Source organism: Diabrotica virgifera, chromosome 6 (genome assembly GCF_917563875.1).
Source record: "Diabrotica virgifera virgifera chromosome 6, PGI_DIABVI_V3a".
NCBI classification, from domain to species: domain Eukaryota; kingdom Metazoa; phylum Arthropoda; class Insecta; order Coleoptera; family Chrysomelidae; genus Diabrotica; species Diabrotica virgifera.
The window spans coordinates 23433486-23902844 of NC_065448.1; the positions used below are offsets into that span (position 1 = coordinate 23433486).

At 32.9% G+C, this 469359-nt stretch overlaps 1 protein-coding gene and 1 long non-coding RNA gene across 5 annotated transcripts; one reads left to right on the forward strand and one right to left on the reverse strand.

The window, feature by feature from the left end:
• Positions 1-26346: 26346 nt before the first annotated feature.
• LOC114331272 (rhophilin-2) lies at positions 26347-421107 on the forward strand. Of its 4 annotated transcripts, none has more exons than XM_028280797.2 (10): positions 227228-227487; positions 238338-238479; positions 334871-335115; positions 381998-382316; positions 385027-385245; positions 387641-388013; positions 391699-391893; positions 397837-398066; positions 410871-411023; positions 418315-421107. In XM_028280797.2, the coding sequence occupies exons 2-10, from the start codon at positions 238405-238407 to the stop codon at positions 418516-418518; spliced, it is 2013 nt and encodes a 670-aa protein (XP_028136598.2). In that variant the 5' UTR covers positions 227228-227487; positions 238338-238404; the 3' UTR covers positions 418519-421107. The 4 variants fall into 4 exon arrangements, with proteins under 4 accessions (XP_028136590.2, XP_028136598.2, XP_050510794.1 ...); XM_050654837.1 differs by lacking the exon at positions 227228-227487 and adding an exon at positions 227620-227637; XM_028280789.2 differs by lacking the exons at positions 227228-227487; positions 238338-238479 and adding an exon at positions 26347-26704.
• LOC126887378 (uncharacterized) lies at positions 340789-341273 on the reverse strand. Its single transcript, XR_007699037.1, has 2 exons — positions 341074-341273; positions 340789-340974 (listed from the first exon to the last, which is right to left on the reverse strand). It is a non-coding gene; the product is annotated as an uncharacterized LOC126887378 (long non-coding RNA).
• Positions 421108-469359: the final 48252 nt, after the last annotated feature.

A 469359-nucleotide genomic window follows, 5' to 3' on the forward strand; every position in this document is an offset into this window, starting at 1 on the left:
CAGACATATTTTAAGTACAACTTCTTATTGCTATCTATTAATTTTGTAAAAATGAATTTTTCTATACTCTATATATTAGAAACAAGTTACATTTAACAGGTATATTTATCCCATAGTATAGAATCGTAATGGCAGAAATATATTTCTTATATAGAATGATTCTAATTGTTAATCAGATTTTAAAGTTTACTTATTTTTGTGTGACGTTTTGTTCTATAAAAAATGTAGTTTAATACGATTTAAGAATATGTATTTTGATTAGAAAATGTTTACAAATTTTATAATAACATGAGTTGTAAATTAATATTTAACAAAAGGGTGGATTACATATATACAAGCTATAATTTTTCAAACCAGAGATGGACTTTTGTGTAATTTTTTTATCAATTTTTGTATTGTTAAATACCTTCCGTTCAGATGTTATAAAACTACGTTATATGTGAACGATAAATATGATAAGACAAGTAGTATCCTGATTATTACCTCAACTTTATTATATAACTCCTAGAGACTTCTAGAAGACTCCTAGAGAGGCGGAAGTAACAGATCTGTTATTATCGCCAAAAACCGATACAAAATTTATTTGACCCTGGTATCGTCAGGGTTCTTGTATCAAGGTAGTTACAAAAAGTGTAAATATAAAGTTTCGAAACAGCTACATTATTGTGCTAAGCGCACCCCATGTTGTACCCTGATTTTGGTTATTGAGACTTACCACTGAGACTCACTTATATGATTCATTTACTGGGCAATTCCTTTTTTATCTCGTGTTTATTTTATTCCCACAAGTTGGGACGATTATCTCACTGAACTGTATGAGATAGAAAAAAACGGAGGAATCGTAGACTCCCCATCGAATGGAAAACTAGCACCACGATACTCAGGTTTGGCCATCACTACTCTATACTCTATAGTTTCAGTAAAGAAAAGCTTGTGTATATTTTATTCCCTCTTTGAATATAATTAGAATAAATTATATTAAATTATTCGTCCATATTGGTTAGTCTATAAAAGATTTTATTAATATTTAAATATAAATAATTTTTTACATAACGTTTACTTAAAATAAAAATTCCAATTAACAGAAGTTATACAAATTAGACGTATTTGTACAAGTACTAGAATTTGGGAAACACAGCGAATGCATAAAATAGGACAAATAAATTCATATTTGAAACAGAAATTAAAAAAATATATGATAAGATACACATTTTCTTAATTAAAAAGTCGTCCAGTCAAATGCTTTTATATAATCAATAAACTGCATCGTTATATTAACACATTTAATACACAATAGTTATTTATGAAACAGTTCGTGAAGTATGTGTTTTGCGAACGCAGGAGTTTTGCGAGTGCTATACATCGCGTAAGTTCGCAAAAAGTACTTCACGCACAGTTTTATACAATATTTTATCTACGATAAAAAAATAAAAAAACTGTAACTCTTCGTCACTGTCACGTCAAAACATTTGTCGTAATTTATTGCTGACAACGTCATCACCATGACAACGCGAAAGTTAAGGATATTTGATTATATGAAATTGTGCCAAAAACAGTGCGAAAAAGTAAATCCCATTTAAAATACATTGTTACTTCACGCACACTTTAAATCCTTCACGCACTGCTATCTATAATGACAGTTTTCACAAACTAAAAACTTATACAGAATATGAGATAAAGTAGATAAAGTATTTTTTGTCTAGATATTCAAGCTTCTCATGTTCCCAATCCGTTTTGAAATCCGAATCGAGTGTCACTCATCTGAAACTCACACTTATAAATTCGCATATGGATGATTCTGAGAAAAGAGTTTAAGACATCAAGCTATTCGATAGTCAATGAATTGTGAATAATTCGCTTGGATATAGTTCTATATATTTTGCTATCCAAAAATTTGACAATATTCCTTCATAGTTTGCTGTAAGTTTCGTTTGTAATAATTAGTTCTTTAATGTTCATTTGACGTTGGGTTTTATCCATGATTTTCAGTACCATATTAATTAAGTAAAATTAAATTTATTCTTTAATTCTTTATTAATTATATGAAAAGTTACACAAATGTACAATTTGCATCTTTTTGTAAAAGTTCTTGGTATACACGCGCAGTTCCAAGTGCGCAAGCTTGCATGATTCAAATGCTGTTCATGATTATGCGATTCATGCCAAATTAAAATTTTGCCAACGCGAAATTATTCTTTCTACAGCGAAAATTATTGCTAATACACAGTTGCTAAAATAGGTAAGTGTCAAGAAAGCAAGCAAACTATAAAAATGAACCCAGCTTCTGAGACTTACAACACACCCCTAAAATGACATTCGGGTATGGTATACAATCTATTGGGGAGAATTGATCCTTGTAAGTCAGGGGCATCTTTACCCCGTCCCAAAGCTCCAGACCCCGCCATAGTCTTTGGCTATGAAGGCTTCAATAATCAAAATGCTTACCATGTGGGAATCCTGAGTAGTCCCTGCTCCGGACTAAGGCCCCGTTCTCATGACAGGCGCTTAACACGCCTTTTGATAACGGGCGATTACAACTACATACATTTTACTTGAAGAGCGTGATACACACGCAAACTTTAAGTACGCGGGTTTAAAGATCGCGGACTTACTCGGCTCGCCGTCGGTGATACACGGCAGACTTAAAGTACGTGGTTTTAAAGATCGCGGTCGCCGTCGGTGGTTTGCGCTATTTAGGAATTTTATCGTGTTATATACTTCGTATCGTATCCTATCGTGTTATATATTTTTAAACTAATAAAAATAGACGAAATCGAAAAGTGTGGCTAACAAACCAAATATCATAGATAAGGGGGTAATATTTTCATCAAGAAGATAAAACAGCCTATAAATAATTAGGTTTACTCAAAAACAAATAATCAAACATAATTTAGTACAGCTTAAAATAATAGTATCAGAGCTGTGAGACATTTTTGAGTAGGTATTTTAGGCAACCTGAAAATTTTTCAGGTGACTCTTCTATGACAGCCTAATACAAAAATGCCGGTCTGGCTGGAGGGTAGCGGTTATTTTCCCCAAAAATCCCCCCAAATTAAAAAAAGGGTAAAAATTGTTATTACAAAAAATATTATTGATATGACTTGAAAGTAAATTTAAGTATTCAAATATAAAGAAAATAAACAGACCAGGCGATTTGAGTGCGATTTTAACTCTGCAAGATACTTGCATGGGCGCCCCAGGATTACTTTCAGGGGGGTGCATCTGAACTTCAGAAGATTTCATTGGAATATGTACATACTATTAACGAGTATAAAATATACAACTATACATGCATAGCTATGTACATTCCTTCCGGACAGGGAGGTGCAATTGTTATTTTGACAGGGTATTTTTTAATTTTAAAAATAAATATTCTAAAAAAGACAGGTTTTTTGGTGAAATTATCCAATTGCCATGTAATCAAACAAATTACGTGTGCATATAAATGAAACCGCTATAGGTAAGCAGCAGTGTGAGAAAGGGCGTATACCCATAGCTGTGTGCGTCCTCTGTTGTAGCTGAGCGAGTCCGTTCACTCGAGAAAATCACGTGACCTGGCGATATCCATGTTGTTGTGCCTCGAAACGTTAGAATAATTATTATATATATTATAGTTTTTTAAGTAATTTTTCTTAATAAAAGGAAAATAATACGTACTATACAATAGATTTTGCAAATATGATAGAAAAAGACAAATTTATTATTATAAATATATAGGTAAAAAAGTATAAAACTTTTAAACTAAATTAATTCTGTGTCCGAATCTTGTACTTCTTCTTCAAACTCATCATCTGAGCTTAAATGTTCATTCTCTTCTTCTTCGTCAGACTCCCCTCGAGACTCAGATTCCTCTTCTACATGATCTGTAAATAGTTGTAATATGTATTTAGAATTAATTAAAAATTAATCAGTGATTAATTAATTGAGTTGCTACGTATTCTCTGCCCTTTTATACGGAGTCGAAGCCTGGAAAATCACGGGCGCATCTGAAGAAAGACTTGCCATTGTTGAGATGTGGTGTTATCGAATAATGTAAAAAATATCATGGACACAACACTTAAAAAACAAGGAAACATTAAGAAAGATGAAAAAGGCAAAAGAAATACTCAACACTATGAAGGAAAGAAAAATGAGCTAAAATAAATATTCATTCTCTTCTCCTTCGTCAGACTCCCCTCGAGACTCAGATTCTTCTACCTGGTCTGTAAATAGTTGTACATAATATGTATTTAGAATCAATGAAAAATTACCAATGCTTAATACTTTTGCTTATATAACCAATCACATCAGGTTTTTTATTTCTTAGTATATGACCAAAGTAGGTCATGTTTCTTTCCTTTATAGTGTTGAGTATTTCTTTTGCCTTTTTCATCTTTCTTAACGTTTCCGTGTTTGTTACGTGTGTCCATGATATATTTAACATTATTCGATGATTCCACATCTCAACAATGGCAAGTCTTTCTTCAGATGCACCCGTGATTGTCCAGGCTTCGACTCCGTATAAATGGACGGAGAATACGTAGCAACTCAACTAATTAATGACTAATTAATTTTTAAATAATTCTACATACATATTACAACTATTTACAGATCATGTAGAAGAGGAATCTTAGTCTCGAGGGGAGTCTGACGAAGAAGAAGAGAATGAATATTTAAGCTCAGATGTGGATTTTGAAGAAGAAGTACAAGATTCGGACACAGAACTAATTTAGTTTATAGTTTTATACTTTTCTACCTATATATTTATAATAATAAATTTGGCTTTTTTCTATCATATTTGCAAAATCTATTGTATAGTACGTATTCTTTTCTTCTTTAATTAAGAAAAATTAGAAAACTATAATATATAATAATTACTCTAACGTTTCGAGAAACAACAACATGCATATCTAAAGGTCACGTGATTTTTCTAGCTACAACAGAGGACGCAAACAGCTATCGATATACGATCTTTCTCACACTGCTGCTTACCTATAGCGCTTTTCATTTATATGCACGCGTAATTTGTTTAATCACCTGGCAGTCGGAAAATTCCAACAAAAAAACCTGTCATTTTTAGAATATTTATTTTTAATATTTAAAAATACCCTGTCAAAATAACAATTGCACCTCCCTGTCCGGAAGGAATGTACATAGCTATGCATGTATAGTTGTATATTTTATACTCGTTAATAGTATGTACAGATTCAGATGAAATCTTATGAAGTTCAGATGCATCCCCTGAAAATAATCCTGGGGCGCCCATGCAAGTATCTTGCGGAGTTAAAATCGCCCTTAAATCGCCTGGCCTGTTTATTTTCTTTATATTTGAATATTTAGTTTAGTTTTAAATTAGAATAGTTTTAGTTTAGAATAGTTTCTGTAATAACAATTTTTACCCTTTTGTTTAACTTTGGGGGGGATTTTTGGGGAAAATAACCGCTACTCTCCAGCCAGACCGGCATTTTTGTATTAGGTTATCATGGAAGAGTCACCTGAAAAATTTTCAGGTTGCCTAAAATACCTACTCAAAAATGTCTCACAGCTCTTGGACCATAATGTTTTACGGTTTTTTCAAAACTTATAAAATGTAACTTGTTTCCTTTCAACAATAAACGATTGAATTATTTCTAGGCAATTTGCTTAATCAGTGAAAATATAAGTGTAACTTTAAACGCAACAACATGATGGCTCGAGGCTCGCGGCTCGTGGCAGTGATACACGTACGGGTTACGAGTAAGATTTCAAACTTGTTGGATCGACGGCGTACTTACTCGGCGGACTTAAAGTACGCGTACTTGCTGTGATACACGCGCGAAGAAGGTTGTCGAGCCATAAGTTCGCGTACTTACTCGCGTGTGTATCACCCCTTTGAGACAGTTTGACGACTCGGCGCTTGAGTATGGGGATGTGGAATCCTCACATTGTGGATCCCTCTTTCTGGTATTATAGGTTTTGTAGTATTTTTTTTAACTGTCGTGTTTACGTTTGGTCTGAATGTTAAACCTCGGTTCATTATGACTCAAGTATTTAGCTAAGAAATTCGTTAGTTTCATTTTGTTATTCGATGGATATGTTTTGCACTGTTAGCTAATAATTCTACTGGGCTATCTCTTTTCTTTTTGAAAAATCTGCGTCTTCCTTGGATTTATGGCGATTTTTCATTGGATACTTCATTCTTTTACAGTGTCCAGTGCCGTCTGTAGATTTCTTACAGCAATATCGAGGTTTCTATGTTTTCCGCGATTGCAATATCGTCTGCAGAAAGTCTGAGTAGTGTTTCTATTGTTCTTTGAACGGCTGCTATAGGTGTGATAAGACCGCCCCCTGTCGGACTCCTCCAGCTTCTGGGGCTCCGTGTTCAGATAGGACCTGAATCTCTTGTTGATTAGGTACGAGGAGGTGAGTTTTGCGGTTTATGTGTAGCGAACTACCTTTCTTCTTTTTTTTTCTTAAAGTGCCCTCTCCTCAATGGAGGCTGGCTACTACAATTGCAAACTCTTCTCTGTCTTCAGCTGTTCTTATTAGCTGTTCAAAATTTAGCCCTGAAAGTTTAGCTGTCGAATGTTTCTTAGCCACGATGGTTTTTTCTTTCTAGTCCTCTCTTTCCCTCGATCTTTACTTTCACTATTAGTTTAGTATAGTGGTACTTATTATTTCTCAGTATGTGGTCTAGACATGATGCTGTTCTAACTTTCGTTCTATTGAAAAGTTCTCGTTCCTTTCAGTATTACCAGAGAACGGCAGTTCTCGCCAGTGGCGCACATCCACACTCCCCTACACGCGACACTATATATATACACGAAATTTTCGATTTTATAAATCTGACTGAATTGAAAATTGGGTCAACACCCATCTTAATGTTCAGGAAAAGACTCACCCATTCATATGTCAACCATCCATTTTGGTCCACGGGTGTGGATTTTACGGCCCTTCCTATTTAGGGTCTGTTTTTCGTTCTCGTCCCCAAAACTCACAAAAACTTCGAAAATTTAACTCCGACCTTTGCGGCTTCTGATAGTACTGCTCATTACCTTTCTAACGCATGTTTAATTTTGAAAATCGGTTATACTATTCAAAAGTTACCGAGCTCAGAAATATGACTCAATTTTTATTTAATTTTTTATTTAAAAAGGGAAAATGTTTGTCCATATATGTATGTATGTATGTATGTATGTGGAAAAGTTAAACCGATCTGAATTTTTTTTCTGTTTGAAGAGGGGGTTAGGGTCGATTCAGAACCGATGTAGTTTGTGACTTTTGACCACCCATAAGCCAGCTATTATAGGACGTGGTAGGCACAAAACGGCATATTTTTTGGGGGTATATATCTTCGGTTCAAGAAGAGAGAGGAGAACTGCAAATACACCAAATCAATAGTATTGAGTTAAGCTTTCAAATAGTGTTTAAGCCGCCAGGATCAGACATACACACGGCCCATTATAGCCGAAAAACTGAAAAACTAAACTTTGAAAATTCTGGTTTTTCGACAATTACTCAAAACTTCAACCTACGAATTGCGCCAATAACTGAACGTTTATAGAACAACTCTAGGCGAATCTAACGATGTATACCTCATATCCGGTAAAATTCGAATTTTTAAGTTACAGGCTTCATAAGTATGATCAAATTTATCTCTTATGGGAAAAACGGTTTTTCAAGCTCAATAGTTCCTGTAATAGCTTCAGTTATCATACTTGACCTTAGATTCATCAGATACTACTTGTCAATACGTTTCAAACTCATGGGTAGTGATCAAAATCGGTTAAGCCGTTTAGAAGTTATTAAGCTACAAAAGTATAATTCAATTAACGATTATTCCCTAAATGGTTTATGTAGTTGTAGTGGTTACGACGCTAAATTTGATCTGGCAACGGGCAATTCGAGTTCATTAACCGGCTATTTCAATATTTTTTTTTTCAATCTATTTCGAATAGAAAAAAATCTAGTGTACATTCGATGAACACTAGATCATTTGGGAGATAATGCGACAAAGGCGACTATTTATAAAGCTTAACGGGTAATCGAGAAACATTGCATTTAAATTCATACATTTAATTTATAAATAACTTTAAAAAACTCCTGATAACAGAATAAAAAACCGCTAAACGCCGTAAAAATGAGTGGCGCAAACAATATTCCAGCTACAAAAGATCTGATATGAATATTCCGTGGCGCGAAAATGAATTTTCATTTTGATGCAAAACAAAATTCTAGTTTTCTTTTAAAAGATTTTTCCATATTTGCTAAATTTGAAGTAAAACGCGCCACAAAAGAGTAACTTTGATACAGTTTGAATTTTGAAACTCTTTTGTGGCGCGTTTACTTCAAATTTAGCAAATATTATGAAAAAATCTTTTAAAATAAAACTAGAATTTTGTTTTGCATCAAAATGAAAATACATTTTCGCGCCACGTAATATTCATATCAGATCTTTTGTAGCTGGCATATTGTATGCGCCACTCATTTTTACGGCGTTTAGCGGTTTTTTATTCTTGTATCTCCATACAGCACTTCTTCGTTTGAGGTATGCGATGTCCATTAAATTTCTCCGGTAGATCCACATTTCAAAGGCCTCCAATTTATTTACGATTGATGTTTTAAGGGTCAATGTCTCAACTGCATAGAGAAGAGTCGACCAGACTACCTTTACAACTATTAAATGGTGCATGTTTTCTTATCGATACGTCTAATTTGTGTAATTTTTGGTAATTAACAAAACAATATATAAAACATTATTGTAGTTTTAAGCTAATAACTTTCCGTCTACTATACAAAAATATCGTTAGCTTATAAGATTAGAAATATTGACTTTAAACGTTTCAATATGTATTTATATAGTTTTTTATAATATACTTTTAATCTGTAGGTCGTTATTGTAGCATTACGGTGTTAATCTTATTAGGGGAGTGCATTTAGATTTTCACTTCGGAAAAAATCAAACAAGATAAAACTTTTTGTAATTTCATTAAGAAATGTTTAATAAACAACATATCAAAAAGTTCTACTCGAGAAGTGGGTGCTTCATTTTTTATTAAACAAATGAACAGCGAAGTCAGATGTTTTTTTAAATAACTCCGAAAATATAATTTTTAGAAAAAAACTGACTTGACCATTGAAAAATTCAGAAAATTTTACAAAAAAAACCTTATATAAAGATTTTTCTTAAATTAAATCTCTAGCTTCTGTAATTTTTTATTTATAACGCTAAAGTCACCCTTCTCACACACATTGGCGCACTGTAAACTAGCGTTGGAAGAATTGCACGGTTGAGTTTTTTTAATGTAATTCTTTAACTAATGGATCAAAAGAAATTTTACAAATTGGACATGAAAGAAGATAAAATAAGCTATCTTACGGTTGTAATAAAAAGAAATAAAATGTATGGATATAAGTACGGTGTGGGCGGAAAATGAGCCTTACATGATTTTTGTTTAAAAATGATTTAAAAATGTGTAACTAATACAATTTTACTTATAAAACTCTCAAATTTGCACAACTTACTTCTCAATCATCTTACTAAACGATGTTTCATTCAAAAAAAAATCTCAAAAATTTAATTCAAATAATACGATGTCTCAAAAAATGTAATTTTTGAAAACTTCGTAGTTTTACAGAATTTCCACCAATTTAAGACGGTATTACTCAAGTTTGAATAAATCTAATACAACTTTTTTGCTATTTTTTTAAAGCTTTGGATGTAATCTTTAAAAATCACTGAATTGTTTTATTTTAAAAATGAAATAAACAGTTTCTTTTTGAGAAAACTAAGACAGATAACACAAATGGAATACAAAAACCGAAAATTACCAGCTGAAAAAATGTATATACAGAGTGATCAAAACATTTTTCTGTAAAACTTATCTAAAATACATTTAATAATAAGCTTCAACAATAATAAATGTTCAACAAAAAAATTTTTTGAAGTTATACTTCTTTACGGGCGTAATGACGGTGAAATTTTATATGGGAAAACCTAGCGACCGGGCGCATGCGCATTATAACTTTGTTCTGATTGGATGTTCAAATGACATGACAAAAATTATCCAATATGGCAGCTGTGGCACAGCTGTGGGACTGTGCATGGTTTGGTTATAATGTATGCTTGTTGCGTTTTAAAATTTGTAGGAAGAGAAACAACAAACAAAAAGTTAGTTAATGGTTATACTGCCTTCTTAAATAGTTTTCATATTATATTTTTGGACTTATTTACATAGAAGAGATGATTGTTGCATGCCAATGTGAAAGCTCATCAAACTGTGCCTAGTATGAGTGCCGCAGATCTCGCTTATTCAAAGCTAAAGAATCTTTCACTGGTAAGTGTTTTATAAATAGTTGATCAAATTTTGTTATGATATTTGAACATAGCCACTTTGCACGACGCAAGTGATTGCGAAATTTATTAGTCGTTATACGGGCTCCCATACCTACCTTGAACCTACCAAAATACATAAGTAGTATGTAATACTTTTATTTAATAATTTGATTACCATCAAAATTTCTATCAATATTCACCTAATATATTGTCTTCTTACTCTATGTTTTGTTGTATTTCTTCAATTCTAAATCATTTCAATTCAAAATCAAAATAATTTGATTTACATAAGTTAAAAATGTCAAAAGGTTAATCTGTTTAGTTAGACGATCTTCGCACATAATGACAAGCTGTCTCTGTGGCGAAGTTTTAATGCGGGTGAATCCCAATACAACGCAAATACCAGCCGCGTGGTAAGTTGGTTCGAATCCCAATAGAAACTTTTATTTTTTTATTTTTTTTATACATTTTATGATTGTAAGTATATTTATTATATAATTTTATTTTCAGAAAATACGTATTTAGTTAAAAATTTTTCCGACAATCAATGTTCAGAAATCATTTGTGGCATTTTTAATGTGTTTTTTGGCACTGTTTTAATAAAAATGTTTGAGAAGTAGTAAGTATAAATTAATTTAATATTTAAATAAAGTATAAATAAAAAGTATATTAATTTCGTTTATAATCATATAATCATATACATATAATAGAAGTATAACTTCTTACGTGCGTACAAAGTACACACACATTCTTTTTTTTAGCTCTAATACAGTATGTCTGCGTAACTTGGAACCTATTGATAACTTTTTTAATATCAATTTTACGAAAAAAAGTTATTCTTTATAAAATACTCTGCATCGTATATAACATAAGATGCAATCATCAAATATCTAATTTTGTTAATTTTGTACGAGGTATGTAGAAAAATATGAATTTCACTTAATAGTCAAGTACCTTTATATTTCACTATATCGAAAATGTTTATAAAGAAAAGTTGTTTGGAATTAAAAACTATGTTCCAATATGTAATTATGTCCTTCTAATCGAAAATTTGTTTTTTTAATATTCTTTCTAATACATTTTAATTTTTAATATTATTGTGAAAATTATTTGTTTATCTTTTTTTTAAGAATGAAATTCCATATTTGTTTGATTGAATTCTACTTGTTTTTCGTTTAAATATCCGCCATTTTGGATCCGCCATTTTGAAATTTAAATTTTTAATCTTTAATTCAGATTCAACAACCTGTTAAAAATAAAGACAATAAATATTTTAGAAAAATGTTCTTTTATGTTCTTTTTAAAAAAATCTGCATTTTGGATCCGCCATTTTAGGTATAGTTTATAATGTTAACATTTAAGTTAGGTTTATCAAAGCTCTCAAAAATAAATATATTATGTAGAAATAAATACATTTTGTAAAGAAATTATGATTTTACAACTATTTTTTAAGTTATCCGCCATTTTGGATCTGCCATTTTATAATTTAAATTATCAAAATTTGATTCAGGTTCAGCAATCTCTCAAAAATATCCACATATATAAACAAACACGTTTTATAAAAAAAAATCGGATTTTACAACTACTTTTTAAGGATTTTTAGGAAAAAATCCGCCATTTTGAATCCGCATTTTGAATTTGCAAATTGTAATGTCAGATTCGGGTTCAGCATAATCAAAACTAAAATAAAAACATTTTTTATCAAAATAAAATGTTGAACTCACCCATATTCTTAACATTATTTATACAAAACAATTGTTATTGTTTAAACAATTAATAAACGATTAGCGGCGAAATTTGTGAGTAGAACTTTTTACTTTAACATATTTATAAACTAACAAAAAAAGTTTTAGAAAAATATAACCTTGTTTGATTTTTTCCGAAACATTGTATCTTTTCGTTCTAATTGCACTCCCCTATATAATTAATTGATGATATTTATCTTAACGCACAATAGAACTATTATCATATCTTTTTAGAATGTTGATCTCAACAAATAAACCTGTTTTCAATTTATAGATACTGTATTTATTAGGTGTCATGATAAAAGTGAGTCAATAAATACGTTTTACTGATAACTGCCTTTTATTTATGACAGATATATGTATTACATTTCATTGGCGATTTAAATTATTATTAACATTAATTGTCCTGACCAAACCAAGCAATAATTGCATGTAGTAGATGCCGAAGAATAGACAATGTGATTCATAAATGAATAAATGTGCAACATTTTATTATAAGATTCTATTAACCCAATCTAGAAATGAAACATGATCGATTTCACCCTAGGGCTATAATTTTAAAGTGTTACATGTTTTTTTACTGCTGGAGTGAAGGCATGGACGCTAAAGAAACAAATTAGCAATAGATTGGAGGCTTTCGAAATGTGAGCTTACAGAAGAATGAATAAGCTGGGTGGACAGTTACAAACGATTCGGATAAATGACAAAAAAAAGTCGTCAATATTTATCAACATTAGAAAGTTGCAATATTTGGGCAATATTAGGAGAGGTGGTTATACAGGAATCATCCCTGATAAATGGCTAGAATCAGGATTCATAGCGATACCTAAAAAACAGGCGACAAAAAAGTGCGGAGAATATCGAACAATTAGCCATAATAGTTGAAACTGTTTCGTAGAGTCATCCATGGAAGAATTTATAAGAAGTGCGAGGAACAAATAACGGACAGACAGTTCGTGTTCATTAATGCAGTGGGTACCAGAGAGGCACTCTTCGGAGTACAGGTCCTGATTCAAAGATGCAGTTGCCGACAGACAGTTGCCAACCTTGTGAGAGAAGATGGCACATAAAAAGAAGAATTGATTAACAATAGGAGAATTAACAAAAAGAAGAAGATAAATTTTACTATGGAAATAACAGAGATATAGGAAAATATAAATATATGAAAAGAAGATACACAGCTTCACATCGATGTTCGAATAGTGCAATATGTTAAAACTATAATTATTACCTATAACAATTATTTTTAGTATTTTTTCTGTCCTTTTCTATCGATTAGGGAAATTAGGGTAAATTGACAAAATGAACATGAAGACAATAATTGTCACTAAACTTATAGTAAGGGAGGAAAGTATGCTAAATGTGCAGTCACTCGAGCGTTATGGGGACCTATTGGGTTGTGAAGAGTAGGGCCCAAAACCAAAAAAAGTTAAGTAAAGTTTTCGATTTTAGCGGGGAATTTCCATTTTTTAAATTAATTTTCCATTTCCAACAATGGTTTTTTCCGATTATAACGCCATCTATCCATAATTCGAAAAAATGTCTTGAATACAACTTCCTTATTTTTACGTAAGGAATCCAAATCTGCAATAAAAAGTGGGTGCTCCCATTAAAGATTTTAAAGTAAACCCCTACCTCACCTCTGTGGGGGGGTCGTGTTTGGTGCCATTTGATAGATTTTTTAAAAATATTGAATAAGTGTACTTTTCAGTTTTTCGATCTGATATTCATTTCGCGAAATATCGCGGGATTCGTATTTAAAATTTAAAATTTACCCCCCACCCCTCTCCATAGGAAGTCGTGTTTAATATCATTCGATAGCTTTTAGAAAAATATTGAGCACGTATTTTTTAGTTTTTCGATCTATCGTTCATTTCGCGAAATATTCGCTTTTTTCTTGTGAAACTTTGAGACACCCATTTCCTTACTTCTTCTTAGGGTACCTGTCCGTTCCAAACGTTGGCGATCATTCTGGCTATGATGACTTTGTTAGTTGCTATATGGAATAGTTGTGTTGAGGTCTTTCTATACCATGCTCTCAGGTTAGCAAGCCAGAATATTCTTCTTCGTCCTGGGGCCCTTTTTCCTTCAATTTTACCTTGTAAAATGCACTGGAGTAGCTCGGATCTGCCTTGATTCCTCATTATATGTCCCAAGTACTGCAGCTTACGGCCCTTCACGATGTTGACTAAGTCTGCTGTTGTCAAGACCTTTCCTTACACCCCGCTCAAATCGTCAGATTTTTGAAATATACACTGTTTTGCATATACTTAACTTACCTTATCTTAATCTGACGATTTTGAGTTTTTCTAAGGATAGATTTTATTTTTCGGGCCCCCTTAACGAACTCCTCTGTATTAAGATAAAATATATTTAGGGGTATATTTACAGGGTACATGGTTTCTCCCCATGTAGTAATCTGACGCGCTCGAGTAACTGCAAAAATCCCCGTTTGGGCTCCCCTACCATTATCAGATCACATTGACAGGTTATCACAGTAATGGTGATTTATTTTAAAATAGTTTAAATATTTTAACACTATATTAAGTGATTATTGCAAATAGACTATTTCAATTTATGTATTGTTTAATTAAATTTAATTTAAATCACTATTTAATAGGTCAAATTATAATAAAGTCACACCTGTACAATTTCGATTATTAAAAGGATTTCCCACAATAAAATTTGGAAAGTAGAAAGTTATAGAGTTCCTATGAAACGTTTATTTCTAAGCAAAACGGAACGCTGTTTTTGAGAATTTTGAAAACATAATATAATTAACAATATAGGAAAACCAGAAAAATATATGATACTGTCTCGAAAAAGCTTTTTAATATCAATATGAAATTCCATTTTATTTCATGGTCACTAATAGGGAACTTGCACTAAAAAATTTTTTTGCATAAAATTGTTAATTTATGTTTTAAAATGTTATATTCAAAATATTACGTCTTAACAATGATTAATGTACGCACAACATCTAATCAAAGTTTCGCGCCTAAAATTTCCGTTTTAAACAACTTCAAAAGCGAGACCTGGGGTCTGACGTCACAGGCCACTCGTATCGTTTGCCCGTTCGGGGTGGGCTATTGCATTTAATGCAGTTTGCCCATAGATAAATAATATAGTTGAAATATCTTGTTTTACTCTGTGGCAAAAATAATTTTTTCTGTGACAGGCAAAATATTAACATTTTATCTCTGTTGACATGTATCTAAAAGTTCTTTTTTATGAAATTACTTTTGTCGTTTCTTGTGTTGAAGAACAAAGAAGAAACAAGTAACTTAAAAATAAACAAAACTTTTAGTAATAAAAGTAAGAGTAACTAAAAAGTATTGGTACTACTATAGTATGCGGTCTAGAGTCGGGTTTCTACTCTAGCTTGCGGTCTACCGAGGGATGCGGTGTAAGTATAAGCTGAGATGATAAAGATATTAACTTGTAAAATTACAATAATGATTCTTCTTATTTATGCGTATTATTAACTTTGTAAAGAAGGATTTTGTTGGCGATGTACACGTTCTATCGGTACGTCTGCTAATCACCATAATCTTTCTCAGAAGGCTTTGAACACAATAATGAAAGGCTCCAGTAGGTACTAATAAACATTACAATAAAATATAATCTTTATTATAATGCAAATTACACCGTAATCTTTTCCAGGATATACGAAATCCTTCGATTAGAGGTAGGTAGATCAAACCCACGGGGTAAACCGTATACTATAATATAATGGTACCAAACTATTGTTAGTTATAAACGGTTTAAACATGCTTATTAATAACTCTTACTTATTTGCCTTGACACCTCGCATTTCTCCAATAGAATAGCTTTCACTACTTTTTATAAAAGTTGCCACGATGAAGACATCAACGGTAGGTAAGTTAGTCAGATTGACCTTCTGAAAAACCCTAGTCCGTCATATTATGCGTTTTAAACTCTTTACAAAGTAGCACTCAACTTTATCAATTTCAGTTGAAAACTAAGCTGATTGGGGAACTACTTATTACAGTATATAAGATGAACATAAATAATACCTAGGAATTTTCCATTAAAGACGATTAAAATGTAATATAGCCGTGATACCTACCCTAATCGCGTTGTTTCCGACTAGCTAGCCCGGTTGACGGTGGCCCGTGACGTCGAACCAATAGAAGGACGTTCAAGAGCCTCCTAAGATATTTGAATTTTATAGCATTTTCAAAGCGTCGTAATTAGCGTACGGGTTAAAATATTTGTTTTTCTCGCATGCAAGCGTTTTAAGATCATGTTACCTTATGTTTTTTAATATCATTTTAATATTTAAAATTTCATGCAAGTTCCCTATTCTGGGAGTTGAGTAGAAATCAGAAAAACTTATGATACTATCTCGAAGTGGATTGGTATTAATTAACTTCTGTTTCTAAAAATATTAACCAGAAATTCTGTTATTTTAATTCTTTTAACTACGTCCTAAGACCAGTTTTTCTCCTAATTATTTTGAAACTGTGTCTCAGAGCATAGGCGTAACCAGGATGATCCTAAGGGGGGTTACATCTACCTGAAAGGGGGGGTTACAACTACTGGAAATATCTGAGGGATATGATGTTAAGCGTATAGAGCTGAAAGTACATCCCAATGGGGGGGGTTACAACCCCCAAAACCCCCCCTGGTTACGCCTATGTCTCAGAGAGATATTCAAATTTGACCTCTCTATTTGCTCTCTGTGCCACTTGTATTTTATTGATTACTATTTTGGCAAGGTTCAGTGATTCTGCTCCGTACGTTAGAACTGGATTTGCCTGCTGCCTGTTTAACTCGGGATCCCGTAACTTTCTCCTGATATATATTATTCCTTGGACACGGCAACGTTTCTTCTTATCGTGTCAACTAAAATACTTACACCTATACTCTATAGCTTTCAAAAGCTGCATCCTTGATATAAAATACTTACACCTATAGCTTCCAAAATCTGCATCTTTCAAATACATAGTGATTCCATATGATTTTGGTTGAGTAAATACATTCATATATTATAATATGTAGTTCTTTATTCTATTCATTTTTTATAAATAAATTTTCCTCTTGCGACAAAATGACTTTCTTTATGTTCCTTCATCTTTAAACGTTGTTGATGTGCCACTTCAATTGAATTTTTGGTTCCATTCAATTCAAATAATTTTGTGACAACAAAAACCTTGCCTAGCCTACTTAAAAAATTTGATTATCTGAACCAACCCATATTTTTATGACCCACATAAAGAAATATGTTATTTCTATTCTGTTTTTATCTTTGAGAATTGTCTAATATTTTTATTGTTAGCGTTAAAATTGCTTAATCGTTTTGTTGAATCATCTGTATCGTGATTAAATTTGTTAAAAAGCAACATTGGGCAATAGTGTTTGTGTATACTTATTTATACTTTTTATCAAATGTATGTATATGGTGATCAAAATGTGGTTATTTAAATTATTATTTATGAGTAAGTAGGTAGCATTTATGGGAATTTTGTGTCTTGAGTACTCTCGAGATATTATTTAATTATTTTATCTACATTTTTAATTTATTCAATTTTCTAGACTTTTATAAAATCATTTAGAGTCTGTTTTTTGATATATCAAACTTACAATAGTTAAAACTTAAGTAAAAAGAAAAAATCAAGATGAAATAAAGCATAAAGTAAGATAGTCGTAAAGAGCTTGAATATATTTCAAAGTTTATCCTTCTTCTTCTGTTGGCATCATATTCCTGAACAGGTCTTTGCCTGTATTGCTATGTCATTCCATTCAGACCTCTCGTGTGCCTTTCTCCTCCATTAACTTGTGTTCGTAGTTTTCATGTCGTCCTTGTCGTCATCCAAAATTTTCGTTCTGGATCTTCCCTTTTTTTGTGTATATGTTGGCTTCCGTTGTATCATTTTCTTTGTTGCTTTTATATCTTCTTTGATACGCCCCAACCATGGCAGCCTATGACATTAAAATATAACTATAGGTGCAGTACATCCAAAATAGAACACTATAAAGGCGCGAAAATTTTGAAAGGACAAAGCAAGAAGACGTAATGAACAGAAAAAAGAAGACGAGATACGAAAACGACCAAGTACTAAAAATAGAGGATGATTAAATCGAAGCCAATGATGGGATGCCTGTCCCAAGCCAGGAGTTTTATCACTCAAGAGATAAGGAAGAAGGGATCGAGGAGTAATACCTCGTCAAACAAGCTTGGACTCAGCTGGCCCTGCTGATAGTACCCTTCTATAGTATCCAGAGTTACCGGATGAAGTCTATATTGACGAGAAAGGTTTATACCGTGGAATCTGTGATATACCTGACATACCTGGCACCTTTCTTATCGCTGGGATGGTAAGGAAACCGAATCCCCTCTTGCTAAATAACAGCTTCGAGTGGAGGAGCGGACAAGAGTAAGAACACTCTTTTGTCCTGGATTAAGAAATTGGTATCGAAGGTGGATGAACCAAGGACCTAGTCAACGACATAGAAGACAAGACAAGACATAGAGGGTAAGAAGATACTACTACATTATAGATCTCTATGGATATCTCTTGTCAATTTTGATTCACTATGTATAATGACAATAAAACATTTATTGATCAAGGATATCGGAGACCAAGATCCGACAGGAAAGGCACGTTTAGAGTACGAAAACACCAAATGTTGGTACCTGGAATGTTAACTTTATTTATGAAGCAGGGAAGCATCGCTATAACGGCGTTGCGATAGTAGCTGGTACATAATAGGTAATGCCACTTTGTTGCCGGTTTTGTTCCTAGCATTTAGCACGAAATAAATAGATTTCTAAATACAGTACCTAGAGACCTGCAACTTTTTGCATTGTGTTCAGGATTATGTAAGGAAAAATTCTACTATAGAAAACTGGGCGGAAATGCATAATTGCATGTTAAAGTGCATAAAATGCATCCAAAAGTGCATCAACATGTCAAAATAAGTGTATTAAGGGCCAGCTTTTGTTACTCGGAAGTTTCTGAGGTCGATGAAGACGAATACGCCATTAGAACCAACCTTCGGAACACCTGGTGCCCAGGGTCACTGCTAAGGTACGTCATCATCTGAAGTTTCGATAGTTTTCGGTAGTAAATTGATGCAAACAGATTAACAGATTACTCGGGGGGTTTTTGGGTCGCTGAACAAAAATACGCCATCTGAATCGGCCGCGACCCCCGGGGTCTGAAAACCCTCAAAATTCCAGAAGATGACATGTATTAACATCCTTAGCAGTGACCTTGGGCACTAGGTGGTCGGTTCTGATGGCGTATTTGTATTAATCGACCCCAAAAACCGTCTAATCTATTATTAGTAATCTATTTGCATCAATTTAACGCCGAAACCCCTTGAACCTCCAGAAGATGACGTGCCTTAGCAGTGGCCCTGGACACCAGGTGCTCTGGGGGTTTAACCAAGCACCGAGTAATAAAATCTGGCCCTTAACATGCATATTTTGAAATGTTTATGCACTTTTGGATGCATTTTATGCATTTTAAAATGCAATTATGCATTTCCACCGATTTTTCTATGGTGCCTATGTAGACTTTTTCCTGACATCATCCTGAACACAATGCAAAAAATTGAAAGTCTCTAGTAGACCGGGTCCTGGAAGTATTTGAGTATGTCAAACCTGAGGACCGGCAACTATGTTCGGATTCTTTTACCTGAGACCTTGAACAATGAAAAACTGAATCTTTCCGGAAGGTGCGATTGTGCCTTGTTACCCCCTCCCTCTCTCCTATGTTACGGGCAGATAAAAAGCAATCTTTCGCAAAAAAAAAACATTTTTTTGTATTTTTTTGGGCCATTCTAAGCAAACAATGATCTTACAAGTTTTTTCGTAAAATTCATAGTTTTCGAGATAAACGTGGTTAAAAAAAATCGAAAAATTGCAATTTTTGAGCCCGAATAACTTTTGATTAAAAAATAAAATAGCAATTCTGCTTAGCGCATTTGAAAGTTCAAATCAAATTATACCGGTTTTGATCATTTGCATTGCTAAAAATTAATTTTTTGAAGTTATACTTCTTTACGATCGAGAGTGAAATTTTATCACATGCCGGGCGCATGCGCACACAGACAGTATGTATTTCGTTGCTAATCTTTCAAGATATGTATGTATCAGCGCAAATAAGTCATATTATATCATATAAAAGGATATATTATTGTTCTTAGTAAATGTATTATTTATTATAATTTTTGTGTCTTTGGATTTGTCTTCCTCGGGAATAAGATATTTTGTAATAATAGTAAGTATATTTAAAGTATTTTTGTATACCACTTGGTCTATTAAATTTGTCAGTATGTATGAGAAATCTTGTAACCTGTCAAAGCAAAAGGGATATAGCTCAGTGGTAGAGCGTGTGATCGGAGATCAAGAGGTCCCGGATTCAAATCACGGACGATTCATATTCTTTTTTTTTATATTTTTAATTATGTTAATTAAAGAAAGTTAGTTTAATATTTAAATAAAATACAAATAACCTGTTAAGTATATTAATTTCGTTGAAATCATAATAATAGAAGTATATCTTCTTACGTGCGTACAAAGTACACACACATTCTTTTTTTATTGTCAAACAAAGCTATAAAAAAATAGTGTCTACCGTGCCCAATATTAAACCCTAGAAATGTGAAACCGAAGTTAATCCAAGCAATAAATATTTAATGTACACGTAATAATGTAAGAACGAACAATCACTCATCTCTAGAATTCTACACAAGGACAGGTGTAAGACAAGGTGGTGTTCTGAGTCTTTTGTTATTCATCACTCTAATGGACGAAATTACAAAATAATGCAGGGGTAAGGTAAAAAGAACTAGGGTTGGGGTGTATAAACTTCAACAAGTTTACGTGTCAGAGATGATATATGCCGATGACCTGGTAATTGTGGCAAAATCAGAAAAAGACTTGCAAGTGAATGTGAATGTTTGGAATGAACCCTTTAAGAAATTTGGGATGAAAATAAATATTGAGAAAACAGAAGCTTTAGTAATGTCGAAAACTCAAGAAAATATAAATGTAAACCTGAATAATGAGACCATTACATAAGTAGAGTACATTCAAGTATCTAGGATGAACAATGAATGGGCAAGGAAATATAGAACCAGAAATAAACAGCAGGGTAATGAGTGCAACAAAATTATACTATGCACTAAATAAAAGTTTTATTAAGAAGAAAGAAGTAAGCCTGAAAACAAAAATGAAAGTATTTCAAACTGTATACGAGCCGGTGCTACTCTACGGTAGTGAAACGTGGACAGTGAATGACAACATCCGTAGTAAAATTCAAGCATGCGAAATGCGATATTTACCTGCGGTATCCGGGGTGTCAAGACGTGATCGTATAAGAAATGAAGACATACGTGAAAGGTGCGGTGTTGGAAGGACCTTAGACAGACTTTAAATGAAACAGTTATCGTGGTTCAGACATATGGCGAGAATGAGTGAAGGTAGAACTGTAAAGAGGGTATGGAAAGCGGCATCTGACGATAAACGACGAAGAGGCAGGCCAGCAAGAACGTGGAACGCAAATATTGGAAACGCTTGCGTAAAAAGAAATATTGGGTGGAGAGAAGCAGAAAGACTAGATACTGACCGAAAGGCATGGAGACGTCTGATTTCTCCACTTACCTCGACGCCGTAAGGTACAAGAGGACGGCTTAAGTAAGTAAATAAAAAATAAAATAGCAATTTGAAAGTTCAAGTCAAATTATACCGGTTTTGACTATTTGCATTGCTAAAAATTAATTTTTCTATTGGTAAACAAAGCTATAAACAAACAGTAATTGAGCGTTTTGTTGCATGTCCGCACCGCGCTAAGGATTAAAACCGAACGGAACCGACCATGGAACCGACCAGGACTTCCTTGGCGCTGTGCGGACATACGACAAAACGCTCAAACACTGTTTGTTTATAGCTTTGTTTAACAATAAAAAAATTAAGTTTTACCAATGAAAATAATCAAAACCGGTATAATTTGACTTGAGCTTTCAAATGCTGCAAGCAGAATTGCTATTTTATTTTTTAATCAAAAGTTATTATGGTTCAAAAATTGCAATTTTCCGATTTTTTTAAAATTTAACCGAGTTTATCTCGAAAACGATGCATTTTACGAAAAAGCTTGTAAAAACATTTATTGCTTAAAATGACCCATAAATAAAAAAAAATTTGCGAAAATTTGCTTTTTATCTGCCCGTAACATAGGGGGGTGGGAGGGGGTAACAAGGCACCATCGCACCTTTCGGCAAGATTCAGTTTTTCATTGTTCAAGGCGGCGGGTGTAATTTCCTCACCAAAATAATCTTTTGCCTGCGTTTATAAGGGTATGTCATAATCCCACAGGTATTTTCCTCACCAAGACCAAAATGGTTATTTCAGATATTTCAGGTAGATTTTATAAAAAGGCATTCAATTGAATTATTTATCTAGAGGAAAGGCTGTAAATATGGGCTGGTCTTGTAATATGGGCTAGGTGGGTTTCACAGCTATTCGTTGCAGATCTCTACATTTTGACTATTTCAAATGGTATTTGACGAAGTTAAACTATCACCGTAGCGATGGCACCACTGTGGTAGATATTTCCCAGTTTATAATAATTGTTTGTCGGTTGGTGCGAGTGTCAAAACTTTTTCGGGTAAGTTGATAAATTCCAGTATTTAAAAATAAACACGAATTTCAAAAAAAAGTCTGTGTCACGTTGAAGCTCTATTATTAGTCTTTGATATATGCTAATGAGTTTTCTTCAAATTGTCTGCTTTTAGACATAACTTCTTTTGTTGTGCAAAGCAAGCGTGTTTACAATATGGGCTATGCCTCTGTTTTCATTATGGGCTAGTGGCCCCTATTTAGAACAATGTAGAAATGCAGGCAAAACGAAGTAGGAAAAGGCAAAGAAAAAAGAAAAGGAAAAGAAATAAAAAAAGGAAAACGTAAGCAGCTTACCAAAGTCACAAAGAACCAAAAAAAGAAATCGGTTTCTAGTAGCGAGGATGAGGAAGAATATGTGCCTGCAGATGATGAAAGCGATTACAATGAGTTTCCTTCCACACAGCCTCCACAAGACGCAGCTGACGTAACGTGTATGTTTTGCGAAGTACTTTTTTCAGAGGATAATCTTGGTGAAATATGGGTCAAGTGCTTCTGTTCCATTTGTGGGCACATAACGAGTGCGCTGGGGCCGAAAAAGAAGAATATCTGTGTGACTTTTGCAAATAGTTTTAGCCTATGAGTTATTTAATGTATTTTTTGTATTTTAGATATTAAAATATATTTGTCACGCATTTATCTCATTTCACACAAATTTAAGACACATTTTTCGGGGTAGCCCATATTTAGGATCATTATTCAAACGGCGCAAAAGTACAATTTTTCATTATTTATACATTTAAAACAGTTGTATATTTTTTAATCAATTTGCACTTTGGGCAGGTTATAAGTAACTAAATGTAGGTATTCTTGCATACCTTTGGAAATAAAATAGAATTTTTATTCTTTTTTTACAAAGAAAAATAAAATGGGTAGCCCATATTTGCATCCTTTCCTCTACTATTAAATTACAGTAGGTACCTATAATTATAATAATTAATTAATTAATTATAGTATTTTATTTTTAGTCACAATTGGAATTTTGACAAAAATGGCATGTTTAATAGAAAGTGATCGAGGTAAACCTTATAGGTCTGGATCCCGCGTATGAAAAAAAAGTTGATTAATAGCAAGCTGAAAATTTGTTAATAGCTTAAGGGTGTCTAGTCGGACAAACTTTGATATATGAGAACACTGGAACAGGGGCAGTTTTAATTGTGGAACAGGTTAAAAATGTGGAACTGTCAGACCACGAAAACGGCACATGTATTTTGTCCGACAGAACAGACTTAAAGTCTTCGAACAGAGATTAAACTCTCATGCAAAAATCAGACTGCTATTTATCACCAAATGGGCGTTTTAATGAGTGGAACATGTAGAATATGTCAAATGACAGGAATTATGACAGGTGATAAATAGCAGTCTGATTTTTGCATGAGAGTTTAATCTCTGTTCGGAAAGTTTAAGTCTGTTTTGTCGGACAAAATAAATGTGCCGTTTTCGTGGTCTGACCGTTCAAAATTTTTAACCTGTTCCACCATTAAAACTGCCCCTGTTCCACTGCTCCCATATAACAAAGGTTATCCGACTAGACACCCTTAAGCTATTAACAAATTTTCAGCTTGCTATTAATCAACTTTTTTTTCATACGCGGGATCCAGACCTATTACGCGGTATTGGTATTTGAAAATTTTATTTTTTATAAAGTGAAAGTTTTAAAAAGGGAAAGAAGTATTCTGGAGGATAAAACAACTTGTAGTGCGAAATTTTTTACTATTGGTGCACTTTTTACAATATCTAGAAGTAGCCGACAACATAATCATGAACCAGATTGTCAGAAGTTAGATCGAAAAATTGTTTCTAACTATTGTAAACGTAAAGCCGAAGAGAATTGAAAAACCAGCAAAAATTATACGCCAAGCACTTGCAGCTAATTTGTCTGAAACAATTACTACGATTGTTATCAGTTAGATAAGAAATAATATATATAATTATCGACGAAAAATGATGCCTGGTCGACTTCCTTCCAATATTGATGAGGTTCAAGAATTAGTGACGGGGTGTGCTCAAAAAACAACCAAGAGGGAAAATTTTCTCTTTATAAACTGTGTCAAAAGTAGGATAATTGTATTTAGTTGTGAAACAAATATAAGACTTTTAGCCACATTGAATTTTATTATATGGATGGCACATTGCAATTATTCATTATTCATGGGCTAATGAATGGGCATTATATTTCATTATTATACTGTTTACTGCCAAACAAAATAACAGAAATTTACAACAATATTTTTTATTTGTTAAAATCAGAAATTTTTAAAGCTCTCAAAATTGAGTTGAAGCTAGTAAAATTTTTGAAGATTTTGAAAAGGAATGCAATCATTGAAATGTGTCCGAACACTGAAATACATGGTTGTAAATTTCACCTACACTAAGCTTGGTATAGAAATGTCTTGGTCTCTTGATTTAATATCAGAATATAAAAATGATTCTGAAAGAGGCAAGTGGCTCAAACATACTTTTGGGCTTACATATAAAACCAGAAGACGTATCAGATTGTTTTGTGTTTGATTTAATATCATGCAAACCAGGAAAAATGAAATCTAAGATATATATGTTGATTATTTAGTTTAAACTTATAGGTATAGACGAAAATGCCATATTCTCCCCATATTTGTGGACAGAGGCAAATTCTTCTGTTAGTCGTATTACGAATGCTTGCGAATCTTTTCATTCGTATTTTAATTTATCGTTTTGTAATACGCATCCATCCATATTATATATTTTCTTTGAAAAAATAAAAGAATTTCTTTGAAAAAATTGAAAGTTTGCATATTGCAAACCTATCAAAGATAAACAAGTTAAACTGAAATTGAAAAATGTAGTAAATTTATTAATAAGATATCAGTCTAATCAAATGACTAGAATGGATTTTGTAAAGTGTCTGTCTTATTATAGATAGTAAATATTAAATAATAATTTATACGTCTTGCATATTATCTATATTATAAACTATTATTATAATGTAAGGAAATTAATGTCTTGTATTCGGATTTCGGATGCTTTCATAATAGACATTTTTAAATTAAACCTATATTTTTATTTTATTACCTGAGTGAGTTGGTGAGGAAAATACCTGCCGGATTAATAGGAACCTTTAAATTTGGTGAGGAAAATACCTGTCGGATTATATGTTTTTAATGGTTGGTGAGGAATTTACCTCCGCCCGTTCAAGGTCTGAGGAAAAATAATCCGAAGATAGTTGCCGGTCCTCAGGTTTTGCATACCCAAATACTTCCAGGGCCTGCACTATAGGTGCTGTGTTTAAACATCGATTGATCTAACATCTAACTGCCCTGATCTATAATTTATTAATGAAGATAAGTATTTTACGAAATCAATGTAATGCCCAAAAATGATATATGAAGGTTTCTAGATACAATTTTTTCCATCACTGTAGATATATTATATTTTGATTAATAAATCAAATTACTTTGATACAATAATATTAAATATATCACAATTTAATCCTTTTGTTTACATATTATTAAGCAGACGATCGCATCCACGCGAAAAAATCGATCGCGAACAGCGATTCTAGGGTGGCTATGACTAATCATGGGAGTCGTAGGTGGCCATGCAATTGCAACATACGCGGCGAGCGCTATTGTTTTGTTTACCTGCGCAATACGTTCGGATCCACGATTGGAAATATCACAGAGATAACCTCAAAATGCGCACCTGAAAAGGTAGGAACTGTTTTGTATTGTTCGGTTCACTGGCGGCGACGCGCGTTCAAATTTTAAACTCTTCTTACTTTTTTCAACAGCTGATAACGAATTAAGGATTATTACCGATTTGTTTTAAGTAATAATTTCCAATAATCGATATAGTGATAGTGACGAAAACGACAAAAAGGAATATCTGTGTATTGCGGACTGTGTTTTTGTTTATTATTGCTGTGGTGTGTGACAATGTGGCATAATGTGTGATATAGAAAGAAGTTTAGAAGAGATTAAAATTAATGGGACGTCTGACAGCTTGGATGAGTTACCAAAGAGGCCTTTTATCAGGGTAAGTAATAAATTTTCTCGATAAATTTTCTTTTAAAAATATTCTCTGAAAGGACATTTTTAATAAAATATAAAATATAAGTATAATCTATATCACGCTATTTTATTATGAAATATTTTGTCGGTTTTTTTATTTCTTCTTGTGATGCTCGCTTCTTTAGCGGAGGTTAGCGATTACACTGACAAATGAGGACAAATCTGAATCTGTCCATCTTCTTTAAGTGTCATCTCAGCGATGAAGGTTGGCAATCATCATTGCTATTGAATCTGTCTAATGCGGCTCTAATGGTAGGGGAGCAAAATATGCTAAATGTGCAGTCACTCGAGCGCTTCGGGGACCTATTGGGTTGTGAAGAGTAGGTCCTAAAACCAAAAAAGTTAAATAAAGTTTTCCATTTTAGTGGGGACCTGTCCATTTTTAATTTAATTTTCCATTTCCAACAATCGTTTTTTTTTTAGATTATAGCGGCATCTATTCATAATTCGAAGAAAATATCTCTAATAAAAGTTACCTATTTTTACGTAAGGAATCCAAATCATCAATAAAAAATGTGAGCTCCCATTTAAGATTTTAAAGTAACCCCCCACCCCACCTCCGTGGGGGGTCTTGTTCGGTGCATTCGATAGATTTTTCAAAAATATGGAATCAGTGTATTTTTCAGTTTTTCGATCTGATGTTAATTTCGCCGAATATCGCGGGATTCGTATTTAAAATATTAAATTTACCCCCCACCCCTCTCCATGGGAAGTTATGTTTAGTACCTATCATTCGATAGATTTTTGAAAAATATTGAGTACTTATTTTTTAGTTTTTCGATCTGTCAGTCATTTCGCGAAATATTCGCTTTTTTCTTGTAAAACTTTGGGACTCACCCATTTCCTTACGCCCGGCTCATATCGTCAGATTTTTGAAATATACACTGTTTTGCATGTACTTACCTTATCTTAATCTGACGATTTCGAGTTTTCTAAGGATAGATATTTTTTTTCGCCCCCCCCCCCTTAACGAACTCCCCTGCATTAAGAGCCAATACATGGTAGAGATACATTTACAGGGTACAAGGTTTCTCCTCATATGATAATCTGACGCGCTCGAGTAACTGCAAAAATCCCCGCTTGGGCTCCCCTACCATAAACATAGATATTGAATCAAGGACGGTCCAGACTCTGATATTTTTAAGCCACGAAATCTGGTACCTATCGGGACCCAGTTTTCCTTCAATCCTCCCCTGGATGATCAGTTGCGCGAGGCGGTACTTTTCGTTTCTCATTATGTGTCCCAGGTAGGTAACTTTTCTAATTTTGATAATCTTTATCAGCTCCCTATCTGTACCTATTCTCCTCAGGGCATTTTTGTTTGTGGTGTGGGTTGTCCAAAGTACATCTTTTCAAGATTCCTTCTATACAGCCGGAGTCCAAAGACTTCTAACTTGTTCATGAGCGTTATGTTGAACGTCCATGACTCCGTTCTATAAAATAGTAATGAAGATTTCATGAATTATCATGAAATGCTTACTACTCGTAAGCATTTCATGATAAGGCCCAAACCAGACGGGCCACTCTGTAGCGCTACTCTGTGGATCCACAAAGCAGCTTCCGATGATTAACCGTGGGTTCTTATGTGAAGTGGACGTCGCACTCCAGACGAGCGACTGTGGCCAGCCACAGTCGCCGAGCCTCACTACTAGTGGCGTCCACTAGTGGCAAACGCCATTCAGACGAACCACTTTTGTAGCTGCCGCAGATGTTTACGAAAATTTATAGGGTGAGCACCTAAAATGAATTTCGATTCGGAACTATTTTTGATTGAAGTGCAAAACAGACCGGATATATGTGATACAAGAACCCGAGGGCATATTTATAGGGCATTCAAAGGAAAAGCTTGGGACATCATCTTTGAATTATTTGTTTCTGATTTTAAAGAAGGTAGCCCTATCGAAAAGATTAAATCCCATAAGCAATGTTTTCTCTATTTATATTTACATTTTATTATACATTGGATGCATTTGAACTAAACAAAACGAATATGTACAATCTTGCTTGTTTATTTATGTTAAATAGTGAAGTCCCATCCTAGATCAAAAAAGGTTTTATTGTTTGTTGTTGAAAACAAAACGATAAGATATCAGTTAAAAGGGGGTTGCAAGCAAACTGTTTTTCACTTTTACTCAGTTGTCAGGTTGTATGAAATGAAACTATTTTACGTCTGTAGGATACCAGGTGTACTGGTTGATTTTGTATGTGCTTCTTTCTGTGATATAGCTGTTTTTGTCTGGTTCTTCTTAATTCCATTTATTGAGTTTATTGGTATTTTTTCTAAAGCGTTGAAATTTTATAAAATATTTAAAACTATGGACATTCAAACACTGACTTTGACGAACACACTTTTTTAAAAGATTATTAGCCGGCATTTTCATATTACCCGGTCATATTACCCGTGTGCACGCCAATAGTAAATATAAAATTCTTAGCTGTATGCCAAAAAATGTGCAATAACTACCTCTTAAAACCTACCAAATTTCATTTGCATATCTCAACCGGTCTTAGAGCAATAAATAAATCGTCAGTTTGTAAGAAAAAATTCAACATCCCGTTTCTCGGAAACGAAGCATTTGCGGACATATGTTTATAAAGCAAACGGTCATTATTTTTTCATGCCGAATTATTATATGAATAACGTTGCTAGTTGTTAAATTCCCTAACTTTTTTATTATCCAACATAAGTAAATGAATCAAAATGCATAATTTTAAAAAAGGCTAAGCCTATAGTTGAGTTTTAATTTTATTATTTTATATACGCCAGAATATTCCACAGGGTTTTCCAAATTTTGAGGAAAAAACACACTATCATTGTTACACCCGGTATACAATGACACTTACCTGTTCAGCAATAATATTATTACACCGATATTCTTGAAGAATAAAGCCATAATACTAAAAAAATCACTCAAATCGGACAACAGGTTTAGGAAATACGAGACATAAAAAATGTCCCATTTTTAAGGTGGTGCGTTAATTTTGATGCCTAGTGTATAATATGCAACTTCCGGTTAGAATTTTTAAATGGGAAACGATACAAAAACCAAAAGTATACATTTGTTCTCGTCTTGCTAAGAAACGTCGAATAATATGTCGCTTATACTATTTTGGCGACTTTAAAACGGTACTTCCGGTTGAAACTCTAAAACCGGAAGTCCGAGGTCAAATTACTAATCTTTATGAATTTCCTTGGGTTATAAGCTTTCATTCGACACCTTATTTGTCATTCCATCTGAATTAATAACAGAGGAGTTATATTCGCGTACGGACGGACAGACTGACAGACAGTCATGAAACTGGAAGTTTATATTTGTTCTCGTCTTGTTAAGGTGCGTAGAATAATATATCGCTTGTATTATTCCGGCTTTAAAAGAGTACTTCCGGTTGTATTAATAAAACCGGAAGTCCGTGGTCAAATTTCTCACCTTTAGTACCATCCTTGGGTTATAAGCTTTCGTTTACACCTCATGTTTGTCATTCTACCTGGTATAGTGACGAAGGAGTTGTGTTCACGGACGGACAGACGGACGTGGATAATTCAACGTTTTCACATTTTTTTTTCAAAAATTGGGTAAAAACAACACCAGAACCATTTTACATATGTTTAAGTACACGACCGATTCTTTAATAGTGTTAACTATAACCTCTTTTGGCTTATTGGCTTTTGGACAAAAAACGAATTAAGCCTTTTAAACCTGTTTCACTTAAACAGTCTATGCCATTCAAATAATAATTTCGACTTATAATAGCAGAAACCAATTATCATTTTATTTCATTTCATAATCAACATTCACGTTGTTACCTTTCATGTTTGATATAACAATTTGATGGGAAAATAAACTAATTCGTCAAACCGTTTGTTGCACTTTAATGGAAATTAATTGTTAACTAATTATAACTATGGGAATTAGTCTAAGAAGAAGCACGCTTCGACAATTATAATAATGGTTCTTTAATTGTTAATTAGTACGGATAAAAGTACCTCGATAGAGTGTAATATATGGATAATTTATGGGAACTGTAATAAAACCGTTGAAAAATAGGGTTAGTAATAGTTTTATTAATTTTTCTAGTACGATTAGTCTCATGCAATAAGTCTTTGACTGTTGGTAGAAAATAATTTTAAGTGTTTATATTATAAAAAAGGAAGTTATTTGTCAGAAGTGTAATAAAATTCATAAACAAGATTGTGTTTATAATAGTATAGCTAATTAAAACTTTAAAATATGAACTATTTATCCTGTTTTCCATTCTTCGGGCATTCTTTCTTTTCTAAAATTTCACTATAATTTTTTTTAGCTGCAATTCTTCTCCCCCTTATTTTGTTAGTTCGATTGGGATTTTATCTGGACCTGTTAGGTTTGGGATTTTTACCCAACCCAAATTTTACTGCATTCATCTCCATCTATTTTCCCATTATTCTGTAAAACCGATCCTATGTATTCAGACAATAATTTCACCATCCAAAGATATTGTTTTATTTGTAGTAACTCCATCATTAATTATTTCCTACTAATACCACATTCAGCACACAATAAGCACCAGGTAATGTTACCCCGTAGTCTGTTATCTGATCCAAAACTAATGCGAACAAATAAGGAATAAGCATTGAGCCTTGGTGCAATCCTACTTTCACAAGAAATTTATCAGTCTCTCCCACACCTGTTCTAACACTAGTCGTTACTCCCTCATACATATCCCTCACAATCTTTACATATTCACCGGGTATTCCTTTCTTATTGAGTGACCACCACATAATCTCTTGGAGGAATCATCTCGAGGAACTCTATCATATGGTTTCTCAAGATCAATGAATACCATACGAATATGAGCGTTTGTTTCTTTATTCCAATATTTTCTCATCAACTACCTTATAAATTGAATTTCGCACCTCCGCTCAAAGAGTGTCATAAGTCAAAAAACAAAGTTTCGAGAAAACGACGTTTACAGTTTGTCACACAACATTTTTGGGTTTAATTCAAAAACTATTAAAATTAGAATAATAAACATATTAGTCAGTTACAATGATTTTTGAAGCTCTATAGAATAGCGTATTAGGTATATTAAAAATAAAAAAAAAAAATTGAGTTGTGTCACTATACAGATAAAATAACGAAAAAATTTACGAAATATTATTAATCAAAAGTGACAGTTGCAGTTCAGAATATAATATCATTATTATTATCTGGTTAACACGTTATACTTTTTAATGATGTAACTTTAAATACAAGTAACAACATTAAACACAAAATACTGCAAAAAGAAAGATAAATAAGTGATAAATGTGTCACTTTTCTTAAGCACATACGCAGATTGTTTTAAATAAAGTAATCACATACACTGTCTTAACTCGACAAACGACGCTTTATACACATCTTAGATGGACAAATGCTTTGCACAAGTCGATATGTGACACTGTTTGTGTTCTGTGCGTTGTTGATTTTGGATAATCGTATAATGACACTAGTGTCATCTAACGATAACTACTTGACCTATAGACGTGACACTTTGTGAGATAGGAGTTTATAGTGTTATTGTTATTAAACTGTTTGTGGAATAAAGCTGATTTTAAAATTTTTTGAGTTATGACACTCTTTGAGCGGAGGTGCAATTTGTTGTTAATCTGCCTTGCATAAGGCCAAACTAATTATCGGATATTTTGGATTTTCCACGTATCCGTCTATCAACTACTCTCTTCCATATTATATTCATAATTTGACTAATTAGTTTTATGGTCCTATAAGTTTTACATTATTGTACAACTCACTTGTTTTTGTAAACAGGTAGGTATAGTCGGTTCACTAAACTCAGACACAACTGGCTAGTGATTTTCATCATCAGCCTCTCTCAATCCACTGCTGGACATAGGCCTCCCCTGTTTGTCTCCAAAGTGTTCTATCTTGTGCTTGCTGTACCCAGTTTTTTGTTGTCCTTCTTAAGTCATCTTGCCATCGTGTTGGTGGTCTTCCTCTGCTACGTTTATCGGCTCTTGGTCTCCATTCAACTAGTTTGCGAGTCCATCTTCCGTTCTTCATTCTGGCAACGTGTCCAGCCCATTTCCATTTTAAGTTACAGCTTCTTTCAATGACGTCTATGACTTTGGTCTTAGCTCGTAGATCTTCGTTTCTAATCCTGTCTCGCAGAGTGGCCCCTATCATTGATCGCTCCATTATTCTCTGCGCTACTCTTAGCTTTTGTGCGTTTTTCTTCGTGAGCGATAATGTTTCTGCACCATAGGTCATCACCGGTAGCACGCATTGGTCGAAAACTTTTTTCTTCATATTAGTTGGAATGTCACTCTTAAAAACGTTCCTAAGAGCTCCGTATGCTGCCCATCCTTGTATTATTCTTCTGGATACTTCGGTTGTTTGATTGTCCTTACCTATCTTAATTTCGTGACCTAGATATATATATTTGTCTACCAGTTCTATTTGTTCATTTCGTATTTCAAGGTATTTCAAGGCGGCTAGTGATTTTAGTAGGTATTTTTTTGTTTTTGGCCAATTTTGCCAAAATTTGCAAAATTACTAACTATTTAGTAATTATTAACTATTTAGTAATTATTTTTTTTGCCAATTTTACTAAATTGGCAAAATTACTGACTAAAATCACTAGCCAGTTGTGTCTGAGTTTAGCGAACCGACTATACTACTACTGTATTGCTTCTCCATTTGTATGGTATTTGTACAATTTTCAGAATTCCGTTAAATAAACCCGTTGGCTGCCTTGTTCTTGTCTCTCTCAATGGTCTCCACATTTCCCCAGGAATATCATCTGGTCGAATTGCTTTTCCCTTCTTTAGTTTTTGAAGTACTTCAACCACTTCCTTATTTGTTTCTTTTGTTTTCTTTTCTCTGTTGCTATTTTAAATATCTTTGTTTCTCCTTCCCTGGCCTTAAGTTGATCATATAGATTGGTATATGCTCCTGCTTTATCTTTTGATACTGCCACTTTCACTTCCTTTTTGGTATGTGACGCTTCTTTTAAATCTTTAAAAGTTCAAAATCACTTACAATTTTAACTTCTTCATTTGTTTTTATTGGACAACCCATATATAAAAAGTAAAGACATACAAATATCTGGGATGAGTTGATGACAAAAATGACCAAAGCAAAGAAATTAAAGTCCGCGAATTGAAACTGCAAGGCAAGTACTTATAAAAATGAAGATACTGCTTACAAACAAAGACATTCAGTTGCCTCTCAGATTGAGGGCTCTAAGATGCTACATATTTTCTATATTACTGTACGGAATGAAAGCTTCGACATTGAAGGGACAACACATAAGAAAAATAGAAGCGTTCGAAATGTGGTGTTACAGAAGAATATTGAAAATTCAGTGGGTTCAAAAGATTACCAATGTTGAAGTGCTACGACGTTTAAATAAGGAGTTAGAAATTATGAACAGTATAAAAACTAGAAAACTGGAATATTTGGGTGACATTTCCAGAGGAGAAAAATATGAGCTGCTGAGAATTATTATGCAAGGAAGAAGAAGCATAGGAAGAAGACGCATCTCCCGGCTGAGAAACCTTAGAGAATGGTTTAACTGTAGCTCATTACAACTGTTCAGAGCAGTAATTAACAAAGTGATAATAGCCATTATGATATCCAATCTCCGATAGGGGAGGAAACTTTAAGAAGAAGAAGGACAACCCAATAAATCGTGCGTTAGTTACACATTGACCATATTTGTACTTCCCAGTAATCTTCAAGACGCTCCTTTTACAAATTATAATCATGCCACCCATGATTCTCAACGTATTCAATGTATTCAGATGACAATTTCTTAATTATTGTAAATTTATACCAAGCGGTAGATAAAAGCGACCATGAAATTATCAAGCAGTACCAGTGGGTTGAGTAGAAAAAAGTTGGGCGTGAGCCTTATACGTGTATAACATTCCTGAGTCTAATCTTTCGATTGCAACAGGGTACGCATTCTTAACGCCGTTCGATAAAAAAATTACGAAAGCTGTGCAGTACAACTAATGTTTACTTTTTAGGTCACATAACTTCATAATATGTATAGATTGCTGAAATTCTACAGGTTTATGCAAGATTATTAATGAATTGAGTCAATAACGGTTAATGCAACGCATTAATATCTTTCAATACAATTACTTTCAATACAAAAAAAGCATCACAGGATAGAGACAAATCCTGTTTGTTAATTAAATTCAGAAAGAAAATAATATTAGATATCTCCCAAAATTTCAACAATCGATCAAATATTTACGATCCGTCAAAGAATATAGAAAAGAAACTGGTAATCCAACCGAAATGTACACCAAATTTTCGTAGACTTCCAGAAAGCATATGATTCGATAAAAAGACGCAGACTATGGCTAGCAACGCTAGAAATTGGAATACCAAGAAAATTAGTCGAGGTAACTTAAATGTGCATGACAAACTCATGTGCACAGCTAAAGATAGGAAACAGAACATCGATGCCATTTAGTATAACTGCTGGACTTAGACAAGGAGACCCCTTATCACCGTTGCTATTCAATCTAGCCTTAGAATATGCAATAAGTAAAATATTACAGTGGAACCCCGATAAGTCGGCCCCCGATAACCCGGAAGTCCGGCTAACCCGGACCGATTTTCATCAGATAAACATTTTGATTTTCAATATTTTGTATTTTGACAACGACCCGATTTGGGCGTCGCGAAACGTTAATAAAATTATTTTTCAATTTAATTGTGGCTTCTTTCCCATCAAAATAGTTAATTATTAGACAAACCTTTCAACAATAAAAATGTATGTAATATAATATTTGAGAGATAATGTGTATGTGTGTAATTTGAACTATACGATATTAAAAATGACTCATAGCACACGCCGCAGAAACAACAGGCACCTGTCTGTAGTACCTATTCCTTTTTATTTCAAACTGTCTTAGCATTGTTTAGGAAAGACTATTTAAAAAATTCTTTTATAAACAATGGTCTTTAGTTTTCACTGTTCTTAAATAACATTACATCGTTGTGACTGTATTGTGTGTCTTGTATTGTTCGCTTCCGTTTGCTTACGTTTGTGTTTGGTGTTTTTTTTAGTAATTTTGATGAGTAGGTACTGTGCATATTTATAAATATATTTCATTTTATTTCAACTCTAACGGAGTTTATCTGTAAGTATACCGTATTTTATTAATTTTTACCATATTCTCCGGCTATCTCGGATTTTCGATAACCCGGATCGGCCGCGGTCCCGATTAATCCGAGTTATCGAGGTTCCACTGTACTTATATATGAGCTGACAAGGGGATTTGCGAATCGCGGATCAAAACTATTGTTGTCCTTTGCTGATGATATATGTGCAGTCGCTCATTCTACAAGAGACGTGAGAGGTGTTTTCACAACTCGAGGAGGAAACAGGAAGTTAGGCGTGTTGATGACAGTTGAGATTTTGGGGTCGACCCGAAATCTTTAGATTGTCGGCTCTTTGGATTTCGTTTGTCTTGTAATAGATGTCGCTATTGCGTCTGTTGCAAATTATTTTTAATAATTTGCTAACATTTCACAGAGATTTGGTTTCGATTCAAAGTACACCGTGGATCGCTTTGAGGAGTCCAAGAGAATGAAATGTACATAAGCGAATGGTGGAGGTCTCTATGTCGAAACTAAGTAAATCTTAATCTGTCTTTCTTTAAAATTTTTTCTTTTCAAATTTCGTTACATATTTTCGACAGGTAATACCTATAAGAACAAATTGTAACTATTACCTGAGTAGGACCTGGCGGTCATTTTTATTATAAACAATTTAGTGTCGAAAAACAGCCTTTTTTCTTTTTTTTTTTTCAAATCAATGGAAAATATTAAGACCTATGGTTCTCTTAGTACAAACATCTTCGAGAGAATGGAAAAAGCTTTAAAATGGCGTATTACAGAGTTTGATATATATACTCATTTATTGTTAATATAATTGCGAAAAAGTTCGAAATTGCACAAAAATTAATTTCACAATAACTATTGTAAAAATAAGTGTACAGCTTTGAAATTTTTGTCAAATGATGGTTCTTTGGTGCTCAATACGTGATAAAAATTTCAAAGTGATTCATTCAATTGTTTAAATTTTATTTAAATTGTTTATACCAGAGAGCTTTTTTTGCAATGACATAAGTCAGAAAAAAATGATTCTAGAACCATTCTACAGGTGTCAAATGAAAGAGCATGAGCTAAACTTTCAAATTGGTTTAAAAAAGTGAATAAAAAATGCATTTATAAGTAATAAATAATTATGCAAAAGTATCGTAAATTTTTTCTTATAAACTTTTTGAATAACTTTTTTCAAAAAAATTTATTTTTTACCATGTTTTAGGTGCACAACTACCAAGTAACAAGTAATGTTATTTGTATGATAATTGATGAAAAAATGTAATAATTATACATAATTTATTATATAAAAAAATAAAAAGTTTATAAAGAAAAATTTACCATACTTTTGCATTTTTTATTCACTTTTTTTAAACTAATTTGAAAATTTAGCTCATTGTCTTTCATTTGTCACCTGTAGAATGGTTCTAACATTATTTTTTTCTGACTTATTGCAAAAAAAGCTCTCTGGGATAAACAATTTAAATAAAATTTAAACAATTGAATAAATCGCTTTAAAATTTTTGTCACATATTAAGCACCAAAAACCCTCATTTGACAAAAATTTCAAAGCTGTACACTAATTTTTACAATAGTTATTGCGAACTTAATTTTTTTGAAATTTCAACCTTTTTTCGCAATTATATTAACAATAAATGAGTATATTAAACTTTGTAATAGGCCATTCTAAAGCTTTTTCCATTCTCTCGAAGATTTTTGTACTGAGAAAACCATAAGTCTTTATTCTTTATAAAAAAAGGCCGTTTTTTGACAATAAACTGTTTATAAATAAAAATGGCCGCTAGATCATACGCAGGAAATAGTTACAATTTGTTCTTATGGATATTAACTGTCGAAAAAACGCTTCAGTACACTGGCTGTTGAAGTGTCATGGAAAAAACCTTATTACCCTGTACTAGTAATCAACTTGTAATAATAGTTAGGTATACACAAGAGAATAGATGGTAAGTCTAATTTGTCCATTTTTCGCCTACTCACATACACCTTCAGAATCATCATTCCAGTGTATTGATTATACATGCAAAATATTCCTTCAAAAATTTGCAATATAACTTATGCAATTTTTAATATTCAGGAATTACTCATTTAAATAAATTTCTTTATAATATTTTCAACATTAACTTGAATGATTATCAGGAAATTCAAAAAATTTATTCTAGAGTCATTAATAACTTCAGATACGTAATATGCTTGCGTCAGTTAGGAACTTTTTTTTATCAGGTAACGATGTTTAATGATGGTTAATAATGGCAATTAAAAGAAGACCATTAATTTAGAGCCGTCGATATACATTACCTACAATGGACTCGACGTATAATAAATAAAATTAGGTGAAGTTAGTTTAACAATCTATGTATATATTTTCACTCTTCAATTTATTGGGTTCTTTTAATGCCAATAATAATTGTTGCAAGCACATTTTTTGGCCATTCCTACTCCCCGGCTTCCACCCCTTGCAGGGGGTACAATAGAAAACATCGATTTAAAAAGAATCGGTACGCTATAGAAAAAACTACAATGGGGTGCAAAATTAACCGGACACCTTAAAAATGGGTCATTTTTGATGTCTCGAATTTCCTAAACCTGTTGTCCGATTTTAGTGATTTTTTCATATGTTATAGCCTTATTTGTTAACAATATCGCTGTAATAATATTGTTACTAAACGGGTAAATTTTCATTGTATACCGGGTGTACCAATGAAACTGTGTTTTTTCTCAAACTTCGCATCACCCTGTGGAATATTCTAGCATTTTTAAATTGCTGAAATTAAAACCCAACTATAGATTCATGTTTTCTCAACATTCTGTTTTTTGATTCATTCGCTTATGTTGGACCATAAAAAAGTTAGGTACTTTAACAATTACCCATGTTTTTCATGAATACAAGGTGTTTTTAAATAAGTGTGGCAAACTTCAAGGGGTAATTCTACATGAAAAAATAATGACAGTTTGCTTTATAAACCTATATTCGCAAATACTTCGTTTCTGAGATAGAGGGTGTTGAAATTTTTCTTACAAACTGACGATTTATTTATTGCTTTAAAACCGCTTGAGATATGCAAATGAAATTTGGTGGGATTTAACCTTCCGATGACCAACCTTTTTTTGTTACACGGATGACCAAGGGGGGGGGGGAATGACCCCAGGTCAAAAATGTCAAAAATGACAATTAACAAAAAAATAAAAGTTTTTTTTTTTAATTTTTTTTTATGGCATGGACTTTATGTCATTCAGCCAGTAACAACATGAATATTAGTGTCATGTGTAGTGTGTATGTTGAGTAAGTGTCTTGTTACTTTGCAAAGTCGACGTCATTAGCGTAAAACTACTTGGAATTACACATAATAGACGCTATTTTACTAAACATCAACTTCAGAATATATTTTTTATTCGTAAAATATAGGGAATTTTTTTTATTTCAAAAAATGAGGATATCTAGAATGATATTAAAGTCAAATAAAAAAATAATGAGTTAAAAATTGAAAATACTTTTGAATTTATTAAAGAAAAACATACGCTGGGGTCACTTTTTCCCCCGCTTGGTCATCCGAAGGTTAAGACGTAGTTATTGTACATTTTTTGACATACAAGTAAGAATTTAATATTCACCATTGGCGCGCATACAGGTAATAAGAGCGGTTATATTACCCGTATGCGCGCCAATGGTGAATATTAAATGCTTAATTCTATGTCAAAAAATGTGCAATAACTACGTCTTAAAACCGACCAAATTTCATTTGCATATCTCAACCGGTTTTAAAGCAATAAATAAATCGTCATTTTGTAATAAAAATTTCAACACCTCATATCTCGGAAACGAAGCATTTGCGGACATACCGTTTATAAAGCAAATTCTCATTATTTTTTTATGCAGAATTTCCCCTTACAGTTGGCCATACTTATTTAAAACACCCTGTATTGATGAAAAACATGGCTAGTTGTTAAAGTACCTAACTTTTTTATGGTCCAACATAAGCGAATGAATCAAAAAGCAAATTGTTGAGAAAACATGAGACTATAGTTGGAATTTAATTTCAGTATTTTATAAATGTTAGAATGTTCCACAGGGGGATGCGAACTTTGAGAAAAAACACAGTTTGATTGGTATACCTGGTATACAATGAAAATTTAACTGTTTAGCAACAATACTATTACAGCGATATTGATAAAGAATAAGGCTATAATATATTTAAAAAAAAATCACTTAAATCGAACAACAGGTTTAAATAAATTCCAGACAGATCAAAAATGGCCCATTTTTAAGGTGTCCGGTTAATTTTGCACCTCAGTGTATTTCAAAGAAGAAATTTAAGAAAATTAGTTAATTTCATTTTTAAGCAGTTTTAAACATTTTACCTTTGGACCCATAGGCCGTGAGTTCGAATCTCGTGAGTTCGTGGTAAGGCCGTGAGTTCGAGTAAAAGTCCAATTAGGAACATCTTGGGTATTAGTGCACCCTATGTAACGCACAGCTGAATCTTATGTTTGTGCGTCACAGTGTTGCCAAGCCATTTCTTTCATAATTTCAATAAAATTTAAATGTTAAATGTACTTATAAGAATAATAGACTAAAACGTTTACTTCTCCGTCATTATACTAGGTAGAATGACAAATGAGGTATCAAATGAAAGCTTATAATCCAAGGATAGTACTAAAGATGAAAAATTAGACCTAGATTGTCTGTCCCTCAAAAAATAAGCGTTATATTGAGGATTTCTAATGTCGACATTAAAAGTTGCACTATTTTTTTTTCTATAAAATATTTTGATCTAACACTCACCAGAAAACTTCTTTGTACTCTCTACTTTCAAATAAACGTGATTAAGAAGCTAAATTTTAAACTTCGTCATACAACTTTTGCGATTAAACTTTGCAATGCACAAATCCGCACCTTTTTCTTTGAAAAATTCATAACCTTTATCATGATAAGAATAAAAACTTGAAGTAGGTGCCTTTGTCTTCAGAAATGTTAGAGCTATATAATGTAAAAATTTCAGAAAAAAAATATTAAAATGGAACAGAGTTGTAGCGAGGTAAACGCAAAAAACGTGATTTCCCCTACATAAAATTCAAAATAAACCTCATTTTCATTTTCAGCACCCTCGAAAATATAAAGTATGAATAAAATTAGCCATTCACACCTCCGTGGTCAGTATCTCGAAAACTAAGCGCTTTTTTGAGGGTGTCCCTCTCGTGTATAATATCACAAAAAATTGTAACATGGTAGGATGAAAATATTGATAATAATACAATATTATAGTATTATATAATATTATAATATTATAATATATTATAACATTACAAAATATGTCAAATCTAGGAATATTTTAAACATCACATTTAATTTCAGGAAGTAAGTGAATCAAATAATTCACGAAGTAAGAAAACGACATGGATACCACATGGGAGCGCATAAAATCACGATACTGTGCTATGCCGATGATGCAGTACTAATTACTGATAACGAGGATGACCTACAAAGGCAGCTCGACACTTTCGATATCAGAGCAAATAAACTTAATATGGGAATATCAGTAGAAAAAAACTAAATGAATAGTGATAAGTAAAGAGCCGCGTAGATGCGTAGAAGTTAGAAATAGACGGCAAAATTGTAGAGCAAGTAATGAAATTCAATTACCTAGGAGTAGAGATCACTAGTGACAGGAATATAAGAACAGAGACCACAACACAAGCAACAAAAGCGGCAAGAGTAAGTGGTTGCCCCCGAGAAACCATATGGAGAAACAAATATCTGACCATAGAAAGCAAAATAAAAGTATACAAGGCAACAGTAAGACCTATCCTAACATATGCAGCGGACACAAGGACCGATACAAGAAAGACGAAACAACAAATCAACAATATCGAAATGAAAGTATTAAGATCAATAGCGGGCATATCATTAAGAGACAGACAAAGCAACAGAAGTATACGAGAACGATGCAAAATTCAAAATATTAACAGGTGGATAAAAACAAGAAAGAAAAATTGGATCGAACATGTAAACCGAATGGAACCAGATAGATTAGCGAACATCTGTAAAAACAACAAGCCGTATAGCAGAAGACCCGTTGGAAGGCCGCCGAAAAGGTGGAAAGACAATGTACAGTCAACAACAACTGAAACAGAATAAGAGGCAGACAAACAGAAGTAATCCTAGTCGCGCGAAGAAGAAGAAGAAGACATTTAATTTCATATAAACATGTACATTTTCTACAACAATATAACATTTAAAGAGTTTTCACCCATATATTTTAGTGGCTCAAACCTATAAAACCTGTTAACTGCAATGATGATGAGCTTTTTTATTCCAAAACGTTGTGTGATGTAGCCCGACAGGGATTTTTAAATTAAATATACCTTTTATAAAGGATTTTAACTAATTTTTTATACAGATATATATTCACAACATAAATAGGTATGAAATTAAAAATTGGTTTAAAATAATTGTTTTAGTTCCGTTTGTTGATAACATTGACCTTGTTCGGTACATTTACACTTTCGGGGTTTAAACTTGAAAAATGTATTGTTTATAAAATTATTGTAAATAAAACGATATTGAAAAATAATTTTAGTCAGTTATTTTCCGCTTTTGGATTTAAAAATAATTTTCCTGTTCGTGTTATTTTCGGTCTTTATCATGCATCAAATTATTATAAGTATGTAATTCCTGAATATTAAATATTGCATAATTTATGTTGCAAATTGTTAATGGAATATTTTGAATATTATGATCGATACACCGGAATGATGATTCTGAAGGTGTACAATTGTACAGAAGTATTTGAAACCGCGATGATCATTCAGGTAGCAAATCAAGGAGAAGGGACTTCATTTGAACGCGTGTGTATGAAGAGTAAACATCCATTTAAAATGGATTGTGTACTAAATCAAAGGTTTTTCGACATTGCCAGATCATATGTTTGACCTCATTGATTGTCAGACATCACTTTGAACATTTCCGTTAAATTCTAAGGAACAGGAACCATTCTATCTCCTGACATTGCTAATAATGTAGCCCCGAATAATTATTTTAAACTGTTTGTCCTTTATCTAGTGTATGTAATTTGTATAATTAGTAAATGTCTATAGACCAGGGCGCATCTGTAAAAATATTAGTACATTAAATTTGGACGTTGAGAGGTGACTCATATTTTTTGCATTGCTTGAAAATATCTCATAAAATAATATTTAAGTTATCCTCCCATTCAAAAAGTCCGGAACATTGTTTAAATATTCAAAATGTCAAAAAATGAAGGAAAAATTCGATTTTTTTCTTCATTTTTTGATTATAACTTTAAAAGTATTCATTTCCGAGATAAGTTGCACTGACATAAAAGTTGCATAATTAAATTTTCTATAATTTAGAATTACTTAAATATTTTAAAAATTGTCACACTTGTTGCAAAATAGCAATATTTGCGAAAAAAAAAAACATAAAAAAACAAGTGTTGGCATTTTAAGTTTTTCAACCATTTATGCTACACCTAGAACCTTCATGATTTAACCAGAAAAAATGTTATGACATAGTAAAACAATACTATAAATTTCATTAAGATCGGCCTAATAGATTTTCCAAAATAAATTTCGCAATCCAGCTTTCGCAAAAAAATTCATTTTTTCAAAATGTTGCAGCACTGAAAATAAAGCAGACAGCAAGTTGAATTTTTTTTACATATAAAAGAATACTGTACCTTTCATTTGCAATTTGCAAAATTAAAATCCGTTATTAATTTTTGATGCTACGCGCAAGACAACGGATACGTTCGCTCTGATTGGGCATTCCAATGACCTTTGATAATGATTGATAAATTTTAATTTTTAGTCCATTTCAAAATAAATAAATAAATTTGTTTATTGCAAAATAAAAATACATACTCTGTCCTTTGATATAACACTTTTTTTAGCAAAAACTTTCTTTGTTCATATATTTTAACTTAGAAAATAAAAGTGTATTATTTTTAAACATATGCAATTGTTTAAACAATTTTTCACAAACAGTAATCAAATTAGTTAGTCCAGAAAGCCACTGGGCATCCGCTAGGAAAAATATTCCGATTCGGATTTTTTGCACAATCTTACTCAAAAAGGAACCCTTTTAACAAATTTGCATGTTGCCAGGACCAAAAATTGGTCAAAAATTTTTTAAACGTTTTTGTTGTTTTTTCCTAAAATGGATTTTTTTGCATGAAACAGTTTTTTTAGATTTTTTGGATCATTCCAAACAGAAAAGGTCTTTAGTGACTTTTTTCTAAAGTTGATAGTTTTTGACATATAAGCGATTAAAAATTGACAAATTGCGAAATCGGCCATTTTTAACATTCAAAAACTATGTGAAAAACTTAAAATTTGAATATTGCCAAGGTAGGTAGATGTTCCTTAAACATCGATTGATGAAATCCCGAAAAATTTTTTGCAATACAGTATTCAAAACTCCTTTGTTTTTTAATTTCTTTATCTTAATCTTTAAGGAAAAAACCCGAAACAGGTCGATTTTTATTTTTAAGTTATATTATTGTGGCATATATGGTATACTAGTGACGTCATCCGTCTGGGTGTGATGACGTAATCGATGATTGTTTTAATGAGAATAGGGGTGGTGTGGTAGCTCATTTGAAAGGTTATTCAATTCTCTATTCAGTAATGTAAACATTTACATAATTAAGATGAAGTAGTTTTCAATCCTAATAGCAAAATTAATAATATTGGAAATATTAAAAACATTACTAAAAGATTTTTAAATTGAAAACTTATTGGTACACTTTCCTGGTGACACCTCCAAGGCTTCTACAATTTGCAAGATTCAGAGGACTGGACTGCGCTCCGTATTCTAATTGAAAAGTAAGATTGTTTTGCCTTCGCATTGCAACTGAATAAAAATGGTATACATTTTTATTTTATAGTCGTATTACTCCGTAGAGTAACCAGGTGCATTTTCCGTTGGAACTTTACCAAGCTGCAGACGGGGTATGTGAATTGCATAGTGTAGAATGCCTTCCCTTTGTCTTCACTGCACCATCCATGCGCTTGCAAATTGTAGAAGCCTTGAAGGTGTCACCAGGAAAGTGTACCAATAAGTTTACAGTTTAAAAATCTTTTAGTAATGTTTTTAATATTTTCAATATTATTAATTTTGCTATTAGGATTGAAAACTACTTCATCTTTCAATTGCCAGATGACGCTAGTCACCTAATACCTTCACTTCGGTTGCAATGGGTGGGAGAAACTCTCGATGCTGGTCATTTAGGATATGGAGAACAGTGCCTACGTTCTCTCCGATGAGGCTCCAATAAGAGCCGAAAATCGCGATTCAGAGGACTGGACTGCGCTCCGTATTCTAATTGAGAAGTAAGATTGTTTTGCCTTCGCATTGCAACTGAATAAAAATGGTATACATTTTTATTTTAATTTAAATAATTATTTATACAGGGTGTCCAAAAATTTTTTAATAAATTAAATTATTTGACATAAAAAGAACTAGAAGTACACCTGTATAAATAATTATATAAATGTTTATATTACTGAATAGAGAATTGAAGAGACTTTCAAATGAGCTAGCACACTATACCATATAAACCACAATATCATAACTTAAAAATAAAAATCGACCTGTTTCGGGATTTTTCCTTAAAGTCGCCGGTTTACGAAATAACGAATTTATTCCTTTGATTTGCACCAAACTTTCGGTGGAAAATAGTGTCGCGCACGCTTGATTAGCAATTAAAAAACAAAGGAGTTTTGAATATTGTATTGCAAAAAACTCTTCGGGATTTCATCAATCGATGTTTAAAGAATAACTACCTACCTTGGCAACATTCAAATTTTCAGTTTTTCACATAGTTTCTGAGGGTTAAAATGGCCGATTTCGCAATTTTTCAATTTTTAATCGCTTATATGTCAAAAACTATCAACTTTAGAGAAATGTCACTAAATACCTTTTCTGTTTGTAATGATCCAAAAAACCTAAGAAAACTTTGTTCCATGCAAAAAAAAAAATAATTTTAGGAAAAAAACAAAAAAAAATTGTTGACCCAGTTTTGGTCACGGCAACATGCAAATTTGTTAAAAGGGGTCCTTTTTGAGTAAGATTGTTCAACAAATCCGAATCAGAATATTTTTCCTAACGGATGCGCAGTGGCTTTCTGGACTAAGTTTGATTTTTGTGGAACTAAAATATGAACATACAACAAAATATAGAGTAAGAAAATAATATATTAGATAAAGACTGGAAATAATTTTGGTGGAAATCAACTTGTGTGAATCGAACACCGCTGTCCTGCACGTAGCACCAAAAATTAATGTTTATTTAAAAAAATTCCTGACGCCGTGGTAGTTAACCGATTTTAATTTTACAAATTACAAATGAAAGGTACAGTATTCTTCTATTTGTAAAAAAATTAACTTGCTATCTGCTTTATTTTCAGTTCTGCAACATTTTGAAAAATTGAATTTTTTTGCGAAAACTTGATTGCAAAATTTATTTTGCACAATCCGTTGAACCGATCTTAACTAAATTTACAGTATTATTTTATCATATCATAAAGTTTTTCTGGGTGAAATATGAAGGTCCTCAGTGCCGCGCCAGCACGTGGTAGCGCCTGTGTGCAAAACATTTAACGGCGCCCAAAATTAAGAATTGCTTATTATAACCAGTGGCGCATCCAGGGGGGTTTGAGGGTTAAAACCCCCTCCAGGGCATATAAAAAATAGTAAGAAAATGTAACTTGTCTTTCACAAAGAATACAAAAAAATTTCGGTGCCCAAGCCAACACTCCCCAGAAGAACTAGGTGCGCTACTGATTGTAACCAAATGAAAATAACTAAAAATTCTCACACATTCAACAGGAAAATAAAGTAAGTTAAAATAATGATATAAAAATAAATATTTGGCGTAACAACATAAAAAACTAAAGATATAGGCAAACATGAAAGAGCTATTTTATAAAAAATTAACTTTTCGCGCCTTCAGTTTAATATGGTGAATATCAATTTTCATTTAATACTGACGACTCTATAGAGATGATAGATAAATTTTTTATAAACATTTATAAAATTTTTTATAAAAACATAAATTTTTTTTTAAGTTTTAATTTAGAAAAAACCGTCCAGCAGTGGCATCAGATATGGACAGAGTGAGCAGAACGTGAAGCGAAGAGCTAGTGTTAAATTTGGTTAAACTGCAGTAAATTGGTTTAAAAATATAAATTTTAAAATTTTAAAAACATCATTATTTAATTATTCTCTTAACAAGGCCAAAACTGTATAATTTCTTCAAACAAATTGTCTCCCGCTATATCCAGATGATCATTAAATCTCATTTTTTTACAAATTTCTACAAAAAAGTTTTAATTGTGAGTTTTCTGTAATGTTGTTTAAATTATATAAAAATTTGAAAGAATCAACATAATTTTCCAATATGAAAAATCTTTCATTTGCTGAAATTAATGCTTGGTCGAGAACACAATAAAAGAAATGAACTTTGTATGACATTTTAGAATCCAAAATCCGTTCGTCTTTATGTTCGTAATCGAACTGTCTGCTTTTATTTCGACGCCGTAACTGTGTGGCTGGTTGAAAACTGAGCTCCACATCCAGTTTCTCTGCAGTTTCATTTGCTGTGGTAATAACAAAATAAAGCTATGTGTCCGAAACCCGAGCAAACTCTTATAAAGCATTTAACGCAGATTGCATATTCAATGTTTTTAACTTTCATCAGAACTTCATACCATATCATAATATGTGGACAGAGCATAATATGAATGTAAAATGTTGATATTTTATCTCCTAAACATCTAGCTTGATGTTTTGAATCAAGATCAAATTTATCCGAATGTGTTACATCACATAAAGCATACACTTCTGCCAAATTTTTGTACAATGGTTTTAAAGCATAAATTCTGCTGGACTGGTGGCTTGATGGCCGCATGTCTGTACATGAGTTTATGTTTATGCAGATTGTATAAATCAATTGGTAATGTACCTATCTTTGAAGTTGAGTTATACAGAGTGGCAGGGTCGGTAAATGGGTAAGTGTTTTGACCGGCGTAAAATTTTTGTACAACTCTAACGGCGCCCATTAATTCCTGGCGCCTGTGTGCGCCGCACACATTGCACACGTGGACGGCGCGGCCCTGAAGGTCCTAAGTGTAGCAGAAATGATTGAAAAACGTAAAATGCGAATACTTGTTTGTTTATGTTTTTTTTTCGCAATTATTGCTATTTTGCCACAAGGGTAACAATTTTAAAAAATTTTGGCCAATCTTATATTATAGGAAATTTAATTACAAAACTTTTATTTTAGTGCAACTTTTCTCGGAAGTGAATACTTTTAAAGTTATAATCAAAAAACGAAGAAAAAAATCGAATTTTTCCTTAATTTTTGACATTTTGATTATTTAAACAATCTTCCGGACCTTTTTGAGTGGGAGAATAACTCAATTATTATTATATGGATTTATTCCAAGCAATTTCTGCAAAAAAATTAGAGTCACCTCTCAACGTCCATCTCAAAACAGATCCGCCCTGGACTAATATTATTCTAACATTCAACCCTATCTTATTAATATCTAGTTTGTCACAAATTGCAAAAATAAAACTTGGGATAAAAAGAAATAGAGAAAGGACAAGTAATTGTTGGAGATATTCCTTAACATAAATCTTGCTATGTATATCTCACCATGGGCGCCCATATAAAATTTTTTAGGGGGGGGGGAGACGTAAAGATGTTGTACATTACATTTTGTGTACTTTGGATGACAATATAGTATAATTTTTTGTTCTTTCAGGTGTATGAGCGTCTATGTATCTCACGCAAAACTTCTAAGTCAATAAGAAGTAACTACTCATTTTCCATAGGCAAATAATTTCTTGGGACATAAAAATCTGGTTTACGAAGTCGAAGTTATTTTGCTAGTATAAGTATTGGAAACATTTTTTTGTCTTTACTTTTTCCATCGTCCAAATAAATTCAATTTAATATTCGTTATATCCATATTTTATTTTTTATTTATTTAGCTAATATAATACTTATTTCCTAACTATCATGATAGAGTGTTGTTATATTAATAAATTTTTTGGTTGATAGAAAAAAGATAAGCAATAAATATAAACAACGTTATCTAAACTCATCAAAATGATTCATCCTGCAATAAATTCCTGAGTATTTAATCATATCACAATCTGTTAGAAATCGTCAAATTATGTAGAAGTCACTATAAATAAGTTTTTCAAAACAATGGGTACGTCATTTTTCGTAAAAAATGTGATATTCGTTATAAACAATTATAATTCCAAGTTTCTGAATATATCTTTGTCCTACAACGTCATCAACTATAGTTTCTTTCTCTCATATTTTTACTTGCACTTTTTTTTTGGACATTTTTACTTTGACATTTTTTAGTCACTATAAGTTTTTCAAAACAATGGGTACGTCATTTTTCGTAAAAAATGTTTGTTGTTGTTTGTTTGGGTTTATATGACTGCGGACACTAAATCCATTCGCCAATTTTACTATTTTTTATTTTATTAGTCATTTTTTCGTATCTTATCCTAAAACTAATACTAATATAACAAACAATTCTACTAATAAATAATTATTTTTGTATTTTTTTTAAATAATGTTTTATATATATATATATTTTTATTAATTTTTTTCCAAATGATGTTCTCAGAGTTCCACAGCAAAAACTGCAACATTCTTCTTTAGCCCTCTACTTCATTCGAAAGCTATTTTACTATGGACTGTCCAAGTTCGTCATTCATTGTTATCTACATATTTTTTTTATATATTTTTTTAATTATTATATTTTTTTTTCTATTTTTTTTTATATATCTTTTTTATATTTTTTCTTTCTTTTTTTTTTATTATTTTTTTTTATTTTTTTATTTTTTTTTTATTTTTTTTTATTTTTTTTTTTTTTATTTTATTATTTTTTTTTATATTTCTTTTCTTTTTTTTTCTTTTCTTTTCTTTTCTTTTTCTTTTAACATATAACAATTTACAAGAAATACTTACTCTATATTTTACAATTACAATTTAAGCTTAATATCTAAAATATGTTTATACAATAGTCGGTATACCAACTCATTATTTTCTAATGTTAATAAATAATTTAAATTAATGGGATGGTGGACATCAGTCAAAGAATACAGTGAATTTAAAAACATATTAACTTTATTAGAGATAAGAGAACAGGTCAAAATTTTGTGTTGTAGATTGCCCAACTGTCCACAAATACATTGTGGACTATCAGCTATATTAATTTTAAATAAATATGATGGAGTAAGACAGTGGTTAAATCTCATTCTGCATATGGTTCTTATCATATCTTTTGTCGACTCCATTTTAGAAAACCAAGGTTTATCCGTTATATAGTTTCTGATTGATCTGTAGTGGTTTCCTGTATTTACGTTTTCATCAATATACCTTTCTTTCCATTCTTTCTTAATCTCTTTGAATAAATTTGATTCAATATCTTTTGGCGTACAAAGATAATGGGTTAATACTCCTTGTGTCACCGCGTTTTTAGCCAATTCATCTACCATTTCATTTCCAGTTATTCCACAGTGGCTTTTAACCCATGCCAACTTAACAGACTTTCCTTGTTGCTGAAGTTCTTTAATTTTATTTATGATATATAATTCAATGTAGTTCACTTTTGATTTAGGATTTATAGCACTAATTTTACTAAGAGAACTTTTACTGTCACTAAAAATTATAAACTTTGAATGATTTATATTAGATAAATATTTTAGTGCTTCCATTATCGCTATTAATTCAGCTGTGTATATACTCATAATAGAATTTAGTTTAAACATTTTACTAATTTTATTACTGCTATCCCAATAGGCACATCCCACACCTTCAATATTTTTTGATGCATCTGTATATAGCATACAATAATCTTTGAACATTTGTGAACTGTCGGAGATAAACACTCATTTTCTTAAAGATATAGGCAACTTGCTATAGTCCCTTAAAAAGTATACCTGAACTTGTTCCATACTATTAAAGTCAATATTATAATTTGGGTTTATGTCATATTTATAAAGTTGTTTATCATATATTGTCATTTTTGAATATAAATCTACCATATTTAGAGTTTTCTTTTTTATCCAATATTTTTCTGTCAAGTCTGCTAAAAACAGTTGATGTATTTTGGAAATTAAACTTGCCTTTTTTTCATACAATCTAACTAAAAGGTTGATGCCAAGTTTTTTTCGTCTTATATCCATCGGCATTTCACAGCATTCAACTTGTAGATTATTTATCGGTGTACTTCTTAGGGCTCCTATACACAATCTAAGGGATTTATTAATGATTTTGTCTATTTTATTTAAATGACACTGTGATGCGTCACTGTATAATATTGATCCGTAGTCGAATATAGCTCTTATATTATTTTTAAATAACAACAAAGAAATATTTGGATCTGCTCCCCAACGTAAGTGTGATACGAATCGAAGAAGGTTTATTCCTTTTTCTGTTTTTTTAACTATATTGTCTATATGTTCTTTCCAGAGAAGCTGTCTATCCAGAGTAATACCCAAATATTTAACATAACTTTGTACAGGATAGGATATATTGTTTATTAAGATGTGATTGGGTATTTCTTTTCGTTTTCTTGTAAAAATACATAATTTGGTTTTGGAATCAGATATATTTAGTCCATGTAATTCACTCCATATTTTAATATGTTTGTCTCCTTCTTCAATGGATTTGACTGCATTTTCTATTTTAATGTTTTCTTGATAAATAACTACATCATCTGCAAATTGTAAAATTTTTGTTGAGTTTAAATTTTTTTCTATATCAGAAGTGTAAATTAAATATAACAAAGGGCTTAATATTCCTCCTTGAGGTAAACCACCCATCACTACTCTTGGACCAAATGTGTTATTATTTACCGATATATAAATTTTTCTACAGTCATACAATTTTATTATTTTTTGACAGAAGCATTCTGGCAGACCTATTTGTATCATTTTGTTATATAGTATATTTAAATTAACGTTGTCGTATGCTGCTTCAACATCTAATAAAAGAGCGATTACTGAAGAATTTTTCGTAAACGCTAAATTTATATCTGTTACCAAATGACTCACAGCTTCCACAGTAGAATGATTTTTTCGAAATCCAAATTGTGTTTGTGATAATTTATTGTTTTTTTCTAGCCAACTTTCGAGCCTAAGTTTTATCATTCTTTCCAGTGTTTTTGTTATGCAGGAGCTCAATGAAATACCTCTATAAGATTCTGCTGAATCAGGATTCCGATTTGTTTTGAGAATAGGAATCACCCGGTACTCTCTCCAGTTATCTGGAATATCTTCTGATAACCATATTTGATTAAAAAAATTTAATAGTGTTTCTTTCCCTTTTTGATGTAAATTGGCCAACATAATATAATGTACATTATCTATACCTGGAGAAGTATTTTTCTTATTCTTAAGGCTTATTTCTAATTCACAGAAACTAAATGGAATTGAAAGTGGATGCATAGAGTTTTTTCTTTCCATTACATTAATTTTTGAAAATATATTATCTGGACATAATTTTCTTAAAAACTCCTCAACCCATTCTCCTTCAGACACTGGATTTACTTGTGGTTTAAAAATGTTTTGTAATCGTTTGGCTTGATTCCACATATCTTTAATTGGTGTATTTTTGTTTAAAGTTTTACAAAAATTTCTCCATGCATTACGCTTACTCTCTAATACAACTTTTTTGGTTTTCGCTACACATTTATTATAATTTATATAATTTTGTATATTAGACTGTAGTTTAAACTTGCGTAAAGCTAGTTTTTGTTCTTCTATTACCTTTTTACAATTGTCATTCCACCAAGTTTTTCTAAATCGTGGATTAGTCCCTGTTCTCTTCTCCGGTATACATATCTTACAATATTCGTTTAATTTATTTAAAAATTGTTGGTAATTTAAATTATTATCTATTTCCATGAAATTATCAGTGATAGAAGAGAAAAGAGACCAATCCGCTTTATTTATGTTCCATTGGAATTTTGTATTTACACATTCCGCTTTATTAACATTAATATTTGACTTAATAATAATAGCAAAATGATTTGATCCTAATGTCTCGTCCACAACATCCCAATCGAAAAAATGACTAATATTTGCTGAGCATATTGTAAGATCTATTGCAGATTTATTATTGCTATTCGGTCTACGCATCAAAGTTTCTTTACCATTATTTAAAATTACAAGATTACAGTCCTCAATAGCTTCTAACAGATTTTTTCCTATAGTATCTACAGTACTACAACCCCAAACATAATTGTGGCTATTAAAATCACCACCAATTATAAAAGGATTCTCTAGACTATTAAAAAACTTTTTCCATTCATTTAGAGTGATTTTAAGATTTGGTTTTACGTATATTGAATAAATGTTTAACTTTTTTCCGGATTGAATTTTAATTGATATGCTATTGCACATTATGTCATTAATTTGGTGAAAAGTAGGACTGTTGTAAAATTTTATTAATTTTTTCAAAAGGATGGCTACTCCACCATATCCATCATCTCTATCATTCCTAAAGACATTATAACCAGTAAAGTTAATAAAATTACTTTTTTTTAACCAAGTTTCTGATATTAATCCTATATCTATTTTATTGTCATACAAGAATTTTTCTAAATAACCCTTATTTGTTTTAATTGATCTCGCATTCCATTGAAGAAATGAAACGTTAGCCATCACGAGGTAATAATAATTGTGAAATATTGTTTTTTAATAATTCCAACGTTTTTTTATCTAAATTGTGATTAATTTGATTTAATGTTGCTGAAATAAAGTTTACTATTATTTCTCCTATATTATTTTGATTATCGTTTTGTGTTTGTGTTGTGTTAGAATAAATGGGATTATTAAAATTATAACAAGGCTGACTTCGTATTCTTGGTGTTTGCAAAATTTTTCTGCGTGCTTCCATTGTTTCTTTATCTACACTACTAGAATCAATACTACTTGATCTTTTTCGTTTAGATATTGTATATTTATTTGAAGTATTTTCTTGGTCTTTACTTACTGTTGAATAACATTTTTTATATTTATTATTAGCTTCATAATATGTTATATTTTCATTATTCATAATTTTTTTAATATATTCCTGTTTTTGTCTTTCTGTACAATCTGCTCCCTTGTCAGTAGCGCTGTGTTTTCCTTTGCACAATACACAAAGTAAATTATTCGGATTGGAACAATTAGATTTGTTGTGTTCTTCGCCACATCTTTCACACCTATCTTTTCCTCTACATTGGGCACTTATATGCCCAAATCTCAAACACTTTAAACATTGGATTATTCTGGGTGTATAATTTTCCACCTCGTATATCATTTTTTCTATTATTACATTTTTTGGTATAGACTGACCTTTAAAAGTGACAATTACGGTTCCTGTTTTTACATAATTAGTATTACCATTATCTTGAATCACTTTCCGCATAATTCTTTTTACATGTAATACTTCGAATTTAATTCCAAATCTAGGTTTAATTAATGATAATAAATCATTATCTTCTATCTCTTTATCTACCAATTTTATAACACCTTTCTTTTGAGTAAAAAACGTTGGAATATATGCCTCATACTCTTTGCTTTTAAGAATTTGAGAATCAATTAATTTATTAGCACTAGCAAAATTATTTAGTTCTACCTTGATTTTATTTCTACCAACTACTGTAATTTGTGTGATATTATTTTCAATTTCAGGTACTGCACTTAAAATCAAACGGGCCGTGCCGATCCTGTGTAATCGACCAATGTTACCGTTTTTATTTTCTATGTGTACTATATAAGGTGCATTATCTCCAAATTGATATCTATGTTTTAATCTTAAATTTATTACTTTATTTAAATTTTGCTTATCTGACTTATCTGTTTGATTTAAATTTGTCAAATTTTCATCGTTATTGCAACTAAATTTGTTACTTACCTCAATAGTACTACTTGTTTGGTTTTGTTTGTTTGTTACCTTATTATTTACTCTATTGTTATTTTTATTTAATTCCTCATATTCCATCATCCCATCTCCTTCCATTTCTACATAAAATTTACCTTTATCTGGAGGTTCGGGTGGTATACCTTCCATATTATTTGTTTTCTGAAATTTAACTTCTAGGCGCTAAATTTCACACTTTCTTACAGATCACTGGTTTAGTACTTCTTTATACTACTCGTAATACTCAAAAAGTTAAGAAAAAACCTTAAAAATTAATAATTTTTAGGAGAACTTCTAAATAAACTGCCTTTCAATTTGACGTTTATTTGACATTCGTAAAAAATGTTATATTCGTTATAAACAATTATAATTCCAAGTTTCTGAATATATCTTTGTCCTACAACGTCATCAACTATAGTTTCTTTCTCTGATATTTTTACTTGCACTTTTCTTTTGGACATTTTTACTTTGACATTTTTACTTTGACTTCTTTTGGACATTAGTTTTTCTGTTTTTTTTACAATGATAGATAAAAAGCAACAAAAAATATAGCCAAAACAAATAATGACCAAAAATGGAACAATATTAACCGATGTCAAGAATATAATGGAAAGATGGAAGGATGGAGAGAATATTTCGGACAACAACTGTTGAACGGAAATTAAGAAAATGCAAAGGAAAATGAAACCAATATAATGGCGAATCAGACGAAAATATGGAGGAAACAAAAGCTGTAAAGGAGAAGAACTAGAGGAAGTGATAGAAAAGAGAAAGGCCGGGAAAGCTCCTGGAGCAAGAGTATGGAACCATCAAGACCATGTTTCTATCCTACCATAAATTCATAATTTCGGTACTCTAGTTGTTAGTAGGTTCTCCTTCCAGCAACTCTCAAAAGTGTCTTACCTATCGTAACAGGATATCTTCTTTGTTGGTAAGCAAGTTGCCATCCTTTTCATTACAGAGATTGATTCTCGACTTGAATTCTTTTCGAATAATGTTTATTAGGTGATAGAACTTTCTTGTTTCTCCTTGACTCATATGACTCATATCTATTTCGAACTATTTTAATTTGTCTTTTTCTGATTCTCGTCTATTATTTCGGTGTATGCGTTTTTCCTGTCTCCTTAAGTTTTATAGGTACATATATATTGTATTTTAGTCCTAGTTCTTTGTTGTTGCGTGGTTCTAAATGCCTTGTTCTTTTCATTTGTTACTTTTTTGCAATCTTGGTCGAACCAGTCGTTTTCCTCTTGGCTTCGGGATATTCCGAATGTGCTTACGGCTGCTACATAATTGCAAAGGCTCTTTTCAGTTGTTCCACATTTCTGTGCTTGACTGGTCGACTGTCCACATTTCTTCTAGGGTTTCTTTTTATGTAACTGGAACTAGTTCTCTAATCACATTTTCTTCAATCAGACCGCGCACAGCATCATTGTTTTCGAAGACAACAGCTGTGGCCGGACTACCTGAACAGAGTGCGTCACTCAGGCTGATACGTCCACACTTGAATTCTACAAACCACCTGCGAACAGTTGAAAGATCTGATGGTTTATCACTAGTGTTGCCCAAAATCGGTCTTGGTCTTGCAGTCTTGGTCTTGTTCTTACGTTTTCGCAAGACCAAGACCAAGACCAAGACCAAGACCGCCTAATTTTAGCAAGACCAAGACCAAAACTTACCCTGCAAGACTTGAGCAAGAACAAGACTAAGCCTGCGAGACTCTTGCGTCTTGCAGTTAGAACTGAGGGTCGTTTTAGGGAGTATATTAGTTCGGCTATATTCTTAGATACTCTATCAGAAACAAAAAATTGTACAAATAATGTAAAACAATGTAAAAATAAAATATTTTGTACATTCCTTCCCATCAGGCGACTTGCTGACTCTGAAATTAATTGTCCAAGTGATGAGAAAAGTCGCCTTCTAATCATAACATTCCTTTTTTTTAACATTATGTCATAATATTCTTGTTTTGCGACGCCGGCGCCGGCCGATAGTAATAGCGAATATCGTATTCAAACTTTTTAAAAATATGCCACGGCTGATAAAAAATATACCTAAAAAGTAATTAATTTTTTTCGTTATTAGTTTTCTAGGAAATTAAATACCACAAATCTTCTCTTATCGGTCTATAAGTAAAATAGTAAGACTATTATGTATTGTTTTTGCTGAATGTGCTATGACATCACTCTTAAACAAAATTTGCCAGAACAGCGCGGCTAATATTTAAAAGTGTGATAACGAAACAAAAGACCAGATAATGCCGGATACCGTGTAAAAGTGTAAACAAAATACCGAAATATTATTTAATAACGATATACACTTCTCCAAAAAATGTACGCACCACCTAAAAACGGGTCATTGTTAATGTCTCGAATTTCCTCTCGCATTTGAAGTTGGAGTCACTTGGAGTCAGTTGGAGTCACGGAAGTTGAAGTTACTTGCCGTCATACTTTCAACATGTGAACAAGTCAAATCCACAGCTCAGATGTTACCTGGGGCAGATTAGCTAAATATTTTAAACATCCTAGCTTAATGTAGCATTTTAAACCAATGTTTCCTTGACGGACTACTTTTACTGGGCTTTGACTCACATATTTTTGTTAAATATTATCTTGGTGGTTAGCATGTACATTGCACGTAAGCACTGATGATGACTGGTAAACCAGTCGAAAACTAGTTATGTGATTTTGATGTGGCCCTTTTGAGGGATTTTAAATATACCTTTTATACAGGATTTTACTGTTTTTTGTTTTTAAAATGTGTTACTGCTAAAACGCGGTATAGATTTTCAATCTGCCAATGTTGTTTATCCTAAATAATGTCAACATTTACGAATATCGTCTTTAGGAAGTCAAAAAATTTCCTTTATTTCCCATGGCTCTATGCAAACTTTTAGTGTAGACCTCGTAATTTTCAACCAAGAATAACCGAGTAGTCATTAGAGTTGATGTAATAATATAAGCTCTATTGAGTTCGCAACAATTCTAGACAACTGCATCAACTTGGAGGTCTTCGTTGACCGTAATCGAGGGTTTCAAGTTCAATTTGTGTAATAATAGGAAGCCGTAAACAATTTTTAATCGTTACTTTAGTTTTCCTTATGTTCACTGACAACGGTAATGTTCTTAAGACAACAAATTGAAAAGGTTAATAGCTCAGTTAAATAGTATATGTTTCGCTGAAGACCAAATTCCGATTGCTCAGGATCATGACGACTTGAGTTACATAACGCGGAAGGTAATAGAATAATATAACAATAGGGGCCTCGAAGTCACCATTAAGAAAACTGAAGTCATGCGTACTGAAGGGAAAAAGCAATCCATTACATTAGACGATGGGGTAGAAATTAAACACTGTGATAAATACAAGTACCTGGACATGAAGATAACTCAAGATGAAACACTCGATGCTGCTATAAAAGACAGAAACATACAGGGTAGAAAAGCCATATCCATGATGAGCGGCATTCCGTGAGGCCAAACAATATCTAAAGCGAACAGCTCATATACAATACCATACATAAACGTGTAATCACATATGGCAGTGAAGTTTGGCCACTAAAACAAAGTACAGAGAAAATGTTGTTAGTAACAGAAATGGATTTCTGGAGAAGAGCAGCAGGCAAATCAAGAAGAGATCGGATATCAAATGAGAGAATACGAGAAATTAATGATGGGAGTCACAAAAATACAATAATTGATGACATAAAAACAAAACTAATATAGTACGGCCATGTACAGAGAATACCAGATGACAGGATCCCTAAATAGATTTTGCCGTGGACCCCACAAGGGAGAACGAAAAGAGGAAGGCTGGAGGAAATTAAAAACGAACTAGAGGAAAGAGAAATCCTCCCAGGTCTATGGTTAAACAGAGAAGAATGGCGGTTAGGAGTCGGAAGGCGTAGAAAAGACCGACATATTAAGTCTCAATATGATTAGCATAGAAATGTTAGGAATAATTCTACGAGACAAATAAAAGACGAAGAGTGACGTCATCGACGTGAGGATAGCCAGACTAAAATGGAGATGTGGGGGTACATAGCTAGGGTGACAACTTTTATATTTTTTAATAAATAAACATGTTGTTTTTTTAATTAATCATTTAGCGATCTTGTACGTGGAGTGTCATTAGAAATACAGTAATATTTATCTACTGCTAGACATATACCTCACTCAGTTCTTTCCAGTGGTTTATAAACTGGGTCGCTTATAGCCAGTTTCCCTCTACTTATACAGGGTGTCCAGAAAATCTGCCGACAAACGAAGACAGGAGATTCCTCAGATAATTTTAAGACAATTTAACCCAATTCACCTAGTCCGAAAATGCTTCCTAAGGGAGCTAGAGCTCTTTGAAGATGGCGCCATGTGATTAGTTTTTCTTATACCTCCAGAACGCTTCTATTTAGAAAAACGAAAATTTGTATACATGTTTACTTTTCAGTAATGAATCGATTCCATCCATTGCGAATTTCTAGTACCGGTCATAGGCGTCCGTTTTGGGTAGGGCAACGGTTATTTTATCGCATAACTTTTTTCTCTTCAATTATTAAGCATTTTTGATACTGGATTATTAAATTGCGAGGTATTCTAGTACTAAAAGGTACTATTACTTTAAGTCGGTAGGACACACCGTTTTCTAGAAAAATCGATTTGAAAGTTTTTAGTTTTGGGAATTTGAAAAAAAAAATTGAAAAAAATTAAAAAAAAAAAACGATGTATTTTACCAACTTAAAGCAAGAGTAACTTTTAGTACTCGAATATCTCATAATTGAATAATCTAGTGTCAAAAATACTTAAAAATTAAAGACAATAAAATTATGCTATAAAATAACTGTTGACCTACCCAAAATGGACGCCTATGACCGGTAGTAGAAATTCGCCATTAATGAAATCGATTAATCTCTAGAAAATAAATAAATGTACCAGTTTTCATCTTTCTAAATAGTTTTTTTTTAAATTTTTTTTTGACATTCAAAGAACGAAAAATTTTCAAATCGATTTTTCTGGAAAACGGTGTATCTTATCGACTTAAAGTAAGAGCATCTTTTAGTACTAGAATACTTCGCAATTTAATAATCCAGTATCAAAAATGCTTAAAAGTTGAAGACAAAAAAGTTATACGATAAAATAACCGTTGCCCTACCCAAAACGGACGCCTATGACCGGTACTAGAAATTCGCAATAGATGGAATCGATTCATTACTGAAAAGTAAACATGTATACAAATTTTCGTTTTTCTATATAGAAGCGTTCTGGAGGTATTTAAGAGAAACTAATTACATGATGCCATCTTCAAAGAGCTCTAGCTCCCTTAGGAAGCATTTTCGGACTAGGTGAATTGGGTTAAATTGTCTTAAAATTATCTGATGAATCTCCTGTCTTCGTTTGTCGGTAGAGTTTCTGGACACCCTGTATAGTCAGTTTCCCTCTACTTTTTTTATATCGTCGGTACATCGAGTCGGTAGTCCTTGGCTTATTTTATAGTTTTTGAAGTTATACTTCTTTAGGCGCGATTGAGAGTGAATTTTTATTATCCCACGCGCCTGCGTACACCGACAGTGTGGAGTTAATTGCTAAATCTTGCAATTTTAGTATGTACCAGCGCAAATAAGGCGCGAAAAGAATATATTAGTGTTTTTAGTAAATATATTTATTATAATTTTTGTGTCATTGGATTTGTCTTGCTCGGGAGTAAGATAATAAGTATTATTAAAACGTTTTTATTTTTATACTTCACTTGATCTATTTGTCACCGTGATTGTAATTATGTCCGAGAAGTGTTGTAAACAGAGCCGTGGTAGGTTATTGGTAGAGCATTCGACTACAAATCGAGAGGTCCCGCGTTCAAATACGGACAATTCATATTCCTTCTTTTTTTTAATTTTTGGTATTGGTTTAATAAAATTGTTTTGAAAGTGGTAAGTATTGAAATTAGTTTAATAGTTAAATAAAATACTAATAAACTGTTTAACGTTTATTTATTTCGTTGAAATCATATAATAAAAGTACAGTGGAACCTCGATAGGTCGGATTAATCGGGACCGCGGCCGATCCGGGTTATCAAAAATCCGGGTTAGCCGGAGAATATGGTAAAAATTAATAAAATAATTGCATTATAATTGCAAAAACATAAAATACATATGCGGGGTACATCTAAATTACGTACAGTTGTATACAGTATTGTTTATTTCTTGGTAAAAAACTCAGTCAAAGTGAAAAAATGTTTGTTTTGTCTGATGAAAATCGGTCCGGGTTAGCCGGAATTCCGGGTTATCGGAGGCCGACTTATCGGGGTTCCACTGTATAACTTTTTATGTGCGTACAAAGTACACACACACGTTCTTTTTTTTAATAGTTTTCTTTTATAGTTGTTGGGTCTTTATAGTTTCTAGTAGCGTATGGATTTTACTTTTAGTGCATACCTTAATATTCCCCTTACACAATTAAATACATTTTAGAACATCTACAAACCGATGTTTCTTTGTTTTAATAAACAATGATTTTTGACAAATACCACGAGCATTGTCTAAAAGATCCCGTTGGTGTTTTAGTCAGAGTACTGTTAGTTTATTAAGCAACAAAAAAAAAACAATGGGCATTCAAAGATACGCGTTACACGATTTCAAATTGATTAAATAATAATATGAGTATTGGAATCAGAGCTAATTAGGAAGTCACAAAAAGTTTGAAACATGAAACCAGTATTTAATCGACTATTTTATTGGTATATTTTATAGTTTAACAAAGAGGTAACAAGTAGACGGGGCTGTACCGTCGCGTCGCCCCCGTTAGCGAAATTATTCCGATTTGATTTTTTTGCACAAACTTACTCAAAAAGTGGTTCTTATAACAAATTCACAGGGTGCACGGCGGTGCCGTGGTCGAAAAATTGTTTAAACAATTTTTTTAAACAAATTCACAAAAATAATTTTTTCATTTCGAACAAATTTTTTGGGTCATTCTGAGCAAAAAAGAGCTCTCGTCATTTATCTCTCAAATTGATTGTTGTCGAGTTATAGGCGATATAAAATTTGAAAAATGCGAAAATGGCCATTTTCAAGACTTAATAACTAAATAACGCGATTAAAAATTATTATTATGTAAGTCAAAAAGTGGCCAGATCAAAGATTAAAACTCCTTCTTCAAGATCCTGCAGAAATTTTTGTCATTATTTTATTACGAAGCTGCTATTTTTAATTATTAACAATTAGCGCTATAGTTCAGGCTGTACCGTCGCCCCCGTTAGCAAAATTATTCCGATTCGATTTTTTTGCACAAACTTACTCAAAAAGAGGTCCTTATAATAAATCCACAGGGTGCCAGGTGGTATCTTGGTCGAAAAATTGTTTAAACAATTTTTTTAAACAAATTCACAAAAATAATTTTTTCACTTCGAACAATTTTTTTTAGATAATTTGGGTCATTCTGAGCAAAAATACTCTGCCTACTTTCACCATGTGAACAAGTCAAACCACAGCTCAGATGTTACCTGGCGCATATTACTAAAATACCTTAAACATCCATGCTTCTCATCCATACTATGCATCCATACCATGCATCCATACTAAAATACCTTAAACATCCATGCTTTTCAACCGATGTTTCCTTGAGGGATTACTTATACAGGGCTTTGACCCACATATTTTTGTTAAATTATATCTTGGTGGTTAGCATGTAAAGCTCTGATGATGATTGGTAAACCAGTCGAAAACTAGGTATGTGATTGTGATGTAGGCCTTTTTAGGGATTTTAAATATATACCTTTTATAAAGGATTTTACTGTTTTTTCTATTACATGGTATACAGCCAACTACAGGAAAACATTTTCCTTGTGGATTTTTACGAAGAGAATAGTTCAGTCATTTAAAAATAATGGAGGAGCACATACTACCAAGAATTGCGCTAGAAGGAAAACCAACTAGCAAGCGTCCTTCGGGGAGACCACCAAAAAGATTGAGAGATAGCTGACAGTCTATCTCTCAAGAGATACTTCAACGTCGGAATTAACAGATCGATAGATCTACAAGTATAAGAAGAAGAAGTAAAATACAAGGCTATACATTATAATTCTGGTGAAAGTCAGGAATATTAACAAGCGTGTGTAAGTGTGGAAAGACAACAGACTTTATTTCATTTGTTTTCATATTTCTTATACAGGGTGTTTCATTAATAATTGTCCATATAGTAACTGGAGAAACCTTAGCACAAAATACGAAAATTTAACCTAAAACACTTAAATAAAATGTGGTTCCTTACTGAGTTACAGGGTGTTTTATCTAAAAATTTAAAAACTATTTTTGCTCAGCATTTTAAAAATATTCGACGCATTATTTTCATACTTGGCAGGAAGTATAGGTACTGTACAAACTACTAAATTATGTTAAACAAACGTTTCTGTCTATTACCAGAGGCGTACGACGGGGGAAAATGAATGGTTGACCCTTTCCAAATTCTACGCCACTGGCGGAATTGCTATTTTAGTTCAATTTTTGGATTCTCCAATACTTTCTATGAAAATAATATACTCTTCATTCGTAACGATAAAGTCATTAGTTTTCGAGATCTTTGCAGTTAAAAATGAAACGACACGGTTATTTTGATTAATGTATTGTGTCGCTTCATTTTTAATTTCAAATATCTCGAAACCTAATCATTTTATCGTTACGAATGAAGAGTATATTATTTACATAAAAAGTATTGAAAAATCAAAAAATTACACTAAAATAGCAATTTCGTCAGTGGCGTAGAATTTGGGAAGGGTCAACCAGCCACTATCCCCTGTCGTACGCCTCTGGTAGTAGCTAGAAACGTTTATTTATCTTAATTTAGTAGGGTGTACACTACCTACATTTTCTGCCAAGTATGATAAGGATACGCCAAATAGTTTTAAAGTACTCGGTACAAATAATTTTTAAATTTTAATCATATGAATCATATATCATAAATTAATCAAAATAACTGTGCCGTTTCATATTTAACTTCAAATATCTCGAAAACTAATGACTTTATCGTTACCAATGAGGGGTATATTATTTACGTAGAAAGTATTGGAGAATCTAAAAATGGCATCAAAATAGTAATTCCACCAGTGGCGTAGAATTTGAGAAGGGTCAACCATTCACTATCCCCTGTCGTACGCCTCTGGTAGTAGCTAGAAACGTTTGTTTATCATAATTTAGTAGGGTGTATATTAGTCGCACTTTCTGCCAAGTATAAAAAGGATACGTCAAATAGTTTTAAAATGTTGAGCAAAAATATTTTTTAAATTTTTAGATAAAACACCCTGTAACTCAGTAAGGAACCATATTTTATTTAAGTGTTTTAGGTTAAATCTTCGTATTTTGTGCTAAGGTTTCTCCAGTTACTATATGGAAAATTATTAATGAAACACCCTGTATATGTGTATTATTTCTTCATATTTTTCTGTTTTGCAATCATATCGTAAGTCTTGTGACCTATTCTAAGTTTTTTCGTAACAGAGTTAAGCTACTTAAAAAACATTTTTTGGAGTAATATCGATTGGGTAAAAAATCATTTAATAATCTGTCATGTCATGAAAATATCTATTTATTATAATCCTAATATACAGTTTGTGTTGTAAAACGTGTTGCAAACGTGAATACATTTTATAAAAAAAACACATAACCAACGTGTTTTCTCCACGTGTTATAGTCTTATAATAGTTTTCAGAAAAATTATGTACTCTATAACGGTAAATTCCAGATTGAGTTCATAAATAATGCATAAGTGCATAGTCACAAGCGAGGTATAGCAGATAAATTACAGGATGTCTCAGAATGAGAGAAAGTGTGATTAAATTTATATTTGTATGAATAATATATTACATATATTTTTTTTATATAGATCGACAAAAAATCAATGATACAAAATTCAAAGAGATGAAACCTGTTACAAGAAAATATCTGAAAAATCGAGAATATAAATATATCGGTGGGAAGAATCGGACCTAATAATGAAAGATCGAGAAGTTATCATTTCTTCTTCTTTTTTTTTTTGTATATACATGATTCTGTCTGTTTTTTCAATGTGCCTCCGGTAAATTATCGTTCCATCGTTTTCGTGGTCTTCCCACTGATCGTCTTCCTATTGGATAACCGTCTCTCGCCGTCCTTACTACCCTATTTTTGTTGTCATTCGGCTTTTGTGGTAATTCCATTCTACTCTTCTGTTTCTAATCCAATTATTAATGTTCGCCACCTTGCATCACCGTCGTTTATCTGTACTTCTAGCTCTATCACATAGTGTCTTGCTATCGATTTTTCGAAGAGTTTTCATCTCCGCTGTTTCAAAAAATCTTTTTGACAATTCAACACATATAAATATACTTATACTAAGGTTCCGAAACTGTTTTCTTGTAGCATGTCTAAGTGAAATATTGTGTTTATCTTGGCCACAATTGATTGTAATTGCAATTACATTTTTCAGGGCCGTAAGTACGATGTTGGGGGCCCCGGGGCAAACGTGATCTGTAGGCCCCCTACCGGGGGTGTCGTCAGGGGGTTTGCCCCCATCAGAAGGAAGGGGGGGGGGGTAAACCCCCCATCTCTCATGTGGAATCATCTGGGAAACGTTTTATGAAGTTGATTGCTTCGTTTTTAAGGTCTTGTTCGTTTGCATTTGAAATAAAATCAGGTTGAACAATTCGATACGTCTAACGCTGCTTTCGATCATTGAGTAAAACACGGTTACTCTAAAGCATTACTTGGAATCTTGAAAACTTTCATCCTCGCATAGTTCATCTAAGTTTTTCGTCTTCCGCATTATTTTTGGAGCGAACCCTACTTGTATTCCCCAACGTTGACACATATTTGAAGCCTCTTCAAATAAGGTTTCAAATTGTCCTCTCATTTCAGTTAGTTTAAGAGGCTCTCTTCAAGTAAACTGTAAGCTATTGAAAGGTCCAACGATTTTGATTGCAGTGTTTTCGAGACTATGTTGAGGATTTCAAGGATTTTATTTTGCACAACTAGTAACAAAACAAATTTGAATGATTCTCGTTTTTTTTTTCAGTTGTGTTGCTTCGTCTCTTTCATTTCTTTTGTTACTTGTAAGAACTAGACTTCAAAGGCACTTCAAAGCATCGCAAAATCGGGATTTTAATGTATTGACTGCATTAAATCTTCCAGCCCAGCATGTAGGATTGAGAAGTCTTAGAGTGACTTTCGAGGAACATCTTTCAAATTGGTATGAGAACTTCAGTGCGTCCCAACTAACGATACTGTTCGTTGGGAGTTGGAAAAATATGAAGATATGAAGGTTTATTTAGAGAAAATGCAGGAAGAGGTAAACCAGATTGCTGAGAATATGCAGAAAATTGAAAAGGTGGAAGAAAAATTCGAGAATGCGTTAAAATTCGATATGAAAAAAGTGGAAGAAAAATTGAAGAAGATAGGAAAATTTCAAAAAGGAGGAGATCGTCGAGAACCAATTATATGCAGCTCTAATGAGAGCAGAATCCAATTTGGCGGGTATATTAGAAAACGACATCCAGCACATTTCATTAAAATCTTAAAAAACTTAAGAAATTATAAGAGCCCATCTAAAAAACGGAGCTGCTTTGTGGTTTAAAAGCAAAGAAAATGAGGTGACTTCATGGAGAAATTTTGAGGCAAATTTTTTTATAATGGTGCAGGTGAAACAGGTTAAAATCGACCATTGAAGTTGTTAGAATTAATATGCCGTGTACTTACTACAATCGGACAACTCGAAGTAGAACTCGACTGAAAGTACTTTTAAGTTTATTTGACCTCGTTACAATCTATGCACGGCCAACCGGGGGCCCACTTGGCCGGGGGCACTGCCCCGGTTGCCCCAATGGTAGTTACGGCCCTGACATTTTTACGTAAAGATTTGACGTTTCACTTTCCACTCTGGAAATCGTTCTCAAAAAGATTAATAAGAAAAGATTGTATTTAAAGCGTATATAACTGCCAAGGTCGTTAAAGAGGTTAAGATCACCTTCACAGAGGTGTCACTCTCTGAACTCTCCCTGAAGGCTCAACGGAAACCCGATGTTATTATTGTAATCAATTTTGATCAACAAATATTAAATTTTAAAATTATAGGAGTGATGAAAGGAAAAGAAAGCATCCTTCTTGTCCTTGTTTTATTCCCCATAATTTTCAATTCGATATTAGTCATAAAACTATCATAAACTAGGAAACACTTAAGACAAGCGGTATTAGGAACTCACGTTTCTTCGCTTAAAACTATGCTTATTTTTATAGTTCGAGAAATATTACTCAAATGAAAGTTTCAACAACACCGACCGTGTCAAGGATAAAGGTCATATTTGAATTTTTAAATTAAGTTAATGCAACTCTCACAGCCAGGTCAAACTTGAATTAGGTATGGGGCACAATTAAGAAGCATCACATTACATATTACACGAAGAGTTAGAACATTATTGGTCTCACCCAGTGACGGCCCGTGAGGTAGTGCCATAGAGCCATGGCACTACCTTGCTAACTATGCAGAAACATATTTTTTATCTTAAAAACATCTTAATGCCTGTTAATTTTTTTTGTGATTATTTCTCTTTATTTTCATAAATTATATCAAATCTGGCAACTGTGTAGCGCAATGCAAATCTACCGACTCTGGCCACCCACAGCTGACCGAATAAGGGATGAAGATCACAAAAATCCCAGTGCCGAACGGCATAGTGGCTCGGTAGAAAAGAGAAAGATTGTTTGAGCATCCTGTGTAAGTGACAGAGATAGAGCGGTATTGCACTTTTAATATACGTTTAAATTGGACTCTCCGTGCCTGGCTCGAAATCTCGAAAAGGAAGTTAGTGGATCTTAAGATACAATGTTTTAGATCTATTTCTAGTCTCTTTACGCGTTCGCTTGACGCTATTGTGTATATTTTTTAATTTGTAATTATTAGTGCGTTGTGGTCGTGGGTGTCGTAGGTATAAAAATAATATTTTGATTATTTTCTAAGTTTAATTTATTTTTTGACAATGAATCAAATTAGTATATTAAAAAACTCTTTTGGTGGTTTTTCGTTAGAAAAAAAAACTACAAATTAAAGAACTCGGTCGGCCTTTACCCGATTTAAAAATTGAAAAACAAAGTGGAAATGGACAAAAACTTCGCTGTCGTAAGTTTAATAAAACTATTTATGATAAAAATAGCTGGTTGTGTGGTTGCGAACAAACTAATAAACTGTTCTGTTTTGTATGCGTTTTGTTTGGAGGTGACGAGACTTGGTCAAACAAAGGCACCGATGATCTTGTATATATATGGGAGAAATTGAAATCTCATGAAAAATCTAAAGTGCACATGAATAACGCTTTTAGCTTTTCAATGCTTGGTAAGTTAAATATAAAAACCCAATTAAATTCAGCTTATCGTGATACTCTAATTAAACATAATGAACAGGTAGATAAGAATCGATATGTCTTGAATCAAATCATAAATTGTATAAGGTTTTGTGGAGCTTTTGAGTTAGCGCTAAGAGGTCACGACGAAACGAAAAATTCAGACAACAGAAGCATATATAAGGAGCTGATCAATTTTAGCGCTGAATTAGACAACGACTTAAAGGTTCACATTCAAAGTTCCAAATCTTTTAAAGGTACCTCAAAAACAACACAAAATGAACTACTGGAGTGCATGTTAGATGTTTACCACGAGGAAATTAAGAAAGAAATTGAAAATTCTCCTTATGTTGCAGTGATTGCCGATGAAACCACAGACGTTGCTGGTGAATTTCAATTAGTTATAGTCTTCCGATATTTGTGTAAAGGACGACCAGTTGAGAGATTTTGGAGATTTTACGTGCCGGGCGGACATGATGCTAAGTCAATCGCTGAATGTATTTTAAATGTTTTAAATCCCTTGTTAAAACATACTCCAAACAAATTAATTGCTCAAAGTTATGATGGCGCATCTCTTATGAGTGGTGGCTTAAATGGTGTGCAAAAAATTATTAAGGAGACATATCCTCTTGCAAATTACGTTCATTGCTATGCACACCAAATGAATTTAATTATGACAAGTGCATGTTCCATCAATAAGCAGGCTAGGATATTTTTTTCTAATTTATCTGGTTTGTGCTCATTCTTTTCAACGTCTCCTCAAAGAACAAAAATTTTGGATGAGGTGGTTAATCGCAGGTTGCCAAAATCTTCCCAAATACGTTGGAATTTTCAATCACGAAGCGTTCATACTGTTCATGAAAATAGAAAAGACCTCATTGCAGCTATGGACATTATACAAAATACTTCACGTGATTTGTCTTCCATTGATCAAGCAAATGGTTACAAATTAAAGCTCCAGGATAAAGATTTTGTATTTTGGTTATTTATTTTTAATAAAATTATGCCTCACGTAGAAATTATTTTTCATCAATTGCAAAAAGTATGCACTGATTCTGTCAAAGTGAAAAAAGATTTGGAGAATTTTGAAGCAGTAATTCAAGGTATAAGGGAGCAAATGGACGTCATTATTGATAATATTCAAGAAGAAATAAACACGTCACAGAGACAAACCGATAACGATGAACCAATAAAAAAAAAGGCGCGAATTCAAGAGGACAGGCCCAGCAGAAAACGGGAAGCCTTAGAGATATGCGATGCAGTTTTGTTGCAAATAAAAACAAGGTTTACCTTCTCCGGACATTTAGTTGCTTCTCATTTATTTATGTCAGAGAAGTTTTCTGCTTATAAGGATAAGTTCCCCGAATCATTTCTTAATGAAACATTCACACAATTTTTTATTTTTAAACAAAACTCGGCTTAAAACTGAATTACAAGTATTGTATCAGCGAGACGAATTAAGTACTACCTCTGGGGCTGTTCCGTTATCTGTTTTATTAAATGATGAAGGTTTAAAATGTACAGTTCAAGAAACTGTTAAACTTTTAAGTATATTAATAACCATTCCCATGTCAACATCTGAAGCAGAACGTTGTTTTTCAATGCTAAAACGGATTAAGACATTCCTCAAAAATACCGTGAAGAAAGAACGACTAAGTGCTTTAGGTATGCTGTCTACAGAAAGACATTTTGTAAATGGCATTGACAATTTTAATAATAAAGTCGTTGAAAACTTTGCCTCCAAAAAAGAAAGAAGGATGGACTTCACATATCGTAAACTTTAAAAGTGATATTAAATAACTTTGTGCGTGTGTGTAAATAATAGAATACTGTTATTTTTATAATTTTCTAAATAGGCTCTAGAGACCATATCGTAACAACAAACTTCAAGTACATCAGCAGTGGTAGGAAGAATGAAAGATTGACAGCATAGGATTAAAGGACGTGGTGGTCGGATGAGTGCGAGAGACGGAAGCTGATGCGTGATGACGAGCGACTGAAAATCGGGCAAAAGAAGGACATCGGGGAGAAGTCATGCCCTAACGGGCGATTCCACCCTGATGCTCTAGTATGAGAGGGGTGGGGTTTAGCTGGTCCCGGCCACATCGGAGTTACGGAGGGCAGGGAGGTCCGATTTAGGGCCAAACTGGTCGACGTGACACTGATGAGGTTTCAGCTTAGGAACCCAGCACTGTTGGAAATGTTTACCTCCGACGTCTGTTTGCAGATTCCCCACCTAGTGATGAAAAAAAAGTACATCAGCAGTAAATACTGGTGGTAAGTTGAATTTTTTTTATTGTTAATTACTTAATTTACGGAACTGTTTTGATAAATTTTGGTCAATTTTTTGGCATCCCAAAAATAGTAAATATATAGATACATATATAAGATAAAAATATCTGCTCCTATTTTTTTTATTTCTATTTTATATCCTTTTTGACAATATCGTAAAACCGTCACTAAAAATTTAGGCAGCTGCCCGGATTCTGGCACTACCTTCCTAAAGTTATACGAGCCGCCACTGGTCTCACCATACTAAAAAGAAAATCTAAAAGAACTGTTTTTAATTTAAAGATAAAAGAACAGCAAATTTAAATAAAATTTTAGTTTTACTCTTACAATATTTACCCAGGGACGGGGAAACTTTTTCCTTCGCGTGCCAATATTTTCCATAAAAATATATGGTAGGCCAAGCTCTTGCATTTTTGATTATGTTGTTTGCTGAAATAATATTATTGATTTTTTGGAAACAATTTTATTGTGCAATATTACAATATAAACGATTGAAATACAAAAACAATCGTAACTAACTAAATTAAAATTTACCGACTATTAAACATATTTTAGATATTAAACTTAAATTGTAACTGTAAAATATAGAGTAGGCACTTCTTGTAAATTGTTATATTTATTAAAAAAAAAGAAAAAAAATATATTATAAAAAAATATATTAAAAAAATAATAGAAAAAAATATAATAATTAAAAAAATATATTAAAAAAATATATTTTTTTTATTATGACACCTGTACGATGTATGCATACTGCTATCTAGTCACAAATGACCAATTATCAGTTATTCTCTGACCTAACTTAATAACAAATACTTAAATCTAAGGGCATACCCTATGGCTTACTCTTATTATATCTATCAACTAATGCACTACAATTAACATGCAATAACATCACAGCACTATGCTCTGCTTTTTACACTAAACTGTTACACATTTACACTAACTCAAATGGTTTTGTCCTCATGAGTCTTCTCTTTAGTTCAGTGTTGTCAAGAAGCTGGATTGCCTCGACATTCACATGACTATGCAGCCTCTGCTCGTGACTTGCTGCTGTTCTCTTGATTACTTCGGTCACAGTTTCCATACCCAGGTCCTGGTGGAGGTTGCTGTTACGGATATACCAAGGAGCATCAACAATGTTCCTCAGTATTTTGTTTTGAAATCTCTGGATAATATGTAGGTTACTAGCTTTGGTACAGCCCCAAAGTTGGCACCCATATACCCATACTGGCCTCAGTACTTGTTTATAAATGGATAATTTATTATGAATGGATAATGTTGAATTTTTTCCAATCATCCAATACAATTTCTTATACCTCATATCTAGCTCCCCTCTTTTCTTTTTGACATTTAGGGTGATGCCCAAGTATTTTGCTGATGTTGCATAAGGAATTTGGGTATCATTTATTCTAACTGGGAAATTTTCTATTTTTTTATTTGTGAAGTTAATGTGTGCCGATTTAGACTCATTTAATTTTATTCGCCATTTTCTGGTCCAGGTGTGTATTGTATTTACTGAGAGTTGCAACTTATCTGTCGCTTCTTCACTAGTGTCTCCTATCGCTAGTATAGCTGTATCATCAGCGAAGGTGGCAATAGTGTTCTGTTCTAGTTCTGGAATGTCACACGTATACAATAGGTACAGCTCCTTATACGCTCCCTTGTGGCACGCCAGCTTTGATCTCCCTTAAATCGGTGTACACTTCTTGTTTAACTCTGAAATATCTATTCGCAATGTATGATTCTAGGATTTCCGAATACTGTTTAGGCATGAACGTTCTTAGTTAGTTTATAGTTTAAACCCTCATGCCAGACTTTATCAAATACCTGTGCTACGTCCAAGAAGATTGTAGAGCAGACTTTCTTTCCTTCTAATGTTTTTTCTATTATATTCGTTATTCGGTGAACTTGATCTATAGTGGAATGTTTATTTCTGAAACCAAATTGATGATTTGGTATAAGATTTTTTCTTTCTATTATTGGTTTTAATCTTTTAAATAGGAGTTTTTCAAATAATTTTGACATCACGGGAAGGAGTGATATTGGTCGGTACGATGTCACTTCATTAGGAGGTTTACCTGGTTTAGCGATCATAATGACTTCGGCTACTTTCCAGAGTCTCGGAACATATCTCAATCTGAAAGCAGCATTTATTAGGTTTGTCAGCTTAACTATGGCTTTTCTTGGAAGATTTTTTAATAGTTCTCCTGTTATGAGATCATATCCTGTTATGTTATGAGATTAAAAAAATATGTAGATAAAAATGAATGACGAACTTGAAGAGTCCATAGTAAAAAGCTTTCGAATGAAGTAGAGGGCTAAAGAAGAATGTTGCTGTTTTTACTGTGGAACTCTGAGAACATCATTAAAAAAAATAAAGAAATATTATAAAAAATTATTTAAAAAAAAATACAAAAATAATTATTTATTAGTAGAATTGTTTATTCGAGATTAATAAAGTATTAGTTTTAGATTAAGATACAAAAAAATGACTAATAAAATAAAAAATAGTATAATTGGCGAATGGATTTAGTGTCCGCAATCATATTAACCCAAATAAACAACAAATAAATTAAAATTTTATGTTAGCTCTGAAGTATACTTTGTGGGGGACTGTTTTTATTTTTACATGACTTTGTCACAATTCGGCTGCATTTGTGGGGCTGAAATTTTTAGTAGTGAAAAAAGGTGGTCATACAATAGCATATTACAAATACAATTTTTTCTTAGTTTCATTATTGAAAATATTTGTTCGCACACATAACTTGTACCAAACGTAGCCATTATGTTTTGGGCGTGAGAAACCATATTTGGGCGCCCGCGCAGGCAATTGGAAAATGTATCATGTTGTTCTCGGTCGAATGCCTTCTTGAAGTCGATGAAACAAACATAGAATATATTTCGGAACTTACAAACTTTTCTGTAAGATAACGCGCATACAAAATAGTGCCTCTTTAGTCCCAAGACCATTTCTAAATCCAAATTGCTTATTACCCATTCTACTTTCGCACAGAAGGAATACCCGGTGTCGTATAATTCGCAGAAGTATCAGTGTATAAAATATCAGTATACAGGGTGATTGGATTAGTGGGGTAAAGCTCAATAGCTCCGCTACAGTAATAGATAGCAATAAAAGTTAATAACAAAAATTTTTAGCCACCTTTGAGCTTCACATTACAAAATTAGTTAGAATGTTACAGGGTGTTCGATAACACAGTGGCAGACCAAACTTATGTTTTTTTTTTTAAATGGAACACCCTATATTTTATTTTAAATTCGAAATCCTGTTAACTTCTCCATCACAAAAATATAACGGTTTGTTATGTTATACCGGGTATTTACAAAGTTATAACCAATTTTATATGAAAATCGTAACAAAACTCCCTGTATAAATAAAAATAAGCAAAACAACAATGGTTTATTAATGCCATATTTTTTAACGTATTGTCAAAATTTTCAAGAATGGTCGATATTGCTAATTTTCTTTATATCAAATACACGGTGAGTCAAAACGCAAGTACATTATTTTCTCAGTAATTTTAAATGGAACACCCTGTATTTCACAATGATCACTATTGAAAAGTACCATTACCGTACTTTAATTTTTAGATAACATTCTCTATGTCTAAATTTATTAGTTTTCGAGATATTTTCATTTTTCAGTGGACCAGTAGCGTGGCCACCCAAATCACCAGAATTTAATAATCTGGACTGATTTTTTTGGGGTTACGTTAATAATGAAGTTTATAAAATACCTCCAACAACAAGGGATGAGATGAAAAATAGAATACAAAGTGTATTTCGATGTGTTAATTTACAAATGCTCCGTAGAGTAAGTAGCTTATTCAATGATCGTTTTTAGGCGTACATAAATGTGTTAGGAGATAATTTTGAACACCTTATGTAATTAAATATTAAAAATATTTTATTAAAAGTAGCTTCTAATTTTTTCCAACATGTTTTTTTTGCAAAATGTATTACTGACAAATTATGTTTCGTTCTTTATTTGTTACATTGTTACATTTACATACAAAAGTAGTGTTTAATTGTCTTCACAAAATATTGTATTTTGTGTTTGTGTGTTTTTTTGTAAAATTTATTACTAATTTTCTTTGTTAATTTGTTGCATTTACATAAAAAGATAATTTTTAATTTTTTCAAAAATGTTGCATATAGTGGTTGTGTTTTTGTTTGTAAAATGTATTACTAATAAATTATTTTTATTTCTTTTATTTGCTACAGTGTTACATTGATTACCGGATTGATAATCGGTAATCAATTATTGTCAATTCAGTCATGGCTTACTTAAAACTTAGATAAATTTAAACACTTAAAATAATTTGCTCTGAAAAATGAAAATATCTCGAAAACTAATAAATTTGGGCATAGGGAATGTTATACAAAAATTAAAGTACGTTAATGTTACTTTTCAATAATGATATAAAATACAGGGTGTTCTATTTAACATTACTGAGAAAATAATGTACTTGCGTTTTGACTCACCCTGTATTTGATATAAAGAAAATTAGCAATATCAATAATTCTTAAAAAATTTGACAATAAATAAAAAAATATGGCATTAATAAACCGTTGCTGTTGTGCTTATTTTTATTTATACAGGGAGTTGAACTTGTTACGATTTTCATACAAAATTGATTATAACTTTGTAAATACCCTGTATAAGATTACAAACCTTTATATTTTTGTGATGGAGACGTTAACATGATTTTGAATATAAAATAAAATATAGGGTGTTCCATTTAAAAAAACATAAGATAGGTCTGCCACTGTGTTATCGAACACCCTGTAACATTCTAACTAATTTTGTAATGTGAAGCTCAAATGTGGCTAAAATTTTTGTTATTAACTTTTATTGCTATCTATTACTATAGCGGAGCTATTGAGCTTTACCCTACTAATCAATCACCCTGTATAAAAGTAAAAGTGTGTGGCTCATCAAACTGATTAGTCTAATGGTGGGCCTGCTTTTCTTTGGTAATAATATAAACAGTGACTCCAACCAACCATCTGGTATTATTCTTTCTTTGTAAATTTTGCTAAAGAAAGTGATTAAGTAGGTAATATTTTCCTCTTTGTTTAAGTAGCTCAGCAAGAATTTGATCTGGTCCAGGTGCTTTATTATTTTCCGCTTCTTCTTCTTCCTCTTTATAAGCAATTCTGCTTGTTCATTGGCGGATTGATACCTCTATGAAAGGTTGTCACTCCATCTTTTGCGCGGTCGGCCGATACTTCTACCGATTGGTGATTTATCTCTTGCTATTTTGACCACACGTGTCTCCCCCAGTCTGTTTATGTGGTTATTACATTCTTTTTTTTTTTTCTATTTTTAGTGTCAACTCGTTTACAAAAAATTGTACGTTACATTTTCTTCTAATGTCTTCACCTCTCTTTCGCTCTCTCAGCGTATTTCCTGTAATTCTCCTCAGTACTCTCATCTCTGCCGTTTCCAGTAGTCTTTGTGTTGTGGTTGTATCGGGTCTTCTTTTTGATGCGTATATCATTATTGGGCTTACACTGGCTTTATAAATTCTTGACTTCATCTCAGTGTTAATATGTCATTATGTTATTAAGGTATCCTGCCTTATTTGCTGTTTGTACTTGATTTCTCACTTTTTTGTCAAGGTCTCCGTAGCTGGGCAATGTAATTCCAAGGTATTTTATTTTCATTACTTGTTCAATACTGATACCAACAATTTCTATTTTACATCTGATTTCTTTGCTATTGGTTGATTACTATTGTTTAGTTTTCTGAAATCAAATTTTCATATTGAATTATTTTGCTCTTACCTATGTTAAATCTGTGGACTAATTTTTGCAGGCTATTTTCATTTTAGGCTATCAATATTGGATCGTCTGCGTTACAGAGTATTTATACTTCTTTGTTTTCCATTGCTACTCTGACACTCAAAGATCCAGGTAGCTGACTACTTTTTTAGTTATTGTAAACCTATAGGAAGAAAACCTACCTGTTTCCTACCTAGAGTTCGCGTCCGTTTTTTAATTATTAACAATTTAGTGCAAAAATCGCGATTTTTTCGATTTTTTGCACTCCATTCAAAAACTAAATAGTTGACATAAAATTACAAAATTCAGTTTTTTAGAACATTGAAAAACCTTCAAAATGTTGACTTTTGAAAGTTAAAAAGTTAATTTGTTGCTACGCAAACTGCAAAATAAGTGAAAATCGTTATTTGTCAATAACTTTTACTAAAACTACCTTAGAACTTTAGTGTTTCACCCAAAGTTGGATATTGAGGTACCTACTTAACAAACCCTCAAAATTTGAGACTGATCCATTAATTAGTTTAAGAGTTATTCTATTTGTTTATCCCAGAGACCTTTATTTTGCAATAAGATGAGACAGAAAATAATGAAGATAGAGCAATTCTGAGCATGCCAAATGAAAATAGAAGAGTGATAATATCAAAATGTATTAAAAAAAGATAAAAAAATGATTAACATAGTCAAAAATCCTAATGCCAAATTTTTAAAATTTTGTAGTTTATAAACATTTAGAATAACTTTAAAAATGTTGTCCGTAGAAACAATATTTTTATATATTAAAAAAAAAATTGTATTAAGACGAATTTCCAAATAAAAAAATTTAGCATGGGCTCATTTGGGACAAAGTTAGCAATATGTTTTTTTTAATTCACAGCTAATTTGTTTATAATCATTCAGGAATCTCATTAATGCCATTTTAAAGAAGGGGATTTGTATTTTTTCTTAAAAAATTTGCACAAACATTATACCTTCATAGCACCCTCTACGATTTTTCAAAAATGTAGTGCAAACGATTACTAGGGGGAACCTACAAATGCAGCGAGTTAAAATACCGAAAAAGCAATTTCAAACGAATATAATTTGCTGTATCTCCGGATCAACTCAATGGATTTTGATTTTTTTTAATTGGTATGTAATTTTTACGTACATTACAAATATGCAATTTGTTTATAAATTTATTAATTAATAAACAGTCTAATTTGTTTAAACCATTATTTTCTTGAAAAATATTTTTTTTTACAAACATCTATTTTTTAAATCATAGTATCATTAATGATAACAGGAAAAGTTAAAGTAGGTCAAAACGGCAAACAGGTGTATGTTTTCAAAAAACTTTTGATAGTGTGTAAAAAATATATTTTATATCAGCTAAGTACTTTCAACACATAACGTGCCATCATCAGAGCTTCCTAAAAGGACATATTTAAGATAAGATTTTTTCATATAAAAAATGAGTGAAAAACTTACGTCCTCTAAAAATACCTTCATAGAAGAGCAATTGCTTAACAACACAACAAAAAACATGAATACTGGGCAAAAGCCACATATATAGGGTAATAACCCTTTACAGTGAATAGAATCACATCTAAATTCTTTTTTTTTTCTCTTTTTTCTTCGTTTTTTCTTCTTTCTTATTTCTTTTTCTTCTTCTTATTTCTTCTTCTTTCGTCTTTCTTCTTCCTTCTTCTTCTTTCTTCTTGTGATTCTTCTTGTGATTCTATTCACTGTAAAGGGTTATTACCCTATATCTGTGGCTTTTGCCCAGTATTCATGTTTTTTGTTGTGTTGTTAAGCAACTGCTCTTCTATGAAGGTATTTTAAGAGGACGTAAGTTTTTCACTCATTTTTTATATGAAAAAATCTTATCTTAAATATGTCCTTTTAGGAAGCTCTGATGATGGCACGTTATGTGTTGAAAGTACTTAGCTGATATAAAATATATTTTTTACACACTATCAAAAGTTTTTTGAAAACATACACCTGTTTGCCGTTTTGACCTATTTAGAAGTGTGTACAAGTCTTACAGTCTTTTCCAAAGTTAAAGTACACTTTAATAAATAAATGATTTTTATTAGATAATTATTTATTGAAAATAATTTATTTATTAAAGCATACCTTAACTTTTTCTATGATTAGTAGGGATAGTATGATTAAAATCATGGATTTTTGGAAAAAAATTATTTTTCTATTTGTTTAAACAAATTAGACTGTTTATTAATTAATAAATGTCTAGACAAATTACATATTTGTAATGTACAGAAAAATTACATACAAATTAAAAAAAGAACGATCAAAATATATTCAGTAGATCCCGAGATATAGAAAATGATAATAGTTTTAAGTTGCTTTTTTTAGTTTTTGAACTCATGCATTTGTCGGCTCCCAGCTCCCCCTTCACTTACCACGACTAGTCACCAATTAAACTTCATTTTTAAAAATTCGTGTAAAATACCAGCTTTTCTAATATGTAAAATGACTTTTTCTACAGACAATATTTTTAAAGTTATTCTAAATGTTTTTAAACTACAAAATTTCACAAATTTGGCATTAGAATTTTTGACTATATTAGATAATCTTTTTATCGTTTTTTACTACATTTTGATAGTATCAGTTTTCTACTTTCCTTTGGCATACTCAGAATTGCCCTATCTTCATTATTTTCTGTCTTATGTTATTGCAAAATAAAGGTATCTGGGATAAATAATTAGAATAACTCTTAAACTAATTATTGGATCGGTCTCAAATTTTGAGGGTTTATTAAGTACCCCAATACCCAACTTTGGGTGAAACACTAAAGTTCTAAGGTAGTTTTAGTAAAAGTTATTAACAAATAACGATTTTCACTTATTTTGCAGTTTGCGTAGCAACAAATTAACTTTTTAAGTTTAAAAAATCGACATTTTGAAGGTTTTTTAATGTTCTAAAAAATTAAATTTTGAAATTTTATGTCAACTATTTAGCTTTTGAAAGGGGTGCAAAAAATCGAAAAAGTCGCGATTTTTGCACTAAATTGTTAATAATTAAAAAACTGACGCGAACTCTAGGCAGAAAACAGGTAGGTTTTCATCCTATAGGTATACAATAACTAAAAAAGTAGTCAGCTACCTGGATCTTATTACCCTGGTCTATGTGTATCTTTTTCTGTTGTTGATTCTTTTGAGCTAAATTTATAAACAATACAATTTTTTATTGCACTAACATCAACGCTTATCAAAAACAAGTGTATAGTATGCTTCCTGTTGTTAATAATGTGCAGTATTTACTAACAATAAGTAACAAACAACCATCGATAAAGTTACACAGTGCATTTTCCGTAATTTATTCGATAAATATTGATATTAAAACCACGAAAATTCTTTCTCGTCTGCATTTCTATGCGTGATTCATTCGCAATTTGAAAGTAATCGTGAGCTTAGTGGCTAAATGTCAACAACAAAATGCCAACAACTTTACAGCCACATCGTGACAATAAAACTCTCGTCCTCGAATTTATGGAATACCTACCTTAAAAGTATTTCTAGGGTATTTCAAGTCATTGTATTTTAGTCATTTGGCACTAATACCTTTATCACAAAATCAGAACATGGGACTGGATTTTAATTAATGAGATCATTCCATAAGCATTTCTGTCGTAAAAGTTGATTTCAGCACCCAGATAGTTATCAAATGCTAATTTTGTTTATAGTTATTTGACAAATAATAAATTATTTAGCAAATGACTAATTATTGAAAACACGGTTCTCAGAAAGATAATTATAGTGTTTTTGCTATCCCCACGGTGTAATAAAATTGTAGAGGTAGGCAGTTCCTGTTTTTCTGCTCCTGGTTATGCTCCTGTTTCTGCTCCTGGTTTTCAATAAAAAACCAAGCAGAAAATGGACATGGATGAGCCTCGATAAAAAGACAAAGAATGAAATAGATTATATCTTAACGAAAAATAGAAAGCTAGTAAAAGACGTATCAGTATTAAATCAGTTTAACCTAGGAAGCGACCATAGACTAATAAGAACAAAACTAGTAATAAACAAAAAACTAGAAAGAAAAAGAATACATGAAAAAAGATACAAATGGACATTTGAAGAAATAAAAATAGTGAATTTAATAAAAAGAGAATGCATGCACTAAATCAAGTTAACATGCAGCAGATAAACTCCAATGATATTGATGATTTGAATAACCTTATAACCGAAACAGTGAACAAAAGCATTCTGCAACTGAAAAAAACCAAAAACAACAGACAATGAATTAGACAAAGAAATATTACAACAAATAGAAGAAAGGAAGATCTTAAATAAATCTAACAAAAAGGGAACCGAAGAATATAGAGAACTTAATAGGCAGATTAGAAAAGGAATCAGAAAACAAAAAAGAAAAGAAGAAGAAAAATTAATAACCACAATTATTGAAAAAAAAAATATGTATACACCGTTCTTAGGCGTCAACGCCCTTCGGTAGGGATCTATGGAGGAGTATCACCAAGCCGCAAGCCCTTATCCCTTGCCGTACCGCTCCTCCATAGGCCGATCCGACGCCAGTTTATCCAGACCAAGCCGTAGATTCTATTGAGTTTTATACTACGGCGTTGGCCTTTTATAAATTTCATGACCTAGCTGAGGCTCGAACCAGCGACCGCAAATCGCACATCCACTAAACTTGTCGATAGACTGAGCCCCAGCCAACTGGACCGTCAAGACCGATGGAAAAAAAAATAAGAGTATGAAATGCCTCAGACCGGCGCTAGGACGACGTCAGATAATATCATTAATGGGAAAAGACGAAAATGAAATCACAACTAGAGAAAACATACTGAAAGGAATAGAAGAATTTTACACGGAACTCTACAGAACACATCAACAAGACGATGAAATGAGACCAGCACGGAAATTAATAAAAAATGTTGGATCGGAAATAATGCCAAAAGTAACAATTTCTGAGGTAACTACAGCATTGGAAAACATGAAGAGAAATAAAGCAGCAGGAGAAGATAGGATTACCACAGATATGATATTAGAAGGAGGTAAGGAACTCATTGCAATTGTAACTAAGCTTATAGACAGTTGTTCACATTAGGGCAAATTCCCTAAGAGCTGGAACAACTCTAAAGTAATCTTATTACACAAGAAATGTGATAATCGAAAGTTGGAAAACTACAGGCCTATCAGTTTATTGTCACACCTATTTAAAATACTCACCAAAGTCATAACTACCCGACTAACAAGAAAATTAGATGAATACAAACCATATGAACAGGCAGGTTTTAGAAAAGGCTATTCAACTTCCGATCACCTGTTAACCACAAAAATATTAATAGAAAAATGTAACGTATACAAGTTTCCAGTTTATATAGCATTTGTAGACTACGAAAAAGCTTTCGACACTATAGAACACACGGCCGTAATAAACGCAAAGCAAAATTGTAGAATCGTCAGCAGATATATTAACTTAATAAAAGATACTATGAACCAAGCTACAGCTACATACTACCTAAATGAAAATGAATACACGAACCCTGTACCATTAAACAGGTGAGTCAAACAGGGAGACACTCTATCACCCAAACTGTTCATCTTAGTTTTGGAGGACGCTTTTAAAAATCTAAATTGGAAGTATAAGTGAATAAACATCAATGGCCGCTACCTCGGTAATCTACGATTTGCGGATGACATAATCCTGATAGCTACTGACCTACAAGAACTGCAAACCATGCTTTCAGAACTACACACAGAATCTTCTAAAATAGGACTGAAAATGAATTTAAACAAAACAAAAGTCATGCACTCCAAAGAAACGATGACAATAATAAACAACAAAGTTATAGAAAAAGTTGAAGAATATATACAGGGTGAGGCAAATAAAGGGCCTATTAGAAATATCTCGAGAACTAAAGGCAACAGAATCATGAAAATTTGAATTAAGGGGTTTTGAAGACTCATCTATTTAATGCAAATATTTTCATCTATTTGCTACTTCCGGTTATACCGGAAGTTGCTTATAACTTCGTTTTTTTAATGGGACACCCTGTATATTTTTACATTTTTGGATTCTCTTCGATGTCTTCTTTCTTAAAATATGAAGTTTTGTAATGTTATACAGAGTATTTTAAAAGATAATTACGTTTTTGTATTAATTTCGTAGCAATATTCACACTCTGTAGAATTGTAGTGGTTTGACATATAAAACTCTACTTACGTTCAAATGATTTTTAATATAGTCTACTATTGTTAAGAATCATTAGTATAGCTAAATTTTTAATTTTAGTATACAGGGTTGGTCGAAACTCGGAATGAGTATTTTCTGAGTTTTCTTAAATGGAACACCCTGTATTTTAGTATTGTAATGAAATGATATTTTATGGTACTTTTTTTATTTTTTAAGCATTCCCTATACCTAACTGCTTTAATTTGTGCTTAATTGTTAATCGCACCAACAACCTTAACTACGTACAGTAGGAAAAATGAAAGAATACCCATGAGCGAACATATAAAACACGCTGTATTTTCCTGTCACCGTGTCATACAAAAAATTGGCCAGCGCAAGTACATGTAACAATTATTATTACATGTACTTGCCCTGGTCAATTTTCTTTGTGACACGGTGACAGGAAAATACAGCGTGTTTTATATGTTCGTTCATGGGTATTCTTTCATTTTTCCGACTGTAGGTATTTTGATACCTAAACCATTATTGGTAGTTTTAAGGATCAGTTTGGATTAATATGTATTTATTTCTGAAAAATTACCAATCACCAATAACTCACAAATTAAAGCAATTAGGTATAGAGAATACTAATAAAATAAAAAAGTACCATAAAATATCATTTCATTACAATACTAAAATACATGGTGTACCATTTAAGAAAACTCAGAAAATATTCATTCCGGGTTTCGACCAACCCTGTATACTAAAATTTTAAAATTAGCTATACTAATGATTCTTAACAATAATAGACTATATTGAAAATCAATTGAACGTAAGCAGAGTTTTTAATGTCAAATTGTTACAATTCTACAGGGTGTGAATATTGCTACGAAATTAATAAAAAAACGTAAATATCTTTTAAAATACCCTGTATAATATTACGAAACCTCATATTTTAAGAAAGAAGATATTGAGGAGAATCCAAAAATGTAAAAATATACAGGGTGTCCCATTTAAAAAACAAAGTTATAAGCAACTTTTGGTATAACCGGAAGTTTCAAAGAAATGAAAATATTTTCATTTAATAGATCATGCTTCAAAACCCCTTAATTCCAATTTTCATGATTCTGTTGCCTTTAGTTCTCGAGATATTTCTAATAGGCCAGTTATCTGCCTCACCCTATATACTTAGGACAAAAAATAATACTAAATAGGGAAATTCAAACGAAAGAAATAAAAAGAAGAAGAAAGTTAGCATGGACAGCATTCGGCAAACTGAACTATATACTCAGGAATTAGCAAATTCAACTACATCTTAGATCTAAAATTTTTGATGCATGCATTATTCCGATATTAACATATGGGGCACAAACATGGACAATCACAAAAAAGAATATGAACATACTCAGAGTCACTCAACACGCGATGGAAAGAGCAATGCTTGGCATATCACTTAAGGACAAGAAAACAAGCACATGGATAAGACAGAAAACCAAAGTCACCGATGTGGTACAAAAATCACTAAAATTGAAATGGGAATACGCTGGACATGTAGCTAGGAGCGATCTTAACAAATGGCACAGAACAATTCTAACCTGGAGACCATACGAACACAAAAGACCCAGAGACAGACCTCCTATGAGATGGACAGATGATCTGAAACGAACTGCCGGGAAAATTGGCTACAAGTAGCGTACAACAAAAAACAATGGAAAGGAAGACTTGAAGAGGCTTATATTCAGATGTGGACGTGAATGGCTAGACGAAGAAGAAGAAGGCAGTTTCTGGTATATTGTTATATTACAGTGTACAAAAAATGGACATTTAAAAATTCCCTTTAACTATTATACTTCTTCCTTTTCTATAAACATTATTCTGTTTTTTCAGTGTGCCTCCAGTAAATTGTCTATCCATCGTTTTCGTGGTCTTCCCACTGATCGTCTTTCTATTAGGGAACCGTCCCTCGCCGTCTTTACTACTATATTTGTTTTCATTCGGATTATGTGGTCATTCCATTCTACTCTTCTGTTTCTTACCCAGTTATTAACCCGCGAGTAGTCGCGCGGTGAGATAGAATCTCAATTTTTATCCTTTTTCGCGATAACTTGATGAAAAATTTTGCAATTTTGAAAAAATTTCGTAAGTGCCTCGAGGAAGGGTGTAGTAATGCGTAGGATTTTTTTTCTTCTTCTTTTTTTTGTGGAATTTATGGCTTTGGGGAGAGCCAATTAGCTTTAACCCGCGAGTAGCCGCGCCGTTAGATAGAATCTCACATTTCATCCTTTTTTGTAATATGTACAGTAAAATTTGTCAGTAACGGCCACTAAAAATAAAAGAACTATATATATATATATAAGAACTAAAGGCGATATAGAAAGGTGGACGGTATTGCCAGTTTTTGTAGTCTACATATAATTGGTTTGGGAAATTTTTAAACTGGCCGTTAGGACAGGTTGCCGATGTTGGCAGGTGGCCGTTAACACAGGTTTTTTTAATAAAATTGTTAGGAATATATATTTTCAATATAAAAAGTAGATAAAAATAGTACAAAATAAAAATTTGTTTTAAATTCGTATTTTGAGATAGAATCTCACACGCGACTATCGACGTTACAGAAGTGAGCGCGACTACTCCCGGGTTAATGTCCTCCACCTTGTATATCCGTCGTATATCTGTACCTCTAGCTCTGTCCCATAGTGTCTTACAATCGATTTTTCCAAGAGTTTTCATCTCCGCTGTTTCGAGAAATATTTTTGTTCTCTCTGCGTCAGGTCGGGTTTCTGCAGTGTATGTCACTATTGGTCTGATGACTGTTTTGTAAATTCTGCCTTTCATTTCTCTTCTGATATTTTTATTTCTCCATATTGTGTCATTTAAGCAACCTGCGTCTCTGTTTGCATTCACTTGATCTTCCACTTCTGTTTCGAGCTTTCCGTATGATTAGTGTGACCAACTAGCCCGAAAAATCCGGGACATGGCCCGAATTACGAAGTCGTGTCCCGGCGTCCCGGACAAGGCATTCGGGCCATCCGAATTTTCGAGGTTTTGGTAAAATTCTATTTTGAAATTTTGAATACGTTATTTTTCTGAGAAATTTGTGGGACGAAAAAAAGTTGACAATTTTTAGAGTGTGATACTAATACCACATTCAAAACGCATGCATTTTATATCGTGGTATTATAGTTCTACGAAAACTCAAACTGCTGACTATTTTTCTTTTCTGTATTTTAAATATCATCCTGAAAAAACGATTCAAAAACAGTATCAATTCATGTATATGTGTACACATGAATCAGCTGTCCGAGGCATGCCCCATGCAACGATGTAAAGATGGCTAATAAATGGTTTTTTTTTCGGGTTTTGGAAAATGGCCCGTTTTTCACTGAAAAGTCCCGAATTTCAGGTATTTTTTTCAGCCTTGTCCCGAATTAAACTGAATTGGAGTTGGTCACACTACGTATGATGCTTCTCTGTCTTCAGTTGTTCTTATTAGCTGTTTAAAATATAGCCCTGTCTATTATCTGATGTATGTTATCCGCGATAGTCTTTTCCTACCTAGCCCTCTCTTTCCCTCGATATTTCCTATCACTGTTAGTGGAGAATATTGGCACAAACAGAGTGGCGAGAGACGGTTCCCCAATAGGACGAAGATCAGTGGGGAAACCCCCAAAAACCATGGAATGCCAACTTACTGGAGGCACATCGAAAAACAGATAGAGTGGGCCTATTTTTTGGGACATAATGTTAGAAGAACTGCTGGAACGGTTAGCTGTGGATCCTAAAGTTCTAGGGAGCATAGCGTATGCGGATGATTTGCTGCTTATCATAGATGCTAATTCAAGAAGAGAACTAGAAATAAAATCAAATGGAGTACTTGAAAATATAAATGAATGGATGAAAAAAGTTAAACTAACTATATCAGAAACAAAAACAACATATAGCCTTATAAAGGGAAGACTTGAAAGAAATCCAAGTATACAAATAAGGAGGAAAGCAATAAAAAGAACAAAAATAACTAGATATCTTGGTATCATAATCGATAAACCAAGTGCCCCTTCCCAAGAAATCCAATTCTAAGACGTGTAGCGAATATCGCCTTATAAGTTTAATGAGTCATACCCTTAAAGTATTCTTGCGTATTATCCATTCCAGAATACGAGCAAAATTAGAACACAGCATAAGTAAAACACAGTTCGGTTTTAGATGCGGTTTTGGAACTCAAGAGCCCCTATTTGCAATACAAGTCTTGATTCAAAAATGCCTGGATCAACAGAAAGATGTTTACGCCTGTTTTATCGACTATGAGAAAGCATTTGATACTATCAAACATGACAAACTCATAGAACTATTACATCTTTCAGGACTTGACACTAAGGACATCCAGATTATAAAAAATCTATATTGGAATCAAACAGCCCACATAAAGAATGGACATATGGTGAGTGAAAACATAACCATTTCTAGAGGGGTTAGACAGGGCTGTATTCTTTCGCCACTGCTTTTCAACGTGTACACGGAACAAATATTTCTAGAGGCACTAGAAGAGTACAATGAGGGCATCAAGATTAATGGCGTACCAATAAGTAATTTTCGATATGCAGATGATACTGTTATACTAGCCGATAACATCGAAGATTTACAGATGATGCTAAATAGAGTAAATACAACTGGCAACCAATTTGGACTGAAGATCAATAGAAAGAAAACTAAATTTATGGTGATCAGTAAAAAGAACATTCAACATATCGACCTGAATATTGAAGCCGAACGTATTGAAAGAGTACACCGATTTAAATATCTGGGATATACAGTAAATGATAAGTGGGACCCAGACGTAGAGATTAGGATCCGAATTGAAATAGCAAGATCCAAATTCATAAAAATGAGAAAGCTCTTAAGCAACCGCAACCTAAGCGTTAACCTCCGATGGCGCGCCACAAAATGCTATGTACTCTCTACGCTACTTTACGGAGTAGAAGGGTGGACGTTAACAGCAGCAACTATAAAGAAGTTAGCGGCTCTAGAAATGTGGCTGTATCGACGCATACTGAGAATTCCTTGGACAAACAGAGTGACCAACACAGAGGTATTGAGACGAATGGGTAAAGAGTTGGAATTGTTAACAACTGTTAAAAGGAGGAAAGCGTCATACCTGGGCCATGTGTTCCGTAATGATAAGTACAGTCTGCTACAGCTTATCGTCGAAGGCAAGATTGAAGGTAGAAGAGGTTTGGGCAGGAAGAAGAAATCCTGGCTGAGAAACTTGAGAGAATGGTTTCAAATACCAGAAGCTGCGAACATAATACATGCGGCACAAAACAGAGAAACCTATCGTTTGATGGTCGCCAACCTTCGGTAGAAGACGGCACATAAAGAAGAAGAATCGATAAACCAAGACTCTTTACAAACCATATAAATAGCGTCTGTGAGAAGGCAGCGAAAGTCATGCATTGCATTGCAAGCCTAGCACAAAGGGAGTATAGAATTCCGTTCCAGCATATGCGCGTATACCTGAGTACGATACTTGCCTCAATTGTAGGGTACGGTGCAAGTGTATGGGCACACAGACTAACAAATAATACAAATATTGAAAAACTGAATAAAGCACAAAGAGGTTTCCTTGTTAGAATGACAAAAGCCTTCAGTACTACAGCAACATCAGCTTTAACAGTATTGACTGGTGTAATGCCCATGCACTTGGAAACACAAAAACGTGCATGTAGATATTGGCAAAGAAAAGAAAATTATGAAAAAATAATACAATTAATGGGAATAGAAATCAGAACAAAAAGAGAATTAGAAGAAATATTAAATAGAAAATGGCAAAACGAATGGGATAATTCCCCTAAAGCAAGACGTCTCTATAATTTTATTCCAAATTTAAATAATATACCAAATTATTTTAACCCAAAAAAAGGATTAATCCATTTTCTTACAGGGCACGGTCCGTACCCTACATACCTACATAGATTTAACTTAAAAGACAATCAATATTGTGAATGTGGAGAAATAGGCACACCAGAACACATAGTATTTATTTGCGAAAGACAAACAAATACACAAGAACTACAAAGAATGAGAAGAGACCTTGTTGGCATAAATATAGAAAATATAATACAAAATGAAGAATTATTTAATACACTAAATAATTTAGCGGACATAATATCAAAGAAACAATTAGAATTATATAATATTAGACGAAGAAGAAATCAAGTAAATAATATCCAACCTCTATGAATTTGAATAAGAAATTATACAAAAAAAAATTAAAATTACATATAAAAATATAAAATAAAATATTGGAATAATTAAATAAATATTTATATAATAAATAATTAAAAATTAATATCAAATATAAAATAAAATAAAATAAATCAAAAATCAAAAAAAAAAATATTAATCAAACAAAAAAAAATTAAACTAAAAACCTGAAATTTTAAAACTCAATGGTCTGAGGCTCACCGAAATACCATTGAGAATATCATAAAGTCGATTAGACCTGCACTTAAAATTATTCGTGACTATTTTTAGATGAATAGTGCTGGCATTTCTCATCTGAGAATGAGAAATGGGAGCACTTTTATAAAAATTATATGTTAAAAAAAAAGTAATAATTTATCTTTTGTTTATTAGTTTTTGTTTAGTTGCTGTTATTTGTTTATTAGAATTGTTTATTAGAATTGTTTACAATTTGTAGTTTTCATAATTAGTAGTAGATTAGGGCTATTGTTAATTAGTCAAATAGAAAAAATTCTTAAAATAGTAATATTGTAATAAACTACTGTAATCCCATCGGGAAACGACCTTGATTAGTCACAAGAGGCCAGGTCAATTGTATAGTACTATAAATAAATAAAAATAAATAAATAAATAAAAAACAGATAGAGTCATGTCCACATCATAAAAAGAAGAACTTTCTTTGATACCTACAGTGGAACCTCGATAACTCGGATTAATCGGGACCGCGGCCGATCTGGGTTATCGAAAATCCGGGTTAGCCGGAGAATATGGTGAAAAATAATAAAATACGGTATACTTACAGATAAACTCCGTTAGAATTGAAATAACATGAAATATATACATATAAATATGCACAGTATCTACACATCTAAATTACTAAAAACACGCAAACACAAACCTAAGCAAACGGAAGCGAACAATACAATACTGTATTCATGCAGTCACCATCGGAACGATGTTTTGTTATTATGTATTAAGAACAGTGAAAACTAAGACCATTGATTAAAAAAGATTTTTTTAAATAGTCTTTCTTAAACAATGCTAACACAGTTTGAAATAAAAAATAAAGGATTACTACAGACAGGTGCCTGTTGTTTCTGCCGGCTTGTGCCATGAGTCATTTTTACTATCGTATAGTTCAAATTACACAAATACACATTATCTCTCAAATATTATATTACATACATATATTTTTATTGTTGAAATGTTTATCTGATAATTAAGAGGAAACACTAGCGATCAACAGGTAGCGAAAACGCGTTCCAAGATTGCGGCTGTAATTTTGAATATTTTTTTGAGATATTTGGCACACTTATTCGTAATATAATAAAGAATGGTGGTACAGAGCCCAATTTGAAAAATATTTTAATATGTGGAAATTACTCTGTAATTAAATACAATATTAGAAAACGAGCCTGTACCGCCATTAAGAAGAACAAAAAAAACTTTCTTCAAATAAACTTTTTTATCTGATGCCTAGTTTTTGTGTCATTTTGGAACTATTAATGAAATAAATAATTTTAGTAGTTCCAAAATGACACAAAATCTAGGCATCGGATAAAAAAGTTTATTTAAAGAAAGTGTATTTTTTGTTCTTCTTAATGGCGGTACAGGCTCTTTTTTTAATATTGTATTTAATTACAGCGTAATTTCCACATATTAATATATTTTTCAAATTTGGCTCTGTACCGCCATTCTTTATTATATTACGAATACGTGTGCCAAATATCTCGAAAAAATATTCAAAATTACAGCCGCAATTTTGGAACGCGTTTTTGTTACCTGTTGATCGCTACTGTATCACCTTAACTATTTTGATGGGAAATAAACCACAATTAAATTGAAAAAAATAATTTTATTAACATTTCGACGCCCAGAACGGGTGTCATTGTCAAAATACAAAATATTTGTACCGAAAATCAAAATGTTTATCTGATGAAAGTCGGTCCGGGTTAACCGGCCTTCCGGGTTATCGGGGGCCGACTTATCGGGGTTCCACTGTACTTGCAGCTGTGTCGGTTAAACAAATGTGTGCCATTGTAGCCTCTGAAATGGTATGTAGAAATGGCATGAGCACACGAGATGCTTTGTTCTGCTTGAATGTGCCAGCCCAGAGATGCATGGACATGAATCAGGATATGTACTTATGTTTTGTAGACTTTGAAAAGGCATTTGATAAAGTTCAACATAAAAAGCTTGTAGATATATTAAAAAGCAAAAATATTGACAGTCGTGATATGAAAATGATATCTAACATATATTGGAATCAAACTGCCAAGGTAAGAGTTGACAACCAGGACACCTAAGATATCAAAATACAGAGAGGAGTCCGCCAGGGTTGCGTGCTGTCCCCACTACTCTTCAATGTCTACAGTGAAGCAGTATTTCAAGAAGCGCTCTCAGATTCAATGGAAGGTATATCTATCAATGAAGAAGTTTTGAACAACTTACGTTTTTCAGACGATACATTAATAATAACGGATAACAACAATGATTTACATAACGTAATGCAACGCCTTAATGAACGCTGTCATGAGTACGGACTGAAGATGAATTTAAAGAAAACTAAATGCATGGTCATAACTAAATCAGCACACGCAAACATCCAATTAAATATTGAAGATACTGTAATTGAGTGTGGATAACTGCAAATACTTAGGAACAAGGATAACATCAAATGTAGACCAAACCAAAGAAATTAAGACACGTATTGAAATAGCACTTGCAGCATTCATTAAACTTAAAAAGTTTCTTTGTTGTCGGAATATAAGGTTAGAACTACGTCTAAGAATGCTTCGATGTCACCTGTTCTCTACTCTTCTTTATGGCTTGGAAGCGTGGACATTGAAACAAGTCCATTTGAATAAGTTGGCCACCTTTGAATTTTGGTGTTACAGAAGAATCCTACGAATATCATGGATTCAAAGAATGTCGAACGTGGAAGTAACTGGAACGATAGGAAATCAACCGGAAATAATACTAACACTCAAAAGACGAAAACTTGAGTACTACTTGGACATATGATGAGAGAGCCAAAATACTCATTATTACAACTTATTATGCAAGGCAAAATCCGAGAAAAGCGAAATGTGGGAAGACGTAGAACATCCTGACTTAAGAATTTACAGGAATGGTTCGAATGCAGTAGTGCAGAGCTATTTAGAGCGTCTGTCAACAGGGACCGCATTGCCATGATGATTGCCAACCTTTGATAGAAGATGGAGCTTAAAGAAGAAGAAGCCTAAGAAAAAGCAACGATGGAAAAATACAGATTTTACCATCTGTCGTCTGACAGAACCATGTATAGCACTGCTACAACTACAAATATCTAGATATCAATATTTGACATGAGGGAACATTAGTTAAAGCCATAACAAAAAGAAATACGATAGGTAAAAAAGCCATTACAATGTTAAACAGTCTCTTAGGAGGATGACCAATTTATCAGTAAAGAAAATAAATATAGAATATGAGACTATAGTGAAAGGTATCACTGTATAAAGCTGTGAAATATGGCCACTGAAAAGAGTAGGCAACGCTGGGAGCAATGAAAATGGATTTTTTGGGAAGAGCGACAGAAAGATTAGAAGAGAAAGGATTACGATCACAGATGATTTAACAAAACAATCTATCTAGTCATATAAAACAAAGAATAGATAAACAACGAATACCAAAGATAATGCCAAAACGGCAACCAGAAGACAAGAGGAAATGAGATAGACCGAGAACAAGTTGGAGAGAAGGAATAGACGAAGAGGTGAGAGAAAGCAACATAGAAGAGTACCTATGAAACGACCGAAGTGGCGATTGGAAGTCGAAAAATGGGGGAGATCGTTATAAACCTAGTCGTAGTAGTACATAATAGTATATAACCGTGACTCATCAAAATGGCCCGGTCAAAACAGTCCCGTCAAAAAAGCCCCGTCAAAATAGCCCGGATACAAAATAGCCCCGACAAAATAGATCGCACACAAAATAGCCCCGGCCAAAACACCCCAATAAAAAATTTTACCTTTTAACGGGGTACCATTTATTTTAAATCACTATTCTAATTGGGAAATAACAAATAGACCACAATTTAACTTAAAAAAAATGATTTTATTAACTTCTCGATTGCCACTTCGGACGTCGTTGTCAAAATACAAAATAATAATAAATTAAACAAAAATGTTGTTGCTTAGTAAAAAAATTCTTCTAATAATTTAATTTAATCTGACTCATTCACATTGGCAATTCAGACATATATTGTACATTTTAAAGTAGAAGACTTTAAAATGATATTGGCAATATTTATGAGTTGCGTTCCTGGGACGACTTTATTGAAAGATAGTTTATTCGATTACATGAAACCAACTTTAAGAATATCCGTCACAAAAAAATCATAGTATGACATCCGTCTTTAAAAAGACAACCACACGTAATGGTGACAGTAAAATTCTCGTGTTAGGGATTCCATAGTAAATCACGAGGAAATGAGAAATTTTTTTCCTGGTTTTTCCTAACAGAACACACAGGGTTCGACTTCTCTGAAAAGATCATTTTTATTGAATGTGGTTTAGATAAACATATGAATAAAGGATAAATACCTACCATTTCCGAAAAAATATTTTTTAAGGGATTATTTCATGACGAATTCTGAAGGGAGCTTTTTTGTCGGGGCTATTTTGTAGGGGCTATTTTTTGGACGAGCTATTGTTCCGCGGCTATTTTGTCCGCAGGCTATTTTGTCGGAGCTGTTTTGTGTCCGAGATATTATGTCGGGGCCATTTTGTCGGAGCTTTTTCGACGGGGCTATTTTGACGGGGTACCATATTTAACATATATTATTCAGAGGTATTTTTTAATTCATAATGAAGTTTGAGCTAAAAGCTTTGGCAACATACGTTGACGCGTTGTATACGTAAATATGGCAAGGGCCGATCCAGGACAGATTTTCGGGAGGGGCCATGAACTTTTTTTGGGAGAGATACCGTGGGTCTAGGGGACAATTTTTAAAAATCTGGGTTAAAATGGTTAGTTTTAAGGCACTTTACACACACTTTTGAGTGCCATAAAGATATTCAAAACTTGTCGTTAATAAAGTATCTTTATTTTTTTAGCTTAGTCTGCAAATGTTTAAAATTATATTTTTTTATATTCTCGTAGGGAGCCATGACCCCTATGGCCCCCTCCCTGGATCCGCCTTGAAATATGGATGTGTGAATATGTACATATACTCTTATTGTTATTTTGGTAATTAGAGTATGTATATTATTACGTTTAAACGAAATTTGACCTGCTATTTATGTTTTAAACCTAGAGTAAATATTACACACATGAAACATCAGATTATGATCATCTCTCTTAATTTTCCCGTTTTTCTGATAACAAAAATTAATCATAATTTTATTGTGTTTACGAAATGATTAAGAATTCAGTTATCATTAAAATTAAGATCATTACTTAAGTTTTATTACCACGTGTAGGGCTCAGACATACATGTGGTACTAAAACACAGTCTTATGAGATATAATCATACAGTTCCGAGTAGAGACCAGAGTAATGACGTTTCCGTGACTTGTTAATGCGATATAAAAAAATGTTAATTTCTAATCTGATGGAATAAATGGTAAAAATATGTTTAAAATATACCATCTAGAAGGTCTAATTTTTATAGGTTGATAATAGAATAAAATTATGATTTTTGCTGGTCATTTGCCTTATGTGGTACCTTATATGGCTATTTAATGAGTTGTCGAAATGATTGAAAAACAAAAAAAAATAATATTTTGAAAACCTAATGTATGCCCAAAAGAGGTAATAAAACATTCAGTAGACTTTTTGTTTGTATGCCGATATTAATTTTTGTAAATAGAGGGTAAATTGGAGGCAAGAGGGGAATAGGAGGCAAGAAAATGTCCTGGCTCCGAAACATAAGGCAAAAGGCAATGGACAGGGATTAACGACATACAATATCTGATGCACATTGCAAGAAACAGAGAGTTAATGGAAAATGTGATCGCTAACATCCATTAGTGGATTTGCATCTGAAGAAGATTAATTTTTGATTAATTCCTGACTTATTAGACTTTTGATTCATAGATGCTACTAGTAGCATCTTTGGTAATTATTTTGATAATTACCCGGAAAGGATGAAAGGATTTGATTTCAGTTCAGTGCCTCTACCCAGGTGCTCCGATGAGGAAACGAGTATTCCGAAATACGTATAAGCACATAGTAGAGGCTCTGTACTGTAATCAAATCTGAACCATCTTTTCTTTTCTTTTAGTTTATACTTTATTCACCTTTGGTGGATATTAAAGGAAATAGTTCGCTAAAATTATTATCACGGTGAATGACAGGACGTGAAATGCAATTTAGATTTCCCTTGTCGAGTATTTCGGCACTCTGTTATGCTTTATTTTTCCAACTTAAAAAGCTCAGAGGATAAATAATTTCGAATTTTATTTCCTGACTTATTAGACTTCTGATTAATTTTGTATCCCCTTATAATTATACTGGTGGGGTACTGGCTCACTTTGGTAATTTGTCCATCGCGTTTTCCAATGTGGGAGGTGTAGATGTCCTGCGTTGACCTTGGGTTGCTGAAGAGGTGATCGACAATGACCAGAGGGTTGTAAGAAGTGTCTAATTATCGCACAAGTTAGGACCATAAAAAATTTTATTTTATTTATTATGACGTAGCTAAAATTATGCACCTTTTTCCCCCATTGTAAAAGATCTTCTCCGTGTATGGAGTGAATCACAGTCAACATTTCACCTTGATTAATATTTATGACATGCAACTTATGCGTTTTCTGTGGTTGCTGTGCGGGGGAATTGAACCTCGAATAATCTGCATAATCTGTAATGTTAATCAAACTTAGAAGGTAGGAACTTACTGTTTTTTTTTTATTAATTACGTGTGTTTTTAAGCAGAGTCCAAGTGCAAATGAATTAAACATAAATTGGATTTAAAAATGTTTAGTGATGATCTATAGGGAATCAGTGTGGATTTTTCTAGCCACAACAGCATGATTAATATAATAATTATTAATTCATTATATTATAAAACGTAAACAATATAATTATATTTTAAAGACCATGGAATTATAAAGAGAAGGACTATAATTTAGATGGTTAGATAACATCAAACAATGTGTTATATAAGCTGTATGGTTTGTTGAAAAAATTGTTCAGTATGTTTTATTTTCGTTATTATTGTTAACTTCTACATTTGTATAAAAATACAAGTGCTTTTATTTAACCTTTTGACACAGTACCTACAATAGTCGGAGAGATAGAGGCATATTTTGCTCGTGATAAGTAATATGGACAAACTATACGGGGGTATGTTGAATTAGTTGTGTACATGATTTTACCCAACGGGCGGAAAGCAGAGTGGGGGACGAGGGTAGTTATAAGGGGTCAAAGTTGCGATTTTTATTTTTTTTTGTGACGCTCATGACGCTTACCAAAATTTGGGAATAAGTAAGTCATGATGTAGCTATGCAAAATCTCCATGGGCAGAACGCTGTGTGTGGAACAAAGGGGTGGAGGCAGGGGTGAATTTATAAATTATAAGGGTTTTTTTGTGACGTTCATGATCGAGATAGTGCACCAAAATTTGGGAATAAGTAGACCTTGACATAACTAAGTAAAATCTCCAGGGAGGAAACCAGAGCGGGGGACGAGGGTAGTTAAGGGGTCATAGACGCGGTTTTTATTATTTTTTTTTGTGACGCTCATGATCGAGATAATGCACCAAAATTTGGGAATATGTAGGTCATGACGTAACTAAGCAAATTCTCTAGGGGCAGAACGCTGCTTGGGGGACAAAGGGTTGGGGGCAGGGGTGAATACAAAAATTATAAGGTATTTTTTGTGACCTTAGTGATCGAGATAGTGCACCAAAATTTGGGAATAAGTAGATCATGACGTAACTAAGTAAAATCTCCAGGGGCGGAACGCTGCGTGGGGGCCAAAAAACTGACCCCCGCCCCCCACCCATTTGTCGCCCACGTAGCGTTCCACCCCTGGAAATTTTGCTTAGTTATGCCATGATCTACCTACTTATTCCAAAATTTTGGTGCAGTATCTCGATCACGAACGTCACAAAATCCCCTTATAATTTTTATATTCACCCCTGCCCCCACCCCTTTGTCCACCAAGCAGCGTTCCGCACTTGGAGATTTGGCTTAGTTACATCATGACCTACTGATTATCAAATTTTGGTGCACTATCTCGATCATGAGCGTCACAAAAAAAATAATAAAAACCGCGACCTTAACCCCTTATAACTACCCTCATCCGCCGCTCTGATTTCCGCTTCTGGAGATTTTACTTAGTTATGTAATGGTCTACTTATTCCCAAATTTTGGTGCACTATCTCGATCCCGAACGTCACAAAAAACCATTATAATTTTTATATTCACCACTGCCCCCACTCCTTTGTCGGCCACGCAGCGTTCCGCCCCCGGAGATTTTGCTTAGCTACGTCATGACCTACTTATTACCAAATTTTGGTGCACTATCTTAATCATGAGCGTCACAAAAAAATAATAAAAACCGCGACGTTGACCCCTTATAACTTTACCCCTTGGGTAAAGTCATGTACACAACTAATCCAACATATACCCGTATAGTTTGTTGATATTACTTATCACGAGCAAAGTCCGCTCCCAGCTCTTAGACTATAATGGATGGAAAACTGTATAATATATGGTTGATACAATGGTTGATAAAATCTAATAATAGTCCAGGCGGTACCTCTTTTGAATTTGACAATTTCCATAAATGTCTATTTTTTGCTGGAATCACTTCAGTATATATCTTGTATCAATCATTAGGATATGCGCAAGTCGCAAATCTTGCACTTATTTTTTATTTAACAAATTTAACAATTAGAATAGTTAATTATAGCAAAATCTGAAATAAATAATTTTTTTTTCTTTTTTATATATTTAATATTTGACTAGCTAGAAAATAAAAATGTAGGTAATGTACAACATATATTGTTTAAAAAATAGGAATAATTGGAAAAAGTGCAAAAAATGGAGTTTCTTCTTTACATTTTTTTGGCCCGTTAAAAATAACTTACAGACTTCATATTTCACCTGGAAAAACGTCATAATATGACTGAAAAATGTGCTAAATTTCGTTATAATCAATTTAATAGTTTTTATCATCATTATCATAAATCACAAGAAAAATCACCCTGTATATTAAAATTTTCAATATCCGTTTGAAAATTGCACAACAAACTGAGTTTAATGATTCGGTTCCATTTTTTTGCGCAGACCATTCAATGAATTTAATTTTTAAATTATTGGTTTGTTCCAACCCGTCACATAACCGTTTTTGAATCGTTACGCGCATGCGCAATAACGTAAAATTCTGCGCAGTAACACATTTTACGTTACTGCGCATACTCGTAACCATTCAAAAACGGTTATGTGACGGGTTGGAACAAACCTTATGTCGGAATTTTTATGAACTCAGAATTCTAACAAGAATTTCAATATAATTTCAAAATTAATGTCAAAAATTGTCTGCGCAAAAGTTGAAACCGAACCATTAAACTTAGTTTTTGTGCTCCTTTCAAATGTGCAAACGGATTTTAAAAATTTTAATATACAGGGTGTTGTTTCAAGGTGACAATGACTTTATATTTTTTGTTAATCCGGACCTGGATTTTTCTCGTGATCAGAAGTTGGGTCATTGAAGTTAAAAAATCCGAAATATATTTTTTGATAAAAACACAAAATAAACAAAAATTTGACATTTTCGAGAGTATTTTTCGAAAAAAAAATGCATTTTTAGGTTACGTATGCTTAACCTACCTATAAAAAATAGACAATCTGTGTAAAAGCTATGCCAGTATTTTTTTAAATACTCGCATAGACAAAAAATACTAAAAACCAAAAAATGACGTTTAAGGGGTGGGGAAGGGGGTGCCTGCTAAAATTGATGTTTTTTATTTTTTAATCAATCATATAGAACGTAAAAAAAATGAAAAAAATGGAATTCTGACAGTGAGGGCATATTGACTATCTTAATGGAGGGTGCCCTTTATGAGCTGAATGATAATGATTTTTACTGATTACTGTTAAGTTCTTTCGAAAATAGTATCCTGTGTGATTTTAAATCATATACGTTTGCTTTAATATCATTAACTGAGATTCCCCGTATATAGGCATATTCCAAGAATTTTGTAAATACCTCGATAGCCTTACTAATAGAAGTAAATAACAGCTGCAATAATCGTAATTTCAAATATTCTTGTTTGGAATACTTCCTGCTAGCATGTCGCCGATTGACTGCGAATTATTCTCATCGTACCAGTATGTAGATCATGTAAATTGTGGTTATTATACATCAGGAATTCCAATATGTTAATTAATTTTACTTATGTGTCTTTTTATGGCTAGATTGGGAGATTTCTCTTTGGTTTAAATGCTCGAGAATCGTTATTTATACAGCAGGTACACCTCTTTGGTTCTTATCAGTAGCTTTTAAGATATAAACATTAGACACTAATAGTAAAAGTCATTTAATTACTAGAGACATTCATAGAAGAACACAAACGACAACAAAATAGATCGAGAAGTTGAAACGCGACTAATGGCAGGAAACAGATCTTTCTTTGCAATGCAACATCTAATGAAGTCAAAATTTCTTTCACGAGGTGAAAAAATTCAGATATATAAGACCATAATACGACCAGCAGTCGCTTATGGAAGCGAAACATGGACGCTAACAAAAAGAGAAGTACATAAATTGCTGGTGTGGGACCGTAAAATGTTTCGAATGATATATGGCCCTTGCAGGGACAGCGTGACAAACGAATGGAGGAGTAGATACAATAAGGAGCTGGTCTCTATTCGAAAAGGAAAATCTAGTCAGATATATAAAGGCCAATAGACTCAGATGGGCAAGGCATGTGATACGGAGTAACGACAATCGTCTTATAAACAATGTGTTCTGGGAAAGGCCAGATGGAAGAATGTCTGTAGGACGGCCTAGAAACAGGTGGAAAGATGCAGTCAAAGAAGATCTGGAGAAAATAGGAGTAGGACAATGGGAATTAGTGGCACAGGATCGAAAAACATGGAAGGCAATAGTAAACGCGGCAAAGACTCACGAATAGTTGTAACGCCATTGATGATGATGATGATTCAAAGAAGTTTATCAACTGTTTTCAGATGAGTTTTGAATGCGAATATTCGTCGGAATGTCAATTTTGGAGTACCTAAGTAGACATATATCCGGAAGGGGCCGGATGTGCTTTCTACATTCCATCTAAGTCAACAGAAAAAATGTTCAAATTACCTTCTAATTGCTCAATTTTTAGTGCAGAAGCAATTGCAATTCTTGAATCCTTGATATATTTCAATAGTTTAAACAATAATTCAGTGTTAATAATATCCGATTCATTGTCAGTTTTATTATCTCTCAAAAGTTCAAAGTTACCCAATTATAATTCTAATCCTTTCATTTACCAAATTAAGAACATGTTTGTCAGGCTTAAAAATAAAAATAAAACTACTAATTTTATTTGCAAATATTTCCTCCGTACCAAATAAATAACCTATTGGCTACTAATGACAAAAGAGTATATAAATTGTCTAATCTTTATACATAGTACAAATTTATGTCTGTAATCAATTTTATCCAATCTCGTTAACCTTTTTTTTACCCATTTGTTTATTTTTCCTCCTTTTCCCTATTTATAGTAATGTCTTGTAGGAATTTTTAAGAGGTTTTTTTTTCTTTTGACTATTATGACCTGTTTGCAATAGTAGGTATAGATAGACACTTTTTTATTTAGTATTAAGTAAATTAGAATAATATGTTTTCTTTTTAATAAGTTGTATTAGGTTTAATAGTTTTTTTTTTGTATTAGTATTAATTATTATCAAGTTATATCTGGCTAAATAGCTAAGTGCTAAAGTCACAAATAAAAAAAAAAGTTAATAATAAATTTACTATCAGGAAAACCTAGAATCTCCTCTAGGATGGTTTGATCCGTTGTTTTCTCCTACATAACAAAAACTGTGGCTTGTGGAGTGGGTTTTATTATCCGGAGGTTTTAACTTTTGTATATATTATATGCAACATCATCATAAGCAGCAATTCCATCCATAGTAGGGGATGTAAATATTACCTACTTAGCGATTTCCCCATATCCCTTATAGTTGAGGAAATGAAACTGAAAAAATGGCGAGTTTTTCGTCCAGCATCGATTTGTACAAAAATTTGGGATTTCACCCTCTAGTTCATTTTCTATATTGAGCCGTTGTACGCTTTTGGTTTTTTAAGCTGTGTTTAAGTAAGTTTTTGTTGGAGCTATACCTATATAAAAAATTGACCTATATATTTTGGGACCAAAATTTGGGATTAGGATCATCTCACCCTGTACTTTATATTCTATATCATGCTCGAGGGCGTTAATTATTTTTAGGGGTGTAAACTACCCCTTATTTTCAAAAATTATACAATTATTATAAAAAAACATTGTTAATTTTAATATGGGTAAAATTTGGTTTTGATTGGTTAAATAATGATTGTTTTATGCTAAAGAATATATCATAATATTTCAACCCTTAAAAACCACCCTTAATAACATTGCAATTTTTATAAATAGATAATTTAATAGATCTATACAGAAAATAATTAGAATTAAAGAATTACAAGAACTTTATTTACACAAAAATACGAATTTACAAATTAATATGTACCTACAAATACAAATAGTTTTTTAGTCATCTTCCAGTATACGAACCGGTTTTGTGGTATTTATAATTGTATACATTGAAAATGCTTATAAGCGGCCTATTCAAATTTTTCGAAAACAAAAGTTCGTTTTATAAACATAGCTCCTTCATTTTTGGCGATACAAATTTTTTCAAAAATGTTTTTATAGCATTTTTGAAGAACTATAAGACTGTGTAAATTAAATTCCATAAGATCCCTTAATTTTTAATTGGGGTGGGTTCAAAGGGCTCGAATAAGGGGGTGTTTGCTCGTAAATAGAGGTTTTAAACAGCTATGTATATGTCGCTAACTATTCACTGTAGTGAAAGTCTATGTACAAGTAAATTTTAGGTATTAAAAAAGATATAATTTAGTAGTGTATAATTTTTTTCGTATCTCCAGTATTTTCGGAGATATTTTGAAGAAAAAGGTGAAAAATACGAAATTGCAAAAAATCTATTTTTCTTTAAACTCCAATGTTTCCAAAATTAGGCCTTTTAAATAGGTCAAACTTCTTCAGTGTATTTATAATGCAAATATAAAAAGACTTACAGAAAGGTGAAGACCAATTTTTAATTAGGAGGGTAGTTAGGGGGTTGTTTTCACTGATTTTTTCATAGAGAAAAGCAGGTACCGACCTTTTTTTGATCATAAGTCGCTCAATTTTTATGCTAGAAACTTTTTATTATTTTTTTTTGCAAGGTCTAATTGTATGCTTGAAAAAATATTATCTCAGTTTTCCTTGAAAAATGTAAAGTTTTCCCGTTATTTGGCTTTGAATATTCCAAATTATGCAGTTGACGACAAAAGCTAACCTTTAACATGTCGTATCTCGGTTCATATTGATCGTAAAATATTATAGAAACATAATTTGGGTTGTGTTACTAAAAGATGCAATGTCGATATCTACAGTTTTTTTTATTAAATGCATATTTTTCGAGTTATTCTCAAAAAACCCTCAAAAAGGTGGATTTTTTTCGTCGAAAACCTGTTACTTTCAATCGCGAATAACTCGAAAAATATTAGTTTTAACGGTTTTACGAAGAAAATGTAAACTTTTTTTTTTGAATTACTTTTTACGTCGATCTACATGGTTAAAATGTAATAAAAAATTCCCACCCCCGAGATGGGGTGGCAACCACCTCGAAAGTTTTAGCGTACAGCGGCATGATATAGAAAATGATTCTTGGACTATTCCCTACCTTCTGTGAAAATTTCAAATAAATACATGCTGGACGAAAAAAGTTTTTAACGCTTCTACCTTTGCTCTTTAACTCCTCTGACTTTCTTTGCATTATTTTCGTTTGGATTAGGTATTGTCCGAGTCCATGTTTGCCCTGCGTCTTGCACTTACCTCTCTCACGTCGCTGAAGTATTTTACGTCGACCACTACATGGTCGATTTGATTTACTGTATTTCCATCAGGAGCTATTTTGGACACGTGCTTCGAAGAAATGGTCTTACAAACTTAGCATCCAGGAAAAGATAGAAGGCAAAAGAAGTTGAGGTAGATCTCCCACCGACCACGGACCATATTGTTGCTACTATTGGTGTTCCATTGTCAGAATTTGCTAGAATGGCAGAAGATAGGAAGAAATCAAGGAACATTGGGAACATCAATTAATATCTTCATAATATCACGATAACTTTACCAGGTTAACGACTAAGAAGAAGATTCCCATTAGGGATTCTTCATGTTCCTTTATGTATATCTTTGTATCCATGTGCTGGTACCTAATTACTATGTTGATTTTGACCGGTGTATCAGATGAGCGTGGAAACACATTTATAGCCAGAGACCGAATGGAGTGAGGAGAAGAGGCAGGCCCATAGCACGAGTTAAGGACCAAGTGGAAGACGGCTTGCTAGTGGTAGGGAGTTCGAAATTGGAAAACCAAGACGAAGGATAGGAAGCAATTTAAACTGATTCTGGAACAGGCCCACCATAGGTTATAGGGCCAATGATGACGATGGTGATCAGGTGAATCGTGAATTTTGTATAAAATATGCTCCTCATATCAAAAATTAGCAGGAGAGATTTATTATAGAATTATTTGCAAATATAGTTTTCTTCCTTAGTATACTAAAAAATTAATTAATTCATTCCTATTAGTTGTAGTCTCTTGGTAACAATGAAGAATCTTAACAGCCCATTTGAATGCAGAAGTCATACTGTATTTTCATTTCAAACACTTCGTAGTTTTTCTACTTGCTAACCGAACGTAATTACTTAATGGTTTTAGTGATCTTTAACATTATTTGCACTCTTTACAACTACCTGTGCATATATTGTAAATGGAAGCTTCTGGAAATAGATGTATGTATTTCCAAAGCGTTACCTCCTCAAAAAATGTTACTGCATGCTATAAATCAACAAATTAAAGACTGTATATTGATTATGTTGTTTATAGAAAAATAATATATGATACATATTATATTACTAGATATATTATATGTATCATCTATTATTTTTTTGAAAACAAATACGAGGGAATGGAAGAAATATACTAATATATTAAAAATGTAATACAATGGCGGCAAGCGATACATTGGAACAAATATACATGGTGTTTCATTAATAATTGTCCATATAGTAGCTGCAGAAACCTTAGCACAAAATACGAAGATTTAACCTAAAACACTTAAATAAAATGTGATCCCTTATTGAGTTACAGGGTGTTTTATCTAAAATATTAAAAATTATTTTTGCTTAGCATTTTAAAACTATTCGAGGTATCCGTTTCATACTTGGCAGAAAGACATCCTACTAAATTATGATAAACAAACGTTTCTAGCTAGTACCAGAGGCGTACGACAGGGGATGGTGGATGGTTGACCCTTCTCAAATTCTACGCCACTGGAGGAATTACTATTTTAGTGCCATTTTTAGATTCTCCAATACTTTCTACGTAAATAATATACTATTCATTGGTAACGATAAAGTCATTAGTTTTCGAGATATTTGAAGTTAAATATGAAATGGCACAATTATTTTAATTAATTTATAATTCTCGTATGATTCATATGATTAAAATTTAAAAATTATTTTTACCCAGTACTTTAAAACTATTTGGCGTATCCTTATCATACTTGGCAGAAAGTGTAGGTACTGTACACCCTACTAAATTAAGATAAATAAACGTTTCTAGCTACTAGCAGAGGCGTACGACAGGGGATAGTGGCTGGTTGACCCTTCGCAAATTCTACGCCACTGACGAAATTGCTATTTTAGTGTAATTTTTTGATTTTGCAATACTTTTTATGTAAATAATATGCTCTTCATTCGTAACGATAAAATGATTAGTTTTCCAGATATTTTAAATTAAAAATTAAGCGATACAATCCATTAATCAAAATAACCGTGTCGTTTCATTTTTAACTTCAAAGATCTCGAAAACTAATGACTTTATCGTTACGAATGAAGAGTACATTATTTTCATAGAAAGTATCGGAGAATCCAAAAATTGAACTAAAATAGCAATTTCGCCAGTGGCGTAGAATTTGAAAAGGGTCAACCATTAACTTTCTCCCGTCGCACGCCTCTGGTAATAGACATAAACGTTTGTTTAACATAATTTAGTAGTTTGTACAGTACCTATACTGCCTGCCAAGTATGAAAAGGATACGTCCAATAGTTTTAAAATGCTGAGCAAAAATTATTTTTAAATTTTTAGATAAAACACCCTGTAACTCAGTAAGGAACAACATTTTATTTAAGTGTTTTAGGTTAAATCTTCGTATTTTGTTCTAAGGTTTCTTCAATTACTATATGGACAATTATTAATGAAACACCCTGTATAGAGGTAGAGAGGTAATTTTTCAACGGAATATTCATTTATATATAAAAGCATCGGAAATAAATAATTATAAGATTTTCAAAGAATCATATTTTAAAAGTTTTAACTAACGGGACCCCAGTTTAAAAAAATAATCAAAATTGGTCCACTAGAAGCTGAGATAATTGCAAATTTTAAGCGCGTCGCTATTTTGAACGACTGATTTCGTTTTTGAAACGGCCGAAATTGTTATTATATTCCCATCACTGTATGGTTGCGCAAAAGAAGAAAATGTGAAAATTTATATTTACTAAATACTTGACGCAACAAAAACAAAAGTATTTAATAGGGTTCTAAAACAAGTGTATTTGTTTAAAAAAAAAAAGAACTCAAACCTTCGTGCTATCGTTTTAAACGCCGTTCAACTTTGATCGATCATAAGTTCGGAACAATTGACCAATTTTAATGTTTTTTTTTTAAATATATAGGCGTCTTTCGCTGAACTTCCGATAAAACTTTAGAAAAAAAATTAACTGAAAATTGGAAAAGATATACTATTTTTTAAGATTTAAAACTACTATTAGCTTAAGAATTGTAGAGTTTTTTAAAAAATTCCCTAGGCTCTCCTATTCAACGAATTTCAATAATTAGAATTTTTTTTGAAAGTTTGAATGCCCTTTTATGTAAAATAATTTTCAAGTATTTAAAACTTTTTGTGTTAGCTTTGCATAATTATGAAAATTAATAACTTTTTTTTAATTTAGATTGCAAAAACTACTTTATCGATTAGGCTGAAATTTTGTGTAGTGTTTTTTATGTTAAAAAGATTTTCGGGTGAATTTGGAAGGTTTTATATGCCTTTTAAATTCCTGATAATAGAATATTGACAAAACATTGATTTTGCCCCTTGTTTAATGATTTTTGCCAATTTTGAAATATTAATAATTATTTTTTCAATTTGCAGTACCTACATTCTATCTTATAGTGGGTAAATTTAATTGCAAAACTTTTTTGTCTGTACAAAGTTGTTCTAAAATGCATAGCTACCGAAATATAGTGACGAAAGTCTTTTCACAAATTGTTTAATAAAAAATTGAGCCCCCTTTGGAAGTGTCCGCATAGTTAAATTATCATTTCTAATAATATTTCGAATACTGCAGTGAATGAACGTAAATAAAAAATGAACTATTACCTCCGATTTTGGTGAACCTCCACGAATCTGATCGATTTTCATGAAAATTCGTGAGTAGTTAGAGGATATCTCAAGAAACAAAAGTGACATTAAGTATTCAAGCTTAAAGAAGGGAAAACGATGCATTTTATAAAATATACTTACTAAACAGTAATCAAAGATCAAAGTAATGAGAAATACCTATGAAATGAACTCCAGAAGGGGTTGAGGAGTCGATAGCATCAAAATTTATGCTCCAAAAATTTTTCAGAATGTATGTTCTAAAAACTTTTCCAAAAAAATGTTATTGGTTTTTTTTTAGAATAACTTCATTAAGATGAAAGGCGCAAAATGTCGCCTATCAAAATTTTCAATGTGTTTTAAATGTATTCATTTTTTTCGAATCCTGAGAAAACTAATACGTATTTTTGAAAAATTTAAACGCAGAATGAAATATTACGTTAATAACGAGGGCCCAAAGTCCCTTAGAATAAATAAAAAGTTTTTTTTGAATGAAATATTTTCAATTAAAAATCATACTAAATTTTCTCTTTTATTTTCACCCCTGTAACTTATTAAAATAAATATTATAGAACTTTTCAGGGACTTTCGGCCCTCGGAAATAAAGTAATCGTTCATTCTGCATTTAAATTTTTCAAAAATAGTTAATAGTTTTCTCAGGATTCGAATATAAAAATGAATACATTTAAAATACATTGAAAATTTTGATAGGCGACAATTTGCGCCTTTCCCCTTATAACCCGGTCTATAAAGACATTTTAAATAACAAAAATTGCCGGAGAGCCAAATTTTGGTGGAGAGCCAGGGTATACCATAACAAATAAAGTTTAAATAGTCCCCATCGATCCCATGTGTGCGTCAAAAGTTATTCGGGGTCAAAGGTCAAAATTTGAGATTTTTTGGATTTTTTTCGAAAACGGTAAGTTTTATCAAAAAAAACCTTAAACCAAAGTTGTAGATCTTAAAATTCTCTACAAAAATAGTCCTTACTATTTTTTTCCTAAGAGTTGCCATTCCTGAGATATCGCGATTCAAAGAGTCACATTATACATGATATGCACACGTTTCCACACCACCTGTGAGGTAGTGTACTCGGCGCTTTTTTTTACCGTGGTTTCCCCTGTAGGTTTACTCCACTAACTGTTTTGACAATTTTAGGATAATTTAAGGAAACAATACCGGTCAAGTTCTAGATATTACCTTATTATTGATATTGATTATTGATATTGCTATTGATTATTAGGTTAAGTATTGTTTTGATTTCTTTAGATATTTTAATCAGATTCATATTCTTGAAAGTCTACTTCAACAGTCAGGTCTTCTTCGATTTCATCTTCGTCCTCTTCCTCTTGCTGGATGTTCAAAAATTTTTCAAATGTGACTGAGTTAATTTTCCAGGCTTTTCTGTAATAATAATTCTACTACCATACTTCAATTTCAATCGTATTTTTATAATTATGGCATCTAAAACTACATCTTGACAAACATTCCTTAATTCATCCAACGAAAACTGGCAATCATCACTCGTTTCTATGAATTGAAACATTTTCTCCATCGCAGAGTTTACAGTTTCATCTTGTGGACTGCCAATTTTACGACCAGTATTAGGTTTTAAGAAAGATTTGTAACAACTGTCATGGTATTTGGCATCAGCAGCGACTAAATCATACTCAAAATTAATACTTTCAAGAACAGCCTTCGAAACATCATCAGAACGATCTTTAGCTAATTTCAACAGGGATTCTTTGAATTTTAGTGTAGTCACGTTACGAATTATTTTTCGAAGATGCTGTGCTTTCTTTATCTCAGATTCTTCATTGGCTTCATTGCCACAAAATACTTTTTAAGTACTAGCCTGTTCCTCCTCACGTTGTCTTTTCACTGCAGCGATTGAAGTTTTCCGAATATGATTTTCTGCAATTCACGTGTATTGTAACGGATTTTTGAGTTCTTAAATACTCAATAAACTCATCACCTCTCTCGACACTAGCCTCGATTAAATTTGGCATTCCACGATCAACCACAACTGTTTTAGTTTCACTTAAAAGTTTATTGCAAATAAAGCAAAACTGAGACATTTTTAAAACTATAAAATTGTACAAATAACGGTAACGGTACTAAATGGTAAACGCTTGTAATAACTAATACTTATATTCACTTAAACTGAACCTTTAGCACTAAAAGAAACAGATAATATTATGAACCAGACCTACGGACAATACTGTCATTGCCTATAATTAATAGACAATCTGTTCTTTTTTAAACAATGGTATAGCCAAATGTTTTTCAAGGCCACGTGGATAGAGGAAATTCAGTTTGGGACTGATTACCTTTTGAAGAAATATTTTCAGAATAGTATAATATACTATATAAAAGAGACACAAATAGGCATTTATACTTGTCTTAAGGGCCACATATGTATAATATACGTGGCTTATATGTGCATAAATATAATGTATAAAGTAACTTTTAAAATCGCGATATCTCAGGAATGGTAACTCTTAGGAAAAAAATTGTAAGGACAATTTTTGTAGAGAATGTTAAGATCTACAACTTTGGTTTGAGGTTTTTTTTTTGATAAAACTTACCGTTTTCGAAAAAAATCCAAAAAATCTCAAATTTTGACCTTTGACCCCGAATAACTTTTGACGCACACATGGGATCGATGGGGACTTTTTAAACTTTATTTGTTATAGTATACCCTAGCTCTCCACCAAAATTTGGCTCTCCGGCAATTTTTGTTATTTGCCAAGCATTTTGATCTCTAAGTTGACCGGATTATTAATTTTTAAGATATTAGGTTCGTCCAAAAACCATTTGAAAGGAAATTTCAAGGACTATAATATCGTATTAAATTTAATCTTTTAAATCCCTTATTTAAAAAAATGAGTGGTTAAAGAGGTTATTTTTTATCTTACAAAAATAGTAAAAAGGTTATGGTAAAACACAAAATTATCATTTTCGCTTGTTTTTATTTTTCTTAGCGCATCTTCCACAGATGTCCTGTCCTTTATTTCATGTTCCAATGTTATCTCCTAAGATCGTTAATTTATTTTTATGACAGTAGTCTGTGTTGATAAAACTGTTTTTTTGTCTCATGTTACAAGTTTACTTACTTGTAAATGTTAATTTTTGAAACAAACATTGTAAAAGTTTATCAAACAACAGGTATTTCCTGTTCCAAATAATGTATTTTATCAGTGTTTGTGTTTATCTGGCCATTTTTTCTCCGACTGCGTTCGTTAGTCCCTGTAATTATGTTAAACAAATATTCTTTAATTTACAACACAAGAAGAATAAATAAGATTAGTGTGTTGATTGTTCTTTAATCGTCTAATGCTAAATATAGAAGGTACGCTCTGAATCATTCTGAGATTAGTTTTAGTTTTTTTTTGTGAAAATTATAGGTATCTAGAGTTAATTCAAGTAAAAAAAATTAAAAGTTTGTTTAAATACCGAAATTATAACACTTTGTCTTATATGTCACTGTAATTTCGCGCCAATGTGTTTTAAATGCATTCATTTTTTCGAATCCTAAGAAAACTGACAAGTATTTTTGAAAAATTTAAACGCAGAATGAAAGATTGCATTACTATTGAGGGTCGAAAGTTCCTTAGAATAACCAAACAATTTCTTTTGAAAGATATTTGAAATCAATAGTCTCACCAAATTTTCTTTTTCGGTAATAATGCAATCGAGAAGACTTTCGGCCCTCGGTAATAATGCAATCTTTCATTCTGCCATTAAATTTTTCAAAAATACTTATTAGTTTTCTCGGATTAGAAAAAAATGAATGCATTTAAAACACATTGGATCGAAATTTTGCGCCTACGCCCTAAGGTACAATTTAGTATGATAACTAAGTATCAAATACCCAAAAGTAAACATAGATGGCGCAACTATATATCCATCTATCCAAATGAAAATTAAAAGGAGGTATGTCCTGAATGTATCTCACTTTCAATGTCAGTTAACTCATTAAAAGGTCGTATCAGAACATTCTGACACAAAATGTAGTCGAGTTGATTAAATAGTATCCTTATAAGTTAATTTTCTCTTATTGTTACTGTTACTTGCATAAAAAGTTGTTTGGGAGAAACAATTTAAATAACTTTGAAACTAGCCGATAAACCTCTCTAAAAATTTGAAGATACATACTTCTTATTTTTTTGTAACACTACATGACCTAACTTTCCGCGCAATATCAAGCCTGTAGGTTTATTTTTGTGTTTATTAACATTTAATTAAATTTAGGAATTTCATTAAATTATGAATAATGAAATTTAGGAATTTCATTTCAAAACCCACTGCGGGAAACAGGTTTGAGTTAAACATAGAGCAGATACGTGGCCTTTTCACATGCTCCAACAGGATACTTTTTTACCTTCTTTCTCTACATTAAACGTAGTAACATAACATGATAGACGCCTTTATAGACGCCTCTCAACTTCTGTTTGGAACAAAAATTAAGAAATTCTTATTGGTATTTTGAACTAAGCATCAAAATTAACGCACCACCTTAAAAATGGGACATTTTTGATGTCTCGTATTTCCTAAACCTGTTGTCCGATTGTAGTGATTTTTTTAATATGTTATAGCTTTATTGTTCGAGAATATTGGTGTAATAATGCTGTTGCTAAGCAGATAAGTGTCATTGTATACTGGGTGTAACAATGATAGTGTCTTTTTTCCTCAAAGTTTGGAACAACCTGTGGAATATTCTAACGTATATAAAATATTGAAATTAAAACTCAACTGTCACCTTAGGCTTTCTTAATATTTTTATTTTTGATTCATTCACCTATGTTGGATAATAAAAAAGTTAGGTACTTGTAACAACTAGCCACGTTCTTTATCAATACATGCGGCTGTGGTCATGAGGACATGAGGTGTTTCTAAATAAGTGCGACAAATTTTAAAGGGTAATTCTGCATAAAAAATAATGACCGTTTGCTTGATAAACATATTTCCGCAAATGCTTCCTTTCCGAGATACGGGATGTTGAATTATTTCTTACAATCTGGCAATTTATTTATTGTTCTCAAACCGGTTGAGATACGCAAATGAAATTTACTAGGTTTTAAGTAGTTACTGCGCATTATTTGACATACAATTAAGAATTTCATATTCACCATTGGCGTGCATAAGGGTCATATTACCCGGTCATATTACCCGTATGCACGCCAATGGTGAATATATAATTCTTAATTGTACGCCAAAAAATGCGTAATAACTACCTCTTAAGACCTACCAAATTTCATTTGCATTGGTTTTAGAGCAATAAATAAATCGTCAGTTTGTAAGAAAAAATTCAACATCCCGTATCTCGGAAAAGAAGCATTTGCGGACAAGAAGCATTTGCGGACATATGTTTATAAAGCAAACGGTAATTATTTTTTATGCAGAATTACCCCTTAAAGTCTGTCGCACTTATTTAGTAACACCCTGTATTGATGAAGAACGTGGCCAGTTGTTTAAAGTAACTAACTTTTTTATTATCCAACATAGGCGAATGAATCAAAAACAAAAATGTTAAGAAAGCCTAAGGCTACAGTTGAGTTTTAATTTCAATATTCTATATACGCTAGAATATTCCACAGGGTGTTTCAAACTTTAAGGAAAAAAACATTATCATTGTTACACCCGGTATACAATGACACTTATCTGTTTAGCAACAATATTATCACACCGATATTCTTGAAGAACAAAGCTAGAGAATATTAAAAAATTATCATACAGAACAAGTAAAAACTTCGTTTGTACAATGGTATAAAAAGTTTATTGAAAAACTATTAAAAAGTCATCCAAAAGGATTCGCAAAACGTTTTCAATCTAGATCAGATCATCTTCAGTGCCTAGAACGAAGTATTTCCACGTTAGAATGAATGCAAAAGGTTAATATTATGACTAATTAAAGAAAAATGTAGATAATACTTACGCTCTGCTTAGTAGATGAAACTAGCAACCTTATAAAATAGGTGACATCGAGAAATATGATTTACATGTTGAAAATCGGATGTTATTAGTGACTAAAAGTCGATGTTAAAAGATAAATTTAGTGCTCAAAGGGCAACATAATTCACTGCTCGATAAGAACTTGTGGTTCTTGCCAGTTCAATGGACACTGACCAACAGGAGTATAGAAGATGACAATCTATTTGTCAGACAGAAGTGACATGACAAGACAAGTAGTAAATTTTTGGTTATGAAATTTAAAAATAGTGTAGTTTATGAATTTAAATTATTAGTTAAGCTGAATGGATGTTAATAACTGCATTAAAGTGGAATTTAAATTATAATAAATTAGATTCTATTGTAAAAGTCTAAAAGGCAACTCTCTGTTACAGAAAGAACTGTTATTATTGATATGTGAATAAAAGTGTTATTCATATTAAAGTTAATGACGTCATTGATGACAGTTTAAAAAAGAAGACGAAAATTTAATTAAGACGAAAATTACTAAAATCGCACAACAGATTTAGGAAATACGAGACATCAAATGTCCCATTTTTAAGGTGGTGCGTTAATTTTGATGCTTAGTGTATTTTGACTTAATAACAGTATAATGCTAAAAAATTAGTAGGGCTCACGTAGGAATACTCCGCGCAAATCCTTTGTCCTCTACGTTTCATTTTGGTGACAGCGCATCAAAAATGTTAGTCCTTTGCGCAGATGAATGACAGCTAACGTCATCCTACGTTTGACGTGATTGGTCGTTATCGTCGCTCATTCAAAATTTTGTCTCAGGAGTGGATTGCAAAATTGGAACCGTCAAAATTCAAGAGTGAATTAACTTCTCTAAACAAAAATAATAGAAATAAAAATTGGACGTCAACTTTAGTCAAACTTCGGCGGCTAAAATTCTCCAAAAAAGTAAGAAAACGATTAGGTCAACGGCGAAAAAAGAAAATGATAAGGACGCAAAATCAGATAAATTGTTAGAACTATTGCAGAATAGGCAGGGACATAAAAAATTAAAATAAAAAGATGAGGCAGGACATAGCAGATCAAGGGAAATCTCAAACAATCTTAGAGATGAGGTCAAAGAACTTAAAGAATGTAATAAAAATCAACTACAGAACTGTAAGAAAATAGCTAAACAAAATAAAACGTGAAATAAAAGGGAAAAAATGAATATAAGCATAGTTAACATACACTCCCCATCCGAGGGAAAATATAATGAAACAAAAGACCTATTCTACTGACGATGACGGATCAATACAAGCATCTACCAAAACATGATATAAAAGAAGTAATCGGTGATTGCAATACAAAAGTTGGGAAAGAAGCTATGTATAACGTAGCAACTAGAATACATAGCAAGTATGAAGTGATAAATGATAATGGCTAATAGTCCAGGTCGCATCTGTTTTGAGATGGACGTTGAGAGGTGACTCAATTTTTTTGCAGAAATTGCTTAAAAATAAATCAAATAATAATATTTGAGTTATCCTCCCTCTCAAAAAGTCCGGAACATTGTTTAAATAATCAAAATGTCAAAAAATTAAGGAAAAATTCGATTTTTCTTTTCGTTTTTTGATTATAACTGTAAAAGTATTCATTTTCGAGAAAAGTTTTACTGATATAAAAGTTGCGTAATTAAATTTCCTACAATATAGAATTGGTAAAATTTTTTAAAAATAGTCACCCTTGTTGCAAAATAGCAATAATTGCGAAAAAACAATACAAAAACAAGTATTCGCATTTTACGTTTTTCAACCATTTATGCTATACTTAGGACCTTCATATTTCACCCAGAAAAACTTTGTGGTACAGTAAAACAATACTGTAAATTTTATTAAGATCGGTTCAATACATTTTGCAAAATAAATTTTGAAATCCAGCTTTCGCAAAAAAAAATCCATTTTTCAAAATGTTACAGGACTGAAAATAAAGTAGATAGCAAGGTGAAATTTTTTTTGCTTATAGAATTGTACTGTACCTTTTATTTGCAATTTGCAAAATTAAAATCGATTAATTACCACGGCGTCAGGAAATTTTTTAAATTAACATTAATTTTTGGTACTACGCGCAGGACAGCGGTGTTCGATTCACACAAGTTGATTTCCACCAAAATTTCTTCTAATCTTTATCTAATATATTATTTTCTTACTCTAAATTTTGTTGTATTTTAATATTTTAATTCCACAAAAATCAAACTAATTTTATTATTGTTTGTGAAATATTATTTAAACAATTGCATATGTTTAAAAATAATAAACTTTAATTCTCTAAGTTAAAATATATAAACAATAAAGTTTTTGCTAATAAAAGTGTTATTTCAAAGGATAGAGTATGTGTTTTTATTTTGCAATAAACAAATTTATTTATTTATACCGAAATGTAATAAAAATTAAAATGTATCAATCATTATCAAAGGTCATTGGAATGCCCAATAAGAGCAAACTATCCGCTGTCCTGCGCGTAGCACCAATAATGAATGTTTTTGCACGATAGATCATTTTTGACTGTTTACCGTGACATATTTTACGTCAGTAGGTGACATTTACTAGCAACTCGACGGTAAGTAATCCAACTCGACGGTAAGTACTCCAACTCGACGGTAAGTAATTCACTTACCGTCGAGTTAAAAAATCTCTTAATTTTAATTTATTTTTTGAAAGAATAAAGAAAACTAACGAATTATTTATTAATATTGAAACTTATGGTACAATTTGTTAAATTATTTAATGAAATCCCACTTGTTTGGGCTGTGGTTTCACTTCTAACAGAAACTCCTGCAGAATCGCATACATTAGTAGTATCCAACATTTTTTCTCTTCAAATACGCGATCAAAGTTGAAAACTTGGAAATATCAATGTGTAAAATGTAAAGAAAACGGTGGATTTAATCATTGAATATTCTGCCCAGAGGCTTCCAGGAGCTTTCAACTTCATATGTCTTTGAACGAAATATGCCAATAGAGTCTTTTCTTCGATTCTTAAATTCTTGCCTTCGCACCATTTTTTAAAACTTTGGTAGGTATTTTGATAACGGATTTTGGATTTTTCGGGAATAATTGCGGAACACCCTTCCCCGTTCAATTTCTTCAAATTCACTTTCGCTCATATTTTAATTTATAATAATCAAAATTGTACTTAAAATTATTGACAACTAAATAAAAACTCAATTCTCCATTGTTGTTATGCACCCTAGTTACTACCTAACAACCAAAGTATCTATCTTGATAAAATGAATGAAACTAGTCAGTATGACGAAAATGTTTAATTTTATAATTTATAATGGTATCAATCGTGCAAAAAATGTTATAAGCATGTCGAACGTTAAGGGTAACCGATCTCAGACAATAATTGGAGTCGTCGCACCGCTCCTCGTCCAAACAACTGTCTTCGATCGGTATAAAACCTTTACCGTGCTCCATACTTATTATACTATTATTTAAAAAAATTCCTGACGCCGTGGTAGTTAATCGATTTTAATTTTGCAAAATTGCAAATGAAAGGTACAGTACACTTCTATATGCAAAAAAATTTCAACTTGCTATCTGCTTTATTTTCAGTCCTGTAATATTTTGAAAAAATGAATCTTTTTGCGAAAGCTGGATTGCAAAATTTATTTTGCAAAATCTATTAAACCCATCTTAATGAAATTTACAGTATTATTTTACTGTGTCATAAAGTTTTTCTGGGTGAAATATGAAGGTCCTAAGTGTAGCATAAATGGTTGAAAAACGTAAAATGCGAATACTTGTTTTTGTATGTTTTTATTTTTTTGTATGCAATTATTGCTATTTTGCAACAAGGGTGACTTTTTTTTAAATTCTTGACCAATTCTATATTGTAGAAAATTTAATTACGCAACTTTTATGCTAGTACAACTTTTCTCGGAAATGAATACTTTATAAGTTATAATCAAAAAACGAAGAAAAAAATCGAATTTTTCCTTCATTTTTTGACATTTTGATTATTTAAACAATGTTCCGGACCTTTTTGAGAGGGAGGATAACTCAAATATTAATATTTGATTTATTTTCAAGCAATTTCTGCAAAAAAATTTGAGTCACCTCGCAACGTCCAAACGTGCTAATATTTTTACAGATGAGCCCTGGTCTATAAAGACTAATCACTTCTGCGAAAGAAAAATATGGTGGCGAGGAGCACCCAGTTAGAACTATAATAAAAGAAATACGTAAGGGAAGCTGGATGTCTCCTGATGAAAGGACGGTTAACCAGATTGATCACGTATTGGTGGAAAGAAACCACATATTTATAAGAAATATACCGAGTATGAGGGCTGCCGAAAAGGATTCGGCCCAGTTTCTGATTAGAACTATATATATGTGGAATGGTGTAAAAAGCTAAAGAAATGAGAAAAACAAGTTCAAAGAGCAAAAATTGATATGTTATAGAAAATCTAAGCAAAGTCAAAATAAAAAGAAAGTACCTATATCAATGAAATAAATAATGGGCTATTATACTAGAAATACGAAGAGAAACTAGGAATATGTATCACTTCCCGAAAAGTGTCCTGAATATTTTGTGGAACCCCGTATTTTAATAAAAGTTCCGTACACCAGCTTTTTGTTTGTTTGTTTGTTACATTTTTTCCCGGAGTGTATGTTCTATACATTAGCGACCATAAAGTAACACGACTTCTTTCCGGATCGTTTTGAATCGTACCAGAAATTGTGATAACCGTATTCGTTTCTGTATATCACGTACCATCTCGTCCACGTATATACATAATTTTTATGATTCAAATCGGGTCAACGAGGAGGCTATTCGATACTACCTAATCTACCAACCCATCGTCCGGAAAAAATCTGAAGGAATGAGTGAAAATGAGCTGAAGCTTGATCTAGCTGAAATCATATCTCGTTAAAATTGGCTCCAAATTTGTTTTTCGGGGCAGGTATAATTTCATAATTATCGCTTGTTAAATTCCATTCTCTAAAACACGGCCCAATTAACTGAGTATCCACTATACATTTCGTTTTTGTGTTCTCTCAATATGGTTTTCACATATCCAGAGTGCGTTTATCTCATTCCAATACCTTAAATTTTGACGATTTACATTCCCACGCAGTGTAAATATTGTTTCTTCAGAAAAACATATCTTGTTAACGAAGTTCTCGTCAGTTACAATTATTTTCATCATCATCCCATTAAATTGGAATCTACGGTCTTAGTCATCTTCATTTAATTCTTGCAAAAACTGGATATTGTAGGGTTTAAATGAATTCTTATGTAATACACGCAAGATTGAAGAATAATCTACATTATGTATTTGTACAGCTCCGTTAAAATAGTAATTTGCTCTTTTTTTATCAAATACCATCTTTATTGAAGAGCTTTTAAAGACACTGTCAGCTTTAGTTACTAATACGATTTATTTTACAAAACTTTTCAATAAACGTCAAATTATTGTGGAATCCTGTATTCCAATAAAAGTTACATGTCTACATCACCGTTTTACTTTTGTTTGTTTGTTACATTTTTTCCCGGAGTGTATGTTCTATACATTAGCGACCATAAAACAACACGACTTCTTTCCGGATCGTTTTGAATCGTACCAGAAATCGTGATAACCGTATTCGTTTCTGTATACCACATACCGCCTTGTCCACGTATAGAAATCGTCCATCGTAAATCTCTTCAGCGAACGGTATCACGCTGAAAGTAAAGGCAATTTCTTTAACTAGAGTCACTTCAAACTGCAACCTCCGTTATATTGTATTGACATTAAAAAGGCCGGTCTAATATTTACAACAAACTCAGTTTACGAGATGTACGAGATTACGAGAAGTAATCTCAAAGCTATCGAAGAATCGAAGTGTTTGATTAAAACAAATAAAGGATCGTAATAATTGTCAGATATATTATGTGCAAAAGTTGTTATTATAGAGGGCGTAACAAAAACACAGGTCATAAATTAAATCACATTCTGGGACCAAAAATAGTTCGAATGAACCTAACTTACCTTAGTACAAATATGCACATAAAAAAGTTACAGCCCTTTGAAGTTACAAAATGAAAATCGATTTTTCCGAATATATCGAGAACTATTGGAGATTTTTTGAAGTTATACTTCTTTACGCGCGATATGAGGGTGAATTTTTATATGTTAAAACCTACGATCTCGGCGCATGCTCATTATAGCTTTGTTCTGATTGGATGTTCAAATGACATGTCAAAAATTATCCAATATGGCAGCTGTAGCGCAGCTGTGGTTTGGACGGTTGACGGTTTGGTTATGTATGGTTGTTGCGTTTTAAAATTTATGGGAAGAGAAACAACAAAGGTTAGTTAATAGTTATACTGCCTTTTTAAATAGTTTTCATATTATATTTTTGAAGTTATACTTCAAAATGTTTTAATTTATGTATGTATCAGTCCAGAAAAGGTGTGCAAAGAATATATTAGTGTTTTTAAATATATTTTTCTACAAACATTTGTTTGTAATGCAATGTTTTCTGTTAAAAATGCAATTTTTAGGACTCCATAGGAGCGTTAAAAATGCTACTTTAAGGCACTAGTGCTTTAAAATTTTTAAGGCACTGCAGTTAAAAGTGATTTGTCAAATTGTGAAACGTCAAATTATTTATATTTCATTTATTAACATTAATATTAATAATACAACTTGCGCAATTTGAAAAAGGTTGTTTAAAAGGTTTTTTATTATAATTTTGTGTCTTTGGATTTGTCTTCCTTGGGCGTAAAATAATAAAACATCTATTTTTATATTCCACTTGTCACCGTGATGCATATCTGAAAGGTAAGTAGCATGCGGCTTGATGGCCTTGTTGGTAGAGCATTGGACCAGAGATAAAAAAATCGCGAGATTGCGGGTTCAAATCCCGGACGATTCATATTTTTTTCTTTTTTTTAATATTTGGCATTGTTTAAGTTTTGGTTCATTTTTGGTAATTATTGTTAATTTTTTGTATTGTAACTGTTAAGTAGGTATATTTATTTCGTTGAAATTATATTATAATAGAAGTATAACTTCTTACGTGCGTACAAAGTAAACACACATTCTTTTTTATTGAAAAAGGACATGTGGCATTCTTATGGCAGGATCACCTTAAAGAAAAATTATAGTGAAATTTGTGCACCCCATAAAAATTTTATGGTGGTTTTGTTCCCTTAAACCCACTCAAACTTTTGTGTGTGTATCAATTAAATTATTATTGTGGTACCATTAGTTAAATTCAATATTCTTAAAACTGTTTTGCCTCTTAGTATTTTTTTGGTAAGGCAGTTTTTATCGAGTTGAGGCTTATTTTTTAATATGTTTACATAAAAATTTTATGGGGGTTTTGTTCTTTTAAACCCCCAGATGCTTGTACGTTCCAATTAAAATATTACTGCGGTACCATTAGTTGAACAGTGTTTTTAAAACTTTTTTGCCACTTTGTATTTTTTCGAGAAAGCACCTTTCATCGAGATGAAAGGTGCTTTTTTTTAATATGGTTCAAAATATACCTAAAAATGTAAATCATAAATAAATTTTCATATTATTACCAAGTCTCCATAATCGTACTTAACCATAATATACAAAACTTTTTGGTGGATTTGACAAATATTCAAAATATCTCGATAAAAACTGACTTTTCAAAAAAGTAGTTAGAAGCAAAAAAGTCTTAAAAATATTGTGTTTAACTAATAGTACTACAATAATAATTGCATTAGAACGTACACAAAAGTTTGGGAGGGTTTAAAGAAACAAAACCCCCATAAAATTTTTATGGGGTATCCAAATTTCACTATAATTTTTTTTAAGATGCTACTGCCATAAGAATGCCACATGTCCATTTTGAATAAAAAATCTCTAATAGTTTTCAATATAATATATTCCAATATTATTGGAAAAAATCTATTTTCATTTGGTAACTTCACAGGGCTGTACCTTTTTTTAATTGCACATTTGTACTAAGGTGAGTTAGGTTCAATCGAACTATTTTTGGTCCCAGAATATGTGATTAAATTTATGACCTGTATTTTTGTTACACCCTGTATACACGAGCATCTTACATTATCTTTAATCTAGATTCGGTGTTTCTTAGTTTTCTTATTTGGTTCTTAGTTTTTAGTCGATCAATCTCTCCGTTTTAATGAACTAGGGAACAATAATGGAATAGTTGAGCTCTGAATCTGAATAGAGGGCTTTATTTCAAAAACAACCAATGTCAGAATTGTCAACCAATTGTCAGAAACTTATCGGGACAAGAACCGCCATTGTAGTAAACTTATAACGGTTTTTAAATACACTGTTTTTGCATTAACATCCAAGGTCAGTATATATTTTGTCAATAACAACCAATGTCATTTGACATCAGCAGTTTTTGCTCTTAATACTCAATGTTTATTGATCAGATAAATAGTCGGATGTGGATGTTCTGGTCAGAACAAAAACCATATTTTGGCTTATTTCCAATATATGCTGGTGCATTCTTTAAAGGTTTAAAAAAATAACCCACGTATTTCCCATCAGGGGCCATTCCTTCCCTTCGAATGACCAGGACTTTGCCTCCATTGAGAAAAAAAGAGAACATGTCGTTCAGAAGTGTCAGAAGATTGGGACGAACTCATACGTCGATCAATAGAAAAGTCATCTCATTTAAGGAAGTCAATGTGACTACCTCTACCGAAAGTATACTTTTCCGGACCTGATTGTAGGGAGCAAAGTTGTACTTTTCCTCCCTAGGGAGGAAAAATACTTACAGTAAAAGTGACGTCATGGTATTTCATTCATAAAATATAACTTATTGACGCCCTGTACAATATCTATTTTCTATTACGTAAGTATCTATACATTTTAACGTTTATTTATAAAACACTGTGTATTTTGCAGAATGGTAAAAACTGTAGATTGTTATTTTGATTTAACAATGTTTACATTAATAATTTGACTTATATTTGACAGTTGACAGTTATATTGTGCCTACTTGTTAGTTTTAGTTCTAATAAATTTTGTTGGTTAGTTACATAAATAAATTAAGTAAAAATGAAAAAATAACTTGTTATTTGAGGAAGCTGGAAAAACCATATGTATAACATGGGAATAAAGTACCTACCTTTTCCTCCCGAGAATGAAGTTTACTGCCCGACACGTAGCGGTCGTAGCGGTAATCATTTAGGGAGAAAAAGGCACTTTCCTCCCTTGTTATACAAATAGCTATTCCCAATATTTTCTAACGAGGCTAAGACCAAGTTTGGGTCTTAGAGAACCTCTTATTTTTTAGATTTCTATTAGTTCTGTTAAAATTCAGAATATTATATCATTAAGTACATTTTTAAAAAACCCTGAAAGTGTTCCCTTTCTTCAAAAATTTCGAGTCACTGAAACGGCACGAACTGTTAACGTTAATGAAGATGACGGTAGCAGTGGATGTGCGCAATTAAAATTTAAAAAAAATTATGTTCCGATTCATAAAATATTAGCACCAAGACGTGGGGTTTTCAGTCAAAAACAGCCAATGAATGTCAATGTGTTTTTCATTATCTATTTAAAAAGTAAATACCCTTGTATTGTGCCAGCTAGTATATTTAATAATATTTGTTGGTACATATTCTAATTTATAAAAATTAGAAAAAAATAACATTAACTTAAATACTATCAATTTCTTCAGTTTTTATTCTGTTCTGAAAATTTACTTCTTTTGACATTGGTTGTTTTTGAAATAAACACTTCCATTGTGCTTCTGGGATTAATCCTAGCCTGTCTGTCTACGATTGGAGTCTGGTTTGGATGACTCGCTCTATTATCTTACTGACTGCTGGAAGTAAGCGCTAGTCGGCCTGTAATTTTGCGGAATAATATGTGGTTCTTTCCTGGATTTCGTATCATGATTACATGAGCTGCCTTCCATCGGTGTGTGAAGAGCCTATATCTTAGTATGTATTGCGTTTATGTTTGTCAAATATAACATTGCTTTCGAAGGAAGATACTTCAGTGCTCTGTTAGTGATTTCGTCTGGACTACATGCTTTCTTTGGTGAACTTTGTGTGATCAGTTCACTTATTTCTCTTGATGATGTGGGATTTATTAGTTCTTAGGGCGTTTCTAGTTCTCTTTCTGTGATTTCTTCAATAAAGTCTGTGTCTTCGTCTTGGTGATAATTCAGTGTATACTTCCTCTCAAGAGTCCTTCTCATTATCTCGGCTTTATCTTCTACAGAGTAAACGAATCTGTTTTTCTGGGTTTTCTATCGTTTCTTATTTTTTTGGAGTTTTCATATTTCTTGCATATTTGGCTCACTTCCTCCATTTTTTTTACGTAATTGTCCACTTTTGGCTTCTATGCGTGCCTGCTTGATTTGTCGACTAAGACGATTTGCCCTATATTTATCTTTCTTATTTCTTGTTGTTCTTCTGGTTCTCTTTTTGGATCTATTCTTTTCTCTTTTCATTTCTTTTATTTCCTGATTAACGTCTTTAAATCTGAATTGTGAAATGTAAATTTCATATTATACTTTAGTACTACTATTGCTTAGTGGGCTTAGTGCTTTTTTATGATGTTTACTAGATCTAGGACTTTTTCCTCTATTTCTTGTTGATTGTAGGAACATTTCCAATTCCTAAGCTTACTAGTCGTTTGAAGTTAAGCTACTTTTCATGTATTTCTAGGAGTATGGGGTTATGGTGTCCTGATCGTTCATTTCAGATTCGAATGTCTGATTCGATAGAGCATCCAAATGGGTTGGTAGAGCATTTCCTGGGAAGTTGGCTGGATTGATGAGCCCAATTGCCATGGTGTCTTCGTTGTTAGATAATTATTTAAAGTTCTTCCGTTTCTGCTTGTGGCTCTATCACGAGCCACGAAGAACGCGTACACGAATGCAAACGGTTGACAGCAGGGAAACACAGTTTAAATTTTAGAGAATAAATAATATCACATGTGCTGTCAGGCCCGTCAAGAGGGGGGTACAGCAGGTACATTTGACCGGGGCCCGGAGATGTAAGGGGTCCGGCGTCGACCAGATCAAAGACGTAATTATTCTTGTTTTTTTTGCTTCTCACTTTATGTGCATAGTGCATTTATTTAATACTCAGCTATATTTAATATGACCTTTACTTCTATTTTGAAATATAGGGCCTAGTATTGAGGCGACTGATAATTATTTTGAGTCTGACGCAATATTTCGCTGTGAAGTATTTAATATTGTCATGGGGTCCGGACAAATAATCCCCGGACAAATAATCCCCACAAATTATCCCTGGGAAAAAATACCCGGACAAATAATCCCCGGACAAAAAATCCCGGACAAATAATCCCCACGTTTTTAGACAAAATATCCCCACAAAAAATCCCGGACAAAAAATCCCCAAGAAATATCTGCTGCCGAATAATTCTCTAAAAGTTTTCCCGAAATTTTAATAAATTTCGAATTCCAATTCCATGCCGAAAACTTCAAATTTTACATGACAAAATAGTGTGAGTTTTTTTAAAAATCGTGGAAGATATGAGTTAATATTTATTGTTATATATAATGTATAACATTTATTATATAATAATAATAAATTCCCACAGTCTTAGCCCATTCCCCATATCTTCCACGATTTTTGAAAAAAACTCACACTCTTTTATCATGTAAAATTTGAAGTTTTCGAAATGGAATTGAAATTCGAAATTTGGAAATCGAAATTACAATTCATGCTTAATCTCAACTGCTATTCATTATTTTCGTGCCTAAAAGAGGTTTCATGACTATTGCTATCTATAACTCCCATGCACTGAGGCTGAAAAACATTTGCGTCGATTGAATTCACGCAAAAACTTTTAAAGAAGTATTCGGCAGCAGATATTTCTTGGGGATTTTTTGTGGGGATACTTTGTCCAAAACAATTTGTGGGAATTATTTGTCCGGGATTTTTTGTGGGGATTTTTTTCCGGGGATTATTTGTCCGGAGATTTTTTGTCCGGGGATTTTTTGTCCATGGATAATTTGTGGGGACTTTTTTCCGGGATTATTTGTCTGGGGATTATTTGTCCGGGGATTATTTGTCCGGGGATTATTTGTCCTAGCTTCATTGTCATAGATTGTATAATAAGCAACTTAACCAGAAAATTTAATGCAGGAATTGAAATTCATTCGCTATTTAACATTTCGTGGGCATTCTGAGATGAAGATAACGACAATATAAAGAAAAATATTGATATATTGCGCGAGTTTATAAAAAAGACGATAGAGCGATATACAAGGAGAATATTTGTGAATCTCAACTTTCTCCAATAGATTTATTTAATAAAATTGTCACATCCCAAATTGGAGTCATTATTTCCTAACGTCGTTAGGGAGAGTTCAAGTATTACGTAACGCGATTTTTGAAAATTTTTGACCCCTCCCCTTCCCCCCTACGTAACGCACTGTAATGGGCGTTTAACTATTGCGTAACGCAATTTTTGAAGATTTTTGAAGATTTTTGATCCCCCCCCCAACCTGCGTTACGTAATAATACTTGAACGCTCCCTTATAGCGTTAAGAATATTTTGCACATTACCGGTGGAAGTCGCAAAAGGGGAAAGATCCTTTAATTTCCTTTCTATCATAAAAAATACTATGAGATTTAAAATGAAACAGGATCAGTTAACTGGCCTAGCAACTTTGTGTATTGAGAATGATTTGATAAAATCATGTGATTTTTCGAAAATTATAGACATATTTGCCAATCAAAAACTCGAAAATCACCGTCTATAGTATAGACAATACTAATCAAAATTTAATAAAAGTTATATTTGAAATGTTTCTTATTATTTATTATTGATAATTTTATTTCTATAAAAATTAAACAATTTTTTTCGCTCTTCACTTTTTGTCAGGGGCCCGCTCTTCACTTATTACCAGGGCCCCTCATCCCTCTCGGCTGCCCTGTCTGCTGTACATATAAATCCTTTATAAATATAAAAAAAAACATCCTTTAATGTCTGCACTCGTATGTATGTATTCGCTTCATATTTATTCATAAACAACAATTAATAAATTGAATGACTTTCATCGAATCTTCACAAGGCGGTGCGCGAATTGTACGAAAAGGGTCGTTCGCCAATAATTGAACTTTCTCCGATTTCTAAATGGGTTGGGCCGCCCGGCTCGCCAGACACTTAACGGCTCTTCAAGATTATGGGATTTTTAATTCGAGCCAGTTATTTGGTATAACATCGATAACCGATGTGTTTGTTGATTATATAATTAACGATCTTTAGCACGATAGCAAAAGTAAGAAAACGCGTGAGATTATATAGATAAAAATAGCCAATTATATGCGGATAAAAAGAAATGTTTAACACAGTTTTATTAGAGGTAAACATACAGGGTTCCACAAAACAAGCTGAACTTTTTTACCTTTTTGGGAAAAATGCTACCTAAATAAATTATACCAATTTTCATAGGCGTATGTTGTAGTTCTTCAGAGATTAGTTCTTCATCGTCATCACTAGTGATGAGCAAAACAAGAACAAGACCAAGACCAGGCTAGTCTTGGTCTTGGTCTTGTTCTTGCAAGCTTGGTCTTCTTGCAGCTAAAAGGCAGTCTTGGTCTTGGTCTTGGTCTTGCACTAGCCGGTCTTGTTCTTGGTCTTGGTCTTGCTGCAAGAGTCTTGCTGGTCTTGCTTTTTTGGTAGTAATAATTTGAACCAATCAATTTCGAATAAAATGTACATTGAAATAAATAAAGATGTGAAGAATGAAACTATATTTTTTGCTTTAAAATTTTAACAGAATGTAGAATGTAGTTTCAAACGGATACCAATTTTAACATTATACATTCACCTAATGACCTAATTAGGTATTAGAGTATATTTTTATAATGGTAATGTTTATCAGTAGGAAAAACCTACATTTACAACCCTTGTTGCAATTGCCGGCCTTCGGTCGTGTCACGTTGTGTTTTGCATCTTCAGACCACGTCTTGAGTCTGGATTATTGTTTATTGCCCCTGTATTTTAATAAAATGTTAAGGAAAAAGAGCTTCTTAAAGGTGCCACAAATGGTCGGGTACCTTCAATTCACGGATTTTACGAAAAGCGATAAACGGTTTATAGTTGTTAACAGATAATGATCTGCTCCTTTCACTCGAACACTGTAGTATTTATCCTACGAGGGTCAAATTTAAGAACATAAATTAATTTTTTTTAAGAGAACACAAAAATCAAATATTTTTTACTCTATTTAATCATTATTTAATATAATTAACTTTTTTTATAAACTAACTAAAACATACTTTTTAGTAAATACGTACATATTTACCATACCTATTTATAGACCTAATACTATAACATAATAACTAAACCTAATGGGGAGTTATAAACGCTTAATTCTGTAATTTGTTATCTTGCAGTTCTTTAATTTTATTTAAACTACATTGCTCTCGTAACACGAGTTATTCGCACTTTTTATTTTCACATATTTTTGGATTGAATACCCATTATGACATTTAAAAAGTTGAAAATATTCGGATGTGGGTAGTAAAAACTAGAATTTAAAACACACTGAAATGATGCGCATGCATTTCAAGTGCGGCACATACTATTTGTACTACTGGCCCTTTCTGGGCAAAACCTAGATTCTTCCAAATAGTTTTCAACTATGAAATCAGTAAAATTCTTTACACGTTTGTCATCCGGGATTTTCACAAATAATTCAACTTCCAACTTTCGTTGATTGTAAAAAATTAATCCAAAAAATAATTTTTAAAATTTTCCAGTATCGGAATTTTTGTCATTTTGTCATCGGATTTTGCGATACCAAGCTTGACACATTACAATCGACAACCAGTTATTTTTTATTCAGGCCACAATGCTTTCACAGCATTGTGAATCCCTTTTCAAAATCTATTATGATATTTTTTGTAATCATTTTAAATTTAACGACCTACATTTTTCCTCGATTATGCGAAAAGAATTGAAATAAGTGTCAGTATTTTTATTAGACAAAAAAGCGAAAATTACTGGTACATAAAAACCGTTTTTAATTGCATTTTTTTAAATGGATTACCCTATCTATAATTACATTTTTTTGTCTTACAAGTAATTTCAATTGCCCTTGAACTGTCGCCGTTTGAAAACTTGCCTTCTGGACACTTTGAAGGTTGAGAAAATGCAAACCGTTTGACTTAATCAAAACGACTTAAAAATATAACCACAATATTATGTATTTTAAAAATTCGATATTGTTTAAGGTTTCTTACAATGTCAGTATATATTATTGAACTAAAAAAATAAAGTTAAATAATAGAAACCAATTTTTCTCAAAAAAGTGCAAGAGTCTTGCAGGTTGGTCTTGGTCTTGCGTGGTCTTGCAAGGTTCGGTCTTGGTCTTGGTCTTGTTCTTGCAAGCTTGGTCTTGGTCTTGGTCTTGCAACCAAAAGGCGGTCTTGGCCTTGGTCTTAATCTTGCTGCAAGACCAAAACCAGGACCGCAAGACCAAGACCAGTCTCGCTCATCACTATTCATCACTGTTCAGTTCTTCAGAGATTTTCAACAAGCACAGGACAGCATTAAAAAAATTATCCAGAAGGAGACGCGTTGTCACCTCTCTTTTTTAACATAATCTTGAACCAAATACCTGGACCTGGATAGTAAATGGACCAAAATTATTACTAGCATACGCGGATGATATTAACATTGTGGGAAACACCATCACTAATGCAAAGGAAACTTTCAATAAATTAGAGATAGAGGCAAACAACCGGTCTAAGGGGCAAGGAAGAGAACCAAATATATGTGCATTATTAGACAAAAGAGACGAGATTGGATGGGGCAAAATGTAGCAGTAGAGCCATATAACTGAAAGAGTGGAGAGTGTTAAATACCCCGGAGCAACAATCACCGCAGATAACGACAAAGGGATAATTCAGTCACCAAGTAGATGTCTACATAGCCTACCCAACATAATTACATCCTTTTTGGATCCTATCACGCTTCTAATACTAATCAGTACCGAATGAGAACAAATGCCGAGGTTAAACAAATATTATAGGACTAGCGACGAAGTGCAAGAGATTAAATCCCAACGTCTAAGATGAGCTGGGCTTGTCAATAAGCTCCCTTATAACCGCCTTACCAAGTTAATCTGGGATGAAGCTCCGACAGGAAGAATGTCCTTACGATGTACACAAATACGATGGAGAGATAACATATGAGCCTATGAAGAGATTAAAGAACAACCAGGCTATCCACTGACCTAACTATCAAGGATAACTGTTCGAAACGGAAGCTGGTTGTGCAGTCAACCAAGATCCACCCCGGGTTGTAGTGGTACCAGAAGAAGATACGTTTTAGTTTGAAAAAATAGTAAAACATATTTCTCAAGTAATTAAGCATCCTTAATTAGCATTAACGATATCTAGTAAGCAGTTCTGAAAATTAAATCTGAAAAACATTAAGGAGAACATTATGGAATAAATCAGAAAATAAAAATCTTCTAGTGTCAAACTAGATAAAATAAAGAAAATTCGAATTGCTATGGAGAAAGAACGCTTGAGGTATAGGGATATTATTGATAAGAAAAATGAATGTATATGAAGTATAATAAAAACAACACAAGCCGTCCAACATGGTCTAAACCTTAATTGGAAATAGGTTAATCATAACGAAAAATATGTAGGTGGAACGTGGTGTAAAAGAGATTGGACGCTTTTGGCGATATTGGAACGGAACTACATCATCAAAGTCTGCCTTTACAACCCTGTATATGACTTAACCTCCTCAAGAATTTCTCTCACGTCAAGGAACCTTGTTCTGTGGCCTCCTCTTCTTATATGACCACTATGACCAGTGAGTCTATCAAGGAGCGTTTTTCTAGCTGAGTCAGTTTGTTCCATCCGCATTACATGCCATACACACCTATCTTAATGTATTTTACGGTATCTGGTTCCTGGTATATCATATAAAGTTCGAAGTTGTATCGTCTTCTCCACACTCCTTATCATTTACCTCTCCATAGACTCCCTTTAATATTTTTATTTCGAAATATCTTACCATATTTTCATTACTTTCTGTGGGAGTCCAGATAGGATCCTCTGGACCATACATATGTTAGGACTGGGCATATTATTGTTTTGTAAAGTTTTTGTTCGTAGTATGGTTTCGATAACTTTTATTCTGTTGTCCGTCCATGATACGCTTATCTCGAACGCTTTAAGTTTCTTCTCCATCGTTACAGTGGGTGTACAGGATTCACCTGCATAGTATAGTATTGAAAAGATATAACATTTATATAATATGTATAACAGTTAACATTTCAATTAAAAAAAATAACGATTACCTCACCTTTTCAAAACTGGTAACGGCATCATTTTCACACATTATTAGTCCTGTCGCCAGGAGGGCTATAACGGCCTCCTTAATTCAGATGGACTCACCCAAGTTTTTTATGTCACTTGACCCGTAGAACACGAATTTTTTGGGTAACAGTTGATCCGGATGTCGATAAGGTTGTTATAAACAAAGAACTTGAGGAATTACATAACAGCGATTTTTCGCAAAACAAAACATTTTCTTTTGTATTTTTTGGGCCATTCTCAGCAAAAAATGTTCTTAAAAGTTTTTCGTAGGATGGATATAGGTAACCCGAATAACTTTTGATTAAAAAATAAAACAGCAATTCTGCTTGCTGCATTTTTTGATAGTTCAAGTCAAATTCTATCGGTTTTGATTATTTGCATTGCTAAAAATTAATTTTTTTATTGTTAAACAAAGCTATAAACACATAGTGTTTCTCGTGCCCAATGCATGCGTTTTAATGTACATAATCTACTTAGAAATTGTCTGTATGCGCGCCTACTCGTTCGATTTCAAATGAGAAATGCATTGAAAATATCATTCATGCACTATGTGTTTGTAGCTTTGTTTAACAATAGAAAAATTAATTTTTAGTAATGAAAATAATCAAAACCAATAGAATTTGACTTGAACTTTCAAATGCGGTAATCAGAATTCCTATTTTATTTTTCAATCAAAAGTTATTCGGGTTCAAAAATTGCAATTTTTCGATTTTTTGAAAGTTTAACCGCGTTTATGTCGAAAACTATGCATTCTACGAAAAAACTTGTAAAAACATTTTTTGCTTAGAATGACCCAAAAAATACAACAAAATGTTTTGTTTTGCGAAAAATCGCTGTTATGTGATTCCTAAAGTTCTTTGTTTATAACAATCTTATCGACATCCGGATCAACTGTTACCCAAAAAATTCGTGTTCTACGGGTCAAAATACATAAAAAGAACTTGGGTAAGTCCATCTGAATTAAGGAGGCCGTTGTACCCCCACTACAGGACTATTATTAAGTAAATCGCCCTTTAGAATTAAAAATCGACATACATTCAGAATTTTTGTGGTGAATGGTGAATTTGTTCCATAATTTAGCCGCGCTCTGTATATTACTTTAAAATTGATATTGCGTTTCATAGGTTCCTTTCCTTGAATTAAAAGTTTTTATAATAATTTAGTTTAATATTATTACTCTTTTGTTAATTATTAAAATTTAATAAATAAATTGGATAAGTACTTTTCTTCAGGAATTTATATTGTAACAGATTGTATCTAAACAGCATACATTGCAATATGCAATTTATTACTTTAATAAAAACCTCTAACATAAAACTCATACTTTACACCTAGGTAAAAACATTTTTAATAGAAAAAAAATATAAACTAATCTTTCTTTACGTCCATAACATAAAATGAAGCTACCTATTACAGTCACCTTCAAAGATAATAACATCATTTTCCATGGTCTATTGAATAGCATTTTTTCATTGAATTCCCCATCAAAATTACAAAGCTGATCCTATGGGTTAATGATACTCAGTAATAATACCGTATCTTGCGTTATTGGAACTTTTTGTTGGTGTAGTTCTATGAAAAAATTGTAGCAACTTGAGCATCCCATATGGTTTACAGAGAGTTATGGAGCTGATTTATTTCTACAATTATTGTGGGTTGAGCTTTGACGGTAGAAGCAGGTAATTGTAAGTGTTTTAAATTTAAAAATATTTTTATTGGAATTGAATTAAAATTTTATTGTCAGTAGTGTATGAAAATCTCTTGGATTTTAGTTACCTACTTAAGACACTTATAAAAATTACACTAAAAAATATTTAAGAAATAACAATAATAGTGATTTTTCTGTGATTTTCTGTGCGGAACGGTACTCGGACGGGACTGGCGCTTTGTCCCGCTGGACGTACCAAATATCCTGCAAAAATTGCACTTTTATTATTATCGGCAAGATTTGGTACAAATTATACAAGTACATAATATTATGTTGGCAACGTAAAAATATTTGTAGAAATGAAGAGGTTTTCTGTTTTAATAATTCATATTGATGAAACATAAAATAATAGATTAAGAATCAGAGAAAATTTTAAAATGTTTTCGACAAAATGCAAAATGTTTTGGTTTATTAGGCCCTCCTAATAAACCACCATCCTAACAAAATAAAGGATGATGGATAATGTTGTAGTCACATGTAAAAAATACGGCCGAAAACTAAATTGCAAGAAGACAAAAATAATTATCATTTTAGTAAGAACACCAACACAAACGCCCAAATTACAATAAGCGATACACCGTTAGAAAGAGTGGAAAAATATGCTATTTGGGCTGCAATATTACGGATATTTGGGATCATAGCTACGAAATAAAAACTCGTATTGAAAAAGCCAGAAGCTCTCTTAACAGTCTTAGGAAGATTCTCTGCAACTTATCTTTAAGTATCAATATACGCATAAGAATTCTCAGAGGTTACGTCTTTAGTATCCTCTACGGAGTAGAAAGCTGTAGTATTACAGAAGATGCCATAAAACGATTAGAGGCATTTGAAATGTGGTGCTACCGACGTATGTTGAGGGTCTATATACACCACACAACTATTCTCCAGAGGCTAAGAAAAGACAAAGAAATTATTAACACCGTAAAGTACAGGAAATTGGCTTACTTCGGCCACATTATGCTTAATGAAAAATACCGACTGCTACGGTTGATTCTACAAGGCAAGATTGAGGGCAGGAGCAGGAGAGGCCCTGGACGTAGACGTATATCCTGGCTGACCAATCTTAAGAAGTGGACTGGTCTAACGTCAGCTGATCTATTTCGAGCTGCTGTGAATAGAATAAGATGGGTCAATTTAGTCACCAACATCTCTAGAAGATAGGCACATTTAGAAGAAAAATAAACCGCCACCCGACATTACGACGATACCGTCAGATGATGATACTTTTGAATATAACCACGAACGTGATACATAAAAAGAAATAAGTAAGGTATTTCTTTTAGTAAGTAAATAAAAATGCGTTTGTGTTAAATATTTCTATTTTAATCGTAATCTTACAAAAATAACTACCCTACCTTGTATATGATTTACTTGAGTGGATAAGAATGGGATGCATTTAACAGTAGTGCTTATTAAAAATGATAAATCAAGATGATATAAAGCTTACCACTGCCAAACAGAAACACATTGGCTGTACTGTATTTCTCTAGTAATCGATCATTGCAAGCTTTTGATTCATCGGAATGGGTATATTCCATTAAAACAAGAAAGGGGGACAAAACTCATAGAATTATATAAAAAAAAAATATGAAAAAAGAGCCACAACCTGAAATAGTCCTCAGTACATCGTCCTTTTTGGGAGACGATTACAAAAGTCTTAAAAATGGTCTTAACTGCTTCGTTTGAGTGAGTCTACCACTTTCTGAGAAATTTCAGAGTGCAGGTTGGGCGCGTTTCCGTGTCCCGCCTCATTAACATATTTACGTTGTCGGATTAACAAATGGAAGCTGCCAATTTGTCGGACAAGAGATCGACAATCTTTATTAATTAAATGTAAGTACTGTCAATTAATTAAAAATTAAGAGACTAAGTTTTCAATCTAATAGCATATAAAACAACATCAAAAATATTACTCTATATCCCACCAGATTGAAAACAATGGGAACCTTCTCGGGTTACACCTCCGAGGCTTCTAAAATTTGCAAGCCATAACGGATGCTGAGACTAAAGAAGATGAGAGAATTTTACAATTTATAACTCACGTCCCATCTGCTCAGCGCGGTAAAGTTTCAACGAGAATGGTTTCCTTCGTACTCCAATCGGAGTATACATGTAAATCAAAAATGAATAACCATTTTCAATTTCGTTACAACACGAAACTCTAGCCGCATTATATTTTAGTTCAATCAGAGAGTGCAACAACACTACCGGTTTCGAAACTTATTAGTCTCTCATCAGGAGGCACATATGCTGTAACAAAATTGAAAATGGTTATTCATTTTTTATTTACATGTTTACTCCGATTGGGGTACGAAGGCAACCATTCTCGTTAGAGCTTTACCGCGCTGAGCAGATGGGACGTGAATTATAAATTGTAAAATTTCCTCATCTTCTTTAGTCTCAGCATCCGTTATGGCTTGCAAATTTTAGAAGCCTCGGAGGTGTAACCAGAGAAGGTTCCCATTGTTTCCAATCTGTTGGGATGTAGAGTAATATTTTTGATGTTGTTTTATGTGCTTTTAGATTGAAAAGTTAGTCTTTTCCTAGCAGTTGCCGCTAGGGCATCCCTGCCATTTCGTTCGTTCAATCCGTTACTGCACGCCGGGGTTTGTCCTGCTTCGGTCAGAGAGAGCAGCATATGTGCCTCCTGATGAGAGACTGATAAGGTTCGAAACCGGTAGAGGTGCTTGCTGCACTCTCTGATTGAACTAGAATATGATGCGGCTGTAGTTTCGTGTTGTAACGAAATTGAAAATGGTTATTCATTTTTGATGACAATTAAGAGTTTTTTAATAACAAAACTACAGCGCTAAAGTGAGATCTTGCGGGTGTCGGACTCTACGATCGCGCCCTCTTTTTTGTCCGACAAAAATAATTTATTTTAACGTATAATCTTTTTGATTAGAATTAAAATGTTTGTAGTTTTGCAATAACAAAACCTAACCGCGCTAGAGCTACAGGTTTAGGCGTGGGCGTGCGGAAACCCGTCCAACCTGCACTCTGAAATTTTTCAGAAAGTGGTAGATTCGCTCAAATAAAGCAGTTAAAACCATTTTTAAGACTTTTGTAATCATCTTCCAAAAAGTACGATGTACTGTGGACTAGAAACAACAATCAAGGAAGTTGGATCTTATTCTGTGTCCTCTAGTGACGAGGACGTTCTCTAAAGTTCGTCACTTTAAGTAAATGTACAAGAAAAGGTTGCGCCTTGACGACGTAATTGATTCATATCTATTTAGCAGAAGAACAACAGAAAACTGAAAATATTATCTTGGTGGAAAGACAACTAGGATAGATTTCCTACCATGGCTCGTTTGGCCAGGGATATCCTATCAATGATAGTATGCCGAGAAGAGTATGCAAAGAAAAGTATGCCAAGATATTTTTCAAGCAAGCCATAGTAGATAAAATTAAACAAAAAAAAATTACTTATGAAATTTTCAAACTGAGCAACATTAGAAAACAAGTACCATTTTATCAGATTGCTAAACAAATTGATCACTTACTGCTCTAATCAAAACTAAAACACAATGTTTTGATGATCCGCAGTTTTCGCCTTACAAACCTTTCTCGGCTCATCGCAATTTCCTGCAACTCTTTTCTAATTTCCGCTTAATTATTACCTTAATTTGGTAGTCAATTCAATCCCAAACAACGATTTAAGAAGACGTAATTATTACGCAATGCGGTCGAATTAAGTTAAATTGTTAGAATTGACTGGTTGAACCACGTCACAAATGAACCAACAACCACGCTATAGACTTATCAGAGCATTTCGTGTCTTTTGCCGATCGGTTACGTCATGTCAGTCGGAAGATTTTGTAATTATTTAAAAAAAGTGAAACGTAATTGGTGCTCCGGTATTCGTCAATGTCAATGTCAACGGTAATTGAATAGAACATTATATTTACGTGCTTTTGTTATTGGTATGCGGAGGATTATTATATATGTGCTCGCAAAGGTTTATTTTATGTAATGTTATGCACTAAGACCACTAATGGTAGGGGAGCAAAGTATGCTAAATGTGCAGTCACTCGAGCGCTTTTGGGACCTATTGGGTTGTGAAGAGTAGGTCCTAAAACCAAAAAAAGTTAAGTAAAGTTTTCCATTTTAGTGGGCGCTTGCCATTTTTTAATTTAATTTTCCATTTCCAACAATCGTTTTTTCCGATTATAACGCCATCTATCCATAATTTGAAAAAATGTTTCGAATAAAAGTTACTTATTTTTACGTAAGGAATCCAAATCTGCAATAAAAAATGGGGGCTCCTATTTAAGATTTTAAAGTAACCCCCCACCCCACATCCATGGGGGGTCGTGTTTAGTGCCATTCGATAGATTTTTCAAAAATATTGAATAAGTGTATTTTACAGTTTTTCGATCTGATGTTCATTTCGCGAAATATCGCGGGATTCGTATTTAAAATATTAAATTTACCCCCCACCCCTCTCCGTGAGAAGTCGTGTTTGGTATCATTAGATAGATTTTTAAAAAATATTGAACACATATTTTTTAGTTTTTCGATCTGTCATTCATTTCGCGAAATATTCGCTTTTTTCTTGTGAAACTTTGGGACTCACCCATTTCCTTACGCCCGGCTCAAATCGTCAGATTTTTGGAATATACACTCTTTTGCATGTACTTAACTTACCTTATCTTAATCTGACAATTTCGAGTTTTTTTAAGAATAGATTTTTCTTTTCGGGCCCCCCTTAACGAACTCCCCTGTGTTAAGAGCCAATATATGGTAGAGGTACATCTGCAGGGTACCAGGTTTCTCCCTATATACTAATCTGACGCGCTCGAGTAACTGCAAAAATCCCCGCTTGGGCTCCCCTACCATAAGTACTAATAGACCAAAAATCAGGGCAGGTGTTTTTTGTGATTGATATTGTTAAAGTTAATCTTTTATAGTCAATTTGGAAATAAACGATACTATCGGCTTTTATAACAGAAAATTAGAACGGTCTATATACTCTCCTCCTCATTCATTGAGCCCTTGTCAATTTGCCCTGGTAGCTGTTACATTCTGAATATAGTCTTTCTTCCCCCATGGGACCATACGTCTAACATGTCCGTACCATATTAGTTGTTGTTTTTCGATGTCTTCTATAATTGACATTTGTACTTTCATTTGTCTCCTTGTGTCCTCATTTCTCACATCTAGACTTTCCCACTGCTGTCCTCCAAAAATCCATTTTAACTGCCAATAGGTTACCTTTAAGTTTTTCTGATAACTGCCACACTTCTCAGCCACATAGGTTGGCAATCATAATAGCTATTTTAATTTTTCAGGCAGTAGCTCTAAATAGTTGTTTTGAGCTGCATCCAAACCATTTTCTCAGGTTTTTCAGCCATAAAATCCGTCTTCTTCCAATGCTTCTTCTGCCATCTATCTTTCCTTGCATTATGAGTCGCAGAATGCCATACTTCTCGCCCGGCATTACATGTCCGAGATACTGTAGCTTTCTTTCTTTAATTGTAAGTTCAACTTCTTTATTTTTACCTATTCTTTTCAGTACTTCATTGTTAGTAACTCTTTCTACCCAGGAAACTCTCATAATTATTCTATTGGTCCACATTTCAAACGCGTTAAGTCGTCTCATTGTCTCTAGATTTAAAGTGCATGATTCCACTCCATACTATATAGTACACTGTATACGTAACATTTTGTTAGGCGTACTTTAAGAGCTTTGTTAAATCTTTGCTACATGGGACCTTTTTCATTTTCATAAAATTAAAACGTGATTTTTCGATTCTGACTGATTTCTGCAGTGTAGTCGTTATTTTCTGTTATAAGTGTTCCTATGTATAGTCGGTTCGCTAAACTCAGACACAATTTTCCAGTGATTTTAGTAAGTAATTTTGACCATTTCGTAAAATTGGCAAAAAGATGATTACTAAATAGTTAATAATTACTAAATAGTTAGTAATTTTGCCGATTTTGGCAAAATTGGCCAAAAAAACAAAAAAATTACCTACTAAAATCACTAGCCAGTTGTATCTTGTATCTGAGTTTAGCGAACGGACTATAAGTGTACTTTTTTACTCTTTCGATCTGCTAGCCCTCTACTATCAAGATTTCGTTAGTATTATGGTTGTTTTTACTAATTTTCATAAACATTGTCTTTTTGATATTGAGAGAGAGTCCGTACTCCCTACTACACCTTACTATTTTACTCATGAGTCTTTCCAGGTCTTGTAAACTATCGGCTATTATTACTGTCTGCTTATCTAATGTTGTTAACTAAGACTCCATTTACTCTTATACCGACTGTTTCATCTTCCAGAGTTTCTTGAATTACCCCTTCAGAATAAGCGTTACATAATAGAGGTGATAGTATACAGCCTTGCCTGACTCCTTTCTTTATTTTCATTTTTTCAGATGTTTCGTGAATGTCAAAGATTGAACTCCACAGTGTAGTTATAGTATCGAGAGTTTTGAGAAGTCTTTTAACATTAATCTCATAAAAATGTAAAAAGATCATTTTGGTCATCACAATGAGATTGGTGGTAAAGAATTAGGTGGTTTAGCAAGCTAATTGGTCTATCTATAGTTTGCGAGATCTAATTTATCTCCTTTTTTGTGAAGAAGGGTTGTAACGAAATTCTTCTTTTATTTGGAATGTTTTCGTTATGCAAACAGAAATTTAAAAAGTGTTTGGATTCGTGGCATCAAAAATGGACAATGGACCTCCTAGTTTAATAATTGTCTCATTGACTACACCATCTTCCCCCGGAGCTCTATTATTTTTCATATTTTTTAAGACATGTTGAATTTCCTTTCGTGATATATCTGGTATATCTTCCGATACTACATTCTGTACCTTTTGTATTGGTTGTTCGACGAGCAGGGCCGCCGCTACCATGTGTGCTAAGTGTGCATCGCACACGGGCGGCCAAAAGCAGACCACTGATGATAATACTTTTTTAAAACGAAAATAAATTCAAATAATTAAATAGTAGTGATTCAGATAATTCTGTAAACTATTATTATTATTACCTGATAATACTAAAATGCGCATCATTTATCATTTATAGTTCTTTTTATCATCCTAATCTAAACAAAAATATCAGAAAATATTATTTATTGTATTTACTGCCGTTTTGCAAGTATAGTCATAAAGCAGTTCCGGGAATACTTTTTCATTCAAAGCGGCTGGCGGCTTTCGGACTTTTAGATATTTTTCTCGTCCCCGTGTGGAGGCGGGACGCTCAAGTAGAACACCTCCACAGCTTCTCCAGCTCATCGTAAAAGGCAACAAAGTGGAGCAGCGGTCCGCTCTCGTCTAGCCAAGCTCCTAACCTGTCGCTGCGTGTGATAGTTAATACTCCCAACTATCATACGAGACGCCCACCCCTACCCATCATAGGTACACGTCCCGATACCCAAACCTATACCGAGGAGAAAACCTCTGAAACCAGTGAAGGAAACCACTGAAAACAAACGGATATGCATAGGGATGACGGCTATGTATCATCCTAATATACCGCCACCCAACCTCAAGGTGTAACACCATCATGCCGAAGGGGTGATGGCCCAGGGGTAACATAGTGGTTTACAAGCGATGCTTAAGGGAGATGGCGAACCCGAGTGAAAAATAGCCTTGGAGGGGCAAGGGCGCACTGCCCCACTGAACCGATCAGCACAACCCAACTCGTGGGAAGAAAAAAAAAAGAAAATCAATAAAGCCGGAAGAGGGAGCAGCGGGGGACGATAGAGAAAACAAAAGAGGGAGGGAAAAAGGAAGGGACGAAACTTGAGGGGAGAAGAGCTGGAGGCGAGAAGTGGAAGAAAAAGAATAAATCGGATCTAGAACCAGTGCAGTAAAAAACAATGGAAAAGACAGAGAAGATAAGAGGAAAAGGGGGGAAGGAAGAGAGAAACAGCAAACCAAGACAGAGGAAGAAAGAAAGAGAACAGGAAGAGAAAAAGAGGGAGAAGAGAACAGACATTTCATTTATTAAAAATAATAGGTGAAAATAGTTTCTATCCTTGTGGAATCGGTACTCACCGGAAGGACAGCAGACGTTCAGATACAATAAGCATCTCTTTGGAAAGACAATGAGTCGACTTTTCAAAGTAACAAGAAATTTACTCAACACATTACTTCTGCACATTTTTGTAAATACTAGAAGGTACATTTTTCTAAAGTGTTGAAATTGGAAGAAGGGCGGCAAATATTAAGTTGCACACGGGCGGCCAACACCTTAGCGGCGGCCCTGTCGACGAGCTCTGGAATAACTTGACTTTTCAAAAATTGAAAATCGCAAAATAACAAAAATTCGGAAATCGAAATGTCAAATTTTAATTTTAGACTTAAATTTTGGCTTATTCCCAAATAAAATAGTAAGTTTCATAAGGTGCCACAAGAAAATAGCTTCAGAACAATATTATAAATTACATGTTTCATTTTTTATCCAAGACTATACTTATTATTAAACTTAAAGAACAATATTAGTTTTCTATCTAAGGCCATTTCCATAAATTTTATATTACTAAAATTAAGTACATATTATGATTATATATTTTTATCATCCATCAGGCGGAATGAAACTATTTTTAGCTACAAAAAATACCTAATTTATTATCTATCTGCCGGGAAACATCAACTTAAAATTTTTCCTATCAACTAATCTAATTGGAAACCTCTGGTGAGACGAATCACCAGGCCTTGCATAATTTTTATATCTATCAGTTGCATAAAACTAAATCAAACACCGTACGGAAAATATCTACTCCAATTTAAATACTAACTGAACCGGTAAAATGGATTAGGTTAAATAATATATAATTTTATGGAACAAGAAATGATAATAACAAAATTAAATTTCTAATTGTTAAAACCATCGCGTAGATTGGATCGAATTTTATATAAGATTGTTGTGCTTGTAATGCTGTGTATGTATGCGGAAAAGTCGGTTTCAGTTATGAAATTTTCTTCGTCTTTAAGTGCCGTCTCCTAATCTGTAACGTTTAAGTTTTCCCAGTCTAGAATTTACTTCAGTTTTCATTGCTACATGGATTTTAACTTATTTCCCTGTAGATTCCAGAATCTCTAGTGCCGTGTTTTTCTTAGAAACACATGTGTCGCTATCCAAAATGTTCAAATTTGATATGCTTTTAGGTAAACTAAGTCGTTAATGCTTCACACTCGAGTCATAACTCATCTTAAGTATTAGGTTTGCTAAGCTCTTTTACGAGTGGTAAGGAAATCTGTTCTTGAATATATCTCACAGTTTCCCATAATTTTGATTGGTTAAAACCCCACCCCTATCAAAGGACGCCAAAGGTTCATAAAAACCACAAATTCTTAAAATTCTGCATCATTTGTGAGTTGAGTTAATATGTATAGTCAATCATTATGTGAGATCAAGTTTATTCGTGTATTGTGGGCCCCGCCGATTAGGCAGGTAAGAGTATTAATGATTGTTTATTGGTATGTACAATAATTGTACAATTGCGTTTTCTATTTTTTTAAAGGGTCCACCTTCCACCTTCCACCTTCTACCTATGCATTATGTTGTCCAGCTTCTATTCTATCAACACTGTTACTGTTATTCTTTCGACTATGTCGTACAGTCGAATTTCTTCCTGGCCATCTTTCATACCTAAGAGCCTGCCGGCTTACAAAGGGCCATCCTACCCTCTGACAACTATTTGAAGTAAGTCACTAATCTTTTACTTATTGAACAAGTTAGTAGAGATGCCTTTGGCATGTCCAGGCAAGGACCTTTTTGTGTTCTTCTGTGAAATAAGTTCAATGACCTAAAGTTATCGCTCAGTTTGTGATAGTGACATTCTGAAAAGTAGGTCATACTTTTAGTATGAAGTTTAAGATTATTTTTTTTAAATGGGTGATCATTTAAACTATAGACATTTTGATTATGTAATTTTTTTGTGTAATTAAATATTTAGTATTATAGAAACAAAAAAAGCTTTTTTTATTGTCAAATAGATGACGGAATATGAGTGTCAATTATATATTTTTAATTTTTTTTGAGTAATTATTCAGTTTTTCAGTTTAGTAATTAGAGTCATTAGAAATTATGGTCATCTATTTTACGTTGTTGATTATTATCGGTCTGTGTTTGTGTTGACCAAATAATATTAAGTTAATGTATTTGAAGTTTTCTTTTTTGGTCAACAATTTTATAGTTATTTCTTTCTGTGTAGATCCTGTAAATATGTATTGAGTATTACCTTATTGAGAACACCTTATTGAGTAGTTCAATAAAAGTTACATTGAAACTTACGATGTCGTATTTTATTTGATTTTATTATTTACAGCTCAAGATTAGAACATTGATGTGTTGTAGTATTGTTGCTAATTTTTTTATTGTTGTGTTATGTTTTGTTAATTATTGTTCCTTTGAGTATTTGTTGGTCAAAATACCAGGCGCCCAATATATTCGTTTGTGTATTCAGTATTTACGTTTTCTAGAGTCCATGAGTCAAACCATCAGTTAATGTTATCTATTTATCTTTTGTCTATCGTCGTTTCATTAGCTCTATTCGCATCCATTATTTATTCACTTAACACCTTTCATTGTAACAGAAGCTCAACCCAAAGAACCATGCCCACATCTCTTCCGACTGAGCAACGTGGCCATTGTTTCGTCAATGTAGGCGATTGGACCTTTCCATCTTCGGTCATTCCTTTATTCCATCTAAGGATAATATCGTCCTGATCCTTCTGGTTCAGCCTTCATGACCGCTTGTCCATCGGATCGTTATAAATCGGAGGTTGGATATCTTCATCACTATCTTTCTGTACCTACTGCTGCTCTGAAGAGTTCTATAGAACTGTATTTATACCAATCCCTTAAATTCTTCAACCATGACACGCTCCTTCCGTTACTCCTTCTTTCTCTTATCTTTCCCTATATTATCAGTCTTAGCATTTCATATAGCTGCCCCTCATTACGTATCTCAGATGTTGCAAATTTCTTATTTTTACTGTGTTTATTATTTCGTATTCGTTGTCAATTTCTCGCAATACTTCCGTGTTAGTTTTTTTCTATGTCCATACTATTCTAAGCATCCTCCTGTAATACCACATTTCAAATTACTGTAGCTTATATATGTGGTCTTGCCTCAATGTCCAGCTTTTTCAACTTCATATTACAGTATTGGAAACACGTAGCATCTCAGAGCTCTTCTTAGGTCTAACGTAAAATCTTTGTTGCAGAGAATTATTTTCATTTCTACAAACGCTTTTCTTGCTATTTCTATCCTGGCCCTTATTTCTGTTGTTTGATCGCTGTTGTCTGAAATCTAGGTTCTTAGGTATTTGTATTTATCAATCCAATCTGTCGGTTCATTTCCCAAGTGTAGGTTTGTTTTATAATTGTGTTCTTAGTTATTATTATGTATTTGGCCTTTTTTTACATTATTTTTAGTCTATATTTTTCACAGAAACTGTTTGTTTTATTTAGCAGTAATTTGAGTTGTTCGGCAGAGCTTGCCATAATTACGGTCTTATCTGCATATCTTATGTTGTTCGTAAATTCTTCATTAATTATTATTCCTTCTCTTTGAGATATGTCATTAATAACATACGCGACAGAAACACGACCTGACACAGAGATGACCGCCCAAAATATTGATCGAAACAGCGGAAATGAAAACCCTTCGAAAAATCGATGGTAGAGAACATTAATTACTGGGTAAGAAACAGAAAAGTAGAATGGAGTGCCCACATAAGCCGAATGACAACAAACAGAGTAATAAGGACGGCGAGAGACGGTTTCCCAATATAGGAAGATGATCAGTGGGAAGACCACGAAAACGAAGGAACGATAATTTACTGGAGGTACATTGAAAAAACAGAGAGTCATGGCTATACAAAACGAAGAAGAAGACTTTCAAATAGTATTGCTTCTTAAAAAATGGCTTCATTATATCATCATCATGGCTTATTCACTCCTGGCGGAGTGTTTGCTGCCCTTTTGGGCACTCTAATTCATTTATTACGGAGACTCAGTCGGTTGTTGTCTTTTATTATTATAGCAGCGTGTATGACTTGGCCCTGTCTACAATTTTCCTCCATTCTTTCCTGTCCTTACAGTGCTCCTTCCAATTATAGATTCTCAGCTTCTTTATGTCTCCTAAGACTTGATCTCTCCATCTTGTTTTGGATCTTCCCTTTGGTCTCTTTGTTGTTGATCTCCAGCCAGTTATTCAGCCTGGGTTAGCTCTTTCTGTGTGTCCCAGCCACCTGAGCCGTTGCGCCTTCACGAACTTGATTATGTCTTCACCCTGGATGACTTCTTTAATTTCTTCATTGGTTAATCTTCTAAATTCGCCTACACGTATCCTCACCGGTCCCATTATTCGTCGAATTATCTTTCTCTCTTAAGATTTCTAACCTCATTGCATCTTTTTGTGTTAGGCACATTGTCTCTGTACCATAGGTGATCACTGGCCTGATTGCAGTCTTGTAAGTTTTTACTGGTTGTCTTACTAATGTGCTTTTCTTTCAAGAATTTTTGGTAGTTCCAGTAGGTTTTATTACCCAGTAGGATGCGTTCATTTGTTTCACCCGTTCTATCATTTCTGCCATTCACCATCACTCCCAAGTATTTGAAACGGTGTACTCTTTCAAATGTAGGTATATGCACCAAGCTTAATTTCTTTCTCGATGTTCGTATTCTTTCTTGAGCACTTGAGGTATTTCGTTTTGCTTTGGTTTATTACTAGCCCTCTCTTCTTTGCTTTTTATCTAGTATTAATATGTATTATATTCTGCATGGTTTTTAAATCTCTAGTAACTACTGCAATATAGTCTGCATACTCTATATCAGTTGGGCTGAAAATTCGATAATAGTTGCCATAATTTTGGCTGCTCTTACTGCCCCCTCTATGGCAATGTTAAATAATGTTGTTGACAGGGAGTCTCCCTGTCTGACACCTACCTCCATTTGTACTTCATCTGACGGGCCTTCCCTTGTTAAGATTCGTACCTTGGATTCCTTCATCGTCATTTTCGTGAGACTTACTAGTTTTTCCTGAATGCCTAGTTGATTCATATCATGAATTAGCTCCTACCTTATTACACTGTCAAAGGCTTGCTTGTAGTCAATAAACAGTATATGTAGATCTATTCCGTGCTCGTAACTTTTTTCGACGATTTGCGTTACAATGTGTATTGCATCTACTGTTGACTTACCTTCTCTGAATCCATGTTGGTATTCACCTATTTTTGTTCTCGTTTCATTTTCTATTGTCTGATCAAATTAGTTAATATTTTGTACATTGTATTGTATTGTACTGGAAGCACATTGAAAAAACAGACAGAGTCATGGCTAGTAATGCTTCTTCAAAAATATCTTCACTATATACCTACTTTAAAAATAGTAGTGGAGACAATAATACATCTCTGCCTAACTCCTCTCATGATTTCAATTTTTGGACATGACAGGGATACCTGTTGTCGCCCCTTCTTTTCAACATTTACTCCGAAAGAATTTTGAGAAATGTACTTTCTGAAAAACAAAAAGGAATAGCATAGGTGTGGATCTGAACATACGGAGAACCAAAGTACCTAATTAGTAAACAACAACATAAAACAGATAGTCCAGGGTAATAAGGTTTTTTCCATGACACTTGAACAGCCAGGGTACTGAAGCGTTTTTTCGAGAGATAATACCTATAAGAGCAAATTGTAACTATTTCCGGCGTAGGATCTGGCGACCATTTTTATTTATAAACAATCAAGTGTCAAAAAATGGCATTTTTCACTTTTTTTTCAAATCAATGGAAAATAGGGAAACATGGTTTTTTTAATAGAAATATTTTCGAGATTATGGAAAATGCTTTAAAATGACGTAGTACAAAGTTTGATATGTATACTCATTTATTGTTAATATAATTTCGAAAAAAGGTCTGAATTGCAAAAAAAATATTTTCGCAATAACTGTTGTAAAAATTAGTGTACAGCTTTGACATTTTTGTCAAATAAGGGTTCTTTGGTGCTTAATATGTGATAAAAATTTTAAAGCGATTCATTCAATTGTTTAATTTTTATTCAAATTGTTTATCCCAGAGAGCATTTTTTTTTCAATAACGTAATTCAGAAGAAAATGACGTTAGAACCATTCCACAGGTGTCAAATGAAAGAGCATGAGCTATATTTTCAACTTGATTTAAAAAAGTGAATAAAAAATCCATTTATTAGTAATAAATAATTATGCAAACGTATCGTAAATCTTTCCTAATAAACTTTTTATTTTGTAATTAAAAAAAATATACATATTTATTACAATTTTTTATCAATTATGATATAGATAACATTACTTGGTAGTTGTGCACTTAAAACAGGGTAAAAAAGTAAATTTTTTTGGAAAAAGTTATTCAAAAAGTTTATAAAGAAAAATTTACGATACTTTTGCATAATTATTTATTACTAATAAATGCATTTTTTATTCACTTTTTTAAACCATGTTGAAAATGTAGCTCATGCTCTTTCAGTTGACACCTGTGGAATGGTTCTAAGGTCATTTTTTTCTGACTTATGTTATTGCAAAAAAATGCTCTCCGGGATAAACAATTTGAATAAAATTTAAACAATTGAATGAATCGCTTTGACATTTTTATCACATATAAAGAACCCTCATTTGACAAAAATTTTAAAGCTGTGCACTAATTTTTACAACAGTTATTGAGAAAATACTTTTTTTACAATTCCGAACTTTTTTCGCAATTATATTACATAACAGTAAATGAGTATATCAAACTTTGTAATACGTCATTTTAAAGCTTTTTCCATAATCTCGAAGATATTTGTACTAAAAAAATCATAGGTTTCACTGTTTTCCGTTGATTTGAAAAAAAGGGGAAAATGTCATTTTTTGACAGTTAATTGTTTATAAATAAAAATGGCCGCCAGATCCTACGCAGGAAATAGTTATAATTTGTTCCTATAGGTATTACCTGTCTAAAAAACGCTTCAGTACCCTGGCTGCTGAAGTGTCACGAACAGGGTATATTTTTGTGTTATTACCCTGGCCTAAAATATGTAAATAGTACCAAACTTAAGTAAGTTAATCAAATTGTTTACATTTGATTTGCGTTAAATTATTACGCAGAGAGTCAGCGTCTAGTCTTGGACTGTGAATAAGAGTGATTATATCACCCTGGAACTTTCGAAATGTGGTGCTATAGAAGAATTTTAAAAGTTTGCTGGGTGGAGAAGATTCGAAATTTCACAATACTTTAACGTCTAAGCAAATGCAGTCCAGGACGAAGACTTCATGGATCAAGAACTTACGAGATTGGTATGGTATTGATACAAGCATGCTATTTAGGGTGACAATGAATAAAATTATGATAGGTATGATGGTAACCAACGTTCTGGGCTGGGAATAGAATGGACATAGAATGAGGCCGGCACTTTTTTGTCTGCCAAGATCACAATTTTTAGACAGCAATGAAAATCTTTAAACACTGTCTTCTATTTATAGTACTTAAGGATTTATTTTTAATCAAAATATGTAGACATCTCCGCTTATGGGCTTATAGGTAAATAATAATTATCGGTATTATCAGTACCTATATTTTTTACGCTTAAAATTGTTCCATCCGATACATTACAAAACTGTAATAATAACACTATTATATAATAATGTTGTTTAATGTTGGGTACTATGTTAAATAATCCGTAGAGTCATAATTATGACCTTTAGTTCTGCGCACGTAGTACTTAGTTTAATAAGAGGCTGTTACAACCATGTACATTAGAAGCTTCTGGACAAAATTACGATAGTGTTGAAATGTATAGGTAATGGTATATTATAAAATATGTGTGTAGTATATTTAAAACTACTAAAACACATAAAAAAAAAACAATCAAAGTATGTTGTTGACATACTTTTCGATTTTTTGAATAATAATTAAGAATAATAATAATTTTGAATAATAATAATTAATTCCCATTAAGATACGTATTTGGACATACGCAACAAAAGAAAGTCCTGAGAATGATAGACGAAAGAGCACATGAAATATTTAACAATATCAGGAACCATTCTAGCAGATTATTAAGAGAATTGACTAAAAACGGTACATAGACGGCCTAGACAGCAGTTAGCTGGATATAGAGGAAACCCTTAAGAATGAAAAATTGAGATAGCCACAGGATATCGAAACACAAATGTCGCCCTTCAGGCACTAAGTACCCTTCAGGTAGGTCAAATGGACCATAACCGCGGAATGTGAGCATCGAGGTCACGTACCGACAGACGTGGGCTTGATGGCCACACCTTTCGGGCGCTCAGCCGTCGAGGAGAACAAAATTTATTTTGCCAATTCGCCGGCTGAGTGACCGAGCACACACGGTCTGGACAGCGAGACACCGATTTAGATCGGTGCCTTGTTGTCCGGAACACATTTTTTCTTAGGACACAAGTCCAAAGTAAAGTAAAAAATTAATTTAGTCATTAATAGGGAGAAAAGCTCTTCTAGCTACCCCTAAAACCAGGTGGCTTAACCACATGAAGTAATACAAAGGATGTTCCATTACCCAGGGCATCCAAAGTAACGTTAAGGTCAACTCCTCCCCATTCGGTATGTTCTTCGATGGGGAGGGGTGGAGGTATAGCTTGGGGGTCAGATAGGTACCACTATATTACGGGGTGTGACCGGTTTGATCTTCGGACATGTGGGTTCCACTTTTCCATTGGAACACACATGTCCCCCGGGGCTGGGGTTGATACGAGCATGTGTTTGTGTGTGTTGAATAATAATATAATTTGATTATATTTGTAAAGAACCAACTAAGATGTAAATTAGAGTTGGAGGGTCAGATAGATAATAGAACAAGTGATAGAGTTTAAATATCTAAGCATCACACTATCTAACTAGGGAAAACTCGAAACAGAAGTGGAAGATCAAGTGAATAGAGCAAACAGAGCCGCAGGTTGTCTCAATGACACAATATGGAGAAGTAAAAGTATCGGAAAAGAAATGAAAGGCAGAATTTACAAAACAGTTATCAGACCAATAATGACATACGCGGCAGATAATAATAATAATATCGTATGAAATTTTGCCGGGGAGTTCCTTTCGGACAGGTTCCGGCACCATTTACATCTTTAACCCTGTTTCAAGTAACCAATAGTATCGATGTTACACTAGCCCAGGGGGACCGACGGCTTAACGTACTCTTCGAGGCACGGTGAACAGCTCGTATCATTTTTAGAAATGAAAAATGGATTGTCTGTGCTAGGGCACGAACCCAGGCGCTCTGGCTTATGAGACCAGTTGTCATGCCGCGGCGCTACGGCTGTTCACGACGGCAGAAACACGACCCGACACAGTGAGGACAAAAAAGAATGCTATTTTGTTTTTAGAAAGATCAGAGATGAAAACCCTTCGAAAAATCGATGGTAATATACTATGGGATAGAGCTAGAAGTACATATATACGACGGATATGCAAGGTGAACATTAATAACTGGGCAAAAAACAGAAAAGTAGAATGGAATGCCAATGTAAGCCGAATTAAAACAAACAGAGTAATAAGGACGGCGAGAGACGTGATACATGTGATACGCAGTAACGACAGTACCTTATAAACAATGTGTTTTAGGAACGACCAGACGGGAAGAGGTCTGAAGTGGAAACGGCATAGACTCACGAAGAGCTGTAACGCCATTGATGATGATAAATTAATTATTTTTAATGACGTTAAAAGTTTGTTAACCCATTGGCTGGCTATCGAAGTGAATGGAACTCGGCTAGGGGCCATTTTGTTGTACGGCACCTGACTTAAGTAACCATATCACGCGCTGGCGCGTGATCGGTAGCGAATAGGATAATGGCTTGTTGTACTATTGCTCATTTAGCCAGGAAAGCAGTTACAGCTACTCTAAAAATTTTAGTCAGTTTTTTACATTTATTTGTATGGCGGTTAGGGTGGTTCGAAAAAAACTTTTTTTTATTTCAGATCGCTATTTATAGTGCACAAAAGTTGCCATTGGTATAGACGTCAAAAGAGCACTAATTATTATTTTTTTAATAATTTGTCTTCCGGTCGCGCAATGCCATGTAAATTAGCAAAAAATTGTGAAAACAATTAATTTTTCATATATTTTTTAAAAGGCCAGATGGTTTTAATTGCATTCCTATACAATAAGTTAACTACTAAAAGTATGTAAAATCAATATATATGCACTTATTATACATTTGTTTTATGTCTTCCGGTCGCGCAACATAATACAAAATGAGTAAAATTAGTAGTTTTTGCAAAATTTCAAAGTTTGACTGTTTAGTACAATTTAATCATACGACTTTTAGAGATGCTATAGTTTAATTATATTACAATAATATATTTAAGATCCAAGCATATCAGTTATAAGATAAACTTTGATATTCAAGTGAAATTCTGTCGCGCAGCTTCGTCAAAAAAAGCAGACTATCGAGAGGCGAGGCGAAAGTGACGAATGCCAGCGAAGCGCGCACAGCCACAAATAGAGATACATGTGGGAAGACCTCTACAATGGAGTATTTGTCTTCTCCATTACAACGAACTACCATTCCTCCACCTTTTCCAACATTTAGGTGGAAATACAACACACCCAATAGGATATTCCGGACCGATTGGAAAGGCCCTACCTGATTGTGAAAGACTACCAGTTGTTGATTTTAATCCTATGGATTGTGAGATTCCAAAAGTTGACAAGCGTATTCTTAGCAAGGACCATTTGTACTTGCTTGAGATATCAGAAGTCATCAATTCAGGACATTGGTCAGAAGACTTTGTAGTACGTGATCCTGCCCCAATATCACATTCAAGATGGCTTACTACTGCAAATCGAGTTTTTCGTTTCTACATCAGTGTGTCAAGCCCTTCTGAAAATCTGAGAGAGATTGTCACATTCATTCTCAAATGTTTTATACCTATATGGTTTGCCATAAAAATAAACCACTAATTCACAGATGGCCTAGACATGTTTACAAAATCATTGAATCTACAAGGTACTTACCAGAAGAGCTTCTTCAAGGTATTGATCCCGTTTTACAACGGAATTCTTACTTATATTTACTTTTGGCTTTACCGAAAATTTACTTTTGGCTATGGTAACTGATGAAAGAAACCATATCCGAGAGCTGGGCATCAGGCGTATCATGAAGGCAAAGCAAGCAATATCTGAATGTGACTCTATCAGAATCTTTAAACCACCAAACCTATACTTTGAAGCTAACGAGTATTACGAAATTATCAAATGGAACACCAATATACTGACTCCTCCTCCACTGTTAAAAACATTCACTAATGAAGAGATAAAACAGTATGTAAGCAATGACTTCAAGCCTGTTATGAGTATAGATCAGGATCAGATAGGATCACGTACCACAAAGTCTTCTGAACAGTGTCCTGACTTGACGACTTCTGATATCTCAAGCAAGTACAATTGGTCCTTGCTAAGAATACGCTTGTCAACTTTTGGAATCTCACAATCGATAGGATTACAATCAACAACTGGTAGTCTTTCAAAATCAGGTTGGGCCTTTCCAATCGGTCCGGATATCCTATTGGGTCTGTTGTATTTCCATCTAAGTGTTGGAAAAGGCGGCGGAATGGCAGTTTGCTGTAATGCAGAAGACAAATACTCCATTGTAGAGGACTTCCCACGTGTATCTTTATTTGTGGCTGCGCGCGTTTCGCTGGCATTCGTCACTTTTGCCTCGCATCTCGGTAGTCTGCTGTTTTTGACGAAGCTGCGCGACCGAATTCCACTTGAATATCAAAATCTATCTTATATGCTTGGATTTTAAATATATTATTGTAATAGAATTAAACTATAGCATCTCTAAAAGTCCTATGATTAAAATGTACTAAGCAGTCAAACTTTAAAATTTTGCAAAAACTACTAATTTTACTCATTTTGTATTATGTTGCGCGACCGGAAGACATAAAACAAATGTATAATAAGTGCATATATATTGATTTTACATACTTTTAGTAGTTAACTCATGGTATAGGAATGCAATTAAAACCATCTATCCTTTTAAAAAAATATATGAAGAATTAAGGTTTTTCACAATTTTTTGCTAACTTCGATGGCTTTGCGCGACCGGAAGACAAATTAATAAAAAAATAAATAATAATTAGTGCTTTTTTGACGTCTATATCAATGGCAACTTTTGCGCACTATAGCGATCTGAAATAAAAAAAAAGTTTTTTTCGAACCACCCTAATGGTGGTGGCTATTGGTTAACAACTATTATAATCTAGATCCTAAATATAAACTTTAATACTTTATTTAAAATTGGATTTTTTTTTCCAGGTGAGTACATCTCTAAGAATTCTACGAACTGACAGACATTATGGGATTTTAATACAGAAAGTTCAACATTGACCAGGTAAATGTCTTATTTAATGTCTTAAAAGTATTTTTATTAGTTTTTGGTACATAATTCTTATTAAAAAACTACTACCTGTAACAATTTCAAAGTAAATGCAGGTTTCAATACTGTCTTTGGACTACATTAATTTGCTACTATACTCCTTATATTAAACACAAATTACAGTAAAACTTACATAGAAGTAAAAACGTATGATGGTAGGTATAAAAATGTATTAAAACTTTTTAAAAAAGTGTCGTCTAAATGGAGTAAAACAACAAAACGTTTTCGATCTGATTCAGATCATCCTCAGTGCATTAGTATATTAAATGAAACTAGCACACTAGTTGTAATGGTGACATCAAAATACATATGGTTTTATGGATACATTTGTAAGTAATGTGACCCTAGGCCGATGATATTAGATTCATGTTAAATATTTAAAAAAGAAACATCGTTTCCTTGCTCGAATAAATCACAAGGTTCTTCTCAGTCCGATTGACACAGACCAAAATAATTTTGAAAATACAATTGAAAATTTTCAAGCTAAACCATAGAAAGAAATTAATTTGAAGCAACATTACATTTTATGTTCATATTGCTTTTAAATATGTATTTTTATTAAATAACAGGTCCATTTGGGAGAGACAGAATAAGAAAATTAAGATATGTCTCAGTGAGACGTTAAAAATTACGATTACTTGCATTATGTCTTTATTTGTAGTTTCAGCAGCATATAACGGCTTGTTTATTGTTATCACGTTGTTACATAATAATAAAATCGTTTAAGATACCTGTCTATTACAGAACACCGTGAGAGATATACATGTTCATACGAAGGTTCATTTTTCTCATTCTTCACACAAAATTAATTTCATTAAATCAAATGATTCTGACTTCTTTTGTTCCCGACGTGTTATGAGAACGCCTGAAGAACGGTAACTCTGAGATTGTGTGAATTCAAACGTTTTGCGGACCAAGAAAGACAATGGGAAACGTAATAGTAAAAACTGGCGGTTATCTCTTAAAATTTCAGAGGTCATCTGTAGATGGAATCGTTGTTTTAAAAAAAAGTAGAGTTCAATGATTTACCTGATTGTTACGGCTAGTAAGCGTGAACACGCAAACTGAAGATCTATTGGGATGAAAACGGCTAGAGAATTGTAGAATGGTGGATCACGAGATGGGTAATTAATGGTAAAGAAGGTATAGTTCCTTATAATTATGAATTGACTTTGATTTATGTAAATTTTTTTGTATATATACGATTTGTGGAAAGATTCGAGAAAGTTAGTAGCTAGCAAACCTTTAAATGAAACTTGAATATTTTTCCTTTTTGAAAATAATCACTATTATAAAACGAAAATTTGATTTCATTTTTTAAGGCTGCAATGTAATCTGGTAGGATAGACTACGATTAATCAAGCTTTGTTGACCATATAGGCCATTGACATTAGAACTTGCGTTTAATTGGATCGCAGTACTAATGACATTATATGTCAATGTTCTCCTTAACCCAGTGTAAATACCTTATAATCCAGTTAAAATAAAAAAATATATATGGTATTAGGTTTCAAATTGGGTGCTGCTTTCTGTACATAAGATGACTTCTATATAACAAATGAAGTAAAGCGTAGTATGGATACCTATGTAGGCACATTCAACCTAGAACCAGCTGGTTTCTCCTGCTGGCTTCTCCCCTTCACTTTAAGTAGGTACGTATATTGCGACATACAAATAATAAGCAAGAAGACCATAGTAACTCTATTTAAAGCACCTAAAATAAAAATAAGAATATCATATATTTAATTCTAAATCATTAATATCTACCAATGAAAATTTGTAATGTAATGTAATAAATTTACAAAAGATGAATGTACAAGCGACAAAATACGAAAAATTAAAATCTGAAATAAAACAACAGCTCTACTATTGCAGGTCCCAAGGGACTATCTACCTGTCTAGGATAGGAGTATGAAAAATACATTAATAACCAATAAATTTCTTAACTCGACAAATGACGGCATAAAATTAATGTTATACAGGTTTAAAATAGTAACAGATATCCATATATGGACTTAATGGTACAATTAATTGGTGGTAAAATCATCCTTGTTAACACTTTCAAGTCCGCCGACATGGCTCCCGTGTTCACACTGTCATCAATCTGGTGCCACCGACACGGCTACCTTATTTACGTTTCAACAATTTTCCAATGACTGTATAAAAGTGACACATGAGACAAATATCTGATATTGGCCCGGAGCTGAAAGTGTTAATAAAGGCACACAAAATGCAACCAACTATATGAAGCTATAGAGAATTTAATATGAGGGTGGATTTGGTTAATTCTAAGAAGTAGGTGGTGAGCTGATTCGGAATTACCAGAAATGAAGACTAAACAATCATCGATGTACAGAACCAGTGAAAAATTTCAGGATTTTTCAAAATGTAATTGGATTCTAGATGATCCGTAACATCAGCTAGTAGTAGCGATAAGTAACTGCCCATGGTTAAACTGTTGTTTTTAATATGTATTATGAAACGTACACAAATCTTGAGATTGACATAACGAGAAACTGGAGTATATTCAATATCGAAGAAATGATGTGGCGCTGAATTGACCTGTTAACTAAGAGTGAGTTTACCAGACCTATTGTTTCATTTAGAGAAATGAGTTGAAGTTTATCAACGATTTGATAAGAATTTAATACTGGAAATTGTGGGGTAAAGTTAATTAAGGTTTTTAAAGTTTACTTGTAATAATTAATTTATGCAGTATGGTGCAAATGAAAGGAATAAATTCGTTATTTCGTAAACCAGCGCTGTTAAGGAAAAATCCCGAAACAGGTCGATTTTTATTTTTAAATTACGATATTTTGGCATATTATATACCATATGAGTGACGTCATCTATATGAGCGTGGTGACGTCATCGATGATTTTTTAAATGAGAATAGGGTCGTGTTATAGCTCATTTGAAAGGCTATTAAATTATCTATTCAGTAATATAAACATTGACATAAATATTTATACAGGGTGGCCAAAAATCTTTTTTAATTAAATTAATTGACAAAAAAATAAGAATGTATGTAATTTATTTAACTTAAAATACATTTTACTGTTGTCAAAAAACAGAAATAAATGTTTATTTCACCAATAAACATTGGTTTTCGCTTAAATTCAATGTCCAAGCCAACCATCTGCTCTTGGAAGTTTGAACATTTAATTTAAGCGAAAAGCAATATTTATTTGTTAAATAAACATTTTTCTCTGACTTCTGACAGCTGTAAAATGTATTTTGAATTAAATAAATGCCATACATGCTTCTTTTTGTGTCAATTAATATAATACAAAAAAACTTTTTTGGCCACCCTGTATAAATAATTATGTCAATGTTTATATTGCTGAATAGAGAATTTAATACCCTTTCAAATGAGCTGTCACAGGACCCTAGTCCTATTTAAAAAAATCATCGATTACGTCATCACGTCCAGACGGATGACGTCACAATTATGATATATATGCCAAAAAATCAGAATTTAAAAATAAAAATCGACCGGTTCCGGGATTTTTCCTTAAAGTCGCCGGTTTACGAAATAACGAATTTATTCCTTTCATTTGCACCATACTGTATAGAATAGACACAAGAGTAATAATGAAACTGACAACTGGACGAATAAATGTTGTGTATCTTAGGCAACCCATATAACCTAGGAATTAAGGGGTTAGTTATGGTTAATTACGGTCTAAAATGACTAAACAGTTATCTTTATCGTTTTTACTGAAGATTAAACTTTGGTTAGAAATTTTGTTGTTTGATGGATTTAAGGGTTCTAAAATGAGTTGGTTTCTTAAAAGAAGTTGAGAGAGAAAGAGGAATCGGTAGTAGGAGAAGGCGATGAGGAAGAAATTTTACTTTTAGCTTTGTTGTTAGAGCTGTAACAGGAACTGCTGATGGACGTTTTTTGCGAAAGGGATATTGAGAGTTTGTAGTACTGTCATTCTCAATGGATATACCCTTTAGATATTTTAGGGATAGTACTCTGGGATAATTAGCAAAATACAAGAAAAAGTTATTTATCAGCAATTTTATTGCTGGAATCGAATTTTATTATTGTATGTATTAATAATATAGATATGCAAAGTCCGCAGATAGTGTGCTACTTTTTTTATAAACAAAATGGCGCCCGAAAATCGTGTTTTTTTTTAATTTTTGCTCTATAACTCCAAAGATTTTAACTTTAGACCAAAAACAAATAAAAATTCACCGAAATTAAATTCTGCATAGAGACGTGTTTTTTCCGATTTACTTCGACGAAAACTTTCCCCGGAAAATGCGGGTTTTTCCAACAACATTTTTAATTTTCAACTAAACTTTTAGATAAGTAGTTGTTAATCAATAATTAAATAACTTGGTAACGTCAAAGCCCTTTCCGTATATATTATAATTCCAGAAGTCTATGGAAATCGAATAAACAGTTTAGCAACAATTAAAATGTTAATTAAAAATTTACGGTCGCTATAATAACGACAATAATTGTGATGCATAAGAATAACTATGACTTTTTCATAAAAAGACACTATACCTATCTCATGTACTTTACAGAATTGAAATTGAACTATTTAAGCGGCCTCAGGATTATTTTAAAATTATAAACAATTTTTTGGTTTATAAACAAATAGAATATCTCGGGAAATATTAAACTAAATTAAATTATGAAAACGGTATTCAAAAGACGGCGACAGGACGCTTCTTTTAAAAGAAAAGACGTTTAATTATGATAAGTGCTTCCTGAGATACAACCGGTCAAACTTGACCGGAATTTACGGCAAAGATATAAACAATAGGATCATAATTTTCAAACCATCACCTTTTTATTTTTGTTCTCTTTCTCCACACCAATTTTCATATTTTTAAAATCCTCATAACATATATTATTTTGATAAAAACTATCGATAATACGTGTGAAAATTGCCAAAAATAGCAAAATTCCAATCAAAAATTAGGTTGAAGAAAATGTAACCCTCAAAGTTCAAAATCGGTATACGTTAACAAAATGCATTTTCTCGGCTTCCCATGGAGAAATTTCCTTCATTATTTTTTTGTTCCCTAATAACTCGAGTAGAGCCATCGAACTAACGCATTATTAAATGTCAAACTGGCTTTTGTTTTGTTATAATATATTAATTTATTTATAAGAACAGAAAATTACATATTTTTTCCAGTTGTAGACTTTTTTTAGATAAACTTACTACAAGTGTACCTTTTAAAGTTAGAAACATAAATATTATCATTTGAAAGCTGTATAATTATTTAAACAATTTTTATTTAAACAAATTAAAATATTGTGTTATAATAAATAAATTAATTTATTATAACAAAAGAAAAGCAAGTTTGACATTTAATAATGCGTTAGTTCGATGGGTCTACTCGAGTTACTTGAAAACAAAAAAAGAATGAAGGAAATTGCTCCATGGGAAGCCGAGAAAATTCATTTTTTTTAACATATACCGATTTTGAACTTTGAGGGTTATATTTTCTCCAACCTAATTGTTGCTTGGAATTTTGCTATTTTTGGCTATTTTCACACGTATTATCGATAGTTTTTATTATAATAATATATGTTATGAGGATTTTAAAGATATTAAAATTGATGTGGAGAAAGAGGACAAAAATAAAAAGGTGATGGTGTGAAAATTATGATCCAATTGTTTATATCTTTGCCGTAAATTTCGGTCAACTTTGACCGGTTCTATCTCAGGAACTACTCGTCATAATTAAACGTTTTTTCTTTTAAAAGAAGCGTCCTGCCGCTGTCTTTCGAACACCGTTTTCACAATTTAATTTAGTTTAATATTTTTTGAGATATTCTATTTGTTTTTAAGCCAAAAAATTGTTTATAATTTTAAAATATTCCTGAGGCCGCTTAAATAGTCCAATTTCAATTCTGTAAAGTACATCAGATAGTTATAGTGTCTTTTTATGAAAAAATCATAGTCATTCTTATGCATCATAATTATTGTCGTTATTATAGCGACCGTAAATTTTTAATTAACATTTCAATTGTTGCTAAACTGTTCATTCAGTTTCCATCGGCTTCTGGAATTATAATATATACGGAAAGGGCTTTTACGTTACCAAGTTATTTAATTAGTGATTAACAACTACTTATCTAAAAGTTTAGTTGAAAATTAAAGATTTTGTTGGAAAAACCCGCTTTTTCCGGGGAAAGTTTTCGTCGAAGTAAACCGGAAAAAACACGTCTCTATGCAGAATTTAATTTCGGTGAATTTTTATTTGGGTGTTTTTGGTCTAAAGTTAAAATCTTTGGAGTTATAGAGCAAAAATTGAAAAAACACGATTTTCGGGCGCCATTTTGTTTATAAAAAAAGTAGCACACTATCTGCGGACTTTGCATATCTATATTATTAATATATACAATCATAAGATTCGATTCCAGCAATAAAATTGCTGGTAAATAACTTTTCCCAAAAATGGCCTATTCTCCGATATAATCAGCCCAGACTATAGATATTTAGGAATGGAGTATTTGAGATCATAGTTTAACAATTGGAGTTTGTCATTGAAAAAATTGATCTTAAAAATACCAAACATCTTTTTTTTTCGTTACATTCCAACTTAATTTTATTGACAGTCATTTTTTACAGAAAAAAGTTTATCTTTTTGTTTACTGTGGTACTCAACACAATCAATTTCATATATTGATGTATTCAAAAAGTCTATTTAATTGACTAGCTGAGCACGTTCGTCGATAGTTTTTGTGCCAAACCGAGAACCGTAATCTTAATGGCAAAATGAGATACGTGCTCCTCTCGTAATCGTAGCAAATTGCAGTACATAATACTAATCTAGTTTCGGATGCAGAATTGAGAGTTTTTGTTCGTTAAAATATTGATTTAAAAGCACGAGTTTTGGTCTTGAGGTAAGATCAAGATGCATCATTACCTGAAGCGAAAGAGGAAAATTCTGTACGTAATCAATTAATTTTCTAAAAACTTGAATATCGAAGTAAAAAACTTTTGTTGTAATTGGTATACATAATTATTTAATTAAAAACTAAATTAAGAATCCAAATGGATCATAATAGTTGTTCATAACGAACATTTTGGGACTTATGAGTCCATCTTGAGTGAATTTTGAAATAATAATAATAGTCTCCCGTTTTTATACCGCTCACGTGGCTTTGGGAGTATATCAGGGTAGTCTGCTATATCTAGGGCCTACGGTTTGCAAGGAAGGTAACAGGGCCAGTGCTACGCTTCAACCGCCTATTATTTCCCCTGGTTTTACCCAAGGTACTCATTTTATTCAGGCTGAGTCGCCCTGGGGCCTATAGACATTTTTAAAAATGTCTAGTTGTTCTTTCCGTCGGTGGGATTTGAACTCCGGACCACCAGCACTCGAGGCAAGCATACTACCGCCTGTGCTACGCCGACCCTGGTCCTTTGAGCCGGATTTTTGAAATACTTGCGCTAATAAACGCAAAACCAAACAGTGATTGGGTTTATTATATAAACTACATGCTTAAAGGATTAAATTAAACGACATAAATCGATGAAACTGGATATAACTATCCGGGAACAGTACGTGTCCCTACTCGAAATAGCAATTGCATCTGTCTTGGACTGCAATAGCCTGCCAACTAGCAGGAAGCAGAATAAATCAAATTTTAGTTGCCCACTGCTGGCTGTTCTTTAGGTTTAGTATCGGGTATTGTCTCTCCTATATCTGCGGAAGTTTTCAATGCCTAGGCATACTTGCAATAAGTTGCTGAATCTGTTCTTGCGGTATTATTCACATTCTTCATTCAACGCTATTTTTAGATTTTAAATCGTTACTGCCAATGGTAGCCTCTTGTTAATCTTTTCCCCTAAAATGTCCCATAAATGATCTAATGGATTAATGTAAGGACTACAAGCAGGCCAATCTAAAATAGGAATTCCGAGAGTGTTTAGGCAGTTCATGACGATTCACACAACATGTGGACGCGGATTATACTGCATAAATAAGAAATTATCCCAACGAAAGGGGCGTAGAGGACAACATTGTCCTCCAGACACTGTCGTATCTGGGTGTTGTTAGAGTTTCATGTTCGATTAATTAATAATTCAGTACGTCAGTTGAAAGAAAAAGCAGCCCATGCCATAACTCCTCCACCACCAAAAAGCGTTCTGGACGAAGCAGAACAAGGTGCAAATAGTTCTCCGGTTCTCCTCCATACACGTCCCGTCCGCATCCATCTCAAGATCGTAAGAAAAAACGGGACTTGTCAGAAAACATTACAACACTTGACGTAGCTGAACAATCCAGTCCCTGTGATCACTCGTAAATCTCATACGGTTATCTCCATGAGCTGCTCTTAATTTAGGGCATGCTATTGGCTTATGAGAACATAAACCACTTTCATGCAGGACTCTTCTGATTAGGCCTGGATCCCGCGTACCAAAAAAAGTTGAATAATAGCAAGCTGAAAATTTGTTAATAAACGGTGTCTAGTCGGACAAACTTTGATGAAGACAAACACTGGAACAGGGAAAGTTTTAATTGTGGAACAGGTTACAGGTTTGGAACGTATGACTACGAAAACTTCCCATGTATTTTGTCGGACAAAACTTCCAATTTATTTGTTACCCTTTCATTAAACTCTCATGAAAAATTAGACTGCTATTTATCACCAACATAATTCCTGTCATTAGAAATGTTCTACGTGACGGACGTATTAAAACAACCAATATATTTGTCGGACAATTTTTTTTTTCATATATTATATAAAGTTTGCTATTGAATGAACTTAAAAACAACCTGCTAGTTTTCAAAATCATAAACTTGTCAGGATGATAAGTTCCACAATTAAAACCTCCCCTGTTCCAGTGTTCCCATACTTGATTGCTATTAATCAACTTTTTTGGTACCCGGCATCCAGGCCTATATAGTTCGTGCAGAAATATGAGTTCCTCGAGCTTCTAACAAACGACTAGCGAGAATATTTTTAAAGAGCGAGCTCTATTTTTAAAGAGCGGTTCCGTAATGCATAAAATTAAAAAAAAACGTTTTCCACCTATCTCTACCGAAAGTATACTTTTCCTGACCTGATTGCAGGGAGCAAGTCGTACTTTTCCTCCACAGGGAGTAGAAGTAAAAGTGACGTCATGATATGTCATTGATGAAATAACTTATTGACTCCTTATACAATATTCTATTATCTATTACGTAAGTATCTATACAGTTTAACGTTTATTTATAGAACACCCTGTATGTTGCAGAATGGTAAAAAACAGTAAATCGGTATTTTGATTTAACAATGTTTACATTAATAATTTGACACGTATTTGACAGTTGGCAGTTATAATGTACCTACTTGCTAGTTTTAGTTATCTAATAAATTCTGTTAGTTATTAGTTACATAAATAAATTATTTAAAAATGAAAAAATTACTTGCTAGTTGAGGAAGGTTGGAAAAATCATATGTATACCATGGGAGTAAAGTGCCTTTTCCTCCCTTGAATGATTACTGCCCTCCGCTACGCGTCGGGCAGTAAACTTCATTCTCGGGAGGAAAAGTAGCACTTTTCTCCCTTGTTATACAAACAGCTGAAGAGTACAGGGGAAAAACAAGGAATGTCACTTTTTCATGAATTTTGGCTTTTCTCGCCATGTGGTAGCAAAAACTGAGTACTATCGACCAGACTATCGATTCAGAACAATAACCAGAAAGATCAGTCTATATAATTTTTTTAAGAATTTGTATCCAGGCAAAGGACCAGGATTGTCCGCACGCCACTTGGACAAAAATAAGGAATGTTAGCAGTTTTTTAGTGCAATATTAAATTAATAACTTAATATAGATAAATATTATATTAAGATTTTAGACCAATAATTGCTAGAATTCTGCTAAGAATCTTCTAAGTAGTTTTTAGATAACATAAGAATTAAACCTTTATTGGTGTTTATCTCAATATGTATAAAATGTGACATTCCTTGTTTTTCCCCTGTACTCTTCAGCTATTATCACGCTGATCTCTGCACCTATTTCTGTCTGATCCTGGTTTTGTAGTGTATTCTCCAGTCTGACGATACTTCGTAAGAGTATCATGTACCTACTGTAATTTTGGCAATATTTAAATGATTTGCAACATATAACAATACTGTGACCATGTTCACGTAATACCACAACTTTTTAATTATTTTCGGGAACCATACTAATACGATTTGAAAATACTAGTGAAGAATGATCTGAATTTATCAAAATACACCTGAAAATTATCGCAAATGCAATAAAAAATGGAAAATATTTGTTGCAAACTAAATGTCAAAATGTTTGCCAAATATCAAAATGTTGTTTCTATGGTGACACCATCGTTTAAAAACAGGAGAGTATTTACATTTTATATATTTTTTGTTCTGGTAGGGGAGCAAAGTATGCTAAATGTGCAGTCACTCGAGCGCTTTGGGGACCTATTGGGTTGTGATTATTAGGCCCTAAAACCAAAAAAAGTTAAGTAAAATTTTCCATTTTAGCGGGCGCTTGCCATTTTTTAATTTAATTTTCCATTTCCATTAATCGTTTTTTCCGAATATAGCGCCATCTATCCATAATTCGACAAAATGTTTCGAATAAAAGTTGCTTATTTTTATGCAGAGAATTCAAATCCGCAATAAAAAATGGTGGCACCCATTTAAGATTTTAAAGTAACCCCCCATCCCACCTCCGTGGGGGGTCGCGTTTGGTACCATTCGATATATTTTTCAAAAATATTAAATAAGTGTATTTTGCAGTTTTTCGATCTGATGTTTATTTTGCTAAATATCGCGGGATTTGTATTTAAAATTTAAAATTTACCCCCCACCCCTTTCTGCGAGGGGTCGTGTTTGGTATCTATCGATAGATTTTTGAAAAATATTGAACGTGTAGTTTTTAGTTTTTCGATCTGACATTCATTTCGCGAAATATTCGCCTTTTTCTTGTGAAACTTTGTGACTCACCAATTCCCTTACGCCCCGCTCAAATCGTCAGATTTTTTAAATATACACTGTTTTGCACGTACTTAACTTACCTTATCTTAATCTGACAATTTCGAGTATTTTTAAGGATAGATTTTTTTTTTCGGGCCCCCTTAAACGAACTCCCCTGTGTTAAGAGCCAATATATGGCAGAGGTACATCTGAAGGGTACCACGTTTCTCCCCATATGATAATCTGACGCGCTCGAGTTACTGCAAAAATCCCCGCTTGGGCTCCCCTACCATTCCATATCTTACAAGAAAAGTCATTAGTACCAGAATTATTTTTTTTTAAATGTTCTGTTGACTGGAATAATAAGAAAATAAACCAATTTCAAACAAAAATGAAGATTTTAACATCGAAAGACCAGAATGTCGTAAGATAATCTAATCATCGTTTCATAAATTCAAATCAGTCCATCGTTACAAAAAGCCTCATTAGCAATCATTGAAATTGCCTTTGGTTATTAACCTGTAACGTCAGTGTTTTTGTGTATGTAGGTAGATGCAATAAGCGATAAGCCTGTATATAAGTCCATTAACTCTTTCTTTGAGAAAATCATGGAAATATGACAACAAATTACCGCACAGGAAATTGTCTCGCGAATATCATTTTAATGAACCGAATTAACTGGTTATTTACAGTTATAACATTCATAGGATTGCTGTGTGCATATTTTTATTGATTACTTTTTCGTTTCTTATTAAGAGATTATGCAGTATGCAAAAACAACCGTCTATTACGATAATAAATACAGGATTCAAGTTTATGTTTTAAAATATAGACGGGAACACTTGGAAAGCTAGCACTATGTTGTAGTAAATAGTAAATCTGAATACAACACCTGGTCATCTAATGAGTAAAACAGGAGGATCAGAAGAATTGATTATGTGTAATAAAATTATCAAAAAAAAATTAAAATGAATTGGATTTCTAGTGGTTTTCAAACCCAATTTATCTTTGTATACTTCTTTTATTCGGGAAAACACTGCTCTAACCTTTTCAATGCAGATTTGTATCTCTTGACTCGTAACCCCATCGCCATTTATATTTTGACCCAAATAAGTAATGCCTACCGGTGTTTTGCTGACTACCATATAATTATTTTGTAAAATATTAACTTTTAAGCCAAACGGTTAAGCCGTTCAAAAGTTATAGAGCTCCAAAAGTATAATTAGTCCAGGAACTGAAACTTTTCACTTCGCAATTTTTACAGAATGGATCGATTTGCTTGAAAATTTGACAATAAGTAGTGGAAAGTCCAAGGATCAAAATCTGTATGATGCCGAAAGACGCTTTTACGATGGGGTGGTTACCCCCTCATCTTGGGGGTGGAAATTTTTTATTATATTTTGACCGCAAATGTTGGTTAAAACATTAATTGTAAGAAAAAAATGTTTTATTCATTTTTTTGATAAAATTAATAGTTTTCGATTTATTGGTTATTGAAAGTGTTAGTTTCATATCGAAAAAATCAATGTTATTAATCAGTTTTCTGCTAATAACTTAAAAAGTTTTTGCTTTATCAAAACAACTTTACTTAACGAATATATACCTTTTAAAAAAGAAACAAAGTGTTTTTTTTTAATTTTCTTTAAGACCAATAGTAATCGAGCTGTACTTTATTATGTTAGCTTTTCTTCGTCAAAAATCAAAAGACGGAAAAACTATGCATTTTTCGAGGATAACTTATAGAAACTAATTTTAAATGTTTAAAAAGATCTATCTTCAAAAATAAAAAATAAAGTATGTAGCTTAAAAATTAAGTGACATAATGAAAAGAATGCCAGTCCCTATTTTTTCAGTCAAAAAGTTATCGGAAACAACCCCCTAATTACCACCCTAATTAAAATTAGTGATCGACCTTATTCCGTATTTTTATTTATGTATTTTTAATAGATTACAGAAGTTTGACCTGCTTAAAACAATTAGTTTTTAAAAAACTGGAGTTAAAAGCGAATAACGAATTTTTGTAGTTTGATAAAACATGCCTTTTCCTCAGAATAGAAAGATTAGCATCAGAGATGCGAAAAAATGTTTAGATATGAAAATGTAGCTTGTTTAATTCTTAAGAACTTGGTTTACGAAAATTTTTTCTGCAACAAGAATTGAGTGAGCTACAGACAATTATAACTTGTAATAACATGCAAAAACCACCTTTACCAACCCTTTCAAAGTCACCTCTTTTTGCGACTGAGGATTTTAAAAGGATTTAATATTAATAGTCTCATAGATCTTATAAAAACCTACAAAAAATTTTATAACCGACTTTCTAATATAAAAAATAAAAAAGTTAAGGTTAAAAAACCAATAAATTAAAAAAAATGGAAAAATCCAATTGGAAGCATAATAATGTAGGTTAGCGGTGTTTTTTTATGGTGTACGTTAAAAACTTATTACCAGAGAATGGCAGTTCTCGCCAGTGGCGCACACCTACACCCCCCTACACGCGACACTATATTATATACACGAAATTTTCGATTTTCTAAATCTGACTGAATTGAAAATTGGGCCAACTCCCGTCTTAAAGTTTAGGAGAAGACTCACACATTCATATATCAACCATCCATTTTGGTCCAAGGGTGTGGATTTTACGGCCCTTATTAATTAGGGTCTGATTTTCGTTCTCGTCCCCAAAACTCCCAAAAATTTCGAAAGTTTAAGTCGACCTTTGCGGCCTCTAATAGTACTAATCATTACCTTTCCAACGCATATCTAATTTTGAAAATCGGTTATACCATTCAAAAGTTACCGAGTTTAGAAATATGACTCAATTTCTATTTAAAAAAGGAAAAATGTTTGTGGATATGTATGTACCGATACCGATGTATGTATGTATGTATATGTGTGGAAAAGTTAAACCGATCTAAATTTTTTTTCTGTGTTTGAAGAGGGGGTCAGGGCCGATTCAGAACCGGTATAGTTTGTGACTTTTGACCACCCATAAGCCAGCTATAGAACTTGGTAGGTACAAAACGGCATATTTTTTGGGGCTATATATCTTCGTTTCAAGAAGAGACAGGAGTACCTCAAATACACCAAATCAATAGTGTTGAGTTGAGCTTTCAAATGGTGTGTAAGCGGTCAGGATCAGACATGCACTCGGCTCAGTGTAGCCGAAAAACTGAAAAACTAAACTTTGAAAATTTTGATTTTTCGACAATTACTCAAAATTTCAACCTACGAATTGCGCCAGTAACTGAGCATTTGTAGAAGGACTCCAGACAAATCTAACGGTATATACCGCATATTCGGGAAAATTCGAATTTTTAAGTTATAGGCTTCATAAGTATGATCAAATCTATTATCTATGGGAAAAACGGTTTTTCAAGCTCAATAATTCCTGTAATAGCTTCAGTTATCTTACTTGACCTTCGATGCATCAGATATTACTTGTCAATATGTTTCAAACTCATGTTTAGGGATCAAAATCGGTTAAGCCGTTTAGAAGTTATTAAGCTACAAAAGTATAATCCAATTAAGGATTATTCCGTTTATGTAGTTGCAGTGGTTACGACGATAAATTTGATCTGGCAACGGGCAATCCGAGTTTGTTTACCGGCCATCCCAATATCTTTTTCAATCTATTTCGAATAGAAAAAAAATCTAGTGTACATTCGATGGACACTAGATCATTTGGGAGGTAATGCGACAAAGGCTACCATTTATAAATCTTAACGTGTAATCGAGAAACATTGCATTCAACTTCATACATTTAATTTATAAATAACTTTGAGAAACTCCTGATAGAAGACTAAAAAACCGCTAAACGCCGTAAGAATGAGTGGCGCATACAATATTCCAGCTACAAAAGATCTGAATTGAATATTACGTGGCGCGAAAATGTAAAACAAAATTCTAGTTTTAATTTAAAATATTTTTCCATAATATTTGCTAAATTTGAAGTAAACGCGCCACAAAATAGTTTCAAAATTCAATCTGTATCAAAGTTACTCTTTTGTGGCGCGTTTACTTCAAATTTAGCAAATATTATGGAAAAATCTTTTAAATTAAAACTAGAATTTTGTTTTGCATCAAAATGAAAATACATTTTCGCGCCACGTAATATTCATATCAGATCTTTTGTAGCTGGAATATTGTATGCGCCACTCATTCTTACGGCGTTTAGCGGTTTTTTATTCTTGTTATATTATTACACATAATTAAAATGACATAATTAATATGTCAAAACAAATATTGATTATACACTTACTGCAAAAGTTTTACTTTTACTCCAAACCATTATGTAAATTGTGTACTAATGGACGCAAAATTATTTGCCTTATTAAGTTTTGAAAGCATTAAGTCCATATTTAAACAAACACGGAAACAACGCTCTTTTAGGCGTAAATAGAAGTCTACGTTTAAAAAAACATAATATGCATTTTTTAAGTGTAGTGAAAGCAGTCTTGTTGACTGGAGGCGGCGGCTCCGTTTTTGGATACCCTGAACAGGTTTACCATCATACATAAGACATTTATCACTCATTCACCATACACAATATAAATACTGTTTACAGAAATTCGTATGAACACTAACATTATCCTTAAGGTTATTTTAGTAGTACTATTTGTACTAGAGTAATCCTTAAGCTTGCTTCAGTACTTCAGCATTCTAAGAGCCAGGGTGAGGTTGAGTATGTCACTTTATGTCCATGATTTTCTTAAAGTTTTCTTCATAAAATCGATAGTACCCTATCATTCTATGGACATGACGACTCAGAAATTCATTGCAACATTCCCTTTTTTTTCATGAAAAATCTAAATTTCACCGGAAAATGTCACAGGACCATGGATTTTTCCACAAATTGTAAGTTCCTCCTCTAATCTTCCAGTATTGCAAAGGACATGACTCAGAAAATCGTGGCTGAACTTCTAATATCTCCCGGTCTATTAGTTGGATTTTCAAAATTTATAGCTTAATAGTTTAAAACTCTTATAGAAATTTGAAAGTTAATCGCAACTATGAAAGCTGAGTTATACTTGGCAAAGTCCCATCAAATGCTTATTTTGCAATTGTTTTTCAAGAAATTAGTTATAATTCGTCTTCTAAAAATCGGATAAAAGTTTAACAAACAGCCATTTTATTCATTTTTCAAAAGGAACAATTTTCATATTGTTAAAATTAAATATCTCTAATGGTTTAGGAGATACAATTGCCTCAAGAACTATTATAATGAAAATAATGAATAGACGGGTATTGTGTTCTAAGTACAACTTTTTTATAGTAAGAATATTAAGCGATTGTATTATGTAAGCTTCTATATCTTATTGATATAATTTTGAAGACAATGACTCGGAAATAAATTTATAGTTGAGTGTGATGTTTTTTACTCATCATCATAATCGTCATCATCATCATCATAACTGTCAACTTCTAGTACTTAAAAATGGAGGTTTAATATGGGCAATTTCTTTAGGCCCAAATTGGTTTTTAGCAGATGTTGTAAAATTACACAACCAAACTAACAAATAGGTTGTAAAACAGCAAACTATATCTACCTGACATATTAAAAGGATACGTCAGAATTCTCCATAATTAGATCGAAATAATCATAAGAAAATAAAATTTTGATTTTACAAGATTATGTTTGTCTGTCAGACTTATTACCGTATTACCCAATGCGACATGTGTAACAAATACCTATATGTGTTACAGCCCAGTAAATGAACGTAAAATATGGCGATACCGTGTAATTTTCAGTGTCACCACCGAAGTGGTCAACTCAAGACTTTTCGAGTTATTTATGAGTAAAAATGTTTATTGCTCAACAAAAAACCGTTTTTAGGCGACTTTTCGCAAATAGTTCAAAGAGTAAGTATTCGATCGAAAAGAATATTGTTAGCAAAAATGTATCTAGCTTATAAAAAAAAAGTGAAAAAAATGAAGTCTATCGACTCAGTAAAAGAAAACTTGTAGCTCATGAAAAGTTTTTCTTATTCGTCAAATTCCAAATCGAATATTTCAACGTGAAATAACCAAAAAATGAAATACTGTTCGGGGAAACTCATGAAAACTTTTTTAAAGTGTTTAAAACAAGCTCTATTTTTTACAAAAGTTTCTAGCATCAAAACTAAGCCAGTTACGCTCAAAATACAGTGTGTCCAGTGTTAGATTGTAAAAACTGTAAGAGATAGAGAAAAATTGACGATTTATCACTAAAGGTATTATGGCAAAAATTGTTGTTAGACCAGGGCCGTTATGAAAATAAATCGATGTTTAAATACATGCAGCACATGTCCACTTGTAACTTTTTGTATTGTATTTAGGATGACGTTAGGAAAAAAGTCTACGATATAAAAATGGGTGGAAATGCATAATTACATTTACAGTGCATAGAATGCATCCAAAAGTACATAAATATATCAAAATCAGTATATTAAGGGCCAGATTCTGTTACTCGGGGGGTTTGTGGGGTCGCCGAACATGAATACGCCATCAGAACCGACCCCCCGGAACACCCGGTGCCCAAGGTCGGTGCTAAGCACGTCATATTATGGAGTTTCACGGGTTTTTGGAACTAAATTGATACGATAAATTGATGCTCTTTCCTGGCATAACTCAAACTGTTCTTCTTCTACCGATGTCTTTCAGTGGCGTAACAAACTCCGTCGGGGTCCTCCCGCAGAATTGGAAATGGGACTCACTTTAAAAAATTACCCAATGCGACATGTGTAACAAATACCTATATGTGTTACAGCCCAGTAAATCAACGTAAAATATGGCGATACCGTGTAATTTTCAGTGTCACCACCGAAGTGGTCAACTCAAGACTTTTCGAGTTATTTATGAGTAAAAATGTTTATTGCTCAACAAAAAACCGTTTTTAGGCGATTTTTCGCAAATAGTTCAAAGAGTAAGTATTCGATCGAAAAGAATATTGTTAGCAAAAGTGTATCTAGCTTATAAAAAAAAGTGAAACAAAAATGAAGTCTATCGACTCAGTAAAAGAAAACTTGTAGCTCATGAAAAGTTTTTCTTATTCGTCAAATTCCAAATCGAATATTTCAACGTGAAATAACCAAAAAATGAAATACTGTTCGGGGAAACTCATGAAAACTTTTTTAAAGTGTTTAAAAGAAGCTCTATTTTTTACAAAAGTTTATAGCATCAAAACTAAGCCAGTTACGCTCAAAATACAGGTAATCCCATATTTTGGTAAAAAATTGTGAAAATCTCCCCCTATTTAGCACCCCAAATAAAACTAATCATTATCGCCTTACAAATTACCTATTTTTTTTATACGATCTGTAAGTTTCACCGGTTCAAAGTGCTTATTTTTAAAAGGCTTCTAGTTTAAGGGCTTGAACAAGTCACTAATCACGAGTATATGCAAATTTTAAACAGCCATATCTTAACCAATTTTTGTCTTACAGAAAAACAAAATAAAGCCAAAATATTTATAAAAGCAATACCTACCTACACCTACATTTCTTTACTCTTTAAGATTTTTCGTATCACTAATACTTTTTAAGTTATTTTGAAAAAAGGCATTTTTCCAAAATAAAAAAACTTTTAAATTTTTTCAAAAATAAGAACTTCGAACTGGTCAAACTTACAGATCATATAAACATAAACAATAAATATTTAAAGTAAATGGTAAAGCGCTAATGATAAATTTTATTTGGGGCGTGAAATAGGGGCAGATTTTCACGATTTTTTTTTACCAAAAAAGGGGCCAACTTTATTTTGAGCGTAACTAGTATAGTTTTGGTGCTACAAACTTTTATAAAAAATAAAAATAAAGCTCTTTTTTGAAACAATTAAAAAAGTTTTAAGAGCTTTTCCCGAAAATTGCTTATTTTCTGGTTATTTCAGGTTGAAATATTCGATTTGGAATTGAACAAATCAGAATAATTTTTCATGAGCTTCAACTGTGCTTTTACTGTGTCGATAGACTTCATGAATAAGTACACCATTTTCTGAATCTTATAAGCTACATTTTTGCCACAAATAGTTTTTCGATATCTAATATTTAATTCGATAATTACTTATTTTTGAGTTATTTGCGAAAAGCCCGTCTGAAAACGTTGTTTTTTTTTAATAAACATTTTCACTCGCAAATGACTTGAAAAGTATTAGCATAGATAAAAAAACTCTATAGAAGAACAAAAGTTGCTTATAATTAGTCAATTTATACATTTCCGGACTTATTTTAAACGTTTGTATTTCACCCCAAGGAGGGGTGTCGCCCCCCGAAGTAAACGCAACCAACGGCATAAATCCAACTTTGAAGTGGAGTGTAACTAGAACCTAAATCCAAATTGTCAAGCAAATACGTCCGTCGTGACGCTGATAATTTCACTCCAAAACTGTCATTTACTGATATTGGGGTATTCATGCATTGTTTATGACGACTTACATTTTTCATCTTTATTGGTATAGAATAAAATTGAACAAAAATTACTAAATGATTACATTAATATTATTCTATGAGATGAACAACTTTTTCCGTGCACTATCTACTATCAGCGAGTATATCTACAATTTTATTAATTCGGATGGACAACTTCATTTTCAATACTGCACTGCTTAAAAAACGTATGTATGCAAATAATATAAAAACACATTTTTACCTATATTAGACAACAAGATGGGGCCCTTGACATATTGGGGCTTCATGCTGCCTCTGTTACGCCTCTGGATAATTGTATCGAAATCCCATGGTGAAAACCCATTTCGGCAAATTGCAATTCTCAAATCTTTCAATAGTCACGTACAAAGCATTATAGTTTATTGTCGTTACCATAAAATTTCGGTAGGCCGGAAGAGATTAAGTTTCTAGATATTATAAGATGATTCACTTGGCAAATAAGTCTATTTAGAAATTTACGTTTTTAATTTTAAACACACAACGTAAAATAATATAACAATAACAGATTTTTACATATTATCAGATGACAAGATGGGGCCCCTAAGCGATTGGGCCCCCCGCAAATTTCACGCTGCAGGGGCCTCTGTTACGCCCCTGATGTCTTTCTTCTTAATAAACTGAATCATATATACATACAAAAAATCTAATCTAATCCACGAACTCATAAGGGAAATTTTTTGTACTAAATAGGTATATAAAATAGATACAACAGTTAGCAAAAATATAGAATACAACAAGAAGACGAAAAGTTTATCCCACTTATGTATTTCTTAAAGTGTAACTGTTTCTTCTCTAGATGCCGCCCCCGCTTGGAAGGTTGCCAATCATCAGAGCGATTTTTACTTTTGAGCCAGCGGCTCTAAATAATTGGTTGTTACTACATCCAAGCCATTCCTTAAGGTTCTTCAGTCATGAGTTACGTCTACTTCCTATGGATCTTTTTCCCTGGAGTTTTCCTTGCATAATGACCTGGAGTATTGGGTATTTATCTCCTCTCATCACATGTCCAATATATCTCTTTTTTCTTTTAATTGCTAGAAGTACTTCTATTTCCTTATGCATAGGTATCATTACCTCTACGTTGGTTATTCCATCTACCCATGACGTCTTCAGTATTCTTCGGTACATCCACATGTCGAATGCCTCCAGTCTTCTCACGTCAATTTTCTTCAGTATCCGCGCTTCCATCCCGTACTATAATACGGATAGCACATAGCACCTTAACAGTCGTATTTTTAAATCAAGGTTTGTTTAAGTCCCGACAGCAGAGGAGCCTCTTCATTCTTGTAATTGTTTAAGAAACTTTAAAAGTTATCAAGAAGGTAGCAATTTCACATTTTAACCTTACATTCCCATTATTTAAAACAATTGGTGAATAACAATGAATAAACAACATTTTTATTCTGTTTTCACCTTTAATTCAAGTTCGAAGGTTTTAAAACGGAAATAAATTTACAGGTGTATAGATAAAATTTATTGGTTTTTTAGGTAAAACAAGTAATAAAAGATATAATGCTTTTAGGAGTATAAAACCAGCGTTTCTCAAGGTCTATTAACATTGATATTGACTGTTATTTTCAACGAAAACATTTCGTTTATAAATTCGCAAAAGCGTGTGTCTTATTGCGTTGCCGCTCCTGCAATACACAGATCAGATTTATCGATTGATTCTTATGTAGTTTTTTCTTCTGAATCCAGATCTGAAAACGGCATTTCGATATTTCTAACCGTTTTCAAGATAATCGACCTCAAAGTCTAAAATGTGACGTCACAATCGTTTTATTTTCTGCAGAAATCGACACGTCCAGCTGAAATCGTTGCTATTAAGTAGGCTAGTGTTTTAATTTCTAGGTTATTTACATTTGAGTTTGACACTTCGTGAATGTCAAAATAAATTTTAAATTAAGTATTAATAAAACATCAATGATATTTGATAGTGAATTTAATTATTATATAAAATAAATAAGATGTTCAAAAATACAATTTGAGTATATTTTAAAAGCAATAATTTATTAACAGCTTTAAAAAGGTTTATAGGAGTATACGGCTTCCCCTTTATCATAAATGGACTGTTCCATTTGCTATGAAATTAAAATATAGTCGGTTCGCTAAACTCGACACAACTAACTAGTGATTTTAGTAGGTATTTTTTTTGTTTTTTGCGAATTTTGCCAAAATTGGCAAAATTACTAATTAGCTAGTAATTATTAACTAATTAGTAATAATTTTTTTTTGACAAATTGGCAAAATTATTGACTAAAATCACTAGCCAGTTGTGTCTGAGTTTAGCAAACCGACAGTATATGAAATAATATTGTTTGGTATAAAAAATTATGGTCTGATATGTGCAATTACATCCTTCTAACGGAAAAAAAATTTCAAGATTTTTCTCAAATTATGGATACCAACAATATTTTCATTTATAAATTTTTATTTTTAATTTGACGAAGAAAAGTTATTCTTCATAAAAAGCTCTTCATGTTCTAAGATTTATGATGCAACCATCATATATAAAATTTTATTAATTTTATACGAGGTATAGAAAAAATATGAATTTCGATCAAGAGTAAACTACCTTTATAGTTCATAACATTTAAATTAGAATGATATAATTGCACATTAAAACATAATTATTAATTCTAAACTACTTTTCATAATAGCAATTTTCCATATTATAAATTAAAATACGTAAATAAACAAAGTTTTCGTTATGATAATGCTCGCATTTTCAGCTTGTTTTATGATAAATATGTAATAAGGTTATTTTTTATCAACAATTCTGTCCAGAGATATCTGAGAAAGTCACACTTTGAAGTTATTAGTTCATTGTGAAGAAAGGAGAGAAAAGGCTGATTTAATGTTAAAACGGGACGTATACGACACGGGCCGTGAAACAGCCGGGCTCCACACTGGCTTTTGATTTATGCTACGACGGATCATTTCCAACCTCTGCACGGTTTTCTTTTAAATTGGTTAAATTTGCGAGTGTCTTGAGTGGGTTTAAAAAATGAATTTTACAATCATGGAATTGCTAGCGGTAACTCTAGTTTTGGATGAAAATGAAAGAAGGAAAAAGCGATGGACCGTCCACCCAGCATGGATATCATAAATAGCTGAGTACTTCCTCACACATTCAATTAAATGTTCGTCATTTATTGTAGAATGTAACTTCTTCTTCTTTAGCAGCCTCTTTTGAACCAGTTCTTGACATAGACCTCCCATCGTGTTTTCCATATTCGCCTGTCTAATCAGGCGCGTAGATAGTTTATTTTTCTAGGGGGGGGGGGTACTTAGTATCTTATTTTAAGTTCCGAGAGCAATTTTTTGCGCCAGGTACCACGCTCAAACAGCTAGGTAAATTTGAACTTTTATTAAAGTTTATTTACACAAGAAAATACAGAAGTAACACACAAAAATCATTGAAAACCTGTCTATATCAGTCAGTAATAAAAAAATACAAATCAACATATAATTAAACAAACATAACTACGAACTCATTTTATATATGTTATATATTCTAGGTAAAAGTAAAAAAAAAATCAATTCCACTATTAGGTAATATAGGTAAAATAACTTAAAATGCAAAACTCATCATTAGGTCTATTTAACAAAATATTACACCACAGTAACTAGATTATGAAACAAAGTCAATTTTTCTTGTCCGTTGCTTTGAAAACCTATCAACAACAGCATCGATATTTATTTCAATATCTCTGTGTATATTTAATAAACTTAATCCAACTAGTCTTTCCTGACACATCGTAGATCGTAACCATGATTTTAGTCTCTTAAGTGTGGAAAATGATCTTTCAGCACTTGCCACACTTACCGGCATAACGGAAATTATCTGCATGAGTGTATATAGGGTGGGAAATATTTCGTTACTGCAAAGCAGCAAGGTATCTAACGCTGTCGCTGGCAAATCATTTGTTTTATTTTCTATTCCTTTCCATTTATTTATCCAGAGCGCAAGAGAGTCTTGTGCTATCTGGTGGCAGCTTTTTCCTGTCTTTCCTTTAATGTCGTCGATCCATTTTTTTGCGGTCTTTTTATGCCTCGTTTATGTGCTCCTGGTCGCCATTGTATTATTCTCTCGCCACATATCCTGCGCATTTTCCTTTAGATTTTGCGACAGCTTCGATAACGTCTTTTACTTTAGATCTTTTTTGTAAATCTTTGTATCTCATATGATCTCTTAAGCTTACATTTCTCATAAGTCCATTGAGAGACTGGTTAATACGTAGCATGGTCTACATTCCATAATTCTTGACAGGAAAGATACAAATCTGTCAAAAACCTTTCGCTGCTAGGAATAACTACTGGGATTTTTGAATATTTTTTAATTAGTCCTGTCGCCATTGGGGGTACAACGGCCTCCTTAATTCAGATTGACTTACCCAAGTTTTTTTATATATTTTGACCCGTAGAACACGAATTTTTTGGGTAACAGTCGATCCGGATGTCGATAAGATTGTTATAAACAAAGAACTTGAGGAATCACATACCAGCGATTTTTCGCAAAACAAAACATTGTTTTGTATTTTTTGGGTCATTCTAAGCAAAAAATGTTTTTACAAATTTTTTCGTAGGATGCATAGTTTTCGACATAAACGCGGTTGAACTTTCAAAAAATCGAAAAATTGCAATTTTTGAACCCGAATAACTTTTGATTGAAAAATAAAATAGCAATTCTGCTTACTGCATTTGAAAGTTCAAGTCAAATTCTATAGGTTTTTATTACTTTCATTGCTAAAAATTAATTTTTTCATTGTTAAACAAAGCTATAAACACGTAGTGATTAAATGATGTTTTCAATGAATTTCCCATTTGAAATCGAACGAGTAGGCGCGCATACAGACAATTTCTACGTAGATTACGTACATTAAAATGCATGCATTGGGCTCGGGAAACACTATGTGTTTATGGCTTTGTTTAACAAATAAAAACTTAATTTTTAGCAATGCAAATAATCAAAACCGATATAATTTGACTTGAGCTTTCAAATGCAGTAAGCAGAATTGCTATTTTGCTTTTTAATCAAAAGTTATTCGGGTTCAAAAATTGCACTTTTTCAATTTTTTGAAAGTTCAACCACGTTTATCTCTAAAACTATGCATCCTACGAAAAAACTTGTAAGATCAATTTTGGCTGAGAATCATCCAAAAAATACAAAAATATGTTTTGTTTTGCGAAAAATCGCTGTTATGTAATTCCTCAAGTTCTTTGTTTATAACAAACTTATCGACATCCGGATCAACTGTTACCCAAAAAATCGTGTTCTACGGGTCAAAATACATAAAAAAAAACTTGGGTAAGTCCATCTGAAGTAAGGAGGCCGTTGTACCCCCCCTGGCGACAGGACTAAATGTAGCTATAAATAATAATATACGAGCATAAACATACCGACAAGCCGGACTGGTCAAAATCAATTAAAATAAAATAGGTCCCCGTGGCAAGTACTTTATGTTAGGACGGAGCCACGTGGGCACGGGACGGGTACGGGAAAAGAATCGTCATCCACGGGGCAAGTACGGCCGCTAGACGGCGCCCGTCTCCGTTGCCGCCCCGTCAAGTTGTACTATAAACTACCTAATATCTTTTATATCGGAGGATTATTCAACGTATCCCACAGTATAGCCGTTACGTGCAAGGCCTGTTCTAACATAAATCAGACTTAAATTGAGAACATGGAAAGTTACAAGTAGTAAGGCAAAGGAGGCAGAAATTTTTGAGAAAATGATAAGCCAAAAAATTCAAATATTGGAAATATCTGAAACAAAGATAACTAAAAAATGACAATAAACTACAGGAAAAATTAAAAATTGTTCTGTGATACTATAAATCATATAATACAAAAGAAGGTATACATGATGATTACTATAAAAGATAAAAACGAGAATATAATACATACCTACATAAGATGAAAACATAATGGCAAGAAACCTAGATAAAAAGAGACATACTCGAAGAGCAAGAGATAGACACCAGCCAGTTGTTGGTCTTTTGCCAGTCGAATTGTTTAAAGTTATATACGGAAAATTGCAGGGAAGAAGAATGTGGGAAAGAAAAGAATCTCATGGCTGCGCAACTTACAGAAATGGTATTGTAGATGCTCACCTATCGAACTTTTCAGGACAGCTGCACCTGAGATCAGAATAGCTATGATAGCAACCTCCGACCTCCACCAACTGTCGAAACAAACGGCTACTTACATTATACAAAAATACTCTATATTTTTTTATATTAAATAAATACTTAATAACTAATAATTAAATGTTCCAGGTCCCAGGTACCTGTGACATGAAATTACGATTAGCAGGGATAACCAGACTCATGAACTGAAGAGAAGAATCGGCCTTGAGTGGGCAGCATTTGGAAAACTGAGAGAAACTTTTAAAAGTGAGTTGCCCACGTGCCTAAAGAGAAAGGTATTTGATCAGTGCGTCGTCTCAGCCATGACGTACGGATCAGAAACACTTACCTTACCTAAAGCCTCGGTTACCAAACTAAGAGTAACGCAGAGAAGAATGGAGCGGTCAATGTTAGGAATAACTCTGCGAGACAAAATCAGAAACGAAGAAATAGGAGAAGAACAAAGGTGAATGACGTCATCGAAAGGATAGCCAGGTTGAAGTGGAGATGGGCAGGACACATAGCTAGAATGACAGATGGGCGATGGACAAAGAGGTTATTAGAATGGAGGCCAAGAGAAGACAAGAGAAGCGTCGGTCGACCGCCTACAAGATGGACTGACGACTTAAGAAAGCTAAATAAGAACTGGATGAGAGCGGCGCAGGATATAGATGGGGTTGTAAACGAGGGGAGGAGGCCTATGTTCAGCAGTGGACTTTTGAGGCTGGATGAAGAATAATTAAATACTGTATTTGTCCCGAGTCATTATACCTCTAATATGTTTAAAGCAATCAAACAAAATGATTGTATTAAGTATTTATCTAATATTTTTTGTTTTCATTAAATTTATGTACCTACATATATTTGAAGCCACAGTATGCATATTGTATATGCATATTCTGAAACAACTACCTATCTGCGAAACAACATTCTTATCATGGCAGATGGTCTGTCCCTCGTAGACTAGCGAAGAAGTAAACATCAGAGGCAGGAAGTGTCACCAGCAGTACCGGCAGTTTCCGGAATAGTATCAGGTTGGCATGGCAGCTTGGCTCGTTTATCTGGTGGTACTTGTGGTGCGTGGTGCGTGCCAAGTGTGAAGGTGCGTTGATCGCAACAAGCGGACGTTCACTTTACATACATTAAAAAATCAAACGTGTAATACAAACATTTTGTACAAGGACGTCATCCAATCGGAACTAAAATCTTTAAGGATTTGTTGAAAACGTAATTTAAGTATAATTCAACTATTTCCGGTTGAACATATTTACGAGTAAAGCGTATTACAGATTTTAATACGAGGCTTGTTCAATTGAAACACATCTTTGGTCCAAAATATCTTTATTGGCAAATATATCTACAAATAATACCACTACAAATAAGGTGCATATTATATTGTTTCACCAACCGATGTATACTTACGGTTGGCTCACTACGGAGAGCAATGGATTGTATCCTCGCTCCGGCCCTTGCTCCCTAGTATTTATATTCGTGAAATTCTCGCATTTCAAATAATGTATTTATTTTACATAGCGATCGAAACTATATTATCGATCGTTATGTAAAATAAATACATTATTTTAAATGCGAGAATTTACGAATATAACGAATATAAATACCAGGGAGCAAGGGTCGGAACGAGGATACAATCCATTGCTCTCCGTAGTGAGCACAACTTTACTGGCCTAAAGAATTCTTGTGGCTATTGCTCGAAGCATTTTTTACGAGCGCATTTTAACGCCATTTTCAGTAGCCTAAAAATGTGAAAATCGCAAGGAGATAAATCGGGACTAAAAGGTGGATGCTCTAATATCCTCCATTTCTTTAGCTTTAGATTTTCTTTCACTGCTTTAGCAACATAAGGCAGAGTATTGTTGTGCAGAAAAATGACACCATGTGAGAGATTCCGTGAACATTTTTCGTTTTATTGCTTGATGGAGCATGATTACCGTTTTATAATACAGTTTTGCATTGATATGCACTTTAGGTTCTGTAAACTCTACGAGCAAGGATCTTTCATGTTTGAAAAAATATGTTAACATGACATTACCTTGTCTAGTTTTCTGCAGAAGATTTAACTTAACGAAAACTTATGATACAATACCACTATGTAGACTATGGCAAGTACTGGAGAGTTCATCTATTAATATTAGGGACACTTGTGAAAGCAACACAACAATTAGATCAAAAGTAAAGATTAATAACCAGTTCTCCGAGAATTTTAGTGCTAATAAGGAACTAAGGACCACGTTCTATTTTTCACACTTCAAAATCTATCTGAATGAGGCAATGAAGAAATGGAGATCATGCTCTGGAATTGGTATGCCACTAAACGAGAAAACAACGGTACGTACGCTTCATTGCATGGAGGACCAAGTAGTCATTGCACAAGACCAAGAATACGAGTGATGCGAGTCTAAATGTTAATTCAATAAAAACAAAATACATGTACGTAGGAGTTGAAGAAAACGATGAACTTAGTTTAGAAAAAAGAAGGAAAGAAGCTAGGACAGAAGGAAAAGTAATTTCACCATGCTCCGAATACATATATTATTTGGAGGCAAATGTGAAAAGAAATAGAGGCAATGGAACAGAAATCAAAGAACAAATTATAAAAGGGAAAAATAATAGGCGCACTGAACTCATAACCCTGGTCAAAAACTATGTAAACACAAAAAGATACCGCTACATCTGTGGCGAATCTACGGGGAGAATAGAGAAAATTAGGAAGGTCAAATATTAAGAAACAATTGTTGAAACATAATATATTTGCTGACGGAACAAAAATTCTTTGTTCTGGAAATGGATTTTTGGCGCAGATCAGCAAGTAGATATATCCAAAATTAAAAACATAAAATATTAAAGGATAAGAAAAATCATGGATTGAACAATCACCATCATGGAATAAAAACAGCAAAGACAGCTTATTTGGTAAGGGCATGTATGAGATTGACAGCCCATCGCCTACCGAAGCTGTAACAGTTAGAAATAGGGTGGAAGAAGAGTTCTAGTAGGATGAATACTATTTCTTAAATAGAAAGGGATCTGGAGAAAAATTAGGGGATATTTCTAAAAGCTACTTGCTGCGGCAGCTCATGGTTGTGCGGTGGCGGATCATAGGTTCGTTTAAGGAACTAGGGAGTATCAACTACTATTACCAAATGAAATAAGAGTACTTACACAGATATCCTAGGGTGTTTATATAGAAATGATCCTGGATATATTTTGTTTGAGGGCGCCTTACCAGGAGTTTCTTTTATACAATCCAATATTTTCTTGATATGTATACTCTAAAATACTTTTAAATGTGTGGTTAAAATTTTTGCTAATAGGTAGTTATAAATAAACAGGACAAATAAAATTACATATTTATTGAAAACTTTTCCTGTCAAAAAAACAAAACAAACATTAGGTTTTATAGGTTACATTGGCGATATTTACCTGTGACTAAAATATATCTACTTTCTATAAAATAGATATGGTGCACCAAAAAATAAGCAAATTTATTGTTTATTGACTTGATATCTGACACATTTGAAATATTGCATTTATATTATTAAAAAGGAAAAATGTTTATTTTTACTGAAACTTGAAAATAACAACTGTCAGTTACGTCACTTGTCAAATATCATTCCAAAAATATTTATCTCAATTAATTTTTATATGGTTAATTCACAATTTTGATTTAACAATCTTTTTATAATGATGGAAGCAAATATCTTTCTCATCCAATCAAAAGTTTACTTGTTATATTTTTATTTTTAAATTAAAAAAATTATTAATATTTATCAAAAAAAAATTACTTTAATCCTTGAATCTAAATTTTTAATTAAAATAGTCACTATACCTTAAACTTTGAAAATATTCATCTGTCACAACATTACTTCACCATCGGAAAGTTTTGACAGATCACTCATACGTCACTCGACGGATGACTGGAAAATTCCACTGCTATGGTGATATTATGTAGGTATTATACCATAACAAACAGGAAAATGCTAATTTACCTCTAGTTTTCTAATCCAGGAAACTTAGGTTTAATCCATTACCATGTAACCATAACCAATATTATTATAACCAGCTATAAAGGTAATAACAGCTCACCGGCTTCATAAAGGATTAAATACGCCATACCATAAGTTTACAAGAGCGTATAAACCAAAATTTCACTAAACAACAGAACTGCTACACTATTAAATGATCAACCCATTAATTATCCTCAACAAAAGAACTTTAATATATCCCAAATTTAACTTGGAAATTCTTTTGTGGAACTAATATATGCCGGTTAGAATCTAACTTTTTGACATGTTTATCCGTCAAAAACTATTTTCAGACTCCGCGTTCTTTGCAATACATTCTAAATCTTTCTATCGATGTCGAATTAAACTTCGGTTTTTCGTTCGTCACAGCCAATCACGACTCACGATTTTTACTTGACATTTGAATTGGCCAATGATTGCTTTCTGGTTCTGTCATAATTCTAGAATATGATTATGACAAATACGCAGTTATACCAATACAAGAAGAACGCTTGGAAAATTACCTCTAACACGCATTTCTTCTAAGAATATAACAAGGTATTGTGAAACAGTTCATAGGCGGGTTATAAATTTTTATTTGACTTGAATTTCTATAAAGAACTGACAAAAATATTTGGATTTACTTAGAAAAGGATTGTAAAAACTATATAAATTAATATATTTATATTTCCGCTGGTTTTATAAATGTTATAATAGCCTCCTCCGAAAAGAGAAAACTCGGATAGAATATTCAGTTTTCGATAAACTAAACAAGAAATCAACCATGATTCCTTGAGTGAGGCAAAACAATCACATCAAAAAAAATTATTATTATTATTTTTTTTTTTAGATGATGGCAAGTGGGGATTAAATTAAACAAACAACAAACGTTACGGATTGGGCTAGCGTACCATCGATCGCCAGACTCTTTAAAGTCGAGTAGACTAACATGTTTCATGACTCTAAAATGAACTGTAGGTGACAAGAGTTTCTGTGTCTTGGGGAAGAAATAAATCTTATGCCCTGTGTGGACCTCGCTGACATTCACAACAGTAACACAAGTGATATATATATTATATAATATATCATATAATATATACCATATACCAGAGCAGACACAGCCTCATCACCTCGTTGCCTAACCGGGAGTGGTTTTCAAAAACTAAAAAAAATCATTTGAGCTCTAGGCTCAGCAGATAGGCATCTGCTTTAACTCCACTAAAAGCCTAGCGAGTTTCAGGGAATTTTTATCGGCAACGGTTCAGCAAAAGTGAGGATTTAGAATCTCCATTCTAAATACCTCAATGAGACAGAATGTACTCATTTGTCTCAAGTCGAGATCGGTAACTTTACGTTAAACGTCTCACAGGGAATATACTCAGTTCAACAACTAGACTAAAATAAAAGAAGACTAAAAAAGGGTATAAAACAAGGACTAAAAACGACATACCCAAATCAAAGAAGATGTCTTTTTCTTATCAAGACTAAGGAAAATAAAAAAATTAAGGGGAACAGAGAATAGGGAATCAGGACTAAGGGGATGACATATTATCTTCATCAGATACAAAAGGTTTTAAATCTTTAACATGCCATTTACCAAGATCAGAACCGTTTAAATCAGAGAGACGATACACCACTGGTGACAACTTTTCTCGGACAGTAGCTTCAATGTACCTCGGTGCTAGCTTAGACATAAACTTGTTAGCTGCATTAGACAGGACTTTATTCCTTTTCCATACTTTATCTCCTACTTGGAATTGGACTTCTCTTCTTCGTAAGTTGTAACTTCTAGTGTTACGTTCATATCCTTTTCGAAGATTAGCCCTGACTTTTTCGAAGACTTGACTTAATCCTTTTACTTCTGAAGCGTACATATCACGGTTACCAGGAATAATTTCTAGATCTTGGTTCCATTGATCTTTTTGATCAATACCATAGTAATTTCCACTTAGGGGAACATGACGGCCATAATTAAGGAAAGCTGGGGTATATCCAGTTACTTCATGCTTTGCAGTGTTAATAGCTTGTCTGATCTTTGCTAAATTCTTGTCCCAATCTACGTGGTTTTTTACATACATACGGATTGCTGTTCCAATTGTTTTGTTATTCCTTTCCACAAAATTACATTGTGGTGCATACACGGGGCTAAACCATACTTTCTGAACATTATACCTACTACAGAGATTAATTAGAAGAGGGTTGTTCAGATTTGAGGCATTATCACAAATCACATACTGGGGGACACCAAACATCAGGAAGACATTATCTTCCAAAAATTCAACTATACTCTTAGCTGTAGCCTTCCTCAAAGGATGGACTAAGGTATATTTACTAAACCAATCAGCAACCACTAATAACCACGTATAACCTTTTTTTGAACGAACAAAAGGACCAATCAGATCAACGGCAACTATCTGCCAGGGGAATTGAGCTTCTCTTTGCTTACCCATTTTACCTAATGGAGCATGATTTGGTGTTTTCTGAGCACCACACACTCTACATGATCTGACAAACTTAAGCACATCACAACGCATTTTTGGCCAATAGTACCTTTCTTGAATACGGGACAAAGTTTTATAGAATCCAAAGTGAGCACATGTAGGTGGCTCATGACAAGATTGCATAACTTCTAATCTTTGGGGTTTGGGTACTAAAATTTTCCATTCAACATCATTAGTCTTGAAAGAATTTGGGGATGGGGCATACTTGTAGATAAAATCATTTTCCACTTTCCATTGTGGAAAATTATCAGGGGAACGGAGTATCTTCGATCTTAAATCATCGAACCAAGGGTCTATTCTATCTATATCTATTTCTAGATAATTAACATTTTGGGTATCATTGGTATGGGCTCGGGATAAAGCATCAGGGACTAAATGGGATGTTCCTTTTCTATGAATCAAATCGAAAGTATGTTGTCTAAGGCGCATAGCCCACCTGGCTAATTTGCCTGTAGGATTGGACAGTTTATTCAACCAGAGAAGTGAATGGTGGTCAGTAATGACCGAAAACTTAACTCCTTCAATATAACCTCGAAATTTCTCGATAGCGAAGATCACTGCGAGACATTCTCGCTCTGTAACTGAATAATTTCTTTCAGCTCGGGAAAGGGACCTACTAGCATAAGCTATAACTTTTTCTTCTCCATCAATAGTTTGAGTCAAGACACCACCAAGACCGGTGTCAGATGCATCACATTGCACAACAAAAGGAAGTTCGAAATTGGGTTGGGCTAAGATAGGGGCAGAAATTAGGAGTTCTTTAATTTTCAAAAAAGCTTTTTCAGCTTCACTAGTCCAAACTACTGGTTGTTTTTTCTTTCGATGACCTTTAAGGAGGTCATTAATAGGGGAGGCTAAACTGGAAAAATCTTTAATGAAACGACGATACCAGGAACACATACCTATAAATCTTTTAATTTCAGTAGAATTAGATGGCCTAGGATAATTAACCATAGCTAAGATTTTTTCAGGATCTGCTTTAAGGGAATTGTTACCAACTACATAACCAAGATACTTCAATTCAGATTTAAAAAAATCACACTTATCGATGTTAATGGTCAAGTTTGCTTCTTTAAGTTTATCTCTTATTGTTTTCAACAATTGGATATGTTCTTCAAAAGATGGGGTACATACTATGATGTCATCTAAATAACAGAATATATAGGGTTCAAACTCAGGTCCAAAGATAGCATCAACTAATCTTTGTTGAATCTGTGCACTATTACACAAACCAAAGGGAACAGAAGTGAATTGAAAAGAACCTCTACCAGAAACATTAAAGGCTGTCTTTTTCCTAGAGTCAGGATGCAGCGGGATTTGCCAAAAAGCTTTTCTTAAGTCAATGGAACTAATGCATTTAGCTCCTCTAAGTAACGAAAGAATTCTGTCTATTTGGGGCAAAGGATATGTATCATGAACAGTGACTTCATTCAATGAACGACCATCAAAACAAAACCTATATTCACCTGACTTTTTCTTTACTAATAATACAGGACTTGACCATGGGGATTGGGCTGGTTCGATTACTCCTAATCGTAACATATCGTCTAACTCTTCATGTAGTATTTTATTCATGTATGGGGATAAAGGATATTGTCTTTTCTTAAATGGTTTTGCATCACCAGTGTCAATAACCATTTCAATCTTATTGGTTCTTCCAATATATTTAGAACTAGAAATTTCCTCAAAAGAAGCGACTGTTGAATTTACTAAATTCTTTTCGGTGGGAGAAAATGAGTCTACAGAATACAAAGTTTCGGTTTTCTCTTCCTTTTGGGAAGAATGCCATGTTCTATCTCTAAAATTCAACAACACCGAAAATGTATGCATAAAGTTACTTCCTAAAATAAAACTATGGGGAACGGAGGGTACTACAAGAAATTTTACCATTTGGGAAACACCATCCGCCTCAATTGGAAGATCAATATTACCAACTACGGATTTATGAGAACCATCTGCTAAGCAGACATGTTTACAGGGAGTAGAATTATAACTAATTCCTTGGGAATTCAAAAATTTAATTCCAGTGGCACCTACTACGGATGTAGTGCAACCACTATCTAAAAGAGCGATAAAAATTTTAGAAAAGATAGAAATACTAATGTGAGGACGTTTATCACGATCTTTTTCAAAAAGAGGGTTAAGTATGCTTCGGGAAGGTTTGTCGGGCTTAACTCTAACTGGAGTGCAACTGCCGACTGGCTGCACACTACCTAGTTTTTTTTGACACTTACAGGAGGAAGTGCTCACACCTCTCTGACCACAATGAGAACAAAATATTTCTCTGTATCTACAATCGCGAGAAACATGATTGTGCTTACCACAAAAACAACAAAAAATTTTTTTAGGGTTTCTTTGTGTTTGGTAGGGAGGGGATTTCATCAAAGGAGGTGGATAAGAAGACTGATTTCTGTGGGGTGGATAAGAAGAAGAAGACTGATGTCTTTCTGGTGGATAAGAAGACTGATGTCTTTCTGGTGGATAAGAAGACTGATGTCTTTCTGGTGGATAAGAAGACTGATGTCTTTCTGGTGGATAAGAAGACTGATGTCTTTCTGGTGGATAAGAAGAAGATTGATGTCTTTCTGGAGGATAAGAAGAAGATTGATGTCTTTCATCAGTATCTTCTGGAGGATTGGGTCTCTCATTTCTCTGTCTGGAATTGGTATTGGATTTCTTAAAAGGATGATCTTGCTTTTCTGGTTTGTCTCTTTTGGGGTTTTCAGGCTTGTCTTGTTTATCAAGTACCTGAAAATTCTCTTGGGGTTTCTCTGTATCTTCTAATGAGATACCAGCAAGACCTTTTGTAGTTTGAAGCAGAGGCAAAACATTTTGCTCCAAACGTTTAACAGTAGAGACTAAAATTTCTACCGTGGGAAAATCTTGAAGGGCTACGAGTGGAATATACTATACTACTACTATAGATCTACTTTCTATAAAATAGATATGGTGCACCAAAAAATAAGCAAATTTATTGTTTATTGACTTGATATCTGACACATTTGAAATATTGCATTTATATTATTAAAAAGGAAAAATGTTTATTTTTACTGAAACTTGAAAATAACAACTGTCAGTTACGTCACTTGTCAAATATCATTCCAAAAATATTTATCTCAATTAATTTTTATATGGTTAATTCACAATTTTGATTTAACAATCTTTTTATAATGATGGAAGCAAATATCTTTCTCATCCAATCAAAAGTTTACTTGTTATATTTTTATTTTTAAATTAAAAAAATTATTAATATTTATCAAAAAAAAATTACTTTAATCCTTGAATCTAAATTTTTAATTAAAATAGTGACTATACCTTAAACTTTGAAAATATTCATCTGTCACAACATTACTTCACCATCGGAAAGTTTTGACAGATCACTCATACGTCACTCGACGGATGACTGGAAAATTCCACTGCTATGGTGATATTATGTAGGTATTATACCATAACAAACAGGAAAATGCTAATTTACCTCTAGTTTTCTAATCCAGGAAACTTAGGTTTAATCCATTACCATGTAACCATAACCAATATTATTATAACCAGCTATAAAGGTAATAACAGCTCACCGGCTTCATAAAGGATTAAATACGCCATACCATAAGTTTACAAGAGCGTATAAACCAAAATTTCACTAAACAACAGAACTGCTACACTATTAAATGATCAACCCATTAATTATCCTCAACAAAAGAACTTTAATATATCCCAAATTTAACTTGGAAATTCTTTTGTGGAACTAATATATGCCGGTTAGAATCTAACTTTTTGACATGTTTATCCGTCAAAAACTATTTTCAGACTCCGCGTTCTTTGCAATACATTCTAAATCTTTCTATCGATGTCGAATTAAACTTCGGTTTTTCGTTCGTCACAGCCAATCACGACTCACGATTTTTACTTGACATTTGAATTGGCCAATGATTGCTTTCTGGTTCTGTCATAATTCTAGAATATGATTATGACAAATACGCAGTTATACCAATACAAGAAGAACGCTTGGAAAATTACCTCTAACACGCATTTCTTCTAAGAATATAACAAGGTATTGTGAAACAGTTCATAGGCGGGTTATAAATTTTTATTTGACTTGAATTTCTATAAAGAACTGACAAAAATATTTGGATTTACTTAGAAAAGGATTGTAAAAACTATATAAATTAATATATTTATATTTCCGCTGGTTTTATAAATGTTATAAAGCTAATATTGGATTTGCAGCAACCTGTATGGTATTAAACGAAGGGATGTTACAGTAGGATGGGGTAAGCTATAACAGGATACACATTATGTACTACTCATCTCATTTTTGGGTTGATTAAACACAATAAACTGTATTCAGCTGATGACGATGTCTGACGGACTCTATTAGAATTAATAATTATCTCGAGTTATTCCGTATATCCCCTTTTTATAGATGCTTGCTTTTGTTTATATGTTTCCACTTTAGTTCAGTTTGTAAATACAATATCATAATATGCTTTATGTTTATTCGGCGGAATTCTCTAGGTCAAAGTCGCCGAATGCGTGCGTTCTACCCACATTGTAATACATCGATATGTTTAATATTATGTAAGCTAAATAATCGTGTCCAATCAAACGTCAAACTTCAAATGGAATAGAGATACGGTACATTGAAGAATAAGAAAAAGAAGCATAGGGAGACGCAGAATATCGAAGCTAGCCCCAACCTGAGAGAATGGTACCGATGTACCGGGTGTCCCAATAAGAATGGATCTCGGCCATATCTCAGGAACCGTTTATAGTACAGCTTTGGAAAAAAAAAAATTATAACAAAAGTTACCTCGAGAAAAGCCTGGAAATTATTTTCATATTTGTAAGTCCACCGCTAGAGGGTGTAATTGAATGTCAAAAATTTTAAAATCAAAATTTTACAAAATTTACACAATGAAAGGGCACTGAAAATCCAATCATCGTATTCTTCGCAAAATTCTGAGAATATTTGATTTCACAAGTTTAACTCTACCTTTGCAAATAAGAGGTGGGGGTGAGTGGGAACCTTGTTATGAAAAATGGCTGTAAGTCCGGTTCTGCTTAATCGATTTTTGAAAACTTGGTCTCGTTGAAAACAGATCTTTTTCGTTAATGTAAAAGTTATAATTACGAAACAGGCTAATAAGTAATATGCCAGCTAGGGGGCGCTATTTTATGTTTTTCAGAAATCTAGTTTTCTTTGGAAAATATTAAATACAAGTATGCACTTTTAACCTTGTATTACAAAATTAGACCAAATTATCAACAGAATGTCGAAAACCGGATGTCGATATCTTTTGTTTATCTCGAGATATCTTAAGAAACGTGTTAATTTTTAAACATAACTGATGATGACTCCTGTAAACGAAGTTACGGAAATCAAAGTGGAAACAAGTAGTGTGCTGTGAAAAAAAAATTAAAGAGTGACACTTGCGGAATGCCGACAGAAGTGAATACTTATTATAGATTCGATTATATTCGTTTGATTCAATTAGATTCCATTCGATTAGATTTAATTTTATTTAATATATATATATATATATATATATATACGTCTTCATATCAAGGCGAGATCCGACTAAATCGAGGACAACCCGAGATCCACCGATAGGAAATTAATTATTGGAGTATATTGTTCATAAGTATCTTTATAATTAATATATTAATCATGGCACACTTAGAGGGGAAAAGATTTTTGTACTTAAATTTTTCTGATAAATTTACAGCGAAACGAGATCCGTCGCTGAAAAGTAAAGGGGAGGACTTATATACGAAATTTTAGATATTTACCGTTCAACGCGAGATCACACACTGATGCCAGCTCTAAAGAGTATTAGTCGAGCGGTTGGAGCTCGTGTTGTATTGTATATTTCCCACGATATAAAGATATATAATGGGCGTAACTTTTAAGTATCGCTTCTTTTGTGTCTTTAAAGTCTACGATTGACCTTTCAGAAAGTCCCTTAGTTTTATTACATACATAAGGGTGTGAAAAAAGAAAAAGAATACTTGACAAATAATAACCATTTAATAATGATAATTATTTGCAATACAATATTTTAAAACTATACATTAATATTCTTAAAAAAACACTTACTACGAAACCAAAATGTAATTATTATATTCTTAAATAATACAAATTGTTACAAAATAATTATTTAAATGATTGCTTGTTTTAAAGATACATTACAAGAAAGTAAAATTTTTTATAAATATTATTAAAGTTTAAAAAATAAAATAACTCAATATGTAATTATTATTTGATAGTTAAAAAATGATTTTAAGTAAAATGATTTAAAAAATAAAAAGAAACACACATAATTTTCAGGGTCAACTCCTAATTGCATGAAAATTTGGATTTAGATTCTACCCATCCCCCACTTCAAAGTTGAATTTGTGCCGTTGATTGCTTTTACTTGGAGGGTGAAAAAATATACGTTTAAAATAAGTCCGGAAACAGATCTGACTAAGTTTAAGCAACTTTTGTTCTATAGAGTTTTTTTAACTTAGGTACTAGGTTAATTTAGTAGTAGGTACTAGAGTCACTTGCGACTAAAAATATTTACTTTTCAACAAAAAAAAACACAAATACTCAAAAAGTAAGTATTATATCGAAAAAATATTCTTGGAAAAAATGTAGCATATAAAAAAAAACGAAAAAATGGTATATTCTTAGTCTATAGAACCAGTAAAAGTAAATTTGTAGCTCATAAAAAAGACGATCTTATCCTTCAAATTCCAAATCAAATATTTTAACGTGATACATAGTACCAAAAAATGAAGCTCTTTTCGGGGAAAACCCATTAAAATTTTTTTAAAGTGTTAACAAAAAGCTTTATTTTATTTTATAAAAGTTATATACGGGTAGGAGAGACAACGGAACGAATTTTCGAACGTTTAAACAGACGACATCCCAGATTTACCAATTTCTGGACAATTGATCCAAAGGCTGGATTCTAACAACGAAACAGTTGTGGATTTTCAAGTTTTCAATGAGAGTTAGAATGAAAAAACATTAGTGACCTCGAGTAAGATGGTTTGGAGAATTTGGCTGGTTATATCTGCCATAAATTGAAGGACTCCAGTATTCAATCCGAAGATGTTTCAACGTACACGTGGGTTGATCATTTGAGTAAGTGTGGTTTATGTAAACCATCAGACACTCTCTTGTCATATATTAAGTAACTGGAGACAATTTTTCCTTCCACATGAATGGTGATTCCATTTTGGTAACTAAAAATTATTTAGAAAACCTTATGTCCAAAAGTGTAACTGTAGACTGTTCTAACAAAGCGAACAAGTTATTTTTTAGGTCTCGGATGTACTTCCGAATTAAAGAATTAAACAAGTCTCTTAACAACCTGACATTGCGTAAAAGAAAAATTATGAAAACTGCTACATAGTTGCTGTATGTACGTCTATTTCACATGCACAAAATTTAAATAAAGTGCATGGCATGAAAACTGTAAAACTTATTTTTGTCTTTTCCAAGCCTCTTACTTAAATCTGATGAAATACATTATTTAAAAAGTAAAAAATTTTGTTTTTTTATCAATCCATTAAATTTATGGTTTTATTTTGGGGCTTTTCTTCCCCTTGGTAAAAATTATATTTACTAATATGTAGGCCACTAATCAATTTTTGCCAACTAACGAAATATAATAATTTTAGTAGATATCGATTATATGAATATTTTTATTTTCCGGATACCAATATAATCAAGAAACTGGGAACTTTACAAATAACTGAAAATCAATTTAAATAAAAGTAAATAGTTTAATAATTTTCCTCTAAACTATAAAAATCACTTAGTTTCTTTTAGTCATAATTCATTCATTTGTATTATTCTCAAATTTCATTCGCGTTCGTATTACGAACGCATAGACGGGACTATGCTTTACTCTGTTGTTAACGTCATGCGCCAATCGGACGAGCTTACGTAACTAGAATATCAGGGTGTGCATATTTCCGGGTCCCGGTGAATTCGTATCTATTTTAATCCCCATCCTAATTACAGACCAACTGGCAACTCTGGTGCGCAGGTAATTTTTAAATAACGCATTAACTACCGGTGAATTGGTAACTTTCATTTTTTAAGTATTGTTGATAATCTAATATCGGTATTCCAGGTATTTAGCGCTGCACTCCTAGAAAATGGAAAAAATGTCACAGGAAGTGAAACCGATGATGAAACGAAACGCAAAAGAGAAAACTTGGATGATTGTTTTAATAGAAGTAAAATTAAAAAACGGTCACCAAGCAAAGCAGGCAACGAAAACAAGGAAGACATGGAAAATGTTATGATTACAATAATGAAAGAGCTAATGAATAAAAACGATGAAATGCTTCAGGAAATAAAACAAATAAGGAAAGAATAACAACAAACCAATAAAGAGTTAATGGGTGTAAAAGCAGAGAAACAAAAACTAAAAAAAGAAGTAAAACAGCTACATGAATGAATGGAGCAACTGGAGAAATTTAGCAAAAAGAAAAGCTTGATCGTAACTGGGTTGAAAGTAGAAACAAATGATTATAAGAAATTAAAAGAAGAAATGGAAAATTTCAGAGCCCAAGAGTTGCAAATACAGATAAAACTAAGAAGTGCAAAAAAAATAGGAGAAACAGTATGCGCAATAGAAATAGAAGCCCTCACGGATAAAATGGAAATCCTAAACAAGAAACGTAAACTAAAACAGCATAAAGATCGTATCTATATAATGGTAGGGGAGCCCAAGCGGGGATTTTTGCAGTTACTCGAGCGCGTCAATTATCATATGGGGAGAAACGTGGTACCCTGCAGATGTACCTCTGCCATATATTGGCTCTTAACACAGGGGAGTTCGTTTAGGGGGGCCCGAAAAAAAAAAATCAATCCTTAAAAATACTCGAAATTGTCAGATTAAGATAAGGTAAGTTAAGTACATGCAAAACAGTATATATTTAAAAAATCTGACGATTTGAGCAGGGCGTAAGGGAATTGGTGAGTCACAAAGTTTCACAAGAAAAAGGCGAATATTTCGCGAAATAAACGTCAGATCGAAAAACTAAAAACTACACGTTCAATATTTTTCAAAAATCTATCGATAGATACCAAACACGACCCCTCGCAGAGAGGGGTGGGGGGTAAATTTTAAATTTTAAATACAAATCCCGCGATATTTAGCAAAATAAACATCAGATCGAAAAACTGCAAAATACACTTATTTAATATTTTTCAAAAATATATCGAATGGTACCAAACGCGACCCCCACGGAGGTGGGGTGGGGGGTTACTTTAAAATCTTAAATGGGAGCCCCCATTTTTTATTGCAGATTTGAATTCTCTGCATAAAAATAAGCAACTTTTATTCGAACTATTTTTTCGAATTATGGATAGATGGCGCTATATTAAAAAAAACGATTAATGGAAATGGAAAATTAAATTAAAAAATGGCAAGCGCCCGCTAAAATGGAAAATTTTACTTAACTTTTTTTGGTTTTAGGACCTAATAATCACAACCCAATAGGTCCCCAAAGCGCTCGAGTGACTGCACATTTAGCATACTTTGCTCCCCTACCATAAACAACGATTGGACATCGAAAGAAAAAGAAATACAAAAGGAAATAACTAAAATAGCAAAGGACGAAAGAAGCAAAGGTAAGCAAACGAAAATCGGCTACAAGAAATTAATAGTGAATGGCAAAATCTAGATATGGGACGAAGAGAGAGAACAGCTGATAGAAAATTCAAAAAACTAATAAACGAAGAACAGCGGCTGAAATATGATATTGACATGGCAAAAAAAGACTCGAAAATGCAAACGGTTAACGAAAACAAAATTACGCACACAAAATAAAGAAAGAATCTCAATAAGAAGAAAAGAACAAAACCCATTAGAATGGGCTCTTGGAATATTAGAACCATGCTGGCATCAGGTAAGATGCAAGAAATAGCTCTTGAAATGAAAAAATACCAACTAGAAATCCTAGCCGTACAGGAAATACGATGGAAGAAAGAAGGAAAAATTGAGAAGAAAAACTTTAGCATGTATTATTCGGGAGAAAACAAACAGGGAACGAATGGTACAGCATTTATGGTGAACAAAAAAATGAGGGAAAAACTGATACAATTCAAAGCAGTTAATGAAAGGATATCTTACATAAGAAAATAAACAAGCCCACATCTCGATAGTCAATTGCTATGCACCCACCGAAGAAGCAAACCAAGAAGATAAAACAGAATTCTAAGACATCCTGGAAGAAACCTGTGAAAATATGCGGAGGAATGACATATTAATAATATTGGGTGAATTCAATGCAAATATCGGAAAGGAGGACTATAATCGTAATGTAGCTGGCAAAGAAACCATTCATGAAACTACGAATGATAATGGAGGAGAAATCTGCAACCTAGCAGCAGCAACAAATACATATATAGTTAGTACTGGGCATAAACATAAAAAAGAAAACAAAATAACATGGATGATACCAGGAAGAATGGATGGAAACCAAATAAATCATACTCTAATTTCGAAAAAGTGGACACGAATAGTACAAGACGTAAGGTCATATAGAGGGGCAAATGGAGGCACTGACCACATATTGTTGATAGCAAAACTTAAGATGAAAATAATCAAAGCAAATAATCATAAGAAAGGAAAAAGGAGGAAATGGAATATAGCCAATCTGAAAACGCAAGAAACAAAGCAACAATATACAGAACAACTGGAACAGAAATTGGGTCAGTACGAGCACAAAGAAATAGAAGGAGAATGGAAAAACATAATGAACAGCATAATAGAGACAGCAGAACAAATAATAGGATTCCAAAAAAACAAAGAATCGAAAGAATGGTTTGATGAGGAATATCACCAAAAAAGTCAACTGAAGCACCTCGCAAGAAACAAATGGCTACAAAGTGCCGAACAGGAACAACTGGACCAATATAGAAAAGAAAAACAAGAAGCATTGAAACTCTATAGAAGAAAGAAGAACACATGGATCTCTGAACAAATGCAAGAATTAGAAACGAATAATAAAGACAACAAGAAATTGTTCGAATAGATAAAACAACAACACAGTACCAAAAAATCTGTCACAAAAATAAACAAAAAAGATTGGGAAAAACATTTCACGGACCTATACAAAAACGACAATAAGGCATATTCAGAGGATGAGGATATAAGAGATAACAGAGATGAAGAGGAAGTCGCACCTACTTATTAGGAATTCATGGAGGTATTAAAACAACTAAAAGTAAACAAAACGCCAGGGCCAGATGAAATCAACAACGAACTGATCATCAACGGCGGAGAGGAGCTCACGAAGCGAATGCACAAGTTAATGGTTACAATTTGGAAGGACGAAAGCATGCCCATAGAATGGAAAAACGGACACATCGCACCAATCTTTAAGAAAAGACATCCAACTAAGTGCTGCAACTACAGACCAATTATGCTACTAAATACAACGTATAAGATATTGACCACAATTATAAGAAACCGACTAAATCAATACACAGAAAAAATTATAGGACCATATCAACAGGGTTTTAGAACAATAGATCAAAGGAAGATCAACAATAGATGCAATACAGCAAAAGTTAAAACAAATGAGGGCGATACAAATGACATCAAAATAGAACTTGAAGTAAGACAAGGAGACAGTCTGTCAACGACAAACGACACTATTTAATATCGCTCTAGAAGGAGTAATTAGGGACACAGGGCTGAAAAAGACAATTATTCAAAGCTCAACACAGATCATAGGATATGCAGATGAACTGGGACTGGTAGCACGAGATAAAAAAAGACTAGAAGAGGCACTTTTAACCCTGGTAAGAGAAGCAAAGACGAGAGGACTAATAATCAATCAGAATAAAACAAAATATCTTATAAGCACACGAGACAATGTAAACAGAATAGCAGAAATAAAGATAGGTGAAAATACATTCCAGAGAGTAGATTGCTTCAAATACCTGGGGGTGATGGTGGACGGCAAAAACGGAAGGAGTATAGAGATAAACGACAGAATTAAAGCAGGTAATAGAGTATATTGGAAATATCACCAACTACTCAAGGACAAAACCTGAGCAAAAAAAACAAAATCAAAAATATACACAGCAGCAATCAGATCAGTGATAGCCTATGGAGCAGAAGTAATGTGCCTTACGAAAAAAGACGAAGAAAAGTTAAAAATAATTGAGAGAAAAATTATAAGGATACATGGCCCAGTAAAGACAGAAACAGGGGAATATTGAAAGCTGATGAACCATGAAATAATAAATATAAATAAAGGAGAAGATATAGTAAAATTCATTAAAGCACAAAGCCTCAGATGGTTTGGGCACACACAAAGAAGAGGGGTAAAAGAACTGATCAGGAAGATAATGAACTGGAAACCAGTAAAAAATAGACCAACAGGAAGACCAAAAATTAGATGGGAAGATCAACTGCTAGAAGATATATCAAAGATGGAAATTGCAAACTGGAGAGAAAAGATTCAGGACCGGAGAGAGTGGAAGAAGATAGTAGAGAGGGCAAAAAAACATCACAACCTATGAACTAAGACATAAAGGAAAAGCGGACTAATTTACCGCGTGAAATGGATTAAAAGAGCTCATATTTGAGCGAGAAAAAAACATCACAACCTATGAACTAAGACCTAAAGGAAAAGCGGACTAATTTACCGCGTGAAATGGATTAAAAGAGCTCATATTTGAGCGAACTATACTCTAACAAGAGTGAACGGTCCATATAATAATTCTAGGTATGTACCTGTATAAATTACCCTCCTTGAAGTTGGTGTAAAAGGTATTCACCATTTATGTATTGTCTTTTGGAAGGATTACTAGAGAAAATCCAAATAAATTTTGAAAAAATGGCTGAAATCGCTGAAATTCTTGTAACAGATTCCGTAATGAGTGTACATGGGTGGTAAATGATTTTAAATTTCACTTAAAGAAAGTGCTAAAAAGTCTAAAACATTTATGGTACTGTTCTGCATCTGGTTTCCAGTCAATCTGTTATACCGACGGTTAGTTTTTTTAATATTTTGAGTAGTAACTATGTTGGTTATCAACAATTTGATGTCAAAAATGCACATTTTGCCATTTTTTGTCTACCAGTAAGAAGAAAAACATTCAAAACAAAATTTAAGATAACCGCATTATAGAGCATGTAAAACAATTTAAACAAGGTTTTATAAATTTCGCTATACTTAATTGTTGCTTATAAAACTATAAATTAAGTCAGTTTAACGTTAATATAACTTATGTAAAAAATACAACTTATATCTCGATATTACGTGAAATAGCTCAAAGAAATGAGTAAAAATACACGGTTTTTATGACACTCAGTGTAACTACGTAACAATTGTTTTAGTTTCTCTATGGACGGAATAACAAAATTTATGTAAATCTGACCAATCTTTTCTCAATTTAACTATTTATTGACAATTTAAATGAAAAATAGCCGATTTTAAGAATTTTCGTCTATAAGTTACAATGTTTTACCAAAAAACTGAAAAAAGAACCGATTAGTTTATTGAAATAGCCTTAAAATGAGTTGAAGTAAAATAGAATTGGAGCTTTGTTTATCAATAAACATTAACTATTCAAATTTATTTCTTACGTTTTAAGCTAACTACCTGAGGTACCCCTAAACCCTAAAAATGTCATCAAAACGACGATTTTGAAGCTCTTTCGACTGGATTAAAGAAGCTATTATCGATTTAAACAAAAGTTGTGTATTTTTAATTCTAAATTTCAACTATTTAATTAAAAATAAAGTGTTTCAGTTGAAAATTCAAAGTTGCTACACCCACCGCTTTCGCAGGCAGAATAAGAACCCTGCTATTGCATAAGTATATAGATTTTGAAAAACCATTCAAAAAGCATTCCAAAGTTTTTTCGATATGCCGTCTAGTTCTCGAGATATTTGACAATCGCCTTTCTGGACAGAGCCCTTAAATAATGTAAACATTCTTATTCAAGCTAGACATAAGCCGAGTGAGACAGCTGACCGTGAAATTCATTTGCGATGTTTCCAAATTTACCGGCTCTCGGATTGTCTGCAAAATATATATTTACCATATACACAACGGATCGCGCGCGCTGCCCTCTACAGCGGATTTAGTGGAACCACTGCAATATAAAATTCACCAAAAGGGGTGCAAAATGAGGTCCAGACAAAAATCGATTTCCTTGTACCCTAACCATTGTTACATCGAGATGTCACTATATACACGTGAATACAAGGTGAGATCCAAAATCGGATCTCGCCTTGCAAAACGGATCTCATCTTGTATAGCTTATGATACAAACGGATCTCGCCTTGATATGAAGACATATATATATATATATATATATATATATATATATATATATATATATATATATATATATATATATATATTGTTAAGATATGTAAAATTTGAATTAATATGGTTTCGATCTTAATATTTTAGAAATGTTAAAACATATAATAAAAATATACCAAAATTCATTTCGAAGAAATGAAAGTCAATTATCTTTGGATGGCCGTAGGTAAACAAAATTTAAATAGGGATTAAGTATTTTCTTTGTACAGTTAGTATGATAAGAAAGTGGTTATGTGTTTGGACAATGAGACCGGGTTTCCCAAATGGACTTTTGCGGCGAGGGAATAATTGTATTTAGAAATTTAAATGAATGTAATCTTTGTTTAGATATTAAGAAAGGAAAAAAAAAACCGATTGGCATGTAATTAGTTTTAGGAAATTTCTAATGGTAGGGAAAATTGGTGTTTGTTATCTGAAAGGTAGATGGGGATAAAATTGAGGAACTCGGATTGGTGAAGAAGGAAAAAGGAGGGGCTAGGTATGAAGAATGGGAGTTTAGCGAAATGTTAGAGGGTGGAAGAAGAGTCAGTTGTTAAATGATCGTTAAGTCGACTAGTGGTGATCTCTAAGAGTCTCCTGAAGTAGTAAGGCAGATAAGTGAATAGTTGTGAGTTTGTTGAAATAAGTGTCCTGACGGAAGCTCATCACGTAAAGCATTGTAAGTTATATTGTTCTACTTATATTCCAAGAGTCACCGTTGCATGCCGGAACGAGAAATAGATTCAGTTTATCGAGAGGAGAAAAGGCTAGCATTGTTTTTTGAAAGATACGTGCATCTGTAGGGGGTCATTAATGACAATAGGCTTGCAATAATTTGTTGCGAGATTGCTGACTACATAGGGGGCTGCTAAGAGTAAATTGTAGGCGACCAGAGACAAGAATTTGGACAACTCATCATCCGAGAGACAGTTTTATTTTTTTTGTAGAATTATTCATAACGCAAATTTCAATAAGTACTTTAGATAGTGGTAGGGTTATTTCAATAATCAGAATAGGAGATATTATTTTTAGAGGATATTTTGAGGGTGAATTTATTTCAATAGATGCTTTTGTACCATATATGTGTTTTATTCCGTTAATCTTTGACCTTATTTATCATATGTAAAGCAAAGGAGATATTGAAGCACGAGAATATAAAACCCTGAGATTAGAGCATTAAATAGTGTGATTAAATCATAAGTGCATCATTAAAATTAAATTTAATTAATTAGTTAATTATCTAATCAAGCGCTTTGAGCACACCGATCTTTGAATATCACATTAACTGGAGCCCAGAACGTGGTGGCTTAAAAATATCGCAGCTTTGCATTTGATGGTAGGGAAAGAGATAAGGAATAACTACAGGTGATCCAGAGATAATTTGACAATTTTTCCAGGTGTAAAAATAATTTTGATTTATGGATTGATCGTAGGTATTGGATATTTACTGCCATTGAATTATTTGATTTTTTTTTACCAATCGTACATTTGATATTTATTTTGAAATTTACTGATTGCATATTTGATATTTGTGGCGAAAATTTATTAAATTTGGGGAGAAATATTTGTCGTGTTCTGCAACTTATAGAGTGTTGTAAAATTTCACATTTGGCGGGGACAAAGAAAACAGTAACGAAAAGAAACAACATGTCGACCACAAGGAGGCAAAGCAAAATGCAAGAAAACAGAGAAGAGGAAAAAATTGTTGAAGAAGGATTGGATAATGAAGGAGATACAACGATTATGGAGAGAAAAGAACAGGAATTAACAGGAATAGAGAAACTATTGCAACTGATGCAACTCCAGTCACAACAAATGGATAGAAATCAACAGGAAACAAAAAGGACAATGCAAGAAAATCAACAGGAATCAAAACGAGCCATGGAAGAAACACAAAGAGAAATATCACAGAGAATAGAACAGAAATTGGAAGAGAATGATGGCAAATTGAAAAAGCGTTTGGAAAAATATGAAAATGAAATGAAAGCCTGTTTAGAAAAAGTTAGAGAAGAAACAGAAAGGAAACTGGAGATGCAACGAGAAGAAATAGAAACTAAAATGAAGGATATTAAGAATGTGCAGAAGATGGAATTAGAACAGTTAGAAAGCAAATTTGAAAATGCAATACAAGAAGACAGGCGAGAAATAGAAGAAAAATTTAAGCAAAACGAAAAACAAATTGCGGAACTCAAGAATCAACAGAATTGTGGAGAAAGAAGGGAAATGATTATCCATGGTACAAGCGACGCGAAAATACAATTTGGCGGGGATATTAGAAAAACACACCCAGTACCATTTGTTAAAAATTTGAGAACCAAATTGCAACATATTAGATATTTTGACGACTGCAAAGAAACAATTAGAAACCATCTGAAAGAAGGAGCAGCGTTATGGTATGAAAGTAAAGAAGATGAGTTTGAAAATTGGACAGATTTCGAAAATAAATTTCTCAACTATTTCTGGGGGAAAGTTAAACAGAGGGAAATCAACCAAGAGCTACAGAATGGAAGATATCACGAGAAAATGGGAATATCGGAGGAAAGATATGCTTTGCAGATATATAACAATTCCAAATATCTAGACTACAAATACTCTACCGAACAACTGGTAGAAATGATAAGCAGACATTTCGAAGAAACGCTGGAGGACCACGTGATTTTGAGAAACTATCAAGATATTGATAGTTTGTGCCAATTCCTTCAAGTAAGGGAAGCAAAACGAAGAGAAATGCGAAACAGAAGACAACATGAACAATATAATGGACCGGCAAGAAGGTATCAATCAAATTATGACCAGAGAAACCGACATGCCCAATCAACAAACGAAGATAGGCCGAGAGAATACCAAAATTACAATAGACAACAAAATTATGATAACAGGAATCACGCAAAAAATAGAACATATGAAAATCACAACAGAAACAGAGATGCACAAAATCCTCCGACTAGGAATACGAACGAACAAAGGGACGGTAGAAACAATCAGAATTTCCAACGACAAAATAGAAGGGAGATGAATCATGTAACAATAGAAAACGAGGAAGAAGATATATGCAATGAATCCAGACAGGATTTTCAATAAAGCATCCACTGAACAAACATAAACAACTCTCCGGTATATTTTGTCATCCGAGAGAGTTTATACAGTTGGCGGGAAATGAAAGACAAAGTTCTAATTCCAATTTAATATTCTTAGATGCATTTATAAAACATAAAGCGATTAAAATTTTGATTGATTCTGGATCGGAGATATCGTTAATCAATAAGAAACTAGTAAAAGAATTAAATTTGGACAGATTTGTGTACAAAATTCCTAGGGTTGTTTTAGTGGGTGCAAACAACAAAAAATTGACGACAGTAAATGAAGGTTTGGGAGTGCGGATCAGAGTGGGAGACAAATACTATATTATGCAATGTGTGGTGATCGAAGATTTAAACCATGATATGATAGCGGGAATTGATGAATTGAGTGAAAAACACATCACCATAAATTTTTCGGAGAATAAACTGGAAATCAGAGCAGAACCAGACAACATAGAAGAAGAAACGGAAATAGAGAGGAAAATAATTGTTGAAAAGATAAATGAACAGGAAAAACATAAAGAAATCAATATGACTGTAGAGGAAAAACCGAAAGTACAAGAAAAAAATCAACCAGAAAAAAAAAAGAAGGAAGAAAAAGAAGAAGAGTTCAAAAAGAAAGAAGGAAAACACGGTGGATACAAGAGAAAGACAGGAAATCGAAGATACGGAAGAATTGTCGGCAATCGACGATAAAACAGAAAGGAAGCAGGAAGAAAAGGAAGTTCTCATAAGAGAAATGAAAGCAGTAGAAACATGGTGCTCGGGATACCAAATGGAAATTGAAGATAAAAAAAAACAGAAGAAGAAATAAAGGATGAGGACAGAGAAGAAATGGCAATAATGGACGAGAATCCAGAATTTTATGAAGAAATATTATGGACAGTGAACACATGCGAACAAAATGAGGATGAAAGAAAATTAAAATGTGGAGAAAACATGGAAAAGGAAGTAGAGAAGATTCTAGAAAATTATGGAGATTTGATTAATGAAGAAAGCCGAGTGGCTAAAAATTATGAACATTCTTTTAAAGTTAAAAACTTAGAAAATTTTAAATCCAAGACATATCCAATCCCGTATAAATACAGGCAAAGCGTCGGACAGGAAATTGAAAAAATGATCGAAGACAAGGTGATAGAAAGATGTGACTCTCCATATATCAACCCGATAGTATGCGTTAAAAAATCGAGTGGTGATTTGCGATTATGTTTAGATGCAAGAAACATTAATTCACACACAATCGCGCAATACGAAGCGCCTTTGAACATCGAAGCCATATTTGGACGAATCACAGGGTCACACATTTTTTCCAAAATCGATTTGAAACATAGTTTTTGGTTAATACCTTTGGCAGAGAAATGTCGAAATTATACCGCTTTTTCGATCGACGGAGTGGTATACCGATTTAGGGTGGTACCATTTGGCCTACAGAGTGCATGCGCTGCTTTGGTTCGCGCATTGAACACAATCTTAAATAGGCATGAAGAATTTGTTGTACATTACATAGATGATTTATTAATTTTCTCACCGGATATAACAAGCCATCTACGACATATTCACACTGTGCTAGAAGAACTGGATCAAGCGGGATTGAAATTAAATATTCAAAAGTGTCAGTTTTTCCAAAAGGAAATACTGTATTTAGGATTCAAATTAGACACAAAAGGGATTAGTCTTGCAGAAGATAGAATCGAAATTATAAATAACTACGCTAGGCCAACCAATTTAAAAACATTGCGGGGATTTTTGGGAATGGTAAACTATTTCAAAAAACTAATACCAGACATCAGCACAAAAGAAATACCGTTGATAGCATTACTTAAGAAAAATGTTAGGTGGAAATGGGGAACGGAACAAGAAATGGCTTTCAAAAATTTAAAAGGAGCTTTCTCCACAGCTGTAAGAGTACACCACCCAAGATATGATCAACCTTTCATTCTCCGGACCGATGCTTCCATAACAAAATTCGCAGGGGTGTTATCACAGATCCAAGACGATGTAGAGGTGCCAATCTGTTTTGTCTCCCGTGTAACCAAAACATATGAGAGAAAGTACAGCGTTATTGAATTAGAGTTCCCCAGTGTGTTATTTTGTGTAAATAAATTACGGTTTTACCTACTAGGGGCAAAATTCACCGTTGAAACAGACCATGCAGCTTTGGTACATATAATGAAAAATAGGCTGGTAAATAATAGAATTCATAGGGGCATTCTTTTACTTCAAGAGTATGATTTTGAATTTAAATATATCAAAGGAACTGACAATATCTTGGCTGATGCGTTGACGAGAGATGAACAATTCCGCAAAGAGGACCACAAAACTCTCCACGTTGGCATGAACATAATGAGAGAAGAAGCAGGCTTATTTTCTTTGGCTCAGATCAGGGAAAATCAGGAACAACTGGATGAAAGAGAAAAGCAAAGGGCCGAACAAGAAGATAACTTATATTTTAAGAGGGTCGATGGTAAAGAACTATATGTAATCACGGAACAGATGGCAAAAGAAGTTTTAGCAAAATTACACTGTGACAACGGACACATTGGAAGCAGGAAGGTGTGGCTTATGTTCAGGGAGAACTACATTTGTCGACAGGACTATACAATAGCCAAAGAGATGACTCGAAATTGCGAGACATGCCAAAAGTGTAAAAGTAAGAATTTCAAAAACGAAAACATCACAAAAAACGTCATAGCTCGGAAGAAACTGGATATTGTTGCCATTGATATGTTGAGCGATTTAATAACAACAACACAGAGGAATAAACACATATTAGTTATGGTGGATGTTTTCTCAAAGTATTTAAAACTGTACCCATGTAGAACCACGAAAGGAGCTGAAATACTTCGGAAGATAGACGATTTTATCGAAACAGTGGGAAGACCAGACAATATTTTGTTGGACAATGCGACATACTTTAGGAATGACCGTTTTAAAGGGGAATTAAGAGAGAGAGGCATAAATACAAAATTTGTAAGCATCCGACATCCACAGAGCAACCCATCAGAGCGTTTTATACAAGAAGTCACAAAATTTCTAAGAATTGCTGCGGAAGAACATCATCGACATTGGGACAGAAAAGTGTTTGAAATAGAGACGTATTTGAACTGTGCACCAAATACGGTTACCAAGGAGACGCCTTTATATGTAATGAAAGGAACAATGCCTACGAGACCGTGGGAAGACACCGCCCCCAGACAATACGAAGAAGTGATCGAGGTGGTTCAACGAAGATTGAGACGAAGTGGAGAGAAATATCTCCAAAGGCAAGAGAGGACCCGAAGAAGAAGGCCGGTTACATTCCAGAAAGGGGATAAAGTTTTAGTGAGGGCACTGAGGGTGTCCAATTTACAAAATGGTATTTGTGCTAAATTGATGCCGGTATTTGAAGGTCCATATAGGGTCAATACGGAAAATGGGGTAAATAGTTATGAATTAGCGCATATAGAGACAGGCAAGATACGGGGTATTTTTAACATTCACGACATTTATAAGTATCATGAGTAGAGTTTGGTAACATAATGGAATAATTTGATCCTAAAAAAAAAACTTGTGTCATTTAAATAAATAACAGAATTTTTTCGGCAAATCAAATGGCGGGGAGTTGTTAAGATATGTAAAATTTGAATTAATATGGTTTCGATCTTAATATTTTAGAAAAGTTAAAACATATAATAAAAATATACCAAAATTCATTTCGAAGAAATGAAAGTCAATTATCTTTGGATGGCCGTAGGTAAACAAAATTTAAATAGGGATTAAGTATTTTCTTTGTACAGTTAGTATGATAAGAAAGTGGTTATGTGTTTGGACAATGAGACCGGGTTTCCCAAATGGACTTTTGCGGCGAGGGAATAATTGTATTTAGAAATTTAAATGAATGTAATCTTTGTTTAGATATTAAGAAAGGAAAAAAAAACGATTGGCATGTAATTAGTTTTAGGAAATTTCTAATGGTAGGGAAAATTGGTGTTTGTTATCTGAAAGGTAGATGGGGATAAAATTGAGGAACTCGGATTGGTGAAGAAGGAAAAAGGAGGGGCTAGGTATGAAGAATGGGAGTTCAGCGAAATGTTAGAGGGTGGAAGAAGAGTCAGTTGTTAAATGATCGTTAAGTCGACTAGTGGTGATCTCTAAGAGTCTCCTGAAGTAGTAAGGCAGATAAGTGAATAGTTGTGAGTTTGTTGAAATAAGTGTCCTGACGGAAGCTCATCACGTAAAGCATTGTAAGTTATATTGTTCTACTTATATTCCAAGAGTCACCGTTGCATGCTGGAACGAGAAATAGATTCAGTTTATCGAGAGGAGAAAAGGCTAGCATTGTTTTTTGAAAGATACGTGCATCTGTAGGGGGTCATTAATGACAATAGGCTTGCAATAATTTGTTGCGAGATTGCTGACTACATAGGGGGCTGCTAAGAGTAAATTGTAGGCGACCAGAGACAAGAATTTGGACAACTCATCATCCGAGAGACAGTTTTATTTTTTTTGTAGAATTATTCATAACGCAAATTTCAATAAGTACTTTAGATAGTGGTAGGGTTATTTCAATAATCAGAATAGGAGATATTATTTTTAGAGGATATTTTGAGGGTGAATTTATTTCAATAGATGCTTTTGTACCATATATGTGTTTTATTCCGTTAATCTTTGACCTTATTTATCATATGTAAAGCAAAGGAGATATTGAAGCACGAGAATATAAAACCCTGAGATTAGAGCATTAAATAGTGTGATTAAATCATAAGTGCATCATTAAAATTAAATTTAATTAATTAGTTAATTATCTAATCAAGTGCTTTGAGCACACCGATCTTTGAATATCACATTAATATATATATATATACATATATTATATCTATAATTTAATATAAATATATAATATATACCCAATTTAATACATAATATTATATACTAGTGATTTTACCCGTTAAAATTAGGATTGAGAAGATATAAAGATACATAAAGCTTTAAATTATTATTTTTCTTAATAATGTAACCGATATTTTTTAATTTAAAAATTTAATTACTGATGAAGTATAGTAAATACTCCGTGTAAATTTTAATCGTACATAATGCATGGAAGAGTTCATTTATTTTTAGATACTCTCATTAAATGGGAAGGCGTTATACAAAAATGACTTTTTTTAAATTTGTTGATTACATTATTCCTTTCAACCTACTTATCCTCAAATTGTATTTTTAAACATCCTATTCATTTTATATAATAACAATTAAAAATGAATAACCATTTTCAATTTCGTTGCAAAACGAAAATACAGCCGAACCATATTCCAGTCCAATCAGAGAGTGCTGCAAGCACCTCTACCGGTTTCGAAACTCATTAGTCTCTCATCAGGAGGCACATATGCTGCTCTCCCTGATCCAACCAAAACAAACCCCAGCGTGCAGTCCCGAATTGCAACGAACGAAATGGCATAGATGCCCTAGCGGCAACTGCTAGCAAAAGACTAAGTTTTCACTCTAATGGCATATAACATATCCCACCAGAATGAAAACAATGGGAACCTTCTCTGGTTACACCTCCGAGGCTTCTACAATTTGCAAGCCATACGGATGCTGAGACTAAGGAAGATGAGGGAATTCTACAATTTACAATTCACGTCACATCTGCTCAGCGCGGTAAAGTTCCAACGAGACTGGTTCCCTTCATACTCCACACAGAGTAAATGTAAATCAAAAATGAATAACCATTTTCAATTTCGTTGCAAAACGAAAATACAGCCGAACCATATTCCAGTCCAATCAGAGAGTGCTGCAAGCACCTCTACCGGTTTCGAAACTCATTAGTCTCTCATCAGGAGGCACATATGCTGCTCTCCCTGATCCAACCAAAACAAACCCCAGCGTGCAGTCCCGAATTGCAACGAACGAAATGGCATAGATGCCCTAGCGGCAACTGCTAGCAAAAGACTAAGTTTTCACTCTAATGGCATATAACATATCCCACCAGAATGAAAACAATGGGAACCTTCTCTGGTTACACCTCCGAGGCTTCTACAATTTGCAAGCCATACGGATGCTGAGACTAAGGAAGATGAGGGAATTCTACAATTTACAATTCACGTCACATCTGCTCAGCGCGGTAAAGTTCCAACGAGACTGGTTCCCTTCATACTCCACACAGAGTAAATGTAAATCAAAAATGAATAACCATTTTCAATTTCGTTGCAAAACGAAAATACAGCCGAACCATATTCCAGTCCAATCAGAGAGTGCTGCAAGCACCTCTACCGGTTTCGAAACTCATTAGTCTCTCATCAGGAGGCACATATGCTGCTCTCCCTGATCCAACCAAAACAAACCCCAGCGTGCAGTCCCGAATTGCAACGAACGAAATGGCATAGATGCCCTAGCGGCAACTGCTAGCAAAAGACTAAGTTTTCACTCTAATGGCATATAACATATCCCACCAGAATGAAAACAATGGGAACCTTCTCTGGTTACACCTCCGAGGCTTCTACAATTTGCAAGCCATACGGATGCTGAGACTAAGGAAGATGAGGGAATTCTACAATTTACAATTCACGTCACATCTGCTCAGCGCGGTAAAGTTCCAACGAGACTGGTTCCCTTCATACTCCACACAGAGTAAATGTAAATCAAAAATGAATAACCATTTTCAATTTCGTTGCAAAACGAAAATACAGCCGAACCATATTCCAGTCCAATCAGAGAGTGCTGCAAGCACCTCTACCGGTTTCGAAACTCATTAGTCTCTCATCAGGAGGCACATATGCTGCTCTCCCTGATCCAACCAAAACAAACCCCAGCGTGCAGTCCCGAATTGCAACGAACGAAATGGCTGGGGTTTGTTTTGGTTGGATCAGGGAGAGCAGCATATGTGCCTCCTGATGAGAGACTAATGAGTTTCGAAACCGGTAGAGGTGCTTGCAGCACTCTCTGATTGGACTGGAATATGGTTCGGCTGTATTTTCGTTTTGCAACGAAATTGAAAATGGTTATTCATTTTTGATTTACATTTACTCTGTGTGGAGTATGAAGGGAACCAGTCTCGTTGGAACTTTACCGCGCTGAGCAGATGTGACGTGAATTGTAAATTGTAGAATTCCCTCATCTTCCTTAGTCTCAGCATCCGTATGGCTTGCAAATTGTAGAAGCCTCGGAGGTGTAACCAGAGAAGGTTCCCATTGTTTTCATTCTGGTGGGATATGTTATATGCCATTAGAGTGAAAACTTAGTCTTTTGCTAGCAGTTGCCGCTAGGGCATCTATGCCATTTCGTTCGTTGCAATTCGGGACTGCACGCTGGGGTTTGTTTTGGTTGGATCAGGGAGAGCAGCATATGTGCCTCCTGATGAGAGACTAATGAGTTTCGAAACCGGTAGAGGTGCTTGCAGCACTCTCTGATTGGACTGGAATATGGTTCGGCTGTATTTTCGTTTTGCAACGAAATTGAAAATGGTTATTCATTTTTGATTTACATTTACTCTGTGTGGAGTATGAAGGGAACCAGTCTCGTTGGAACTTTACCGCGCTGAGCAGATGTGACGTGAATTGTAAATTGTAGAATTCCCTCATCTTCCTTAGTCTCAGCATCCGTATGGCTTGCAAATTGTAGAAGCCTCGGAGGTGTAACCAGAGAAGGTTCCCATTGTTTTCATTCTGGTGGGATATGTTATATGCCATTAGAGTGAAAACTTAGTCTTTTGCTAGCAGTTGCCGCTAGGGCATCTATGCCATTTCGTTCGTTGCAATTCGGGACTGCACGCTGGGGTTTGTTTTGGTTGGATCAGGGAGAGCAGCATATGTGCCTCCTGATGAGAGACTAATGAGTTTCGAAACCGGTAGAGGTGCTTGCAGCACTCTCTGATTGGACTGGAATATGGTTCGGCTGTATTTTCGTTTTGCAACGAAATTGAAAATGGTTATTCATTTTTGATTTACATTTACTCTGTGTGGAGTATGAAGGGAACCAGTCTCGTTGGAACTTTACCGCGCTGAGCAGATGTGACGTGAATTGTAAATTGTAGAATTCCCTCATCTTCCTTAGTCTCAGCATCCGTATGGCTTGCAAATTGTAGAAGCCTCGGAGGTGTAACCAGAGAAGGTTCCCATTGTTTTCATTCTGGTGGGATATGTTATATGCCATTAGAGTGAAAACTTAGTCTTTTGCTAGCAGTTGCCGCTAGGGCATCTATGCCATTTCGTTCGTTGCAATTCGGGACTGCACGCTGGGGTTTGTTTTGGTTGGATCAGGGAGAGCAGCATATGTGCCTCCTGATGAGAGACTAATGAGTTTCGAAACCGGTAGAGGTGCTTGCAGCACTCTCTGATTGGACTGGAATATGGTTCGGCTGTATTTTCGTTTTGCAACGAAATTGAAAATGGTTATTCATTTTTGATTTACATTTACTCTGTGTGGAGTATGAAGGGAACCAGTCTCGTTGGAACTTTACCGCGCTGAGCAGATGTGACGTGAATTGTAAATTGTAGAATTCCCTCATCTTCCTTAGTCTCAGCATCCGTATGGCTTGCAAATTGTAGAAGCCTCGGAGGTGTAACCAGAGAAGGTTCCCATTGTTTTCATTCTGGTGGGATATGTTATATGCCATTAGAGTGAAAACTTAGTCTAATAACAATTAAATTCACTATCAAATTTGAAGTAAAACTTCTTTTGAAAGTTTGTTAATTCTAAAATTAATGGGTAAAATCACTAGTACAGTTTGTCAAACGTAACAAAAAGTTTAAAAATTTCGGCGATTGTAAGATTTTCAAACTCTTTTCTACGTTTGACAAACCATATATATTGTGTATTAAATTGGGTATATTTTAACTATATTAAATTGTAAGCATAATGATAATAAATAAAATTAAATCCAATTAAATGGAATCGAATTGAATCGAACTGAATATAATTGAATCTATGAGAAATATTCACTTTTGTCGGCACTCCGCAAGTGTCCCGCTCTAATTTGTTTCCATAGCACACTACCTGTTTTCACTTTGATTTCCAACTTCGTTTACCGGTGACATTATCAGTTTGTTTACAATTTATACGTTTCTTAAGATATCTCGAGATAGAAAAAAGGTATCGACTTGCGGTTTTCAATATTCTGTTGATATTTTAGTCTAATTTTGTAATACAGGGTTAAAAGTGCATACGTGTATTTAATATTTTCCAAATAAAACTAGATTTCCGAAAAACATAAAATAGCGCCCCCTAGCTGACATATTACTTACTAGGCTCTTTCGTAATTATAACTCTTACATTAACAAAAAAGATCTGTTTTCAACGAGACCAAGTTTGCAAAAATCGATTAAGCAGAACCGGACTTACAGCCATTTTTCATAACAAGGTTCCCACTCACCCCCACCTCTTATTTGCAAAGGTAGAGTTGCACTTGTGAAATCAAATATTCGCATAATTTTGCGAAGAATACGATGATCGGATTTTCAGTGCCCTTTCATTATGTAAATTTTGTAAAATTTTGATTTTTAAATTTTTGATATTCAATTACGCCCTCTAGCGGTGGACTTACAAATATGAAAATAATTTCCAGGCTTTTCTCGAGGCTACTTCTGTTATAAAAATTTTTTTCCCAAAGCTGTACTATAAACGGTTCCTGAGATATGGCCGAGAGCCATTCTTATTGGGACACCCGGTACATTAAATGACCTTTTCAGAGCAGCCGTCTCTAAAGTTCGAATAGCTATGATGATTGCCGACCCCTGTCGCAGAGTTGGCAATTGAAGAAGAAACCACTGAAGAATTGTAGGGGGAGTGTGAACTATTTAAGTAAAGAAGGAATTTAAAAAAATGTAAATGAAACTTTTCTCCCTAGAACTACACGGCCTCTTGATCATGTTATTAAATATATTCCACGATATGTTTCTTATTAGGAATGCAATTTCAAATCATGTTGGAAACTAGGCAAAATACGAAACACTAACTGGCCATTGAACTTCAGAATATAAATGTTAATTTTGTGCGTCAGAGACTGACCAACATTTAAAAATTTTTGGAAATGCCGACTATCTTCTTAGCTTACAAATTTTTATGCAAATCTGTCATGAGATATTTCCGTAAAATGAACAGGTGAAAGTATTTTCTTATAATATACAAAAAGTGATAGCAAACGATTCGATTTAAATGTTTATGTGCTACATTACATTCCGTGTGCAAGAAATGAATAAAAAAAATTGATCACGTTGTAGTATACGCAAACGTGCGACCGTTTCCTTTCTATAAACTGGTGGATGGAATATCAATAAGACAGTAGCATTTTATTTTTTCCGTTTGTCGGAGAAAACGGTATATTGCTAATGCATTATCATATAAACACAATACTTAGGCCGACGTGATGCTATAAAGCATTATACATCGATATCATACATCGATCATATAATTATCGATCATACATCGATAATTATTGTTTTGCGATTATTGTTTGCTGCCTGTGATAACCACACAAACGTTTGTGTTTTGATCATTCAAATATGACCAAATTGCTTACCATTTCAAGCACATTTTTGTGAATTCTTTTTTTTTGAAACTATGGTAGAATTATTTTATTTTTAAATTCAATAATTATACAGGGTGATTGATTAGTTAGATTAGCTCAATAGCTCCGCTATAGTAATAGATAGCAATAAAAGTTAAAAACAAAAATTTTAGCTACCTTTGAGCTTCACATTACAAAATTAGTTAGAATGTTACAGGGTGTTCCATAACACAGTGGCAGACCAAACTTATGTTTTTTTTTAATAGAACACCCTATATTTTATTTTAAATTCGAAATTCTGTTAACTTCTCCATCACAAAAATATAAAGGTTTGTTATGTTATACAGGGTATTTACAAAGTTATAACCAATTTTATATGAAAATCGTAACGAGTTCAACTCCCTGTATAAATAAAAATAAGCAAAACAACAATCGTTTATTAATGCCATATTTTTTAACGTATTGTCAAAATTTTCAAGAATATTGCTAATTTTCTTTATATCAAATTCAGGGTGAGTCAAAACGCAAGTACATTATTTTCTCAGTAATTTTAACTGGAACACCCTGTATTTTATATCACTATTGAAAAGTACCATTACCGTACTTTAATTTTTAGATAACATCACCTATGTCTAAATTTATTAGTTTTCGAGATATTTTCATTTTTCAATGGACCAGTAGCGTGGCCACCCAAATCACCAGAATTTAATAAACTGGACTGATTTTTTTAGGGTTACGTTAATAATGAAGTTTATAAAATACCTCCAACAACAAGGGATGAGATGAAAAATAGAATACAAAGTGTATTTCGATGTGTTAATTTACAAATGCACCGTAGAGTAAGTAGCTCATTCAATGATCGTTTTTAGGCGTACATAAATGTATTTGGAGATAATTTTGAACACCTTATGTAATTAAATATTAAAAATATTTTATTAAAAGTAGCTTCTAATTTTTTCAAACATGTTTTTTTTTGCAAAATGTATTACTGATAAATTATGTTTCGTTCTTTATTTGTTACATTGTTACATTTACATAAAAAAGTAGTGTTTAATTGTCTTCACAAAATATTGTATTTTGTGTTTGTGTGTTTTTTTTTTGTAAAATTGATTACTAATTTTCTTTGTTTATTTGTTGCATTTACATAAAAAGATAGTTTTTAATTGTTTCAAAAATGTTGCATGTATTGGTTGTGTTTTTGTTTGTAAAATGTATTACTAATAAATTATTTTTATTTCTTTATTTGCTACAGTGTTACATTTATTACCGGATTGATAATCGGTAATCTTCAATTGTCAATTCAGTCATGGCTTACTTAAAATTTAGATAAATTTAAACACCTAAAATAATTTGCTCTGAAAAATGAAAATATCTCGAAAACTAATAAATTTGTACATAGGGAATGTTATATAAAAATTAAAGTACGTTAATGTTACTTTTCAATAATGATATGACATACAGGGTGTTCCATTTAACATTACTGAGAAAATAATGTACTTGCGTTTTGACTCACCCTGTATTTGATATAAAGAAAATTAGCAATATCAATAATTCTTAAAAATTTTGACAATAAATAAAAAAATATGGCATTAATAAACCATTGCTGTTGTGCTTATTTTTATTTATACAGGGAGTTGAACTTGTTACGATTTTCATACAAACTTGGTTATAACTTTGTAAATACCCTGTATAACATTACAAACCTTTATATTTTTGTGATGGAGAAGTTAACAGGATATAAAATATTCGAATATAAAATAAAATATAGGGCGTTCCATTTAAAAAAAACATAATTTAGGTGTGCCACTGTGTTATCGAACACCTTGTAACATTCTAACTAATTTTGTAATGTGAAGCTCAAAGGTTTCTAACATTTTTGTTATTAACTTTTATTGCTATCTATTACTATAGCGGAGCTATTGATCTTTACCCTACTAATCAATCACCCTGTATTCAGTACGATTCAACAGCCGGTCCCAAGCCCGGATAAAGTGTGGAGGGTGAGAGGGAAGGTTAGCAACCTACCAATCGTAAAAACGAATACTGCTCAAAGAAACAATGTGAAGCCTCGGAACCGGACTGATAACATGAAGATGACCAGGGCAAGAAATAAGCACACGAGAAAAACCTCCAAAACCCAGATGAGAATAACCACTTGGAACATAAGATCGCTCAACACTAGAGATCAAGAAATAACCCAAGAGCTAAAAGAGAAAAAAATAGATATATGCGCTCTACAGGAGACCAAAAAGAAAGGAAAAGGCCAGTCAAAATTAGGCGAATATATACTAATCTACAGTGGAGTAGCAAAAGAAAACAGGGCCAAAGAGGGTGTAGCCTTACACAATAACAAACTGAATAAAATTATAACATTAGCAGAACAACAAGCTTTTAGGTCGGGAAGATCATGCACCGACGCTATATTTATAATGAGGCAGATTCAGGAAAAATCGTTAGAATACAACAAACCGGCATACTTATGTTTCGTGGACCTTAAGAAGGCATTTGACAGGGTCAAATTAAAGGACGTTATCCATTTATTGTACGCAAGAGAGATACCTCTAGGGATAATTAAAACGATCGAAAATATCTACCAGACCAACACAATAAAAGTAAAAGTAGATCAAGAACTAACTGACCCAATTGAAGCTGGCAATGGGATAAGACAGGGAGATTACCTGAGTCTTTTGTTATTCAACCTGATCATGGACGAAATAATAAAAAAAATAAGAACAAAAAAGGATACCAAATGGGAGAAAAACAACTTAAAATAATCTGCTACGCAGACGACGCAATACTAATCTCTCAAAGTGAAGATGATTTACAACGTATGCTGCACGAATTTAATACAACCGCTAGAAAATTTAACATGTTAATTTCCCTAAAAAAGACTAAATGCATGGTTATAACAGCAGATCTAATAAGGCGTAAATTAGAGCTGGAGGGTCAAATAATAGAACAAGTCATGGAGTTTAAATATCTAGGCAATCACACTATGCAGCTACGGAAAGCTCGAAACAGAAGTGGAAGATCAGGTGAATAAAGCAAATAGAGCCGCAGGTTGCCTGAATGAAACAATATGGAGAAATAAAAACATCGAAAAAGAAGTGAAAGGCAGAATTTACAAAACAGTCATCAGACCAATAATGACATACGCGGTAGAAACACGACCTGATACAGAAAGGACAAGAATAATGCTAGAAACAGCAGAGATGAAAACATTGCGAAGAATCGATGGTAAGACGCTGTGGGATAGAGCTAAAAGTGCAGATATACGAAGGAGATGCAAGGTGGACAACATTACTAACTGGATGAAAAGCAGAAGAGTAGAATGGAACGACCACATAAGCTGAATGACAACAAATAGGGTAGTAAGGACGGCGAGGGACGGCTCCCCAATAGGAAGACGATCAGTGGGAAGACCACAAAAAAGATGGAATGACAACTTACTGGAGGCACATTTAAAAAACAGACAGAGTAATGTCTATATAAAAAGAAGAAGAAGAAGAAGACAATTCAACGAATATTTAAAAAAAAAAACTAAAAATATTGAAAAATAAGCCAACGTTGGCTAACTTTTACAGACACCTAAAAACGGATTTTTCGGAGAACATCAGAACTCGCCATTAAATAATATCAAACAAAAAATTAAAAAAGATTTTATTAGCCTATGAGTTTCTCGAGTAACGCTATCGAGTTTTTTAGTTTTAACGATTTTTGAGTTTTGGCATCACTCAGAAGTGAAAATATCGAAATTTCTTTTAAAAAAAGGTGACAACATATTTATTGTTGTTAAACAAAAAAATAAGCATAAAACAAAAATAGACAGCGTTACCTCACGAAACGTCTAAAGAAAATCTGTATAAAATTTCAGATTGATTGGTCAAGTAGTTTTTAAGTTACAATGTCCATACCGCCTTTGAAAAAAGCATTTGAGAAAAACGCTTTAAAGATTTGACAAATTTATTTTTAATTACTTTTTCGTCTGTCAAATCGTATAGTGATGCACACCGGAATGTTTTATAATCGCGGAGTATTTTACAAAAGAGAAGGGGAACCGCTGTTGAACGTTTTTCACTACGCTCAAGCGCACTGGCGCGAAGCTTGTGAAAAGCGGCGTTATATTCAATATGGTGTATTTTCGGCAATTTTGATCCGATCAATCTGAAATTTTCGGGGACTATTCTAGAAGTTATGTACTTTTATTTAAAAATTCAAAACTTTTAAACAATACTTTAACAACAGATTTTATGAAAGATTATCAACGTTATTCATTTTTCTTCTTTAGCTGCCGTCTCTAATGGAGGTTGGCGATTCGTCTCCATCCTGCGCTTTAAGGTTTGAAAGTTTAGTCCTCTCCATCCCTTGTATTGATGTTACGCAGCTAGATCATTTGTCGTCTGCCAGGACCAAGCTTTCCTTATATTTTTCCTTCCATATTAGCTGAAGAAACTTATATCCCTCGGGTCTAAATATATGTCTTAGATAACATGTTTTTCGCTTTTAAATGAGATCTAGACGTTTACAATTCCTATTTTTATACGTTTTAAAACTTCTTCATTTCTAACATGGCCAATATATTGAAACTTGTAATTTTTTTCCTTTTTATTTCTTCAATTGGAGTTTCTTGGTAAATCGGTCAAAAGAAATCGAGCACTGCAGCTTGCCGATTCTATTGTAGAAATAATTCTTATAAAACCTTTCACAGTGCTAATCTGATACGGCATCCAGTCTTTCAGGAAAAAAATTTAAAGGAGAATCTTAAAAATGAATTTAGAATGACATATTGCATCCAAGAGCTTCATAAACAGAAAGAAATTCTTTAATAATTTCTCACTAGTTGTCAGCTTTTATATCGATAAAGAAATTAAGACAAACTTCTATCACAACCGCCCAAGCTCTTTTTTCTGCTCCGTTTAGCATCAAATTAATTAAAAGTTACATCTTCCATAAGCTCTTGAATTTGCAGACCAACGAGAATTTCTTCTTGCAACTTCGCGTCAAACGTCGCAACAATCGAAGAAATAAAAGTTGAAAAAGCAGAGGTAAAGGAAGCGTTAAAGAAATTAAGAAATAGAAAATCATCAGGAGAGGACAGAATATCGAATGATCTCCTAAAGTACGGAGGACAAGATCTGACCAAACCACTATTAAAACTAATCCCAAAAATAATAGGACAAAACAGAATACCGCAAGAATTTAGATCAAGCATACTAATACTCCTTTTCAAAAAGGGAGAAAAATCGGACCCGGAGAATTACAGAATAATTAATTTATTAAAAACAATACTAAAATTAACGACCCACGAATAAAATTATAACATTACCAGAACTGCAGAAACAACAAGGTTTTAGGTCGGGAATATCATGCACTGATGCTATATTCATAATGAGGCAGGTTCAAGAGAAATCATTAGAATACAACAAAACAGCATATCTATGTTTCGTGGACCTTAAGAAGGCATTCGATAGGGTAAAATTAAAGGACGTTATCCATTTATTGTACGCAAGAGAGGTGCCAAGAACCACCTAAAGCCACAGAAATTTTTAACACAACAAATTACAACCTGGACAGCTTACAACATGAAAGTACGAGAACTCTATATCAACGAAGACTAAATGAAAAATTAGAAGATGTAATCCAAACTGTATCCATGGAAGAAGTGTATAAAAATATAATAGACAGTATGCAAACAGCCGCAAAAGAAGCGCTGGTTTTTTTTTGGAAGCCTATGCTTGGTTTAAAATCCGAACGCCACAGTAAAAAGCTATGGTGGACCGAAGACATACAAAACCTAATAATGAAGAAAAAGAAAGTGTACGCACAGTGGCTAAGTACTAAACATCAAGTAGACAAAGACAAATATTTGGACCTACGAAGAACAACAAAAAAAGCAGTAACAGCAGCAAAAAAAGAAATGTGGGATAGGAATTGCCAAGAGATCAACACTTACATAGGCGGAAGGAAGTGTTCAGAGACATGGAAATTGTTAAACAAAATAAAGAAGACAGAAAGAAATAGTATTTCTATTCAGTTAATACCAACAGAAAAATGGAAAAATACTACGAGAGTTTGCTAACAGAAAGTAGAGCCGAATATACCACACAATCACTAACAGAAGTATTCGTTGAAGGCGAAGAGATAGTAGTGGGAGTTGATATGGTGAAGAAAGCTGTAAGTGAACTAAAAAATGGTAGAGCTCCAGGGCCAGAAAATGTTCCTGCCGAATTAATAAAATGTGGCACAGATAAACTCTTTCAAGCACTTACTTGGTGTATGAACAAATATATAAACGGTGTCATACCACCCAGTTTATGGAAAGTAGCTTATATTTCTTCCATTCATAAAAAAGGAAATAAGTTCGATTGCTCAAATTACAGAGGAATATCGGTAACTAGTACACTAAGCCGGGTGTACGGGCGCATTCTTAGAAATCTCATTGAGATGGAGTATAGGGAACAAGAAGAAGAAGAACAGGCTGGTTTCCGCGCTGGAAGAACTTGCACAGATAATGTATTCTGCCTAAAACAATTAATTGAAAAAATCAGCAATTAATCAAGAGACCCATCTCATGTTTGTTGACCTCCGTAAAGCATACGACAGCGTTCCTGTGACTAAATTGTGGAAATCACTACAAGGAACTAACATCAGCTACTTTCTAATCAAAGCCTTACAAAATCTATATGAAAATTCTACATCACAAGTAAAAATTGGAAACACACTATCTAAAAAGTGCATCGTTAACAAGGGTCTGCGCCAGGGCTGCTGTATTTCACCAACTTTGTTCAAGATATATGTTGCAAAAGCACTAAACCAGTGGAAACGTATGGGTATAGACCTCGGAGAGGTTTGTTTATATACCTTACAATTTGCTAATGACCAAGTCATCATAGCTAATGATAAAGACGATCTACAGTATATGGCAAGAAAACTAAAGGAGGAATATGAACAGTGGGGCTTGGAAATTAATGTGTAAAAACTAAATACCTACCCATAGTAGCTGAGTTATCCAATATCGAACTAGAGGATAATGAAGAAATCACATCCTGCAGTGAATACACGTACCTGGGAATAATCTTCGATAGAACGGGAAAATACTATGAGGAAATAAAGAAAAAGGTAACACAAGCTAGAAGAACAATTGGCTGCCTAAATGGAATACTTTGGAGCTCCGAAATAGGAATACAGCGAAAATATAATTTCTATGAAACACTTCTTTATTAAAAGCAGCCTAATTTACGGAGCAAAAACTTGGAGAATAACCGAGAACACCAGGAAAAATTAGAAGCTGTAGAAATGGATGAGCTTAGAAGATCGTTAGGTATATCCCGTAGAGAAAGAGTTCGAAATGAGGAAGTAAGACGACGAATTGGAATAGATGGTTACTTAACAACAAACATTGAGAGGAAACAGTTGATTTTGTATGGTCATGTTCAAAGAATGGAAGACACAAGATTGCCCAAAAAGATTATGCAGTGGGTATCACCAAACCGCAAAAAACGAGGAAGACCCAAAAGACATGGAAAGAAGGGGTAACCAAAGCAATGAGTACAAGAGATCTTAAAGATGGCCAATGGAATGATAGAAGGACGTGGAAGTTAGGCATCGGACAACGTCGAAAGACGTTCTAAAACCGATACATACATACAAGAGAGGTGCCTCTAGGAATAATTAAAACGATCGAAAATATCTATCAGAACAACACAATACAAGTAAAAGTAGATGAAGAACTAACTAACCCAATTGAAGCTGGCAATGGGATAAGACAGGGAGACTCTCTGAATCCTCTATTCTTCAACCTGATCATGGATGAAATAATAAAAAAAGTAAGAACTAAAAAAGTATATGAAATGGGAGAAAAACAACTCAAAATAATCTGCTATGCAGACGCAATACTAATCTCTCAAAGTAAAGATGAGTTACAACGTATGCTGCACCAATTTAACATAACCTCCAGAAAATTTAACATGTTAATTTCCCCAAAAAATATCAAATGCATGGTTATAAGTTATAACAGCAAGTCTAATAAGATGTAAATTGGAGCTGGAGGGTCAGATAATAGAAAAAGACATGCATTTTCTATATCTAGGCATTACACTATCTAGCTACGGAAAGCTCGAAACAGAAGTGGAAGAACAAGTAATATTTGTAAATAAAGCAAACAGAGCCACAGGTTGCCTGAATGAAACAATATGCAAAAAACATTGATATCTTCATCATCATATTTATGGTAAAATTTATAGAAGGAGGATATGGTTGCAAACCTGTGAAATGTAGGAATATTGGAAACGTTAGTTCAGGATAAGTTACTACAAAAGTAAACAAAAATCACTACGAGAAAAAAGGGAATTTAAAAAACAGCAAAACATTAAAATTTATTTATTTAAGACGTTATCACACGTAAAAATTATAGAATTAATTCATTTTTTTTTATAACGTATACAATTTTTATTGGCACTTTTCATTTTAAGCTTGGCTTTGGTTATTGTTATAAAGTCCTTGAAGTTTTATTATTTGAGATTATAGGATAATATAATTTAATTCTCGTAACACCACATACATGCTATATTATGTATCTTAAAATCTTTATTTACAATTTAAAAGGTTAGTATTTTATTTCTCAAGGAACTTATTCTGTACAGTTAGCAATGATGTGTACGACCAGGGAAAATAAATAAAAGAATATTATTATACATATTACTTACGTATAGTTATTAAAAATAGGGAGTGTAAGCTTGCTACAACATGAAATGATAATACTTTAGATAGAAATTATAATATTTAAATATAAATTAAACTAAAATTGTGGTTTATTCCCAGTAAAAATAGTAGAATGATTTGGATATTGAGTCGTTTTCTTCACTCGGTTCATCTTTCACTGTAAAGTGATTAACTTTTCATATTCTTGTAGGTATTTCAACAACTTTAAGTACTGAATGTACCAAGCAAACTTCTTATATATTGCAAAATTTAATCGATATGTTTCAAAATTTCTATTATAAAGCCATACTTCCATTTTGTTTAAAATAATAGGTACCACTTGTCGAGTATGGCTTGCGTAGATGGCAATTTAGTAATTATTATTATTAAGTCTGTAACCTTCGCATTTCTTACGTACCAATTACCCCAAAATTAAACGTCCAATTACTATTTCTAAATCTCCCCGAGCGCCCGAGTCAAGGATCCTAAGACACTAGCCATTAACCTTGCTCCAAAATTTTCCGAAAATCGCACTAGATCCATGAAATTATAAAGTACACACCCATGCTTATTAGTCCAGGGCGGATCTTTTTTGAGATGGACGTTGAGAGGTGACTATAATTTTTTTGCAGAAATTACTTGAAATTAACCCATATAATAATAATTGAGTTATCCTCCCACTGAAAAAGGTCTGGAACATTGTTTAAATAATCAAAATGTCAAAAAATGAAGGAAAAATTCGATTTTTTTCTTCGTTTTTTGATTATAACTTTAAAAGTATTAACTTCCGAAAAAAGTTGTACTAACATAAAAGTTGCCTAATTAACTTTCTTACAATACAAGATTGGTTAAAATTTTTTAAAATTGTTACCCTTGTTGCACAATAGCAATAATTGCGAAAAAAACATAAAAAAACAAGTATTCGCATTTTACGTTTTTCAACCATTTCTGCTACACTTAGGAACTTCATATTTCACCCAGAAAAACTTTGTGATATGATAAAACAATGTTGTTCTAAACAGAGCCGCCGCTAAAGTGTTGGCCCCCCGTGTGCAACTTAATATTTGCCGCCCCCTTTTAACACTTTAGTCGTTTCAACATTTCAGGTACTAGTATTTAAAGAAATTTGCAGGAGATACATTGTAACCGTAACCCGTAACGCGTATATGAATAAAAATTGCTCTGATCTCGATGTTACTTTTAGACCTGGATCCCGCGTACCAAAAAAAGTTGATTAATAGCAAGCTAAAAATTTGTTAATAGCTTAACAATGTCTAGTCGGACAAACTTTTATGTATAAGAACATGTAAACAGGGGAAGTTTTAATTGTGGAACAGGTTAAAAATTTGGAGCGTTAGACTACGAAAACATTCCATGTGTTTTGTCGGACATAACATTTAATTGATTTGTTACCATTCCATTAAACTCTCATGCAAAAATCAGACTGGTGTTTATCACCAACTGGGCATTTTAATGAGTGGAACACCAAGAACATGTCAAATGACAGGAATCATGTTGTTTAGTAATAACAGTCTGATTTTTGCATGAGAGTTTAATGAAAAGGTAACAAATCAATTGGATGTTCTGTCCGACAAAATACATGGGACGTTTTCGTAATCTAACGTTCCAAATTTTAATTTGGCCTATTTGAAGTACAGTAGTGATCAAAAGAAACGGGCACACTACTATATATTACAAACAAAATCGTTTATCAAAAGCGTGTCTAAAATCATCAAATGCTCAACTTGACTGAACTATAACCAATCTACCGGGTGCCCACTTATATTTTCCCCCATTTTAACTGCCTATAACTTCTATACCCTATTCTACGAACATACCCCTGTTTTGGATTACTCCCACAACGAATATTTTACTGTGCAAAATAAGAAGAACGAAAGTAAATTGCAAATTACATTGTTGTTTATTGGAATAATTATTAGCGCCATTTACTTTCGTACTTTTTATGTTGCACAGTAAAATATTCGTTGTCGAAGTAATCCAAAACAGGCGTATGTTCGTGGAATGGCACATAAACGGTTTAAGATAGAAATATGCGGTTTTCGCTGAAATGTTTTATTTTAGTAAAAGTTTTGTCTGAATGGATTGAATTTTTTATATCGCTTTCAAATACGAAAAAAAAAATGACGAATTTTTGAAAAAAACGTTGTTGACTTTTTTTTAATGAAACACCCAGTATATTTTCTTGTAAATTGAAAGAAAAGTCATTCACCTATCCAGCGATATTAAGTTTTTCAAAATCGGTTGTCAAATCACTGAGTAAACCTAAGTCAGAATAAAATGACGCTAGAACCATTCCACAGGTGTCAAATGAAAGAGCATGAGCTATATTTTCAACTTGGTTTAAAAAAGTGAATAAAAATGCATTTATTAGTAATAAATAATTATGCAAAAGTATCGTAAATCTTTCCTTATAAACTTTTTATTTTGTTATATAAGAAATTATACATATTTATTACTATTTTTTATCAATTATGATATAGATAATATAACTTGGTAGTTGTGCACTTAAAACAGGGTAAAAAAGTTAATTTTTTTGGAAAAAGTTATTCAAAAAGTTTATAAAGAAAAATTGACGATAATTTGCATAATTATTTATTACTATTAAATGCATTTTTTATTCATTTTTTTAAACCATGTTGAAAATACAGCTCATGATCTTTCATTTGACACCTGTGGACTGGTTCTAAGGTCATTTTTTTCTGACATGTTATTGCAAAAAAATGCTCTCTGGGATAAACAATTTGAATAAAATTTAAACAATTGAATGAATCGCTTTGAAATTTTTATCATATATTAAGCACCAAAGAACCCTTATTTAACAAAAATTTCAAAGCTGTACACTAATTTTTACAACAGTTATTGAGAAAATATTTTTTGAAGATATTCTTCTTTAGCGGCGAATCGATTGAGGGTAAAATTTGATTGATCCGCGCGCATGCGCACACCGACAGTATGGTATTAGTTGTTATACGGGCTCTGATTGGGTGTTGAAATTTTAAAATGGTCTGTCAATAATTGTTCAATATGGGGGTTATCGGTAAACAAAAATATTGTATAATATTAGTTTTTATTGATGTGTGGACAGAAATAAAATCAAATTTATAATTATAGTGACTTTTTAAATAGTTTTGAAAAGCCGCAGGTACGTAATTCTAAATGTTTCAGTTGGAAATACCTAATAGTTTCAATACCTATCTATTTGGAAAATGTAAACACAATAATGTAGTTACCTATTAGTAGGCAATGCTTTAATTTACATAATCTGATTACGAACCAACTTTCTACAAATCTTCATCTCATATATCGTTGTCTTACTCTATATTTTGTTGTATTTTATTTCGACAAAAATCAAACTAATAATTTTATTAAACTCATATAAATTTATGGTGTAAACGTTTAGTTTGTGTATATTCCCACATGACGTATACGAGAGTTTGGTGCAGTTTGAAATGGCGTCAACTTTCGTACGGCGCGGTTGACGTGAAGTGGGTTCAAGCCCCAATCAAGTTATTATTTTTTTATTTTTTTTTATAGATTTTATGATTGTAAGTATATTATTATATAATTTTTGAAGATATTCTTCTTTTTTGAAAGTGGTAGATAAGGCATTTTCAAAATTAAAACCAAAGTTTTCTTCGGGACCTGATGGTATTCCGGGGTATATATTTAAAGCATGTCGCGACTACCTTACATATCCTCTAATAATTATCTTCCAAAAAATAGTAGATAATAATTATTTTCCGAAATTGTTTAAAATGACTAAGGTAACTCCTATCCATAAAAAAGGTTCACGAAATGATTGCAAAAATTACAGACCTATTGCAATTTTGAATTGTATAGCAAAAATTTTTGAACACATCTTACATGAAAAAATGTATGCACATGTACAGAAAATGATATGCCCACAACAATATGGATTTTGTAAAAATAAATCTATTGAAGCTAATTTATTATTATTTACTAATTATATTAATGATGTCATAGTCAACAAGAACCAGGTAGACGTGGTATACACTGATTTCGCCAAAGCCTTCGATAAGGTCAACCATGATATTCTATTAGAAACATTATTATACTTTGGGCTAAGCAATTCATTGCTAGAACTTTTTGTAACGTACTTGACCGATAGATGGCAATTTGTATCGTATAAAGAAGATAAATCGGAGGTTTTCCTGGTGGAATCAGGTATACCACAAGGTTCAAATTTAGGACCGCTATTATTTTTACTGTTTGTGAATGAATTACCTTCTTTGATTACATATCGGTGCCTTTTATATGCGGATGATTTAAAAATATTTAGAGAAATTAAAGATTTGAATGTCGGTCTTGACGGTTCAGTTAGCTGGGGCTCAGTCGATCGACAAGTTTAGTGGATTTGCGATTTGCGATCGCTGGTTCGAGCCTCAGCTAGGTCATGAAATTTATAAAAGGCCAACGCCGTAGTATAAAACTCAATAGAGTCTACGGCTTGGTCTGGAATAAACTGGCGTCTGATCGGCCTATGGAGGAGCGGTACGGGAAGGGATAAGGGCTTCCGGCTTGGTGATACTCCTCCATAGATCCCTACCGAAGGGCGTTGACGCCTAAGAACGGTGTATACATACAAAGATTTGAATGATTATTTTCAATTACAGTACGATTTAAACGAGATTTATGATTGGTCAATACGTAATAAACTGTATTTTAATTTGAACAAATGTACGATCATGACATATAGTCGTAAGGCAAACCCTAGTTATTTTATGTACAATATGGGAAATAATAACTTACATAGGGTCAATGAAGTGACGGATCTTGGTATTACGTTTGTAAATAATTTAAGTTTCAACTTACATGTGCAAAATATTATGTCTCAGTGATACAAAATGATGGGACTTATTAAACGTGTAACATATAAATTTCAAAATATCGACTCAATTAAACGGCTCTTTAATTCATTTGTTAGAAGCAAATTAGAATTTGGGAGTATTGTCTGGAGTACCTTATTAAATAGTGGTCATATGCGGCAAATTGAATTAATTCAAAACAAGTTTATTAAATATTTATTTTACAAAAAGCATAAAATATCGCCAGAATATGATTCGTATCAACCATTAAGAAAAGAATTTAATATAAAAAAATTAGAGCAAAGAAGACTTCAACGTTGTTTAATTTTTCTCTATAAACTATGTAATCACTTAATAGACTCGCCTGATCTTTTGGGGCAAATACAATTTTATATCCCGGATCACAGAACCCGTCCAAGAAACATATTATTTTTTGTAAATACTTCTAGCCCACTTAATAAAATGTGCCAAATTTACAACGATTTAACAACAACCACTTGTCTGGAATTATTTGGAATAAACTTGTAATTATTTAAACGTCTATTGCATGAATAATATATAAACAGAGGTTTTTTTTATTATTATTTTTAACGTTTTTGCTGGTAAACATCTATCGTTTTTGTCTCTATTACCTCGAATTATTACATTATGTGCATGTTGTACTAAACTGTTGTCATTGTAGATACGGATACATGTAAGTAGGGAAACCTGTTTGTATCTGTTATTAATAAATAAGAAAGTTAGTTTGATTTTTAAATAAAATAAGTACAAATCACCTTTTAAGTATATTTACTTCGTTTAAATTACCTATTATATAATAGAAGAATATCTTCTTACGTGCGTACAAAGTACACACACATTCTTTTTTTTGCAATTCCGACCTTTTTTCGCAATTACATTAACAATAAATGAGTATATCAAACTTTGTAATACGTCATTTTAAAGCTTTTTCCATAATCTCGAAGATATTTGTACTAAAAAAATCACAAGTTTCACTGTTTTCCGTTGATTTGAAAAAAAGGGGAAAATGCCATTTTTTGACAGTTAATTGTTTATAAATAAAAATGGCCGCCAGATCCTACGCAGGAAATAGTCATAATTTGTTCCTATAGATATTACCTGTCGAAAAAACGCTTCAGTACCCTGGCTGCTGAAGTACCACGAACAGGGTATATTTTTACCCTGGCCTATAGACATATTTTATTATATACGCGTAGAAATAATATTTGAAGATTTCTATTAATGTTAACTTAAAGAAATACATAATAATATGTTTCATTTAATGTGTATAAATGGATTATAAAGCGTTTTTATGAAGCACATTTGTTCGGAACAAATCGAACTGTAACTGTAATCGAACGAAGGTGACATTTTAGCATAAATTGGTAACATGTATTTGACAGTTGCGGTGATGACACTTCATATTTGTTTTTATTCTCTACTATAAGTATTTGTTTTATTACACTGTTTTTATTATTTAATTTAACGTAAGATTATAACTTAATTCTTGTTCTCTATTTCTAAAATTTTTATTTATTTACATTGAATATTAATTTGTTTTGTTGTATAATCCACGTTTGCAATGATTATGTGATTTGATTTGTATTTTGATGTGTATTTGATTTAAAATGGATTCAGGATTTTTTATACTTTGGCAACTATGTCAACTTAGATCTCTGACGTAGATAATGACGTGCAACGGTAAGTGTATTAGACGGACTGTATACAATTCTGAATAAAAATCTAGTATCTCCCCTTGTATGCAAATATTTTCGGCGCAGAAATTGATTAATTGATGTACCTACAACAGTAATCAAAAGCACCATTTTCACAGCATAAAATGTACCAAAATCATTCATTTTCGTCTCAACAGCTTGGACTAATACTAGCCATTAACCTTGCTCCAAAATTTTCCTAAAATCGCACTAGATCCATGCAATTACATTATTACAATGGTATAATCGCCACGGTAGATGCACACCCTCCCACCTGTCGCTCTTTTTCAACCGAGACCTCTCTCAAATTTCTTATTTCTTCTTCTCCGAGAGAGAAGAAATGCGTCAACCTCATTTCTTTACCAAAAGTACCGTAAGTTGTTACGTCGCGGAGTATACGGCGCATCGATAGTGTTTTGTCTTTTATCTCGGCTTGCTGAGCCGAATCGATCGCGACAGGTGACTCAAAACTTCTCGCGTTCTTCTTTTCTTTTCGGATATTTGAAATTTACGTTTGTGACCTCGATCGGGATTGTGATTTTTCGACCTCGGAGTGAAAATGGTGGAGTTTGTGCGGATTTTAGATTTACAGGGTGATTTTTGAGTGATAGGGACAGGAAATAGGTAAAGGAAAAGTAAAAGTTACGAAGTTAAGAAAAGTTGTTTAAAGTATTGGTGTCTTTATTAGAATTTTATCGTTTTATAGCTCGAGAGTAAGTGTTATTTTCACAATTTGTACGTGAAACTTTTTTGGATTTATACGTGAAACGTAACGTAAGTTTTGATTTATTTACCCTACTTTTCATTTGGCTGCTGCGTCAAAAAGAAAAAGTTGTGTTTTACATTCGATTTTTAACTACCTTCTTAAACTTACCTGTCTTATTTTTCTAGAAATTCTACTTAAGATTTGAGATAGCTACATTAAATAAAAATTCATTATCCAAAATTGATTTATTCTTTGTCTTCTTCGCTGTAAGCATTTCTGCGTGTTCATTGTCGGATTAATTTCTCCATGGGACCTTAGATTCAGATCTCATTCATTCTACTTTTGAGATATTTCATTATTTCTTACTGTTTAGTATCCACTCTGTACACCCTGCTCTTTAGATTGTCTTCTAATATCTACATTCCTCTTTTGGTATTTTCATCTCCTCCGTTTCTAATTGCCTTTTATATTGTAGCTGATGGATACGTCATTATTGGTTTTATATTGGCTTTATAATTTCTTAATCTTATCTCAGTGTTAATTATGTCAGGTTCGCCATACGGTGCAGTCTATTTGCGTTTTGTACTCATTTCTCAGAAAGAAATCATTTCTCACTTATTTCTCCAGGTCTTCATAGCTGGACAGTATAATCACAAGAGAATTAATTCCATTACTTGTTCAATGCTGAGTCAATCATCGAGTTCTAATTCACATCTTGTTTGATATTTACCTTTTACTATTGTTTTGGATTGCTGAGTTCGTAGCGTGTATGTATATTAAATGCTTTTGCTCTTGTGCTGAATCTTTGGACTAGTCTTTATAGACCATCTTCATCTTGGGTTATCAATATTGCGTCGTTTTCCTAACAGAGTATGTTGACTTCTTTATTCCTCATTCTGTATCCTCTTCCTTTGTTGACGGTTTTGATGACGTCATCCATGATTAAATTGAAGATCATCTCCTTCTTCTTCTTCATGTGCAATTTCCTCAAGAACCATCATGACAATTAACACTTTCGATACCGCTGCTCTAAAGAGATCAGCAGAAGTGCAGTTAAACCAAGCTCTCAAAGATCATAGATCTTAATAAGTGCCCCTGTTGTATTTCTTTGACTATGTCTGTCGGTTCCATAAGTTATCCAATCCATTTATTCCGACTTCTATCTTGTTCTTTTGGTATATATTTTTAATAGTTTTTATGATATTGAAGAGAACTTCTCTATTATACAAAAGATGAATAAGATGTTACTGTGACGAATGCTTTCTTTAAGTCGATAAGGTATAAGTATAAGAACGATGGTCTACTGAATCTTTACCCGTGCGTCATTATTTAAAGCATACGAAATAAGTCGATATAAAGTCGAAAATTGAAATTTACTAAACGCAACAGCAAGTCACTTACTGTCACTTGCTGTTGCGTTTAATAAATTTCAATTTCCGATTTATCATTGACTTATTTCGTATGCTTTAAATGATGACGCACGGGTAAAGATTCAGGGACTCAACTGTATAAGTGTTACGGTCTATTAGTTCCTTCACTTCCGTTTTTTGTCATCTAAAGCACCATATTATTTTCTTTTGTAGAACATAAAAATAATTTCGCTAAAAAAACGTTCTCAGTGTTTATTTTTAATTGTTCATACAAAAGCACGTTTCGTTTCTATTGTCTTGTAATTTATTGTATTCTTAAAAACAAATGATTATTTTTAAAAAAGATTTACAAAGGGCCGGTATTTCAATAGGTACTTAAGCTTTTGCTTAGCTAAGCCTGTGTCAAAAGTTAAGGAGAAGCTTAAGCTGGGTGTCGTATTTCCATCATTTCCTTAACTAAACTGATGCTCAACTGTAAAGTTAATTGGTTTGGTACCTCTGAATACGTCAAAATGCCAGAACTAACTGTTCTGAGGTAAAAACCACGGTTCTTAGACGTTACTACGGTTGCCTAAATCGACCAACCAATGAACATTAAGGGTGAGATTACGTCACGAGAGTTTACTGTCATTTGAATCGTAATATGATTTTCTTTCGAATCCTGAGAAAACCAAGTATTTTAGAAAAATTTAAACGCAGGATGCAAGATTATATTATTACCGAGGGCGGAAAGCCCCTTAGAATAAACAAGCAGATTCTATTGAATGAAATATTTGAAATTAAATATCACACTTCTCTTTTATTTTCAGCCCTGTAACTTATTAAAATAAACATTATAGAAGTTTTCAGGGACTTTCAGCCCTCGGTAATAATGTAGTCTTTCATTCTGAGTTTAAATTTTTCAAAAATATTTATTAGTTTTCTCAGGATTCGAAAAAAATGAATACAATTAAAACACATTGAGAATTTTGACATGCGTCAAAGTTTTGCATTAACTCAATGTAAAATTCTGAACTGTTGAATTCCAGCTTCCCTAATAATTATTTTACATCAAAAGACATTAGAAACCATTTGAAGAGGATTGAAATCTGTATTGGAAATAACTGTTAAAATTGGTCTACGTAATTAAACATATTCCAAAATTTTGTAACAATGTAATACATTTTAGTTTTCAGCCCAAACTTAGGCCACACACAATGCAATAATGTTCACATTTTTGAACTGTCAATATATTTATTTTATCATCTATTGTTTAAAAACAATACAGTTGATAAGATACCCTCAGTTGCGGAGAAAGGATTAATAATAAAGATTTTTTTATTCAGTCAATGGTGTGAGCACTGTCAGTTAAATAGTAACGTGTGGCCTTACTTTTACACGCATACCTATTGTGGCAAATGTATCATATTTTTCAAAATTTTGGAATGCATTTAAATCGTAGAACAATTTTAACTTTTGATTTTAATACAGATCTTAATTCTCTACAAGTATTCTCTCATGACTTTTGATGTAGAATAATTAGGGAAGCAGGAATTCAACAATTCAGAACTTTACATTGAGTTTCCTATGGCCCTTTTTACGATTCGCCACCCGGTATAAGATAAAATGTGTACTATTTGTCTTATTATTTCATAATAACACAAATAATACACATATATACACAATAACACACATTCAATGGTCGAAAATAATTTAAAAATATGGGAATGTAAACTCTTGTGACGTAAAGTCAAAAAATATAAGTCTCCCCACCACCGTCGGACAAGACAACCGTAATAAAGTCTAATAACCGTGGGTAAAAACCACTACTGTTGACATTTAATTTTATCTTGTCATCTGTATCAATGTCATTTACTTCACTCTAATTTTAAAGCAATAGATCTGTCTTTGTAATTTTGTTTATTGCATAATATATTCCTAAATGTCAAATTGGAATGTAAGTTTATTTTTGTAAAATAAATACAGTCGAACCCGCTTATTAGAATCCCTGTTATAGGAATATCCCGGTTTATGGAATATAAATTCAAGTTCCCGAAACATTTCCATTTACTCCTTAATAAATTTATCTGTTTATTGGAATAGGATCTAACTAGATAATACCGCTTATTAGCATATTTTGCAGGTCAAAGAATATTTTTTTTTACAATTTACTAAAAATTTAAATTATGTATGTTTGGTATTATGGTTTGTCGTCAACGGCTTGTTTGTAGTGCTGGATTAGATATTATTAGGGTAATAAATATTTATTACTTTGTTACGAATACCAATTCGATCTTTAGCAAGGCCGACAAATGCATGGGTCATAAAATAACTTTTATTTGTCTACACAAAGGCACTGTTGCCTGTTATAAAATTGTTAGAAGCAGTTTATTTATAATTCACTCAGAGAGTACCTACTTGTTTGCAAGATGGAATTATGGCTTTGTTAAATTCGAAAAGAAGAGAAAAGAACAAGAATGTAACAATCCATTTCTTGACGCCAATAAAACTTCTATTCAACCAATGGATTAAGGATGACCACACGGATTAACAACGAAAAAGCTATAATTACCAATAATTTCTCAAGAAAAAAAAAGTAATTTTGTTATATTTATATGCATTTTAATAAGAAAATATTTACATATCTACATATTGCATACATTTCATATTAATTACCTAATGTATTCATTCACATACATGTAACGTAATTTGGTATTTAACACATACATAAATAAGTACTAGTTACACTACTGTATTATTGACGTAAAAAGACCTAAATCCATTTACATACACTGATTATGTAGGTACATATATGATATACATATTGGCATAGTATGTAATAAAACTACATATTGGCATAGTATGTAAAACTACGCATTGGCATAGTATGTAAATAATATTATTACGACTAGCCACCAATGATCGGTTATTAGAATATCCCGGTTATAAGAATATTTTTGCCTTGCACAAAGGCTATTCCAATAAGCGGGTTCGACTGTATACCTACCAAGCATTGTAGAAATAACTAATTTTCATGTGCTTACACCTTCTAAAAGTAGTAAGAATTCTATTAATCGTTATTACGATTAATAATAACGTTATTACTCAAAAGTTGGTTTTCAAAATAACTTTATAATTGATAATTTATAGACATAACCTCAAAAAACAGAAAACAAATTTTAAGCAAAGGCTTAAACCAACTCCCGCGCGTGCTTAAAATTATTTGGTTTAAGCCTAGGCTTAAGCCTAAAATTGAAGTGGAAATACAGGCATCTAAGCTTAAGCAAAGGCTTAAAGTAAGCTTTGGCTTAAGTGAGGTTGGAAATACCGGCCCTAAAATGTGTAACCAATGAAGTTGCAAGCAGGTTGTGTTTTTTCAAAATTGTAAGTTTGACTTACTTGGCCTCGATCTTGTAAGCAATAGCCTGCTTTTAGTTAAACAAATTTGAGGGTGGTGTTTGTAGCCTCGGGATATCAAATTCCGATTATTTCTCTATTGTCTGTGAGTTTTTTTTGTATTATATTTATTTGTATAAATATAACGTTTAGCAGTTAGCAGCGAAGTTAGCAAAAATTGTGAAAAATCTTAATTTCTCTTTTTATTTTTTAAACAGGCCAGATGGTTTTAATTGCGTTACTGTACCGTTACTATACTATATGAATTAACTACTAAAAGTATGTAAAATCAATATAAATGCACTTATTATACATTTGTTTCATATCTTCCGGTCGCGCAACATAATACAAAATGAGTAAAATTAGTAGTTTTTGCAAAATTTCAAAGTTTGACTGTTTAGTACAATTTAATCATACGACTTTTAGATATGCTATAGTTTAATTCAATTACAATAATATATTTAAAATCCAAGACTATAAGATACATTTTGATATTCAAGTGGAATTCGGTCGCGCAGCTTCGTCAAAAACAGCAGACTACCGAGAAGCGAGGCGAAAGTGACGAATGCCAGCGAAGCTCGCGCAGCCACAAATAGAGATACATGTGGGAAGACCTCTACAATGGAGTATTTGTCTTCTCCATTACAACGAACTGCCATTTCGCCACCTTTTCCAACACTTATATGGAAATACAACAGGCACTATAGGATATCCGGACCGATTGGAAAGGCCCTACCTGATTGTGAAAGACTACCAGTTGTTGTTGATTTTAATCGTTGGCATCGCTGAGCGGTGCAATAATGTGGTTCTAATATAGCCATCTCTGCAACTGTGTCCACACACTTTACTTGAAGCTTCGGTCACCAACTTAACGCATCTTTCAACTGCCTGCGTATGGCATGGTAAAGTATCTATACTTATAAATAACAGGCTTGAAGTTATTGCTCGCGTTTTATCTCTTCATTAGTCAATGCTCTTAGCAGTAGAGGGGAGTCAGTGTACTGGTGTTCCATTTGATAATTTCGTAATACTATTTAGCTTCAAAGTTTAAGTTTGGTGATTTAAAGATTCTGATAGAGTCACTTTCAGATATTGCTTCCTTTTCCTTCATGATACGCCTAAAGCCCAGCTCTCGGATATGGTTTCTGTCATCAGTTACCACAGCCAAAAGTAAATTTTCGGGATGGGCAAATTAAGCATTCTGTTGTACAACGGAATCAACAACTTGAATAAGCTCTTCTGGTCAGTACCTTGAAGATTCAATGATTTTGTAATCATGTCTAGGCCCATCTGTGAATTTGTGGTTTATTTTTGTAGCAAACGACATATGAATATTATAACATTTGAGAATGAATGTGACAATCTCTCTCAGATTTTCAGAAGGGTTGGACACACTGATGTAGAACGCAAAACTCGGTTTGCAGTAGTAAGCCATCTTGAATGTGACATTGGGCTAGGATCACGTACCCACTACAAAGCCTTCTGAACAATGTCCTGACTTGATGACTTCTGATATCTCAAGCAAGTACAATTATTGGTGCTTGCTAAGAATACGCTTGTCAACTTTTGGAATCTCACAATTAATAGGATTAAAAGTAATAAGTGGTAGTCTTTCACAATCAGGTAGGGGCCTTTCCAATTGGTCCGGAATATCCTATTGGGCCTATTGTATTTTCATCTAAGTGTTGAAAAAGATGGTGGAATGGTAGTTCGTTGTAATGAAGAAGACATATACTCCATTGTAGAGGTATTCCCACATGTATCTTTATTTGTGGCTGCGCGCGTTTCGCTGGCATTCGTCACTTTCGCCTAGCCTCTCGGTAGTCTGCTGTTTTTGATGAAGCTGCGCGACCGAATTCCACTTGAATATCAAAATTTATCTTATATGGTTGGATTTTAAATATATTATTGGAATTGAATTAAACTATACCATCTCTAAAAGTCGTATGGTTAAATTGTACCAAACAGACAAACTTTGAAATTTTGCAAAAACTACCAATTTTACTCATTTTGTATTAAGTTTCGCGACCGGAAGATATGAAACAAATTTATAATAAGTGCATTTATATTGATTTTACATACTTTTAGTAGTTAATTTATGGTATAGGAACGCAATTAAAACCGTCTGGCCTGTTAAAAAAAATATATGAAAAATTAAGGTTTTTCACAATTTTTGCTAACTTCGACGGCATTGCGCGACCGGAAAACAAATTAATAAAAAAATAATAATTAGTGCTTTTTATAAGTCTATACCAATGACAACTTTTGCGCAGTAAAGCGATCTGAAATAAAAAAAAGTTTTTCTCTCGAACCACCCTATTGTCGAAGTCTCTGACTTTCAGGTATGTTTCAAGCACATTTATCCTGACACCTAGTAGTCTTGCTGTTTCTCTCACATAAAGTTGTTGCATGAGGGTAGTTATTAGATGCAGTCCTTTGCTCTTTCTCAGGTGTTGTTGTGTTTAGTTTTGGACAGGGTAGATCTCAGTCTATTGGTTGCTCAGTGTAATGTTGTTGTGATGTGAAGTGAGGTTCCCCTCTAAAATGAATGCACAGAGAATGTTATACTGGCTGTATCATAAACGTCTGGCAGACTTCTATCTGTACCTGGCTGCTCTCTTTCAGTTATCCACTCTCAATATCCCTTTAGGATCTATCCGTCTATTCGTCTATCCACCTCTTTTTTGGTCTTTCTGCTGGCCGACGTCCCATTATAGTTCCACTAGTCGTTCTACTAGGTGTTCTGTCATTATCAGTTCAGATAAGGTGATGTAAGGGGTTGCTGTAGGGTTTTTTTTGTAATATTGATCCAACTCGAGGTTGAACCTTATTCACCTCATACCATTGTCGCAGATCGGTCCCAATACCCTTCTCAATGTCTTTCTTTCAAAAGTATTGATAAGGTTTTATTGTCTTCTCTGTCATGATCCACATTTCTACGCCATCTGTTGCTATTTGTCGTATGATAGTTTTATATACTTTGAACTTTACTTTACTACAAATACCTACGACAGAGAGATGTGTTGTGACAATACCTATAATATTTTTGTGTTATGCCGCATCCTCACTGGTAAAAATTTGCGTCGAACTAGCTGTTTGTCGCAAATATTTGCGTGCTCGAGGTAAATTATGCTAGTGGGGACGTGTTTGTCGCATAAATCGGACGCAAGAATTTTCGACGCACACGTCCCATCGGTTGTCGGTTTTCGAGCGAAGATCAAATTATTTGAGCACCGCGTCCTCACTAGTAAAAATTTGCAACGCAAATTCTTGAGACCAACCATTATAGCCCGATCAGGGAACGCAAAATTTTACGAAAACCTCCAAAAAGATAAAGGAAGGATGAAAATTTGGGAATAGGTAGTTGGAATTGTCTATTATTATATAAAAAAAAGTTTACAATTCTACATCCCCTCCATTTTACGAAAATTGGAAGATACGCGGTGAAAAATTTTTTCTCGGAGGTGAAAAAATATACGTTTAAAATAAGTCCGGAATTGGATAAAATGACTAATTCTAAGTAACTTTTGTTCTATAGAGTTTTTTTACTAAGTCAATACTTTTCGAGTTATTTGCGAGTGAATGTGTTCATTTTTAACCAAAAAAAAAATGTTTTTGGACGGTTTTTCGGAGATAACTCAAACAGTAAGTATTTTAGCGAAAAAAATATTATTTGTAAAAATATAGTTTATAAAAAATTGAAAAAATGCGTGAGGTCTGCAGACCCAGTAGAAGCAGAGTTGCAGCTAATGAAATGTAGGTTCTTCTTCGTCCAATTCCAAATCGAATATTTCAATGTGAAATAACCAAAAAACGGAGCACTTTTCGGGCAAAACTCATTACAACTTTTTTTTGTTTTTTAAAAAACTTCTAACATTAAAAGTAAGTGAGTTACTCTCAAAAAATTGTTGGTCCCTTTTATTTTTTGGTAAAAAAATGGCGAAAATCACCCCTTAATTAGCTTCTCAAATAAAATTAATCATTACCGCTTTACAAGTTACTTTACTTATGTATTGTTTACATTATCTATAAGTTTCATTGGTTCAAAGTGCTCAGTTTTGAACAAAATTGGGTTTAAAATAAAACATTTTTTTTATTTTGAAAAAAATCGTAATTGTTTATGGAATTAACTTAAAACAATTAGGAATACCAAAAATCTCAAAGGGTAATAAAATGTACGTTTTGCTTTTCTGAATATTTTTGATTTTTTGTTTTCTTGTTAGACAAAAATTGGTTATGCTTATGGCTGTTCAAAATTTGCCTAAACTCGTGATTAGTTACTCGTTGAAGCCATTTTAAATACAGCTTTTTCAAACCGAAGGACTTTAAACCGATGAAACTTACAGATCATATAAATAATACATAGACAAAGTAACTTGTGGAGTGGTAATGTTAAAATGTATATGTGATGCTAATTAGGGGGTGATTTTCGCGATTTTTTTACCAAAAAATAAAAGGGACCAACATTATTTTGAGCGTAATTCACTTACTTTTAAATATTGCAAGTTTTTTTTTTAAAACAAGAATAAACCTTTTTTTAAACACTTTAAAAAAGTTAAAATGAATTTTCCCCTAAAAGTGCTCCATTTTTGGGTTATTTCACATTGAAATATTCGATTTGGAATTTGACGAAGAAGAACCTACTTTTCATTAGCTGCAACTCTGCTTCTACTGGGTCTACAGACCTCATGTGTACACCACTTTTTAAATTTTTTATGGGCTATATTTTTGCTGGGAATATTTTTTTCGCTAAAATACTTACTTTTTGAGTTATCTCCGAAAAACCGTCCAAAAACATGTTTTATTTTGTTAAACATGAACATATTCACTCGCAAATAACTCGAAAAGTATTGACTTAGTGAAAAAACTCTATAGAAGAAAAATTATTTAGAATTAGTCATTTTATCCAATTCCGGTCTTATTTTGAATTTATTTTTTTCATCTTTGAGAGGGGGTATTCCCCTCCATGTTTGTAAAATGGAGGGGATGTAGAATTGTAAACTTTTTCTTATATAATAATAGACAATTTCAACTACCTATTCCCAAATTTTCATCCTTCCTTTATTTTTTTTGGGTCAGATTGTTCTTCGATCGGGCTATTAGTTCAATACGCACGAAAAATTTACCAATGCGGACGCGGCATTAAACTGTGTTTTATCTAAACTGACATTGCCTCAAAAGTTCTAATTTTCTCAGATTATTATTTAATGCCCAATTACGTATTTTGAGGTTTACAGCACCTATTACGGTATAAATTTTAAGTGAAACAACATAATTTTACAAAATAATAACAGTTTTTCATTACCAATAAAATATACCATTTAATTTTATTACGGAACTCGGACCAAAACAATAGCTACAAAGTGCTGTGAGAATAACTTCAATATAATAATCAGTTTTGTAGAGATTATTACAACAGTTATAGTAATTTGATATAATATTTCCGTAATATGGTTAGATATTATAACTTAATAGATAATGTAGAAAATACGGAATTCCTGGTTATGTAATAGGTAATAATATATTTGAAGGGAGTTTTCAATCGCGTATTTTGTTTTAATTTTTATTACTCACTAGATACCTTCTGTTCTTCAGGAAATAAGCTTTTTAAATGTAATTTGATTAGTGGTAATAATACCATAGGAGGTATTACTATGTATATCAGATAAAGTTAGAATTTTTTACGAAAACTTACTTGCTTAGAGATTTGACGATGAGATTTGAAAACAAACTGACTGGTATTAACTTGACCCATTCGCGGACACGACTGCATATGAAGACAGTTATTTCCCTTTGTAAGTGTCTGCATATGCATTCGTGTCCGTGAATGGGTTAACAGAAAAGCTGTAACAATTTTGTCTGGTTCAGTTTTTTTAATAATTTAAAAGAAACTGGACTCAGAAGTCATAAGAACTATATACTCCTCCAGTTAGTTAATGCTGTAGTTAGAAAATTTTAATGACTGGATATTCTGTTTATCAACTTTAAACAACTTTTCCTAATAAGGTATATTTTTTTTTAAGTTTTAGTTTTTTTATACTTTTATAATGTTAATAAAGTGAAATGTGAACTGATTTAAACTTTACTAAAATGAATAAGTTTTGTACGTATAAGAAAAGTGAAAAACAAAAGTTGCTGATAATTCCAGATTTAAATATACCTCAGGTAAGTTTTTCTACCATTATATTAAGACTTTATTATTTTTTTGGTCGAAAAATAAAAAAAGCTTTACCATTATTATACATAAACACGCAAAATTAGGCTTAAGAAAGAAGCAGGTGTAGAAGCAAGCTTGAAGGTGTAGTTGTGAAGCAATGTTTTGGATCCCCTCCGCCCTCGATCCAAAGAATAAAAGTCCCTTAGAATAAACAAAAAGTTTCTTTTGAATAAGATATTTGAAATTGAAAATCACACTAATTTTTTCTTTTTTTTACCCCTGTGACTTATTAAAATAAACATTATAGCAGTTTTTAAGGACTTTCGGCCCTTGGTAATAATGTAATCTTTCATTCTGCGTCTAAATTTTTCAAAAATACTTAGTTTTCTCAGGATTCGAAAAAAGATGAATGCATTTAAAAAGCAAATTTTTCGCCTCCTCTCTTATAGTCCTGTAGCCAGGGGGGGTACAACGGCCTCCTTAATTCAGATGGACTTACCCAAGTTTTTTTTATATATTTTGACCCGCAGAATACGAATTTTTTGGGTAACAGTTGATCCGGATGTCGATAAGATTGTTATAGACAAAGAACTTGAGGAATTACATAACAGCGATTTCTCGCAAAACAAAACATCTTTTTGTATTTTTGGGGTCATTTTAAGCAAAAAATATTCCTACAAGTTTTTTCGTAGAATACATAGTTTTCGAGATAACCGCGGTTGAACTTTCAAAAAATCGAAAAATTGTAATTTTTGAACCCGAATAACTTTTGATTAAAAAATAAAGTAGCAATTCTGCTTACCGCATTTGAAAGTTTAAGTCAAATTATATCGGTTTTGATTATTTGCATTGCTAGAAATTTATTATTTTATTGTTAAACAAAGCTATAAACACCTAGTATGTGAGTGATGTTTTCAATGATTTCTCATTTAAAATCGAACGAGTAGGTAGAGTAGCTACGAGTGCAAGCGAGGCAATTTCTACGTAGCATGCGTTAAAACGCATGTATTAGATTAGGCACGGGAAACACTATGTGTTTATAGATAAGTTTAACAATAAAAAAATTTATTTTTAGCAATGCAAATAATCAAAACCGATATAATTTGACTTAAACTTTCAAATGCGGTAAGCAGAATTGCTACTTTATTTTTTAATCAAAAGTTATTCGGGTTCAAAAATTGCAATTTTTCGATTTTTTGAAAGTTCAACCGCGGTTATCTCGAAAACTATGTATTCTACGAAAAAACTTGTAGGAATATTTTTTGCTTAAAATGACCCAAAAAATAAAAAAAGATGTTTTGTTTTGCGAGAAATCGCTGTTATGTAATTCCTCAAGTTCTTTGTCTATAACAATCTTATCGACATCCGGATCAACTGTTACCCAAAAAATTCGTATTCTACGGGTCAAAATATATAAAAAAAACTTGGGTAAGTCCATCTGAATTAAGGAGGCCGTTGTACCCCCCCTGGCGACAGGACTATTAAACATGAGGTTTCATTAGGCATCTAATAATCATCAATTACATCAATGGATCCAAAATCTGACTAGGGAATCTGACCCAGCATAATGATAAAATTGAATAATTGAAACTCATCTTTGGCCAGGTTAGCCTTGTTGTCATTGTAATCATCCAACTGAGATTGTGTAATGTTAGTTATATTTTTGTAAACGTCACACTGATATAATTTTTTCTGTGTATAAAACTATAATTAAAATTTGAACGTTTGAATGTTTGAAGCTCCATCAAGAAATAAGACGAAAACGTTCAGAAAAGCTCTCACGTGGTGTTATTTTTCTGCACGACAATGCCTGGTCTCATGTTGCCAAAGTAGTAAAAGAAAATCTGCAAAGAAATAAATGGAGGATATTAGAGCATCCACTATATTGTTCCAATTTATTGTCTTGCGATTTTCACATGTTTGGGCCATTGAAAAGGGCGTTACAAGGTAATCGTTTGCAGTCTGACAGAGAAATACAAAACGCTGTATAATAATTCTGCGATCAACATACACAAGAACTCTTAAAGCAGGGTATAACTACATCGGTGGGTGAAATAATGGGATATGTACTTTAATTTTAGTGGTACTTATTTGTAGATATACCTAACTGCTGATCATTTTTTTCTGGACCAAATATGTGTTTCAATTGAACAAGCTTCGTATTAACTACCTAGTATTATGAATTCAACAGCAAAGTACAGTTGCTTTTTTAAACAATCCATGAGCCAATCTGCCAAAATAAGGCTCTACTCACCTAACTTGAAAATGATTGCTCTGATTGTCTTTAACTTCCATCTGATTTCCATCTACGTAATTTATTGGTTTCGTGTTTAACGTTGCAGTTTTATTGTGAGGAAAGGATGATCATTTTTATGTTGTGTTATAGCAATAATTCAAATATGTTTTATGTTTTATTGTTTTGTTAATAGTTATCACCCACACAAAAGAATAGTTGTAACTTTTGGGCTTTCTCTTAGTGACGGTTGAAATTTTTATAGCTATATAAAATATATTTTCTCTTCGCCATCCTGCAGATAAAATCTTTATTGGTATTAGTTACTTAATTAAGCAGAGATGTTTTAATTATTGCTTAATTGTTTATTTGATTGGTTATAAAAATACTTCCGGCAAATGATCTATTTTAAGTATCTTTCAGTTTAAAAATATAGTTGTATATTATAATGTCCTGTTTATACCATCCTGTGCCTTCCAGTTCCCGGTCTCCATTCATTTCTATCGGTCCACTCTCCTGGTCGTAGATCTCACTCTAACATTACCTTTTGAACTCCATCAAGACATGTTGTTTTCGGTCTTCCCAGGGCCTATTTTACCACCAGGGCCATGAGGCCCCTGCCTCGGGCCCGCATTTTAATGGGGCCCGAAAACATCACTAAAAGAAAATTTTTATTAAAAAAAATAAATTTTCAAAATTATTTCATTTTACGAACAGGAAATGATAAATGATAACAAATTAGGTTAGAGTTATATTCATAAACCATAAACCAAAAGTGCAATAACAGAAGGTATAATAGATTGCCTTGTCGGCACCAATAACAATAAGCAAAATTTATACACCACTCCGAAGGATTACAGATGCAAGAGGTAGGATTAAAAAGAGGTATCGTCACGTATTGTCATATTTATTTAAAATGCACTTTTAAATTTAATATTTAGTTGATCTTTAATGCCGTTTTATGCAAAGATAAGGTATTGCTTGATTGTATGTATTAGTTTTCAGTCCTGTGCGTTTTAAGTTAGTTCAACTAATCTATTCATTAATCATTAGTCGTTTTATTAAATTTCTTTAAACACTTATTTTTCTTATCTAAGTAATCGTTTCGTGACTTATCATGAGTTACAATCATTTAAGTGACAGTGAAAAACGAAAAAAGCAAAAATTAATAGAACTGAAACGGCTGGCACAAAAAGATGCAATATTATCTTATTTTACACCTTAAAACAGTGAGCAAAAAAAGGAAGTTCGTCCTCCCATTATGTTCTTCTTCTTCTTGTTCTATGGCACTATAACCCAAATTGAGCCTTGGCCTCCTTTATTTTTTGCCTCCACACTTTTTTTATCTGTTGCTGCTCTTATCCATACACGGACTTCTAAAAATGCTTGTGCATCGCTGGTTACTGTGTCTTCCCAGTACTTTCTAGTCTTTTTAACCGGTCTCTTTCCCTGCATCCTAGCGTTCATTGCTTTTTTCGGTAGCCTATCCTCTCCCATTCTTATCACATGTCCAGCCCATTGCAATCTTTGTATTCTAATGAAGTCTGACAGGGGTGTTTCCTTATAAAGTTGATAAAGCTTGTTGTTGTTTCGAATTATGAAGATTCCGTTTTCCCTCACAGGTCCTAGTATTCTCCTCAGTACTTTCCTTTCGAATGTGTCGAGTTTGTTTTTGGATGTTTCTTTCAGGACCCATACTTCACTGCCATAGCATGCTATTAGTCGAATTAGGGTTTTATAGATTCTCATCTTTGTATTTCGGTAGACACTTTTAGACCGAAATATATTAGAAGGGACTAAATAAGCTCTGTTTGCCTGCGGTATTCTTTTCCGTATTTCTCCATTTTTTGATCTGTCGGCATATATTTCTACTCCCAGGTATGTAAACTTTCCAACCGTTTCAATGTCATCTTCAGATTTAATGTTTTGTGGGACTATATTTTTTCTTGTCGTCTGTATTATTATTTTTGTTTTTTTCTATGTTAATTTCCAGACCTAGCCTTTTCGTTTGCTTTTTTAACTCTGCGTATGTTTCCTGTGCTCCTGTTCATGTTCTACTCATAATATTAATATCATCGGCATAAGAGGCCAGTTAAACGGTTCTGTTGGTCAGGAGGTTTCCTCGTCCAGTTTGCATTTGCCTAACCGCATACTCCAGTGCCAGGTTAAACAATGTTGGGGCCAGCCCATCTCCTTGCTTCAATCCCTGCGAGACTTTGAAAAAGTCTGTCCGGTGGTTTTGTACTCGTACACATTCCTGAGTTTCATACATTGTGGCTTTAATGAGTCTAATTAGCTTGTGTGGTATTGCCAATTCAGCCAATATATGAACAGCTTATTTCAGAAAGGGACCTAAGTCAGTATTTTGTTATTTTTTGTTAAGAGTGGATTCATTCACTATGATGGTAGACATATAGTTTATTGTAGAAAGGAACCAGGTTAAATATATTATAATAATAGACAAATCGTATGGCGTACTTCTCGTTTACTACAGAAAGGCAGTTTATATCGAGACAGTTTTTTGCGTATTATACATATTATCTCGAAAGTTAGTTAACATGACTCGAGATAGTATGTTCCTTTTGATTGAGTCGTATGCCTGTTTGAAGTCTACAAACATGCTGTGAACATGAATGCCGTGTCCCATGATTTGCTCAAGACCTGCTTGACTGTAAATATTTGATCCACTCTCGATCTTCCCCGTCTGCAGCCCGTCTGATACTCTCCAATTAATATTTTCTACAGTGGTTGGAGCAGCTGTTTTATAATATACTTACGTGCGGACTTTATAATAATATGCTGTAGATAGTAGAGAAATTCCACGGTAGTTTTTGCACTTTAAACAATTCAACAATGTTTAATTATTTAAATATAAATTTTATTTATTGTTAATAAAAATGTAAATCTCTGGTGCAACTATATTTCTATTAAATAATTAATACATTTAAAAAATTATTATTACTATTAAATTTATGTTAGGGGCCCGAAAATTATGTAGTGCCTCGGGCCTGATTTGAAGTAAAATAGGCTCTGGGTCTTCCTCGTTTTTTTTTTTTCGTCAGGTGACTGCCAAACGGATATTAACTTTAGTAGGAGATGGTCTGCCATTCTCTGTACATATCCGTACCAACTAAGCTGTTTTTGCTTGTATCTCTTCTATGATGGAATGATGGTGTTTGTTGTTATAAAATTGTTAACGATACAAACATCTTCTTCTTATGGTGGCTATCCGTTCCGAATGTTGGCGATCAGCATGGCTATCCTAACTTTGCTTGCTGCTACTCAGAATAGTGCGGTTGTCGATGTATTGAACCACTTTCTCAGGTTTGGAAGCCATGATATTCTTCTTCTCCCTGGTTCTCTCTTTCCAAATAGCTTGCCCTGAAAAATGAGTTGCAACAAGCCATATCTCTGTTCATTCCTCATAACATGGCCAATAGATCAAGGAGGATCTGTTTTGAGGTGGATGTGAGAGGTGGCATTCGGATTTTTGCAGATAAAGTTAGGTGACAACATCAATAATTATAATTGACTTATGCTCCTTCTCAAATATGCCCGGAACATTAATAAAAAAATTTAAATATTTAAAAATTTCGAAAAATATCGATTTTTTTCTACTTTCATTGCTTAATAACTTTAAAACGATTTATTTTGGAACAAAGTCGTAGGGATAGAAAATAAAGATAATTGAATTTTGTATAATATACGGCTGGTTTAAAATGTCGTAAATTATTACCCTTTCTTCAAAATAGCAACTAATAGCAAACAAGGGGGCAAAAAACACTGTTTTTATTCAATGTTTTTCAACCACTTTGGTTGCACTATTCGCATAGAAAATTCTTATAACATACTTAAACCGTCCACCTTTCATTAAAATCGAGTTAATATATTTTGCATAATAATTTTGCAATCTAAATTTTTTTTTTTAATTTCAAATTTTTTAAAAACTTTCTGAACAAAAAGTAGACCATTTAGAAGTTTGCTAATTTTTTTACATATAAATAGGTTATCTACCTATCCAATACACTTTGCAGAATTAAAATCGGATTACTTAAGCGGCGTCAGCACTATTTTAAAGTTATAGACAATATTTTGGCTTATAAACAAATACAGTGAGGACGTTTGAGTTGGAATAAATTCATTTTCTTGAGAATGGGCGACTCTGAAGATAAATCCCAAAACAGATCGATTTTTATTTTTAAATTATAATTTTTTGGCATAAATATCATATTAGTGACGTCATACATCTGGGTGTGATGACGTAATCTAAATATTGGAATTAATTTAATTCAATTTTTTTTTAATTCAAACCCTGTATAAATAATTATGTTAATGTTTATATTAGTGAATACAAAATTGAATAGCCTTTCGATTGAGCTATCACACGGCACCTATTCTCATTTAAAAAAATCATCGATTACGTCATCACGCCCAGATGGATGACGTCACTAGTATGACATATATAACAAAAAATTAGAATTTAAAAGTAAAAATCGACTTGTTTCGGGATTTATCTCCAGAGACGCCTATTCTCGAGAAAATGAATGTATGCCAACTCAAACGTCCTCACTGTATTTGTTTATAAACCAAAAAATTGTTTATAAATTTAAAACAGTGCTGAGGCCGCTTAAATAATCCGATTTTAATTCTGTGAAGTGTATTAGATAGGTAGAGAACCTCTTTATATGTAAAAAAATTAGCAAACTTGTAAATAGTCTACTTTTTCTTCAGAAAGTTTTAAAAAATTTGAACTTTTTTAAAAAAAATTTAGATTGCAAAATTATTCTGCAAAATCTATCAGGCCGATTTTAATGAAATTTTGTGAACGATTTAAATATGTTTTAAGAATTTTCTAAGCGAATTACGAAAGTTCTAAGTGCAACCAAAGTGGTTGAAAAACATTGAATAGAAACAGGCTTATTTTGCCCCCTTATTTTGTATTTATTACTATTTTGCAGAAAGGGTAATAATTTAAGACATTTTTAACCAGTCGTTTATCATACAAAATTCAATTATCTTTATTTTATTTCCGTACGACTTTGTTCCAAAATGAATCGTTTTAAAGTTATAAGAAAAGAAACTAGAAAAAAATTGATGTTTTTCGAAATTTTTAAATATTTTATTTTTTTTTATTAATATTCCGGGCGTATTTGAGAAGGAGCATAAGTCAATTATTATTGTTGAAGTTATCACCTAACTTCATCTGCAAAAATCCGAATGCCCCTCGCGCATCCAAAAATAGACGTTTTTCACAGATCCGCCCTGGTCTACAAGAGATTCTAGTTTGCGCTTTTTGATGGTGTTTATTATCTCGCACACCTTGTCTTTTTTATGTAGGACCTTAACATTAGTCACACGATCCACCCACAAAATTTTTAAAATGCGTCAGTAACACTACGTCTGAAATACCTTGAGTTTTCTACAAACGTACGAACGAGCCAATTTGCCTACGGACGTATGAGTTTCATATTATTAAGAGACATAACGAATCGGAGAAATCAAAATTAGAAGAAATGTGAGACATGTTAGTGCATTGTTACCAGTGGCGGCTCGTGATTTTTACAATAGGGGAGGCTATACCTAACTGTAAAATACTTAGACAAATTTGCACTAGCAAAAAAATCCGCCAAAAAATCTAATTTAAGGCCCCATTTTTTGACCATTTTTTATTTACATTTTATAATATCATCATAATTCACAATTTTAAATCATCAAATTCACATCATTTTTAAAATAGTTAGTCTAATTGTAAAAGTGTATTACCAAAATTGTGTGTCGTTTATTTGTTAACAATTATATCTCTGTAAGTAGATGTGCATGTCAAAATAAATACAAATTTGAAGATTTGCAGTCCATACAGGTTGAAGGTTCACATTTTTTAAGATACTCAACTGAATTTTTGTAATTCTAAAAGCGGCCTACTGCGAATCCAAAGACACGGTAAATTACCGATATTTTGCTTTGCATTACAGATATCGGAAAAAGTTATTTGAACAAGATGTTCCAAATATTATTCTAATCCCACATACCAAATTTCATCACAAAATTCGCACTTTTAGTTTTTTCATTATTTGTAGTCAGGATCCTAAAATCGCAGAGGAGGCTGCTGGCCGATTAGCCGCCCTTGCCCAATCTCCGGACAGCGTGTGCGTCAAGCGATAGCTCTAAGGAGACCGGTCCCTAGATTCCGTGCACTGTAGATATCTACATGTCGCTTTCTATCGATATTTGAAAATCAAAATATTTGATTGTAGTAAAGCAAAAAGAGACGTTCTCACAAACAATTTATTTTACAACTGACGACCGGTTTCGCTGTCTACAATATTCACAGCATCTTCAGGTCACGGTAAAAGTAAAATTAAATGTTTCCGGTATAAGGGAAGAATATAGTAGTATTCAATATCATACTTTTTCTCCAAATTATGCTAAAGGGAGAGATGGTAGAGGGACAGATTTGATTGTAATGTACAAACAAAACAAAATAATTGGCAGGATCTTGAGGGGATTAGTAAGGGAACACGACATTAAACCGTGAAACCAAAAATTGTTAGTTATATATAAAGTGATGTTATTTTTAAATTTTTTTAAAGTGTATATTTTTAATTTAATTGGGATTATTAGATGTTGTTCTGGATGTTCAAGAACTGATGGATGTAAGATTGGTTGTGCAATTTTCTTAAAACCAGAATTGGTCAGTTGTGTATTATTTGTGGTGTGATTGTGAAAATGTTTTAATTTTGATTTGTTGGAGACATTGAAATTAAACTGAACAATAGTAAATAGGTAAAATTTGCTAAAATTTAAAAGTGTCAAACAATAAAATAATTAATAAATAATTCAGAATTAAATTCAAATGTGAAGGTAACTAACTGTACATGAAATTAAATTTATAGTAATATAAAGTTATGATGATTTGTGCAGCAATGAATGAGATTTTACGAGATATTACTAAAAAGTTAGAAAAAGGCAAATATGAAAAAATAGATGAAAAATGATTCATTTATGTTAATATCTGTTGAATGTAATAAATAGTTGAGTAGATTGAAAAATTATTCTCAAAAAATCTTTGAAAAAGTTACCTGGTTGAGCTGAATTATATGGTTTCTTTGAAAAGTTAAAAAAGTTTTTGAAATATTTTTTGTTTTAAAGTCGATAAAAATAACACATAACAGATTCTCGAACGCACACAAAGGACGTGGACACAACGGGAGTTAGGGAATTTTTTGATGAGGAAAGCAAACTGTGTATTACTACATCTTATTTCTTTTTGATTTTTAAGAATTGTAAAAATTCCTCTAATTTGGTTTTATTTACAAAGAAACATAGTGATATGATAGACATGATAGTGACATTTGAGTTTCTTTGTAAATAAAACCAAATTAGAGGAATTTTTACAATTCTTAAAAATCAAAAAGAAATAAGATGTAGTAATACACAGTTTGCTTTCCTCATCAAAAAATTCCCAAACTCCCGTTGTGTCCACGTCCTTTGTGTGCGTTCGAGAATCTGTTATGTGTTATTTTTATCGACTTTAAAACAAAAAATATTTCAAAAACTTTTTTAACTTTTCAAAGAAACCATATAATTCAGCTCAACCAGGTAACTTTTATACTCAATATACTCAACTATTTATTACATTCAACAGATATTAACATAAATGAATCATTTTTTCATCTATTTTTTCATATTTGCCTTTTTCTAACGTTTTAGTAATATCTCGTAAAATCTCATTCATTGCTGCACAAATCATCATAACTTTATATTACTATAAATTTAATTTCATGTACAGTTAGTTACCTTCACATTTGAATTTAATTCTGAATTATTTATTAATTATTTTATTGTTTGACACTTTTAAATTTTAGCAAATTTTACCTATTTACTATTGCTCAGTTTAATTTCAATGTCTCCAACAAATCAAAATTAAAACATTTTCACAATCACACCACAAATAATACACAACTGACCAATTCTGGTTTTAAGAAAATTGCACAACCAATCTTACATCCATCAGTTCTTGAACATCCAGAACAACATCTAATAATCCCAATTAAATTAAAAATATACACTTTAAAAAAAATTAAAAATAACATCACTTTATATATAACTAACAATTTTTGGTTTCACGGTTTAATGTCATGTTCCCTTATTAATCCCCTCAAGATCCTGCCAATTATTTTGTTTTGTTTGTACATTACAATCAAATCTGTCCCTCTACCATCTCTCTCTTTAGCATAATTTGGAGAAAAAGTATGATATTGAATACTACTATATTCTTCCCTTATACCGGAAACATTTAATTTTACTTTTACCGTGACCTGAAGATGCTGTGAATATTGTAGACAGCGAAACCGGTCGTCAGTTGTAAAATAAATTGTTTGTGAGAACGTCTCTTTTTTCTTTACTACAATAGTATGGACTCACACATGCAACCCATTCATTATTTCAAAATATTTGAATTTTTAGCTTTAATTGAATTATTTTCTAGTTTTGCTAGAACACTACGTCTAATTTGAACACTATATCTAATTGATAAACTAGGGCAAAACTAGAAAATAATTCAATTAAAGCTAAAAATTCATATATTTTGATATTCAAATATCGATAGAAAGCGACATCTAGATTATCTACAGTGCACGGAATCTAGGCGCGGGTCTCCTTAAACCATCCTTAAACGCTGCTGGACTGCGCGGAGCATTAGCAAGTGAGATTTTCCGACAAGCAGCCTCCTCTGCGATTTTAGCATCCTGACTACAAATAATGAAAAAACTAAATGTGCGAATTTTGTGATGAACTTTGGTATGTGGGGTTAGAATATTATTTGGAATAACTTGTTCAAATAACTTTTTCCGATATCTCTAACGCGAAGCAAAATAGCAAAGTAAACAAAACAGTGTAGCATGTCTAAAAAATTTATGGGGAGGCTAAGCCTCCCTTTCCTCCTCTGACCAGCCGCCACTGATTTTTACCACTCTTCTTCAATGCATACTCTGAGGCAATCTGAAGATGGGACTCTGGAGGGACAAAGGGTTTAAATAAAGATTAATGGAACACTGATTAACGATATTAGATATACGGACGATACTGTTATATTACGTTGCGTCAGAATAACAAGGGTCTATCTGCAATTTTTGTTTAAACTGAGATTTTTATGTAACTTGGTTTTATTTTATGTTCTTCACCTTAATATGATACTAGCACCGATATCCATTAACAGGTGGCTGAAATACATACGTTACAAGGTTCTATCTGAGATAATTTTAAATGTTAATAAGTTAACAAGGTTCTAACTGGCATAAAAAACAATCAACTAAGTACACAAGATCCTATCTGCAAAACTAATAGTGTTTATAAGTTAATAATAACACTTTATCAACTTCAAGTTGTTTTATTATACAGGGTGTAACAAAAATACAGGTCATAAATTTAATCACATATTCTGGGACCAAAAATAGTTCGATTGAACCTAAGTTACCTTAGTACAAATGTGCACATAAAAAAAGGTACAGCCCTTTGAAGTTACAAAATGAAGATTGATTTTTTCCAATATATCGAAAACTATTGGAAATTTTTTATTGAAAATGAACATGTGGCATTCTTATGGCAATAGCATCTTAAGAAAAAATTATACTGAAATTTGGACACCCCATAAAAATTTTATGGGGGTTTTGTTCCTTTAAACTCCCGAAACTTTTGTTTACGTTCCAATTAAATTATTATTGTAGTACCATTAGTTAAACACAATAATTTTAAGACATTTTTAACTTTGACAAAGTATTATTAAATGATTGTGAGTAAGTCTGTGTTTCTTTATTTCATTTAATATAGACTCACATATGCAACCCATTCAATATAATTGATTAACTAATTTCATAATTGTAATCCATAATTATGTTTTCAGCAACCCAAACAAAGTTGACATTGACAGTTGGTGACAGTAATTAAATATTTGATAATGATCATTTTTGATTAGCGTTCGAACAACCGGCCCTTAGTGTATTTATGCTAATTGGTGATTAATTTATTATTGTATGTAATATTGTATGTAATATTGTATGTAATACCGATAAATGAATTATTCCGGTGGAATAATTCATTTATCGGTATTACATCTCAATTTCTAATAATTACACTCAAATTAAAATTTTTCGTCGTTTATTTATATTTACCTAATAATGTTTATTTTTACTGCTTATGTCAACATTATCTGTTAACAAAGGTATTGATATATGTTTTAAGAAAACTCTTAACTAAGTAATAATTTATAAAGTGAATGGACACATTATTAGGCATGGTTTAAAACAAAAATTTATTAATGGATTTCCATCAGCAGAAACATAAAGTTAGAATAAATACATAAAGTATGCATTTGTCTGAGAAATTATTTACCAAATAGAACTTTCTTGTCATAACTCATACATGAAATGACATCATTGTATGTTAATAGATAGGTAAAAGGCTGTTACGTACATGTTCGATTATAAAAAACTAGTTAAATCCTACACCTAACTATTGAGGTACCTATCTAGAAACGAACATTATCATTATACCATTTCAATTAAACAAATTTTTACTCGCTAATTTAAAGGAAATATATTTAGGGCCGGTTGTTCGAAGGCTAATCAAGAAGTTGATTATAATTAAATCCCCGTAACAACCATCAAATAACAACACCCCTCATTCGTACGTCAATCAGTTGATTGTAATAAATTAGGTTAATTATCATTATGATAATTTAACATAATTGATTAAAAAGGGGTGGAATAGAATTTTTGTCAGAAATTGGACGAGGAATTCAAAAATTATTGTTATTTTGAAATATGTCAGTGGCGTACTATCTTTTTTCTTTAAAAAATTTAGACCATTACCCGTATGCGCGCCAATGATGAATATAAAATTCTTAATTATATGTTAAAAATGCACCATAAGTACCTCTTAAAACCGGAAAAATTTTATTACAATGTTGCCAGTAGTTTCGGCAAAAATGTAAAATTTTGTTTTCTTCAACGTCCTGTATCTTGAAAATGAATGGCATTACAAAATTTTTTTATTAAACAAACTCCAATTATTTTTTTACCTATCCTAGTGACGGTGTTACCTTTTTTGAAACACCGTGTATAAAATTGCAACAAAAAGCGAAAAAAAGTGAAAAAATGTGGTTTTTTATTTTTAAAAGTACGTTTCACCAATTTTAAAAATTTGAAAAAATTCAGGGTGAAATATTATACAAAAATACATGATATATATATTTTTTTCGTGAGAACGAATGTCTTAGTTATTTTTTATACTCAATTAAAATTTTAAGATCGTTCTAAAATTTAAATTTCCCGCCAAAAATAAAAAAAAAAATTTCGGACAAAACTCTTTGAAACCTATAACTTTTTTTATTTAAAGTTTTTCGCTAGCTCTCGATGCGGCTGAGATTAAAAATAAAAACATAAAAAGCCTAATTAGGCTCTACGCCTAATTAGGGTCACGTGACCACCTAGGGGGCTAAAAATTTCAGAAATTGAGTTTCTCTACAGTAGGAAAAATGAAAGAATACCCATGAACGAACATATAAAACACGCTGTATTTTCCTGTCACCATGTCATACAAAAAATTGGCCAGCGCAAGTACATGTAATAATTATTATTACATGTACTTGTGCTGGGCAATTTTCTTTGTGACACGGTGATAGGAAAATAAAGTGTGTTTTATATGTTCGTTCATGGGTATTCTTTGATTTTTCCGACTGTATATGTGCTATATGGAACTCGAATCGAGTTGGGGGCATTTTTCATCATCTTACCTGGCCGGAACACCCTGTATAAATAATTATGTTAATGTTTATATTACTGAATAGAGAATTGAATATCTTTTCAAATTAGCTAGCACACGACCCCTATTCTCATTAAAAAAATCATCGATTAAGTCATCACGCCCATATCGATTTTGTTACTCTAGTATGATGTTAATATGTATTTGTTCATTCAAGATTTTAATATGTATTTGTCAAAAGATCACAATTTATAAATAAAAATAGACTTGTTTCAGGATTTTTCCTAAAAGACGCTAGCATACGAAATAACGAATTTATTCTAAACATCTGCACCATACTGTATCTATAAATTATGGGTATAAAATATGTCAATAATGGGTTAATTTCTAAACCGCGACTGAATTGTTAGCCACCATCTTCAATTTAAGAACAGTTTTTGCTCAATAATCTTTTTTAACTTTTCTTACTATTTTCTACAATTTCTTCTTTACAAACTTTTTTGGTGCGGTCGAGTTAAGGAAGGGGGAATAGTGGTAAAGCATAATTATTATAGATAATCAAAAATGGAGAATTGGAACTGACAATTATATTTTATTCAATTTTGATTTTTTAAATTTTTTCGCCAAAATCAATTTTTAAGGTTGAACATAAATTATGTGGCAAAGGCGCAAGGGTTCGATGATTGGTTTTATAGCAATTGTTGTTGTTCACCATCTCAGCCATTTTCAACTTTTCGACAAAATGGTAAAGATTTAAATTGTTGCAATTGCGATTTCCTACAATTTCTTCTTTGCAAATTTTTTCGTGCAATTCAATATTTCGTAAAATTTTCATTCAAAAACCTGTGTCGCACGTTCTACAGTTCTTTTTTCGAAAGAATACGTACGAAATAGTATACTGTTCAACAAGTGAAAAAAAAGACATATTTCTCACGAGCGTAGAAGTTTGCTGCCGCAAATCAAGCTAGGGAGAAATATGTCATTTTATCATGTGTTGTACACTGTACTTTTCCTATGAATGTGGTTTTGTCAAGAGTCAAACTTCAAAATTAAATAATTTAGGTGCTTTTAGGTATATTATATGCATAAATTGAAATAAAATACATAAAATATGCATATAGGTATTTAATATTCTTAAAATTTATATACGTTATTTTTAGTTAAAATTCTAATATGCTTTTTCTCATGAGCATCTTTCAGTGCGTCACAGTTTTTCGATTTCTTTCTAACGCATTAAATTGTATGTGACAGAAAAAAAACGCACGTCGGTGATTACATTTCGTCGGTGACATTTATAACATTTATTCTAGTTGTCAATAGATGGCGCTATAATCGAAAAAATTTATTTACGAATTATATAATATATCTACGAATTTAATTTGTAACATTTATAAGACTATACAAATAAAAGAAAATACCATTTTATAAATGCAATAAACACAATTGATTTGTTTTTATGCCAAATTGCAAATAAAATTTGACAACTGTCAGATTTAACTAAAATGTCATGTCACTAAAATGTATATTATCACGGACTTACCTTTTTTTCTATCATTTGTGACGCACTGAAAAATGCTCATGAAAAGAAGTTATTTTTGAACAGTTTTGAAAAGTAATTCGTGGTAAGTTTTGTTTCAACACATTTTGTTTGACAACATTAATTGTGTTTATATTGTGCATGTTACCATGGAAACGGCTCTCCTATGTATAAAAAACCGGCGGAGAACCAGTGAGAAAAATTATTTCTCACTGCAATGGCCGACTTTTCTCACTGTGTGAGAAATGTTTTATTTTGAATGTATGCAAGTAGTGAGAGAAGTGGCACATTGCATAGATCAAGCTGTAGATTCGTATATTCCACGATAAGACCAATAATTTTTTCAGAAAAAAATAGGAACAACTTCATGTACTCTAATAAAACTGAAAAATAACGCAGAAAATTCAGTATCTGTCTATTTCTCACGATCTTTCCCAAACCTCAAACTATTTTCCTACAACAATGTGTCGTGCACTCACGACTAAAACATATTTTTTGTAGTTGATATTGCCACTTGTTCTCACTATTTTATGGATAATTATTTCCCAAAGCTTTTAACCAGTCTTCAAAATCTTTTATTCTCCTAAAGCATGGTTACTTCAATTTGTTCTTATAAATAGCTTGTTGGTTTGCATTTGGCGCTTCTCTATCGATTTTTAAACGCTTTTATTTACTTCAATAGTTTGCATCAAATCTTTAGAAGTTAATTTGACTGACTTTTCTTCAATGCAAATGAATGAAAATTTGCAGATATATGCATTCGCGGGAACAATACACGAATAGTCAATAATTATTTTTTAATTGTTTAAATAAAAAAAAACGATTTTAATGGAAAATGCTTAAATTCTCTTGTTTTTTACAATGTAGAAACTTTTACGGGTTGTAGCTAATGATATGAACTATACATAATTTCACTTTTTGCGTTAATTGTTTACGTTATGCTTCATAAATAAACAATATAAAGTTTCAAATTTTGAACGCTGATATATTTGTTTATATATAAATCGGCGTTTATTCGTGACAAATTTCAATACGATACGAAACAAAACTTCAACCAAAAATCGAATTTAAAAATTCGTGTTTTTATCGTAGTCTTAGAAAAACCACCGGTAGACACGTTTTGTGCTACAATTAACATTAGAATTCGTTTTGGCGTATTAATTAATTAAACGCTTTTCTTTAGTTCAATCGTTTGGGTCAAATCTTTGGACGTTAATTTGACTGCCTTTTCTTCAATGCAAATGACTAAAAATTCGTAGACATATGCATTCGCGGAAACCGTACACGAATAATCAATAAAAAAAATTTTTGTTTATGAATTGTTTAAATAAAAAAACGATTTTAAAGGAAAATGCTTAAATCCTCTTGTTTTTTACAATGAAGAAACTTGAAACTTTTACAGATTGTAGCTAATTATTTGAACTATACATAATTTCACTTTTTACGTTAATTGTTTACGTTATGCTTCATAAATAAACAATAAAGTTTCAAATTTTTTGCCGATTCCGACTACTTTTCATGTTTGTACATCAAATGTTTTATACATATTTTAAGAAACATGACGATATATTTTAATGTTTGAAAAGTGTAAGACTAAAAAGTAAAAAATAAAAAAAAAAACGAAAAAAATATTTTTAAAAAACGCTTTTTTTAGTTACGGGTGAATAAAATTAAACATATTATAAAAAATCAACTAAAAAGCATAAATAAAAAAAATTGAAAAAATCTAACACATTCGTTAAAGAAAAGCGTGGTGCGAAAACCGTTTATTCGGTGAAGACGCGCCACGCTTTTCTTTCACGAATAAGTTAGATTTTTTCAATTTTTTTTTATTTTTTGTTTTTTGGTTGATTTTTTTATAATGTGTTTAATTTTAGTCACTCGTAACTAAAGAAAAGCGTTTCTTAAAAATATTTTTTTCGTTTTTTTTTTATTTATATTAATAATATGATTCTGCTACTTGATGATAGAAATAAATGTTATTGACCGAGGAAAGCCTACAATAACAGACCATTTATTATAAAAACCGCAGACACTTACATATTACCTGTTGACTTTTAATGAACAGTTAACTCATTAGTATGATATACAGATAGGAAGTCAAATAAATGTGCAATGAAAGTGAAAATTGACTTTAAAGCACTCACTTCAATATTTATTTATCGAAGAGAAGACAAATAGCTACGAGAAAGCGAAGGCTTTAACAAAAAATTGTCGCGTACCAGGGTATTAAGAAAATACTGTACGTGTGACGAACTGGAAATCAAATTACACAATCGAGTGAAAGTTTACTGAAATAATTGCCACCCTTGATCAATAAAATTATAATTTGTATTGACGATGTTATAATAAAGGATTGATTCTATGAAAAATACAGAAATATTCCTTACATCTTTTTCTGGGATACCTATTGATTTTCTACCGCCTGGTCTCTCAAAAATCCCTGTGTTTAACATTCTGTTTTCCTCTGATATTACCATCTTATCCGGTTAGCTTTTCGATATTTTCAGTACCATACAGAGTCGCCAATTCAGCATTGCGAGGCCTTCTCCACTTTCCTGTGAAGTCATGTCTTTGTGAGCCAAATGTTATTCTGAGAACTTTCCTTTCAAATACCAGCAACTTATGTATTTCCCGCTGATGTAGAGCCCATGTTTTACTTCCATATGTAACAACTTAGTCCAGAGAAATAAGATTTTTCTCGTGACACATCCCCCTCCAGGCCAAAACCCCACTCTTCAAGGGACGAAAATACCCCCTTTTTTTTAAGCGGGGGTTTTTTGAGAAATGTTGCGCTGTGGGTGCGATTGTATAGTTGACTGATGGATTTGTCCAGACGAATGGTATGGGTTTTGCTCTGAAAGGGTATGACATGCTATTTACTTTTTTTTTTGTGTGCTTTGTGCTTTCTTGTGCTGTTACTGCTGACTCAAGCTCTAAAGTTCTCAGTGGATTTTAGGAACGGCTCTTTGGATCAGCTTTTGGAGTGTAGACCATTATTGTCTACGATAGCGGTAGGGAATGTTTTCTAGGACGTCCCAATACTCATCAGGAAGTTCGTTGCCAGCTAAATTGAGAAGTTTAGCCAGCAGGAATGGAACTTTTTTTGTTGGAACTCTGGTGAGTATTTGTCCTCTGCGGTCTACTGGTGTTTTTAGCACCTCCTTTGCCCTGGTGTTCGTGCTATTGATCGTTCTAGTAACGTATCTTTTGCTTAGATCGTGAATTCTATCCCGGGTAGAGGGGATACTCGCAAGTCTGTGAATATCTGCCGATGGGTAGTCGCGAGCCACGCCTGTAATATTTCTAAGGATTCTCATTTCCGTAGCCAAGACCGAGTGCATAAGTCTCGGACTTAGTGTAGAGTAGAGGATAGCCCTGTATTCGATTATCGGTCTTATGAAAGTTTTATAAGTGTGTAAGAGAGTAACCCTGCTTGTTTTCCCTTGTCCTATTAGACACTTCAGGAGATTGGCTCTGTTTCTTACTCTGTTTAGAGTGAGTTTGACGTCTCTTTCCCAGTTGAGGTCACAGACTGTGAGAAAACGAGCCTCTCTCCGTTGAGTCTAATGTGATTTGCTTGCTCGAAGGGACCCGCATAGCTATTTGAATGTCTAAATAAGATAAGTTGAGTTTTGATAGGGTTTAGGGTTACTCTACATTTATTGCACCACTCCACAGTTTTGTCGAGCTGTGCTTATGCTTTATCGAATACAGAGATTTCCCCCCTCTTACGCAGAGGTGGGCCAGTGGAAATCAGGGCTGTGTCATCGGCATATAGCAGGATGTTTTCCGTGCGGTTTATCGGGCTAGGAAGGTCGCTGTTATAGACTGTGTACAATATCGGCGCAATTATGGAACCTTGAGGTACTCCTGCTTGAGGAGTTAACGGTTCTGAGAGACAGTTTGCAACTTTTACACGAATAGTACGAGCTGAGAGGTATGAGTTGATTATTCTCAGGAATGGAATGGGCACGGCGGCACGATGTGATTTTTAGATCAGTCCAGCATGCCAGACTTGATCGAATGCCTTCTGTACATCTAAGAAGATGCCGATTGCAAGCCTGCCGCGCTCATTTATTGCCTGAGAGATGAAAGTTGCTGCTTCTACCAATGCATTACGTATGGAATGACTAGCTCTGAATCCAAATTGGAAGCTGGGAATGATGTTGTGAGTTTCTAGGTGTTCTACGAGTCTTTCCTTAAGGAGCCTCTCGTAGATCTTGCCTAGAGTGTTGAGTAATGAAATTGGTCTGTAGGATTCAGGGCTAGTTTTGGGTTTCCCTTTTTTAGAGATCATGATTGTACTAGCAATTTTCCAGGGGGCTGGAAAATGTCCTAGTAAGAGACATGCATTGATAATTCTTGTAAGCAGCGGGAATATTTCTTCCGGAAGTTGCTTTAGGCATCTCCTATGTATGCCATCAGGGCCAGGGGCTGTGTTTTTGCCGTGGCTACACAGCCTCCTGACGGTTTCAGTGTCTATTTGGGCCACTATCGGGGGATAGTTGGGCCCGCCTATGGGGTCTGGAGTATCCAGAATTTGTTGTACGTTTTGCTCGATTTCTATTCGGAATTGTTGCTCGAAATTTTGATTCTCGGGTGTAATGAAAGTGTTTTGTAGATTTTGTTTGAAAATTTCGGCTTTGTCTTGAGGATTGGCAATAATTTGATCGTTGACTTTGAGGTGAGAATCTTTTTTGATTTTTTGTCTCGTTAGGATTTTGAATTTATTCCAGAATGCACCGGCATCTCGGTAGTCCAAGCTGGCCGTCGCCTCCCTCCAAAGTCGATCTTTGTGGGTGTTGACTTCCAGCCTGATTGATACGCTGTGAGCTCGTACGTAGAGGGGATATTTACAAATTCGCGAGCGCCAGTAGTGGCAAGTCTGTAAACGTTTACCGGAAATTTGACATAAATGTCAAAGTGATTAATTTAAAATTAAAATTAAAAACATTAATTATAAAAAATATTAGTTGGTCAAAGCTGTGGTATATATTTTTAACTTAAATATACTTACGTCTTAAATACTGAATTTAAGTTTTTTAATGTTCCGTAATATGTAATTATAAATTAATCTTAGCGCCATCTACACGATAATTGTGAAAGTATCCGAAGTAAGAAATTCATATTTTATCGATAGAACGTCAAAATGATTAGCAAAATCTTAAAAAAATCGATTACAATTTAATTACTTTTTTGCGTTGTAAATATTAAGCGATAACAATTAAATAATAAATTTAAAAATTACCGGTAAAAGTTGAATTAATAACCGCTAGGAGCGACACCAGCGAAGCTCAGAGCGTTGATGATATACATAGTTATATACAAATGAAGATCAAAAAACGGTAAATTTTCGCTTTTTTCGTCTATTACTAAAAAGTGAAGCATTCTAAACAAATTTGAGAATAAGAAACTCATAAATCATATAAAAAAACTTCAATATGGCGTTCGCTGAATATGTCTATTCTTATTTGTTGCTTAGAAAATTGGAAATTAAGTCATAAATTTTGCGATTTTATAAATGTTCATAACTTATGCAAAAATAAAGTTAAAACCTTCTTATTACACGGAATGCTGAGACTTCTTGTGCTTAAAGTACATTTTAAATTTCAAAGCAATTGGTCAAATAGTTTAAAAGTTATTTAATTTGTTTATCCCAAATTCATTTTTTTTGAAACACTATAAGTCAGAAAATTATGAGGTTACAGTAATACTTTGGACAGTTTATGAAAGAAAAACATTTATACTATTAACATAATTAAAAAAAAATGACAAAAAGTAATTTTAAACAGTGTAAAATTATTTTGTAAAAACATATCGATTTTTTGCTTACTTAAAAACAATTAGAATAACTTTTTTACGATTACCCATACAAAATTTATTTTTTCATATTTGAAAAGATTTAATTTTTATACACATTTAGAAAGAAAACAATTGTCCTAGGACAATTAAAGACGAAGTTAGCCCCCCCTTTTTTTAATTCACATGTTCTTGCAAAATAATTTTGCAGTATTTAAAATTATTTTTCGTCATTTTGTTTTAATTAAATTAATAATGTAAATCTTCTTCTTTCATAAACCATCCAAAGTATTACTGTAACTTCATCACTTTTTAGTGTTGCAAAAAAAAAATTAATTTGGGAAAAACAAATTAAATAACTTTTAAACTATTTGACCAATCGCTTTGAAATTTAGGGTATAATTTAAGCACCAGAAATCTCAGCAATCCGTGTAATAAGAAGGTTCTAAGTTAATTTTTACATAAGTTTTGAATATTTATAAAACTCAAAATTTATTATTTATTTTGCAATTTTCTAAGCAACCAATAAGGATAGACATATTCAGCGAACGCCATATTGAAGTTTTTTATACGTTTTATGAGTTTCCTATTCTCAAATTTGTTTAAAATACTTAACTTTTTGGTAAAAGACGAAAAAAGCGAAAATTTACCGTTTTTTTATCGTCATTTGTTTATAACTATGTATATCATCAAATTCGGCTGCAGGAAACATATAGGTTATTATTGTAGATGTCCATACTACTCAAAAAATTTAGTTTTGGCCTGGAGGGGGTTGTGTCACCAACATGATATTTTTTTTCCTTATTTCTCTAAACTAACTGGGCAAAAAAATCACATGTACAGTCCTAATTCAGTTTGTTTTTTTAACAGGTTAGATCGTAATAATAATTATAGAGCATATTCCTCTATTCGCCGCAGCTATCGTTGCTGAGACCTCTTTTTCTTTATGTTGTCATCTGTGATTACCGCCCCATATATTTAAACTCTTTTGCTACTTCGAAGTTGTCGTCGTTAATTAATAGTTATGTCTGCCTGACTCAGTGTCTTGGATTTTTGGTTACTAGCATGTATTTTACCTTCTCTTCATTTATTCGAAGACCTAGACTACCTATTTCCTTCTCGAGTTGTGAAAACACGTCTATCACGTCTCTTGTAGAATGAGCGACTGCATATCTATATACTGCCGTCCTTAGGAAAAACACCGTATATGCAAAAATTATGAAAATTGAGTTAGGAGCGAAAATTTTATCTAGAGGGTTTATATTACATGATTATTTAAGAAAAGTACAATATTTACAACCCCAACTATATATTCTGAAAGAAATACTAAACCTAGCATCTACAAAAACATGCGTGGAACTAAGAAAAAACCCCGCAACTATAACATTACTTAGGTAAAACCCCGCATATACTTGTCGGAGTCTGCAGTTACTGTGTTTATTCTAAGCAATACCCAATTGCGGTGTTTTTGCTACGTAATTGGCGCGGTTTATCAATTTATTTAGTTTTTTCTCAACTTGTGTATGGTGCGGTTGTTAGTTTGTGTCTACAAAATTTATTAAGAAACAACGTAAAATTTTTAATGTTGAAAAGCAAGTAGGGTAAGTAGCCAAGATTAAAAAAAATTAGCCTAAATACTTTTTTTCAAGTTATTTGTAGGTACATAAGTTAAAAAAAATTAAGATGTAAGTCAAATTCATTGAATTTATGTTTATTTTTTAAAACAACATAATAATTTAATTCACCGAAAGTACTCTTTTTAAATGCGGGTGGTATGGTATTTAAAATCTGCGTGTATGTACAACTAATAAACAATATTCTTTACATGCAGATGTCTAACAGAAGTAAACTGTTAGTCATGTCCGCCGATAGCTTCCACCATCAGATGGAACTATCTTAAAAAAAAACTATGAATTTAATGATTTTGTGACAGTTGTTGGAAATGCAAATTCAAAATAGGTTACAATAAAAACAATGCAGTATACAGATTTTTTTAAGTGGCAAGATTTCGCGTCACAAGCAATAAGGTTTTAAATAAAAAACTTCCCAGCCCTCAGGCATTTACATCTTCTTTTGGAGTATCAAAAAATAAAAAAGAAACCCTTATTTAAAATGTCAAAACCATAATGACTTCAAATAGGTTACAATTTTGGTAAAACCTTGAGGAAGATAAGAATTAATAAAATAATTTCTTTGTATATTTATTTGGTATAATAAATGGGTTTTTTTTTATTAAATATGTAGATTTAATAAATTATTTAAAAACTAATTTTGTTGTTTAATTATATTTTCTGTAAGATTATGCTAAGAAAAAGCACCGCATATACATAATATCTGTAGATGCTGTAGTTTTACTTAGCAATTCCTAATATTACTTACAATTTTTTCCCAGTATCTGCCATAATAGGCATAAAGTTAGGATAAATTACTGCTCCTTTTTTAAAAAACACAGCTTATTTACAGACTTTTGATATAAAGTAAAATCGTTTTTAACCGCATTGTTGTAACAATTTTAGCACCTTTTAAAACTTTCAGATTCTTTGAAGTCCATTTACTCATTTTTATAAGTACTGCAGATACGGTGGTTTTCCTTAGGAGGGCAGTATACTAGATCATCAGTAAATGCCAACAATAACGTTGATCCTCAATTCGAAAGTCTCCTGTCAGCCCAGACAATATTTTACTTATTGGATATTCTAAGGCCAAATTGAATAGCAACGGTGATTACCTGGTAAGACTAACATGCAGAAAAGAGGGGTTTTGTACAGTATTTTATTTTTAAATATACCCTAGATACTTTATTTTCCGATATTTTTGCAATCTTCTAGGATTCTTTTGCCAGCTGTCATCTTTCTTAACACCCTATTATTGGCCACGTGCTCAGTCCAAGAGATCTGTAGCATCGTTCGAGGAACCCACGTTTTAAAGGCTTCAATCAGCTTCATACATGTAATTATTGTAATCGTATAACAATACTAGAACTGATAGTAATTACAAACAAATGCAGCCTGAAATTCCCATTATCCCATTAAAAGATGGTTTCATTCTGTATCAAATCGCCATTTCATAAGAGTTATAAATAGATTGAGATGTAATCATGCTCTTACCCCCCTTCATATTATGTACAGTTTGGGTCTCACAGAGTCACCTAACTGTGAGTGTGGAATAGGAGGTGATCTACTACATATTCTCCTCGAATGTTCACATCAATCAATAAATATAAACAAATTTTATGATAATCTTAATATATTAAAAATTCCACTTCCCATTTATCTGAATAATTTAATATTTTCTGAAGATATTAATACATTAAAAACAATTTACGAACATATCAAAAACTGTAAATATAGATTGTAGCAATATAATTTACCCTGTATTTAAGTAATTTTGTTAAAACAAAGCAGGCATGTTTGTTAAATCAAAACAAACATGTTTGTTTTGTTGTTATTTTTTTAAACCCTGTAGATTTAAGTAATTATTGTATATTATAATTGAAAAAAAAGAACAAGAAAAAATTATGTCTTAACGTAGTAATAAAAAAACAATTAATAAAAAATAATAATAAAAAAAAAACAAATTAAAGATATAAAAAAAATAAATATTTACAAAAAAAAATTACAACCAAAACAGTATATTATTTAGATAATAATTGTAATATGTTAGTTTGTTATGTATTTAGAGGTAGAAATACAGATAAAAATTCCTCTGATTGAAAAAACAAATTTGTTTGTTTTTAAAATAACAAAATGTCTGGCTAATTGGCTCGGCCAAGGCCATCAAATTTACACACAAAAATATAACAATACTGTATACATTAACGTTTTCTCAAATCCATACCACACATAAACATACAGAGAAGTTTGTAGAGTTTTTTCGCTTTTTGAAGAGCGGATTAGAATTTTTTATTTTTTGTTCACTTACCTTTCTCATAGTCGTCCATCAATTAACAATTATTATCTTAATATTGATACATAAATAAAAAGCTATAACCCTTTATTTACGAACCCTTTTTTATTTCAGGTGAGTACTCCTCTACAAATTATGTTATAATTTGGGATTTTAATGTAGCAGATTGAGGATTGACCAGGTAAGTTGCTTACAGATTTCTCCTTTAGAATTCGAATATACTGGGGAACAATTTGAAAAACAAAATCAACCGGTTTGACCTGTTTTATAGATATTTGCTGTTTTATAGATATTTAGGTAGGTATGCTGGTTCCAAAACTGCAGTTAGTTTTTCTCTAATAGCTCTAATCTCTCTACCCCACAATCTAGCATTTATTAGATGAAGCAAAATTGATCTACTATTAGCTAACACATATTTGATCAGAAAGAGTTGAATGATTTAGTACGAGATTTAGATCAGAAAAAGATTGAGATATTTTAGTTTCAAGACTGCTTAAGAAACACTTATTTGAAAAAAGAGCTTAGGTAAGCGCATTCGTACAATACTTTCTAAGTGATATTGGATTTGTGTATTTCCATTCTGTATGTGGTTTAATGTAAGAATTGGAAATTTCAGACTATATTATAATACAAATGCACGGTAACTGTTTATCGATATGCCAAAGCGGAGCTTGACCTCCGTCCTAATCTTCAACATTATGCTCTAAAAGATCATTTTTTATTTTTTTTTTTATTAGAGTGTTCCATATCACTCCATGGAGTGTTTTCGTGGCTTGGTTTCCCCGTGCTACATATTTTCATTTCTACATATTTCATACAATTACCATCTCGGCTTATTATTGACCCTAAATACTCAAAAGACTTACAACTCTTAATAGTCTCTTCTAAACTTAAGTTCAAATCTGCAACCTCGGACCCAATATATAAGTATTCGATCTTACCCAATATATTGAATCCACACTTACTCTTCCTTTAATTTCCTTATCATATATTCCATGTCCTCCATGTTTTATGCAAACATAGCTTGGTCATCTGAAAAAAGTAGGAAATGTAATAAATTCTGTTGTACTGGTATGCCCATTGTTCCACATTTTCGATACCATCTTTTCAAAGCCTGATCGATTTATACGTTGCTATGATTTTTTTATTTCGTTGCTTAGCTTTATTTACACCTTTGTTTCTTTATACGGTCTTTGTCTTATACCTATTCACCCATTTTTCTCTAACATTGCCTTCTTATTGCTTCCCACAGTTGTTTCCTGGGCACGCTATCGTATGCTTTCTCCTAGTCGATAAAACTCATATGTGTTTCAATGTTTTTCTCTTTAGTCTTTTCTGTTATTTTTTTCATGATGAATATAATATATTCATTATTATCTAGACATATAATATAATATATTCATTATTATCTAGACGTGACCTGGGTTTTCAGAATCCGGCTTGTTCTTCTCCATAATGGTCCATGCGTTGTTCTATTCTTCTGTTAGTTATTTGTTGACCATTTGTCATCTTTTTTGAAAATGAAGGACATGTATAATAGATTCCACTCCTTCCCTGCTTCAATTTTATTGAACAACACTCATGTAAGGGATACCATCCTTGCGCCCCCATATTTCAGCAGTTCCATTTTTTATTTTCTCTGATCTTGATGCTTTTTTATTTTTGGCTTGATTTAGTGTTTTAGTTATATCTTCCTCTGTAAATTCGGCTTCCTCCGTCATTATTATCACAGGGTCTTGTGAGATACACTTCGGTCTATTCTCCTGCAAAATTTTGTGTAATGATTCGAACTTCGTCACTCTTTTGATGAAATATACACTAAGCATCAAAATTAACGCACCACCTTAAAAATGGGACTTTTTGATGTCTCGTATTTCCCAAAGCTGTTGTCCGATTTTAGTTATTTTTTAGTATATTATAGCCTTATTCTTCCAGAAAATCGATGTAATAATATTATTGCTAAGAAGTAAAGGTCATTGTTATACCGGGTGTAACAATAATAGTGTGTTTTTTCCTCAAAGTTTGGAACACCCTGTAGAACATTCTAGAGTATACAAAATATTGAAATTAAAAGTCAACTGTAGCCTTAGGCTTTCCTAACATTTTGCTTTTTGATTCATTTGCTTATGTTGGATAACAAAAAAGTTAGGTACTTTAACAACTAGCAACGTTATTCATCAATACAGCGTGTTTCTAAATAAGTGTGACAAACTTTAAGGGGTAATTCTGCATGAAAAATAATGACCGTTTGCTTCATAAACATATAACAGCAAATGCTTTGTTTCCGAGATACGGGATGTTGAATTTTTTCTTACAAACTGACGATTTATTTGTTGCTCTAAAACTGGTTGAGATATGCAAATAAAATTTGGTAAGTTTTAAAAGGTAGTTATTGCGCATTTTTTGACATACAATTAAGAATTTTATATTGACCATTAGCGTTCATACGGGTATAAACATTTTAGATACGACCCGTATGCACACTAATGGTGAATATAAAATTCTTAACTGTATGTCAAAAAAGCGCAATAACAACTTCTTAAAACCTACCAAATTTCATTTGCATACCTCAATCGGTTTTAGAGCAATAAATAAATCGTCAGTTTGTAAGAAAAAAATCGACATCCCGTATCTAGGAAACATAGCATTTGTGGACATATTCTTTTACATAAAACAAACGGTCATTATTTTTTCATGCAGAATTACCCCTTCAAGTTTGTCGTACTTATTTAGAAACACCCTGTATTAATGAATAACATGGCTAGTTGTTAAAGTACCTAACTTTTTTATTATCCCACATAAGCGAATAAATTAAAAAGCATAATGTTAAGAAAGCCTAAGGCTACAGTTCAGTTTTAATTTCAATGTTTTATATACGCTATAATATCCCACAGGGTGTTCCAAACTTTGAGGAAAAGACATACTATCATTATTACACCCGTTAGGTATACAATGACACTTACCCATTTAGCAATAATATTATTACAACGAGATTATTGAAGAATAAAGCTATAATATACTAAAAAAATTACTAAAATCGGACAACAGGTTTAGGAAACACGAGACATAAATAATGTCTCATTTTTAAGGTGATGCGGTAATTTTGATGCTTTGTGTACATCAGTTTCATTTTAGAATATTTTCGACTCTTCTTACATTTAACAATTATTATTCTTTTACCAAATTTCTATTCCATTACACCCAATAATAAAAAAAACAGTAGTTTTATATCTACCGGTAAAGCGGTAATGTAATGTTAGCATACAATGATCCACTAAGTAGTATATTTACAATGAAACCAACAGGAAACCGAGTGCATTCGATAAATAATTCATGTTGTAGAGTTAATTGGAAAATAAGAGGCGTATGATGGATGGATGCATGGATGTGTACGAACCAGAAAAACCAATAGCCTTATACGACCCAGTGGTAGTCTTCGTACTCGTTCGTCAATGATGATGATGATGGTACATACTTCTTCCTATGAGTCTAACTGTAAATTGCGTCGTGCGTGCAACTCTGCAATTGCAGGGCCGTACTACGTTTTATATGGATTAGATAATCAGATTTTAGGGTTCAATTAAAGTATGAACCAAAAATTGAATATCTTCTTCATAACACCTATATCTATATTATCTTTTAGATCTCATTCTGTAATTGTCATTATTCAGTCGATTTGTTCTTACAATTTTTTGCCACTGCTTTATTTAGAATTATTATTAGTCTGGGCAGATTATCGGAGAATAGGCCATTTTTGGGAAAAGTTATTTACCAGCAATTTTATTGCTGGAATCGAATCTTATGATTGTATAATATATTAATAATATAGGTATGCAAAGTCCGCAGATAGTGTGCTACTTTCACCGTAATTAAATTCTGCATAGAGACGTGTTTTTCCCAATTTACTTAGACAAAAATTTTCTCCGGAAAATGCGGGTTTTTCCAACAAAATCTTTATTCAACTAAAATTTAGATAAGTAATTGTTTATCAATAATTAAATATCTTCGTAATATAAAAGCTCTTTTCATATAGATTATAATTCCAGACGCCGATGAAAATTGAATGAACAGTTTCGCAACAATTGAATTGTTAACTAAAAATTTACGGTCGCTATAATAACCACAATAATTATGATACATAAGAATATCTATGATTTTTGTATAAAAAGACACAGTACCTATCTAATATATTTTACAGAATTAAAATTGGACTATTTAAGCGGCCTCAGGAATATTTTAAAATTATAAACAATTATTTGGCTTATAAACAAATAGAATATCTCGTTAAATATTAAATTACATTAAATCATCAAAGCGGTATTGGACAAAAAGCGGCAGGACGCTTCTTTTAAAAGAAAAAGCGTTTAATTGTGATGAGTGGTCCTGAGATACAACCGATCAAAATTGATCGGCATTTATGGCAAAGATATAAACAATAGGATCATACTTTTCAAACCATCACCTTTTTATTTTTGTCCTCTTTCTCCACACTAATTTTCATATCTTTAAAATAGTCATAACATACATTATTATAATAAAAACTATCGATATTACGAGCGAAAATTGCCAAAAATAGCAAAATTCCAATAAAAACTTAGGTTGGAGAAAGTGTAATCTCAAAGTTCAAAATCGTTATACGTTAAAAAAATGCATTTTCTCGGCTTCCCATGGAGCCGAGTATTCTTCATTCTTTTTTGTTCCTAAGTAACTCGAGTAGAGCCATCTAACTAATGCATTATTAAATGTCAAACTTGCTTTTGTTTTGTTATAATAAATTAATTTATTTGTTATAAAAAAAATTTTTAATTTGTTTAAATAAAGATTGTTTAAATAATTATTTAGCTTTGAAATGAAAATATTTGTGTTTTTAACGTTAAAAGGTACACTTGTAATAAGTTTACCTAAAAAAAGTCTACAACTGGAAAAATATATAGTTTTCTTTCCTTATAAATAAATTAATCTATTATAACAAAACAAAAGCTAGTTTGACATTTAATAATGCATTAGTTAGATGGCTCTACTCGAGTTACTTGGGAAGAAGAAAAAATGAAGAAAATTGCTCCATGGGAAGCCGAGAAAATGCATTTTTTTAACGTGTACCGATTTTGAACTTTGAGATTACATTTTCTCCAACCTTATTTTTGATTGGAATTTTGCTATTTTTGGCAATTTTCACTCGTAATATCGCTAGTTTTTATTATAATAATATATGTTATCCATATTTTAAAGATATGAAAATTGGTGCGGAGAAAGAGGACAAAAATAGAAAGGTGATAGTTTGAAAATTATGATCCTATTGTTTATATCTTTGCCGTAAATGCCGATCAACATTGATCGGTTGTATCTCAGGAACCACTCATCACAATTAAACGCTTTTTCTTTTAAAAGAAGCGTCCTGCCGCTTTTTGTCCAATACTGCTTTGATGATTTAATGTAATTGAATATTTAACGAGATATTCTATTTGTTTATAAGCCAAATAATTGTTTATAATTTTAAAATATTCCTTAGGTCGCCTAAATAGTCCAATTTAAATTCTATAAAGTACATTAGATAGGTACAGTGTCCTTTTATACAAAAATCATAGTTATTCTTATGTATCATAATGATTGTGGTTATTATAGCGCCCGTAAATTTTGAATTAACAATTCAATTGTTGCTAAAATGTTCATTCAATTTTCATCGGGTTTGGAATTATAATCTTTACAAAAAAAGCTTTTATATTACCAAGATATTTAATTATTGATTAACAATTACTTATCTAAAATTTTAGTCGAAAATTAAATATTTTGTAGGAAAAACACGCATTTTCTGGGGAAAATTTTCGTCGAAGTAAATCGGGAAAAACACGTTCTATGCAGAATTTAGTTACGGTGAATATTTATTTGGGTGTTTTTGGTGTAAAGTTAAAATCTTTGCAGTTATAGAGCAAAAATTGAAAAAAACACGATTTTCGTGCGCCATTTTGTTTATAAAAAAAGTAGCACAATATCTGAGGACTGTGCATACTTATATTATTAATATATGCAATCATTAGATTCGATTCCAGAAATAAAATTGCTGGTAAATAACTTTTCCTTGTATTTTGCTAATTAGCCCAGAGTATATACGTTTGGTATCCTTTTACAAAAATATGTACATACTAGATATAGTCAGTGGTAACTAGAAGCCCGAGCTACAAAAGGGCTAACCTGATAATAGGGCGAATCCCAGGGCCCCCAAACGTTACTTATTTTCTCAGAAATAAAATGTATAGAGTAACACAGTTAGTATATACTTTGAGTGTATGCATGCCTGCTAATTTGGGTTGATGGCCAATTAAGTGCCTTAAAACTCTAGTCCAAAAGTCTATCGAATATGATGGATCCCTGATTCTTATTTTTGTTGACTTTGACGACGATTTTGTTGTTTTGGCAAGGTCACATTTGCCATTGACTGTCAAGTCAGATTAGCTGTGCTTCTTCCATATGTTCGAGAAGAACTAATTACTAGGTGTTCTCACTGTCGGTTTTGGTTTGGAGGGTTTTGTCTTTGTTGGATTGTTGCGTTATGTCCTGTTTTGGGTGTCACCTCTTCACGACATGGTTTGTTTTTTAGCTGGTCGTACTGGTTTCGTTGCGTATCACTGGTGGTATCGATGTCTGTGAGGTTTAGAGGTTTGCCAGAGGAAAAATGGCTTGGTCGCTAAAACGATACTTTTCAAACAATTTTTGTTATTAAAATAAATTAGTTACTGAATTTACAGAGGCCAGCAATTTTGTTGGTAGTAATGCTAGATTGCGTTTGGGGTGTCTGACGAGTTCATTTCCCAAGGATTCGCAAGTAGTTTTGAGGATGTTTTGGGCTCTGAAATTTTGGCCTCTGATTGTATTTGTCATATAGGTAACTCCTGGTTAGAGAGGTGTGCCTCTCGCTTAGTCACTGGATGTTCGATTGTTGATAAATAAGGGCAGAAGGGTAGTCGTTTCATTTGTATTTTACTTAACGCAGTATACTCCGTTCCTGTCCCAACAGTGATTGTACTAGGTAGCGACTAAGCAAGGCATATATGTATATTAGCCTTGTATTCAATCGCCGCTCTAATGAGCCGCTATATTCTAGGATACTATATACTGTGTTGAAATACCTTGCAGCACATGTTATGATCGGTCCTGTGCGCATGCGTGTCGACGGGGTCTTATTTGCTAATTTAATTTATACCCTTTTCTGTAGAATTGGTTTCCATGCAGTTGTGAGTCAGCTACTATAAGGAAGCACCTGAGTCACAGAACAAACTGCCATACTTTCCCTATGTCTTTCTTTAGTCTGAAATACCCAGTGACAGTGATATAAGACAGACATAAATATACTAGCCAAACAGTGACTACACTAAAATAATGAAGGAAATATATAATTGTCATCATCATCGTCAACAGCTATTTCATCCATCGTTAGATATAAGATGTGAGCATCCCTTAGGTGTGTCCATTCATTTCTGTTTGTTGTTTTTCGCATCCATTCTTGACCAGCCATTCGCTTGATGTCATATATCTGGTCATACATCTGGTTTGAGGTCTGCCTCTACCTCTCTTATTTGCTTTTGGTCGTCATTCAAAAATTCTCTTCGTCCAACGCTTGTCTTCCATTCTTTCCATGTTCTATCCAGTTCCGTTTTAACATCTCGAAGTTTTGGACCGCATCTGTTACTTTCGTCTTCTTATTTCTTCGTTGGATTTGCCATCGCTGAGCTAATGTGGAGAATTCTTTGTTGCATATAATTATTGTAGCAATAATTAATTCTGAAAATTTGCAAAAATTTAAGAAAACAACAAGAAATAGTTTATAATTTCCTTAAGACAGCCCTGGCCGCCATAAATAATAGAAGCAAAAATATTATCTTATATAAATCACGAAGATCGATGTCTATTAAAGTAACTTTAATTAGTTCTTTGTTTTTGATTAAATGCTTTCTCATTCAAACGGAATATATGCAGTTCTTAACATTAAATGCAAATTTAATACTGACAGAATAAAAGAACAATTGATATTGATTTTTATAACCTTCAAAGTTTGTCCTTTGTGCCAAGAAAGAAGTGGAACCAGAAAACGATTTTTTTAGTTTTAATAAATTTTTACGATGTAGACATAATGAGGATTCAAGGAGTTCTGTTTTTTAGAAATTTGATATACAAGGGTGTCCAGAAATTCTCCTCACAAACGAAGACCGGAGATTCCTCAGATAGTTTTAAGATAATTTAACCTATTTCACCTAGTCCGTAAATGCTTTCTAAAGGAGCTCTTGGAAGATAGCGTCTTGTAGTTTTTTTAAATACGTCCAGAACGCTTCTATTTAGAAAAACGTAAACTGGTACACCTATTTATATTCCGGAGATAAATCAAATCCAACAATTGTGAATTTCTAGTATGGGTCATAGGCGTCCGTTTTGGGTAGGCCAATGGTTATTTTATACCATAACTTTTTTTGTCTTTAATTTTGAAGCATTTTTGACACTAGACTATTAAATTGTGAAGTATTCTAGAACTAAAAGTTACGCTTGTTTTAAGTAGGTAAGTAGGTACACGGTTTTTTTAAATGTTTTCTCAAATTTTGTCAAACTCAAAAAACGAAAAATTTTCAAATAGATTTTTCTAGAAAACTGTGTATCCTATCGACTTAAAGCAATATTTCCTTTTAGTACTATAATACATCACAATTTAATAATCCAGTGCCACAAATGCTTAAAAGTTAAAGCTTTGTTAAAGACAAAAAAGATATGCGATAAAATAACCGTTGCCTTACCCAAAACGGGCGTCTATGAACGTACTAGAAATACGCAATTGATGAAATCGATTTATCTCTGGAAAATAAATAGGCGTAAGAGTAGGGTATTCCAAAAAAACCACAGTTAAAAAATATTGATCTCCCCGGCTGTTTTATGGTGATGGGTAACCTATAAACCCTCAATTTCAAATTTCAGCCCAAAAGGTTAACCCTCACCCTTGTCCCAAGCCCCCCAATTTTTTTTGGTTTTTTCAAAGATTTTTAACTATCTTTAATCTATAACTCTTTGTAAGATAACAAACAAGTAAACTCAGTTTTAAATTTTATTTTACATGTCATATTATAATATGTTCAGAAAAAAAATCATAAGTCATGTTTAATATGGGAATTAAAATATAATAAATATTTTCTCAAGAATAGAATAGACTAAATATTTTCTATCTCAAGATATCTTGACTACCTATCTATTAAAATTATTCTCGTTAAAAAAAATCAAATTTTTTTTACTAGTACAACTGAATATAAAGAAATATTTGAAAATTAAATCTTTGAAAAACCCGAAAAAAAATTTTTGGGTGGCTTGGGATAAGGGTTAGGGTTAACATTTTGGGCTGAAATTTAAAATTGAGGGTTTATAGGCTACCCATTACAAGAAAACAACCGGGCAGATCAACATTTTTAAACTTTGTTTTTTTTTCGGAACACCCTAGCGTACCAGTTTTCGTTTTTCTAAATAGAAACGTGCTAGGAGTATTTAAAAACAATTATGTAATTAAAAGGCGTCATCTTCAAAGAGCTCTAGCTCCCTTAGGAAGCATTTTCGAACTAGATGAATTGGGTTAAACTGGGATACCCAATTATTTTCTCTCGACAACAACTTTTCCCTTGTTATCAAATTTTTTCTTTAACCTAATTTTCTTACCCTACCTTAAATTTATGCATTTGTCTTTATTCGTGGTATTTATACACATCATGGATATTGTAAACTCCTCGTATCTTTTCTGAGTCCACATGCCTCAGAACATAACTGTTTATTCCATTTTCATTGTGTACGATGTATGGGTCCTCGAAAATAGGCATTCGCTTTGCGCAAACGTCCCCTGTGAGATTTGATACTCGCAATGCCCTTACCAGCACCTTTTCTCCCTTCTGAAAAGTCACTGGTCGTCGTCTTCTATTATGATTTTGTCTTTGGAGATATGTCTCATTACTGCGCTGCAGCCTCCTCTGCACAGTTTCCAAAACTCGTTGGTATTCCCTCTGCTCAGGTTCTTCCCATGGTCGTACTGGCATAACACCCTTCATGATATATTCCGGAGTCTCTTTTGTCACCGTACTTGGAATGGTGTTTAAATAGTTTTCTATTTCTGCCACTTTCCTATCCCATCGTCGATGTTGTCAATTTGCAGCAATGCGAAGGAATTTCGTAGTCTCCTGTATAAAACGCTCTGAAGGATTACTTTGAGGATGTCGGATACTGACAAAATTTGTCCCTATTCCCCTGTCTTGAAGCTGTCCGTTGAAACGCTCACTCCGGAAATACGTCGCATTGTCTGAGAGAATTCTTCTGGGTGTTCCTACGGTGGCTATAAAATTGTCAATCTTTCTCATTATTTCTTCCCCTTTTGTAGTACGGCAACTGTATAACTTCACATATTTTGAAAATATATCGACCATCACCAAAATATGTTTGTTCCTTTGCGTGGTCATTATCAGGTCACTTAACATATCTTTTGCGACAATATCCAATCTTTGACGGGATACAATATTTTTAGCAATATTTTCATTTCTGAAATTTCTGCTTTTATATTTTTGGCATATTTCACATTTTTGGGTCACTTCTTTGGCAATCCGGTAATCTTTTCGGCAGATATAATTTTCTCGAAAAACCAACCAAACCTTCCTGCTACCGATATGTCCATTGTCATCGTGTAATTTCTGTATGATCCTCACTGCCAATGTCTGTGTTACCAAATATAGTTCCTTTCCATCGATTCTTTTGAAAAAAAAAATGTCATTTTCCCTCTCCGCTCTTCTTTTTCTCTGTCCTCCAGATCTTCTTGATTTGTTCTTATTTCGTTTAACGAAAACACACCTTCCCCTTGTGTCAAAATATTTAGTCCCACATGAAAAGCAATAGCTTCCTTTTTTCCATTTTCTTAATCCCGTGTGAGAGCGTCGGCTATAATGTTGTCTTTTCCTTTTATATATCGAAACTTAAAATCATACTCCTGTAGTAACAAAATGCCTCGATGTATACGATTGTTAACCAATCGATTTTTCATGATATGCACCAAAGGTGCATGATCTGTTTCGATGGTGAATTTGGCTCCCAATAGATAAAACCTTAACTTGTTTACACAAAAAAATTCCGCTAGCAAACTCTAATTCAGTCACACTGTATTTTCTTTCGTGTGTTTTTGTCACCCGGGAAATAAAACAAATTGGCACTTCTTGGTTGTTTTGTATCTGCGACAAAACTCCCGCGAATTTTTGTATGGATGCATCAGTTCGTAGTATGAAAGGTAAATTGTACATGGGATGATATACTTTCGTTCCTTTCGAGAATTCTTCTTTTAATATTTGGAAAGCCTTCTCTTACTCTTCTTTCCAATTCCATTTAACACCTTTCTTCAGTAATTTTATCAATGGAATCTCCTTCTGGCTCAAACAGGAATTAGTTTTTTGAAATAGTTGATTGTCCCGAGAAAACCTCTCAATGTTTTCAAATTCGTTGGCCTTGGGTATTCATCTATGAGTTTCACCCGGTCCTCGGCTAAACTAACTGTTTTTGTTTCCAATTTAAAACCCAAATTTGTCACTTCTTTTTGAAAAAATTGACATTTTTCAATATTCAATTTTAATCCGGCCTTGTCCAACTCTTCCAAGATAATTTTAATGTGTTTGTGAGGGTAATTGGGATACCCTCCGGAGTAGAATCGAAACGTCAAATTCTTAGCTAAAATGTATTTATCATTATGATCAACTTTGGTTAATCCCTTATAAACACAATACATATTTTAACATTAAAACTTTATATTGCCGTCTTTTATTAAACGCTTTTCTTTACTTCAATAGTTTTCATCAAATCTTTAGACGTTAATTTGACTGTTTTTTCTTCAATGCAAATGAATGAAAATTTGCAGACATATGCATTCGCGAAAACAATACACGAACAGTCAATAATTTTTTTTATGTTTATTAATCGTTTAAATAAAATTAAAATTTTAATGGAAAACGCTAAATTCTCTTGTTTTTACAATGTAGAAACTTGAAACTTTTACGGATTGTAGCTAATGATATAAACTACACATAATTTCACTTTTTACGTTAATTGTTTACGTTATGCTTCATAAATAAACAATAAAGTTTCAAATTTTGAACGCTCATATATTTGTTTATTATATATAAATGTTTATTATTATTATTATTATATATAAATCGGCGTTTATTCGTGTCAAATTTCAATACGATACCAAAACAAAACTTCAACCAAAACTCGAATTTAAAAAATTCGTATTTTTATCGTAGTCTTAGAAAAACCACTTGTCTTTGTTTTTTACAATAAAGAAACTTGAAACTTTTACGGATTGTATAGCTAATGATATGAACAATATATAATTTCACTTTTTACGTTAATTGTTTACGTTATGCTTCATTAATAAACAATAAAGTTTCAAATTTTTTGCCGATTCCGACTACTTTTCATGTTTGTACATCATAATATGTTTTATGAATAATAATAAACATGAGGATATATTTTAATGTTTGAAAAGTGTAAGACTAAAAAGTAAAAAATAAAAAAATATGAAAAAAAAATTTTTAAGAAACGCTTTTCTTTAGTTACGAGTGACTAAAATTAAACATATTATAAAACAAGCTGAAAATGCGATCATTATCATAACGAAATCTTTGTTTATTTACGTATTTTAATTCAAAATATGGAAAATGTCTATTATGACAATTTGTTTAGAATTAAAAATTATGTTTTAATCTGCAATTATAACATTCTAATTTAAATGTTGTGAACTATAAAGGTTCTTTACTCTTGATCGAAATTCATATTTTTTATAAACCTCGTATAAAATTAATAAAATTTGATATATGATGGTTGCATCATAAATCTTAGACCATGAAGAGCTTTTTATGAAGAATAACTTTTCTTGGTCAAATTAAAAATAAAAGAGTTATAAATGAAAATGTTGTTGGTATCCATAATTTGAGAAAAATCTTTAAATATTTTTTCCATTAGAAGGATGTAATTGCACATATCAGACCATAATTTTTTATTCCAAACAACATTTCATATAGTCGGTTCGCTAAACTCAGACACAACTGGCTAGTGCTTTTGGTCGGTAATTTTACCAAGTTGGCAAAAAAAATTACTAAATAGTTAATAATTACTAAATAATTAGTAATTTTGCCAATTTTGGGCAAATGGTAAAAAAAAAACATTACCTACTAAAATCACTAGCCAGTTGTGTCTGAGTTTAGCGAACCGACTATAATAACAATTTTCATTTCATAACAAATGGAACAGTCCATTTATCATTAGGTACTCCCATTAAAGGTGAAACCGTATACTCGTATACACCTTTTTAAAATTGTTAATAAATTATTGCTTTCAACATATACTCAAATTGTATTTTTGAACATCGTATTTATTTTATATAATAATTAAATTCACTATCAAATCTCATTGATATTTTATTAATACTTAATTTAAAATTTAGTTTGACATTCACGAAGTGTCAAACTCAAATTTAAATAACCTATGCTTTGCTTAACAAATTCAGATTAAAAAAAACTAGCCTACTTACCAGCAACGATTTGAGCTGACGTTTAGTGTGTCGGCAGAAAATAAAAGAATTGTGACGTCATATTTTAGACTTTGAGGTCGAGTATCTCGAAGAAAGTTAGAGATATCCAAATGCCGTTTTCAGATTTGGATTTAGAAGACATAACTACATAAGAATATATTGATAAATCTGCTTTAAATATTGCAGGAGCGGCAACGCAATAACACACAGATTTTGCGAATTTATAAACGAAAAGTTTTCGTTGAAAATCAACTAAAAAGCAAAAAATAAAAAAAAATTGAAAAAAAATTAGGGCACTCGTGGGAGTGCCGACAGAAGTGAAAACTTTTTACGAAGTAAGCCCCTTCGGGTACACACTCTATCCCTCCCCCAACCATTAGAACTTCGGTCGAACTTATACACAATTCAACCTGTAGTATAGTATATAAATTGCTAATATCTGCCGTGTCGATAACGATCGCATTATATACCCATTGGGTGCATCCTATACTATTTATATATACATACACATAATACATGAACGTACAGAATTTATTTCGGCGAAGCGATAACGGTCACGAATTCAATCCTTTTTCCTCATCCAGAAAGTGCACAAAATCGCTACAGAAGTTTTCACTTCAAAAATACTTTATTTAAACTCTAAACTTATAATGATTGGAGTAGGGACTGTGTGAGTTATGCGCTTGCTTCGCAAGCTCCTTCAGGTACACACTCTATCCCTCCTCCAACCATTATAACTTCGTTTGAACTTATACATACGCAATTCAACCTATAGTATATAAATTAGGTACTAATATCTCGCCGTAACGATGACGGTTGCGAATCCAATGCTTTTTCTCAATCCAAAAAGAAGTTCTATACCTATATTATAAACGCGTTGCGTGCGTCCTATACTATTTATATATACATACACCTAATATGTAGGTACCACAAACGCGAAAATTTCAAACCAATAAGCCTGTTGCCACATCCGTACAGAATGCTTACCAAAATAATTACTAACAGCCTTTCAAATAAATTCGATAGTTACCAGCCTGTTGACATAGTATTACCATAGAACACCTACAGACAATAACGACACTTATCGAAAAGTTCAACGAATACAATGAACCTCTTCGTTTGGTATTTGTGGATTACAATAAGGCATTCGAGTCCATAAAACTCTGGGCAGTATTAGAAGGAATGAATAAACGTAAGGATTGATTCTAGATATAGAATACTCCTCAAATGCATATACGACAATGCAACTATGCAAATAAATGTATCAGAAGGTCTAACAGCAAGCAAAATAAGAACGGAGAGAGAAGTTAGACATAGGACAAAAACAAATAAAACAAAAATCACAATCGACTTAGATGGAAGTGATATCGAAAGTGTCGAAAAGTATACCTAGGTCACACGATCAAACTAGGCAAACAGAATCAAACGGCAGAAATAACTAGAAGAATCCGAATGATTTGGGCAGCAGTAGCAAGACTCAGTGATGTGTTGAAGAACAAAAGATACCAATAAATCTAAAGAAAAGGGTATTTAACAGTTGTATTCTACCAATTATGACGTATAGAATAGAGACGATGACACTTACAGAGGTATCAGCCAATAGATTGAGAACGACACAGATCTCTGAGGGAACATATTTATACAAAATGAGGACGTGCGAAACAGGACGAAAGTGGAATATGTAATTGGAAGAATTGAAATGCAAATGAAACGGACCTGGATAGGACACGTGGCACGACAAAACATCGAAACGTGGACGAGAAACATTGTACATTGGAGCGCAAAAACGATGACTAGACGACATCAAAGCAAAAATGTGGAGAAACTGGCACCAAATAGCACAAACCAGAGAAGAATGGAGAACTCATGGGGAGGCCTTTGTCTCGGAGTGGATGCAAACAGGCTGAAGAAGAAGAATAATATATATACATACAAAATTTATTTCGACTAAACGATGACGGCCGCGAAATCAATTCTTTATCCCCATCCAAAAATAGGTGTTATACCAATATGATATACGCGTTGCGTGCCTTCTACACTATTTATATATACGTACACATAACAGTATAAATATGTATACGTATAAAATTTATTTCGCCGAAGCGATGACGGTTGCAATGACGGTCGCGAATTCAATGCTTTTTTCCCATCTAAAAAGTGCATAACGTCCTTAAAGAAGTTTTTACTTCAATAATATTACTATTATTATACGTACATTATAATAATATACGTACCGGAGCGATGACGGTCGCGATGACAGTCGCGAAATCAATCCTTTCTCTCCATCCTAATATAGATTTTACATTTATTTTAAATTTAAATATTTCTATACAATTTATATATACATACACATAATATACATACGTACAAAATTTATTTCGCCGAAGAGATGACGGTCGCCAAATAAATCCTTTTTCCCCATCAAAAAATAGGTTTTACATTTATTTTAAATTTAAAATAGAATTTATAATAGACATACACATAATGTATATACGTACAAAATTTATTTAGCTGAAGAGATGACGGTCGCGATGACGGTCGCGAAATTAATCCTTTCCCCATCTTAAAATATGTTTTACATTTATTTTAAATTTAAATATACCTCTACACAATTTATATACACATAATATATATAGCATAAGCGATGACGGTCGCGATGACGGTCGCCAATTCAATGCTTTTCCCCCTATCCAAAAAGTGCACAACGTCCCTAAAGAAGTTTTCACTTCAAAAATCTAATCGCCACGTTTTTTTTGACGAATGTGTTAGATTTTTTCAATTTTTTTTATTTTTTGCTTTTTGGTTGATTTTTTTATAATATTTTTAATTTTAGTCTCTCGTAACTAAAGAAAAGCGTTTCTTAAAAATATTTTTTTCATATTTTTTTATACATGAGTACCATACTGACCACAGTGATTGACTTGATATAGGAAGTTAACTTTCTTTTAAACGGTTATCTTTTTTCCATCTGGCGACATAAAGAGTCAGGTGCGGAAAACTTGACAATTCCTTTTGTACGACCAGGCACTCGCAGAATATCTATTCTTTGCAATTGTAATTTTGCTCACTGTCAGAAAATGCCGTTTGTTCGCATGTTACATCGATCGAATCCCGTAGAAGGCATGCTCACTCAGGTATTCTTGTTTAATAATGTTAATAATAGCAACAAAGAGATTAGCTTTAATTGGTCGTCTGTTCAATAATTAACACTGGATTAAACACAGAGAATGTTATTATAATACAATCTCAAGGTATATTTAAAAAATCTACTATTTAAAAGTTCTCCACGAATTGCGTGTTGATCACTTGGGAGCAATCTAAAATTAAATCGGTTATGGATTGACAACAAATTGTATTAGAGTATGTTTTAGTTTAAACCTAATATTCAAACTCTTTTTTTGTGTAAAAAAAAATCGGATACCACTTGCATATTAAATGAAGCAAATTCACAACGAATATGATCATGGAACAGGTACAGTATTTTGTAATATTTGAGTCACCAGAAATTTTAATAATACCGAAGAATACTAAAGTCTTAGAAAAACCCTCAATATACAACAAGGATATCACAACTTTAGTGAGACAAATAAAAAAAATATGAAGGAAACGAAGTAAAAGCAGATTACTGTAGATTTCTAGGAGAGTCAAGAAAGAAAAACGAGCAAAAGAACTTTAAAGTAAATATCGGTCAAAAAAATAATAAGGTAAAATGTTGGTAGAGCTGAAATCAAAGGTAATATTGGTTATACGCATCAGTGTATGATTCAGTACTTTGGTGGAAAAGACAATTGCGTCTTCATATAACTAGAGCCTCAAAATAGTACAGGAACGGGATCTTTAGATACTATATCAGGGCTGGCCAAATTGTGGCTCGCGAGCCACATGTGGTTCTTTAAAGGATTATTTGTGGCTTGCAATAAATGTGCCTGATTACTTTTAATTTTTTTTTGCAAAATGTCTTAAATTATATATATAGTGACTGTACACCCCGATATGGGGCTAAGTCGCGAAAGCTTTCTAGATCCTATTTCTTAGGAGGATCAGTCCCTTTTGCTTATGTTATCTTCTTAACGATTTCTCTCCATTTTTTCCTATCTCTAGTTTTTCCCCGCCATTCTCTGACTCCTGCGATTTTTAAGTCTTCTTCAACTTCTTGCAACCACTTTGATCTAGGTCTTCCTCTTTTCTTTCTTCCTCCTGGATTCCATTCTATCATAGCATATGTGACTGCTTCATCTCCTGCCTATGTCTTAAATTACTGACAACAAATATAAAAGACTAAGTGTAAGATCAGGACTTGGACCAGAACAACCCTTATGATTGTTGCTATTCAATTTGGCCTTAGAATATGTAATACGTAAAATATCATCTGAGCTGACAGAATTTGCGAATCCAGGATCAAAACTATTGTTAACCTTTGCTGAAGATATAGGTGCAGTCGCTCATTCTGCAAGAGACGTGAGAGATGTGTTTTTACAACTCGAGGAAGGAACAGGTAGTCTGAGACTTCGAATAAATGAAGAGAAGACGAAATACATGCTAGTAACCAAAAATCCAAGTCCAAGAGTTGGGCAGAACATACCTATTAATGACCGCAACTTCGAAGTAATAAAAGTGTTTAAATATCTAGGGGCGGAAATCACAGATGACGAGCAAATATTTATAAAAAGAGGTCTCAGCAAGAATCTTCTTTCTTCTTTTGCCCTTTAATTCGTCCAATTTTGAACATAGGCTTCTCCCAGTTTCCTCCATTCGCTTCTGTTTAGTGCTTTCTGTTTCCAGTGCGTTCCTCCTATCTTTTTAATGTCGTCTCCCCATCTCATCTGGGGTCGTCCTCTTGCTCTCTTTCCTGTCCATGGTCTCCATTGTTGTATCGTGGTCAGCTCAGCAAGAATAGCTGCGTGGAATAGAGCATTATATTCCCTATCGTCATTATTAAGACCTAAGCTTTTAAAAAGATAATCTAAGTTACGACTGTATAGCCAATTATTCGCCCTACATGGACTCTTCATCAGCGGGAAATAAATAAGCTGCTGATACATATTTGAAAGCGAAGTTCTCAGAATGATATTTGGCCCTCAAAGAGATTAATTGACTGACAGAAGAGTGGAGAATGCGTCGCAGAGCTGAATTGGTGACTGTGTATGGTACCTACTTAAAACATCGTCAGACATATACGGGGTGTTTCATTAATAATTGTCCATATAGTAACTGGAGACACGTTAGCACAAAATACGAAGATTTAACCTAAAACACTTAAATAAAATGTGGTTCCTTACTGAGTTACAGGGTGTTTGATCTAAAAATTTAAAAACTATTTTTGCTCAGCATTTTAAAACTATTCGACGTATCCTTCTCATACTTGGCAAGAAGTATAGGTACTGTACAAACTGCTAAATTATGTTAAACAAACGTTTCTGTCTATTACCAGAGGCGTACGACGGGGGAAAGTGAATGGTTGACCCTTTCCAAATTCTACGCCACTGGCGGAATTGCTATTTTAGTTTAATTTTTGGATTCTCCAACACTTTATATGAAAATAATATACTCTTCATTCGTAACGATAGTCATTAGTTTTCGAGATCTTTGAAGTTAAAAATGAAACGACACGGTTATTTTGATTAATGTATTGTGTCGCTTCGTTTTTAACTTCAAAGATGTCGAAAACTAATGACTTTATCGTTACGACTGTTGAGTATACTATTTACAAAAAAAAGTATTGAAACATTAAAAAATTACACTAAAATAGCAGTTTCGTCAGTGGCGTAGAATTTGGGAGGGGTCAACCAGCCACTATCCCCTGTCATACGCCTCTGGTAGTAGATAGAAACGTTTGTTTATCTTAATTTAGTAGGGTGTACAGTACCTACATTTTCTGCCAATTATGATAAGGATGCGCCAAATAGTTTTAACGTACTGGGTACAAATAATTTTTAAATTCTAATCATATGAATCATATCATAAATTAATCAAAATAACTGTGCCGTTTCATATTTAACTTCAAATATCTCGAAAACTAATGACCTTATAGTTACCAATGAGGAATATATTATTTACGTAGAAAGTATTGGAGAATCTAAAAATGGCACTAAAATAGTAATTTCACCAGTGGCGTAGAATTTGAGAAGGGTCAACCATTCACTATCCCCTGTCGTACGCCTCTGGTAGTAGCTAGAAACGTTTGTTTATCACAATTTAGTAGGGTGTAGTCGCATTTTCTGCCAAGTATGAAAAGGATACGTCGAAAAGTTTTAAAATGCTGAGCAAAAATATTTTTTAAATTTTTAGATAAAACACCCTGTAACTCAGTAAGGAACCACATTGTATTTAAGTGTTTTAGGTTAAATCTTCGTATTTTGTGCTAAAGTTTCTCCAGTTATTATATGGACAATTATTAATGAAACACCCTGTATAAACGCTAAGATAAGATGGGCAGGTCATGTGGTAGATCAGAGGAAGACAGAGTGTTAAAGACAGTGTTTTTGAGAGACGATAGAAGATCAGTAGGCCGTCCCAGAAAAAAATGGAAGGATGATGAAGAATCGAACTATCCGTATCCTGAATTTAGTAAAGGCTGCTTGTAGAATTATTTGCATATTTGAAACAACGATGTGAACCATGTTATTTCACTGTAAAAATCGTGAAATCCAAACAGCGAGAGAAAAATTTAATACCTTTTTTACACTTTTAGATAATTGTTTAATAGCGGCTCGCGAAAAATATCAAATTTTAAAACTGGCTCGGACTATCAAGGAGCTTGCCCACCCCTGTACTATATCATAGGTCTTCCCCACTGAAATTATATATTTCGCCTGAAATTATATACAGTATGGAAGGCACTTATGGAATAAAATTATTTCTGCCCTTGTCTCAAAAAATCATAAAAAATGCTGAAACCCGTCGATTTTTAAATAAAAATGTGCACTTTCTAAACGTAAATTTAAATTTACAGGGTGATTCATGCAAGTCCAGCAGAGTCCAAAAGCTTTATTTTTAATGGAGCACCCTGTATATTTTTATATTTTTTAAAGCTGCTTGACCACCTGATTTTATCGAACTATATCATGTAGGGTGTATTATGAATAATACAGGGTGAAATTTTGAAATTTTAAAGTATGGAAACCACTTATGGAATAAAATTGCTTGTGTCCTTATTTTAGAAAATTATAAAAAATGCTGGAACACGTCTACTTTTAAATTCAAAAGGGCGATTTACAAACATAAATTTAAATATACAGGGTGATTCACGCAGGTACAGCATAGTCCATGATCTGTAGTTTTAATGGACCACCCTGTATATTTTTATTTTCTTAGAAGCTACTTTACAACCTCATCTTAAAAAACTGTATTATGCAGAGTCCATTATGAATAAAACAAGGTGAAAATTTGAAATTATTTATAAATTTCGTCAAGACCTTAAATACAAAACCCAATAGATTTATACTTTTAGTTTAGAAAGTGTATGTCTTTATGTAGCTAATTTAACAATAATACCATTATTTAAAGTATTATAAATTATTAATTTCAAAATTTTATATAGGTTTTTAATATCTTGACGAAAATTATATATTTATAATTTTAAAATTTTACCTTGTATTATTCATAATAGTTCCTGCATAATACACTTTTTTGATGTGACGTTGTTTAGCAGATTCTAAAAATATAAAAATATACAGGGTGTTTCATTAAGATTAAAGAACATGGACTATGCTAGACTTGCGTGAGTCACAATGTGTATTTAAATTTATGTTTAAACACTGCATATTTAAATTTAAAAGTTGACATATCTTAGCGTTTTTTATAATTTTCTAAAATAAGGACACAAAGAATTTTATTCCATAAGTGGTTTCCACACACTATAATTTCAAAATTTCACCCGTTAATATTCATAATATACCATACATGATGTAGTTAGATAAAATCAGGTTGTTAAGCAGCTTTTAAAAATATAAAAATATATAGGGTGTTCCATTAAAAATAAAGCTTATGGACTATGCTAGACTTGCGTGAATCACCCTGTACAATTAAATTTAGCTTTAAAAAGCGTATATTTATATTTAAAAATGGACGGGTCTTAGCGTTTTTTTTTTTAATTCTTTAAAATAAGGACAGAAATAATTTTATTCCATAAGTGCCTTCCAACCTATATATTATGATCATACGGTGACTTAAAATGCTTAAAGTTAACAACACCATCTCTTAAATGTGCTCAGATATGGTGACACTAGACCTAATGTTCACTAAGAGTATTAACATAATTATTATACCATCTACTTGTAAAGAATAAAAGTTCCAAACATCAGTGGTGATTTATATGATTCCCTGATAGACCTAAAATTGTCCATGGTACTATATTAAGAGTTTTGGTCACATGTGTAATTAAAACAAAGCCTACAGTCTATCAATGTTCATCTGTTTTGCAGGCTGGTATTTTGACTTTGGTGGCGAAAGAGACCCAACATTTATACAGATATCCAAAAGGATATTCTGGCCATAAAAATCGATTCTGTTGCGTAGTGCTTCCGATAGCTCGGCATTAAATCTAGAGTCCTGGCTATTTAGTTTGTCTATTTAGGACAAATTTTATTGTTGTGTCGGCCGTCATCAAAGTGGACTCTCTTCTGCAAAAGAACTTCTACAGCCAGTTTCACCGATTGAAAAGTAGCGATTAGCTCATTGATTTTATTGACCACTCGCCAGCAGAGAAATTTATCGCAGAATCATACATACATCAATGTCCATCAACGCTTTATCAACGCAAAATTTTAGGCTGTAGAAACTGTCGGCAACAGTTTGGTTAGTATGCTGGAACGGCTTTGAATAAACGGGCTAATGAAGACGAGAAAGTATTTATTTCGAATTTGACACGATTGTGGATGCAGCATTTAAAAAAGACGCTGGATCCAGCTGGATTGCTGGATGCTGGATCAAGTAATTGCAATCTCTAAATTGCTACTGCAATGTGCTGAGTGAATTCACTGGCCAACTAAGGATTGAACCAGAATAATTCGTAAAACTGAGTACGAATTGGTTGGCCTTTGTTGAGTTCACAGGGATTATTACTGTTGAATGAAAAAAACAGGATATACAATGTTTATCATTGTGGCCCAAATAAGCAATGGAATAATAATAATCTGTGTGTCAAATGAATTACCATTATCCTTCTTTCGCGATAAGAAAAAAGAACATATAAATTAATAGTCTTTCATATTTTTAGATCTACTAGTTGTTCAAGTATGTATTATTCGAAAGCTAAAGACAAAGCAACGGTATAAAACAAGTTAACACCATATAATTAATAAAACCGTTGTCTAAACTGTTGCCAATAGACCAGTTATTATGAAAGTGGATAAATTGTAACTATATCATTTAGCAACTGTTTCGCGGTACTCTTACATAAATGTAGGTAAGCATCGGTGTTGGTCATTAGGTTCTTCAATGGGTTTAATGCTGCCGAAATAGTTTTGAAAATAGAGAGGAATGATATTGTTGAAAATATACTTTTATTAAAATATATATCATAAATTTGATATTTTTTATATTTCGATTATTACGATCATTACGATTTTCTTAATTTTTTAAACATGCAACCCTATATTTTAATTTTTCAAAACATTGCATTTATGATACTCTTTCATTTGTATGAAGCATTTTTATACTTAAAACCTCGTAGGCGCAAAACTTTGGGCCAATGCTTTTTCAATGCATTCATTTTTTTTCCGATTATGAAAAAACTAATAATTATTTTTGAAAAATTTAAACGCAGAATGAGAGGTTACATTATTACCGAAGGCCAAAACTCCCTTAGAATAAACAAAAAGTTTCATTTGAATGAAAAATTTGAAATTAAAAATCACACTCAACTTTATTTTCTTTTTTACCCCTGTAACTTATTAAAATAAACATTATAACACTTTTCAGGGACTTTCGGCCCTCCGTAATAATGTAATCTTTCATTATGCGATTAAATTTTTTAAAAATAATTATTAGATTTCTCAACATTCGAAAAAAAAATTATGCATTTAAAAAGCATTGGTTCGAAATTTTGCTCCTACGCTCTTACCAATATAAAATAGTAGAATTTGAAAAAATGACAGATATGAACGGAGTAAGTCAAACAAGAGCTTTTGAAAAATTAATAAACGTTTTATCCGCACTGGATCAGTTGCATATGAAAAAAATAAGAGAACCAAAACTGTTATATTGAATGAACTGTTCATTAGGTATTACGTAAAAAGGACGATCAACTCTAGTATGACAACTATGGAGGTGGAAACTTGCTAATAACTGTTTACAAAATATTAGAAAATATTATCCATGAAAGTTGCACAGTGGGCATAATAGACAAGTACCAGGCCTGAATGACTCTAGAAAATTCATCACCATTTGTTGATTTCAAGGCTGCCTAGTTAGTGGAGTCACTGAAGGTTTTCACCTCCGATTTCGTTGCACCTTCATCAATTTTCATGAAAATTGGTGAGTAGTTAGAAGATACTTCAAGGAACAAAAGTGACATGATGCCAACTTGCGCTTTTACCCAAAGGGTGGATGCCACCCCTTCTGGGGGGTGAAATTCTTTTTATTAAAAATAATACCAGAAATACATAAAGGGGCAACTTCTAAGCAAAATTTGTTATATAAAGTTATTAACATAAATCAATACTTTTTGAGTTATTAAATATCAAAGATTTTATTTTTTCTTAAAAAATGCATGTTTTAAAGCTGTTTTTCACGTATTACTCAAAAACTGTTACCTTTTTTAAAAAGGCTATAATTACCAAAATTAAAGATAATAAAAAATTTAATACACTCCCCACTTAAAGAACTAAATTAAATGTTATTTCAAAGTGAGTTATGGGTAATTGAATGTATATTTTTTTCGACGAGTACTCAAATCTAAGTATTCAAGCTCTTACATAACGGGAAACCGGTGCATTTTATATAATATACTTGTTAAGCACTTATCAAATTACTTCGGAATACCTATCAAATGAGCGCCAGTAGAAGTTAATAGCATCAAAATTTAGTAAGTTATGATGAAAATAAGAGAACCCTTTCGATTTTTTTAGGAAAAAGTGAAAAATTAAACATACGCCATTTCCACAAAAATTAAAATTTGTAGTAATCCTCTTAAGAATTTCTTTAGGTTAACATAGTTAATGGTTTCAACAATTTTGACCGGTTTAGAATGCATATTTTTGAAAAAAAAAAGATATAATTTAAAAAAATCAGAATTTTTAAAATTATCCTACTTTTCATTTTCTTTTGATAATAACTCCAAAAATTCTCAATATACGTAAAAAATCATATATAACTAAATGTTAGTTTTTTCTGTTCCAAATACTATGTCCATTTTACTATTTCCTTAGAGTAAAAAATAACCGAGATAGAAACGTTTAATATTTCAATTTTGCTGCGAGAACCATGTAACCGGGGCCATTTAGCCTTTTATTTTTAAAAAAGTAAGAGGTTTAAAAGACTAATTTTGACGTTTTTTAATAGCCTTTAGAATCAGTTATTAATTAGTTTTTAGGTGAACCTCATATCTTAAAAAGTAACGGAGTTATTTACAAAAAAAACAATAACATTTTTTGGAAAAATTTTTAAAAGATACATTTTGAAACATTTTTGGTGCATAAATTTTAATGCTATCAACTTAGTTGATAGGTTTATGCAACAACAATAAGTTTATGTTATAAAATGCACCATTTTCCCGGTATTTAAGCTTGAATACTTAGATTTGGGTACTCGACGAAAGAAATATACATTCAATTACCAATAACTTGCTTTTAGTTAACATTGAAAGGTATTTCTAGTGAAGAGTTTATTTGATTTTTTATTATCCTCAATTTTGATAATAATAACTTTTTTGCAAAAACTTCTAGTTTTTGAGTTATTTATGAAAAATCGGTTAAAAACATACATTTTTCTCACGAAAAATTAAAATCTTTGATCTTTAATAACTCAAGAAGTTTTGATTTATTTTAATAAATTTATATAACAAATTTTGCTTATAATTTGTCCCTCTATCGAATTGTGGGGTTATTTTTAATAAAATAATTTTCACCCCCGAGGAGGGGTGGGATCCACCCCCAGGGTAGAAGCTCAAGTTGACACCATGTCACCTTTGTTCCTTGGGGTATTCTCTAAGTACTCACCAATTTTCATGCAAATCGATGGAGGTTCAACGAAATCGGAGGTAATAGCTCATATCCACCTTCAGTGACTGCACTAAGTACAATGTCAAGAGAATAGTACTATCCCAACGAATTTGTAAGTTTTATATATTAAAAAAACTTATCCCATTCCATTAACAAGAATGACAATGCTCAACTTAAAAGCAGGTGTTTAAATACAGGGAAAAAATTCTATCACTTTTGAGACGACAAAGGATGAACTCGGACAAGGGAATACTCTGGCTTACCTCCTATTTAATTTGGAAAAACAATCCGGAACACACGAACTAGAGACAAATATTGAGCAATATTTTGCATTGGTTAGCATTGGAAACACCAGCAAAGCAGGTTGGTTCAGTGACCAAGGAAGACAAAACCACATGCATGTTGATTACTAAGGGTACTATAGCAAATGAGGAACGGGGAAGAGTCTTTGGAAGTCATATTTTGGAACATGGTGACACCTTCACATATCTTGGCTCATTAGTGATTTTACTGTCAAAAAAACAGGTGAAGAAAAGAAAAAAAAATAAACCTTACAAATAGGGTATATTATTAGGGACATCAAAAAAATGGCACTCAGAAACATCTAAAAAGGACTAAAATTATTATAAACAAAACAATGCTCGGGCCAGTCCTCACATATGGGACATAAACATAGACTCTCACGCAGAAAAATTAAAGACTTTTGGGAATATTAGAGCGTAAAATATTCCGCCCCGCCAAATAAGAGGAGCTATAAACGACAAGGCTAGTAGCGCAAAAGATATAACTTTTATCATATTGTTCGTCCGCTATAACTTTACCCATGCGTCACGATTCATTTTCAAACAAATTAAGTCAAAACATGAAGTGAAACGTACGCCGATGTATGTAGTATATAGTATATAGTATATAATATACAGTATCCAAAATGTATTGTTATATTTCTATTTGATATGAAAATTAAATTTTGATAATTATAAACAAAATTCAATTTAATATAAAATATTTTCAATTTTCTCAACCACGGGCATATAAATTTAGAACAACCTGTATACAACAAATTGTTATATTTAATTTTAAGAAGTGATGAAACGAAACTCGGGACAATGCGCTTAGAACAAACAAAGTGAATGGCGCGTACCATTATCGTTGTTCGCGGAAGGTTCGATCATTAGCTTATGCTAAATAAGACTCAGTTGAAGTAGATAATAGATCATTAAATTTTGTAAATAGTAGAAAGTAATTTTAGAATGGGAATTAACTATTTTTCTTTTGAAATCCATTAAGCATATTTAGAAAGATTAAAAAATGGGTTTTGAGGAATACTGCGAATGAGAGTTGGTGGTGGAAGTTTGATTTGTGAATCTGGAAGGGATATTTAGAAAGTAGGGGAATGAATGACAAATAGAGATCAGAATGTTTTGAGCTGTCGAGAAGTGAAGTCCAGTAGTAGACGGTAGTGTACGGAGAGTGAGAAAGCCGGTGTAGTTCCGTGAGTGTGGAGTATCTATCGTGGAACGAGAGGTAGGCCAGGTTGAGAGTAAAAGAACCTCCTTGAGCCAAGAGTTCCCGGTAGCTGATTGCAGTTTCGAAAAAGGTAGAACACAGCATCACGACAGAAGCAGGAAACGAGAGCTATACGAGCTAGTTTCAAAGGAGAACATTACTGGAAGCCAGGACGAGGTTTTGATCGCAGCCAAGGATAGCAGGAAACGGGTCTTGTGTGAAGACATTCTCAGTTCACCAGAAAAAGGTCAGTCTCATTTGTTTGGACATGAATGTATGGGTTTTTCGTATTAAATACCACATTTAAAATTGAAGAAACATAATCAATAATATCAGAAAAGCTTCATCAAACTTAAATAGAATTGTTGCTAATAAATCATAATAGTTAAATGTTAATAAAAACTTTCAATTGGAAACCAAAAGGAAATAAGATTCCCATGTGTAAATGTTATGTTTAAGAATAATAAGATATAGCAAATATTAAGCAGTGATTGCCATTTAAATAAAATAAACAATATTTTGATTACAATTATAACCCATATGTGTGTATTATTTTACTCTTTTCTTTCCTATCCCGATTAGGAACCATTGAGAAATACTGAGAAGCCACGTAAGTAAGTAATTAATTTTATAAAAAGCCCTGAGATTGAAAACATATTGATATGTGATCTGGTAAATTAATTAGATTATTATTAATGCATTGATTAAATTAAATGACATATAAGAATATTATCTCATATCAATAATCAAGATCACATCAGTATATACACATCGACGTTCGTTTCAATTTATGTTTTGACTTGATTTGTTTGAAAATAAATGGTGACGCATGGGAAAAGTTATAGCGGACGAACAATACCAACTGTTTAATGAACCAGATCTCGTAACTTTCATTAAAACTCAACAACTTGAATGGTATCGACACATTATACAAATGCCAAACATAATGATTGCTAAAAAGCTAACCACACCAAAGCAAAGGCCTACCGTAAATTAGGAGCAATGCGAATTAGGCTAGATGCAGTTGATACCTACATAGGCGTATTAAAAATCAGAAGTTGAGAACAAGTCATCAAAAACAAAAAAGAATGGCGACGAATCTTAGAGCAGTCAGGATCCAGAAAGGATTGTCGAGCCAAAGATAATGATAGTTGCTGTTGCTCTGTGTCTGTGGCCAAATCATTCCAATCTCGAAGTAGCGCGCATTCGTGTCTACCACTTTAACTAGCGTATTCTAGTCATATTTAAACAGTCACAGAACATGAACATTTTATTATATTTACCTCTATTTGATTTCAAAAAACCAAAAACCCTCAAGGAGATAGTTGTAGAACAATGTTTATTGAAGTATGTAAGTACATGACAATGTACAATGTCTGTAACAGCCATAAACAATCGAGCCATGTGTTTTCACTAGTTTTGTAAAATAACATATACAAAAACTTAAAAGCTTATGGTGTCGGTTCTTTAATTAAACGTAATCTCCAAACCAACAACAATATTGGTAACAGTTATACACATTCAGGTAATGTCCTTGCAACAGCCGACAAAGTTATCAACAGTTATTTACATCGTTAAGTTTATTTAGTTACTTAATATAATTCTTTCCAATAATTTATTCATATACAACATGTGTGTATTGGTCAGTACCAAATTTTATTTAGTCAACCCATAGCCCGAGGGGCCAATATTTGCATGTATTAATATCGCCGAGACATTCCCATCTTCATCTTCAGAAAGAAACCTGTTGTTTGTTTTCTTTTGCTTCATTCATATGGAATTCTTCTTTCGCCTTCGTGACACACTTATCTCATTACCTAATTCGGATATTTACCGCATATCAAGATATGATAAGGTGTTAATTTATGTAAAGCCTGTATAAATATGTTTGATTTTATTGGTTAAAGGTACTTTAAAGATTAAGGGGTCAAAATTAACAAAAATAATTTAAAATATATATTGAAATTTATTGGATAATAATTTTCGCAATAAATATTTTATGCGTACCTAGTGTATGTTGTATTATCATTAATCTTCTTGTTCTTCTTCTGGTGCCACACGCTACGCAGCTTGTAGGCGTCCACTACTACTACTATCGGTTGACAGCTCTCTCCGACGCCTTCTTTGTTTAGCCATAGACCTGGAGGGATTTTTCTTTCCTCTAGTTTCTTTTTCAATTTCCTCCCTCCAGCTTCTTCCCGGCCCCCTTTTCCTTATCGTGACCTCGTGACCTTAAATCCCTCAGACATCCTTGATCCAGTTTTAATTTTTGTAGTTATTCCATTATACAGACTTTGGACTGCTTTGATAAGAGCATGTTTAAGGTTGGCTGTAGGGTTCAGCATAGTTTGCTGAGGGGCACACTGTCATATGCTTTCTGTAAGTCTACGTACACCAGGTGAACTTCTTTATTGACGGATGTTTTTTTCTCAATAACTTACGTAGTAGAGTACAGATGGTCCACTGTGGATAGAACAGCTCTAAGTCAGCTTGCTCCTCCGCTTCGTATTCTCTGTACTCATTTTCTATTTTATTCTTACTAAGTTTCCCATACACCCTACTTATTGTGCTGTTTACCGCAATTCCCCTGTAATTTTTACACTGATCCTTGCTGCCCTTTTTGTGGACGGTTGACAAGATAGGTAATTTTTCATAGGCGTCCATGCTGGTTAAATTATGTATAAGGAACCTTCTTCTGCTCTTCTTATTATTGTATTGATATCAGATATGCAGCACCAGTTTCCTATGTCTCCGGACCAGAGGTGTAACCAGGATGATCCTAAGGAGGGGGTTACAACTACTTGATGGTTTCTAGGTGGTATGAAATAGTAATGGTGTTAAACCTATATAGCTCAAAGTACATCCAAATGGGGGGTTATAACCCCCAAACCCCCCCTGGTTAAGCCTATGCTCCGAACCATGAGTGCCTGCGACCTGTTCCACTCTGACATTAATTTTTGTCCATTAAAATGATTTTTAGAAGATTGTCTTTGTCGCCTTTAAAATACAGGGTGCTTAATCTTATTCGCCTCGGTCTCTGTACGGAAAACCACTGGATATTTAAAAAAAAATTTCTTCACAGAAATATACAGGGCCTTTAATACTACAACCTAAAAATAACGTGAATTATACAGGTTGTTCCAAAAAAGAGTGGTATATCAAAGTTATATTTTTTCTTACGGAATGCCCTATATCTGATGACATTATTAAATTGACCTTAAAAAATAAGCTATACTTTCATAAGGGTTCCCTATACCTAAATACAGGGTGTTTTGATTTATTTCGATTTTTATAAAAATGTAAGGTTTTAGAAAAAAATAAATATCTACGAATCTAAGAAGCAGTAACAACTTCTTTATTGGATCTTAATAATAGACTATTTAACATACTTAAACAGATGCTTATTGCAACAAAATTTCTAACAGGGTGGTCAAAATATGAGATTGTTCTATTAACAAGTTCAAGGTGTAATAACTTACTTATTTTAAATGGAACACCCTGTATCTTACTAGTCTATCGCGTAGAAAATTTAATTAGCTTTCAATTTGTATTAGGGTTTCCTATACCTAACTTTTTACAGGGTGGTCAAAATATTAGATTGTTCTATTAACAAATTCAAGCTGTAATAACTTACAGTTACTACTTAAGTAAGTTATTACAGCTTGAATTTGTTAATAGAACAATCTAATATTTTGACCACCCTGTAAAAAATAGGTATAGGAAACCCTAATACAAATTGAAAGCTGGGTAAATTTTCTACGCGATAGACTGGTAAGACACAGGGTGTTCCATTTAAAATAAGTAAGGTATTACAGCTTGAATTTGTTAATAGAACAATCTCATATTTTGACCACCCTGTAAGAAATTTTGTTGCAATAAGCATCTGTTTAAGTATGCTAAATAGTCTGTTATTAAGATCCAAGAAATAATTTGTTACTGCTTGTTAAATTCGTAAATATTTATTTTTTTCTAAAACCTTACATTTTTATAAAAATCGAAATAAATCAAAATAACCTGTATTTAGGTATAGGGAACCCTTATGAATGTATAGCTTATTTTTTAAGGTAAATTCAATAATGTCATCAGATATAGGGCATTCTATAAGAAAAAATATAACTTTGACATACCACTCTTTCTTGGAGCACCCTGTATAATTCACATAATTTTTAGATTGTAGTATTAAAGGCCGTGTATATTTCTGTGAAGAATTTTTTTAAAATATCAAGTGGTTTTCCGTACAGAGACCGAGGCGAATAAGATGAACCACCCTGTATAACCTAGATATAAGACATTTCGCTGTTTGAAGATGTTTGGAAACTCTCTTTGGGTATTAGTTTTTCTTAAGATCTGTTCATGTTTTTCTTCGGCCTGTTCCACTTCTTCCGATGATCTTACCCTCTATTATGAAGAAAGAAGGGTTTTGTCATGTTCATTGTCTCTACAATTGTGTCTTTTTCATTGACTATAATATTCCCTTTTAATATTTCCTATTTAAACAAACTATTTGTCGTATTTTAAATTTTTCTATATTCAATATTCCACAGTCTCACTAACAACTTGACTTGACCTAAGGTTATGGATTCACTCTTTACTTGTTCCGCTTGAGTAGATCCGAGATAAACGGCCAAACTGGACGGTACTTACCTATAATAATAAACTTTCTCTAGCAGAACTTCTGCGATATCTTTGTTAGTCGGATGTGAATTGTTACAAGATTCGTATCGTTTTAAAATGGCTTTCACACTTTTCTTGATAAAGATTTATGGGTTTTCGGAAAATCAATTCTGAAGTATACAGAGTGTCCAGAATTGTAGGTATATAATATACAATCAGCGTAATAATTAAATAACTACCAAGGAAGCAACTACATTAAAACTAAACTAAAAGGAACTCATACATGTTCCGCACTATAGGTAAGGGGATCATCAGAGAGTTAGTTCAAAACAAAGTCTTCATCTTCTCCATCCTCTTCATAAGCAGTAGTTCTGTTTGTACATTGGCGGATTGATACCTCTATGGAAGGTTTTCTATCACTCCATCTTTTGCGTTATCAACCGATACTTATTCTACAGATTAGTGATTTATTTCTTGCTATTTTGACCACACCAGCCTTCCCCATTCTGCTATTTCAAAACAAAGTGTAAGACCGAAAAGTTTCATACTATGGATTAGAATTAATACCTTGTAAACTATAGCCAGTTTCCTCATTTCACAGCCAGCCAATAAGAACGCAGCCGCAACAATATTTTAGAGAAAATCTTTCAAGAAGCAGTAGAGGATGTTGAAGCCGGAATTCAAATTAACGGTTAATGTATCTATAACATCAGATATGTCGACGATACGGTGGTTTCCTCTGACAGTTATGAAACCTTCCAGTAGTTAATGAATAGGGTCACAGATTTAAGTCAGCCGTACCTATTTACTTGCACTAAACATTAAGAAAACAAAATTTATAAAGACATCTAAGAAGGAACAGCAATTGGGACGAATCAGTGTAAACAGTCAACGAATAGAAAGAGTAAAAACATACACCTTGGTACGAACGTCAGTGAAAATTGGGACCATTCCCTAGAAATCAAATGTAGGATGAAGAAAGCAAAACCTGAATTTCATGATTTATGAATACCTATAAAAATCAGGTTACCTCCATGTTAAATCATTCATATACTGTTGTACAGAGTTGAGTCGTGGACTCTCACAGATGCTACCGGCAAGAAAATGGAGGCTTCTGAAATGTGATTTTATCGTCAAATCCTGAAGGTATCTTATACAATACGTTTAGATTTCGATTAGATACAGGTCACTAATGGAAGCGCTAAAATCGGCAACATTGCTTATTCTACTATCGTTGTTTCATCGAGGAATGACAGAGGAGGACGGATCGACGAAGTTAGAATCGCCGAGAATAAGATGAATTTGCGTGGGAAGTGGCAACAGCGCAGCCATGATGATCCTAGGGGGGGGGTTACAACTACATACTGGAATATCTCTGGGGGTATGGTTATAACGAAAAAGAAAAGTTGGAGTGAAGTTAAGAGAAAGATAAACTCCAACAGAAGTAGAAAGAAGAAAAAAAATAGTTAAAGTAAGAAAAACTAACAAAAATGTGTGGCTAATCTTAAGATGAAAGGAGTGAGATGAACTAATAATAAAAGTATGAATAGACAGATACAAACTGAATGAAGTTAAGCTAGCGATATATGCAAGAGAACGACAACTTGACACTCAAGGATGGATACGGCCAATTTGCATGTCTTTCAAAGAACAGTAGATCAAAGTAGATAGTGATGACGACTAGAAAAGGCAATATGAAGATAATAATAGGTGCTCAGAAAAAAGATAGAATAAATATAATAATATAATAAAAATAGAAGAATATAGGAGATAAATAAAATAGACTAAGTTATGGGCGCCAGAAGATGGTATCAACCAATCTCCCAGGTATCTTACACTGCTACCAAAACTATATTAACTCAGTAAATATGAATATAAGGAAATAAGAATAAATGATATACAAAATAAATAAACATTTATTAAAGATAACTACTTAGATTTTCCAATCTATGAGTTAAACAAATGCATATTCAGTGACTCTAAAATGACAAAGTTAACGCTTATTTTTTACAGGGTAGCGAGAAAGTAGGGAAACACGGTAATTTCTCGGAAACAGCTAAAACGATTTTTATAGATTTTGGTGAGTAAGGGTTTTCTAATACGACCGATATTATAGTGGTAATTACATTGTTGTCAAATCTTTCGTTTTTCTGGAAATCTAATAAACTTTCTTATTTCAAATGGAACACCCTGTATATTTTTTTGTTTCGACGTCCTTAAGAAATACTGATTATTTTTTGTGCTATATTTCCTATACCTAAATGCCATAATTTCGGAGTTATTACTACATTTATTAAAAAAGTTTTAAACAAATTATACAAATCTAATTTTTCGGCCGGGCTAGACATTATTTTAGATTATTTGGATCATTGAGAACAAAAAAGATCCTTTGTAATTTTTTTTTAAAGTTTATCGTTTCCGAGTTAGAAACAATGTAAAACTGAAAAAATCGAAAAATTACGATTTTCAAGATTCAAAAACACACGTAATTTTTTTTAATTAAGAAATACCTAAATTTAAGCCTAAACCTTCTTTTATCAGCTCCCTATAAGAATTTTTGGCACGTTTTCTTCTAAAACATTGTTTTTTGAAGTTATACTTCTTTAGGCGCGATTGAGATTGAGGGTGAATTTATATTGATCTGCGCGCATGCGCACACCGACAGTATGGTATTAGTCGTTATACGGGCTCTGATTGGGTGTTGAAATGATCTGTCAATAATAAATAATTGTTCAATATGAAGGTAAACAAATGTATAATATATTAGTTTTATTGTTGTGAGGACAGAAACAAAAAAGTTTATAATTGTAGTGACATTTAAATAGTTTTTAAAAGCAACAGGTGCGTAATAATAATTGTAAATGTATCATAGGTACCTACCTATTTGAACCAACCAAAATACATAGTATGTAATACTTTTATTTACATAATTTGATTACCATCAAAATTTCTATCAATGTTCACCTAATATATTGTTTTCTTACTCTATGTTTTGTTGTATTTTTTCAATTCTAAATCATTTCAATTTAAAATCAAAATAATTTAATTTAATTCAAAAATGCCAAAAACTTAATCCGTTTAGTTAGTCGATCTTCGCACATTATGACACATTGCCTCCGTGGCGAAGCGTTTAAGGCGAATGAACTCCAATATACCAACCGCGCTGATAGCTGGTTCGAATCCCAATAAAAACTTTTATTTTTTTATTTTTTTATACATTTTATGATTGTAAGTATATTTATTATATAATTTTATTTTCAGAAAATACGTATTTAGTTAAAAAAATTTCCGACAATTAATGTTCAGAAATCATTTGTGGCATTTTTAATGTGTTTGTGTGTGTTTTATTCTTTTATTATTTTAATTTTTGGCACTGTTTTAATAAAAATGTTTGAGAAGTAGTAAGTATAAATTAGTTTAATATTTAAATAAAATATAAATAAAAAGTGTATTAATTTCATTTAAATCATATAATAGAAGTATAATTTCTTACGTGCGTACAAAGTACACACACATTCTTTTTTTATTGTTAATGAGGCACATATGATAGGACGGGCGATCGGGCTGCATTAACAACTAGAAAAGAGTATTTTAGAATGCAATAAACCCAAATTACTTATCGGTAACTGATAAAATAAGGTTTGAACTTGAATTTAGGCCCTTCGTTGTTTCAAAAATAATATTCTTTACTTGTGTTTTTGAGCCTAGAAAATCGTCTTTTTTCGATTTTTTTTTTTTCAGTTGTAAATTGTTTATAACTAGGAAACGATTAACTTTAGACAAAAATTATAAAATTCCTTTTTTGTTTCCAATGATTCAAAGAACCTCAAATAATGTCTATCCGGGCCGAAAAATTTAATTTTTAAAATTTGTTTAAACAATTTTTTTTAATAAATGTAGCAATAACTCCGAAATTATGGCATTTAGGTATAGGGAATATAACATGAAAAATAATCAGTATTTCTTAAGGACGTCAAAACGCAAAAAATATACAGGGTGTTCTATTTGAAATAAGAAAGTTCATTAGATTTCCAGAAAAACGGAATATTTGACAACAATGTAATTACCACTGTAATATCGGCAGTATTAGAAAACCTTTACTCACCAAAATATATAAAAATCGTTTTAGCGGTTTCCGAGAAATTACTGTGTTTCCATACTTTCTCGCTACCCTGTATAGTATAACAACAACAACAGTCATGTTATACGTTACAAAATTATATACCTCTTACTTATACATAGGGTACAACTCACATGAGACTACCTTTACCATATGGTTATAGTACGCTTGTATTGCTACATACAACTAAATTAAAAACCGACAAATATGAAAAATATATAAAATAGCAGGCACAAGCCTGACTAAATAAAATACAATAAAATGAATTAAGCAAAGTTAAATATGCAAATGAACGTGAAACAAATTGAAGTTAAGATAAATACCTATACAACGATACAACGACTTGAATTAGCCGAACAAATGAAGAAAAGCAAATGAACAACAAAATATTTGGAAAACAAGCAATTAACATGACAAAATAAAGTTACACAAATAATCTAAACCAATTAAATCAATACTAAAGTATAAAAACCTAATTTTCTGGGCTTATTCCTTGTGCATAAGTAACTTACCGTAGATACAATAGTTCGGGAACTTAGTACACTAATATATAAATATGTTATATAACAAAACAAAGGTAAGCTAAATCTTAAAAAAAAATAATTAATAAACATAGTGCATTAAACCACAATGTCTGTGACATGAACTTCATAGTTACTACCAGTCACAAAACTTAAATGTTCCCAAACAAATCCCTTCATCGAACGACTCCAAGAAAAAGTTCAATGCTGCGTTCCATAAAACCCAGCACACGGAGAGTGCTAACCTGTCCTTCCCGTAGGTCCAGGTGTAGAGGAAATCAGGAGCTGGGACGCCCCATAAGCTTGTTCCCAAGTGACTTATGGTTGGAGATTGGCCTCTCGGTGTTGTGAGGTGTTTTTAAGTTTTCACATGAGTGGCCAAAAAACACAATTCCCGTTTACTTCAATTTCTTAAGTGTACGAAAGAATCAAAGGAAAGAACAAAGAAAAACTAGGAAAGTGTCTTTAGTATAGATAGTAATGTAAAAAAAGGTCATAAACTACACACAAAAAAATCTCTCATTATTGAATACATGTCCTTGACAAAAATGTATGGAACAATTTCAAGTTACAGACACGTGAATTTGGAATTTAAATACAGAATAGATCTGATTTCTTTAAAATAATTATAGGATACTTGTTAATGATGTTGGAATACAAAGATAAAATTAAGTTAAAAGATAAATAGATAAAAATTAGGATTAGGATTTTCTCTGAATGAATATTACTTATAGATATTGGAATGATTAAAGATACTAAATTCACTGAATAAACTTACTGGAAGATTTAATAGGAACGAGATGTCTCAATAAAACGGACTAACAACAGGTTGCTAAAAAAAATTAATATAAAAAAGATATCGGTAGTTACTATGTGGCACGATGATTTTATGCAGAAAACCTTATTGTATTGATTCCTTATTTCTTCCCAAACACTCCTGAATAAGTTTGGTGATCCATACTTCGAAATTCACATATTTTAACTATAAAACGACGTCTTAACCTCCAAACTTGACCTAAATTATCCACATGCCACTCGTTGGCAACCTCCGAACCAAAATTGACGCGAAATTTCTCTCTTCCTCAAAATTAAGACTCGGAACACGAAATCATATTCTCCACTAGGTGGCGTATATTACAAATCAACCAGTGGTCCCATAACATAATTAGATGTGGCATAATAATTAGAAATAGTAATTACGCGAAAATTAAGGAAATTAATTAAGAGATCAAGAGAAAATATTTATAAGAATAATTAAAAAGTTCAAAAATAATTTCGTAACGTATCGAACCTTTACATGGTGTTAAGCGTATAGAGCTCAAAGTACATCCCAATGGGGGGGGGGGGGGGGTTATAACACCCAAAACCTCCCTCTGGTTATGCCTATGGGAAGTGGGGATCGTCTGGTACTCGACGGAACACGGTGTTGCCATTTATAGAGTGTATATATAACTTAAAACTAATCATGCTGTATACCAACCGCGTTACTAATAGGACGTCTTAATAAGAATACAAAAAGAAGCAGAGCTGTTAACCACAATAAATATAGCCAAAATAAAATACCTCGGTCATATCATGAGGAACAGCGGAAGATATGGACTGCTTCAACTTATCTTGCAAGGAAAAGTGGTAAGAAAGCGAGGACCAGGAAAGCGAATAATTTCCTGGCTGAAAAATAAGTGCATGGTTTAACATAATAACCACAAATATTTTCAGAGCAACAGTGTACATCTGAAGGGGTACAGATTGTCAGAATTAATTTAAAAGTATAGGTAAATACTTTACGTATAAGTTAAGAATTAAGTAAGTCGTATTAAATAGTAGTAGTCTCAGATAAACGTATTAATTTGTGGTTGGTCAAATTAAGAATCTCGTTTCCTCTTTAAATTAGCAAAAATGAAGAGATTGATTGAAGCTCCCCCAGATACTTAGATCGGTAGGTAGGTACATATTAAATCCAATTTGGCACGTCATGCGTCACAGAGATCTATTAAACCATAACAAACTTGATTTGTTAACCAGTTCTTATATAACGCACCAATTACAGAGCTAGAAGAACAAAAATGACAATATCGGTTGTTAAAATCGAAGAAAACACACCGCAGGAATATTTGTGAGAAACTACAGCATTTCTTATGCGAAAATCTCGTTTCACCGACAAATTACATATTAGTTCCTGATTAGTCGCTTTATGTGTGACAAAAAAATTTCTCTTTCTCTGGACTCCGCTAAAATTTAATGAAACAGTCATTAGTTATACTTTTTTATTACTTTTTCTATAAAATAATTAAGTGAAGGTAGCTCAAGTGTGAGGTAACGGTCTACATGGTACGCAATGTATCTAATTGAACGTACTTTTGTTTTATATTAAAACTTTTACAAGATTAAATTAAAAAAGGGGATTAAATTATGTAGATGATAATGTAAAAGACGATGAGGATCAAAATAAATATGGCGTAAAGGCAAAAGCAGTAGCGTAACCATATCATCTGAGGCCGATCGAAAATTGTTTGGATGAGGCTCAAAGAAAAATCGTCACATTATTATAATTTAATTTTATTAAATCACTGAGATAGTTAGTTTACACATTTAATTTTTAAAAGCATAGGTATTAAATATTGATAATAAAATAATAGTTTAATGTTAACAAGATATTAGTTAATAAAATACTTCTGCTACTAGCTATCTGTTCCGGAAAAGCATCAATAACATCATCAAGGTTTAAAAATCGGGATACAGAATTTTTAATAGACAGAAAAGTCAAATGACATAGCCTAGTTTTGTCCCATGAGTCCCCAAATAGGCTTTTAATTTTAGTTTAGAAGATGATATTTCAGCACCAGCTGTAGTCACAGGTATTGTAACAAGTACCATTAATGCAGTACATACTTCAGGTAAAGCTGCATGACATGAAAATGAATCTTTATTCTTAATAAATCAGTAAATTATTTAATACAAGTTGACTTTCTGGAAATTTCTCTGGAAATCTCTCTGGAATCTCTCTTTGTTCTCTCTAGAAAACAAAAAGTTTGACGACCCATTGGCATTTATAAACAAGGAATCCCACAAGATAGAAAAAAGAAAACATCACAATACCACAAGCAATCCAGCAACACCCACAAGAAAGCACTGAAAGATTACAACCCTTGTTATATATACCATATGTAAAGGGCTTATCAGAAAAACTTAAAAGGATAGGGAAAAAGTACAACATCACAACAACATTTAAAACAACAAACACACTCAAATCTATCCTGTTCAAAACAAAACCCAACAACACAAAAGAGAGGTCAAAGAACTGCATCTACAAAATACCCTACGAATGCAACAATTTCTATGTGGGAGAAACTGCAAGCCCACTAAACCTCAAGATAAACGAGCATGAAAAATACATAAAAAACATGGAATTCGATGAATCATAGATATGCAAACATGCATGGGACAATAGACAAAGAGTGCAGCGAAAAAATGTATCAATAATCATGAAGGAAACAGACATGAAAAAGAGAAAAATCAGAGAATACGACCTCATCCTATTAAATGAAGGAAAACTGTGTCAGTCCAAACCCAAACCAATCAGCAAAATGGATCAGGATTTGGTGGCCAATACTTAACGGAAAAGTGAAAATTTGAACTAAATCTTTTATTTAAGTAATTTGGGGTAAACCCTAATATTTTGAGCCCAGAAATCTACAGATAAAATATTTCCAATTATTAATGAAACACCCCGTATAAAATTTAATTTATATACGGTGTTTTAGGAATTGTTAAAATATTAGGTCACTTCTGAGCTCGGGACGGACATGGTATATTGCCAGTCTTGCCACCCTATAGTTACGCCACTGCTGAAAAGTAAAATCTTCATAATAAAATGGATCTGGGTCTCAATGCACGAGTCACTGATTTTTACCAAAATAATACTAATTAATGAAAATAAATAGGTAGAAAAATACTCAATTTGTGTTTATAGCAGTCATGGACAAACTAATTAACATATACGAAGAAATGCAGAAGGTCATCTTAGCACATTAATTAACTATAAAAGTATCAATATCGGACCAATTACGTAGCGTAGAGCGCGTAGATATAGTGAAACTGGTTAAAATGTAGTTCAATAGAACTTTTTACCCAAAGTAAAAAAAATGGTGGTGGTAATAGGCCAAATCTCCTGTCAACTGTACTTGAGGAATAATACTGAGAGCGTATCCACAGAATTTAAATTTATGAATTGATAAGAGTGTGTAAGTTGGTCTTCTATTTCTTGTCTCAGGCGAGGCACTATTGGTCTCTGGAGCTTAATGCTGACACCTTTGTATCTAACCTTCCCTTTTCATTCAACTTCGGCAAGAAGTACCTTACTGTAGAAAAAGGCCATCAATAGGGACTTTTAAGATGTCTCCTGGCTAGACAGATCAGATCAACAAGAGATACTGTATCCAATTTTAGTACCTGGTCTACCGATAGTTCGATAGCTCGATTAATGAGGTGAATTTTGGTCTATTCCATTGCGGCTTTTTCAGATCTATTATGGTTCTCTAGTCCTAGATTATATTCTCTAAGCCCAACTCTTTTAAAAAGTTTTAACAATTTCGACACTGAAACTTTCATCTCGATCTTTGCTAGTGATTTGTGAACTACCCACTTTCTTTTAGCCGTTCTTGCCTTTACAAGGCCGCAGAAGGATTCCAGTTCCATGAATGGCATTTATGGGCATTGCTTGACAATTTTATCTTCTTTTTCATTGGCCTTATGACCCTCGTTCACCGGTATCTAAGCTCCTGGTCTCCTAGTTTATTTAAGACACCTACATAATCCCATATTAGCTTAGAATGATAAACTTATGCCTCACTATGTTAAAGGCTTTGCTTGCATCCAGGAAGGCTGCTTCTGTGTATGGTTTATCGTTATATTCATCGGTTATGTACTCTGTTAATCTAAGTACTTGTAGTTCGCTGAAGTGTTGAGCTTTGAAGCCGAATTGTGCTTCAAGGATTATTCCTAGCCAGTCTATCTTCGATTGGAGTCTGATTTGGATACTTATTTTTTCGTATCTGGATCCGACTACAGTTTTTCTGCCCAATATCGGGCTACGTCTACACCCTTTGTATTTTCGAGCCATAAATCATCGAGGGTGCACTGTGATGGGCAAAGTCTGCATACTCTCAGGTGCTCCACGTTCTGTATTTCCCCACATTCACAAAGTGCGTCGTTATCTGTCTTGATGCTCCATTTAATGAGGTTCTGTTTTACAGGGGCAACACCTGTGCGTATGCGGTTGAATGTCCGCCAGGTTCTCCAGTCCAGGTTAATTCCATTAGGTCGTTCTGGATGTAGGGGGAACAGTTCGGGTGGTTCGACGCTGACATTTCTCATAAACCTTTTCTTTGATTTAAGTCGGCTGATTCCTGACGGTTCGTCAAACCCGTATAATTGGTGCCTTTCATCGAAAGTTTGCCTGAACTTCTCCCCATATTGTGAGGCGCATCTAAGGTCGTCTGATGATGCGAATCCAGCTGCTTGGTACAGTAGGGGTAGAGGGGTAGGCTTCATACAACCGGTAATTATTCTACATGTTTCATTTAACGCCGTGGTGATTGTTGGGCGTGTCTAGATCTACCCCAGACGGGGCAAGCCTATTTCCCTGTTGAGAAACATAAGGCCTCAGCTGTTGACTTTAAGACCTCGGGGTTGGCACCCCACTTGCTCCCTACAAGTTTCCGCAAAAGGTTAATTCTCGTAGAAACCTTTTGTCTTGTGCTCTGACAGTGGAATTTATACGTAAGTGACCGGTCTAGTATCACTCCAAGATATTTGGGCCTATAAGTATGTTCCAAGCGTTGTCCCTCCCAAGAAACATTCAGTTTTACATGCGCCAGATGGTTGTTGAGATGGAATGCACATACTTGGGTTTTAGTAGCGTTTGGCTTTAATGAGTTTTGTTTGTAGTAAGTTGACATCATGTTTAAAGCCTCTTCGTTGTCGACTCTACTTCGAATATTATGAAATTTACCTATTGGAAATCATCTGCTTTCAATGTATTTAATACAATTTTTTTCTGTTATTGTACCAAGATTGTGGTTCTACCAAAACCCCTTACAACTCTCACTCTTTAGATAATTCTTCAGCTATTAGCAATAATTATACTTTATCTAGTGCAAAGGACAAAAAACATCTTCAGGTAAACTGATTATGACCGTACAAACAAATTTTCTCTAGCACATTAAAAGTAGTTTACAGTTGAACAAGAAACAAAAAGTAAAAAAGCGCTGACACAAATCTACTTCTGATAATATCGCAATAAATTCCAAAAGCAAAAAGTGCAGCACTGCGAGCAAAGCGTGTGCTGTACCTCCGACTCTTATTGGAACGAATTCAAATAAAATATACTGTTAGTCAGGTAAATTATAACCGTTTTTCATTGATATAAGTCGTAAGTGTAATATTCGTTTCACAATGCATCTGTTTAATTGCGAGACTTTAGTCCGGATACTTATCCGTCCAATTTTTACTTTATCGTACTATATACGTAGTATAGTATAATAGATAAAGTTATAGGATCGTGCAAAAAATTTTTTTTCAGATTTCACTTTTTTCGACGTTTTGAGTCCCCCTGAGTCTAAAAAGCAAATAAAAAAAACATGTCGGAAGTATGTACGTACGTACGTACGTACGTACGTACGTATGTCGCCACCGCCCAGCAAAAACTACTGGACCGATTTTGATGAAATTCGGTATGAGTAAGTTTAAGAGAATTTTGTCGAGAAACTAAGCTTTTAAAAAAAACCTCTCAAAGGGGGGCCGAAATAGGGGGGTTATTTTGGGCCCATTTTTGCAAATTTTGACCGAAATGAATGAAATTCAACTCAAAGTAAGCTCATCGATAGGTAAATAAAAATACGGAATTTGACATTTCCAAATTCAAAATGGCGGCCAAAATGGCCGACCGCCCACCCGACACATTTCCCTATCTATCTAAAAACTTGTTGAAGATAAGTTTAATTTGAAAAAGTCGTTATATAGTCTAAAGATGGGGCTATAAGAAGGATGTTATCGTTTTTCAGAAAAAGTTACGGGTTGCCTATATTTAAGGGGTCACATTTTGACATAAATTTGAACTAGATTTTCTCAAAAATGGCTCCAAGGAATTTTTGTATTTTTTGATATATCTTTGATATCCTATCAGTAAATTGAATGACATTAGTCATATATCTTAACTCCCCATAGGAGGGGAGTTATGAATTTTTTATAAAAAAATATTCGAGTGCCCGTAACTTCCTTCTTAATAGAAACTAAAATTTGAAATTTTGCAAGCGTATATGGTACTTTATTATCTATTATCACAATAAATTTTACCAAAAATATGGCTTCCGGTTGAACCGGAAATGAATAAAAAATCTTAATTTTTTTAGATATGCCCTATATATTTTAACATATTTTGAAAGAATGCAAAATTACCTTTCCAATGACATAAAATTCATTGCTGTAGCTCAAAAACTCGAAAAGTTACGGTAAATAGAAATTTTGCTATAATCTTATGTGTGTCCTCTCTCACGCGTTCATAGCAGAGCATTATTGTAGGGCAGTCAATGAGGGTATTTGGCTCCGAATTCCATCCTACTACATTGATGTACTTGATATTTTCACAGTAAGTAGGGAATAGCTCAAGAAACAAAATCTACCCTATATACTATGGCGCTTTTATCTTGGGGCGGTTCCCACTTCTTCAAGGGGGTGGAAAATTTGTTGGTCAAAATAAGCACGAAAGTGGCTAAAGAACCTATTTCTAAGCAAAAACTGGTCTATACTTTTTTTTTGGAACTCAATACTTTTTGAGTTATGCGTAGTTGAAAATTGGCCATTTTCATTGAAAAATGACACCTTTTCGGACGGATTTTTTGTGAATACCTTAAAAACTATGCATCGAACTAAAAACACTATATAAAACATTTTTTAGATTATAAATAATAAAGAGATTCGTTCCTTCGTAAATGTTCTATTTATAATACAAAAAGAGATATGGTAGGTGAAAATAGTTTGTTTTTTGGTGCATGCTCAAATTGGTGTATTCAACTTGAAATAACAGAGGAACGGTAGGTTTTAGGTGTATAATGCTACCAACACCTTTTGCAGTGTTTGAAAAGGCCTTTAAAACGAGCACCGTTAAATGTCGGTTACTTACAAACTAAGCGAGATATGGTGCAAAAAAATATATGACTAATGTACTTTAAGGAAAAATGAAAAGTATATACATTTAACTCCCCATCTACCATAATTTAAATGCATTGTTTTCCTTCTACAATACCTTTTAATATATATATATAGTGTTATTTCTACTTTCAAAATGTTGAACGGGTTTAAAATGAATGGTTTTTGTAAAAAATGTGATCAAATTATAGAATGAAATTTTAAATTTTCTTAAAAATCTTCCTTTTTCTCCATGTAATTCGAAAATAAAAATATTTCACCCCTGAGAAGTGGTGGGAACTTCCCCCATGATAAAAGCGCCATAGTATATAGGATAGACTTTGAATTAGGAGATTGGGCTACTCCCAAAATTTCATTAAAATCCATGCAGTAGGATAGAATTTGGAGATAATATCTTGTTCTTAATCTCGCGCATTGACTGGCGTAATCGAAATAGAATGAAATGCAAATATTGTAAACTATTAATTTCTCAGAAAAATGAACTAATTTGAAATGAAAGTATGACTATAATATTCTATTGATTTATGCAATAATCTATACATCTATAGTGTGTCCCCGAAATATGGCATCGAACATTTTCTCAAATGCAGGAATTAATGATGCGTAGAACCATAATAGTACATTATATACCGCGGGACTGAAGTAGTACATTTAATCCTGAAGGTAAAGTTTATGGCCCGACCGCAGGGAGGGCCATAATTTACCTGAAGGATTAAATGTACTTCAGTCGCAAGGTATATACGATACTTTTCGTACTTCCGGTATGATTTTATTAATTATTTCAATAATTTCAATCAGTTTTTTCTCTCTTCAACTCATTTAATAAACTGTCTTTAAAATAAGTTACCATAGTAACATTGCGTTGTGACAGTTATAATTTAGAAACATTGTCATTACTAGTGTCATTGTAAAGAAACATTGTTATTGATAATTATTGGTATCATGAGTGAAGAAGGTGTATCTGATATTGATAAAAGAGCAGCCGAAGTAGGTGAAGAATTGTTACCACCGAAATCTAGAAAACTATACGAGCAGCAGTACGATGCTTTTAAAAAGTGGTGCCGCTTAAAAAATGTGAGACAACCTACTGAAAATGCGCTGTTAGTCTACTTCGATGATAAATCAAAAGCGGTTTGTGCCTCAACTCTCTGGGCACATTACTCAATGCTGAAATCGGTTATTAACATTAGAGAAGATATTGATATAAGTAAATTTCCAAAATTATTAGCTTTTTTGAAGAGAAGAAATGAGGGATTTAAGCCAAAGAAGTCAAGAATTCTCACGTCTGAGCAGGTAGATCAGTTCTTACGGGAGGCTCCGGATGATAAATATTTAATGCTTAAGGTAAATTTGGAAATTTGTTTATATTCAGAAATTTAAGAAATCAATTTTTTTGTAGGTTGCACTTATTTTGGGCGTTGCGGGAGCTTGTCGTGGAAAAGAGTTGGTTGATTTAGAAATCGACGATGTGAGAGATTTGGGCGATTCCTTCCTAATTGCGATTAGAAACACCAAAAATAAAATTGACCGAAATTTTGTGATCAAAAATTCAGAAAACAGTGCCATCAGTTTTGTGGCGATATTTCGGAAATATGTGGCATTGCGAAAGACAGGGACAACTCATTCAAAATTTTTTGTTCAATACATCAACAAAGAATGTACTACGCGAGTAGTAGGAAAAAACATGTTTGGTACAATTCCACGGCAAATAGCAGCTTTCTTGAAATTAGAAAATGCGACGTCTTATACGGGACATTGTTTTAGACGCACATCTGCGTCTTTGTTAGCTGATTCGGGAGCAACAATAGACGTGCTGAAGAGACATGGAGGATGGAAATCCTCCAACGTGGCCGAGGGATATATTGAATCGTCTATTAAAAATAAACAAAAAATTTCAGATAAAATATTTGGTCAAGTCGCCGATTCGTCCACTATAGTTATGCCACAGTCCTCATTCTCGCTTCCTGTTTCCGCAGGATCTTCGAAACAAACACCAGTTCAATATGAAAAGGACCTATCTGTTACTCGTCAGTTACCTGCTGCATTAACCCAGGAAAGACTGGTCAATATGACGAACTGTCACAATATTAATTTGAATATTAACGTTAATTACCATTCTAATTAATTATATTTTTCAATAAAATATCCCTTAAATTCGTTTGTTTGTGATTTAATCGTTCCGGGAGTTTCGTCAATATTTAATCCCGGAGGGATTAAATGTGACACTTTAGTACCTGTCACAAGGGAGTGAAGTTGTCACTTTAGGCCCGGAAGTACGAAAAATACTTTTAAGTACAGTAGGTGTTTCTAAAATATCAAAATAACGAGTAACTTTGTTATTTTTATAGAATTCCAGTATCTAGTACCATAACGATAATAGATCGGTACGATAAAGTTCTCGGGCGGCCCTTCCGTCCAGCGTTTTATGTCTTCTAACATTCGACGGCCCATCAGAACGATGAGCGTCAATGTGCAACATCCGAACTACCACAAAAAGTTGGGGGTTAATGTGTAACGATAAAACTCCAACTAATGGCGACGTCCCATGTATCCGATTTCCGACGATACATTGATCCGAATGTATTCTCATTGATCAGAATCGAATCAGATTATTTTCGCGCCGAATTTCATCCGAAAGTTTTAACTACTCTTCAACGGCGGATCCAGCAACCTTGCAAGGAGGGGGCAATGAAATAAAAATTTTCTCGTCAATCGCGTATGCAGGATTCTTTTTCGGTATGGGCTGTTACTTTATTTTTCTTCATGTACCATGTCCTTTCAGAACGTTGGTTACTATCATAGCTATCTTAATTTTATTCACTGCCACCCTAAATCAACCAAGAAGTGCTTTTTCGTCCTGAACTGCGTTTGCCTTATATTTTCACTTGCATAATATTTTGTACCAACCTATATTTGAAACTTCTCATTACATGTCCAAAATACTCCACTTCTCTCTTCTTGATGCCTTCTATAATCTCAGTAGTCTTGCTGAGACGTTCTAGTATTGTGGAGTTTCGAACCTTCTTCACCCAAGCAAGATACTTTTAAAATTCTTCTATAGAACCACATTTCGAAAGCCTCAAGGCGATTTAGGTAAGTAGATCGATTTTATTCACAGTCCAAGACTCGACACCATACAGTAAGACCGAGAACGAGAACACGTACTTTGGAGAAGGAATTCTGTTTTATGTTTCATTCCGTTATTCAGTTGTCAACAGGACACAAAACTCACTATTTATTTTCAATCGTAATTATCTCTTTCTTAAAAAATGACCAGGCGAAGTCTCAAGGAGGGGGCAATTGACCCCATTGACCCCCCCTTGGATCCGCGCCTGCTACTCTTCCGACATCGGATAAAGTTGAAATTATTTAACTTTTTCCGATAAAACTGACGTTTTGTAATTGTAACGTAACCTCATTTTATTTCTGTGCATTCAATTTACTGAAACATGGAATTGAATCGAAGGAGTTATGTTCGTTAAGTTAATAAAACCCTATTATTATGTCTGCTTCTTTTAATTCGCGAAAACAAACCCAAAACCAAATCAAGCAAACCAAAACGTACAATGCGGCCAAGAAGATATTTCGTTCGTGAAATATTTAAACAAAGAAAGTCACAAGGGGCTTTTAATAATTTATTGTAGGAAATGGAGCTAAATGATGTTGATAAATATTTCAACTCTTCCATAGTTTCTTGCATCTCCTCCATTGTTTCTTCAACGATATCCATAATAACATGATACTATAAATAATATAAATAATACATAAATAATATTTATAGTATCATGCATAATAACAATTACAAATTACAACAATATTGCAATTACTAACCAAACCAAACAAATAACAAATGTCAAACAATAAACAAAAAATTTACATTTGACCATGGACAGTTAACAGTTTATACGGATTTTCGTATCCGATAATCGCAACCATGTGACAGCTGCTAAACTAGCTACTACGAAAAGAGACGATTTTCGTATGTCGGATATCGGAAATCGGATACATGGGACTCCGCCCTAACTATGGGAGCCGATTTTTAAGGCTTGGTCTATCTCAGTCACTCAGGTTAAGTTCATCTTATCTTAATTGAAAAAGTTAACAATGAGTCTTGGTCTTGTGTGTGTGTTCACAAAGAGGGGATGGCATTAGATAAACTTTTTGCCACAGATATTTGAGAGTTGAAGATTGAAGATGTCATATTAAATTTTTATTTTAGAATCTTTAAGAAATTGTATGATAATATCATTAATAGTTTTGGTGTTGAAGCTTAGTAGGTGTGAAATATTCAGCGGTAAACTTACATTCCGCTCCTGAAGTCTAGCAATTAGTGCTTTCGTATGGTTTTTATTAAGTTCACAATTAAAGATTATACGATTTAAATCTACAGTAGAGTAGTTATCACATGAACAGAGAGAGTTGATACGCATTCCTATATAAGCTAAATGTGCAGGAAAATTGCCATGGTTTAATCTTAAGCGACTTAGGGATGTGGAATAAAATCGAGTAACGTGATAATCAAATATATGTGGGATATTTTGCGGAAGTTGTGGGTGTATGTAAGTGTATGGATTCCTCTAAGTTTGTACAAACTTAAGCCAAACAGTTTCCCATTTCTTTCTTAATTTTTTATGCAATTCTGGAATGTAATCGCTGGAGATTGTTAAATCTACTATTTGATTTAAAGTCGCTGAATTCTTTGCCATTTCATCCACTATCTCATTTTCTTTGATTCCGGCATGTCCTTTTACCCAGATACAGACCAAGTCACTGCTATTATTTTTAAATCGAGCGATTGTCTTTCTAATATGGCATAACAACTCATTGTTGTATTTTTTGATTATTGGTTGTGATATTGCCTCAAGATCAGATAAAGAATCTGATAGTATAACCGTGTCTCCAAAGTTCTGTTCAACCGCGTAAGTTAGGGCTCTTTCAATAGCATAAAGTTCAGCAGTGAAGATAGATGTACATTTAGGTAGTCTAAAAGAATTACCACTTTTTATATTAGAAACATAATAAGCACTACCTACACTATTACATGTTTTTGAACCATCTGTATAGATGTATTTATAATTAGAAAATTCAGATAAGATTAATTTTATAATTTTATTGTTTTGGCATGGTAAGTTTCTGTATGTAGGTTTTATGATCTTTGGAAAGATTGCGATTTCCTCAATAGAAAGGTTATATATGGGTAATATTTGTTTAGTGTTAATGTTAAAGTTGTTAGTTTCTAGATAAGCATCTGTAAGAGGGGGAGAAGTTTTAATTCTCCAATAAGAATTTGTTAAGTTATATTCAGTGAGACTGTTAATTTTACTTAATAATTTATGTGAGTCTAAAGCCCTGGTCTTTAATAGAAACTTATTAGACAAGAATTCTCTTCTAAGGTTTAGAGGAGGTTCCTGCGCTTCTGCTAGAATGAGTCTTGGTCTTGGAAGTAACAAATAAAACATGAAATTCACTAATCATATTTGTTTGACATTTCAATAAAATCAATTGCGATTTTAATGTGACAAGCAAATCCTGCCTATAGCTTTACAAGAAATATGATACTTATGGCATTGGATCCACTGATGGATGGCTTGTTGGATAGGAATGGTGTAGTTGTCAGCTTGGATGTAGGTAGACCTCTAAATGTTTGCCATGTAAGTGTCTTGAAGTAGAGGTTGTGTTCTTAAAGGCAGTGTAAAGGTTGTGTAGTCTACATCGCCTACGATATGTTGTAGAATGATTCCCAGATAGCACAAGTACGTTTTATGGACATCCAATGGACGTACATCTGTGTACATTGAAACGTCCAATGGACGTTCCGCTAAGGTACAATGGACATCCGATGGACGTCCGACGAACGTCCAGAGTTCACAAAATTGGACGTCCATAGAACGTCCGCTACAAACGTACAGTGTACGTTGTTGAAGCTTTCAGTGTACATTTTATGTACATCTGATGTATGTACATTCAAATACGTCTTATGGACATTTTTGTGGGGCACTTTTCAGAAAGCAATCTAGTGTCCATAATTTTTTGAATACATACATAGCAAAAAGCCTTTAGGTATAGGAAATAGTTCCTATAATACTAAACTTATACTTCAAAATATTACACAAAATACCTTTTTTATTTCTCTTTATTATAACTTTATTATAGGAACTTCATTAATGCACGACTGCACTTGCACGATAAACAGCAAACACAAAGATATCACAGGATGAATTATATTGTATGTAATAACTTAATAAAGACAAAATTCAGATAATGGCGCATTAAATGCACATTAAAGGCAAGCGTCCACAGACCCGCATCGTACGCATCGTACGCAACGGATTTTAGTTTGACAATCGATAATGCGATCCGTACGATGCGGATCAGTGGACGCGGTTACATAAGTTTCTGTACAAGGCAAACTAAAATCCGTTGCGTACGATGCGGGTCTGTGGACGCTTGCCTTTAAAGAGGTTTATTTCTGTTCTGTTCCTTCCAAACATTATTTCTTAGAACTTAGAGTCAGTACGATTGTATATTGCAAGCGGGTTTGCCATTCTGTGAATTATCATAAATAAATCCTCCTTCGGTATTCCACAACAACTAACAGCGATAATCCCCTAAAAGTACCTGCCTAGTACTACCTTTTACGACCGATAGCGTGAAGAGCGACAACGTTGTCAAGAAGATTCTCATTTAGTTTGGCGGGAAATTTAAGAGTTACAAAATGCACATTTAAGATTTAAATTGGTAGTGTCTAATTATTGTAAGTTCTATAATTACCGATGCGCGATGTAGCTCCGTTATTCTGAAAAAGTTTACCATCGTTTTATCATCATCTAATATTATATAGGTTTAATTAAAATAATTTTGGTGGTTCAGTGTTTTAATTCGATGATGAAAAAATATGTGACTACATTTATTAGAAGCTTCTTGTATTCTACTAATAATATTGCTTTGATTAAAACAAGAAGCTATATATAGTTACTCATAATAATAGTCGCATTTTGTGTAAAATCTCCATGGACCACAAATGGATGTCCAATGTACGTTGAAATCAAACGTCCAATGGACGTCGCGTAATGGACGTACATAGTACGTCCAGTTTTGGTCCATGGACGTTTGGACTTTAAATGTACGTTATATGGACGTCCATCGGACGTTGTGTGCTATATGGGTTCAGGAAGTTCCTACCGAAAAGGGGAACTAAAATATATATTAAAGCCAAAAAACTAGAATGATATAATAATATATTGTATTAGCAACATCATACGTTTTAAAATTTTCTTTTGCCTTGTTTTTGAAGAATTCAATTTCAAGAGAATAATAAATAAAAATTCAGAATTGGCGAGAATTAAATTAATATAATTACCCCTCTGTGGCTCAGTGGTAAGAGCACCTACCTTTGTATCGAAAGGTCCGAATGGTCGTGAGTTCGAATCTCACCGGGGTCAGGGATTTTTCGTTTATTATAAATTAATAAATGAAAATAGTTTCTGTCCTTGTGGGATCGGTACTCACCGGAGGGACCGCAGACGTTAGGATACAATTAGTGTCTCTTTGCAAAGACAATCACGTCGACTTTGCAAAGTAACAAGACACTTACTCAACACACACACTACACACGACACTAGGTACCTAACTGCAAAAATTCACCGTACCTACCATGCCAATGGCCATTAGTTGTCGAGGCATTAGCTAAATAAAAAAAAATTAATATAATTATTATTAAAAGAATTAGTTAAATTAAATCAAAGATTCTAGCTGTATATAAGTTTAAAAAAAATGTAAGAAATACCTGGGTTGGAGGTTATGTATAAAAAGTAAATTCAAAAATAAGAAATATAAAAAGACAATAATTAATAATATTGGTTAATTATGAAATATAAAGGAATCAACTTACTCCAAGAAGTTTTGAACGATATAAAATGATTGTTGTACAGATATAAATAGATACAAGAAACAAGATGCAGAAAAAACATTCTTATCCACAAATGTGCGTAGATTTTCAGTTGAGTGTTATTAGGTGAAAATTACATAAAAACATTATATGATTCATTTTGACACCTATAGCTATTCATGAGAGAACCAACCCATTAATACACCCGTCAGATGACGTTTTTTATGGTAAAACGTAACAAAGACGTATGGATCATTAATTGGCGGTTGTAGCTTAACAGCTAAGATACTGGTATTATATCAAGCAAGGATGTAATAGTTTGATCCTCGGCACCGAGAACGGTGAATTTTCAATTTCTAAAAATTATATGAGCTATTACCGTGTTTCGGAGGACACGCAAAGCCGTCAGTCCCCCTGAGGTAGTGCGCATCAACACTAGTTACCTAAAATAGGATTGAAGATGCAATTGGCGCCGGAACCTGTCCGAAATTATCTTCTTGGCAAAAATTCCATACGATATTATTATCCAGATGTAGCCATACGGCTCACATTCTGTCCAAAGGGATGGTTTACTGATCCCAGATACCTACGATATGAAAATAGTTGAGCTCTGGTGGAGCTTTTTCCGTGTGATCCAGCCCCACGTAACTTGGTATGCTGGAATATCTCTCAAAATTTGCTTCTTGCATAGTGTAAAGATATTCATTCGGTCTTAGCTTTTTGTGATCCTTATTTTCTGTGTACTAAGCGATCATTTCATTGTATTTAACATGGAGATAGTTGTTAGGTATCGCCACATCAATTTAGTGTTGTTTGTCTCGGTAGGTTATTAACTAGGATAAGATCTGGTCTACTATGAGCTTCTTTTTGTTCATTTATTCTCTGAGTACAGTGTGGTCTCAAAATAACCTGTAGTTCTCATTCTCAAGCACACTTTTAGGAACGTATTGATAATATAGGATATAAAAGATCCTGAGATCTTGAGTCATGCTGTTTCTTATATTCGACCATCGATAAGATGGACATCGTTAAGATATTGGAAGTTTTAGTGGGCTTGTGCTCCGTGTTCAATTATTAATAATTTAGAAAGTCCAAAGAACCCATTACTAAAAACATAGAGGTTTGAGTTATCGAGGTCCATACCTAAAACTCAAAAGAGAAGTTTGTCAGATAACTGGTCAGGTCAAAGTAACTCTAAATGAGCCCTATAGAATAGAATAGAATAGAAATATGCTTTATTGCCATGAAAAATTTTACAATTTTATCGACAAAGCTTATAAATAGTCAAAAAAACAAAACAGTAACAATACAATTTACTAAAATTACATAAATCGTCAAAATATTTAAATAATAATAATAATAATAATAATGAAGTTAAAACAGAAATAATCAATTGCAAAAATTTAAATAAATTGCAAATGCATAGTGTACCTAATAATTAAAAAAAAAATTAAAGGTTTAAAAGTTAAAAAGTTAAGCTGCTGCATATGCCACCCAAATATAGATAAAAAAATAATAAAAATACTACTTGTGCAAAGGGTACTGTAATTTTTTAGTTATTGACTAAAAAAATCTTCTACTGAATAATATGGTCTTTCAGACAGGTAGGCTTTTGTCAGTTTACGGAATTTGTGGAAAGGTGGTGCAGATTTTAGTTGTAGGGGGAGAGGGTTGTACATTTTTTTTGCGGAATATAATATCGATTTCTTTACTAACTCCGAGGACGGGGTCGGCAAATAGACGTCAAAAGTAGAATTTCTCGTGAAGTAGTCATGATTAGGTCTTGGTGGAAAGACATGTAGATGTTTACGAATTAAGCAAACAGTTTCTAAAATATACAAAGATGGGAGGGTTAGAATTCCGTGATCTTTGAAATAACTTCAGCAATGTGTTGTTCTTCTGAGGCCAAACAGATATCTTATTGCTCTTTTTTGTAATTTGAAAATAACATCGAATTGGGCAGCTGTACCAGAACTCCAAAAAGGAAGACCATAACGAAGATGTGACTCGAACAAAGAAAAATATGTTATTTTGGAAGATGCTAAATTGAGTTCATTCGAAACAGATCTTATAGCATAGCAAGCTGAAGAGAGTTTCTTCCGTAACAAATCGATATGGAGGGACCATTTAAGGTTGCTGTCTAAAAAAATACCAAGAAATTTTACAGAATCAACGGTACTGATCTGGCTGTTATTAAGAGGTAATGGTTGAAGAGCTCCTTTATAAGACAATGCTACTGTTTTATCTACGTTAAACGAGAGTAAATTTGAGTCAGACCAGGTTTTTATTGTAAGTAGAAGTTATAGTAGCATGAAGAGTTGCAATATTTGAGTTGCTCCAAGTGATACTGGTATCATCAGCAAAAAGAAAGAGTTTTCCATCGATTTTTAAATTAGTGATGTCATTAATAAAGATAAGGAAAAGTAGAGGACCCAATACTGAACCTTGAGGTACCCCACATACAATGTTTTTGAGACTAGAGTCTGTATCATTTGCTCTAACCAGTTGTTTCCTATCATCCAAGTAAGATTGGAACAAATCTAAAGAAATGCCTCGAGTTCCGTAGAAATTTAGTTTTTTTTATCAAAATGTTGTGATTTACACAATCAAAAGCTTTGGCGTAGTCACAAAAAACGGTGGCAGTGTGAAGATTATTGTTCAGTGCTTGATAAACCTCATGTAGTACAGAAAACATGGCATCAGTGGTGCATTTATTATTTAAAAAGCCGAACTGATTTTGTGATAAAATGTTTTCAACTAGAAAGGACATAAGTCGGGCTTTTATGAGTCTCTCAATAATTTTGGAGAGTACCAGTAGTAGTGCAATAGGTCTATAATTGCAGGTATTAGATATTTCACCACCCTTATGAAGAGGAATAATGATGGCTCTCTTCAGGCACTCTGGAAATTTACCTTTCTCAAAAGAATCATTAATTAGTGAGCTGAGGACTTCTAACACATTTTCTGGAAGATTAGAAAAAAGTTTTATCGATAGACCATCAGTACTACAGGAAGATTTGCTTTTGATACCATTGATTGTTTTAATCAGTTCAGATTTATCGACTGGTTTTATAAAGAATGAATTCGAGACCTTTCTTGAATTAGGGAGATAGGAAATGGGATATTGTTGTGGCAAAATAGTTGATGTAATATTTTTACTCACATTAACAAAGTATTCATTTAGATTTTCAGGGTCTGGAAGGGAAAATGTTTGAGCAGTGTGGGTTTTATTTCGAAGATCGTTTATTATGGACCAAGTTTCTTTTGCAACACTTTTGGAGCTTCCCAGACGGTTCTGGTAGTAGACTTTTTTAGCTGATTTTATAAGTTTAAGATAGGTTGCCCTGTACTTGGTGATATATTCAGTGATAGAGACGTTGGTAGTAAATTTCCTGATATAGAGAAGAGAACGCATATTCTTGGAAGATATTCGGATACCTTTAGTAGTCCAGGGTTTGTGATGTTTTGGCTTAATTGCAATTAAAGGAAATGCTTTATTGAAGATACAGATAAGCTTATCTAAGAATTCACTGAAATTATTATCCATGTCCATGGCAGGAAAGCGCCACTCAGAGGTTAAGCATAAATTTTGGAATTTACGAAAGTTCCGGGTGGAAAAAATCCTGCCTAAACGTCGGGTTTTCGAGGAGGGTTTGCTGGAGATATTAAACTTCGTATAAACTGCTTCATGATCAGATAGTCCAGCATTAATAATTAGTCAAATTAGTCCCTATTAGTCAAATTCTTTGGTATAATAGGTCATATACAATAAATGTATTGTATTTTTACTAATGAAAACTTTTACCTTCATTTTGTAAACAAGTTCATTATCAAGTTCATGATAGTTCGTTATCTTGGAAAAGTTTTGTAATTATCTATGTCGTTAGTGAAAATTTTACTAGTTTTTCATTGCTTTATACAAACGACTATATTATAATTTTAATAAGTAACATTCAGTTCTTGCGGTAGCGTTAGCACACTTACAGATCCTCTAGCTAGTTTCTACAAGAATCTTCCGTACTAACTACAAATTGCGCTCTCAGACATATCGCAAGAAACTGTACTTTGCATGCATAGTTACACTTATTGATGATCTGTCAGGCCGGAAAGACGGTCTTTAGTGAGAAATTAACTTCAAAGATGGAACTTATTATTAGTTGGTGCAGTTTTTTGTAGTGGTCTCGCGCGAGGTTTTTGCCAATTTACGATGTAGCGCGGACAATGCTAAAGTGGGTGCAAAGACAAAGTTTCAGAGTTACTACAAACAAGGAAAGGGAAACTGTCACTTGTTCTGTAAGTTATTGTTTTTTTAGTAACCTATTTTTAAAAAATTCTGTCGGTTTCTCGTAATGTTTCTTCAGGTGTCAAATAAGGACTCACCCTCCCCTTTACCTCATTCTTATATAGTTTTTATTTTATTTTCCTCTTTATATTTGATGTTTGTCGAATTTTTTTCTCAGATTATATTATTTTTTTCTTTTTAATAAGTGCCCCTATACATGCGATTTATCCTTTAGGTTATTAATTTCTGTTTTTATATTTTTTAGTAATCTACTTTAAAAAATCCTATAGGTTTCTCTTAAGGTTTTTTCAGGTGTCAACTGAGGGATGCCCTCCCCTTTGCCTCGACTTTTTCTTTTGTAGTTTTTTATTTTAATTTTTTTATATTTACATTGTATGTTGGTCCAATTTCTTTCTTGGACCTCATTTTTTCCTTTTGCGTATATGTCCCTGCACCTGTCATTTGTCCTTTAAGTTACTATGTAGTTAGTCCAGAGAAATAAGATTTTTCTCGTGACACATCCCCCTCCAGGCCGAGACCAAATTTTTTGAGTAGTATGGAGACCTATAATAGTAACCTATATGTTTCCTGCAGCCGATTTTATGATGTAAATAGTTATAAACAAATGAAGATCAGAAAACGGTAAATTTTCGCTTTTTTCGTCTATTACCAAAAAGTTAACCATTTTAAACAAATTTGCGAGTAAGAAACTTAAAAATCATATAAAAAACTTCAATATGGCGTTCGCTGAATATATCTATCCTGATTGGTTGCTTAGAAAATTGCAAAACAAATCATAAATTTTAAATTATTATAAATATTCATAACTTATGTAAAAATTAACTTAGAACCTTCTTATGACACGGAATGCTGAGACTTCTGGTGCTTAAATCATACCCTAAATTTCAAAGCCCTAAATTTTCATATTTAGAAAGACTGAATTTTTATACACATTTAGAAGAAAAACAATTATCCTAGGACAATTAGGGACGAAGTTAGCCCCCCGTTTTTTAAATTCACATGTTCTTGCAAAATAATTTTGCAATATTTAGAATTATTTTTTTGTAATTTTTTTTAATTAAATTAATAGTGTAAATTTTCTTCTTTCATAAACTATCCAAAGTATTATTGTAACTTCATCATTTTCTGACATAGTGTTGCAAAAAAAATTAATTTGGGAAAAACAATTTAAATAACTTTTAAACTATTTGACCAATTGCTGTGAAATTTAGGGTATAATTTAAGCACCAGAAGTGTCGACCTTCCGTGTAATAAAAAGGTTCTAAGTTAATTTTTACATAAGTTATGAATATTTATAAAAACTCAAAATTTATGATATATTTTTCAATTTTCTTAGCAACCAATAAGGATAGACATATTCACCGAACGCCATATTGAAGTTTCTTATACGATTTTTAAGTTTCTTAATCTCAAATTTGTTTAGAATACTTAACTTTTTGGTAATAGACGAAAAAAGCGAAAATTTACCGTTTTTTGATCTTCATTTATTTATAACTATGTATATCATCAAAATCGGCTGCAGGAAACCTATGGGTTATTATTATATGTAGATATCCATACTACTCAAAAAATTTGGTTTTGGCCTGGAGGGGGCTTTGTCACCAACAGGATTTTTTTCCTTATTTCTCTGAAGTGTCTGTTTATTTTTTTAATCGTTATTTTTAAATAATGTTTGCCTTTCTGAAATGTTCGCGAGTTTTCAGATGTCGACCTAGAATTTAGGATATTGCTTTCCCAATTTTTTCTTTTTCTTTTTCTTTCTTTACGATGGCTCATTTAGAGCCTTTCTTCTTTTGTTGAATTTTATTTTTGTACTTTTAGCTTTCAACTCAGTTCTTACCAATTTTATATATGTGTATTTACTATAATACACCTACTAAGATAAAGGAAATAAAAGTTTAGTAAAGTGAATCAAGATCGCTTTCTTTCTTTTATCTTAGTTTAAAATATACTGTATGTATTTGCAAAAATCATCTATATTTAATAGTTTTTATCATGCTTACTCTACTATAGTCCGTCCCACCTTGACTTTACAGTATAGGGAACATAGGCAATGCAGTCCTTATGAGAGTTTTTAGAGCTGTGATGCCGATTTTATCAAAAAGAATTTGTAATCGAACATTGAGAGAGATTAAATTAAAACGGTTTTAGAAAGACAATATACAATTTTAGGATTATTTAAAGTTTATTTGATATAGGTACTATACCTAGTTATTACGCATATGAATCCTAAAATTGTAGATTGCCTTTCGAAAACAGTCATGAGGACTGCATTGCCTATGTTCCTTATACTGTAAAATCAAGGAAAAAAGACTATAGTGTCATTATAACGGTACAACTATCGCTAATTTTTAATTAAAGTTACGTTTTGCACCATGACCAATGACCATGATGACCACAGGACCACACCAGAATTCTTTTGGCTAATCTTTTTGGTTCAGCTCCATTTCATTTAATATTCGTTCGCGTGTGCTATTATTGGTATACTTGTAGTAGGTAATAGTCATAGTAGCTCAAGAAAATTCAGTTAATGGGCATGGGCGCAAAATGTCGCCTGTCAAAATGTTGAATGTGTTTTTAATGTATTCATTTTTTTCAAATCCTGAGAAAACTAATAAATATTTTGAAAAATTTAAACGCAGAATAAAAGATTACATTATTACTATAAGGGCCGAAAGTCCCTGAAAACTTCTGTAATGTTTATCTTAATAAGTTATAGAGGTGAAAATAAAAGAGAAAATTGAGTGTGATTTTGAATTGTAAATATTTTATTCAAAAGAAACTTTTCATTTATTCTAAGGGACTTTCCGCCCTTGGTAATAAAGTAGTCTTTTATTCTGCGTTTAAATTTTAAAAAAATACTCAATAGTTTTCTCAGTATTCGAAAAAAATGAATACATTTAAAAAACATTGAAAATTTTGACTGGCGTCAAAATTTTGCATTTTGCACCGTTCCCCCTAGTGCAGTTAAGATTCAGCATCAGCGTGTCATCAATATTTTTGTTTTTCGAAAGTTCTGCGAACTTTCAACAGTGCGGCAACAGTGTGTCGGCAGTATGACAGTGACAGTAACACTATACTATCAAAAACAATAATTATTATACTCATAGGCGCGCTAAATGTTGCCAAGTCAGTCAAGTTCGTTTTTTTGTTATAGATAATCTATAACATTTTTTTTTATTTTATTCTATTTTTAGCAATATAGCAGTTCCAATGTTTTTTTTTATTAAACACAAGCTGTGTTTATACTACTGCAATCCGGTCATTAGTTGACCAATTATCAGTTTTTCTTTAACTTAAATTACTATATATATATAAATAATCTAAGATCTTAACCCTATGGTGTCCTCTTATTTTTCTAAGAAGTATGCACTTTAAAACTAACACACAATACAACACTACGCTCTGCTTTTACACTAACACTTTACACTAACTCAAATGGTTTCTTCGTTTGAGTTTTCTTTCTAACCCAGTATTATCGAGGAGCTGGATGGCCTCGATGTTTACATGACTATGGAACCGTTGTTCGTGACTACCTGCCATCTTCTTGATAACTTTGTCTACATCTTCCATCTCAAGGTCCTTGTGGAGGTCGACATTTCGGATATACCAAGGAGCATCAACGATGTTCCTTAACACTTTATTCTGGAATCTCTGGATAATCTGGATATTACTTGAATTGGCACAGCCCCAGAGTTGACAACCATACGTCCATACTGGTCTCAGTATTTGTTTGTATTTGTATTTGTTTGTATTTTGTATGTGTGGATGCAGATTTTCTTCCCATCAGCCAATACATTTTTTTTTGTAACGAATACCTAATTCTTCCCTTTTCTTTTTAATATGGACTTTCCAGCGAAGTCTTTCATCAAGTGTGATACCTAAATATTTTGCAGAACATGCATATGGGATTTGTGATCAAATGTGATACCTAAATATTTTGCAGAATATGCATATGGGATTTGGGCATCATTTATTCTAATTGGAATGTTTTCGATTTTTTTATTTGTAAAATTGACATGAATAGACTTAGATTCATTTAATTTGATTTTCCATTTTTTAGTCCAGTTATGTATTTTGTTTATTGCCAACTGTAATTTTTCTGCTGCTTCTTCGCTGGTATCACCTACTGCTAGGATAGCAGTATCATCTGCAAATGAGGCTATAGTATCATTTTCCATTTCAGATATATCGTATGTATATAACAGGTAGAGGACAGGACCTAATACGCTTCCTTGAGGGACTCCTGCTCTGATTGCTTTTAGATCAGTGTACAGGTCTTCTTGCTTAATTCTGAAATATCTGTCAGATATATATGACTGCAAAATGTATTAATATTGTTAAGGCATAAGCAGTTTGAGTTTTTAGATTAATCCTTCATGCCATACTTTGTCAAAGGCCTTAGCTACGTCTAAGAAGATTGCAGAACAGACTTTATTTTCTTCTAATGATTTTTCAATTATGTTAGTAATTCGGTGTACCTGATCAATCGTAGAATGTTTATTTCTGAAACCAAATGGTGGTTTGGAATAATTTTTTTCTCTTCTATTATTGGTTTCATTTTTTTTATCAGAAGTTTCGCAAAAAGCTTTGACATCACTGGTAAAAGTGATAATGGTCTATATGAAGACACTTCATTTGGTGATTTTCCTGGTTTTGGTATCATTATAACCTCAGCTATTTTCCATAAATTTGGAACATATCTCAATCTAAATGCAGCAATGATGATGTTGGTCGATTTGACTATGGCTTTACGGGGCAGGTTTTTTAGTAATTCTACAGTAATTAGATCATATCCTGATGCCTTCTTAGGATTTATATTGTCTTTTATTTCATCAGCTACTTCCTTCGGGGATGTTGGTCTGATTCTCTCCTCTGTCTGATTGGGCTCTATCGATATTTGATCATTATTTTGGTCATCATGTGGTTTTATTGTATTTTCTAAATATGTGGCGAATCTCTCTGCCATTTGCTGATTACTTCTAGCCCAGCTACCGTCTTTTAGTTTAATGGGTGGATAATGGATTACTGGTATTTTTAGCCTTTTTGTTACTTTCCATAGAAAGTACTCCGTGCTGCAGGTGATGCTATCATCCGTCAACTCTCTCAGGTAATAACTGATTTACTCATTTTTTATATTTTGAATCTCTCTTTTAAGTTTTTGAGTAGCATTGTTTAAATTTGTTTTATCTTGGGGAGCTCTGGTTTCCTGCCACTTCCTTCTTAGTTTTCTTTTCTCTTTAATGGTTGCAATGTGACACAAAATCTAGACATGGGATTAAAAAGTTTATTTGAAGAAAGTGTATTTTTTATTTAATAGAGTAATTTCCACATACTAACATATTTCTCAAATTGGTCTCTGTACCGCCATTCTTTATTATATTACGAATACGTGTGCCAAATATCTCGAAAAAATATTCAAAATTAAAGCTTTAATCTTGGAACGCGTTTTCCGCGCCCGGATGTCTCTTAAGCCAAGCTCTCAAATTTATGCTATCAATCAACAGAGCTATCTATGTTATCACTATAAGACCATTATTTTATTTCTCAGACTCGTGGGTTTCTCATTTTCTACTAACCTGGCAAATTTTACAATTTGCATTTGTTTCTACTATGAAAAATGCGAGTAATCAAACCATGTTTACCACATAGAAAATCATTCTCGTATTTGTTTTTATAATTATTATAAATTATGTGCATGTCGTTTTGGTTTACGTGCTTTTGATTTCTCTTGAGCGGAGTCCGGTTTTTTGTTTTTGTCGTCCCAGTTCTATTTTACTCTTTGAGGTCGTCTTTGATAACTTCACTTTCGTGTTTATTAAATTCTCGTTTGGAATAAACAAAAAAGTAGATAATGAATTATTTATTTAATTGGAGGAATTAATTTATTTAATGATAGTTCGAAAGCCGTTTTCCCAATTCAATCTAATAACGATATATTAATAATAATTATTCCTATTGAAATATTTACAAACTACGTAGCTAGTTCTATTATGATGAAGACATAAACAAACCAATTTACATCATGATTTAATGTTCACTGTCGTATTTATACTGACAATTTGGACATATTATTACACATTTTAAAGTTGAATAGTTTAAAGTTGTTTTAAGTTGTTGAGTTGAGTTGTAAAAATGTCCTTCAAAAGAGGTCCCGTTTGGACTATATAAATGGAATTTTATTGAAATTGTCTACGTTTATTGTGTGCTATGTAGAATCATACATATACATACATACATATCAACTAACAAAATTTCAAAATTAAAACGAATAATATATACTAGCAAAAATAAATGAATATATTGTTTGTTTAAAAAAAATCTAACTATAGACGTACTTCTATGGTTCATAGTTTTTCCGTTCCATTCCACTGCACATTATAAATTGAGACCATTATTCGCCTTTGTTATAAAAATTTCAACAATAATTACCTAACACTATGACCTTGCAAAATATGTAAACCTTTGATGTTTATGTTGAGTGTTTGTTATTTCGTATATTGTTATAGATATAACCAGTTACAGAAATACCTTTTTTTGTTGTCTTACAAATAACGTGGACAATATTAAAATTGTTCTGTAATAAGTTTATTTATAATGACAATGTATTGTACCTGTTACGGTGTCATACCATACCAATTTAAAAGAATAATAATGTTAACTGATTGAAATCTTGTCAAGTAAACAACGACAGGAGAAAGTAGTTATTTTTTTGTACGACAATGTAATGAGATAGTTAAAACATATATAATATGATAATATGAGAATGAGCATGATAATTTTAAAATGAACTGCAAAATCCATTTCTAAAAAGATATGATCTAAGTCACGGTTCAACAATAATTGAAGACTATACAGTTAAACCGATCGAATAAAATTACAATACATACAAATCAAAATGTAATTCCGTGTTTAGGTCAAAACAAAAGATATTTTCAAGGAAGTATATGATTCATATGAGGGGATCATTGTTTAAATAATTAAAAATGGGTCATTTTTGCTCAAAATTTACTTTTGGAACTGCTGCGATAATTCATGTTATTATTAAGGTTTTTGCAATTTTTTTCCGCAAAGCGGAAGAAACAATCTTTTATATAAGACTTACTAAATTAAATTTGACCCATAATTTATTTAAATAATTGCAAATACAAATTGAAAAACAAATTTTCAAAAAAATATTAATTGCATTATAAACAAACACTATAAAACATTTTGTTTTGCAGAAAAAGTTGCTTTGTGGTACCAGTATAAACTGAAAAAAAAATGGTTAATAAATATTGAGTGGTTTATGAGATATTTAATTTGTTTATAACAAATTAACATTTTTTCAATTGCAAAAACGCGGTTGTTTTCTATAAAGTATGCAAGTTTTTAAGGTCTCATTTTTTTTGCTTTTATGTATATGTAGGTATTTTCTATAAATGTATTGACAAATCGAAATTTCAATTAAACACTCCTCTAAAATAACGTATGAAAATTTTTATAATTTGTTTAAAATTTGTTTTTTTTTTAATAACATTGCCGGAAATTAAAACTTTTGAAATTATTTTTCGATATTCGTGTTCCTAGTAATTTTTGACACATCAAAAAAATATTAATTTTTGTTCTGTCTGTATCATGTCGTGTAACAGCCGATCATATCATTATTGGTCTCGTGACTGTTTTGTAAATTCTGATTTTCATATCTTTTCCGATATTTTTATTTCTCCGTATTGTGTCATTCAGGCAACCTGCGGCTCTGTTTGCTCTATTCACTTGATCTTCCACTTCTGTTTCGAGGTTTCCGTAGCTAGATAGTGTGACGCTTAGATATTTAAACTCCGTCACTTGTTCTATTATGTGACCCTCCAGCTCTAATTTATATCTTATAGTAAATTTGCTTTGCATTTTGTCTTTTGCGGGAAAATTAACATCATAAATTTGCTGGCGGTCAGGCCCGCCGAGAGGGCGGTACAGCTGGTACATTTTACTGGGGCCCGGCGATGTAGGGGGCCCGGCGTTGACCAAAAAAAAGACATAATTTTTCCCGATTTTTTTTGTTCCTCACTATATGTGCATAATTCGTTTAATTAATACTCTGTTATATTTATTATATGACCTTAGGGCCCGCTCTTCCCTCCTTACCGGGGCCCGCTCATCCCTCTCGGTGGCCCTGCTGGCGGTTATATTAAATTGGTGTAGCATACGCCCTAAATATGCTTCACTTTGAGAGATTAGTATTGCATCGTATGCATAGCAGTTGTTTTTCGCTCATTTGGTATCCTTTTTAAATTCTTACTTTTTTATTATTTCGTCCATGATCAGGTTGAACAACAGAGGACTCTGGGAATCCCCTTGTCTTATCCCATTGCTAGAATTGGGTAAGTTAGTTCATCTTCCACTTTTACTTTTGTGTTGTTCTGGTAGATGTTTTCGGTCGTTTTAATTATTCTAGAGATACCTCTCTTGCGTATAATAAACTGATAACGTCCTGTAATTTGACCATGTCAAATGCCTTCTTAAGGCCCACTAAGGACAAAAAATATGCCGGTTTGTTATATTCTAATGATTTCTCCTGAACCTGCCTCCTTATAAATATAGCGGTCGGTACATGATCTTCCCGACATAAAACCTTGTTGTTCTTCTGCTAATGTTATAATTTTATTCAGTCTATTTGTTATCACTTTGGTTGTTAATTTTAAAGTTGTGTTTAATAAATTAATTCCTCTGTAATTCTCCGGGTACGATATGTCTCCCTTTTTGAGACAGCTCTTAGAATGCTTGATCTCAATTTTTGTGGTATTCTGTTATTTTGTTCTATTAATTCTGGAGTTTAAGTACATAAATTATGCTAAATTACGCTACTCACTCAAAGGTTTACTAACTCACTATCAATTTGTTGTATCCTGCTTATTTTTTAAAACGTTTTTATGTACTTGGCTTGGTCGGACATCATGGCTATTAAAGCACCCTATGTAACGCACAGCTGAATGTGGCTGAATTTTTATGTTTGTGGTTCACAGTGTTGCCATGCTGTTTTCTATATATTTCTTTCATAATTTCAATCAATGTTAAATGTACCTACAAGAATAATAATAATAATAATAATTTATTCAACAATAATAGGTACAATCTTTTTAGATATTTACAGCTAAAGTGAATAAGTTAACCCGAAGGTCTCCGAGAGGTGTGGATACACCTGTTTCGGTAAATAGGATATAAAATAATAAATAATAACATATTAACGTAAATAACATAAATACCATAAATAGCAACATAATACAATATAATATAATACAATAAATAGATAGGTACGTTTTTTTAATTGTAAATACACAGTTATGTTTTAGCAAATATGATACGTAGAGTAAATAATATAATGAAAACAATAAAATAAATACTTAGTTTAACAATAAAGCACGAATAATTAATTTTTTTTTAAACAATTATGTATGGCTCAATTAGTTAGTAATATTTTTGAAGAATGGTGTATATACGCATGTTTTATTAAATATGATAAAAATAATAAGCAAAATAAATCAGTTTAAAACAATATAAAATTTTAAATATAGGTATAAAAATTGGTAGTGACTCTAGAGTTTTATTTATTTTTTTGTTTTTTAATGTATGTAAATTTAAGCTACTATAATGATGTCACAAAAATTTCTTGTTTGTTCCATCAGAAATGATTTTAATTTCTTTTTAAATAGAAGAATATTCTTAGTATTTTTGATATCACTGGGGATATAATAGAATAATAACGTTTACTTCTCCGTCATTATACTAGGTAAAATGACAAATGAGGTGTCAAATGAAAGCTTATAATCCAAGGATAGTACTAAATGTGAGAAATTGGACCTATATTGTCTGTCCCTCAAAAAATGAGCGTTACATTGGGGATTTCTAATGTTGACATTAAAAGTTGCACTATTTTTTTTTTCTATAAAACATTTTGATCTAAAACTTACCATAAAACTTCTTTGTACTCTTTATTTTAAAATAAACGTAATTGAGAAGCTAAATTTTAAACTTCGTCACACAAATTTTGCGATTAAACTTTGCAATGCACAAATCCGCACCTGTTTGTTTGAAAAATTCATAACCTTTATCATGATAAGAATAAAAACTTGAGGCGTTTGAAAAATTCATAACCTTTATCATGATAAGAATGAAAACTTGAGAATAAAAACTTTGTCTTCAGAAATGTTACAGCTATATAGTGTAAAAATTTCAGAAAAAAAATATTAAAATGGAACAGAGTTGTAGCGAGGTAAACGCAAAAAAACGTGATTTCTTTTTTTTTATTTTTAGGTTAAAATTGCGATTTTGACAATGTTCCCCCACATAAAATTCAAAATAAACTTCATTTTCGTTTTCAGCACTCTCGAAAATATAAGGTATGAATAAAATTAGCCATTCATCCCTCTGTGGTCAGTATCTCGAAAACTAAGCGCTTTTTTGAGGGTGTCACGCTCGTGTATAATATCACAAAAATTGTAACGTGATAATATGAAAAAATAGAGGATACGGCAACGATGTCACAAGTGATGGTCGGATCGAACGCCAAAATCTACACAGACATATTAGGGTGCTTTAATATCCAAGATGTCCGCTTGGTCTGTTTCACGGACTCTGCAAATTTTGTAATCCATTTTAAAAATAGATCTAGGCTACCTAGGTACCTGAAATTTTCAGAATAGCTCAGAATTAGCTAACAATGCAATATTGAACTGCTATTATACAGGGTGATTGATTAGTGAGGTAAAGCTCCGTATATCCGTACTTTGAGCTTCACATTACAAAATTAGTTAGAATGTTACAGGGTGTTCGATAACATAGTGGCAGATCAAAGTTATGTTTTTTTTAATGAAACACCCTGTATTTTATTTTATATTCAACATCTTCGTAACTTCTCCATTACGTAATTGGGTTGAAGAACCGGAGAAAAAAAAGAAATTTACTTAAAACAAGTTTTTTCAAAATACAATTGTTTTAAATAATCCAAACTTTTGGAACTTATTGTCAAAACATAAATAAAGTTAATTTAGATGGGCTACGATTAAGATTAATTTTGACGCAGATGGTATAGATTATTTTACAGTCATTTTTTCTTTTATAAATTCGAGGTATTTGACTAATTTTCGTCATAGCTCGCTTAATTTTCATGCTAGAGGCTTTTATTAAAACTTATTTTGAAGGTATAGAAAAGTACTTTAAAAATGTTTATTACCATTTTCTATGAAAAATTAATCATTTTCCTCTATTTGAGCTCAAATCTTTTACATAAATTTACGAAAAACAAAAAATTCGTTTTCAATGACTCATAAGTTACTTAGCATTATCTTAAAAATTTAATTGAAACTAACCAGTTTCTTTGTTTTTTTATAAGCTTCAATTTTAATCAAGGATGATTTTTTCCTGAAAATGAGTAATTTTCGAGTTATTCGCGAGAAACTATTGAAAAACGTGTTTTTTAAATCTTCAATCGCGAATAATTCAAAAATTCTTAAGTTAAGTAAAAAATTGTATTCTACATTATCTTCATAAAATTAAATTCTCTATCGATTCTTGGTGTCATTTTGAAATTTTAAATTTCCACCCCCGAGAAAGGGTGGCATTCACCCCCGGGGCGGAAGCATACTTTGTCTCCAAGTCAGGTTCGTTATTTGCATAATTTTTGAGCTACTGTCAAAATTTCAAACAAATCCATGAAGGCCTTTAGAATTGCGAGGTGAATTGCTTAAATGAATGTACTAATAATATACAACCGTACAACCGTGGTATTATCAAAAGTACTTTTTTATAATTGTGTAATTTTTGGAATTATAACGAAACATGTTGTGTCCTGTATACAGAGTGGGCCAAATAAAAGAGCCCACCTCGACATTTGGCAGTATTATTAGATTTTAAGGAAATAAAAAAACAGGTCAATTTTTAACCTAAGAGGGACACATTTTTACGGTACATACATATGTCATTTGTCAACCCCCTCTCTTCCACAACCCCTACCCCTTATTTTTAAATAGGGAATAAGGGTCGTGTGCTGGCTCATTTGAAAGGTTATTCAATTCTCAATTCAGTAATATAAACATTAATATAATTATGTATACAGGGTGTCCAAGAAAAAAAAATTTAATTAAATTAATTGACACAAAAAGAAGAATGTATGTAATTTATTTAATTCAAAATACATTCTACTACTGTCACAAAACAGAAAAAAATGTTTTTTGATAAATAAACATTGCTTTTTGCCTAATTTCAATGTTGAATCTGCCACCCATCTGCCTCTTGGTAGGTTGAATATTGAATTTAAGCAACGAACAATATTTATTTATCAAATAAACATTTTTTTCTGTTTTATGTCAGCAGTAAAATGTATTTTGAGTTAAATAAATTACATACATTTTTCTTTTTGTGTCAATTAATTTAATTCAAAATAATTTTTCTTGGACACCCTGTATAAATGAGCTAGCACAGGACCCCTATTCCCTATTTAAAATTAAGGTGTGGGGATGTGGAAGAGAGGGGGTGGACAAATGACAGATGTATGTACCGTAAAAATGTGTCCCTCTTAGATCAAAAATCGACCTGTTTTTTATTATTTTCTTAAAATCTAATAAATACTGCCAAATATCGAGGTGGACTCTTTTATTTGGCCCACTATGTATAACAAAACCGTGTTATTATACAAAGTACTTTTTTATTATAGTGTAATTTTTGGAATTTTAAGCATTTTAAATCGTCAAATTATTTTTTCTACGAGCGTGCAAAAATGCCTACTTTCGCGCACGCATTTTAGTTTAGAAAGTTTCACTTTTCCGCACGCGTGTTACTTTTCCGCACGCGGTTTTTACTTTTCCGCACGCGTGTTAATTTAGATATGTTAATATGGCCTTAAAGTAATTATAATACATGCAATAAACTAATATTTAGATATTATTTGCTAATTTATTTCAAATATATCTTATTGTGTTCCTGTTTTAATGAAATTAACGCAACAATTCAATAACATAAAATTATTTTGACATAATATTCGAAAATCAAATCGGTGGACAATAACAGTCGTTTTGAATCATCGTCATGGAAACCAAGATCGTCGTCATGCTAACTAATATATTGAAAATTTGGTTTTGACAACCTTGTCAAAGAATTAATTTGTGTATGTATTTTCATATTAATTAAATTAATTGATTAAGATTTGGTAATTTTTTAAAGACTCTTAGAAAAAATATTGTTCCTAACTCTTGCAGAAAGTCTATTTTCCGCACTCGACTGCTTGCCGAACTCCCGCTTCGCGTCGTTCGGCAAACTGCAGTCGCGTGCGAAAAAGAATGACTTTCTGCACTTGTTAGGAAATAGTATATTGTGCAACAAGTGCAGAAAGGTACTAATTTCTCACGAGTTAGAAAAGTTGCGGTACGAGCGCAAGCGAGTGCCGCAATTCAAACGAGTGAGAAATTACCTTTCTGCACGTGTTTCACACTATACTTTTTCTACAAGCACAGTTTTTCCTAAAAATAAAAATCACAATTTCCAGACGACGATTAATTATAATAGGTACCTATGTGATAAATTTTGAACTGTATTTAATTAATACCTACTAATCAATTTAAATTCCTTATACCTAAATAAATTGCACAGAAATCAGTTAAAAAATTAATGCACTGCCTTAATTTGTTTAAATTTAAACAATTATTACACATTATTGACATTATATTTATGCAGTCACGGATTTACACAAAACCTACTTCATTCGACGTCTCTTGCACAGGTTGCTAAATCCTCATTGGTTATTTGATAATTATAAAATGTTTAATAAGAATAAAATTGTAAAATAAAACAGTTGTAACATCCATAATTTAGTTTCTATGCTATAGTTAAATATAATAATTGTCTTAAAGGTTATATATTTGTCTAAAGTTGAACTACGGATGTAAACAGAATATAACGTTACTCAGAATGCGGTAGTCCACGGATGTAAACAGAATATAACGTTACTGTTACTCAGAATGAGGTAGTCAACTGTGCAGAAAAGAACTTTGCGGCACAGAAACGTCACTTTTCTGCACACTAATGTCAAATATCTTATACTGTGAGAAAATATCAAGTTTGCTAACATAAAACCGTGCAGAAAAGTGCACTTTGAATAGTGGTTGTAGAAAAATAACTATTATATTCTCTCTTATAAGTAATAAAAACGTTTTGTTATAAAAAAGTTCTTTTTTTCAAGTGTACCTAATTATCTTATTATTACTAAAATACTTATAATAATCTTTTTGTTTCAGGGATCAGATCCAAGGGTAGCAACATGCAGAGGAAAACTCCAGAACAGACGATCAAAGTTAAACCAAGAGATTAACAAGGAGTTGCGTTTACGCGCCGGCGCTGAAAATTTGTTTAAGGCAACTACAAATAAAAAATTACGAGAAACGGTGGCTGTGGAGTTGAGTTTCGTCAACTCAAATCTTCAGTTGTTGAAAGAGCAACTGGCGGAGTTGAATTCTTCGGTGGAGTTATACCAAAGTGATAGGTGAGTTTAAACAAAGAATAGCTTTAATAATGTATGTATGCATAGTATACATACATTATTAAATATAGTAATGTATGCATATAGAATAGTAATTATTTATTGGTTATTTGATATATTTTTATTTTGTGTCGGTTATTATTTATATCGCTTCTGTATACGGTATTGCGTAATTATATCATTACGATATCGTCTACCACTTGATAATATATTACCACATCATGGTAATCAACAGAGGAAAAAAGTTAAGAAATAAAAAATAATTACCAATCAAGATTCGCGAAAATGAGAAAATGTGTTTAAAATGTAGAATCTAGAATATATTCTACAAAGAGGGGGGTACATAACCTAATCTAGAATTCAAAGGGGGGTACATTACAAGCAACTGCTGACCGAAAACAGAAAAGCTTTTCTAGGAGAAATTGACGAAGTAACATTAGTAACGAAGAGGAGTTACAGTTAATAAGTAAAAATGAAGTAAGTAAGATAAATGCTTAAGGTCATGGGTACATAATTCGCAAATATTTTACGGCTATCCCTACTTTTTCTGCCTTTACACGGCAAATTATGTGTAGTAAAATTCACACTGGTATGGATATGTAAACATTACTAGAATGTCATTCTACTTGAAAATGTCATTATTAACTTAAAGAGATGGCTTTTGAATGTTCTTGGATAACTGCTATTTGTATAATTGCAAATTATTAATTCAGTTAATAAATGTGATAATTTTTTCACTAACTATGTATTCAGCGATTGTAATAATTTATATGTACAACAAAAACTAATACGCAATCGAGAAAAGAGGAAAAGTGTTAAAGTGATTTTTTAATAATATATTGTTACTATAGAACGCTTACAATTTTGAACATCTTTAACAACAAAATACTTGGATCACAGAATATATTATCCTGATGTATTCTTTGCTTGGATCTTCCACAAATAATATTACACAATAAATAACTTTTTATTAAGTTCACGTCTTAAATTAATTATTTATCAAAAATACACTATATATCAATATTATTTAATCAACAACTCAAAATATTCCCGATGCCATGTCAAATATTTAAAATTGTCACTGATTGTCAGTGTCTGACTGACAATATTCTATTCGACTGAGTGCGTTGTAAGACAAAGATAGATTTGGAAAATATTACCACGGACATGGTGTCCATTTTTTTCGAATCCTGAAAAAACTAATAAATACTTTTAAAAAACTTAAACGCAGAATGAAAGACTAAATTATTACTGAGGGCCGAAAGTCCCTTAGAATAAATAAAAAGTTTAATTTGAATGAGATATTTGAAATTAAAAATCACACTAAATTTTCTCTTAGTTTTTCACTTCTGTAACTTACTAAAATAAACATTATAGAAGTTCTCAGGGCTTTTCGGCCCTCACTAATAACGTAATCTTTCATTCTGCGTTTAAATTTTTCAAAAATACTTATTATTTTTCTCAGGATTCGAAAAAAATGAATCCCCATTTGAATAGCATTGATATGTAAAAAATTTTGGCAATAATATTGAGACTAATTTGCTTTACAGAAAGAATCCTGCGAGAATACCAGGACCAAATCTTCTCCTTAAAGGAGATGCAGACAAATTATTATGAAGGTAAAGTTTGTCTGCAAGTTTTGTTTGTGGATTTTAGACAAGCCTAATGATAGAGTCAAAATGTATCGAGCAGTGGAAAATTTGAGTACCAAAAAAATTAATGAGAATATTTAAAATGACACTAAATGACTGTACCTTGAAATTGCTTTGCACAGTCACATTTGAAACAAGACGATAAACTACCCCAGATAATCGAAACAACATCGAATAATAATATTGCAATCAAAAAATTAAAACCTTATCTTGTAAAAGGTATATTTATATATATAATGGATTTCTACTGCTGTCGCCGCCTCTCCATACCCAGCTTCCAATTTTTTCTATCGTAACACATATCTTCATCTAATTGCCTCAAATCCATTGCCTCAAATCCATTGCCTCCTGAATATTGTCGCTCCAGCTTCTCCGTGGTCGTCCTCTTTTTCTTCTCTACGGTGGGACCCACTCTAATATTTTTCTCGGCCAGCGAGTCTCATTCATTCTTTTAACGTGACCGAACCATGTCAGCTGTCTCTTTTCAATATCGTCTATTACAGTTTTTTCCACCTTCATACGTTCTCTAATTGTTTCATTTCTTACATGTTTTAATCTCGAAACCTGACAACTTCTCCTCAAAAAGTCCATTTCTGTACTAAGTAGCTTCTTTTTATTTCTTGCACTTAAGTCCCAGACTTCTGCACCGTAGATTGTAGCGCTCTTCATTATACTTTCATATATTCTTCTCTTTGTTTCCTTCCTGATAACTTTGTCCCATAAAATTGAATTGAGGGATCTAGTGATGCTTCTACCTTTATTGATCCTGTGTTGTATTTCATCTTCACTATTTCCTCGTTTGTTAAATATAGCTCCCAAATATTTGCATTGTTTCACACCAACAATATGTCGTTGTTCCAATGGTAGGTTTTCAATGTCTTCGTTTCCCACTATGAAGTATTCTGACTTATCCATATTTATTACTAATCCTGCCTGTTGGTAATGCTCATTTAGCTTCCGTATCATATAGCTTAAGTCATCTTGATTTTGGTCGTCCTAACTTGGTCGTCCGCAAAGTATAATGTAAATAGGGTCGTCTCCCACTTTCAGTCCCATCGGTTTTACTGCTTTTGTCCACCTCTGTAAGGATTGGTCAGGGTATATTTTAAAGAGAGTGGGAGATAGACAACATCCTTGTCGGAGGCCTTTTGAAGTATTAAATGCCTCAGTGAAATTTTTGCCGTTTTTGATTCTGGTGTTAGTGGTCTCATACAACATTCTAGTTGCTTGTATGAGTTTTCCATCGATACCGATGTCTTTCATTAAATTCCATAGTTCTATTATGGGGACACTATTATATTTATGCTTTTTCTAGGTCGATAAGAGCGATGTGGGTTTCCTGATTTCTTTGTATTCTTTTTTCTAGTGCTATTTTTAAAGTGAAGAGATTGTCTACCGTTGAATGTCCCGCACGAAAACCAGCTTGTTCTTCAGCTTTCTTTTCTTGAATTTCTTGTTCTTGAGTATAATCTTCCAATGGTGCTGATGACTGCGATTCCCCTATAGCTTTTGGGGTTATTTTTAGGTCCCTACTTATGTATGGGAGTAATATGCGATGTTAGCCATTCATCTGGTACTTTTTCTCCATTCAGGCATCTTTCGAAAAGATTTTTAAGCATATCCCATAGTTTGGGTGGTCCATATTTTATTAATTCAGGATTAATTCCTCCAGCTCCGGGTGCTTTCCGGGATTTCATAGTTTTAATAGCTTCTTCCAATTTGGTTTTATCTAGTTCTATTTCGTGTTCACTCTGTATATCATTCTCTTTTTCTTGTATTCTTGTTATGCATTGTGGTCGTTTTTCTACCAATAATTCCTTAAAATGTTGTTCCCACTCGGCATCAGATATACTCTTAATTGTGTGCCCACCTTTACGTGGACCGCGTTATGTAATAGCGGATTAAGCGCCAAAATGTAGTTTTAAGATAAATCGGTTTAAAGATTTTAAATTTGTTTTTGGTACTATTTCTAAAATATAGTACTGACATGTTTCATATTTAATATATTAATGCAAATGTAAATAGACTTTTACATGTGTTTAAAATTTTTTAAAAATAATTTATATTTTAAAAGTTATTCGATCAAATGTCGCTTAATTCGTTAATGATTTTTTAAGATATGCATGAGTTAAGATCCGAATACCGGATTAAGAGGCATATTTGGCGCTTAATCTGATGTTTCCTGACAAAGTTAATTCGATATCTTAAACGTTAGTAAATATGTTATGTTTTGTAATAAAGAATTAACCGACTATTCATGGCGCTTGATTCGTTATAACACTTACAAAGATGCGGATTTTTGTTTATGACAATGTATTATGTACCATTATTGGAGTATAGTTCGATATTACAAATCCTAGTGTGAGATTTTTTTAATAAAATAAAAAATGTCGCTTAATACAGACATTTAAAAACAGCTTTTTTTAAATTTTTTTACAAAAAACATATTTTTATACATAGATTTGCACCCTAGTTGCAAGATGGCACTATTATCTCGATTTTGGACTTTTGGCGGTTAATCCGTTATTACATAACGCGGTCCATGTGATGTTCTGACATTCTGTATCATCTTCCATGCTTCTGAACTCCTAGTTCCTCCTAATTGTTGATCTATGTATTCACATTTTTTGATCCAGGTTGCGTTTTTTCTTTTAATCACTTCTCTTTTTACTTCTCTATTTAGGTCCCTGTATTGTTGTTGAATCTCAACGTTTTCCTGATTTTGTAGACGTTGTAGGTGAAGTTGTTTTTTCTTCTCTATTTTCTTCTCGATATCTTTATCCCACAATTCTGGTTTCTTTCCGTTTTCTAAGTTTCCTAGTGCTTCTTGTGCTGCTTGTTTTATGCATGTTTTTATGTGATTATATTCTTCTTCGGTTGTTCTTTGTTCTTGACTTAGTTTCTGTTCAAGTCTGTTACAGTACAGATATTGTGTACTTTCATGTTGTAAGCTGCTAATATTATATTTTTCTATTTCTGGATCATATGAATTCCTTTTGTGTTCTTTGACAACAGTTGACACCTAAACTCTGCCATGTAAGGTTATACCTACAATTTCCCAACCAATATGGTTGATGTCATGTGATGCCAGGGGTTAATCTGGAAATATTTTTAACATCCTTTAAAATCAGATAATCTAATGTAACCCCAACTGTTTAATATCAATTTAAGGGTTTTTACCCGTACATTTTGGTGGCTTAGCATGTAAACCTGTGATAACACTGATCATGGAATATTGATTCCGAAAACGTTTTGTTGTGATACAGCCCTTTTTAGGGATTTTAAATATACCTTTTACAAGATAAGGTTTTCATTTTTTGTGATTTTTGGTATACAGCCAGTACAAGAATTTTTTCCTTGTGATATTTTTAATATTTTAATCATCCATGATAGCTATCGTTCAAGCTGGCCTAGCTCAGTCTACCAAGGTGTGTGTTCGTCTTAATCTTAAATATGAACTCTGAACATTCAGAACGGAAGCAAACAAAACAATATTTTAACTAATCATGTTTATTGTTCAATAAAGATATAATACAAATATGACTTAGTAAATGCATTAACAAATATATTCAAGTTCTTGCCAAAAACTAACAATTCTTGGATTATATTCATGCATGGCTTGTGGTGTTGGTTCTATGGTAACTCCTTGATGTCGAATGGTACAGCTGTTGACTTTTCTTGACCTGGGCTAGATGGACGGCATCAGGTCAATGCAGCTACAGTCTTAGTGATGTTAATCGCTGCAGTCTAGTAGAAATGCATCTTGGTTGTAGTTGTCCACAGATCACCTACCTCCTCTAGATGTTTCACGATAACGCTTTGGTTAAATATGAAAAACAGTGCTCCATGCCGCTTGTATCGGAACTAATGCAAGCGGGAATTTCAAAATGTAATTTTGGTGGGAAGAAAATGTTAGGTTAAAATATTTGTATAGTTGAAAAAAAAAATAATTTGGTTTTAAAATATACAAATTATTTTTAATTTCAAATATACAAAATACCATTTGGGAAAAAATAAGACATGACAACGTATTTTTATTTATTTATTTAATACCAGCAAAACCACTTTGTATATACTTTTTTACAAATCGTATCTTTACAAATGAAATTATTAATAGTTATCTTCCAAATTGAGTTCCAAATACTTCTACAAAAGGGTATCTCAAATGATTGAAACATGTGTGCATCTCTACTTGTTGAAGGACTTTCAACTAAAACAAAAAATTAATATAATTTATTTGATAATAACCATATTCATTTCACGTAAAATAATTTTTATTAATTATATATTTTCAGTAGGGGTTGCTTACTTGGTGTTACATTCGTTTGCTTCCCTACACCACTAACTGTGTTACTTGTTCTCTAATAACAAATACTTGTTGAACTCACCATGCAAATGTAAGCTAGGAATTTGATCTTCCTAGGGATCTTCAAATCACATTCGTTTTGTTTCAAAAACTGTATTTGAATCCATTTTATCTAAATCAGGATTTTTTATTATTGCTAACAATCAGATTAACATTTACTGACATAAAGACAAAGGCATACTCATAGATGAGGGGGCGGGGGCATACTGACAATGATGACAATTGACAAATTATAATGACACTTCATGACTCAGTGCTATAGAAGAAATCTTCACTCCAGGTGCATGGCGACATCTCAAAAAACGTATCATTACTAAAAATGACATTTAGTTTAGGGTGACCTTGAGATACCTGCGTGAAACATCTAAAGAGAGTTAAGTGATCTGTGTAGTTATCAGTTGTCAGCCTTGTAGTGCATTGCCGGCGATATTGCTTCATGCTCCCGAAAGGGTAAAGGTAGATTTTATCCAAAAACCCAAGAGATGATTTGTTGAAATCAATAGCTATTATCAGCCTGTAATTTGCTTTTATAATTTTATTAATTCTTCCCTCTCCATTATTGTCACTGTCATTGACATGACACTCATGACAGAGCAACGTAGGAGATGGCAGGCATGTTCCATCTTAAAAGATAGATACAAGTCGGAAAAGTGAAAGAATACCCATGAACGATCATATCAAGCACATATTTTGGATTTGCTGCCTTTTTTATAAATAACAAACGAGAGCGATAGATTATTAAGTGTTGTCTACAAAGCAAAAACGTTATCCAAGACATACGCAGTTACATATTTATAATTGACAGAGTGAGACGATGATACAATTAAACTCACACTTGACTATTTTTGTACTTCTAATGTCATTCTTAGAAAAACATTCAACATGAGTAGAGATAATGATTGTATAAACTACTATTCGAGTAACCGTGCTGGTCAACTATAATCTGACTGTTTCGATTTCTGTCACTTTGACAGTGAAACTGGGTTAGGGTCGGTAGAGTTTATAAATTTTAATTATCAGTCATATTTACTTGAATAAATTCAGTTCTTTTAAGAGGAAACAGTAGTGATCAACAGGTAGCAAAAACGCGTTCCAAGATTGCGGCTGTAATTTTGAATATTTTTTCGAGATATTTGGCACACTTATACTAAAATTTTTTATTTCATTAGTAGTTCCAAAATGACACAAAATCTAGGCATCGGATAAAAAAGTTTATTTGAAAAAGTGTATTTTTTTGTTCTTCTTACAGACTCGTTTTTTTAATATTGTATTTAATTACAGAGTAATTTCCACATATTAATATATTTTTCAAATTGGGCTCTGTACCGCCAGTCTTTATTATATTACGAATACGTGTGCCAAATATCTCGAAAAAATATTCAAAATTACAGCCGCAATCTTGGACCGCGTTTTCGCTACCTGTTGATCGCTACTGTTTCCTCTTAAGAGCTATTTTGATATTATATTGTATTTTTGGTTTGGTAAGTATTTATTTAATTAAAATATGTCAATAAAATTTGTAAGTAATCATCTGTCAATATGGTTAACTTCTGTCTATGAGTTCGCCAAACGTGTATATATTACTCTGCCTTTTCAATCATAGTGTATGAAATTACAGATTAGTATATTTTTACGAATGTACATTTATTTGCAGATAATGTCTGGAAAATGATCTGGATACCTAATGATCTGAATTCATTAAGTTTACTTTAATTTTAATCACTTAATGCAGCTGACATAAACGACATTTTTTAATTTCCTGTTACTATTTACGTCCACTGGCAACTTTAACATGGAGAAATTCATAATATTATAGTTGCTTACTCAATATTTTTGTATTATTAATCTATATCAAATAATTAATTACGGTAGTAATAGTAACATTTATCACCAATAAATATATATTATCAGAAAAAGAATAACATCACAAAAATTTTTTGACACATTCTTACGTAGCGAAAAATCGTACGGTGGGGTAGTAGTCACATCCGTTTATTTTCAGTATTAATTCACGGTTATTAGACTTTATTAGTAATGTCTAAGAACCGTGGTATTAGCTTAGTTTAGACTTTGTTTTGACTAGAAATTTTTGATGTGATTCGTGTGCATATGGGTATTCTTTCATTTTTCCGACTGTACCTACAGAGTAAGAATATATTAAGTACGTTCAGTATGATGATTTAGATGTTAGATGAAAAGAGAGTAGGTGGGGGCAAAAGTACGCACGAGGCAAAGGTACGCACTTACATTTTTCAGTAACTTCTTATATGTTGGCGACAACATCTTGTGGCATATGTTTGTCCTACTCAGTAGCATTGGATGAGAAACTTTGGCGCAATCAGGGCGAATACAACAACAAGAATGAGGTAAAAATTATTGTTGTACCTTTTGATCTAATTTTTCTTAAAAATTGATTGATTCTAATTCTTAATCTTTCAAACTCAGATTATTATTGGTTAGGCATGTTGAAAGTTTATTGTTAGAAGACTTCGTCTACATGAAAGTCTGAAGTTCACATGTGCATAGTTTCTTATTGAGGTTAGATTTATTATTGGTTGCCGGATGGGGCAAAAGTACTCACACAAATGGGGCAAACGTTCGCAGTGCATACCTTTGCCCCTTTGCCCCCAGTGAGGTAGACTTGGCAAATGCATGTTTTAAGTCAATCTTCAAAGTAAATATCAAGTTGAGCTCGATATTCTATCAGCTAATTTTGTTTCAATTGCAAAATGTCTCAAATCCGCAAAAGTACGCGCATGCGTACTTTTGCCCAATTGGGTGGGGCAAAGGTACGCATTTACATTTTTTTTTCAAAAGTTATCAACACTACAAAAATAATATTGTAGAATTTCCATTTGCCTAATATAATTACAAAATGTATCAATTTCACTTTCATCTATACTATGTGCCAATTCAAGCATTAGGAGATTCACTAGAGATGTAAATTTAGAAAATGCATACCTTTACCACCACCTACCCTATAGTAAATAGAGGATAACAAAAGAGGTCGCCAAACAGGTTTTTAACGGGAAAATAAGTTAAAACGAATAGAAGATAATTATTAATGAATTATTAAAGAAAATAAAGTGAAATAATTATTTAAAAATAAAATAGCAAAGATGTGACGTTTGTAACGTTACACATTTTCGATCAATTTACGGTTGCAAAAGGCTTGAGACAGGGAGATCCTTTATAGCCTATATTATTCAACTTAGTTTTAGAAACGGTAATAAGAAAATGCAGCATGAAGGTGGAAGAAACAATCATGAAAAATAAACACAACTGCATGGGCGTTGCTGATGATCTAACGATCTTTGCAAGAAATGCGAAAGAATTAAGAAGAGTGATGAAGAAAGTTATTGGAGTGGAGCTAAATCAAGACAAAACCAAATATATGATCATGGTAGGGACAGAAGAAAAAAGAAGAAGAAGACCCTAGGCCTGTTGTGCGTATAAATAAATATTTACAAAACGATCGTATTATACGGTCTCATACAGTACCCTGTAAATATTTCTCATGCAAACGACGCTGCAATGCCGTATGAATAGGTACTTAATAAATTTACTAGCAGCAATAACCTTGATCGCCAAATGATGTTGTTTACCGTACACCGACACTATTAACATATTTCCGTTCATAGATGCCGCAGGGCTCGTGGCCTGACCCACTTCCGCGTAATAATTCTCCTCTCACTCTTTGTACAGATGCAGCTATTAATACGCGAGAGAAATAGATTATGGTAATACTATGGCATTAAATGTTTGTCTACGTAATTGATGTTTTGAGATTTCAAAGCGGTTGTTTTCTAGGATATTATTGGTAATTTACTCTTAATCGTAATAAGCACCACTGATTTAGGTTATTTAGGATTAATTTAGAATTTTTTACTTAATAGCTTCTGGCAAAAATACCACATAATATTCTCAATTATACTCTTTATTAACGATTAACTGAATTCATGGTAAATGAGAGAGTAGCGATAATATACCAGGGAAATGAGCAAAAAAGACCCTGTTCGGGACTGTGACAAATCCAGATATCTGAATTTTTTTAGTTATTATAGGACTATATAATTTCGGGAAACGTTGAAGGGCGCAGAAGTAGAGGTCGCTCATCTACTCGATGGACGGATCAAGTACAGAAAGCCAGTGGAAAAACATTCTCTGAATCCATGAGGGAAGCTCAGGACGGAAGCCGATGTAAAGAGATAGTTGCTCGTATTATAGGGAATCACGACACTCATAGTATGGTATAGTTAGACCCAAACCCAGACATCCAAAGTGAAAGTTATCCTCTAACACCAAATTGTTCTATATGGTCCACATAATGTTCAGAAAAAAGTCACACCATTTTGAGCGTCGGGTTTGGGGGGGAGAGGGGGGAGAAATCTGCAAATTCGTAGTTTTTTACGTTTTTCGTAAATATTTCTAAAACTAGGCGGTTTAGCATGAACAACCTTCTACACAAAATTGTTCTACATTAAATTTTAAATAAAAAAGGTCCTATGTATAACCCTTCTAAAATGAACGGTTCCAAAGTTACGGAGGTAGTATATTATAATTGGTCCAAAAAAAGGCCTAACCCAGACATCCAAAGTAAAAGTTTTCCTTCAACACCAAATTGTTTTATATGGTCCACATATTGTTCAGTAAAAAGTTACACCATTTTGAGCGTCCGGTTTGGGGGGGGGGGAGATGGGGGAGAAGTCGGTAAATTAGTGGTTTTTTTACGTTTTTCGTCAATATTTCTAAAACTATGCTTTAGCGTAAGGAATGTTCTATAGAAAAATATTCTACATAAAATTTAAAACAAAAATGGTTCTACACATAATTGTTATAAAATCAACGGTTCCAGAGTTACGGAGGGTGAAAAGTGGAGGTTTTCGATACTTTTTATATTTACCGATTTCTCTCCCCTCTCCCCCCCAAACCCGACGCTCAAAATAGTGTGACTTTTTTCTGAACATTATGTGGACCATATAGAACGATTTGGTGTTGGAGGATAACTTTCACTTTGGATGTCTGGGTTTTTGGTATAGTTATAGCCAAGCGCGGCTCCTCCTTAGGGTCAATTGGTCAATGACCCCCCTAAAATAATCTCATAAAAATACCAATTTTATTAAAAATATCTTTTATCTAAAACTTCACTCTGAAATATAAAATTCTCTCTCAGCAATCTGCATTGGCAAAACAAATATAATAGATATAATAACGTCGCGCCTCGCGCTATACACAAGCCCGTGGCTGGGCCGTATTTTAAATTGTCTATATACAGTTCTTATGGCTTATGGACAAATGCATGTAAAATAGAAAAGAGACGGCAGATAGCAATTTCGTGGGCGAGAGTGGGAGTGACCTTTCCGTCGTATACCTCTAGTAGAGTCGACGGCCTCACGTTTAGTTAGTTACCGTCTGCTGATTGGATTTGTGGCTGCAGTGTGAGAAATGCATTTTTTTGCTATCCGTGTTTACTGTTTTCGAATGACGCTGTATGGGCGAAAAATGGAGTAACTGACATTAAGCATTTAAAAGTGAAAATTACAAAACATGCCTCTTCAACTACTCATATAAATTCATCAATGAGTTACGCAAGTTTAGGACGTGTTAACATAAGACAGCAACTTGATAGTGTATATCGTAAATCTGTGCATGACTTTAATGAATTGGTATCTAAAAATAGGTATATTTTAAACAAACTAATCGACTGTGTAAAATTTTGTGGAGTTTTCGAAATTGCATTGCGCGGTCATGACGAAAGTGACAGCTCCAATAATCGTGGAATTTTTCTGGGCCTTATCGATTTTGTTTCTGAACTGGATTTAATGTTTAAAGAACACATTGAAAAAAGTACAGTATTTAAAGGAACATCGAAAACAATTCAGAACGATATTTTAGAATCAATGTTAGCCATTGTGCATACTCATATCATGAAGGAGATTGGCCAGACAAATTTTGTGGCCATTCAAGTAGATGAGACCACAGACAGCTCCAATAAAACGCAGATGATTATCATATTGCGATATGTATTAACTGGTATTGTACATGAAAGATTTTGGAAATTTGTTAACCCCCTAGGTACTACAGCACAACATTTAACTAATGTAATATTGGAAGAACTTCAATTATTAAAAATTAATGAAGCACCTGAAAAATTGATTGCCCAAAGTTACGATGGTGCATCAGTCATGAGCGGTAAACTGGGAGGAGTACAAACAAAAATTAAAGAAATATACCCAAATGCACACTTCATTCACTGCTATGCCCATCAATTTAATCTTATCCTCCAAAAAGCGGCGAGTCAACACAAACCGATAAAAATATTTTTTGCAAATTTACACGGATTTTCGTCCTTTTTCGGCCGATCTCCAAAACGTACGATGGTTCTGGATAGAGTGGTTAAAGTAAGGCTACCTAAAGCTGCGCCTACTCGATGGGCTTTCAATACAAAATGTGTTGAAATTGTATACACTTATAAAGATGATTTAAAATCTTGCTTAGAGGAAATTATTGATGAGGAGCAAGATGGTAACAATATAAATCAAGCAACTGGTTTAAAAAGACATTTGGAAGATGAGCATTTTTTATTTTGGTTAAATTTTTTCCATAAAATAATGCCCCATGTTGATATATTGTTTAAACAATTGCAAATGCGAGACATTGATGTTATATCTGTCAAAAATTGTATCCTGTCTTTTAACAACAATATCCAAATAATTAGAAATACTATTTTGGAATCAGAAGTACCAAGCACATCAACAGCAAAAAAAAGAAAAACTACTGCAGAGGATCCAAAGCGACGAACTGCACTTGAAATTTGTGATATTATTATATCTGAAATAAATCACAGGTTTAGTTTCAATGATCATCTCATGATTTCACAGTTATTCTACATAGAGAAATTTGAAGCATACACTACCAACTTTCCGCAAAATATTTTAAAAATGGTGACGGCTAATTATCCCACAGTGAATATTTCCAAACTAAAATCGGAACTTGAAGTCTTATATTGTCGTGAGGATTTTCGCAATAGTGCTGGTGCAGTAGCCATACTTCAGCTTTTTATTAACATGAATTTGTCTGAAACATTTTCTGAAGCAGTGAAGTTATTAAATATTTTGTGCACACTCCCTATGACAACCGTGGAAAGTGAGAGATGTTTTTCTACTTTAAAAAGAGTAAAAACATTCCTGCGTAATACGATGGGACAACCTAGACTTAGTGCCTTGTCTATGCTGAGCATCGAGAAAACGCTTGTCAAGAGCATTCCAAATTTCAATGAGAAGGTCATAGACTATTTTGCAGAACTAAAGGATAGAAGAATTGACTTAAAATATAAAAATATTTAAAGTAAGTTTCGTTTTAATAAATTTACAATTTATTATACTATAAATATTCCTATCTATATATCAGTCAATAACCTGTTCATACCATTTTTCCTATATTTTTTAAAAGATTTACTCTAAAAAAAGACAAATTTAATTTTCGGAAAACTAGGGTAAATAGTATTGAGTTTTATCTAAGTCTGTATTTTTTATCTAAAATATAAATGCTAAAAGATCTTTTAAATACTTTAAAAAATCAACAGTTTGAAGTTTTCAAACCAAAATGACCCCCCTGAAGATTGACCCACGAGCCGCCGCTGGTTATAGCATAAATATTGCCCAAAAAATATAAAAAGTACCGAAAACTTCAACTTTTCACTCTCTGTAACTCTGGAACGGTTGATTTTATAACAATTATGTATAGAACATATTTTATTTTAAATTTCACGTAGAAAATTTTTGTGTATAACATTGTTTACGCTAAAGCATAGTTTTAGAAATATTGACGAAAAACATAAAAAAAAATTACTAATTTACCGGCTTCTCTCCCATCTCGGTATGTGGACCATATATAACATTTTGGTGTTGAAGGAAAACTTTTACTTTGGATATTTTGGTTAGGCCTTTTTTTGGACCAGTTATACTATACTACCTCTATAACTTTGGAACCATTCATTTTAGAATGATTATGCATAGGACCTTTTTTATTTAAAATTTAATTTAGAACAATTTTGTATAGAAGGTTGTTCATGCTAAACCGCATAGTTTTAGAAATATTGGCGAAAAACTTAAAAATCTACGAATTTACCGATTTCTCCCCCCTCTCCCCCCAAACCCGACGCTCAAAATGGTGTGACTTTTTTCTGGACATTGTGTGGACCATATATAACAACTTGGTATTGAAGGATAACTTTCACTTTGGATGTCTGGGTTATGCCATCTTTTGGATCAAATATACTATACTATCAGCAATGAGGAAACGACTGAGGAGGAGGAGACCTATATAACGAAAACCGATACGTTTTCTGCAGAGATTTTGGCATATTTTTTAGTGATTAACAAGGTAGTGTAAAAAATACCATTTTTTCGATATTTATGTATGTATACACCGTTCTTAGGCGTCAACGCCCTTCGGTAGGGATCTATGGAGGAGTATCACCAAGCCGGAAGCCCTTATCCCTTCCCGTACCGCTCCTCCATAGGCCGATCAGACGCCAGTTTATTCCAGACCAAGCCGTAGACTCTATCGAGTTTTATACTACGACGTTGGCCTTTTATAAATTTCATGACCTAGCTGAGGCTCGAACCAGCGACCGCAAATCGCAAATCCACTAAACTTGTCGATCGACTGAGCCCCAGCTAACTGGACCGTCAAGACCGACTTTTTCGATATTTACTTACTACAAAAACCTTAATATTTGAGGTGAAAAAATTACAAAATTGTATCTTTTAAAACATAAAAAGTTTTAAAATTAATTTGTTGCTACGAAAACTCCAAAGGAAGGCAAAGGGGTCGGGACAATTAATCCCGGGACAAATAATCCCAGATAAAAATCCCCACAAATTATCTCTGGACAAAAAATCCCCGGACAAATAATTCCCGGAGAAAAAATCCCCGACAAATAATCCCCACAATTTTTTTTGAAAAAAAACCCCACAAAAAATCCCGGACAAAAAATCCCCAAATAATATTTGCTGCCGAATAAAGTTTTCTAAAAGTTTTCCCAAAATTTTACCAAATTTCGAATTCCAATTCCATGCTGAAAACAATTTACATGACAAAAGAGTGTGAGTTTTTTCAAAAATCGTGGAAGATATGAAGAATGAGCTAAGGCCCCGTTCTCTTGACAGGCGCTTGACAACGCGCGTTTTGATAACGCCCGATTATAACTACATACATTTTATTTTACTTAAGACCGTTCACATGCTAACGCGCGTTTTAGGTCATTAAACAAGTACAAGTACTTAGGTTTCATAATATCAAACAAAGGAACAACTGAAGAAGACTACACTGACATAGAGTAGGACTTAGGACAAACAAGAGACTGCATACGAAAACTGTACCCGGTACTGTGGGATAACAGCATCATTACAAAAGCAAAAATAAGAATATATAACGACATGACAAGAAGTATCCTGAGTAGTTGTTGTGGAAATTGGATAATAAATAAGAAATCTAAAATCAAACTAAGAGTAAAAGTGATGGAATTCCGTAGTAGAAGGTGCATAGTAACAAGAAGAGATAGAATAAATAACATAGAGATTAAGAAAAGAATGGCAACGAACTCAGATATAATAGACTACATAGAACAGAAGAGATTAACCTGGTACGGACATATCAGAAAAGCATACAAAAAACGTTGGATAAACAGAATAACACAGTGGAAGAAGGAAGAGAGGCAGACCGCGAAGATCTTTTAGAGATGAAGTGGACGAAGCAACGGAAAGAAAAAATCTACATGAAGGGGACTGGTAAAGCAGAAAGAACTGGAGAGGACGGTTGAGTGAAGGAATACAGTGAAAACTGTGGAAATCTTACATACATAAATCATCATCATCATCAATGGTGCTACAGCCCTATGAAAGAGCCTCGACCTTCCCAAGTCTATTCATCATCATCATTCTCTTTGCCTTATCCCTGTGGAAGGTCGGCTTCCCTAATTGCATTTCTCCACACATTTCTATCTTGGGTCATATCAATGTTGATCCCCTTTACCAACATGTCCTGCCTTATCGTCTCCCCCAGGTCTTCTTTGGTCTTCCTTTCCTACTCCCTCCAGGAATCTGCACTTCAGCTATTCTTCGTATTGGGTGATTAACGTCTCGACGTTGAACATGCCCAAACCATCTTAACCTATGCTCTCTCATTTTGGCATCAATTGGTGCCACACCTAGACTTCCCCTAATATACTCATTTCTAATTTTCTCCTTCTTTTTCACTCCACTCATCCATCTAAGCATTCTTATTTCCGCCACATGCATTCATTGTTCCTCTTTCTTTTTCACTGCCCAACATTCAGTTCCGTACATCATAGCCGGTCTAATGGCTGTTTTATAGAATTTTCCCTTCAGCTTCATTGGAATTTTTCTGTCACACAACACACCACTCGCTTCTTTCCACTTCATCCATCCAGCCCTAATTCTACTGCATGCATCTTCATCTATTTCTCCATTGCTCTGTAATACCGATCCCAGGTACTTAAAACTATTGCTTTTTACAATCAGTTCACCATCCATAGATACCATTTTATTTGTAGTAACTTCATCTTTAAATGAACATTCCAAACACACTGTTTTTGTCCTACTAAGTTTTAAACCTTTTTCCCCCAGAGCTTGCCTCCACTGTTCCAGTTTTTGTTCTAAGTCTCTTTCATTATTTCCTACTAACACGACATCATCAGCATACATTAAGCACCATGGAATGTTACCCTGTAGTTTCGCTGTTATCTGCTCCAAAACTAATGAGAATAAATACGGACTAAGCACAGAGCCTTGGTGCAATCCTACTTTCACATGAAATTTATCAGTCTCTCCCACACCTGTCCTAACACTAGTCGTTACTCCCTCATACATATCCCTCACAATCTTTACATATTCACCAGGGACTCCTTTCTTATTGAGTGCCCACCACAGAATCTCTCGAGGAACTCTATCATATGCTTTCTCAAGATCAATGACTACCATATGAGCGTTTGTTTCTTTACTCCTGTATTTTTCCATCAACTGTCTTATAATGAAAATTGCATCTGTTGTTAATGTGCCCTGCATAAAGCCAAATTGATTCTCGGATATTTCGGTCTCTTCACGTATCCGTCTATCAATTACTCTTTCCCATATTTTCATGGTGTGACTAAGCAGTTTATAGCCCTGTAGTTTGTCTTCTCAAGTCTATTCTATTACATACATAAATACTACACTTTTATTTTGATATTTCAAATTTCATCCTTTATGATTTTTTGTAAAGATATTATAGATATTGAGTAGGTATTTCAGAATTGCCATTTAAATTTAAATATCAGTTATATATCTATTTATAAAGTGAGTCATTAAAAGATCTTCAAAACTACTCATTCATTAATTAAATAGCCGTGTAGTAAAACCGACCTTGGACGTAAATTAAAAAGAAGTTAACTGTTCCTAGCTATTTGAATTAATTTACATTATTATTATTTATCAAAAATATTTTTAGAATCTTTTGAGCTATTTATGGGTAATAAAAGATGTTCTAAATAAAATTATCTGTAAGTGTGTCATTGGATGAATGTAGATATCATCTGGCGAAGAACAGTTACCTATCGAGTATTTTTAGTTCAAAGATTTAACGGGATTCGAATATGAAATAATAAAACTTTTTTATGAACTTTTTATGGACCAGTCATCACGACTATCATTTTGTATAAACCACAAGCAGTCTATTGTATGATGTAAATATACTATTCTAGGTGGTTCAAGAACATTGTAAAAGGTAATAAAGACATTTATGTCATACTAGTTCATTACTGGGCTTTTATCGTTTAGTTACCAACTACATAATAGCATACTTTATGCCTTTGCGGGTATAAAGTGCACTTTATGGCCAGCACAAACATAAAGCAAAAAGGTTTTGATAACTTCTTAATAACATTTATTCTTAAAATTAAAAATTTGAAATTATATTATTATAAGTCATAACTTGAGCTCGGGAAATATGCAAAATATATATTAAGTGCATATTTACATATTTCGGATAAATTGTATAAGTGCATATGCATTTATTAAAAGTGCATACTTTCAGATATATCACAATATGGACAAACGTCTGAGGACACAAATAATGCAATTTAGCGAGATAGGTAAAATATTCCTAGGAAATACCCTTTATTGGTATTAAAATTGTCATGATTATCATATTACATATAGCATAATATGACAATAGACCCTAATGGACGGTAATGCGACCTTAAGTATCAGATATTTATCTCCTCTCATCCCGTATTTCATATATCTCTAGTTTTCTTCTCTTAATTATTGTTAGAGGTACTTCTCTTTCCTTATGCATACGAGCATATGTACGTCTCATTATCTCTACGTTGGTTATTCTATCTACCCATGAGATGTTCGGCACTCTTCGGTACATCCACATCTCGAATGCTTCCAGCCTAATCATGTCTATTTTCTTCTGTGTTCACGCTTTTATCCCGTAGTATAATACGGATAGTAGTCGTATTTTTAACTTAAGGTTTAAGTCTCTACGGCAGAGTGTTAAGTCCCTACAGCAAATTTTGTTATTGTTAAGTGATGCTGCGCTGTATACAGGGTGTAACAAAAATACAGGTCATAAATTAAATCACATATTCTGGGACTAAAAATAGTTCGAATTTTTTTTATTACTCCAATTTATTTAACAATCTGTTCCGTTAGGAACAATCAGTTAAAGTTATGACTTTCTTAGGCTATGACATGTAGGTAAGAATTCGAATGAAAACTTTCCTTTCTAAATTATCAACAAATGTATAGATAGTACTACTAGTAAATTAAAGTAAAACTTAAAATAGTTCTAATTTATCTAAAATCTATTTGGTAAGTCAGTTGGTTTATAACGCTTAAGTCTGCGAACTTCACCCTCCGTGTTTAATAATTCACTCGCGAAATCATTTGGATGCGCACTAAGTCTTTCTTCATACTTTTCACTGTATTTGCCGATTTCTTCTTTGATGCTGGGAACTTTCAGGTCTCTCTCTATTATTGCGTTGGGGACGTACCATGGAGCGTTTACTATGGTTCTTAATGCCTTATTTTGAAAACGTTGTATGATTTCCAAGTTAGAGTTGCTGGCTGAGCCCCATAGCTGTATGCCATAGGTCCATATGGGTTTAAGTATGGCTTTGTATACCACTAATTTATTTTCAATTGACAGTCTTGAATGTCTACCCAGAATCCAGTACATTTGTTGAAGTTTGAGTCCAAGTTGCTTTCTTTTGGTGAAGATGTGTTTTCTCCATGTTAGTCTTTTATCTAGATGTATACCCAGGTATTTGGTTGTATCTACTTGTAATAATTGTTTGTTGTTTATGTATACTGGTGGACAGCTCTCTCTTCGCATGGTAAATGTCATGTGGGTCGATTTTGTTTCATTAGCTTTTAGTTTCCATTTTTTTAACCATTTTTCTATTTTATTTAAGTGGGCTTGTAAGTTATGCGAAGCTCTTTGGGGGTCTGTGTGAGATGCGATAATACCTGTGTCATCTGCGAATGTTGCGACTGTTGTCAATCTAGTTGTAGGTAGGTCAGCAGTAAATAACAGGTATAGTAAGGGACCAAGTACACTACCTTGTGGGACACCGGATTTTATTTTAAACAGTTCTGAGCGAGCATCTTGTTGTTTTACTAATGAAAAGCGATCTGTCAGATACGATTTTATAATTACATAATATTGATACGGAAGATTTTTCTTCAGCTTATGGAGGAGTCCTGTATGCCACACTTTGTCGAATGCTTGGCTGATATCTAGAAAAGCTACACTACAGTACCTCTTGTTTTCTAGATCATTGCTGATTTGTTTAACTATACGATGTGTTTGCTCTATTGTTTCATGTTTGCTACGAAAACCAAATTGGTGTTTTGGAATTAATCTTGTTTCTTCTATTATTGGTTCTAATCGACGTAGAAACATTTTTTCAAATAGCTTAGATAATATAGGTAAGAGACTAATGGGTCTGTATGAGTTCAGTTTTGTGGGGTCTTTTCCTGGTTTTTGTAACATTATGATCTCTGCTACTTTCCACTGATTGGGAAAATGTGCATACTTAAGTATTGCATTAAATATATGTGTTATTGCCATGATTGTTTTCTTAGTTACGTTTTGCAGGATTTTTTTTCCAGTGACGAGGTCATATCCAGGAGCCTTTTTTGGATTGATTTCATCCATGATTACCATTCGGATTTCTTTAGGTTTAAATTTTTTGATTGGGAGATCCATTTGAAGAGGTATATAAAGAAAATTTAAGATTTCATTATTATCTTCGTCGTTTTGGTCCATGTTGTAAGGTTTAAAGACGTTGCTTAGGTGTTCAGCAAAGGCCTTTGCCTTTTCATGATTACTTCTGGCCCATGTTCCCGCAGAGTCTCTAAGCGGAGGTATTTGTTTTATTGGTCTTTTCATTTTCCGTGTAGCACGTCATAGAGAATAATCTGTTGCTTCCGTAGGTGTTAGTTTTTCGAGGTACTCTTGTACGTTCTGATTCCTTATTGTGTGTAGTAGTCTTTTTAATTCAGATGCTGCTCTGTTATAATTCCTTTTATTGATTTCAGTTCTATTGTTTTGCCACTTTTTACGAAGCCTTCGTTTCTCTATGATTTTTTCTTTTACAGTAATTGGATTTTCACCTTTGGATTTATTATCGGCAACATTGGGAGTTGCGTGCCAGGCTGCTGTTTGAATTCCTTTTGTTAGATTTGCGACGGCTTCATCAATGTTCTGTGGTGTCTTGAGTGGAACGTTTAGTTCAATGTTCTCATCAAGTTTTTGTCGGAATAGCTCCCAGTTGGTCTTTAGGTTGCATAATTGAGGTTCTTGGTATTTTCTTATTACTTTTGCATGTAACGTCAATATTATAGGAGAATAATCTGATGAAAGATCATAGCTGCTTTCAATTTTTAGGTAGTTTGGGTTAATACCTTTTACGATGAAGAAGTCGATAGCGTCTGGTATTTTCGCAGGATAGGACGACCAGTAGGTGGACTCTCCTGTTGCTTTGATGCTTAAATTGTTACCTGTGATTGTGGTCATTAATTCTCTGCCCTTAGTGTTTGTAAGTCGAGATCCCCAATGTGTATTCTTGGCATTGTAATCACCTCCACTTATAAATTTGTTTCCGAGTGTTCCTATGTAGTTAGTATATTGTTCTTTTTTGTTGTTGTGTTTAGGTGGGCAATATGCTGCTGATAGAACCAGAGTACCTGTGCTACTTTCTATTGCTACACTGGTTGCCTGTAGGTATTCTAGTTCGAATTAACCTAACTTACCTTAGTAAAAATATGCACATAAAAGAAGTTACAGCCCTTTGAAATTACAAAATGAAAATCGATTTTTTCGAGTATATCTAAAACTGTTACAGATTTTTTATTGAAAATGGACATGTAGGATTCTTATGGAAGTAGCATCTTAAAGAAGAATTATAGTCAAATTTGTCACCCCATAAAAATTTTATGGGGGTTTTGTTCCCTTAAACCCTCCCAAACTTTTGTGTACGTTCCAATGAAATTATTGTTGTGGTACCATTAGTTGAATTTAATATTTTTAAAACTTTTTTGCCTCCTATTATTTGTTTGATAAGGCAGTTTTTATCGAGTTGCGGCTTCGTTTTTAATATGTTTACATAAAAATTTTATAGGGCTTTTGTACCTTTAAACCCCCCAAATGCAAATGTTTGTGTACATTCCAATTAAATTATTACTGCGGTACCAATAATTAAACACAGTGTTCTTAAAACTTTTTTGCCTCTGTATTTTTTCGATAAAGATCCTTTTATCGAGATATGGCTTATTTTTTAATATGGTTCAAAATAATACCTAAAAATGTAAATCATAAATAAATTTTCATGTTATTACAAAGTCTCCATAATCATACTTAACCATATACAAATATGTGGTGGATTTGAACAATATTCAAAGTATCTCGATAAAAACTGACTTTTCGAAAAAGTACTAAGAGGTAAAAAAGTTTTTAAAACATTGCGTTTTACTAGTGGTACTACAATAATAATTAAATTGGAACGTACACAAAATTCTTGGGGGTTTAAAGGAACAAAACCCCCATAAAATTTTATGGGGTGTCCAAATTTCACTATATTTTATTCTTAAGATACTATTGCGATAAAAATGCTACGTGTCTATTTTCAATACAAAATCTCTAATAGTTTTCGATATATTGGAAAAAATCGATTTTCATTTTGTAATTTCAAAGGGCTGTAACTTTTATTATGTGCATATTTGTACTAAGTTAAGTTAAGTTCAATCGAACTATTTTTGGTCCCAGAATATGTGGTTAAATTTATGACCTCTATTTTTGTTACACCATGTATGATCAAAGCTGGACAACATTTAAAAATATTTTTTCCAAATTTGATACACGTTAGTTGTGTAGCACACGCTTTAAATAGAGTAGCAGAAACTGTAAGGATAGATTTTCCAATGGTCAATACCCTTGTATCAAATATTAAAAAAATATTTTTAAAGGCCCCGCTGCGAGTAGAGGTGTATAAATATCGCTTACCTAATGTGACTTTACCACCTGAACCTATGATAACAAGAAGTGGAACGTGGTTAAATTCTGTAAATTTCATAACTGATAATTTTGAGGGAATTAGAGATGTCTATTAAGCTAGAATAGCCATTTCATAAGGGAGCCATGAGACTTACCCCATATTTTTTGCTATTTTATTGCTAATTTATTACGCAAATTAAAAATTTATTGCTTCATCCCCTTCAGAGGAACAGGTAGCAATTCCAGCTTATTGTTAAGCTAGAATATCCAACATTCATATTTCCGGAACGAAAGTAGATAGAGGGTAGCTTCCGGCGGCCTATCTTATTGCTAATTAATTTCTAGTTTATTACGCAAAATTAAAATTTATTGCTTCAACCCCTACAGAGAAACAGGTGGCTATTCCAGCTTATTATTAAGCTAGAATAGCCAACATCCATATATCCGGAACGAAAGTAGATAGAGTCGCTTCCGGCGGCCTATTTTATTGCTAATTAATTGCTAATTTATTACGCAAAATTAAAATTTATTGCTTCAACCCCTACAGAGAAACAGGTGGCTATTCCGGCTTAATATTAAGATAGAATAGCCAACATTCATATTTCCGGAACGAAAGTAGATAGAGGGTAGCTTCCGGCGGCATATATTATTACTAATTAATTGCTGAAATATTGGGTATACAATAATTTACAAACTCACCCCCTTTAACCCCTACCGTTATCATCATTCCCCAGAATCAACAAAAAGTGAAAATGACCAGTTTAAAGACCTAAAACCAAGTGGGTATTTTTTGCTTATTAATTATTACTACAGGTCTGAGTCAAAAATGAATGTTTTGCTTCATCCCCTAACGAGCAACAATGGCTACTGCTTTAATACTTAATAGAGGGTCGCTTCCGGCGGCATATTTTATTTTTAGTTAATTGCTGAAAGATGGGGTATACCAAAATTTACAAACTCACCCCCTCCAACCCCTACCGTTATCATCATTGCCCGGATTTCACAGAAAGTGAAAATTACCAGTTTAAAAACCTAAGACCAAGTGGGTATTTTTCCTAAGTAACTGCTGAAGGTCTACGCCAAAAACGATATTTTTGCTTCATCCCCTAACGAGCAACAATGGCTACTGTGGTCGAATAATTAAGCTACAACACTCAGCACTCCTATTTCAGGAACGAAAGCAGATAGAGGGTCATTTCCGGTGGCCTATTTTATTACTAATTAATTGCTAATTTATTACGCAAATTAAAAATGTATTGCTTCAACCCCTTCAGAGAAACAGGTGGCTATTCCAGCTTAATTTTAACCTAGAATAGCCAACATGCATATTTCCGGAACGAAAGTAGATAGAGGCTCGCTTCTGGCGGCATATTTTATTGCTAATTAATTGCTGAAAGATTGGGTATACAATACTTTACAAACTCACCCCCTCCAACCCTACCGTTATTTTCGTCCCCTGCTTTTTACAAAAAGTGAAAATAACCAGTTTAAAGACCTAATACCACGTGGGTATTGTTTGCTAATTAATTACTGCAGGTCTACGCCAAAAATTAATTTTTTGCTTCATCCCCTGACAAGCAACAATGGCTACTACCTTTTAATGCTTAAGCTACAATACCCAAGACTCATATTTCAAGAAGGAAAATAGATAAAGGGTCGCTTCTGGAGGTATGTTTTATTGGTAATTAATTGCTGAAATATGGGGTATACAAGAATTCACAAACTCACCCCCTCAAACCCCTACCGTTATCATCATTCCCTGCATAAGCAATAAATTTTGAATTTGCGTAATAAATTAGTAATTAATTAGTGATAGAATATAAAATAGGCCTCCGGAAGCGACCCCCTATCTGCTTTCATTCCTGAAATAGGAGTGTTGGGTATTGTAGCTTAAGTATTAAACCGCAGTAGCCATTGTTTCTCGTTATGGGATGAAGCAAAAAATTCGTTTTTGGCGTAGACCTGCAGCAATTAATTAGCAAAAAATACCCACTTGGTCTTAGGTTTTTAAACGTAATTTTCACTTTTTGTGAAATCCGGGGAATGATGATAACGGTAGGGGTTGGAGGGGGTGAGCTTGTAAATTTTGGTATACCCAATCTTTCAGCAATTAATTAAAAATAAAATATGCCGCCGGAAGCGACCCTCTATCTGCTTTCTTTCCTGAAATAGGAGTGTTGGGTATTGTAGCTTAAGTATTAAACCGCAGTAGCCATTGTTGCTCGTTAGGAGATGAAGTAAAACATTCATTTTTGGCTTAGACCTGTAGTAGTTAATAAGCAAAAAAATACCCACTTGGTTTTAGGTCTTTAAACTGGTTTATTTTCACTTTTTGTTGATTCCGGGGAATGATGATAACGGTAGGGGTTGAAGAGGGTGAGTTTGTAAATTTTTATATACCCAATCTTTCAGCAATTAGTTAGCAAATAAAATATGCCGCCGGAAGTTACCTTCTATCTACTTTCGTTCCGGAAATATGAATGTTGGCTATGCTACCTTAATATTAAGCTGGAATAGCCACCTGATTCTCTGAAGGGGTGAAGCAATAAATTTTTAATTTGCGTAATAAATTAGCAATAAAATAGCAAAAAAATATGGAGTGAGTGTCATGGTTCCCTTCTGAAATGGCTATTCTAGCTTAATAGACATTAATTAGAGACGGCATTTGTAGTTTAGATGTAAGCTCAGAAAGTAATTTGGCACGTATCCAAACCAATTTTGCAAATATTACTGAATCAATTAGTAAATTATAAACACTTCTTGTCTCTAGTGAGTGGTCCCAAGTTTCATCAAGATTACTGCCGAGGTACGTTATCCTTGTTACTCTGTCCAGATCTGTTTCGTCGACATTGGCCTTCACCCTTCTGTTTTGGTGCTTGCTGATGACCATCGTTTTTGTATTGTTTGTATTCAATTTCATTCCAAATTCTCTACAGGCTGCCGTTACTCGGCCCATTATGCGTAGCAGTGCTTCAGCATTATCTGCCAGCATTGATGTAGCAAATGATATTTATATTTTATTAATAATTTAATATTTTGTTTGACTTTTACGGTTCTGTCAAAAGTAATCGTAGGGGAGCCCAAGCGGGGATTTTTGCAGTTACTCGAGCGCGTCAGATTATCATATGGGGAGAAACCTGGTGACCTGCAGATGTACATCTACCATATATTAACTCTTAACACAGGGGAGTTCGTTAAGGGGGGCCCGAAAAAAAATCTATCGTAAAAGTACTCGAAATGGTCAGATTAAGATAAGGTAAGTTAAGGACATGCAAAACAGTGTATATTTCAAAAATTTGACGATTTGAGCGGGGCGTAAGGAAATGGGTGAGTCCCAAAGTTTCACAAAAAAAGCGAATAATTCGCGAAATGAACGTTAGATTGAAAAACTAAAAAATACGTGTTTAATATTTTTCAAAAATCTATCGAATGATACCAAACATGACCCCCACGAAGAGGGGTGGTGGGTAAATTTTAAATTTTAAATACAAATCCCGCGATATTTCGCAAAATAAGCATTAGATCGAAAAACTACAAAATACGCTTAATCAATATTTTGAAAAATCTATCGAATGATACCAAACACGACCCCCACGGAAGTGGGGTGGGGGGTTACTTTAAAATCTTAAATAGGAGCCCCAAATTTTTATTCCAGATTTGAATTCTTTACATAAAAATAAGCAACTTTTGGATAGATGGCGCTATAATCGGAAAAAACGATTATTGGAAATGGAAAATTAAATTAAAAAATGGCAAGCGCCCACTAAAATGGAAAACTTTACTTATTTTTTTTTTTTTTTGTTTTAGGACCTAATAATCACAACCCAATAGGTCCCCAAAGCGCTCGAGTGACTGCACATTTAGCATACTTCGCTCCCCTACTATAAACAAACGTACTTTGATGGTACGTTAGCAGGTGGCGTTAGAAGCAAACATAATGATTTATTGAATTGTTTTAATATAACGTAATTTGTTTAGAATATAAATAGTAAATAAATAAAATAAATGAAAAAATCTAAACAATATCTACACACTACGTAACAGCTTTTTCAGTAAAATGATAATAAAAACATCCATGTGATACCTAACTCTGATAACGGTGTTAAAATTGTTTTGAAACAATACTGGCGGCGACATATTTATTATCAATAACTCTCTAAGACGAAGACAAGATGATTAACTATGCATTGTTTGGATGAGTCAATGATTCATTAGCAATACTGCATTTATGCGATAACCATTAGTGTCATAAAGAATACTAACAATTCATTCACACCATGTTTACATTCTGTTTTAGTTCTAATGGATCTACTTCCGCTTTCAAAGTAATTATAATTGTTTACGAGACAAGCGGCATTATGGTATTTACTATAAAAGACTATTCTAAAATTAGATAGTTTTAAAAGTTTAAATACAAAATAATAATTAAATGCAGTCTTATATTGTTATGATAACTCTTTGTAAGTTCATTGTGTGGAGTCGACTTTTCTATTTAAATTTCTCCAGATATTTCTGTATCTACTCGATATCAGTGTCAATCAGACAAAGTCACATTTATCCCGTGGACTCACCGGATCACAAATGAGGAGGTCCTCAGAAGAATAAAGAAGAACGAGATGTACTGGCCATCAAACTTCGAAAGATAGAATACTTCAGACACATCATGCGAAATTAATCCAGATATCGCTCCCCGACTTCGTTAGTGCCATAACCCCGAAATCTCAAACTTTTCAGGAAAGTAAAAACAAGGTTTTATGTGAACTGTTCATTTTTTTCTCTGGAACTACAGTTTCTATAATTAACCAAATTCTGCACTCATGTTGACTATATAGGTAGCTATCTAATGCTAGTATTTATTTTGAGTTATTGACATTGCTTTACACTGAAATTCACCCTTAAAATATGATAAGGCGTTATTGCTGGGGCGCTCATATTTAAAGTTCGAGGCTTAGGGCTTATGAACCTGTATTAATTCATTGAGATAGACATCGTTTTCTTGATTAAACGAAAAAAAACTGCAAAATTGTAAAATATTGGTCAATATATTGTACTGCATTTAATAAACTAAATTTGTCATTTTATAAATATACAAATGAGGATATTATTCTAAAAAACTAAACACTGTAATTGTTTAAAATGATAAGATCATTCATGACTTTAAAATGGTTTTTTAAAATAATTTTTTTTTTCTTGTAGGCATGCGTCAGTAATAATTTGACAGGTTTTTTGTTGCTTTGTCGCTGTTTGAAGAAAACATTTTTCATTTCATCTATGTCTTCGTACGAAGTAGCTATTAAGTAGTACTCCGGCCTTTCGTACCTTGCAATCTTGATTTCAGTAAGCTTATGCTTCTGGTCAGCTTCATCAACATCAAAGTTGGCTCCCATTTGTTTTTGGAGTGCCTTGAAATCATAAAAATCTGCATGAGACTTTTCTTTCACTTTAAATGGTTTTGCTGTCTTCTTTGCTTCTCTAATTAGAGTCACATACTGCTGAGATATACAGGGTGTCCAGAAACTCTACCGACAAACGAAGACAGGAGATTCCTCAGATAATTTTAAGTCAATTTAACCCAATTCTTCTAGTCCGAAAATGCTTCCTAAGGGAGCTAGAGCTCTTTGAAGATGGCGCCATGTAATTAGTGTTGACCAAAATCGGTCTTGGTCTTGCAGTCTTGGTCTTGTTCTTGCGTTTTCGCAAGACCAAGACCAAGACCAAGACCGCCTAATTTTAGCAAGACCAAGGCCAAGACTTAGCATGCAAGACTTAAGCAAGAACAAGACTAAGCCTGCGAGACTCTTGCGTCTTGCAGTTAGAACTGAAGGTCGTTTTAGGGAGTATATAGGAGAATAAAATATTTTGCACATCTTTAACAGCAGACGATTTCTTTGCTCTGAACTTAATTGTCCAGGTTTTTGGTACGAGTGTACCGATCAAACTGTGTTTTTAAATACATATTTTCTTAACATTCTGTTTTTTCATTCATTCGTTTATGCTGGATAATAAAAAACTTAGGTACTTTTTTAACCAGCCATGTTTTTCATCAATGCAGGGTGTTTTAATTAAGTATGGTAACCTTACAGGCTAATTCAGCACCAAAAATAATGGCAGTTTGATTCAGTGCCGGTGCTAGGGTATAAGGCGCCCGCCTGCAATACTAGCTAAGGCGCCGTTCGGTTTAATTAGGTATTTACCTATATTTAGATATTTTATCTTCTGGAAATGGTACAAAATGTAATTAGGACGTAAATATCTTATTTAATTTTTATTATCTAAAAAAATTATTTTCCGGATTAAAATTTTTAATTTTAAATTTGGATTTTAAATTTTAAAATCCATAGCATTTTGAAAATGAGTGTTTGTCACACACTACGCATACTGGAGCCGTGAATAAAATTCTATTGCATTGAAAAATTTTAAAGAAAATAATTTTTCTATGATTTTGTGTAACACCAGCAGAAAAAGGTGCTCATTTTGGCGCCCCATAAACAGGGTCGCCCGCCTGCAATTCATCCCTTGCAGGCCCGTTATCGCCGGCCCTGGTTTGATTTATAAACATAGGTATGTCCTATTAGAGGTAAAATTCAATAGCTACACTTTGTACTTGATGAGTTTTTCCATGAACACAATTATTGGATATTGAGAAGTTAATGAATTTATCTCCATATAGTATCATGACGTTGGGATTCAAAATGAAATAGGTAATGAATACAATGTTAATAAATAATTATTAAGTACATAAATAAGTTTATACAAAACAGTTGCCTCTATAGAAAATCACATGTGATAGAAACAGAAGTAATGTATCCAAGTAAAAAGTGTAATGTAGTAAAAATATCCACATACATTTTATACATACAAAGGTACCTATACAAAATTTTGCTGACTTACAACTACTAACGATCTATCAAAAATAACCGTCTATTCTTTAAAAAATGAACAATAAGTTTCGTTGTTTGAAAATAAATGATTTTCGACGACAGCCACAAAAGTCGCCTGCCTAACCATAAAATAGATAATGTTATTCATTATGTAAGCATAGGCTATCTGTTACAAAGAAATTTAAACCCATATTTTTTAATCAATCGCCGAACAGGTATATACAGTTTCAACAATACAATATATAACACACAAGTCGCCTGCTTGATCGCAAAATAGATTATGTAAAATATTTGCTACAAAGAAATAATATAAGCTCATTTCTTTAATCAATCGCCGAATAGATAATGAACACAAAAATAATAAACAGTTATGTTTAATAATGTATTGTTTGAAAGATCACTAAATAATATGTATTACTGATTCGGCACTCCAGATTGTAAGGAAAAATTCACTAAGAGCAATAAAAAGTTTTAATGAGTTTTACCTTGAAACCGAAATTCACAATCATGCACTTAGTGAAGTATACCATAAAATTATCTCAGCAATTAGAATAGAGCCCCAGTTGATTTCTACAGAGCTGGACAGTACCGTATTGAGTTCAAATTGATGAACATGTCAAAATCTCAAAAAAGTGCACTTTGTGAGTTTCACCTCTAATAGGAGGGTATGTCCGCAAATGCTTCGTTTCCGAAATAGAGGCATTAAAATTTTTCTTACAAACTGAGGATTTATTTATTGCTCTAAAACCGGTTGAGATATGCAAATGAAATTTGGTGAGTTTTATGAGGTAGTTATTGCGCATTTTTGACATACAATTAAGAATTTAATATTCACCATTGGCATGCATACGTAACATGACTCGTTTGTTTAGAATTACCCCTTAAAGTTTGCCATACTTATTTAAAAACACCCTGTATTAATGAAAAACATGGCTAGTTGATAAAATACCTAAATTTTTTGTTATACAACATAGCGAATGAATCAAAAACAGAATGTTAAGAAAACATTAGACTATAGTTGGGTTTTAATTTCAGTATTTTATATGCTAGAATATTCCACAAAATGATGCGAACTTTGAGAAAACCACAGTTTGATTGGTATACCCGGTATCCGGTATACAATGACACTTTACCTGTCTAGCAACAACATTTTTCCAGCGATATTGTTAAAGAATACGGCTATATAGCCTTATATATAAGGCTAACAAGTGAGATATTGAAGAGTAAGTTTCACTTTGCTTGTGAAGCAGCTGACGTGCCATAAAATCTGAAACCCATACTGGTCTGTCCAACAAAACGTAGTAGATAAAAATTAGAACTGGCATTAACATACTGTGCAGATCTGTCACCGAATTGAATGCTTTTCAAATCTCTGATAGTGAATAGCAAATACACTAAAAAATGCATGTTTCTAATAAACTTTAGTTAGTTAGAATATGGGCACGGATCACTTACACCGTGAGTTCAAACCCCACCCGGTGTCAGATATTTATTAATTTGGTTGGTTTTTCCTATGGCTATGATATTCAATCTTAAAATGTACCTACTCTGTTACGTTGTTCTAAGATATGCAATATGCTAATAAGCAACTGCGAGACTTGCAAGACTCTTGCTGCAAGACCAAGACCGGGAGCGCAATACCAAGACCAAGACCAGGTGTACTGGCGCAAGACCAAGACCAAGACTATCTAAGTCTCGTCTTGGTCTTGCATTTGGGTAACACTACATGTAATTAGTTTTTCTTAAATACCTCCAGAACGCTTCTATTTAGAAAAACGAAAATTTGTATACACATTAACTTTTCAGAAATGAATCGATTCCATCCATCGCGCTTTTCTAGTACCGGTTATAGGCGTCCGTTTTGGGTAGGGCAACGGTTATTTTATCGCATAACTTTTTTGTCTTCAACTTTTAAGCATTTTTGATACTAGATTATTAAATTGTGAGGTATTCTAGTACTAAAAGGCACTCTTACTTTAAGTCGGTAGGACACACCGTTTTCTAGAAAAATCGATTTGGAAGTTTTTGGTTGTATAAATCGGTCCACATTTTAGGTGCCTCTTTCTCTATGACAGAATGAACTGCGTCTCCTTCGTTTTGCATATGAGCGCAAATAAGACATTTATGGTTAATTACCTTAATTTTTAGTGTACTTAACGCAAAATTAAACATAGCTGTAACAAATCTATTTTTATTTTGTCCGCATCAGTTGTCACCATAAAAAGTGACCTCAAGGAAGTCATGTTTGTGCTCAAATCTTTCAAATAATCATAGACGCATGAAACAATTTCTTTGCCCCTCCTGTTTCCCTCACATTGATGTCAAAAATAGCACTTTGTATGATGTAAAACTATAGTAATTGATTTTCGATTTGTAGTAAAATATTGATGCTTCGCCAATTGGACAGGGCATCACGGCTTGTAAATCAAAGCAGCACACAATGAAATTTTGATCTGCCTTTTCTTTGTCTTTATTAGTTTCCTTGCTCATTCTACTTAGTACTTTTTACTTAGTAGTCTGACTTCGAACAATGAAGGGCCAACTCCATATTAAGCTATATACAGCTATTAAAAACTCAGTTTTAAGATTAAAAAAAAGATTTCGCTTTAAATACGAGTTTTAAACAACTAATAATAAGTAATAGCGTTTTATGCCAGCATAGATCAATTATAGTTATTCTACAATAACGCCTTAGCACATAATGTAACAGTATTGCAAATGATCTACCATCGGAAATCTATTTCTAATCAAGTTCGCATTACAGCCGTAACACAGGTTAGGGCAGTCAGCAACAAACCCACAATTCCAATTTGCATTACTGCCATATCACAGGTTACGGCACTAGAGAAGTTTTACTTGAGTAATTTTTCTTGGTTAACAAATGCATGATCACATGTTATGGCAATATTGAAAAATGAAAGTTACTTACCACACATCTACTCTCGACCACAGAGTGACTAAAACTGTCTTGTGGCGGGCTTGCTGTCGCTGGGAGCACCAAAACCGGAAAACGTCATAACGACACAGGCGCGATATCTTGATTTTAAGATAACTAAATTATATGAAATTATTGCACAATGAAGACAACACCTAAATGAACATATTAGGCGAAAAAACAATTTTCCATTTTTTTAGGGTTATGGCATTAACAAAGTCGGGGAGCGATATGCCCTCCTAAAAAACCTACTGCAAGGAGAAATATTTGGAAAGCGAGGTCCAGGATGAATATGGTCCTGGATAAAGAACCTCAGAACCTGGCTCAACACAACATAAATGCAGCTTTTTCGCGCTACTGCAGATAAAGATAAATATGTTCATGATAATCACCACCATTCGTCACGGATAGGCATATCAAGAAGAAGAACATCTATTCTCAACTACTAATATTAGTACTACAAAGCCGTACAGTCGGTGGTAATAAAATGCTTGATCAACTATCTACTTCCCTACTTCGTCAGATCTGACTCCTAACTTCACCAAATCTTCGTTACGTTGCGTTGTGTTGTACCCTACGTTTAGAGCTGACGATAACGGTCCTGCAAGGGATAGATTGCAATTACCCCTGTTTGGAGGCGCCAAAATATGGATTATTGACTAGAAAGTTTTACTAGCAACTACAGATAAAGGAACCACCTTTATCTCAGTATGTTCGCTACAGGGGCTTCAATGGACAGGCCATATATTTAGGATAGAACAAAACAAGCGTCCAAAAAAACTGTTGAATGCAAGAATACAGGGAAAGAGACATATTGTAAGACCGAGAAAGCAGTGGGAGGATAATGGGACAAGGACGCAAGAAATCTCCTTGGCAGTTGATCGTAGAGGAGAATCGCTACAAACTGTAATAAATGGAGAGATTTATTGATAGTCCAGGATAATAAGGTTTTTTCCATGACACTTGAACAGCCAGGGTACTGAAGCGTTTTTTCGACAGGTAATACGTATAAGAGCAAATTGTAACTATTTCCTGCGTAGGATCTGGCGGCCATTTTTATTCATAAACAATTAAGTGTCAAAAAATGGCATTTTTCATTTTTTTTCAAATCAATGGAAAACAGGGAAACTTATGGTTTTTTTAGTACAAATACCTTCGATATTATGGAAAAAGCTTTAAAATGACTTATTACAAAGTTTGATATAAGTACTCATTTATTGTTAATATAATTGCGAAAAAAGGTCGGAATTGCAAAAAAAATAATTTTCGCAATAACTGTTGTATAAATTAGTGTACTGCTTTGAAATTTTTGTCAAATAAGGGTTCTTTGGTGCTTAATATGTGATAAAAATTTCAAACCGATTCATTCAATTGTTTAAATTTTATACAAATTGTTTATCCCAAAGAGTATTTTTTTTGTAATAACATAAGTCAGAAGAAAATGACGTTAGAACCATTCCACAGGTGTCAAATTAAAGAGCAGAAACTATATTTTCAAATTGGTTTAAAAAATGTGAATAAAAAATGCATTTATTAGTAACAAATAATTATGCAAAAGTATCGTAAATCTTTCCTTATAAACTTTTTATTTTGTTATATGAGAAATTATACATATTTATTACAATTTTTTATCAATAATGATATAAATAACATTGTTCTCTGGGATAAACAATTTGAGTAAAATTTAAACAATTGAATAAATCGCTTTGAAATTTTTATCACATATTAAGCACCAAAAAACCCTCATTTGACAAAAATTTCAAAGATGTACACTAATTTTTAAAAAAGTTATTGAGAAAATATTTTTTTTGCAATTCCGACTTTTTTCGCAATTATATTAACAATAAATGAGTATATCACACTTTGTAATACGTCATTTTAAAGCTTTTTCCATAATCTCGAAGATATTTGTACTAAAAAACCATAAGTTTCACTGTTTTCCGTTGATTTGAAAAAAAAAGGGGAAAATGCCATTTTTTGACAGTTAATTGTTTATAAATAAAAATGATCCTACACAGGAAATAGTTATAATTTGTTCCTAAAAGGTATTACCTATCGAAAAAACGCTTTAGTACTCTGGCTGCTGAAGTGTCACGAACAGGGTATAGTTTTGTCTTATTACCCTGGCCTATGAGTCCAGGGCTATAACTGGGCTGTAGACTTATAGTCTGGATGTCAATACTGGCATTGTGTATTACTTCATCATTTGGATTTTCATTTAAGTTGTAATATTTTTGCATGTTTTTTGATAGGTTTTCTTGCTCTGCGGCTTCTTTTGGAACGGAGCCCTAGACACTCAACATAACGCTGATAAATAACTTAGAAGCCTTGAACTCTGATTTTAAAGAAGAATGTTGAAAATACCTTGGACAACCCACAACACCAACGAAAATGTCCTGAGGAGAATAGGTACAAATAGCTAAAAATTATCAAGTTAGAAAAGTTAGCAACCTGTGACACATAATGAGAAACGAAAAGTACGGACTACACAATAAGTAGTAAAACTCGCAACTAATCATCCAGAGTAAAAGGAAAACGGGGTCCCGGTAGGCGCCAGATTTCATGGCTTAGAAATATCAGAGACAGAGACTGGACCGGCCTTGATTAAACATCTTTGTTTAGAGCCACATTGGACAGAGATAGATTTGCCAGTGTAGTCGCTAACCTCCACTAAAGGAGACAGCACCACAAGAAGAAGTGGCTTCTTTTTCTTCATTCCAGAGATTAGGTATTTATTACCTATTCGGGAATCAAACTTCTCTCCCTCTTTTCAAGGGACATCCTCCACTTTGTTTAAGGGTGAAATCTTCTTTAACTGTCAAAATTTTGCCTCATTTGTATTAATTTAAGTGGAATTACTTAGTATATAACTTTTCCTAGCTCATTGATGCTGCTCTAATAGGTTTTGAGGAATTTTTATTAAATCATCCTTTTAGATATGGTTTTGGAGTTATTTTCTTGTGGCATTTTATTATTATTTATGTTTTATTTATTAAGCTCACCAGGCCTTGTAGGCCTAGGGCTAAAACGTTTATATTTCTGATTACATTTTATTTTAGTTTTATAAATTTTATTTGATTATACTTCAGTCTTTTTATACACTCCTTCACCACCTCCCTCCATCTCCTTCTGTTCAATGCTAGTTCTTTCCATCCCTCATTGTTACTTTTCTTCAGGTCTTAGTACACATTGTCCTTCCATCTATTTCTTGGCCTGATTTTCGTTCTTTTTTGTATTGGTTTTCGTGAGAGTACTATTTTTGGCATTCTTTTACTTCCCATTCTTTCGATGTACCCTTATAATATCGTATTCTCTGTGCTTTGATCGTCGTCGTTATCGTTGGCTTTTTATACAGTTCTTCCAAATCATTATTGGTTCTTCTTCTTCACTGACCTTCTATTTTCACACCTCTATATAATGCTCTTTGCATTTTTTCTCACATCTTTCTTAAAGTTCTCTTTCTGATTTTTTCAGCACCCATGTTTCGCATGCGTGTGTTACTGTAGGTCTGATAACAGTCTTATAAATTCTGATTTTTGTTTTTCTTGGTACGTATTTGGATTTTATTAATGTTCGTAATGCTTCACACTTTTTATTTCCTTTAGCTATTTTTGCCTTTATCTCCCCTTCCTCATGACCATTTTCATCTATTTTGGCTCCCTGGTAATTAATTTCCTTGCCTCTTTTGAACGAGTATGTTTTTTCTCCATCTATTTGTAATATGATGTTATTTTATTTTTCTTTTTGGATCTCTCCCATTACCATATACGTTGTCTTTTCTTCATTTATTTTAAGTCCCAACTTTTTGGCTCCTGTTATTTTGTTTTCTATTAACTTTTGTAGTTCTTTCTTGCTTGTTGCTAATAGTGTCAGATCATCTGTAAATGCTATGCATTGATGACCGTTTTTAAACATCGTTTCTTGCCTGTTTTTTCTGATTTTCCTGATTATTCCGTCCAATGTCAAATTGAATGCAGTTGTCGATAGTGTAGTCCTTACTATGTTTCAAACTTTTTGGATGTATGCCCTTTCCATGTTATTTCGTTTGTTGTGTTTTCCATCGTCATCTTTACCATCCTGACAATTTTACTAGGTATCCCCAATTCTTTCATCAGTTCGTATATCTGCTGTCTGTTTACTGTGTCGTAGGTCTGCTTAAGTCTACTATTATTATTTACTAAATTATTATTATTTACTATTATTTACTAAGGTTTATTATTATTTACCATCTTTAATTGGAAATAACCTCAATTTCAGTTGAAAATAGGTGTATTTCCTGTTTGCGCCTAGATCCTACCAAATTGTCAGTAAATTAATACTACGTAATATACGACATTATTTTCTTCTCTATGCCCTGTAAATGAAATGCATGATCATGTAAAGTTTTTGTCGGCATGTGCTTTTAAATTGAAACTCGGATTAATAACACGCCTATTATGTTTCTTATTTAGATAATTAAGCAACGAAGACTGCACTATCTCTTTAAATGTGCATTTGATTCAAATCTTTCCATATAAACAGAGAAATTGCTTGTTAAATACTTCAAACAAGTGATCATTTAACGTTAAGAACGTAATTTTACGGAGAGAAACTTTTTAATAACAGTTATTTGTTTACGCTGTATGAAAATATTTAAATATAATACAATTGCGAGAAGTTGGAAACACACGAAACTTCAACAACATCATTATCATTAAAGTGTCAAGCTTGAGAGGAAAAGGAAAAACATTGTGGAATTTCTGGCCCGTGTAATTTTTATGATGTTGTTGATAATTCGCTCCGGGAGATAAGCAAATGTTTCAATATTCATTTTTTCAACGTTAATATTGCATTGCAATCTATTTTAGGTCTAACCACATATCCTCTCTTGATTCGATATAGTCTACTTTCCTTCACATCTACGCTGAGATTTTGTTGTAATATTTTTGCGTAAATTGTGTAGAAATGCTCAAATTTATTGTTTTTTTTAATATGATATATTTTTTAGAAATTATACACAATTTTAGTCATTGAAGACAAATTCTAATATATGTGTGTTTAATATATTGCACACATAACCTCTTTTCCAACTAAAATATTTTCTCAATAAGAGCCTAAACTCTGGAATGAGGAAGAATAAGAAACCCCATCAATAAATTTGCAAAGGAATTACAGTTCAAATGAAAATACGAGTAATGAAGCAATTTATAATGTTAGCATTAATATACATAATTGTAACGTAGACATTTGTAGCACAAATAATACTCCAGGTTACTCAACAAATTATGGGAAGATTAATTTTAATTATCAGACTAAAATATACGAAATCGATAAAATCGATTAGTACAATAAGCAAAATAAAAGAGTCTTCTTCTTACAGTACCGTCTCCTATCGGAGGTAGTCTACCATCACAGCAATTTTAACTTTGTTGGCTGCAGCTCTGAACAATTGTATTGAACTGCACCCGTACCACTCCTTTAAATTTCGTAACCAGGATTATGAGCCTTAGCAAGGAGTACTTTTCGCCTCTCATTATGTGGCCTAGATATTCCAGTTTTCGTATATTTTTCGTTTCGTTATGATTCAATTCAGTCTACTTGCATAGCCTCTTTGAAAAGGGGTAGACCCCGAAACACGGTGTCAGAGGATGGCAAGAGACTCGAATTGAATCAAAACGAAAACGATTATTTTCTTTTCTTTTTCATACCTTACTCGGTTTAGAGTACAAAATGACCACGTTTCGTTCAAGTATTCTGAGACGCATTGTTGGAGTGTTCTCCTAGCGGCGCCGCTTGGTACTATTGTATCTCGGTTAACAGAATACTGACTCGTGGTCGAAATTTATTTTTACTCAATTTTAACTTTGTTGGCTGCAGCTCTGAACAATTGTATTGAACTGCACCTGTACCACTTACTTAAATTTTGCAACCAGGAAATTCTTCTACGTCCCACATAGTGCAGGTTTAACCTAACTTCGGGCCCTGGGCGCTGCAGGTTTAGGGGCCCCATTCATTGCTATTCGTTGTCAGTTTTTTAACAAGAAAACACATGCATTAACTATAAAGGTTTATTGTAAAATCTATAAAATATTTTTTTTCAAACAAGCATGAAGAATAGCAAACGTAAAAAATAATCAAATACATCTAAAAACATAAATAAAAACAGAAAGTTCCACAAAACAACACATGACAAGCAAAAAAACATTCTAAAAATACATAAAGACAAAAATTAGATAACTTTTTTCTTGACTTTGCATTCGCAAACTGCCAATATTATCACAATTCAGTTTCTCCAGTTCTTCATTCTCTGTAATATACAATAGTGATAATGCGTCTAGGTTTTCTTGACCCAAATTTGACCTTAAATATGTTTTTATTCTTTTAAAGCCGAAAAACACCGCTCGCCTGACGCATTAGAAATTGGTATCGTCAAGTGAATTTGCAGTAAAGTTAAAACATTGGGAAAAGTTGCTTTTACATCCTGGAAGAATGAAATTTTTCATAAATTGTATGATAAGAATTCAAATTTTGGCATAACGTTTTGTAGCGTTCAATTCGCGATTCTGAAAACAGCGACTAATTATTTTCTAGACTCTAGATTTTCTGCGACAGCGATTTTTTTGTCGCTGCGACTACAAATCGCAAGTGAAGTTCTAGCCTTAGATGCCACTGTATAATGCCAAATTGCCATTTTTGTAATCGCTTTACTTTTGAATGTTTGAAAGAGTGTGTTTTACCTATTGTTTGAGTATTGGTATTTTCGAGAATAATCTATTCTTTATCTATAAATTAGATTTATGTACCTATATCTATTTTTGTCTTTCGTTTAACTATTTTAAAGGGACTTATTTTGTTTCTATTTTAAAAGAACTTATTTTAAAGCCGAAAAGTGAGATACGTTATTATTTAAGCCCCACAATTCAAACAGAAATTATTAGAAACTAAAAAAACTCCGTTTGTGCGATTATTTTGGATACAATTCGAGACATGGCCATTGAGTAATAACGTACACAGTTTTTACCCACTACTTTGGTAGTTTTTAATCAATGACATAGCGAAATCTGACAACTTTCTGTAGTTTTTGGAAAAGGGCCCCGCCACAAACACTGACACGGGGCCACTGTGGGGCTAGGCTACGGCACTGTGTATAGGCGTGAAGAGATGTAACAATAGAACAAAGCCGTTTGCAGTGTATTGGCGTATGTGACTTTATTTTTTTATAATTAACAGAAAAGGGCCCCTTCGGGATCCGGGCCCCCGGGCGCCCGCCCCAAGCGCCCAGTGGATAAACCGGCACTGGCCCACATTTCTTTTTCCCGAGATTTTTCCTTGGATTATGTGGAAATGTCCCAATGAAATGTTTTTGATGTTTATCTTCTTCAGTGTCCAAGCTTCCATGCCGTACAACAGTACGGAGAAAACAAAGCACTTAAACATTCTCGTTCTTAATTTCAAATTTATATCCCGGCAGCATAGGAACTTTTTCATTTTGATAAATGATTGTCTCGCTATTTCTATTCGCCTCTTAATTTCTCTTGTCTGGTCATTAGTATCAGTGAACCAAACCCTTAAATATTTGTAGGACGTAACTCTTTCCACTTGCTTATTATTTATGGTTAAATTCACATTGGTGTATATCTTCTTTGTTACAATCATAAATGTAGTCTTTTTGATGTTCAATTTTAGACCATATTTGTTGGTATGAGTGTTTATGTTTTCCAGCAAATACTGTAAATTTGCTAGGCTATCTGTTAATATTAGCGTGTCATCAGCGTATCGTATATTGTTAATTAACTCTCCGTTAATGTTCATACCAATGTTTTGATCTAGGAGCGCTTCTTGACATATTGTTTCGCTATATATATTGAATAGTAGTGGAGAAAGCACAAAACCCTGACGCACACCTCGACGAATCTCAATTTCTTCGGTTAACTCATTATCAACTTTGATTTTTGCTGTTTGTCCCCAGTACAACCCAGATATGATGTTAATGTCGCGACTGTCGATGTTTTTGTTTCTTAGGATTTCATACAGTTTTTTGTGTCTGACTTCATCGAAGGCCTTCTCAAAATCTATGAAACTTACATAGAGGTCTTGGTTTACATCCAAACATCTTTGCATTAATACACTTAGACCAAACAAAGCTTTCCGTGTTCCCAGTCCACTTCTGATTCCAAACTGTGTGGCACTTATGTCATCTTCTAATTTATTAAATATTCTTTTGTGGATTATTTTTAAAAATACTTTCAATGTGTGGCTCATCAATGCTATAGTCCTGTGGTCTGAACACTCTCTGGCGTTGTTTGTCATCGGGATTGTGACAAAAGTAGAGGAGAGCCATTTCTTTGATATGATGCCTGTTCTACTCGTATAAATTGTGTCAAAGAGGTTCACCATTATTTGAAGTGTGTCGTGGTCTATAAGTTTTAACAATTCTACAGGAATTTCATCTGGTCCCGCAGCTTTACCCCCTTTCGTGTTTCTTATAGCATATTCTACCTCGCTGGTAGAATATGCTGAAAATAAAAGAGTAATGGGCTAGAAATACTGCAAAGATGAACATTAGTTTATCGGCTAAGAAGACAGTACAGTGAAAATTAAAAGGGAACCGATAATATGAACCTGGAACAGATAATACCTGGAACGCAGCAGGCAAAAAATGAAATACCGTAAGAGGCAAGGTTATAGTATTTTGACCATATAATGAGATTTCCAGAGAGGTACCCCTCATAATATAGAGAAAGATCACCGGAATAAGTGGCCCAGGCCGAAGAAGAACATCCTGGCTCCGAAATCTTCGGGAGAGGAATCAAGAGACCACCGCTAATCTGTTTCGAGCTGCCGTAGATAAAGTTACTATTGCCAATGTGATCGCCAACGTTCGATAGTCGAACAGGGTAGGTACTGAAAGAAGAAAGAAAAAGATGGATTAAGGAAATATTTAATGTAAACTGATGATGGGCCGAAAACATTGCAAGGATGAACAGTACTATATCGGCTAAGAAGACAGTACAGTGGAAATCAGAACGACGCGACGTCAACTAATAACCACATGGGCCGAAGATATCAGGACCACAGCAGGCAAAAAATGAAATACAGTACGAGAAGCGAGAAGTGGTTTATTGAGTGTTGACCAAATTTTATATTATTACATAATTAATTTCTTCTCTGAACGTCAAGCGGAAGGGATTGAGCTCCTAACGTTAAATTTACTGCAGTATTTTCAAGCATTTAAATATTTCTTTGAAGCAGAACGGGTACATTTTGGATTTAAAATGAGAGCGAAAATAAATGTTTATTTAATTTTAATAAAATACAAACTATTGTTAATGTGTTTAAGTTAACTGAGGAAGAAACTAATTCAGATAGACTTTTAGTAGATCTGAAAAAAGTAACAGAGCGTGTGTCTAATTTAACGGGTAATTAATTTATGATTCAATTATACATAATGCATCGTTATAAAATGTAATTAAATATTAATATACATGAATTATCATTGCATTTATAGGTTTCTTTAATGAATATTATTTTACTTCTTAAAAGTAATAAATGCTACTCTTATTTTAAAGAAAATAATTTTTCAACTTTAGCCAATCAAAAATTATAGGTATATTACCATTACCAGAGAACAACGACCACAGTCGTTGGTCGTTGTTCCCTGATATTACCTGCAGGCGTAAGTTTAAGATTAGTTTTTTTAAAGGAATAAGTACGCCTTCCTAGAAAATTTAATAGGAAAAGTAAATGGCAACTTAACTAGTAATAAATTATCTAACCAGTCTAAAAAAAGAGTATTCAAACTAAAAATAGATCAATATTTGTACAAAGTTTGTTGAAGAAATAAGTTACACTGGAAGAAAAAACGATGAAAAACGGTTCATAATATAGGAGTTTATTGTAAAGAATCCAAATTTATCGTATATGAGGTATTACGACTAAACTATCGTACCATCTGGAGCTAAATTCGATTGAACTCTCTCATACAATTTTCTTCTCTATTAACGCCCAGTTGAATAGCCACTTGTCGCTTGTAATAGTACGGGATCCGAATATAGGTCGATTTGGAACCAATTGGCTTGCCGGATGAAACAATTTTTTTTATTAAATTTGATACATTTACAAATATTTCTAATATGGGTTGCCTATCAAAATCGTGTCATAGCTATGCTTAAGGGGGGTCCGTAGGGGTTGAAATCAATATTTCAAGCACATTGTTTTAAGTATGGTAGAATTATTTTACTTTTAAATTAAATACGCGTATTCGGTACAATTCATAGATTATTCAAGAAAAAATTCAAGGAGAAATATTGAAAAATAAGCCAACGGTGGCAAATTTTTAAAGACACCTCAAAAAACAATGAATTTTGCGGTGGGCATCAGAACTTATCATTGGATCATGGTAACAAAAAATTAAAAAAGATTATATTAGCTTATGAGTTTTTCGAGGTAACGCTGTCGAGTTTTTTTAGTTTTATCGAATTTTGACTTTTTGATATCACTAGAAGTCAAAACAACGAATAATTGTTTTGCAAAAAACGGTGAAAATCAACATATTTATTATTGTTAAACAAAAAATAAGCATAAAACAAGAAATATCTCGACGGCGTTACCTCAAGGAATATCTAAACAAAATATGTACAAAATTTCAGGTGTGTTGGTCTAGTATATTTGAGTCACAATGTCTACAGCCTTTGAAAAAAGCAGTTTTGAGAAAAACGCGTTTAAAGTATTGTCAACTTTTAATTTCAGTTTTTTTTTTGTCTGTCAAATCGTAAATTGATGCACACCGGAATATGTTCTTGAATCACGGAGTAATTTAGAAAGTAAAATAAGAACAGCTGTTGACCGTTGTTCACTACGTTCAAGCGCTACGAACTTGCTGCAGAGCGAGTCGAAGGTAGGGAGGTAGGGAGATAGTGTTGAATATCCCTATATACCTTCGACTCACTTTGCAGCAGGTTAGCGCCAGCATGCTTGAACGTAGTGAACAACATGTCTGTTCAATAGATGTTCTCATTCTTTTTGTAAATTACTCCGCGATTCAAAAAGATATTTCGGTGTGCATCATTTTACAATTTGACAGACAAAAATGAAATTGAAAATAAAAGTTGACAATACTTTAAACGCTTTTTCCCCAAAACTGCTTTTTTTAAAGGCTATAAACATTGTAACTCAAAAACTACTTGACCGACCCATCTGGAATAGGGAACTTGCACTAAAAATTTTTTTTGCATAAAATTGTTAATTTATGTTTTAAAATGTTATATTCAAAATATTACGTCTTAACAATGAATAGTGTACGTACAACATCTAATCAAAGTTCCGCGCCTAAAATTTCCGCTTTAAACAACTTCAAAAGCGAGACCTGAGGTCTGACGTCACAGGCCACTCGGATCGTTTGTCCGTTCGGGGTGGGCCATTGCATTTAATGCAGTTTGCCCATAGATAAATAATATAGTTGAAATATCTTGTTTTACTCTGTGGCAAAAATGATTTTTTCTGTGACAGGCAAAATATTAAGATTTTATCTCTGTTGACATGTATCAAAAAGTTCTTTTTTATGAAATTACTTTGTTCGTTTCTTGTGTTGAAGAACAAAGAAGAAACAAGTAACTTAAAAATAAACAAAACTTTTAGTAATAAAAGTAAGAGTAATTAAAAAGTATTGGTGCTACTATAGTATGCGGTCTACAGTCGGGTTTCTACTATAGCTTGCGGTCTACCGAGGGATGCGGTGTAAGTATAAGCTGAGATGATAAAGATATTAACTTGTAAAATTACAATAATGATTCTTCTTATTTTTGCGTATTATTAACTTTGTAAAGAAGGATTTTGTTGCTGCTAATCACCATAATCTTTTCTCAGAAGGCTTTGAACACAATAATGAACGGCTCCAGTAGGTACTAATAAACATTACAATAAAATATTAATCTTTATTATAATGCAAATTACACCGTAATCTTTTCCAGGATATACGAAATCCTTCGATTAGAGGTAGGCAGATCAAACCCACGGGGTAAACCGTATAAGTACTATAATATAATGGTACCAAACTATTGTTATATACGTTTTAAACATGCTTATTAATAACTCTTACTTATTTGACTTGACACCTCGCATTTCTCCAATAGAATAGCTTTTACTACTTTTTATAAAAGTTGCCACGATGAAGACATCAACGGTAGGTAAGTTAGTCAGATTGACCTTTTGAAAAACCCTCGTCCGTCATATGCGTTTTAAACTCTTTACAAGGTAGCACTCAACTTTATCAATTTCAGTTTAAAACTAAGCTGATTGGGGAACTACTTATTACAATATATAAGATGAACATAAATAATACCTAGGAATTTTTCATTAAAGACGATTAAAATGTAATATACCCGTGATACCTACCTTAATCACGTTGTTCCGCCGGTTCACCGTGGCCGGTGACGTCGAACCAATAGAAGGACGTTCAAGAGCGTCCTAAGATATTTGAATTTTATAGCATTTTCAAAACGTCGTAATTAGCGTACGGGTTAAAAATATTTGTTTTTTTCGCATGCAAGCGTTTTAAGATCATGTTACCTTATGTTTTTTAATATCATTTTAATATTTAAAAATTTTTGCAAGTTCCCTATTTTGTATGTATTTTCTTTAGACATTCCTTGAGGGAACGCTGTCGAGATATTTTTTGTTTTATGCTAATTTTTTGTTTAACAATAATAAATATGTTGATTTTCACCATTTTTTTCAAAAAAAAATTCGTTGTTTTGACTTCCGAGTGATATCAAAAAGTCAAAATTCTTTAAAACTAAAAAAACTGGACAGCGTTACCTCGAAAAACTCAGGCTAATAAAATATTTTTGAATTTTTTGTTTACCATGAGCTAATGATGAGTTCTGATGTCCACCGCAAAATTCATTATATTTTGAGCTGTCTTCAAAAATTTGCCACCATTGGCTTATTTTTCAATATTTTTCTTTGTATTTTTTCTTGAATAATCTATGAATTGTAGTAAATATGCCTATTTAATTTAAAAATAAAATAATTCTACCATACTTTTAAAAAATGTTCTTAAAATATTGATTTCAACCCCTACGACCCACCTTAAGCATAGCTATGACATGATTTTGATAGGCAACCCATGCTAGAGATTTGTCTATGTATGAAATTTAATAAAAACAAGTTTCATCCGGCAAGCAGATGGGTACTACATATCGATCTATATTCGGATCTTAGACTATAATACCTATTTAACCCTTTTGTATATTTAGATTTGCTTCGAATGTGCAAGTATATTCGTGGCAAAACGTTTTTTGGCTCGTTTTAAAATTTTCATTATTTTTTGTTTAAGTTTAATGACTTCATTTTGATTATCATCACAAATAGACGTGAAGATAACCACGGTTTCAGTGACGCCAATCCAAAGTAGTATACGTAACTACTGTTTGTATGTGAAAATAAATTTGTTGTTTTTACTATTCTCCTTACAATTTCATCATATTTTCTCCCCTTTTAAACCTTCTACAAATATTTCAAAATCAAAATTAGCCAAATCGATCCAGTCGTTCTCGAGTTATTATAAAAAAGTTATAAAAAAATAAAATGACGTTTGTTAAACATTACATGATTTACGCTAAATGTTATTTCAATCCGTGTTAAACATCATAGCAAGCCATAAGAAGTATTCATTAAAAAAAAAGGAAATATCTATTGTGCGATTAAAAATAATAGTGTTAAAGTCGATTCGCTAATCTGGGACACAACTGTCTAGTAATGTTAATATTTTTTTTTGAAGTTAGGTTGCTAGACGTGATTGGAAATTACTACACAACCAAACATACCTGCTCATAGCCAATATTATTAATAGTAAACAGGCAAAAATAACATAAACTTAAGCCAATCAATAATTATTTATTTACACCATTATAATGTATTGATAACAAATGAGAAAATTATTTATTGTGCAAAATAAAAATATTTTGAAGAAATAAATTCCACAAAATTTTATGAAGACTAAAAGACTAAGTTTTCAATCTAGTAGCAGATAAAATAATACTAAAAGTATTACTCTACATCCCACCAGATTGAAAACAATGGGAACCTTCTCTCTTCTCTGGTTACACCTCCGAGGCTTCTACAATTTCCAGGCCATAACGGATGCTAAGACTAAAGAAGATGAGGGAATTTTACAATTTATAATTCACGTCCCATCTGCTCAGCGCGGTAAAGTTCCAACGAGAAACACAAAATTTTATGAGTTTAGTATACACTCCCTCTCCCTCTATTTCCAATAATTCTTCTTTTTTTAATGAAAGATTAAGTTGATTTGAGCAGTTAACAGTGTAAGGTAGGAATTTTTGTGTTGTATGTTTCCTACTATGAATTTGTCAAAATGAATCTCAGCTGAGCGAATTACCTATATCTTAACTGCATCATTTGGCAGAAAAATGTTTAATAATCATTTAAAATTCCTAACCTGCTATGCATTAATTATATTTAATTGCCCCTTTTCTCTTTTCAGCACCGATGCCGTAATGCCGATGATCCCCTTAGGCCTTAAAGAAACAAAAGAAATCGACTTCCGAGACCCTTTCAAAGATTTCATCTTAGAACATTACAGCGAAGACGCCAACCACTACGAAGATGCCATCTCCGACTTTATGGACACCAGGCAAGCCATCCGAACTCCCCTCCGAGATTCCTCCGGGATCGCCTTACTATTTAGGTACTACAACCAACTGTACTTCGTAGAAAGAAGATTCTTTCCGCCCGATAGGTCCCTAGGAATATACTTCGAGTGGTTCGATTCTTTAACTGGTGTGCCATCGTGTCAGAGAACGGTATGTGGTATACTATTAACCACCCTTAATACAATTAATATAAAATATGTTTTACACCTAATTCTGATACATAAATACATCACCAAAGCACTACAGAGTCAAAGAAATACATCTACTGTTCGTCGATCTAACTATAAGACATATGTTACCACACCATTGTGTAATTAATAGGTTTGTTCCAACTCGATCCAAACCGTTCTTGAACGGTTACGAGTATGCGCAGTAACAAAAAATGTGTTACTGCGCATAATTATTCGTTATTGCGCATGCGCGTAACTATTCAAGGACGGTTTTGTATCGACTTGGAACAAACCTTATGGCAAGTCCTGGAAGAATCCCCTATATAACTATTATAACTTTAATAAAATCAGTCCACAAAAGTGCAAAAATTCTATAACAACGTCCAAGCAAAGATAAAAATTAACAACAGATTATCCGATAGCTTCATAATGAATAAGGGAGCACGACAGGGATGCAGCTTATCGCCAACACTGTTTAAAATCTATATAAATGAGGTCTTATAATACATATAATATAATACGGATAATGACGTATACAGCGGAAACAAGAGCAGATACGGCGAAAACACAAAGAGTACTGGAAACAGCAGAAATGAAAGTCTTACGAAAAATAACAAACCAAACTCTAAGAGACAGAGTAAGACGCGAGGAAATACGAGCGAGATGTGGTATAGAAGAAATAAACATGTGTTCCAAAAGAAGAAAAGTAGAATGGAATCAACACATAGAAAGAATGACAGAAAATAGAATAGTACCTACGAATAACAAGAGACAAATCGCCAAATGGAAGAAGAGCATTGGGACGACCGAGGAAAAGATGGTCAGACAATGTCAATTGAGGCTAAAAACCGAAGTAAAACAGGCATTGAGCCTATTTATAAAGTACGAAGAAGAAGATAATCAGGTCTTGAATAAGTGAAGGAAATCATGTTCTGATATGGGGATACAGCTAAACAACGACTCAACACTATACACATTTGCATTTTGCCGACGATCAGGTGGTGATTACCCAGGATAAAGATGATCTAATATTTATGACAAACTGGTTGTTTCGAGAATACAAAAAATGGACATACACGTCAATGATAAAGAGAAAACCAAATATATGTATGTGTATAGGAGGACAGAAAAATGGGTTACAACTAGAAGATGATATGGTTATCGAGGCAAACTCTATGTATACCTTGGAACGAGAATCCAACAAAGTGGAAGGACAGAATTCGAAATAGAGGAAAGAATTATGAAAGGAAAGAAAGTAATAGGTGCTTTGAACTCACTACTTTGGTGAAAAACCATATCAAAAGAAGAGAAAACACACCTATATAATAGCATCTTTAAAAGCGTGGTACTGTATGTACCTATGCGAAACCTGGCAACTGAATAAGCGAACAGAACAGTAGTTGCTCGCACTGGAAATGAACTTCTAGTGAAGATCAACCTGCATCTCTAGAGTCTTACACATAACGAATAAACGAGTACGAGATATTATGAATAGGAAAACAAACATAATAGAAGAACATAAAATCCTTTATAAAAGGTATATTTGTTAAAATCCCTATACAGGGCTACATCAAAGACAGAACTAGTTTTCAATCGGTTGACCGATCATCATCAGTGCAATCTTAGAATCTACATGCAAGCCACCAAAGTAAAAATAACAGGGTAAAAACCCTTTACAATTGATCCGTCATCGGAACATATGACTAAGATGTGAATTATAACATGGATGATTAAGATATCCAATGTTTTTCGCCCGAGGTACCAATGAGCTCTATCTGACAAGTTCACATCATGACTGTATGGAAGCAAGTGGAAATGACTGTATGGAAGCACTTGCTTCCATACAGTCATGATGTGAACTTGTCAGATAGAGCTCATTGGTACCTCGGGAGAAAAACATTGGATATCTTAATCATCCATGTTATAATTCACATCTTAGTCATATGTTCCGATGACGGATCAATTGTAAAGGGTTTTTACCCTGTTATTTTTACTTTGGTGGCTTGCATGTAGATTCTAAGATTGCACTGATGATGATCGGTCAACCGATTGAAAACTAGTTCTGTCTTTGATGTAGCCCTGTATAGGGATTTTAACAAATATACCTTTTATAAAGGATTTTATGTTTTTGTAATGGTATACAGCCAACTACAGGAAATTTTTCCTCGTGGATAATAGAAGAAATCCCAGAAATACAACTTTGTTGGTATGGCCATGTACAAAGAATGAAAGAACATCGACTCCCAAAGTTGATAATGGAATGACAACCCCCGAAAAGAAGGAAAAGAAGCAGACCGAAAACAACCTGGATAAGTGGAATCCAGAAAGCAATGTCTGAGAAAGATCTACGATCAGGAGATTGGACAGATCGATGCGGCTGGAAAATAGGAACAGGTCGCTATAAACCGGTGTTGTGTATATATCTAATTCTGAATAAAAATGTTATTAAGCTTATTCAAAGCCACTTACCATCAGTTGACATTAAATCATTACTTAGTCGGGAAATGTTCGTGCTGTTGCAATGTTTTCATGTGTATAAAACATTGACCAGAATCAGGCGTAAGTCATTTGTATTTGTTATTCGACGTGAATATGTCGAAGTAGTGTTAGATAGATCAGTACTGTTATTTGTTGATAGTTGTTTACATATTGACAGTTTAAATACTAACTTCTGGCTTTATTTACCACAGGTTGCTTTCGAGAAGGCGTGCGTTCTATTTAATATGGGAGCTGTATATACACAAATTGGGGCCAAGCAGGATAGGTCGACGGCCAAAGGTCTGGATGCGGCTGTGGATAGTTTTCTAAGAGCTGCTGGTACGTTTAGATATATAAACGAGAACTTCACCAACGCTCCGTCGATGGATCTGGGTCCAACAATGTTAGAAATGTTTGTACAGTTAATGTTGGTAAGTATATATGAATACATTAGTAGATTAGTTAAATAATTATAATACAAAACATACTTTAATATATGCCTACAATGATAATTGAGTACACAAAAATCTAAAACATATGAACACCATAAAACAGGAAGGATGGCACCGACACTAGTCAACCTATCTCTCGAAAATGTGATAAGAGAATTAAATATATAAATAGCTATTCTCCTAACAAACATGTCAATAGATATTGCCGCCTATGCCGATGACATCAGCATTATGCTACTAAAATAAGCATTCAACAGACAACAGAGCTAACACAAGTATGGCTAGAATAAAAGGACCAGAAATTCAAATAAGAATAGTAAAGGGAAACAAAGCTTATGTTTTACTCACCTATGGGTTCCACTTCACAAATACCCACTGGAGATCGAAAATCAGTGTCTACAAAACTGTTATCAGATCAGATAAATAGTATTTTATGGATGCGAGACATGGGTGTTAATAAAAACATAAAAACAAAGTAGGAAATATTTAAAAAATAATTCCTAACGAGGATATCTGGACCTATTAACGAAAACGGAGTATGGAGATTCAGGTACAAGGTACCTACAACCATGAACTCTACCAACTGTTCAAAGAGGAACTGATCTCAGACTTCGTTAAACTTCAGGGACGTCGATCGGCTGATCATTATAGTGAGAGTGGAGGCCGAAGGATTGCTGAAAAGAGCCCTAAATAGTAAAATGTAGGGTTTAAGATCAAAAAGAAGGCCACGAAAAGATGGGAGGATGAAGTGACAGCGGACGCTCAAAAATTTGCTTAGACGTGAGAACCTATAGAAGATCGGCGCGGAACCGGCAAGGTTAGAGTTTGGTGCTATTAGAGAGAGAGACAGAGATAGAGTGAGGGAGAGGGATATGGTAAGGTCTATTTTGTTGACTCTTCTCTACAGAACGGAAATATAGACTCTAAAAATAAAGACTATTGAGAAAGTATTCGCATTGTAAGTAAATACGAATTCTGAAAATATCATTGACAGAACACATGAAGCCATGAAAAGAGTAAATAATAAAACGGAAATAATTGAAACCAACTGAGAAAGATAGAAGAAAGAAATAAGGAAACTGTAACAACTACTACTATGGGACATATTTATATATTATGCACGGAGAAGATACTGCATACGGCAATTAATTGTAGAAGGAAGGGAAAGGGAAGGATAAGAAGGAAAAAATCTTATGGTTGCATCGCTTAAGGAAATGGTATGAATGTATATTACACACAGGAACGACTGGAGAGGGAAGTTTTCATACTCCACGGTGCATTCCATTGGCTTATAGGGAACGTCTAATGAAAACATCAGACACTCATCATTCGACAGAGATATTTGAACTAAGCCCCACAAGCTTAAGGTCATGCCCACAGGATAGTGTTATACTGCCGTTCCTTAGAGCAGAACTTACTGGTCCTGTTAATCCCTGAGTATACCAAAGCCAAAAAAATGGTGTATAATGTGTTGACGCATAGCTTATGTATAACAAATCTGCCGAAATCCGTAAGATTTGTACAATAGTTACTGGAAGATGCACAATAAGTTATTTGGTACATTAAGACCAAAATGTAGAATAGAAAGCTTCAAGGAAGAGAAGAAATAAGGCCAAAATAGCCAGGATAGAATCCAAACTCTGGAATGGAGCATGAACTAACCGAAGAAATAAATGTTTCGGCAGAAATCAGGCAGGGGTAGCCTTAGTCCAAATATCTTTAACATAATCTTCAAAAAGATACTAGAAAGCATAAATGAAACCAACATTGCCTACAAAATGGGAAACAGTGCTTTGTGTATACTTTGTTATGCGCGTGATGTAATAATCATTGCAAAAAAGAAGATGACTTCCAGCGCCTAGTTTACAGATTTAATATAACAGCATACAAGTTAAAGACGTCAATATACCACAATAAGATCCAGTCGGTGGTTATAGCCTCATCAGATGTAAACTAATGATTGACGAACACAGCGGAAACAAGAGCTGAAACCATCAGGGAAAAGTATCATAAAAGGAATTTACCTCAGAGAAAGAATAAGAAGTGAGAATACATTAAGTAAATGGAGAGATCATGTTGACCGAATGGGTCCAGGGGGAATCGCGAAATGGACAAGAACACATAAACCTATACAAAAAGACCACTCGAAAGACCCTAGAAGAGGTGGTATGACAGCTATACACCAACATAATAAGAGCTGGGACGAGGAAAAAAATAAGACCATGTCCTACAAGAAGAAGAAGAAGAATCCAAACTCCGCTGCGGTAATAGTACCTACATATATGTAGAAGAAAATATTTTTCTTTATTTTTGTTATATTTACGTTTACCTCAAGTAATCCAATATACAGTTTATTATTTCTTTAATGTTGTAGTGCCAAGCTAGAGAATGTCTTCTAGAAAAGCTCCAACTACAGTCCAAGGACAACAGGTCCATCGACATTTGTTTAGATTTATCCCAAGAAGCCGCTCATCTTGCAGTATGTTATAACGACGTGAGTCAGCTAATAAATCACGATACCGTCAGAGACTTCGTTCCCTACAGTTGGTCCTCCCTCGTGCAAGTCAAAAGGGAATTCTACACGGGAATGGCACATAACTTGGTGGCAAATGGGGTGCTACATAAAGATGCTGCGAAGATGTCCGATAACACGAAAGACACTCTTTTGTATATGCATGTTGAGATAGATGGATTAGCGCAGTTGGATATAAAGATGCCAAAAGATGCTTCAGAAAGGAGACTATTAGGTAATTATTCGCTCGTCCAGAACAAAAGTCACACGACTCAAAAAATCAATAATTCCAAATATTTTGATGAATTGACTCCAAAAATCCTATTCATTTACCAGGAAAAGTGTCACATAGATGTCTACTTCCAACTTCGTAAGGTGGCGGAAGTGTCATTATTCTTTCGGCGGTAAAATTAATTTGTATTTCGAGAAGTGTCCTAAGTATTTTTCATTTATGTTTAAAAAATGACCAATATTCTAAAATAAAAGTGACATAACTCAAAATATTGATCTTTTTTCTTTATTAATTAAAATATCATAGTTTTCTTGGCTTTATTTCTTAGATATACACCTAGAAACATTCACTTATTCATATTCTTTATTATTAATTTATAAATTTTAGCAGTTGCCGTTTAAAATTTACAGTGAAACTAAGAACTAAAAAATCCATTTTTGTCTCTCTTGAAAAAACGTATTTTTTGAGTTGTGACACTTTTCTTCTGGATGAGCAATATATCGCAAATCCGCTCAAATAGTGGCATAAGTCAAAAAACAGTTTAATCAAAAAGTATTAAGGGGATAGGAGCAAAATTTCGGCTCTAATGCTTTTTGAAAAATTTAACCGCAGAATGAAAGATTTATTTATTACCGAGGGCCGAAAGTCCCTGAGAACATATATACCTAATGTTTATTTTAATAACGTAGAATGAAGTAAACACTGCAAAATCTTAATACATCGACTTAATGTCGACTACTTATCAATATTAAATGTAGTAATAATGTAATTTAGAAGTTTTTACACCTGTTGAAGTGATGGCCAGTTTCAAATACTTGTACACTGATGATGGTCAGTTTTGACCAAAAACGTTTTGTGAATTGTAATTTTCCACTACCTTGGATAAATTTTAAGGAATTTTTTAATAAATTCATATACCTACATACAACAGAAGTGTTTACTTCATTCTACGTTGTTTTATCGAAGGTATACAGCCAACTACAGGGTTTACCCTTTTTAAAGTTTTATTTTAATAAGTTACAGGGGTGATAAAGAAAAAGAAAAAATTTAGTGTGTTTTTTAATATCAAATATCTCATTCAAAAGAAACGTTTTGTTTATTATAAGGAACTTTCGGCCCTCGGTAATAATGTAATTTTTCATAAAATAAAATTTTTATTTTTAATTCAGTTGCAATGCGAAGGCAAAACAATCTTAAAAAAAAAATACCAAGTTTCTTGTAAAAGGTATATATTAAAATACCCTAAATAAGGGTCACAATACAAAACGTTTTCGGGTTAAGGAATCCATCATCAGTGTTTAAAAGCCAAAATCTGCATGCCTGAGCCACCAAAATGTGTAGGGTAAAAACCCTTTAAATGTAAATAATAAAGATATTTTACATATTATTATTTACATTTAAAGGGTTTTTACCCTACACATTTTGGTGGCTCAGGCATGCAGATTTTGGCTTTTAAACACTGATGATGGATTCCTTAATCCGAAAACGTTTTGTATTGTGACCCTTATTTAGGGTATTTTAATATATACCTTTTACAAGAAACTTGGTATTTTTGTGATTTATGGTATACAGCCAGCTACAGGAAGTTTATTTTCCTCGTGGAAAACAATCTTACTTTTGAATTAGAATACGGAGCGCAGTCCAGTCCTCTGAATCGCGATTTTCAGCTCTTATTGGAGCCTCATCGGAGAGAACGTAGGCTTGTTCTCCATACTCCAACTGATAGCGTCATCTGGCAATTAAAAGATGAAGTTTTCGATTCTAATAGCATTATTAATAATATTTAAAAAATATTAAAATACTACTAAAAGATTTTTAAATCGAAAACTTATTGGTCCATTTCCTTGGTAACACCTCCAAGGCTTCTAAAATTTGCAAGCCAAGTGGATGCTGAAGCGAAGAAGACAAGAGGGAATTCAAAAAACTTATAATTCCCGACCCCTTCTGTTCAGCTGGTAAACATTTGGAATTTGGTAGGAATTTACCAGCTGAACAGACGGGGTCGTGAATTGTAAGTTTTTTGAATTCCCTCTTGTCTTCTTCGCTTCAGCATCCATTTGGCTTGCGAATTTTAGAAGCCTTGGAGGTGTTACCAAGGAAATGGACCAAAAGTTTTCGTTTTTAAAAATTGTTTTAAAAATCTTTTAGTAATATTTTAATATTTTTTAAATATTATTAATAATGCTATTAGGATCGAAAACTTCATCTTTTAATTGCCAGATGACGCTAGTCACCTAATGTTTTCACTTTAGTTGCAATGGGTGGGAAAAGCTCTCAGTACGGATCAGTTGGAGTATGGAGAACAAGCCTACGTTTTCTCCGATGAGGCTCCAATAAGAGCTGAAAATCGCGATTCAGAGGACTGGACTGCGCTCCGTATTCTAATTGAAAAGTAAGATTGTTTTGCCTTCGCATTGCAACTGAATTAAAAATAAAATTTTTATTTTATTTTTATATTGGTCTTTACTCCTTCGAATAACTAGGTCCATTTTCTGTTGGAATTTACCAGCTGAACAGTCGGGGTCGTGAATTGTAAGTTTTTTGAATTCCCTCTTGTCTTCTTCGCTTCAGCATCCATTTGGCTTCCAAATTTTAGAAGCCTTTTAGGTGTTACCAAGGAAATAGACCAAAAGTTTTCGTTTTAAAAATCTTTTAGTAATATTTTAATATTTTTTAAACATTATTAATAATGCTATTAGGATCGAAAACTTCATCTTGTAATTTTTCATCTTGCGTTTAAAGTTTTCAAAAATATTTATTAGTTTGCTCAGGATTCGAAAAAATGAAGGCCTTTAAAAAGCAATGGATGTGAGAGTTTGCACCTACGCCCTTAAAATTAGAACAATACCTATTTTAGTAAGTTACAAGGGTTTTGAAGTTTTATAAAATAGCGTATTAAGTGTATTAAAAATATTTAAAAAACATTTTTTTACTTGTGACACTATACAGATAAAATAATAATGAAAAATTTACGAAATTTTATTTATGAAAAGTGACTATGTAGTAGTACAGAATATAATATAATTATTATTATCTGGTTTACAGAGTTATATTTTTTAATGATATAATTTTAAATATAACTAACAAAATAAAATAAAAAATACGGAAAAAGGAAAAATAAAGGTGTCATTTTTCTTTGGCATATTCGCAGATTGTCTTGAATAAAGCAATCACATATCACATATACTGTCTTAACTCGACAAACGCAGCTTTATACAGATCTTAAATCTTAGATGGACAACAGTCTTGCGGAAGCCGATATGTGACACTGTTTATATTCGGTGCAGCGTTGATTTTGGTTAATAATATAATGACGCTAGTGTCATCTAACGACAAATACTGGATTCATAGACGTAACACTTTTTGAGATATGATTTGGTAGTTTTATTGGTGCTGGTGCAATAAACCCGTTTTTATTCATTTTTTTGAGTTGTGACACATTTTGAACGGTGGTGCGATATGTTACTGAACGACTACTGATAGCTTATTTTATCATTTTTATTGAATAACTATTGAGTATCATTTTTCAGTATTCATTTTTACATACATTATATTTGGTAAATGACAAAGAGCGAAAGAGATAGAAAAAGAAAGAGAAAGAGAGAGTGAAAGAGAGAGAAAGAGAGGAAGAGAAATATATAAAGAGAGAAATACATAGTAGTTTCAATATGTTTTTAAACTTTTCTAGGGAGGGCTCATCTAAGGGAAGCACTCATGCTGTATGAAGAAGCTCAACGACAACACCGGATGTGTAGAGAATTGAAAGGAAAGCAGGCTCTTACATCGGTGTTGAGAACAGCGCATAAAATTGCGTTAAATGCGTACACGGGAACAGAGACTGAAGATGACTTTAGTGACCTGCTCGATCCACCTCAAATACAAGGTAAGCATTTGATTTTTTTAATTTGTATATTTGTATCTATGAGCATAGTAAGACAAAATCAAGTCGACAAGGGCAAATCTATTATTTCTATTATCATTATACAAAAATTAACAAAAACCATATTCTGGAAATAGATATTTATTTACTTTCCGTATTTGGAACACCAACAACTTTAAATTCTGTACTTCCAATGGTTGGCGACATAGATGGCCCTGTCATTTGCTAAAATTGGGTCTTCTTCTGTGCAGGTATCCCTCATCTCTGTGCAGGATAATAAATGGCGACTTTTCTCTTGATATCACAATTTTTTTATACGTGTTAATATTATTTGAAACGCTGATTCTTAGTCTGTTTAGCGGTTTCCATGTCGGATATGAGAAATTGTGTGCAGCAGCCATTTCCTTTGAGGAGCCAAAATGTGTTGTGGTAGCTGATCCTTGCCATAGGTGTATTCGGCGCTTCTCTGGTGCTTCTAAGATGGATCTAGATTTTTCAGAAAGATTTTCCGAGATCTTAGTCTACTTGGCTGAGTCTGGTAGTTATACAAAAGATGTCTTTTTATCCGTCTCCTGCTTATTTGGTTCTACCTCTGGCGTGACCTGTCTTCTGATAGTTGATGGAGCGATTCCAACTATGGGGTAGACCTCTTTAATAGGTATCGCGGTGTCGGTTTCAAGCAACCCGATATTATACGAACCGTTTCAGTTAGAGCTACATCGACGTGCTTGTTTCTAAGGTGAAAAGCATATGGCTGGGTTTTTGTAGGATTGAGTTTCAGATGGTTTTCATCATAGTATAGTGCTGAGTTCAACATTTGTATTCTACAGTTGCATTCCACCAGTGATGAACTATGGAATGGAGACCATGGCACTTACAGAGGTATCAGCCAATAGATTGAGAACGACACAGTGGGAGATCAAACGAGCTATGTTAGAGTATCTCTGAGGGAACATACAGGGTGATTGATTAGTGGGGTAAAGCTCAATAGATCCGCTATAGTAATGGATAGGACTAAAAGTTAATAACAAAAATTGTAGCCAACTTTAAGCTTCACATTACAAAATTAGTTAGAATGTTACAGGTTGTTCGTTAACACAGTGGCAGACCAAACTTATGTTTTTTTAAATGGAATACCCTATATTTTATTTTATATTCGAAATCCTGTTATCTTCTCCATCACAAAAATATAAAGGTTTGTTATAAACAATTTTGTATAAAAATCGTAACAAGTTCAACTCCCTGTATAAATAAAAATAAGCACAACAGCAATGGTTTATTTATGCCATATTTTTTAATTTATTGTCAAAATTTTCAAAAATTATTGACATTGCTAATTCTCTTTATATCAAATACAGGGTGAGCAGAGCCTATTTCACTTCAAATCAGGCCCGAGGCACTACACAATTTTCGGGCCCCTAAATACCTATAAACGAAATGGATGAAAACTGAAAAATGTGTGTTCAATATTTTTTTAAAATCTATCGAATGACACCAAACACGACACGAGTTACTTTAAAATATGAAATAGGAACCCCCATTTTTTATTTTTCAGATTTGGATTCCTTACAAAAAAATAAGTAACTTTTATTCGAGACATTTTTTCGAATTATGGATAGATGGCGCTATAATCGGAAAGAACGATTTTTGGAAATGAAAAATTAAAAAGCAACGTTTCTTCATTTGTAAACGTCGATATGATGTTATTTTCAATAAAATAGATCATCATACTTTGCGGATTTTGTAAGATATTATATGTGCTGCAAAGTTCTTTAAAATGTGCCACTTCTTCCACTAAATCATCAACATCGATATAATTATCATACCTAATAGTCGGTAATAGTTTTTAAGTTTACTGTTTCACTATTGTCTGTGAACAAGATGTTTAAAATATCGTTTCCAGAATTATAAGCATTTTTTTATTATACATAAATAGTTGCATAATTAAAATATCACAAATTGGTAAACCAATATGTATTTTAAAATTTTTAAGTCCTCTTAAAAAAATCGTTTCGAGAACTTTTCCGTCCTCAGGAAAGCTCATCTTTATATAAAAGGTTTAGGTATCGACTATAATTTTTTAGCTTTATTTTCAATTTCTGAAAATTTTTGTCTTCTTTTCTATATACATAATTTGATTAAGCTATTTTAAAGTTCACACACTACTGTAACTTTGTATGGTTGCATTTACTCGGTCCCAAATTGTATTCCAAATCGTCGTCATAAGAATAGACTCTAAATCTAACGTATTCATTTTCCCTGAAAAATCATTTGCTTTTACTGACGTCATCCTTTTTTGGTTTGAATCTCTGCTTAATTCATTAATTGGTCCAACGCAATTTTAAATGAATGGAATGAAAGAATTTTGAAAATTTATTTTGTTATTGCAATAAAGATTATTTTAGTGAACTTTCCGGACCCCATTAAAATGCGGGCCCGAGGCAGGTGCCTCATGGGCCTAGTGGTAAAATAGGCCCTGAGGGTGAGTCAAAACGCAAGTACATTATTTTCTCAGTAATGTTAAATGGAACACCCTGTATTTTATATCATTATTAAAAAGTAACATTACCGTACTTGAATTTTTATATAAAATTCCCTATCTTCAAATTTATTAGTTTTCGAGATATTTTCATTTTTCAGAGCAAATTATTTTAGGTATCTAAATTTATCTAAATTTTTGCTTATTTTTATTTATACAGGGAGTTAAACTTGCTACGATTTTCACATAAAATTGGTTATAACTTTGTAAATACCCTGTATAACATTACAAACCTTTATATTTTGTCGATGGAAAAGTTAACAGGATTTCGAATTTAAAATAAAATATAGGGTGTTCTATTTAAAAAAACATAAGTTTGGTCTGCCACTGTGTTACCGAACACCCTGTAACATTCTAACTAATTTTGTAATATGAAGCTCAAAGGTGGCTAAAAATTTTGTTATTAACTTTTATTGCTATCTATTACTATAGCGGATCTATTGAGCTTTACTCCACTAATCAATCACCCTGTATATGAAATAAGGAAGTGCGAAGAAGGACGATGGTGGAAGATGTAGAAGGTGCGAAAGAAGGACGATGTGGGGGTAGGACAAAACATCGAAAGGTGGACGAGAGACATTGTACATTGGAGACCACGCGAGCACAGCCGTAGTAGAGAAAGACCACAAAAACGATGGCTAGACGACATCAAATCAAACTGGGAAGAAACTGGTACCAAATAGCACAAAACAGAGAAGAGTGGAGAACTCATGGGGAAGCCTTTGTCCAGGAGTGAATGCAAACAGGCTGAAGAAGAAGAAGAAGATAGTGCTGAGTCGCCTGGGGTATTTGTCAGTTAATTTTTCTTCGACTTCATTAAAGGTTCTTCCCTAAGATGCCACATATATCATTAGCGTAAATTAATTGTCTTGTTCGTTGGTTGATGGGTTGTTCGTTGGTGTATATGTTATACAGGGTGTCCCGAAAAGATTGGTCATAAATTATACCACAGATTCTGGGGTCAAAATAGGTTGATTGAACCTCGCTTACCTATATACAATAGTGCACACAAAAAGAGTTACAGCCCTTTGAAGTTACAAAATGAAAATCGATTTTTTTTCATATATCGAAAACTCCTGGAGCTTTTTTATTGATAATGGACATGAGGAATTTTTATCGCAGCAACATCTTAAAAAAAATTATAGTGAAATTTGTGCACCCCATAAAAATTTTATGGGGGTTTTGTTCCCTTAAACCCCCCAAACTTTTATGTACGTTCCAATTAAATTATTATTGTGGCACCATTAGTTAAACACAATATTTTTAAAACTTTTTTGCCTCTTAGTACTTTTTTGATAAGCCAGTGTTTATCGAGATATTTTGAATATTTGTCGAATCCACCACATATTTGTATATGGTTAAGTATGATTATAGGGTAAGACCCCATTTTAACAGTCCCCGTTTCAGCGGTTCTCGATTCCACCGACCCTTTTCAGCAGTCCCCGATTCAGCGGTACCCATTTCAGCAGTCCCCGTTTCGGCGGTTCTCGATTCCACCGACCCGTTTCAGCGGCGCGGCGTTTGGTTCTGCAGCATGCCGTTTGAGAGGCATCGTTCAGGAAAATGAGTAAAAACAGGACCCTCTTGGGGACAGTAGTTTTAACAATAAAAAATGAACATATAAAATTATTTTTTCTTTTTTTATATGTATTTTTTCATCAGCTTTTCATTGAGCCTACATACAAGCACGGAACATAAAAAATATCTAAGTTATTCTAATTGTTTATAAGCTAAAAAGTCAGGTTTTTTTCAAACAGTTTCTTTAATAACAATTTCAATAAAATGTTAAAAAAATTTTAATACGTCTTAAAATTAAAGTCTCAAATAATCGACTGCGATCTGCTAAATATCTCACAGAGTCACTGTAGGGCAAGAACAGTTGTATAAACAATTGCTCTCTGGGATAAACAAATTGAATAACTTATAAACTATTTGGTCGATCTGGTTGAAATTTAGCACACTTAAATAACTCATTAATTGACATAATTTAAAGTCATTCAATTTTACGTCATTGTGCAAAAAATAAAGTTATTAATATTTATAATTTACTGCAAAAATGAGGGTTTTTTGCAATTATCTCGGTCAATTGTTTATATATTACAATATGCTTACCACCAAATTAAAGAACTTTTTAAGATCTACATTTATTTGAAACATTTTTCTCTAAAATGTACAAGAAACGTTTTATAGTCAAAAAACTGCTTTTTTCATTCTTTGCAATTGTTTAAAAAAAAAGCAAAAACAGCTGTACGTCTTCACGGAATTATCATCAGTTATCCCTCATCTAACGTTTAAAACTTTGAAAACCCTGTAGAACATTTTTACCTGAAATCGATGATTTTTTTCCCTATTAACTGGGGTATATACCAGATACTTAGATATTACCTGTATATTTTTAAACAAGAATAGGTTAAAATAATATTCTACAATAAAACTAATTACTTATCATTTTCATATTATTATTTTCTTATTGAGACCGCTCTATTGGGGACCGCGTTTATGGGGACCGCTGAATCGGGCACCGCTGAATCGGGGTACCGCTGAAACGGGGACCGCTGTATTGAGACCGCTCAATCGGGGACCGCGCTTATGGGGACCGCTGAATAGGGGTGAAACCGATTATAGACACCTGTTAATAATCTGAAAATTTATTTATAACTTAAATTTTTTGGTATATTTTGAAAAAGAAGCCACATCTCGATAAAAGTTGACTTAACAAAAAAAGACTAAGAGGCAAAATAGTTTTTTAAAACACTGTGTGTAACTAATGGTACCACAATAATAGTTTAATTGGAACGTACACAAACATTTAGGGGGTGTAAAGGAACAAAACCCCCATAAATTGTTTATGTAAATGTAGTAAAAAAGAAGCCGCATCTCGATAAAAACTGGCTTATCGAAAAAATATTAAGAGGCAAAAAAGTTTTAAAAATGCTGTGTTCAACTAATGGTACCACAATAATGAATTAATTGGAACGTACACAAAAGTTTGGGGGGGTTTAAGGGAACAAAATCCCTATAAATTTTTTATGCGGTAGACAAATTTCACTATAATTTTGTGTTAAGGTGGTCCTGCCATAAGAATGATACATGTCCGTTTTAAATAAAAAATCTCTGAGAGTTTTCGATATATTGAAAAAAATCGATTTTCATTTTGTAACTTCAAAGAGCTGTAACTTTTTTTATGAGCACCTTTGTACTACGGTAAGTTAGGTTCAACCGAACTATTTTTGACCTCAGAATGTGTGGTATAATTTATGACCATTATTTTCGGGACACCCTGTATACTGTGTGCGATCGCAAATTTCAAGACCATCTTTTGTTTCCTCTGACAGCTTGATCTTCCAAGACGTATTAACATATATTATTTATTTTCTAATCACTAATTTAAGGATTTTAATTTTCAGCATCAACCAAGTTTCAACTATCTCTGACACCCCCAGACTTTGCACAGTATCGCGTGACAGATCTGTTTAGAAGTCTGGGACCGATTGCCATTTTTTCAGCGAAGAGGCACTGGACCGCTCCAAGGCTAGTTCAGCTCCATCGAGGAAGAACCACCGATGGATTTGGGTTTTCCCTCCGTGGCGATGCTCCGGTGCTTGTAGCTGTGGTCGAGGCTAATTCCTTAGCAGAGGTAAGATTTATTTATTGAGTGTAAACTGTAAACTCAATATTCCTTTAATCGCTATAGACACTCACTTCATCTTTTCTTGTTAGAGGTCGCTAAATGTATACTTTCATATATTATTTCACTATAGTCGCCAAAGTAGCTGGGACTTGGGAGGTTTTGAATCAGTTCAGTCTTCTCTCACAAGTCCCTCTGATGATGGGTAGACCCTGAAACACGTGTAAGAGAATGGTGAGAGATTCGAATTAAATCTAAACCAAAGAATATGTATTCTTTTTTATTGTTTTCTCCCAATTTTGAAAAAATGTGAAAACCTTGAATTATTCACGTCCGTCCGTCTATCTGTCCGTCCGTAAACTCAACTCCTCCTTCATTATAGCAGGTAGAATTACAAATGAGGTGTCGAATGAAAGCTTATAATCCAAGGATGGTACTAAAGGTGAGAAATTTGACCTAGGAATTCCAGTTTCAGAAATGCAACCGGAAGTAGGGGAAAGGTAGGTAAAGTGGAATGGGTGGGTAAAGCGGAATAAGCTTAAAATTTAATTTCAAAATTGGCGGTTTTTGTTGTAACTCCTACCACAATATACCTTTTGACATTTGGCAATATTTACTTCAATATGGCGCACTTTCATTGATATGTTCATGTGAGTTAAACAAGATCATTGTTTTTTAACAAAAAGTTGTAATATTTGGTGACTAAGACGAAATTTCTTATCAGCAACAGGTAAGTTTTTCTAACCGTATTTATTATCTATTGTATAAAATGGTTATTTGTGGACATAAATACTCTTTCTTTAACTTATTAGCACGTTTGGTTAGTAGCTATCGTGTTTGTACAGAAAAAATGTTGATGCGGGTAAAGTGGAATGAAACGTATGCGGGTAAAGCGGAATGACGTTCCACTTTACCTCCTAAAAGTTTAACAATGTTATTAAGTGACAACATTTTTTTAGCATGCCTAATTTTTACAAACGAAAGACTTCGCAGCAGAGTTGGGACGAGAAGGCAATGGCTGAGGCTCTAACTACATGTCAAGGTGGTTTATCAATTCATTCTTCTGCAAAACAATATAACATTCCATCGACAACTCTTTTTAGAAGATTAAAGCGACCACCAGAAGAACGTTTAGTGAAGCAACTTGGACGATTCCGTTGCGTGTTTACGGTAGATCAAGAGAGGATGTTGCCCACATAACAATGATGTTCGCATCATGTTCTAAGCATATACTACCAACATTCGTCGGAGTATATTCTTTTTAGTATATGTGTAGTACAAGCATAGCATCTACCTTAAAAAAACATTCTAAATTTCATGTTCTTTGCATATACTTCAAAGTATATTCTCGTACCGAATATACTAAGTATATTCGTGTACGTAGGATCTCGGAATATTCGTAAAAGTTTATTCTTAGAATATACCTTTATCGAATATTCTTAACACATACTTATAAGTAGATACTTTTAAAATATCTTAAAAATAATTTGTATGTATAGGAAGTATAATATTAGCCTTATAGATTATCAACTTCGTTATTTTTTAGAATACATAATTAATAAAATTTATGTATGTAGGTAGTATTGGACGAATTTCATTTCAAAATTGTTGTAGGGTAAAAAAGTTTAAACATTAATTGTATTAACGTTTACATAGATACTATTAAAAATTCGTTTTCATAATTGAAATGACTTTACCATTTCGAGTTTATCATGAATCATTAGTATTTTTACATCCTTGGAATTTGAATTTAGGTACATTCAATTCAATAGGCCATTTCGCAGAACCAAAACGTGCCAAACTGCACAACCAAAGGCTTTGGCGTTGCCAACCGTCGAGTAAGCTTTTTCCGTCAACTTACCTTAAAAATTCCCACTTTTATAAAAAAAAAACTTCCCTCCTGTTTACAAAATCTGAGAAGATATGTTGAATTATTTTCAAATATTTTGATTTTTTCTTAATATTTTACAATTTGGACTGGAACAATAATTCCCTTTTGAGTTAACTTTTTCCCTTTATCACCTTTTATCACCTTTTATGTTGAAAATTCCCGCAAAAAGGGAAATTTCTCTCCGTTTGGCAACACTGACCACCGATTTTGTTATTCCACAATACATTCATAACCCCCCCCCCCACCCCCCATCATATTCTGACCATTTCTATTCTTACCTGAATGGATCAGGGATAGGAAAAAACCGTAAAATATGAAAAAGAAAACAAGCATTTCATTATTTGTATCATCTATGGGTCTATGCAGTGTTAAGGATGAAGACGAATGATGTAGTACTAGGACTAAAGAACATGCATAATCTGTTTATTTTGTTTGCGGTGCTTCAAAATACATATAATTTATTTTGATAACTCAATATTACTTAAATAGGTAAGTACATATAAGTATTATATAAATTTTAGTTACTTATTATGCATAGTTTAGTTTAGCTAAATATTATATAATGATTTATATAAATAACTAAAATTTATAAATATGTACTTACTTTTTAAGTAATATTGTAGAATGTAGGTACTAACTACATTCTCATTTGCAATTAAAATATGTAAATAGATATTTGGTAGAACCAGTAGAACCTAAGATGAGATTAGGTGATACTGAAAACATACTTCTAAGCAATATAGCACTTGATAGCACTTTCTTAGAATATTCTTAAAAATATAATATTCTTCCCATACAAAGATGTGCGGTAGTACGTTCTTAGTATATAAATAGAAGGTTTATAGCACTTCCTTGGAATATTCTAAAAAGTACCTTCTTGGTATAAACTAAAAAGATGTGCGGTAGTATGTTCTAAGTATACACATAGAAGGTTTATAGCACGTCCTTGGAATGTTCTAAAAACAACATTCTTGGTATATACTGAAAAGAAGTGCGGTAGTACATTCTAAGTATATACATAGAACGTTTAAGTACTGTAATGTAGTATATACTCAGTATCTGCTCTGCACATTCGCAATGGTAATTACGCACATTCTCAGTATATACTTTTTCTGAAAAGTATGTTCTATGAATCTACTAAGAACATGAAATTGTTATGTGGGTGGTAGACTATATTCTTAAAATGGAAGAACGCCTGTTTGGGCTAACTATTTCTGACTTAAAATATCTTACCTACGAGTTTGCCATACGAAATAACATTGAACATAGATTCAATAATGAGAAGAAAGAAGCTGGTAAAGTATGGTTGCTTGGTTTCATGAAACGGCACCCAGTTCTTTCACTTCGACTTCCAGAAAAAACATCAGCAGCGCGAGCGTCAGCATTTAACGCAGTTAGTGTCGGAAAGTTCTTTGATTTATTGGAAGACTTATACCAAAAACACAACTACAAACCTAACCGCATCTATAATTGTGACGAAACCGGAATCTCTACCGTGCCAAATAAGCCTTCAAAGATTATTTCAAAAAAGGGGAAAAAGCAAGTAGGAGTTTTATCATCAGCTGAAAGAGGTACGCTTACAACTGCAGAAATTTGCTTCAACGCTGCAGGGGAATACATCCCTCCTGCTCTTATTTTTCCACGGGTGAGACATCACTTGACATTCGACATTGGAGTTCCTCTGAATACCAAAATTTTCACGCATGCTTCTGGATGGATGCAGACCGAAATCTTTACGGCTTGGTTTCACCATTTTATTAAATTTGCGAAGCCTACCTCCGAGGACAGGGTTTTACTAATTTTAGATGGCCATTCAACCCACATAAAAAACATTGAAGTCTTAGAGCTTGCTAAGAAAAACTTTGTAGACATCCTGGTGCTACCACCACATTGCACACATCGACTTCAGCCACTGGACGTATCATTTATGTATCCCATGTCGACCTTCTATGAACAGGCAGTGCGAGTTTGGCTGCGAACCCACCCGGGGAAAGTTGTGACGATTCATGATGTCGGTCCTCTCTTCGGAGAAGCTTACTTGAAGGCAGCTAGTATGGCAACAGCTATCTCAGGATTTAAGAAGACGGGTATTTGGCCGTTTGAGAGACCTGATCCAAACGTTTTCGTGGCTGCAGATACAACTGATCGTCCTGGGCCTCTACTCGCTATATCTAACCTGCCATCAGCGTCCACTCCAGTGTCAAATGACATTCTCCTCCATAAGACTATTGTTAGTCCTGCGGATATTTTACCTATCCCACGGGTCGCTTCAAATATCGAAAATCCAACGAAGAAAAGGGCTCGATCAGGAAAAACTGTAGTAGCAACTTCTACCCCTTTTATTGAAGAGTTAAAGAATTTGAAGGCTCCGACCCCAAAAAATCCAACCAAGAAAGTTACGAAGCAACTATTTCAAAGCGACAGCGAAGAAGAAGATGATGCAAACATCAGCATTTATAGTGACACCGACAGCGGTTCAGAGTTGGACCTACCAGTTCAAATTCCTACCATAAAAACAGAAGATATTAAGGAAGGGATATATGTAGCTGTAGAGTACAACGGACAAACATTTCCCGGTTTAGTAATTTCAAAATCAGGTGAATCAGCGTCTGTAAAGTGTATGGAAAGGACGCAAAAATATTTCAAATGGCCTAATAAAGATGATGTATTAGATTACAACATTAAGGACATTAAAATGATTATTAATGAACCAAAACAGTTAAGACGAGGGTTTTTCAATGTTCCTGATCTCTGTTTATATGCTTAGTTGAATAAATAATATTAATTCATTTTAAGTTTTTGTATTCCGCTTTACCTCCAATATGGCGGGTAAAGTGGAATATTACACCACTTTTACTTTTGACGTTTTTCTCCGAAGTGGTGATATATTAGTTTAATTTCTTAACAGTACTACGTAGGGCTATAACGTAAGTGGCTTCTTCCATAAACTCAAACTTTTAAGACGAATACTTCTACCGGGATACAAGCTTGAATCGGTAATTATTCCACTTTACCTACCTTTCCCCTACTGTTTTAAAGTAACCTGAATAGTGCAAGCGATATATTATTCAACGCGCCTTAGCAACGCGAGAACAAACATATACTTCCGGTTTAATTACTGCCTGTCTGTCTGTCCGTCCGTCCGCGAATATAACTCCTCCGTCATTATACCAGGTAGAATGACAAATGAGGTGTCGAATGAAAGCTTATGACCCAAGGATGGTAATAAAGATGAAAAATTTGACATTGGACTTCCGTTTTTAGAGTTGAAACCAGAAGTACTGTTTTAAACTCTCCGAAATAGTATAAGCAAGCGATATATTATGCGACGTGCCTCAGCAAGATAAGAACAAATGTATAGTTTTGGTTTTTATATAATTTCATGTGACATATTAATCGAAGACTATTGAAAAATCGAGTAACTCCCGGTTTAAAAATCATTTTCGTTTAAACAAGTATGACCAAAAGTTTAGTAAAAATGACTCAAAATTAGTGAAATTGTAGGTATATCAATCGACGCAATGTTACACGAGGAGTTCAAATATCGACGTCTGGTTCTACGTTCTACGTTCGGACAGTGGCGTGCGGTGACTTTTCTAGAGGGGAAGGGATTCAATAAGGATATAAAAATATTTTCTTAAGGGTCGAGGATCGAGCCACTTCCCACCTGATAACACTCTGATGCGCTATAGGGGCTCTCTATCAGCAAAGTGCTTATGTGAGACGTCCTGGGTACAAGGAGTCACACACTAAATCCTACCCCGATCAATTCGTGAGGCACTCTATTGCCGCTATTTCTAGTGACTATAGTGACCTATCATTGATCTGTATTGCTTGCTCGGGCCTTAAGTCCTCGCTCCGGGCTTCGTTTCCTAAAGAAGAGATCTATTTAAATGTTTTTTTTAATTCCGAGGCATTTTCCACAACACACAACTTTCAACAATATGACACTTATTTATACTTGAGCTCTATTCTCCTATCAACTTCTGATAATTGTTGAATTCGGTCTTTTTCAATGGACTTGTAAAGTCTGTCTTCGCTTGTTGAATTTCTTGTAAAACTTTTAATGCATTTTAATACTGAAAAACTTCGTTCAACTGATGCACTTGTGACTGGGATAATTTGTAGTAATTCACATAACTTGGACACTTCACACAGGGACTTGTTTAAACCAGTAGTTATAAGAAATACCCAGATTTCTGAGTATATCTTTATCACTAATGTGAGTTGTTTCATAAACAACACTTAACTTATAATGCAAAGTTGGCATATCAAAATATTTTCATTATTTAATCGTAGTGAAATAAATTCCTCTGTGGGAAATTTTGATGAATTATAATTAGAAATATTAAATAAGAATATATTATATAGGGTGCCCCAAAAGAAGTGGAACGGTCGAATATTTCGCGAACTAAACATCGGATCGAAAAACTGAAAAATACGTGTTCAATCATTTTCAAAAATCTATCCAACGACACCAAACACCAACCCCCAGTACACCCCCTGGAGGTGGGGTGGGGGGTAACTTTAAAATCTCAAATGGAAATCCCTAGTTTTTCTTGCAGATTTGGATCGTTACGTAAAAGTAAGCAAATTTTATTCAAGACATTTTTTCGAACTGTGGATAGATGGCGCTATAATTGGGAAAAACGATTTATCCTGATACCATAGGTAAATTATAGAAACGGTCTAATATCTCACGAAATACACTTCCAAATGAGAAACTAAAAAACAAATTTTTAATATTTTTCGAAAACCTATCGAATAACACCACACATGACCCTCCAATCCACCCCCTGGAGGTGGGGTGGGGGGTAAATTTAAAATCTTAAATAGCAACCCCCACTTTTTATTGCAGATTCGAATTCGTCATGAAAAATTAAGCAACATTTATTCGAAACATTTTTTAAAATTGCTGATAGATGGCGCTAATAAATCGTATTTTTCCAATTAAAGCGCCATCTGTCAACAATTCTAAAAAAAATACAAGATCCTTTGTAAAAGCATTGATTAATAAATACATAGATACCTCACCTTTAGGTAAAACCGAATTCAGTGTTAAACTCCGCCCACTTACACCTCTTTGCCCCTCAAGTCTAAGTACTAACTGGCTGGACGGTGGCGACATTTATTGAAATTTTTGTCAAGATTGAAAAATAAATTTGAGTTGCTTGGCTGGCGTAAAGACAACGATATAAGGGTAGTATTCAGCATTCTAACAAATAATTTTAACGCAATTGTAATCTCTATTTTGGAATTCCGATTTTACTTCTGATAAAACGCTAAAAATTGATTAATAAAAATAGTGAAGAGGTTTCTTAAAAATTATTTAATTATTAATACACTACAAAAAAACAAAATAGAAAATACATAATGAAATTAGCAGTGATAATTCACATGTAAATTATTTTTTGCAATTTGTAAAAGAATGATATTTTCAGAACTAATGCGAAATAAACTATTTGAAGTTGATATACAGAATTTCTTTCCAGATCTAACCCATTCACCCCAAGTAAAATATTGCAAAACCTCCGAATTTTAAAGAATCCATTGGATTGGCATGAAATTTGGTATACATATATCTTGATAAAATGACAGGGAATTTCCAACATATAAATAGTTGAGGGCCATCTGCCTAGGAATAATAGGTAAAAGCTGATAAACGGACAGGATTAGAAAGTTTAAAACATCACTAATTAGATCATATTTCAAAACAAAGTAAATAAGTATATTTTACTGTTAATTCTTTTCAAACTAAGATAGTAAAATTAAAATTTTAGGAAAAAAGATATTTATTATTTCTTGTTCTCAAGAAGTACTTTCATTATTGACAATATCGAAACATTTTATTATTAAAAGTCGAGAACAATTAAAAACCACGTTTATATTTATATGAAAGTGCTTTAAAAATGAAGGTATATTACTCTTGAGAAGAATTAATATTTTTTAACAAACTTGGTATACGACTCATAATATTTGACATCTGATTCTTTCATTTTGAGTTTTAGGACATGCAAGTTTTTATCAATAATACATTTTCCCTAAACTGAATAAAAAAGTTTCCATATGATTCCAAGGTTTTAAGACATACTGATATTGTTTTCCTGATATTATAAAATACTTGTTAATATCTACTGTATATATAAACTAAAGCTAATAGTGTAGTTTAACATACAGTTGAGTCCACGATTATTTACCCGTGCGTCATTAATACCTGACGAGATAAAACACATACTTTTGATCTAGCATCATTCTCTTCCACGCATGAAACTAAAGACAAACCAGCTACCGCCTGTTATTATGTAAAAACACATGTTTTTTTTATGAACGCACTAGACTAACTCTATTGCGCACAATAGAGAAAAAATTTTCTAGAGGATTTTGGTTCAGAAAAGATGTTAAAAGATATGACACATTATATTATTTTTGAAGTTCCTCCCACAAACATAAAACTGACAAAATGGTCCACTGAAAGCCGTGTGGACAGTGAATATTATTTCTCTCTTTCTGATTTTCAAAAACTTTAATTTTTTTTAAATATTCTAAACCTGCTTTTAAGTTTTCAGTTGACTTGCTTAAAGTTGACATTGGCTTTCTGTTTGGATTACTATAACTACAATATTTGCTGTTAATACCATCAAAAATATTATTTATAATTTTCAAAAATTCGGCAGTAAGAGAAGCCGTTTTGGTGTGTAACTGCCCTACAGATATTGCTGTTGATATTGCTGAGGCAATTGAGTTGGAAAAAATTTACACGCATTTTTTGAAAATTATTGGGGTTTATATGAACGTTTGTTATTTTCACCATGCATCGTGCTCTCACACTGGTTCTATCGATGTGGTATGTGTATTCAATATCTTGCCACGATATTTGTTTAGAATCGGCAAAAAACGTCAACTTTTTGTTAAGAAAATTATTTCTTAGACTTTTTAAAAGTGGGGTGTATCGAACACAGTGAAAATCCTCTGAACAGCTTAAATAAAGCTCTATTATTAGATGCTTGATCACACAACACTTTTGGTATATACCCAATATTTTGTAATTTTGAAACAACTTTAACTACAATGTTTTTTAAGTTGTCGCTATGTATTGGAGCACCTGTAGCAAGCCGCGTAGCCTTATGTAGCAAGCCGCGCATCATGAAAACCAGACCTGTGTTGGCAAGTTTGTTTGTTCTTCCTAAAGCACCTAAATCTTGAAACCCTTCTATAATGTCATCTAATTTATTGTACTCCAATTGTTTTTTCAAAGACATTTCATCAAACATTAACACACAAATTTTTTCCCACGCATCCATTGTCTCTGCTTTTTTCTTCAACTTGTCAATTAAGGAAATGTTTAAACCAGTTCTTAATTTTATGACACGCAACCAAGTTTGAATTGTTTTTACTGAAGGTACTATAAAGTTAAGAGATCTAATTAAAAATTTTTAACAACTAGGAGACTTATAATAAATGGCCAGAGCTAAATCCTTTTCATTGTGACTCCATTGTGAACGAGTTTTGTGTGAAAACTGCATATTAACAAAAGTGTGCACGTATATGCTTTTATTTTCTAACAGTACCTGTATCATGACTTTGGTTGCCGATTTTCTGTTTTTTGTTGTTCTTCTACAACGCTGACTGTTCTTCTGACGGCACTTCTTCTTTAAAGCATTTACATGATACTCCAATTTTTTTACCTTCTCCGTCAATTCAGTTTCAAGTTTTGTGGGCAAATTAATATCAAAACTGGAAATATCACCGAGACTACTACTTGATCTCTTAGGCGATGGAGTTGACCTAACCATACAATCGCCACTTGTAGATCTTTTACGTTTCGTACCGCAATAAACGTATGTATAGCATAATACTGGTGGGGTATCATCTAAAATAGGTAATCATTGAAATGTATGTGTAATTTTAATTAAAGCAAAACAAGCATCTCCGTTATTTCTGGAGTGATACTAACAACGCATTCATATTTAAAAAAAAAATCTCTTTTGATTTAATTGTATAAAAAATATATAAATCACTCAATATCAACTAATTTTATATAAAATATATTTTAATAGTATTATTCTCATTGACAAAACGCATTAGGCGAACATAAAAATATTTCCAAAGTTGAGTACTGACCTAAATCAGTTGCTAACTGTGCAAATTTTAGAGGAACAGCATTTTTCCTTAATAACTTTCTTTGGCCACTTTGGTAAATGTTCCACTGCATAATGATGCTGGCAAATTACCCTCTGTTTCAGGTCACTGATATCCATCAATATAATATCAATATTTCCGCAGTTTTTTTGCCAAATTTTTGTGCGCTCTACGTCTTTCAGGGCAAATTTAAAGAAAGATATATTATTATTTGTTCCATCGTTTCTTTCAAAACATCCTGCGTAAACACACTTATGCGTTACAGAGGCCATTTTATCTAAAATGTGAGTCCTTTTTTTTTAAATTTTGCTATAACTTGTCACAACACTTGTCACAGATAATACACCTATAGGGTAAGTTCGGCCCTGACACTACTCCTACCTCCTCGCAAGTCAGAGAGAGAATGAGAAATCTCGATACGGTTTTCGAGTAGCGCCATCTAGTTGTTGATACGTCTTTCGGTTACCAAGAGGTGAGCTATCTAGTGGAATATTTATAATCAATGGTAAAAGGTATATTTAAACTACCCCAATAAGGGTTACATCACAAAACAAAACGTTTTCGGATTAATAAGTAATCCATCATCAGTGTTAAGCCAATAGCATTCATGCGTGAGCCACCAAAAAGTTAAGGGTGAAAACCTTTTGAAAGCTGTAAGATGTTAAATGATACTACATATTATTGATAATGATGATCGATGTTGCAAATATTCCTGGATATAACCCAGGGCAACACAGGACTCTAACCCACGTGGATATGATTTGCAAGGAATGAACCTTGCATATTGAAAATTGAGTGTCAACTATAGTGTCAACTATTGAGTTGACACTCAATTTTCAATATGTAAGGTTCATTCCTTGCAAATCATATCCACGTGGGTTAGAGTCCTGTGTTGCCCTGGGTTATATCCAGGAATATTTGCAACATCGATCATCATTATCAATAATATGTAGTCTCATTTAACATCTTACAACTTTCAAAGGGTTTTCACCCATAACTTTTTGGTGGCTCACGCATGCATGCTATTGGCTTAACACTGATGATGGATTACTTATTAATCCGAAAACGTTTTGTTTTGTGATGTAACCCTTATTGGGGTATTTTAAATATACCTTTTACAAAGGATCTTGTATTTTTTTTTAGAATTGTTGACAGATGGCGCTTTAATTGGAAAAATACGATTTATTAGCGCCATCTATCAGCAATTTTAAAAAATGTTTCGAATAAATGTTGCTTAATTTTTCATGACGAATCCGAATCTGTAATAAAAAGTGTGGGTTGATATTTAAGATTTTAAAGTTACCCCCCACCCCACCTCCAGGGGGTGGGTTGGAGGGTCATGTTTAGTGTTATTCGATAGGATTTCGAAAAGTATTAAAAACCTTTTTTTTAGTTTCTCATTTGGAAGTGTATTTCTCGAGATATTAGACCATTTCTATAATTTACCTATGGTATCAGGATAAATCGTTTTTCTCAATTATAGCGCCATCTATCCACAGTTCGAAAAAATGTCTTGAATAAAAGTTGCTTACTTTTACGTAACGAATCCAAATCGGCAAGAAAAACTAGGGGTTTCTATTTGAGATTTTAAAGTTACCCTCCACCCCACCTCCAGGGGGTGTAGTGGGGGTTGGTGTTTGGTGTCGTTGGATAGATTTTTGAAAATGATTAAACACGTATTTTTCAGTTTTTCGATCCGATGTTTAGTTCGCGAAATATTCGACCGTTCCACTACTTTTGGGACACCCTGTATAATTCTACAAATTTTAATTCGTTAAAATTTTGAAAGCGAAAATTCATTTTTTGTGAATGGTATCAAAAGGTCTCTCTATTGTCGACATTATCAATCTTCATTCTTTTTCTTTCATGTTCAAACCCCATATTTTCAGTTTTATCCCAAATATTTTTAAACTGCTCTCGTTTTTTAATTATCGTATTAATAAAGTCATTAATTTGTCTTATACAAAATGCAGTGTCAATTGACTTCATCTGTAAAATGTCAAATAAAAGATCAGTAAAAGGAAAAATCTCTGCAAACAATTTAAATCGAAATATTCTTTAAGCGAATGTACAGTCGGAAAAATGAAAGAATACCCATGAACGAACATATAAAACACGCTGTATTTTCCTGTCACTGTGTCACAAAGAAAATTGCCCAGCGCAAGTACATGTAATAATAATTATTACATGTACTTGCGCTGGCCAATTGTTTTTGTGACACGGTGACAGAAAAATACAGCGTGTTTTATATGTTTGTTCATGGGTATTCTTTCATTTTTCCTACTGTATGTACCTATTAAGCACCCCTAACAGTCAGAGCATCCCACTCTTGGAAGGCGATCGAACGATCGCTTCTGCAGGGTACCAAAATTCGCGCGACTAGTGGGTGCCGTCATTGAACCCTGAACAATTTTTATACGGGACAACTGCATGACAAGCGGCGATTTTGAGATGCGCTTCTGTCAGGGGTGGACCGAGTAGTTGAATTGTGTGCATAGTACATATTGAGTTCCTTCCTATGCGATTAATTTTTAATATTTTTCAATGCCTATTGTCCAGGTAATAATATGTAGATTACGGGATTGGGGAAAATTTTTGATAATTAAATATTAGTTAATAATGTATTTTGTTATATCGAAGTATATAGTAGGGAAGCGGCGCTTCCCCCGCTTCCATGGACCGCACGCCTCTGCGTTCGGATCACTTTAAGTGAAAACCTAGGACTTACGAAGTCCAATTACTTGTTGAATTTATACTTATCTCTCTTTATTTGTGTTTTGTAGTTTGGAGGAATTAAAGAGGGCGATTTCATTGTCGCGGTGGCCGACAAAGATGTCAAATGGTCCTCGCACGACGAAGTAGTAACTCTTATCAAAAACGCTGAAGAATCTCTGAATCTCAAGCTGGTTACTCCAATGGATAGAAACTATCTGAAGGTAAGATTACATATTTTTTCATTTATTTTTTTTATTATTTTTTTAAGAAAGTTAGTAAGAGATAGATTAGAATAGGTCAATAAATTTAAGTACCTGGGGTGTTGGTTCGATGGCAGCCTAAATCCTGATCTAGAAATAAGATCGAGAATAGACCAGGCCATAAAATCGTAAGAAAAAATCAAAAGACTTACTATGTGATTCTCGAATAAAACTCGTAATTTGACTACGTTTACCGAAATGCTACGTCTGCTCAACTCTTTTCTTTGCAGTCGAAACGTGGACCCTTAAAACATCAACCATAAATAAATTGGAGCCAAAAAAGCTCAAAATATAACCCAAAAAAAATATATGGCACGACACTGCACTACCGGAAGACTCACATTTGAACAGTTAAAGAAAATTTCAGCTTCGTTATTCATTGGTTTTAGCAAAAAGCAGACAAAACAAACTTCCTGCGGTATGGACTTTATTTAGCTATAGCTACTGCAAACAAAGATGGTCCATTCCGCACTAACGTATTCTTTACTTTTGATTAACCTTGTACTTATACATAACTTTATTTACTGACTGCTTCACTGCACTACGCACTACTGCCACAGGATATACTTAGGTGTATTCGTACACCCAAACATTGTACAAATGCCCATATGGGCTAAAAATAAGCCGGTATGGCTTCTCTCATTAGAATGCCTTACCTAGCCGAAGATCTAACGGGTAGAATCTATGGGACCTGAAAACTATAAAAAATTTTATGATATACAGGTTCGGATGAAAGTAAGTGCTTTCTGAATAAGATGGAATTAAAACAAAAGGACCCCGCAGAAACCTTATGGGAAATGGCTCTCTGTCAAATGCTCTGAAACTTTGGGTTCTGGTAGTCCTTGATGTGTAGAACAAAAGACTCAATGATATAGGCTTATATATGACTTTTAAGATATAGGCCTCTGAAGTTATAGGTACAGTGAGGACGTTTGAGTTGGAATAAATTCAATTTCTCGAGAATGGGCGACTCTGGAGATAAATTACGAATCGGGTCGATTTTTATTTTTAAATTATAATTTTTTGATATATATATCATACTAATGACGTCATCCATCTGGGCGTGATGACGCAATCGATGTTTTTTTTAAATAAGAATAGTGGTCGTGTGATAGCTCATTTGAAAGTTAATTCAATTCTCTATTCACTAATATAAACATTAACATAATTATTAATACAGGCAGCCCAAAAATTTTTTTGAATTAAATTAATCGAGACAAAAAGAAGAATGTATATAATTTATTTAATTCGAAATACATTTTACTATCAGAAATCACAAAAAAATGTTAATTTGAAAAATAAACATTGCTTTTCGCTTAAATTAAATGTTCAAACTGCTAAGAGGCAGGTGGGTGGCAGCTTTAATATTGAATTTAAGCGAAAATAGTAATTTATGTATTAAGAGCGAAAAGTGATACATTATTGCTTGAGAACGCGTCGAGCGCTAATTACTCGAAAGCCATAATGTCACTTTGCGCTTGTAATACATACAGCATTTTTTCTACAATTGCTTAATAAAATGAAACTACTTTTAAATCATTAACTTTATTGTAAATTTTTTATATCTGTCATTATATTGTCATAACATTAACTTTTATATCTTTCAGTTTAAATATTCAATGTGTTTGTATTGTACGGTTGTACGGTTGCTACGGATGACGAGCGTAAAATTAAACTTTACTCGCTAGAGAGATAAAGTGACGGTACTCACTAAAAGTCAACTTTTCGTTGTCATTGACAAGCGAAAAACTCTTCTTTATCAAGTGATTGTAGAAAAACAATATTTATTTATTGAATAAACATTTTTTCCTGTTTTCGGACAACAGTAAAATGTATTTCGAATTAAATAAATTATATACTTTCTTCTTTTTGTCTCAATTAATTTAATTAAAAAAAAAAGAATGTGTGTATACTTTGTACGCACGTAAGAAGTTATACTTCTATTATATGATTTCTTAAAAATAAATATATTTTAAACAGTTTGTTTTAGTTTTTTAACACCAAACTAATTTTGTGCTTACCGCTTTCAAAAAAATAAAAAAAAGTATAGGATTGCACTGGATTCGAACTCAAGACCTCTCGATCCCTGGACGAATGCTATACCAAATACGCTACAAGGACTGTGTCTGTATCGGTTCGAACGTACCTAATGACAAATCACGGTAACAAACAATTCAATTCAATTCAATTTATTTCCAAAGAAGAATTTTGTACATTGTATTTAACAATAATATTATATTTAATATAATGCACCCACTTCAGGGAAAAAACACACTAGGCAACTTAATACCTGTATTGTAACCTTAATCCCTGAAGGTGTACAATCTAATTGTACAATTTTAAACAGTAAGTACTTGTGGCTGGTATAATTTACATACTCTATGATTGACAAAATACAATTGAAAGTGAGAGGAGAGAAGACCTAATCGGCATGGCGCAACTATATTTACTAGAAGACAGTTTGGCTAGAAAATTAATTTTTAGAAAATGTTGAATTCAATTGTTTTAGTTAATATCATATTTTTTATGGTTCTTTTGAACTGTTTATAATTTATTATTGTTTTTATATTTTTTGGCAATAAATTAAATAGAGTTGGACCATAATAAAATAGTGATCGTTTTGTAATTGTCTTGCTGAAAAATGGTACTTTAACCAAAAGTTGTTGAGTTGCCCTTGTATACTTTTGATGTTGATTTATTTTTAACTTACTTGAATTGGAAAATACCCAAATTAATGATTGCTGTATATAAATAGATCGGACATTCATTTGTTTTAGCTCTTTATATAAAAGTGATGTGGAAAAAAGTTTACTTTTTTTAAATATTATTTTAAGAAGTGTATTTTGAGCTATCTGTAAAATATGTAAGGTATTACTAAATGTACCACCCCAAACAACAATACAATATCGTATTATAGATTCAATCCAAGAGTTATATAGGATACTCAAGGTTTTTTTTGAGAGAATGTCTCTTAATAAGTAAAATTTAGGCATTAAGGATCTAATTCTTTTTGCAACGTGTGCCACATGCTCACGCCATCTCAGATGCTGATCAATTATAACTCCTAAATATTTAATAGATTTAGTTTTTTCTAAAGAGGGACATGGACATGCCTGCACACTGTTGCAATCTGAACTATGAATTTTTAAACTAATATTAGTTGGCTGATCAGACATAGTGGGAGAAAAAGTAATAAATTTAGTTTTTTTTATATTCAGACTGAGCAGATTGTGGTTAAGCCATAACTGTATATTACTTATGCCAGATTCAGCTGTTTTACATACGCGGTCCCATGTTGAATCTTTAAATACTAAGACTGTGTCATCAGCATAGCATAAAATTCGCCCTGAAAACCCATGAATTTCGGTTATACTATTAATGTACAGTATAAATAGAATCGGACCTAGTACTGTTCCTTGGGGTACCCCAACAGTAATCTCTTTAGTTGAGCTAATACAATTACCTATTTTAACTTTTTGTGTTCTTTGAGATAAATAATTACTAATAAGATTTAAAGCTATACCTCTTACCCCATTTTTATATAATTTGTTTAGAAGAATCTCATGTGATATAGTATCAAAAGCTTTAGCGAGATCCAGAAAAATTGCTAGACATTTATTTGATTCTTCTAGACATTGTACTGTTTGATCAACAAGATCGATTATAGCTTTCTCTGTGTTAGCTTTTTTCACAAATCCGAATTGCCTTTCGGTTATAATTTTATATTTATCAAAGAATGTAATTAGTCTCTTTTTGAGAGATTGTTCAAAAATTTTCGAAAAACTATTAATGACTGATATAGGACGGTAATTGTCGACTTGTTTTTGATTACCGGCTTTGAAAACAGGTGTTACAAGTGATTCTTTCCATTGTGTTGGGATTTTTCCTGTTGTATAACAGAGATTAATGATATGAACTAATGGAGAAGCAATGTGCACATGAATATTTTTAACTAATTTCGAAGTAATTCCGTCTGGTCCTGGCGCACTATTATTTTTTAAATTAGATATTAGTAAAATAATTTCGTTTATATTTACAGGTTCCAAAAAAATTGATGATTGTAATTCTAAGTCTCTTTCAAAACCCGGTGGTAATGTAGTTTTTGTAATACTATCAGCCATTTTTTGCCCAATACTTGTAAAATAATTGTTAAACATATTTGATTTCTCAATATGATTAGTTATTTGAGTTCCTTGTGTATTAATCAATGGAATATTTTCAAGTTGATTGTTTTGTTTACTTTTGCAACCTGAAATTTCATTTATAATAGACCACATTTTTTTATAGTCACCGTTTGTTCCATTAATTTTAGCTTTATAAAAATCATTTTTTGTCTTTTTAATTAGATTACTTAAGTGATTTCGATAAGTTTTATATTCTTTGTCTAGTTCAATAGAGTAGTTTTTTAATAGTTTTCGCTTTAGATTGTCTCTAGTTTTAATAGACACTATTAAACCAGAACTAATCCAGGGTTTAATTTTTTTACATTGTTCTTTATTTTTTCTTTTTATAGTTTTTGTTGAGTTTATGATGAAATTATTTAACTTATTTATAAACTTATCATAAACAATTTGCGTTGTATTACTTGAATATAAGTCATTCCATGATTCACCGGACAATTTTACGTTTAATTGTTTATAATCTATTATCTGGGCGGTATCGTTTAAATTGGACAGCGGTTTATCATTTTCAGTATTAAAATATACAAACGGTGTATAATGATCTGTCATATCAGTAGTAAAAATTACAGGATCAATTCTAAACGAATTTTGTATTGCGCAATTCTGTCTAATAAATATATGGTCTAACGTAGTACTTGATTTTTTAGTTACTCTTGTAGGTTTATTAATATAAGAAGTATAGCCAAACATATTTAGCATATTTAAATATATAACTGTTTCGGGAGAGTTTTGATTTTGTAAGTCAATATTGATATCACCTAGATGTATTTCAATATCCATCATTTGAATTTGCGAGAAATATGATTCTAAATCATTAATATAAGTATCAATTTTACTAGAAGGTGATCGGTATGAAGCTGTTACACCAAATGAATACTTAGAATAAGTAGAATTTAATAAATATGTAACTCTAAGAAATTTGTTATCATTTATTGATATTACTTTAACGTCTGCATTAATTGAATTTTTTATGTAGATGGCAACACCATCACATATATTTTTTTTAGAATCATTATAAAACAGATTATATCCAGGATTATTGTAATTGCTTACCTCAAAAAGATTTCTCGTTTCAGAGAGAACAATTAAATCAAAATATTTTTCCATAGTAGCTACATATATGGTTAATTCATCAAGATGTTTTCTGAGCCCACGAATATTAAAATGAACAATACCCATACCTGATAGATTGTCCGTGTCTCTCTCACCAACAAACTGTTCCATATTACTAATAATATTTGTATCAATTGTTAAATTGTTATCTAGTAGATTAAGGAATTCAATCATAGAATTTGCTTTGATGGCATGCTTAATTACCTCCAGCTCGGCCAACCTATAATGAATTTAGACATGAAGCCTTAATTATTCATAATATATTATGTTGTAACTGAAAACCTAAAACAAATATTACTCTTTAACATAAATTAAATAACTTCTAGTGAAACATCATAACAAACTCAACAACAATTACTACGTAAATACTTTTTCCAGATGAGTACAGTCTTTTAAACTAATAATTTTATTATCTTTTTGTATGTATATTTTCCCATCCATAGTCCAAACGTTTTTTGCGCCCACTTTATTTATTGCCTGGTTTAATAATTGCATGTTCGTAGCACTTAGATCTTCTCTAACAACGATGCCGGTACCCTTAAATAATTTTTTTCCTGCATAAATTCTCTTTTTCATTTCATACGTTGTTAACTTGAGGAAAATTCCTCTATCCTTATTCTGTTGTTTTTGTCCAACCCTGTAGCATACTTCAATATAATTAGTTATATCGATATTTATTTTTGATTTTAAAAGCTTAATAATTTCGTCTTCTACCTTCTCATTTGATTTTTCTTTTAAATTAAAGATTCTGAGATTAAATTTTCTATTTGCTTGATCCAATATATTAATTTTTCCTTTCAAATTATGATTATCCGTTATCATATTCGATAACTCTTGGTTAACCTGCTTTATAGAATTTTGATGTTCACTTTCCATTATTTTTATCTTATCACTTAAGCTGTTTACAGTTTTTTCAAGCTCATTTATCGTTTTTATGGTTGCCTCGGTCACATTTGTAGTAATAATTTTTAAAAATGATTCAGATTTGAAAGCACTAATTACTGCTGCTTGAACTGCTTTTTCAATTTCTTCTTTCATTTCTCTAGTTACAACCATTTTATATAGAAATTAAATTCGATGATTACAAATGACCAAACTGTAATACTAATATGACTTCAACTGATTTCACTGTTAAATTGTTGGGAGCACGGGCAAAGCACGTCTACTCGCTAGCACACATCAACTCGAAGTCAACAGGCAAGGTGAAGTATAATAAATATACAATAAAATGATTTAATAATACTCATCTTACTCCTAAAGAAGACAAATCCAAAGACACAAGAATTATAATAAATATATTTACTAAAAACACTAATATATTCTTTTCATACCTTTTCTTGCACTGATATATTTATACACAACTAGAAAGATTTAGCAACTAAACGCCATACTGTCTGCGTGCGCATGCGCGCAGTATTATGAAATTTTACTCTCAATCGCGCCTAAAGAAGTACAACTTTAAAAAAATTTTGGGCACCTTGTATAAATAATTATGTTAATGTTTATATTACTGGATAGAGAATTGAATCACCTTTCAAATGAGCTATCACACGACCTCTATTTTTATTTAAAAAAATCGTCGATTGCGTCATCACGCCCAAATGTATGACGTCACTAGTATGATAAATAAACGAAAAAATTATAATTTAAAAATAAAAATCGACCTGATTCGTAATGTATCTCCAGAGTCGCCCATTCTCGAGAAAATGAATTTATTCCAACTCAAACGTCCTCACTGTACCTATAACTTCAGAGGCCTATATCTTAAAACCGTGATTTTTTGGAGCTATGCGCCCATTGAGTCTTTTGTTCTACACATCAAGGACTACCAGAACCCAAAGTTTCAGGGCATTTGAGAGAGAGCCATTTCCCATATGGTTTCTGCGGAGTCCTTTAAAGGAAAAAAAATTGAAGGTTTTTTGGATCGTTACAATATCTGATCTAGTATTCTTTTTCAGCCATCAAAAGCACCAAGTACAAACAAAGGCTCAGTCTCGACCCATAGCAGCAGCTCCGGAGTCTCAAGCGGCATGTCTAGTCCATCCGGTTCCATGGCCCAACATAACAACAACAACCAAAAGAAGTCGAATTGGAATCCGTTCAAACGACACTCATCGTCCAGAGAAGGAAAAGATTTTTACGAAAACGTCATCTTACGATGAGGAAAATTTTGTTTTACCTTTAATTTATTTATCGAATTGTACATTTTATTCCAAGGTAGGTTAATTTTTGGCGTCGGACGGTACTGAATTCAATGATTGTATCAATGTTTAAGAATGTATTGAATATTGATTTCATATTGACAATTTAACAAAATACAATTAACTAAAAGAATTCATATTTACTTTGTAACACTTTTTTAATTAATGGAAAGCGAAAAGTCTGTATTAAAATTATTTAAATAATATTTACTAAATAGATTGAAAATTAATTTCAGGCAGTATCAGTTAGGGTGAAGAAACTTATTCGTCTCCTCTGATGCCTTTTTACTTATTGTGAAGCATATTCACCATGTATCTTTTGTTGTAGTGATTTTCTCTCACTTCACAGTAACTAACTATTCTAGCTTTTATCCAACATTCTAAAATCATCATTGTAAGACTTTCAAGATGGCCGCCGAGCTCCTATTGCTTTATTGAAGTCAAGCTGCCTACCTAAAATGGCGGAGGTCAGCTGTCAACATATGACCAATCCAATATGGCGGCTGGTAGCTGTCAGCATGTACACAACCTAACAGAGCAGATGTCAGGTGTCTATCCAATATGAAGACTCTTCTTTTCTATAAAATCTGCTAAAGTTTACTGAAGTTTTATAAATACACTAGGTCTTAATACAGCTTGTGACAAATGCTCAACATGTGACCAATCCGATATGGCGGCTGATAGCTGTCAGCAAGTATCCAACCTAACAGAGCAGATGTTATGTACCTATCCAATATGAAGACTCTCTTTTTCTGTAAAATCTTCTAAAGCCTGCTAAAGTTTTATGAATACACTATGGTTTGTTTTTAAACCAAGAGGAGTAAACCAAAAAGACAGATTCATACCAAATAAAATTACTAAAAAAATCACAAAATAAATCTTCTTTTCTAGTTGATCATATCGGCCTTGGATGATAATCCATAAAGAGTTATAAAAACGAGTGTTTTTTTTTATAAAACAGACTAAAAATCTAAAAATTAAAAGAATAACGCAGCAAATTTAAAAAACGCTGATATAACTTAATTAACCTATGAAATGCTAAAAGTTTCAAAATTTTATAAATGTCATTAAAGTGAAAATTTCATAACAGTGGAGTAAACTTGCCTGAGGTTGGACCAATTACAAACAAGCATTACGGCGCGGTAAATTTGAATTACTCCTCCAGGTTTAAAAACAGACCATAGGTATTACAGCTTTGGTCCTTATACAGATTTAGTACATACTTTACTATCCAATAACACTAAATTATGTTTGTCTCTAGTCGCCTCTTTCAGTGATACTTTTTCTCCTAAAGGTGCATATTTTCCTGTCAAGTCTTGGCTTTCGAGTGCCATGATTAGTAACACAGTTGTTGGTTTCAAACCATAGATATATTACCAATAGATGAGGCTAGTTATAGGCTGCTCAATGTATCGAGGTGTAACGCCAATATCAAGTACAGTGCTCTAGCTATCTTTGTCTGTCGTACGAGTGTGAGTGTATCTACCAAGAGGTGGGAGTAATGGAACGACACAGACACAGTGACAGCGGCCATCATATGCTAGAGAGAAAGAGCTAAGCACTGGTAGAGAGAGATAGATAGACCACCGACCCGAACTGTTCCGCGTTACGCTATTTTTCGTATCTTGCCTAATCCACGTATTATTATATCTATGTTTCAAACACCAGTGATATGCATTTAGGCTAGGCTTCAATGTAGTGGTTTCCCCTTACTTTATACATTCTTATGCCGTATTTTTTATTCATCCACCTTCGGGGCCAATTTCTCAACCCCATGACAAAAGGGTGCCCTACCACTTTACAACTCATCGACCCAAAGCCGTTGGTTCCCAGATAGCAATATAAACTTGTTTCAAACTTGCAACAAGTTTGATACATCAAACATGAAAGCTTGCTGCAGGTTTGCCATGGCAACTTTGCAAGCTTGCAGCAAGTTTAAATCAAACTTGCTAGTTGGAGTGTGACAAACTTGCATGAAGTTTGTTTTTTCAAACTTGGTACAAACTTGATATAATAAACTTGCTGAAGGTTTGTTTTTGTTTTGTTGCATGAAGTTTGTTTTTTCAAACTTGATACAAACTTGCTTAATGTTTGTTTTGACATACTAGTCACAATTTGAATAAAACAATGTGAATAAAAAATACAATACCATTTTATATAACTATTTATTCAGTAATCACTCAAGTAAAATACAATCTATTGTCTAAAATTATTTATTGGAACTTAAACCCGCTACCTTCAGATTCCGATGCTCAGTTTTGTCTCAGCTCCGAAACAAATAAAAGAAATTGTTATAAAGTCTTGTTGTGTGAGCAGAATTAATATTTGCTATAAAAAAGAGATAAAAACATGTTAAAGTAACAATTTTACAATAAAACCTAAAACTTATTTATAAAAAATATATTATAATATGTTTATTTTAGATAGTATGTATGTAAATACAGTTAGAAGCTACGAAAAACATAAAAAAAACTTACCTCAATTTCACCAAAGCAAAAATAATACCAATCTGTACCTAATCACCACAAGCAGGTGGGTCTTATGAAAAACTGAAGAAAACAAGCTTCAGCTTAGTAATTAAAGTAATAGTCTCGGATAATTGTACGGTAAATGTTGTAAAAAATCAAAGAAAAATATCAACATAGGATAGGACATACCTAACCACAAATTATCACCGCGTCACCACTCACCGCTCCGCTTGGCAGGATGGCAGGTTACTTTTCCCGTGTTGCCAGCTGTCGAGTAAGCTTTTTCCCTCAACGTACCTTAAAAATTCCCACTTTTATGATAAAATTCCCTTCTATGCTCCTATTTAAAAAATCTGTGAAAATATGTTGAATTATTTTCAAATATTTTGATTTTTATAAATATTTTACAATTTGTACTGGAGCAAAGATTCCCTTATAAGTTAACTTTTTCCCTTTTACGTTGAAAATTCTCGCAGAAAGGGAAATTTACAACCCGTGGCAACACTCTCGTTTTCGTGGGCGTGACATCAGTCAGGGTAATGAACGAAACCGAACCGAACCGACCGTAACGTGTAAGTCAATCAAATAGATGGCACGCGTGACGTGGCTTTGCAACTGTACGCTTGCAGCAAAGTTGCTACAAACTTGAATCATCATCTTTGTCATAACAATATTGCAGCAAACTTGACACAAACTTACCTCGTCATATTTGACGCAGCAAATTAAATCAAAGAAGAATCAAATTTGCCACAAGTTTACATGGTATCTGGGATATTAACTGTCAGCAATGCGGTATCGTCTGAATATCTAATAATGTTTATAAGTTGGCCATTTAAGTACTGTGATACCATCTGATTTGTTTGAGGCTTCTCTAAAGATATCTTCAGAGTATTTAAATAATGCTGGTGACAGTATCCAACCCTGTCGAACCCCTTTTTCGACTGTGAACATTTCGGACAGTTCATTTTCGAATCGGCTTTTCCTTTTTGTTGGAGATATAAGTTTGAGATATTAGTATTACATCCATGCCATCGAGTGTTAATGGTTTTAGGATGTCGATTAGTTTCCCATGTAGTATTTTGTCAACCCCCTTTCGAAATCGATTAAACATGCATACACATCGCAGTTATCATTCCTGGATCTTTGTATTACAACTTACAAACTGAAAAGTGCTTCCCTAGTTCAGAGTCCTGCTCATAATCCAAACTGAACTTCACTTAGGCGTTCTTCTAATTTGGTTTACATGCACGAGTAATTGATAGTAAGGAGTAATTTAAATATATTGCTCATCAAACTAACTAATCTATTTTCTTTACATTTCCTAGCGTGGGCTTTTTTGGGAAGTGGAATGAATATTGATAGTAGCCAGTCTTTTGGTAAGTGACCAGTCTCATAAATATATATTGTTGAATAGCTTCGTAGTAGCTGTGATTTGGTGTGCCTCTAATATCTTTAAAATTTCACCATGCGCTTCATCCGGTCCTGGTGATTTGTTATCTTTAGGCCTCTTTCAGTGTTACACTTAAAATAAATGTTACACAGTAAATACTTGTTCTTCTAGTTAATATTTACGTTACCTTTTTAATATGATTTATTTCTTGTAACAAGTTATAATAATTAACTTAAATATTGTCTTCAAAGTAATTCAAGCGACAATCAAAAAGTTTTGCTTCCATCCAATTATCCGTCCAATTTTGTATAAAAAAAAAACTAAAGTAATCTTTATTGTATAGATATTCGAACTGACTAAATTTTATCGATGTACTGACAAGATATACTTATTTATATTTTCTTGTAAATACCTGTTTAGTTTGATAAGAGTATTTAATCAAAAATTATGTTTATTTTATTTCCATTTCTATATTTAGCATGATTAGTCAAAGCATCTACCTTCAATATGTTTCAAATGTCTTCAAATTTATTTCTGTTGTTAAGTTTACTTAAATAAAGATGAATAAAAGTTTTTGTTTTGTTTTATTTAATAAATAAGAACCTAACATATTTCTTAAACAGCTACAATATAACCCTTTGTAACAAGTTCCTACAAGGACTTATTCTTCAAGAAAAAAAGAATGTGTGTGTACTTTGTACGCACGTAAGAAGTTATACTTCTATTATTATGATTTCAACGACATTAATATACTTTAAACAGGTTACTTATATATTATTTAAATATTAAACTAATTTTAATACTTACTACTTTTCAAAAATTGTTATTAAAACAATACCAAAAATTAAAAAAACAAAATAATAAAACACACAAAAACACATTGAAAAATGCCACAAAAATTATTTCTGAACAATAATTGCTGGAAAAATTTTAACGAAATACGTATTTTTGAAAAAAAATTATATAATATTATACTTCAATCATAAAATGTATAAAAAAATAATAGAATAAAAGTTTGTATTGGGGATTGAACCCGAGTACATTGGCGCGGTTAGTTTTGAAATTCAAGCATCTTTAGATCTTGGCTTCGGAGACATATGCATCATGTTGGAAGATGTGTTGGAAGACCAACTGAATGTTTTAAACTTTTGACAGTTATGAATTTAACCAACTTAGTTTGATTTTTGTGGAATTGCAATATTAAAATACAACATAGCATAGAGTAAGAAAACAATATTAGATGAATGTTGGTAGAAATTTTGTTGGTAATCAAATTATGTAAATCAAAGCATTACATACTAGGTAGGTTTATTTTACATTTTCCAAATAGGTAGATACCTATGTAATTTTTTATTACGGTACTGAAACATTTACAATTAAGTACGTACAAGCCCAGAGCAGAGAGAAATTTGCCATATTGATCGCCAACCTAAATAGAGAAGGCACTTAGGAGGAGAAGGACTCTAAATTTAACAAGTCTCCTTTTGCCTTTTAGAACATGTAGTAACTTACAAAACTTTTAATAAAGGTACAAGAATACAATATTTTCCTGCTTCATATAAGCCTTTGATTTTCTGCTCTATTTTTACAAAATCTTAATCACATTAATAATGGTAAATTCTCTATAAAAAATACTAAAAGCGTCATTTTTTGATAAACTGTAGAATCTGGTTAATTATTTTTCCCTTAATAAATCGTATAAACTCTAAAAAACATAAATCTTCTAATAAAAATGTTGTCATTATTCTCCATGGACTCTAAGCCTTTCATTTTCTGCTCTATTTTTACAAAATTTTAAAAATGGTAAATTCTTGATGAAAAATTTTAAAAGCGTCTTTTTTGATGAACTGTAGCTTATGATTAATTACTTTACCCTGAATAAATCCTAAACTCTAAACTATTCTACTAAATTTCTATAAAATTCTACCCTGAATAATCCTAAACTAAACTCTAAAAATCGTAGATTGTCTACTAAAAATTTTAAATCATTATTTTTTAATAGCCTTTGATTTTCTGCTCTATTTTTACAAAATCTTAAAAACATTAAAAATGGTAGATTCTTGATGAAGAATGTTAAAAGTATCATTTTTATGAACTGTAGCCTCTGGTTAACTATTTTTTTTAAGTCGTATATACACGAAAGTACCTACACGAAAAAATAATAATACAATATATTCCTACAACATATTGTAAGCCTTTTGAGTATGTTCAAATCTAAATCATATTTGGGCTGTCAAATAGCGCATTTATAATATAAGTTTTACTAAAGTATTGAAAATATTCATCAAATTTATCAAAATTTACTTAAAGTATTCTTGTTTTGCCAGAATTAACATTCCATGATCTCTTTAATACAAACAAAAATATTTATTTTAAAGGACGAATTCAAGTTAACAAGTAATTACGGATTTTATCAAAGTTTAAAAAAATGGCAGTTAAAATTTTGGTGAGAGCGTTTCTGACAGTTTAAATTTTGGCGAATGCGCCAGAAGCCCACGGTATTACTGGTTGCATAACAAGCTGGCGCCTACAATAAGTCAAGAAAGTGGATTAATATTAAACAAACCAACTATTAGAACGCTATTTATAATTTATCCATGTTATCTTGTGATGTCTGACTTTATCAAATATTTATTTCATAATTTCCTAATTTTATACCGACATCTATATATAGAAGACTAAAATTATACCAAAGGAAATCATTTCTACGACTAAGTTTGGACATTAAACGCTAGAGGTCGCATATAGGAAGTTTAAAGTCTAGTATAATTATTAAGAGGTATTAAAAATAAGATTGAACTATAGAAAATTTGCAAATAAATTCAAGATAATTAAATTAAGAATCTCTCAATTTTTATAAACTCTTCTTTTCATTTTTACTAAACCTCTATTCTGTAGAATTATGCAACAATGAGACACTACACATCCGTGACATCTAGCGGGGAATATCAAAACTCCGATCCAAGAAGTAGTTCAGTCATAGGTGTAACGATAGCGAGGCTACACGAATGAAATTATGAAATTTTATTATTCGATATAACGATAAACCGGAACATAATAAATGTTATTTAAGATGTAGTGTTGCTGATTTTTTATTACTTAAAGCAGTTGTATTTAAACTTCAATCATTAATCTTTAAACTTTAATCTTTAGTACCTAATTATTGTCACAAATTAAAAATCGTCGATTTCTACTAATTGTGCAACCAGTAATACAGTAAGATTCCGACCAAAGCTAGACAGTGTTGCCGAAACTTTAAATATTTAATTGACGCATTCGCCAAAATTTAGACTGTCGTAAGCATGTCGTAAGCGCTTTCGCCAAAATTTTAACTATCATTTTTTAAATATCAATATATTATAATTAATAGGGCTTTTCATTCACAGTCATTTGTTTCGAGCTTCTGTCATATGTCGTATAATCCGTGTATATTAATATTATACACAGATTATACAACATTTTACAGAAGCTCGAAACAAATGACAATCGATGAAAAGCCCTATTGATTTCTTATTAAAATGGGTAAATCCAAAAGTACTGGTAACCTGATATAAATGTTTAAGCTAGAAACTAGGTAAAACTACTTAGTTACTGATGATGTAAGCTAAAATATCACAAGTCCTTTATTTAAAGAATGATAAATCCATCCGTAAAATCCATCTTGCCTTTGAAAACAGAAATCCATTCTAATTGAAAATGCATTTAAGACTTTTCTAATCATTTTCAAAGAAATTAGTGCTATCCCTTCTGTAATTCTATCTTTCAGTTCTTGGATAGTCTGTGGTCTATTAGTCTTTTCTTTTCAAATCAATAAATAACTAATAATAATCTAGAGGTGTCAAATCCGGGGATCTTGCAGGCCATTCAATAGCTCCTCTTATATATAGGAAAGGTGCTCCATTTTGCTGAAACCAAATTGATATATTCATGAAATGACGATTTATATCATCAGAAAAGAGTATGTATACATATAAGGCGATGAGCAGAATAATAAACGTACTTACGTATATGTGGGTATATTAAGGCATGTATCCACTATTAGTCGCGCTCCTCTTGGCAACTGCTTGACATAATTGATAGGTACGTTCGCCCTCTTGGTGCGAGCGCTTCAATCGGTGGCGGTTTTTATGTAGAGCAGTGTATGCCGTATCCATTGGAGCAGTTTCAGGAAGCGCGGACTGCAAGAATTTTGCGAACATAGTAGATACGTGCCTTTATGTATATTATACTACAATTTTTTTGTTCACGCTTGAGATTGATTGGAATCCGTGCAAAAAACATACAAGCATACCGAGTGTTATTATTCGCTTCAAAAATATATACAAAGTGTCCCAAAAGTAGCGGAACGGTCGAATATTTCGCGAACTAAACATCGGATCGAAAAACTGAAAAATACATGTTCAATCATTTTCAAAAATCTATCCAATGACACCAAACACCAACCCCCCACTACAACCCTTGTAAATGGGGGGAACTTTAAAATCTTAATGGAAACCCCCAGTTTTTCTTGCAGATTTGGATTCGTTACGTAAAAGTATGCAACTTTTATTCAACACATTTTTTCGAACTGTGGATAGATAACGCTATAATTGGGAAAAATGATTTATCCTGATACCATAGGTAAATTATAGAAACGGTCTAATATCTCGAGAAATACACTTCCAAATGAGAAACCAAAAAAAAAACTTTTTAATACTTTTCGAAAACCTATCGAATAACACCAAACATGACCCTCCATCCAAACCGCTGGAGGTGGGGTGGGGGGTAACTTTAAAATCTTAAATAGCAGTTTAATTGCAGATCCGGATTCGTCATGAAAAATTAAGCAATATTTATTCGACATTTTTTAAGCAACATTTTTTAGAATTGTTGATAGATGGCGCTTTAATTGGAAAAATACGATTTATTAGCGTCATCTAACAGCAATTTTAAAAAATATTTCGAATAACTGTTGCTTAATTTTTCATGACGAATTCAAATCTGGAAAGAAAGTGGGGGTTGTTATTTAAGATTTTAAAGTTACCTCCCACCCCACCTCCAGTGGGTGGGTGGAGGGTCATGTTTGGTGTTTATCGATAGGTTTTCGAAAAATATTAAGAACCTTTTTTTGGTTTCTCATTTGGAAGTGTATTTCTCAAGATATTAGACCGTTTCTATAATTTACCTATGGTATCAGGAAAAATGGTTTTTCCCAATTATAGCGCCATCTATCCACAGTTCAAAAAATGTGTTGAATAAAAGTTGCTTACATTTACGTAACGAATTTAAATCTGCAAGAAAAACTGGGGGTTTCCATTTGAGATTTTAAAGTTACCCCTTACCAAACCTCCAGGGGGTGTAGTGGGGGGTTGGTGTTTCGCTACTTTTGGGACACCCTATATAAAAGTTTAACTATAGGTAATACCTGTAATCTGTAATACTCAACATTTACATAGATTTGGTAATGTCGGCGTCGTATTTGGTTTTCAAAATGCCGGTCTAAAAAGTGAAAATGTCAGATAATGGATCCGTATAGCTCCTTCAGCATTCCCCATAGAGGAGAGGAGGGTATTATGGAATACTAATAATTACATTTTTAAAAATAACTTACCCTTTTTTGAATAGAAATATCACTGGTCTGAAATGAAATATTTATTTTGTTTTTATAAAAATATTTATTTCAAAAAATAGTTACAAATGGAGGTTAATATAAAATAGTCGGGTTATATGGCATAAATGTTATAATCAATGAAAAAAAGATTAGATGTTATAAAACATTAACCTAAAAGAAATATTTTCAATTATAAAAACCATATTTTTAAGATTGTATGCTAATTATTACTGCTTCTACTCTATTTACAAAAATCACACACATAATCTTCTTTCTATGCTCTGGTACAGTCAAGGTGGGCCCATAAAGAACAGTTTAAGCAATGAATCCAGATCTCTCCTATTTCATCTTCGGAGAATGTTCCATTACAGAAGATACATTTAGAGCCTTTGTTTCCTGATCCTTTAGCTAGCCATTCTTCTAGAAATACCTACTATTCCATAATAACCGACACTCCGTCTTGAAAAAATAACCTTTAAACTGATTACAAACCACTAGATGTACAAACCACTATATTAGCTATCAAACGACCAAGCTATGCAAAATTGTACAGTCGAACCCGCTTATTGGAATAGCTTTCTTGCCAATCAGAAGTATTCCTATAACCGGGATATTCTAATAACCGATCACTAGTCGGTAGTAGAAACGTTTTGGGACCTCAAATTTATATTCCTTAAACCGGGATATTCCTTTCAGAGGTATTTTAATAAACGGGTTTGACTGTACTTCTTTCACTTTACATTATAATTAACTTCAATGTTTAAATCAAATCTATATTAGTATATTAAAATGTTCGAAAAATGACCTGCAAAAACTTTTGAAGGTCACAAAACAATTTTTTTTCTGTAGCTTGTTGTACAGCAACAACAAACGGTCAACTCTGGCTGCATTACGTGATGGGATTATTATTCGATAATTCATGGTATTTTCACACGATCGCAGCACCTAACAGAGCTGTAAACTCGGTATTCCATATTTCCCGACTATTCCATAATACCCTCCTCTTCTCTATGTCAGCAGAACCGGCGATAACGGGCTTACAAAGGATGCGTTGCAGGCCTACAAGGGATTGCCCCAGTTTCATCATCATCAGTGGCGTTACAGCTCTTTATGAGCCAAAGCCTTCTTCAGAACAATCCTTCATTCGCCCCTATCTCTGATAACTCTTCTCCATGCTCTAATTCCAATAGATTTCAAATCATTTTCTAGGTTGTCTTGGTACCTAAGTCTCGGTCTTCCTCTTGCTCGTTGTCCTATCGGCCCTCTTCTATCAAAAACTTTTCTAACTATGGCATCTTCCTCTCGTCGGATTACATGACCTATCCATCTAAGGCGTGCTACCTTAATGAATTTTGCAACGTCAGGTTCTACTGTAAAAGTTTATCAACATCCAATATTGAGATCAAGACATATTCATTTAATTCTTGAATGTACTAGAAACAAAACCAAAACATACACATTTGTTTACATTTTAGTAGGTGACCTAGATTTGTTAGAAGCACCAGTCGACAATAATGCATAGTCAACTAATTCATATTTTCGTATGTCATGGTCAAGCTGAATCGGCAATATAAACAAACTACATGTTACAAGTTTGTTTATATACTTATACATGAAGGCACCGTGACTAATTCTAATTGATTCGTTAATTAAATTTCATTCTTAATCCAGATGCACTAGTAGATGGTTCTACTTTAAGCACACCAACTTGTTACTGATAATAATTAGTAGTGTTCAATAAATAAAGTATGGACAAATAGTGTATTCCTAACAACCAACCCTCTTCTCAGAGTAACTACCCCATTACAACTTATTCTTTTATATGGCGATCCTGGCAGGATCGCCATATGATGGTTCCTGTTTATCTGAACCATCACAGATAATTGAGGGGTGGTTACCCCCTACCATAAGGGTTGATGAAGTAACAATACTCACTGTAGATTCATTTATTGGTATTTGAGATCCCAACGAGTAAACATCACAGTTACTAAATAATATACCACCAGTTCTTTACCGTAGTTACTTCAACGTACCAATAAATGAATCTACAGTGAGTATTGTTACTTCATCAACCCTTATGGTAGGGGGTAACCACCCCTTAATTATCTGAGATGGTTCAGAGAAACAGGAACCATCATACTACAAAACTTCTATACAACTCAAAGTTGTAACGCCTTTGCCACAAACCTTGTTCTCTTATGCCTCCATTGCCCCTGTTTGGGGGCGCCAAAATGAGTTTTCTTCTGCTAGTGTTATACAAAATACTAACTTAAAAAAGTTATCCATAACTGTCCATGACTATCCATCTAAAGCGTGCTAGCTTAATGAATTTTACAACGTCAGGTTCTCCAAAATTTCTATACAACTCAAAGTTGTAACGCTTGCGCCACAAACCTTGTTCTTTTATGTCTCCATTGTCCCTGTTTGGGGACGCCAAAATGAGCTTTTTTTCTGCTAGTGTTACACAAAATACTAATATAAAAAGGCCAAAGGGCACCTATGCTAGTTTTGCAGGTGGTCACCTGATACCCTAGCACCGGCACTGTATGTAATCATTCGGTGGCGTTAACTCTGGTAGGTGGCGATCTCCAAAAATGATTGCTCAATATTATTGGTTTTAAGCTTGGACCGATTTCACCGTTTTCGCGGCCTTATCCTTATGAAAAAAAAAATAGAACTCCACGCCAAAGTCTCTTTCTGCAAAACTGACAAACATTCTGAAGCACCTAACCCCTAATAGCACAAGGACGTCCATTGGACGTCCTTCACGGACTTTAGGGACGTCCATTGGACGTCCGTTTTCGTCCGAGGAACGTCCTTTATACATCCTATTTTGGTCCAAATGTCGCGCTACCGAACGTCCATTGGACGTCCATCTAAGGTCCGAGGGGACGTATATTGGACCTTAATCGGACGTAATTTGGACCTTAATCGGACGTCCTAGGGGACGTAAATTGGACCTTAATCGGACGTAAATTGGACCTTAATCGGAAGTAAATTGGACCTTAATCGGACGTAAATTGGACCTTAATCGGACATAAATTGGACCTTAATCGGACGTAAATTGGACCTTAATCGGACGTAAATTGGACCTTAACCGAACGTAAATTGGACCTTAATAGGACGTAAATTGGACCTTAATCGGACGTAAATGGGACCTTAATCGGACGTAAATTGGACCTTAATCGGACGTAAATTGGACCTTAATCGGACGTAAATTGGACCTTAATAGGACGTAAATTGGACCTTCATCGGACGTAAATGAGACCTTAATCGGACGTAAATTGGAACTTAATCGGAAGTAAATTGGACCTTAACCGGACGTCCTAGGGGACGTGAATTGGACCTTAACAGGACGTCCAATTTTGGTCCAAATGCCACGTTGCCAAACGTTCAATGGAGGTCCACTTAACATCCGAAGGGACATTCGGTGGACGTCAATTGAGCCTTCATAGGACGTCCCAGTTTGGTCCAATGTCTTGCTGCCGAACATCCATCTAATGTCGTGGGAAATAAAAAATATATTTTTTAAGGAACTTATATTACATCTTATATTAAATTACAATTATTGGATATTACATTATTTACATTAAATTACAATACACTTCTCCAAGAAATTAACGCACCACCTTAAATATGGGGTATTTTTGATGTCTCGTATTTCCTAAACCTGTTGTTTCATCTAAGTGATTTTTTTATAATATTATAGCCTAGGCTATAGGTTACCTCCTTAAGCTTGTCATGCACAGGGAGCTATGCTGTAATATATGTACATTATATCATATCGCTCTCTATAGTAATGAGTGAGCCTGCAGACAGGAAACAAATGGTTCCGTATGTGCAGGCTCACTCATTACTATAGAGAGCGATGTGATATAATATATATTACAGTATAGCTCCCCGTGCATGACAAGCATAAGGAGGTACTTAACCTATAGCCTAGGGCCTAGGCTAGAATATTATAAAAAAATCACTTAGATGCAACAACATGTTTAGGAAATTCGAGACATCAAAAATGCCCAATTTTTAAGGTGGTGCGTAATGGGCTGTATACAGGGTGTAACAAAAATACAGGTCATAAAATAAATCACATATTCTGGGACCAAAAATAGTTCGAATGAACCTAACTTACCTTAGTACAAATATGCACATAAAAAAAGTTACAGCCCTTTGAAATTACAAAATGAAAATAGATTTTTTCGATTATATCGAAAACTATTAGCGATTTTTTATTGAAAATGGACATGTGGCATTATTATGGCAGGAATATCTTAAAGAAAAATTATGGTGAAATTTGTGCACCCCATAAAAATTTTATGGGGGTTTTGATCCCTTAGATCCTCCCAAACTTTTGTGTACATTCCAATTCAATTTTATTATTGTGGTACCATTAGTTAAATTCAATATTTTTGTTTCTTAGTATTTTTCAGATAAGGCAGTTTTTATCGAGTTGCGACTTTTATCGAGTTGCGAGTTTTTTAACATGTCTACATAAAAATTTTATGGGGGTTTTGTTCCTTTAAACCCCCCAAATGTTTGTGTACGTTCCAATTAAACTATTACTGAGGTACCATTAGTTAAACAGAATGTTTTTAAAACATTTGTATTTGCCACATTTGTATGTTTTTAAAACATTTGCCTCTTTGTATTTTTTCGATAAGGCACGTTTTATCGAGATCTGGCTTCTTTTTTACTATGGTTCAAAATATACCTAAAAATGTAAAGCATAAATAAGTCTGCATATTATTATTAAGTCTCCATAATCGTACTTAACCATATACAAATATGTGGTGGATTTGACAAATATTCAAAATATTTCGATAAAAATTGACTTTTCGAAAAAGCAATAAGAGGCAAAAAAGTTTTTAAAACGTTGTGTTTAAATGGTACTACAATAATAATTAAATTGAAACATGCACAAAAGTTTGGGGGGGGGGGGTTTATAGGAACAAAACCCCTATAAAATTTTTATGGGGTGTCCAAATTTTACTATGGTTTTTTCGTAAGATACTGCTGCCATAATAATGCCACATGTCCATTTTCAATAAAAAATCTCTAATAGTTTTCGATATATTGGAAAAAATCACTTCATCTTGTAACTTCAAATGAGTGATAAAGGCACAGAGACTTAGATGGCGAGGTCACATTGAAAGGATGCCAAACACGAGGACTCCAAAAAGGGGACTAAACTACACTACAGCTTCAAGAAAGAGAAGAGGAAGGCTGAAAAATAGATGGAAGCAAGAGGTCGAAAAAGATTTGGAAAGAATGGTGCTACAGGGTCAGAAAAGAAAAATGAATAACAGGAAGGAATGAAGAAAAATCACATATCAAGCCAGAGAAGATCTCAGTACATAAAGAAACGTGAAAATGAAGAAAAAAAAAACAAACTTTTCAAGCCATGGGCCTCTAAGGCCCTTAGTGCTATTATATATATATATATATATATATATATATATATATATATATATATTTACTCCCAGCGTATGAAGTGAGCCACACATCAAAAGAAACTGCGGTTGAAGTGAGGTCCTGTACAAAGTGAGGTCCAGTATACGGACCTCACTTAGTCAATCAATGTAAGACTTTTTCGTAGACATGTACTGATAGCAAACACTGTTTTTTTACAAAAAAAAGTGGGACCTCACTTTGTATGGTCCACATCAATTTTTAGTTCAGACATTTTCCGCATAGAGGCGCTGACTTTGGCGTATATTTTCTAACCATGTATATTCTATACCCTGTTGAATAACTTACGATACACATAGTGAGGACCATACAACTGGCAACATCTGTTCAACCAATCTTTAAAACAGTGGATCGTCAATCGTCGCATAAATTCAAACAGTACAAAAATGTTTAATACTTTAATCCTTTTTGAGAGAGTAGGCGCAAAATTTCGGTCGAGTTCTTTTTAAACGCATTTATTTTTTTCGAATCCTGAGATAACTAATAGGTATTTTTAAAATATTTAAACGCAAAATAGAAGACTACATTATTCCCGAGGGCAGAAAGTCCCTTATAATGAACAAAAAGTTTCTTTTGTAATATATATTTAAAATTAAAAATCAGACTATTTTTTTTCACCCCTGTGACTTATTAAAATAAATATTATAGAAGTTCTCAAGGACTTTCGACCATGGATAATACAGTAATATTTCTTTCTGCGTTTAAATTTTTTAAAAATACTTAAGGTTTTCTCAGTATTCGAAAAAAATGAACGCATTTAAAAACATTTCGAGCGAAATTTTTGCGCATATGCTCTCAGAAAGGCTTAAAATACTATAAATTTTTGTAATCAGTATTTCAATAGTTATTTATGATATAAGTGTTAAAAGTACACGTTTAAGGCACGCATGTGAAAGTTTGCAGAATGAGCGACAGCGAGTTCTGCAATTCACATGAGTGCTTAAAAATGCACTTTTTAACACGCATATCATGCAATATTTTTTCTACAAACGTAATTACAGGACAATATCTACCAAAACTTTTACTTGAACTTGACTGACATTCCATTTTTATATTTTTTTGACATTACATCAAAATTGCCTATACGATCAATACGAATTGCAGTGCCATAAAAATTTTAAAGCACTAGTGCCTTAAAGCAGCGCCGGATAAAGGGGCGGGCGAGCCGGGCGACCGCCCGGGGCGCCAGAATTTGGGGGCGCCAAATTTTGAGAGACGCTGATATATAAATATAATATTTACCCCCCTCCGTGGCTCAGTGGTAAGAGCGCCTGCCTTTGGATCGAAAAAATCCGAAAGGTTGTGGGTTCGAACCTCACCAGGGTCGGAAATTTTTCATTTATTATAAATTAATAAATGAATATAATTTCTGTCCTCGTGGGATCGGTTCTCACCGGAGGGACCGCAGACGTTCGGATACAATTAACGTCTCTTTGCAAAGACAATGACGTCGACATTGCAAAGTAACAAGCCACTTACTCAACACCCACACTACTTACACATGACACTAGGTACCTAACTGTTCAAAATTACCGTACCTACCATGCCAATGGCCATTAGTTGTCGAGGCATTAGCTAAACAAAAAAAAAATATAATATTTTTTACATTCACTATTTTTTTGGACTTTATAGATTATCTTTGGGCTAAGATTACTCCTAAGACAATTAATATTAAATAATTGTAACAATAAGAAAACTATTTCTAGCTCACAAAAATTCTCTAATAAAAATAATGCAACCTAAAAACTGTTATGGCTTTTAAAGGTCATTTTTGTCAGGTAATACCTATCACTTTTATGGTATTACAATGTTATACATACATACTTAAAATACACGAAGATCAGATTTATGAAGTATCAACAAATTTATGAATAGTCAGTGATATTATTATACTGTTTTGTCTTCCTGTTCTGTAAACTTTGCTTTATCAACATTGTCGTGTGTCCGTGGGTGTGTAATTTGAAATAAAAAAAAAACAAACCAGGTATATCTATATGAATTAGAATTGACAAGTTCTTTTTCATAATATGAATATATAGAAATTTATTTCGAATACTTTGTACGCGTTAAGATGTTTCACTTTTTGCATAAAAACGGCACGAACGACGTATGAAAAAAAGGAATAATAGATTTTTGTATATATCATAAATTGAACGAGTAATTCCAAAATGATTTGTTATTTGAAATATCTCAGTGGCGTACTATGTTTTTCTTTAAAAAAATTCACACCATTTCAACAGTAGATATAAAATTATTAATTTTATGTCAAAAAATGCGCAATAATTACCTCTTAAAACAATTTTAGAACAATAAAGAAATCGTCAGTTTGTAAGAAAAATGTCAACACCCCATATCTCGGAAACGAAGTATTTGCTGACATACGCTTATAGAGCAAACTGTCATTATTTTTTCATATAGAATCACCCCTTAAACTTTGTTGCATTTATTTAGAAACATCCTGTTTTTTCTTGACCACCCTGGATTTCCATAGTTTTTCCTGTATTATTTCACTTGACCGTTATTTTCAGTTCTTTCTGTTTTTCCAGTCCTGCAGGTTTCTTTTCTAATATTGCTTCGTCCATTTTATCTCTAAAAGATTTTCGGGGTCTGTCTCTCTTCCTTCTTCCTATCGGGCTCCAATCTGTTATTCTGTTTATCAACGATTTTGGTCTGCTCTTCTGCCATGTCCGTACCAGGTTAATCTCTTTTGTTCTATGTTGTCTATTATCCCTTGAATTCATTACCATTATTTTCTTAATCTCTATGTTATTTATTCTATCCCTTCTACAGCTTCTACTTAGGTATTCGATCTCTGTTGCTCTTATTTTGCATTTGGTTTTCGTATTTTTTATTCAATTTTCACACCCATTATTCAGAATACTTTTTGTCATGGTGTTATATTATATTCTTCTTTTTGTTTTTATACTGATGTTCTTATCCCACAGTACCGGGTTTAACTTTAGTATGCAGCATATTGTTTGTCCTAGTAACTCGATACCTAAAACCATAGCTTGGTTCTATAGGTATCGAGTCATAGAGATAATAAAAAGCTCATGAGATAATAAAAAAAAAATGAATGATTTTATTTGAATTTGCATAGATGATTGTAAGGCCAAGGATATCACAACGGCTCTAAAAGGAAGAGAAAAAATAAAGATGTACAAGCTCGCGTTTGCAAAGAATATCCGCATGTTATTTTATGCTAAGTGGATGCCACTCCCTCAATTTAGTTATTGGGGATGCAGCTATATCTTGCGCACAATCAACATGTTTTTTGGTCTTGTAGAAGATTTATACACACTAAATGATATAAATGAGTCAGATTAAATAAATTATTAGACGAATTTTTTACTAAGCAACAACATTTTTGTTTAATTTAGTAGTATTTTGACAACGACACCCGATTTGGGCGTCGAAACGATAATAAAATTATTTTTTTCAATTTAATTGTGGCTTATTTTCCATCTAAATAGTTATTTATACACATTTTTTACTGGTTGTTGATAATGTGCATTTATCTTTTACCTCGCTTCTTCGTCGCTTGAACTTAAAATGTGCTCGCTATGCTATGCCCTATGTTGGATAAGTTGTAAGTAATAACTATCCTACTATTTTTTAAATAAATATATTTTTACATAGTTCTTTATGGTAAAATTTTGATTTTTTCCTATTTTTTTTATATTTGCAGTAAATTTGTATATTCTTATATGAAGGGGCGCCAAATTTTATTTTGCCAGGGGCGCTCAGAACCCTAAAACCGGCCCTGCCTTAAAGTAGCATTTTTAACGCACGTATGGAGTTCTAAAAATTGCATTTTTAACACGGTTGTAGAAAAAAGCCTTTAAATGAGGTGTCACATGATGTACTTACTTTCCTATTTAAAAAAATCAAAGTTGTGCCTGTCACCTGAAGAAGAGGGATCGCGTAAAGTTCGAAACATTTACGCTATAATATACTATGATTATTTTAAAAATCGACCTATCCGAGCGTTTTTCTTATGTGCTAAAAATAAATAAGTTAATAAGGGGGGTAAAACTTATTCCAGCGAACTGTATTTGTAACAACCAAGGTAGGGATGGCGGTTGTTGAACAAAAAACCGGTTTTCGGTTATACCGGTTTTTTACTTACGGTTTAACCTGGCGGTTATAACTGGTCAAAAAAAGCGGTTGTTCCAAAAACCATTTTTCGGTTTTTTTAATCAGAAGCAAATACTCGATAGGTTATAATGTTAATATAATGTTATGTGTTACATAATATTGTGTTTTCAATTTTATCAATCAAAGGCAAAATAAAAATTAAATTAATTTTTTTTTAATAACGCGGGCACATAAATTTGATACACCCTGTATATTGATCTGTAAATATTTATTAGAATTTAGTTTGGATGTAAGTGGATTTCTTTTTTAATGAGCTTTCCGATGAACCATTAAAGACTTTTGTGAATAATTAAAGTGAAAATAACGATGTATTTTGATTTAAAATGGAAAAAGATTGTTTAGGGTAGAGGTAATTATCAATTTCTAGAAAAGTGGTTTTAGGAGAAAGTTTGGAATTTTAGTATCTTTGTTTCAACAGGAGTAAATGTTGTATAGTTCTCAGAAGGTAATTAGGATGGTCGGAATGGTTTTGAGGGTGACTGTTTTGTTTGTCGAATGGAAAAGTCGATGTTTCAGATTCTTGGCAACGTGGAAGGGGAAAAGTAGTTTGAATGATTAAGAGAGTTTGAAGGGGAAGTCATTATGTTTTTGGCATCGCTGAGGACCGGTTCGACGTTTTAGTGGATAGATAGTTAGCAGATACCAGTGGCTGTTTGATAGTGGAGAATAGTGTTGAAAAGTGGAACGAGAGACAGATCAAATTGAGACGAAATACCTCTTTGATTCTGTATTATTGTGAGAAGGAGAGCAGAGAATTTTTGGAGTTTTGTTTGAATCGAGTACGTGTCAAAAGAGGCACGGCTTGTTGGAGAATTGGTGCTGGTATGCTGATAGTTTTGAAGCTGGAGAACGGAGAGGGCTTTGATGAGTAGCCTTTAACATAGTCAACGAGGGAGAGCTGTTTTGGGTCACGAGAAGACATCAGAGTGAGTGAAGCAAAAGGTCAGTCAACTTATGTGAAAGATATTTTTATGTTCGGAAACTAAAATTTTGAGTAAAAGGCATATGAATTAAAATTCCAATATTTCTAAAAGTAAATAGGAAGTATAGCTTATCTTGCGAATACATAAATTTGTTTTGTTTAGTTTGTTTTACCAAAGTCATCGGGAACAAACCGATAAATTGTTTTTTTTTAACTATAATAAATTTAAGTGGTAAAGATTTCATTCAGACATCTGTGTCCACAGGTTTTAGATTTGATAGAGTTTAGAGTATTGATTTTGACAAATAAAAGACAATTCTGTATGTTTATTTTAATATTTTGCTTTATTTCTTTTCCCTATTTTATCCCGATTAGGATCAACTAAGAGATACTGAACCCACGAGAGAAGATAAGTATAACGTGAGATAATTTAGATTTTTTTTATAGTATAAAAAGGCACCCTGAGATTTTTTATTCATTTTTATGTATGATTTGCGACAATTAAATAATTAATCAGATAAATAATAATTAATATATAATTAATAAAAAGCAGATCATAACAATACATTAATATTGCAATTCAGTTTGCTCAATTTTCCTCCCGAAAAATTCCCCAACCAATTCAACCTATAAAAATTTTCCCATGTGCTTTCAAATTACCCTAAAAATGGGCGAAAGTACCCCAATCTGGCATCTCTGATTCGTCGCTCGTTGTAGACGGCGTCGGTGTATATTGCGTTGTCAATTGGGATATTCCCAAAACTCCCAAAAGTGATGATCCTACCGATCTACCGACATGTCCCTAGGATCTATCGAGTTTAAAAAAATATCCAAATGACATATTTTACTTAAGAGGAAACAGTAGCGATCAACAGGTAGCGAAAACGCGTTCCAAGATTGCGGCTGTAATTTTGAATATTTTTTCGAGATATGTGGCACACGTATTCGTAATATAATAAAGAATGGCGGTACAGAGCCCAATTTAAAAAATATATTAATATGTGGAAATTACTCTGTAATTAAATACAATATTAAAAAAACGAGCCTGTACCGCCACTAAGAAGAACAAAAAAATACATTTTCTTCAAATAAACTTTTTTATCCGATGCCTAGATTTTGTGTCATTTTGGAACTACTAAAATTTTTTATTTCATTAGTAGTTCCAAAATGACACAAAATCTAGGCATCTGATAAAAAAGTTTATTTGAAGAAAGTGTATTTTTTTGTTCTTCTTAATGGCGGTACAGACTCGTTTTTTTAATATTGTATTTATTTACAGAGTAATTTCCACATATTAATATATTTTTCAAATTGGGCTCTGTACCGCCATTCTTTATTATATTACAAATACGTGTGCCAAATATCTCGAAAAAATATTCAAAATTACAGCCTCAATCTTGGAACGCGTTTTGGCTACCTGTTGATCGCTACTGTATCACCTTAAAAATAAATTCGATAAACCAATTCATCATTTATTGCCATCAAAAAATTTCAGTAGGTAGTATTTTTTAACACATTTGTATAATACCTTTCATTTCCTAAGAATTATGTATTATTTAAAAATTACATAATGGAGATTCCTAATCGTATTTCGGTATTCACATTTCATACAAGAGTCTCAAAGTACTCAAGTATAAACAATTTTTAGATGATTTTGGGAATATCGATTTCAAGCAGATCACTTACCTTTTTATGTAAATATTCATGTGTTTCATAAAAGCTGATGTGACACTTTCGTCCAGTTCTTTATTAGTAAATAAAAGTTGAATTATGGTTGTTTGGGTTAATAATTACTTCGCATATTATTTATAATACATATATAGTAGGGGAGCAAAGTATGCTAAATGTGCAGTCACTCGAGCGCTTTGGGGACCTATTGGGTTGTGATTATTAGGTTCTAAAACCAAAAAAGTTAAGTAAAATTTTCCATTTTAGTGGGGACTTTCCATATTTTAATTTAATTTTCCATTTCCAACACCCGTTTTCTCCGATTATAGCTCCACCTATCCGTAATTAGAAAAAACGTTTCGAATAAAAGTTGCTTATTTTTACGCAAAGAATCCAAATCTGAAATAAAAAAAAGGTGTTCCTATTTAAGATTTTAAAGTAACCCCCCCCCCCCCCCACCTCCGTGGGGTCGTGTTTGGTACCATTCGATAGATTTCAGAAAAAATATTCAGAAATTGTAGTGTATTACCTATAAGAAGTTACCGTTAAGCCGGGTCCAGACTATGTAACAAAACATGTTAAATAACAAAGTTTTGTAACTTGTTACAAAATTTTAAATAAACAAGTTTTAAAACACAGTGTTGTATAACATTTTTCTAGTTATATAGCATGTTTTATGTTATCCAACAGATGTCGGTAAACATCAAAGAAAGTTATAAAACCGCACCGCGACTGATCTACACCTAAAAACATGTTATTGAAACATTTCTCTGGCATAGTACCTACGCGAGCAGCAACCGTTGGAGTCATATCGCCTTGTTCATTCTGGAGTGATTGTGCTAGATTTTTCTTTGCTCTGTTCACGTAGGGTTATTTACGAGATGAAATTGTCGAAAGAACTGACTACTCATTTAATTGAGCTATTTCGTAAGTAACGAGTATTATGGGATTGCTATGGGATGAGCTACATTTATTGATTTAAAAAACAAATAAAAAACACGATGAATAGACTGAAATAGAAGTGAAAATAGATACAGAAACTGTAGTTAAAACTAATGCAATGCACGTACGCCTATAACTCAAGCCAACAAAAGAAAAGCAGTACGCGGAACCTTTACAGCAAATCGGTGCAAATCAACTCTAAATTTGACATAAATACTATTCTCTACAGAGCAGAGTGTTCAGACATAAAACCTGTAACATTCACTTCATTCGCTACACAGATGCAGACTGCTTCATCAGCTACTCAAACAGGCACTCAATCATACAATATATCTGAGCCTTTCTATTCCGTCCACTACACCTACATCCGCTACTTCTCCAGCTACACCAATTCAAACAGACAGTGACACTCAATCATGAACAGGTGAAGACGATAATACTGAGGAATTAAATTCTACAGAAATGTTATACTTCCTCTCTGAAACAATGAGTAAAAAGTTTAAAAAATATGAGGCGTTCTTTGCAAAAACCCCATATGTCACTTTTTACAACATCGGAGATATTTAAAAAAAAGTTATTTAATTGAACCCTATTAAGTTTACGGAAATTCTCAAATTAGTGATTTATTATTTTGATGATTACACACAGTTTACAATATAAATAACATTATTTTTTCCTTTTGTTTATTTATGAAGGACATTTATTCATTTGACATATGGGGTTTTTGCAGGAATTTTTCATTAATTTATAGGAAAAACGATATTTATAGTAATAAACCAAAATAAAAAATGAACGAAAAATGGTGTTTACTTATAATATCACGCAACACAACTATTCGAAGGATATTTAACCTATGAAAACCTACTGACAGCCCACGGTTCTGACAGCCAAGCGATAAAGTTTCCCGCAAAAACACCAATAACAACTATGGTTTTGAAGGGAATTGCGCTTGACATATGGGGTTTAGGCGGAATCGCCTATATTTTTGTCGCTTATATTTTGAACTACTGTAATTTTAATGCAAGTTTCTTACGCAAGGAACGTAGGTAATTAGTCCTTCAATCCATAGAAGCCATAAGTCCATTTTCGAAAAAAAAGGACAACTGGGGTTTTTGCAAAGAACGCCTCATATACTTTGCTAATAATATAACTGTTAATCTTTCTCTTACTGGAATTGCATCTCGAAATGTCTTTCCTGCCTATTTTATGGCCGATTTCATTTATAAGAAATTCAAAATCAGAACTTTCTATTCTTAAGAAGTTTTTAAAACTGCCATCACATTTAATGTCTCCTGTCGATGGGTTTATGTTATCTCTTTCCAGATCAGCTAAAAGAGCTGTACCACTACCTATATTTTGCTCGAGCTGCTAATGAAGGACACATCCAAAATATTAATTTAACACGCCGGTGTCGCCTCCACAATATTACACAAGCTGCTGTTGCTATGAAGAGATCCTCCATACTTATATGACGCAATTTTATATACTACCTAACCCACCAGCTATCCATCTAAAATGCTGCAAACTTTATGCTCATGTTGTTGTTTTGTTGTTTGTTATATAGTCTGGATACTCATGCTATTAACAAGTTACATAACAAAGTTGTACAACAAATTTGTTGTACAACTTTGTTATTAGCATGTTTTGTTACATAGTCTAGACCCGGCTTTAAAAGTTCCCCGTTTCAGGAAAAAATATTGTCTAAGAGCGATAGCCTAGTGACCTAGTGGGTAGACCTCGGATCTCGGATTCGTAAAGCAGAGGTTTCGATTTCAAATCCGGGGTGTGGATCTCCGATTTTTTTATTTATTGTTACTGCATTCATGTCTGTAGACAATGTTGCAATCTATTATGAGCACAATAAAAAAATATAGTAATAAAATAATAAATAAATATTTCAAAAAAAAAACAAGAAAAAAAAAATACAATCACTGGAAGCGAAACTAAACAATACGGAAGAAATATAACCACTGGATTCGGAACTGGATATGGAACTGGATAATATTAGAAAACTGATATTATAATATGTAAGCACTACGAGCCTAGTAGGCCCATGGCTTGATGTACTATTCTTTTCCACTCCCTTTTGTCAGTCGCTTTTGTTTCCCAGTTCCTTAAGTTAATTCTTCTCATATCTTCTCTAACTCCATTATTCCATCGTGACCTCGGTCTTCCTCTTCGTCTTTTCCCTGCCAATGCACTAGATAGTACCATTCTGGGAATTCTAGATGGAATCATCCTCTGCACATGGCCCAACCATCTAAGTCTTTGCGCCTTAATTACTGCTAGTATGTTAGGATCTTGATAGAGCTCAGTTAGTTCCTTATTTGTTCTTCTTACCCATTGTCCATTTAAGTTTTTCCCACCGAAGATTTTGCGCAGCATTTTCCTCTCCCAAACTAATAACAACTCTTGATGTTTTTTGTTGTGACCCATGTTTCAGAAGCATACGTTACTATCGGCCTTATTACGGTCTTGTAAGTTCTTAGTTTTGCTCTTCGTGATATATGTTTACTTCTTAACAACCCATTAAAAGCAAATATAGCGCGGTTGTCCGACATAATTCTCTTTTGTATTTTTTCTTCACAGTTAGGATCTCTTGTGAAGACAGTTCTTAAGTACTCAAATCTCTCAACTTCTTCGAATTTATACTGTGTTCCCTTCGCTTTTGTCATTGTTATGTATTGCCCCCGAACGAATTGCTTATTTGTCCATTCCATATACTTTGTTTTTGCTTCATTTATATACAATCCTTTGGTTGCTGCCCTCTCCTCGAGTTTCATGAGTGTTTCTATAAGTTCTATTTTGCTCCTAGCCAAGATTACCAAATCGTCTGCGAATGCCAAGCACTGATGTTTTTTGTGGTAGATCAGACCTGTTCTATTAATGTTTGATTCCTGTATAACTTTTCTAGTAATATGCTAAACATTATAGGCGATAATGGATCACCCTGTCGCAGTCCTTGTTTGACCTCAAAGCTTTCTGTTATAGTATTGTTTATCTTGACTTTATCATACTGATATATCATACTGATATTGTTTAAAAACACTAATAATATTGATATAAAATGTTAATCAATTTTATTTATTGTTATAAGAATCAAAGGTAAATATGATTAGGTGAATGAAGCCTTAGGTTTCGCAGTCAATATCCCAACCACGCACACATGTTGCAATCTATTTCAATACGGTTTATAGTACAAAATATACATTTAATATCAAAATAGTGGGATATATTTTTTTAGTTGAGGACACTTGGTCACATTGCATTGTTTCAGGATAAGGTGAAATATCTTCAATAAATGGAAAAAAGCATGTATGTCATATATTATAATACTTTCTATACTCTTAATATGTAGTCTCGTATAAATTTGTAGTGACATGATTTTAAGTATAAGAACAAGAAGCTTGCAACAATTTTCAGAGAAAATAGAAAACTAAAACTATTTTAAAATGGTTATTCGAAATAAAACATATGCAAATATTCACTGTATTTGCCATCTAGTGGAATAACTGTAAAATTAAGTCAGTAAAAAAGGTACATTAAGTTTAATTAAATTAAGTAAATCATCTTGTATACTAAAATTAAGGTTCTAAAATTTTCATTTCAAAATGAAAATCGACAGGGGCAACAGTACCTATACTAAAATACACTCTGTATAGATAATTATGTCAATGTTAATAATACTGGATAGAGAATTGAATATCCTTTCAAATGAGCTAGCACACGCCCCTCTTCCCTATTTAAAAATAAGGGGTGGGGGAAATGGAAGGGAGGGGGTTGACAAATGAGATATGTATGTACCGTAAAAACTGTGTTCCCTTAGATCAAAAGTCGGGCTTTTATATTTATATGTTAAGTTCAATATAAATTTCACATAACTGAACTATCACTGTGTCCTCCATTTTGATTATTATTGTTCTCAACTAACGCTATTTTCAAAATTCTTGCTTTCCTATCCATCTTTAACGTAAATTATTAAAAAATATAAAACTATTTCTTTATTAACGCTAGTCTCCGATAAGGCTACCGTGATTTAATGCTGAGGTACTAAAATGTTATAAAATTAACAAACAGTACGAGCAAGAACAAAGAGTCCACATCTTCTTATAACTACAAGTGACTGAAACATCGAAACAATAATAATTCTTACTGTGTTATACAGAAAAAGGCAGTAGAAACGATTAATCTCATATTTATCGACAACACTGTATGGTCCTCACTTGATGAGCTGTAAGGAAATATACACGTAAAGTTGTCCTCACTTTGTGCGCATAACGAAAAAGTATATACAGTCTCACTTTAATAGCTGCGTATAATGGCCTCACTTGGGTGGCAATATACTTGAACAATACGGGGCACATATACGTAATATTTTTTGTGTATACTCGTCATTTTTTAATTGCTATTTACTTGTCAAGGTCACTATGAAGAGTTGAAACGATTATGTCTACGTTTTCTACCGGTCCTCACTAAGTGCGCGTAATGTCAGGACCTCACTTTGATATCTGTGCATAAATATATATATATATATATATATATAATATATAACATCAAAGGGCTGTAACTTTTCTTGTGTGCACATTTGTACTAAGGTAAGTTAGGTCCAATCAAACTATTTTTGGTCCCAGAATGTGTGATTAAATTTATGACCTGTATTTTTGTTACACCCTGTATATATCTACATACTTCGTCTAATTTACTAACTGTTGCGCGTCATCCGCGTCGTAGCCTGTGACGTCGCATGATACCAACACGAAATATTTAGGCGGTAGGTGTGTTCTTTTTTAGAATCACTTTGCCGAGTACACTGGAATTACAGCCACTAGACATATTTTATTATATACGCGTAAAAATAATATTTGAAGATTTCTATTAATGTTAACCTAAAGAAATACACAATAATATGTTTCATTTAATTTGTATAAATGGATTATAAAGCGTTTTTATGAAGCAGATTTGTTCGGATCACATTGTAACTGTAATCGAACGAAGGTGACATTTTAGAATAAATTGGTAACATTTATTTGACAGTTGCGGTGATGACACTTCATATTTGTTTATATTCTTTACTATAAGTATCTGTTTTATTTATTATATTTACTGTTTTTATTATTTACTTTACTATAAAAAGATCCTCTACTATAAAAATATAAATTTCACCTAATTTTATAACGACTTGGAATAATCGAGGTATCTGACAACTTTTTTAGTTGTTATTGTAGACATACTTATACAAAAAAACCTACCGGCTTTTTGCCAAGAGTTGCCGTTTTTTAATTATTAACAATGCATTGCAAAAACGCTTGCACTGCAAATCTTAAAAGATTATAACTTAATTCTTGTTCTCTATTTCTTAAGTTTTTACTTATTTACATTGAATATTAATTTGTTTTGTTGTATAATCCACGTTTACAATAATTATGTGATAAATTTGATTTAAAATGGATTCAGGATCTTTTTATACTTTGGCAACTATGTCAACTTAGATCTCTGGCGTAGATAATGACGTGCAACGGTAAGTAAATTAGATGGACTCTAGGTTATATTTGTTTCTTGGGACATCAAAGTATATTTTTTAGACATTCCCTGGATATAGTCACCGATGTGACATATCTCCGATTTGTTTTTCATGAGTTTTGTAAGAGAGACTAAAAACTTTTTTTATAGTCACCTCCTGTTTTCATATATTTTTTGACATGTTTTGTAGTAAATTCAACTATCTATTTACTACAAAACATGTCAAAATTTACATGTGAAAGCAGATGATCCTAAAAATGGTTTTTCGTCTCCTACAAAATTTATGAAAAAGCAGATAGAATTATTGTACATTACAATTCTCTGATGTTTGGGAAAAAGGGCTTAAGTCAGAATTGCACATCGATAATGTTTTGATGATTTCTACAGTACTGTAGTAGATTCTACTGTACATACAGTTTATATCTACAACAGTTTTTTTCTGGTCCAGAAATCATCAAAACATTATCAATGTGCAATTCTGACTTAAGCCCTTTTTGCCAAACATAAAAAAACAATATGGTCATAACTGACCAATGAGCAATTTTAATTTAACCTAAATTACTACTGTTTCTTAAAATGAAGAGCTTACCCCATAGCGTCTCTTATCTAATCTAACAAGATCGTGCACTATTCTAACATACACAGGCACAGCACACAAGCACTATGCTCCGTTTTTCACTATCACCTATCACTCAAACTAGTTCAAAAGGCTGTGTCCTCTTCAATCTTCTAGTTTGCCCAGTAGTATCGAGGAGCTGGATTTCCTCAATATTCTTGAACTTATGAAGTTGTTGCTCGTGACTTATTCCTGCTATCTTCTTGATATTTGTTGATAAAGTAATAACTTATTATGCATGGACAATGTGGACTTTCTTCCAACTAGCCAATACACTTTTTATATCTCTCTTTTGCCTTTCATAGCCACAAGGCTATACATTTCCTCCTTGGTTTTTTTTGTAGACCACTTTCAGCCGATTCTAAAAAAAATTAAAAAGAACGGTAATTTTTCTATTTAAAATTGAAAACGGATTTTATAATACTTACAAAATTGTTTAAACAAGAGATCCAGCCAGAGCCCAGAGCAAAAACTAGGAGACAGTACAGCAAAAAAGCCACCTAATTTCCATTTCCCACACCCCCTTATCGACAGTTATCGATGCATTTTTTTCCAATCAAAATTTTTACTAAATTTTTAGGTTATCGGTTATCCATGAAAATGAAATAAATATGAAATGTGATGACCAATGAATGCCAATGACCACGCGACGCTACATAGATACTCGCGCGGCAAATTTGAAAATGAACGCAAATTGAATAGTAAATGGCCTCTCTTAAAATCTTGTAATGGAAAATTTTACCCCTCCAGGAAGACATTGTACTATGTTCATAGAATATCTTGTGGTAACTTTCCACCCATAATTTAATCAGATAGATGTTCACGGAATAGAACGGTAGTACCTACATTCCTGGAATGTTTTGTGTTGTTAGGATTAAACTTTTATTTTATTTACTCTTGAATATTTCCTATTGTTAAACATTTGTAACCAATAATTTACAAATAAGATTTTCATTACATTACATAAAATCAAAAACATGTTTTGGATATTAAACTATATATAGTTTATAATTGTAATAATTGTATATACAATTTTGAATTAAGATTTAATCTTTTCGATTTAAACTACAGTAAAACCTGCGTTACCGGCCCCCTGCAAACACCGGCCACCTGTACTAACGGCCAGTTTAAAAATTCCCCAAACCAATTACAGTAAAACCTGTCAGTAACGGCCACTAAAAATGAAAAGCTATTGGCCGATATAGAAAGGTGACCGGTATTGCCAGTTTTTGTAGTCTAGATATAATTGGTTTGGGGAATTTTTAAACTGGCCGTTAGTACAGGTGGCCGATTTTATCAGGTGGCCAGTAACACAAGTTTTACTGTATATCTAGACTACAAAAACTGGCAATAACGGCCACCTTTCTATATCAGCCAATAGTTCTTTCATTTTAGTGGCCGTTACTGACAGGTTTGACTGTATTTCATTAATGTAAAGTTAACGCGTAAGTTAATATTTTATTGAATTATTTTGCTATTTGATCCCGTAATAATGTGTCCAATATAAAATATATAAGCGTTCATAAAACGTCCGTATTTCGTCCAGTATGGACGTCCAAAGGACGTTCAACGTCGGACGTCCAAAGGACGTCCATATTTATTCCGTCCGAAGGACGTCCAACGTCGGACGTCCAAAGGACGTCCATATTTATTCCTTCCGAAGGACGTCCAACATGGGACGTCCAAAGGACGTCCGTTTATAGTCCATGGACGTAAGGACCAAAAATGGACCTATTTTGGACGTCCAAAGGACGTCGTGTGCTATTAGGGACATTATAACGACATTCATATACGTTATAACGACGCCCGCAAAACCACTCAGTATATACGTTTCAGCTCATGACACATACTTTGAGGCATACGCATTTCAGTACTGTTTATTTTGACGCATACCGTGTAATTTCATATTTTCCAAAAAAATTTCCGAACACCGAGTGGCTAACAACCCAACCGGAACCATATAAATGTATATTATTTATACATATTCAAATTATAGATATCAAGTACATTATCCAAAATTTTCCAAAATGAACTTAAAATTATTCGTTTACCTTGAGTTTGTTAATAAATGCAAGAGTTTGACGTTTATTCTTTAGATAATATAACCTTTTTTTTAATAGGTTGTTGTCCTGTCTGTTTTGTTAAAAATATACGATCATGTTTACCTTATTTACCGGTTTTCCCAAATGTTATTGTGTATAGGTACAAGTAACGTACTTGCCCCTTATGCGTCCTTCTGTGTTTCTGTTATGTACATAAAATACACACTTACAATCACACACATATATACATACAATGTGAACTCTTGAGTTTCAGATGGGGTGTGATTATCTCAAAATGTCTACTTATACTAAATTTACATTCAAGATGCAGTAGAAATAAACAAACCAAGACACGTTAAATGCTACTACGAGCACTCCCGAATCATAATTTACAATGTATATACATTGTAAATCCCAAATCCTGATTTCCAAAGTATATACATTGTAAATTATGATTCGGGAATGCTCCTAGGAGCATTTAACGTTTCTTGGTCTGTTTATTTCTACTGCATCGTGATTGTAAATTTAGTATAGGTAAGCAGCTTTTGAACAGCTGCATTTGACAAAAGCTTGTCCTGATCCACCTGAATCTCTCGTAGCTGCAACCCTTATGGATATTTTAGAGCCTTGTTTATATCTGCTCCCTCTCAAAAAGTTTGATGGCAAATGTCGGATTCTGATCTAAAAAAAAAATATCAAATGCAGCTTCGACAAAAAGTGTTCCACAAGCAGATGCATGTGCAAGAAGGCAAGGATACTTTGCAACTCGTAAGTGTCACCAATGCACTCCATGAAAAAATAAATAATAATTTTTATATGTATACACCGTTCTTACGCGTCAACGCCCTTCGGTAGGGATCTATGGAGGAGTATCACCAAGCCGGAAGCCCTTATCCCTTCCCGTACCGCTCCTCCATAGGCCGATCAGACGCCAGTTTATTCCAGACCAAGCCGTAGACTCTATTGAGTTTTATACTACGGCGTTGGCCTTTTATAAATTTCATGACCTAGCTGAGGCTCGAACCAGCGACCGCAAATCGCAAATCCACTAAACTTGTCGATCGACTGAGCCCCAGCTAACTGGACCGTCAAGACCGACATAATTTTTATAATTTAAGTATAATAATAATAATTATTACTTTTACAAAAAAACATATTATTTTTTATAATATGATTGTTTGTATTACCAATTGTCAATTAGTTTTAACGACGAATTCCTATCGTTTTAATAAAAATGGTTATTTTCCAATTACAATATAGAGCAGTCGCGTGTCAAATTAGACACGCGAATATTATTGTGTTTAACAAAGAACAAAATGATTTAATTTTACTAGTCAGCGTTAATATGCAATGTCCAAATATATTGTTTATGAACACCTAATTTTTTGGGTCGACCTGTTGTATACAATAACATAATGAAGTTAATTTGATGTATTGGGTGTTAATTATATTGTTTAATTACGGAAATATGAATTTAGTCCATTAAAATGTTACATTTAGGTTGCATTTCTTAGAGGAGTCAATTTTATTTTTTTTAACGTATAGGGAGGCTCAGTGGAACCTTAAGTTCAAGTTTTTATGGTCGCCACCCTTGTCCCCGGCCGCCATATTGGAAAAAGGTTTGCAAAGGGCTTTTGCGCTGTATCTCCTAAACTAGCAATCCTACAGAAAATTTTATTATACATAAAATGTAGCAAACTAAATTTTCTACAATTTTATATCTATTACTTTTTATCGTCAAGTGACCAACAAAAAAGTTATAATACACAAAAATATGAGAAAATTTTGTAAGAAGTTTCCTTTTGGGTGTTATAATTTTTTCCGTTCATTTCACAATAAAATAACATCATAGCAATATTGTAGAGAATTTTTCAGTAAATAATTTTCACTATAAAGTTGTTTAATTTTATTCATTATCTAGGTTTTACAGCGCTCCAATCTTGACCAGATTCTCGAATTCTCATAGGAATACAATAAAAAGAATACTTTTCTATCTATAACATTAGTCGAGCGGCAGCAATCGTTATGCCGACCGCGAAAATCAAATTTAAGGTGAATGACCAATTTTGGTCTATTTTTATGTTTTCGAGGTCGCTGAATCCGAATATGAAGTTTATTTTTATCTAGATTTGTTGGAACATGTTCAAAAATCAAATTTTATACAAAAATGCCGAAAATCAGTTTTGATGATTTTTCAAATTTACCTCGCTGTATCCTTGGTCACTGTAAATATTTCCTTTTGAAAATTTTACTGTGTCATCTTTGAAGTATGTAAAAAAGAATGGAATTTGTCCAAAATGTTTAAACACATTAAAAAAGGAGCTGTTAGTTTTTAAACATTTTGTCATCATATTTCGTTAGTTTCATGTTTACTTAAAAAAGTTGAGTGACAAATTTTTTAGTTTATAATTTTAACCAACACAGCAATAAAATATAATTCATGAAGAAGTTTTTGGGAAAATTTTAAGTCAAAATATACAATAGGAAAAAAGTTATGTTACTTCATAGACAATCGGCACACCCCAAAAAACGCTTGAAACTCGAGGTCCTGACCACGGTGTGGTGAATGGCTAATTTTGATCATACTTTATGATTTTGATATCAAAAGTTCGTTTTTTGCTCTTCTCAAGAATTTTGCATTTTGCGGTTGCGTCATTCTTCTTCTGAACCGGCAAACAACTTCTTGGGCCTTTTCTATATATGCTTAGGGTTATAAGTTTTATAATGTAGAGAAAGGTCAAAAACAGATTAATAATAGCATAGGAATGTTAAAATCATAATAAATTGTATCAATAAAAAATATGTATAGATAGAAAAGTAAGCCCAACTTTTTTTTATTGTATCCCTAGGAGCATTCGATAATCTGATCAAGTTTGGAGCGCTGTAAAATCTATATAAATAAATAGAATTAAACAACTTTATAGTGCAAATTGTTTGCTGAAGAACTCTCTACAAAATTGCTAAAATGTTATTTTATTTTAAAATGAACTGAAAAAAAGTTATAACCTCCAAAATGAAACTTGTTAAAAAATTTTTACATATTTTTCTTTATATCTTTTTTGTTGGTCACTTGACGATAAAAAGTAATAGAAATAAAATTGTAGAAAATTTTATTTTCTACATTTTATGTTTAATTAGATTTTCAGTAGGGTTGGTAGTTTACGAGATATAGCGCGAAACCACTTTGCACCCCATTTCCAAGATGGCGGCCGGGGGACAAGGGTAGCGATCCCAAAAACTTGAACTTGAGCTTCTACTGATCCCCCCTACAAATTAAAGAAATAATATTGACTCCTCTAACAAATGCAAGGTATGGCTTAAAAAATGTAACATTTTAATGGAGTAATTATGAATATTTGAGTGTAAACAATGGGTCTATGCTCTGCTTATGAGGATAAACTGCTCGTCTAATAGACCAGGATCCCTACTGTAAGGACTGTTCTATAAACCAATATATTATTGCCTGTATCGGACCTCTGGCATACATGTATTTTATTCGGGATACAATAAAAAATTGTATTAAAATTAATAAAAAAAGAGTTAATACATTTTAAAATTTGCCATACTTAAAAAAGTACTTACCTATAACCCGAATCTGAAAACAATTATACATATGCAAATACAATTCATTATTCACCTTGAACCTCTTAATAAATGCAAGTTGTTTTTCCGTATATTCTTCATTTATAAATTTATATATACGCAAACAACACTTTGCGATGTCTGTGTTATTTACTATATTTGTGCTTGCCTTATTTATTGGTTTTTCCGAAGAATCCCCTTGTATATTTAAAAAATGTACTTGTCCCCCAGGTAGTTGTGCTAAGAGTATTACTGCTCTTGTGTGTCCTAAAGTGAAATGTACTAGCAATCAAATTTACCATGAGACTGGATCTGGTCATTGCCAATGCTGCCCTTACTGCGAAAACAAGAAATAAGGTAGATTATCAGTTGATGGTAACTAGGTACACCATATACATACATGCTGTTAATAATGTTTTGATTGTTACGTAGAAAATGTCTAGAAATAAATAGTATACTTAAATGAATTTTTTTTATAGATTTTTATAGATTTGTGTAACCTAGTGTAGACCCAACTGAGAGCCCTTTAAAATGATGACTCAGTTGTAAGAATGAACAGAATTAGTCCTAAATCAAGAGGAAGAAGAAGAAGCGAACTTGAATAAATATATTCATGGACAAGGAGACAAGTTATTATATCTAAGTAAGAAAATAATAAACCCCTAAAATAATTACACATAAATACTAAAAATCATATTAAGATTTAAAAAAATCAAACATCAAAAATTTACAGATATTTATTCAAGACTCAGTCAAATATTTACAGATTCATCCAATTGTAATACAGGAGTTGGTGCTACCTATGTAACGCCTAGCAATCAATTTCAATTTTGACTTCCCAAATATTTACATTTTCTCTGCTGAAATGTATGCAATACGCAAAAGCCTCTTAGAGAAAATGGTAACATCTGAACTAAAACAGAGTCAAAGAAATTCCAGACGCAGTATCTGCATATGGCTACTCTACCATATACCATATTGGTATTGATGTAAACCAAGCAACAGACCAGTGCATTCGTAAATTGTCGAAAAAGATGTAATGGAGTGTTGAAATCTCGAAGGGTATAAAATTGGACATTAGAAATTTAATTACGTGTAAGGGGAATCAAGAGTGGAATTATTTACAGAGATAATCCCCATAAATGTATAAAATTTGTGTAATATAAAATAGGACATTATGTATAAAATATGTGTAAAACTCATTCAAAGTCATTAATCGATGTAGTATCTGTTCCTGGATTCAATAACCGCGAGTAACATTGGATTGTCATGTTTGTTATTATTTAAAGGTGTATATAAACATTAACTCGCGCGAGAAAGATATTATGATTATTGTAGGAGTTAGCAAGTATTCACGGTTATGATAGGTCGCGTCTTTATTGTAAATAACTTATGGTTGAATCACCGAGAGTTCGATTTAAATATAATGTTATCGAATAAACTGAGTTTTAATTACTGGGACCAGAAGGCATTAACATCATACTTATTTATTACATTTGTAATGAAACAAATATTGTAAAACATTTTTTAATCGACAGTCCACTTTATCTAAATAAACGCATCAGTATACCTACACTGTATTCGGGCTAACCACATCATGGTAGTCAAAAAAAAAATAGTCAAAACATGTAGAATTTTTCCCACTTTGAAAAATAATTATAATCCGAATCTGAAAATAATTATTCATATACATACAAAGATAATTTTTTATTCACCTTGAAAATCTTAATAAATAATGCAATATTTTTCCATAAATATATTCTTCATTTATAATTTTATATAGGTATACGCAAACAACACTTTGCGATGTCTGCATTATTCACTATATTTGGGCTTGCCTTATTTATTGGTTTTTCCGAAGAATCCCCTTGTGTATTCAAAGCATGTACTTGCCCCCCAGATGCTTGTGATAAAGGCATTACTGCCATTGTGTGTCCTAAAGTGAAATGTACTAGCAATCAAATTTTCCATGCGACTGGCTCTGGTCATTGTGGATGCTGTCCTTTCTGCGAAAACAAAAAATAAGATCCATTATCAATTGATGGTAACTGTATAAAACTGTACCATTTACCATATACATGTTTTTAATATTTTTATTGTTACGTAGAAAATATCTATAAATAAATAATAGTTTAGTTGAGTGAAATATTTTTTTTACAATTTTGTATAGAAATTTGTACATTGGAGAAGGTCTTAGTATTGAAAGAATAAGTCAAATCATGGACAAAACAACTACAATCACAGAAGAAATACAGCAAAAAAATATTTGGTACGGACATGTACAGAGAATGATAGAGTATCTCCTAACAAAATTAATATTGGGTAAGAAGTTATCTATAAATGCCAAGATTGGTAGGGGACAATCGGGAGAATTCATAGGGCAATTTGGACTTGGAGAAAGAAATGAGCGAGGAGACCGAGACTGGGTGAATTTGTAGCAGAAGAAGAGTTTGTGATTACTAACACTTACTTCAAAGTCCCTTACAGAAGATTATATACATGGAAATCATCTCAAGACACTCCAGGCCGCATAGTGAGAAATCAAATAGATTACATTATGATTAATAAAAGATTCCTTAACAGCATAACATCAGTCAAGACATACCCAGGAGCTGATATCAAGTCAGACCATAACCCACTGATTGGCAAAATTAAGCTCAGGCTAAAGAAGGTTAGATGTAGTGTCAATCCAAAATTCGACAGCAGGCTATTAAAAGACCAAAACACAGAACAGAGTGTAAAACGCTATATACAGAACAACTTGAATACCGTTATTCAGTCGGATGTAATGGACCAGGAGATAGAAAAGTTGCATACAGTTTCACAAGACACACGTAAGAAATTCGTCAAACCACCAAAAATAAAGAAGAAATCGTGGATGACAAACGAGATTTTAGATATGATGGAAAAGAGGCGAAAATCCAAAGATCAGGACATGTCATTATACAAAAGAATAGATAAAGAGATCAAAAAAGCAATTAGAATAGCTAAGGATACACGATTAAGAGAACAGTGTGCGGAAATCCAGCAATTATTGTAACATAAACACGATTCATTCAATGTGCACAAAAAAGTTAAAGAAGCTGCAGGCTTATACAAACCTAGAAGAGTTGGGTGTTTGGCAGATAACCAAGGCAAACCACTGTTAAGTGTGGAAGAAAAACTAGATACATGAAAGAAATATGTGGAAGTAACTTTTGCAGATGAAAGGCAGAATACCATTGAAGACACTGAATGCCAAACAGGAACCCCGATTACCATTGAAGAAGTCACGTCAGCTATTAAAACAACTAAAGATGGTAAAGCTGTAGGGCCTGACCAGTTTTATGTAGAATTCCTAAAACTTATGGATGAACAATGAATAAAATGGATAACAACTGTATTCAATAAAATATACGTAACTGGAAAAATACCCCAAAGCTGGTTAAAGTCGACCTTCGTAACTTTACCCAAAAAAGTAAATGCCAAAACATGTGAAGACTACAGAACAATTAGCCTAATGAGCCACTTACTCAAAACGTTTCTGAAAGTGATACACGGCAGAATATATAAAAAATGCGAAGAACAGGTATCGTGGACGCAGTTTGGATTCCGCGATGCCTTAGGCACCCGAGCACCCTTAGCAGTCCAAGTGCTTATGCAAAGATGCAGGGATGTTGACTGTGACGTATATATTTGTTTTATCGACTACAAAAAGGCATTTGATAGAGTAAAACATGATAAACTCATAAACATCTTGAAAGAAGCGGGAGTAGATGATAGAGACTTGAGAATCATCTATATAAATAAAAATGAATGTTTGTATGTAGGTATGTTCCGTATAGACTCACAAACTATGCATTTGATCGTATGATGACCTCAATCAAAGTTGTTGTGCATGAACCCGGGATGGTTTCTGAAGTGGTACGGTCTACCTAAGTGAAAAGGGGGCTTGCCCCAGAAATTTTTTTTTGAAATTTTTTTGGCCAAATTTTTTTTTCTTAATTTTATACGATGTAGAACCAAAATATACATACAATCCTAAATTTTCACTTTTTTATCTTCAACCGTTATTTTTTAATAGCCATTTAAATATTTAACATCTATATATATATAAAATTCTCTTTCTCAGTGTTTGTTGCCATACTCCTCCGAAACTACTTGACCGATTTTTATGAAATTTGGCAGTTAGACTCCCTGCTAATTCGCTATCCAACGGTATATCAATCGTCTCTCTAGCTAAATTAGTTTCCGAGATAACAAAATAAGCCCATAGGACAACACGAGAGCACGAGAGACGACATTAAGCACACGAGAAGAACGAGCGAAAATTGTACTAACATCCGTGAAATTATGAAGTTTTTAATTTTTCGATTACTATTTTTAATGTACAAAAAATATTTAAAAATTTTGCGAAGGACCATGTCTCTGGGATAATAATCAAAATTTTGGCAGATGCTTTTGATGGAGGCACATCTCTGGTATAATAATCAAAATTTTGGCGAAGGCGTTTATCTCTGCTACAATAATAATTTTTCCCCAAAAATTCCCCGAATTGCTCGAATAAAAAAGAAAATTGTATATCTTAAATATTTATTCACAATAGTACTAAATATAGACATAAGAAATATAGTATAATAGAACAAATTATATGATATTCCACGTATATAATCGTATATTAATTTATGCTGAAAACATCTTTATTATAAATATTAAATATGTTTGAGCTTTGGAAATATAAGAAAAATAACGGCAGAAATTTATTTCCGCTCTAGAAAAAGAACAAAGTTTAAATGAATTAAAAATTGAACAGTGTGGTCCTTCTCAGAGGCATTTTTCAGTATGTCACAAGTGACCGCAAAAAAGGTAAGTCCGTGGTAATACACATTTATAACATTTATTATAATCTGCCATTTAAGTTAATTGTGACAGTTGTCAGAATCGTAATCGGCCAAATATCAAAAAGGGTATTGCAGTTTAACCCTTTAATTTGCAATTTGGTATAAAAACAAATCAATTGTGTTTATTGCATTTATAAAATGATATTTTCTTTGATTTATATAGTCTTATAAATTGTACAGATTAGAGTCGTATATATAATTCGTAAATCATTTTTTGTTCGATTATAGCGCCATCTATCAACAATTAGAATAAATGTTATAACAAACTGTGATCACTGACTTACCATTTTTTCTGTCACTTCCAACTTAATGCGCTAGAAAGAAATCGAAAAACTGTGATGCACTGAAAGATGCCTCTGAGAACGAGTATCTATAAGTGGCAAACAACCTCAAAATGATCATAGAAGATATAGAGATAGTGCTGATAGGTTATTGCATTTAATAAACAATTTCATATTATGAACCACAAATTAATATCTGTGATTATATACGTGGAATATCACATAATTTGTCCTATTAAATGTACCTCTCTTATATACCTACAAATTTTGCATTATTGTGAATAAATATTTGGACATTTAATTTTCTTTTTTATTCGAGCAATTTGTATTTCGATCAATTTTTATATTGAGCAATTCATTTTCGAGCAGTTGATTTTGAGTTATTGATCTCTAGCAATTGCGTTCGACCAATTGATCTAGAATTAAAATTATGACACATTATCTAATTATGACATATTATCTAAGGTGCAACGAAGTTCACCGGGTCAGCTAGTATTATATAATTTGTATTACAACCAAACTGCCAATATTAAAGTGGATGACCAATTGACAGAGGCAGTCTCCATAGATAGAGGCGTAAGGCAAGGATGCATCCTGTCCCCGGTGTTGTTTAATAATATATACTCTGAATGTATCTACGAGCAAGCACTGGGAGAACTACAGGAAGGCGTATTAGTCAATGGAGTGCGTCTGAACAACATTAGATATGCCGACGATGCTGTAGTTTTTGCAGACAGTCTAGAGGGTTTGCAAAGAATAATGTCGCGCATATCAGATATACGTAGAGAATACGGACTTGATCTCAATACGAAAAAAACAAAGTACATGGTAGTCAGTAAGCGTGAAATATTAAATACACAGCTTTTGGTTAACCAATAACTAATTGACAAGGTGGACAGCTACACATACCTTGGTACTAACATAAACAGCCAGTGAGACTACTCAAGTGAAATAAAACAACGCATAGGGAAAGCGAGATCAGCGTTCATAATGATGAAGTCTCTTTTCAGAAGCCACGATTTACCACTTTTTACCAAAATCTCTATCATCAGATGCTACGTTATTATACGGAGTATAGACCTGGACACTTTCCGAGGCTTCTTTGAGAAAACTCGAGGCATTCGAGATGTGGTGTTACAGGCGCATTTTAAGAATTTCGTGGGTGGATCGTGTGACTAATGTTGAGGTTCTACGTAGAATAGGCAAGGAATGCGAGATTATTGACACAATCAAAGAGCGCAAACTAGAATATCTTGGATATGTTATGAGGAATGAACAGAGATATGGCTTGTTGCAACTCATTCTTCAAGGCAAGGTATTTGGAAAAAGAGGACCAGGGAACCAGGGAGAAGAAGAATATCTTGGCTTCAAAACCTGAGAAAGTGGTTTAATACATCAACAACCGGACTATTCAGAATAGCAGCAAGCAAAGCTCATAGGATAGCCATGATGATCGCCAACATCCGGAACGGATAGGCACCTTAAGAAGAAGAGAAAGAAATTATCTAAGTGAGAAAATAACAACAAAGACCAAAACCACCAGGTCTTGATGGAGTCCAAAATGCAATGGCATATACAGGGTGAGTTTTTAGTGCGGGATCGGTCGATAACTCCATTATGGTATAAAATAGCGAGAAAAGTTATTAAAAAAAATGTAGGCAATGGTATTCTCCACGCTTGGAAAATATGTCCATTTCTACAGGGTGATCAGTAACTGCGTGGTATATCAAACATATAATTTTTTAAATGGGACACCCTATATATTTTTTCATATTTATATTCCCCTCATAATTCTTGTTCATATAATATATGGTTTTGCATTACTATACAGAGTATTTAACAAGTTATGACCATTTTTATTTCGAAATCACTATGAGATTAACACCCTGTATATAAAGAAGTAATTCGTATACAATAATTTGTTTTATGTAATAAGATAAACAATATATTGTAGTTTTTAAATTAAGTCCAATTCACATCATTGACGAATATTTGTATACAGGGTGAACTACAAAACCAAATTACGATTTTCTCTATTTTTTTAAATGGATTACCCTATATTTTATTTTTCAACATTATTGTATTTAATATACTCTTTTATTTTTATATAGCATTCCCTATATCTAAACTGATTACTTTCCGAGATATTTTTAGTTTTCTTCAAATTTCGGGAATACATTCAATGTTTCTAGTAGAAATAAGTTAGTATTGAGTGATAATTAAACAAAATTATTTTTATTAGGTAAATAACTAAGACAAAATATAAACCATAGCAATATGCAGTGAATATACCAATAAATGTGATATTAAGAAATTATCATATTTCCCTAATATACAAGAATCGTAAAATTCCTACAAAAAAAACTTTGTATTGTATATAATAATATAACAAGATTATTTTTATTCAATAAATAACTTACATGAAATATAAATCAAAACAATATACAACTGATGTAACAGTTTTTAGATTGGTATATCAACAGCATTCTAAGCCAATAATTTTTTAGTAGAACATTCATTTTTCTAAGCACTTTCAAACTACAAAACAAAATTACGATTTTCTCAATTTTTTTTAATATATCACCCTATATTTTTTATTTTTTTTTGAAATATTGTATTTATGATACTCTTTCATTTTTATATAGCATCTCCTATACCTAAACTTATTAGTTTCTGAGATATTTTTAGTTTTCTACATTTGCCGGGAATACATTCAATTCTTAAAAATATAAATAACTTAACAAATAAGTATTATGTAAAAATATAACAAATATTTTCATTCAATAAATAACTAACAAAAAAATAATAAACCATAACAAAATTTAATGAATGTACCCATTAATGTGATGTTAAGGATATAAGTCTAAAGTAAATGTTGAAAATGACCACTTTCAACGTCTATGCAATTTTGTAACCGATATTCAAATGACCGAGCCACATTTCTAACATTTTTGTAAGTCAATATTATTAAAAGCTTCTTTTATTCTATTTTTCATATCATCAAGCGTTGTTGGATGCTTCTGGTATACAAGGTTTTTTTATATAGCCCCACTTGAAAAAAATCAATTTTGGAAGAACTGGAGCACCGTCGTATAAAAACCTCAACCGTCAAAAAATGTGGACCAATCACATAATCTCTAACAATATCACCTTAAACATTTATAGATCACCTAGTTTGAGTGTTAACAAAGTAGGGATTTCTTGATGCATATTAATGAAATGTAATATGAAAATTATATTATTAATAACCGCATGTCACAATCTGCAATTAGGAATGTGTTACTAAAAACTTCTTGGCTTAGAATGCTGTTGATATATTAATCTAAAAACTATTAAATTAGTTGTATATTGTTTTGATTTATGTTTTGTGTGAGTTGTTTATTAAATAAAAATAATCTTGTAATTTTATTATACACAAGATACCTATATTTTTTTTGTAGGAATTGTATGATTCTTGTATATTAGGGAAATATGATAATTCCTTGATATCACATTTATTGATACATTCATTGCATATTGCTATGGTTTATATCTTGTGTTAGTTATTTATTGAATAAAAATAATTTTGTTTACTTATCATTCAATACCAACTTATTTCTACTAGAAAAATTGAATGTATTCCCGAAAGTTGAAGAAAACTAAAAATATCTCCGAGAATAATAAGTTTAGATATAGGAAATGCTATATAAAAATGAAAGAGTATAATAAATACAATATTTTTGAAAAATAAAATTTAGGGTGATCCATTTAAAAAAATAGAGAAAATCGTAATTTGGTTTTGTAGTTCACCCTGTATACAAACATTCGTCAATGATTTCAATTGGACTTAATTTAAAAACTACAGTATATTGTTTATCTTACTACATAAAACAAATTATTGTTTATAAATTACTTAAAAAAAATCAATGGGAAAATCCCAATAGTTGGCTGTATACCATAGTTTAAAAAACCAATACAGAAGTAAAAACTTCGAGATGTATTCTGGTATAAAATCGTTTATTTAAAACTATAAAATGTCATCGATTGCAGAACGTTTTCGTTCTAAACAGAACATCTTCAGTGCATCCTGCCGAGTATTTTGAAACTAGCACACTGTAAATAGTGTTAACATCATCATATATGGTTTACATAATGTAATATGTTAAAATGTTATGACTACAAGTCGATGTTAATTGGCAAGTACCTAGCATACCTAGCATCTTCGAGCAGGGAACCATGGCACCCTTTTAGCATGTGTTCCACTTTATCCATTAACATCGGCTTGTAGTCATAACTTTAAAAGTATTCATTTCTGAGAAAAGTTGTACTGACATAAAAGTTGCGTAATTAAAATTCCTATAATACAGAATTGGTTAAAAATTTAAAAAATAGTTACCCTTGTTGCAAAATAGCAATAATTGTGAAAAAAACATTCAAAAGCAAGTATTCGCATTTTACGTTTTTCAACCATTTATGCTACACTTAGGACCTTCATATTTCACCCCGAAGCACCAATCCTGCGCGTAGCACCAATAATTAATGTTTATTTAAAAAAATTCCTGACGCCGTGGTGTTGATAGATTTTAATTTTGAAAATTGCAAATGAAAGGTACAGTACACTTCTATAAGCAAAAAAAATTTCAACTTGCTATCTGCTTTATTTTCAGTCCTGTAACATTTTGAAAAAATGAATTTTTTTTGCGAAAGCTGTATTGCAAAATTTATTTTGCAAAATCTATTGAACCGATCTTAATGAAATTTACAGTATTGTTTTACTGTATCACAAAATTTTTCAGGGTGAAATATGAAGGTACTAAGTGTAGCATAAATGGTTGAAAAACGTAAAATGTGAATACTTGTTTTTGTATGGTTTTTTCGCAATTATTGCTATTTTGCAACTAGGGTGACTACTTTTTAAATTATTAACCAATTTTATATTGTAGGAAATTTAATTACGCAACTTTTATGTTAGTACAACTTTTCTCGAAAATGAATACTTTTAAAGTTATAATCAAAAAACCAAGAAAAAAATGGAATTTTTCCTTCAATTTTTGACATTTTGATTATTTAAACAATGTTCCGGACCTTTTTGAGAGGGAGGATAACTCAAATATTATTATTTGATTTATTTTCAAGATTTCTGCAAAAAAATTTGAGTCACCTCTCAACGTCCATCTCAAAACAGATGCGCACTGGACTAATATGTTTGTCGTCGAAAATAAATCATTGTTTGAAACTACCATCCCATGTGTAACATGTACCCAAATATATTAGCTAGTTCGGCATCTATGACAAGAAATTTTGTCTTTTGAATGTTACTTTCTAATTCTCATTCTTTTTCCCTTTCCTTTGCCACAATTTCCAAGCATTTGCAACACATTATATCTTAAAAATAGCTGATCATATGCAAGAGCCATCATCTGATATCGGAGAATACTTAAAATCTCATCTTCTTTATCTCAGTCTTCATCATCATCAAATCTCGAAAGTTACAATACTTCGGACACATTATGCGAACTGAATCCAGATATGAACTCCTACAAGCCATCCTGCAAGGAAAAAAATTTGGAAGGCGGAGTCCAGGAAGAAAAAGAACATCCTGGTTGAAGAATCTCAAAACCTGTTCAACACAATATGTGTGCAGCTTTTCCGTGCTGCTGTAGATAAGATAAAGATTGACATGATCATCGCCAACATTCGTCATGGATAGGCACATCAAGAAGAAGAGGAAGAAGAAGATGCTATCGGAGACCAAAATAAAATATCCAAATCAATATTATATTATTAGTCCATTCTTTCACGGTTTTTGCTCTAAATTTTAAAGAACCGCTTGGATTGACATGAAATTCGGCATACGTACAGCTTACATGTCAAAGAAAAAAAGTGATATTGTGCCGATGTGTGCTTTTGCCCTGGGGGTGACTTTCACCCCCTCTTGGGGGTGAAAAAATATATGTCCAAAATAAGTCCGGAAATGGGTAAACTGACTAATTTTAAGTAACTTTTGTTCTATAGAGCTTTTTCGCCAAGTCAACACTTTTCGAGTTATTTGCGAGTGAATATGTTCATTTTTCAACAAAATAACCACATTTTTAGACAGTTTTTCGCAAATAACTCAAAAAGTAAGTATTTTGTCGAAAAAAAACGTTCTTAGCAAAAATATATCCTATAAAAAAGTAAAAACAATGGTGTACGTGTCAGGTCTCTGGATCTCATAGAACCAGAGTTATAGCCAATGAAAAATAGATTCATATTCACTAAATTTCAAAAAGAATATTTCGACGTGAAATATCCAAAAAATTAGGCACTTTTTGGGGAAAACCTCTTATAACTTTTTTAAAGCGTTTAAAAAAATCTTTATTTCTGTTTTTCCAAAAAGTTTCTAGCATTAAATTAAGGCAAGTTACGCTCAAAATAAAGTTGGTCCCTTGTGTTTTTGCAAAAAAAAAAAATCGGGAAGACCACCCCCTAATTAGAAACTTAAATGAAATTAATCGTTAAAGCTCCACAAATTATTTTACTTATACTGTGTTTATACGATCTGTAAGTTTCATCGATTAAAAGTGCTTATTTTTGAAAAAATTTGGTTTCAAAGTAAAATTTTTAAAAATTAATTTTGAAAAACATGTTTTTTTCAAAATAACTTACAAATTGTTAGAGATACCAAAAATCTCAAAAAACAAAAAAAGTCAGATTTGCTTTTCTGAATATCACGTATTTTTTTGTTTTTCTGTTAGACAAAAATTGATTAAGATTTGGTGTTTCTAAATTTGCATACATTCGTGATCAGTGACTCGTTCAACCCCTTTTAACTACAGCCCTTTCAATAATAAGGACTTTGAACCGATGAAACTTACAGATCATATAAACAATATATACATGAGTCCAGAAAATTGTGAAGTCGTAACGATTAAGTTCATTTAAAATACTAATTAGGGGGTGATTTTCTCGATTTTTTTACCAAAACCAAAAGGGACTAACTTTATTTTGAGCGTAACTTGTATAATTTTGATGCTAGAAATTTTTTTATAAAACAAAAATGAAGCTTTTTTTAAAAAATTTAAATAAGTTGTAATGAGTTTTCCCCGAAATGTGTTTCATTTTTGGTTATTTCACGTTAAAGTATTCCATTTGGAATTTGACGAATATGAACCTATTTTTCATTAGCTATAACTCTGCTTCTACTAAGTGTAGAGACGTGATATATACACCATTTTTAAAAATTTTTTACAGGATATATTTTTGCTAAGAATGTTTTTTCGACAAAATATTTACTATTTGAGCTATTTGCCAAAAACCTTCTAAAAGCGTGGTTATTTTGTTGAAAAAATGAACATATTCACTACCAAATAACTCGAAAAGTATTGACTTAGTAAAAAAACTCTATAGAACAAAAGTTACTTAAAATTAGCCAGTTTATCCATTTCCTGACTTTTTTGGACGAATATTTTTTCACCCTCAAGAGGGGGTGAAAACCACCCCCAGGACAAAAGCACATATCGGTACAATATCACTTTTTTTCTTTGACTTGTCAGCTATGTGTTTGCCAAATTTCATGTCAATCCAAGCGGTTCTTTAAAATTTAGAGGTTTTGCAATATTTTACCGTTAAAGAACGGATTATATGTGTTCATTATAAATATGTATTTTACTACAAGTTGTAATACTGCCTTATGTTATACATGAATAACAAATAGTTCAGGAACCGAAGCTTTTCACCTCGCAATTTTTACAGAATGGATCAATTTGCTTGAAAATTATTTGATAATAAGTAATAGATAGTCCAAGGATCAAAATATATATGATGCCGAAAGGCGCTTTTACCATGGGGGTCGTTGCCACCCCATCTCGAGGGTGGAAATTTTTTATTATATTTTTACCACAAAAGTTGATAAAAACATTCATTCTAAGCAAAAAATGTTCTATACATTTTTTGATAAAATTAATAGTTTTCCATTTATTCGCTATCGAAAGTGTTAGTTTTATATCGAAAAAATCAATGTTTTTCAATAATATACTCATTTACGATTCACTCAATTTTTGCCGTAGAAAAAATTCTTTTTTGCAAAACTTTTACAAAAATGACGGGCATTCAAAATAGCGACTATACATATGTGACTAATAGCACGATAACTTTTGAAAAAATGTCCGATTTCAACCAAATTTGGTATATAGGTTCTTTTTTTTATGAATAAGATCGAGGTCTTGAACCGGAAGAATCGGTTTACGAAAAGTTGTGTTTTTACTGTTTTTTTATGTAAAAATATGTTGTTTTTTTTTCAATTATTTCACCCTGTATATATTAATTTTTCAAGAAGATAATACCGCCATTGAAAATAGTGTAAAAATGCTTTTTGAAAATATTTTGAAATTTTTAGTTATGTTTTTGAATGTTTATACATTTTGAATGTCCACCATTTTTGTAAAAGACAAAATCTGAGATGGCCTCATATCAAAATTTGAATCTATGTATGTCTAGTGTGTGTGTGGTCCAAATTATATGCTTCTACCGTTAAATGTACAATAATTCTTATATTATTTGCACGAATCTGCAGCACATATGTTCATAGGTACATGTGAAGATACGTTATGCATTTATTAAGTGGTAATTAACATAACTAAAGATTTCAAAATATTTTTTAAAAAATACTTTTATGCTCTCTTTAACGCCGGTATTAGTTTTTTGAAAAATTAATATATACAGGGTGAAAGTATTGAAAAAATAAACAACATATCTCTATGTATATAAAAAATCAGGAAAAACACAACTTACGGTAAACCGATTCTTCCGGTTCAATAACTCGATCTTTTACGTCAAAAAGAGCCTATATACCAAATTTGGTTGAAATCGGACTTTTTGTTCAAAAGTTATCGTGCTATTAGTCACATATGTATAGTCGTCGTTTTGAATAACCACCATTTTTGTAAAACGCAAAATCTGAGATGGTCTCATATCTAAATTTGAACCTTTGTGTGTAGTATATGTGGTCCAAATTACATGATTATACCATTAAATGCACAATAATTCTTATAATATTTTCACGAGTCTGCCTCACGTAGGGACATGTGAAGATGAGTTGTGCATTTATTAAATGGTAATTAACAATACTAAAAAGTTAAAAATATTTCTTAAAAAATATTTTTACGCTCTTTTTAATGCCGGTATTAACTTCTTAAAAAATTAATATATACAGGGTGAAAGAATTGAAAAAAAACAACATATTTTGACATAAAAAAAATAAGGAAAAACACAACTTCTGGTAAACCGATTTTTCCGGTTGAAGAACTCGATCTTTTACATCAAAAAAAGAACCTATATAGCAAATTTGGTTGAAATCGGACGGCTCGTTCAAAAGTTATCGTGCTATTAGTCACATATGTATAGTCGCCATTTTGAATGCCCGCCAATTTTGTAAAAGGCAAAATCTGACATGGCCTCGGATCTAAATTTGAACCTTTATATGTGTATTATATGTGGTCCAAATTATATGCTTCTATCATTAAATGTACAATTCTTATAATTTTTGGCACGAACCTGCCGCACTAATACTGCCGAGTTTTACAACTTAGTTCACTTGCTTACTTTAGGTTAGAAATAAGTTACCCATCGTTCTATCAGTGAAAATATTGTAATTTTGAAATGAGTAGTAATAATAAAAAATGACAAACTTTAAAAAACACGTATAATCCGTATCTGATAATCATTAATATGCAGCTAGAAATTCTTTCCTCACCTTGAAACTCTAAAATAAATACAAGATTGTTCCATTTATAGTTGTTTATACAGTGCTTTGCAGATACACACAACACTTAATTTCTATCATGTCTGTGATATTAACAATATTTGTGCTCGCTTTATTTGCTAGTTTCTCCGAAGAATCGGGTCCATGTATATACAAGGAATGCGAGTGTCCTCCAGGATTTTGTTCTTTTAATATTCCAAACCTGTGTCCACCAGTGACCTGTACAGGAAATCAAATTTATCACTCATCAGGATCCGGCAAATGTGGATGCTGTCCTTACTGCGAAGACAAGAAATAGAACTATCAGTTAATGGTATTTATATGCAATTAATGCAAATGTCCATGTTGTACCTAATGTTTATGTCTTTCTCAAACTTTCTAAATAAATAATTTTTTTCTAAAATTTTACTATAGCAGGTAGAAAAATGAGTTTTTATTTTATATTAATAATAAGATATTATGTATACCTAATTAATTATTTTAATATCCTTGGATCCCTCGTACCAAAAAAAAGTTTATTAATAACAAGCTGAAAAATTTTTAATAGCTTAACAGTGTCTAGTCGGATAAATTTTGATGTACGGGAACACTGGAACAGGGGAACTTTTAATTGTGGAAAAACCATCTGATGACATTATATTTTATATTTTGTTTACGTTATATTTTGTCTATACGCAAATAATCGCTAACCGCAGCGAAGCGGTTAGCCCTGTTGCAATATGCGTTTCCCGCACATCTCGTGCGCTACTGAAATAACGCAAATATGCGGGGCATCTATATTTGTGATTTTCGCCGTCCATGGTATCTTTAGGATACGGCGATAAAGCCACATTTCGAAGGCTTCTAATCTGTTTATATCCCCCGTTTTGAGTGTCCAGTCCTCTCTGTCATATATAGCAGCACCGACCACACGTAGCATTTAGTAAACCTTAGTCTCAGTGTAAGGTCGAACTCTGAACAGGTCAGTACTTTCCTGAATTTTACGAAAGCTTGTCGAGCTTGCTCAATGCGACATTTTACTTCCCTGTCCGATGCCCAGTCTTCCAAAAGCCACGTTCCTAGGTATTTAAATTTGCTCACTCTTTCAATGGACTTAGTATTTAGTGTTATGGTGGAGTTTTCAAATGCCTCCAAGTTTTTGGAGATGATCATGAATTTGGTCTTTTTGGTATTAATCTCTAATCCCACTCGCTTACTGTATTCTCCGATTATAGTGACAAGTTGTTGAAGATCTGCTGTGTTGTCACAAATTAAGACAGCATCATCAGCATATCGTATGTTGTTGATCAATACTCCATTCACTTTGATTCCCATCTCTGCATCTTCCACAGACTCTTGAAATATGGCTTCCAAATAAATGTTAAATAAAAGAGGGGAAAGCACACATCCCTGCCGAACACCCTTTCTTATATGTATGGGTTTGGATATAGAATTGACTATTTTTAATTGTGCTGCCTGATACTACTATAAGTTTTCAATGCATCTTATGTCTTTTTGGTCTATATCAAGCTTCTTGAGGATCTGCATTAATTTGTGATGTTGGACAAGATCAA

Bases quoted from the DNA above. Each gene is read 5' to 3' on its own strand.
- LOC114331272 (XM_028280789.2), top strand. From the start codon at position 26,615: ATGTGTGATATAGAAAGAAGTTTAGAAGAGATTAAAATTAATGGGACG. The intron at 26,705-334,870 runs GTAAGTAATAAA...TTTTTGTTTCAG, and splicing joins CAAAGAGGCCTTTTATCAGG to GGATCAGATCCAAGGGTAGC. The intron at 398,067-410,870 runs GTAAGATTTATT...TGTGTTTTGTAG, and splicing joins AGGCTAATTCCTTAGCAGAG to TTTGGAGGAATTAAAGAGGG.